We start from the raw sequence: 576,716 nt of genomic DNA on the forward strand, positions 1-576,716 counted from the left end.
ATTAATAAGAAATATTGTGAAGCTGCCCCTCGGGGGCCGAGGGACATCGGCTCTTTTCCTAAGTCCAGCCCTGTTTACAAGCTATACGTACATAGTTAAAATTTTCAAAATATAATAAATTTAAACTGTACATAAATACGTAGAATAGAACACTTTCTGTCTAAAGTTTTTTCACTTTACACATTTTCAAAGTAAACGTCAATATTCCCTGACAGGGTGAGATTCTAACGAGCTGTGAAAATTTATATACTTATCAATATTTGTGAAATATCTTTGATGTTCAGATAATTTAGTGTTATATAATTTTGTACTTATAAATGTACTTTTCTGAAAAACTTTTTGTGTCATAAGTGTACTGAAAATAATTAAGTATTTATATTAAATGATTGTTATGATTAATAGTCTTTCATTACTGGTGTTTCATTATTATGATACTGTATCCAAAAAAATATTAAACCAATCACCTTTATTATCACTCCTAAATATTAATTTTATTATCTTATTTCTTTAAATGCTGCATCTAACTGGTTGAGCTAATCCCTTAATCAATCAACCAATATTAAAAAATTCTTTTGTAATGCTAGCGTGGCATTCAAAACGACTCATCTGATAGTCATTGATTGTGATTAGTTTTAGATCTAAAGGTAGCAGTATCACAGGTAATACATATTTATATATTTTTAATTTATCTAGCCATTTAGACTTGCCATCACTCTAATTCAATCTAAACATTATAGCAAAGTGGTTTTCAACTTGAACTTTATAAGAACGGCCAATGTAGGGTACCGTACACGTTTGAGGTGGCGAATGCTAGCGCGACCCCAGCTCGCCCCACCCAGGCGGACGACTGCTCAACACGTGGTGGTTTTTTTAGTCAGTAGGAGTCTGACATAACCCTCTGGCGCCCCCGCGCTGGAGCGTATCCATGAAGGATTTTCCCCACGTAAAAAAAAGGTACCGTACACGCGGCAATGTAATTGTCTTAGCGTCTTAATAATAATAGTAAAATCCCACAAACGAATCATCATAATAGCAATAGCAATGTGTTTTTAAGATCCGGTGACACAAAACTTAACCAACCTAAGGATAATATAAGAATCTTTGCGGGCTTGGTGTGACATTGGCATACAAATAGTAATTGTGTCCGATAAGTTAAGGTCAAGCATTTGGCTCTTTCCTTAATAACATAAATAATGTTTTTGAATGTTAGCTATGAATATCAAATAAAAAAATAATCAATGGAACTAGATGCAAGTTCTGTCGTTGTTTTAATGCACGAAGACAGTTTTCCAATTAAAAAATCTAATTTAATAAATTATATGGAAAATAAAATATAAACAGCCCAAACAAACAGAAAGACAGACAAACAGACAACATTTTTAAAATCGTTTGATTCTGTTCTAGCATCAGGTACATAATTATAAGCACTTGAAAAAAAAAAACAGTTATTATGAAATCAAAGTTATAGATTACGAATATTTGTTAATTGCAGTAAAAGCACGTTTTTCCACCTATAAAAATTATATGATATCAGTTTTAATAAGAATATGGTTTCTCAGTTTTATTTGTATTATTTGTAATTTTAGCATTATCAAAACTATTGCTGTTAGTAAAAGAAAATATTTAATTACTGATAGAAAAGAAACGTACCTGCCGTATCTGGAGTCGAAGTTATCATTTGGAAACTGTTATTTAAAAAAATATCAACTAGTTTTAAATTAATTTTGTGAACACTTTCCTGAAGAAGCTTACGTCAGTGCCTTTTTTGGCACAAAACCAGTTCTTGTCGTCAAATTTTTTTTATTTTATGTCACTAGGTCGGCAAACAAGCGTACGGCTCACCTGATGGTAAGCGATTACCGTGGAGCTTACCTGCAACACCAGAAGCATCGCAAGCGCGTTGCCGACCCAATCCCCAATCCCCCCAGGAGCTCTGGTCACCTTACTCACCAACAGGATCACAATACTTCTTGAAAACAGTATTATTTAGCTGTGATCTTCTGTAAGGTCGAGGTATACTACCCCAGTCGGGCTGCTCCATATTTTGAGCAGGAAATTCCTGCTGTGCCCTACCTCAGTTAAAAATCTTAACTTATTGAAACTGGTGTTGGCCCAGAACATCTATTACCTCAATGGATGAGAAAATACTAACCATGCTAACAAGGAATTAATAACAACGTATTTATTTTATAAGGGAGGTGATGAATGGAGTTTCGCGACAAAATTTAACTCCTCGATTCACGTCAGCAAAAGTTAAAGAATATGTTTCATTTAATTAAGCTGTGTACTAAGGAGATGGAATTCAAGTAAAATCCACTTTGCCAAGCTGCAATGAAGTCCATTATGAACTGCACATTTGGTTTAGGGGCAAAAACGTTGACAAAACAACGAATTGAAACGTGTCTCTCACAGCTTTTAATCCGTTAGAATATAAGTATAGGTGATAAGATTACAAAAGGTGAAAATATTTATGACTGATTGACGATTGATGATTATGAAGACGTCACTTTTGAGCTAATCAAGAATTTATTTGCGAGCTATTTAGCCTTCCCTGTTTTACCGATTGAAATTTAATATATCGAACGATACAAAAATTGAAGATTTTTCTAACAATTTCTTTATGACGAGAGCAAGGATCGTCGAGAAACCATTTAGCCCATCTTATTTTAGGGTAGAAAAACGAGAAATACATTACAGGAGTTAGGCTGAGTAATTCAAAAACCGGAAACAAAGAAAAAGATAATATCGAAGTGATCAAAGTATTGCTTGCTGCGCAGTGCACATTAACCTTCGCAGTCGGATTTGAGACTACATCGTCTACAGTAAACTTTCTTCGCTATGAACTGGAGAAAAATAGAACTGCTCAAGAGCAAGTTATTAAAGAGTTTGATGCATACTTTGCGAAATGTAATGGTGAGATTGAATATGAATGTGTGAATGATATGCCGTAGGTATACTGAGCCATGTATAGAAGAAGCTCTTCGCCTTCATGCGGTGTTCGTTGTTTCGAAAAGAAGAAAAAAGTCAAGCCGTACACTTTTATGCCGTTTGAAGAAAGCCCAAGATTTTGTATCGGTAAATATTACCTGTTTTTTAACCGACTTCCAAAAAAGGAGGAGGTTCTCAATTCGACTGTATTTTTTTTTATGTCTGTTACCTCAGAACTTTTGACTGGGTGGAGCGATTTCCACAAATTTTCTTTTAATCGAAAGGTGGTGTGTCATTTGGTCCCATTTAAATTTATTTGAGATCTAACAACTACTTTTCGAGTTATATCTAATAATGCGTTTTTACTTGACGCTTTTTTCGTCGACCTACGTTGTATTATACCGCATAACTTTTTACTGGGTGTACCGATTTTGATGATTTGTAATTTAATCAAAAGCTGGTGTTTATCGTGTGGTCATATTTTTATCGAGATCTGATAACTACTTTTTGAAAGATCTTTGATAATGCGTAGTTACTTGACTATTTTTTCGTCGATCTACGTTGTATTACTCGTCGATGTAATTGAAGTCGGTTTTTTTTCGTTTGCGAGCAAATAATTATAATTTATCTAAGCCAATAGGCTATTTGATATTTTGTAAATAGTAAAAAATTGCTATTATTAGTATTCTGATACGTTTTCTAATCAATATCTATAACGTTACAACAACCATATTAAATAGTAAGCGTTATAAATATTCATAATTTGAAATATCCGTCTCCCAAATATTCGATATCCATAACAACAATGCAGTGTTTGTGTGTACCCGTCATGACACGCGCATGAAATACAAAATTTCACCGCTAAAATAAAAAATACACAAACCGGGCACCCGTTTGATATACATATAATATGAAAAAAACAAGAAAATCTTTCATAACATTTTATCACACACATCAATATGGTCAAAACATAAGTAACAGCTAAGTAAATAAATTTTGTGATGTGTAAAACATATTTTATATATAAATTTAAAAATGTGCAAGTAGAAAATATCAATGTGTCGTTATATGGATTTCGACTGAATTATTTATCACGTAAGTATTGCGAGCTTCATACATATCGCGAAAAGGGATTCGTTTAATTATTACAATAGCTACTAATACTCATCTTAAAAGAAAGAGGCATGTCTGAAAAACACCCCTTTTTAACATATAATAAACGTTTTTATAAAATATTACAATATTGAAACAATAAAATATGAGTCAGTTATTCAACATAGATATATAATTTTTTATAGAGTAAGTTTGAAAAATAAAAAACTTAAAATATCCCTTTTTTAAAATAACATAAGTAATGTTCATTAAAATTCATACAAGATACGGTTATACACCCCAATCATTCCTTCGACAAACGCCAACACAGTTGCGGCGGGGTTTAATAAATTTGTGATGAATGCCTTGGCGTCACCGCTCTCTTTGGTGTCGAGAAGTATTTTATACACGAAAGTTCCGTTGTAGGTTCTACTATACACTGTAGCATCATATGATGAACCGCACAGTTTATTCAAACTATTAAGTTCTTTTAAGCAACGTTCGAATTCTACCAGTGGATGAGCGATCTTAGGATCAAATATATAATGCAATTCTCTGAAGCTTACTTCAAAATATTTTCTCGTTAAAGCGGCTGCTACTTTACAATCCTCAATCAACACCGAATCTTTATCAGTAGTGAAGTCTAGTGAAGGTTTCTGTGTAATTTCTGGTACGTTACTGATTAATTCTATATTTACTTTATTAGCCACAACATTAAGCATCACATACGATAGTATTATGCTGTATATCTCCGCTTGAAAATTTCCGACCTTTTTGCGAGTAAAAAATACCAAAGCAATCAAAAGCATCCTCGAGTCGGCTGGAGCTCTTTCCAAGGCCTCAAAGTGAAAAGATTGAAGAGTTTCGACCAAAAAATGCTCAAATAATAATAAAACTTTTACGTTGTTCCAACCATTTTCAAAAACGCAAAAATCGGCTACATACTCGGGTTTTTTAATTGACAACTCGTACTGGAGTGAATTATCGTCCCAAAAAGTAATTACATCACCCTTGAAATTTGTTAGTAAGTCGTAAGCATATTTTATAACATCTACACAAATAAGACACGAGGAGTCAGCTTCAAAATCTTCAATTAAATGTGAACCTTTACCAATCTTGTAGTAATAAAGATCTATGTAATCAATATCGATAAAGCGAAGATACACGCCTTTTTCAAACCACAGTGGATCCTTATCCTTAATTTGAAACTCATTTTCATTTATAAAATTCACGACTGAGTTACTCTTAGGCTCTATGTTGTTTGACAGCGTTATCTGTAGGATTTCTCTTTCTTTTAAAAACTTCGATCTATCGTCGTCAGAAATATGCTTAAGAATCGCTTGCAACGCTTGATCCTCGGTGTTTAAATGTAACCATTTCAACAAACTTAAATATTTTCTTTGAAAGGTTTCTGTTATTTTTATGGCGCCAAAAAAATTATTAAAAGTATTTTCATCAAATATACAAGTATCCAATAACAACATGAACAAAATCATCTTTTCGATGGTAATTTTATAATGTTTTAAAAATGTGTCACGTGTAAATATTTGCAACTCGAAGTTTCCATTTTTGTCAGATATAAAATTACGTGTTGGGTTATACGATATGTATGTATCTGCAAGAAAGCAATATTTTATGTTATAGCTAATCACTGGGCAGGAGAACTCGCGTGCAAGAGCAGAGCATTCTTCAACAATGTCATTCCTGCAGCAAACAATACACTTAAAATTCATTTCGCTTAAAGTTTGTAAAAGAATATCTTTCGCTAAGATAGGATTGATTGTGTTCCCATAATCGCCACCCAGTATAAAACCGTTTGCACGTGCTAGTTTTCTTTTTACACCACCTCTATAAAGCATTTCCTCATTTTCGTGGCCACCCTTAAACACTATCAGACACTTGACATTGGCTTTTTTAAAAACTTCAAAATATTTTTTTATGTATTTTGCGAAACGATCACTCTCTGGTCCTAAAACGTATTGTAATCCTGATGACCGGTACATGGTGTAAAATAAAAAATGACCATCGATAACGACTGTAGTATTATTCAACGTATAGCTTTTGAGATGTTCGCTCATAATATCCAAAAAACCTTTGATCCTCATCTTGCACCTGTAAAGAAAATAAAAAATGATATAAAGCATTAAGCCGAAAAATAAATAGATCACACTACACTATAGATCTTTGTAATTTTATTCAATAATTTATCTCACAAATTTTTAGTAAATTCACTATGGGGGTATTAGTATTATTAACGTATTAAGTATTACGTAACGCAAATTTTGAAGATTTTTGACCCCCCCCCCTCCCTCCATGTAACTCGCCGTAACTGTACCCCCCCCCCCATAAACGTTACGTAACACCCAACTGACCATTTTTAACCAAATGTCACAACTTTTTTGAACAAACTACCGGAAAGTCGCTAAATTACTTTTGTTATTGTTGTAATCGATTTTGCGGTAGTAATTAATGAATAAAACATTAGATTTCTAATTCGCAATAGATGCGTATTTTATTTATTCATATATTTATTTAATAAATAATCTCACATAATTTAATAAACATTTACTTAAGTTTCAAATATATTAAATTGGCTCAAAGTCCTAATAAACTTTTTTCTTAAGATTCGTGAAATCTAACATTTAATCACGCCGTTTTTCTGACTTTGCCCTGTAATTTTTTGGTTTCATCCACAAAAGTACTTCTCATGCATTTTTCTATTTTAGCTTTTTTTTAACTTATAATCTCTTTCAATAAAATATCATGTTTAATTTTAACTTTGGCAATGCAATTAGAAACAGAAACTTAACTGAAATTTAATAGTATTCTTAACAAAAACAAAAAAAAATCGTCTATATTATTTTAATAAGCAGGTACTTTATGTAAAAAAAAAAACTAATCAATTGGAATTATTGCTCCTCTGTCCACGGATTTGCCAGCCACTCAGACTCTTTCATTACTGGTATCCGGAGAGAAGACAAAGAGGGTTTGGGAATTATTAAGCCACTTGCATCAACTTCGTCTTCGTTGAGCCAATCGGCATCCTCAGACGATGTTTCACAGCAGGGCACAATGCAGAGAAACTCATTTGCCCATCTGGCAGCAAGTCGCTGTTGCCGTATTCTACTTTCACGACGGTCTTGGGCAATCTTGCCATGCACGTAACGACTGTGTAGTTGCACACTCTTGTGGGATGTGAAATAGATCCCACAGGTTGCACATATTCTGTTCTTGAGTTCGGATTGTATTGATGGGCAATAGAAATTATATGGCATCTGCTGAAACCCTTCTAGAGGAGGCGACAGATCAACGGACAACCTCACAAGAAGTGGTGAAAACTTGCATGATCCTTTGTCCAGCTGAGTGGGTACCACGAGCTTGCTTGGAGTTTGAAGGATTGGACAGGATGGTGGCAGGAAATCGAGAAAAATAGATTTCAATGCACTCCTCGAGCGGGAACAGCAGGATTTATCTGTGCATTTAATCAGTTGCAAGAAATATTGCGATTCACGGACGTGAGCGCTATACCACGCCAGATTAGTTTCGGCTGGATCCTGCAAGCTATCTTCGGGCTTTTTATATTCAAAATAACATTTTAGCAGTGAACTAACCTGTGTAAAATAACTAAGCATTGTTGCTTTCTTCTTCGTGGCCTTCACCTTGAACTCTTGTATAACATTATTTATATGTTCTATAAACTTTTCCTTATTTTTCTGTTTTTCTTTAGCCGTTTTCCAAATTTCGTTAGCATTTTTTGACAAAGTTGCGCTGACAAGTCAGCATGAGAGCCTTTATAGGCCAAAAATAGCTGATGATACAAATCTCCTTCTTTCGAGGACATTACCGTATAATAAACTCACTTTAACAACTCGGTCACTGCCTAGAGCAATGTGCTTCTGCGTAAACCCTAACGGATACTGACATCAAAAACAAAATAAAAATGACGTAACAATTCAGTGGGGGATTCCCCGTGAGTTGCCAACTTGGGAGGGCAAAATAAAAATGTCTTACAATACAATCGGGGGATTCCCCGTAAACCATAAACAAAAAGGATTGCCAACTTGGGAGATTTTAATACCCTAGTTTTTTTTTTTTTAATAAAATACGTGTTACGTAACGCGTTGTTCAAATCCCCCCTCCCGCCCCTGTAACGCATCGTAACGTTTTACAAGACCCCCTCCCCCCAAATTGCGTTACGTAATACTTGAACACCCCCTATGCAATGTTGTAACTAGAAATGCACCGAATGTAGGTTTAACCGAATACGAATGTTCATTCGGTTCAATTTTGCGCGGTAAACAGGTTTGTACGGCGCTCTGCAAGAGCCGGGCGGCGTTTGCCACCCTCCCCTCCCTGCCTTTTGCGCTAGCACGGCTCGCTCAGTCGATACATATCTATTATAGTTCGCGTCATGTAAAAAGAACGCTGGCCTTGAAGCTGCGCAGAAACGATTTATCGGTCTATTTGGTGGTATGGGGTAGCGGGCGGGCGTGTTTATCACGTGTAGCATGCTTACCGATGTGCTATTGGTTGGACAGTTCGACGTCGACTCAAAATACTATCACGCACAAAAGTTTTAAATTACGAACTAGTTTTACATAGAGAAATTAGAAAATTTATTTATAATAAATAATGCGCGTGATGTAAAAAGAACGCTGGCTGTCAAAATGCGCTAAAGCTATTTACAGTGTTGCCAACTCTTGAAAAAACATTTTCGTGCTGTCCATTTTTTGGAACAGTCCTATTTGATAAACAAACCACTGTCAATCGTAATTCACGTTTTTTCCGCATTTATCACTCACCTTCATAGCACATTAGCATACGGACACTTGTAAAACTCCATTTACTATTTATTTCACTAAAAAACAAATATCAATTTATCATTTTAAACACATAAAAACTATTAAGATACGATAATCGAGAGTGCAGATAATTAATATTTTTGAATACGACATTTCAATAACTAAAAAATTTGTTATTGCTTTTGTTTAAAAGAAATTGTAATTTTGTAAAGTGATAATTATTATACTTATTTAGTCCGAATTATTCGCAATGGTATTTCTAGTATTTTTTAATGTACCTACCAATAACCATTATACGGAGCCGCGAGTCAAAGCGTAATTAAAAAATAAAACAGTAGTACTTTTGGGCACGAGTATACCCATGCGCAAACGCACCCCCTCCAGTTTCTTTCAGCGTTCTTTTTACATGACGCGAACTATATCTCATCATAAGCATAACTCTTTCGGTTACATATAAGGTTGCCAACTTTTTTTGACAAAAAAAAAACGTATAAAATTGTTTGGATAAGCATAAATAAAGTATTTGGAAGAATAATTGTGTTTGCAGGCAAACGAAAAAAAAAACCGACTTCTATTACATCGACAAGTAACACAACGTAGATCGACGAAAAAATAGTCAAGTAACTACGCGTTATCAAAGATTAATCAAAAAGTAGTTATCAGATCTCGATAAAACTTTACAAACAAAACATCAGCTTTTTTAAAAAAAAATTTTAATTAAATTAATAATTATCAAAATCGGTACACCCAGTAAAAAGTTATGCGGATTTTCGAGAGTTCCCCTCGATTTCTCTGGGATCCCATCAACAAATCCCGGTTTCCTTATCATATAAGGATATCTCCTTTCCAACAAAAAAAGAATTATCAAAATCGGTTCATCCAGTAAAAAGTTATGTGGTATAATACAACCGTAGGTCGACAAAAAAAGCGTCAAGTAAAAACGCATTATTAGATATAACTCGAAAAGTAGTTGTTAGATGTCAAATAAATTTAAATGGGACCAATTGACATACACCAACCTTTCGATTTAAAAAAAAATTGTCGAAATCGGTCCGCACGATCGAAAGTTCTGATGTAATATACATTTTAAAAAAATACAGTCGAATTGAGAACCTCCTCCTTTTTTGGAAGTCGGTTAAAAATAAAGTATTTTTCAAATTTTATGTTTTTATTGCTTTAAAAACGTATTTTTGTGAGCTTTTAGCACATGCTTCCAATTTTTTGTTATGTTTAAATGATTCAAAGCTCTTTTGACAATCAATATTTTTTATATAAATAAACAATTCGTTTCTAATTAAATTTATTAAACGTTCTATTTCTATCTTCTCGCCACATTAGATTAATTACTGAAAACACTCTTTCAGTGAAAGCTGAAGTGGCGGGAACAGAAAGTAAATAAGAAATATATTTTTATATATTTAGCTATCAGATACATTTTTAAAATATATTGCCTTTTTTAACTGTACAGTCTTTATCAACTGAAAATTCTTTATCATCATTAGTGAATTTTCTTAGGATCTCTTAAGTCTTATAGATTCGGATATATACCTATCGTCCATCTTAATCTTTAATCTGTCTTGTAATTTAGTTTTTGTAATTATCATTTCAAAATGTTCAAATTTAACCTAATTTTTTTAAGGACACATAAGGAAATAATGAAAGCCAGTTATCTTCGCTAAAATCAAACCATTTTTCCAATCATTGATTCTCTAACTACATATAAACAAAGCCAACGGTTTTGTACAATACAATACAGTCGATAGTGAGTAGTGACATCTGTGACAAATGTCAGAATGTCACCTGTCCTGTCACATTCACAACATCGCATCTGACATCTAACATTTTTTTCAGTAATTTCAAATCCTTTCCATCATCCGTTTTAACTTATGTGTACCGTTAAATAGTTAAGTGCCCATAATGAGTATTTTGTTTCACGCATCACAGTAAAGGTTAAAAATAAAGTATTTTCATATACTTTATTTGCAAGCAAAAGTATAAAGTATATTTACCAAAAATAAAGTAGGATACGTTATTATAAAGTATGGTTGACAACCCTAGTCGCACCACATTTGAAGCGCCTGACTGTTACAGCTCGCTGTATTCTAACCATGGAGCATAGAGAAAATCCTCCATGATTCTAACTTTAAATGGAAATGAGACTTTCCTACGCCTATAAAGCGTTTTCGAACCATATATGGTCACGCGCTCGCGAGCCTCGCGCTGACGTAATATTTAAGCCAGTATAGTCTCGTATAAACATGTTTAAACATGAACCTAACGTGGCATTAGTACAATAATAAAGTAGAAGCAACTAGTAGAAACCGGTTTTTGATATCGATGTCTCTAGCGCCAACATATACATGTACAACGTAGGTCGACGAAAAAAATTAAGTATATACGCATTACTACATATAACTCTAAAAGTACTTGTCAGATCTCGGTTAAATTTAAATGGGACCAAATGACACGCAACACCTTTCAATTAAAATATAATTCATCGAAATCAGTTCGCCCAGTCAAAAGTTCTGATGGAACATACATATGCATAAAAAAAATTAAAAAAAATACAATCGAATTGAGAACCTCCTCCTTTTTGGAAGTCGGTTAAAAAGTGATATTTAAAATTTTATAAAGATATTTTATTTAGACTATATTATATAGCTATTGACAAAGCAAGTCTTTCGTATACTATACATAGTTATAACAAAGGTTGTATTAATTGTATTTATATACTTAGTAAAGTTAAATTAAGGAATATTTTTTTTTACTTCTTTACGACCACCGCGTGACACACCACTTGGTTTCACCTCAGTGATTTCCGATCCCGTGGAATGTCGGAATAAAAAGCTTATATGCTTTTCTAAATCTTGTTATCTATGAACCTAGTTTTATTAAAATCGACCTAATAGTTTTTGCGTGAAAAAGTAACAAACATGCATACATATACAAACATACGCCCATGCTCACAAACTTTCGCAACTATAATGTTAGTAGGATTTTAATTTACTCAAAAAAGTGTAATTATAAATCGCTTCAGCCTGTTATATCCTACTGCTCGGCATAGGCCTCTTTCCCCATGTACGAGAAGGATTAGAGCTTAATCCACAACGCTGATCCACTGGCGGATATATTCCCTGCTATGAGTAACGATCGCTATCGGGCGTGCTCTCTGAGGCACGGTGGGAAGACCCACAAAGAATGCTCAAACACCCAGACCACGACAAACATCTGTATGGCCAATACAAATGTTTGTCATGTGCGGGGTTCGGTCGCGCCAGCGCAACAGCCACAAACCAGTGCTGTGACCGCTGATTAGTATAAACTAATAGTAGACATTGAAAAATATATCTACTTACTCAGAAAACATAACAGATTTACAACTAAAAAAATTATCACTTTAGTATACCTAACTATTAAAGAATAATTTAGAAAAAGTATTCATACGTAACAGGGCAAGACACATGAGTTCACGCTATTTTTGTTGTAAACTTGTGGAGGCCTATTTCCAGCAGTGGACTGGACTGTTTAGGCAGTAATGATAATGATGATGGTGATCATTATTTATGCGTAAAATGAAAAATATTTTTAGTCTATAAAATGTTTATGCAAACTTACCAGTAGCTCAGTAGTAATTCCTCTTGTAAAATTAATACTTTTTAATGGAACAATACGAAAACAGTGAAGAGTCGTCATACAGTGTACTCGTCGTTATATACGTTTGGATTAGCGATAGGACAGTCAACTTTGAAACCTTAGTCAAAAATCGATCTTTTCATGAAAAAAATCGACTTTTTAGAATCGATTTAAGCCTGCCCCGAACTTCCGACTTTCGGGCCGATTAAAATCGATTCTCACTCGATAATGATATGGATGGTAGTGTAGTTTGTACCAGGGCTTGGAAAACTGTTAAAAGTTCGGTAACGTTAACTTGTCTCGGCAGAATAACGTTGTTTATGGAGTAGTGATACGTTGAATACCTAACGTTATATTTTGGAGCCATTTTACCGTTGTATTTTTTACCGGTACCTATTGCAAACCAATTATGGAGCTGTTTATCGCCTAAGCACTTGAATCACACTGTATTTCCATGGTCAGTAAGTGAAGATATGTGGGGTTTTTAAACGAGTCATTTTTTATATTTTTATGCTTCGTACTACTTACTTTATTCAACTTCTTAAGAGGAAAGGGTACCTAAGAGACTTTTGGAAAATAGGTATTTGAATAAAATGTTTCTGTCTCGCTGCATCCCGCTACCGCACCCCGCGCCGTCTCTACTGTGTTTTGTCAATGTCTGGCTGTCGTGGTGTTAGTGTGCGTGCGCTAGCTAATCAGATATTTAATAATAATAGTTGACGATATTTTTTAGTATTCGCATCTTTCGTTTGTGATTGTCTAGATATAGCGCATAGTGCTCTGCCGTACCTGCTATCTAAAGCAACGATTTAAATTTCTAAGTGATTCCCATGAACGCAGTCTTCGTTCTGAGGATAGCTTACTTCTTGATTTACTTCTTGATTTCCCTCCTACTCCTCTCACTATTCTATTTTTAACCGACTTCCAAAAAAGGGCCATTTTTCTCAATTCGACTGTTTTTTTTTTTATGTGTGTTACTTCAGAACTTTTGAATGGGTGGACCGATTTCGACCAATTTTTTTTAATCGAAAGATGGTGGGTGTCATTTGGTTCCATTTAAATTTATTTCAGATCTAACGAATACTTTTCGAGTTATATCTAATAATGCGTTTTACTTGACTATTTTTTCGTCGACCTACGTTGTATTATACTGCATAACTTTTTGCTGGGTTTATCGATTTTGATAATTCTTACTTTAATGGATAGCTAATGATTGTCGTGTAGTCTCATTTAAATTTGACCTAGATCTGATGACTCCTTTTTAAGTAATCTTGTTAGCACGTATTTACTTGACTTTTTTTTGTCTACTAACGTTGTATTACTTGGCAATGTAATTGAAGTCGGTTTTTTTTTTTCGTTTGCCAGCAAACACAATTATTCATGTTTGACCACGCATGACTTTTTAAAGAGTATTCCGAATTTGATTAAAAAATATATTGGAAAGAGTAAGCCCCGAAGTTGATTTTCACCTAGGAGGCGAGGAAGAAACGCGGCTCGCAGCTTTCTTGGCATATGCATGGGAAAGAGCAGAGTTCTAATGTTTCAACCTTTTTCATTGTATTTCTTTATTAGTATTACGGTAATAATGATCATGATATACTTTTTTGGAATCCTTGTATTGAGCCCTTTAATTTGATACTAAAAACAAACAATATAATTATTTATCATAATTATCATTTTTATTTGTTAGCTAAACCCTTCGTTAGCCCAGGTTTGCACAGTGTTACAATGAAAACCGCATCCAAATACCGTTTTATTGTAGTTATGATAATTGTGTTTGCAGGCAAACGTAGAAAAACCGACTTCAATTTCAAAAGGAAATGTGATTCTAGAAGAAGAAGAAGAAGGAGAAGAAATATACTTTATTGTGCATATTACATAACATACATCTTTAAAAATAAAATTAGCAAAACTTTATATATATAGTATATATTATAAACATATAAAGAATTAAATACACAAATAAATACGTAGCCATTACATTATATATATAATATATAAATAAATAATATATATATTAAAAATTTGATTCTACTGAATATTGGAACTAATTCTTTTCAAACGAAGTGTAATATAATGTAAATTCCTTAAACATTATTTTAAGTTCGTCCCTATTAAAAATATACTACCTATCAGATGTTTAATATAAACCGTACGTAGTACGTACGTACTAACTAGAACCATAACATGATAAAGTTTATAATTTTATGAAATCGATTTTAACTAATCGTAATCGCTTATGCTCGCTTACGTTCTTGGTTATCTGTAGTCGTTGTTATTGTGCAATCGGGAAAGACCCGTTAAAATAAAAAAATCAAAACAACAATACAATTCCTCGATGAATACTTATTATTTTTAACCGTCAAAAAATTATGTTTGAATTTCAATTCATCTTTTTATGTTATTATTACTTTTAATTTTTTTTTGCTCATGTTTAAAATTTTGAATTATATATGTTCACAGTTGGTCCTCTGAGAATATTTAACATGTATTATTTGATAAAAGATATACTGTTATAGTACATAGGATTTTTAACGATTTCTAATTTAAGGAAATACGGTGGCCTACACGCATTTCAATTTCTTTAGGGACGTATCTAAGTACGTTACGATCGGTATACGAGCAATTCTTGTATATAATAATTATATAGGTACCTATAATCTGAATCTCGGAAACGGCTCGAACGATTTTCATTAAATTAAGTATGTAGAGGGTTTCGGGGGCGATAAATCGATCTAGCTAGGATTCATTTTCAGCAAATGTCGTTTTATCCGTGTTTTGGAGCAATGAAGGCTTGCTACAATATAATAATACTTAATAATAATAATGATTTATTTTCCATCACAGAATCCACATATCATTAAAATACGAAGGTCGCCATTATATTAAAGGTTGTAATAGCTCAAAATCAGGTGATCCCGAAACTTGTAGACCGCGGTTCTAGTCCAGATCTAGCACGATTATTTTTAATAGCTTTTTTTTTAAGTTCCGTGATTTTTTATTTAAATTTTATTTAAAATTTATTGAAGAACGTCATTCATATTTCATCGTTATGTAATTTGTATTTAAATATAATTTCGAAATATATATTCATATAGCTAAGATTATATTGTATACTCCGTTCAGACAAAACTTTCTTGTACATATTATGTGTGTATCGGAGCGCAATTCTACTCTACTACATTTAAATATTCCACAATCGATTAAATGTTTTTTTTTTTTTATTTAAAAATTTTGATCTACGGGCTCAAAATGCCAATGCCTTTTGTTAATCATGCATGCATTATAATAATACCACAGGCGATTTTTCTTTATTACTACGTGATTACTACAGATCAACAGTCCTGTGACTGCCTAGTAAAACTAGGACGTTGTCCAACCCTGAAGGTTTTTTTTCCTAACTAAATACTGTTTATGGAGAAGTATACACATAATTCCTTTCTAATTTCTGAACATTATTATTTTTCTTATCTATGTCTATATTTACACTTATTTGCTAGTTAACATATATGTACCTACACTTATTTCCTAGTTACCATATATTGATATATGTACACTTGTGTTCTACTTACAATGTACACTTAACTTTTTTCTTATATATTTTTTTATATATAGTTATTATTTATATTTATCTGTTTATAATTTGTCTATTTCTATTATTTACTTAAATTTGCACTACATAATTATTTATTTATCTATTTATTTATTTTATTTTATTTGTACACCCACAGAATACATATAAAACATTATATATGATTCACTTTTACATTATTATCTAATATGTATCCCATTACAGGGTACACAACATTCCACAATATATTAATGTCATGACGCAAGTATAATTAAAATTACCTCACATAAAATTAAAAGTAAAGATCCTACTTGTTAACAATAAAATTGATTTAAAAAGATCATTAATCAAATTTATATAAAAAAGTAAAGTCAAGATAATATTAATAATCAACCATAGCTAGCATTCAATAATAATAAATTAAATAATAAGATTTTCAATAATAAATAGTTAACTAAAATTTAAATAATTATATCAACATGCAAAAATACATTAATTGCTATTTGTAATTATTTAATAAATCAAAAGGAAATTATATATCTATATCTACCTCCAGGGCCTGATTAACCCTTAGGCTAATTAGGCTGCAGCCTAGGGCGCGAGGAAAAAAAAATTATAGTAGAATTAAACACATTGCAAAAGAAAGCGAATACAACGAAAATGAAAGGAAAAATAAATTACGCGCGATCTGAGGTCAGGAAGTGGTAGGGAGGGTTTAAGGGTAAGAAACGATTTATCTTGATTTCCGGCTAAACTACAAGTCCTATGGAAAAAAGTTCAATGACAAAGTTGTAAGTAGTAAAAAGATCTACAACTTTTGTATTTACACTTTTTTAACCGACTTCAAAAAAGGAGGAGGTTACTAAATTCGACCGTATGTAGGTATATATATTTATATATTTATTAATATATGTTCGGGGATAACTTCGTCGTTTATGAACCGATTTTGATAATTATTTTTTGTTGGAAAGGAGATATCCTAAGTGTGGTACCATGAAAAGCAAATCAAGATGTGATGATGGGATCCCAGAGAAATCGAGGGAAACCCTCAAATATCCTTAATAGCTTTTTACTGGGTGTGCCGATTTTGATGATTTTTAATTTAATCGAAAGCCGATGTTTATCATGTGGTCACATTTAAATTTCAACAACTTTTGGAGTAATTTTTGATAATGCGTATTTACTTGACTATTTTTTCGTTTCATCATCATCATATCAGCTCACGGACGCCCACTGCTGAGCATAATGCCGAGCCTCCCCTAATATTTTCCACGACTATCGGTCCTGCGCAGCACGCATCCAGCGGCTTCGCGTGACTCTGACCAGATCGTCGGTCCACCTCATACGCGGTCGCCACTCACGAACCTTTCCGCCCGGCCTTTCTTTCCTGCCGATGGCTATCGGTTCTTCGAGCTATGTGCCTTGCCACTTCAGCTGTGTTTTTCAGTTTGTGTTTTTTCGTCTACCTACGTTGTATTACTTGTCAATGTAATGTAAGTCGTTTTTTTTTCGTTTGCCAGCAAACACAGTTGTTTCACATAATCTCAAAATTCATGTGAAAATTTAAAAAAACCCCAAATTTTTGGTTTTTTTTATCTTTTTACAAAATTGTTTTTTTTTTTGTTTTTTTTTCAATTTCCGTGAAAACTTACCTTTTTATGTTTCAAGCATACTGTAATTTTTTGATTTAAAATATTTATTTTTTCACCTTATTTTGATCTCAATATCGAAAAATCACCCTCATTTTAAATCGAAATTTCTCACTTCAAAATATCAACGTTTTTAAAAAAGTCGGTGGATTTTTTGTTAGTTGACATCTCTATTTTTATGGTGTTAAAAAAAATTACATTTCTATGGTAATTGTTTTCAAATAATTGTGTTTGCTCGCAAACGAAAAAAAAAACCGACTTCAATTACATCGACGAGTAGTACAACGTAGATCGACGAAAAAATAGTCAAGTAACTGCGCGTCATCAAAGATTACTCAAAAAGTAGTTATCAGATCTCAATAAAATTTATATGTGACCACATGACAAACATCAGCTTTCGATTAAATTAAAAATTATTAAAATTGGTACACCCAGTAAAAAGTTATTGCGGATTTTCAAGAAGTTCCCTCGATTTCTCTGGGACCTCATCATCAGATCCTGGTTTTCTTATCATGGTACCAAACTAGGGTTATCCCCTTTCCAACAAAAAAAGAATTATCAAAATCGGTACATCCAGTAGAAAGTTATGTGGTATAATACAACGTAGGTCGACGAAAAAAGCGTCAAGGAAAAACGCATTATTAATTATAGCTCGAAAAGTAGTTGTTAGATCTCAAATAAATTTAAATGGGACCAATTGGCACACACCACCTTTCGATTAAAACAAAATTTGTCGAAATTGCTCCACCCAGTCAAAAGTTCTGATGTAACATACATAAAAAAAAAAAAAAAAAAAATACAGTCGAATTGAGAACCTCCTCCTTTTTTGGAAGTCGGTTAAAAATGCGGTTAATTTGTGCGGTTTAACTTCATTTTGAAGGTATGGGAAATTCGGTATTAACATAACAACCTAGTTTTCGCATTTCCCGCTAGATTACTCTGTATCGATTGTATCGAATTTCTTTATGGTCTTGGGGGGGCACTGTTTAAATTCTCATACAAAATAATCTTCACGTGTACGCGCGTTTCTGTGAACAAAACTCGCACTAGGCACTAAGCGGCCAGCGCAGCTTGCCTCGTGCAATGAAACACATCAACCATGTGCGGGGACTCCCCGTGTAGTTAATAGTTGTATACTTTGCTGTGCTTCATTCATTTGTCTTATCTCATTCAAAATCGTTGTTCGTCCGTCATATCACGCGCTCGCGTATATTCTGATTTAGAAGAAACCTTTGCAGAAGAATGCGTCCATTTTCCAGTTTTAAAATCTGACACTGAGGCCGAGCATTCCATTTCTGCCAGAACCCCAAAGGGTTTTTTGCAATTAATAAAAAGTTTTAATATGTCATGCATGTTCCCGAATGTGGAGATATCAATAACAGAAGTGTAAATATTTAAAAAAATACTCAAGTCGAAGCAACTTCACACTAGATGACCACGCTCATAGTCAATAGCAATGGCAACTAAGTTGTTTATAGAAATTAAGCTAATACAAGTTATGCGGCCAAACACGACATGGATTTGGTTTTCTACTTGGTAGCCTGCAGTCACTTGTCATAATTTTGGTCTTATCATTAAGTATTATTCGTAAGGTACTTTGCTTTTATGTACGTTCAACTTAAAGAATGGTTTGCCACCCTAAGGTTGAATGTCATGCAGATTAAAGGACAACGTTAGTTACACTTGCAGATCGATCTAAAAAGTTTTATAGGTACATATATGCACCATGTTAAAGTTTTCACACTACTACTCTACTCACTTACTACTTTACACCTGGTGGGGGCGCGTCCTTATAATTAGCCTAGGGCGGTTGATCAGTCGCTGTCTACTTCCTTATTTGTATATTATAAGCCACGCCTGCCCCCAGCATCTTGAACAGAGCCCTTGCCAGCGACATATCACGCTTGTAGATCGTTCTTTTTAGATTGTGCTCCAAGATGGTCTTCGTCAAGGCACCCAACGCTCGGCTAACGAACCTACCGATTGCGTCATCACCGTCGTCACTGTAGTAGACACAGGTGTTAGTGTGTCTTGTACTACTACGCTACTACTACCTACCTACTTATGGTTTCGGAGCGTTTTGAAAACCATTTATAGTAATTTACTATTAACTAACTTTTAACTGAATTTAAATTAAAAATAAAATGAAAGACATGTAACCGATTTGGAGGCTTTAATGTCTCTGACTTAACTCTTACAGTCTCGGCCCAGCGGATGTCAGGGGGGGGGGGGGGACCAGACGCTGAGTTTGCGTCTCTTGTTTATTCTAAGAATCTTATTCTATGTATCGTAATCTATGGCAGATGGACGAGTCGAAATGATAACTACCTACTACCGCATGAGGCACACTATCGTGGATTAAATGGTTGGATCTTAATACACTAATAAGTATATTATTTTATGTCATCTTTTGCTTGTCCTTATTATTATTATTATTTTTAACGTGGGGAAAATCCATCATGGATACCCTCCGGCGCGGGGGCGCCAGAGGGTTTGTCAGACTCCTACTGACTAAAAAAAACCACCACGTGTGAGCAGTCGTCCGCTTGAGTGAGTCGAGATGGGGTCGTGCTAGCATTCGCCACCTCGCTCCGGCGGAAGGCCCGGATAAAGACTCCGGGCCCCGGCACAATGGTGGAATGGCCTCGCTCACAACAAAGCCACCTCTCAGACGTGTGGGGTCGTGTCATTGGGCCGGCCGACAGTCGGGGGACTTCGGCGACCCCACTATTACGAGGGGGGGAGGAGGTGGGCAAAACGTCTCCTCCTTTCCCCCGTACGCCTGCGCCGGGGTGGGTCAGCGGAGACGTAATTCTCCCTGGCCCGATCCACGGCCTTCTTCTGCATCATTACCTCTTCGCAGAAGGCGACCGCCGCCTGCCATGATCTCTCACTGTCGAGCACAGCTTTTACGACGCTCGGCAGTGAGAGATCCCGTCCGAGGACCACCGAAAGCGCGCGCCGCTGCGACTCCCACGCGGCGCACACCTCCAACGTGTGGAACGCCGTATCCTCTGGTGTCCCACACTCGTGGCAGGGTGGAGTCGTCTCCCGTCTCGCGATTTGGTGCAGGTACTTACCGAAGCACCCGTGTCCGGAAAATACCTGCACCAAACGGAAGTTCAGCGGCCCGAACCGCCGCCTTACCCACTTCCGAAGGACCAGCCTGATCGCGTCCACCATCAGCTGCCCGGGGACCGGCGCATGCGTGCGACCTCCTCCAATGTTGGGGGCTCCCCCCGGGATCTCCTCGCCGCCATGAAGTTCGACGAGGATCTCCGCCTGCAATTCCCAGGGGGGATCGCCGGCCAGCACGCACGCCGCCGTTCAGAACACCGTCCGGTAACTGCGGATCGCCCTCGTCGCGATGACCCATTGCAGACGTCGCAGCAGGGTCTTGTTCGCGCGACCGAGGGCGTCCGCCCAGACAGGTGCCCCGTACATGGCCATACTCCGGATGACCCCGGAGTACAGCCGACGGCAATGGTGGCGGAGTGCCTCCTGTATTGTCGCGTGCAGGAGGTTGTTAGCCCTTATTATGTCCCAGCCTTTACCAGAGTTTGTTAGAACCAAGTTTCCTCCCTTTGCATATTTTGTATTTGATTTCTGTTTTGTTTCTACCCTTTTTACCGTTTTGGGTTTTTGTGCGTTTTATTTAAGTACAAAAGTTTGAATTTGAAAAATTAAAAAGGCTAATAGCTTTAATCCATTCGCTTTAAAAAAATTGGTGATTTATCCTTTTCCTACCTACCTTACCTAGCTTAGTCATACATCTAGACCAATTAAATCTTAGGTAGTAAATTAGAGCACCTTTTTTTTTGCTATCGCAGGGGAACCCATTTATGGGTGATATCCAGGACGCCCGGGTAGGGCAGTCCTAGACCGTATGTCGGCTTCAACACTTGAGGGTGCACTACCGACCAAACCCCTGCGGGAGCCTTCAGCCGCTTTAATTGGAGGGTCCCGGATCTGCAGGCAACAGGATCCTTCCAGCGACCGGCTGGCCTCGGCGAAAAGGCCAGACTTCTCCTCCATATAAATTAGAGCACCTGGCTCAATTCAAGTAAACACTATCAAAATTTGTTTGTACTTCTGTATTGTGTGTTTCCGGACCCCCGACACAGAAGCAAATTCTAGTGAGGGCAGTTGAGTGTGAGGCATTTATTTATTTATTTAGCCCTAAAAGACTACAGACCATTTTGACTTTCGGCAATAATAGAGGTAGAAAATAAAGTAAAACAAACATGTCAACATTAACACTGTATTTCAATTCATATAAAGCCCTAACTTGTCACCTCGAAATAAAACCTTTTAATATTGTAAGCATTAACTAACAGAATTCTTGATTGATTGAATAAATATAATAATTTTTTTTGGTATTTTTATGATTATTAAAAAAATTGAGAAACATTTCATATATTTACTGCTCAATAAAATTACAAAAGCTGGCATTATTGCTTGTATTATTTCGAAACAAAATAAAAAAGAGCTAAAAACTTTGTAGTCGGTATAATATAATGTTAGTGTAATCTTTTTTTTTTTTTTTTAATTGGACATCTTTAACACAATGCTTTTATCTATGTGTATTATTATATTTATTGTAATAAGAACATGTAATTACAAAAACCAAGTACATACATGCAATACATTAAACATTCTAAATTATAAAAAGGAACAACATTTCATATTCATAAAGTATCCTTAAAAGTTGTTAGTCTGCAACCTTTTATAAATGTTCTAGAAATCTATCTTATCCTGTAAATCTATAAACAGACCAGTCAGGGCGTTAAATAGTAAAACGACAACATGTATTACTGTGGAATTGCAAAGTTAAACAATTTTGTATCATTCTTGATTAATAAGAATGTAAGTAGTTCAGTAACTCTACACGCTGAATTCGATGCGGTATAAAGTAATAGTCCATACAAATATCAGTTGCGGTAGGCGCACCGCAAAGCGACCCCCGCACCGCATTCAATGTGCGATTCCGTTTAAAGGCAAACACTTACCTGTATCATCAGAATTATTTCAAACTAAGTACTTGTATTAATAGCTTGAACTTTATTTGGTAACAAGATAATACAACACATTTAAAAATCAAACACATTTAAAAATGATTTATTATAATAATGAATTACTATAACATTTAACTTTATTATTATATTTGCTTCACATGACTCGACTTTAAAACGAGTTGTATATTGTCTATTTTAAAATACTAATACATGTTGCCGCAAAATACACACAAATATGGGCTGATATCTATATATAAACACTCATTATTGTCACACAGAGCTACTTTTACATTTATGATATTCTTAATAGGCTTAAATATTATCATCCACAGAAACGCAGCGCAGTATCGCTGCGTATGGTACAATTATTTCACAGTACAGTTACACATGAGTCCATGTTATCGTGATGATACCTGATATTACCGCGATTGAGCCATAAATAGAAATATTTGTAGTAGATACTTTTTACTTGCTCACACTTGAGGTAAATGCATAGTGCAAAAGCGAGATGCATAGATTATCCAAGGTGGGACTATATTTTAATTTCGATACTAATTCGAATTGTTTTTCACCGAAATTATTTTAATTGCATCATAGAAATTACGTCATCGTTCAGTCTAACGTACTTATACTTCAAGTACTTAAAGACGGTTAACATGCTTTTAAACGAAATGTTAACGATTATTTTCTATGACTTTTCTATGGCGATTGTAAATTGAAATTCTAATTTTAGGAATTAGGATTAGTTAAAAACGAACTTTTAATTGACTATTACTTGTCATATCAAGTATACCCTTTTCAATAGGGTTGCACTTTCCGACATATGGTGAGCATCGGATGCGTTTTGAATTTTATGTCCAAAAATTTTATACATAAGATTTTGCGTAGATTTTAAGTTGCATTATAATTTAAAAAAAATATATAGATGCAATCAACCAAAACATAATAAATTAAGTACTACACATTATTATTAATTACATCAGGATACATTTAAAAAGTGAGATAAAGGTATACATTTTTCTGCCTGAACTAGTCTATTTCCACATTTCGCTAACTGTTCATAATGTTACGTAAAAGGTAAAAAATAAATAAAATAAAACTAAGTTTGTTTTTATTGAAATGTCTATTTGTAAAAATAACTAAATTAGATAAAGCACTTAAAAATTAAATTAAAACAAAATAAATATATTTAAAAAAACACATAATAATAATCGTAAATAATAATGTATTATTTAATGCTTCTAATATATAATCCTCGAAGCACAGTATGAGGTAAATTAATTAATTAAAAAGCATACAGTACATTGCCATTTTATGTATGTAGGAACTAATCGAAATTTACAACAATCGAGGAAAAACTCGTATAAATACTGAGCAAATGTCGAAAATCAACAATTCGGACGACGCTGAGACAACAAAACGGCGATAAATGAAGAAATTTAATTCCGACGTCTGTTTGTATTACGTAATTCGATGGATTTTATTGATAATAAATCATACAACACTTAGTACCTTCGAAATTAATAAATCGAGGTCGCTCGCTGGCAATTAATTACAATAAGCATTATTCATATCAAACTTAACGTCTGTCACGGTTTTATTTTATGTAAATGCATTAAACTATTAATACATAATTCATTGTTCATACCACTTTAAACCATCTGTTATCAAGACTGTTACAAAACGTTATTATTCGTGCTTCTATAAAACATAAGCTAAAGCGTGATTTCTTAATTTAAATTCACGTTACTACGATTTCATTGTCATATATGATTGTCTATATGTTTTATTGGACACAAATATAGTAGTAATATATCTTTGAAACAGAACAACATAATGTAAATGCCAGTACAATGACATCATTACTTATTATCGCTTCATATTTTACCACTTTTTGTGAACAATCAACTTTAAATTTCAATTTTTTTTAATGTTTTTAATTATTTTTGAATAATAAAGCGCTTCTTAAAGATCGCTAAATTAGCTATCGATACGATTAGTGCTTTTGAAATTGATATTTCTTTGATAGGAATACAAATCGTTCGAGTAAAAAATATTATTGTCATTCATAATTAATGTTTATAAACGCTATGAAATGTGATAGTATTTAAAAATATTGGTATGGAACGCAACAATTATAATTTTATATTTGTATTGAAAAAAAATCATTAGGGGTATAGGTATCGGCACGGATATTGAGCGCTCTGCGACAGCAGGGATCGCTATGTGCGGGTTCCCGAACATTTTAGTTTACGATTCGTGTACGAAGAACAACACGATATATTTTATATCTAAAGTTTAAGAGATTATATCTTTAAGTTAAAAGATATTGAAAAAATAGTAAAATGAGAAAAAATAGTTTCATTTAGTATAAACACAGAAATAAATAGAATTTAGATAAGTATTTACTTCTCATTATAATCTATATTTACATCCATAAAATTACGAATGTTATTAGAATTGATTGTAACACTTTGGTCATAAGTGATGTCGTAAAGTCAATGAAATAATACATTTTAATCTGGGCACTAATAATTACCAAAGGTTTAGTGCCCCTGGAGAAAGGGAAAATAAACGAATCACGATATTCACACGAGTGACAGTTTTGGTGAAAAGTGCGATTCAATGTACGACAATATGATTACCTCGCCCCTGTGTCTCACTTCATACCATCAAAAATAACCAAAATTAATTTTGGTGCAGGTTGAAGGTTAGTGCTTTACAGTGCCGATATCTATACGATTCTCAAAATTTCAATTTCAATGTTCATTGCACTTCAACAAAATTATTGCACGTTTTGTTGTACATGCAACAGACAACAGCAATTGTAATTTTTTTAAAGTTAAAGTTCCATTTAACTCTTGAACTTTTACTTCATTTTAACATAACATTTACGAAATTCTTTAAATGAGATTGACATATCACATTTGGTCTTGATTTGAAATCAAAAGAAATTTTCAATTGATATAAAATACTTTTATTTTTATTTTTCGATAAGAATTATCTTGAAAATACCTGCAATAATAAGATATTTCAATAGAATCAATACAACAATATAAAATAAAACTTGATGTCAATTCATGAAGGTTCGAACTTAACTTGAAATAAAAAAAAAAAAACAAAACATAATTTGAAACTGTTTATTAATATTTGAATATCAATTCTATTGAAAATGTAGACAAGATCTGGTGGTATTATTTTACTTCTTACAGATTTTTTTATTATTATAATAATTTGAAAAGTAAAAGCAATTTACCATACAGCCTTGTCGTCCGTCATTTTAGACAACGAGTTTAATGAGTAGGTACCTAATTATATTTAGGCATTTTTACGTAAACTCAAACAACTAAGCCAATGAAATTATTTAAAATGTATAATGTTAAAATATATATAAAAAAGTTTTTTTTTTCTTTAACGAAAAAACACGAAAACATCAATATCATAGCACGATTACTTTCAAAACGACTAGCTTGTAAAAATATGATCCTATAAAGCCGTTGTCTATGGTTAATACTATACATAACAATACTGTATATACGCCAATAAAAACAAATATTACACACAAGAAAAGTACAGTAAGGATTGCAATTTCGAACATAAGCAAACATTTATAAATTAATTTGAAAAAAAAATCAACTTCACAATGCGTATCATTTTATTCCCGACTCAAGCCTGTTTGTGAAATTCTAGCGAAAATGTCAAAAAAAATTTGACATAATTCGATCATGTGTACATACATTATCCACTTAGCGGATCCAGACAAAGTAATTATGCGATTTTCGAATCATCGAATAAAATTTACGAAAACGGCAAAAAATTGTGAAGTCACGCAACTTGTTTAAACTGGCATTAATGAGGTGTATCTTAGACGGTATCGCAAACAATGTGAAACAATTTCATCCTTTGAGGGGAAAAGTGGCAGAGGAAGCTTGAAGGCAATTATATTTAAAAAAAAATTAAAAAAAATTTGAAACTTCGCCAACCGAATTCGTAAAACGCTAAATCATTCCATCTAAGATTCGAGTCATTAGACAATTAACACCTATTCAGTTACTATAAGTTAGCTAAATATAAAATAACATATTCGACCACGTTCTCAAGTCGCCGCTAGATGGCGGGGCGACGTGAACATTTGAACCGCGACGGTTCAAAACTGACTCTAAAACTACGAAACGATGTTTACTTTTATACGGGCGTGTAGTTACCGACCGGCTTGTAGAATATTTGACCGGTGAAAATGCGCCGAGCGATTTCCTTCAGTAGGAGGCCTTTTTCCTTCTTGATCTTGGCGAGGAAGCCGCGATTTTCGTTTGCGCGTCGCGATAAGTACGGGAGGACTTCGACAACGGGACCGTACGGGACGTATTTGTACGCCGAGTAGCCTGCTTGACCTGAAAATATTCAAAATCAAAATCAAAAATTACTTTATTCAAATAGGCCTGTAAGGCACTCTTGAATTGTCATTTTACACATTAAAATTATATTTGTCTTTATTAATTAATTTCAGTTAAAACGGAATCCACCACCACAGAAATGTAAATTCTGCAGAGAGGAATCGAAAAGAAATTCCGCAGCTACTCTTTTTTTAAAAACGGCGTTTTAGCATAAAATCAGTAATTTATTGTATGAAATACAGCGTCGCTAAATCCACACAACTTTATCATTAATATAAACATTACTGCACAGTACAGTTACTGTCTGAAAACGTCGTACCTACAACTGGTCACAGGGCTCAGGTCTCACCCTTAAGGGGAAACTTACATTTTCCGAGTAATTAAAGTGTGTGTTAAATTTTAATAAATAGATCGAAATTTTAAATAATGATTAAAACAATGTTTCGAAATCGAGTTTTTTCGTTATTTTTACACGCGTGGGAGAGAGATGAAATTTCTGATTGGTTAAAATACAAATTTTTCGATTGGTTAATTTGGTTTTCGACTGTAAATATTTTTGTATGCATCTTGTGTCTAAATAACAAAACAGTTCTTTTCGGAACTGCTTCTTGTTTCATGGTAAAGGTAACTTGGTTTGTGGTAAAGGTAACAGTAAAGTTAAGTGGTAAGACGGTAATGGTTTCTGGTCACATCACAATGCACGAAAATAATACAAGTGTTTTTTTGGTTATAGGGGGTAGTCTAAAACCTCACCATATATCACCAAGCGAGGGTAGGGGGTTAAAAAGTCACTAAAAACATCACGTGATTAATTAACGACCCTTAACAGTAGGTAAATAATGCGGTCACGTAGAAAACTATAATGTTAAATTAGGCAATCATGACAAAGGCACACAAATAAAAAAAAAACAATTTTGTACGATTCACAAAAATAATTTATCCCACCGTCACCTAACCATGATGGCGCATACAAAGATGCTGAAATAACGGAAATTTCAAAATAAAAATCGCGGTAAATCCCATAGAGTAAAGAGAATTTACGTCAAATGTCAATCAGCCGATTTAAAAAAAAAAAGAGGCGGCCACACTCACCGAGAGGGAAGGTGATGTGGTCGCACATGCCGAGCAGCTGTCCGAAGCAGACGACCTTGTCCCCGGGCTTGATGTCGTGCTCCTTCATCAGTTGGATGGCGTAGCGGACGGTGTCTTCGTTGTGGGACGCCACCATTATACCCAAGCGATCCTTCTGCTCGTTCTGAGAATTTTTGTATATGAGCTAACCAACTCAATTACATATTTGATTATTTCTATAGTTTAAAATTATTTACAATAGCATTCAAAAACATGATTTTAAATTATAGGTATGCAGACAGTGTTTAAAAAAGTTATTAGCTTAATTTATAAAATAAAAATATAATTCAATATTTTTTTTTAATTTTTTTTTTTTTTTTTAGATACAATGACAATTAACAGGTTATAAGATAGGTACTAAAAATAGCAATTGACACAAAAAGTATACACATATAAATCTGTTTTCCTCTTACAACTGCAAACAAAACTAAAATCCCTAGAATCACTGAGAACATAAAATGTTTCGGGCACTTCACGTCTCAAAATGATATATTAAACAACTTTAACAAAAATTAATTGAGAATTAAAATTGTTTTAAAACCCTTAACAGTTTCCTTAATCGTTTTACTCCAGAGATACATCGCATTATACATGAAGGAAATACCTGCACTATTTGATTACATACACTTTTAGACGTTTCACTTCAGAGCGAGAGATAAAAGAGGAAGTTACATCTTTATTAAGAGATGACTGCTCTGGTGTAATGGTGCGTGTGCCATATCGGCGGCGCATAAACACCGACGGTCGCGGGTTTGATTCCCGCTCGGAGTGGATATTTGCGTTTATTCAAATATTTATATCCGATCTGGTTGTTAGTCCTTGTCACCTCAACTGTGCCTCCGAGAACGCGTTAAGCCGTCGGTCCCGGTTGTTATCATGAACACTGATAGCGATCGTTACTCATAGTAGGAAATATATCCGCCAACCCAACTCCATTAGAGCAGCATGGTGGATTAGGCTCTGATCTTCCTCCTACACGGGGAAAGAGGCCTATACCCAGCAGCGGGATATTACAAGCTGAAGCATTACACCACAACTTCACGAATTATCGCCTAGTTGAAGCACTTTGTATATAGATTAAATGACATAATGTCTTCATAGCATGCCGTTGTCGTCATAATGTTTTGTCGTCGCACATGTAAAAAATTATCATATCCCAAACAGATAGTTGTGAACGGACAAGGAACTAGAGTTGCATTATATCAAGATCTAATCGATTACAGTTTACCTTGACTCTGCTGAGGATTTCCTTTAAGCACTTGTGGAAAGACGCCGTAGTAGCATCGACGTTTTCACAAGTTGGGTCTTCGTAGCCCATCGCTGCGGCTCGCGCTCGTTCCTATGAAAATACATCAGACGTAACGTCTAATATATAATAAACGTATAACGTATAATATATAACTAGTCAAAGTCCTAAAAATAGTCCATGAAACTACAAATTAAAAAAATTCCATTCTTTATATTTCTTTCCTAAATTACAAATTTTGTAAAAGCTCTTCAGACAGAACTAAAGAAATGTCACAAAATACAAAACTATTACCTATAATTTTGTTTCTACCTTCACTAACAATTGAACGATAACATAACCAAAAAATTGTACTATAGGTATAGGATAAATCTCGCAAACGATCTACCTGTTCTATATAAGCTCCACGGACCAACTTCGCTCCCCAGTAGAAGTTCTGTCGTTGCGCTTGCTCAAGGTCCGTCACGATTTCGTTGTAAGTATTCTTCAGGTATGTTTGATACGTATTAAAAACTAGGAACTTGTTCTGAAATATAGAAATGATAAATTTTAAGTACACATGTATTAAATTAGTAAATCTTACATTTAATATTAATTACAAAAGCATTTATATTGTATAACTGTCAGAAACAATATAGATTCGATATTTAAAGATTAAGAAGCATCTAGTATTAAATTTGAACTGCAATAAAATTAAAATATAAGTACTTAAAAGTTCGTTTCGATATTAGAAACAAAAATATATAAAACAACTAGCTGACCCCGCAAACGTTTTTTTGCCATATATATTATTAACCCTCTTAACCCCCCTCCCCCTATTACCCCCTTTATAACTTAGGGGTATGAAAAATAGATGTCGGCCTATTCTCAGACCTACCAGATATGCCCACTAAATTTCATAATAATCGGCCAGCCGTTTCGGAGAAGTTTTACTAAAAAGAATCAATACAAATAAAAACAAATGCTTTGTGTTTTTAAGAATATGAATAATTGAAATATATTTTATAGTATCTCAACGACAAACACAAAATAAAAAAGTAAATTTACATAAAAACAGACGAGCGATCTCATCCAGGCAACCAACCGCCTTGGCGAAGGACAATTTATACATCTGTTAGTAATAATAAAATAACCGTTTTTGCATATGGATTTTTACACGGTACATATACCAAAATAACATTTTTTACAATTTTTGTCTGTCTGTATGTTTCTTTCTGCTAATCTCTGAAACGGCTGGACACTACTTTAATTTTAGTAACTTAGGCTACTTTTATTTTAGAAATTTATTTATTTTATAACTGTGCGACCTGAAAAATTACTTTTATATTAAATTCCACGCGGACGAAGAAGCGGGCAAGGTATTATAGTATACAAATAAGAATATTGATAATATTTAAAACAAAACATTTGTACGTCAGAAAAAAAGTTAACTAACTTTGTTATATCTCCTCATCATTTCCAAACAGATCCTCGATATAGCTGGTTGGAAGTAAGTCTGTTCGGCGTCGATCATTATCCTAACGTCCGACTCATTCGCCACTTTGATGATATTGTTCAGTCTTCTCAACATATTCCTGAACATTTCTTCCTCCTTCGGCGATATCTGCGAGATGAGCCGCCTCATCTGACCGGTCTTCGGGTCCGGGACTCTGAACGAGTCCGAAAGACCCATGTCCTTGTCCAAAATGTTTGACCATGGAAACAAGTGGACAATACTGTGGATATGAGAAATTTACACTTTACCAATAATAACCTAATCAATTCAATTCGATATTTATTTGACGGATGCGTAACGGGATCAATGAAATCTTAAGACAAAAGATTGCCGAAGCCCCAAAGGTGCTTGTTTTCGTGAGTACTATTTCGGTATTCTAGTAAAGAGTGTTTAGTTCCGTAAGGACCCTCTTACTGAATGTAAAGCGGCGAATATTTTAGAGTCAACTACGAGATTCTTTGCATAATTTTAGAAAAATGGTGGAATATATTCTTATTTTTACAAATATACTAATCATGTGTTTGTTATTTGAGTGCATTAATATTGTAATTAACAAGTTCAATCAAAAAAAAATTTAACCTCTCCCAAATAATGATAAAGGCTATAAAAAATACGCTATCATAGACTAAATTATATTGATCGTCTTATAACACCATTTCTAATTGTAAAATAATTCCTATAATTTTTAAAATCGATTCCAATTATCATTGCTAGCAATTTAGTAAACAATAGCATCAAAATAGACGATCACAACAAGTAAGATGAAACTCCTGACAAAAACAACAAAATAAGCAGTAAAACAACAATTTTGTCGAAAAAAGCTCGAGTTATGAAAACCCGTTGAATAATTTAGCATCAGCAATAAGCGAAGCGTTTTTCTTATATATAAAAACAAGAAGAACAAAGACTTCTCTAGCATTTTATAGGCACGGAAAGAATTTGTGAGTGTGAAAAGCCTAGCATTTAATCTATACATGGGCTTCTTACAATATTTTGTAACTGTAACTATAAGATTATTAGTTGAGCTAGGTTCGAAAAACGATTAACTTTTCACTCGTTTTTTTTCATTTTATTATTACATTCGTACCACAGTGGAAGATCAGTGATTGATATGATAATTTATTATACTTTGTATAACTGTCACTGTCTCACTGTCATTAATAATTTATATGCAAAAATTTCATAGTTATAATATTATTATGAGTACAAAAATATGCATTCCAAGTTTAAATTGATCTTAACAAAGCCCATGTTTAGACTGTAGCAAATTCACGACAGTTAGCGACTTTACGAGTCAACCCTTACGATTACAAGATGTCGCCACTGACCGGTCCCATGGGAATAGATGCAGCACGCTGAAATATATTTTTAACTTATATGTGTGCCATTTCATACAAAAGTATAGGGCACGAGCTATATTTTATCTTTTAAACAAAGATCTATTTGATATCTAAAGAACTAGGCCAAATATATTTAAAGCAAACTAGGTGCGTAAATAATTTATTAAATTTGTACACCCTAGTGTACTAGGGTGTACAAATTTAATAAATTATTTAAAATTTAATTGCAAAAAAAATTAAAACAACTCACTACTGTAGAATTGAAAATTACTGTAGGTAAAAAAAAAAAATATTTCAATGTAATTGTAAAAAAAAGTACATACAATTATTACTAAAAATAGACCAAAATAGTTTAAGTCAAAATAACTGACGTTAAAAGCTTATACGTACATACAGTGTCTCATATCAATATAGCAAACTAACTATAAGGAATTTCATCTTACAATTCCTAAACATATTTGACAAAGTAAAAATATCAATAAGTAAATAAATAATAATCATAAAATTTAATGCAAAATAACTAAGGTACACTACTGTAACACCTGTAGATGTTCTATTACTGGGCAAATCTATCTCATCCCATAAAATGGTTACTTACATACATATGATAAATGAAAGAGCAGGAAGCCTACGCTTTCTTAGCCCCATTTCATAATTAATGTCTAGCAAATACTTTAAGGCATATTTGTCCTAAAATGTTGTCAGTTGACGCCAACCATGGACCACGTTACATCAGGCACCTAGATAGATAGCTGATAAAATTATGAAGGTACCATTAGGTTAGGTCGTAATATACCAGACTCACCCCTCTTTGTCGGAAGTGATTTTCTTCATGAACTCCTGTACTTCCGGTTTGCTGCTAAGGTCGCCGAGGTACCTCTGGAGGTCCTCGATAGTTTTGTGATGTGTCAAAACGTTGCCAGTGCCGCCGGCGATTTGGTGCATGTAACTACGAGCACGCATGATCACTTCGGATAGTTGGAGCTGAAAAAATAAAATATAGCCTGTAAGCATGGATGACATAAAAGTAAGTGTCTAATGCCAAATTTTCTAAAAATTATACCCTATGCTTTATACAACACGTTTCACTAAAATATAGTTAAAAAAGTTGTCGAAAATTGAAAAAATTCGTTCAGTAGGTTAGTAAATGAAGTCAAGTCGAACAAAGTTTCCCATTGTTTCAGGCGAACAAAACAGCAAAGCGAAGTTTTGAACTATAACACACCTCATTGCTTTCTGGGTCGACAGTTAAACAAAACGAAATGTTTTATGGCCGATCTCACCCTCTCTAGTAGCACGACACAACTAACACAATTCGCATAGGTTTACATTTAGATCCTCGGTAGATCTACATCTGGAAATCTATCGCTAGAAAGTCAAATTTTGTTATTCAAGTTCAGTAGCTGCCTCAACAAATACACTCACTTCTGTACTGTACTCTACTGATGTATGCTCGAGGACAATAGAATATTTTTGCCTAAGTTGATTTCCTACTGCAGTAAACTCGACAAGGCGAACAAGGTATTCGTGTTCCGGAATCTAGGGAGAAGAGCTGTACGTATGAAGTCAAAATCAAGCTGTTCCATGTCACAAAATTGTGTAAGGCCTTTTTTTTACCGTTTCTAACATTTACAGAACAAATTACACACCATCAAAATTACAAGTAATTTAATGATTTAGCAATGAAAGATTTTTTTAAAATAATTATTCAGAACAGTATGATCAATTTCGTTGTTAATGTTTTTGTAATTTTATAAAAGTATATAGGGATTAAAAGTAATGTGTCACAAAGAAATCCAAGAAAACTACACATTTTAATATTGAAAACTGTATTCAATTATTTTAATTTATACTAACCAGTAACTGAGGTCTCCCAAGAGCAGTCAATTTGATAGCCATCAAGCCTGTACTTTTAGTTATTCCTGAAAATAATAATACGATTACAAAATAAGCGCGTATCGAATCTAGCACACCAGGGACCTAAAAAACACTGGTCCCGTATCGAATCGTGACGAATTGTAACGAAAATATTTTAGAATAGAGTCATTAATTTCTTATGAATGTTTTCCATTATTGATGAAAATGAAAAATGTAATTATCGAAACATATGTATAAGTTTGATAATGCGTTTATTATCTTTACGCAAAAATATTAAAAGATGCAATGAGTGCCGACTGAATTAAAATCTTATATAGATAGACTTAAAAACAACTCTTATTTTATCTTCCTCCGTTCCTGGCAAAAAAGTTTCGTCAGCACTGCTAGACATAGGCCTACCTAATTTCGCACCAAACATCTAGGTTTTCCGCAATCCTCGTTCAGCCTCCAACGGCAATCTTACGTAAATCGTCGGACCGGCGGGCCGGAGAACGTCCCACTCTGCGTTTACCAAGACGCGGTCTTCACTTCAGAACACTTCTGCTCCAGCGGTTATCAGTCTTAAGCGGTTATCAACTGAGGTAGGGCACAGCTGGAATTTCCTGCTCAAAATATGGAGCAGCCCGACTGGGGTAGTACCTCGACCTTACAGAAGACCACAGCAAAATAATACTGTTTTCAAGCAGTATTGTGTTCCTGTTGGTAAGGTGACCAGAGCTCCTGGGGGGATTGGGGATTGGGTCGGCAACGCGCTTGCGATGCTTTTGGTGTTGCAGGTGTCTATAAGCTACGGTAATCGCTTACCATCAGGTGAGCCGTACGCTTGTTTGCCGACCTAGTGACATAAAAAAAAAAGTCTTGCGACATAGGTAACCAGTTCACTGCCACTTTAACTTGCTAATTCTGTGGGCTATGTCAGTTACTTTCGTTCCTTTGCGGATAGTTTTATTTCTGATCCTATCTTTGAAAGAGACCTCAAGTGTAGCCCGTTCAATTGCACGTCGAGCGGCTTGAAACTTGTGGAATAGTCCTTTCCGTCCTTTCGTCAGTATCCACGTCTCGGTACCGTATGTTAAAACAGGCAGGACGTATTTCTCGGAGACTTTTATCTTTAGGCATTGCGAAACTGAAGGTTCAAAGTGAAGACTCGAAAAATAAGTATAACGTATTAAAATTAATATTTATTTCACGTTTTTTGAAGTAAAGCTTCTTTACGCACGCTTGACGAGATCGTTATGAAATGTGTGATCGGGCCAGGCGAACGGAAGTCAAGAAAGGGATATAAGATAGTGAAGATATAAAGAGAGAGAGAGTTACGTTTTGTATATTACTGTAGGAACTGTTAAAGAAATTTTACTTCAGTCGTGTGGTCTAAAGCACACTAGTCTTTTTTTTAAATTGGATGTAAATGGGTTAATAGTTATTTATTATATGATATAATATTAATTAAACAACACGAAAAGATCAGGTGATTCGTGTATAAGTTGAAAAGCTGAGGCGAGCTCAGGCCCCCCTGCCTTCCGGGGGGAATCGTGGTAGTGTGTGAAATCGATCCCATTGCATCCCCACTAAGGTGCCGGCGGAAAAAAGATGTGGGTTTTAGTGGATAGTCTGGCATTGCACCTAACGCTGAGAGTTGCACACTCCCGCCACCCTCGAGTGGCGGGGTTAGTGCGTAAATGCATTTCCTCATCTATAAAAAAGGCCCACCTTACCCCACATTCTGACCAGTATACATTTGAAAACGATTCCTCCCCTTTGCACTTTTGAACTGGTTATTGTACCAATAACCAAACATACAGAATATTTCACGTGGTAGTGTGGTTTGACGATGAAGCTTCAGGTCAAAGATATTTATTGTCATAAGAATTAACAATTTACTTATATGAGAAAAACATTAGAAAGAATACATTTTTAAATAGCTATAAGTTTACTACAATAATTCAAGCCGAGCGTGTCGGTAATATACAATAGTTCATTATACGATATCGTCACAAAAAGCAAAAAAGTGGGTAGAAACGCATTACATCGATGGTAAGACCGGTCACTATGCAGGAAAAAAAAGTAACAAAAACGACAAGCGACACAAATAAATATATAGATCTTCAAATGTTTAACTAGAGGCGGCCAGGCGAAATATATATTATATTTATATATGTAATTTTAAAATAATTTAATTAAGGTTTTTATTTATTAATTACTTTTTTTTATTGAGATTTTGTAACCTTTTTCCTAGTTATTTTAAAGTTATTACTTTGATTTATTATTTTAAGTGAGGATCTTTTAAATATATGTATATAAATAATATTAATTTGACGCGTTTTTTATATCTATTTTTTTCAGAGTAAATGTGTTGTTCTTTTTTTTTATTGTTTTGTAACCTATTTCCTAATTATTATTTTTCTTTCGCGTTATTACTTCTACTTAATATTTTAGATAAGGATTTTTGTTTGTAGTTGTGATAATTCTTTTTATTATATTTTGAGATTTTGTAAATATTTTTTTAGTTCTTTTTTTAAACTTCATGATGCTTTTAGCTTCTTTAATAACTGTGGGCATTTTATTATACATTTGTACTTTCATATGTAACGTTTTTTTCCCCGTAATTTGTTTTGGGTGGGCGTAGAACTGGGTCATTAGAACTTCTCAACATTTTTGTTTGTATATTTTTCTTTTAGGCTTCTGCCACAAAACCCCGTAATCAACCAAGTCGAATGCCTTAGCTTTAGTCTAAAAATAATAATACCTGTAATAGACATACATACCAGCGACGGCGTCAATGCTCCTCATAAAAGCTTCCATGTTCTTCTCGCAGGCGGCCTCATTCAGGTAGAAGTAAGTCCTTGCGCTGGTAACCTTGTATCGACGATCAGCGAAACGCTGCTCCACATGGTATTGCTTGAGTTGCCCCTCTTCCTGTGCATCACCACACGCCGAGATCGACGCGCTGGAAATAGTAAGACAAGTTATAATTTATTATTGATACTAACGGTCTCTCCAACGGACCGATTCACGAAAATTCTATTTGCTACCGCCGGGCCGGTCAAACAATAATCTTAAGTTTTCGTTTGAAATTAACGAGTTTTATTATCTACTTATATCTAATATAGGACAGCATTTGTGTATGATACAATTAATACTTATATCGGGATCTTTTTCTGAGATCACTGTTTAAATGAATAAATGAAAACAGATGAAAAATTACTCAAAAAATCAAAATCAAAAATAAATTTTTTCAAATTGGCATCAAAAGCATTTTCGAATCGTCATTTCATAAATTAAAATTTTAAAAGTGATTATTATTTTATAACCGACTTCAAAAAAGGAGGAGGTTACTCAATTCGACCGTATATATATATATATATATATATATATACGGTCCGTATATATATACCGTATATATATATATATATATATATATATATATATATATATATATACGGTCGAATTGAGTAACCTCCTCCTTTTTTGAAGTCGGTTATAAAATAATAATCACTTTTAAAATTTATTCATTAATGTATGTTCTGGGATAACTTCGTCGTTTATGAACCGATTTTGATAATTCTTTTTTTGTTGGAAAGAAGATACCCCAGGCGAAGTACCATGATAAGAAAACTAGGATCTGATGATGGGATCCTAGAGAAATCGAGGGAAAGAGGAAACCCTTGAAAATCCACATTACTTTTTATTGGGTGTACCGATTTTGATGATTTTTTATTTAATCGAAAGCTGATGTTTATCGTGTGGTCACATTCAAATTACATCGAGATCTGATTAAAACTTTTAGAGTAATACAATACATTGTTACAATACATTTTCACAAATAAATTTATTATTATTATTACTTGTCGATGTAATTAAAGTGTTATTTTTTTTTCGTTTGCCAGCAAACACAATTATTAAAACTAAATCTACCACCGATTTGGAATGTAGACTCTACAAAGAAGAATCGCAAAGAAACTTTACAGCTACTCTTTTAAAAATAAAATATAAAATGTGTTTTAGTACATAATTAGTAATATCTTGTATGAAATATAGCGTCTTTATCATCTATGGAATCCTGCACCGTATAATACGCTTGATTTATTCATTTGTTTTTTTAAAAACACTTTAAATTTATATTGAAACGATTGCAAAATTGCTGTGGGACTTTATTACACATGCGAATACCGTAACCCGAAAAGAGACGTTTGCTTTTCGCATTTGGAAACTTGGGTTTACAATTTTGCTATTCCTTTTTAACCGACTTCAAAAAGAAGGAGGTTACTCAATTCGACCGTTTATGAACCGATTTAGATAATTCAAAAAATCAATCAATCAATTTTGATAATTAAGATATATTACTTGTCTATGTAATTGAAGTCGGTTTTTTTTCGTTTGCAAACACAATTATCGTGTTTACACTGCGATTATTACTATTATATCAAAACAATCGATATTCTTGTGAATGTACATAACATTGTTATAAATATATTGTGACGCAATTGTTAATGTCTACCACATGAAAAACATTCCTTAGGGAGACTCGAGCTCCAAGGTCGTAAATGCTGCGAATTTTTGAAAAATATATACAGTCTCAATATCTGTAAAATTACCTCACAGTAACAGACCCTAAGAAAAATAAACTAAATAAGTACATTGATTACCTATCTCTTTCTAATTCTATGTAACTCTACACTATAACATACATGTACCACCACTACAATCATTTTTAATTGTATTTATTTAAACACATTTAAGGTACCTGCGAGTAATAAGAGCCGGCGTATTGCAAGAGCCACTACTCCAAAAATACACTTCCAAAGTATTTATAAGATAGCCCTTGCGCACACATATAAAGAACCAATAGGAAAGCTTAATTTCATTGCCACGTGATAGCATGATCCGCCATCTTGTCAGTAGCCAAGAAATTGTCCGAACAGTTGGTGGACGTCACCCGTTAGTAAAAATCTCTCCATAAACATTATAAATTGTGTGTAAAATAGTCTGCTGTTTGTATTTTTTTTCTGTTTTATAGTAAAAAGTAATCATAAGAGTTGACTAATCAAGGTAAGTTTAATCGCTTTATTGACAATTAACAATTTTACAAAGAAAAGCCTAAAAATCACTTTCATGGTCTAATAAGGGCCACTTAGGTGGTCGGTAAATAGAGCCCCTGCCCGGACCTTATTAAACTAGTGGAATAATATTTTTTTAGACATTTGCATAACCTTTTTCTACATTTCCCATAGTATATTTTTTAAGCGTTGCTCATTACTTCATTACTTACAATGCCTATATAATGTCATAATTAAAAACTTAAGTGAAACATTTAAATACTTAAACCAATAAATAATCGTAAGTTTTATTTACTTCATCTGTATTTGCTTTGCTTGAGCTTATTATTTATTTCCTTTTTAGAATCACAAAATCTTGCTGATGATCGTCCACATTCTGGGAAGACAGTTTTTGATCAAAATAGTAATATGCCTTTGGAAAATTCGCCAACTCCTGGTCCTAGTGGTATAAATTACCGGCATGTAGTGAAAAGTCCCGATGTTAGTAGTTTAGATTCTGACATGACCTTTTTTGACGATCATTACCCATATTCACCATCTTTGTTACATCAGAATGACTTTTCACCCGCTTTATCTACGATAGCGGTAAAAAAACGTTTAGTTGATTATAGCTCATCTGATTCTGATCTTGCAAATTCAAACTCACTAACAGGACTAAGCCAGTATGCTGCATCGATAAGAAGACTAATAATTGATAGCTCTGAATCTGATACTTTTATTGCAGAATCACTTGTTCCGCCACAAAATTTTACGCCTCAAAATATCCGTGATATATACAGTTCCTTTGTTGATGAAAATGTAGATCCAATATCAAGGCAAGAACAAACTCCCAAGAAGAATACAGCATATACTGACTTCTACAGTATAAGACAAGTACGCGATGGCTCTACAACAGCAAGTGATTCTGAAGACAACTTGCCGCTATCGATAATAAAAGCCAAAAAAGTCATAAAGTCTCCATTTCAGGAGCTGATACCGACGCCGAATTTAGCTGTGGTGAAACAAAATAAGCCAAGACGTAAGGCCATCAATTATAAAGCACGGATTGTAACCAAGTATTTGTTTGCTGAAAAAGTTGATGAAAAACACCAACGTGAGAAAGAAACAAATAATGAACTGCCACAGCAGGCAAAGGTAAGGACGAAAGGATGTCCAAAAACATTTCGTCCTATTAGAAGAAATAAAGAAAAGAAACAATTTAAAAGACAGGAATTAAGAAATAGAAAACAGAAACGGACACTAAATGACACTTTTGACAAATGGTACTGTCATGCTTGTAATACAGAGAGTTTTAAAGACATGCGACAGTGTCCAGTATGCCAAAAATGGTTCCATGAAGAATGCGTGGGCCTGACAAAAGATGATATTGATTTTCAATGCCCTATGTGCAATTAGCTGATCAAAGCTGTAAAATAAAGCTTAAAGATAAAACTGATTTCTACTGGATTTTATAATGATTGATCTCATTAGTGTAATAAGGGCCACATTTTTTATACAAAAAAAAAGTTTTAGTTTTATTTGTTTTTATTAAAGCTTTTGATATTATTACGCGCTAATTCTTCTTAAATATATTTAATATTTTTTTATTTTATTTTCGTAATGCTTTTTAATGCGAATTTTTGTTACTTTATTCTAATAAGGGCCATCGATATATTTTTGATTAGTTAGAATTCATCTAGAGCGTGATCCGTAAAGAAAGTGATAAATGATAATTAGTGGAAACAAGAAAATTTAATAATAGTGCTGATATAAGTGAAAAAAATTATTTAAATTTGGCCCTTTTTAAACCACCAGGGTTTATTAAGGACCACACAGAGGGTTTTTAAAAAACTGATTTATAGACGAAAATTATAATAGTAATCCAAAACATTGTACTTGGTTTGATTAATAATAAAAAAAAATATTTCTCTGATGTCTTGTTTTTTGTTCTCAACGTTTAAATATTTAAAATATTAAGTGTTGAATTAAGGTGGCTCTTATTTGCCGCAGGGACCTTATTGTATGAATTTTCTAGACCGCTTCATAATTTTCAAACATTCTATCATAACGCTCTTTGCCTCTAAAGAATTATAGACCATTTAGCCAAAACACAATTAAAATCAAAACTACAAACGTGTTTCATTTAGGTTTAATAATAAAATTGATGAACACACGCCCTCAAGATTTTGTAAGGTTAAACTTACTTTATGTTACTTTAACTTAAAAAAAATTACAATTCTGGCTAACTAATCGAATTAAACTATTTTTTTAATACAAAGATCTAAATAATTAAATAAAACGAATATACGAGTTCTATAACATAAAATAAAAACTAAATAATAACTAAAAAAAGAAAAAAAACTACAAGAAGGAAAAAACTGAAATAAAAAAAAAAACTAAAAAAAAATAACGCAAATCAAAACCCAGCTATGATAAGATCTTGCAAATTCCTCGGTCCGGTTTTTATTAGTTCTTTTAAACGTGAACTTGTTACACAGCCTCTGAAATTATTTAAAATGTTAATCATTATTTAAAGACAAAAGAAAATGAAAACAATATATCACGAAGTGGAAAAGTGGTAAGGATGTTGTTAGTGTTATGTAAAGATCAATTCTATAAAATGGTAAAAAAAATAACTAACATACATTAATTTATAAGTTAAACTAAAATGAATTAAATTATTATTATTATATAGTTACAATATTAATTTAGTTGTGTAATTATTACACTAAAAACAATGATCTTGAGTTGTGTGAAAGAAAAAGCTAAATAGACATTTTACTTACTACACAAATTTTGTAACCTATATATCCTTAAGCTTTGTTTACAATCTGTTTGTGGTGTAAGTACATTAAATTATAAATAAATAATCTAAAGAAACGCGCATTCGTCTGCGAGCTAGTATCTAAAAATATTATTCTTTTAAAACGCTATTGTTGCAAAATCTTTAACAATGTATCAATAATAATTACTCACATGACCGCCAGAGTTGTGCGATTAAGTATTATGCAATTGTCAGTGAATATGTTGTCTGAAGGCTGTTTTTACTATTAGAATTTTCGAGATATTAAAAATAAACAGTTTTGAAAATGGAATAATATTAACAAATGTTAACAGCCCCAAAAAGAACAATTAAATATAATCTCCGTATGTAAATGATGACGATTGAATACAATGAACAGAATAGTGAAGCGTTAATCCGGCAATAAAAATCATTTTTATCTTGGTTTTGAAGTTAGTGTTATAAGTATGTTTTTAGATATAGATTTTCCGTCAAAATATATAAATTTTCACTCAAATCAAATTCATGATCAATTCATGAGGACTGAACTTTTGAAATTCGAATAAGTGTGTGTGAAATTCGGCAAAATTTTAAAAATCGAAACCTAAAAGGGGTGGGGGACCTATTCCCTAAAGTTGAAGTTGTGTTAATTATCTATGGTTAATGAGAAAGTCGAAGGCAAAATTTTTCCTTATCTTTTTACCTTCTTTAACTCCATTATTTCACTTTTGCCAGCAAAAAATTTATAACCCTTTTAGTGCAATTTTAATAAGATAATCATTTAACATCAAAAGATCCTCCTGTTTTCTTTTATTTCTATTTCAGTTGAGTTAATTAATTAAACTATTGTAATGTAACAACGAACCTAGGTTTAAAGTATTAGAAACACATAAGTACCTTCAAACTCGAGTTAAAAATTATCTAACAAAAATCTCAGATAAAATGTATGTAACAAAAATCTGCGCGTATTTCAAATCGTTCGTCTAGACATGCTTACATTAGGATGCTATCGGTAGCGCGTACTCGATGAAAAAAGTGCTAGGCCCCGGCTATTTTTACTAATTACATCATACCTAAACGTATACTATTATGAGCTAGTATAAAAATCCAAAGCAAATGCTTTGGATTTACATACTTCAGATCCTTATATAAAAGCTTTCGAATCTAATGTAATGGTGAGCTAAAAATAAGTCGATATTTAATTTTATAGATATTTTTAACACACTGAACTTTTTGACAGACAGAAAAGGAAGAGGTTCTCAAGTTGACATTATTTTTTGATTGAAGCTCTCTACAAATTATAATACGATATATCGCGTAAAAGTCTCAGCGCTTTTGGATGAAAATGATAAAATTTAAATGTAACTAAAGTCAAGCTTATATCTTAATTTTACTTTATTCTGTTTTGCCATTAACGTAGACTCAACCCACTGGACTTACTCTAAGATGTAATCAATCAATGTAATTATAATGTTAATATGTCTATAATTAGATATTGTGAGACACGATCAGACTTTTGATAGGATTGTAAACCATATAGCATTGTAATACGGGTCATTACCCACTCATCGTTGTCGTCACGGCGAAGAAAAACAATGAGAAAATTGAAAATGAGGCCATATAGTTCCTTCCTTTTCTATCTCATTGTGAATAGTATACCTATAGAGTTCTAACGATGTACAATATCACGATCTTCAAAAATAATTAACAATATTTAGAACAATTACGGAATTTATTATAGAAAAATGTATATACTTGGAAGGTTAACTCTACGAATATTTTGCTATCAACGAATATAAACAGCATTTTAATAAGATACAGGCAGGATGTATACAGTAAATTTGTAAATCGATTTCGATATGTCTGAATATATAGGTAAAGAATATTTTTATTATCATCAATGCTATCATGATGATGATGGTAGCGTCTGATTTGTTACGAATTAATTCCTGCATTGTCCAGGCTTGCACTTTAAATTTGAATTTTTATTGAAAAAATTTTTAAATGACCCATGTAGGTCTCCGTACGTTGCCTCAGAAAACACGTAAAAGCCGGTTGTGGTACGTTCCGGTTGTTATCATAAGCACACGGTGGCGATTGTTACGATAGGTAAATAAATAATCCGCCATACGTCAGGTGAATTAGGCTTTAAACCTTTTCTTTTAAGGTAAAGAGGTTTCTGCTAAATATCTGGATGTTTACAGGCCGACTCTGTTACAAAGGAACACAAAGCCGCAGTTATCCGCAGCCGAATTTTCATTACTTTATTATGTGCAATCTTTCATGTTAGACCAATGCAAAGCATTTGAAAATGGTCCAAAGTTAAAAAAAATAGAACAGGATGAAACCCATTACAAAAGTAAGAAAATATAACAAAAATAAATGAAAAATCATTGTTGATTCATTGTCCATTTGTTGATAAGTTGGGGAGATTTTAATGCCGAAAGAGTTTTTCGCATAAATTAATTGAGTGGTGAGGAAAAAATTTACTAAAAATTACGAAAATGTATGTGCTCATCGATACACATAAGGGCATTCCGCTTCTATTTACTCGTTAATTTGTGGAGTCACAGGAACCATATCAGTAATATATACTTCGGGTACTACCTAGTTCGACTATAGCCTAAATGACCCAAAAATGCAATTATACGCTACATGTCTATATACATATTATGCGACCGTCCTTTAATCACGCGAGGTTCGAAAGGGGGGAGGGTGTTGGCAAATATCACGTGAATTTATTTTTTCGTCAAACGCGCGATTTCTAAAGCGAAAAGCGGCGGTGTAGTTATGACCTTGACTCGCCGTTGCCAGGCAACGAACGAAGTCCTCGCGTGCCGTGCGCCGAGGCTTCCGCACGGCTCGGGTCGTAATTTTTATCATGGTTAAGGCGCTACCCTGACCAAATAACCTTGAGCATTCGTTCCCTCTTTGCCGCACCCCACCTCTACAATACTTCGTAAAACACTACTAGCGCCATTTGGTAAACAACTTACGAATATGCGTAAAAAATATAGATCTTGGAATCCGTAGACATGGCATTCATTAAAAATTTTTTTTTAATATATAATATATATATAATATATTTTTAAATTTTTTAAATAAATAATAAAAGATATTATATATATATATATATATATATATATATATATATTTAATTTAATATTAGTATAATATATTTGCTGTGTACAATAAAAAGTAAATTAAATTTATTTTTTTGGTGCGTAAATAATTTTGGTAATGAATTCAGTCACTACACTTACGTTCATAATGAATACTTTCAACTTTTATTCTAATACTAGCGACTCGTCCCGGCGTCGCACGGGTGCAATGCTGATACTAAATATAAAATATATATAGATGAAAAGATACTAATATATAAAAAACTAGCTGACCCGGCAAACGTTGTCTTGCCGCTAAACGCTATTTTAAAATAGGGGTTGGTGGTAGAAGGGTGAAAATTTAGGGTTGTATGTATTTTTTAATGTTGTATCATAAAAAAATAGAAATTAAAAATTTTGTCTAAAAAATAAAAAATAGATTTAGGGGTGGACTACCCCTAACATTTAGGGGGATGAAAAATAGATGTTGGCCGATTCTCATAGATACCGCATAAGCACAAAAAATTTCATCAAAATCGGTCAAGCCGTTTCGGAGGAGTATGGCAACGAAAACTGTGACACGAGAATTTTATATATTAGATACCTATATTGTATTACATTATTATGTATATATTATATAATAGTACATTATTATATTACCGTTGCGTAGGTTTAAAGATCTTAGCATACAGACTGCGGAAAGCGACTTTGTTTTATACTATGTAGTGAAGTATAAGTATTCATGATACTCGTTTGGTGTTGACTTTTTGGATTGAAGGCGAGTTATCAATAATAATAATAATAATATACTTTATTGCGCATGTAAATAAAGAACAAAATTTACATAACAAGCAATTATAGTAACAAATTGTTCAACCAGGCGATCTTATTGCTAATAATTGTATTTGCTCGTAAACGAAAATTCAATTACATCAACAAGTAATACAACGTAGATCGACGAAAAAACAGTCAAGTAACTACGCGTTATCAAAGATTACTCAAAAAGTAGTTATAAGATCTCGATAAAATTTAAATGTGATGATATCAAATGTCATAATAAACATCAGCTTTCGATTAAATAAAAAATTATCAAAATCGGTACACCCAGTAAAAAGTTATGCGGATTTTCGAGAGTTCCCCTTAATTTATCTGGGATCCCATCATCAAACCCTGGTTTCCTTATCATGGTACAAAACTAGGGATATCTCCTTTCCAAAAAAAAGAATTATCAAAATCGGTACATCCAGTAAAAAGTTATGTGGTATAATACAACGTAGGTAGACAAAAAAAGCGTCAAGTAAAAACGCATTATTAGATATAACTCGAAAAGTAATTGTTAGATCTCAAATAAATTTATATGGGACCAAATGACACACACCACTTTTCGATTAAAATTTTTTTGTCGAAATCGGTCCACCCAGTTAAAAGTTCTGATATCCACATACATAAAAAATACAGTCGAATTGAGAACCTCCTCCTTTTTTGGAAGTCGGTTAAAACAAAATACAGTCGAATTGAGAACCTCCTCCTTTTTTAGAAGTCGGTTAAAAAGCAATCTATCTTTATTATTCAGACAGTGTAAGTAGAGAAATAAAATAAAAACAAAGTAAATTTTATTATCATAGATAATCATCAAGATATCATAGATAAAAACTAATTAAAATAAACTTCAACAATAAATGCTAACAAGATGCTAATAAATTTATTATTGTTAATTGATATTGTGAATTGAGCGTGCGCTACCCGACACGGTGACAAACAACACAAGCTTCTCCCTCCAAACCTTGCGGCAGACTGAATTCCGATACCCTGTGCTTGAGTTACAGTAGTGAATACGCCCAGATTTTAGAAAAAAATCTATAGAAATTCAAATTTGGGTCTTTTGAAAAAAAAAATTCTTACGTATTGTTCAGTATTCAATTGTCGATCAATTGGTGTCGGTTGCAAAATAAAATAATGTTTACTTTACGAGGAGATGCATATTATCAATCACTATTTCTCATTTTTGTGGTATCGTTGTAAGGAGATTATTTAACATCTATTCCTTAAAAAAAAAAAACTAAATCTACCATTGTATAGTCAAAATTATGCAGAATTTAACTGTGTTTTTGTTAGTTTGATTCTTTTTTCCATTAACAAGTAGATAGCTCCAAAAAAGTGCACAAAAAACGGCTAGCGCGGCGTTTTGGTCAGGGAAGCGCCTTAAGGACCATTTCAGAATAAAATTAAAGTATACTGTATACCTGTATTTAAAGATAATATTCTAAAAAATTTAAGATTCTTTGTGGGTTCTAAAAAATACACGTGATTTTGGGTGAGGTTTGTCTTAAACCTCGCCTCACGTATCACCAGGGGAGAGGGGGATTAAAAAAACACCACATGATTAATGGACGGCCCCTATGGACGTTTATTTATCATTACGCGTGATGTTAAGAAATATAGTCAATATTTGATCTGGTTATATGCGATGCTATAACAGAGTCGCATAATATGAGTAGGAATTAGTAAAGTACTTACGTTACACGTTTGGCCTACTACAAAAAATTAATAGATAGATCTTATTTAAAAATATAGCAAATATATGTATATCCAAACATAAAAAACTCACAATCACAATTTGCCACTACCACGGTCTTATATACAGGTCACTCTAACTAAGCCCAATTTCAATGGTGAGAGATTAGTACGATAATGTCATAACTTTTCGTTCTTCTCAACGTCGCTGTACGTCTCTACTAACGCTGTGTGCGGTGACGTGGGGCGGTGGTGACGCTTTTTTATAATTGGTTATATTGAGTGACGTTTTATTGTAATTGGTTATATTTTAAGACATAAATGCGTGACGTATGTTAGAAAAAGAGACATAATGCTATTCTGTCTTCGTTGCACAGCACGACAAGCGATCGTCATGCCTCTGGCGGCTGTAAACTATTAAGCCGACATACTCCCACCACTGTAGTTGCCCGACCTGAGTATAAGATCGTGACCACTACGAGATTTAGAGGTGACATTTGACAGTGTATTGCCAGCTTATATTTGAAAGGCAATGCAATGTTTTTAATTACCTACAAATAGTTATTTCATAGTATTTACGTTTGTCTGATTTGAATTTTAAAAATCTTCCTCATTCTCCTATCTAATAATAAAAACATTTTAAGGCCATTTCTTTTTATTTAATTTAAAAAAGCGTTATAAAGATTATTAAAGAATTGGATGAATGCGCATTATTTAACGAAGATCAACAAAATTAACTTAAGACTGAATCAAATATAAATGACGGAACTCTAGATAACCATTAATATTTGTTTCATTAGTTACTTATTGAATTAGCGTTTAAAGCATCCATTTTATTTTTAACTACCTGCCCGGAAAGACTTCGTTCTATCAAAAAATTTAATTGTAAAAATTTATTTTTTTGTAAATTATTTGTTTAGTATCAAAACCTTCCGGAAATATACAAAAAAATTAGCCGTAGCGTCGAGCCATTCTCGAGTTATGCGACTCAACATTCATTTTTGTTTATATTAGATTGTCCATTATTTGTTATTTTATTGTGTATTTAAACGTGTGACGGATGTGGGGTAATTTACTAAGGAATTAATGGGCGTCGATATTGTCGATGGTCGAACCTCCGATATACCTCATTGCACCACGTCAAGTATTTTCCGTGTTTAAGATTATTTTTAACCGACTTCCAAAAAAGGAAGAGGTTCTCAATTCGACTGTATTTTTTTAAAATAATTATTTAGATATAATAATTATTAATTACCTGACTTCACGCTTCTCAGCTTCCTCTTGAGAAAGATCTTCCTCTACGGAGTAATCGAGGATAGACTTCACTCCGAAAGACCGCAGCCTATGACATAAATAAAAACATAAATACATAAAAGACACAAATCACGTATTAATTACCTTACAATCACGTATTCGAAACTTTACAGGTATCAGCCATGTATCGGCATGGATCTTGAGCGCTCGACGAAAGAGTAGTAATCGCTTAGTGCATCGTACAAGATCGCAAGCAGAAAATATGTTTGCTAAGTACAAAAATAAAAATAAATAAAATGTAAAAGTATTTACTACTCCTTAAATATCTCTATCCATAAAATTTTGAAAGAAAAGTTGACAATCAGGGCTCAAAATCCGTGCCGATCACTAATAACAATAATAAAAAAGAAAAAAACTATATATAATGACCACGTTGTACTCTGTTGACCAATTTAGAAGCTTCCTTAGAGCTTTGAGCATAAATGCGGTCATTTTGTTTGTTAAAATATTGCTGAATTGTAAAAAAAATCTCATCCGTAAAAATTTTTTGTGATCTCCTTTTGCGTACCGCTTAAGTAGTTGTTTTGATTTTACCACCCTATTTTTTTTTTAAATTATCAGTTAAGAAATAAGTAATCTCTCTATATCATCTATTTCAGCGTCTTTTATAGGCTGCAAGTAATAAGTCATCTATTAAAATACGCGACATGGTTTTTAGGTTCTATCTTCATCTCCCGAGATAAAATCTTTTGCTTTCGGACAGGATTTCTTCGAATTCTTTCCCTTACGGCTTTCATCGTCTTTTTCGTACGGACACTACGTGGACGGCCAGATCTTTTTCCGTCACAAACAGAGGAGGCTTCATTGTACCTATCAATAGCCCGGTACACAAACATTAATTTAACTAATACCAAGCGTATGGAGAGTTTTAAAAATTGTATTTGGCTCCATACTTTGTGTAATGCAATCACAGCGATTCGGTTCTCTTTATCACCCCATTCTATTTTAATATCTCAAAATATTTTACAATGTATTATCGCGAAAATGAGAAAACATAACGAACAATTAAATAAAAATGACAGATTCGAAATTCAAATGTAGTATTTTTTTTTTAATTGTCAGTATTTATATATGCATTGATTACGAAAGAATTTCGTATACGCCTAGCTGAAATATAAAAGAACATTTAGTCCACCATTTATTCAAAAATTCATATGAGCAAAATATGATTTTTACATTAAATTTAATATTTCCATGTTTTTAGTAGGCAATTTTAAGTCCCTGAGATTTCAGCACTATTGCAAGATAATCAATTATATTAAATCTGTTTTAGATACAAATAATTATATAATTTGAAATAAGTGACCGTTGCCATCGATATATAATTTTAAAAATTTATATCACGACGGCAACTAGTAGTTACCTAATTTTTATAATTAGTATTTTTCCATACTTACATAACAATAATGTGAGTTTGTTTTAGTTTTTTATAGTCAACATCAATCACATCTATATCTTACCACTTCGAGATATGGAAAAAATAAGATATAACAAAAAATATCATTTTTAAAAGGCACTAGGTGTTGATGTGTACTAAACTTTTTGTTAGCTTATAATTAAAAAGAACTGGTATTTTATATCGATGAAGCAAATAAGGCTTATAGTACGAAAACACACACAAGTTACTTGATTTAAAATATAACTATATAATTATGTACAATTGTACAGTTTATCCGTAATCTATTTAAACATATCTACAGCGCATTATTTTAAGCTGATTATGACAGATGCAGCTTGGTTAATGTTTCAAACATAAAAAGATAATCTAATAAATATCACGGCTATAACCTCTGTCTATACTTATAACTATTTAATTAATTTAAAATAGGATTTAATACGAATATTAAAGACGCGTTTAACGTTAGAACGAAAAATGAAAGTAATTCAAAACTTCAACTAAAATTATTTTTTCAACTTTTTTGACTAGAACTTGAGAATTCTAGAATTCTTTATATCACATTAAATCTGAAACACTTTTTGCAGAAATTCCTACCGGCCTTGACTGTCGAGGTCAAAACGTAGGACACCGTTTTTGTAGTAACAAAATTACCTCTCAAGAGTAGGCCGAATTTTATTTTGGTCTTCACCGGCTACGAACTGCCCGTAGAAGGTAGCCTTCATAATAGCTTCGAACAGTCGCTGGCCCACCATCTGCCGCAGACTCTTCATCAGCTGTGGGCAACCATAAATCATATTAAATAATTTAAAGTTACTACAAAATAGGACTCAGATGGTCCAGCGGCCAGAACACCAAGCCGTTTCCCAAAAGAGTGTGCTAATTGCAGTTAAGGGTAGTTCTGTTGTGTTTTTAAATTTAATTTTTAGAACCTACCAATTTTGTTCAGAAAAGTAATATCCAACTAATATCAGTAATTCTGGGAGGCGCCCATCACGTGCCAAATTCGTATTAAGTCATTAGCGTTGAAAGCACTACTACTGGCAGATACTGTTTTTGTAAAATTAAAGTCATACAAAGTCTTTTGGACAAAGAACTAATTAATATGAGGAAATAAAGTTAATTAAATTTATTAAGATCATACATACAATTAAGGTACAGTAAAGGCATGGCATTGAATGCAAGAAAATATGCAGCCTTTGTACATTTCCGTGGTAGTGAAAGATTTTGAAATAGAACAGAAAAATAAAACGTTCAAAAGAATCCTGTATAAAAGGCGTTGTGGGTGCTTGTGACTGAATTCATTTGCTTCAAAGAAACCGCAATTTAGGTTAATAAGCAGAGCGCTTTTTTAATTTTTATTGAGACTTTTCTTAAATACGTCGATTTTACTTGATAATCAGTTTCAAGTTTTAATAATTTTTCGATACGTACACGTTCCTAGTGTTGAATAGACATTAAAATCGTTGCTATCGTTTATACATATCGAAACCTATTCTCAATTATTTTTAATTTATTTATAGATATATATTTAGCGTTTTCTTATATATTTTTTTTCGATAATTTTTAAGGCTGATCAAAAAGTAATGACTCCAAAAACGTATATGTATAAATATTATAAGTTCTAAATTTATAGAAGGTTTGGGAAGTAAATTACAGTTGGCTAAAATAAAACAATGGACATGTCATTCTAAGACTACGTGATGAGATTGTATAACAACTATTATCGATTAAAGTCTGGTAATAATTTGTCAGGACATCCTAAATTTTTATCAAGAATTAAATTTCGGATTTTATTACGAATCTTGTAACTATTTTATATAGTAGGTAAGTGTGTTTAAATTGTAGGTATGTGTGTAGGTATTGTGGTAAGGCAAAGCATATATATTTTACTCGAAATTTCGTTGCAGCATGACAGAAAAGTACCCCAACATTGCAAAAGATCACAGCCAAATAATATTGATCTCAAATAGTGTTGTATTCCTGTGGTAATCAAGGTAGAGGTCGGGGTACAGTCTGCTGGCATCTATAGGCTACGGTATTCGTATACTATCAGGTGATCGCTAGTTTGCCACCCTAGTTGCATTAAAGAGAGGTCAATGGGTGCTAATCAAGTATACTTATCAGTCAGTCAGTCAGTTCAGCCTATCGCAGTCCACTGCTGGACATAGGCCTAGGACAAGTTCGCGCCAAAAATGGCGCAACTCATTTGTTTTGCCCATAGTCAGCACGCTGCGCGCTGGGCAGGCGGGTTGGTGACCGCAGCTAGGCTTTGTCGCACCGAAGACGCTGCTGCCTGTCTTCGGCCTGTGTATTTCAAAGACAGCAGTTGAATGGTTATCCCGCCATCGGTCGGCTTTTTAAGTTTCAAGGTGGTCGTGGAACTGTGCTATCCCTTAATCGCCTCTTACGACACCTACGGGAAAAGAGAGGGCGGCTATATTCTTTAATAGCGTAAACACACAGTTTACTTATACTAACTATCAAACTTACATATTGACTTGCTGGATATAAAGAAAACGAATTTTAAGGACTATCCACACTATTTACTTATTGAAATATTTTGTTGGCTCTAAAAAGCTGTAAATTTTGCAGTAATAGAAAAATACTTTACCAATTCAAAAAGTACTGAAATAAAAAGCTAGTAAAACCACATGTGTTACTAAATCAAAATGTACAATCTCAATGTTATCTATATGATCAAAAACTAAAAGCGCGATTGAAAAAACCTACACATTTTATTTAGCCAACGGTATCATAAGTAGGGCTGCCGACTTTATTTTATTAAAAGAAATCTTCATCTACATACTTATTGTTACAAAGCTGGAAATTAATTAATTTGCGTGATCATTTGCAAAATTATTTCTGCTTCCTAATTAGTTATAATCCAAAGTCAAGTTTATAGTCTTTAATTTTATTTAATTATTAGTTGGCAATTTCAATATCAGGCGTAATGATAAAGTATTACACATATTTTAACTGAGGTAGGGCACAGCAGGAATTTCCTGCTCAAAATCTGGAGCAGCCCGACTGGGGTAGTACCTCGACCTTACAGAAGATCACAGCTAAATAATACTGTTTTCAAGCAGTATTGTGTTCCTGTTGATGAGTAAGGTGACCAGAGCTCTGAGCTCCTGGGGGGGATTAGGGATTGGGTCGGCAACGCGTTTGCGATGCTTCTGGTGTTGCAGGCGTCTATAAGCTACGGTAATCTCTTAGCATCAGGTGAGCCGTACGCTTGTTTGCCGACCTAGTAATATAAATATATATATATATATATATATATATATATATATATATATATAATATTAGTTTCACATTTTGGTTTAAAATTGACAACCCTGGTCTCGCAACGAAGCAGACAATGTGACATTGAAATGCGTCAAGGGCAACTAGATATCATTGTTTTAAGGTCACTAGTCAGATTTGTTTAAAGGTAAGGACAAGTTACTAGACAAAATCTATACATACAAAGCTACAATGTTCGTTGTAATGCCTATTCGTCGCATTTGTCTAAAGTTCTTCTAAAGTTTTTCAATTATTTTTTTTTTGCACTATAACTAAGACGATTAAATATTTTTGTGGACGATTAGCTGTCACTTATAAAATGATTCATTTAATTTGCTTACCTACTTCTTTCTTTACAATTTATCTTTTTTGTATTTGTAAAATAATTACTACATCTTATCCCATGTGTACCTTTAATTTTTAAGCTCTAAAAAGTATGCAGACATGAGATAAAGAGAAAAGTTGAACAAATTTATAGCTAAACACTATTTTATTTAGTCATTGTGCTTGGAAACAGAGGCAGAACTATTTGGCGTGTTTTGTGTGCTTTGAATTGTGTTGCACATAAAACAATTTTAAAAACTATAACATAATCTAAATTAAAAAACTCTTACATTAATTGATAATGTGTTCAAAAGTTCGATGGGTAACTAATAAGTTTTTTGCCAACTCTTCTGGTAGAATCTGCAAACCGTGATTGTTGGAAATTCAGCGCAGACGATCGCAAAAAATGTAATGTTTTCTATATTACAAAAATTGTAAACATGAAGATTCAATACCAATTAATTAACGTGAAAATGTACTACTTCCTGTCCCTATTTTCGGTATCATGCTAATTAAAAACACGTTCGAACTTCCTTTTAAAGATTAAAAAAAATCGAATTAAAGTAAATGATACCTATTCATTACGCAATATTTTGATTACATATTATCATGTATTTAAAATTTGAAGACTAGAATTGCTAATGCCTCAAAGTTAAAAAGTCTACAAATTATAACGAACTAGTTGAAAATAGAATTACCAACTTATATTGCTAGCACAAACTGTAAACATTTTTTTATTTTTATAAATGTACAACTTCGCTGTAAAAAAATGTAAAATGTTTTCTAGTAGTATTGTTGGAGTGTAAATTATTTTAAACTTAAAAAACGATTTAAGAGACCTCCATAAAATACGTCAAGACAAATTTTACTATTTTTATCCCCCTCCCCTCCCCTATTCTATGTAACATTTTCAGCGATCCCTCGACAGATTACAATTCAGACTCTGGATTTTTTTAATTTCGAAAATCTATATATATATATATATATATATATATATATATTTATGAATAGGCTTCTAGGTACATAGGACATTCTGTCGTCATGAAAAAGTTTTAAGTACTTTAAAAAAAACTTCATTTAAATAATCAGCAAGCAACAGCAACTAACATCAGTTAAAGGTCAGTCAATCAGTCAGTCAGTTCAGCTTATCCTAGTCTACTGCTGGACATAGGCCTCCCCAAGTTCGCGCCAGAATCCCGGTTTTCCGCAATCCTCATCCAGCCTACACCGGCAATCTTACGTAGATCGTCGGTCCAACGGGCCGGAGGACATCCCACACTGCGTTTGCCAAGATGCGGTCTCCAATCCAGGCCCCGTTTGCTTCAACGGCCATCGGTCCTACAACACCAGTGGCGTGCATAAAGTTTTTAGACAGGGTAGGCAGTCAAAAAAAATATGAACAGCCACACTGCTTCCTCGCAATTTTTTTCCAATTTATTTCAATTTTTTTGAGAATAGAGGCTTTTAGATAATTTCAAGAACAGACAAGTAAATTATTGGACACGTAAAGTGCATTTATACTTATAATAATGCAAGCATACAAATACACGTACAGCAACCAACTGATACTTATCAAACAAATCAGTTACTGGATAGAATGTGACCTCATAAAGGCTTTCGTTTGTGTCAAACATAGGAAATCATTGATAACACTATTAATTAGTTACGAAATTGTATGCTTAATGAAAGTACTTACTTGTTTATTTGTTAATATATGAAAAATTATAACGTCATTGTTATTTATATGTTAAATCGATATTTCTGAAGAATTTATAATTTATCCGTATAATCAAACGTGTTGAATTTGGAAGCACTATTTACTTTCATCAAACACACATCTCTGTTACATATTTCACAAGTAAACTTATTCATCACTAATATATTACTATTTTGACTAATAACGAAAAAGCACATACGAAAAATTCAAAGTGAATTGCGTGAATTGTCATTTGTATATATATCATAATATTACTCTGTCGAATGATTCGGCGGATGCAATTATACGACCGTGTCATTTTCTTAACCACGATATCTCTGTAACTACGGGGTTTACACGAAAATAGTTGTCCGGTGAGGTCGTAGGAACAGTTTACAGTGACCCCGCTTTCTGCTCCATAAGCTGTAGGTTCGATTTCTGCACCGAGTTTGTGTGTAACAATATATTTTTATTATTTATTTATTTACTAATTACTATTGAAAACCTACCGTGTGTGTATGTTAAAAATATTAATTCATTTATTTTTTCCAATACAATATTAATATGTGGCAGCCATATTCCGAGATGTTCCACCTTACGTGACTCGTAACATCTCTATTTTTAGTTCACTTTCGCCTCACAAATTGAGTCGCGGAGCCAATATTACTAAACGTGAATCGCTGTTATTTCTGACTGAGGGCAATAAACTTCATAAAGTTTATTACCGTAAACACTACAGTCAAAACTACAGATTACTGCAGTGATAACTGACAGTAACTGTCAGCTAAGAGTAGACAGTTTTGTGATCACGAGATTGTTTCCCACAAATAGCAATTATTTTATTAACCGACTTCCAAAAAAAGGAGGAGGTTCTCAATTTGATGTATTTTTTATGTATGTAACCTCAGAACTTTTGACTGGGTAGGCCGATTTCGATGTTTATTTATTTAAATTAAATCAGACCTGACAAGCACTTTTCGAGTTCTATTTAATAATGCGTATTTACTTGACTATTTTTTCATCGACCTACGTTGTATTTATTATACCGCATAACTTTTCACTGGGTTTACCGATTTTGATAATTTTTACTTTAATTAAAAGTTACTCCTTGTTCATATATACCTATATGTATTACCCGACTAGTGCGGGTACTACGAAATATGTTAGTACTAAATCCCATCCTCGTCGCCACTGATAAAAATTTAAGTATTTAATAATATCAAAATATAGGAACCAAAGAAAAGACTTGTTGCTAGTTAACATTTAATGCGGTACTGATTTACCGTCATTAAACATAATAATTTAATACAAACATATTTCGTAGTACCCGCATTAGTCGGTACTTACATACATATCACTTGTCATGTGGTCTCATTTGAATTTAATCGAGATCTAATCAGTATTTTTTTGAGTAATCTTTGACATCGCGTATTTGCTAGACTATTTTTTCGTGGCCCTACGTTGAATGAAAACTATTTGAAAACTACTTGTCGATGTAATTGAAGTCGTTTTTTTTTAGTTTGCGAGCAAACACAATTACAATTTTTTGGGTATTTTTTTTAATTTTAACAATAATTAGATTTTCTGACACTAACGTCTATTTTGATGTAATTATATCTTATATTACAGTATAGTACCTAATATAAAACAGTTCCTGTAAGTTGCAACGTAATTTTTATAGCCTATTTACATCATCGATCATTTTGATTCGATTGTACATCAAAGCAGTTTGATAATAATTAAATTAATGATTGATAATAAGATATTTCTTCTATAAAAGTCTTGTATAATATTTCATCTTTTAGATAAAAGATGATAAATATCACAGAACACTAATAGTTTTAGATGTTTCTAATGTGATGTCATAAATAAACACATTTTTTGCGCTTACATTACAAACGCTGGCTGAATGATGAGATAGATCAAAATAATGTACTACAGTAAAAGGTCTACAATAGTTTGTGTATTTAATTTTTTATCTTGAATATCATGTTTACCGAGGCAGACTATAGGCTATTTTTTTCCTAAAATTAACGCATGTAAAACAGCGGGGCTCAGCTAGTAACTCATAAACGATGGAAAAATGTATGTGAACCAGCCAACAATTCATGTACGAGTATACAGCTTCAAATAACTGAACTGAAGGAATTATAGAGAGATAGATGGATAGATAGATAGATGGATAGATAGATAGATGGATAGATAGATAGATTGGTTTAATGGGGATAAGGAATTATAAATATTATGGAACTAACTGACCTGACAGACGTTGTCCTGTCGTGCGAACAGTGAAACGCGTACAGTTGAAATAATCGTTACATTATGGGATTTTTTTTTTATTAATTTTTTATTTCATAAGAACCTTCTACAGAATGAACAATTTAAAAAAAAAACAGCTAGAAATGATCAAGCTATTCTCGAAATTTGCGCTTAGCGACACAATTAGCGATTCGTTTTTATACGAGTATAATATATAGAAGATGGACATATTATACACTTCATTTACATTGTCTCTATCTAGAAGAATATATTTTGCATTTATACAATACATCCTTTAGGCTTGTGCACTAATCTTTGTGGGTATTGGGGCGTAGGGTTTGGTGGATGGTTAGCAGCAACTGGTAAAAATCGTCACTACGGTTATGAAAAATATCCCCACTTATTAATAAATATCCAATCAACTTCTTTGTTAAAAAAGCAACGGATAAAACAAAATTCATTCTTCTTAACTAAAATTATATACATATTCAATATTCATTGCACAAAAATCATAGAATGAACTATTAAAAAAAATTACATCGTCGTTTGGTTCACACGACTAAATAAAATAAAATAATAATTAAAAAAAAAACAAAAAACCCGCCTGCGTGAAGAACAACTAATAGAAAATCAACTGAAAAAGATGGAACAAGATAAAAATTCAATATGCACACAAAGTCAGCGAAATAAATAGAAACAATATCAAACATTTTGTGCTGTACATTTAAAATATATTAATACGGTATTCCTTCGAAACTTTATGCAACGTCGTACATAACATGCAGTCGGAGACATGCACAAAGAGAGAATGATTTGACTTATCCTTCAATTTCATGCCTCCGACTGCATATTATCTACGACGTTGCATAAAGTTTCGAAGGACTACCGTATTATAATATATTTTAAATGTACAGCACAAAATGTTTGATATTGTTTCTATTTATTTCGCTGACTTTGTGTGCATATTGAATTTTTATCTTGTTCCAGCTTTTTCAGTTGATTTTCTATTAGTTGTTCTTCACGCAGGCGGGTTTTTTGTTTTTTTTTTAATTATTATTTTATTTATGTCTTTTTAGTCAGACAAATTACGTAATCGGTTCAATTCATTAAAACAGTTTACATCATGTGGTTGATTAAGTATTTTTTTAGGATCAAGAGAACTGATAGCAAGCCCGGAGAAAGATCTCACTCTGCTCAAAGCAACGTAAGCCTGACCTTTAGCAAATAGGTGACTGCTTAAGTCAACAACTATTAGTTTTAATATAATTAAATTATTATTATAATTATTTGTTTGTATTTGATATTATGTATTTGTTATTGATTTTATTAATGTAATTGTAAATTGGTGTGACATTTATTAATTTGTATTTGTAATTTTAATTGTATGTTTTTTTTTAACCATTGTATTTTATTAGAAAGGCTACACCCCGAAGTTGATCGTCGCGTAGGAGGCGAGTTAGGCATGGCATAGACGTGGGAAAGAGCAAAGTCCACATTTTTTAAACTTTAATATTGTATTTCTTTATTAGTATTACGGTAATAATAATCATGATATACCTTTTTAAAATCCTTGTATTGTGCCCTTCAATTTGATACCCATATTGTAGTATTCGAGAAAAAAATTTTTTTTTCATTAAGTACAATGGCTTCGCGCAGCCGCCATGTTTGATTTTTTTTAATGTCACCTATCTAAGAACACTTAGCCAGCTAAGACGAACCTAACCATACCTCAATTATGTAAATCCGTTCAGTGGTTCTGGAAATATGAGGTAGTAAAGAATATTACATACATACAAGATACGCGCGAAAAACATAACCCTTCCTTGCCAGTCGGGTAAAAAAAAAAACGTAGCCGCAAAACGTCTAGATGTTCACAACTACAAAATCTCGTATGATCATTTCCCTTCATCTATAATATACCTTTGTACCTACACTTAGAGACAAAAATGCTCTGCCGTAAACTCACATTCCCCCCGTGTAGATTATTTGTCAGTCGGTTTTAAGCTTTATATTTATGTGATACAGGTTACTTATCTCGGAGCTGTAACTTTGCAAACCGGTTCATCATCAAGGCTAAGTTCATTGACGGGGAACGTTTGAACTTGTTTAAGTAGCTCTACAGACTACACGTGGTGCAGTGCGTTTTGATACAGACAAGGATCGTGAAAGCGAATCTTCTTTAACTGTTGTTCACAAATTCACAATAGTAGATTAAAGAGCGATCAATAACTTTATAATATAATTTTATAAAAGTTTTTGTACTAATTCATTCGCGCTATCTTTGCATCACAATAGTGGTCGTATAGTTCTTAACTACTAGTCTACACATGATATTAAAATTTATAACCAATCAAAATTAAACAATTTTATTCAAATAGCCTTCAAAAGTACCTTCAAATCGTCATCTTAAAAATTCTAATTTTAGTTATTGTTAAAAGTGACGCTAACACCGATTCGGAATGCATATAGATTCTGCAGGGAAGAATCGGCAAAAAACTCTGCTGTTATTCTTTAAAAAAAATAAACTGCGTTTTTATTAAAAAAAAATCATCATTACAGCCTATACAGTCCACTGCTGGACATAGGCCTCCACAAGTTCACGCCAAAAACAACGTGACCTCATGTGTTTTGCCCATAGTCACCACGCTGGGCAGGCGGGTTGGTGACCGCAGGGCTGGCTTTGTCACACCGAAGACGCTGCTGCCCATCTTCGGCCTGTGTATTTCAAAGCCAGCAGTCGGATGGTTATGCCGCCACCGGTCGGCTTTTTAAGTTCCAAGGTGGCAGCGGAACTGTGTTATCCCTTAGTGGCCTCTTACGACACCCACGGGAAGAGAGGGGGTGGCTATATTCTTTAGTACCGTAGCCACACAGTACAAAAATACTTAGGGTGTGATCTACAATCGATACCGTAGCCAAAAAAAAAAATGTTAATGTAAAATTATATCTTGCATGAAATACAGAGTCACTAAATCCACACATCTTTATCAATTATGTAATCCTGCACCGAATAAGCTTTAGCTATTCATTTCTTTTTAATACAAACTTTAATTTTATTCTCAAACAATTGCAAAATCGTTTGTGGGATTTCAATAATACACCCGAATAGTTTAACCCAGAAAAGAACAAGTTAACTTTGCCCAGTCGGAAACTTGCATGGAGTTACAATTTTGTTATTCCTTCTCGTGCTTATACTGCGACTACTATTTATGTCAAAACAATCTACATTCTTGTGAATGTACATGACATTGTTATAAATATATTGTGACGCAATTGTTAATGTCTACCATATGAAAATCATTCCCTGGGTCTCCCTAATCGTAATGGAGATCGTAAATGCTGCGGATTTTTAAAAAATAAATACAGTCTCAATATCCCACTGTAAAGGACCGTACGACTAATACTCTGGATATCTCGCAAAAGTAATTCAAGTCCTGGTAAAAAATATTCCATATAATATTTTAAAAGGATCCAAATGTAACATTTTTTTTTACAAATAGGACATGACACGTCCATTTCTCATACTCCAATTAGCTTTTATATAATTTCAAATACATCAATTTTTAAAAATAAAGGCAAAAAAATAAAAATATATATCTATTTAAAAAAAACACGTATAATAAAATTGTAGCAATGTCGTTTTTATATAAAATATGTAAAATAAAATTACAAAATAAGGCTTTTTCATAATAGAATAATTACAATACAGTACAATACTTAGTCGCATTATATAATATTAAATATATGTACTGTAATTACATTTTAAATTTATTCTTTTAAAAATATATAATACCTAAGTACTACGATTGTTCAAGCAATAGTTTTCTTATTTACCAGTTATGTAAGAAAAGAATTAAAATGCATTTCTCATTTCCTTTCTTCTACTGAAAACAGTGCGTCTCTGTGTGTTAATATCTACATATTTTGTCAACATTCGAGAAACTCTTTTTTTACGTTGGCATTTGTCCATCTTTTTTTTAAACAATTGTTTTGTATCTGCTAACTACAACTGTAGTTCGAAAATGAAATATTTTATTACGATTTTTACATAGAAACAACAAACGAAAATAAAGTTGACAAAAAATAACGCTATATATCTTTTCTATACATATAATAAAATGTTAGGAAAGTCAAAACTGTACATTGAATATTTTTTTAAAAGAATACTTAGGGTGTGATCTACAATCGATACCGTAGCCAAAAATATAGTTTTTAGAATTTTTGTCTGTTTGTCTGTATGTATGTCCGGGATAAACTCAAAAAGTACTGCATGGATTTACTTCAAATTTGGCACGAATATTATTAAGAAGTCGGGTCAGCATATAGGCTACAATTATGACACTATCACCTACGGGGAACGAGCAGTGAACCTTTGTTTCTTCAACGCATTCTGTAAAAATCGGGTAGTCCACCCCATTTTATTTTGTAAAATTTTTAGATAAATTTTTTATTTTTTATTTTATTATGAATTGGCGTTGCAAAATACATACAACAGTAAATTTTCACCCTTCTACCACCAACCTCTATTTTTAAATAGCTTTTAGCGGCAAGACAACGTTTGCCGAGTCAGCCAGTATTATTATGAAGTTATAATGAACCGAAGTTTGTATATGAGATAGATAATTAGTATGAACTAATTCTTTCTTATTAAAAATAATAAAATTCATCTTTATAATATTAGTATAAAAGTACATAATATGTCAGTTTTTTCACTGCTATAAGTTAGTTGGGAAATAATATAGTTAGATAGGAAAGTAAACGAGTAGAATCAATTTAAAATACTGGAATAATTCGCACGACGATCAATGTGGATATGGATATATTAACGGGAAGCAAGCTTCGAGCTATTTTAAACATCGAGACCTAGACGCTAATATATGTAAGAACTAAAAAAAAGTATGCACTCTCAAGCAGGAATAACCGTCATCGATAAAAACACGCGTTATTTTATTTTTCAACCTACACTAGAGTTGAAAAATACGTAAAAAGTTGTTTTGTAAAATCAATGTCGCTGCAAAACCAGTTTACCTTGGTTTATAAAAAAGCTATTTACAAATTACTAGGAACGATCTTTACGCAGAATCTATTAAATCTAGAATCGATGTTGACGAAAAATACAACAACTAATCATTAACATAAGTTCCAGATGCCATGGTCACAGGAAATATAGGGGATTTCAAAATTCCAATGCGTGATGTCAATTGTTTTTTGTTCCATAATAAGTTATAAATAAAAGTATGGATAGGTTTCGTAAAAATTTAAAAACTTATAACTAAGATTAACATTTAACCTGTCTTTCCAAAGACAGGCCCAATTTGCCCAGAAAATATTCCATCTATCAGTATCTATATAAGTAATCAATAGTGATATGATATTAAAAAATGTTTAGAATGCCTAATGTGTGGGTAACACAAAAATAAAATCGTACAAAATAAGTAATCATTATAAAAATAACGCAACATTTTTTATCTCCAATACTTATACAAAAGTAACAACTAGTAGTACATCAAGAAATTTATAAAATATTTTTTACAAACTACATAATTATATATTGATACAAAAAATTTAAAACATAACATCTGCATCATTATATAAATTATAGGAATCTATGTAATAAAGTAATTAAAATGAAAGAAAGAAATATTATGAAACACAATTTACTTAATTTTCAGGTAATAATAAAATGACATGGAAGCCCATCAAAAAGGTTAGGAATCTTACTGAGCAACCAAAATTGCCGAGCTCACTTCTAAATCTCAAAGAAAACTACAATGAATCTCTTGATGACGTTAACACATATTTTGCTTGTATTGGTATAAATCTGGCCGGTAACATTTTAGAAAAACTAAAAACTACAGACATACTAATGGCTGCTAAAGTGAAATCTCACAGTAACCAACCTAATTCTTATTCTCTTATGCTTCGAACTGATCCCTTGGAAATCCGTGACATAATAAGTGGTCTTGAAGACAAAAGTTTTCGAGCAATGCGTCCTGCCTGTGTTAACATACGGAGCCGAGACGTGGACACTGACCAAGGGACTGGTCCACAAGTTTAAAGTCGCTCAACGTGCAATGGAACGGGCTATGCTTGGGGTCTCTCTCAAAGACAGGATTAGAAATGAGACTATCCGCGAGAGAACGAAGGTAACCGACATAGCCCACAGAATTAGCAAGTTGAAGTGGCAGTGGGCTGGTCATCTGTGTCGCAGGACCGATGGCCGTTGGATTAGACGGGTCCTAGAGTGGAGACCGCGTCTTGGCAAACGCAGTGTGGGACGTCCTCCGGCCCGTTGGACCGACGATCTACGTAAGATTGCCGGTGTAGGCTGGATGAGGATTGCGGAAGACCGGGATGTGTGGCGCGAACTTGGGGAGGCCTATGTCCAGCAGTGGACTGCGATAGGCTGAAGTGAGTGAGTGAGTGAGTGAATAAGTGGTCTTAACAGGGACAGTGCTCCCGGATGGGATGGTATTTCTACTAGAATATTAAATGTATGTAAAGATGTCCTAGCGGGATGGCCTATCCTAGCTATGACGTACCGCAAGGTAGCACGTTGGGACCAACATTATTTATATTGTATTTTAATGATCTATGCAATTTACTATGTCATACTGTTATGTTTGCAGATGACAGATACAGTTTTTCGTTAGGAAATGATTGGGAGACAGTATTCGAAAATGCTGAGAGAGGTCTAAAGAAAATTTCTGCTTAGCTAGAAGACAATCTCTTGCGTTTAAATATTAACAAAACTCATTACTTTACATTTTGTAAAACTGATGCTACAAAACCTAGTAATAATCTTATGCTGAAAATACATACCTACCCATGCAATAGAGATTTACTAAGCCCTTAGTTATGTAACTGTCCACACCTGTTAAAAGTTGATAAAATCAAATACCTTGGAATAGTATTAGATTATAAGTTAACTTGGGAACTGCAAATATCTAATATTTCAAATAGAATAAGGAAATTACTCAAAATAAAAAAAAAAAAAATAAAAAAACCTATTTTCATATTATTATATATATTATTGTTTTGAGCAGTTTAGCCACAGCAATGTTATTTTTTCTACTATTACTTTTAGTACATTAGTGCTTATACAAAAAAAATGTTTTCTGTTAAAATTATTAACGATGATTTAATTATCACGTTTTTTGATTAGCATATCACGACACTACATTTTTTTTTTACTACATACATATTTGATGGCATGCATATTTCGTTAGGACATTCGAAACTAGTGGAAATTTTAGCACATAAAAAAATATACCGGTCTTAAGTAGACTAATGTAAAATGTAAATATAATAATGTCAAAAATCTAAATTTTTTGCTGCCTATGCATACTTAAAAACATTTTATACATTTATATTATAATCTAATACTAAGATTATATCCATAATAATGTGAGTAAAGTAATGAATTTGTTTGAACGTGCTTAATTTGTAATTGTATAAATGATTTTAAAAAAATTCATATTCTTAAAAAAAACTAATTTACATTGCAATAAAAACACTAACAAAGTTAGCATCTATCATGTTCTCAAAGAATAAATAAAAAAAAAAAAAAACGTACAAACAGTTTCAATTAATTTCTCTGGTCAATAAGAATGTAATGTGTGAGCGTCGAATAAAAAAACAAACATTTGAAATCTGCTAACATAACAAACATGAAATAGGCGAGTTTCAGCTTGTATAACATTCCTGACGTTATGCTTACAACGACGCTGCGCCGGTTTAATGCAGTACTAGGCAGACGTAGCTCATTACGGCAAACAAATTATCACATTGTAAATACGAACCATAAGCAAATTTTGTCTGAAACGTGTTTATCATTTTAAGCCAATATCTATACAAATATTAGATATAAAGCGGAAAAGATTTTTTTTGTTTGTGTCAAACCTTTACTTTTCTACTGGTTCGAATTTAAAAATTCTTTTTGTGTTGGTCCATTTACAGAGTAAGACTATAGACCCATTATGCTTCGACCTATGGGAGTTGAACCTTAATAGTAAATGTTACTAAAACGGAAAAAAAAATATTATTTTTAACCGACTTCCAAAAAAGGAGGAGGTTCTCAATTAGATTGTATTTTTTTAATGTATGTTACTTCAGAACTTTTGACTGGATGGACGATTTCGATAAAAAAAATTAATCGGTAGGTGGTGCGTGCCATTTGGTCCCATTTAAATTTATTTGAGATCTAACAACCGCTTTTCGAGTTATATTAGATATAATGCATTTATACTTGACTATTTTTTCGTCGACCTACGTTGTTTTATACCACATAACTTTTTATGGGGTGTACAAATTTTAATAATTCTTAATTTAATCGAAAGCTAATGTTTATCATGTGGTCACATTTAAATTTCATAGAGATCGTTAGGTCGTGCTATGGTTCGCTACTTTAATCGAGTAAAATAAAAGTTCATGAATTTAAGTGAATGAATAAAGCATTAAATAAATTATTACTGTGTGGTTACGGCAGTAAAGAATTTATCCACCCACTCTCTTCCCGTGGGTATCGTCAGAGGCGACTAAGGGATACACAGTTCCACTACTGCCTTGGAACTTAAAAAGCCGACCGATGGCGGGATAACCATTCAGCTGCTGGCTTTAAAATACACGCGCCGAAGATGAGAAACGGCGTCTTCGGTGCGACAAAGCCAGCCCTGCAGTCACCAACCCGCCTGCCCAGCGTGGTGACTACGGGCAACACACATGAGTTCACGCCAATTTAGGCGCGACCTTGTGGCGGCCTATGTCCAGCAGTAGACTGCGATAGGCTGAAGTGATGAAATAAATTATTATTTAATTAATCAATAAATCTTGAAAATCTTTCAGAGAATTAGCCCGTAATTACGGAGTGTGTTGATGTCGGCGGTCTTTCACACTCTTTACTATGGAATGTTCAAGCGTCGAGTGGAGAGCCTGTAGCAGATCCGTATCCCGTGTTTATTGAAACTAATAGGAAGAAAAAAACACATGGTAAAGATTATAGACGTCAAAGTCTACATATAAAGACGATTGTAAAACCAGAAGCATCGCAAGCGCATTGCCGAATCTACCCCCAATCCCCTCTAGGAGCACTGGTCAACTCACACACCACAGGAACACAACACTGCTTTAAAACAGTATTATTTAGCTGTGATCTTCCGTAAGGTAGAGGTACTTTCACAGCCGGTCTGGTCCAGATTTCGAGCAGGATATTTCCTGGTGTGCCCTACCTCAGTTAAACTGAAGAAAGAACTGATGACAATAAGAGAAATAAATGAGCTAACTTGGTCACTACTTTATTATTAACTGACTAGACCGTTGGCGCAGTTTTTAGTGGCTCTGCTTTCTGCTCCGGGGGTTGTAGGTTCGATTCCCGCATGTGTCTGGGTGCAATATTTGTATTTAATTAATAATCAAACTAAAAAAAAAGATCATATAATTTTAATATTTGCCCTTATAACATTTCTAAACAGCGTAAAATAAATATAATATATCTGGCCTGATAATACAGAAATACAAATTGTCTGTAGTGAGCATGAAATTGCCTTTTTCTGAATGAAAATACTACATTGTAAATATTTGATTGAGATATGAACGATAAACCCTTATCTCTTATTTACGTTTGCCGTGATCTAAAGCATTAAACTTTATCTGCGATATTATTGTATTTAATTGTGTTAGCTGACCGACAGACGTTCTCTTGCCTTGCGTTACGTTTTTTATTTTTAAATATTCTAATTTTCTGCGCAAATTTCTCAACTTTTCATTCCGTAATAACTTTCAGAAAAATATTAGGGTACTTTAAAAACATTAGTCGAGTGGGTCAAGTTGTACTGATTCCTTTTTATTTATGTATAAATTAAAACATTCGCTTTATCAATATTTAGTATTAACACAAATCGCCAAGTGCATAGATCATTGCACTTCGGGTACATATTTTAGTACGTCAGGATAATTAGCTTTGCCTCATAGTTGGCGAAGCGATGCGAATCGAGGCGTTGCGATGCGAATCGATGCGTTGCGATGCAACGCACATCTGGGATAATGCAAATGACACTTCAAAAATATTATAAATATTTGATATTTTTTAATTTCTTTTAATGCTATAATATAGCAGGCTTTATCACTTAATGACAGAGAGATTTAGACTTAAATGATAAATAGACGCACGCAGAAATTTATAAAATACTAGTGATCGCCCAGTGATCGAAATTCGACCATAATTTAACCGCAGACCTTAACAATAAACAAAGGAGTATGCGTGTGTCGGTGTGTGTGCCAAATACATGGTAGTGTGTGTAATGTTTTTTTATTGATTGAATGTTTTTTATTGATTAAATGTATTTTTATACATAATTAAAAAAAATATAAATAAACTATAAGTGTGCAAAATTTCATACTCTTCTGTGAGCGCAATTTAAGTAAAAAGGGTTTCAAATTTTTTACTTAACGTATTAATATATAGATAGATATACATAAAATTATAAATATATCTACGTTAAATATGTCTACGTTAGAAAATCTTATTTCAGAAAACTGCAAAAGGTAATTATTTTACAACAGGAATGAAATAAAATTCAATTTCAATTTAATATTTGTTACGCTGGCTCCTCATACTCCGGACCTTTATAACCACGCATAAACACATATGCAAACAAACATTTACAATGATATAGACAAATACCAATCAACTTAATTTAGTTTTACCTTTGCGTGAAAAGATGAACCAGAAACGTAAGAAGAGGAATTATTATGTACATGGCTAGGTAATGTATAACAATTTGATGGAGTGTAGGTACACACTTTAGTAAGTCATTATTAACTATAATACTATATAACAAGCATTTGTAATATGTTTAGTTTAGTACGAAATTAATCATAGCCAGAAGAGTTTTGTACTACAATCTTTATAATTTAACTAGTTGCAGCAGTACCACAATATTCAACATATGACCACGAATTAGCTCTCTTAGAGCAATATCCTATACCTAAGATGTGACGAATTTACAGAAAGACAATATTTTTGAAAATTCATCTATACAAATAAATAAAATTGGAGTGTCTGTTTGTAATATTAAAATAACCGCTTTTTACTAAATGCAGATGGATACATAACACTATCCAGATGGATGTCACAGTACAAGGTACATAAAATTATTATTTTTTTAATTTTTGTCTGTCTATCTGTCTATTTGTTCCGGCTCATCTCTGAAACGGATGGGCCAATTTTGACGGGATTTTCACTCGCTGATAGCTGATGTAATAAGGAGTAACTTGGGCTACCTGCTACTTATTTTAGAAGTTTATTTATTTTATAACTCAGCGAACAGAAAAACTTTTTTGTTAAATTCCACGCGGACAATCGCGGGCACAGCTAGTTGATTCATAATTTCATACATTGACGTAGGTCTTAGGTACTTATCGTTTTTGATCGAATAATATTATATTTTACGTAAAATAAATTCATAAACATTTGTCTAGAACTATATTAGCTTATAAATGAAATACTCATATATATAATTCATATACACTAATTGACATTTTCAAAAATACATGCGTTTATTTATTTCTCATCAAAAGTACAAAAAACGGTTTACGCTTCTAGAAACGTAATAAGCTCCGATACAAAGTTCCATTCCCTATTTCACCACCTTTAGCGTGCAACTGATTGCGTTTTACTATATTTTATATATTTAAAAACGCTGTATAGTCACAACAACGTTATAGTATAAAATCGGATAGAACTTAACATAATTGTTTATTTTTAAGAGTGAACCATATACACGTGTATTTAATTTACCGAAATTTATAATAATAATTTATTATAAATTTACAATTACATTGACATTATTTCAAACTCGCAAATACAAGGAAACATTAAGACTAATTTGCAATGTCCTGTATAGATATGAATTCAAAAATTGTGCCGTATAATATGCAAATAAATTCCTAACAACGTGTAAATAACTTCGTTACTTCAGGACAAAACTAAACTTCGCACGGGTAATGCTGATACTAAGTACTATCCACAACAAAAGATACGTTAAAAACCTCTAAAATTATCAGTGTTTCTCTACCATAGTATGCACGTATTATACATATAAATCTTCCTCTTGAACCGCTCTATTTATTTAAAAAAACCGCATCAAAATCATTGCGTAGTTTTAAAGATCTAAGCACACATAGGTACAGACAGCAGCAAGCGACTTTGTTTTATACTATGCAGTGATTATTAGGTAATGTTACTGATCGTTGTTGTCGCAGTCTGTTTTAGAGCATTTTTCTTTTGTCTAGACGTGAATTTTGTCTTGATTATCGCAAATATACTTGCATAATTTTTTTGACAATGCAGCGTCATTTCTAGACCAAGGGTAAGGAGTCATTAGTCAAGAGCGCAGATGTCATCAAGTGCATAACCATAAAATTAACCGTTAAAACTAATGAAAAATATCAGTAAGCCGGTAACATGTGATGAAACATCATTTAATTATTTACTTATACTTTGTGATATATATTTATCGCCAGACAAGGAAAGTACGTCAATCTTATAGTAAATCACATTCGCAGATAAAAAAGTGTGTGTGTGCAATTCACACACGGTATAAGTGAAACTTCGGAAAGGTCATAAGGATGGCTGTTGCGATTTGTTCTCAGAAAGCACGTTAACCTGTCGGTTGCGGTTACTATCATTTACACTTGATAGCGATCGTTACTCGTAGCATATATCCACCAACCCGCAGTGGAGCAAAGTGATGGATTAAGCTCTGATCCTTCTCCTTCATGAGGAGAGGCCTATGACCAGCAGTGAGATATTACAGGCTCAATCGAATAATTCTCACAAATAGTGTTTCTGTGGTGAGTAAGATAATCATAGCTGCGAGGGATGATTGGATAGGATGATGGGGATGTACCGATTTTGATGATTCTTATTTTAATCGAAAACTGATGCTTATCGTGTGGTTTAATTTAAATTTGATCGACACCAGATGACAACTTTTTGAGTAATCTTTGATAACGTGTATTTATTTGACTATTTTTTCGTCTGCTTACGTTGTATTACTTGTCGATGTCATTGAAGTCGGGTTTTTTTTTCGTTTGCGAGCAAATACAATTTTTTGGAAGTCGGTTAAAAACCTTATAATAGAAATAGAGTTTCCAATTTTAATCTTTAAACCGTAATGCTGTAGTTAGGGGGAAACGCAATGATGCGAAATTGCCACTAATTATCATTGTCCAAGCTGAATAATATCAAGTGTTTTAAGATAAAGAAAACAGTAATCCTTTAGGATGCTTTGCTATACAAATTTTAAAAAGCGTGTCTCTGAATGTATTCGTAGTGACCCTTCCTATTTTTGGATCTTCTTTAAGCATCAACGCAAAAATAGCAATAATTTTATTCCAAATGAAATGTTTCTCAAAGATTTCGTAGCCATAGGAGGTAAAAGTATATGCAATGCCTTCGCTAAATATTTTGAATCGATCTATATTTGCCCTAGTAATTGTCAATTGGAAGATTATCCCACCCCTCCCCCTGTGCACAATATTTCTAATATGCCATTAAGTGCTTGTCGGTTGTCAGAGGGAGAAGTTTTTGAGCATCTTTGTAATTTGGATCCATGCAAAGGAGCCGGGCCAGATCTCCTTGCTCCATTATTTCTTAAAAAATGCGCTCGTCAATTAGCTAGGCCACTTACCCTTATATATAATCATTCGCTGAACTCAGGTATTTTCCCTGCCAGGTGAAAAGCTGCTTATGTAACACCGGTCTACAAATCAGGGGACTCTAAGGATATTACAAATTACCGTCCAATATCCATTTTGTCAGTTAGTGGTAAGGTTTTGGAAAGTATAGTTCAAAAGCGAATTTACTCTCACATTGCTCCATTCTTAGACAACAACCAACACGGTTTTCGCCCTCGCAAATCTACGACTTCTAACTTAGTTAGCTATATTTCCGATATAGCAGAAATAGTGGATTCAGCTGGTGAGGTACATGCAATCTATACTGATTTCCGCAAAGCGTTTGACTTGGTCAACCATAGACTTCTCATGTTGAAAATTGAGTACATGGGAATTCACGGTTCTTTACTTCGTTGGTTCGAGTCCTATTTAGAGAATCGGTCACAGCTCGTTGCTGTAAATGGCTTTAAGTCTTACGAAATACAGGTAGCATCTGGTGTCCCACAGGGTTCCCATCTTGGTCCCACTCTCTTTTTAATTTTTATTAACGACTTAACACATTGTTTACATTCTAAAATGAAACTGTTTGCTGACGATTTAAAGATTTACAGAGCGATTGACTGCCAGCATGATATACGTGTACTACAGAGTGACATAGATGCCGTTAATTCCTGGTGCATCAGAAATGGCATGTCCCTAAACATTGATAAATGTTACCATATAAAATTCACAAGGAAGAGAAACCGGTTTAACTGCGTGTACAAAATAAATAATATAGACCTGACTGAGGTTGACTGTATCAGGGATCTTGGCGTTGTTATAGATTCAACTTTAAGTTTTCGCAAACACATTGAGAACGTAACGACCAAAGCTTCTAAGTTGTCGGGGATAGTTTACAGACAGATGAAAATGTTCAATAACTCCACTTTATCGATACTAGTTTTTAACTGTATTGTCCGTAGCCTTCTTGAATATTGTAGTGTTGTGTGGAGCCCGAGTTATCAAGTTCATTCCGATAGAATCGAAAGAATCCAAAAGCGATTCCTTTTCCATCTAGCTTACGGAGATTTCAAGTATAAAGAATTGCTCACATATGAAGCTCGTCTTTCTTACTATAAAATGGTAACGCTAAAGGACCGTAGGCGGATCGCGGATATCGTTTTCCTGTCTAAACTTCTGAAGGGGTTAATTGATGCACCTGAATTGATTGAACGCCTTAATTTGCTTGTTCCTCGTAAGGGTTGCCGCTTACATAACCGTAAGATATTTAGTTTGCCCAGAGTACAAAGTAATCTTGGTAGACATAGTCCATTGCACAGAATGCAGTTTTTCGCAAATGGAAAGAGAGACGTAATAGATATCTTCTGTGATAGTATAGCTACAGTTAAAAATAAGCTGTATAATGAGCTACGTGTTTAAATTGTATATTGCTGTACAGTATTTTAGGTTTCTGTTGTAATTAATTTTCCCTTTTTTATATTGAAATGTTTAATTTGTTTTTCTTTTATTATTTGAACTGCATGTGTTTAGTATTTTATATTCCTAACTTTTGATTTTGCACTATTGTTAAGTTACCTGTTTTGATTTTAGTTTTGTTTTTTTTTTTGTGAAATGCATGCTATGTCCACATCTAGGAGACTCAATTGTACATACCTACTTTACACTTTGTCCTTCACTTTATATGTCTATATTAAACGATTGTAGTCAGTTTTGTGGGCTAATAAAAAAAAAAAAAAAAAAAAATTACTAGAAACTAAATTTTTCGGACCTGTTCCTGTTAAAGCTATCTGGCGTATAATGGTATCAAATAAGTAACCGTTTATTATTGAATTTAACCATCGAATTTCAAATAATTTATGAAATATTTGTTTTAGAAAATGTTAACCCAAAAATTGTAGTTTATAAGTTGAGTTGGATAAGTCTTTTTTTACTTCACTTTCTTTACATCAAATCCCCCATAAAATCTACATAAAATCTCAAAGAAAGGATTACATAGAAATGAGACTATCCGCGAGAAATCGAAAGTAAACGACATAGCCCACAGAATTAGCAACTTAAAGTGGCAGTGTGCTGGTCACCTGTGTCGCAGGACCGAAGGCCGTTGAAGCAGACGTGTCCTGGAATAGAGACCGCGCCTTGGCAAACGCAGTGTGGGACAGCCTCTGGCCCGCTGGACCGATGATCTACGTAAGATTGCCGGTGTAGGCTTGCGAAATGAGGATTGCGAAAAACCGGGATATCTGGCGCGAACTCGGGCAGGCTTATGTCCAGCAGTGGACTGCGATAGGCTGAAGTGATAATGTTTAATAAACAGTTACAAATAATCCGATCTTACTCCACTAAAGTTAACTTGAAACTTTTTATGACTCCTCAACCTTTGGGAATCGGAATAATGTATCAACAATTTTCGAAGTAAAGAATAAGTACTTGTACCTTTATAACACATCATTATCATCATTATCATGAATGATGATGAAATGAAATATAAAAATTTCCCGAGGGAACTAAAGTTCAAAATATATATTTAATCGTAAGTATTCTCTGCTAACTACACATCAGATAATTTTATATTGTACTTTTGAAAAAACTTTGAATGTAAATATTTAGACAAGGAGCTTCGAAATTTTTCTTCCGGATCTCCGCCTATACTAAGCTAAAGTAAATTTTAGTAATCTAACTTTAGACAAAATTATTATATAATAATTTTGTCTAAAGTTTGATAAATAACTTAAAAACCAAAAACATATCAAATAATTGTAGAATAATATCCAAAGGCAAGTTCGGATTTATGCGAGTATATGCAATTGACTTGTTTCATTTAACTGCATGCAATGCAGCAGACGCGTTATCAGTCAAAGCGTCAAACGCAAATCGAAGAGGGGCGTCGCGTCGTGAAACAGTATATGAGTAGTAAGATCTTATCCCCTGTCCGATCTTAGCCGAACGCTTCTTAATAAAATAAGGAAGAAAATATAAACTAATCGAATGTAAAAAAGAATTTTTTTTAAACTATAGAGGTAAAACAACAAGTTCGATCAGAACTCGGCTAGAACGAGTCCGACTTGCACTTGGCCGTTTTGCGCGAATTATTTTTAGTTACCTTACGTTTTTGCTTGGTGTTGTAGTTTTTTTCTTCTTCTTTCATTATAATGATTATATGGAGTTTAAAAAATACCTTACATTTTACAAATTAGTCCTAATATTCACCTCGCAATAAAACAAGAAACTGACATAGTTGTATAACTTTTATTCAACAGACATTATTTAAATACACTTGTAAAACTAGGTACCTATCTACTTTTTTCGAAGCAACGAGTATGAAAAATATGTATGTATTCAACCTTGTTGAATAGCTAATTACTTGCCGATATTTCGTTTCTTGGTTTCCTTTCTGTGACTCATAACGTATGTTAGGATTAGTACAGTTTACCATCAGTTATAGAATTTTTTGATTTTGATAATACCTACTTCTCGAAAATATTTAGTAAAACACAACCATTCCTGAATAATAATCTACAAATATGCCTTAATGTTTACCACTACCTATTCAATTTCGTCCAGTTTTTAGGATGTACGCCTATTAGGTAATTCCTCGCAATTTTTAATTTCAAGTTGGGTCTAGCCAGCGGATCCGACGCATGCGTACCATCGACCGAATGAAAATCCATTATTTCATTCATAGAATATTTCTATTATAAAAAAAGGTAATTCATTTGGTTTCGGGCGTAGAATGAAACCATTCGTTTTATCGTCAGTAAGGATTATATCGTCCAAACAATTGCAAAGAACCTCATCCTAAAACGCATTAACTCTGATGTACTTGTGACGTAACGGATATTAGCGAACTTGCGACTTTTTTGATACATAACCAATTTTTACGTATATCAAACTTGGGTTACATAAAACGAGTTATCGAACGGGTGGCCGTGTCGGGCGGGACACGAGCAAGAAGGCTAACGTTCCTGAATTCCGAGTCTCTAGAAGTCTAGACGCTCGCCGGGGCCGAATTAAATTCAAGGACTTACATATCGTTTAAATTTAGTAATTTCCGCACGTTGGCGAACAAAAGCCGGTACCGGCGAACCACGTTACATAACTATCAGCTGAGTATCGATTCACTCACCATGTCGTTGTTCTCGACTATCCAGTTGATCGAGCATATTTGATAGACGAGATACGCCCGGACTAGTTCGCTAGTTTTCTTGCTTTTGAATGCGTCTTTCGGACTGTTGAAGGACAGGTCGAGTTCGTCGCGGGAGGGTGGCGGTGTGGACAGCACTCGCACGCCTCGGGGCGCGTTTACAGCCAGCCGACGTAGTAGAGCCATCGTTTAAACTCCGCGCACTATTCACTCTATACACACACGTCAACCCGCCGCCGCTGACAACTGACAACTGTTTGACAATGAACACTGACGTACGGCGCTCAATACCGCGACTGAGACTGTGCGCACGCAATCGTTCCAATTATAAATCCCACGGAGGTGTGTCTCCGGTGCACGGCGCTATTGGTCAGATTTTTGCCGGCCAGCACGCGTCGTCGGTTTTCTATACAAACGTCACTGGGCACACCGTATTATGGAATCGATCTCCAGCGCAGTTATAGTATTATTTCTTCAATAATAATACATTGCTGGTTTTATTTCAAAAAAAAGTTATTCCGCGTTGATGTTCAATAGTTACGGAGCAATGAAAAGATTTGCAACCTATCAATAGTGATTATCTCCGGTATTATGTAATCGTAAAATACCATTAATCAGGTGTATAAATATGATATCAGATCTTTGACTTTCAGATCAGATGTTGATTAAATTTATAGGTATAGGTCAAGGAAACAAATTTTAGTACGTTGAACGCCATGGGGGTCATCAGTTAGGCCTCACTTATTTAGTCTATGGGGCCAGCTTAAAAGCGCTTATTTACAACATTTTATTAAAGATAAATGTTTATTGAACTACCATACCCATTTTTAAAGAACTTACTTAATTTTATTTACACTATCTGACATATTTTCTGTCATATTTTTTAGGTTGCTCGCTGTCATATGGTGTCCCCAGGGCACCAATGGATTAGTTGTTTGTAGACTACAATGGTGTCCCCCATAGCCCAAAGAGAAAAGCTAAAAAATCAAGGCGGCGGTTAACGTGTAAAGAAATAAAATCATGTTTTTTTTTGTTTTGGTCACGAGCAGTGAAAAGTTACAAAGTACCTAACCGCAAACAGACTAAATCGTGAAGACAGTTATTTAACATATTATATTAATCGTATAAAAAGCTAGCACAGCATCACTTGAGGTTTCTCAAGTCTATTTTCGTTTCCACACGTAAATTAAAAACAAAATAATTTAAAACGACGTTATTACCAACAACTTTCTAAGAAATGGACTGGTGCGCAACTGCTTAGGTTAGCGTGCCCCTCTTAAACTTATTCTTCGTCTGCCAGATCCATGTGAGTATCAAACTCAAAGCTTTCTATGCCAGTCTTTCATTGTATCATCTAACAATAAGATGATTTATAAGTAACGTTTTCTTATCAGTTTGCGTCAGAGATTACTTTGCATTCTTAGAAACCTGCAAATAATGAACCTAGGCGGTAATTAGAGAATAAATCAATGATTTTTATTATTACACGAGTTTTACCCACGTGAATTGTTAACATATACCTATGTGTCCTGTAAACAAAGCAATGCATTTATCATCATTCATCAGATTTTTTTTAATAACTTTATTTAGGGACCTCTATACGTATGTACATGGTAGTCCTATACTAAACTTATCTAAATAAACTAACAATTTTAACATTTTTAAATAAACTTATCATCAGCTTAAGGAATTTAGTTATTTCAATTCACTTTTTACCTGAATCGTTTATAAATTGTTTAACAATATATTACAAATATTTAAAAAATAGATTGTTATTTTGTACCATCAAACGCATAAAATTTCTCACAAAATTATTTATCGCAGAAACCTAATATATATACTTAGTTTAAAAAAACCTTCAATGCAATTTTTTTTCAATAAACTCGTTTCTACAATAGTTGAAAGTATCCTACCCTAAATAAAACTGTACATAAAGCTGTCTCACCCCTGTTTTAGTTCCTATTCACTATTTTTACAGGTAAAAAAAGAATTAATAATATTTTTTGTTATAGTATGCACAGTTCAAGCTACTTTGTGTGAATATCAAAAATAAGTTGACATCGTTTTTCTAAAATATTTCCTTGTTACATATGTCGCATTGATTAACAGTAATAATTGAATAATAGATTTTGGCTGCTACATAATTAACGTCCAGACGTCCCGTTTTGAACGGGACTGTCCCGTTTATTGATCGTATATCCTGGTGTTCCCAAAGATAACACCAGGACGCATAATGTCCCTTTTTTGAAGTGGCGCGAAAATTTGTCCGCCGGACCGCACATATTAGTGAGGTAGGGCAAAGTAGGAAATATGTTACGTAAAGTCCGACTGCAAGTCCGATTGGGGAACTAGGTACCTAAATAACACTGCTCTCAAGTAATGTTGTGTCCCTGTACTTAGTAAGGTATTGGGTCAAATCAAAGAGGTCAATTGGGTATTTGGGCTGGCAACAAATGTTTATAAGCTTTTTAATTTGTTATCATTATCCCTGCTAAATAAAAATCAATGAAAGTGTAAGTGTAGTAAAATTATGTTTTTTTTATTTTATTTCACTGTTTTTTATGGACGTACCTGAATCATCAGTATAGCACAAAATAAAAATCAATGAAAGTGTAAATAGTAAAATTATGTTTTTATTTTATTTTTATTTCACTGTTTTTTTATGGACGTACATGAATTATCAGTTAAGCAAAAATAAAAATCAATGAAAGTGTAAGTGTAGTAAAATTATGTTTTTTTTTTTTATTTCACTGTTTTTTATGGATGTACATGAATTATCAGTATAGATGGCTATGCTTGCAGTGCATATGTTTTATATGTGCAGCATGTGTAATTTAACAAACCTACAAATAAAATAATCCGATGTCTCGTTTTGAGCCAAAAAAAATTGTCACGTTATACATAATGTATTTAAACGATACGTCAGTGTACCGAGATACATTACGTGGAACACTGGCTAAGACATAAGAAAATGTTAAATATTATTTTTTTTACTTAAAACAAAACTGCTTTTTCCGGCACATGTTATGGTTACGAGCTCATCTGATAAGCGTATCAACGAAATCAGAACAGGAATTCCGAAGTATTAGATACACGATGGTTTAGGCGCCTAAACACCTGCGGTTTACGGGTTCGATTAACGCTCGAAACGGATATTTTTATCTGTACAAATATCTGTTTCCGGTTTGGATGTCTGTCCTGGTGGGTCTCCCCACCGTGCCGCAGAGAGTACTGAGATATATCTGAATACAAGTCTCTTATCAAATTTGGTTAAATCTATCTCGTTCCTCGTCACAGGTGGGTTATCTGCTATGCCAACCGCAGGCTCCTGAGGCTCCTTTTTGAACAAGGATTTCATCAGAAAAGCTGCTCCGACTTAACGATGCTAATTAGCATCTGCCTCCTCCGATTTCTGTGCTTCAGTCCGTTGCGATTTTGTACTACCACTTTGACGTTGTCTTCCAAAACAACGTTTTATAGAATCTCTTGTAATGGCAAGTATGTATTTACATACTTATCTTCTATATTTACATATTTATCTTTATGCATGGTATCGCCAAAGTGTCATGTCGAAGAGTTCTGACTCCAACATCGTTGCTACCAAAAATTTTGTGAACACAAAGTTGACAAATACTTGGGAAAGCCTTTATTTATTTTTATTTTATTTATTTATTACTTCTTGCATACATATAATCAAACACTTTTACGTAGTAAAAAAAAGAAGAAGAAAAAACAACAGAACAGAAATAAAATTAAACAAAAAGTAGTTACAATGACAGCATGCAAAGGCGGTCTTATTGCTTTAAGCAATCTCTTTCAGACAACCCCAGGTAAAAGGAGATTATTAGTAACAAGCCTTCCTATCACCTTCATAAAAGTAGGAACAAGTAAACGGAGTTTAGAATTATTTGAAGTGGAGCTAAGTGTACTATTTCACATGCCTTAGCTCCATATCGAGCACATTGAGGTAATGGACCAGCTGAAAAATGCGTCCAGTGTACGAAGCCAGGTGTATGGTTGGTTGGCAGCCCCTCGTTTCCCGGTAATTCCTAATATCATTTGCTCCAAGGTTGGCTCCACTGTTGCCCGTAACAAAAGGCTGAAATGTTTTATCTCTGGTCTGTGTTAAATACAAAGCCAGCAATTCGATGGTTATCCTACCGTCCATCGCCTTCTTATTACATACATACACACACGATCGCCTTTGCCTAAGGTAACCAATATAAAGCTTTTGTTATAGGTAACAGCTGATATAACCTTTTTTTCCTAGCCTATACCCAACTATAAGATACACTACAGTTTTTACAATACAGTTTTTTTTTTCATTATTACCTGATATCATATTTTACCTGATAAAATATATTTGTGCCATAAATCTGCAGCAAAAACTTATGAGATCGTGACATATGCGTAGATAAATAATCTGGGGTTGAATTCAACTCCGCGGTAGACAAGTCGTTAATTGCGATCTTTGAAGCATATCATTATTAAAGTCTATTATAATTCATTCTTACTAACTGTTTTCATATAAATCTTGAAAGTCACAAGGTTTTTCACCTTGAATAGCAAATGCACTGACATAAAAACGTACAGAAAATCTTTCATAAAACCGTAAAATAACCTGTACATCTTTGTTTGAAGACTATTTATTTGGGCGAATATAGTTGTTATTGCATTAAAATAAAGATGATTATTACATATACAAATAAATTCAATATACGTTTTCTACTTTACGTGCGGCAATGTCGAACATAAAATTCAAATGCTCGCTACCAAGATGGTTAGGTATACCTACCTATATTACATAGATATTTGTGACGTCTTGAAGGACTACCTGCATGAGCATAAAGACCGACTTTTACATTTGTTTGCATATTGTCAATAGAGATTACTGTCTTTTGTATTTACTGTCGTGAAAAAATACTATACCTATATTATATAATGGCTGGCGTGACAACAGTTACAATGTTTGTAAATTATACTTTTAACTAGTAATACCCATTATTTAATACTAGCTTTTGATCGCGACATTATCCGCTTGGAATAGTTTACTGTGGGCTAACTAGGGTAGCTCTAAAAAAAATTAAAACCCGATTTTGAAACATTCTTCATAGGTATTCCGCTCCTATTGGACTTAGCGTGATGATATATAGCCTCGTTAATGGGCTATCTAACACTGAAAGATTTTTTTCAAATCGTCCCAGTAGTTCCTGAGATTAGCGCGTTCAAACAAACTCTTCAGCTATATTAGTGTAGATTAGCAATAAAGTGGTAAAAAATAAATAATTGTGTAGTATTATTATTAAAATTTGTTAAGAAAATAAAAAATTAATTATTTTGAATAATTACGACCAAAAATATAAAGTAATTAAGTAAAATTTTTATTATCTTTTCGTATTAACTTTGTAGAATACGTTTTAAATAATAAACTAAAACTTGAGGAAATATAAAACGATATTTCAAAGTTAAAAGAGGAAACTAATTCATTGCACTTTATTTTGTTCATACTTATTATAATAAAACAGATATACAATTAATTATATGCTCATTTACTTTACGTCCTATACCATACTGTAATATCATAAAAAATAATAAAATTGACTCTTTAAAATGGTTAATCCCTTATTAGGTATGCATTAATAAACGAATTTGCAGGGAGGAGGTATATGAAAAATATTCTTTTGAAATAATGTTATCGATCTGAAAAGTACTAGGTTACTGGCGCGAAGCCAATTGCGGTTTTTCTTACATAACTACTTTTACATAACATTCCTGAACGTAATATGTTCGAAAAAAAGCAAACGCCTGCAGAAAACACATTAAAAATACAACCGTTTTAGTTCTCCCTTAGATATTATATACATATCTACACATTATTATAGTACGTTGTCTCCATACATAAATTTTGTTTTGTCTTGTTTTTTCGGAATTTTTGGTCCTAAATCCAATTAACTTTAGCATGAATATAAATGCATCACTTTTATCATAAAAAAAAAGTTTCTAAAAGATAATTTCAAGTAGTTCAAGATTATTCAAGGTATAATTTTTTTTTTCTAACACTCACTGTACCTATCTCTTACACGTTCCATCAGTGTTATTCATAGCGTAATATCCCAGAAAATGAAACAAAAGGCTTCATTATAATTTACCTCGATTTAAATGAGTAGTGTAGATATATTTGGAAGGAAACCTTTTTTTTAAATGTTTTGCTCTATTATAATTTTAATGGGTTACATCTTAACGAAGGTCACATTCATATATTGCTTTGAATTTATGAATTATAACTTATGTCTTACCTTGTAGATAAATACCTATATATTAGCACATTTTACATAATGGGTAATATAGATACAGTGCAATAATGGGTTATTAGTACCTAAATATTCATATTAATAAGTTTCATATATGATATAGTGATATTTGGTATCTAATATTTTTAGCTAACTGTAGATGTGACTTTATTCGTGATTGCCACTTGCCATTTTATTCAAGTAGTTATGCATATACCGCTCTGGTGTAGTGATGCGTGTGCGGTGTAGGCGCCTAAACACTGGCAGTAGCGCGTTCGATTTCGACTCGAGATGGATATTAGTATTTGTCGTCACTCAGAGAGCTCATTAAGCTGTCGGGCCTGTTATCATAGACACGTGGTAACGATCATTACCCATAATAGGGAATAGCCGAATAGGTATATCCAACATCCACCGTCTCGCAGTGGAGCAGTGTGGTGCTGGTGGATTAAACTTCGACGTCGTGACCCTTAGCCTTCGTGGAGAAAGAGAGCTATGCGCTGCTGTGGGATTTTACTCCCCTGTATTTTCTAAACAAAGAAGATGCAAGCAATCCAACATACTAACAATTTGGCTTCGCAAATTTGACCATTATTTCCGAATTACGTTTAATCGCTCAAGTGCCTTCCTAAGTTTCAGAATTATAAATATTACATTGTTTTATGCTTAACTTAGCAGTAGGTGTATAAAACCAAAGTTTTTGACCGAATTCGCTTTTCAGGCTATCATTATAATAACTCGTTCGTAATTTTGTTTGCCTGTAGCCGTATAACAGCTGCTACATCACTATCGACTTTTAAAATCAGTATTCAGGATCACTTAGCTTGAAATAGTAAATTTTACATCGTATAAATCTCCCAAAAAGGATGAAAATAGGATGACGCAGCCAGTTAATAACCAAAACTTTTAAAATCTCTTATGTATGGCGAAAAGTTGAAGCTTAATATATAAGATACACTGTGATTGGGGATTTGTGAGTAATTTCTCTAATGTTCAAAATGTACCTATATCTATGTATGTATGACCTTACAGAAGATCATAGCTAAATAATACTGCTTCTTCTTTCAAGCAGTGTTGTGTTCCTGTGGTAAGTGAACAGAGCTCCTGGGTGGGGGATTGGGTGTAAGGTAGGCTCAATATGTTTCTGGTATTGCAGGCGTCTATAAGCTACGGTAATCGCTTACCATCAGTAGAACCGTACGCTTGTTTGCCGACCCAGTTTTATAAAAATTTTTTTTTTTTTTTTTATTACGATATGGGCTTACTCTTGACCTCAGTCTAGCCCTAGAGCACAGACGAGGTCGAAGATGGAGCGAGTTCGCCCAGAAGAAGCCTGTTCACTCGCGCTTTAAATATGTTCGGGTTATATGAACTCGGAAATACAGACGCCGGCAGGGAATTCCATTCCTTGGCTGTGCGCATTAAAAAAGATGATTCGAAGCGCTTTGTACGTATGAAAGGTATATCAATCAGGTAGGAATGAAAGCCTGCGGTACGTCTGAAAGTCCGATGGAAGAAAGGAGATGGGGGTATGAGCTCGTGCAGCTCCAGGGCACACTCTCCAAAGTACAACCTGTAAAAGACCGTTAGACTGGCAACCTTTCTTCGGTGAGCCAGAGTGTGAAGAGATTTCACCAAACTGGCATTACCGATAAGCCGCTTGGCTCTGCGTTCCACTGAGTCCAGTGTGGCGAGTTGATATTTGGCTGAGCCATCCCACAAGTGACTACAATATTCCATGCACGATCGGATTTGAGCTTTGTATAGTTCAAATGTTCAAATCAAGCATGACCGAGGTACGGAAAGGAGATCTACAGAGACAAACGCCATCGTTACTAAAGGAGCTCTATAAACTATAAAGGAATAAAAATATTTAAAAAAGAAAACACATTTTTATCGGTGAATAGCATCTTTTCTTATTCTAATATCATATTTAAAATAATAATATAGTTGACTATAATAAACCGACCACTATAATAAGGCACCATGTAGTTAATTAACTCCAAAATGACGGGCCATATTAAAGTGGTCGCCGCTATGTATGGTAAATCAAACACATCTAAATATCTTACAAATACATATAGTATTCATATAATAATTCCTATTATAAACTTATCTATATTTACAACAAAAAGAACATATATTTATGATATTGTGATTTTTATGTCCGTTTTCACTACATCTCACATCTATGCCCATCCAACAAACGTTACTTTATAAATTTTTTACTTCACAAATTGCAACACAATCGTTAAAAAAATAAGTCGTTAAAGCAGCCGTTTCTATTTATTAATTCGAACAGAAATAATTATATTTTATTGTGCGCCTGCACTACAATATACACAATATAAATATTTGAAATTTACTTTCAAAACTACAAATACAATATTTTCTTGATATTAACTCTTTAATATTCATCTTTCAATGGTATGTCTAATACAACAAAAACTAGTCATATTACAATATAATCGTTTTCAAAAAGAAAATTTAGTATTTTTTTAAAATAATTCCAAAAAATAAATACACAATAGATTACCATTGAGATTCTAGAGAATAAGCGACATGTTTGAAATAAAAAAATTTAACGATCGATCAAGTCAAACTTATGAAAAAAAAAATCGATACAATTTTCTTCAATATATCCATTCACTCGTAAAGAGCTCGTATTTACAAAGCCGAAACGAATTCCACCGTTCCTGTACAAAAATAAAGGACACGCACGTTACTTAGTGAGTTAATTTCTTTTAATATTATCATATTTACAATAATCTAGTCGTTACAATCGCTAACATTAACGTCTTGGTGTTACTTTTATTCACTAATATACTTTTAAATCTACAGTATAAAATTTTTATTTCACCCAAAATACAACACATTATTCCGCTATCAAATCAATGGAAAGGAAATTTTATAATCACACACTTACGTTATTGTATTAGGCACAAATGAATGTTTGTGAAGAATAGACCGAAACCGAGTACCCGTATTTACTTTACACTGTTTTGTCTACAATTGGAAACATATTTACTTTATTTTTTTAAAATAAAAATGCGTACAGGTTTTTGTCGATATTTTGAACTCACATGGTCCAAAATACAGAAAAGGTCGTCAAAAAACTAGATGGGTCATTCATATATCATTCGTTTTTATCTTTAAAAATAAAGTACGTATGAGAAAACATCCGTGTCTAAACATAAAAAGATTGGAAACACATATATTATATTTGATTAAAAGAATTATTCTAACCAAGTGTCAAAAGACACGTTTTAAAACTTTAAGCGTATATTGTTTTCTAAGTTAATAAAATATTACAATGTATAATTATTTGGTTAATTCGTAATTAAATTTTGACTAATGAGTTCCACGCTTATTTGCATTCTAATGCAAGGTTGGGGATCAGAAGCGATGTTAGATATAGTGTTAATTACAAAATGTTACTTTTAAAGTTCTACTTCAACTGTAAAGTTAATAAAACTAGGTTATTAAGTTAATAACTTGTTTACTATACGATTACCCAGTTTCGTTCGCGAGCTCCACTATTGTGCCTTCAAAGCGATCACTACATCTACATATAAAATGAGCGAGGGGTTTTGTCCTACAGTTCATCCACTCTTTATCGCTACTTTGACAATCGCTGACCGTCCACACGTTTTGCGTTTCACTCTTATAACGTTACCTTATCGCTGCCTCATTCACTCTTTACTTTTATACTTAAGTATTTGCAATTTAAATTTGTGTGAAAGTTCTGGATTCTGTAGGTATAAATATATTTATTGATGTTACTAAGCCTGTCGACTTTTACTATGAAAGATAATTTTTTTCTATATATATTCTGTATAAACTGGTATCGACAACTTTACTCACTTTCCGCGCCTCTCACTTTCGACTTGAGCAGAATTTCTTATAATTCAATCAATTCAATACTTGTAATTTGCTAAGAGCAAAAAGTAGATTTTGAGAGATTATTATGCATAACATGTCAAAAGCAGTGAACGGTCAGTACAAGGGATCAAATATATGATCCCCTTTACTTCCTTACATACTCGTACACTAATACCATCTATTTCAACATTAGATATAAAATCAAACGATTGAATTAAATTGTTACAAACTGGTACATGGAACATGATTTGGACATTATTATCTTTAAAATATAGTTAAAGTATTGTGTTATTAAAGTAAAAGTTTATGGCTCTGTGGCTCCCAAAGTACGCTTTAAATTATTTAAGTGTTACGATTTCTTATTCGTTATCAATACCAAAAAAAAGTTTCTCGGATTTTAGACCACTAGCAAAACGTGAAAATTTAGTGTTAAAATAATAATTGTTTTAAAAGAAATATTTACAAATGACAATCGTACCTATAGTTTTTAGCACCTTTTAGGGGGCGATACGAAACACTTTGGGAGCTTGTATCAGACTAATAAAAAAGAGGTCTAATTAATTTATAAACGTTGATTAAATAAAATATGCTTTACAATAAAATATAATTAGGTCAAAGAAGCTGCCGATATTCTGATCACACAAACAATACTAATTCTACTCCTTTTAATAATAAAAAAAAAATGATTTGTAATCAGTCTAAATGCCTACATATTTAAATATATGTGCAGTTTTAATAATATAAGTTATATATTTCTCGTGTAAAATGCCACCAAATAAACATTTATGATTTAATCAATCACAAATTGTACATAATTAAATTTTAATTTTCGTACAGATTATAAATATTTTTAGTTTCTAAATAAAAAATCTACATTTAAAATAGTTACTTTATGACGAGAAAAATATAGTTTCTTCGGACATTTTTAATATTTTTTATACTCATTAACATTAAGCTGATAAAAATTATGTACAATTTATAATGAAATCATAATGTACGCTGTTGTGTCGTAGAACTAGCCTACTCAATAAATACAAAACTATACTTTTGTATCGACACGAAATTGATACAAAATATCTAAAAAAATGTCTATATCTGGCCTTTATAGCTTACAATTCTTTAATACATTCCTTTAGGACTAATTCTGAAACACTCCTCAATTTTCACTACAAGGGATAAGACTTTATTCTTTACTTTCTGTATTTTTATTTTTCTGCATATTTAGCAAGTGCGAATTCTTCAACCATGACTTTTTATGACTTTACGTTTTTAAAAACACATGTTTAACATCTGTTTAATATCTAAACATTTCAAAATTTTATTATGAAAGCTTATTCACTATGTCAATACTTTCTCAAGATGCTCTGAAATTGAGAGGCGTTTGAGAATTGAGACATTTTTCTCTTTTAATTAATTTTGACGAAGACCTAAAATTAGTAGGAATCGAAGCGGCGACCGCTTGCTAAACTATCAAAGTCCCGCGAAACCTCCGTCGAAGCACTTTCTAGAGGTTCCGTACACCTGCCGGGAACAAGTATCGGAAATTATTGTCCGTTTGATACTCTTACCAAGCAGCGACATGCGAAATATCTGTAAAGAAAATAATAATAATAACTTTGATATTCTCATAAAGACACACACAATAAACAGTTTTACTACATTCGTTTATGTAGATAAATAGAAATACAACTGTTATATGCTCTCCTTATAATTATCACTAAATGCTTCATTTTTAATTTAGAAAGCCATTAACTTAATAAAAATAAATTCAGCGTTCGCTCATTCTCAGTCCAGCATCGGTTAGTGCATTTTCAGTCTAGCACAATAACCAATTCATGTTCCCTCACTAGTAATACATGATAAACCTCATAAGAAGGATCACTCAGCGAGCGATGGAGAGAGCTATGCTTGGAGTCTCTCTGCGCGATGAAATGAAAAATGAGGAGCTATGTAGAAAGACTACAGCAACCGAGATAGCCCACCGGATCGCAGAGTTAGCGGCTACGGACGGAACATATTGTTCGAACGACCGATGGACGTTGGGGTCGCAAGATGTTCGAATGGCGGCCTCGAACCCGTAAGCGCAACGGCGACAGCGTCCTCCACTAGTTAGACGGATAGCATCAAACAGGTCACTGGCAGCCGCTAGATACACGCGACGCAAGATCGCGAAACGCATGCAACGAAATCGCGCACTGGGCGTCCAACGGATGATGACGACTAGCCGTGCAACACTTCAGTTAATCAGCGTTCACCTTTTATCATTCCAGTACCACAAACAGTCTTTGCCTGGCCGTCTCCAGTAAGCAACGCAGTCAGTTAAAGTCCACTCGCTTTCATTCGACACCCAGTCGGCCAACGCTCGAAGCTCCCATTGTGTAGGCAGTACGCCGCTCACCTAGTCGGAGTCGGAGTCGTCGTTGACGCTGGAGCGCAGCTTGGAGAGCGTGCGGCGCGCGGCGGGCGTGCCGTCCTCCTCGTCGGACGAGATGACGATGCGCTGGCGCGGCTTCACGCCCGTCGTCACTCACCTAGTCGGAGTCGGAGTCGTCGTTGACGCTGGAGCGCAGCTTGGAGAGCGTGCGGCGCGCGGCGGGCGTGCCGTCCTCCTCGTCGGACGAGATGACGATGCGCTGGCGCGGCTTCACGCCCGTCGCGCACTCACCTAGTCGGAGTCGGAGTCGTCGTTGACGCTGGAGCGCAGCTTGGAGAGCGTGCGGCGCGCGGCGGGCGTGCCGTCCTCCTCGTCGGACGAGATGACGATGCGCTGGCGCGGCTTCACGCCCGTCGTCACTCACCTAGTCGGAGTCGGAGTCGTCGTTGACGCTGGAGCGCAGCTTGGAGAGCGTGCGGCGCGCGGCGGGCGTGCCGTCCTCCTCGTCGGACGAGATGACGATGCGCTGGCGCGGCTTCACGCCCGTCGTCACTCACCTAGTCGGAGTCGGAGTCGTCGTTGACGCTGGAGCGCAGCTTGGAGAGCGTGCGGCGCGCGGCGGGCGTGCCGTCCTCCTCGTCGGACGAGATGACGATGCGCTGGCGCGGCTTCACGCCCGTCGCGCACTCACCTAGTCGGAGTCGGAGTCGTCGTTGACGCTGGAGCGCAGCTTGGAGAGCGTGCGGCGCGCGGCGGGCGTGCCGTCCTCCTCGTCGGACGAGATGACGATGCGCTGGCGCGGCTTCACGCCCGTCGTCACTCACCTAGTCGGAGTCGGAGTCGTCGTTGACGCTGGAGCGCAGCTTGGAGAGCGTGCGGCGCGCGGCGGGCGTGCCGTCCTCCTCGTCGGACGAGATGACGATGCGCTGGCGCGGCTTCACGCCCGTCGCGCACTCACCTAGTCGGAGTCGGAGTCGTCGTTGACGCTGGAGCGCAGCTTGGAGAGCGTGCGGCGCGCGGCGGGCGTGCCGTCCTCCTCGTCGGACGAGATGACGATGCGCTGGCGCGGCTTCACGCCCGTCGTCACTCACCTAGTCGGAGTCGGAGTCGTCGTTGACGCTGGAGCGCAGCTTGGAGAGCGTGCGGCGCGCGGCGGGCGTGCCGTCCTCCTCGTCGGACGAGATGACGATGCGCTGGCGCGGCTTCACGCCCGTCGTCACTCACCTAGTCGGAGTCGGAGTCGTCGTTGACGCTGGAGCGCAGCTTGGAGAGCGTGCGGCGCGCGGCGGGCGTGCCGTCCTCCTCGTCGGACGAGATGACGATGCGCTGGCGCGGCTTCACGCCCGTCGCGCACTCACCTAGTCGGAGTCGGAGTCGTCGTTGACGCTGGAGCGCAGCTTGGAGAGCGTGCGGCGCGCGGCGGGCGTGCCGTCCTCCTCGTCGGACGAGATGACGATGCGCTGGCGCGGCTTCACGCCCGTCGCGCACTCACCTAGTCGGAGTCGGAGTCGTCGTTGACGCTGGAGCGCAGCTTGGAGAGCGTGCGGCGCGCGGCGGGCGTGCCGTCCTCCTCGTCGGACGAGATGACGATGCGCTGGCGCGGCTTCACGCCCGTCGTCACTCACCTAGTCGGAGTCGGAGTCGTCGTTGACGCTGGAGCGCAGCTTGGAGAGCGTGCGGCGCGCGGCGGGCGTGCCGTCCTCCTCGTCGGACGAGATGACGATGCGCTGGCGCGGCTTCACGCCCGTCGCGCACTCACCTAGTCGGAGTCGGAGTCGTCGTTGACGCTGGAGCGCAGCTTGGAGAGCGTGCGGCGCGCGGCGGGCGTGCCGTCCTCCTCGTCGGACGAGATGACGATGCGCTGGCGCGGCTTCACGCCCGTCGCGCACTCACCTAGTCGGAGTCGGAGTCGTCGTTGACGCTGGAGCGCAGCTTGGAGAGCGTGCGGCGCGCGGCGGGCGTGCCGTCCTCCTCGTCGGACGAGATGACGATGCGCTGGCGCGGCTTCACGCCCGTCGCGCACTCACCTAGTCGGAGTCGGAGTCGTCGTTGACGCTGGAGCGCAGCTTGGAGAGCGTGCGGCGCGCGGCGGGCGTGCCGTCCTCCTCGTCGGACGAGATGACGATGCGCTGGCGCGGCTTCACGCCCGTCGCGCACTCACCTAGTCGGAGTCGGAGTCGTCGTTGACGCTGGAGCGCAGCTTGGAGAGCGTGCGGCGCGCGGCGGGCGTGCCGTCCTCCTCGTCGGACGAGATGACGATGCGCTGGCGCGGCTTCACGCCCGTCGCGCACTCACCTAGTCGGAGTCGGAGTCGTCGTTGACGCTGGAGCGCAGCTTGGAGAGCGTGCGGCGCGCGGCGGGCGTGCCGTCCTCCTCGTCGGACGAGATGACGATGCGCTGGCGCGGCTTCACGCCCGTCGCGCACTCACCTAGTCGGAGTCGGAGTCGTCGTTGACGCTGGAGCGCAGCTTGGAGAGCGTGCGGCGCGCGGCGGGCGTGCCGTCCTCCTCGTCGGACGAGATGACGATGCGCTGGCGCGGCTTCACGCCCGTCGCGCACTCACCTAGTCGGAGTCGGAGTCGTCGTTGACGCTGGAGCGCAGCTTGGAGAGCGTGCGGCGCGCGGCGGGCGTGCCGTCCTCCTCGTCGGACGAGATGACGATGCGCTGGCGCGGCTTCACGCCCGTCGCGCACTCACCTAGTCGGAGTCGGAGTCGTCGTTGACGCTGGAGCGCAGCTTGGAGAGCGTGCGGCGCGCGGCGGGCGTGCCGTCCTCCTCGTCGGACGAGATGACGATGCGCTGGCGCGGCTTCACGCCCGTCGCGCACTCACCTAGTCGGAGTCGGAGTCGTCGTTGACGCTGGAGCGCAGCTTGGAGAGCGTGCGGCGCGCGGCGGGCGTGCCGTCCTCCTCGTCGGACGAGATGACGATGCGCTGGCGCGGCTTCACGCCCGTCGTCACTCACCTAGTCGGAGTCGGAGTCGTCGTTGACGCTGGAGCGCAGCTTGGAGAGCGTGCGGCGCGCGGCGGGCGTGCCGTCCTCCTCGTCGGACGAGATGACGATGCGCTGGCGCGGCTTCACGCCCGTCGCGCACTCACCTAGTCGGAGTCGGAGTCGTCGTTGACGCTGGAGCGCAGCTTGGAGAGCGTGCGGCGCGCGGCGGGCGTGCCGTCCTCCTCGTCGGACGAGATGACGATGCGCTGGCGCGGCTTCACGCCCGTGGCGCCGCGCGTCATGCGCCGCGCCACCGCGCCCGCGCCCGCGCCGCCCGAGCCCGAGCCCGACCCGTCTGCGGCGTAACGTAATGCTCGTTCAATAATTATAATCATCATTATTATTATTATTAATTCAGATTTACATCCATTCAATTGTTAGTAACATTTGAAAAATTAGAAATTAATGTTAGTACGACAACTGTTAAAAAATTTGGTTTTCTGTGCAACTGCACCCACCGATACATCAGTGGCGAGTCCCACTGGTCAACAAACACACACAGGCACCGTTTTCTCATAAAGGTATAAAGTCATATATATAAGTAAAAGTGATCTTTTCAATTTTCAGAGTATTATCCTTAAATAAAGATGCAATCTGATAAAGTTTTGGAAAATTAAGCATTGTGATATATATTTTGTGGTGTCAAGGTTGTGTGGTATTTATTTATTTTTTTAAAAAAATAAATACACATGCTATCTCATTGTAGCCCCACCCCATTGTGATATTTCGCGATGTTTATGTGGAACCCCTCCTTTGAGAGCTTCACGTGACTAATCGACGACCCCAAAGTAAAAAAGCCGAATATTTTACATACCGTCATCATCTTTGTGCTTGGCTTTAGCCTCCTTTTTCGCCAATTTCTCCTGCTCCTTCTTGTCCATTTTAGCTTGTTTTATCGCTTTACACTTCTCGAGCGTCGGTTTTCCTTCTAAACCGGCGTTCACTAGTAACTCTAACATTTTCGCTACACGCTCTTTATTTTTTGTGCAACCTGAAAACATAGTTTGAATTTTTAATGTCGATATCAATTAAATATAAATTATAACAACTATAAGATTAAAATTGTTTTATATTTTCAATAAAACCGTTTTGCAGAATCATTTTTATACTTAACTAGCTGACCCGGCGAACTTCGTATCGCCTAACAGTGCCTTTTAAGTATTATCACAAATCTAGTATAGAAAAGTGTTGTTTTTAGACTTTTTCAGGAAATTTAAATTTTTTTTTTTAATTTTTCTCCGTAAGAACCATCCTCGTACTTCAAGGAATATTTAAAAAAAAGAATTTGCGAAATCGGTCCAACCGTTCTCAAGTTTTGCGCTTAGCAACAAATTCAGCGACTCATTTTTATATTATAGAAGATACGTTTACAAGCACTAAGCAATCTCTTTTAAAAAGTAACATTTATTGAGGTAGGGCATAGCATAAAATATCCAGGTCATAATCCGGAGCAACCTGACTGGATGTGTACCTCACCCTTACAGCTATGATCAAAGTTAAATAATGCTGCTCTCAAGCAGTGTAGTGTTCCTGAGGTGAGTAAGGTGACCAAACCTTCTGGGGAGGGTCAGGGGTAGGATCGGCAACGGCTTTGCGGTGCTTCTCTGTTGCAGGCATCTATAAGCTACGGTAATCGCTAACCATCAGCTGAGACGTACGCTTGTTTGTCGAGCTAGTTGTATAAAAAATACCCTACAAGATCAACGTATCGGCTGAGTCCAGGTCACTCACCCTCGACGAGCTTCTTGTAGTCGAAGCGTATACCAGCCGCTTTACAAAACTTGCGCATGTCGGTGATGCCCGGTTGGCGCAGCTCGGGCGGCACGGGCGGGCGACCGCGCCGGCCCGGAGTGCTCGGAGTGCCCGGCGTACCGGACGCTCGAGACGTATTGTTCTTTGAGCCCTTGGGCCGGCCCGGCCTGCGTTTCAGAGGCATGTCCTGTGGGAAATACGAAGACGAAATTTTAATAATATCGAGAGCATGCAAAACCGTAAATAAACTTATTCAAATAGGCTTCGATCGTCAGTTTAGAAATGAAAATTTTAATTATCGTTAAAATCGAAGCTACCACGGATTCGGAATTTAGATTCTGCAGATAAGAATCGTAAAGAAACTCCGCAGTTACAAACAAAAAATTAACTTGTGCTTGTTTAGGCTGCTTATAAATGGATGCGCAAGATGAGCGAGGATTTTCTGTATATTGTTTTGTAATTATTATTATTTTTTTTTCGTTTCTGGTGGTCCTTTAAATAAATAACAAGATTTATATATATATATATATATATATATATATATATATATATATATATATATATATATATATTATAACAAGACTAGTTATTGTTCAATTCGCAGACTTATAAAATAAGTGATTTTCTAAAATAAAAGTAGCCTAAGTCGCTCCTTATTATCAGCTATCTGCCAGTGAAAGTCTCATTAGAATCGGTCCAGCCGTTTCAGTGATTAGCCAAAAACAGAACAACAAACAGACAGACTAACAGACAGACAAAAATTGCAAAAAATGTTATTTTGGTATATGTATCATGTATAACATCCATATGCATTTAGTGAAAAGTGGTTGTTTTAATATCACAAACAGACACTCCAATTTTATTTATTTTTATAGATATGTTGCTGATTCTTTGAACAAATAAATAAACAGATGATGGGCCTCTTAAGTTTAACGATCAACTTCGACCATGAAAATTCCCGAACAGTTCAGTAAAGTGACAGATGATCAGTTCAGTTTAAGAGAGGATGGGTAAAAATACGGAAGGCTTTCATTTCTTTCAGCTGAAAATACACTTGGCGAAAACAATCTTGTGTTTAGTGTTCTGACAGTAATTGTCACCTAGCGTATAGACAATGATAAGATTTTGGGATCTATGTAAACGTAAAAATAGGTTTTCATCAAAATCAATCAGTTAGGAGATCAGTGTCCTTTACAATTGCAGGAGAATTATGTAGATGTACAGCCAATAGATGAGAACACTTACATCGTCGCTTTCTTCCGATCCACTTCCTTCAGAGCCTGATGAGTCGTCTGATGATGAGTCTACCGTCGTTACCTGCAAATTGAAGACTGTTAAAATTTGATCCATCTATAATAACGGATGATATAAGAAAATCTTTTCTACGAGATACAGATTTTAATTTTAGATTTTCAAACTAATAAAAGTTTATAAAATCACATATTTCGATGTTTATAGTAAGCATTATTGAAGTGAAACTTCTTTAGGCGCATTAGGGTGTTGTGTGGCTACGGCAGTAAAAAGAATATAGCCACCTCCTCTCTTCTCGTGAGTGTCGTAAGAGGCGACTAAGGGATAACACAGTTCCACTACCACCATAGAACTTAAAAGCCGACTGATGGCGGGATAACCATCCAACGGCTGGTTTGGAAATATACAGGCCGAAGATGGGCAGCTGCGTCTTCGGTGCGACAAAGCCAGCTCTGCGGTCAACCGGCCTGCTCAGCGTGGTGACTTTGGGCAAAACACATGAATTCACGCCATTTTTGGCGTGAACTTGTGAAGGAAGGCCTTTGTCCAGCAGTAGACTGTGACAGGCTGAAATGATTAGGGTAAATTTTTTAGGAATGAAACGGTAACGTTTTTGTCGAGGGCGCTGGAGCTGAAACCTAAAGCTTTAGATTTGTATAAATATAAACGAGACTTAAAAATCAGTTTGCCAAAGAAGTTTCACTTCTGAAATGTGTACTTTGTACGCAAGCACTTTTTATATTTTTTATTTATAGTATTAAGTGAGCTCATTAAGCAATGCTCGCCGGTCCTATGGCCCACCTCGCCGGCGAGCGCGGCGCGCGGCGGCTGGCGCGCGGCCAGCAGCTTGGCGGCCGCCGCCTTCTGCGCCGCCAGCTGCGCCGCCTGCACCGCCAGCCGCTCGCGCTCCGCGTTGGCGTCGTAGTAGTTGTACAGCACCGACAGCGGCACCGGCACGTCGCCGAAGTACACCTCGTTCGGGATGTGCGACGAGTCCAGGCAGTCGTCGCTCCACCGCCTGCCGAGCGTGACGTTAAAGCGAGTTGTTCTAACTCGATACAAAATAATAATGACTGATGATGTGTTAAATTTGGTATAAAAAATGTTTCGGTTGTCTTGTTTTTAAATATAATATATATATATATATATATATATATATATATATATATATATATCTTTAATTCATTTAATACATATCAGGTATCTTTTTTTTAATAAGGATCACAAAAATGCCCTTGCAAAAGTATCATTACAAATTTTTTTTAAAAAGTTACTAGGCGTGGCTTCTATAAGCTACGATAATCGCTTACCGTCGGGTGAGCCGGACGCTTGTTTGCCGACCCAAAGAAAAAAATAGCCTCCCACCTCCGGAACTGTATCCCCGAGAAGTCCTTCCGGAAGGGGCGGATCGCGTACTGGTAGCCGGGCGCGCGCGGGCGGCCGACGGGCGCGGCGCGCGGCGGGGGCGCGGCGCCGCGGGGCGCGGGCGGCGCGGGCGCGCGCGGCGGCGTGCCCGGCGGCTTCGGCTTGTTGGTCGAGCCCTTGGGCCGGCCGCGCTTCTTCGGCTGGGGGACCAATTAGCTGGTTACTAAATTATCACATATTCCTATTATGCGGCGCTCAGGGGGACTACACGACTACGCAAGAATTTTATAGGTGTTGCATTTTGAGTATTTTGATACTATCTTTGAAACTTAGTGTTTTTTATTGAAGTAGGGCTCAGCAAAAAACATCCAACCAAAAATCTGAAGCAGTCTGACTGGAAAAGTACCTCAACCTAAAACATGATTAAAGCCAAATAACCATTATCTTAAGTAGTGTTGTGTTTCTTTAGTAATGTTATGGGGTTAGTAACGCGCTTGCAATAGTTCTAAAGGCTATGTTGTATTATAGAATTTAGAAGATGGTTTAGATCAGAACTGTCCAAACGAAAAAAAACAAGGGTCGCATGCGGCAAGCGGCTTGTTTTCATGCGGTCCGCGATGCATTTTTTAAAGTGTAAATCAATCAGAAAATGGTTTTAGACATAAATAGTTTGGATAATATAATTCTTTGTCAAAACGTATATTTAGTATTTGGTATAATTTATTTATTTATTTTACAGGAAAAGTTACAGCTAAATAACATGGATTTAAATATACAAATAGGTACATAAAGGCCAATTAAAAGTTAAATATAGGACAAACACGTTCACTAATGCGCTAACAAAAGACTAGAGGACTAGAATTAAAAAAAAAAGAAAAATAAAAATTTGTTTCCCTAAACCAACAGCCTACCTATGGTTAAAAAACTGATCGGCCATAAGACGTTTTAGACGGTGACTTGTAGTGTTAAATAGGTCTACATGTAATTTATCTGTAGTCTCATTGAAAAACCTGCTCGCTCTCAACAAGTAACGATTCTGGCTATAATTAGTTCTGGTACTGGGTATAAAGATTGAACTGAAGAAGAGCTATCTCTTCCAGACAACCTTTGGGCTAGGTTCTAGGTTATTAGTTTCAAAATGTATTGATTATAAACAAATCTCTATAGTTAGTAGCGTAAGTATTGTTGTACCTACCTCTAGACCAGGTGTTATTTTACCAGGTGTCATGCCTGGCTTAGCACTCTCCGGACTGCTAAATGGTTTTCTTTCATCTTCACTGTAACAAAAATAGATTAATAGGCATATTCTTTCATATTAATTTAGTACATATTTTTTTAGTGCATTTTCTTTCAATTTGGACTAAGGAACGTACCCCATACCACGTGATCCGTTCAGGGGGCGGAGGTGGTCTTTAAAAATACCACACTTGATCAAGGGATGGTCTCAGGTTTTCGTCACGTAGTCAACAATCTCTATAAAAATCTCACGCTTTTACAAGCTATATTAGTGTTAATAAAGACAAACTTCTAAAAAACATATATTTTTACTATTTGTCATTGCGTCCATTCGTTATTTATATTATTGGAGTTATCAGGGAAGTGGACATACAGTTTTTTCATATGTGAACAAATAATTTTAGATGCCTAAGGAATCTGCCTGTCTAATATAAGATTGAAACTGCCTGTCTAATATAAGATTGAAACGTCGTCGCAAATTCTACGTGTGGTCACCAAGGGAGGAGGGGGTTAAGAAATTGTTAAAACGGGTCACGTAGTATGGGTACGTTCCCTTAATTACTTTTAAATTGGCGTAAGGCCGTTACCTAGCAGTGCGATATTAACATAAAAAAATAGTTTGCTTAAGACCGCATGGAAGAAGTAAAAAATTTCATTGATAGTATAAATTGATTGCGATTGTATATATATATATATTAGTGATGTTCCGGATATCCGTATCCGTGGATATGCGCGGGAAAAATGAGATCCGTATCTGTATTTAATTATTTATTAATTTTTAATGGAAACAAACAGTATATAATTTTTATAAAAAAAGCACACATTTGGAAAATCATCACCAGAACAGTTTCCAATGACTAATGAAAATTAATTAGTTATAATTTTTTCCTACAAGTCATATAATTACTTGCATTTACATTCGTTGTTTCCGAAATTCAGGTTATTAACCATTCGAAAATAGTTAATTCTTATTTCTGACCTTACTTTAATTTTTTTAATTAGTATGTAAAATTTGCAAAATTACAAACCTTTTGTCTGATGGTGTGACTGAAGGGAGAGTTTCATTAGGACGCACTTCCTTATTAACTTCTGATAGACTGTCAGGCTTCCCAGGTTCTACAAAAGAAATATTATTTATTATCACTCATTTCTATACAAGTAATCTTCAGTTACAAGAATGTTGATGCAAAGGTACATACATAGCCCATTCCATAATCTTCAGCTTTAATATCTGAAGCATTCGAAATACTATTCACATTAATGTTGTTATGAATTTATAATATTTAGATATTTTATTAAATTATAAACATATTTTTCTAAATACCCTCTTCTCATTTTTTTAAACTATTCTTTAAAACCATATTTTGATTCTAATTTTGAATAGGTCTGTATCTTAGTATTGCTGTTCAATACACACATTTATCATTATTTTCTTCATTTTTCATGCCTGTTTTTTTTTTTTTTTTTTTTTTATTGAATTACTTGTGTCTGGAGCAAAGCTCTGTAAACTTGTATGTATGAAAAAAATAAATAAAATTAAATAAACCCTACTCTACCATCTATCTTCCATCAATCTACTACTAAACCCTTGCTCTCAATATCTCCAAGTATATAGTATTAACAAATCATCCAAACCCGCGGATTAATGTGTGCAGAGGTACAGATTCTAATAAGAAGATCAATGACATTCCTGCTTTTATCACTATAAATACATAATACTACTACTAGCCCGTTGGCGCAGTTTGTAGTGACCCTGCTTTCTGCTCCGAGGGTTGTGGGTTCGATTCCCACCCCGAGTCTGGGTGTAATATAAATATTTATTTATATATTTATATATGTATTATTTATAAGTATGTTTATCGAAAAAAAAAAAAATATGTAGCTATATACCAGTCGGCTGTTACCTATAACACAAGCATTAAGTTGCTTACTTTAGGAACAGACGACCGTGTGTGTATTGTGTAGATATTTATTTATTTATTATTTATTTATAATATGAGGGTCATTTGAAAAGTTCTTAGCCTAACATACTTAATAAAACCACACGATTTTGAGTTTATTTTTATTTTTCAACATACTCTTCTCCGAGCTCAAAACACTTTTTCCATCGACCCGGTAAGGCTTCGATACCCGTTTTAAAAAAATCTTCGTCTAACTCCTCAAAATAAGCGTCCACGGCGGCTATGACCTCTTCATTTGTAAAAAAATGTTTACCACCTAAAACTTTTTTTAGCTTTGGGAACAGATAAAAGTCGGACGGTGCTAAATTCGATGAATATGGGGGATGAGGTAACAATTCGAAGCCACATCGATGGATTTCTGCCATGGATTGCACAGAGGTGTGAACGCGCGCATTGCCCTGATGAAACAAGACTTTTCTTCTCAATAAACGTACCTGGACGTTTTTCTTTGATTTCTTCTCTCAAACGACGCAACAGGTTGCAATAGTAATCGGAGTATAGTTTCACCCTTTTTTAAATAATCCACGAGAATTATATCCATTTTTTGCATCCCAAAAAACGGATGCCATGACTTTGCCCGCCGATAAAACCACCTTTGCCTTCTTTGGGGTGCGCGATCCTGCTCTTTTCCATTGTTTCGACTGTTCTTTTGTTTCGGGTGTATTGTGGTGAACCCAGGTTTCATCCATGGTTACAAATCTTTCAACAAATTCTATTGGGTCGGCTTCATATAACTCTAAACAGTCGCGAGAAGTTGTGAGTCGGTTGCGTTTTTGTTCCACTGAAAGCAGTCGCGATACCCACCGCGCAGACACCTTAAAGAATCCAAGTTCAGTAGTAATTATACGATGTCTTCGCTCAGATGAGATGCCTACAGTCTTAGCTATGTCCTCGACAGTCAAACTTCGATCAGATAAAATTAAATCACAGATTTTTTCTTTGTTTTGATCAGTGGAAGCAGTCGAAGGCCGCCCACTACGGGGCTCATCTTGAATGGTCTCACGACCACGTTTAAACTGTGCCACCCAGTTTTTAACAATCGCATACAAAGGAGCGGACTCACCCAATGCAGCAGACATGTCTTCATGTATAGCTTTTGGAGTTAAACCTTTCAAATTCAGGTATTTTATCACTGCACGATGTTCAATTTTATCCATTTTCAAAAATAGCTCTGACTTGACTTACGGTATCACGTGTAAACGAACAATGAGTTACTGTGAATAAACTAAACAGTGCATACTTGTTGCTAAATAATGTAACTACAAAATGAGGGCAGTTATAAAAAAAAACCAATGACTTTAACCATGTTAGGCTAAGAACTTTTCAAATGACCATTGTAGTATTAAAAAAATATACGTAAGAAACGTAATTAAAAATACCTGTGGGTTTCTCCACGTCTAACCTCCCCGTTGGTAAATCTACTGAAACAAGACATTATTTTTAATTAATATTCCATGACAACTAATCTCGTGTAGGGGTCTCATCATTCATCATTACAGCCTATACAGTCCACTGCTGGACATAGGCCTCCACAAGCTTACGCCAAAAATAACGTGAACTCATGTGTTTTGCCCATAGTCACCACGCTGGGCAGGCGGGTTGGTGACCGCAGTACTGGCTTTGTCGCACCGAAGACGCTGCTGCCCGTCTTCGGCCTGTGCATTTCAAAGCCAGCAGTTGGATGGTTATCCCGCCATCGGTCGGCTTCTTAAGTTCCAAGGTGGTTGTGGAACCTTGTTATCCCTTAGTCGCCTCTTACGACACCCACGGGAAGAGAGGGGGTGGCTAAATTCTTTAGTGCCGTAGCCACACAGCACAACAGGGGTCTACAACTTGGTAAACAAGTACCCTTGTCTTGTTTGTCTCACCGGATGGTGAGCAATTAGCGTAGCTTATAGACGCCTGCAAAACCAGAAGCATCGCAAGCGCGGTGCCGATCCTATCTCCAATCCCCTCCGAGGAGCTCTGGTCATCTCACTCACCAATAGGAACTCAACACTGCTTGAAAACAGTATTATTTAGCTACAGCTAAATAATACTGTTCTAATCTTCTTAAGTTCGAGGTACTACCCTAGTCTAGTTTGTTTTGTGCGATGTGCTAATCAATGTGACGTTCGTTAGTATGTTAGAAGTCCGTTTTATCTGTAATTGTGGCCAGAAATATATATAATTATTTAATTCATAAACGTTGTAAATAATGAATGCGGTTTAATAATTATAATAATAAGAATTCTTTATTTGTCAGAATATGGTAAAGAAGGAGTCAAATTCACAGTTCAACCAACATATTATATTGGTTTATTCAGTGTGCAGAAATTAATTCTACAACTTCCATAAATTTAAATTTAAACTATGTCAAAGATGCAAAAAACACCAAATAATATGAATAATTTAATTATAAAAGCAGAAAAAAAAATGAATAATATAAATAATAACTCAATATTCTGTGAATATTTCAAGTGTCTACTGTTGCCGTTATCAATATCGAGCCAAAACAAGCAAAAAAACCGTTTGTGGTATGGAAGCCCCCTAAATATTTATTTTATTGTTTTTACTATTTGTTTTTATAGCGGCAACAGAAATACATCATCTGTGAAAATTTTAACTGTCTAATATTTTGGGTACGAAATAATAAATCTATATTTGACAATGACTCTTTTTTTTTATAATACAACAAGGTAGGCAAGTATGAAGAATCCAATCATTTGTCTGGTTTCTGGAAACAATACTACCTATAACATACATTTGTCATGAGCAAACGTTGTCAGCGATGCTAGCCCAATAGCCTTTTTTCACCACCATGTCAAACGTCTTCAGTTCTTGACATTTACTCTTACTTTATCACTCATATTTAACAGCAATATTTTGATTTACAGCCTTAAACCCTACGTAACCAACATTGTAACAAAAACTAGCTTATAAATTAGACTAGCAACTTCTAAATATCCTAATCCTACTGCATAAAGGAACAGTTGTAAATCAAGTTCTTCTAGTCTATATATATAAAAATGAATGTTTGTCTGTATGTCTTTTATAGAACCGTAAACTATGCATTTGATCATGTCATGATCTGTAGCAGTGTTGTGCAAGCCCACAAAGATTTCTGAGTTAGTACAACCAATAAATAAAAATAAAGAAAGCGAAGCAACGCGCGCAGTGTACAGCTAGTTCATTATATTATCATGTCATCTGTATCTTTTTTTAATTATTACTATTTTATTTTTAATCAATTATATACTTAAACCATACAGAGTTGGTCAATACATATTAATTCATTATTATGTATATAAATTATATATAATACATATTAATTTATTATTATGTATATAAATTATATATAATACATATTAATTAATTATTATTATTACATATCAATTAATTTATTTTGCATCGAGCATTTTTAATACTGTCACTAAATATCTCAAATGCTCTGGTTTATATCTGCCACAGGAACAAAAACATTTCATTAAATAAAATAAAAAATCAAATCGTACATCAAAAGAAAGAAAGTGTTTTTTTTTTATATTTATTTCATTACTAGCGACCCATCCCGGCTTCTCATGGTTGCAAGAACTATCCGTGTTCCTCTACTATATTATGCATGTATTATAAATATAATACTTCCTCTGGAATCACTCTATTTACTAAAGAAAACCGCATCAAAATCCGTTGCGTAGTTTTAAAGATCTATGCATACAGATAGCGGGAGGGGGATTTGTTTTATACTATGTAATGATTAGAACTTAAATCAGAAATCATTTAAAATTCTAATAATAAAATAAATACCGATTGAAAAAAAAATCTTTAATCATTTCAATTGGTTCAAGTGCTGTAAACAAATAATACATACCTGTTGATAATTCTGTAGGTTTGCCGATGTCCAGTGGTTTCACTGTTGCATCTGAAATATACATAAATAACAGAAAAAATATATTATTGTTTTTTTTTTTTAGTAACCTGGACCTGATTTAATAAAAATTAATACTAGGACACTAAAAGAAGTAATTTTAAAAACATCAATTTGAAGACTAGCATTTTTGGGTTCAGTCCTATGCCTGTGTCTACTATATAATTGATAGAATGTTTTGTTTTGGTTATCTTGTTAGGAAACCTACATTTCTTTATGTAAACGTTAATGGTAAGATTTACTTTTACTTACATAACATTGATGAAACAGATTTCAATAATTTATTATATTATAACCAAAAAAATGGACCACCATTATTATTATAATAGTGCTAGTTAGTGAATTTTTAAGTATTTGCTCACTTATAATTTATTAAAACTTTTATTATACCTCGTGGTTTATCAATGTCAGGCCGGTGTGCCAGGTCGTCTGGCTTGAATATGTCTGTTTTTATTTTTATTTTTGGCTGTTCTAAATCACTTGCCTGAAAATAAAGAAAAGTTAATCTTAACTTTTCATTACCTAATAAGAACACAATACTATCAATGGCAAATAATAATGTTCAAAAATACACCATTTTGTTAATTATCACTTTCGATTTCTTGAGAAATTGCTTTATTTTATATTTTATATGAAATACTGAAAATTATATTAATGTTTAGTCAAATTAGGTACTTCACATAAATGATAAGTTTCAACTTGAGATGCTCTAAAAAGTGTTTCCGATAATATTGTTTGTTTTTCATATACCAGATGAGACAAACATTGCCCTCTCTTGCAAACTTTTAAACATGTGAAGCTTTAATAGTTACGTGTTCTAAATTGTTTTTAATTTTAATAAAAACCTTCAAAAAAGTTTAAAAAACGTAAAAAAATAAAGCAAATGAAACCAGTACTCTTTCTCGAGTTATGACATGACTAAGGCTAATAAGGTTTTATTTTAATGTATATAGGTAGATATGTTTCTATTTATATTTTTAGGTATATATATTTATATATAGCTAGACAACTTCATTCAGTTTTTCTCAAGGTTTTATAATCTACTATTATAGTAAAATAAAATAAATTAATAAGTAGTAAACATTTACCATCATTTCAGCTTCTGGATGGGGTCTTTTTTGTGTATCTGATGGTTCCAATTTGATCTCAGGTTTCAAGTGTTTAATATCAAGGGGTTTTTGGGTGTCCAGTGGGGGGAGTAAGTGTGGTTGATGTGGCCAAGTTGGTTTGTGGACTCCAACATCCGCACCATAACTTTGCACTGAAATAATTTAGAAAAACTAAGATGCTATACCCTTCAAATTAGTTAATTTTTAATATTTCACTTAAATAGTAATTGTCAGTATTTTTATTTTATTTATATCACTAGTTCATTTAAGCTTCTTTCTTAAGATCTTAGGATCATTTTTTTTGTTCACAATACATTAAAACAAAAACAAGAAAAAAATTACATAAACAGTAGAATTTTTGTAACTTTTAATAAATGTTAATGTTTTTTTACTTAATTATAATATGGTGAGAATTGTTTTGTAACAAAGTTTTTTTTTTTAAATGTAAACAACAAAAAATTTTAGAATTTATTTTATCAAAACATACCCATATGCGATTGTGCCATATGTAATTGTGCCTGCGATGGTTGTTGTGGCGGGAAACTCTGATGATGCGCGTAATTTTGATGCGCAGGCGGCGCGTACGACAAGTTTTGTGGAGCGTAACCCCCTGGAGGTGGAGGCCCATAGGCCGCGAATGCCTCAGGCGGCGGATAATGCGTATTATACGCACCGGCATACGGCTGGTACGGGATTTGGTGACCATTATCTATATAAACATAAACCTATATGAGTACACAGCACTTAACGATTTTCCCGCGAAAAAAAAATCCATTACAGAAACATACCGATATAATTAAGCGGTAATCCATTTCCTTGGACAACGCCGTGTCCCGGTTCACCCTCCATCCGCAACCGCTTCTGATTCATTGCTCTTTCCGTATCATAGTTCATCTTGGTCACTAGAATAATAAAGTTCCTATAAATGCACCATTTGTTATTGCACTAATATACGTTTCGACGCCGCCGTAACAGCAAAATAAAGTCTAATAAACTGTTCGTGTTAACTATGACAGACGCCAACCGGACGCTAGCAATATACACAGGTTATATGCTCTGCAAAAGCAAACATAAGCGTACCTTTGTTGGACTCTGATTGTTATTGATTTTAGTTAATAGAATCACTCAAAGCTTTATTTGCAATGTATTGTTTCATAATAAAGTACAATATTGAATCAAAATAACTGTTGCATACAAAATATGCACTAAATTATCTGTTAAGTGACAGTAAAATTAGAAAAAAACACAAGTGAAGCGGAGTTCATATATTTTTTTCTTTTCAATCTTTTTTCATTGTGGTAATACTATAGTACATAGTATTTGTTAGGTACAGTATGTACGATGTATGAGGAATATAGTAGTGCATTCGTACGAAACATTATAAGATAACAGCCATAAAATTGAAATGAACACTTTATTGTTTGAGTTATTAAAAATAGATGTAAAAGTATTGTTTAAATTTTATTATGAAATAGTACTTGTTACTGTTAAATGTTTGCAATATCGAAACGTTGATACATTATCACAGCAGCCTTTCGCAGCCACTACTGGAAATAGGCCTCCACAAATGACGCCAAAAATGACGTGAACTCATGTGTTTTGCCCATAGTCACCACGCTGGGTAGGCGGGTAGCATACATATTATTAGAATTATTTGTAGGGTAAACTTTGATACTTAACTAGTGATAGTAAAACAGGCCCTAAGAAAGCGCTTTTGTAATCTGTGGCTTTGTGTCTAGTTAGACCTAGGATGAAGTATGCTCTACTTGATCTATGAGGTAGACACTGTCTAGCGCTTGTGATTTTGTTTTGGCGTTATATAGATGTGTTATATCTTATACTATTAAACGAGCAATTCTTTTATATATATATGTATATATATAATCTGAATCTCGGAAACGGCTCCAACGATTTTCATAAAATTTAGTATATAGGGGGTTTCGGGGGAGATAAATCTATCTAGCTAGGATTCATTTTCAGAAAATGTCGTTTTATCCCTGTTTTTAGGGATTGAAAAAATATCGTTAGAATACGAAGGTAAATTTCGCATTCGTCAATTTAGTTGCAATAGCTCGGTGGGAAATCGGCCAGTCGGGATCAACCGAGAAGATCATGGTTCAAATCCCCATGTCCCCATTTTTCCCCATTTTTTATTTAAATAGTTCTTATTTTTTATTATTATGTCGGTAAAATCGAAAAATATTATTCATATTTTATCATTAATATTTTTTAAATTATTTTTTATTTTTGATTTTTTATATTTATTTATATTTTTTATCGTTGTCGGTAAAAAAAAATATTATTCATATTTTATAAATAATGTAATTCATATTTAAATATGATTTTGTTTTGATTGTGTACAATAAAGAGTATTATTATTATTATTATTATACCTGATAGCGATCGTTACTTGCTTAGTAGGGAATATATCCGCCAACCCAACGCCACACTTCACTTTTCTTTCTCCATTGTCACATAGGAACAACTTAAATTATTCACCTTTAAACCCAAATAACGTCTCTGTTTGTATTAGTAATATAGAAATCAGTATAGATTCAATTAAGAAATTATTAAAGGCATTGGACTTAACCAAGGGTTCAGGACCAGACCAGATTGTACCCATCTTTGCCGTCAAATGCGCTGAATCAATTTCCGTGCCTTTATCTATTATATTCAAGCGCTCAATCTCGGAGGGACTCGTACCTCGTATTTGAAAATCCGCATTTATTTCCCCGATACATAAAAGTGGTAGTAAAAATGATGTCAAGAATTACAGACCTATATCTAAATTATGCCTCTTCGCTAAAGTGTTTGAACGCATAGTGTATTCTCAAGTTTATCAATCATTATCATCATTCTTTATTCCAGAACAGCATGGATTTTTAGCGATGCGTTCTACTTCGTCTAATCTTTTATCTTTTACAGATTTTGTTACAACTGGCATGGATTCTGGGGGTCAAGTTGACGCAATTTTTACGGATTTTAGCAAAGCTTTTGATTGCATTGATCATCAAATATTGCTACAAAAACTTCTCTTTGCTGGAATTCATGGTAATTTATACCGATGGTTTACCTCCTATATCGAAAAGAGATCGCAAGCAGTAGTAGTGAACGGATTCTCATCAAACTGGAATAATGTCCCTTCTGGAGTTCCCCAGGGATCATTGCTTGGGCCCTTGCTTTTTAATATTTTTATAAACGATGTAGCCTCCTGTTTCCAACACTCTAACTTCCTTCTGTACGCCGATGACATGAAAATATTTAAAAATATCGATTCACCAAGCGATTCTAAGCTATTACAGGAGGATTTGGAACGTTTCGAGCAATATTGCCTTCGTAATAACTTACAGCTAAACATTCAGAAATGCTAACTGTATGACTTTCACTCGTAAATTTAAATTCCTGAAAACTCTATATAAATTTACACATCAGGTGTTACACAGGGTAAATGAGATCCGTGATCTGGGTATTATGCATGATTCTAAATTAACATACGACAGGCATATAGACCTGATCTGTAAAAAGGCTAATAAAACTATGGGCTTTGTTTTTCGGTCAAGTTCCCAATTTAATAGTATAAAGGTAATTAAGGTCCTTTATTGTTCCTTGGTGCGTAGTATTCTCGAGTATTGTTCACAGGTTTGGAATCCACGATATAGTGTCTACATTGATAGGATTGAGTCCATACAGCGTAGATTTTTGAAATATCTACAGTACAGGCTGGAAATCAACGATTGCAATTATGAGGCAAGGTGCCGTAGACACCATTTACTACCCTTACGGGAACGGCGACAAATTGCCGACGTTGTCTTTCTAGCCAAAATTGCTCAAAACCGTGTAGATTCTCCACATTTACTCTCGAAGATTAATTTGAGGGTGCCTTATAAAACATCTAGGCAACCTATATGTTTGGACATTCCGCAGTCCGCATCAAATTATAGACAAAACTCTTTTTTTATTCGTGGCGCTAAAAGTTTAAATAATGTGGTGGAATCCACTCAGCTTGATCTCTTTACTTCTTCAACACTTCATTTCAAAACTACTTTGACGAACACTTGGTTTGACGGCTCTCGAACTGATCCGTAGGTGGCATTTATTATTTTAATACAACTGTATCGGGTGAACAAGCTTTTGTAATTTAATTGTGAAAACATGTAATTGGTGTATAGTTTTCATTTGGATATGTTTTTTTTTGTAATGAAACACTGTTTGTTTTCCGAATAAATAAAAATAAAATAAAAATAAAATAAAATAAAATAAAAACCCGCATTCCGCACCGTGGTGGATTAAGCTCTGATCCTTCGTTTGATCATTGCGTTTGTTACCGATATAAAATTGTCTGTCATTTTTTGCGGGGGGAAATCACACACATGCACACTTTATCTAATTCCCACACAAAAATAATCCTCTGTCACTGCGAAACTCACACATACTAAATTAAAATCACACTTACATTTTTCACACACACATAGATACATTCTGTGTCATTACAGTATAATGACACGCCGCAACTACACTTACAAGTTGCTTACAGCCGTGGTTGTAACAACTGTCGATATGCATTATCGATAAATTCAAGTACCCGGTTAGGGAAATAAGGTTTTTAAAGTGATACAAAGGTAAGACGTTATTATAAAAATAGACTTAATTTATTATATACTAAAAATCATCATTCATCATCATTATCTACAATAACTGTATTTGCACACGAACGAAAAAAAAAAACTGACTTCAGTTACATCGCCAAGTAATACAATATGCGTTATATTTACGCGTTATTAAAGCTTACTCAAAAAGTTGTTATCAGGTCTCGATGAAATTTGATCACGACCACATGATAAACATCAGCTTTCTATTAAATTAAAAATCATTAAAATCGGTCCACCCAGTCAAAAGTTCTGAAGTAACATACATAAAAAATACAATCGAATTGAGAACCTCCTCCCTTTTTGGAAGTCGGTTAAAAAGTGTCGCGACAGCATGTGTCTAACTATTATAATTATATCACAATACGTTTGGTGCAACGTTGTTGTGCCAAACAATGCCAGTCTACAATAAACGATTTAAAGTTAACATACATTTTGAGGAGTTGATGATGTACACGGTGATGTCAACGAATCGGGAATAGGGAGCGTAGCACTAATGGCATCATAAGATAATAGCTTGTCATCTGCTAGATTGAATGATTTGTTGATGACTCTGAAAGGATTGACATTGTTAATTTTCAAAGTTGATAAATCTAAGCTTCATTTTACTACTATGACTAAGGTGAACCATATCTTGATTACCTTGTACATGAGACAAAAAAAATCTTATGGAACAAAAACAGTGTGGCGTTAGTGTTGGTTTGGTGCCCTCGACTAATACTTCTATTGTTCGCCAAAATTTGAAAGTTAGTGGTATTGATATGATCTGAACAAATTACGCTATTTTTTGTAGGCATCCAAGTTAATCTGTTATTACAACTTTTTTTCCATGTATCCCTTAAATTTGGATTTTTAGAAGACCTGCCAAATTTTTATATAAAACATTACGGTCGAAGTTCACATTAAGTGATTCTAGTAAAATGTATCAATACTCATAGTACGTGTATTATATTTAATTTAATGCAATTTTATTATATAACTATGTTTATAAAAAAAAGCTAGCAATATAATATTTTAAATAAATCAAAATCTCAAAAATGTCTGTCTCCTCTTTTGCCTTTGCCGTTTTTATCGATAACCATCTACAAACAAACCGGTAACAACACTATCGCTCGGCGACAGTGACTTCTCGGAAATAGACTCCGATCAGTCGCTCGACCGATCCGCATATTGTATGAGGGCGAGCGGCCTGTGTTGGTAAACAAATCGAGTCAACACGACCGATAATATTTGTAATTTTTAAGTTTAAAAAGGGTTTAAAAGAAGTATACAAGTAATAATGTGATTAAAATGAAAGGTAACGCCATGTTATAGTAAATTTGACGTGGTAGATCTTTTTTTGCAGCAAAAAACAGAACAATTTGGCATTTTTTGAAGGACGTTGATTCAATCGCGCAACTAGATTTAGTCTAGTGATCAGTGCGGCTGCAACTAATTTTATTGTATGCATATGGCCATTTGGCCTTATACCTTGACAGAGGGGAACGCCTGTACATGGCTACTCCCCTCCGTGTTGCTCTTTGGATTGAAGCGATATATCGCGTACATGTATCGATATTTTTTGAAATATCAATTTATATCGCCACTACTACTCTTTATAATTTATATAGTGATACTCTGTGATACACTCTTTGAGTCTGTGCCATGGAGCATAGAGAACTATGCTCCATGGTCTGTACTTTGAGGTCTTTGACTTTCGTTTACGCTTAGTGCTCCCACACACATACAATTAAGTTGGCCGACTAACGAACAACTAAATTGCGTAGGTGTGCGTACGTTTACAATTTAGTTGATCAACTTTATTTTGTTGGTTGCTTAAGGGGCCTACTCAAAGCACTGCCTGCAGGGCCCTGCTTGCAGTGCCACTGCCGATCGTATTGTATGTATGCATGCAGGGCCGATATTTTAATTGTTCACCCTGTCGCAGGGCCGCAGTGTCGTTCTGCCAGCCCGACACACGATCTCCCCACTCCGTAAACTGCAATCAGGGACATGTGTAGCTCGGTCGGGCCGATTTAGACCACCATTTTGTTTACGTCGGTACATTGCGACGTTTGTCTACTCTATTTGACCTGGGGTTTGTCTTGTCAGTGGTTGTCATTTAGCAATTAATCAGTTAGTTGGTGGTTAGTTGGTTTGGTTTTATTATATTATTTGTTTGGCTCTGTTTTCTTCAAGAAAAATGAGCCAGCGAGAAAAAGACGTGTGGAGGGACGTAATCTAATTGTATAGGGATTTGCCATGTCTTTGGAAAACTAACCACGATCATTATCATAACAAAGATATGCGGTCGCAGGCTATGTGACTTTTACATGAAAAATATAAAACTTTTTTACACCAGTGCTTCCTTTTTTTCTTTTGAACGCTACAAGTACTCAATACAGTCAAACCCAATGCTATTTTTTGGTGTTTGAATAATGTAGGAGCCATTTATAAAAACTGACGAATTTAGGCAAGGACAAAGAGAATACAAGTGAACACGACAACGTATGCCGCGTAAATGATTTGCAGTGCTTTGTGGAGCAACATCCTCTGCGGCAGTAACTGCAAGCAGGCCCTGCAGGCAGTGCTTTGAGTAGGCCCCTTTAGTTGGAGAAATGGAGATAGTCAGCGAGCTTGTTTATGGTAACCGTGCTAATGAACAGTTGGGCAACTTTTCAATTGTACGTCGATCGGAAGTGAATTTCGATTCTGATACGATCGGTATCCAATTAATTAGTTGGACAACTTAGTCGGAGAAGATGTGTGGGCTTCCATATGTAATCTATGCATATGTCACTATATCTATTAGTATACTCATTACTCTGCGATTTAGTCGTAACTTGGTCGTAACGGCGTTCGGCCAACTTAATTGTATGTGTGAGGGACCACATAAAATACCTACTGCTTACGGTTTCGGTGCTCATTCTATTTTGTGTTTTAGTTCGGTTGTTTTAATATTTACATTAAATGTCGTTTTTATTCTATATAAGTTATAAAAGCTAATTAAGATTTCTCAGGAAGTTAGGTGAGTTATTTCGGTAAATATAGATTTGGATTTATTTAACACGTGCCTGGATAGGCAATAAACAAAATCGTCTCATGATGTCAGTTATTTTAAGTGAAAATTTGTTAAAGTAATGACTACAATATATTAGGATTATAAAGTGATATTTGAATTATTTAGAATTAAAGCAAACACCAATGAAAATCATAGAAAACAAAATACACAGTCATACTTTTACGTTATTCGTAATCAGATACAAACTATGAATATTATTTTTTAAGTTCATAGTTACTGGGTATTGTTTAAAAAACACGACTGTAATTTTACTTTTTTTCGCCAAAAATATAGATGATAATAATAATATATAAGCAAAAACTATGTACGAAAATTGGGCGAATGGAGGAGTATGAAATTTCGCACACAATTTATATTATTATTATTTAACCTTTATTGCTAATAGAGTTAACAACGTTTTACACAATTCATGTTGATCGACAATATCTCAAAGATACTTGCTAACATCTATCCGCATGCCTTTGGAACACAAAGGTCTCTTCACACTCCTTCGACTTCTCCCGGGACAATGCAGCCCTCTGCCATAAGGGGCCTGCAGCCCTTCTAATCTCGTCTGACCATCGCTTTCTTTGTCTTCCTCTCTTTCTTCTGGTATGAAATCTAGGGGTCCACAGGGACACATCCCTCGTGTATGTACAGAGTATATACGCAAATACTCTATATGTGTATACAGAATATTTGCGTATTGTGTGTATTAACATAAATAAATCAGTGTAAAAACAGCACTCATGGAGTAAAGCATTTTGCACCTTAACTCCTCCTATATTATTGTACGTGTACAAACAGTTCCGTACAATATTTTTTTGGTCCTTCGAAGTATCTCTGAGCATGTAGCCTACCCACCTTCACTTCAGGGTTTTTGTTTTTGAAATTCATCTTCCACTTTTGTTATTTTTCTTATATCCTCCACCCTTTTGCGATCTCCTTTCATACAGCCCATTATGCTTCGTTCCATAGCCCTCTGACAAGTAACGAGTTTTTGGCCTTGTTTTTGTGTTGTTAAACATGTCTGGTGTCCCATAAGTTAGTATTGGTAGTGTACAGGTGTTGTATATTTTTCTTTTTATATTTCTTTCATCCTCCTGCCATTCATTCATGCCTCCCGTTTTGTTGATTTGGTGTATCATACATTTGATTCTTCTGCATGACCTATCCTGTTTTGTATTGCGACTAATTTCTTTGCTGATATTTATTATATTTTACAGCACTGCTTTATCTTTCCTGTTCTTTAGTAGTTTCTTTCTCTCATTGATGAGTTCGAGTGTCTTTGATGTTAGTGTGTTTCTCTTTGATTTTGTCCTTATCTCTGGTCTATACATATCACTTATCGCTGAGTTATAGTTTTGCATCTCATTTGTTTGTTTGGCAGTCTCTTTTTTACATTTTTGTTATAACTCAGGATAAACTGAATGATGTTGCCATTGTTTTTCTTAAAGTTGAGGTTGTTTATTACATCAACATTTTAGAATGATCTAGGTCAGTTGCTCATAATATATATTATAAAGACAATCTCGTTGTGGTATCTTCCATCAGGGGACTTCCATGTCCATTTTCTGGATGATTTTTTCTTGAGGAGATTGTTCAATATGGTCACATTGTTTTAGCGGGCCATGTTTATGACTCTTACCATTCTCACCATTTAATTTCTCATTCCTGTGCCGTATTTTCACTACAGGACACGTCTGCTCTAACGGCCATTGGTCCAGCGACAGAAATTATAATTAATTTTATAATTATAATCAAACTTACACACTTATAAACAATAAAGTCTATAATTTAAATTCATTATGGTCAAATTAAGATCACTGGGCGACCACTAGTAATAATAATTCGTTGACTCGTTTCTACATCAATACATATGTTCTTTAGTATATATTCAATATAATTTTTTCAGATATTTAAATCCAAATCATGATGTATTCTGGTGAAGAGATTGCAATAAATTTGTAAGTTATTTTTTTGTTATATCATATGTACATATATGTATAAATTAAAAGATACTCTTAATTTTTTTAACATCTTAGTTCTCCCAACAGTTATATCTATAATATAAAAATGAGTCGCTGAATGTGTTGCTAAGCGCAAAACTCGAGAACGGTTGGACCGATTTCGCTAATTCTTTTTTTAAAATATTCCTTGAAGTACGAGGATGGTTCTTACGGAGAGAAAAATTCTAAAAAAAAAAATTTAAATTTCCTGAAAAAGTCTAAAAACAACACTTTTCTATACTCCCATACAAAAGATTTGTGATAATACTTAAAAGTCAATTTGAACTTTAATACCATACGATAAAGTTTGTGTTAGGCGATACGAAGTTCGCCGGGTCAGCTAGTATATAATATACATAAGCTATATTTTTTTCAGTGACCTTTTTGATGGGGATCTTCCAAAGGAATTAATACCTGTAAGTATATACTATTCCAGTTTAAAATAATAACTCATTAATATCTATTTACTTTGTGTTATATAATTAACTATAAACTATATGTGGTTAGGGTTTGTCCAAACAAACGACCAGCAAACATCTTAATGCCTATTTCAACATTTTTATCACGATGCTTGATTTTCTTAAATGTAATCGGTTTATACTGTTAATTCAAAGTATAGTAGTTTCATTTATTGCTTAAAGTGTGTCATCATTACAGCCTATACAGTCCACTGCTGGACATAGGCCTCCACAAGTTTACGTCAAAAATAACGTGAACTCACGTGTTTTGCCCATAGTCACCACGCTGGGCAGGCGGGTTGGTGACCGCAGTACTGGCTTTGTCGCACCAAAGACGCTGCTGCCCGTCTTCGGCCTGTGTATTTCAAAGCCAGCAGTTGGATGGTTATCCCGCCATCGGTCGGCTTCTTAAGTTCCAAGATGGTTGTGGAACCTTGTTATCCCTTAGTCGCCTCTTACGACACCCACGGGAAGAGAGGGGGTGGCTAAATTCTTTAGTGCCGTAGCCACACAGCACTTAAAGTGTGTATTTAAGTTTAATTTCAAGTTATTATTACCAAAAAAAACCTCTTGATTTATGGGTATTTACACTAAAATCTCATCACATATCACTAGATAGGGTTAAAAAGTTGCTAAAAAACAACATGTGGTTAATGGATGACCCTTTGCTGTGCATTACTCTATTATGAGAAGCAATAGACAGTTAATATAGTAATTAGTTATATATTGAAAAAGATGAGTGATAATTTTTAAAATATATAATTAATATACAGAGAAATACATATAATACATTATTAAAAGAATAGTTAAAAAAATAATGTTTACATTGAATTGTAAATTTTTGGATATATAATTATATTAAAATTAAATTTAACTTAATGATAAGAGTTAAGTAAAAATAAATTTGAATAAGTTTATATTTAAAAAAATATATATATTTCAGTTGACACCAACCGGACCACCCAGCAGAGTAGTTTTTCCCGGAATATATAATTTCGCTGTGGAAATTGATGGATCACATACACAAAAGAAAAAGTATTTGGTGAGTATAGTGAAAATTTTCCACATATCAGACACAGACACACACAGACTTATAGCATCAATAAACCTAACTAGGCGAGGACATAAGGTGGAAATTGACTTTGTAATGAGACTTGGAGTACCCCCTTAGAATGTTTTATCATTCACTTGACTTTGTTATTGCCAGCCTTATTGGTACATATTTATTTAACTCAGCTATTTTTCCTTGCTACTGTGTCACTTGTACATACTCTATCTACTCTATTGGCATGCCATGACATATAGCCCGCCTATGCAGGCTGCAACTGACTAGAAATTGTCCACATGCATTCAGAGCTTAATAACAGATATATCGCTGAGGGTGAAGGTATCACTGTCATTTTCTCCCTTACCATTTCATGCCAGTCTTAGAGTAGAACTGTTGAGCATATACACCTGATACTCTTATTAGCATCTCCTTTTGCGATATCACATTCTTGCAGAAGACCGTAACGATTGTCTACTTGACACTGAGAAATCCTAGCCTATTTTCTCCAAATACTATTCTATTAAATCTCAGTTGTTGATCTATAACGTGGACGCCATATGATTCTATCCGTACAATTCTGAATACAGACAGCAACAAGGTGAATTCTGTCTTTCATACCAAGACTTCCTAAGAAGCGGTGTTTAGAATCCTCGGAGAGAACTGAACGAACTTCAGTCTCAGTACTACCTCTCTAAGTCTTTTTTCGAGTCCCCGGGTTATAAGTTAGAGTATAGTAATTTTGGGGAGCTTATTATGTATGTGTTACAATTTTATTAAATGATATGTTTGCAATCTTTTCCTAAAACATAAGTATTGTTTTTTTAGTATTCCCATCAACTGAACAGGATATACGTGAACATGGACTGCGATTTCTCCGTGGGTTTTAAATGGGACAGGGTTTCAGAAGATGAATTTCTGTACGTCCGTGCTACGCCCGTTTTTTCTGAACTCTCTCAGGCACAGAAGAGAGTGGAGAGGTGTATACAGCATTCTCATGAATCATTCAATAGTTGTGAGTGTTTAAAAAATTTAATTTTTTTTAAAGGTTTTAAAGGAAAAATAACGTTTTATTAAGGACCTGTTTATTAAATTGAAATTGATCTTAAGTGGCACAGATGTGTACAATATAATTCTAATATTTTTGTACTAAACAAAATCTCCGTTTTAAATACCTTACTCAATAATAATTGTGTTTGCTGACAAACGAAAACAAAACCGACTTCTATTATGTACATCGGCAAGTAATACGTCGAAGAAGTCGAGAAAATAGTCAAATAAATACCCGTTATCAAAGATTACTCCAAAAGTTGTAATCAGATCTCGATGAAATTTAAATGTGACCACATGATAAACATCGGCTTTAGATTAAATTAAAAATCATCAAAATCGGTACACCCAGTAAAAAGTTATGCAGGTTTTCGAGGGTTTCCCTCAATTTCTTTGGGATCCCATCATCAGATCCTGGTTTCCTTATTATGGTACCACACCTAGGATATCTCTTTTCCAACGAAAAAAGAATTATGAAAATCGGTTCATAAGCGGCGAAGTTATCCCCGAACATATAATCTAATATATTAAATTCTCGTGTCGCGGTGTTTGTAGCTCAACTCCTCCGAAACGGCTTGACCGATTCTCATGAAATTTTGTGTGCATATCGGGTAGGTCTGAGAATCGAACAACATCTATTTTTCATTCCCCTAAATTATAAGGGGGGGGGGGGGGATTGAGGAGGTTAATAAAATATATGGTAAAACAACGTTTGCGGGGTCAGCTAGTATATATATAGGGTCGAATTGAGTAACCTCCCCCTTTTTTGAAGTCGGTTAAAAAAGAAATACAGTAACTTTAGATTTTATTTTATTGTGAACACAGTGATAGTTATATTCTTTGACTATCGGATTAGTTAAGGTACGCTTTGTGTGCACTAATATAAATGTTCGTATAGGCCAGGGATTTCCAGACTATATAAAGCAAGGGCACTTATTGCCGAAATGACTTCAGATCTCATAGTCAAAATACTATAAAAATCCATTTTTATTTTTTCTACTGGTACAAAATATTTATCAATTAAATAAAGTTTTTACATTTACATTGACAAATACGAGTATAGTATAAAAATTATTAGGGATAACTCGAAAACTACTCGTCAGATCTCGCTTAAATTAAAATAGAACTCTAGCATCAGCTTTTCAATAAAAAAGAAAAAAAAAACAGAATAATCAAAATCTGTATACCCAGTAAAAATGAGTTAAATAAGGATGCAGTCGAATTCAAAACGTCCTGCTTTTTTTGTCGTCGGTTAAAAGTGCAGTTTCCTTTATGTCGCTCAAAAAGTAGCCAAGGGGTCGAATTCCTCAAGTTAGGGAATCCCTGGCCAGTACAATTGTTTCCGGAGCAGCGCTGGACGCGCGCACGGAGCAGCACGTGATCAAGAACGTGCTGCGCTCGGCGCGCGCGGCCGGCGTGTTCTACTGCGGCTGCGCGGACGTGCCCGACTCGTGGCTGTCCGTGCTCGTGCGCCTCACCGCGCCGCAGACGCACGCCTTCCACTTCGTCTGCAAGAACAGCTGCTCCTCCGGCATCAACCGCCGCCCGATCGACATCATCTTCACTCTCGAGGACATGGCGTGAGTACACCCCATGCGCACACTTATGCCTATCGCAGCTTACATCAAACGTTGGAAGACGCTTTTCTATTGTAAAAAATTTATATCAATAATTGTTTTTGTTCTTGCCATAACCCTAAAAGTTAAAAAAAAAACACTCGTATCAAAATGTAAAAAGTAGTGCAGTATTCTAGACACAAAACATTATAAACTCCTTTAATCCTCAGAAGTTTTCTTCTAGTTACTGCTACACTCGCGTGCAACTGAATCGAGTCAAGCCGTAATCCCACCAAAAACATTTTCATGTAAAATGTTACCAAGACGAGATCATATGGCTCGCACTGTCAAAAAGTTATCAGATATCATGTAGAACCAAGCTTCTAACTCTACACGCCCTAACTTCACAAACTCTACACCTTAGTCAAAATATGTGGCTTGGCCGTTTCGTTACTACCGGCTGCCGATGTTGTAGATGACGACTTTCCTGTCTCATTTATATAAATATATTTTCTCTTTTTATTTTTATTTGTATTATATGTATATCAATTATTCTTCTTCTTTTTATTTTTTCTTTAATAGAACTATTGTATTACAGAAAAGTAAAAAACAGTGAAAAAATTTTCCACCTTACGCCCACGTGACGGTAGCGAAGTGCTTTTCGTTTTTTTTTTTGGTTCGTCTTGGCGGGGGCACTACCGTGCCCCTAGATATTGGTATTAAAGTTCGATTTTTAGGAAAATGGCTTATCCGATTTTCTTGTTTTTTTTTTGTTTGAAAGCCTAATCATTTCTCTTAAAAAATGCTATCCTAATGAGAAAAATCTGTTGAGTATTTAATATTTATTGATAAAATTTAATTTTACAGAAATGCATAAAAAATGAAGAAAAATGAAAACAACAACATAATGCATAAAAAAACATATTTTTGATAAAAGTAAAGAAAATTAAAATTTTCAATACTTTGTATTGCCTTCCCTAGCTTTTATAACGGCTTGCATGCGATTTTTCATTGATCAAAAAATTGATAAAATCTCGTAATCTAATATCGTATTCCATTTTTCCTCTAGCGCAGTTTTGAGCTCGACGATGCTTGATGGAGCCGTATCTTTAGCTCGCACCCTCCGTTTGAGCTCGTCCCATAAATGCTCAATGCAATTCAGATCAGGACTGAGGGCTGGCCACATCATCGTCTCAATTTGCACCTCTTGAAGAAACTGGCGAGTGACACTTGCTGTATGGCACCGAGCATTATCATGCATCAATAGAAAATCTTCTATGTACCCTGCATAAGGCACAACATGACCACCACACATGGCACGAAAACCAGCTCGGTCTTCCCTTCATATGATATTCTAGCCCACATCATGACTGAACCACCACCATATGATACTGTTTCAGCGAAACAGCATTGAGAGAACCGTTCCCCTGGACGCCTGTATACTCGGTCTCTTCTGTCGTTGCCATGGAGACACATTCTGCTCTCGTCAGTGGAAGGACGGAACAGGATGGAACTCCATTGCTCAATAGTCCAATTGAGGTGTTCACGAGCAAATTGAAGTCGGGCTTGACGGTGAGCTGCGGTCAGTTTCGGGCCTCTGGCTGGCCGTTTAGGAGTTAAATTGGCTTTTTTCAGGCGTCTTCTAATTGTCCACTGACTGACAGTCACTCCTCGAACCCTTCTGAGTTCCTGTTGCACATTAACGCCCGTGAAATGACGATTTCTCAACGAAGTGGAGACAATGAAGCGATCGTCCGTCTCAGATGTGCTCCGGTGTCTATTGGTTTGTGGTCTCCGAACGAAGCCACCAGTCTCTTGAAACCTTCTGTATACTCGTGAAACAGCTGATTGGCTCATGTTAAGTTCACAAGCGACTTGCCGTTGATTATGGCCCGCTTGTAACAAAGCTACAACTTAGGCCGCTGCTTCTGAGGTAATGTCCATTGGATCGCGATTTTAAATGCCGGGAGTTTAAGAGAGTCAACGTCTAACGAGTGACTGATAAGAAATATGGGTCACGTGAGCTTTATACATGATTTAGTCTCGCAACTTGTGGGTACCGCAACGAGTAATTTCTGTAACGCTCATGTTTGACCGTATTTATTTAAAAAGTTTTGTCATTGTTTATTTGAAAATTGCTAAATTTATCAAAAAAAAAATGTCTTTCGAATAAAAATTTTTTTACGAAAATTGGATAAGCCATTTTCCGAAAAATCAAACTCATATACCAATATACGGCTTGAGTCGATTCAGTTGTACGCGAGTATAGTTACTACTGATTGTCGAGCCCGATTTGGATTACATAATTATAAGAAGATACTATAAAGAAAACTAGAGTTATTTTTTAACTAACACACAGAAAGATCTAACTATAACACATAAAGCTCACTAGGGTCTTTTTTGTTTAAAATGTATTTAATAAATAAGTCAATAATATAATGTAGTCTAATATCGTTTCCAGCGGCAGAGTGCTCGGTCGCCAGAGCGTGGGCGCGCGCGTGTGCTCGTGCCCCAAGCGCGACCTGCTATCCGACGAGAAGAAGCCGTCCGCCGGTAAACGACCGCTGTCTCCTCCCGCGCCGGCCCCCGCAATCCCCCTGCCCCCCGCAACTCCCGCGGTCCCTGCGAACACTGGCCCTCCACCCACGAAGCGGCGCCTTCGTGACGTCACTGACGAGGACGTCGTTGTCAATCTACCAGCGGTAATAATCTTTATTTACTCTAAAGATTTTAAGTGACGAAGTGATGAGAGTGACAAGGTTGATATACTATTCTACCTATATCTTATAAACAGCTAAAAGCTCAGTAAAGCGAGACCGCTCAGTATTGTTTAACATGATTTTTTATATGGTTTCATAAGAAGTAAACTTCAAAAATTCGAAAGGAAACGTAAATCTCATATCTCTGTATGTAAGTATACTTTTGCTTTCATTATTTTGTCTATTAAAAATGTTTTGTTCTAGATGCAAGTGTACGGCTCAAGAACAGCGTTGACAGGGCTCACAGTTATGATAAATATGATGAAACAAACTAGAGATGCTAAAGTTAACCACACTGACCTCCGAAACTGTATAAACGAACTCGAAAACTTAGTGGAGAGAGAAGAATTTCAAATTGCGAATGTCCGAGACTAAACTACGTAAACACAAAACTTGCCACACTAAAAATATTTTTTATCTATATTTAAAACTATATGTTGCGATGTATTTTCACATTGTCAATTAGCGACAGGCCATATAAGTTTAGCTGACTGGTCTGTAAAATAATCGAATAATCGGCTGATTAGTTGGCTAAGGCAGTAGTGTTTTATTGCTCAAATCATAATCTTTGTTTCTGGTTGATATTAATGATTAAATGCTAAGTAGGGTCTGCTGCTAAGTTATATTTTAATTGATAATGAATACCATACACTAATAATGGTAGAAAAGATTTAAATTTTAATTTTTTTCTTTATTTTTACTGGACTTACTATATACCATATTTGTAACTCCCGATATTTCGGCGACCTTGCAGATGTCATGGTCGTCACCTGTGACCACGGGGTAAGCGTTAACTACAAATATGGCTTCAAGGTCAGCTTTGTCTAATAGTCGTAACATCTCTTTGTTGTCAATATTTTTATATCGCAACTAGGCCTATTATAGAAAGTGTTATACTGTATGAATGAATAGTATGTCATTAAGTAATAGTTAAGTTTACACTATTTTTAAGAACTTATTTTCAGGTACTGTAAATATGGAGTACCTTAAACTTAAAATGTTTACAAGCTTATTAGTATTATTTTGATCTTGAAAGTGAACTGAATATACAAATTAATAATTTCTTAAACATTTTTTATGACAATTTTACGTATAGTTTTAGATATCTTTTAGATAGGCTTAAAACGTTACAATAACTACACTAGTAAAACACATATTTTTATTATGATTACGATATGTACCATTTTTTAAAATTAGGATAATTATTATTAGTTACGTAATAAATGGTAGTCATATTGGCATTGCTTCAACATAATCCTGTGGTATAGACAAGTATATGGACGCCGAATATTAAGTATACGTCGACGTAAAAAAGTTGCTCATAGAACTCGTTGCTGAGAAGTATGATATAATTAGGACGTTGGGTGTTAGAACTTTGTAATACCACGGAATGAAATTTTAATCGTTCTTGCTTAACATGCTGGGTTATTATAAAATTAATAATGTTGCCAACTTTTTTTCCAAAAGTGTGGACATATCACAAAAAATCCCCAGAAAAATAATCAGAACAACTCCTTAGCTTTTGTTTGTTAGAGAATTTGTTTATTTATATCTTCATCTACTATTACACCACCACCACAGTTTTCAATAATATTAAGATTGAGAATTTATAACAAATCTGTGATCCTTAGCCTTTAACCTAACCAATAATTTTTTTTATTAAGTTTAGGTCGTGGTATTATTATTATTCTGGAAAATGTTAATCTTTGAACATAGGTAACATTTTTATATATATTATGCCACAAATATATGACACTAGACTTAAAAAGGCCAGTGAATTTCATAAATGGTAAAAATAGTATGTATAAATTTCCGCCTATTATATTTGTTCTAAGTCGATTACTTAAACTGATTAACTGTCAAATTTGCTATCAATATATACAAAATATATATTATATATTTTGTATATAATATATATACAAAATACATATAAAAATTTAGACATGAAAAAGCATTATTTTGAATGGTTATTCAAATACTATGAACCGCCTAGGCACATTACAGAAATACCTGAAATGAATCCATTTGATAAATTTTAGTATAGTATAAATTATACTTATATATAAACAGCATACGTTTGTAATTTTGGTATATAAATATGCGTACAGAAACCGTAAACTATAATAATGCTATATATTTTTGTATTTAAATTATGTAACCTACTGTGCTAGTTTCAATTCTGCTTACATAGATTACATAAGTTAGGTATTTAGGTAAATTGCCTATCATAATTTAATTGAAATTTAATTAATTTAAACGAATCTGCTAAAGTACAGGATAATTATTAAGAACCTATGAGATTATAGAATTACATATGGGGTTTATATAATATAGCCAAAACAATCCAAAGAAATATCTTTATGGTCTAATATTTGCCTACTTTTCTAATGTTAGATATTAATGTAAAGGGGATTTATAAAAAAAAAAAAAAAAACTAAATAGTATTGCTGTATCATCTACCACATGTTAATCTAGGGCATTATCGCGTTATTTCAACAAGATATACTGATAATATAGGTTCATACTAAGGTTCCCAGAACTGGTAGGTTTTTGACTGGAATTTCCTGGTTCTTTTTAGTTTTTATTATATAAAATAAAATTCATTCTTTAAAAGTGTACTACAATTAATCAACAACAGTATCGGTCGTTAAATTTTAAGAAAGTTAGCAAAAAATAACAATATTAAAATGAAACAATTTAATCGCCCAGTCTTCTCATTGACATTTTCTTATTTTTCTATTTTCGTGTTTAGCGGTAATAATTATACGAAGAAGAGATTTAAAAAAAAAAACGAAATTTTAAAGAGAAGTAATGCTACTTCTAAGTAAATTCTCGAAAGAACCCAAAGAACCTGGACTAAAATTTTTCGATTCTTTTTGACTGAAGAACCGACACCGCAAGAACCACGATTTCCCGGTTCCGAATACTAGTTTATATGAGATACTTATTTTTATTTAAGTTGTAATCAATTTTTTAATATAGTCTGTATATGAAACACTCGACTACATAACAAATAAGTGGTTATTTCAAGTAATAATATCAACTACTTTGATTTCTCTTCTGATTCCAGATGCATTGACATTAATTGTAACTATTGTTCACTATTGTAGTGTTCCTTCTACAACCATTTTCTTATGCTGAAACTGCCCTAGGTAAAGCAACTTTGTAATAGTGAAAGAAATAATAAAATTGTTTTGAAAGTGTAAAATTTTGAGTACAAAAAAGAAACCTAAAATTTATTTATTTGTTATGTTGTTATTGATATAAATTGACATTGAGTGAAAATTGTGCCTTAAAATAGCTTAGTATATCTATTAAAAACATTCCATATAATGTAAAATTTATCTTTAATATTTTTGAATGTATATTTTGGGCTTCCATACTTATTATTACTTTTGACAAAATTTAAAAAAAATAACTCCTTTGTACTTAATAATTAATTAAAATAAAGTTTTGAAAATGTTACATACAATAGAAAATATCTAATAGTTATTGATATAGATCTGACAATTTTAATTTTCAACAGCAATTTTAGTTGTTTGTACAGTCCTTGTGGGTCTCCCTACCGTGCCTCGGAGAGCATGTTTCGCCGTCGGTCCTGGTTGTTATCATGTACACCTGATAGCGATCGTTACTCGTAGTAGGGAATATATTCGCCAACTCGCCATTGGAGCAGCGTGGTGGATTAAGCTCTGATCCTTTTCCTTCATGGGTAAAGAGGCCTATGCCAAGTAGTGGGATATTACAGGCTGAAGCGAGCGATTTTAGTTGTTTCTATATTTAAAAACAGTTTTGTTGCCAAAAAGTTCGATTTAAAACAGAACATGGTCGAAATTGAATGGTTCATAAGAAAACAATTTATTTTTGAGTATAGGAACCCGACTTAGGGGAAATAAATCTTCCTTCCAGGAATGAGTGCATATGTAGCACACAAATGGCTATTTTTTTTACATTTTATTACGATTTATATCTGAATTAAAAAAGAAAAAAAAAAACAAAGATAGTATGTGGCCATTCGATAAACTTATTTGATGGATGTTTGTGTTACTTTATCCAATTATGCAGGAAGGTATATACCCTTTATTTACATAGTTAAATTATACAATAAAGTACATAAATACTGCTATACAATTTCCTTGAATAAGTTTTAAAATTGAAATGTTGTATTTGTTGTATAATTATTTCCTTTTTATAATTATAAAATGTGTTTCCGTAAACAAATTATGTAATGTATGTTAGAAATATTTTTTGGTACTGGCAGTTTTGTCATAAAATAAAATGATTCTTAAACATAATATTTCATAAAAAATGTGCCTTTGTATTATTAATATTTAAGAAGTTAATAAGAAAATAAAATCATATTCCTCAAAAATAACTTATTGTAATACCATTTCATTTTTTTTTCTCTGTAATAACTACATTTTTTTATATTCCTATGTTATTAAGTTTAGAATTTATAATAAATTACTAAAATACAACTGGCTTATTTATTTAAATGACTAAGCAACAAAGTAACACTCAACAAAAATTTAAAAAAAAATTGGCGTATTGTAAAATACCCATTATTATTTCAACATTAAAATATTTTTAACCGACTTCCAAAAAAGGAGGAGGTTCTCAATTCGACTGTATTTTTTTTTTATGTATGTTACATCAGAACTTTTGACCGGTTAGACCGATTTCGACAAATTTTGTTTTAATCGAAAGGTGGTGTGTGTCAATTGGTCCCATTTAAATTTATTTGAGATCTAACAACTACTTTTCGAGTTATATCTAATAATGCGTTTTTACTTGACGCTTTTTTCGTCGACCTACGTTGTATTAAACCGCATAACTTTCTACTGGATGTACCGATTTTGATAATTCTTTTTTTGTTGGAAAGGGGATATCCCTAGTTTAGTACCGTGATAAGGAAACCAGGATCTGATGATGGGATTCCAGAGAAATCGAGGGAAACTCTCGAAATCTGTAATAACTTTTTACTGGGTGTACCGATTTTGATAATTTTTAATTTAATCGAAAGCTGATGTTTATCATGTGGTCACATATAAATTTTATCGAGATCTGATAACTACTTTTTGAGTAATCTTTGATAACGCGTAGTTGCTTGACTATTTTTTCGTCGATCTGCGTTGTATTACTCGTCGATGTAATTGAAGTCAGTTTTTTTTTTCGTTTGCGAGCAAACACAATTATTTTAAACTTTGTTTTTAAATTTCTTTATCAACCACAATCATTCTTGTTAATTATGTACTAAAACAAATTATTTAAATCATAGAATATTGTATCTCTAAATGTAATAAAAAACAACATTTGTTAGAATAATATTTATTTACAACAATTTTAAGTGACCAGTTACTTTATCAATAACATCTTTGGGTGCAGGTCCCACACCAAGCACTGTAATTGAATTTGCTGCAATTTGAGTTCTTCCGGCATCCCTTATTAATGATGTCACCAGACCCATTTTTTTTGCATTATCAGCTATTTGTTTAATTTCATCTACTGAATCTGTCTTAAGTGCTATTTTGGCTTGGCCTGTCATTTTCCAAACTTTTAAACTGTCTGGGTCAAGTTTCAAAGCTTTCTCGTAAGCCCCAACTGCTGCATGACCACATTGTGCAGCTATTTTACCTTTACCCATACTTAAATCAGTTCTTACAACTAATACTAATTTATATTCCGAATTTGATGCAAACTGAAACAAAATTTAAGTATAAATAGTATTGAAAAATTGTTATTAAAAGCTACTGTTATAAGACTTTCAATATATGATTACAAGACATTATAATCAATTTATACATTGGCTAAGATCTAGATTAGGTAAAACCGAATTAGAAAAACCGAATTATGGGGTTTTTGGGTGTGGAGGGTGGAGGGTGTAGGGGAATCTATACAAGGTAATACTGTCACACCTCAAAACCCCATGGTTATGGAAATATCCATGGTTAAAGTTTTGAGTCTGTCCTACCCCTAGTGTTTTTTTTTGTGTCGCGGAGGCGCGGAGGGAGGGCAGCCCTCGCACGCAAGGGCAGAAGGGCTGCACTTCCCGCAGCGCCGGAGCCAAGCGTTCCTCTAACTTTCGAAATTCTTCTTCTAACCTCAAAACTTTAACCATGGATATCTCCATAACCATGGGGTTCCGAGGTGTGACAGTGGTACCAGGGGAAGCGTTCCCCACCCTCTCCCCCCCATGCCCCCACGGTCCTAAATTCGGTTTTACCTAATCTAAAGCTTTACCTATATATTTATAAGGCGCAATGAAAAAAAGTATCTCATCTTTATAAATTGTTATTGTTAAAATTGCATATTTCTTTAAGATAAGTTAGTTACGTATAAAACAGGTTATTTTATCTTATTAATATAATTTCACTAGTACCTTCTTCACAGCTTCTGCAGTTTCAGAAAATGCTTTAAAGTATTTTTTAAATGCAAACAGTGATATACCAATGCAGATACCGCATCCTAACCCGGTAACAAAACTTAAATTTAATTCCATTTTCTTCTGATTAGGAATGATTATTAGTATATTTAAATTACCGGGATGAAATATTACCGCGAGATTCAAGTACCTTTATTCAATGTCCTTTAAACATGAACGAAACACTTAAAAATTGTTTAACCTACAATACAAATACTTAACAAGTGACATATTGCAATTTGATTGATTTTTAGTTTGACACAACGAAGACTTGTCATTGCGAAAAACAATATTGTTGGCATAGATGAAGTAAAAAAAAGTAGATAATGCGCGGCCTTTGTTGTAACTGAAGCCACAAAACTCGGCTCCTTCAAGTAAACACACGCGCTCACGCACACATATGCATCAAACTACGCTCATTTTCGTTAGTATCTCACGGGGCCTCGTACAGTAACTTTGCCTATAAAATGCCGTTCTTTTGTAATTAAATGGTGCAAAAACAATACCGTACAATAAAGTGCGTCATCTATTTTTTTTACTTGATCTATGATTGTGGTAAAAATGAGAATTAACATAATTATTATTATTTTTTTAATTTAAATTTTAACATCCATAGGCTCTTGAGGGCCCATGCCTTTTTTATTTACATTTTAATTTTCAAGCGTTGAGGCGTATTATTTTCAACATTGCATGCTTCAAATTACGAACTAAGGCTTATTTTCTCTATTTCGATGGTGAGTCCAAAACTGACCGTGAGAGATATATATACCTATATATACATATATATTTATGTAGGTTAATAATTAGGATAATTATTTACGACTATGGTTTTTTTTTGCTTTTTTTATTTATTTTTCTACATGCTCCATTAATTTTATAACACACTACATGCTTTATACTTTACATTGTGTGACTCTACATTGTTAATTTACCGCATTGTCGACGGCCACTCTCATTTTCCTAAAACAGCGCCCGCTGCCAGTTTTGCGAGCACATCCTCAATAACATTCGCACCCCTATTATGGATCGCCATTTTGAGGCTGTGCTCGAGAATTTGCCTACGGTTAGCCTCCACCGCCCTTCTGACGAAGTGGCCAATTGCGTCGTTCTTGTCTTCGGTGTAATAGACACAGGTGTTAGTGTGTCTAGTCACCGCGACCACCGCATGCGAGACACTATCATGGATTCGGAGCCTCTCCGCCCTCGTCTGGATAACAATGACGTTTTCACTCGTCTAACATAATTATTTAAAAAAAGATCTTGAACATAATTATTTTAAGAGATCACGAGAACGATTGATATTTTTTACTGCAAATAATTACACAGTAGGTTTGATAAAACAACACGAACGAGGACCACAATTGCTTAAATTTAGGTAGTAATTTAACGTACGATGTTATACATTCTTTCATCAAGTAACTCAGCTATATATAAGTTATTAAGAAATTTAAATTACTTACATATAAGTGCAATACTTAATTGTCTTTGGCAATTAGAGTAAAATAGATTCCTTAACAACTGTGATAGCAACGGTTATTTATACGATATTTGATACAAAGATTAATTAAAATAATACTTATTTTTGTTTATTGAACTGACTAGTTCTTAAAAACTTATTGTTTGGGCTACGATTTGGTTTCAAAATGAAAAAATCGTTGAAAGATTTGGCTCCTATTGCCATTCCACACGGTGCGCCCGTAGAATCAACAGCAGAATATTTCAAGTCATTGATGGAAACATCTCGTATGGTGAAGTAAGAAAGTGACAATTAAAACAAATTAAGTTAGGAGTAGGACGTAGAATAACCTTTATCAGCGTCCTGGGAAGATCGTGGGTAGTGTTGATAAAGCGTTTGTGATTCGTCTGACGTTGCAGGCGTCTCTATGCTACGATAACCCTTTACCACTAAGTGGACCATAATCTTGTTTGTCACCTTTGTGATATATAAAAATAAATTCTCTTTTATTTATAGCAATAAACTTTTATTAAACTGTAATTAATCTTTTAAAATATTTATATAGGTATATACTACATATGTATTCATATGAAGCAAGTTAATACCTAATTATCGTACATTTTTCTATCAGGAAATATCCAGTATGGGACGTTGCGCGACCAACTCCCCAAGTATTGATGGAACAGGCGCGACGAGATCTCATGGAAGCGGACGAGAAACTAGCACTCAAACGTGACGAAGAGCAAGAAAATAGAATCGCAATGGATGTTAAATGGCAAGACTTACGCGAGAAAGAAATGCTCTTGAAAGATTCATTTATAAGTTTCAACAAGGTCGACCCTCAACATATTACTTCGTTCTTAAGAAAATAATAAATTTTAAGAAGTGTAGTATACTTGAACTCCGTTCCTATAATTGTGTTGCCAAATATTCTTTTGTCTCACATAAACCTTAAAGCAAGGTTTTAGAATAGGTAGATACAGGAAAGATGCCCTAAAATTAATACATAGCATACTCTCTTATATAGTATAGCACGGTAATGGAAGCTTTCAGTCATTATAGATACATACATAAACATTGAAATTTTAATAGTTATGAATCAGATATTAATGAACAAAACGAATTTAATATAAGTTACCAAAAACATTTTTCGTCCTTTAAAAAAACACGAATTTAAACGATCTTTTCGTAGCGATGTACTTAAAGCATATATTTTCGTAGCGATGTACATTAAAAAAAAATTGTAAGTTACGCGTCATTCTATTTTAGAAATTGTATGAACGATGTTCTTCAATCGAACATTAAATAATAGGGTAACTTTTTTTCTGCAGTTTATTAGAGAAAATCAAGAGAAACGCGATCGTGCGGAACGCAAGATGGCAGATGATAACGAAGCGCTGGAACGTAAAACCAGAGAGACGGAAGCGATAAGGCAACGTGTTGCAGAGATGGAGGAAGTAAAACAATTGATGGAAAAGCAAGTTAAAGATTATACAATTTATGAGGTAACATTATTTTTTATACGGTTAAGTCAGCAAACCGCACGCACGCACCGCAGCACCTGATGGTGTGTAATTTATCGTTAGCGTATATCGTAGCTATAGCTAGAGGAGGGTAAATGAAGACATATAGGGGTTAAAGTAGTAGTTATGTGTAAATTGAAATATTGCTGTAAATACTAAAGTGGCGATTGTAAATGATGATTAAAACAAATTGATACAGCCTGTTAAAGGTTGCCTTTTGTTGTTGTGGTTTGATTCCTATTTAAAATCGCAATAGATCGCTATTTAACGATGAGACCGATTGGTGTACATCGTTATTTTATTTTATAATTAATCTCTATGTTTTTTGTGTACCTACAATAAAGAATAAATAAATATTTTAGTTTGTAAATGGGTGCATGAAAATTATTAAAGAAATAATATAGAAAATGATACTTTTAATATAATTTATTCGTCCATGAATACGAAAAATAAGCCTTCAAAGCAGAAGATCATTGTTTTACTATTGCAAATCCCCAAACACCTCCTTGCCTTTTTACGATCGTGCTACACTCGTGTATACAAAATTTCATTTTTTGCAATATAAATTTAAAATTTAATATATTGAACATAACCATATTAATACCATGCTTTTAGTTCATTTAGAAATACTGTTTTAGGACTACTTGATGTCGGTAGTGCATAACTACCCCGAATTTAAGCAACCTTTGGATGTCCTCAACAGATACGAAGCTTTAGGTAAATATACCTCGTATACTCTACGATTCAGTCTGTAAAATCTCACTGTAGCCATACGCCTCTTCCTCCATACTTAGCGTTACTTTATCATCAGGCAAAAGCTCAAACAGCTGCAAAAAACTGGGCGTCCTCTCGAAGGTGAGACGGTACTACACTCCGGAACAGATTCTGAATTTATATCAAGCACAAGTTCGATCATGCATGGAGTACTGCTCTCATCTTTAGGTTGGCTCAGCCAAGTACCAGCTGGAGCTTCTTGAATCAATTGAGAGACGAGCCAGGAGGCTCATCGGTGATGATGCACTGGTCGCCACAAAGCTGCAAAGCTTGCATCATCGGCGTATGGTGGCCGGCCTGTCGGGGATACACTTCGAAGAGTGTGCGCAAGAACTCCATGACCTGATTCCCCCCTCCCCCTTCCATCGTCGTACAACCAGACGCTCTGCGTTACATCACCCTTATATAGTTGACATTCCTCCTATACGCATTAAGCGATTCGCTAGTACATTCTTGATCCGTACGGCCAAAGAATAGAACTCTCTACCAGCGTCTGTGTTTCTCGATAGCTATGACCTGGGGATCTTTAAGTCGCGAGCGAATAGGTTACTTCTAGGTAAGCGTGCTCCATCTTAGACTGCATTTTCACTTATTATCAGGTGAAATAGCGGTCAAACGCCAGCCTATCTATGAATAAAAAAAAGGGGAAGTGTCTGAGTTTAATCCAAAACACTGCACTACTGCGGGCTTGTGGACTGTTTTAGTTAAAAAACTTAACTTTTTACACTCGTCAATTAATTATTTTCAAGGATTTTGAAAATGAACATTCCTATTTTACAATTTGGTTTTCTAAGTAGATGTCTCTTGTGACTTTACCTGCATGGACGTGAGCTAACATCCATCTTCCTAACACAATTATGTTTACAATATTCCTATAGAGGATTTATAAGAAAATTTTTTTTAGCCGCAGCTAAAAGCACGCTAGCAGAACGTCAAGAGCGTGATCTTGAAATGCTGGAGTCCGCTCGTCAAGAAATCGCAGCTCTGACCGAAGAGAAGAAGCTCTCTATTATGGGACTTAACAATACTCTCGCTGATCTTAGGGTAGTGTGAATACGGAATAATTGAATATATTTTGGAATCTTAAAATTTGTAGCTTTTACCTTTCCTTTTTTTTGCCTTAGCCCTACGTATTCTAAACTAAATATATTTCTTATTACTATAAGCGGTATAATTCAGCCTGCCTGATGGTAAGCGGTTACCGATAGCCATGAGCGCCATGAAGTGCGATGCTAATCCCTGATATTTTGAAAGAGTTTTTGGTATTTTACTCACCACAGAAACACAACACTAGTTGAGAGCATTATGATTTGGCTGTTATTTTCTGTAAGGTTGAGAATATTTCCCGGGTCAGGCTGCTCTGCTGCGTTGCGGCATTTGTTATGTAAGTAGTGTCACATACTTGTATATACATTTAAAAGTAACATTAAATTTATTGTTTTTTCAGTGGCGTTATGACAAAGTTAGAAATCGCGTCATAAAATGGGAGCTAGCCCTAAATCGTCTAAAGGAAACAGCTGCCAAACGGCACGTGGAACTTTGCCATGTCCAGTCTGCAATTTGGAGTCTTTACGTGAAGATTTGCAAGCAGAAGGCCTTAGCGATAGACGTCAAGAGTGGGGACTTTGAACAACAGTTGGTTGTGATTATGCGGGCGTTGTTGGAATTGAAACGAATCTATAAGATTGCTCAACGACGTTCGAAGGAAAAGTTTGTCGCATTTATATAAATAGCTTTTAGGTCTATAACTAAATGAAACTTAGTAGGTTTTGGTTCAGTAGTTTTAGGTAAAAGAATTACAAATACATACCTCAAAATATCTAGAAAGTTTATTTTCTACACATTGAGTACCTACTCGTACTTCGTAATTTGGAACCACATGTTTTTTAATAAGTCGATCTCTATCAGCTTGTTGCTAAAATTTTCAACGTTCAAAAATATAATTAATATCATCAATTACTATGTATAATTACAAGATTTTTTTCTAAAAATATACCTAAAAGTTATAGATTTTATTTCTTTTTCAGAGACGCAGAATCAACACAGACATCATAGAATCAGCGATCAAAAGAAACAGCGATTGTTACTAAAATGTATTCTGAATTGTTTTATCTTTAAAATTAAATTATACCTATACCCATTCGTATTCGTTTTGTTTTGTAAACTACAGTATCTAATAATATTCTGCGAGAATTGCTCGTAGTCAGTTAATATTAATAATTTCATTTGCTAATACAAAAATCGACAGGAAATATTTTAATTAATATTATAAATAAGTATCTAGTAATTTGTTTAGAGGTGATTCTTAAAGTAACGTACCTAAGTAACTTATTAGTTTTAAGTTAAAATATCGTTAAATAAAATGCGTTCAAATCAAGACAGGATTTAGTGATTTTATTATACTTATTTTTTAATCAGTGGCTACTTTCATCGATTTTGTAGTTTTGTACAAATGCATTGAGAAAAAAAACGTCTGCCCAGCGTAGTGACTATGGGCAACACACATTCACGTTCACGCCATTTTTGGCGCGGACTTATGGAGACCTATGTCTAGCAGTGGACTGCGATAGGCTGCTGAAGAAGAAGTGAAGCATTCAGAAAAAAGGACAGTAAAATTATTAAATTAATTAAAAGGATATATATAATTATTTACAATGATTTATGAAAACTTGTTAACAATTTCTAGTTTCTAAACATTTTCAAACTGTCGCGGTAATTAGCGATCGGAACCGTTTACGAGTCGTTAGCAAAAGTTTAATTTCGTGTAATTAGTCCTTAAACAGCGAAGTTTCAACGAGAAAAGGTTGATAGTTGTTGTAGATTTAAAGTGGCATTTACACTATCTACATAGTAAATAGATCTATTTTTACATTAAAAAAAAAACATTTTTTGTTATTTTCGAACCGATTTGAATTATTGAATACTATTATACCTAAGTACTGGCTATATATATATATATATATATATATATATATATAGCCAGTAGCATATTATATCGTAATAAATACATTTCAAAGTAGGTATATTATATTATAATTTTGGTGTTCCTTGAAACTGCTTTCAGGAGCGGGTGCTCAGATTTGTTCACCATCCCTCTAGATACGGAGCTGTATTTGAGTCCCGTCAACAACAACTATTCTGAAGTTAAGATTATAACGTCTATCTTGTGCCATTAACAGAAAACAATTAATTTTATTATTATTGACCTCGAAAACTCTTTAGCTACATTAGAAACATATTACCTACATTAATATATTTATTTAATGTTTCTAATATATGTTACATTGAACAGTCTAAACGGTCTTTTATAATATATCCGATTTAATAAACTTGATAAGCAGTGAATATATAAAGGCCATAGCACGTATTGTTTGATCAAATTCTGGTAAAATTGGAAAGAGTAGATACAATAAAGTGGTATTTATTTTACTCCAACAAAACAAGTATATAGAAGAATCAAAATCATTCTTGAAACATGAAAAAATTCAATTCCAAATTTAAACAATCGAAAGGCATGATTAGCTCCAAAAAAGTTAAAAACTATACACATTTCTTGGAGACACCATTAAAAATTGTTGGATGTTGGGACTGGTATGAGAAACCGCATACAGAAAACCAGATTTTCTTTAATTATATCTATTTGGGCATCGTTTTGTTCGTTCTGATCAACGTATTGGCATCATTAATCGTCAACCTATACACTGAATGGAGTGACATAATGTCTAGTCTAGAACAAATGGCAGATGGTCTGCCTTTGATAGCCTCTGTGCTTATCGTGTCTTATTTTGCAACACATAAAGAATTGTTGTATGAGTTGGTCAAGTATATCAATGTTAATTTCAAATGGCGTTCCGCTAGAGGGTTGACAAATATGACTATGGTGAATAGTTACAAAACTGCGAAGAATTTTGCCTTTTTCTATACCGCTTGCACGATTTTTAGTGTTACCATGTATGTGATCATACCAGTCGCTGCCCATCGTGAGTAAATAAATTATACTTTGTCAGTATTTTCTCTCAAACTATAAAGAAAGTATTACTTCTTTGTAAGGGGTCATGGCAGCCTTATAATAGCTAATAGGAGCGCTAAGTGATATTTATTTACGGAATAACTTATTTTATTTGTTATTAAGCTAATTCCCTGTATAAATATTAGAGTCCTGAGTAATAAAAAGATAATAAAAGCAAAATATTGCCAGCACGCATTTTTTGTCAATCAAGTATGTAGGTATCTACTTAGGATTTGTGCAGCTTCCAACAAGCTAATTCGTTTCTCTCAAATTCTTGCTAGCAGTACTATATAGTACTGCAATTAGTACTGTACAGTTAGTATAGAGGTATTTATATAAATTATTGTATTCCTGCTTACAGTTTTAGCCTTTAACGACATAAATATAATAAGTAATCACGTAACGTACAAATTTCTTCTAGTGTGGACAAAACAGCCATTACAACCTTGGATATACGCGGACGTTTCCTACACACCATTCATAGTGGTGATATTCTTCCGCCAATGCTTGGCACAAGCGTTTGTGGCGCTCGCTTTAGGACAGTTCAGTGAGACTTGTTATTTTATTTTTGTTTTTACCCATACAAACATACAATGTTATTATATTATTTTCAATTTTTTTACGCATAACAAATATAATAAGACAGTTTTACTTCAATAAATTATTTTTTATTTCATAAAACGTCACGCACAAAACAAACTGAATGGATTTCGTAGAGATCAGTTACAACATAATTTTTTATTGTATTGAATAAAAATGTTATAGGTGTTTTCTTCGCTTGTAATTCCATCTTATTGTGCGGCCAGTTGGACTTGCTATGTTGCTGTCTACGCAACGTGCGTTACACCGCCCTTTTAAAAGCCGGCGTAAAGCACAGCGCTCTTTCGATACTATACAGTGATATTGCAGATGACGAAAAACATAACTACATATATAACACGGCAGAGATCATCGACTCCCAGTATCATTACGATGAGAAAGTGGTAAATAAAAGTTGTTGCCATAGTTCTAAGAAATTTGGCGATGTTCAAATACAAATTTCATAGTTAACGACTCTGTATTAATACTTTACGAAATGAATTAAATGTAATATTTTACTATTTGTTTTACACTTAGGTACAGAATATGAATTTTCTTGGAGTTAAAACAGAATTTGGTAAGAATAATTATTAAATTTAATAATAATTTTTAAGCTTTTTTATTAAAAGTTCAATAGAACTGTTGACCGCGTGAAGATTCATATGCCAGGAAGAGGTTTTCTAGTAGAAAAGATTGAACTACAATCTGTAAAGCTGACCGAACCGAACGGTAGCTTTTTATATTTTGGTTTTGCTGAATTTTGAAGTGTCTTGACTCTATTAAAGAATTATTCCGGACGATACATTTGCTATATTTGCGAAATTATAAAGGCAAAATAATGAATTTATTTTAATACAATTTACATACCTATTTGAGATGAAATTCACAGACATGTAGCTACATCCCTGAGGTCACAATGTATAAGTACATTAAAGCTCCTTAATATTTTTATTAGATGCCATTGTTCAACAGTAAAACATTGCAGACATATTTTAGTTCAGCACAGTCTATTATTCGTAATAAACTTCCTATTCCTAAAAATCTTAGATATATACAGTTCTGAGTATGATAACGCAACTAGCGATGCCCTGAGGGAGTGCGCACAAGTCTGTCAAGTGATCAACGTGTACAAGGATCGCTTCGAAAAGTTCGTATCGCCAGTACTTGTGCTACGGGTTGTACAAGTTACGATGTACTTGTGTTTACTATTGTACGCCGCTACTTTGGTGAGTTAGTTTAATAATATTTTTTCTTTTCCAGTCGTGTAATATTCCCTACACCTTAATTCTGAAACATTTTTATTTCAATTTTTTTTTTGTTTAAACAATCAATTGCGTGAATAATTACCTATAGTTTTTATACATTTCCCTATTCATTTTAATATCTTTTTTTGCTGTTGTTCGTGTGTGTATAGCAGAATTCATTTTGTGAAAACTGCGAGTATCTAAGTAAGTATTACTGTTTAAAAGATAAATTATTGTGATATAGCTGACTGACTGACTTACAATTAATAAGAGCAATAGCTATTTGTACGCTTTGGTAAATGCAAACCTAAATTGAATTTTAACATATTGTTAATTGTAAAACCTGAATCATTTCGAACAAAATGTATGTATTTTTATTTATCAAATTCAGAAATTCGACATGATCACCGTTGAATACTTGGGAGCTGTCGCCTTAGACATATACGTTTACTGTTATTTTGGCAATCAAATCATTTTACAGGTATGACAATCTTAATATCTAAATAGATAATCGTATTTAATTGTATAGAGTTTATATTATTTGAATCTAGCTTTAGAATTGATAATTCAACCGTGTCAATGAGGTGTTATAACCAGAATGACTCTTTTTTTAACTCTCCTAATAAACCTTACATAAACTAACACTCTTGTTAACTATGTCCAGGCTGATCGTGTTTCAACAGCAGCTTACCAAAGCGCGTGGCCCACGATGGGAGTAAAGCCACGTCGCCTCCTTATAAACGTATTGCTGGCCAATCTGAAACCAATGGTCGTACGAGCAGGGAGATTTTTGCCCATGAATCTACACACTTTTGTTATGGTTTGTATTTATAACGGTATATATGTGTTTGCTGCCAAACGAAAAAAAACGTAAGGTGGACGAAAAAATAGTCAAGTAAATACGTATTATCAAAGATTACTCCAAAATTTGTGATCAGATCTCGATGAAATTTAAATGTAACATAATAAACATCGGCTTTCGATTAAATTAAAAATCATCAAAATCGGTACACCCAGTAAAAAGTTATGTGGATTTTCTAGGGCTTCCCTCGATTTCTCTGGGACCCCATCATCAGATTCTGGTTTTCTTATCATGGTACCACACTTAAGATATCTCTTTTGCAACAAAAAAAGAATAATCAAAATCGGTTCATAAACGACGAAGTTGTCTCCGAAGTAGTTATATATACGGTCGAATTGAGTAACCTCCTCCTTTTTTGAAGTCGGTTAAAAAAGAAAAATAATAACAAACAAAGAAAGCCCAGAAAAACCAAACAGCCTTTAGGTATAAGACATGACATAGAAAATGCAATATTATGGTATATGTCGACGGAGGTAAGGTGTACCGTGTGGTTTCTACCATTGGGTGTACCTTGCTTTTTACAGATTTTACTGGGATGGTGTGCATTTGATTTGATTGCATTACGGCTAGTTTTTTTTTTGATATTATATCGCCGTGTCTAGATTGGCCATTTAAGGTTGGCAAACTCTTCAAACGCGTTCTTATTAAATTAAATTAAGGCATTCAAGGAGCGTTGTTAAGCTATAGACGAAATAAGCAAATAGATTATATTAAGTAAGAAAAGTGAAGATGATATTTTTTGTTACAGATAATGAAAACATCATTCTCCTACTACACATTACTCGTAAACGTCAATGAGAAATAGTAAAGTCAAAAAATTTCAAATCACGAATATTCTTCGCTTCACTCGTCGTCTAAATAGCTGCACTTAATAAATAATATCTACAGAAAATATGCCACAATTACGAAAAATTTCAACTTACCGTTTTTTTCCTTTATTAAAATGTTTATTTACTTATACCTACGTTTCTGAAATAAAGAGTTTCATTTGATAGCAAAAATAAAGTTTTGTTTTAAGTTGAGTGTTTCGAATAAGATACTTATAAAGTTTAAAATAGAAAGAATGCATGAAAATATCATTAATGCATATATAATTATTAGGTGACTCCGCAAACGTTGTTTTTTCATATACGTTTTTAACTCTCTTTATCCCCCCCCCCCTTTATAATTTAGGGATATGAAAAATAGATGTTGGCCGCTTCTCAGATCGATATCCATACAAAATTTTATAAAAATCGGTCCAGCCGTTTTGTGCAAGCCGTGTCATACTCCACTATTTTAACTAACATTGCGACACGAGAATTTTATATACAATGTACTTAATAAGTCTGCGATCACAATGCGATACAAGAATTACTGTAATAACTTTCTTTTTTTTTCAATATATTTACCTTATAGTATATTACATTTTTAAATATCTTTGTAAAAAATGAAAAAAAATATTTAAAAACACAAAAATAGCGCTCCTCCGGTGGCAGGTTATGCTAGGCTGCTGATTCCAGGCTGAGGAACCTTCTCACAATACGGCTCAATTCATTCAACAGTCAAGCGAGAGTTTCTTAAGATGCTGATCAAAACTTATCGTTAATAAAACATTGACCGACACAACAATAGAAACAATTATTGTCTTGTTTATCTCAACTATGTTGAGTTTTATTTATTTTTATTTTTGTCGTACCAACTCAGAAACCTTTGTAAGCTCATGCTCATGCACAACATTTTGCTGAAAATCATGACATTATCAAATGCATATTTTACGATTCTATAAATGACATACAGACAAACATTTATTTTTATACATATTATGCAAAATTGTAAAATTACAAGAGAATAGTAATTGGACATAACTTTTTTTCACCTAGTCTACCAGAAACCCTATTTCCTCTAAAGCAAATTTTTAGGTACTTACCGTGATGTATGTACATAGACTTAATGTGCAAGTCAATCACTTAACATTATCATCTGATGAATATATGATACAAGCTGTTGCCCGTAGATTTGCCCGCGGTAAAATTGATCATATTTATAAATTGATCCTACGATACTTAGGTAATAAAACTTTAATTTAGGACCTCTGACCACATTTATTTAGATACTGTTCGACTTTTGTGGGTTAGAATTATTAGACTGTTCACATAGTGGGCTGAAAACAGTCTTCCCTTAGCTCTACTACGACCACTTTAAGGCTATTTCAAATTCTTACACAATCCTTAATTAATTAGAAGGGGACAATATCAATGACGAGAAAAAAAATATCAAGTGTTGGTCGTCCCTCTAAAGACTTTGAAGACTTATCGGAGCGCAGCAAACGTCGCGACGTTTATTGTCCCTTGCAGCCAATCTCGATTCATTTTCAAAAATTTATCTTCTGTTCTTTTTGCAGCTATCCACCGTGACTTCATTTCAGACTTTAGCTTTGAAAATTTAATGATAAATTTTTTTCTTTCCTTGCTATTTAAACTGAATTTATTTATTATTATTTCTTGTACCTTGTCTATTTTTTCGCTAAAACTCTTCTCATTTATATTCTTAGTCATCATATATATGTTACGCTCAAAGATCGAAAACGCTCATTGAGCGGAAAAATAGCTCACAACGAGATGTGGTCACAGTAAAACATCCACATAGCAAAATTCGTGTTATGGCTCTAATGAAAACGCGCACGACGCGTTGTGGCAATCAAAGAAAGACCAAATAGCGAAATTCGTGTCGTGGCTTACATGCTATTCGATCTCAACGCGTTGTGGCAATGAAGAAAAGCCATGACGCGTATGGAATACTATTTGATTACAACGCACACTACTTTCCGATATAGATCCTACTAGGCCTAGGCTGGAAACGTTTTGGTAGATGTCCTTAAGAAATATTTTTCATTTTATAAAATCACGGCAGAACGTGTTTCTCATTATCAAATATATAAAGTATATAATTATATAAATTAAAATGAAACGATATTTATTATTTATTGAGATTACTTTATATTTAAAAAAATCAATGTATTAAGTAATAAATCACTGAACACACAATATTCATATCATTTGTAAATTACTCATAATTCACATAAAATGATAAGGGTTTTAATTTTTTCATGACAATTAAAATTCTTTCAAGAAATAAAAATATTTAACACAAATGTTTATTGATCACCAATAAACAACAACAATGTACCTATATTAGAAATAACTATAATTGTAAAAAATAAGTATTTGATTGCTATTTATTTTTACATGAACTATTACTGTGGCATTTTGAGTTGCATTTTATATTCCTGGAGCGACACTTGCACTTTTTATCAATACAGTATCTTTTGCAGTGGCACATTATAAACCCTTGCTTACTTCCAGACGATAACATAGATACCGAGCGAAGTGTTAACGATGAAGTTGAGGGCACGATGAGTTGATCACAAATGTTAATAAAGTTGGTTTCAGAAAGTGTAAATTCATTACGTTAATAAAGTCTATCGAGTGTACCTTCCTTGTTTCCTAACTGGTAGAGACCTGATGGATTAATGCTCATAACAACACACATAACATTCCTGGGTGCTGCACGTCCTCTATCAACTTCAGGAACTCTAACTAAAACGTTAGTACCAATTTCAACACAGGGAAATTTCAAATTAGACAAATAAACCATTTTGTTTGCCTGTTCCTGTAGACCTAATTTAGCACATTCTCTTTCAACGTTTATGCTATTCTTTCTGAAACAGAGCTTACAAGTTACATTTGCTCTCTACTTTTTCTGTAGTCATAATAAAACTGCGATCAGTGCTTGTTTCCACAAACTCACGTAATTTATCGTAAAACAATTCTTTTTTATTCGTCATAATTAGCGCTGACATTAAAATTCACTCTCATAAACAGAAAAGAAATGAATAAAACTGAGGTTTCAATGCGTCTTTGCACCCGAGCCGACACCGAAAAGTTACAACCTATCCGTCGTGATATGGTTAACACAATGAATGCTCAGAACGCGTCATGGCTTTTCTTCATTGCCACAACGCGTTGAGATCGAATAGCATGTAAGCCACGACACGAATTTCGCTATTTGATATTTCTTTGATTGCCACAACGCGTCGTGCGCGTTTTCATTAGAGCCATAACACGAATTTCGCTATGTGGATGTTTTACTGTGACCACATCGCGTTGTGAGCTATTTTTCCGCTCAATGAGCGTTTTCGATCTTTGAGCGTAACATATATACTGTGTCTTGATAAAACAGTTAACCCAGAAGAACCTACAACCATAAAATACGGTAAATAAATATCTGAACGCAAATAAAACTTTGCTTTGTAAAAGAGTCAATTTAATTAAAAAAATATCATTCCAAAAGTGGCACTTGGTGGCACCTAAATTTTATGTAATTCTCTTCACAACTCATTAGGTTAATAGTAGAAAAAAAATACAAGCTGGGACCATTCGGGAAACATATTTAAAAAACTTAAGTATTTAATCTTTGAATAAAATAAATAATATGTTGAAGGTAGTTAGAAAAAAACTTGTTTCTAAAGATACTAAGCAATATAATACCAAGTTACTAATAAACATTAATTACACATACCTGGTGCATAAAGGTCCATTGTATAAAAAAGTTCAGTTTCACTTAATCTTGTTTCAAATAAAATATAAATTTCAATTGTTTTTCGCAGCAAACCGTATAGAACAAAGACGATCTAAACGAGACGGTAAAATGACGATTGATTGATATGTTTAACGAAGCAAGAGTGAATGAAAGTTTACGCTATATCATTCATTATGTCCTTATCTATGACTATGTAGCAAAATTTTCTAATATTTATAAATTTTGAATTTTTGAATTTTGACCAGCTTTTTGGGTCAAATCACCCTCTGTGTGACGTAACGAGAAGAGTATCGCGTGCAAGCATGTTAGCTACTGTAGACATAGAGATAATACGAGAAAAGGGGTAGACAAAATTTTGTCGTCGCGCGCATGCTAGGCCTGCAGGTTGGTATCCTTTCCTCTTAAATTAGAAAGAAATTAAAAACATCAAGCTTTTCAGAAAGTATTTTATTTATGAAATTAATATACAATTCTCTTGTTCATACATCAATAAATCATTGATTTAAGTCGGCTCAGTCTGATTCATAGCGAAAATAAATAATGATTCAATTTAGCGCTACCCGCGCTCGAATGTATTTTAAGGTGCATTCGGACCATCACTGCTATTTTCATTCAGAAAAAAAAAAACTTTAAAATACACATTAACATTCATATATTGCTACTGGAATTAAAATTATTTTATTAAAACACAATTAAGATTTTTATTTATTAAACATCCATGCATTAAGTCCATTGCACAACACAATTGTCACAATAAAAAAGTTGCAGTCGATACTGGTCCGTGTAGGAGGGATTTCATTAAAATAAAATTGAATTAAAATAAAATAGCGCGGGATCGCGTAGACAAAGTACGCCCAAAGCACACTACATCATGATCTAACAAGCGTCCAAGCACTAGAGGACGATTGAACACTTGAAAATTTAGTCGTTTTTCAGACCTAGGCTGTTCACAATGTTACGCTTACTACTTAAGTATTTATAAATGTTTATTCCAATATTAAATATACTCAAAGTCATAAAATTTGTTCGGTTTCAATGTTACAAACGTATTTTATGGGATTTATCCGTTTCGTATCGGCAGTGAAACAGTCGCTGAATTTTTTTTTAATGTACCATTGAAATCGCACAACGCCTTATAGTTATAATGGATATTGAGTACGACACAAGCGTAAGAGCAGACATACGAACGAACATACAAGAGATACATACTAACATTCACACCTTACGCGCTCCTACTTGGACTCCCCTGAGCCATTGATATAATATTTTTCTTACATGCAACACTGGCTTATATTATATAGCTTAACGCTATTGAAGCTACGGACTTCGATATTTAAAGATGTACTTTTCACACACAAGGCCGCTTGCATGCATTTGACAGGCGGCTATTTTTTTCTCAATTTAGTAATTTTAGGCATAGATCTCGAAAGCCAAGCCCATATGTCTACACTGAACACAATTGTCCAGCAATTGTTGAAGCGAGCGACAATTAAAAAAAATTATTCGTAGTGAACTCATGTGATTTCATTTAATCTTAATTTAATTTAAAATAAATATGTGTTTGTTGTGGTAAAACCAACAGTACAAAGCGTGTTTAGTGGAAGAAATGTATTAATGTAGCTTGCTTGTTATTGCAACATTTGGAACGGGTGTCTTGAATGATAAAAGAGAAAACAATTAGCGTGGGAATCCATGCAAGTCGTCGACTTCGATGCGATGGCGGCCTGGGGTTTCAACTGCGGATGGACACACATATTAAAATTTCAAGATGGAACTCAAATACAAAAAGTTAAAAGTAGAGATTGTTTCACATCATTTAAAATCAAATATAAGATAACCAATTGAAATTGAAAGATTTTAAACTAACATGGTTATTTTTATTACTAAAATTATTAATAAGCGGGATATTTACCATGTATTTTGCGAGAGTCTGAGTCTCATGAACAGAGCATTCGTAGATAATGTCGAAATATCGAGCTCCGCAAAATGAAAATAAAAACATGGTAAATATCCCATTTTAAAAATAATTTTAGCATTTAAAAATGGTCATAAGTAAATAAAGTAGGATGTTTTTGATTCAACACACAATGTGATATTTTACCTGTATTACGTCAAAACAGATAGTTGTAAAAAAAATTCGTTGTCTGTAAAGTTGGTTTATAGACGATAGTTTAACGTGACAACGTCATAACAAAACATCTGCTCGGACGCATAGGCCATAATAAAAAAATTAAATAAAATAAAAATAGATGCGGCGCAAGCGTAAAATGAACGTAACAGGACAATAAGCGTAACGCAACAATGAGCGAAACGGGACAAGGAGTCATCCTTTTTCGTGCATGCAGCCGGCGTTAATCGATTTATTAGACGTTGTCACGTCAAAAAAACCTTGTAAATTAAGTGGGATATACATAATTACGATAAAAAAATTGAATAAAATGTGAGAAAATTAAGTTTTAATTTGTTTAAACGCCAGGTTTTTTTATCGTTAATTTGTAGCAATATTAGTAATTGTTATAGCACACCAAAGTGTTCTATACCTCAATTGGCTGGTCTCATATATCTCTGAATAAAAGAAAAATATTTATTAATAAAATGAAATATTTCTTAACTTTTTTGTAATGTAACTTATGGTTAATGTACATAATTTGAGATTATATAACATACATGTGTGCTAGGGTTAAAACAGTAAATAATCTTGTTCCTAAATTCGAAAAACGAGATCTTAACGATTTCCATTTATCATTTAAATTTAACGTGCAAAATATTATTGGAGAGCTACGAAAGGGAAACCCTAAACTTAATTAAATAATACCTGGACACCTAAAAGAAAATTATAATACAAAAACAGAACATTTTAAACAAGACTTACATAAGATATAAATTTTATACTATAAAGATCAGAAAGGACGAACTGAATATTTTATACATAAGGCTACAAGCCTACAACTATGTGAAACGCATGAGTACGTTTGTGCGTATGCGTGTACTCACTTCTTCTTGTTCTTGGGCTGCGCGCGCGGCGGCGTGTTGGGCCGGCCCATGTTGAGGCCGGAGTACAGCTTGCGCTTGTCGGCCGGCTTCAGTATTTGGAACGAGCACATCAGCGTCTCGTCCACGGACATCAACGCACCTGGAAATTAAGAAAAAATAAACATTAATATAATAAAAATATTATAAGTATATCTCATTATAATTAAATATTTCTATGGAAACATTCTAATAACTTGCTCTTTGAACTGAGGGCGTAAAAAATGTTATTTTGGTATATATATGCATTTAGTACTAAAAAGAAATTTAAGAAGATTAAAAAAAATTAAAATTTTTCACTATTAACTTTTGACAGAACGAAGTCTGTCCGAGCAGCTAGTAAAAAAAAATTATTTCTATGCTTGAAGTTCATTTTAGTTTAATATAGCTCGATTTATCACCAGTAATAAGCACTCAACTGCTATCAATTCAAGTATATCTATTGCGACATGTAGGTGATATTGTATTTTAATGTTACATAATTATTTTCGTATGTATATAATATACCAGACGACCTAGCGAACTTCGTACCGCCTTGTAATATTTACATATATCAAAATAAAATATAGCCTATCTTTCAAGTTGGATCAAACTGCTCACGGTGTGCAAATGTGATTAAAATCAGTTAGGTAGTTTTGGAGTCCATCGCGGTCAAACGCGACGCGTTATTTATATATATTAAGATTAACGTATAAAATATAATGTGCTTAATCGAATTTTGTCATAAATCACACATGTAAAAAAAAAAAACAATAAAAATTATACGTTTATTTACGTAAATTGGCAAAGCACAGACACGGTAAGTCGGAGAGTCAACGATCGATCCCCGCTGGAACGGTCGATTTTTGATATGATATTAAAAAATTGTTTAGGATTTCCTAATGTGTGGGTAACACAAAATAAATCGTACGAGTTAAAAATTATACGTATTTGTCTTGTATTCTATAATATAATAAAATAAAACCAAAAATTTGCTGTGTGGTTACGATAGTAAAAATATAGCCACCCCCCTCTCATCCCGTGGGTGTTGTAAGAAGCGACTAAGGGATAACACAGTTCCATTACCACCTTGGAACTTAAAATGCCAACCGATGGCGGGATAACCATCCAAAAGCTGGCTTTGAAATACATCGGCCGAAGACGCTGAGCAGCGTCTTCGGTGCGACAAAGCCAGCCCTGCGCTCACCAACCCGCCTGCCCAGCGTGGTGACTATGGGCAAAACACATGAGTTCACATCATTTTTGGAGTGAACTTGTGGAGACTTGTGTCCAACAGTGGACTGTATTAGGCTGAAATGATGATGACAACCAAAAAGATTTTATTGTAAGTTTTTACTAGAAAATACGAAGACTCTTTCCCCGACCTATTATAAAGAGGTAAATTTTACTTGTTATAATTATATAGTCTTATTTTTGTTTATTAAATCAGTATTTAAAAAAATGACATACGTATCAATTACAGTTTTTACTTTGTGGAATTAAAATATTCCTTTGGAATAATGGCTTATGGTACGTTGAATGGAGAAGGCACGAAGGGAAAAACAATCTTAAATCCATTAAAATTCTCGAACTACCAAACTGTCAAACATTCCGAAAATGCACATACGAGGAATCACAATCTAGACAATATTATCTCCAGCTTATGTTGTCTAAGGACAACCCAACAAACATTTTTGTCATATAATCAAACAATTATATGACTTTCAGTCTTATTAAAGTTATATTACAGTATTTTTTTTAACTCTACGTCATGTTATGGTGCATTATGTGTCCAAATAGACATATAGATTTTTTGTCGTATAACATTGTCGTATAGACGTTATTTCGACATTTCTTTACAATCGTCATATAATAGCGTCTATGAAGACATCTATAAAACTTGCATATACAACTTTTCGTCGTGTAAACGTTTTCGTAGTTTAAACGTCATAATACTATTAATTTTGTCATATAATTACCTTTTAAACATCTGCTAAACGAATAGTAATTGTTTACACGTAGTACTTGTAACCATTAGATATAAGTCGAATAAGTGTACTAGTGTAACTTGTATACATCCTAAAGTATTACAAAAATGATAATACAACCGTTATTTAATTAATACTCATATTAAAGGGTTATAATAACCTCGTAAACAACTTCCACCATTTTGAAATCAAAGGCATATTAAAATTTATTTACTTGTTTCGTACAAAAAATTGGAAAAGTATTAAAAGAAGTGGTGCATTCAAAAGAAAAGTTAAAAACATCTGTCATTCGCTTCAAGCACGTATTTTCATACAAAGTAATAGAACTCAAGCTCAAGCTGTGACTGAGGCAAATAAGAAGGGTTCCGTATCACAGGTAAATGCAAATTTAACCAAAATACTACGAGTATACCCCGCAGTTCATTTGCCGAAGTTCAGGACTATTGTTCATATTCTGAAGTTGAAGACAGTTATTCAGCGTCCGAAAATGAAGACAATGCTTATCCTTTTGAAAATAAATTAAGTTAAATAAAGAGAATGATCAGAAATGGAAATCGGCCACTTCAGAAAATTGCTAATAGATTAATAGAGAGATATAATAAGTATTGAAGTAGAAAACTTAAGAAACGATACTACGAAGGATAGTAATGAACTATCCTTCGATGAAAAGTTACAAATATGGAAATAAATTCAAGACAGTGATTCAACTTGAAACCTTTATCCTCTCAACTGATAATGGAAATAAGTGGTTTTTGGCTAACAACAACCACCTTGTTGAATTGCGTTCTGCTACCTGCAACGAGGGATGTATTCAAATAAATGGAAATCGAATTTTAAACTTAAGGAACGATGTTTATGAAACGCCTAGGAAATCTTCATATCTTAATATATTTATGATATATGAGGATGAAATTTCGAAAACTGAAGCCAAATATTATATTACTGATATAAAGTGTAAATTGGTTAGTGTTTCATACAACTCAAATATATATTGTGTTCCGCTTATTCATACATTTAAGAAATAGGTAATAAAAAAGGTAGTAAAAATTGTTTAATTTTTTATTTATCCTCAAGAACGTTATTAATATTTCAAGTTAGTCAAAATGTAACACTTATTTGAAATCAAAATTAAGCGAAGCTTTGAAATATTGCTAGATTTGGAAAAACTGAAATCGCCTTTTGATCCATAAATGTAAATTAACAAACTAATACCTCCATTTGGTTTGCCATATTGAAACATCTTATGTAGCTAATAATCTCACAATAGATTATACAAAATTACTATACAACAGGCAACTTATAAATATTTCTTGAAAACTAATAATAAGACTTTAGTAAAAGTTTTAATCACGTTTAAACCCGTTAATGTGCGTTAATTGTACAAACCTTCTTTTATATATATTTTTTATATTCTCTTTATTACTTTTCTTTTATATTATCTTAATTATCTAATAACATCATCAAAAATTACAAAAAATAAAATGTCACAAAAAGAACAGGTACAAAATCGCAACATAACAAATAATAAAATTCAAATTTGTAATCTTTTTGCTTGCTAAATAATTATATAATTTACAAGTGGAAGGTTTAGGTAGCACACCTACACACCTACCACATTATTGACTAATTACAATATTCGCATTCGTCTTCTGGAAAATAATTATAGATAGCAAAATACTTGCAGTCGGGGCACCAAAATAAACCATAACGTAATAAATTATTTACATTTTTGTCTGTTAAAACAAAATGTAACGGTCTATTTCCACGGGCTATATGGAAACCACATCCATAACAACGAGAACAAAATATAAAATGAGTTAATGACCACGGCCATTTCAAATGTGCGCATATCATTTCGATGAAGTCCATCTTCGATAAAAACTTATCAACATCCGCATAAATATGGATCATAATTGTGGGGTTTACCTAAAAAAAAAGTATTATTCAGACTTAACTAAGTTATATGTCTCGTAAATTCTACTGTTCTGAAAATATAAATTATTTGAAATAAGTTAGCTAGGCGTTTTATTATTTTATTTTTGATCCCTAAATCAACTGTCATGGCGTACACATTTACAATATGTACGCAGTATATACGTCGGGAAGTTATATAGTTGTCATATAACGCAGTAACTTAATAAATTATTAATAAAAATATACGAAAACATTAAAATTTTAAAAGCGCATGAAACATTTGTTACAAAGTTACCTCACATTAATCAGTAAATTTGATTGCACAATGGTTTGTAACTGATGAAATGGTTTTATCACCTCAACAAAGTAAAAAATACAATATTTTAACTCAGCTGTCAAAAAAACTGCCAAATTCAATTAGTGTGTATTATGTTTATAATCTGTTACAATTTTTCATTCGTTCAATATAAAAGTATCATCTTTAAATGACAATAATACAACGAATACGTTAGATAAACGTCATATTGTGTGCTATTACTCGACACGAAGTCGAATACACGCCGCGACAGCTATGTTTACATGACATGTAGTCAAATCGCCAACGTGTATATGACTCCTATGCGACTATATAGGTATTTATATGACTGTTACACGAAACTCTTAGCGCCTTAAGTTGAATAAAATGGGCCCTAATGCCGTCGAGTAAACGTTCTAATGTCGTTTATACGATTATACTAAATAACGTTAAGTTGTCACCAAAACGTCTACTCAACGTCGTAAATGTTTGTTGGGAACGCTTCACCTCACACCCACTACTAAAAACAATTGTAAAGTTAAAGTTAAAGCCACTCACCGGCGTTGTCAAACTCGCCGCAGTAGTTGGGCGCGGAGAACAGTGTGACGAGCTGCCGTTTCGCGAAGAACTCATAACCGTCCTCGACCACCTGGTGCGCGCGGCAGATCAGGTCGAACTCGTGTTTCGACAGGAACTTGCCCACCACCTAGTTAACACATAAAAAAGTTTGTAACACACGTTGAACATTTACAAACAGGTTTATTGAGTTAGGGCACATCAGGAAAAATCGTGGTCAGCATCTGTCCGACTGAAGAAGTACCTCAATTTTACAAAAGATCACAGGTAAACAATAGTGCTCTCAATCATTATTATGTTCCTGTAGTGAGTAGGTGGCCAGAGCTTCCAAAGAAGGTTGGGGCCCCTAACCCGATAAAAAAAAAACTTTCTTTTCCTGTTAAATCAAATAATTAATGGAAACTATATTGAACTATTGAACACATTGTATTTTTAGTAACGTTTTTATATTGTTTAATAAAAAAAAATAATATTAATTTGATCCTGTAAATATGCAACATATTTTTAAACTGTACCAATAACAACACTTGAACCTCGAATGAATTTTTTTTTATTCTTAATCTATTTATTATGGGTTAAGGAAAAATTTATTTTAAGATTTTCATATTACGTTAGATATAAACCTTAATTTAATCCCCAGGTAATATGCGTGGGTCTTCCTTGGCGGCTATATTGGTCGCCACTTGTACATTTTTATTTAGATAAAAAATTTAGATATAGCTAAACCATTTTGTTGGTTAAGAAAGTTGTGTTTTTTGTCTTTATATTGCTGCGGAAAGAAAAAAAAATGCACGTAGAGTACAGTAGTAGTTGATACCATGAACCCAGTTTTCGGACCGGATGTGGTTTGTATAGAGCGAGACAATCACGGGAAGCACTCACGTCACACACTTTTTGCGATCAGCTGTTCCCGAGATAGTGAACTTCTTTGTTTGGTAGAAGTTATTGGCATTTTTTTAACGTAATGTTTTATAACCTGTCCTACAACGGTTCGAATAAATATCGACTGCTGTAATCATTTCCTCTAAAACTAAGATTATATTTTATGTTTATCATCAACGCACTTAATAAAGCGAATAACATTGACCAAAGTATCACAATGCCTTGAACACGGTAAACAAGTATGAATACACTGATCTCTCGTATCTCATTTCTCCTATCACATTGAGATAAATTTCCGTACACGTCGCTCGGACGGAATGATATCATCAGATTGAGATGTTTATTTAAAGAAGTGATAAGCAGCCTACAAGAAAAGTACCAGAATAATAATAAAAGTATATTATTGCTCCGTAACTTATTAATTGTATATACAACTTTCTTATTTAACCATTATAATCTCAGTCGTATGTCTAGTATGAATAAAAAAGCTATAAAAGCACAATTGATAACACACATTTGTTTGTTACAATTTTAAACATGAATCAGGTTAGAAAATAAACCAGAGATGGACAATTATAAATATGTTTGCTCGCAAACGAAAAAAAACCCGTTTTCAATTACATCGACATGTAATACAACTTAGAAGCAAAAATAGTAAAGTAAATACGCGTTATCAACATTACTCAAAAAGAAATCATCAGATCTAGATTAAATTTAAATAGGACAAAAGACAAGCATCAAATTTCGAACAAAACAAGAATCATCAAAATCGGTACAACCACTATTAAAGTTATGAGACGACATAGGTCGATGAAAAAATAGTCAATTAAAAACGTATTATTAGATATAACTCGAAAAGTACTTGTCAGATCTCGATTAAATTTAAATGTGACCACATGACAGACCCACCATTCGATTAAAATAGGATAATTTTAATTTGACCATCACATAAAAAATTCTGAGGTAAGACACATCAAAAAAACACATTCCCGTGACTATTGTTGCTGTAAAGTATCCGAAATCCGAATAAAAGTCGAATTGAGAACCTCCTCATTTATTGAAGTCGGTTAAAAACAAGTCGCAAAGCGTTCAAAATTTGTTTATTCAAGTAATATAAAGTTACAGGGAAGCCATGCGACCGGATTTACCCCGGGTTTATCCTAACTCGGAGTTTTAACTCATTCATCATTTTGTGGCAAGGGAATTCCTTTTTATTGTATAATAAAAATAACCAAACTGTCGATGATCTATCGTTGCACGACATTTAAAAACGTTATTGTGAATGAACAATCTAATATCAAGTATAGACAGATTTCAATCGAACGAGATAAACATTATATTTCATACAATTATACTACCTAGGTACTACGAATAAAATTTTATGTATGGTAAAACCGGGAGAGATGCCGCAGTGGGATAGATGCCTCATGTTCTAAAAACTAACATCCCAAACTCACAAATAAAAATTAATCGCATAAATAGGAGTCGAAGTCACCCCGTACCTCAGATATCCACAGATATTCGTGTCGCAAGGACGCGTTTGGCTCGTGTGTGTAATTGTCTCCATGGCGAAATTTACAAACACGTCAAAGTTTTAAAGGTTAGTATTTAAGGTTTTATAATTTTATAAATAGTAATAAATTCCGTTATATTTTTTATCACGTCTATATACTGGGTCATTAAGTCTGCATATAGTTATAAATAGATGCTATTTTGTTTATAATTTATTTAAAAAAATACGTGGGCATCTATCCCAATCACAAAGGATAGTTACCCTGATTTTTTGAGGTTTATATCAATCTCAATCTTCATCTATCTCTTCATTCACCATATACATAGTAAGTTTATATGTTTAATTTTTTTTTGTGTCTGTTATATTTTTTATGTATTTACGTATATTTATGTTTGGATGTTTTACTGATCCTAGCAGAACTATGCCACGAAAATATAAAAACAAGGAAGGAATGCGAGCTCGAGTATGTTCTTGGACTATTGAAAACCTACAGTCAGCTTTCGATGAGAAAGTATGATTGTGCAATGTGCATGTTGACACTTGATTGAATATTTTAGACCAACAATTAAGATTTTATACTTTTGTTGAATAAATGCTTGTTAAATTTAATTAAATTTATATATATATATATATATATATATATATTATGTTGAAACTTAAGAATTTATATTTTAGTTAAACAAAAGCTTTAAAAATTTAATTAGGTATAGTAATCTGTGTGATATAAAAATTATATTCTAATTATAACAATTAAAAGATATAAAAAACACAAAATGTTTTTCATTACTATGGCCCATGTTTCTTTGAGACAATCGATGTTTTAGGAGTAGAACTACCTAACATTTGGTTTGGGTTTTTCTTTTACACGGTTTAAAGGGCATCTATCCTACTCACTATTTTCATGGTGGGGCAACTATCCATATAAGTAGGCATCTATCCTAAAAAAAGGGTTCACGAAAAGCTAATTTCTGCTTAATCTGCATTGGGTAGGTTAAAAAAAAATTGTAATAATTCAACATAAAGGATTGAGCTAGCTACATTAATAAAAATTATTCGTATAAAAATCATATTTTTAAAATTAGGTGGCTATTTCAAAAAGTGAGGCATCTATCCCGGTTTTCCCCTATATACTAGCTGTGCCCGCGACTTCGTCCACGTGGAATTTAAAAAAAATATTGTTCAATTTGCAGAGTTACAAAATAAATAAATTTCTAAAATGAATGTAGCCTAAGTTACTCCTTATTACATCAGCTATCTGCCAGTGAAAGTCCCGTTGAAATAGGTTCAGCCATTTTAGAGATTAGCATATAGACAGACAAAAATTGTAAAAAATGTTATTTTGGTATATGTACCGTGTATAACATCCATATGCATTTAGTAAAAGGCGGTTATTTTAATATTATAAACAGACTCCAATTTTATTTATTTGTATAGATTTTTTTTCAAACATATTGACAAAATTTCTTGCCTTAAGGAAAATATTAAATACAAACGGTATTCATTTACTCATCATGTTATTAAAACTTGAAATATCAGGAAAAGTATCAAGAGATCCTACTTTACAAGAGATCCTCTTTCGATACGTTAAATTGATTAACTGCCAAGCGCGTGATACGTTATCTACCAACAACAGTTCGAAGTAGTGTATTTCTTAACACACACTTGCTTAGATTTGTGTACATATGATGTTAAACAAAACACAAATGCACAATGATTTCTATGAATCATAACGGCAAAGTTATGTTTGTAACCGTGAGATATTTTTCATTAGTAAATATAATAACGTTGACTTCCGGATTATCTTGTACTGTTTTAATGCGAAAGGTATATTAATTTTAATGGGATGAATTTCGTTCTACTTATAATATACGAGTATCAACAGTTACAGTTCAGCCTATTGCAGTCCACTGCTGGACATAGGCCTCCCCAAGTTCGCGCCAGACATCCCGGTTTTCCGCAATCCTTATCCGGCCTACACCGGCAATCTTACGAAGATCGTGGGTCCAACGGGTCGAAGGACGTCCTACACTGCGTTTGCCAAGACGCGGTCTCCACTCCAGGACCCGTCTGCTCCAACGGCCATCGGTTCTGCGACACAGATGACCAGCCCACTGCCACTTCAACTTGCTAATTCTGTGGGCTATGTCGGTTATTTTCGTTCTCTCGCGGATATTCTCATTTCTAATCATATCTTTGAGAGAAACCCCAAGCATAGCCCGTTCCATTGCACGTTGAGCGACTTTAAACTTGTGGACCAGTCCCTTCGTCAGTGTCCACGTCTCGGCTCCGTATATAATATACGAGTATAAGGATAACTAAATCTCTTATTATATGGCTGACTTATATAAAATCCCAATAAGTATGTCAGAACCCATAATGGCTGTTAGATCCATATTCTCTTTGTTTCTAAGAAGTTTACGTACAATAATTGTGTGCACGTAAGAAAGCTGTACATAATACCTTGATTCATATACGATTTTTTTTTAATTGTAGGTTAATAATTGTGTTTGCTCGCAGATGACAAAAAACCGACTTCAATTAAATCAACAAGTAATACAAAGTAGGTCGATGTAAAAATAGTCAAGTAAATACACATTATCACTACGTAGTACAAAAAAGAGTCGCTTCCCGCTGTCTGTATGCTAGATCTTTAAAACTACAACTATTATTTTTTTTTTATATATAAATAAAATAAATGTTTATTTAATAAATGTTTTACACCTGAAAGCTGTTACGTGACGGCTCACATTTTTTTCCTTAAAACGTGACTCACCTGTGTTTATTTACATTATCTAATCTAGTGGAGCAAAATGGTATATACCAACTAGGTGACGTATTCTATCGAGTAAAATTCGTTACATACAATGTTATTTAAAGTACCTCCATAAGTAGATATTTGTTGTCCTTACGGAACTGTTACCGGGTCGGAGGAAGGAATACAAAGATTTAGAGGGTGAATTTTAAGACAAGCTTACGGCTCACCTGATGGCAAGTGATTACCGTAGCTTATAGACGCCTGCAACACTAAAGTCATCGCAAGCGCGTTGCCGACCCTATCCCCAAACCTCCCAGGAGCGCTGGTAGCTTTAATCAACACAGGAAAACAACACTGCTGTAAGGTCGAGGTTCTTACCCAGTCAAGCTGCTCTAGGTTTTTATTAGAGATATATTTCCTGCAGTACCCTAACCTGAGAACATAGTTATGTTTATACGTACCTCAGTACCGAATGTGAAGCTGACACCGCGGTCGTTCTCGCCCCAGCCAGCCGTGTCCTTGTCTGGGTCGGACCACAGGAGGTCGCAGAGCAGCCCCTGGTCAGGCACGTCCGTCGGTCGCATGATCCGCCGGATCTGTTCCATGGCCTGTAGATCGGGCGATAAGCCGCCGTGGCAACAGAAGATCTTTTCGTCAACTGCAATTATAAAACCGTACATACGATTAACTGAAGAAATTCACGAGGATAACGCAGAATATTTATTAGGATAGATGGATAGTTTGTTCCTTTTTATGGTATTAGCGTTTTTATTCAACTTTGTGTGCTGATGTGCTGATAGTTCAATATTTGTATTGTTTTATACGTTATGTCCATTTTGAAATTTCTTAAGGAGTAGAAACGTCGTTCTAGCTGCGAGGTTAATTTATTATGTTATAAACTAGCCAGTTTTCGAGGAAATTTTTCCATTAAATCGTGACAAGGTAAAAATAGACGCGAAAGAAATCTGCTCGACTTGTGACAGACATAAACTAACTTGAGAACTCAGTTTTAAATAAACAAACCATTAAACAAACAACAAGGCAAAAGGCGATATGAGTAACCCCAGACGTTAAAGCGTTTAAGTGACCGGCGCCAGGGAGTGATAACCTAATGCATAAGTTGTCTAATAATATTCCATGACGCCTAACGTCTAAACATTTACAAACTATTTATTGTACTAGCTAAGTAATCGGAACCTTTTGTCCTAGTCGACTTTATTCAGATAAACAAGTGTATTTACGGTAAAATTAATTTTGTACAGTATAATGGTGGAATTCGTATAGTTTACCTATATGAAAAATCCGTCCCTAGTAAATCGAAACCATATAAATCAAGGAACCGATCATTCGGAGACACATTTTGTAAACTATTACTTATACCATATGAACTTTGATAAACAAACTCAGTTTGTTTACTTCAATTCAGGATCTTCTGATATTGATAAATTTTACCAAACTAAAGCTAGTATTACATATCACACCATAAGTAAAAGAGGTGGGGTATTAACCAAGAACGAAAAAAAAATTTGATCTATCAAGCTTTAACGCAAGAGAAATCACGGGCAACGTCTTGCCATAAGATATACATAAATACATTGCTGTACAATATCCATTTCGTTTCAGTACCAGATACAATTTAACCTTCATGTTCGAATGTAAAACGAACGTAATAATGTAGCTCGATTTCATAAGTTTCCTCATAACGAAAAAATACTATGAAACTGAAACTAGCAGCTAGCAGCTAGCAGCCAAAATTAAATAACAATGGAACTAGAAGCCACGTTTTATATCTCTGTTTCTAAGCAACAGATTAAGTTGTAACTGTACACAAATTAGTAACGTTATATTATCTCGCTATGGAAAAGACCTAAAGGGTAAAATCTACCCCTTCTATTTTTTATTATTATTTAAAAACCCAAAAAAGGAGGTTAATACGATATAAAAGCTAAAAATCCTTGTCTCTAAGCATGAAATAAGGTTAAAAATTTAAATTAAAGGTCATTTATAATATTAAGAAAGATTAGTAAAAAACATAAAAATAAAATTAAACCACTTTGATTATTTTTTTAAAATTGGAATTTCCCTAAGGAGGCAATTATATTGTATTTGTTAAAGTAATCATATCTCTGCTAGTGGACACTACATTTTGTTGTAACTTCGCAGAAACCTTTCTTTTACTGTCTAGAAACGATGATAAAAATTTCAAAAGGGATACTCAATTCCTTCTATTTTTTTTTATTTTTTTTTTCTCTAAGACAATGCCTATGTACCATTTCTTCAAATGTCTATATCTCTGCTCGTGGACACTACATTTTATTGTAACTTCGCAGAAATCTTTCTATTACTATCTAGAAACGATAATAAAAATTTCAAAAGGGATACTCAATCCCTTCTACTTTTTTTATTTTTTTTTTTCTCTAAAACAATGCCTATGTACTACTTCTTCAAATGCCTATATCTCTGTTCGTGGACACTACATTTTGTTGTAACTTCGTAGAAACCTTTCTATTACTGTCTAGAAACGATGATAAAAATTTCAAAAGGGATACTCAACCCTTTCTAATTTTTTTTAATTTTTTTTTTCTCTAAGACAATGCCTATGTACTACTTCTTCAAATGTCTATATCTCAGCTCGTGGACACTACATTTTGTTGTAACTTCGCAGAAACCTTTCTTTTACTGTCTAGAAACGATGATAAAAATTTCAAAAAGGATACTCAATTCCTTCTATTTTTTTTTATTTTTTTTTTCTCTAAGACAATGCCTATGTACCATTTCTTCAAATGTCTATATCTCTGCTCGTGGACACTACATTTTGTTGTAACTTCGCAGAAACCTTTCTGTTACTGTCTAGAAACGATGATAAAAATTTCAAAAGGGATACTCAATCCCTTCTATTTTTTTTTTTTTTTTCTCTAAGACATTGCCTATATACTACTTCTTCAAATGTCTATATCTCTGCTCGTGGACACTACATTTTGTTGTAACTTCGTAGGAACCTTTCTATTACTGTCTAGAAACGATGATAAAAATTTCAAAAGGGATACTCAACCCTTTCTAATTTTTTTTAATTTTTTTTTCTCTAAGACAATGCCTATGTACCATTTCTTCAAATGTCTATATCTCTGCTCGTGGACACTACATTTTGTTGTAACTTCGCAGAAACCTTTATATTACTATCTAGAAACGATGATAAAAATTTTAAAAGGGATACTCAACCCCTTCTATTTTTTTTTAATTTTTTTTTCTCTAAGACAATGCCTATATACTACTTCTTCAAATGTCTATATCTCTGCTCGTGGACACTACATTTTGTTGTAACTTCGCAGAAACCTTTCTATTACTATCTAGAAACGATGATAAAAATTTCAAAAGGGATACTCAATCCCTTCTATTTTTTTTATTTTTTTTTTCTCTAAGACAATGCCTATGTACTACTTCTTCAAATGCCTATATCTCTGCTCGTGGACACTACATTTTGTTGTAACTTCGTAGAAACCTTTCTATTACTGTCTAGAAACGATGATAAAAATTTCAAAAGGGATACTCAACCCTTTCTAATTTTTTGAAATTTTTTTTTCTCTAAGACAATGCCTATGTACTACTTCTTCAAATATCTATATCTCTGCTCGTGGACACTACATTTTGTTGTAACTTCGTAGAAAAAATACTATGAAACTGAAACTAGCAGCTAGCAGCTAGCAGCCAAAATTAAATAACAATGGAACTAGAAGCCACGTTTTATATCTCTGTTTCTAAGCAACAGATTAAGTTGTAACTGTACACAAATTAGTAACGTTATATTATCTCGCTATGGAAAAGACCTAAAGGGTAAAATCTACCCCTTCTATTTTTTATTATTATTTAAAAACCCAAAAAAGGAGGTTAATACGATATAAAAGCTAAAAATCCTTGTCTCTAAGCATGAAATAAGGTTAAAAATTTAAATTAAAGGTCATTTATAATATTAAGAAAGATTAGTAAAAAACATAAAAATAAAATTAAACCACTTTGATTATTTTTTTAAAATTGGAATTTCCCTAAGGAGGCAATTATATTGTATTTGTTAAAGTAATCATATCTCTGCTAGTGGACACTACATTTTGTTGTAACTTCGCAGAAACCTTTCTTTTACTGTCTAGAAACGATGATAAAAATTTCAAAAGGGATACTCAATTCCTTCTATTTTTTTTTATTTTTTTTTTCTCTAAGACAATGCCTATGTACCATTTCTTCAAATGTCTATATCTCTGCTCGTGGACACTACATTTTATTGTAACTTCGCAGAAATCTTTCTATTACTATCTAGAAACGATAATAAAAATTTCAAAAGGGATACTCAATCCCTTCTACTTTTTTTATTTTTTTTTTTCTCTAAAACAATGCCTATGTACTACTTCTTCAAATGCCTATATCTCTGTTCGTGGACACTACATTTTGTTGTAACTTCGTAGAAACCTTTCTATTACTGTCTAGAAACGATGATAAAAATTTCAAAAGGGATACTCAACCCTTTCTAATTTTTTTTAATTTTTTTTTTCTCTAAGACAATGCCTATGTACTACTTCTTCAAATGTCTATATCTCAGCTCGTGGACACTACATTTTGTTGTAACTTCGCAGAAACCTTTCTTTTACTGTCTAGAAACGATGATAAAAATTTCAAAAAGGATACTCAATTCCTTCTATTTTTTTTTATTTTTTTTTTCTCTAAGACAATGCCTATGTACCATTTCTTCAAATGTCTATATCTCTGCTCGTGGACACTACATTTTGTTGTAACTTCGCAGAAACCTTTCTGTTACTGTCTAGAAACGATGATAAAAATTTCAAAAGGGATACTCAATCCCTTCTATTTTTTTTTTTTTTTTTCTCTAAGACATTGCCTATATACTACTTCTTCAAATGTCTATATCTCTGCTCGTGGACACTACATTTTGTTGTAACTTCGTAGGAACCTTTCTATTACTGTCTAGAAACGATGATAAAAATTTCAAAAGGGATACTCAACCCTTTCTAATTTTTTTTAATTTTTTTTTCTCTAAGACAATGCCTATGTACCATTTCTTCAAATGTCTATATCTCTGCTCGTGGACACTACATTTTGTTGTAACTTCGCAGAAACCTTTATATTACTATCTAGAAACGATGATAAAAATTTTAAAAGGGATACTCAACCCCTTCTATTTTTTTTTAATTTTTTTTTCTCTAAGACAATGCCTATATACTACTTCTTCAAATGTCTATATCTCTGCTCGTGGACACTACATTTTGTTGTAACTTCGCAGAAACCTTTCTATTACTATCTAGAAACGATGATAAAAATTTCAAAAGGGATACTCAATCCCTTCTATTTTTTTTATTTTTTTTTTCTCTAAGACAATGCCTATGTACTACTTCTTCAAATGCCTATATCTCTGCTCGTGGACACTACATTTTGTTGTAACTTCGTAGAAACCTTTCTATTACTGTCTAGAAACGATGATAAAAATTTCAAAAGGGATACTCAACCCTTTCTAATTTTTTGAAATTTTTTTTTCTCTAAGACAATGCCTATGTACTACTTCTTCAAATATCTATATCTCTGCTCGTGGACACTACATTTTGTTGTAACTTCGTAGAAACCTTTCTATTACTGTTTAGAAACGATGATAAAAATTTCAAAAGGGATACTCCACCCTTTCTAATTTTTTTTAAATTTTTTTTTCTCGAAGACAATGCCTATGTACTACTTCTTCAAATGCCTATATCTCTGCTCGTGGACACTACATTTTGTTGTAACTTCGCAGAAATCTTTCTTTTACTGTCTAGAAACGATGATAAAAATTTCAAAAGGGATACTCAATTCCTTCTATTTTTTTTTATTTTTTTTTCTCTAAGACAATGCCTATGTACCATTTCTTCAAATGTCTATATCTCTGCTCGTGGACACTACATTTGGTTGTAACTTCGCAGAAACCTTTCTGTTACTGTCTAGAAACGATGATAAAAATTTCAAAAGGGATACTCAATCCCTTCTATTTTTTTTATTTTTTTTTTCTCTAAGACAATGCCTATGTACTACTTCTTTAAATGTCTATATCTCTGCTCGTGGACACTACATTTTGTTGTAACTTCGCAGAAACCTTTCTGTTACTATCTAGAAACGATGATAAAATTTTCAAAAGGGATACTCAATCCCTTCTATTTTTTTTTTTTTTTCTCTAAGACATTGCCTATATACTACTTCTTCAAATGTCTATATCTCTGCTCGTGGACACTACATTTTGTTGTAACTTCGTAGGAACCTTTCTATTACTGTGTAGAAACGATGATAAAAATTTCAAAAGGGATACTCAACCCTTTCTAATTTTTTTAATTTTTTTTTTCTCTAAGACAATGCCTATGTACTACTTCTTCAAATGCCTATATCTCTGCTCGTAGACACTACATTTTGTTGTAACTTCGCAGAAATCTTTCTGTTACTGTCTAAAAACGATGATAAAAATTTCAATAAGGATACTCAATCCCTTCTATTTTTTTTATTTATTTTTTTTCTCTAAGACAATGCCTACGTACTACTTCTTCAAATGCCTATATCTCTGCTCGTGGACACTACATTTTGTTGTAACTTCGTAGGAACCTTTCTATTACTGTCTAGAAACGATGATAAAAATTTCAAAAGGGATACTCAACCCTTTCTAATTTTTTTTAATTTTTTTTTTCTCTAAGACAATGCCTATGTACTACTTCTTCAAATGTCTATATCTCTGCTCGTGGACACTACATTTTGTTGTAACTTCGTAGGAACCTTTCTATTACTGTCTAGAAACGATGATAAAAATTTCAAAAGGGATACTCAACCCTTTCTAATTTTTTTAATTTTTTTTTTCTCTAAGACAATGCCTATGTACTACTTCTTCAAATGCCTATATCTCTGCTCGTAGACACTACATTTTGTTGTAACTTCGCAGAAATCTTTCTGTTACTGTCTAAAAACGATGATAAAAATTTCAATAAGGATACTCAATCCCTTCTATTTTTTTTATTTATTTTTTTTCTCTAAGACAATGCCTACGTACTACTTCTTCAAATGCCTATATCTCTGCTCGTGGACACTACATTTTGTTGTAACTTCGTAGGAACCTTTCTATTACTGTCTAGAAACGATGATAAAAATTTCAAAAGGGATACTCAACCCTTTCTAATTTTTTTTAAATTTTTTTTTCTCTAAGACAATGCCTATGTACTACTTCTTCAAATGTCTATATCTCTGCTCGTGGACACTACATTTGGTTGTAACTTCGCAGAAACCTTTCTGTTACTGTCTAGAAACGATGATAAAAATTTCAAAAGGGATACTCAATCCCTTCTATTTTTTTTATTTTTTTTTTTCTCTAAGACAATGCCTATGTACTACTTCTTTAAATGTCTATATCTCTGCTCGTGGACACTACATTTTGTTGTAACTTCGCAGAAACCTTTCTGTTACTGTCTAGAAACGATGATAAAATTTTCAAAAGGGATACTCAATTCCTTCTATTTTTTTTTTATTTTTTTTTTTCTCTAAGACAATGCCTATGTACCATTTATTCAAATGTCTATATCTCTGCTCGTGGACACTACATTTTGTTGTAACTTCGCAGAAACCTTTCTATTACTATCTAGAAACGATGATAAAAATTTCAAAAGGGATACTCAACCCCTTCTATTTTTTTTTTAAATCTAATACAATGCCTATGTACTATTTTTTCAAATGTCCATATCTCTGCTCGTGGACACTACATTTTGTTGTAACTTCGTAGAAACCTTAATTTTGTAATTACCATGTTTTTTTTTATCATAATACTATTTAATTATAAAACAAACGCGTCTCGAAGCGTCAAAGCTTGACGAGAAAAAAAATTGCAAGTAGATTCATATATAAATACATGTATCATTTAAAATAATAATAAAAAAAAGTCATAGATACATTCAAAACAAAAACACCAATCGTCTTTCGCCGCAATCGACGCATCTTTCGTAGGTAAAAAGTAAATGCATGAACTATCGGCACGTGTTCGTAGGGTCAAGGTTACAATAACGACTCAAGTTTCAATAATAATATCACTGTCTAAACTAATGAAAGCGTGCGCTATTAAAAGTATGAATACGCTTTCTCTCGCAAATTCATTCATTATTATAATTCTAGTGAAATAAATTATGATAGTTTACTTATAGATATATAGGATTTCGTTAATTTTCGTCTGTTAATTGTAATTTATATCCTTTTTTTCCTTTTTTCAAGTTTATAATTTATTTTATTTACTCTCTAAATAAAATAAAATAAAACATTTTCGTTTTAAGTTTTCTTACTTAAACGATCTGAATTTTTAAACATATTTGTTAGAATAGTTTCTTTAGTTGTTATTGTTTTTGTTGTTTTTTGTTGTTATAAAGAGTAGGTTTTAATTAATTTTATTTGATTATTATTTATAATTCTAGTGAAATAAAATATGATAGTTGACTTATAGATATATAGGATTTCGTTAATTTTCGTTTGTTAATTGTAATTTATATCCTATTTTTCCTTTTTTCAAGTTTATAATTTATTTTATTTACTCTCTAAATAAAATAAAATAAAACATTTTCGTTTTAAGTTTTCTTACTTAAACGATCTGAATTTTTAAACATATTTGTTAGAATAGTTTCTTTAGTTGTTATTGTTTTTGTTGTTTTTTGTTGTTATAAAGAGGAGGTTTTAATTAATTTTATTTGATTATTATTTAAAGTGTATTATTTGCTATGTTAAACAATCGTTTAGATTCTAAGATTTAGTGTAAATTTGAATTTATTTTCATTTTTTTAACTTTAAATATTTATTGCATAGTTTATACTGGAAAATATTGCCTAACTTTTCTAGCTCTTTAAAACTGCAATAATAAAGCACATAAGCATAAAATTTGAAGTTTTAGATTATTTTTATTTTGAAATAATTACAAAAATATTTTGCTTTTTTTAATTAGATTACACGTCAAATATTGTTATTCATTTCAATTGTATATATATACCTTTATAATTATCTATTAAAGTTAATTGATTGGTTCTTGTTGTCTTCTAAAGCTAAATTAGCGATATAAAAATCTTTTTCGATTGTTACTTTAAATTTATAATTAACAATGTTTCCTAAAAATACTTTTACCAACGACATTTTTATAGAGGCAATCATTGCAGAAAATAACTTTAATAATGTCAATGATGTTAGTAGTATGTTAATGGAATTATTGAAAACGTCTTATAAAAGTAATGATGGTATTTGGGTAAAAATAGTAAAAAAAATGTTTCCTAAACTATGTGATGCGACGTCAATATCTAAAAGGAAAAGACAATGTTATTACCGACTACGGAAAAACTTTGAATTAATTAAAACTAGCATTTTTTCGCGAATTTCTTCGGGTCACAATGTCCCTCTGTTTGATGATCAAGAAACAAAGGATTTTAAAGAAATTACAGAAGTTCAAAAAAACCCCCTTATAACAGCTTTAACAGAAAGTCACGAGAAAGTTGCAATAGCTGACATTTCTTTGTTACTTCCTGAAAGTTTTTGGCGAAAAAATTGGTCTGGAAAAAAAACATTACTAAAAGGTTGGACTGATGATTTCAATGATGAATTTAATAAAGTTTACAAAAAATGTGTTTTAAGCATTAGATGGCATAAATGCAGTATAAAAGCATCGAAAAATAATAAACAATTTTTTCGAGCTGTCGGTTTTTGTAAACATTCGGCTTGTGTCAATAATTATACATTCATATCATATGAACCTATTCTACCATTTCGAGAAATAAGGATACAAGTTTTTCGTGATAAGCCAATTTATCACAAAAATGAAATACATCGTCGGTTTGTAACAGGTTCTCGACGGGAACTGATTAAAAAAGAATTAAAGACGTGTTGGCCTATAGAAAAAAAATTATCGATGTTAAATGAGGTCGAAGAAGACATGTTAAAATATGGTAACATGAATAACGCTTTATCATTAACGCTTCTTCACAAGATGTCATCTGAAGAACGTTGGAGCTGCAAGCTATCTAAAAACTGGACGGACGCTATTATTCAACTGGAAGAAAAATATGAGGAAATGTGGAACGGGCGATATTTTAATAATTTTATTCAGTGTGTATCATTAAAACCTTTTTATGTTATATTATTTACGGAACTACAATTAAAAGTACTTTTAGATGAAAAGAATTATACATTCTGTTATATTGATGCCACTGGATCTTTAATAAAGAAACCAGACAACAACTGTAAGTGCATTTATTATTATTCATTAATACTACGTGGTAGCGACAATAAAGAGTATAGCCCTTTTCCCGTAGCAGAATTCATAAGTGAAGCTCATTCTGTGCCTTACATCTCTTACTTTTTAAGTATAGTGTGTTTGGCATTAAAAAAAATGTCTACACGGATACCTCTGATAACAAAAATTGAAACAGATTTTAGTATGGCTATATTACAAGCTACATCACAAGCCATTAATAAAATGTCCTTGTTAAGGAACGTCTCACATTTTCATTGCGGTGCAACTCTATAACGATTCACATCGTGTGATCCATGCTTAATTATCGGTTATCGGTGTGAACTATCTATATAAACTGTGAGTGCAATAGACAATCAGTGATGTGACAGAACGTTGGGTATATAAGACAGTGATTTGACATGTAAACCCTCTTTCCCTTACTTCTTCTCGTCGTGCGAAGTGTTTGCGTAATCTTGTAATTTGCAATACAGAATAATTAACTTTTCATATCTTTCATTTTTCAACCATTTCAACGAACAATAAACTAGTAAATACAAGCAGCAAAGCAATGCAAGAAACATTTGGCGCCCGAACAAAAGACTTCAAAATCAACCCAGGATCACCGGAACACATGGCCGACATCTTGTGCCGAGCAGTGACGCGGTTCAAGCCTCACCTCGCAACCATGATAAGATAAGTGCCCTACATAACCATGATCCCCAATCCTAATCAATCCTAATCGATCCTAACCTTTTTCCAAATTATTTTTCCTTATTTTTAACAATCATGATTACCGATCCTAAATCCTAATCCATCCTAATCTCCTAAATTTATATTTCCTTTTTTCATATTTCCATTTATATTTCAAAATTAGCATTCTGCTATTGCAAATTTACAATTATTTTTGGTTTAATTTCTTAATTGCCGTACTACATTCAACAAACATGTGTTCTTATATTCAATTTTCTTGTTCGAATTTCTTCATTTAATACAAATTTACAATAATATTTTTCAACTTAACCTCTAAATTTCTTTCATCAATGCATTAAAATTAATATTTCACAATAACTTCTTATTCCAAATTTCTTTCATTAAGACATTAAATTTAATATTTTATAACAGTAGTTTTTAATTTACTTGCATATTATTTTCCAAATTTACTTTAAATTAAATTTAATGTTTTATATTACTAGTTTAACCGCTTCAGATTTTTATTTTTATTTCAAGGTGTGTCACACTTAATACAAATGTTTTCCATACATTATTACAAATGTTTATTCAATACTTCATTCAATTCAATTACATTTAACTTTTCTAAATTCCATTACTTAGTACAAATTAAACTTAATATTTTATTATATTAGATTTCGAGTCAACAGCATCAAATTTTTTATTTTTTTTTAATAACATTAACTTAACAACATAATTCAATTCATTTCAAAATTAATTCAATTCTAAAGGCAATATTGAGCCTCAATCCTATTTACTGTGCGATGCTTAGACGATTCGGCCGACTATTTCAGCGTTGCGGTACGTGAGGCGCACCACGTGGTTGGGGCTTCGGCCATCTTGTCTTGCCGCTCCGCGCCGGTCTTCTATGTGTCGTCGATTGAGGAGCTTCAGCTAAGACATTTGCATCATTTCATTTTATTTTCTTTCTTTTTGAGGTGTCTTGTAATTAATTAACTTAAATTCAATAGTAGTTTATATTATTCTAGTTCATAGTCATATTCATATTCAAACAACTTTAGTATTAATCCAGTTCATATTCAAACAATTTTAGTATTAATCCTGTTCATATTCAAACAATTTTAGTATTAATCCAGTTCGTATTCAAATAACTTTAGTATTATTCATATTCATATACAAATAATTTTAGTATTATTCTAGTTCATACAGTTTTCTATTTTCAATAATTACATATTTTCTAAAATATTTTCTATCTATATTTTTCACAATGTCCGAACCTTCAGTATCAACTATGAACAAAGAATCCGGGATAAAGGTTTTAATTGTAAAGCGCAGTTCCATAAAGGGACAAATTACTAAATTCAAAAACTATTTAGACAAGATTACAAGGCAATCTCAACTGACGGGTATCGAAGTCGCTGAGCTTTCACTGAAGCTCAGTCGCTTTGAGAATCTGTCCGCTAAATACGATGAGCTGCAAACTCAAATTGAACTGATAAATGCTGACAATTTAGACGAAGAGCTCGATGAGCGTGAACGCATTGAGCAGGATTTCATATTATGTACCGCGATGGCAAAAAATATCATTGAAGAACAAAATGAATTAAAGAATTTAGAACAGGATAAGAGACGCCGTGAGTCCTTATTCCAAGATGCTCAATGTGGTCGCGATCATAATAATGAAAATTGTATAACCTTGCCGCAAATACAAATTGCAAAGTTTGATGGTTCGTTCTTCCGTTGGTTAGAATTTCGAGATACTTTTAATAATTTAGTTCACAACAATAGTCGCATTTCATTGATTCAAAAATTTCATTATTTAATTTCTTATTTGGAAGGCGATGCAGCTCGGGTAATTTCAAACATTGAGGTTTCCGCAGCCAACTATAATAGCGCTTATCAATTACTTTATGAACGTTACAATAACAAAAGATTACTTGTAAATTATCATATTAAATCATTATTCAATATTGAAAAAATAAACCGCGAATCGGACACTTCATTACGCTCTTTAGTCGATCATGTTTCAAAAAATTTACGTGCTCTAGCTAACCTAGGTCAGCCTACTGATCACTGGGACACGTTAATTATATATTTGGTTTCATCTAAACTCGATACGCAAACACTTGTCAAATGGGAAGAGCTACGCAATAGTTTAGGTGAAATCCCTAGTTTATCCGAATTCAATAAGTTTTTGATTGATAGGGCTTATGTTCTTGAATGTACGCGTCACAATAGGAATGATCAAGGTTCTAGTTTTCATAATAACATTTCAACAAATAATAATAGTAAAATGCAACATTCAAGGCCTGTCAATTATCATTATAATCATCATATTAAGCGTGATCGACCAATTTCAAATTCATTTATTACTACTAATCAAAACGACAATAGCACTTTGTCTAAGTGTGTTGTCTGCAATCAAAATCATAGGATTTATGATTGCCAATTATTCAAATCAAAGTCCAGAAAGGACAAATTAAACGATGTTTCGAAGTACAAATTATGTATTAATTGTTTAAGGCAGGGTCACTCTTTAGTCGAATGTCGATTAGGGCCATGCAAAATGTGTAAGAAACGACACAATACTCTATTGCATCCAGTTGACGCACCAAAGGTCAACAGTGCCTCTGGCGAGGTCTCTGAAACTGTAGTAAACTTTTCAAACAAAAATTCAAATCAAGTTTTATTGTCTACTGCCCAAGTATACATTTTGAATCCAATCACTAAAGAGCCTCTTAAAGTACGGGCCTTGTTGGATTCAGGCAGTCAGTCGTCCTTCATTACAAAATCTCTTCAACAAAAACTTTCAATCAATTCAAATCCAATTTCTATTAACGTCATTGGTATCGGTCACTCAGATAACCAAATCAAAGAAAGCTGTGTGATCCAATTAAAATCCATTTACAATAATTATAAGACTAAATTAAATTGTCTTGTGCTTAGTAGGCTGACTGGGAATCTGCCTAAGGCACCTATAAACATACAACAATTAAACATACCATCGCATTTGCGTTTAGCTGACCCCGATTTCAATCAGCCAGCTCCTATTGATATTCTCATAGGAGCCGATCTCTTCTGGCGACTCATGAAAAACGACCGTATTTCTTTAGGTGCAAACAAGCCTATACTACAATATTCCAGTTTCGGTTGGTTGATTGGTGGTCCTATTTCTTATCAAGCTAAACAAGTAATGTGCAATCATTCAGTTATCAATGACAACCTCCCAAATGAAAGCAAGGTCGACAATTTACTAACAAAATTTTGGGAGCTAGAGGAGCTTCCCCAAAAAACAATTTTAAGTGAAGCAGAATTAGCCTGTGAGAACCATTTTCGGTCTCACACTTCACGGCTTCCTTCTGGCAGGTTTAGTGTCAGGCTTCCACTACGCGATTCACCTGATTGTCTAGGTGACACATATAATTTGGCAAAAAGGCGATTGTTTAATCTAGAAAAACGTTTTAGAAAAAATATTTCATTGAAAACTCAATACATACAATTCATGAAAGAATACCAAAGTTTAGGCCATCTGTCGGAAGCTACAGTTGCTTTACCAGATCCCTCTTATTTTTTATGCCATCATGCTGTCTTTAAAACATCCAGCGAATCTACTAAACTTAGGGTCGTATTTGATGGTTCCGCTTCTTCTTCTTCTGGTTTCTCAATTAATGATTTGCTAATGATTGGACCTAACATACAGGATTCTCTTTTCTCCATACTAATTCGAGCTAGAACATACAAATACCTGTTGACCGGAGATATCGAGAAGATGTATCGCCAAATAGAGGTCAATCCAGACGACAGAAATTTACAGCTGATTTTATGGAGAGAGGACGAGTCTTTACCAATCAAAACAATGCAGCTAAATACTGTCACTTACGGTACCGCAAGTGCCAGCTATTTAAGCACGCGATGTCTATGGCAGATAGGAGATGAATGCGACGATAGTCTTATTAAAAACATTATACAAAAGGATTTTTATGTCGATGACCTCATAACTGGTTCTAATGATATCGAAGAGCTAAATTATATTCAAAATTCAATTGCACAAGAATTAAATAAGGGTTGTTTTAAATTACGTAAATACAAAAGTAATCTGTGTTCTATTTTTGAGAATTGTAATCTAAATTTGCAAGAAAATTTTATGTTAAGTGAGGCTTCAAGTACTCTAGGCTTAGGTTGGAATCCAAATAATGACATGTTAAATTTTCCAATCAATATTCCTCCTTCAAGAAATACCATTACAAAGAGAAGCATCATGTCGGATGCATTTAAAATTTTTGACCCACTTGGTTTATTAAGCCCATACATCATGCAGCCAAAACTTATGTTACAAAAATTATGGAAGCTTAAATCCGATTGGGATCAACCAGTACCAATAGACATTGAAAACGCTTGGAGAGATTTTTCTAAAGATTTGCTATCAATTTCTAATTTTCAAATTCCTAGATTTGTTCTTATTGAGTCACCACAAATTATTGATATTCATTGTTTTAGTGATGCTTCATTGGTTGGCTATGGTGCTTGTGTCTATACTAGGGTTATGTCTTCAAATAATCGCATTGAAGTGAAGCTTCTGTGTTCAAAATCAAAGGTAGCCCCCTTAAAGCCTGTTTCAATTCCTCGATTGGAACTATGCGCCGCTTTACTTTCAAGTCGTTTAGGCAAGGCTGTTCTAAATTCTGTTAGATTCACTCCTAATTCTGTCACTTATTGGTCTGATTCTAGTGTTGTTCTGGGATGGCTCAGTAGTGACTCAACTAGGCTAAAAACCTTTGTGGCTAATAGAGTAGGGGAAATTCAGGAAAATACCAAATTATCTTCATGGCGCTATGTACCAACCGATCAGAATCCTGCTGATTTAATCTCACGAGCTACTACTTTGATTCAGTTGCAGAATTCAGATTTGTGGTGGCACGGACCAGCATTCTTGACAGAAGATCAGAATGAGTGGCCCGTATTAAAATCTTGTGACAACATCAATTTACCCGATGTAAAATTCACAGCCACAGTAGTGATCTCAGAGCCTATTATTGATTTTGAGCGGTTTTCTAACTTCAACAGATTACAAAGAACAATGGCATACGTCATTCGGTTTATAAACAATTTAAAAAATCGCAAGAATAGGCTCTCTGGTATATTAACTGTCGATGAACTAAATGAAGCTTTTAAATCATTATGTTTAATAGCTCAGCAACAAAGTTTTTCTGTAGAATACAAAATCTTACGTAATAATAAACAATTAAATTCTAAATCTAAAATTTTAAATTTATCACCTTATATTGACGAGGATAAGTTATTGCGAGTTGGCGGACGTCTAGATACTTCTAACTATTCCTATGATAAAATTCATCCAATACTTTTAGATTCATCACATCATTTGTGTAAATTATTATTTAGATATGAACACATTCGTAATATGCATGCCGGTCCTCAACTGCTGCTGGCTACAATTAGGCAAACAGTTTGGCCAATTAGGGGTAGATTATTAGCACGTTCTACCGTTCGTAATTGTGTGCGTTGTCGACGAGTGCAGGGTAATACATTGTTGCCAAAAATGGGGAAATTGCCTTCACAACGCATTACTCCTGACTTCCCTTTCAAGTCCGTTGGAACTGACATGGCCGGACCATTCTATATTGTAAATCGTAAAGGCCGCGGGGCCAGGTTGATGAAATGTTATCTTTGTTTATTTATTTGCCTTCGTTTTAAATGTTTACACTTAGAGGCCGTTAGTGACCTCTCTAAAGATGCCTTCATCATGACTTTGCATAGATTTGTTTCGCGCCGCGGTAAACCAGCTGAGATCTATTCTGATAACGGACGCAATTTTGTAGGAGCGGCAAGGGAGCTCAGTAAATTCACCGATACACAAAACATCGCGTTAACTGAATTTACAGCTCAGCAAAACATCAAATTTAACTTCACTCCATCTTACTCTCCTCACTTCGGCGGCATATGGGAGGCCGGTGTGAAATCGGCAAAGTATCATATCAAACGAGTCATGGGAAATTCACATTTAACTTTTGAAGAAATTCTAACTTTGTTTGCACAAGTGGAGGCTATTTTGAATAGTCGTCCCTTGTGCCCATTATCCACTTCCCCTGACGATTTCCTTTTCCTTTCCCCAGGGCACTTCTTGATCGGAAGACCACTAAATGCTCTGCCGGCTCGCGCCTTGGAGAATGAAAAGGAACCGCAATTGAAACGCTACGCACGACTCGAGCAAATCAGGCAACATTTCTGGCTGAGGTGGCAAAGGGAGTACATCTGCGAACTACAAATACGTACAAAATGGAAAACAAACAAGGCTAAACTAAAGGTTGGAGACTTGGTGCTCATAAGTGAAGATTCCCTGCCGCCGTTATGCTGGAGCACCGGACGAGTAACCAGGCTATATCCAGGGCCAGATGGGATTCCTCGTGTTGCTGATGTTCAGACCACGGTGGGTTGTTTTCGCCGTCCTCTGGTTCGCCTCTGCCCGTTACTCGACGATGAAGACACAGAGTTGAAGAATCTGGATTCTTCAACGGGGGGAGTATGTTAAGGAACGTCTCACATTTTCATTGCGGTGCAACTCTATAACGATTCACATCGTGTGATCCATGCTTAATTATCGGTTATCGGTGTGAACTATCTATATAAACTGTGAGTGCAATAGACAATCAGTGATGTGACAGAACGTTGGGTATATAAGACAGTGATTTGACATGTAAACCCTCTTTCCCTTACTTCTTCTCGTCGTGCGAAGTGTTTGCGTAATCTTGTAATTTGCAATACAGAATAATTAACTTTTCATATCTTTCATTTTTCAACCATTTCAACGAACAATAAACTAGTAAATACAAGCAGCAAAGCAATGCAAGAAACAGTCCTTAATAGAATACATCAATATTATTTATTATAATTACAATAGAATCAATAGTATGACCATCCTCCATATTTGTTCATCTCATATGATTAAAACATTTGCACGAAAAATACAGAAACTTGGAATATCAAGTAAATCAGAGGTATATGAAATGACCATGCGAATGGCTGCTAACTTAATTCACTGTCGGTCAGTAGGAGAAGCAGCAGAGTTGTTTAAAAATTGTATCGTTCTGTTTGCAACATTCCCTACTCAAGAAGAAATTAAGAAATGTCGCGAAAAACTAATGAATTATGAAATTGTTGATACATTTTTGAATAATATCAACAATAATGTGAAATTTAAATTTGACGATTTATTAATAAGTAACGAAAGTGATTATGAAAAAAGCAAAGACTTTGAAAGTAATTTTCAAAAAGATTCGCTATATTATAAATATTTTCACAACATTTACCATAGTGTCCTTGAAGTTAGTAGCATAAATAAAACACAAAACCTGTATTATTATCCTAAAATCATCGAATATTTAATAAATGTATGGTTTCCATTTTTCCCGCTATGGTCTGCAGTTTTAGTGCAGCAGTGCCAGATTCTTAGAGATAATAACGCTGCAATAGAAAACTGGCATAAGATAATGAAAACATATGTTTATGGCCGAGAACATAATATAGCTATTCAGCGATTTATTTACCGACAAGCAGAACTTCTTCCAGCAAAGATCCGCGACAGAAAATATTCTTTAAAAACGGAACGTCAAAAGAACAATGCAAATAAACAGATAGACGAAACAGCACAAGAAAAATGGCGACGTAACAAAATATGGAAGAAAGCTCGAAACCTACATTTTCATCAGCCTCGAAACCTTACTTTTGCTAAAGCAGCTAATTCTAACGTTATTGACAACAAGTCGTCAAATGAGGAAGATTACTATAGAGAAGTAAATACCACTAAAGTGTTTAATTACTTTTTTTCACCAGAAAATGAGTTCCCGAAAGGATTTCCCAATTTAAAAAATTGCGTAAATAGATATGTTATTGACACGGTAGATTTTCAGACATTAAATAAAGGAAGATGGTTAAGTGACAACATCATAAATAGTTTTTCTTCAATTTTTGCCAATAGAGCTATTACAGACGGCAAAAATATAATATTTATAGACACAATTTTAGCTTCTAGCATAATAAATAGACAAATAAGACGTAGCTTTAATAAGTGGCTCGTAGATCATGAATTTAATAAATATAATATATGGCTATTACCTTTAAACATAAAAAACGAACACTGGATTTTAATAATAGTAGATTTTGATAGACAGAATGTAGTTATAATAGATTCACTGCACCGCACACCATCTCGTGATAGATTAGACCCTATTCTCGATTGGTTTATGAGTACACGAAAAAGCGAGCATCTGTCTCGACAAAAATGGAAAATATATGCCCCTAAAGACATACCGCATCAAAATGATGGCAATAGTTGTGGAATTCATGTATGTTTATGGGTTTATATCATTTGTACGGGTTTACCTTTAAGTTTTAATTCGCTTGATGCCCAAAATGCTCGTGAGAGAATTGCAACGATTCTTGCGGAAGCCAATGAATTGGATCCAAAGATAAATCACGAAAAAATTACAGAAGAAATGTTGAAAAATCTCGTATACACAAATAATGAAAAAAAAAAGATATGACATAACGTACATAAAAGATCAGCCTCCTGAAGGATATGATAGCACTCTAGATTATTGCTGTAAATTAGGCAAAAAATTAAACAAACAATCATAAACCGCATGTTCACTCGAAGTTATGGAATAATACAATTTTTCAAACTCTATTATTCATATATAAAACAGGATGTTCACCATGTAAGCATACGTAACTTGTATTCAATCTTCAGCGTAATTCTCATTTGTTATCCCTGACAATATACTGAGGTCCGCAGCATTTGCGGTTAAAATAGTTCGTTAACTGCCTGACGTTGATACCTCTCGATTACTATATTTTAGTTATTTCCACAGTGTTTTACGGGTTGTTGTATGGGGTAATGTCACAGATATTCAGAGTGCATTTATCTTACAAAAAATTATTATTTGCCACTTTTGTGATCTTGGCGTAAAGTTTCATTTTAGGATGTTTTGAAATGAGATAGGTTTACTTTTTATTGGATCATCATCATCATCATCCCCTATCCCTTTTGAAATTATTCCAGCCTTTTGCAGTCCCACTACTGGACATAGGCCTCCACAAATTCACGCTAAAAATGCGTGAACTCATGTGTGTTGCCCATAGTCACCACGCTGGGCAGGCGGATTGGTGACCACAGGGCTGGCTTTGTCGCACCTAAGATGCTGTTGCCCGTCTTCGGCCTGTGTGTTTCAAAGCCAGCGGTTAGATCGTTATCCCACCATCGGTCGGCATCTTCAGTTCCAAGGTGGTAGTGGAACCTTGTTATCCCTTAGTCGCCTCTTAAGACACCCACGGGAAGAGAGGGGGTGGCTATATTCTTTGGTGCCGTAGCCACACAGCACTATTCATTTTCTATTGGATCATGGTATATTAGAATCTAGACGTTCATAGACGACGAAGTTACAACAAAATGTAGTGTCCACGAGCAGAGATATAGGCATTTGAAGAAGTAGTATATAGGCATTGTCTTAGAGAAAAAAAATTAAAAATTAAAATAGAAGGGATTGAGTATCCCTTTTGAAATTTTTATCATCGTTTCTAGACAGTAATAGAAAGGTTTCTACGTAGTTACAACAAAATGTAGTGTCCACGAGCAGAGATATAGACATTTGAAGAAATGGTACATAGGCATTGTCTTAGAGAAAAAAAAAAAATAAAAAAAATTAGAGAGGGTTGAGTATCCCTTTTGAAAATTTTATCATCGTTTCTAGACAGTAATAGAAAGGTTTATGCGAAGTTACAATAAAATGTAGTGTCCACGAGCAGAGATATAGGCATTTGAAGAAGTAGTACATAGGCATTGTCTTAGAGAAAAAAAATTTAAAAAAAATTAGAAAGGGTTGAGTATCCCTTTTGAAATTTTTATCATCGTTTCTAGACAGTAATAGAAAGGTTTCTACGAAGTTACAACAAAATGTAGTGTCCACGAGCAGAGATATAGACATTTGAAGAAGTAGTACATAGGCCTTGTCTTAGAGAAAAAAAAAATAAAAAAAAAAATAGAAGGAATTGAGTATCCCTTTTGAAAATTTTATCATCGTTTCTAGACAGTAACAGAAAGGTTTTTGCGAAGTTACAATAAAATGTAGTGTCCACGAGCAGAGATATAGACATTTGAAGAAGTAGTATATAGGCATTGTCTTAGAGAAAAAAAAAATTAAAAAAAATAGAAGGGGTTGAGTATCCCTTTTAAAATTTTTATCATCGTTTCTAGATAGTAATATAAAGGTTTCTACGAAGTTACAACAAAATGTAGTGTCCACGAGCAGAGATATAGACATTTGAAGAAGTAGTATATAGGCAATGTCTTAGAGAGAAAAAAAATAAAAAAAAAATAGAAGGAATTGAGTATCCCTTTTGAAAATTTTATCATCGTTTCTAGACAGTAATAGAAAGGTTTATGCGAAGTTACAATAAAATGTAGTGTCCACGAGCAGAGATATAGGCATTTGAAGAAGTAGTACATAAGCATTGTCTTAGAGAAAAAAAATTTAAAAAAAATTAGAAAGGGTTGAGTATCCCTTTTGAAATTTTTATCATCGTTTCTAGACAGTAATAGAAAGGTTTCTACGTAGTTACAACAAAATGTAGTGTCCACGAGCAGAGATATAGACATTTGAAGAAATGGTACATAGGCATTGTCTTAGAGAAAAAAAAAAAATAAAAAAAATTAGAGAGGGTTGAGTATCCCTTTTGAAATTTTTATCATCGTTTCTAGACAGTAATAGAAAGGTTTCTACGAAGTTACAACAATATGTAGTGTCCACGAGCAGAGATATAGACATTTGAAGAAGTAGTATATAGGCAATGTCTTAGAGAAAAAAAAAATAAAAAAAAATAGAAGAGATTGAGTATCCCTTTTGAAAATTTTATCATCGTTTCTAGACAGTAATAGAAAGGTTTCTACGAAGTTACAACAAAATGTAGTGTCCACGAGCAGAGATATAGACATTTGAAGAAGTAGTATATAGGCAATGTCTTAGAGAAAAAAAAAAATAAAAAAAAATAGAAGGGATTGAGTATCCCTTTTGAAAATTTTATCATCGTTTCTAGACAGTAATAGAAAGGTTTCTGCGAAGTTACAACAAAATGTAGTGTCCACGAGCAGAGATATAGACATTTGAAGAAGTAGTATATAGGCAATGTCTTAGAGAAAAAAAAAATAAAAAAAAATAGAAGGGATTGAGTATCCCTTTTGAAAATTTTATCATCGTTTCTAGACAGTAATAGAAAGGTTTCTGCGAAGTTACAACAAAATGTAGTGTCCACGAGCAGAGATATAGGCATTTGAAGAAGTAGTACATAGGCATTGTCTTAGAGAAAAAAAAAAAATTAGAAAGGGTTGAGTATCCCTTTTGAAATTTTTATCATCGTTTCTAGACAGTAATAGAAAGGTTTCTACGAAGTTACAACAAAATGTAGTGTCCACGAGCAGAGATATAGACATTTGAAGAAGTAGTATATAGGCAGTCTTAGAGAAAAAAAAAATAAAAAAAAAATAGAAGGGATTGAGTATCCCTTTTGAAAATTTTATCATCGTTTCTAGACAGTAACAGAAAGGTTCCTACGAAGTTACAACAAAATGTAGTGTCCACGAGCAGAGATATAGACATTTGAAGAAGTAGTATATAGGCAATGTCTTAGAGAAAAAAAAAAAAAAATAGAAGGGATTGAGTATCCCTTTTGAAAATTTTATCATCGTTTCTAGATAGTAACAGAAAGGTTTCTGCGAAGTTACAACAAAATGTAGTGTCCACGAGCAGAGACATAGACATTTAAAGAAGTAGTACATAGGCATTGTCTTAGAGAAAAAAAAAATAAAAAAAATAGAAGGGATTGAGTATCCCTTTTGAAATTTTTATCATCGTTTCTAGACAGTAACAGAAAGGTTTCTGCGAAGTTACAACCAAATGTAGTGTCCACGAGCAGAGATATAGACATTTGAAGAAATGGTACATAGGCATTGTCTTAGAGAAAAAAAAATAAAAAAAAATAGAAGGAATTGAGTATCCCTTTTGAAATTTTTATCATCGTTTCTAGACAGTAAAAGAAAGATTTCTGCGAAGTTACAACAAAATGTAGTGTCCACGAGCAGAGATATAGGCATTTGAAGAAGTAGTACGTAGGCATTGTCTTAGAGAAAAAAAATAAATAAAAAAAATAGAAGGGATTGAGTATCCTTATTGAAATTTTTATCATCGTTTTTAGACAGTAACAGAAAGATTTCTGCGAAGTTACAATAAAATGTAGTGTCCACGAGCAGAGATATAGGCATTTGAAGAAGTAGTACATAGGCATTGTCTTAGAGAAAAAAAAAATTTAAAAAAATTTAGAAAGGGTTGAGTATCCCTTTTGAAATTTTTATCATCGTTTCTAGACAGTAATAGAAAGGTTTCTACGAAGTTACAACAAAATGTAGTGTCCACGAGCAGAGATATAGACATTTGAAGAAGTAGTATATAGGCATTGTCTTAGAGAAAAAAAAATAAAAAAAAATAGAAGGGATTGAGTATCCTTTTTGAAATTTTTATCATCGTTTCTAGACAGTAACAGAAAGGTTTCTGCGAAGTTACAACAAAATGTAGTGTCCACGAGCAGAGAGATATAGACATTTGAAGAAGTAGTATATAGGCATTGACTTAGAGAAAAAAAAAAATAAAAAAAAAATAGAAGGGGTTGAGTATCCCTTTTAAAATTTTTATCATCGTTTCTAGATAGTAATATAAAGGTTTCTACGAAGTTACAACAAAATGTAGTGTCCACGAGCAGAGATATAGACATTTGAAAAAGTAGTATATAGGCATTGTCTTAGAGAGAAAAAAAAATAAAAAAAAAAATAGAAGGAATTGAGTATCCCTTTTGAAAATTTTATCATCGTTTCTAGACAGTAATAGAAAGGTTTATGCGAAGTTACAATAAAATGTAGTGTCCACGAGCAGAGATATAGGCATTTGAAGAAGTAGTACATAGGCATTGTCTTAGAGAAAAAAAAAAAAATTAGAAAGGGTTGAGTATCCCTTTTGAAATTTTTATCATCGTTTCTAGACAGTAATAGAAAGGTTTCTGCGAAGTTACAACAAAATGTAGTGTCCACGAGCAGAGATATAGACATTTGAATAAGTAGTATATAGGCATTGTCTTAGAGAAAAAAAAAAAATAAAAAAAAATAGAAGGGATTGAGTATCCCTTTTGAAAATTTTATCATCGTTTCTAGACAGTAATAGAAAGGTTTCTGCGAAGTTACAATAAAATGTAGTGTCCACGAGCAGAGATATAGGCATTTGAAGAAGTAGTACATAGGCATTGTCTTAGAGAAAAAAAATTTAAAAAAAATTAGAAAGGGTTGAGTATCCCTTTTGAAATTTTTATCATCGTTTCTAGACAGTAATAGAAAGGTTTCTACGTAGTTACAACAAAATGTAGTGTCCACGAGCAGAGATATAGACATTTGAAGAAGTAGTACATAGGCCTTGTCTTAGAGAAAAAAAAAATAAAAAAAAAATAGAAGGAATTGAGTATCCCTTTTGAAAATTTTATCATCGTTTCTAGACAGTAACAGAAAGGTTTCTGCGAAGTTACAACAAAATGTAGTGTCCACGAGCAGAGATATAGACATTTGAATAAGTAGTATATAGGCATTGTCTTAGAGAAAAAAAAAAAATAAAAAAAAATAGAAGGGATTGAGTATCCCTTTTGAAAATTTTATCATCGTTTCTAGACAGTAATAGAAAGGTTTCTGCGAAGTTACAATAAAATGTAGTGTCCACGAGCAGAGATATAGGCATTTGAAGAAGTAGTACATAGGCATTGTCTTAGAGAAAAAAAATTTAAAAAAAATTAGAAAGGGTTGAGTATCCCTTTTGAAATTTTTATCATCGTTTCTAGACAGTAATAGAAAGGTTTCTACGTAGTTACAACAAAATGTAGTGTCCACGAGCAGAGATATAGACATTTGAAGAAATGGTACATAGGCATTGTCTTAGAGAAAAAAAAAAAATAAAAAAAATTAGAGAGGGTTGAGTATCCCTTTTGAAAATTTTATCATCGTTTCTAGACAGTAATAGAAAGGTTTATGCGAAGTTACAATAAAATGTAGTGTCCACGAGCAGAGATATAGGCATTTGAAGAAGTAGTACATAGGCATTGTCTTAGAGAAAAAAAATTTAAAAAAAATTAGAAAGGGTTGAGTATCCCTTTTGAAATTTTTATCATCGTTTCTAGACAGTAATAGAAAGGTTTCTACGAAGTTACAACAAAATGTAGTGTCCACGAGCAGAGATATAGACATTTGAAGAAGTAGTACATAGGCCTTGTCTTAGAGAAAAAAAAAATAAAAAAAAAAATAGAAGGAATTGAGTATCCCTTTTGAAAATTTTATCATCGTTTCTAGACAGTAATAGAAAGGTTTCTGCGAAGTTACAATAAAATGTAGTGTCCACGAGCAGAGATATAGGCATTTGAAGAAGTAGTACATAGGCATTGTCTTAGAGAAAAAAAAATTTAAAAAAAATTAGAAAGGGTTGAGTATCCCTTTTGAAATTTTTATCATCGTTTCTAGACAGTAATAGAAAGGTTTATGCGAAGTTACAATAAAATGTAGTGTCCACGAGCAGAGATATAGGCATTTGAAGAAGTAGTACATAGGCATTGTCTTAGAGAAAAAAAAATTTAAAAAAAATTAGAAAGGGTTGAGTATCCCTTTTGAAAATTTTATCATCGTTTCTAGACAGTAATAGAAAGGTTTCTACGAAGTTACAACAAAATGTAGTGTCCACGAGCAGAGATATAGACATTTGAAGAAGTAGTATATAGGCATTGTCTTAGAGAAAAAAAAAATAAAAAAAATAGAAGGGATTGAGTATCCCTTTTGAAATTTTTATCATCGTTTCTACATAGTAACAGAAAGGTTTAACGAAGTTACAACAAAATGTAGTGTCCACGAGCAGAGATATAGACATTTAAAGAAGTAGTATATAGGCATTGTCTTAGAGAAAAAAAAATAAAAAAAAAATAGAAGGGATTGAGTATCCCTTTTGAAATTTTTATCATCGTTTCTAGATAGTAATATAAAGGTTTCTACGAAGTTACAACAAAATGTAGTGTCCACGAGCAGAGATATAGACATTTGAAGAAATGGTACATAGGCGTTGTCTTAGAGAAAAAAAAATAATAAAAAATAAATAGAAGGGGTTGAGTATCCGCTTTGAAAATTGTCTTATCTTTTCTTGATAGTAAAGAAAAGGTTTCTGCAAAGTTACAACAAAATGCAGTGTCTATGAGCCGAGATATGATAACTTTAATAAATTTTATTTAATCGTCTGCTTAGAAAAAATCCCAAATTAAAAAAAAATTAAAGTAATTTTTTTTTTTCTAATCTTTCTTGTTATTATCAATTACCTTTGTTTTCAAATTTTGACCCTATTTTATGCTTAGTAACATTAATTTTTTAGCTTTTATATCGAATTAACCTCCTTTTTTAGTTTTTAAATTTAAAAAAAAATAGAAGGGGTGGTATTTACCCTTTGGATTTTTTTCCATAGTTAGATGAACAAACGATACTAATTTGTGTAAAGTTACAAATCAATCTGTTGTTTAGAAGCAGAGATATAAAGAGTGGCTGCTAGTTTCAGCGTCATAAAATACTCCGTAATGGTTTTGGCTGAAAACTAAAAGCCATTGTGTGCGCCGTTACAATTGTAATAAAAAAGCGTAGCCTTTTACCGACAGACTTACTAAACGAAAATAAAGTTATGCAAAAGTTTAGTCAGCCTGATGTTTATAGGTTCAATTGAAAAAAATCGTAAAAGTTTATGACGTTTATTCTCATTATATTTATTTGATAATAATGTTATTAGATTGAATAATACTCTAGTCATATTCCTGAAAATTTTAATAATTTTTTAACTAAACCGAATCAATATAGACAATAAAACATCAGACTACAAGTCTTAAATGGCAGAGCAGCAAACGTGAAACCAGACAGGTGTCGTAATTGCGAAAACGCAACATCTAGTCTTAAATAACATACACTTTCGAATAAAAGAAAATATTAGGTACATGTAATTTAACTACAGTAGAGAATCCTAACTAACATCGTCAACTATTTATACCCGAGACTACTTGTCTAAGCATTTTTTTTAAATTAGATTCTCTAGATGTCTGTGTTGCGAACTTTGACCTTTAGTATTCATAGATATCAAATATAACAAAGAAGATAAATTAAAAATTTCAAATAAAAAATATAAAATCATCTCCAAATTTAACCTTCTATTTCGGAGCCAATAGATGCAGTTTCTAGTCATTCTTTTGATATTTATTTACTTTTACTATCTTTCATTTTAATATTTTACCTTTAAATATTTTCAACAGTAGTCTACGTATCTTTTATTTTATTAATAACCAGTGCTATAATATAGCCTACGTCAGTCAGTGATAACAGTAATAACGGTGAAAGAATTTTTAAGTAGTCCAGTTTATTCATAACAAAACAGAAATAAAACAAATAATCAAATCTTTCCTTTATAATATTAGTACAGATGCCCAGAATAAACCGATTTATTATCACTACTGAGGTCTTTGAAGTTCATTTTCAATTTCATCATTCTATACTAGATTTTCTGATAAAAAAAAGCAAACCAGAATTAACCTACCGAGGCCGCTCAGTATTAAGGGGATCGAGGGGACTTTATATAGAACTTGAACAAAAAATTGTTCGCCATTTTGTTATGCCATATCAAATTTAAGAGTTCTTAATGGATAAGTACGGCGTGATATTGGTCATGAACTAAGAATAGTTATAAGCCTGCGTGCAATATTTCAATGACTTGTAGAAAAATACTTATTGATATATTTATTACTAATGAAATTATAATAAGCTGAAGAAATACATTTTATTTATCATACCATAGAGCATTTTTCTTGTGACTATTAACAAATACTTGTATGTATTTGTTGTTGTGTTGTTTTGTACTAAGCATCTCGTACTTTTTTATATAACTAGGTCGGCAAACAAGCGTACGGCTCACCTGATGGTAAGCTATAACCGTAGCTTATAGACGCCTGCAACACCAGAAGCATCGCAAACGCATTGCCAACCCTATCACCAACCCCCCCAACAGTTCTGGTCACCTTAAGGCGCACAATACTGCTTTGAAAACAGTATTACTTAGCTGTGGTATTCTGTAAGGTCGAATACTAGCCCAGTTTACTGCAGTTCCCTACCTCAGTAAAAAGTATCTAAAATATTCTTAAAATCATCTTGTAATTATAGGATTAGAAACCTTGCACTATGTATGTACTAAAAAATTGACATTACGTAGATACATTTTTATCACATAATTAATAAAATAAACAGCACAAGGTTTATTGTCGACACGAGTCACTAATTACCAAAATATAAGTACTTAACCTAGAAATAAACATGTTTAAAAATTCTTTACTTTAAAATACTACGAATTACAAGACGCCATTACTGTATTAGACAAATTTTTAAAAATACAGCAGTTATTTTATTGCAGTCTTTTTGTTAAACAATGAAACGATATCATACCTCCACTTTTATAATCATAATATAGACATGTATTAGAATAATTGTTTGCTGGCAGACGAAAAAAAAACGACTTTAATTACGTCGACAAGTAATACAAGATAGGTAGACAAAAAATTAGTAAAGTAAATACTCATTATCAAAGATTAGAGTAAAGTTGTAATCGGCTTTCGATTAAATTAAAATTCATCAAAATCGGTACTGCCAGTAAAAAGTTATGCGGATTTTAGAGGGTTTCCTTCGATTTCCCTGAGATCTCATCATCAGATCCTGGTTTCCTTATCATGGCACCACACTTAGGATATCTCCTTTCCAGCAAAAAAAGAATTATCAAAATCGGTTCATAAACGACGAAGTTATCCCCGAACATACATTAAAATATATTTAAATATATACGGTCGAATTGAGTAACCTCCTTTTTTGAAGTCGGTTAAAAATCTTATTATACGTATAAATATTATCTACTATAATAGTTAATATTAAAACGTGAATCAACAGTTCATAATCCAGTTACCATTCTCTGAGATGTTGAGAAGTACGCTGAATTGTAATCGCTCAAGCTTAGCAAGTAATCGAATTTCACTCGACCTTCGATTTGATTTTAGACTCAATAGACCGATTGTTGATAAAGACGGTTGTTAGATTATGTGATTAGAAACTACTAAACCGTTTAAATAATTATTTTAAGAGTGAAAAGACACAACCACAAGTAAAACAAATGGACATCGCTATACATATTAAACGTGGTGCCTAGTAAAGAGTCATGACCATCACCAAGTGGTGATATATGATTTTTTTAAAATCTTTTAGTATAATAATCGCGTTTCTTCTCAAACGAACAAAAAGCCGTTTTAAATTCCATCGACAAGTATACAGCGTATGTAGACGAAAAAGTCATTAAATAGTCAATTAAATACGTGCTATCAAAGATTACTCAAAAAATACTCATCAGATCTCGATCAAATTTAAATGGACGCCCAATGGAATGCCCATATATGACAAGCACCACCTTTCGATGAATAAATAAAAAAAAAAAAAACTATCGAAATGTGTCTACCCAGTCAAGTGTTTTTTTTTTTTTTTTTTTTTTATGTCACTAGGTCAACAAACAAGCGTACGGCTCACCTGATGGTAAGCGATTACCGTAGCTTATAGACGCCTGCAACACCAGAAGCATCGCAAGCGCGTTGCCGACCCAATCCCCAATCCCCCCAGGAGCTCTGGTCACCTTACTCACCAACAGGAACACAATACTGCTTGAAAACAGTATTATTTTGCTGTGATCTTCTGTAAGGTCGAGGTACTACCCCAGTCGGGCTGCTCCATATTTTGAGCAGGAAATTCCTGCTGTGCCCTACCTCAGTTAAAGTTAGTTCTGAAGTAACATACATAAAGAAAAATCGAATTGAAAACCTCCTTCTTTTTTGGAATTCAGTTAAAATGATATTTAAGTCGATTACAAACTACAAGATTAAAGATAGCGCATTTAAAGAAATTTACTAAAATGTACTCCTTTTTTACAAGGATTACATTAAAATATTCTGACGTCAAAGTAAATTTGTGGTAAGAAAAATTATAGAATACTAGCTGACCTCGCAAACGTTGTTTTGCCATATATGTTATTAATCTCTTAATCCACCCCCCTTGTAGCTTAGGGATATGAAAAATAGATGTTGGCCGATTCTCAGACCTACCCGATATGCACACAAAATTTCATAAAAATTGGTCCAGCCGTTTCGGAGGAGTATTTTTACTAACATTGTGACACGAGAATTTTGTTATATATAAGATTAAGCTACAATTCTTTACTAGGGTAATGATAATACGCGGATTCACCGCACGAAACATTTATTTATCAGATCTTCTTGTAAAGTTCCTAATATAAATAACCTACATAACAGAGCTAAAGTTTTTGTACGTTTTGTCACATTGTAACCGCGGCGCAAATGGTAGGGTACTTCCAATTAAACGTGTGCGTGTTACTAATAACCGTGAAAGTTTAAAAAATTAATTTAAAATATATCGCGTTAAAATTAATATGTAATTTTTTTTTAAATATGACTTCAGAATGTAAATAAACACGATGATAGCGTAATATCCGTTCTGTTTGCGTCGAAGCAGGATGTCGTAGCAATAATAAAAAGGCGTTGATTGCTTAGATATGAGGAAATGATACGTTAGTAGTTTGTAGCGTAATAATTAAATTCGTTTTTATAACTTGCGATTTATCACATTTATGTAAACAAAGTATTGATATTCACGTATATAATAAAAATTTATTTTTTTTAGAGATTTTGAAAAATAGAAAATTAAATGTTATTGTTAATTTTATGACGTAAAGTAATTTTGTAAGTAATTTAAGCACGTGTAGATTTAATCGAATACACAAATTTTTATGAAATGTATTACAAACTTTTTCGTTTTCAAATTTTTTGATCCTTCGAACGGGAAATGTAAGTCCAAGTTACAATATTTAAAATCTTTTAAAGAAATGCTATTGATAAAACTGAGTCCATTATTAGGAAAATTAACTAAATAAATGACAGGTTGACTTGAAGATTTAAACCGCAAATACATAAAATTTCCTTGAAGGTTGACTTAACAGTGTAGAAAACCATACGCCCAACGGACAAGATAATTAAATAAATAAACGCTTCACACTCAACGGTCCCCAGTAGGATTTTCTCCTTTGTCGGAGGTCCGGAAACACATACAATACATGAGCATAAACGCCCAGACCACGAAAAACATCTTTTTGGCCAATACAAATATCTGTTGTGAGCAGGTATCGAACCCGCGACCGCCAGCACAACAGTCAGTACTGTGACCGCTGCGTCAACGCGTCGTCGAAGATAAAATTAGTCTAACTGATGTCCCTCTAGGCCTTTACTGCTTATTAGTTTATACCTATTCGAAGAAAAATACGGGATCAATAACTCAAATTAAAAATATATATTTATATTGAAGTTACTAATATATATATATATATATATATATATATATATATATATATATATATATATATATATATATATATATATATAATTATTTATTATTATACTAAAACAAAAACATTTGAAAAAAGAATATGACTTATTTTTCTCAAGTACCCTCCATATTATACTACCTGCTATCATGTTATCATATCACGTAGTTAAACTTTAATAAATGTTAACTAGTTAAATTAGGAAGTTAAATAGTAACGACGGCTTAAAACTATTTGCTACACGATTAGTTTAATCGAACCGTCTTATTTAAGACTCGTAATGAAATTGTTTACAAGCTGATGACAACAGATCTTTGTTTCCTATTAAAGAAATATAAAGTAATCAGTACCAATAATCTCAAAATAGGTCACTTCGTCTTCAATTATTCATAAATTTTATGATAAAATAAGCATTACTTACTCATTCGCTATCCAAGATTCAAAAGAATTAAGACTAATATATATTAATATAGACTAATATATATTATAGACGCCGCGTTGGCGCAACGGTCACAGCCATGGCTTGTACCTGTTGCGCTGGCGGTTGCGGGTTCGATCCCCGCACATGACCAACATTTGTATTGGCCATACAGGTGTTTGCCGTGGTCTGGGTGTTTGTGCATTTCTTGTGGGTCACCCCACCGTGCCTCGGAGAGCACGTTAAGCCGTCGGTCCCGGTTGTTATCATGTACACCTAATAGCGATCGTTACTCATAGTAGGGAGGGAATATATCCGCCAACCCACATTGGAGCAGCGTGGTGGATTAAGTTTTGATCCTTCTCCTCATGGGGAAAGAGGCCTATGTCCAGTAGTGGGATATTATAGGCTGAAGCGTAGACTAATATATATTATATGACTTTTTTAAGAAGTTGTATTAGATTTGTATAGTTCAGTTATCTTAAGATTGACTATGGGAAATTAATTAGTAGACCTATTCTTTTTGAGATTGAAGAAAATAACCTTCACATTTTCGTTTCTCCTAATTCTAATCTTGACGCACCCAAAAGTATAGTGGATTACAGTACTTATAGTAGATTTACAAGATTAGCCTGTAGGCTTCAATTAAGCTTTCAGAGTTACCCAAAGTGTTACTGTACGTATACATATATGTAAATTATGTAGCTAAATTAAAACTTAAGACTAATATTTTCTGTCGGTTATAGTTATATCAGACTGGAACACTGTTAGTGAGTCTATGGAATCAAGTCGTTTCAATCGCTTCCCTACAATCAAAACAATAGCATTTGTTTGAGCGAACAATTGATGGAAGAACTATCCGTAAAGAGAAATAACGCTATATTAAAAAAATGCAGACGGAATTATTAAAAAAAAAAAAAAATATTATAGACATTTTTATAATGTAAATGTCACAATGATTTTAGGCGTTAAAACCTCCTCGATTACTATAACCTTTTTTAGCGTTAGAATTTCTTTAAAAAAATTAAAAATTTTACAAGTTCGTATAAATGACTTCGGTAATTATTCCTTTTCAACAGAAAATATTTATCGATTTTATAGGAAGTAAATGTTAATATTTTTTAAGTTAAGTACGTGTTAGTGTCAAGGGTGCATTAAGATAAAGCATAAAAGAGTTATAGAATGAATACATATATCAATTTTCAAGGTACAGAAATGTTAACAATCGAGATACAAACAAGTTCTGTATCCCACAATCTCACGTCAAGGTTACAAACGACAAATATTAATTGTTTAAACATGGCGATAGAATTAAAACTAATCCTCGGCAAACGGAAGCAGTAAAGTGTAACATCGACGTGATGTCAAAAAACGAAAAAAAAAAATGTTGCAAGTATTATTAGAAACCTTAAAGAAGACTTTTCTTCATTGTTACTTATAAATTCAAAAAATATTATTATAGTTTATTAATCTTAAATGATACAGTATAAAATATCACGCTAATAATAATTAACATTGAAATAAAAGTCATAATTATCAAATGTTAAAGTTGAGACAGTTGTCTAGTTTTTATGAACTTGACAATACCAACAATTTCTCTTGACATTCTGAGGACTTTAACTGTGATATAATCGCGGAATGTCGTTTTATCAAGTTTCACCGTGAATGAATCGCGAATATAAATTAAGTGTAGCGGAGGCATGTGTTGGCTCTGTACTTCATTAGTATAATGAGCGCCAATATAAAAGATGAAAGTTTCTGTTTGATATTAAAAACGCTATTCACATAACAATCTGATATAAAAACGTTGTGTACACTTCAGCCTATCGCAGTCCACTGCTGGACATTGTGTTTCAGTCACCACGCTGGGCAGGCGGGTTGGTGGCCGCAAGGCTGGCTTTGTCGCACCGAAGACGCTGCTGCCCGACTTCCACCTGTGTATTTCATAGCCAGCAGTTTGGATTGATATCCCGACATCGGTCGTCTTTTTAAGTTCCAAGGTGGTAGTGGAACTGTGTTATCTATCTCTTAGTCGCCTAAAAATTTTGTAGTAAGCAAATATTTTGTAAACAACTTTAACGATAAAACACCACCTAAATAGTAAACAATCAAAACATTTATCACGCTAGATTTTTTGAATGGATTTAATGAAACGTTTCATTAATTTTTTTATTTGGCTTAATAGATTTCAATTGTTCCAAAATAGGGGATTATTTCGCCAAAGTCAAACAGTACACGTTTGATGTATAAGATAGTAGAAAATTCGCGTAATGACGGCTACTTTACACTAGAACTCAGACGAAAGTGTCTATTCACGAAAGCAAAATATAATTGTGCAAAATATAATAACATAATTGTGCGTTTTATAGTGAAGATGTCGTTTGATGATAACGACGCTATCAGAAGAGAAATGAAACAAAGTTTCCAATAGACGTCGACCTTTTTCTTTGAATTTATTATCCTTCAAAAACAACTTTAACAACACCGATTACACTGAATGTGCAAAGGAACCAACTATCTCACACAAAACCTACATAGCAAAGCATAATTCAATTAAAGTCGGACCCCTCCAACCCTTAGGTTATATTTTATCCAGCAACAGTTCAATACTTAGTAAATAATTATACGCAAACAACTCAGAAGGGATCGAGTAATATGACCCACTTTGATAAACGGGTATCGACGATACCTGCGCCGATATAACATAGTGATTGTAGGTACGACTTATTTAAACACACTGATGACAAAAATATAACGAAAAAAAAAAAAACAGTAAGATGTTTGAAGATAAGTAATTGTCTTTTTTGACGGAAAGTAATTTCATCGAGCCTAACTTTTTTGTGTTTAAAGTTAGTAATCACAATTTATTCGGCCTCCTTGGAATTATTGAAATCGTCAAGATACATCGTACGGTTTTTTTAGATATTTAGTTTAAATATTTAGAAGGTAATGATTTATATGCGAGCTTATTGTAATTGGCGTAAATTATATGAATGAAATGATTTTTTTTAATGTTATAATATTTAAATATTTTTGTAATTATCTTACTATTTGCAGAAATTAAGTAATATTAATACTTTTAAGTAGAAAGAAACACCCATAAAATATCGGTAGCAATATCCATCATACAGTATGGCAGTATGAGGTCTGAAATAACGAAATATTTCTAAGACCTAACTCTTTGTACCATAAATGCGGAACAGTAATAAAAGTATTTATCAGTCTTTTTGGGAGTTTTTTTTTTTCTAAAAAATATGATAATAAGTTACAAAATTTGGTGGAGTAAATATGAGTTCTGTCATGTAAATAAGATTACCGAGATAAACTTGGCTGTGATCCAAATATCGAGATCGAGAAGGCGCGGTGTGCTTTTCCATTTTAAAAGGTGTTTATTGAGCATCAATTTCGTATGTATTATTTGAAAATAAAAATACTGTAAGATTTGATTTCGTCGAAAACTACTCTAAACAAAGTCTAGAATTCAATTATACAAAGATGTATTGTTTATTGTCGTCGGGAGTTTTAATTAATTGAAAATTGTACTAAAAGTAAATTAATGAATGGAAATGTAAAATTTCATAATAAATTCATCTTGACATCGTTTCTGAAACATTTTGAGAAAACAAAATTAAGAATATTAGATTAAATAAAATCAAATTTCTACTCTGAATCAAGTTTGTTTTTGATAAGTTACGAGTACTTATGAAGCCCCGCTAAAACGTCTTTTGTATATTCAATTTAATCAAATTGTGCTCGAGGACATTTCTTTGAATAAAATATCTTTTATTTTTTTAACCTAGAAAGAGGTTTTATTCATACTAAAATTATAAAAAACCCATTAAATTATAAATTATTATCAGAACCATAGCGACTAGCGATTTCATCTATCACAATCATGTTTTAATGGCAAATCGTTGGTTTTGTTGTGTAGTTAAACTTAAAAAAATACAGTCATGTCACTGTTTAATTAGAGATAAGAACAGCACTACAAGTTGTCTATACTTATTTTAAACGAAAACGCAATTCTAGAATAGAACTGTGAACAACTATTATCAATAGCTACAATTACGAGTAGTAGTCATAAATATTACTTACAATAAGGAACTAGAATACAACTATTCACGATATCATTTGCACATCAAAACTGATTATACATATAAATACACCTATAAAACTTTGAAGGCAACGCTTATAGTATTTCTTACATACATACAACTATTTACTTTACTTGATGATACCGTGATGGCTTTATAAATATATTACAAAGCAACAGCTGTCTCAAATGAGGTCAATGTGTTTTGAGAATTAAAGCTACCACCGATTCGGAATGTAGATTCTGCAGAGAAGAATCGGCAAGAAACTCCGCAGTTACTCTTTTGAAAAATAATATATAAACTGTGTTTCAATACAAAATTAGTACCATGTTGCATAAAATACAGCGTCACTAAAGGCGGATTTATATTTGACTGACGTGTCGTGTCGTGTTCGTGTCGCATCAGAACAGAATCGGTATCATACATTTTATATGACAACGTTTACATTTATGTGTTGTGTCATGTCGGCGTGGCGATAAGCAGGTTGCAGGGGGTGCTGAAACGGCGCCGTCACGATACGTCAGATTAATGTGAACAGTGTTGTGTTATAATATAACGCATCAGCGTCTCTTGATTATTTACGTAAATTGTAAAATAATAGTTTATTTAGCTCTTAAAAATGGATGGCTTAGTTGAAATTGTACGACAATATAATGTAATTTGTAATATAAAACATAAACAATATAATTATATGATATTTGGATGAATCCAAAATCTCCTTCTGTTTCTTTCTTTTTTTAAGAGACTTGCGGAGCATTAAAAATTGAATTTCTTCTTCAAAATCTGAATCAGAAACCGATGACTCATAGAAAAACATTTTAAATGTTTGACCTGCGTTAGAGCTGCGGTTGTATTGATTCAAAATATCGTTCTGATGCGTCAGAACACGACATAATAGTGTCAACACTAGCCATCGCGTCATGACACGACACGACAGTCGAATATAAATCCACCATGAGTCCACAGATCTTTCTTCTTTAGAAATTAACGCTGAACTTGTATTATATATCTATAAACAATTCATTTCAATTCTAATATTCAACAATATTATCGTAGCCATTAACGCGGCGTTGATGGCTACGAAACAATGTGAATACAAATACGCCTTCGTCATGAACTTTCAGGCATTAAATACAAAATTTTAGTTTTAGACGACTAGTTTTAGAAGACTTCAGAATATTACATTCTGAAATTAACTATAAAAAATTATATTTCTTATCGCTCAAGGCATTACAATTTAAGTAAAATTTGCATACCTAATATGTGCATATACCAATAACAAGAGGAGGGCACAAACTAAGAGAGTAATTTTGGATGAGACTTCGAGTCTATGCATGATGTTTATGTTTGGCGAAATATAATCTTATAGTCAATCAATATGGAGAAACATGCTCAAAACATATAATCGTGTAATATAATTAAAAATATCATTAGAAGACTTTCATTGCAATTTAATCAAAGGCAGGTAACGCAAGTGCCTGCCGGAAATAGAACGGCAGTCGACATCAGCAAACCTTGAACCGTCCAGCATCCGCGGCATGCGACTAACGAGCACACGATCAAATTCTTTATAACCGTGATGTTAAAAACGTTTATCGTTTAAATTATAAGTACCAATATGTAGAAACGTGTTTATTGATTGTATATGTATAATTAGTTAGTTATAGCGACCCGCCCCAGCTTCGCATGGTTGCAAAAATTATAAACATATAAACCTTCTTCTAGAATAATTCTATTTACTTAAGAAAGTCGCATCAAAATCCATTGCATAGTTTTAAAGATCTAAGCATACGGACAGCGGTAAGCGACTTTGTTTTATACTATGTAATGATAATAGTATTACTGATTTTGCATATCTTATAACTTTAATTCTGCTCGTGGTTCGACGAATACATGAAAATGTATTCAAGCCATTTTTTTTAAATGAGACCAAGTTCAGGTGTTTTAATAAATCTATATCTACTACTTTTATTATACTTTTTTAATTATTTTATTTTCAGTAGTTGAAAGCCATCTAGTATTACGTAAATCAGATTTTGTCTAAAGATTATAATTAAAAATTTTGCTAATATTGCGACTGTTAAAATAATACATTACAAACTACTTAATGCTTCTCATTTTATCCCTTCCCATACTAATATTTGCTAAAACAACTCCACGTTTTACTAACTCAAAAATACTATCGGTTACTTCTGTAATATTATTGATCGAAAGTAAAACTACAAAACAATTAGGAACTAAGCGTCTTTTTAATTAAATATTGCAAGGTAATGCGGCAATCAGAGTAGATTCAATCCAATAGTAATCCGAGATTACGAGGAAACATCAATATATTTACGACTAATCGTAAAGCATTACGTCCTTGAACTGTCACGAACACGCCCTGTAATAAAACATGACGTTCGACCCAGAAACGTTCAACGTTAGTTAAACCTTGAAACTATTGAAATGTATATTTCTCATTGGGGAATATGATAAAAATATATAAAAATAAATAATTTAATTAATTCATTTACATTGAACAACAAAAAACATACCAATATCGTCGAAAAACTTTGCAATATACCTACAATGCAATGCCTATTGTACTACGTCTACTGAGGTATCACCATTGATATATAAAAAACCCTATAGATCAATGGGTATCACGTTTGATGGGAGATATTTAACTGAACTGTAATATAGCCTGCAAATTTTCGACTGCTGGGTAAAAAATGGTTAGAGCTTAATAGAATAAGCTGTTTCAGTGCGAGACAATAATTACAATTAGGAGATTACGTCGAGAAAGTGAGTATTAGAGAATTACGTGTTTTGAATACATGTCTTAGTTAAAGTGTCTTAAAGTACGATCACGGGCACAAGATAAATCTAACGTGTGTGAAATTTAAATACTGTTGAGAATAAGATATTAGGTCTCATTTACCCCTTAAGCTTGATTAAACTTCAAAAGCCCTTCTATGAACTTAGGCTGATTAAAGTTTAATAACAGAAAGTAATATAAATTTATCACCAACTAAAAAGGTTCAACTAAACGATCACTAACGAATACCATTATTGCATGTGGATGGATAAATTATTGTCACGAAATAAAGTTTATTAATCTAATCTATGTTCCGAATTATTAGTAGCTCATTAAACGACAGACTTCAAAATTGTTATAAAAAACATATTCAAATGTTCTATGTGCCTACAGCTCGGCATAGATCTTCTACCAACACCAGATGGCAACCGGTTTCCAATCCATTTGATTGCATTGCTTTTTACGAGCCACAATTCCAACTTGCAGCGCAACAGGCACCAAAAGATCTTAAACCATCATCATCATCATCATTCCTTTTTCTACTTCTCAACACGTTGAGCTATGTCGGTTTACCCGTTCTTCTACAGATCTTCTTCTAACTTCTGATTCGACCACGCAAATTCAGCTATGTATTAGTCACTGAGTAGATAAACTTTCTTATGATGATCCTTAGTAATTAACTATTTCGGAACTATATGGAATTTATAATATGTAATCTAATATATAAAATTCTCGTGTCGCGGTGTTTGTAGTTAAACTCCTCCGAAACGGTTTGACCGATTCTCATGAAATTTCGTGTGCATATCGGGTAGGCCTGAGAATCGAACTGTACTGTGTGGCTACGGTACTAAAGAATATAGCCACCCCCTATCTTCCCGTGGGTGTCGTAAGAGGCGACTAAGGGATAACACAGTTCCGCTACCACCTTGGAACTTAAAAAGCCGACCGGTGGATAACCATCCAACTGCTGGCTTTGAAATACACAGGCTGAAGACGGGCAGCAGCGTCTTTGGTGCGATAAAGCCAGCCCTGCGGTCACCAACCCGCCTGCCCAGCGTGGTGACTATGGGCAAAACACATGAGTTCACGTTATTTTTGGCGTAAACTTGTGGAGGTCTATGTCCAGCAGTGGACTGTATAGGCTGTAATGATGAGAATCGAACATCTATTTTTCATACCCCTAAGTTATAAGAGAGGGAGGGGGATTGAGAAGTTTAATAAAATATATGGCAAAACAACGTTTGCTGGGTCAGCAAGTAACTTCATAAAATAGTCTAACTTACAAATAAACACACTATTTGAATTTCAGGTTTCATAATGTTTTATAAGGAATATAAATAATATCGCACACATGAAATATGCGAAGAACAATAGATCCAGTTACTATTGTATTGCACAGACCTTCGCTTCTAATTAACAAGTCAGCCGGAGCGCTTTGACTAAAGGTAAAAGGTATATATTTATAGACTCGGTTTGTATACAGAATTTAATTAAACAATTCTAAATACTTAAAAGAATACACCCATTAAATTTTCTCAGTTTTTCTTTTTTTTTGTAATTTAATCATATATATTTTGAGATTTTGTAAATAATTTTTTAGTAATTTTTAAACGTCAACTTACTTTTACCTTCTTTAATGACTGGATATTGCACTTTATTATAAACAAAGAAAAAAAATCTCATCCTTCAAAGGTATAAATCGTTCTATCAATAAGTATGACTCTTCCGATTTATTAAAAAATACGATAATAATAATAATAGATACGATTACAATATTAAAGATCAACGACCGCCTGTAAAAAATACAGTTCCGAGAAGTTAAATGGCAGGAAGAAAAGATTAATTCTCACTCGTACAACCTTTTCCTCGTATTATCGAGATGAACTTCATTCTTATACTTATTGTCATGATAAATAATTAAAAAAATTATTATTATTATTATACCTTTTGCATATGGTTTTAAACGTTTTTAAAAAAATACACTTTTGTTTTTTATATATATTGATTAGTTATTTCGACTATTCAATAACATTTTAACCGATTTAAAAAAGGATGAGGTTCTCGATTCGACTGAATTTTTTTACGTGTTACTTTATAACTTTTTACTGGGTTGTTGTAACCGATTTCGATTCATGTGGTTCCGTTTAAATTTGATCGAGATCTGACTAGTAGTTTTTGAGTTATTCCGAATAATGCGTTTGTGTACGTACTTGAAGTCGGTTTTTTTTTTGTGTAAAAATGGGCTTTTTAAACATTTGTTAAATTAAATTTAAATTAAACCTAATTCCTTAGATCTGCTTACACTATAAAGTAATTAATATGTAGTAAAGACGTTGACGTAATGAAAATAAATCAATTAAGTAAGATTAGTATGTTGATATGATAAGAAATGTGTTCTTAATCAAGTCTTATCACAGTCAGTTGCTTTGTAATTTATATGAATGACTCCGCGCATTGCGCGAATATCATAAATACTGTTTCTAGTAAATATTCAATTCTAATACAAAATGTACTGATGGTTATATTCATATATTTTATTAACATATATTTTAGCTAAACTTATACAATTAAATGAATAACCATTTCTGCATAGTCTCGAGTGCAACAAATTTGATTTTTTTTGTTTTTTTTTTTCTCAGAAGCTTTGTTTAAAAAAAGTCATGTAATATAAAAAAAATTAGCTGTACTATGTTCGCAGAGTTAGCTCGTATATATAACAACCTTGTCGACTCATATTGGAGGACTGAGGCTTTACATAACAAAGCGAGTGAAAACGCAATATATGTCTAGCGTTATTACATCACTAAATGTTTCTTCAGCGTCTTACCCTGTTCAAGATAATTTAAAAGCAACAATTGATATAATTGTCAGTTTTATAATTAGTTAATTTTTATTTATTTATTTACATAAAATTAATCAGTACGGATTTACCACTTACACTAATTAACATTTCAAATAAGTCACATTAATTAACATTAAAAAAAATAAAAGCAAAATGACAAGTTACACTAATTGACCATAATAATAAGCATAAAAATAAACCAAAGAAAAAACAAAAAAAAATAATAATAATAATAATAAAATAAATAATAATAGTAGAATTAAGATTCAGTCAAAATTAGACAAAAATATAAACAAAACAAAAATAATAATTGTGTTTGCTCGCAAACGAAAAAAAAACCGACTTCAATTACATCGAAGAGTAATACAACGTAGATCGACGAAAAAATAGTAATACTTTGTTCGTATTCCATATAACGCGACATTATAAAATTGTAGAATTATATAATGTTCTACTGTTATTTCTAACATTTTGTTAGCGATTGTAGGCAGAAATTTCATAAAAGGCCCGTCGTCGATTCGCGCGAAGCGCTGACATCGCTTATTACGGCGGGTTTTTTAGTTGAAGCGGATTTATATTGAATTACGGTTTATGTCTTTTTTATTAAAAATATGTAATGTTCATGTTTTCACACAGCTCCGATGCACGACTGGAGTTTACCCCTTCAGATCAACTGTCTAAATAGGCACAAAAAGGCTTACTAGTCTAAGAAATATATTATTACTATATCAAATTGTAAATAAATGAATGCAATAACGCCATCTATCGGAACCTAATTGCGTTATTAGAAAACGTCTGAACGCCATCTCTAACAAGGTCATTCGTTGAGTAGATTTTACTGTTCAATTTTTTCATTCCGGGGCCTTAAATGAAAATCGATTCTTAAGGAGAAAACTCCAAAAACAGTCAAGTAAATACGCCATATCAGATATAGCTCAAAAATTTCGAGTCAAATCTCAATTATATTTAAATGGGACCACATGACAAGCACCACCTATCGATTAAAAAAAGAATCATCGATATCGGTCCACCCAGTAAAATTGTAATGAGGTTAATATAACGTTGGTCGACGTAAAATAGCCAAGTAAATACCCAGTATTAGCGATAACTCAAAAATTAAAAGCTCAAATATATTTATAACGAATAAACTGCTACTCTCTACTCTAGTGGAATATTGTAATTTGATCGATAGTGAACGAAGTAATTTCATAACATTTTGATAGATGGCGTTGTGGCAAAGTATTGAACATGACCACAGTCGTCTTAACATCGTCATGTAAATACGTGTCATCAAAGATTACTCAAAAATTGCTCATTATATCTCAATCATATTTAAAACGGACGACATGACAAGTATTAGCTTTTGATTTATACAAAAAAGATCAAAATCAGTGCACCCAGTAAAAAGATATAACGTATAATACAACGTAGGGTGACGAAAAAACCGTCAAGTAAATACGCAATATTAGATATAACTCACAAATTACGAATCAAATCTCAATTAAATTTGAATGGGACCACGTGACGAATAGTAGCTTTTAATTTATATAAGAAACGTCAAAATCGGTGCACCCAGTAAAAAGTTATGAGGTATAATACCTACAACGTAAGGTGACGAAAATAATGTCAAGTAAATACGCGTTATCAAAGATTAATCAAAAAGTAGTTATCAGATCTCGATAAAATTTATATGTGACCACATGATAAACATCAGCTTTCGATTAATGTAAAAATTATCAAAATCGATACACCCAGTAAAAAGTTATTGCGGATTTTCAAGAGTTTCTCTCGATTTCTCTGGGATCCCATCATCAGATCCTGGTTTCCTTATCATGGTACCAAACTAGGGATATCCCCTTTCTAACAAAAAAAGAATTATCAAAATCGGTACATCCAGTAGAAAGTTATGCGGTATAATACAACGTAGGTCGACGAAAAAAGCGTCAAGTAAAAACACATTATTAGATATAGCTCGAAAAGTAGTTGTTAGATCTCAAATAAATTTAAATGGGACCAATTGGCACACACCACCTTTCGATTAAAACAAAATTTGTCGAAATCGGTCCACACGGGCAAAAGTTCTGATGTAACATACATAAAAAAAAAAAAAAAAAAAAAAAAAAAAAAAAATACAGTCGAATTGAGAACCTCCTCCTTTTTTGGAAGTCGGTTAAAAAATGAAATAAAATTAAAATAATAAAAAGCAATAAAGCGATAAATTACATGTCAGTTTATAATAATAATATATTATATAATATGGTATAAATGATTTAAAAAAAAAATTGTTTTTGATTTAAATACAAATTCCTCATTTATCCTCTTTCTTATATCTTCATTAGTAATTATTATTTTGTGTTCATTTTTGCTAAGTACGCTAGTTTGTAATAATTGGCAACTGTTTAGGTAATGATTTAAATTTACTATGCACTGTTTATATGTAAAATATATTTTAATTTTAATACAGTATAAATGCCACATGTTTAATGAAAGTTTCACACTTAACCTACATATTAAATGAAGCGCATCAAGTATGTTTGTCCTTAAACTAATATATCCCTATCGGTATTAGGTTGAGCCAGTCACGTTTATATACATAATTGCATTTAAATATCCATATCCACGCGCACTATTGATATTATAACACGTAATATCATAGATTCAGGTGTCACTAGCGCGTAAATACGTGCTTTAAAGTATGAAAGAATATTGTTACAAATTAACAGTACATTTGCAATTTAATTTTATCGATTCCTCGCAATTCTGGTAACACACACTGTTGCTTAAGTATCGAAACGGTAGAATTTCGTCAAAGGATTTCACGTTGCGTCATCACTTTCACAATTATTACAAAACTCGATGCAGCCTAAAGCTTGGTTGGTTAAGTATTTTTAATAAAGATATTTGAAGAATAAAATATAGAATAAGAAGCCTTATCTGCGAGAGTTAATACTGATTTTAGCACTCACAGATAAGGCTTTTTGTTAAACTTTAATAATAACATACAACTTTTAGATTTACATGTTACGAGAAGAAAGAAATACCTAAGTAATCAGATGGAGTTTGATGATGAAAAAGAAAAATATATCATTAACTTTTATCAGGTGGATACCATCACGAATTCAGATATTTATATCAGCAAACGGAGGTAATATCTCACTCCGCCCGAATGGGGAAGTACCTCGACCATACAAATGACGGCAGCTAAATAATAGTACTTTCAAGCAGTATTGTGTTCCTGTCGTTAGTAAGGTAACCAGACTCCCAATAGGGATAAGGTCGGCAACGCGCTTGTGATGCTTCTGGTATTGTAGGCGTCTATAAGCTACCGTACTCACTTTTAACCAGATTAGCCGTACGTTTGTTTGCCGACCTACTTGCACTACAAAAAAAAATGTCAACCGACCAAAAAGGCACTAAGGAAGAACGCACGTAGTTTTTTTCCTACATTTCAGTTAAATTTAGTTTATATACATTAATTACAACCGTTCTTGTGTAATAATGCTAAAATCGTCAGTATCTACGTAACAACAAAAGCCCGTGAAGGAGTATTTGGAATAAAATCAGAAATCCGTTACAGAAGCTAGCGCGAATAACGAAGGTTTTTGAATTTCTCAAGACTCGTTTTTGAGTACTGGTTGCGTAACCAACGAAATGTTGCGTCTTCGACATCTAATTATAAATGATAAGATGAATATTTTATTATAAATCCTTTTTATTGTAAAATTTGTTATTGTTTTAGAAAGTTGAAGTAGACCTTTTTATGTTGTGCTTAACGTGCCTCAGTGGAAGCGTTGTATTTCGGGACGTGTCAGTTGTTTACGGTTATTGCTTAGCTTAAATGAGTTATAAGGTAACATTCCCTCCATAAACAGGTAATTTAGTACTAACGACTTTCATAAATCAGACCGGTATATATAAAATTTTAGCGTGTTAAATGAATTGTGTTAAGCACAGTTTTATTATAAAAATAAATAATATGAAAATAATTTGTTAGGATGAATGTATGGATGATGGCACTCTTGTGCTCTTAAATTGCTGATTTATACACAATAAATAGCGCTTTTAGATAGTTAGATCTTACTTAACTTTATAGTATTTTTTTATATTCCCTCAAAAGCACGTAAAGCTGAAGAATATTATTATTTATAATATTTATTATAAATCTATGAATACTCTTTAAACACTCCACTAATAAAAAATTTATAAAGTAGAGTCAGTATTATAGATAGCTTTTGAAGTCAAAAACGTAACGATATACTCGTATATACTTTAGTTGTCCTGTGTTGGAGAGAGTTAAAAGATTCCTTACGTGGGAGGGTTTATACGGAATTCCTTCACCTGTAAAAATATTACAAAAATACCTCGATTTTCTCAGACTGTTTCAAAAAGTTATACAAATTTAAATACGATATTGAATTCCCTTGAGACGGCACTGTTCGCGGTTTTCCTTATAACAAACTTCAACAGGGCTACCACTTGAAAGGTTTCTTTCAATTCATATAAAGTTCGATATAATTTTACCTTTAGTACACTGTTATTATATGGTTTATACCATAATTAGGTTTCCTTAATCGATGAGATTGATTTCAAAGGTACTACTTATTAGTTATGTTTTACATCATAATAAGGTTTCCTTAATACAATTTTTGATTTATACTTTGACTTTCCATAGTAATTATTCAACAAAAATTGTACGACCATTTTCAAATATTTTTTTATGAAGTGTCGGTAAACGAGGTGTGTTTCAAATATTAATTAAAAAGTTTTATTACTATTGGAACTAATTTAAAATATTAGTAAGCTCTAAATTAAAACATTAATAAGTAAATTCGGTCATTTTTATATTTCTTGTGATGAAACTCATACAAAAACAGAAAATTTACAAAATGTGTGAAGCTGAAAATTATAAGTGGTTTTGGCCTAATTGTATAAAATTATAAATTTCATTATTCCGATACTGTAATATTAGTTATCAAATATAACATGATATAACCACAAATTGCAACGCTAAGCTCACCACAAGTTCTTTGCAGTGTCTAGTCGGGTCGCCGACCTTTCTATTAAACAGTTTAACATGCTGCAGTTATGCCATATGCGGTGTTAGTACTATACCAGGTAATTAAAGAGGATCTACTGGCGGATTACCATTAGCAAGGAAAGCTTGTTAAGCTAAAGGTCATGTTAGTGCTTCGTTTGCATATAAATTGCGGATCCGAAAGATAACATCTTTCACCAATTTAGTCCAGTCATTACGTCGGAAAAATCGGGTTAGAAATGCAAATGAACCGAGAAAGCCAAATTTTGGATATTACGTGGGGGATGGCTAGAAAAGCTTAAGTTCAAATTGTCGACCAAAATAACCTTGTGGGTTTTCCGCCATCTTGAAAAAAGGGTTAAACTCAGGTTTTTTATCATAACTCGGTTCCCCGTTGAGATACGAAAATTTTTATAGAATACTTTTTTGTTGCTCTTTTTATGATCTACAATTAAGGTCCTATACATTTTTCACGTATCGATCATCGTTATCGAGATATCGTTAAAAAAGCCACAAATTTTGGGAGAAAAAATTGTTTTTCGCTATTTCCTTTTTTCTCGTGAAAAATATCGAAAAATGTTTGAAATAAAACTTGTAGAGCCTGTTCAGACCTACAAATGCGTTTTTTAATTTTTCGTTTTCGAGAAAAATTACGACCTCTAGCGCACCGCAAAGTGAGTAAGACTGTGCCCGGTGTCGATTTAGCCGCTCGCGCGGTTGTATCCACAACGTAAAAATGAATGAATTATTTGCTTAAGGGAATTATTTTTAAGAGAATTATTGGTTAAGGGAAGTATTGCTATACGAAATAAATGAATAAACCAGCCAAATTATAAATCAAAAACATGAAATTTTTAAAGATACTCAGGAATGGGGTTGGCGACAGACGAATTACGGGCTTGAGCCAATTTGCACCACAGCCGCACCCGCTCCACCTGAACTTTACCACCACCGGTACCGAGGAGGAACTTCAACACCAGCCAGGACCATCAAAACGGAGAAAAACGTGTGACAATAATGACTACGTGTAATTATTATTTTTTCTGCATAAAAATTTTTTGATTAATAAATTTCATGTTTTTGATTTATAATTTGGCTGGTTTATTCATTTATTTCGTATAGCAATAATTCCCTTAACCAATAATTCTCTTAAAAATAATTCCCTTAAGCAAATAATTCATTCATTTTTACGTTGTGGATACAACCGTGCGAACGGCTAAATCGACACCGGGCACAGTCTTACTCACTTTGCGGTGCGCTAGAGGTCGTAATTTTTCTCGAAAACGAAAAATTAAAAAACGAATTTGTAGGTCTGAACAGGCTCTACAAGTTTTATTTCAAACATTTTTCGATATTTTTCACGAGAAAAAAGGAAATAGCGAAAAACAATTTTTTCTCCCAAAATTTGTGGCTTTTTTAACGATATCTCGATAACGATGATCGATACGTGAAAAATGTATAGGACCTTAATTGTAGATCATAAAAAGAGCAACAAAAAAGTATTCTATAAAAATTTTCGTATCTCAACGGGGAACCGAGTTATGATAAAAAACCTGAGTTTAACCCTTTTTTCAAGATGGCGGAAAACCCACAAGGTTATTTTGGTCGACAATTTGAACTTAAGCTTTTCTAGCCATCCCCCACGTAATATCCAAAATTTGGCTTTCTCGGTTCATTTGCATTTCCAAATGTATATAATGACTGGACTAATTTGTAATGGGTGAATAGAATAAACATTGTAAAAAATGTTTCCCTGAAAACTTTAATGAATACACTAAATATTTGTATAGTTTTATGTATGTATGAGTCTGTGTAGGTCAATACACTATAGTATATCAATACACATTTTATATTTGAATTTTGTATTACAATCTATACAAATGATCAAATACAATGGAACAAGATTATTTATAATAAGCAAGTTTAAAGAAAAATGAATTTACACCTAATACCTGTATTTAAATTAATACACTATTAACTTAATACTGGCATACTAATGCATAATGATTTTGCGGACAGAAGTCAGTCGTTTTAAAAACTTATTTAATAGACGACATTGTATTAATTAGCAAGTATGATACGATACCATTATCTGATTTGAAAGTGATATAATATACTCATTTACTCAAACGTTGGTCCGTTACGGAACAATTTATATAACTATAAATATAAAATTCTCGTGTCGCGGTGTTTGTAGTTAAACTCCTCCGAAACGGCTTGGCCGATTCTCATGAAATTTTGTGTGCATATCGGGTAGGTTTGAGAATCAAACAACATCTATTTTTCATTCCCCTAAGTCATAGGGGGGGGGGGGTATTATTATTTTTTTTTATTTTACGACCTAATCAAAGAGCACTTTTTAAAAAACAGTCATTAAATTAAGCTGTATTACTAAATTTCTTGAAAAATTATTGATAAAATTCGGGTCAATATGACCCGGCGTCATCGTCCTCGTAATTATTTTCACGTCATTGGCGCCGGGTTAAAGTAAATAAAAATAAAAGATGATATTTTAAGCAGTACAACAAAAACAATAAATAGTTTTGTGTGCACTGTTACTAATAAACTAACACTTTGTAGAATCCCACTAAATAAGTTTTCAAAAAAATACTAGGATTGTAGAATACATATGAAACTACATTTTATGCCATAGATATACCAGAAACAGTACTCACCTATCGCGGCAACTGGTAAACAGTTGAAGCAGTCCGTGAAAGTTTTCCATAATTTAATGTTATACCTCCTTTTGCATTCGTCGTAGAATCTGTTGACAATGAATGGAGCTTTAGAGCTAGAACACTTTTGCAAGTAAAAATATACATTAGTTTTAAAAATACAAATATAGTATTCAAATACTTAAAAAAAAAAAATTGCGATTAAAAAATAACATTATTTCGCGTAAATAAACAAAAAACCTTTGTTAGTGGTCAAAAATTGAACTAAAATGCACAAAAATAGACCGGTATGGAAATGCTGTTGTCAGAATAATTAATTTTTATTTTAACATATTAACATGTTGAGATTATACTGATATTGCGACGTATGATGAAATAGCACGCAGATAAGCCGTATTACTCATCTTAAGTTATTTCCATTTTTTGACGAGACTATGTAACGATTAGTACATCTATGCAAACTTTATAAATCTAAAGAGTTTTATTGCTCAAACACGCTAATTTCGTGATGAGCAGATTAGATTCCATTTTGCGAATATTTTCTGCGTTGAAGTTTTATGGGTGCGAAACTATAAATAAAAAGTACAATCTACTGTATACAAAGAAACATAAAAAAGATAAGAGAAAGAATTTTAAAAAAATACAGAATGTTGTGTTATCGCTTAACCAAATAACCTAAAAACTTTATTTTGAATATTGAAAGTACCAAAAACAAAAAATTTAGGCGAATAAGGTTTGCGAAATATTATACACTAATTGTCAAGTGACTGTTGTAAAATTGTCAGTGAATGTAAAAAAAAAACATCTAATTTGCAGGAAAGCGGCGTGGGCGGTCTACTAGCTTTATACGAGTATAGCACAATAAAATGCCTAATCATAAACAAATACGGTTATGTCACCTCACTGTCATAACTCCATATGATGTATACGGACTACATTCGCACGTCGGTGTTTAGGCAATCAATTTCACTGTTTAGTTTTGCGAAGTCGTCACTCAAACTTAAATTACTTTACAAATTTGAAATATTTCATTGTAAAAATAGTAATTTAACATTGCCTGTATGAAATATTATTATTATAATTATTTTTTTCCAAAACGATGACATTTGTAGAAGAACAAAGGTCACCGACATAGTTCTAAAATCTGCAAGCTAAAGTGGCAATAGGCAGGCCATATTGTTAGAAGAACCGACAACCGATGAGAAAGAAAAGTTCTCGAATGGCGACCACGTTTCGGCAAAAGAAGCACAGGCCACCCTGGCCCTGGCAGGTGGACTGACGACCTGAAGAAAACAGCGAGAAGCCGCTGGATTCAGAGGGCAAAGAACCGAATGGATGGGCGAGCATTAGGGGAGGCCTACGTCCAGCAGTGGACTTATAAGGGCAGATGGATGGATTATTTTTTATTTTATTTTTGTACATACTCCAGTTTTCATTTCATTTCAAACTTCTTCTACACAGAGAAACAGGCCTATGCCCAGCAGAGGGATGTTACAGGCTGAATCGATCGACATACATACGAGTTTTACATAACATCTGTTAATAGTTAGTAAACTATACCGGTTTAGGTAACATATACCGAATTTGTGGACTGCCCTAGATGGTAAAGAAGGGGTCGCTCTTTTTCGTGATAAGCCTTTCCTGTTACAGTTTGTGCAACTGTATAAAGCTTTCCTTTTAATTTTGTAGTATTTCTATACTAGTATATAATAAGTAACATATAGGCGATGATGCGTAACAATACTAAAGACATGTTGGCGCAGTTATCACAGCATCCGTCTGCGCTAGAGGAAGAATCAATCAAAATTTTATTTTATTTATTTATTAATAAAAACTTTCATAGGCTTTAAAAGGACTTTTGAATCGATATTTCACAAACTATACCTAATTACATTAGTTGGAACAAATTAACTATAGAAAATATAAAGCCATCATCTATTCTATTGTAGATTTTACTGAGACGTATCGACAAATATCTCAGCAGTTATTGTTTAAAAAAAAGTGTTTGTAATTGTGTTATATATTTTCGACCCTAAAATATTTTCTTTCAACTAGTGGCCATTGGGTTTAGTGCGTGTAAAAACTATTCAGTATGATAGTCCCTTTCGGCAGGTTACAAATGTGAGCGACGCTCATATCGTGTGCTGCGAACCGATCAAACGTTGAAATTGTTGGCTGCACTCCAAATCCTATCAACGGCAATGCGTACTCTCGTTTCTTACGTTTTACTATCGATTGGACTGTACCATTCTTTAAAGAACAATGGCAATTTTTTACCTGAATATTTTAAAAGGCGTCTAAGATTAAGGCATAAACGAAACTTAATTATATTATTTGCCCATTTTTTTTTACGTTGTTAGTTTTACGTGGCAAGGCCACGAAAAAATGTTTATTTTAATAAGCTTTTAATTCGTTTTTTATGTACTTCCGGTTGAATACTTTTGTCTTTACAAAAGATGTTAAAACTATTTCCACAAAATAATGCAGTATTTATTAAAAATATATTTTCATAAAGTATTTAAAATGATAAATAGTAATACTAATAATTTTTTGTTACAATTAGAACATAATAAAATAACTAAATAATTGTGTTCGTCGTAAATATTAAGCTGTAAGATTAATCAAATACGCTAAAATACGGTAATTAAAATTATAGTAATGGCAGCACTGCAGATGACAATGGCATTGACTGACAACTGACTAATAAAGCTTCGCCTGATTTATTCTGTTGTACGCCATTGTACGCTCAACGCTGTTTGTTACACATCACATGATTACCCTAGTTTTTCTTAAGTTTTGATCTTTGCTTCACCCTCGGACTTCTTTCTGTGCCCCATACTACGACTTGTGCATTCTCACGAATGATCACTGGTTTATACGAATAACTACGACAAATACTTTTTTTTCTCTAACGGACTCCGATTGTGCCTTCGATTTGAATATTGTGCGCTTTTATCATGGATAGCAGGCGTACGCGCATATTGTGCGTGAATTGTAATATCTGCGTAAATACTCTTCGCCGATATCGGATTTTCGATCAAAACACGAGAGTGTGTACGGTGCTCTGCAACTGGATTTATCCACAAATCGTAAGTCCTAAAAAACCTTATTGCCCGTCTTTATCTAAAAAAAAAAAAGTTGAATTTATTAATCTAACTTGTTATGTATATGTTTGAACAAGGTTTGATTGTTATACATGGTAAGTTATAATATCATGAATCAACACTTAATATTACTTTCAGATTACTGATGACGATTATGTTTGTGAAGAATGTTGGGAACTTTCGATGGCTGCAGTAAACCAGAATCTTCAACAAAATACTGCTAATGAACCACAAGCTGGAACAAGTCAGCGCGGTCATACCAATGTTTGTATTTTATGTGGCTGTTCCCTGGTACGAAGACAAAGTGACAAAATATTAAAAGATAATCCCACTGAAATCCAACTGCAGATGATTGAAAAAATTAAACGCTATAAGGAACCACAGCAGGTGTGTGCATATTAGTTTTTTTTTTTGTTTAAAAATACACAAAAAGACATACTTAACACTTATACATAAGCATGCCACAAAAACTCACAAGAGCTTATCCGGACAAGCCACTGCATCGCATACCATAGCATCATTTAATATCTATACCGTACCATATTATAGCAATTAAATCAAAACTAAGTTTAAATCTTATATTATCCTATTAGTGTACAATATACAGGATACTTAAGGATCTTTTACTTTTCAAATATTTGTTTATTATTAGGAAATAATATAAATTATTCTTTGTACAATCAATATTAGTAAGACCGAGTCAGAGTCGATCAAATCATATCAATTTAACTGCATTATTTTCATAAATGTTACATCATTATTTGCTAAAATCATTAACATTTCTTATACTACTTCTAGGTAACAACTTCAGACAAAGTATGCCATGTCTGTTGGTTGCGAATCAAAAGAGAGGTCCTACGTATGAATCGTGTTGAAGAATTAAGAGTGGAAGGAGCCATACAACATGGAGACGATAATGCCTCACATAGTAACCTACCTAATGAGCCTACTGTTGCAGAGTATATCTCTATACCTGAAGCAGGTATATCTTTGGAAGACCACCAATCTCATGGAAATCCACATGACCAAGATATTGTCAGGGCATCAGGTACTCAGAATATAGAGTCTGGAACTATGGTATTACCAGATTACAGGAGAGCGGCCAATACTGGTAACCATTGCCTCTTTCCTGACTGCAATAATATTGGTACTTTGCACAGTGTTTCAGACAAATTAAGATCTGTAATATTAAGTAACCATAAATATTATGTTCCAAAACTAGCCCGAATCTGTAGCATTCATTTATTTAGAAATTCATGGGATAGTCTGTACGAATCAGAGAATAGCATTAACGTATTTAATGTTGAGCATGTTCAACACATATTTTCATTTGTAAATGCATTTAATCCTACACTAGACTTTGAAAATTTACAAGAAATGGATGACCAGATATTTGAATATTGGGTGGGGCTATCTAAAGAAAACTTTTATTTAATATTAGAGGAAGTACCAAGAATTTCAGAAATTAAAAGCGGGAGGCTAGGTCTTGTGACTTTGCTTCTAAAACTGAGAACAGGAGAGTCTGATGAAAGGATAGCCACTTTAGTGCAAAAGCCACGTCGTAGTTTAGAGGTATTAATGGACAAAGTTCAGGAAGTACTTGTGCATGATTATGTACCAAGACATCTAGGTATTAATCATATTTCTAGGGAACAATTACTAGGCCATAATCTGGTTATACCAAATGGCATATATGGCAATAGTAATAATGTCATAGTGATCTGTGATGGTACCTATATTTACACTAACAAGAGTAGTAATTACATGTTTCAAAAAGATAGTTACTCTCTTCATAAATACAGAAACTTATTAAAGATATTTTTAATTGTAACTTGTGATGGCTATATTGTTGACTGCTTTGGCCCATACAAAGCTACAACCTCAGACGCTGAAATTATGTCTTCATTATTTAGAAATGAGTCATCCGCCCTTAGGTTTTATTTCAGAGAAAATGATGTCTTTATTTTAGATAGAGGATTTAGAGACAGTATTGGTTTATTACAAGAATGTGGCTATCGAGCATATATGCCAGATTCTCTTTTGGAAGGTGAGCACCAATTAACCACAGCTCAAGCAAATCGGAGCCGCTGCGTTACCATGTGTCGATGGGTAGTAGAGGTGGTAAATGGTTATTTAAAACGAGACTTTAAAATACTCAGACAAGAATATTGTCATCGGTCTCTACCACATATGATGCAGAATGTTCAAATAGCAGCGGCTCTATTAAACAGCTTTGGTACTCGCTTAAAAAATAATGAGTATGCCAATGAAATATTAAATATAATAAATGAAAAAATGGGGTTAGAAAACAATCTAGCAAATATGGTAGAAGTAGAAAACATGAACCGAAGATCAGCCAACTTCCGGAGTCTCACAGCTGACCGAAACAATGTTATATTATTTCCCCGTCTTGAATATAGAGATCTCATATTATTCGCCATGGGAACCTACCAAATTCGTCAAGCTCGCTCCTATTATGAGGAGCACATACGTTTTCATGGCGGGTATAGAATTGAAGTCTGTAGCGAAAGAATTGATACCTCTGTATATAACTTAAGGGGAACTGGAGAAACGACTTTAATAAGAGGAAAAATAAAATCGCGACACGTTTCCAGGAAACAATATTATGTTTATATACTAATCGAAAACAATAATTGTAGCAGATCGAGTATAGTGGAATATTGTTGCAATTGTTTAGTTGGTCGGCGTACTGTAGGTTGTTGCGCACATGTAATGACAGTCGTGTGGTACCTAGGATGGGCCAGGCACGAAACAAACATAATATCTGCACCAGCAGACTTTCTCGACGAGATAGTCGTAAGAGACCTATATGATGAAGAATAAAATGTAATCTTAAAATGTTGTTTTATTTTTACTAATAAGTACCTATATATACATGATAACCATAATAATTATTTTAACCAGAGAAAAACTTCGATTAAAATAGTTCGTATTGTAAGTACTTAACTACCTATCTCTGACACACATTTTTACATATTCACAAAGAAGACTAATAAGACTATTAATTTGTAATGTAACCTATGTAAGTCTGCAATTGCTATGGGTACCTACTTGTTCTATTAGATGTGTATCTTTTGTTCAACCATGATAATGAAACTAAAAACGTTATTCATACAGTACCTATATCGTTTACTTTTTATTTTTCAATTTTTATAGTCAATCTACAATAATTAGTGACAGCTACTATTGACAGGTACCTAACCTCAAATTATAAAGTAAAAACGTTAATATCTTTTTTTTGTGGCTTTCTAAAAAAAAATATATTTCTGATTAAGCTTCTGCTATGTTATTCCTATCGCTTTAGCATTTTTTTATTTCAAGACGCCGCAAATGGATATCAGGTAAAACGTTGTATGGAAAGCTGCCATTGTTCTTTAAAACACTGATCTTACGCGTTATTGTTTTAATCGTAAGTATTATAGATTGATTTTGTAGTATTGTATTTTTTGAGTACACCAAATATAGTAATTTGCACATATGTATGTTGAGAGGGCACATATTGCTCGCAAAATAATTATCATAAAATTAGGCAAAGTATAGAACACGCAAATTGTATCCGGTAGTTGCGAATTCTAACCTGATAACTAAAATAACTCAACTAACTTTTTTTAATATGGGTACGGATTCTTTTTTGAGTATACGAATGGAGCTAACCAGCTAAAATTTGTCCATCGTCTAAAAGACATTTGAAAACTCATAAGTGAAGTTTTTTGCCTTAGTTTTGACGACCATTAAATTCAAGAGTCATCAACCTCGCCACCGTAAAAGACGCCTATTTAGTATAACCTGCTTGTCCTAATTAGTAGACTAGCGACCTAAGGAAACAACTAACAACTTCCTAGAAAATAATCAATTCGCAAAATCTTGAACTGCTAAAAATTCTGAAGTAGATTGATAAAGCTAATAACACTGATCGTCGCATCTCCATATTATAAGTACACACTGTACATATATGTATAATCTTTTTTAAAACGAGGGAATACTTGATTCATTCGTTCTTAATCATCATCATCAAAAAAATGGATAATTAGATAAATGTGTGTGTAGCATTTAATAAATTAATATTAAGAATTTCCAATGTCGATTAATTTTAATAAAATATTGTAACTTAAACAATGTTGCTAAAATGAAAAACAATGTTCAACATTATACCGATAAAAAAAAAAACATAAGAATACTTGAAAGAAGAATAGATAAGCATCATTGACTTTAAGTTACTAATTAAAAATAAAATCAAACAAAGCACAATACGATACTTTTATTATAAGTATTCTTTCGGAATTAATTCAAAATATTTTACAAGAAGGTCTGTTCAAGTGTCTGAAACACGAAAACATGTTTAGTATTTCTAAACGCCAAATCCAGCATTTAGTATTAAATACAGTTATATTAGTATATTAAATAAAGTTATATTAATATTAAATATACTTAGGATACAAAATAAATATTAAAAATCTAATATAGTCTTCTAAGCTTTACAATGTCGATCTTAGTGACGGGTGGAAGTAAATGTATAGTATTATACATAGTATTTATTACCAGCTAAAAAGATATAGAAGCGTTTTCTTTGTCGTCTCATACTTCAAATAGAGAACTTAAATTCGTTTCAATGACCTCTGTGGCACTATTTTCATGTTGCCATATGAAACTTACTTTGATATCTCATATTAAAGTTTAATGTTTAAAGCTGTAGTGAGATGTAAAAGTGACTTTCGCTCCCTTAAGGGATTACCCTAAAATTATATTAAAATAAACTAGCGAGCAGGGTTCGCCAAACCGATTCATAAAGGTAACCGTTTGAAACGGTTACCGTATGAATCGGATACCGATTGAAAAGGTTACCGTTTTATTTCGGTTCCAAAACCGTAATAAAACGGTTACCGATTAAACTGTAATACCGAAATATAACGTTATTTATTTCGGTTTTAAATGATTCGGAGAAGTAACAGAGGGTGACAAAATCTGTGAGCCATCGTTTAAAATGAAGAATCTGTAATGTTCCTTTGCTTTTATTGATAATGCTTGGTTTTTCATAAGACTGGCTTCTTTAACTATGAAAGTAATTAAGTTTTTTGTTTTGAATTATTCGTTATATGCAATATAAACATTAACGCGAAAAAGAGATGAAAACTTGCTCGCGCCACGCCCGGGGCCTGTCGTCTATCACAAATAAACAAGTTTTAAGGACGCTATCACATTTTTCTACAAATATCAGTGTTTTTCACGTACCATTTTAATTAATTAGGAGTCACCCTGAGAGGATATCTTGGTTTCAAATGAAAGATAATATATTCATCTCCGAGTGAGACCATAAAAATTCTATAGCCCCATACAAACTTTTCACACAAATACAGTTTAACCATCACAGAAATCGCAAAAAATTAAAAAAAGACGGGTCTGAATTGGAACCATTATAGCCTAAATACACTGCACTAAGAAAAATAAATACACTTAGAAATTGTTGCTTATTTAGTCCTCTATGCGTAGCGCTAGATATTTTATATAAAAATAAATAATATTTCCATTTATGAGAAAAATAAGAAACGCTCTCAAATTTCTTCATACATTTTTTACAAGTGAACCATCGTCGTTCGTCATTCCGCGCCGAAACGCGCTCATGGAAGCACGGCTGTATCGCTTCAGCGCAAGTAATAATTACGTAAAAAAATAAGTTTTTTGTGTGTACTGTGCTTGGACGAAATTGATACTTCACAATCGATTGTCTTTGCTATGCATCTGGTTTATATATAATAATCAATAATAATAAGTAATCTTTGCAATTTGTCTTCTTTTCAACCGAATTCAAAAAAAGGAGGAGGTTACTCAATTCGACCGTATTTTTTCGTTTATGAACCGATTTTGATAATTCTTTTTTTGTTGGAAAGGAGATATCCCTAGTTTGGTACTATGATAAGGAAACTAGGATCTGATGATGGGATCCCAGAGAAATCGAGGGAAACTTTCAAAAATCGTACAGGTGACTAGTAAATTTAATCATGTTTTCATTAAGTACTATAAAGCACTACTATTTAATAAAGGTCTGGAGTCGATCTGATTGATGATGGAGAAGAAAGATAGTCGAGGGAACTCTTCAACAATTTATAGCAATTACCTACTTTTTTATCTTAATTCGTTTCTATTGATGAGAACTTTGCACCTGATTTAGTTATAAGTGCCATTACAGTCTGATGATGGAGACAAAAGATAGTCGAGGGAACTCTTTAACGATTTATAGCAATTACCTGCTGTTTGAACTTAATTCGTTTCTATCGATGAGAACTTTGCACCTATATGAGTTACAAGTGCCATTACAGTCTGATGATGGAGACGAAAGATATTCGAGGAATTACCTGCTGTGTGGTCATCTGTGTCACAGGACCAGGTTTGATGATGGAGCCCATAAACACTCGAGGGAATTTCTCAACAATTTACAGCAGTTACCTTTTGCTGTTTGACGACCGCTTTGATATAATGGTGCATGTGCCGCGTCGGCGGCACCTAAACACTGACGGTCGCGGGTTCAATTCCCGCTTGGAGTGGATATTTATGTTTATATAAATATTTATTTTCAGTCTAGTTGTTAATCCTTGTGGTTTCTCCAACCTAGCCTCGGAGAACACGCTAGGCTGTCAGTCCCGGTTGTTATTACGTGCACCTGATAGCGAACTTTACTCATAGTATGTCGACGCGTTAGCGCAGCGGTCACAGCACTGGCTGTTGCGCTGGCGTTAGTGGGTTCAATCTCCGCGCATGACAGACATTTGTATTGGCCATACAAGATGTTTGTCATGATCTGGGTGTTTGTGCTTGTGTATTGTGTATGTTTCCGGACCCCCGACACAAGAGAAAAAGCATCCTTGTTAGGTCTACCCATCACTAAAAATTGTAAAATAAAATAATTTTTAACAAAAAAAAAACTGACTTCTAACAGGAAACTAAAAAGTGAAAAATAAACTTAGTACAAAGTAATTCGTATTTTGATTTAGTTAATCAGAAATGATTAAATAAATATTTTATAATATTGAAGAAGTTTCCTGTTTGAAGTCGGTTTTTTTTTGTTAAAAATTATTTTATTTTAAATTTACATTCATCATCATCATCATTGTTCCGTTTGCAGAGTTATAAAATAAATAAATTTCTAAAATAGAAGCAGCCTATGTTACTCCTTATTGCATAAGATATATCCCAGTGAAAGTACCGTCAAAATCGGTCCACCCGTTTCAGAGATTAGCCGGAACATACCGACAGACAGACAGACAAAAATTGGAAAAATGTTATTTTGGTATATGGACCGTGTATACATCCGTATGCATTTAGTAAAAAGCAGTATTTTAATATAACTAAAGGACACTCCAATTTTATTTATTTGTATAGATTGTTTACGTAAAATATGTTATGTTTATATTATTATAATGTTAAAACTATAATAATATAACTTAAAATTGTATGTGATTTTGAATTATAAAAATAAGCGTATTATTATCTATTATATTTTATTGTATAGTACGACGAACGAGTAGTAGATACCCTGACGCCTTAAGACATCGTCATAAACAGAGTAGGGGAGAGGTTCCGTGAATAGTAGGTACTTAGTAACAGTTACCAAGTTCGACTTTAAACTTACAACTAAATTTACTAATCAATACCAGTAAAATTAAAAATTAATACTTTCAAGTACCAAGATTAGTTACGTCGGTACAAAATCGAGCAGATAGCGGTATCAATGTGTGCGTACGCGTAATGTTATTGTGTTGCGATTTAAATACCTAAACTTGAGCGAGTGAAAAATGTGATAGCGTCCTTAAGTAAAATCACGCAACACACGGGAGCGAATGAGATAGAGATACGGTGTACGTTCGGACCGCAATCCGAGCTAGCGCAGCGCAGCTACAAGAACGGGAATTGCCCGCTTAAACTTACGACGCGAACGTTATGCCTACTACCGGTTTATTTCGATACTGTATTACCGATATGATTCGGTTACCGAATGATTCTCTTACCGTTATTTTGATTCGATAAGTACCGTTTTATAAAGGTAAATAACCCATACCGGAATATCCCTGCTAGCGAGTCTTGACTTTGGGTGGGCAGAATTAATGAAACCAACCTAGACGTCATATTTTTAAGGTTTTCTTTTAATTAGAATATAAAATTTTCTATGTCTTGACAATTACGAGAACAAATAATACTATACTGATTAAATGATTGTTAATAATAATCTTTCCAATAGGAATAAATGGATTTATATTATTAAAATTAGTGTGGAGGCCTATGTCCAGCAGTGGACTGTTTAGGCTGTAATGATGATGATGATATTATTAAAAAAAAAAAAAAAAAAATTTCAAACATCGTATTCAGCGTTAAAAGTATTTTTGAAAAAAGGCAAACAGTTATGATATTTCTTTTGTTTTTTATTTTAAGCAAAGCTAAGCGCTACATGCTTATGTACAGTAATACCCCGGACTTACGCGATAGGTGGGACTGAGCGCTATCCGCGTAAGTCGAATTCGCGTAAGTCGGGGTACAGTTTTGCGGAGTACTTTTCGTAATTGATCTGACTGTCGATTCCCAAAAAAACACAAAATCGTAACTTATGTACCTACGCGCCGATTCCGCACTACACGTCTGTGCCTGTTGTAAACTGAACGAATAATAATGCGGGTGGGGGGAGTCAAACAAAAAACGAATAGACGAGAAAATTAAATCGCGTAACTCCGAATTCGCGTAAGTCGAGGTAGCGTAAGTCGGGGTATTACTGTAATATATTTCATATACAACAAAGAAGACGATAAAGACTACGCTACAAAAAGAAATACTTATTGTTTTTTTTCCCATTTGAAGGATAGAGATAATAAAGAAAAGTTACGAGAAATCGAAGCCAGACTGAATGTTATTATAGAGCTTTGAGTTCGTAAAATTATAGGTTTTTATTTATATGTACGTTTGCTAGAATCTGTTCTAAATATTAACAGAAATTTGTAGAATAGTTTAGAAATTTGTAACAAGTTTTTTAGAGAGATCTTTGTCTGTCTCCTGAATTGAATCACAATTCAGGAGATTGATTTTGAAGTTAAATTAGTCTTGATTAAAAAATAATTAAATAGGTTCCAATCCTAATCAAAAGCTCCTATAAAAAAAAAATTAAACAAATTAATACGAAGATATATTATGTGCTTGCAAGGCATTATTTTATTTAAAAATACGCTTTTGAAAATTTCACTTATCGTGAGTCAATACCGACATGTGATAACGTAAAGATATCAATATATTAACTTGTCTCGGCGGATGTTATTGTCTTGTTTAACGTGCACAGTATTGTGATCATAGCTTATCTTGGGCCTTTTGTTCGTAATGTTTACTACTATTCATTCATTGTCGATGAAGTTCAATGACTAGAAAATCGAAATACGCCACTATTTTAGAGGATCAGAAATAAACATTGTCCGATAACATTTTATAAAATAAGATAAAGTAACAATCAATATAACGGTGTAATGACATAATTATTAAATTTAAATAATTGTGTTTGCTCGCAAACGAAAAAAAAACCGACTTCAATTACATCGACAAGTAATACAACGTAGATCGACGACAAAATAGTCAAGCAACTACGCGTTATCAAAGATTACTCAAAAGGTAGTTATCAAATCTCAATAAAATTTATATGTGACCACATGACGAACATCAGCTTTCGATTAAATTAAAAATTATTAAAATCGGTACACCCAGTAAAAAGTTATTACGGATTTTCGAGAGTTTCCCTCGATTCCTCTGGGATCCCATCATCAGATCCTGGTTTCCTTATCACGGTACCCAACTAGGGATATCCCCTTTCCAACAAAAAAAGAATTATCAAAATCGGTACATCCAGTAGAAAGTTATGCGGTATAATACAACGTAGGTCGACAAAAAAAGCGTCAAGTAAAAACGCATTATTAGATATAACTCGAAAAGTAGTTGTTAGATCTCAAATAAATTTAAATGGGACCAATTGGCACACACCACCTTTCGATTAAAACAAAATTTGTCGAAATCGGTCTACCCGGTCAAAAGTTCTGATGTAACATACATAAAAAAAAAAAAAAAAAAAAATACAGTCGAATTGAGAACCTCCTCCTTTTTTGGAAGTCGATTAAAAAGCATTGTAAATGAATTAAAACAAAAAAAGAGATTTATTTAAAAATAGTCTAATGCCAGGCTTATAACGTTATTAATCACCACTATATCACAACTTTAACTAGCCGTAAGGAGAGAAGTTTTACCATGTAGTCATGTGATAAAATTACTAAAACAATGATCTCGATATACATAATATCTATGTATGTTACATAAAACGAGTCACTATAGCACTAACCAATAATGCTGAAATATTGCGGGACTCAAGATGAAGAACAACACAACAAATATCCCGCTTTATATTGTAGTAGTTTGTATACAGTACAATTGAAAACTTAATACTTTGAAAACAGTTGAAATTTCAGAAGTTTTATGTAAATTAGAGGTATAACTATAGACTGTTTATACATTCTTGTGATTCATTTTCCAAATCGAACTACTTCGTATTCAGCACGTAATGTTATCTAATAAAATTATCCATTTATATACGTAAAAAGAAAACCTTGGAGATTTATTGTAATTCCAACTGTTATTTGTTTCAACAGTAGGATAATTTCCGTGTAAGTAACAGTGTAACTAACAGTAACGTGTAAGTAACAGTAGTATATATATGATTTATAAATCTAATATCTTATTCTCGTGTCACAATGTTAGTTAAAATATTCCTACGAAACGGCTGGACCGATTTTTATGAAATTTTGTGTGTATATCGGGGTACGTCTGAGAATCGGCCAACATCTATTTTTCATATTCCTAAGTTATGGGTGGGGAGGGGGGGTTGAGGGGTTACATAACTTGTATGGCAAAACAACGTTTTCGGGGTCAGCTAGTTAATGCTACACCTAAAGCTAGGTTTTATTTGCAATTACGCAATTGTAAATTTATTTATTTTCATAACATAACAGCAAGCAAATAAAAAAAAGGTTGTTTACGATTACGATTCGATGAACCTGCGTGGCGAAATATTTCGCGACAGTGATTATAAGATAAGAGGTAATAAACATGTAAGCAATGGTATGATTAAAGATTATGCGATAAACAAGCATGCACGAAAGATAGTCAATGTACGATATTAGCGTGACATTGCCCAAGTAGTTTTTAACATCATATTTTACTTAAGATTCAATCATTTCAATGCATTGGTGTTGATACTTTACGAACATACAAAATTGAGCTGTAATATGACGAATCTAATATGTGATTCAACTTTATGATACAATCAAAACACAAACAATATCTTGACCTAATAAGACACAACCTTAGTCATCAAAATCTACAAAATAAAAAAAAATAAATATTAATCAATATTTTTTAACATCTAGTATAGACTCAAATGAGGAAATTAAAAGTATCCGATACTTAAAGTAATACGCAGGGAAAAAAAAAACTCGAAACACGATCGGCCTTCGATATGAATCAGTGCAATGACTCATGCGCAATTTGTTGGCGAACGTAAAAGGGTTCACGCTAGGTGTAATTTTTGAGCCTTTTTTGTTTATTTTTTCTACATATACATGCCAATACATACTTAACTACTTACTATTTTTAAGCATTATATTAACACTACATCTGCTATTATTTGAGTATTGACAAAGTTGGTTTCAATTCTCAATCAACAGTTCGCTAGTGACTATTTTAACATCGTCGGAACTGCAAAATCGCATTTTTTTGTTTATTTCATAAAACGTTCCCAAATAAGTCTATCATCAGCTGAAGAGAATTTTTTTATTTTATGCATATATTATTCAGTTGTGGTACTTCTGACCAATCAGTACCTATTAGTCTTAACCCGTTAAAAATGTAACAAGTGACTTTTCTCATATTTACACATTAACTACCGGCTAGTATTACTTTTAAATTTCATGATCCTGTTTAAAATAAGTAAAAAGATACACGCAATTTACACTTTGAATCGCTCTCCTGTAAAGTTGCTGTTTTTCGCATCCGACGTTTTTAATAGTCATGGGCGAGTTACTATTCTAACCATGATCATCACTACTAAAACACTGCGGAATAAAAGTTTTTCTACATATTCATTTTGTCAAGATTATTTCAAATATTATAAACACTTAATAGCAGCTCTATTTTTTTATAAAGGTTTTATTTAAAACACTTTCTTAAATATACTGTGTCTAAAGTACTATGACGAACGAAATTTATAGTTTTATAAACGAAATAATGTTAAATGTAAGGTTAATAAAACCTAACTAAAGAACCTTAATTTAACGACTGCACAAACGAAAAAGAAAGAATTTGTATATTTAAGTTATAACGCTATGTAACCTTAGTCTGTTCAAATCAAGGCATCATAATGATTTAATAAAGAAGTTTTAAAACTTATACTGAATGATGATGAAGCTACAGAAAGAGAAGAAGGTGCAGAAAAGTGCAAAAAAAATGTTCAAAATTAAGTTTAAACATAATAATCAGTTTTAAAATATTCATTTAAATCCGTTTATCTGAAATCGTGATCGTTATCATATTTCGATAACATTTTGTAATGTAATTATATTTATGATAGTTGTAGATGTGGCAAATACATTTTTTGCCGATGCGGCGATGCGCGACCAATGACTTGTTCGTCTCCCATGACAATAATAACAGTATATTCTCCTCTATCAATTTCATTTCGTTTAAATTTCTTATTCATATAATCGTAAAGTATGCGAATATACGAACAATGCACTTGTGTCACGAATAATTAATATTTAACTACAGTGTAATGTTAACGTTTCGTTATTTCTATTATCGGTAGAGGAGGATTGGAAGATTTCTTAAGAGTTCGTTGCTTCATTTAAAGACAACAACATAAAGTTTTTCTTACATTAATACTTTTTGGAGTTAACTCCTTAACAATCGGATTTCATATAAGGTATGAAAAAAAAAAAAATATGAGGAGTTAAATCTACTGAAGGAATGACCTCGTTATGTTTCTCGTAACGCCAAAGATTCGTTTGTTTAACATTTGATATGGTATTAATCTTTTCCTTAGACCAGTAAGTATTTTTTGTATCTATTTAGACAGTCAAGCTGAAGGAGTCAAGTCGTGCGTCGGAGCTGACACACACACTTTTTTTTCAACTACTTGTTACACAGATAAAAAATATTGAAATTACAATCACATTAATGCACGCTATGATTTATATGGATATTAGTCAAAATCTTTGTCATGATAATTTGGAATGACATATTAACTGATATGAAGTGAATAATGTTATATTTAAGTTCTGATAATATTTTTTAAATAAATTAAACATTAATACACACTTTGACGGAAATGGAATTTAATAAAATACTATCTGTCTAATTTATAGAATCTGTAACTTTATGGACACCATTTTCCTTGATAAAATTTGTGTTATAATAAACAGTAGGAAGAGAAATATATTATATTTGATGAATGAAGATGATAATGCTATTTTAATAGTAGTATGTGAAAATATACAAACAAGCTCTGTTGTATGGGTTGCGTTATAGAAGATATTTAAATGTTTAACATGGTAAATTTCACTAGCTAGAATGTAAACTATGTTACTACATACAACCTATAAACAAAGCATTTTGATTTTAAAATCGAAACTATTAAACCTATTGCAGCAATTCTTTCATCAATAGAAAGCTACTTTATCGTGAAGGAATAGACTTACACAACTTGCTGAAAATCGTAGTAGTAAAACAATTGTCTTAAATATTTAGTTTAGTATAAAGCTAATATTTTGTAAGTTTGAAGGAGTTAATATCAAGTTGCGTTAGTCAGACTCTAAAAGTCTTTTAGATTAAATTGAATATTGAAGTAACGAATAATAAAATGGAACATGGGCAAATCCACAGGATATTATCATTTATACTTTTATTATGGAAACAAGACAAACTGCAATGTAACCCTAGACAAACAATTGAAATATACTCACCCATAAATCCTATTAATGCTAGCGCATTCATGGTTCCCTCTTAATAAGAAGAAGTTCTCTGGATATTTAATCTTGTAAGCCAGTAGCAGACATATCGTTTCTAGAGACTGTTTGCCGCGGTCCACGTAGTCGCCGAGGAACAAATAATTTGACTCTGGTGGGAAACCGCCATACTCAAACAGCCTTAACAAGTCATAGTACTGACCATGGATGTCACCTGTTGACAATGAGTAATGTATGTTCAATTACTTTGTAAAAAAATAAATATTTTTTATAGCAATAGATAGCAAAGGAATATTTTGCATAATGTTTTATCATCATACTCTACTTATACTTTATAGGTATAAATAATTGAAATATGTAAGACTATACAAAAACATCACACAAGATACATTCCATAAAGCGTGCCCACAACTTTGTTTGCTGAATGAAAATTTGCAGAATTTCACAAAAAAAGTTATTGCACACTTTACAGTTATAAAGTAAATAAATTTCTAAAATAAAAGTAGCCTAACTTAATCTTGACAAAAATCGTAAAAAAAATGTTTTGGTATATGTACCGCGTATGCATTTAGTAAAAAGCGGTCATTTAAATATTACAAACAGATACTCCAATCGTATTTATTTGTTGTGTGAATCTAAGAATTGTAGTTTCTAGATTGAGGTGAAACAGGTCCTAATGGCCCATTTAAAGTTTACTTGTAACTTTTGTTTAAAAACTATCCATAACGGACAAAAAAAAAAAAAAAAAAATTCTAGTTAAAGTCATAATAGACTAAACTGTGAATATTTTCACTGTTTAAAATATAATATATTTAGAACAATAAACATTTATACGATGCATGTCTACCTATGGTACTCTACCCCTACCCATAGGCAGTAAGCAACTAAGGTCTGTTTTTTTGGAATTGTCCTAATTGGTAAACAAATATGGCGTACTTATGACCACAGACAATTAGAGTATAGTGTAGCTTAGTGAAGTGACACAAAGAGCAAATGAATGAACAATATCAATAAGCCATAGACAAAGTAAAATTAATTTTACATCGAAATATTTAATGATACCATATTGCTGAAATTATTTCAAAAACTAATAATATATTAAATAATTTTGTTAATAATTAGTAAAGGTATAAAATTACGAAAAAAAAAATCGAACATCTTTATATAAACAAATTTATATTTCTTAAATATAAATAACCTGTTAGAAATTAGTTGCTCTTTGACTAGAATAGATAATTAAAAAAATACGTACTGATTTATTCATTACAATAGTAAAGTAAAATATTGAAATACAAAATAAAACGCCAATAAGAAATTTATTTACTTTATTTTCTAATAACTGTCCATACTTCCTAATGAATCGCAAGACTCTTCAGAGACGTGGATATTGAAACCTGGGAATTCTGATGCAGCATCCATGATTCCGTCAAGCTGCATCATTTTATCTTCTTCTTTTATGATATGTTCGACATTTTTTTTCCACGACACCGCACTTATTTGATTTAAGCCTTCTTTTAAAAGCTCCTTGACTTCTGCCATTTTGAAACTTTTATTATTTTTGCCTATATAACCTTTTACTTGTGCCCATATGACTTCTATCGGGTTTAACTCGCAATGGTAGGGCGGAAGACGTAAAACTATTATATTTTTGCGGGCTGCCATTTCGTCAATAACTTTTTTGTTATAATCATCTTTATTTATTTTTTTTAAAAGCTCAGCTTTTATTTCGTTTTCATCGTAATTAAAATCATTTTCTAACAACCACGCTTGTATGTCTGCCTTCCGCCAACTCATGTTAGGCACTTTGACAGCTAGTCTCGAGTGGTACGGTGCGTTGTCTAAAATTATTACTGACCCAGGTTCCACTTTATTTAAAATATTAGCAAACCACTTCTCATAATTATGTGCATCCATTTCGCCGTGGTAATCCCCACTATGTTTTTTGGCCTCAAAAATCCACTCTGCGTCTTTTAAAAATCTTTCTGCACTACCGATGTGTGCAATAATTAATCTTTTGCCTTTTTGTGGATTTTTAAGGCCAGTCGATAAACCATTTAAAAACGCCTGGCGGCTACTCGTTATACTTAGATCATTCCACACATAATTTGAAGTGTGCCCTTCATTTATCCACGTCTCGTCGGTATAATAAATTTTTCGGTTTTGCCTCCTAAAGCTTTTTATTTTTAATAAATAGTTTTTACGCCATATCATCAAATCCGGTCGATCCAATAGTATACTCTTTCGCGAGCGTTTCATATATTTAAAATTTAGTTTTTTCATTATTTGATATGTTGTCGACCGAGAAATTATTGTTAAGAATTATTTGTTAAAATCGATTAAAAGTATTGTTAAATCGAATTAATAAGAAAAAAGTCTAAAAAAAGTCTATAAAAGTGTATTTAGTAAAAAAACATTTAACTTTGGTGAAAAATAAACTATTTTAGAAACATTGTTATTGACTAAATAAAAAGCAAGCAATTAATTATATTAAATTCGATTATCGATTTAATCGATTTATTTGTTTATTGAAAATATTATTTATTATGGCAACCCTAAACAACAGACTTTTGCTTCATACATTCATTTGACTTCGATGTTGCTTTCATGGTGATATAGCAACCTACTGTAAGGTTTTCCGTCAACCGAGAATTCATCACTACTGCGACGTAAAATACACAGTAGGCATATTCATAAGTAGGAAAATATATTTTGTATTTATTTTATATGTAAACAATAAAGGTCAGGCAGAGAAGCCATAAAAAAATATTATTGCAACTGCATGGTTGGTCGACGGACAGTAGGTTGTTGTGCCCATGTCATGAAATTATTTGGTTTTTGGGCTGAAAAAGGTTTCAAGATTTTATAAATCTACCTGCCTAGTTTTTAGATAACATTCTGTTAACGTACGAATCCGATTAGTAAAACAAAAATAACAAAACAATGATTTTTTATTTCAGAAACCTTCTTGTAATTATCCACAAAAAAACAAAAAATGAAACACCTGGATACAAAACTATATTATTTTTCTAATTCATACTTGTTAGTACTACTAACTTAATATATAATTATTATTCTCAGTGACTGTCCACTCGGGGCCGAAACCCCCATACAAAGTGGACAGTCCCCTATATATTGCGTTTACGTGATATGGTCGGTAAAAAAAAAGCCAAAAATAAAATTTACAACAAAATAAAGGGGCCGCCTGTGTTTAAAAAAAGTCGACCCTATTAATATTATTGTCACATTATTTGTAATTTACTATGAATAAAAAACCTTGCGCCGGCGGCACACTCTCTCTAACATCTAAAAAAAGGACTAATAACATTGTACTCCACGAAGCTTTCATTGGGTAATCTTAAGTCTCATCCTAAAGTCTCAAAATTTTTTCCTGTGAACTACAGTAAACGTTTATGCCGTTGCTATGTGGTATACTTTAATATTATATGGGATAGCATTAAAAATGTTCAGGATGAAATTGATATTCAGAAATATTCATAATATAAAATAAAACCTTTACAATGAACACTTTACCATAAATGATTGACATTTGCAATATTTTGTAAGCATTTTTTTTTGTGCGCTCAACATAAAAAAAAGAAGAAAAAAAAAAACAATTAATAACAAAATACAAATAAATAACAAATCGCTTTACTGTAATATTATTTAACAAGTTATAATTCGTGAAATTTTAAAATATAGTTAAAGAACATGGCCTATTTTATCGCTCATGCTGTTCATTCACTTATACTCATTCACTTCTAAAAATATTATGACCACATCCCTATTTGCCTTATAAAAAAAGATATTGAAATGTCATATTCGAAAATATTAGTTATCTGTACTCTCGGAATTCGTATTTTGTAGTTTTTATGTGTTTAAAATGATAAATTGATATTTGTTTTTAGTGAAATAAATAGTAAATGGAGTTTTACAAATGTCCGTAAGCTAATATGTTGTGAAAGTGAGTGATAAATGCGGAAAAAACGTGAATTACGATTGACAGCGGTTTGTTTACCAATTAGGACTCTTCCAAAAAAACAAGATATATATACAAATATATAGGTTTCAATTGAAATATCATTAAATAATTGTTTTCTTGCAAACAAAAAAAAAAACTAACTTAAATTACATTGACAAGTAATTAAGGAACAACATAGGAAGATGGAAAATTTAATTAATTGTCAAGTAAATACACTTTATTGTAGATAACTCAAAAAGTGCTTGTCAGATCTCAATCAAATTTAAATGGGACCATATGACAAGTAGCTGCTTTCGATTAAGAAAATCGGTGCACTCAGTAAAAAGTTATGGAGGTATAATGTGGGTCTATGAACAGTAGCCAAAGCATAGAATACAATAACTAACTAAGCAAATAAGCATTATTAGAGATAACTCAAGAAGTATATCATTTCAATAAATTAATAATAAATTCTTTTATTTTAGCCAAATATTTACAAATTTCTTCAGCATACAGATATCAGAAACATGTGCATTACCGTTAACATATATTTATACATCAGATATAGGCAATAAGCTTACAATACATTTATTACATTGGCATTTATTATGGGAACATAACAATAGTCAATGACAGACAAACTATAGAACAACTCGTCATTGTAAACAATTTTTATAAATTGCAGGTAATTGTGAATACATGGTCACAAGGTCTGCTTTTCCTACTTTCCTAATTTATCTTTTAATTGCTTATTTTAACTATCCAATAATATATCTGTACACTGTATAGGAAAGTCCTATATCTTAGGCAGGTACTTGTCAGATCTCAATTAAATTTTTATGGTACTGCATGACAAGCACCGCTTTTCGATAAAAAAAAAAAAGAATCACTGAAAACCGTCCACCTTGTGAAAAGTTATGACATACATTAAAAAAAAATAGTTAAATGATAACCTCCTCCTTTTTTAGAAGTTGTTTATAAACACCCAAATATAAACAATCATTGTTATTACATTAGCCCAACAAATGTTGCAACAAAATTTTACATAAACATGTTTTAAATTATTAATCTTGATCTTACAGTTTTTAAATAACATGACAGCAGAGACAGAGAGCAATGATCTTGTGAACTAAATAATAACATTACAAACTTTAGAGGACTTTTATAACTGTATACAAAACTGGAACAATGAATATATTGTTTTTATGAACAAATAAATTTAAAACTCATTCTACAATTATTTTACATAATTGAAATAGTAGTAATATAAAATACTGATGATGCAATTTGTCTTAAAGTGGTGTTATTATAATTTATTGTACACCACATACGAACCATTTAATACAACATTGTAAAGTAAAAAGCATAATGTACAATGAGGCAGCCTTATCACTCTGTAGCAATTTCTTCTAGGCAAAAGTATGTATGTGTGTATGAGAGAATATATGTAAGTATTATTATTTTTTAAGCAATTTCTGATACACCAATAAGTAAAAAATGAGTACCTGAATGTATACTACAGGTTTTAAATCGATATAAACAAGTGTCAATGAAATGTATTTATGCAAGGAGCTTCTGAACAACTGCAGCAAATTAACCATAATATATAGGATAATTCTTTTTTGTGTTCATTGTGGTGAGAACAGTTTATATAATAAAAAAAAATGTCTTCACATAAAAGGTAAGACTGAAATTCGCCGGATTCACCAGACTAGTAGTATAAAGGTAAAATTTTCTTCTAACTTGAAAGCTTAAGAGTATATGTAAAAGGTAGTGTGAAAAGTACCCGAACTTAATGCACCAACTAAATTATTAATTAATTACCGTTATTTCATAATACAAAATGTAGGACAGAATTTATTTTGTATTATTTCATTTAATCATTTAGTTTGTTTCCGCTGTTTATAATTATTATTATGAACAATTGTTAATGAATAAATAAAACGGTTTAAATAATTTGAACTACTTTACATATTTTTTAAACAAGTATTTAAAGTGTAAAATATTACATTACAATGAGAAAATAATCATTTATAAAAATAGTTTCAAATAAAATCAGTAGACATTAAATATCAACATTTTTTATATTATTTGTGGGTATTTAAAAAAAAAACTCGTTTTCACTTAGATCAGAAAGAAGAATACCAAGCACAGAGTAGAAAAAAGAATTTGAAAGTTAAAATAACTTAGAAAGTTAGAAAGCGTATATCTAAAATGTTTTTTTTTTTTGTAAATAAATACAAGACAACTTACCACAAATTTTTAATGGTGCTTCTAACTCAAGTAATATGGGTTGTGACAGAAATATTTCTCTTGATTTCAAGCATAGCCCTTTAATCTCAATTTCCGTTAACTGTACATTCATGCCAGGCTTCTCGCCTCGCACTGAAAACAACCAAATATAAACATTTCACAATCACTTATTTGCCATTATTCACTCACTTAATTTTTTACCACAAAATAAGAAATAGCTCGAACAAGAATCACTAAAAACGACCCACGAACACTTTATTGTTATACTTTACAATATTAGCTTTTACCTTTTAATAATTTTTTTATTACGTTATCGATGTTTAACTCGTCTGTATCTCTGTCTGCCATCGGATATAATGTTTGTGCACGAAATATGACTAAATAGATTAAGAAATAGAAAAAGGATTGTTAAGATTTTTGCCGATTGTGAAAGGTACAACCTATTTCAGTCCTCGGCTTAAATGAAATTCAATGGCGGAGAGTTCGAGACATCACTCACACAAGTATCACGAAACACATCATCAGTGTTCCCAACGTTAAAATTTTGTTGGCGATTATAGACAATATTTACATAATATTATGGTTTCAGAATTCAAAAAATACATTTAAGAATATAAAATCATATTTATTTTATTCCTAATAGTTATGAGAAATATAACATTAAGAATAAGAATTTTTACTTTACCCTTTCGGACCTGTTGGTATGTATACGTCCCATACTTCAGATGACCGTTGGGACATAGAATCCCATGGATATGTAACTGAGGACTGAGGCTCCTTTACTTTATAAATGGGACTTTACATCCCATATCGTGAATAGATCTTCACTTAGATCTTTACTTTCACTTTCTTTAGTTTTTGTCTGGCAACATTATTTTTTAGTCTGCGGTAATTTATAAAGGTCACGGAAAAGACGTTACACTTTTGATGAAAGATTTAAGTGGTTTCAACGCTGTTTTCAGGTAAGTTTTTATCTATTACGTTCTGTAAACCAACTTATTTATGTTAACGATATTTTCTTTGCGAAACATTGGGATTTTGATAAATAATTGTGGTTTTGGGACACTGGATCCCATCAGTCTTTTTTAAACTTACTTAACCTTAGATTGAAGATTTCTTTGCATCATACTGATTTACAATTTCTATGCAATTTTGCTTTTTATTGCTTTTACGTTACTACTTGATACTGCTTTTCGCTGCTTCTGCATAATTGTTTACTTGTTTCAGAATGTCATCAAAACGCAAAATTTAAAAAAAATCGCCGAGAGACGATGAAATTAGTAAATTCCTGGATGATAATGATGACGATGAGACCTCTTTCGATGAGTCTGTTGGTAGTGATGACTTATGTGTTCCACCATAAGACTCACATGATATCACTTTCACATGTATTGATAGTTATGCTTTGTTTGAACTACAAGACCCACTAATGCAAGAAGACGCTACCCATCCAAACCGATAATAGGAAACGTTGCATTTCATGCACAAAAAACAAAAAAGATAGGCGCACTTACACCAAATGTAGTGCGTGTAATAGTTTTTTTTATGTAAAAACTGTTTTATATCTTTTCACCTTTCTTGATGCCCATTTCTTCTCTCAGTATTTAGCTCTCTGGTCCCGTTTTTTTTTTTAATTTATATAATTTTTTATTGGCTTAAAATACTAAGCTGACATTTTTTTTAAAATTACATTCAAAAAAATAGTCAAAATAACATTGTTTTATTTATAAAATTCAATTTATAATATTTTCAAAAAAATGTATGGAACCTATTCAAATACAATAGGTTTCAAGATTGATGGGACATATTGTCCTATGGTTAAAAGTCTAGATTTCAGCCATTCGAAACAGTCAAGATAGTTTTTATAGTAATCTTATTTCAATATAAGTATTTTACAACGTTGGCAACAAGCTTGGCAAAAAAAAGAGTATGACGCGGTGGCATCGGGAACTAAAAATATATACATGTGGTAATACTAAGGTACTTGTCAATTGCTAGTACATGTCAACCATGGAGCATAGAGAAATATGCTCCATGATGTCAACAGTGCGCTCATGCCAATGATTAAAGAAAAATTTAGTCCCAAAACCGTTTTTATGACAGACGAACTACCGGAACTATCTTTAGAAATGCAGTCTTAAAATGGCGTCATGTCTTCAAGGCGGAATTTGATGACGTCAAAAAAACTGGCAACGAAAAATTGAAACAATGAAATTATCTCTGTACTCATTTTAAAATGTAAATTACTACATATTAGAATGAAACAGATATACTTTTCTTATTGTGGTTAATATTAACATCGTATAAGTATAGGAAAAGTTGTATATGCAATTAACTTCTTATCCACTTCATATTTTATCTATGGCTCATGCACGGTCTTCTACTCATTTCTTGTAACAGCTACAGTAGCTCGAAGTAAGTCGCCTTATTGGTTGCGCTTTTCTTTTCAATTTACTACCGCCAGAGACATGACGAAAGATGGGTGTGCTGTGCAACGAGGACAGAATAGCATTCTGTCTCTTTTTCTATCAGACGTAACGCAGTTATGTTTTAAAATATAACCAATTACAATGAAACGTCACTCAACCGGCGTGCACAGTGCGCACCGCTCTACGTGACCGCACCCATCGATAGCAGTGACGTACAGCGGCGTTGACGCGAACGAAAAGTTAATCTCTCACCATTGAAATTGGGCTCCGTTGCAAGACTTGTATATAAGACCGTGCGCTCGTGCAAATGTGAACTTATTTATTGAAATAAAAAATTAATTAAAAACTTAGTTAAAACGTGTTGTTAGAGTTTCCATTTAATTATGTATATTGTAATACATACATACCTCACACCTTATTTCACATAGGCAGAGACAACAGATTTTCACAATATTGAATAATGTACCTCTTATTCGATTTCGGCAATAAGGCTTTAATTAATAATAAATAACAAAAATTAATAATCTAAAGTAATTATTAGGTATTAAAACCGAATATCTAATGGTAAAAATTACAAGTATCAAACAGTGTCGAGACGTAGTATTTCGGGTTCCCAACGATAAGATATAGGCGACCTCATTTATTTAACACTCTTTTTTACCAAGCTGTAATTGGGCTTCCTGGGTAAAAAAAAAGGTTTTGACAAATATTTTATTCTTTCTTTGATCCTCTGTACGGATGACGTTTACTGAAACAAAGAAAAAAACAATAAAAAAAAACATTACAATTTAAAGTTAAAGTTTTTTTTTGTATAAATAAAACAAAACTTACGCTGGTATTGTTAAAGTATAAATGCCAAACTTAGTATTAACGTCTTCCAAACGAAATATACTTTGAACATATTCTTTATCAGCTGGAATTGCTGGTGTCTCAAATACCAAATTCATAATATAGTCTTCAACGCAACTAAAAATAGACAAATGCTACAAATAATATTTTTTTGAAAATAATGAATGCTTAATAAACTTTTAATAGGTATTTATTCTACTCTATGCATAACACGGCTGTTTCATATTTGTGCCTGCTGTTTAGTAGCTACATAAGGAAATTGAAAAGGAATGTATGGATGAAGATAATTAAGAGTAGAGTGCAATTACATGATGTAAAAGTAAGAAAATTATTTCATTATTAATTACACAAAAATTGTTGTTTTGAAAATTTTATGCACCAACAAAAAGTTAACATAATATGACAAATTAAAAGAAAAAACAATTAACGCTTCCTTATAAAACTATTTAGACTATAACGATCAATGGCTTTTGTTTATTTTAGAGTGACTAGAACTCTAGAGGAATATTGGTTATATACATATATAGTAATACGTTTTATTTTTGTGTTACCCACACATTGAGAAATTCTAAATTTTTTTTTTAATTTCATATCAAAATAATATAGGACTTACTATAGACGGTGGCACGGTCACTTAGACCGAGTATAAAATCATCATATCAAAAATTTCGATCTAGCGGTACATCGTTCCATAGCTTAATTGGCTAAAGCACCGACACCGTGTCGGAGATGCAGGTTCGATCCCCGCTAGAACGGTTAATTTTTGATATGATATTAAAAAAATGTTTAGATATCGTAATAATCAATAAGAACGTGACACGTCTTAAAAATGACTACGTATGTTTCATTTATTAGTGTGACTTCACATTTTAAGGGCTTGTTTCAGCAGTTGTGGATAACGCTATGTAACGGAAAACGATACAAATAGACTTTGAAATGTATAAATTTAAAAGTAATAGATTTATACTTTTAAATTTATACATCTTTTAACGAAATTGAATATGATATGTATAACTTACTAAGCACATGGTTGGTAGGGAACCAATTTTTCAATTCGGTTAGGACGGAGATTTTCTACGTAAGGGTCGGCAACAAGTTTAGTGGTTTCTTGAGCTGGACCTTTTCGAGTTTTGGGAGTAGGTGCTGGAGGCTTACAAAACATATTAGTTGTATTAAGAGGGTATCTTTATAGGGTACAATAACATTATCTACAAAAGTTCGTTTCGTTCGTTCGTTTTATTTAACAAAAAATAATACCAATATATTATATTTTATCTGAAACACAACTACATATTTCAACTGAAAAAAGTGTGTTTACTTATATACGCACGGAAGAAGTTTTAATTCATTGACTAGCTAACTTTAGGGTGTCGGTTTTTTTCGTGAGGATGTGCGCGCTCATCTTAAAAATTTACTGTCATAATTTTTCCCTAACACGCCAAAAGAAGTAATAGAGAACTTCAAAAAAGAATAAACACTTATGTGTTACTCAAAATCTAACGTGCGTCGTGTCAATAAAAAAGCTGAACGGTTGCGATTTTCACATATCTATAATATAAAAATGAGTCGCTGAATGTGTTGCTAAGCGCAAAACTCGAGAACGGTTGGACCGATTTCGCTAATTCTTTTTTTAAAATATTCCTTGAAGTACGAGGATGGTTCTTACAGAGAGAAAAATTCTAAAAAAAAAAAAATTTAAATTTCCTGAAAAAGTCTAAAAACAACACTTTTCTATACTCCCATACAAAAGATTTGTGATAACACTTAAAAGTCAATTTGAACTTTAATACCATACGATAAAGTTTGTGTTAGGCGATACGAAGTTCGCCGGGTCAGCTAGTTTTATATATAATTTTACCGTATTCGGGTTAGGTTATTCTTTTTCCTTTTTAAATTTAAGAGCCGGTTTCACCGGTTGTGGATAACGCTATGAACTGACGGATGACGATATCCAACAGATAAAAGTTTTTGATGTTTTATTATTTTTCACCATCGAATTCCACTAGATATTTCTATTCGCAATTTTTTTTATTAAAAATTTATAATTAAAAAATCTTTAGTTTTTTAATGCAGATGGAACAGGTTCTAATGGCCTATTCTACCTCCTGCTGTTAAAGTGTAGTGTAAGTAAACTTATTTGTAGGATAAACTTTATCCACTACTTTATGAAACAGGTCCTAAGTATTTTATGCTTCTATCTTCAAACTAAAAACTGCCGACTTCCAATGAAAGGATAAAGGAATAACTGAGGGATTAAAAGTTTCCTTTTAGTTAACCTCTACGTTTCTAGTTTATTACCTTCACAGCTCCGTATACAATTTCAACGAGACTCTTAACATCTGCCTCTAAAATCCTCAGAAATTTTCGCACGTTCCACTTTGTTACTTCCTTATGGTTACCCAATAGACCTAACAGCGGCGTAACGTCACATCTGGCCAATCTAATATAGATGATATCAGATTAAGGAATTTAAAAAAAAATTGGATAGATTTTACACATCATATTCTTAAGAATTATTTTAAAAATAATAATTTTTTTGTCTGATAATGTTATTTTAATTATGTAAGTTGTTTTAATTTCAATACGAATTAGCGCGTTTGATTCCTGGCATCAGTTTAGTGTTTCCCTAGTGGAAACTAAGTACTCGCTTTGGAACATTCCGTTTTCTTCACTTAAATGTAGCCTATTACATTCACAGTTATAACGTAGCAATCTCTCGGTTAAAGAATTTAATTAATACAAACGTTTAAAAATACGAAGTTAGAAATCTCTCATCTTTATAACGTTAACGACAAAAAATCCTTTTTAGAAAAAACTATTTTAAATGAGTATTTTATGCTGTGAGGTTTTACTTTCGGGTAGGTCACCTTACAAGATCATCTATGCCTTTTAACACTTTCAGAATGGTAGCATCAGCGTTATTACTGAGATCGTTAACGTTTTGGGTTTTTTGTATCTTCTTCTCGAGTTCCACATTCAGCTCCGCTAATTTTTTGTCTTGTATTTCTTCTCGAGCTTCGTTTATATCGCGTTGGTCAACTTCAAAGAAATAATAGATATTTGTTTAAAACTGTGCTACGTGCTTACATTTACTTTTATTTTTTTTAGACTTATTCTCTTATTGAGTTCGTTAACTGTTCAGTTTTGGCTATTGTATTTTGATTTTCAAAACACCTCTAATAAAATCTAAGGACCAATTGTAATTTATATACCTCAGTATAATTGTTCTACGACGCTGATTCATTGCGGTTATGCGGATATATTCCCTACTATGAGTAATGATCGCTATCAGGTGTATATGATAGCAATCGGTAACGATAGCTTAATCTGCTATCCGAGGTACGGTGGGGAGACCCACAAGGACAAACCGGAAAGAAATGTTTGTTCGAATATAAATATCCATCCCGAGCGGAAATCGAACCCGCAAATCGCCGGTGTTTAAGCGCGTACATGGTGCACGCACAACTATACCAGCGGTTGTTTTGCTAATTTTTGACTAATTGCTCATTGCCATGCGTTTAACAGTTCACGTTACATATTTGTGAAGAAACAAATGTAGTTTTATACCAACTACAATCCACAAGCATACGAAATTTCTGATCAAATATTTATTTTACAAATATTTAGAACCTATGATAAGTAATAAATGTCGTACTTATTTTCTGTCTTAAAATCTCAAGTTCTCTTCTTAGGATAATAGACTCTTGCAGGACTTCACAAAGTAGGACGAATATTGAGAAGTTCTGTATTTCAGTGGCTTTAAAATGATTAATGATAGTAGTTACTCTGTCCGAGCCAGCGTAATTCTAAAAGAGGCAGTAAGGTTTTAGTATTTTTTAACAAGTTATCAAAGTTACTCTGACCAAGTTGGCAGAGTTGATCATATGCACGTAGAAATTTTGTAAATGCTTAATTTTTTTTAACGCTCTTTCAAAATCATATCGTGCATGAAAAAGAAAACAATATCTTGTAACTAACTGACTGCAAGTAGTGTTGTATATTATATATTAAGCTTTGATTTTTAGATAAAAGGGAACACAGTTTTCAGCAGAGCGATATTTAGAGGGTTAACTAAAGACCACTTAAATATACTTATAGTTCTAAGTGATATGGTTCTGACTCAGAAATAATAATTAGCACATAAGTACGCATTAGGAATATAAGCACCACATTTTAAAAATCTTGTTTTTCAAGGTAATTCTTGCGTCCGTAATAAGTACTAGGAGAAATAAAATTGATTTCTGTTAGAAAACATGTTTTGTTCTAACGTTGAAACATTTTTCATCTATTTCGTTGATTATATTAATAGATGAAAATAATAATATATGTTCAAAGACAGGTATTATAATGTAAAATAAGACATATTTCTAAATAACAATACACATACAAATATCTCGTCCAACAAAGCGTCATGTTTCGCGATCTCTTGTTCACAACGTTGTATCTCTTCCTGCCGTTTTATCTCTTCCTTTTCGTCGGCTTCACAAATTCTTCTGGAACCTTTAACTCTGAGAAATTCTTCTAATTTTGCTAGATGATTTAACTCTCCTTCAAATGATTGCATTTCCTACAAAGTTTGTAGATACATATTTAAAATAAGAATAAGAAATATACTACACCGATAAGAAAGTACCACAAAGAAAGTACACTAATAAGAAAGTACCACACCGATATGTCTCGATTTAGTTGAAAGAGCCCTTTCCACTTTAAGGCCTCTAGCTTCCTGCAACATTCATCTCTATCGCCGAATGCATTTGCCGCTATTTCGAAGATATCCATCAGATATTCCTTGCCCTTCACTAACTTACCTATAGTGCGGTTCCACTGAATGTTAAAATCGTTTCTGTAACAATGATTTTCCGATCATTCGATATATTAATTCTACATCATAATAAGGATTACACCAAATTGAATTTTTCGATTTTGTTATTGATCTTGTTATTAAATAAAATAGATAAGCTAAAGCTTAGTAAAAACTTCTCAAAGAATTTTATATAGATAGAGGTACGCGCTTCAGCCTGTAATATCCCACTACTGGGCATAGGCCTCTTTTCCCATGTAGGAGAAGGATCAGAGCCTAATCCACCACGCTGCTCCAATACGGATGGATGGCGGATATGTTCCCTACTGTGAGTAACGATCGCTATCAGGTGTACATGATAACAACCGGGACCGACGGCTTAACGTGCTCTCCGAGGCACGGTGGGGAGACCCACAAGGACTACACAAACACCCAGACCACGGCTAACATCTGTATAGCCAATACAAATGTTTGTCAAGTGCGGGGATCGAACTCGCATCCGCCAGCGCAAAAGGTACAATCCATGACTGTGACCGTTGCGCCAACGCGGCGTCATCATCAGATATAGGTAACAAGTGCAAAATATGGCTATAATTTTTTTAAGGTGGTTACATAAAGAAAGAACTCTTTATAAAATGACTATTTTTATACTTGGTACACATCGCCCTAAAAAGCAAACATTACTTTGTGATGTCGAAAATGTACCGTTAGAATTTTATCATTAGAGTAATTAGGGGTAACCGTGCGCAGTGGGTAAGCGAGCGCACTGTGTATATCTCCGGAATGAGGTGCGCGGGAGGGGTGGTTTGTTTGAGTGAAAGAAAGACACCGTAGCGGCCAACTAATTGTGACATGACATTGCACCGCATGACGTTTTATTCACTTCTGATGCGTTTTTAACTAAATTTATTAGTTTCATTGGTAATTTTTGGCATTTTGGAAACTCGTGTTGCGTCTAAGTTTTGAATCCAGTAAAGGTAAGTCATATTTTGCTTGATAATAAGCATATTGTAGTAGATTTGTGAAAAATAATATTCAGGTTATGTTCGCTGCCTGAACCTGTATCAACATTTATTTGTATTATGACTTCCTGGGGAAAGTGTGCGCGGGTAAGTGTGCGCACGCGTACAGTTACCCGTGACTTCTTAAATTTTTAGATGGCATAATTCCTTATATGATTTACAGATAAAATTCTAATTACACCTCTTGAAGGTGCTTATGTATTTTGATTTCTTTATGTTACAGTGTTGATCATCATGCCGCGAACATATACTAGGAAAAAAACCTGAACTAGCACTAGTGACAGAACAACAACTTGCTAGGGCTAAACAACTTATTCGAAATGGAAAAAGTAAACGAGATGCTGCTACCGCCATAGGCATAAGTAAATCCTGCACAAGAGGCTTAAACTGGATGAACCCGCAAATTCAATGGATCATTTTATGCCAACATTCGATAATGAACAAGAGGAAGAGTTTGTCGTTCATTGTAAGAAAATGGATGAAATATTTTTTGGACTCACCATAATTGGTTTATGGAGATTGGTATATGATTATGCATCTGTGAATAATATCGATAACAGATTTGATCATTCTTCAAAAACAGCAGGGCGTGACTGGGTTGCATGTTTTTTAAAACGTCACGCTGAACTAGTCATCCGACAATCTGCAGTAACTAGTCTGTCTCGAGCTATGGGGGCTATATATTAATAAAGTTCAAGTTGACCGATTCTATAAACACTTAGAAGAATTGTATGAGAAATACAAATTTCAGCCGTCGCATATTCAATGTACATTAGACTGGTATGAGCACAGTGCCAAAGAAAACTCACAATAGTCTGCTGCATGAGAATTAATGGCCAATATATCCCACCATTATTATTATATTCTAAGATTCCACAATGCTTGAGGACAAAAGTTTTTGAGCAATGCGTCCTGCCTGTGTTAACATACGGAGCCGAGACGTGGACACTGACGAAGGGACTGGTCCACAAGTTTAAAGTCGCTCAAGTGCCATGGAACGGGCTATGCTTGGGGTCTCTCTCAAAGACAGGATTAGAAATGAGAACGAAACTAACCGAAAATGCAGTGTGGGACGTCCTCCGGCCCGTTGGACCGATGATCTACGTAAGATTGCCGGTGTAGGCTGGATGAAGATTGCGGAAGACCAGGATGTGTGGCGCGAACTTGGGGAGGCCTATGTCCAGCAGTGGACTGCGATAGGCTGAAGTGAAGATATCCTACCAGCATTTATTTACCCTCAGAAAAGACCCCGTGATGATTTAGCGGACGGAGGCTCATCACAAAGTATTTGCATGGTGTCTGACAGTTAACTTTGTGATTGAGATAAATATGATTGAGCTCGAAAAAATATACTAAGTTAAATTACCTTTGTGACTTAAAAGGAAGACTGAATTAATAATAGGTTCTTCCTGACAGTATTGTCCCCAAAATAATATTTTTGTAGTTGTTTGTGTTTTTACTGAAGAATGCGTTTACTTACCCCATACGCGTTCACTTACCCCATAATGATGCGTACAGTTACCCGCAATATGGGTCAAGTGAACGCATTCCGATTTTTTCTCTTTAATTGTTTGTTGCATAAAGATTTACTTTAAATTTGTTTAATTTTTAATTTCCATTTATAGACTAATAAATGCTCTTTTCAAGGATAAACTTTGTATTTCTTTAGCTTTAATATTTAAGACACAGTATCGTATGAAAGGCAAAAGTGCGCACAGTTGCCCCGAATGACTCTACATCTTTTGGTAATAATAAGATATCCTAGCTTCAAGATCATAAGTACCATTAATTGCTTTTTTGAAAGAGAAATACCCTTTCAATATCAGTAGCGTTACTCAGTGGTACCCTAAACTCGATGATGATAATTATGGTAATAATAAAAATAAATTAATTGATGTCGGTTAGATGACGACCTTTTATATCCGCAAATGTTGTGGGTCAAAGGAATGACGAATTCGAATTCCAATGAAGTTTTTAAATATAGTTATTTTTGCCCTTACGAAAATCGCCTACTTTAACCAAGGAGTTATACTCGTCACCAGTTGAAGTTTCAGCAAGGTATATTTTACTGTATTACTTGATTATGTAAGGGTGTAAGGAACCTCTCAACAAGAAGTCTGTCAATCTCCTCCCGAACTCTCTTGTTATCAGTATTAACGAGACAAAATCGTTTCGTTGCTAGGTCCAGACGATTCTCCATTCGGCGTAGGCGATTGCTAGCGTTTTCTATCATAGCCAATTCCTAGGTAATTACAAATTAATTTAACAGAGATAATGAAAAATTTAAAAAAAAAACACATCCTTAACTTTCACACACGGTCGTCTATTCTTAAGGTACCTACCTAACTTAATGCCTGTGTTTTAGGTAACAGTTGACTGCAGTTACATTTTTTTTTATAAAAATACAAACGCATATAGGTAAATAATACGCATATTACACAAATACTTGGGACAGAAATCGAATTCGCAACCCCCGGAGCAGAAATATGGAGCAAAAAGCAGGGCTAGTCTTGTAGTCTATAATAGTTTAAAAATAATATTTATAAAACATAGGTTTTTGAAGCAGTTTCTATGACAAAATATACAGGTGAATACTATTAAAAGTGTAATCTGTCCGAGATTAATATATCGTGTAAAATTTCTTTTTAAACTATTCCTGGTTTTTAATTGATGATCGTTTTTAAAAGCTTGAAAAAAGTCAAATTTTATTGGAAGAATATTTTGTGATACTCGATACATTCGTCAAAACCTCGACTTCCCTTAGGATTTTTAACCAAAAGAATGGTTACTCATTAAATTAATCACGTTACTAAAATTTATATGAATAAGCGTCAGGCCTTAATTGCAACCCAACTACAAACATGGGTTGTTAATATACAATTCATAAAAACTAAAATACAATGATATGATATAATTACGATAAATAGCTGATGCAATTATTTTTAGTTCAGGTACATTACAGATTTTTTTAACGTTTTAAATTTTGTAAGCTTTGCTAACATATTTCAAACTTTATTCTTCCATTAGTTAATTTAAAAAAAAAGTTATAAATAAGAATTTTAGAAATATATAAAAAAAACAATATATATTAATAAATATCTACGTCAGCCTCAGTGGGAACTTTCTTGAGTAACTCGACAAGCTGCTTCTGAGCTAAATAATTCAAACAGTCTAATTCAGTTTGTTGCGCCCTCTCGTCTCTTAGTTCGCTTTCCAAGTGCTCGTATTCGACGATAGATTTCCGAGTACCACTTTTGTTCAAGTTATCGCGAAGAGCGTGCTGTCCTTTCTTTGCTAACTGAATAAAGAAAAAAAAAAGCTTTAGGTTTCACATCTCTCTATGATATTTAGGCCATAAGTACTAAGTATTTATTTTTCTTTTGTGAGCTATGATTTTTATTTTATTTTATTTATTTGATGTAACTAGATCAGCAAACAAGCGTACGGCTACCGTAGTTTTAGACGTCTGAAACACCAGAAGCATCGCGAGTGCGTTGCCGACCCTATCCCCAGGAGCTCTGGTCACCTTACTCACCAATAGGAACACAATACTGCTTAAAAACAGTGTTCTTTAGCTGTGTTCTTCTGTAAGGTCGACGTACTACCTCAGTCAGGATACTCCATATTTTGAGCAGGAAATTTACTGTTGTGGCCTAGCTCAGTTAATTTTTTATGCTGGATGTGCGTTTATTTGAAAATAAGTAAATATATGAATAGGAATGCAACCAATTTAAATAAGCAGAGGTCAGATTCTATATTTAAGTGCATTATTTATATATTATACAATTTTCCTACCCAGTAAATAAAATGTATACCACATTAGAGAAAACGAAGGATAATTAAACGAACATTGATACAAAGCAGAGTTTCTTTTAGTTCAGCAGCTAGGATGGACAACTGCTTCTCTTGTGGCGCTAGTTGCGGCACACCGCCAGCTCGTTTCTCCACGCTACACATGGGTGCCAGTTTTTGGAACTAGGATTAATCATTAAATATAAAATAAATAACATTTTAATTTATTAAGTTAAATTTAAGAATACATTATTTGTGTTAGGATTTACGTAGTTAGTTATTAATTGTTGTATTTTGAATTAAACAATATCGTTTTTTAGTTTTCTTTCTTAAATAAAGGGATTTCCTTATGAGATTAGATGACATCGGTTGTGTTACCCCACATTTATGTTTTATAATGAACAGTATTATTAACACAAAAATATTTTTTCAAATCGGTTTAATACAATAGTAAGTTCAAAAATCAGAAGTTAAGAAGAATCAGTAATTTCAGAAAGCAAACAAAATCAACTGTATATACATTATAATTATTGATATTGGTATAAGAACTATAAGACAATTTACTTTACCGTTCTTTGCACATTGCTGAGCTCAGCTTCAGGGTCTACGGTTTTCTGTTCTACTTGAGTCGGCATTTTTATTATAAATATGTAAAATATTTATAAAACACAACAATCAGTTTAACAAAACACAAAAAATCTCTTGTTTATGACAGAAGATTTTACATATGTTTTCTTTCTTTATTTTCTTTCTATATGACACAGCATTATCACCTTCTTGAATTATAGTTGATGACAATCTAGTTACGAGTGTCGGTAAGCTGTATTTTTAACCGACTTCCAAAAAAGGAGGAGGTTCTCAATTCGACTTTTTTTTTTTTTAATGTATGTTACATCAGAACTTTTCACCGGGTAGACCGATTTCGACAAATTTTGTTTTAATCGAAAGGTGGTGTGTGCCAATTGGTCCCATTTAAATTTATTTGAGATCTAACAACTACTTTACTTCGAGTTATATCTAATAATGTGTTTTTACTTGACGCTTTTTTCTTCGACCTACGTTGTATGATACCGCATAACTTTCTACTGGATGTACCGATTTTGATAATTCTTTTTTTGTTGGAAAGGGGATATCCCTAGTTTGGTACCGTGAAACCAGGATCTGATGATGGGATCCCAAAGAAATCGAGGGAAACTCTCGAAAATCTGCAATAACTTTTTACTGGGTTTTGATAATTTTTAATTTAATCGAAAGCTGATGTTTATCATGTGGTCACATAAATTTTATCAAGATCTGACAACTACTTTTTGAGTTGTCTTTGATAACGCGTAGTTACTTGACTATTTTTTCGTCGATCTACGTTGTATTACTCGTCGATGAAATTGAAGTCGGTTTTTTTTCGTTTGTGAGCAAACACAATTATATTACTTCTATTGAGGTGAGAATTGATTTATTTTATCATTAATTACTTTCTATGTTGTTTTCTTCTTTAGATAACCATAGACAAAATTAAAATAAACATCATAGAATACATTGAATAACGTCAACTATAGTTGTAATTTTTATGTACTTGTTCTTTTATACCTATAATTATATCCAAAAATTGGCTTTGTATTACCAAGTATCAAAGTTTTCAAGTTTCTGTTTCTATTGTTGATATTTTTTTCATGGGAAAATGTTTATTTACTAAGAAAAAAAAAATGTATATTAGTAAACATATTTCGATATTAATTAAACTAATAATCCAATGTGAGAAATAATTTATACAGCTCCCAAATATCATATCAATTTAAAGGTTTAACTGAGTCTAACTGAGGTAGGGCACAGCAGGAATTTCCTGCTCAAAATATGGAGCAGCCCGACTGGGGTAGTACCTCGACCTTACAGAAGATCACAGCAAAATAATACTGTTTTCAAGCAGTCTTGTGTTCCTGTTGGTGAGTAAGGTGACCAGAGCTCCTGGGGGGATTGGGGATTGGGTCGGTAACGCGCATGCGATGCTTCTGCTTCTGGTGTTGCAGGCGTCTATAAGCTACGGTAATCGCTTACCATCAGGTGAGCCGTACGCTTGTTTGCCGACCTAGTGACATAAAAAAAAAAAGGTTTTTTTTTTAATAAAAGCAATAAATTTAAATTCTCATTTATTTTATTAATAATTTCACATAATTATTTGTAATGTAAATACAACTAGTCATTAGATCTAAAATTAAGTTACAATATTTAAGTACTTATGTGAGATGCCTATATTAGATGGATCATGTATGTTAGTACTTCAATGAAGGTTTTAAAATTTTCACTAATAAAAATGAAATGCTTAATTTTCCACAGTAGACTGTAAGAGATACGTTGTCGGTTACTAATACAAAAAAGACAATACAACTGGAATGTATAAAGATAATACGCAGTAAAAATTAAATTTGTGCTTAAAACATAATAAACATTACTTTTTAATTGATAAAAGTTATGTTACGGATAAACAAAAGTTCAGACCCTATCATGGGATTGTAGGGTAAAATTCGAATTAAAAATATAATAGATCAATATATTTACATTTCTTCAGTCTCAAAATAAAAATAATTTCTCACTTTAAAATGCATTATATTAACATGTTTAATTTTTTAAAGTAATGTGTTATAGTTTAATCTCATTTTGTCGCGCGGTTATATGTGTACGTTTGCGTGTAAATACATATTATATATTACAATACTTTGTCTTACATATTCTTATTGCTTTGTTGTATGGGTACATTTAATAAAACTTGAAATTTTAATACAGATGTTTTTTTTTAAATTTAGAAAAACTAGAAATTGACATATTAAACACGTATACACAAAAAAGCTTTTGACTGTATGTACCCCTTGACAAACTAATGATTTTTCATCATTCAAACTTGACGTACACATTACACCGCACGCTAAGCTTTATTAAAACATTAATTAAGTACAATGTTCTGTTTCTTAATACACGTGTATGAGTTAGATGTAACTCTTACAAATAAAAAGAACCTTTTAAATCATCTATGTGTATACAATCAAACAATCTTTTATAATCGCACACATACATTTTTGCGATCGCAAAAACAGAGCGATATATAGATTGTCTCATTACACACGCACAGATATGCGCGCACACATACACAAATCGGTATAAGAAACAAACAACGAAATATTTAAAATGCAATTTACAGTATATCAGTTCATAGTAGATTTTGTATGTGTGTCCTTGTGTGTATTTTGCAAGTAAGTTATAAGATGTACGTGTAAGAATGAGTAAGTTTCTTGCGTTTGGTCTGTGTGTGTTTCAATACATTTCTGTGGATTCATATATCTAGCGTTTACAAATATTTAGCACAGTGTCATATAAGAATACATTTTAAATTTTATAAATTCGCCACGGCATAATGCCATTCGTTACAAAAGTAATTATTATTAAATACTACTAATATACTGATATGTATTTGTAAATGACATAATATTGATATTTAAAAGTTGCAAGGATAAGCATTTAACAAGGCACATGTGTCTTCTGTAATGTAGAAAGAATTAAAATTATTTAAAATAATTTAAAGGCACTCATTAAGCCATTTTATTTTCGATTTTTAAGGTCTTTCCGTATATTTAGTATAGATATTATATTGATAAAAATTTTAAGCTTTTTTAAGGATTTGAATTTCTCAATCGAGAAATATAGTTTAAACAGTTTTAGTAATAAAAAATCCATTAAAGGCACTCGGAGAATAATTAAATACGTGTTGCAAAAATTTAATATATTATAATTATATTAATGATATTTTAATACTAAAATTGCAGCAGATCGTTACATTCTATATATTATTGTATATTAATTTATTGTTAATAATATGGCTATTAATTTTAATCCAGTGAACTATTACTATGTTCGCCTTTATTTTTAAGTGCACCAATAATTTCACTTCTAGTGATATATCTATATTAAAAAAGTGTTATTTACACAATCTTAAGCGATTTAAAGGTAGACTGGTTGTTCGTCGTAAATAAATACATTAAAAGTATTATTTAAGCATTGATGTTTTTTCTTGACCCAGTCTAGAAAAAAATAATAATTCTGTAATCTGACAATATTTATAACGCTTGTTCAATTAAATTATAGTCTGACACACGAAAGCTGAATCTTATTTAGTACTAGTTGCCCAGACTTTGTTCTGTCAAAAGTTTATAGTAAACATATTTTTTTTTAGTATTAAAACCTTCCGTGAGCCTTAAGGAACATAAAAAAAAAAAAATTAGCCGAATTGGTCGAGCCATTCTCGAATTATGCACTTAGCGACATTTCGTTTTTATTTATATATATTTGCTGACAACCAAATTGTGTACCAGAGGTCATTCAACTACAAATTATGAGTTGTAGTTTAGCAATCAATTAAAAACTTACGTATTTTACTTAAACAAAATTTTATATTTAGTTTTTTAATTGAATTAGGTCAGCGAAAAAGCGTACGGCTCCCCTAATGGTAAGTATATAGGTACTATAGCTTATAGACGCCTGAGACACCAGACGCTTTGCCAACCTCAAAAAATAATAACAAATTGTGCTAGTTTAGTCCAGAATAAAAGGAGATATTTTTATTCGCATGTTTTTACATTCAGCTTTTATGCACCAGACTATATAAGCACTAAAACAAGATATGTAGTTGTATTAAGTATATTGTCACATATGTTTTATCAATACGGACTAAAGATTCATTCTACTAATACAATAGTAAACGTATATAAATAGCAAAAAGCTAAGATTAATCTGTTCAATTATTTATACTATTTCATCTTGTTACAAATTGTTATTTCTCTTCTTATTAGTTCAAATTACAGTTTCATTGATAGCATTAAATCGGTTTTTAAATAATATTTTTCTTATCTTTCCGTATATATCATCTTGGCTTGTTACTTGATAATTATTTTCGTTAAAATACTATATTATTGACAAATATTATTATTAATGTAATTTTACTAATTGTTTCATTTTAACGTATATATTTTTATTCGAAGGCACTCATTATTGTATATGGTTGATGAATGTTACAAATGGGCGAATGGGGCGAAGTTACGATCTTAGGTTATATTCGTTTAGTGTGGTAATTTACATAATTCGTTTATCGAAGTATATTTCGAAATATAAAACTAGTTTTTGTGTACTCCTGGATTTCTCAGGTTTAACATCTGTTGTACCATATCCGCCCCTAAGTAATTACACAAAAAGGAATGACATATTTCTTAGATTTAAATGTATTTTTGTACGGAATGCCAAAAATCTAAGACGAATGCTTATCAGCAACTAGAGTGCGGTAATCTACGAATCTCATTACCTACATAAAACTCAGTAAAACATTAAAAATTACACGTACAGTTACTATAAACAATCTAATTAAGACACTAACTATCACTGCAAATGTGTAAACATCACACGGTTTTAAAAATAAAATTATACTATATCCTAAAAACGCGGCAACGTCTATTGCGTTTCGTAACATGATGGCGGCCGCGAGGATAACAGATGATAAATTATTTTTGTACAACGGTATAAAAACGGTCAACGCAGCTGGTACGATGTGAACGTCGTGATGTTTGATAATAAATAGATATAGAATGGTGGCGGTGTTTTTGTTTATGGCTTGAGAGAGTACCAAGAGTTGGGTACAGCAGATCACCGTTGAAAAAATCCGAGGATGCGAGAGGTCCGCGTGGGAGCGGGCGCGGGCTCGGGCCGCTTGCGGCGCTTCTCCTGCGACGTCAGCTTGTGCTTCATCTGCTCGTCGATGAGCTCCTGCATGTCCATCTGGAACCGGCGACGCGCATTTTATATTACTTATAATACAATTTTGACTGAATCGACTGCAGAACAATGGAAGAGATTAGTCTTAATTCCTCCCCAAAAATTTCAAATATCACATTTGAGGGCAATCTCAAATAGACATATTAAGCGAATCTCTTTTGATGAAGGAATGCATTTGAATGAATAGACTGACAACAGATATAATCCTATGACTCTTGTCGGCAAAAAATAATAGGTTTTTGTTACAATTTTTTTATGATAATCAAACTGGTAATTCGAATCGGTATGGTAATTACATTTTTATTAATCTTATTATAAATAACTAATATCAACCCAAATTTGCAACCACACAAGTTACAACAATATTTATAACATTAGTAGAGTATAAGATTTCATATTTTAATTCTTAATTTCGTACCTGCCACTGTTCCAGTTGCTGCCCAAGATCGATCTTCTGTCTTACAGCTTCATACAGTTGGCTGTTGGCCTGCATCAGTTCGACTCTGGTCTTAGCTAAGGCCACCTGAAAATAATTTAATGCAATTTAGTTTAAATGCACGACAAATAATGTTGAATTCTGCTCCATTTTCATTATTATTAAATTTTACCATAATTAGCCATAGGTTTATTTGTTGAAATTGTTACACCATGTGCGGCATTACCGTGTTCTATAAAGACATAGTTAGGTAGAAAAATATGTCTTGTACTAGGACATAACAAAAGATAATTTTATAAATAAACATAATATGGCCAGGAATACTTTTTGGGAATACAAATTCAGATCTACTAATTTATTAGCTAAAAAAACATGTTTTTAGCTACTTTAATAGTATTTGTGAATTGGGCTTAATTTGGAGTATTTTCACTCACTTCAACGGCTTTTTTCCTCTCAATAGCTTCATCCCTCTCTTGCCTGGCCTTTGTTACGGCTTCGTCGTTCTGTAAGCTGTTGTAGTTCGCGTCATTGAGGAGTTTGTCTCTTTCTTCAGCGGCCGCGCGTAGTTCTACCTCTGCTACTGATAACTGAAATCATAAATATAAAATATACAACTAATATTAGATAAGTGTCAATAGTTTCAGGAGGAAATTAAGAATTACGCTATTCCAGTATGAATTATGTAAGACATATATCATCAGCATTTTTTATACCACTAAGATGGCTCAGAAACGTATAGTTCATCATATGGTAATCGTTCATCGTAGGAAAAAGTCATAATAAGCGTGATGCTGATTCTACCCCTACTGTCAACACAGAGCATTCGCAGTAACTCTAGCTGCCTAACTCAAAACGAATACACAATAAAGCGGTATCATTTGGCTGTGATTTGTCTAAGGTAAATTTCCTTCTCCAGTCGAGCTTGTCAGATTTTGCAGAAAATATTTTCTACTGTGTCCTACCTCAAATAAGATTGATAATTTTATTAATTATAAGAGAATTTTATCTCTAAACTAAAAAGATAATCACATAAATACAAAACACAATTACAGAATTTAATTACGACACAAAACTTTTACTTTTTATTACCTTGTGTACGTGTATAAAAAATAATTATATAGTGCAGAAGTTGGTTTATTAAAATTGTTGAGTCGTAGAAATTATATGCGCTGAATATTTTGTAGATACAATTCTTTATTTGCACTAAATATTATGTTAATATATTTTTGTTATTTAGTTAAATGTCAATATATATCAGTTATCAAGTTTCAAGCATAAGTCACAGTTATACGATACGAAAAGAATAATTGTGCTGCAAAACGAAAAAGTAATACAACGTAGGTAGACGAGGAAATAGTCAAGTAAATACGCATAATCAAAGATTACTCTAAAAGTTGTAAACAGATCTCGATGAAATTTAAATTTGACCACATGATAAACATCGGCCTTCGATTAAATTAAAAATCATCAAAATCGGTACATCCAGTACAAAGTTATGAGGATTTTCGAGGGTTTCCCTCGATTTCTCTGGGATCCTATCATCAGATCCTGGTTTCCTTATAATGGTAGTACACTTAGGATATCTCCTATCCAACAAAAAAAGAATTATCAAAATCGGTTCATAAACGACGAAATTATCTCCGAACATACATTAAAAAAAATATATATCTATATATACAGTCGAATTGAGTAACCTCCTCCTCTTTTGAAGTGGGTTAAAAAACCAGAAACAATAGCCTTCCATTTTAAACGCTTACTTTTTTCACTAGGTGCAAATTGTGTCAAATGGAATAAAGAAATCTCATTGAAAATGAACCATTTAGAAGGTTAATTTTTAATTAATACAAACATTTATAAATTCATGCGGATAGATTTAAGCGGAATAATAAACTAAAAAGATTCTAAGTTACTTTGTGTACTTCCGTTCTGAATATTAATAGACTGAAAATGATCTAGGTTTCAATTACTCCTAGAAAAAAATCACTTAAATAAAAATTGTCATTTTGGGACTGAGATGTTACAGTATTCAAAATTGTGAAATCAGAAAATATCATATTCAAAATACAGTTTGTTTAAAAAATATACTTAACAGGACATCTTATTTCAGTCATCTATAGAAAAAATATAATTGGAGTATCTGTTTGTAATAATAAAATAAACGCTTTGTACTAAATTCATATGTATGTTGTATGTATGTATACACGGTAAATATACCAAAATAATATTTTTTCACAATTTTTATCTGTCTGTCTGTCTGTTTGTTCCGGCAAATCTCTAAAACGGCTGGACCGACATTGATGTGACTTTTACTGGCAGATACAACTGATGTAATAAGGAGTAACATAGGTTACTTATATTTCGATATTTTTTTATTTCATAACTCTGCGAACTGAACAATAACTATTTTGTTAAATTCAACGCGGACGAAGTCGCGGTAACTGCTAGTAACAACCATATCTAATAAATAATCTTTGCGCAACAGCAATTCTAGAAGATTTAAATCATACTAACCGGTCCGGTTAAAAAGTATAATAGAAAACCCGTTCTTTAAAGTACATTATAGGCCATAAAATGTCAAGCTAAGACTTATCAACCGATCTGACCAGCGCCAGAACTGGATATAAGTGAAACTACGGCATCTATAAATAGCATAAGCCAATATTAAGCTTTATAATGAAAAATAAAGACCACCTAAGTTATAATACAAATTAATCGCTAAAAAAATATATTTAAATTACAAATATGCTAAGCAAAATCGTAATAAAGTGTTGAGTATAGAGTAGGGTCCATTTTTTAATGGAGTATCAGTAAACTCTTTCCATTTAATGCAAAAATGGTCTGGTGGAACGACCACTCACAAATGCCAGTTTTGGCGGTTGGTATCGTCACGATTTTTTTTTAATTTGTATTCAAAGCTTTTACAATGTTAGTTATTATTACAAATAGTTGCTTATAGTCGCAACTACGATAGAAGCTGAAACTAACATAAATTTTATTAAGTTAGACAGATATATGCATTTACAATTTTTTTATTTCATTTTTTTAATTGTGTTATTATTCTTTTCTGATTGGACTAGTTACTGTCCCTGGTTTTGACATTAATATGTATTGTTCAGTTCATTGTACGAACAACGAACCGTTTTGAATTTACTTATATTTAGCTGTGCACTTATAGGTCTGTCTGTACGTTCCTGCAAGGATTTTATATTTGTTTATCTTTAGTGTAAGCTTGACTACGAGTTGGCTCATTTGTCATAGCTCCTAGATATTATTCTAGCGGTCGCAGGTTTTGTACATGCTCAAGAAAATGTTATATAATTTATATAAGTATTTGTGAAGGTTAGGGCATTTGTAAAAGTTTTGCATGTGTTCTTTGACATAGGATAATTTTTATACATCGTAAAATTCAGAAAAAGTCTCAGACGTATGACGTACTTTATTGGAACAGCTCCGTAAATTAAGTTTTAATCCTATTCTTACTTAGGAGTTAAACTTTTTTCCAGCAGTGGGACAGCGGAGTGGGGTTCGTTACGAATACCCAAGGTTAAAGTTCACGAAACAAATTTTAACGATGTCCTAAAATGTGTTCATATAATCATTGCACGTGACTAAAGCCGTATGAAAGCTAGTAATTAAGAAGGTAAAATCCTCATACAAAATGTTAAGGTCACATCTATTAGATATAGAACTATAATAAATTTTCCCACGCACTACTATAAGAATATGATCTGGGTTTTTGTTATGTTAGGTAATTAACATACAGATAAGGATAATCTTATTTAAGCTTTTTGTCAAGTGGGCGAACGTGTGGGATATGCCTATATAAGTCGAAGTATATATAGCTAACGATTTTTTTAGTTAATTTTTTGAGAGTTAACTGTTTATTTATATTACTATTATGGTAAGCATTAAATTATTACTAAGTAAAAATAATAAAATTACCCTATTATAAGTTTTGTTTGGTGTATCAAATGCGTATCACATATTGTTAGATACTGTTTATCTTATTTAGTCTTAATTGACAAGTTGATCATGCAATTATTTCAATAAAAACAGCTAAATATCATATAATTCAACACACATCAATATAAAATAAGAACAACAAAGATGTTTCCCATCAAATGATTTGTTATCGGCGTGATATAACAACGGTTGTAATTGTAACCGTTGCTCGTTACAAATCGGTACCGTATGCCATTGTTCACGGCAATTGCCACGGCTATTGGGATACCGTTAGCTGTGCGATTGATACAAATTGATTTTTTTAGCACAATCGATCGATGTGTCGTGTTAGTTCTGTATCACCTTTAAATTAATCAAAATGCTATATAAAATATGTAGCATTTTTGTTAATTATATTTTAATTAGAGCTACTCTGTTTTTCTACAAATTAGGTTAAAGACCAAAAATTATTTTAAGTTAAATTGGTACGTTTTGTTTGCTTGGTGATATTGGTAAGCGGGTTACACTGAAATTAATTAATTTAAAAATAAGCGTTATTAGTGTACAACAGTTCAGCAAATCAAGAATAACTCATGACCGCGTACAAGGATCGAATTGCAAGAATTACAATATAAATGGATTGATCTAAATTGTCTTAGCTCCGTTTACCTCAATCTGTTGTTACATAAACTAGGCATATATATAAATCTAGGCTTATAGTAATTTTATGAGTACTGTAACTTTAAACCAATTAAAATAATATAAGTCTAGTATTTGTGCTTCAAAGGAGCTGGTTGAAGCCTCGAATTTTTTTTTCGCATCTCACAATGAAAGGCACCCAGAATGAAGAAATCCTACGTAAGGAGATACCACTCACCACAAACACAAATACCTCGACAAATATCTGTATGGACTATAGCTAGTTGTTTGTGCAACAACTAGTCGTAATAACTACTACGGAATGTGGGAAATTTTTTATTTTTTCCGCTTCTCACATTTAAAATACCCTAAAAGGACGAAATTATATGCGACGCCGAAAAACACAGAAGAAATATAAAACAATTTACCTCGACAAACATCAAATGGACTGCTAGCTCATAAACAACTCAATATGACCATAACGCTAAACCATTGTCATATTATGAAACAGTATTGTAATCCAATGGAGTATAGATATCATTCGTATGTGTTTGACACACGCTACTCTGCGTCATGCGATAAATAATCCGGTAAGTAAAATCAGTCACGTGGGGGTGAAAGCACGCAGTTATATAAATTAGTTTAGACCAATTTTCACCAACCCGCATCACAGCCAACATACATAGATAATACAAAAGCAAGTGTGTATGACCCATATTAATATCATGAGAAATGTTTGGAATAATCAAACAATTCATGGTCTATGTGTGGTTGGGCGCGTGTCGCGACACATTTGACACAGGATTTCATACAGGGTCTTTGATTGTGAGGCATTAAGTTATTGGTTATGGCATAATTTACTTGCAGTGACCACTACCAATCGTATTATCACCAATATAAGAAGTTGATGTTTTATTTAATTACACGTATATCAATGGGGATAAACCCCTTTTACATATTACATGCATGAGATTTAAAGCCTTACAAATTGCAATGATGTTCGCATTTAACTTAAGCGCGTTGAAATTTGATTTCAGAACAGTAAAGAATTAGACGATCCACTAATGAGTTTGTTCCACTTCTATAATGAAGAATTTGAGCTTAACCGATCACACTGTACCGTTATCAGATGCAATCCGAAGTATGATAGGGAAAGTCATAAGAATAAACCTATCAGACACGAATATTATACAAAAACTTCTTTTGTGTAAGCATCGATAATAATAAAACATTGGCAACATTGCACTAAAACAGCCATAACGTCTCTATAGCTCATTGTTGTGCAATCCTTCTGATGTTATGCAATTACCGTGGCCTTTATCAGGAGCATCACAAACGCATTGCCAATTCTTTCCCCTACCTTCCCTAGGAGCACTGGATACCTTAATCATCTCAAGATATAACACAAACAGCTGTTTCAGATTTTGGCAAGACATTTCCTTCTGAGCCTATCTCAATGCTGCCGAGCTTAGGTAAAGGCTTGTAACGATCTTTTAGTGCTTTTGTAAAATTTTGAAGCCATTAAATTTCTGTTAAAAAAAATATTATAATACCACGTTATTAGTTCAAAGAAGTCAAAAATGGAACTATTTTTTTTTAATTTCTATTTTTATACTTTGCTGCCTTTAACCTGCAATTGTAGAAGTGAATATCTTACCTTAGATGATAGATCAGCTATTATTTCGTTCTTCTCATCGATCTGTCTCTCCCTCTCCAACGCACGTCTCGCGTGCGCCGCGATGGAGTCACGCACACGAGAGCCCTCGAGCGTCGCGTACGCAGCCACAGCGTCTGCGCACGCGGCGGCCAGCGCGCCGCGACGTAAGGTTTCTCCTTCGTCACCGTCCAACGATGACAGCGATAGATCAGAATGTAGACCTGCGATTGAATAAGTTATAATACAAAATATATTTTATTTATGTATACCCAAAAAAGACAGAAACATATAAATAGAAAAACAAAAACAAATAGGTACATAAAACGGTCTTATCGCCAAAAGAAAGATCTTTTCCTGACAATCTTTAACATGGAAAATAAGACGGCGGTAGGTTTTAGTATAGTCTCTTATGTGTCTAGTACGTGAATGGTTCCGTACCATTGTACAATAAAAATAAATATTTGTTTTTTTATTACTACTGAAGGCTTTCCTAGGTTAGGAATGTGTGTTAGGTATTAACATCAACCCCCAGACCACAGCATACTTCTAGATGATCTATACAAAGTTTTCTTACGATCGAATTCGGAACCAATAATGAAGCAGCTAGTAGCTGTAACTATTGCCCTAAATGACTCAACCCTCGTCAAATTACATTAATTGTGGCTAATGCTGGAACTAGGAATTTTGTATTAACCTTGGTTGGTTTCGTTTTCAGCTTCCATTTGGTCAAAATATGCCCGGTAGTCTTTTCACCTGTCAGTCTAATTGGTTTATATTTAGGTTGGTCCTACATTTGGTTATATTGGTTATTCCTACATCTCTTCGAGTTTCGAGATCGTTGTTTTTTTTAGCCTACGTCACGTCTACAGAACGTAACTATCTAATAGTATCAACACTACCTATAGAAGCAAAGTATGTGCCTTTCTTAAGAAGTGTTTGTCTACTAGTCTAAGTAATTTTTTATATATATATATATATATATAAATTTTTGTAAGTCGCCATTCCGTAGTAGTAAGTACAGTAAACATTTATAGTAGGTAAGCATTGTATGTTGTGTGTAGCAGAGATGATACAGAACATAGGACACACTAATCACCTCCGTTGAGTTTTTCAAGCATCAAATTACTATTTTCCGGGAGTTTCCTCGGAAATTACTCAACTTTACCGAAATGTTTAGGCTTTTCCGTCATCAGTCATTTTGATGATGTCAGTCCTTCTTTTAACAAATGGGGATTAACTTAGATAGACTTATGCGATTTCTATTTTTAGCAAGAAATTAAGTTTTTCGTTCGTTCGTTTTTTTTTTTTTGTTTAAGTTTTTCCTATTTTATGAATACAATTTTATAAATTATCAAAAAAAAAATCCAATCACTTTCATTTTACATTTAGGTTCACATTTTACTATATTTAAATAATCCCAACTCCTCAAATGCTTCAGAATTTAATATGCCTATTGTTTTACGTAAAGTTAGCAATTATATATAATAAAATAGTCTCTTCATTGTTTATAAAGTAGATTGATGGATAAAAATTTCAAATAGTTTCAGTTATTATTATAGATAATTAGAGTAAGATGAATTTTCCAAAAAAAGGGAGAACAGATGCGTACAATTTGCGACGAGGTTTAACTGATAGCTCAACTGTGCTCTGTCACTTCTTGTGATATATGAGATACCAAAATGACCTAAATGGTCCACCGCAGCGTCCTTGTATGTATTCCGTTACTGGAGGATGTGGCTTCTCAATATGAAATTCAATATCTAGTGAAAGAGACAATAATTGAAAGTGTGTGGCTTATAAAGCATGTAAATGAAAGTTTTTTTGATACATTTTGTCTTATCTGTGCTTTCTTTGTCATCATTGTGTTCAATAATATTTTTAACTGACTTCCAAAAAAGGAGGAGGTTCTCAATTCGACTGTATTTTTAATAAATAATTTCCACTATTGAAAGCCATTAACCCTAAAGAAGAAGAAGAATAATTAACATCATCTAAAATACTTGGCTACGTATGTAAATGATAAAATAAATTGAGATATCTCACATGAGGTATGATTTTGCGTCTCTTTTGAGAATAAGTAAAAATAAAAGTGTGTGAAGTTATATCTTTTTTCAAAGACATGATCAATTAAAAGTTGGAAACAGTCGGAAACTGGACACCGAATGTCCGGTCAACGGATATATCTGGTGTCTGACGTCTCATATAATTAAATTAAGGAGGTGTCTCAATAAAGGAGTTTTGAAAGAAATTGAATTTAAAAAAGTTTTCATTATAAAATCCTAAAAAATTCTACCAATATTTTAAATACGATATTCCATAAGGGTGGATTCATATTGTATTCCTAAATATGTATAAGTCTAACTCTTGCACACAAAACAACACAAAAAAAAATTTGGTGTTTTAACAGCTAAAGATTGAGATTAATACATAGAAGAATTGCAATGCACGGCTAGTGGTAACAGAAATATAGATAAAAATGTTTACTTCACTCGTGTCATCAAATATTTTCGAAACAAGTAATCATCATTCAGAGCAAATAATGCAATTCAAACGGACGCACTGACGTGCAAATGTACAATATTACGAAATGTTTCACAATGCACATTGCTATTGCCTTTGCTTTAGAAATAAGATTACTTTACATTGCTATTCTTCTATAGGGACTTTTTCGTCAATTTTAATTATGAAGTATGCTCGTTGCATGCTATGTTTATAAGTATAACACGTAAATTTAAGCGTGAATGCAGAAGAATCAAACAATTAAGCATCCATTAAGATATTCAAAAATGTGTACTCTTATTTCTCATATTTGTATGGATAGGAAACTTCTTTACCTATTATTATTATTAACAATTATATTTTATTTTTAACCGACTTCCAATAAAAAGGGAAGGTTCCCAATTCCACACTTTTTTTTATTTATGTATAGCGGACCGATTTTTATGATTTTTGCTTTAATCGAAAGGTGGTGCGTGGTATATGGCCCCATTTAAATTTAGTTCCGATCTAACGCGCATTTACTTTGACTATTTTTCGTCTACTTACGTTGTTACTTTTCTATGTTGTTTAAATCGCTTTATTTTTCGTTTGCGAGGAAACACAATTATTATTATTGATTGGTTTGGTTTTAATTTTATAAACAATTTATTATTTAAAGTGTATGTTTGTTAAGGAGGTTAAGGCGTTATTGCATTTTGCTACACCAAGTAGAATTGAAGCAGTAGGTAATCAAAAATATAGACTAATCTTGTCTCTAAAATTTAAATATAAAACGGAGCAATAGTTGTAAATAATTTTACTTTTAAAAGTAATGACATCACGCAATAAATGAATAAAATGGATTATACACAATTGCGTAAGACTGAAACGTCATTATGGTACTAGCTTGTCTCTAGTGACGAATTCTATTAAAAGAAATTAATTCACTTTTTGTATATTAATGTTTTTTTCTCACGCATGCACGCACAACAGCTATCTATATAAAATTATTCTAAACATTCATACGTCACTTTTTACTAGTTTTAACAAGTTTTACGAGTAAAATGATTGTAAAAAAGTTGATTACGTTAACGAGATGCGCGTTTATTATGAAATATATTATGTACACTTTTCGTATTGTTAAGATTATGTTTGAAACAAGAACCTACTTAAATATTTTACATGGAAACGTAAATAAATATATTAAAACGTTCTTGTTAGAGTCGAGAGAGCTCAATAATTGTTACATAAGAGTACATACATGTATCCAATTTGGTATATATACTAATATTATTCATTACAGCCTATACAGTCCACTGCTGGACATAGGCCTCCACAAGTTTACGCCAAAAATAACGTGAACTCATGTGTTTTGCCCATAGTCACCACGCTGGGCAAGCGGGTTGGTGACCGCAGTACTGGCTTTGTCGCACCGAAGACGCTGCTGCCCGTCTTCGGCCTGTGTATTTCAAAGCCAGCAGTTGGATGGTTATCCCGCCATCGGTCGGCTTCTTAAGTTCCAAGGTGGTTGTGGAACCTTGTTATCCCTTAGTCGCCTCTTACGACACCCACGGGAAGAGAGGGGGTGGCTAAATTCTTTAGTGCCGTAGCCACACAGCACTAATATTATATAGGGGAAAAACTTTACGTACTTTACGTTTATAATCTTCTCAAGTCATTAAAATTTTTTGTTAGAGGCTGTAAACCATCACAACATCACTCAGATTAACGAAAGATTACCCAGATATTATGAAACGTGTGAAACCGTAAATGAACTAGAGAATTAGATTATGTGACTATAACGCGTTCAAAGAATCCGTTTAATAATAATTGACCTGAAGCAGGCTTTTTATATCCCACAGATTAGAAAAGACTATTACTTCCATAAATAGGAAAAAATAGGATGACGGAGAATGCGATGGGAGCGCCACATTGGTCCAATGCAAGCTTGCGCATAATTACTATTATGAACTAGCTGACCCGGCGAACTTCGTATCGCCTAACACAAACTTTATCGTATGGTATTAAAGTTCAAATTGACTTTTAAGTATTATCACAAATCTTTTGTATGCGAGTATAGAAAAGTGTTGTTTTTAGACTTTTTCAGGAAATTTAATTTTTTTTTTTTTGAATTTTTCTCTCCGTAAGAACCATCCTCGTACTTCAAGGAATATTTTAAAAAAAGAATTAGCGAAATCGGTCCAACCGTTCTCGAGTTTTGCGCTTAGCAACACATTCAGCTACTCATTTTTATATTATAGATGTAACGATAATTGTCAGGTATTTATGCCAGAAACAATATATGTAATTATAGTAAAAATCATGATTGACATGCGTATGATATATTAATGTAGAAATAGCCCTCATTTTTGCATCAAGTGATTACGTCATATGATACTAGCATCGTGTACAAAAGATTCACGTTTTCTTGTTACACTCGTACATAGATTTTTTTTCTGTTATTTCAAATTCAGTCGCAGGCGAAATCGTGAGCAGCGTTCGTGATACGTCGTACCAGTCTCCGGTACAGTTATGAAGAAAACAGATCGATGTTTTGTGAAAAATTATGCTTTTCCACACGAAATATGCGACAAAATAAAACTGTAACAAGGTCGCATCTATCGATGTTATATTTCGACACGAATATTCGTACATTTTTCAGTTCTTTGGTACCTATATGTTATTAATTGCTAAAGCTTTAATCTTAATATTATGACGTATGATTCAGCCTATAACTTTTAGCTGCTGGGTATAGGCCTCTTTCTCTGTGTAGGAGAGGGCATTTTGACGTAGTTGCAAGTAAATTTGCATTATAGACAAAATTATCTGTCCCTCGTGAATTCAACCGTCTGTGAGAACCTCGAAATAAAAATTAGTCTATGTTTCATTTTAGATCTTCAGCTTTCTACGTAATACGTACCAAGTTCAAAAGTTTATGCGTGAAAGAGTAACAAACACTTCTCACAAATTTTCGAATCCATAATTTTACTAGGATTACTTATAATATTTTTAAATAGTGATAGCATTGTTGATCCTCATTTCGTACACATAAAATATATTTTGATTGTACAGGGTACCTATAAAGAATAAATTGTTTTAATATGTAAAAACAAATTAAATACATGTAGCTTTAAAATAAACAAACATAAATCACAAAATAATGTTTTTTTATTTACGACTGTAATGCTAATATTTGACTTATGAAATAATAAATAATGTACCTTATTCTTTGTGATACAAAGTTCATGTTTTAATACTGGGAATTTCATTTCTAATATTATACAAAGCCGCACGCGAGTACAGTTAACTAAAAAACTGTTCAAGGTATTTTTTATAGCATATATTTTATATAAAAAAAAGTTAGTCATTTATTGTTTTAAGATATATACAAATATTGACGCATTCATTCTCAAATGACAGATTAATTAATCCCTTAAGGTAAACGTGTGACGGATAAATTGTAATTACAAAATGTAATGTCAAAATAGAAACGGTAATATTTTAATTACTTCAAAACACGAAAAGAGAGTAAATGATTTATAAACAATTATCTGTAAATAAATTTAGTTTTAAGTTTTAAAGAAATTCCTAATACACAAACCTTATTACAGAAATATACACTGAAACCTAAAACATACAGCATTTAAACGGAAGTTGCAGTTGAAAGCCAGTAAATGAATATAATTTTTGTATTTAAGGTTTTTCTGAATACATCAAATAACTATGAGCAATGAATTGCTATTGTGTTTACTAGGAAGTCAGTTTTATCTGTTATTCGGTCAATAACACGATTTTTATTGTATTGTTAACGAGTAATTATTTTACATACCAAACGCTTAATGTATTGTTTCGTTTAAATTTACATTTGTATAGAAGTATATAATTATGTACTTTATTTTGCGAACGTCGCATTTTGGAATTTTTGAAAGATCTTAGGCAATAAAGATCCTATTCATTCATCATCATCATCATTTCAGCCTATTGCAGTCCATTGCTGGACATAGGCCTCCACAAGTTCGCGCCGAAAATTGCGTAAACTCATGTGTCACCACGCTGGGCAGGCGGGTTGGTGACCATCCTATAGTATTTTTAAAAAAATTCATCTAATAAAATGTTAAAAAAATCAGCTTGCATGAAGGACTTTAGCTAAACTCAAACCTAGACAGCATAACAACATACGAAAAATTATAATGCACAGGGGTGCTCTTACAATGACTTTCCTTTTTTTTATAAATTACAAAATTTATAATTAGTTAATTAACCAACCTCAAACTTAACAATTATTTTAAAAAATTTAAAACACCATTATTTTTATTTCATAAATATAGACTATACGAACGTCAATGTTGCATACTAAATATTTTCCCAGCGCTTTTCCCCATAACGATACAATGAGTAACACTAAGTCTATTGTGTGCTGTATGGGGAAGTATTTATTCAGCAAGTCGGTTACTGTAACGATTTTAATGACATTGGGGGCAATGTAACTTAGGTCATTGTCTACTTGAATTAAAGTACGTGTGTTCATTATATTTAGCACAGGCTTTTGAAATACTGTTTAATAATTATTACGGAACAGATTTTAAATATAATAAACGGAAGAGAATAGTAAAGAGTTTTGGAATAACTAATGTACTATTTTTATTGTTTAGATTTTATGAAAGTGTCATAAAAAATTGCACCCATGTGTAAACTAAAATTATAAAAATAGAAAGCTTTTTTGTTTGTTATCGGTAAACGATGATTTTAAATTATTTTTTACCTTCACATTGTAATGGTATTATCTAAAAGTGACTTAGGCTGTAAAACGTCATACTACGATTCATAGTATATACTTTAAAAATACGAAATAATATTAAATAAATGAATTAACTAAATAAAACGGGTTGATTTTAAGATTTTCATTACACGTGTTATTAAAGTGAAGTCCTTCTATTTAACTGCGATATTAGAATCGATATTATAACCTAAATATACTTGAAGCGTTACGGCACTTGCCCTAATTATAAAATAAAATTAATAAAGTTAATTATTAAATAATTATTATTTATAAAATTACCGTCGTGTGTACGTTATAGTCGTGTCAATGACCAGTAGTAGTTTTACAGTAAGTCGGTTATTTATATCCAATTTTCTAATATCTTCTCAACATTTTTTAATAAATTTTAAACATACGTAATATAATGAGCTGTACTTACAACTGTTTCATTTTTTTCACGTGTAATTTCGGCTATGGTATGCCTCCGTTTATCTCTATATATGATCCTAGACGAAAGGACACCAGTTTAATAAAACGTTGTATAACCTAGATTATAGTAAAGCTACAACCTAATTGGAAATGTAGATTTTTTCGACCAGAAATTGCAAGGACGTCAACAGTACCCCCTTTGAAAAATTGTCGATACATCATTAAAGTCAATAGCTCACATGGCGTTCCCTATTAATGTCCATATGTAATATTGTTAGAGTCCTTTATAGAGCCATAGTTTATCGGTTATAACGAAGAACAAATATTTTCTCTTTATAAATATACGAAGCAAATATGGTAAGCATTAACCTTGGTCTTATGTAGGAGTATATGTTTAGCGGTGGAAATTTACAAGTTGTTTCAGTATACTCGTACTAAAATATGTCAGTGTTAAGCGGTTTGACAGATTATAATTGCCTAAGAGCCCGCGAGGGCCAGACCTTCGTCATTTTATAAATGATCTACAATATCTCTCTAATATATAAAATTCTCGTGTCATGGTGTTAAACATTGAACTCCTCCGAAACGGCTCGACCGATTTTAGAAGGAAGGTAGGTCTGAGAATCGGCCAACATCTATTTTTCATACCCCTAAGTTATAAGGGGGTGGGGGAATTAAGCGGGTTAATAGCATATATGGCAAAGAAACGTTTGCAGCTAGTACTCGTATAATATGAAATATCAAGAAAATTAGTAGTCATTACATTCTTTTTAAACATGTTATTATAACGTAGATATATGATAGTTGAAGTGAAACAACGCGTGTTAATAATGTATAATTTATTACGCATCTGAAACTTTGTAACTGAATAAATAATGAAAACAATATTGATCAAACATTCCATCGTCTGAAACTAGTTCATTCTACGCGTAAGTACTAACAAGTATTGATTTGATCGCGTGACTACTTCGAATACGATTATTTAGTCCTTAAGACTATTAGAATAGAGAGAAATGTGGCTTAAACGAGTTTAGTCAGTTTTCATGTCAATAAAATTTAAATTATTAATGCAAAAGGAAATTATAAGTGTCTGTATGGAATGATAAAAATTAGATTCCGTTGCCAAGACAGCATAAAAAGTTCTATTAATGTTTGTTTAAAAAAGGGCAGTAAAGGGAAACTCAGGGATATACAAAACAACGCAGAAAATGAAAATCAGGATAAGTATCTTACTCAAACACGGGGGGTTCCTTCACAGTGCTATGTTTAATAATAGTTTAATCTTAAGATATAAACGCTGTAAAAATATTTTTTTATCCTTAGGTAGTATGGTACCACAAATTTTTACCTTTTTATGGTTTTAGAACGATAGTTAAAATGTGTTTTGTAAAGTGTCAAGTTATTATTGCGGTTGATTATTGCGATTCTTAATTTACAAAGCCCTAATGTTGATAGTCTTAGTACGTATGTCAACGGAGACGTTGACATATTTGAGTGCAACTTTTTTTTTTACCTGATGGTAAGCAATTACTGTAGCTTATAGACGTCTGCGACATCAGAGCTTTGCAAGCGCGTTGCCGACCCTATCCCTAATTTTCCCCAAGATCTCTGGTCACCTTACTCACCAACAGGAACACAACACTGCTAAACAACAAACAGTATTATTAAGATAAGTAAAGTCGAGGTACTACCCCAGTTGGGCTGCTCCATATTTTGAGCAGGAAATTTCCTGCTGTGTCCTGTGTGTAAATATTTACTAATCTGACAAAACTCGTAACCTTATATGGGTGAAACCGCACGCGTCTTAAATACTTGAAAAGAAAATGTCTATAAATAGCGACGCAATTTGATATCGCAATTAAATACGGTTTTATCTGATGTTCCGCTTCATTAGGAGATATTAATTACTTTCCGGTGTGAGACATAGGTACATTTATTTATCTAACATTGCAAAGATGTGCTCGCATCTTTCTTTTGCATGTACATTAGATACTTTCGAGGAGTAAATTTTATATTGGGATTTTTCAAGATATTTAAACGAAACTTATATACGCCAGCTAATATAAATACATTTTTAAGCTTTTATTAGATAATTTATGATATTTTTCTACCAAAGGTTATATAAAAAAAACGCGTCGTTTTAGCTAGCTAAAAACGGTGTCTTTTTTCGCTCTTCTGAAAAGTTTTTAATGTAGTCAAAATTAGTTGATACTTGGTGTTAGATCTTCAACGACAATGTACGAAGTAAACTTGTATTATGATGCATTCTTACCCGAGTCATCATCATGGCCAGTGTTAAGCTGCAAGGCCAACGATCTCAGCTGCTTGAAAACCTGTATTGCTTCACTCCTTAACCAGTTTTCGTCCTCCTCTGGTTCAGCCTCCATCTCTGCGTGTAAGGATCTGGCTGTGTCTGTGACATCAGTGGCATCCACTCCAACGCGCTCGGCGAGGGTATCGTGAGATCTTTGGAGGCGTTCTAACTCTTTGAGTGTATTTTGGTATAGATGTTCCTATGGATGAAAAGGTGAAGGTTAGTTTAAATAACGCATTGCACTGTAGGTATTATATATTTTCATATATGTGTTATAGTTAACTGGATCTTTAAAAAAAATTACCGTGAAAAGTTCAGAATTTTGGAAAATAGAAAAATAGGCCTTTATGAGTGTGTAGAAAGTATGTATATTTTGTATATGTGTATAAGTATGAATATTGTATTAATACTATAATATATATATATATATATATATATATATATATATATAATGTATAATATTGTAATATATAACTACGTTTAGTACTGTAAATTGATTTAATTATGCGTAATAAACTTGCGTTGTTGATTGCACACTATTGCCGACATATTTTTCATATATTACTTATATTAAAGGTTGCCTGGAAGAGATCCCTATAAGCGATAAGGCCGCCTTTGCATACATTACTTGTTTTTGTATGTAATCGTTCTAAAATGTATCTTTATTTTGTGTATGCAATAAAGTTTAATAAATAAATAAAAAATAAAGTACTCTTCGAAAAGCAAGTTTTTTTTTCTGTAATGTTAAAAATAATCAATTAGTACTTCTTCTGTTTATTTATGCAAAATATAAATAAAAATGAATTTATTTTCTTATTTCACTCAAACCACATCAGTGAGAACGTTGTTTAAATATCAACTGGGTCATCGCACCTTTCCTCGCAGTGATCAAATCGGTCCATAATTTAAGTAAACGTAGATTTGAATCAGTTGCTCGTTACGGACAATAAATCGCTGGATAACAGACGAAGAACAAAACTAAAAATACAAACTAGCACAGAACACAAAGCATACAAGTAAAGTTAAGTTTGGCGCAATAAATGTTTCATAATATTATATTTTATACTTGTGATAATCAATAAAATTTTGAGTTATTCTGCCTTAATATTTTATATTTTATAATAAATTCAAGCCATTATACTTTGATCCACATATGAAGATGATCTATGACTCGGATATTTTAAAGTAGTATAGTTTCGTTTCAGCGCTACAGTAAAATGTTAGTAAAATGTCGACAAAAGTAAAGTTTGTTTTTTAATAAAACTAAAAACAAAACCCTCAAGCCGAATCCTTAAACTGAAAATATGTTATATTTTATTATTTGCAGTTAGAAATTCAAAATCAGACTTAGTTTATAGACTACAATTGTTTTAATAATGAAAGCGAAAAGCACAAACAATTAAAACAATGATTCAACTAAAAACTTCCTACTTAATTTACTGTCTTTTCCGTTCTGTAATTCTATTGTATGTATATTATCCATAGTGACACTTTTTGTAATAATTAGTAAAGGATATTTAATGATATTTAATGAATAAATTAAAACTTCTAAGTTTCTTCAAAGACTAATTCTAATAAAATCATTCCCCGATATTTTGGGTTTCAGAGCGTAGATACTTTACAAATAATCATAACATTTATTTTGGGTATTTAAAATGTAAGCTTTAATATTTTTTTAACAACGTTTACCAAGCTTTTTAGTTGACATGTAGAAGATTGGGTTGTCTGGAAGAAATGGCTAATTAGCCACAAGTCCGCCCATTGTACTTCACTGTCTGTAACTATCTTTATGCTTTGTTTGTAATATATTTGTGGTGTACAATAAATATGGTAGAAAATAAATAAAAAATAAATAAGATTCAAATTAAAATAATTATACCTGTTCTTTTAATTGTCTCTCAAGCGCCGCAATTCTGTCATTCGCTTCCTCAAGTTGTTGCTGCAGACCTTCCTTATCACGGTGCGAAGTTGTCAGGCGCCTCTCAAGATCAGCTCTCTTGTCGCTCATCAAGGCCAACTCCGATTTAAGGGATTCAAGACTTTGAACATGGTCCTAGAAGTAAATGAGACGTATTTAACACATAACTAATGATTGTGTAGAACACTGTTATCAATATAAGTGATTATCTTTAAAATACTATGATTTAATATTTTCAAGTAGATTCTAAGGCGTTTAAAAACCTCATCAAAAATAGGATGATGATCTATAAATACATCCTTTTAGTATTTTCATTTACTGTAACTTAGATTTATTAATATATACATATAAAGATGAGTTCATATTTCTTTTAGTCATACCATACCTAGCACACATCCTCTTTCATCCATCTTTTTTAACGTTTATTAGAAACGTTGTAAAAGGTTCTTATGGAATGAAAAGCTAAGAAAATTGCGCTAATGCGTAGTTTGAAAATTTTTACGACTATTTCAACTTCTGTCTGGTGAGTTACCTACTTATATATCTATCAATTGTATATTTAATAGCTTGTTGTATGCATATAAATGTTATGAAATTATTATTGATTTTCAAATATTATATCTCTACTAATTTAATTTCTTGTTACCTGTAAACTAGTTTTTCTGATCGTGCACTGGTCCTTCAACGCTTCAAGTTGTGCCAGCAGCTGTGCCTCCGTCGCTGAAGACTCTTTTAACTGATTGGTGAGACGGGAGTTCTGTGCTGTTAGTTCCGCTATCAAACTAGCTTTTTCTTCATCTCGCTGTAACAATAATAACACTAGGTAAATTCTATCTATTCGATCTAAAAGGTGACGATAAGTGATTTCTGAAGACTGACGCTCTATAGCACAGGGGCATTATATTATTATATTATTCATATATTTTTTAACAAATAAAAATATAGTAAGAATTAAACTTAATATTGAGGTTAAGAGAAGTTCCTAGTCCAAAAAAGTCGGACAGGCAGATCTGTTTTTCTAGAACCTTTCTAAAATTACATTCATTTCTTATTGAAATCAACAACAATGACGTTAATTTTTGTTGTTATGATTGTCATCAGAATAGAGCAGAAGCGCGCAATAATTACGCTTCAGCCTGTAATATCCCACTACTGGGCATAGGCCTCCTTCCCCATGTAGGAGAAGGATCAGAGCTTAATCCACCACGCTGCTCCAATGCGGGGTGGCGGATATATTCCCTACTATGAGTAACGATCGCTATCAGGTGTACATGATAACAACCGGGACCGACGGCTTAACGTGCTCTCGGAGGCACGGTGGGGAGACCCACAAGGACTGCACAAACACCCAGACCACGGCAAACACCTGTATGGTCAATACAAATGTTTGTCATGTGCGGGGATCGAACCCGCAACCGCCAGCGCAACGAGTACAATCCATGGCTGTAACCGTTGCGCCAACGCGGCGTCTAGACGGCAATAATTAGACCTTCGTTTATTTGTTAAACCTGAAAGTTTCTCTACGGGTAAAAACGGTCCCCTAATATGTAGTTCGGATCACCATGAGTTACAGGCTACAGGTAACAAAGGGGTATAAAATTGCGTAACACACGATTAAATGAGATATTTATAAAAGAGAACGGCATTCATCCCCAATATACTCTGATCCTAATTTATGATACAATCTATAAAAAATCATTTATCAATACCGCAGCGATTTTGAAATAAAGTATAGTTGCTTCAGCAGACAAAAGTTGTTTTAATTAATTAATTTATAGAATAAATATTCATAGCAATATGTTTTGTGAATGACGATAGCAATTTAAAATGTGTTAATCGAATTGATGTTGCGAAAGAAGATTAGAATATACATTTATAAATGTTTCATTCTATGAATAGATTTTGCTGTTAATACAAATTTCAATGTTATAAAACAACTGTTTGAATATTTTCGTTTTCAATTAACGAAATAACATAGCGTGTTACATCATCTTCAATAAGTGATAAGTGATTTTGAAAGTTTTAAAAAATCTTAATTCGAATATTCTCAATAGAATATGACTGTTCATTGAATAATTTCATGTTTGTATACTATAAGTAACTTAACTATTAAATTAATGAAATTTTGTGTGAAATTCTTACTGAAACGGATTTGGAATTAGGTTGATAACCTTTATATTGATTTTCTTTTGTTTTATTGGACTTAATTTCTTTATGAACCGCTTTAGTGTGCTGGTTATTGTTCTGCAAAGTGTAATGGCGGTACTTTGTACAGTCTTTGTTATGTTTTTTAGTGTTTATCTATTATATAAATGTATTAAGGAGGAACTATGTTAAGCATTTAGTTTTTACTCGCATTTCTTAGGCTCAAATGTACACAATAAATTGTCGCTAAAGAACGGACTCAGTCATTTTAATTAAATTCGGACTAAGTTGTTCTAATTTAAATTAAAAGGTTTATTGTTTTCATTTCATTTTTTTAAAGACAAGACTTGACTAAATACTCAGTGTTCGGAACGAATGGCTAACGACAGTCGTCGGCGTGACGAATCCGAAATAAAACTGTCCGTAGCAGTGACGAAATTTATATTTTCAATGAATATCCGAAGGTCGTGGGTTATCGACAATTGAATTTTGAAATTCATACTTCATTTTAATCTGAATATTTTCATATATTTATATTCAATAGACGAATAATATTAAACTAAATGAGACCCACGATTGCAAGAATATTGATACCTGTAATATTTGGTGTCTTGGTGTTAAATATCGGCCATGATGTACGATATTTTTATTTGTAGCTATGCCAAAATAGAAGTAGTTGAATAGACACAAGTAGTGTATAAAACTGAACTTAAACTTCTGCCCCTGCCTACGTACATTGCAGTGACTGTAATCGTTACGACTTAATTAGTAGTGAAAAAAAAAAAAAACAAGTGACAATATAGGTACTGGGGTCTCTATGTTTTTTGTTCGGAACTTTTGAATTAACGTAACTAGGTGTAATTAAAGTATTTTAATGAATTAAAATGTATGCTCTATAGATGGTGAGGAGGTGTCCAAATAATGCACCGTAATATATATATATAAAAGAGAAAGGTCACTGACCCACTCTTCACGAGAACTCAAAAACTGCTGAATGGTCAGGATGGACAAAGATGAAATTTAGCAGGGAGGTAGATTATAATTAGTAGACGTCCGCTAAGAACGGATTTTGCGATATTCCACCTCTAAGGGGGTTTAATTGGGGTTGATAGTTTGTATGAAACATATACAGCAGGGTCGGTTTAAAGCAAAATAATCGCGTTGCAACTCTATGTGTTCAAGAAACATTTAAATTGATCACTTATAAGTAGTACAAAAAAAATATTTTATAGAATATCTAACCTTTACGTAACTAGGATAATTTATTACTAGGATATTTTATTTATCCCTGTCGTCACGGAGTATATTTACGTAGAACCATATTTAAAACTAAATTGCATGCAATATTTTAAACATATTTACACTACAATACTATATTATTACTACATTATTTCATACCACATTTATGACGAATTCAACGAACCATTTTGTTGAACGCGACGCGCGCTTCACGCGGACTTGGTCGCGGGCAACAGTTAGTGTATTATAAAACAAAGTTCCCAAAAGTGTATGTGATCGATTCCCTCAAACTCTACTGAACGGTTTACGGTTTCACCAGTGAAGAGAGGGCTTCAAGAGGAGGGTTTACGGAACGGCTAAGCCGATTTTGATGAGAGTTTCACTGGAACTCTGCCGGGAAAACTTTGTGACACACTTATTTCAACGCGGGCGAAGCCGCGGGCACAGCTAGTCTATATATATTTTTAGCTACCAGTATACTTTGAAGTGATTAGGAAACATTATTTTTTCTATATACTCGAGTCTCATCGTCGACCGTGGCAGCTTCCTTACCTTCCTGTTTAGCACAAAAACATGTAATTTGTGAGTGTTTCCGGTTAACGCTTGTCAAGCGATGGAGGCAATGGCAATTACTGGGATTAGCCAAGGAAATGTGTGGTTGAGTGACGGGAAGGAGACGAGGTGGTCACGGTATGGTAACATTAAAAGTATGATTTATGGACAAGATTTGAAGTCAGTTTTTTTTTATACATTGGATAAGGGTTTATCTCACCACAACTATTGATAATTCTAAACGATGTACTTAGGTATTGTGATGGGAATTGGAACGTTATTCTGGATTTTTAACTATAGCTGTAAAATCGTACAGTTGTTTCTTATTTATATAATATATATAGGTAGCAGAACTATTAAAGCGACACGCATTCTCCCTTACGATTGTGATAAAACGATTAATTCAGCCTGTAATTTCGTGCTGGCTGGCCGGCAAAGGCCTCTTAATCCATGTAGAAGTAGGGTTAGAGCTTTATTCACAACGCTGTTCCCCTGCAATTTGGTAGATATTTTCCCTATAACAAATTTTCTTATTGCGTAATATTCAAAGTAAAACACTATGTTATAAGCTAAAACAATAAAGTTGGGAAAAGTTTCAAACCAAGAAAAAGAAATGAAGAATGCGTCATGTTTTTTTCAACTTAATCAATTACGTTTTTACAAGGTTCAAATGACCATTGAACCATAGGAGGTTAGCGTATTTAGTTTTTACAAAAAAACAATAAGACATCGTGAAATAGCATTTAACGTGACTGTTTAAAACGTAACTATTAAAAAGTTTTTTTTTGAAATAATTTTTGAATATCTGACTGTAAAGAGACAAATGAGAAGGTTTGATCCCACCACAAATCCCGAAATCTCCAACCGAATGATTCGTGTATCGTAGCGGGAATTTGTACATTATTCCGAATGTGGACGTTATACCCCTTTTTTCGAACAATTACAATAATAAGGTTATGAACATATAAATAATAGTGTAGTCCCAGATTTTTATCTATTTACATACCAAGTACCGAAATATATTTTTATAGTACACCAAGGTTTAGGTGTTAGTTTGTTTACATGATAAAAGTATAAATCATAAATGTATACTTCCACTCTTACAAATATTCATATTCATAACATATACAAAATAATTGGATGAATACAAACGTTCTAACGGCCGCGGTTCCGATCTCTACTTATAACAAATATTTGTATAGGCTGTGCTACAAAGCCTTCGCTGGCTTTTTCTCGTGGTTTGTGTGTTTGTGTCTGCGTTGTGTTTCCTAGAACTCTAATAAGAAATTTAATCCTACTATAGCATGCGTTGTGTGAGTAAGTGTGTGTTTTTTAACCATTATTCCAACATCAGTATAAGCAGTTATCGAACTCACAACTTTATCATGACAAGATCGTCACACAAACACACGCCCAAAAAAATATTTCATAAAACAATTTTATTTTATGTTTACCGTAAATAGATTGTATATAAAACCTAATAAATAACCTAAAAATTAATTCATACAGGCGTGATCGACCTTGACAACGTTTTCAAGTATATTAGACATCTATAATTTTCATGGAAATCGTTATTTGTTGTGACGCTGACGTCAAGACCAACGTTCTATATTATGAAGATTACGTAATTGCCTCACCCTCGTCGATTAGTTTAAAGTTCAAATGTTAGAAATAAATTTCGTATCCCTTGTAACAGTTCGCTATGTAAAAACAAAAAGTCTCGATTTGCTATTCAAGTAATGTACGTAAGTAAGAAGTACGTAAACCTTACAGAAGATTACAGTAGTAGTCTTGTTTTTGTGGTAAGCCAGAGCTCCTGTGGTTTCGGGATGCTATTTAGCGAATGAAATACTGATAATATCTTTGTAATCTCAAGTAATTATTAACGAATAATAAAATCAAAAACGACGTTCGCGTAGCAAAATATATATTAGAATCAATAGATTGTAAAACATAAAGTATAAAGAAGAAATCTAAAACATAAATTCTTCAAATCAAAAAATATATTTATACTAGTTGTGTTTGCTCGCAAACGAAATAAAAAAAAATAACTGGAAAAGTAGGTACTTGTTAGCTATCAATTAGAATTAAATGAGACCACACGACACGCAAAACCTTTCGATTAAAAAAATCATCAAAATCGGTTCACCCAGGCAAAATTTATGAGGACATACATAAAAAAAAAACACTATCGAATTGAGAACCTCCTCCTTTTTTGGGAGTCGGTTAAAGAGTGTATAAACATAAAATGAGGTTTAATTATTATTCTGATATAAAAAGTTTGTATATGTGTGGATGTGGATACGCTACATACAAATTAATAATACGTATAATTATTACACCCAGACAAGAGCGGGCATCGGACGCACAACTCTTGGACTGCAATATGCGCTAATAGGCAAATCGAAATGTTTTAATTTTATAATTTAGTTAGAGAGTGTTTACAAAAACGTGTCTACTGAATACGATTAGTCGTAATCCGGCTTAATGTAAAGCGGCTTATAGCGGCGAATAACATCTTAGAGTAAGGTTTCGGGGGTTGAAGGCTTTGTAGCAACACAGGCCATGTGCCGGAATCTCACACGTGTTCCGTACATTTGCAATGTTTAACAATAAACATTACTTAATATAGAGCTAACGAAAAATATCTTTGAAAAAAAGTGTTTCAATTTTTTTAAAATAAACTTTATAAAAAATATTTTCGAAAAAATGGTGTTTCAATTTTTTTTTAATAAACGATGGAAAATATCTTCGCAAAAAGGTCTTTCAATTTTTTTTAAAATTAAACTATAAAAAATATATTCGAAAAATGGTGTTTCAATTATTTTTTCTTAATAAACGATGAAAAATATCTTGGAAAAAAGGTGTTTAAATTTTATTTTAAAACCTTTTTTTACTGTCCACTTTATAATTTTAAGTAAAGTGTTTAGATGAGACAAGTTACGAATGGAGAAGAATCTTTTAAAAATAAATATCATAAGCATTTTCTGCATTCAAATAAGCTTTAAAGGGACTTTTGAATCGTTCTTTTACTCAATACTCCGTAATATTATATAATTAATTATGCTCTTTGTGAAGCTATCACCTATTCGATAAGCTTTAATAGGAAAAAAAATATGGCCTGTTTCATAACAGCAAATAAACTACTACTTTTATATTCGAAGGTTGCAAATAAAAATATCTGATGGATGTGGAGTTTTTTTTAATTCTTTATTACAGCCATACAGCCTTAAAGACTAAGTCGGCTCATAAGTCTTAAATACTAGATCTGTTTACAATTATTTACATAGTATAGGTCATCTGAGTCTGATTGTCTGAGAAACAGAGTGAATTTAGTGATAGAACCCTCAGTTTCACTGAGGGTTCTATCACTAAAATTATTGTAAATTTAAATCTGAAAACGTTATGGAAAAAGAAAAAAAAAATTTCTGCCAAAATCAATTTCTGTTAAGAGTTCCTGTCTCAATGGTTCATTTCTGGTGCATTACATGAGTACATGGTAAAGATCCTCATGGGAGCCACGGACGGTGCAGTTAGGACTATTAGCTTTTCGCATAAGATAAAGAAAACAATTAAGTGGAATGTGGTAGGATCGAACTCTTAAAGCAAGTGAAAGGTCTCGTTCGATCGTGTAAAAAAATATACCATAAAATTTTATCTGTTGGATACCGTTGTATGTTAGATAACTTTATCAGCAACCTGTGAAACAAGACTTTTTTTTTTATGACAAATAGGCAGGCATTTGACCACAATCTCACCTGATGTTAAGTGACGATGCGGTCGAAGGTGGAGCATGCCTGCCTAATAGAATAATAGTTTTATGTTGAAACCCTAAAAACTTAGAAAAGTGTCAAATAAATGTGTTCGTGTAGGTCACGTATTGGATTAATTTTTAAGTTTTTGCAAGCTCAATAAAGGTTTTTGTCATCAAAATAATCCGGAATTAACACTTGAACTCACTATGAGCTATTGTGTCCTGTTAGAGTAAGACATTAAATGTAGCTAATGTGTTCTTCTGTATCTCCAGTTATTTACGTAACAAATTTCATTACAAATCGTTCAGTAGTTTTTGCATGAAAGAGAAATAAACATACATTCATCCATCCTGACCCAACTATCGCATTTATTTCGCACATAGGTTTAAAGTACGTATACGCATGCATATGTCTCTTTCTCCATGTAGGAGAACGGTTGGAGCATAATCCTCCACGCTGCTCCACTACAGGTAGGCGGACATGTTCCCTAATATAAGTAACGATCGCTATCAGATATTTATGAAAACAATCGGGACCGACGGCTTAACGTGCTCTCCGAGGCATGGTGGGGGAGCCCACAAGGACCAATCCAAACCAGAAACGAATATTTTTACAAATACAAATATCCATTCCGGATATTTATATTTATTATCCATCGGATTCGAGCCTGCAAACCATCCTTGTTTTAGGCGACTACTCGCTCCACTACAGCAGAACGGTGGTTAAAGTAAAATTATTAAAACTGAACATATAATATTATAATAATAACAATAATGTCCGTACAATTCTGAGTGACAATACCGAAATCACCTTGACTCAGTTTGCGAGCCAACGTCCAATGTTATAATGCCAAATAAACGACTTACTGTGCACAGTAAGGTCATAGTAAAGTGCTCTGTTAGCATTGCTTTTATTATTAAATTACTTGCTTCACATATTTCGTGATTTAATCAGTAATGTAAAATAAATAGAATTTATGAAAGGAATTTTGATGATGTTGCATTGGTTTTTATTATCATGTTTACAATTTTGCATTATATTTCGTTATCTGTGCCTACTGCCTCCTAGCAGTATTATTTTATGTTTTGATGTACTTCAAAAAATGAAAAAGGAAGACAATGACAGTGTAGGAAAAGACATTTAAATAACTTTTTAAGAAATAAAACATAGAATTCATTTAAATCGAATAATACTTAAGACATTTTTACAATAGAATACTGTATCGTATTTTTTTTAAATGTAAAACTTCTTTAAAACAAGTCAACAAAATTATAAACAAAGTGTATTAATCGCAATTATATAACAAGCATCGAATTTTGTAAATGTTTTACTTAAATCGTTTAAAATAATTGTATTTAATTGTAATGAAATCTGGTCTTGACCGGATTTATCCAGTAATATCCGCCTTTAATTGCGATCAATTAATAATATATGACGTTAAAATACGCATAAGCAATAATATACTGTAAATTTAAATAAAATAATACACTAGGTGTTATTAGGTTTACGAATACATTTTTTCAAGTTTAAATTATATTATAATCACACTACATTAAATTAATTTAAAAAATATACAACGATCGTTTTAAAATATCAATCATTTTAAACCAAATGAAAAAAAAATGTTTAATACGCTTGTACATTTTCTTGTATGTATGTCGTAAAATATGTATATATATGTATACATGCGTCACCAGACTTTATTTACTCTCTTTTTAAGAATACTGGTATTATCTTTCGGGGTTCAATATGAATTCAGATAATAATGTATGATAAAATTAACAATGTTTTATAGCTTACCTGTTTAACTGATGTATCCCTGGAGCCGATCTTGGCTGTGAGCTCTTTGATGTCGTTCTGCAGTTCCAGGAGTCTGGCTTCATATTCGCTCTGCTCCGTGTCCAAGCGTCGTCGAAGAAGGTGTTTCTCTTGCTCTAGCTCCTGGAGATAGAAGAAAATACGTACATGAATATCAACTAGAAATTCAGAAATATGCTAAATTGGGAAAGACATTTTTATATAAAAAACGAGTGAGCTTTAGACCACACGACTGAAGTAAAACTTCTTTAGCTCCAACCTCTCACTCAACATCCGTTCGCCTCGTCCAATAACACTTTTCGTAACGCCCTCATCACGCGTTCACCGGCTTACTCCCCAAGTCAAGCGTGTGTGAGTGAAGTTTATTATTCTAAAAAACAAATTTTCGCTATCAGTTTACAGGATATATTAGATTATCTTCAATCTACAATATACATTTTTATCTTAACATGTCCCACTACGGAACCTCTCGTCACGCGTTCACCAGGTTACTTCCCCAAGTTAAACGTGCGCAAAAATATTTTACTTCATAAACTCTTGTATTATTATTGAATATTTACCTTTTTAATGTAAATGTGACCCTAAGACTTTTTTGACTTGTGTATTAAACAATAATTCTTAATAACAAAACAAAAACAAACCTAAAATTAAAAATATATCAAAAAGAAAAACAATGCAATAAAAATATTCGACGGTAATACAATGCTGGAGACTCATCTACAAACCATTGTCTTATTATTGGTTTTTCATAACAACTGCGCAAATTTCACCCGACTGTGCAAACGGTGGATTGTTGATATATTGAAAAACAATCGGGTCGCGCATCAGTAAATATACTTAACGATGGAAATATACGCAAAGAATAATAGCCCTTAATTTTTTACAATTGAAGACATAATTCCATAGAACAACAATACATACGTCGCATACGAATAAATAGTGAAAGTAAATATATGAGAAAACGAAGTCGCAAAGGATTATAATACTCCAAATTAATTATTGATATCGAAATATTTTTAAACAGGAGAGAGTATTTTTTAAATTTGTATAACTTATTTAGTATTGGGTTTTAGGGAAAACAACGATAATAAAGGTAGAAATAATGCATTAAAAACTTTAATGGGTCAATGAATTAATTTTTATCTCTTGCTATTTTGTGCCTGAGTTTATATGCCTGCCTGGGTTTATATAATGATTCAAAGATTATAATATGTTTGTCACCTAAAAATGTATGTTGTGAATTGCAATAAACGACTAAATATAGAATATTAACTTGAAGTGTCACCATCACTACTATCCACAGAAATATATTTAATAAACGAGCTACTACAGTTATTTTAGTAGAAATATAAAGCGATAACGTAGAGCTAACTTATAGAAAGAAACATAAAATGTCAATTAGATAATGGCGACCTAATCAATTAGTATATTGGCGCAGTTGACAATGACCCCGCTTTTCGTTCCAGGGGTTCGATTCACGCCATGACGATGTGTATAAAATTTGTATATGCCCTACACATTTTAAAAAAAGTATAAATGGTTTACTATTCGTAATTATTTTTTTATTTACCTAGGAAGTTATACCTACATAATTGTGTAAAAGAACTGGAATTACTCAAATATTTTGTAGCACTTTTGATTTATAAAATAAGCAATGTTTGTATAACGTTTTATGTAGAAAACGGGCAGAGAATAAACCTTTAAATGTAACCTATATCGATACCAAACTAAGGTTACATCCGTTTTAAGAGGTAAAGAGGAAACAGTATAATTCTGCACATATACGTGCGCTGCATTGGCTACGTATGATACCTGTGTATCATTTAGTTTATTTGGCTTCACATTGAAAACCAACAATATTATTGTTATTGTAAAAAAAAATGATGCTAAAAATACAAAACATTCGATAATTGAGACAGGCGCGTATAAAAAAGTCGTTAGTTTTACTACATCAGCATATTCTTTTATCCAGATAAAAAGATAAAAATTCTCTCTATTCACGAAATCAATGTTAATTACGTTAGACATCGTAATAACAAAATTGCTTCGAACCGAAGAAGGCAAAAACGCTGACGATCTTCAACTTCAGTCTTGAGTAAAAAAATTAAATTTCCTGTCTGATAAATTGCGATCAACAATCTCATTGTTTCCACTCTTATCGTCGCGACACTCTGATAAAGAAAGTTTTCGACATGACATTAGAAATCACTGGTAACAGGGGCGGGATTGTTTGAATATTTGAACAGTATAGTCTTTATTCATACAGTCAGAAGAGCTGGAGTTAATGCCCTAGATGGTATCTCATGTAGACCATGGCATGTGAACGCTTGAACCATAAACTCATCATAGATAAGTGGGTCGTTTTCACAATTCTTCTAATTGAACAATAGCAATCTGTTTCCTGTTACAAGTCGTGATTCTTTTGTTTTAGATATTTTGTCACATGGTCCTCTTTTGCGGTTAATTTTTGAATTTCTGTAATCAGATCTCAGATAATTCTTTACGGTTAATTCAATTGTGAATTACTTTTGACGGTTCTTCTTATTTTAGATATTAGTTAACGGTCACAGCACTGGTTTGTAGCTGTGGCGCTAGCGGCCGCAGGTTATGTTCTTAGATGGTAATTTAAAAACTTTGTAATTTAATACTGATTGTATGATTATTGCTAATTTTTATTCGTAATAAGAGACTGTAATAGATGAAATAAAGTACCGACCAATGAAAAAGATCACTTCCTTAATGTTGGGTTCGAGGTCGATTAATTGCTATTGATTGTTTAATGATTATCGGAATCCATTATTATTCCATTACTCGTAATTAAAAAGTAGATACAGCAGCATAAAATAATATAAAGTAAATTAATTTTTGAACTGACATCAACATATATAATTTTTTTAGTAGCTCATTACTGCTAATATAAGTCGTATACTACATAATGAAAACGATATAGTATAAGTCAGCATACCTACTGTTTTCTAAAAAAGTCTTAAGATATTAAATTTTTTGTAAGTATTTTCCATAACTTTAATACCCGTACAGTATAATTAGAATGTTTCAGAATTTTGAACCGTAAAATTTTCATAGTTTATTTCTACTCTACTTCTGGAAATATTACTACTAAAAAGTGAAATGAGTGAAAATTAACAAAAACAAGTAAGATAATAGACAAGTAATTTTCGTTAAAACTGTGTCAGTCAGGTCATGCAGGGTTGTTATCCTACAGCGCTTCTCTTTTCTACAAAAACTGAACAATGCTTGATCTAAATTTGTATATTTTGTCTTCAATTACACTTGTTTTATACTAAATTATCGAAACGATCACAATTTTTTGCTTTTATAAACTTTATACTATCAAAAGCTAATATTACAATTTGTATATAACTAATATTTAGGAACATTTAAATTTTTAATAAAACTAATATAAAATAAATAAATAATTAATTACTTTTTGAGTATATCCTTAATACGTAATTATTTTAATATCTGTTTTTTAAATGCAATGAAAGGAAACTAAGGACGAAGGCACTTAATGGAACAATCGCTGTATGTCGTTTGTCGTACGTTCACTTTCCTGTCATAATGGCTTTTGAATTTTATGAGTATTTTATTGTGTAATCATATTAAAATAGTGTAAATTGCATGTGTAATATACTTAATATTACACATTGAGAAGTAATTATATTTTATAAATAAATTGTACTGTGTTGTAAGTGCACTTAATGCACTACTTGCTGTGTGGCTATGGCACTATAGAATATAGCCACCCCCTCTCTTTCCGTGGGTGTCGTAAGAAGCGACTAAGTTCATAGTTCCACTACCACATTGGAACTTAAAAAGCCGACCGATGGCGGGATAACCATCCAACTGCTGGCTTTGAAATACACAGACCGAGGATGGGCAGTAGTGTCTTCGGTGCGACAGTCAGCCCTGCGGTTACCAACCCGCCTGCCCAACGTGGTGACTATGGACAAAACACATGAGTTCACGCCATTTTTGGCGCGAACTTGTGGAGGCCTATGTCCACCAGTGGACTGCGATAGGCTGAAGTGAGGTGAGGTGAGGTGTTGTAAATACAGTAACCCCCTGGTAATGCTTTATACTTGGATAGAGATAGATTTTTTTTGTATACTGTTAAGGTTTACATAATACAACTTAAGTGCGGTATTATTTATGTATATATATATATATTTATACATATATCTGTGGTCTTTTATAAAGTTAAAGTACGATCTGTGCCAGATTTTTAGCAGTATATATATAGTTAAATCCTAAGAGAAGGGCATTTTTAGTTGCTGAAGCTATTTATTTCAATACAGGCAAAATGTGTCCACTGAGAAAGCTTGTTGAGTTAGCACGGAGGTTTAAGTTAAGAATTATCTTGGATGAAAGTTATCTGCTGGGCCCTATTTCAATAGAATAAATATAGCGGTGTAGTATATAATAGAAATATATTTTAGTCTATTAAAGTATAAATAATAATGTTTATGTGAGTCACAGAGCCTCATCACGAATCAAACGTCAATTAGAATGCACGGACGCATGGCGCGGCGTGCGCGTCTCCCGACCATTGCGTTGCCTAATACCGACACAGGGACGAACAGACTGCCACTAACGTATTTAAAATAACATTTGATATAATATTATCTTCTTAATACAAAAATAGAAATAATACTTTCTTTTTGAACTAAAACGAATTACGTCTTAAGCGGTTGAGATGAAGTAAATTTTTTTTTCCTAAAAGTTTACTTCTTCTTGAACAAAAAATATATAGAATATAGTTTTTTTGAATATCATATCAAAAATTGACCGCTCCAGCGGGATTCGAACCCGCGTCTCCGACTGACCGTGTCGGCGCTCTAGCCAATTAAGCTATGGAACGATGTACCCGCTAGAGCGAAATTTTTGATATGATGATTTTTATTTTCGGTTTAAGCGAACCGTGGCGCCGTCTATAGTGAGTTCTTTACAGAGACCCGTAACTATTCAAAGTTTCATATTACAATGAAAATCTTTGACAGGAGACGACACCATGCTATAAAGAATATAGTTATTAATAAATTCAAAGGTATAAATATGCATATAGCATCTTCATTGATTAGTTATTATAAGTGTATGTTATGTATGTTCGGGGATAACTTCGTCGTTTATAAACCGATTTTGATAATTCTTTTTTTTTTTGTTGGAAAGACCAGAATCTAATGATGAAATTCCAGAGAAATCGAGGGGAACCCTCGAAAGTCGTAGTGACGACTAGTGCGCTTATTAATTTCTTTCGTCTACTTACGTTTTATTACTTGTCGATGTAATTGAAGTCGGTTTTTTTTTTTCGTTTGCTAGCTAACACAATTTTTATTTTCTCTTATCTTCTTTTCTCATACGACATATGGTCACTTAAAATTTACTTTTTTTTTAAACAAAACGATTAAAAATAGGTTGATAAATGACGGTAGACGCCAAGATAAGCGTTAAGCGCACTAAAAAGTATCAATTTACGTGTTCTTAAAAAGTTTAAATGTTATTATAATAGTACAGTGAATTTAGTCCAGTCTGATCGTAACGCGTACTACATATTAATACACCGACTTATGAGGTATAACGCCCTGGGCCGCTTTCTCTGGCTTTAATATGCACTGACACATGTGCTAAACCTAATTATCATACACTTTAAATTGTTAATCAGTGGTCTTATGTACGTAATTGTACCTGCGCTATATGTAACGACCGAGACAGTATATAATAACACGGTAAACATATTTATAATTAACTCAAAATTGCTACCTCTTACCTACCTGGATTTCTTATTATCTACTTTTATAAATACGAATATCTATCTGTGTCTGTGTATATGCCGTGTGGTGTAGGCCGAGTAGAATAGCACCATCCCCTTTCTTACCGTGGGGGTCGTAAAAGGTGACCGAGGGATAAACCTGGCTCAAAATCATCAGAGTCCTGGAGAAGGAAAACTTCATTTGAAACCCGGAATGGGGTCACCGTCAAGCATTCGTAGCATAGCTCTAAAATGCGAAAGACTCCTGCAGCCGAACTGGCTCCACACGTATCGACTCGTAGTTCCTGTGGGTCTAGCCAGTGAGGTCGAAAGGGTGGCGCAGAGCTTAGGCAACTCTGCGTTTTCCTAAAGATTGTCCTATGCGACACAGTGTCTGTCTGACACTGTCTAAATCGTCTGCAATAGACGGGCTAAGGCCAATGATTATTGTGATGATGCTGTGTATATGAAAATCTTTCGTTATTTTTTTTTTCTTAAGTATTTGTAGCCCTTGTTTATGTTTTTTTTTTTTTAAAATATAATCTACATTCCGAATCGGTGGTAGGTTCAAGTGAAGCTACCATAAAACTACAATTTATTACTTAAAACTTATGTATTTAATTTTAATTTGAAAAATGACGATTCAAAAGTGCTTTTGAAGTATTGTATAATTATAACTTGAATATAGTAATTTGTGTGATTTTGATTATATCAATAAATATTGTTTCTATACTATAATTCGTAGCGTGATAATGATTCTCATAATACATTTCTAAGGACTACTCTATTTTATTATTTTAACGTGTTTTTATTTTATAGAGTATTCATGTTTTTATTTTTTATAGTATCATAAAAAGTCATCAAGTATCATATCAAGTCTTAGATAGTGGATTTACTATAAATATTATTAGTTTTGTTTGTTATTAAACTATCTTCTTTACCTACAAAAAATTATAATTACAAATAGGTTTTATTGATGTCTAAACAACAGATCAAGCAGTTCAATAGAAGTGACATTAGAGTAAGCAATGTTAGTGAACTACTTTTATTCTAAAGGTTCTTTGTTTATTAGTTAGTGCATCTATTTTTTTTTTTTAATATTTACAACACACACAGAATTGTGTAGGCATGTACGTATGGAATTGAAAATTTAAATATATTTGGATGTGTAAACCAATAATTTAAATTCTAAATTTGTATTTCTAAGATATATAAATATTTAACCAAAAAAAAGTATATAATTTTAATTAACACGAAAAAAAAAAAAGATTCTGAACACATTTTTTTTTATATTAACGTACAACGCAATTAACATTTATAATTTAATATTTAATAATTAATGTTTGATCGTATTGATAGTGTTATACTTATTAATCTATACATCTATACTCTATACAAATAAATGAAATTGGAGTGTCTGTTTGTAATATTAAAATAACCGCTTTTTACTAAATGCATATGGATATACACGGTACAAATACCAAAATAACATTTTTTTTTAAATTTCTGTCTGTCTGTTTGTTCCGGCTAATCTCTGAAACGAATGGACCGATTTTGACAGGACTTTCACTGACAGATAGCTGATGTAGTAGCTTAGGCTACTTTCATTTTAGAAATATTTTTTATTTATAACTCTGCGGACGGAACGATAACTTTTTTGGTAAATTCCACGCGGATTAAGTCGCGGGCACAGCTAGTATGTCATTAAGCCTATAAGTATTGTCTATTTGTTTGTTTTCTTTTTTAAACGTGGTGTGTGTATGTGTGAGTAAAATGTGTGATAAAATTAAAAAATATACATAAAAAACAAGCTATAAAAACAGTATACGCTAGGCTATGGCTAGGCTATACGCAAAAAAATGGAAAAATGTACAGACAAAAAAATGAAATTATTGTAACAGAAAAATACCGTCAGCGTCGGACCACGTCATACTAGTCTTCACTAGGAAATCAAAGGAATGTCGATCTGTTGTCTTAAGTAATACATCATCTGTAGGATAAGCATAATTATAATGCATTAATATGTATAATATAATAAAAAGCATGGGATTTTAGAGCCCATTGATGTTAAATTTGTTGTCATTAATACCACAACATTTTTTTTATGTAAAAAGATATATTTTTCTTTTTACATTAGGTAATGTCGACATCATCAAGATAAATTATGGGCTTTTTTGGCTCTAAGTTGTCATCTGATACCTACACAAAATCCTCGCCTTAATTTAACAAAGCCTAACACTAACAGAGTGATCATCGATAGATATTATATTATATTATAATATCATAATAATTGCTCATCAGCCTCAGCAAATAATTACGAATAGTTATTTTTTATTCTTTCGTCTGATGTCATTTCTATTTATCTCAGCTCTGATCTTTAGTAAAAATCGATGCTGCAAATTATTCAAACACGCCAATATAACCTTTTCAACTACATCCGTGATGCACGCATGACATCACCGGTGACTGGACACGAGGTTGTCATGTCATATTTTTATTAATTTAATGAATTTCAGGGTAAATTTGTGTGTTTAAAGGCACTTTGGTCGGTTACCTGACCTTTGGGAAATTATGAACTATGAATAATGTTTTAAGTCAACAGTTAGTTTTATATCTATGCTAATATTTAAGGGCTGAAAAGTTTGTTTGGTTACTTTTGGTTAGTTTGTTTGGATATTTATCAAGGAAAGCTTAAAGCTATTAAACGTCAAATTGCGACCAATATGAGCGAAGAATCAATGGAAATTATAAAAATGGGAAAAATTTATTATTTTTTATAGCATAACATTTGCAAGAACCAGTCTGGTATAGTGGTTTGAGTAATCGCGTAAAACACCGACTGTTTGCGAGTTCGATTCCCGCTCAGGAATGATATTTTGTATTTGTACATATATTTCTTCCTGTTTTGAATGTCTGTCCTTGTAGATCGATCATGCCTCGTAGAACATGTCAAGCTGTTGGTCCCGCTTCTTATCATAAACACCTGATAGCGATCGTTACTCATACTAGGGAATATATCCACCAACCCGCAATGGAGCAGCGTGGTGGATTAAGCTTCAATCATTCTCCTACACGAAGAAAGAGGCCTATGACCAGCAGTAGGATGTTACAGACTGAATGCGAACATTAGCAACATTGTAAAAAAATTTATGCGAAAGAGCAAAGGGCAGCCATGATTAAGATATATAATATGTAGAAGTGTTACTGTACAATAACGTGGTGTAGACGTCCCATCATACGACAAAAAACTGTTCTACCATGTATAGGAAGGCTATGTCTTTAAAAAAAAAGTCTCCTCATAATATTATCTATCTGCTACCCATTTAATTGGCTAATAGTATCCAAATTATCGACAGTGCCGCAAATTTTGCCGTGACGTCTAAAACATAAGCGAGCAAAGTCGCGTCACCAAGTATATTATGTTTTAGCATAATTATCTTATCTACTGGGTCATCGAATTAAAAAATATATATCTCTACGCTTTACGATGTATTGTATCAAAACGGATACTTTCATTGGATGGAGAATTCGCGTCCTATATTCTTAATAATAATCACAATTGTAAGTTGAATTAAGGTTAAATCCGATTACGATCTCTTAATGACGTTTTAAAGTATTCATTTATGTTACAAGCGATCACGTTTTGACGTTTAGGCTTTCACGTCACTGGGCGCGTTACAGCGTACCATTGCAATTAAATTGCACACATAAGCAGAAATTTGCCTCTTCAATAGTTACGCAGTGGTAAATTATTGACGGTTTAACACATGACGTTTATTTGCAAAATTTTTAAGTTTTCAGTTTCGAATGTACACAAATTTGATGCCGTTATTACTCCAACAACTTTCTACATTGAAAAAAAACCATATGCCAAGTAATAAATGCCCAGTAGTATGTCACAGTTAAATCGATTACACCAATAGGTATCATATACTGAGCTTGTTAAAAAGAAAATGAAGTTAGTGATCATTGTGACATCAATTCCTTGTGGGTCTCCCCACCGTGCCTCGGAGAGCACGTTAAGCCGTCGGTCCCCCGGGACCGACGGCTTAACGTGCTCTGTTATCATGTACACCTGATAGCGATCGTTACTAATAGTAGGGAATATATCCGCCAACCCGAATTGAAGCAGCGTGGTGGATTAAGCTCTGATCCTTCTCCTACATGGGGAAAGAGGCCAATGCCCACTAGTGGGATATTACAGGCTGAAGCGAGTTACATCAATTCGTGCTCAGTTAATCAAGTTTATTTATTTTATTATTATGTTAATTAAGGTGTTATGTTTCATACTCTATTTGGAAAATAGACCCTGCGAAATAAACGCTTCGCCTATGTTTTGAGCCACAGCTCAAAGGTCACACGAATACTTGAGCAATGGTTTCCGTAAAAACTGCCCATTGTTGTGTTTCGACACAGCACGGAGAGTGAACAGGGCTGGCGGTTTGAGTAATTAAAAACTAATTAATATAATTTAGAAGCAAGGTGAATTTTTAAGAAAGTGATTACAGATTACGTGTTCACATTTCACAAAGCTGAGCGAAAATAATGATAGATTTGTACTAGTTTAGAAAAAGTATATAAAGAGAGTTTAGATGTTGTTTGTAAAGACTATATTACAAATTATAGTCATACTAGCTGTGCCCGCGGCTTCGCCCGCGTTGAAATCAGTGTGTCACAAAGTTTTCCCGGCACACTTCCAGTTAAACTCTCATTATAATCGGCTTAGCCGTTCCGTAAACCTTCCTCTTGAACCGCATGAAAATCCGTTCAGTAGATTTTGAGGAAATCGATCACATACACTTTTGGGGACTTTGTTTTATAATACACTAACTGTTGCCCGCGACTACATCCGCGTGGTTATGAAGATATGCATTACTATTAAGATGTTTAACGCATTTTTTTTTATTTCAGTCACTTGAAATGCTTATCACACTGAGTAACTTTTTAAAAGGCACAATTTAGTATAATTTAATACTTGTTTTTATAAAACATTAGTAGATTACGATGTATTATTTGGACACCTCCTCACCATCTATAGAGCATATATTTTAAATTTCAAGTCTCTTACTTCAAAGACATAGAACTTTCATACAAATTTCCAACCCCCGTTTTATCCCCTTAGGGGTCGAGTTTCGTAAAATTTGTTCTTAGCGGATGTTTACGCTCTATAAGGAACCTACCTATCAAATGTCAAATTTGTAGCTGTTATAGTTTCGGCGATTTCGTGATGAATGAGTCAATGTACCATCCCCCGTTTTAACCCCGAAAGGGAGTTGATTTCTAAAGATACATTGTTTAGAGACCTCCTCACCATCTATGGAGCATACATTTTAAATTTCAAGTCTCTTACTTCAAAATCATAGGACGTTCATACAAACTTGCAACCCCCATTTCACCCCCTTAGTGGTCGAGTTTCGTAAAATTTGTTCTTAGCGGATGTTTAAGCCCTATAAGAAACCTACCTATCAAATGTCACATTTGTAGCTGTTATAGTTTCGGAGATTTCGTGATGAGTGAGTCAACCTACCATCCCCCGTTTCAACCCCAAAAGGGAGGTTATTTTTAAAGATACATTATTTGTACACTTTCTCATCATCTATAGAGCATACATTTTAAATTTCAAGTCTCTTACTTCAAAAACATAGGACTTTCATACAAACTTCCAACCCCCGTTTTACCCCTTTAAGGGTCGAGTTTCGTAAAATTAGTTCTTAGTAGATGTCTAAACCTTATAAGGAACCTACCTGTCAAATATCAAATTTGTAGCTCTTATAGTTTCGGAGATTTCGTGATGAATGAGTCAATCTACCATCCCCTGTTTTAACCCCAAAAGAGAATTTATTTCTAAAGATACATTATTTGGATACCTCTTCACCATCTATAGAGTATACATTTTAAATTTCAAGTAGCTTACTTCAAAAACATAGGACTTTCGTACAAACTTCCAACCCCCGTTTTATCCCCTTAGGGGTCGAGTTTCGTAAAATTTGTTCTTAGCGGATGTTTACGCTCTATAAGGAACCTACCTATCAAACGTCAAATTTGTAGCTGTTATAGTTTCAGAGATTTCGTGATGAATGAGTCAATGTACCATCCCCCGTTTTAACCCCGAAAGGGAGTCGATTTCTAAAGATACATTGTTTAGAGACCTCCTCACCATTTATGGAGCATACATTTTAAATTTCAAGTCGTTTACTTCAAAAACATAGGACTTTCATACAAACTTTCAACCCCCGTTTTACCCCTCTAGGGGTCGAGTTTCGTAAAACCCGTTCTTAGCGAATTTTTACGCCCTATAAGGAGCCTATCTGCCAAATTTCAAGTTTTTAGGTGTTATAGTTTCGGAGATTTCGTGGTGAGTGAGTAAACCTACCATCCCCCGTTTTAACCCCAAAAGGGAGTTGATTTCTACAGATAGATTATTTGGACTCTTTCTCATTATCTATAAGGCATACATTTTAAATTTCAAGTCTCTTACTTCAAAATCATGGGATTTTCATACAAACTTCCAACCCCCGTTTTATCCCCTTAGGGGTTGAATTTCGTAAAATCCGTTCTTAGCGGATGGTTACACTCTGTAAGGAGCCTTCCTGCCAAATTTCAAGTTTGTAGCTGTTATAGTTTCGGAGATTTCGTGATGAGTGAGTCAACCTACCATCCCCCGATTCAACCCCAAAAAAGAATTGATTTCTAAAGATATATTATTTGAACACCTTCTCATCATCTATAGAGCATACATTTTAAATTTCAAGTCTCTTACGTCAAAAACATGGGACTCTCATACAAACTTCCAACCCCCATTTTACCCCCTTAGGGGTTGAGTTTCGTAAAATCCGTTCTTAGCGGATGTCTACTTCCTATAAAGAGCCTACCTACCAAATTTCAAGTTTGTAGGTGTTATAGTTTCGGAGATTTCGTGATGAATGACCTTTCGCGTTTATATATATTATAGATATTATAGATTCACCATGAATCACATAATTAAAGACAATCCTAATTATTAGATTGTACCTGTACTCTATATATCATTTATATGTATATATATACGAGAGGCATTAAATTAAACTATTTATAATACATACCATTTAAATTATACATACAAAAAATGGTTACATGTAAGTAGTTTAAGTTCAGTGGTAAACTAATCTTGGCCCTAAGCTATCACGTCTATTTGACTAATTTTTATGAGTAAATGTAGTTTAAATTAAGGCGTACCGCCTGAATACTTTGCATACAATTGTATAATAGGATTATAAAAAGTATTTTTTGTTAAGATTAACTTAATTCTCACTAGACAACTTTTACATGATAGGCAACCCTAATTACTACCTAATGAATTGTAAGACACTGACACTGACAACTCATTAGATTCTCCGTTTTCTCTTTATTTCGTAACTAGATCGCTTACTCACGACGCAATATACTAAATATATAGTAAACTTTTGTTTTAGTACTTCTTTTCATAATCCGCCCTGTCCCCACCTTGTCATTTCCACAGAAATCATTTTACGCCAAATCGTCTTTTATTTACGAGTTATAAAGTTAAATTAAATGTCTAAAAATATTATTAAAATGTTATGTTTGTGACTTTGTGGATTAAGTATTATTAATGAAATGCACACTATTTAAAAATTTCCTAAAAAAAAATCTGAGATTAGTTTCTCAACCGCACCGAACAATCTTCACTGTGTCTCCTCAATCCCACATGACATTCTCAAAACAGCCTGCATCAAATTGAGATAAATTTATATAAGGCATACAACACAACACACACAACAGTACAACATAGAATTGAAGTTAATAAAATTCGTAGTACCATTTATAGAAAACAAATCTTAGCACACACATTGTGGCATTGATTCTTATTGTGATATTTCCCATTGCCTTGAGCATTACCACTTCTATAGAATGAAACGAGGTTCCCAAAGCCCTCTATCTCTATCATCCGTGGTTCTAATCTCGTTTTTACAATACGTTTCCGGTACCTACAAATTTCATACCTTTACTTTTCTCTCGCTTATTGACCAGTATTTTGAAATATCAACATTTCCGACGACAAAATACCGACCATCGATAAAATATTAAATAACAAGTAATTGTTGATGCAAACATCAACAAACTAATTGCATATTCCAAAGTTCGTAATAGAACATCGAAACATCATAAAAAAGTTATATAAAAAACCTATAAATCGTAATAACAATCGAATGGGAAATCAATCGAGAGGGAAAGTCACAGCCGGGTCACGTGTGAGAAACGAAAACAATAGACCAATGAAATCCCGCCAATGATCGATTTACATAATTTCCTATAATTTTTATCGAATATGTGAAATAAAGAAATGCATGGGAATGATGTTGACAGTACAAAAGTCGTAAGCTTACGTAAGGGAATTTTTATTGTTATTATTATGGTACATATTACTTTCTCGAGGTAAAGAAAATATAATAATTATATTTTATTTAATTATTAATAGGACTATAATTAATATTTTGTTATTTTTTCTTTTGAAATACAAAACAGCATAATTTTTTTTTGGTATTGTGAGAACATACATTCACATTTATACTAACTTATTTCGTTTTATTTTTCATAGTCACGTCGACGGTAAGTCCATAACTTTGTCGATAAACAGATTTTATTTAAACAAAGTAAGGTATACTTAGACGCATACTACTCCAAATTGTGAAATATTACGCTGCTAATTATATACTATACGTAATTTTTTTATTTATACACCATCTCTAAGAATAGTAAGTAAATCAACAATAAATAACCCGGATACGTCTAATTCGTCATATACAGGTACGCCTATGGTAGCCTGTACCTTTACTTAGTTATTTACAGCTTATTTCCACATACCGCGTAAGTTTTGAGTATTACTGTAGTTAGTAACATAGAGTGACGCATTCAATAAACAAAGTGACATTACAGCTTTCTTACATTAGTATAGATAAATGAAAGCCTTGATTGTCATTGACAAACGTAATTAATGATTATTTCGACCAATATCTTACGAAAATCTCGTTTGACTGTTGGATCAAGGGTTAGATACAAAAGCGTTGCTTGAAGCGGCTCACATTCTGAGGAAGTTTTTCTCTGCCTAGATACTGCCACCGAAGGAGTACCATTTTACTGTCTGTGTTTTTTTATAAATATTTTTAAAAATATATAAACTAGTATAATAAAAGAAATAAAAGAAGACGGAAACGAATACATCCAAAAGTTGCAGCGATTGGTCATTCGACAACCCTATCTTCATGTCGAAATGCAAATTATTGTATAATGCGATTACCACAAAATGCATATGTCTTGCGACACATATTTTTATGTCATTAGTAATTGTAAGTGAAATTTAAATTTGGAATATAATCCGTTTACTAAATATCGTTAACGTTTTCGTTTAATATTAAAATTAAAAAGAAATACTTTTAAAACGTTCAATACACAATAAAATGTAATTTTAGTGATTTCGACGCAGTACGTGTATTTTTAATTAATATTGGGACAAAATGATCCTTCCATGCGACAATTGTTTTTATTATAATTATTTTTAATTAAACAATATAAAAAAAAGAAATAAGCGGAAAATATATAAAATTAAAATTATACAGTAATTTCTCTTTCCCTTTAAATATTAATTTTAGCAAAATTTACCATCGACTTTGCCCATACCGCTTCTTTGCATATTTCGTCATTTATTCGAAATACAATAGAGAAATAAAATGCAAGAACGTCTGTCTGTTCTGCGACACAGGTGACTAGCCACTTCAGTATTCTAAATGTACTGGCTATGTCTTATAGTCTCATTTTCGATCTTATCTTTAAGAGATTCAAGCATAACCCGTTTACCCCAGTCTACTCCAGCGGTCATCAACTTAAATCTATACTAATATTATAAAGCTGAAGAGTTTGTTTGTTTGTTTATTTGAATGCGCTAATCTCAGGAACTACTGGTTCGATTTGAAAAATTCTTTCAGTGTTAGATAGCCCATTTATCGAGGAAGGCTATAGGCTATATATCATCAGGCTAAGACCTATAGAGCGGAGCAACAATGAAGAATGTTTCAAAATCGGGTTTTTTTCCTTTTGAGAGCTTTCCCAGTTAGCCCAAAGGAACTGTTCCACGCGGACGAAGTCGCGGACTTCGTTTAACGCGGACTTCGTTTTTTTTCGTTCGCGAATTTCGTTACGAAATAATGAAGTAAGTACCTACATAATGATAGTGATCACATCAAAAATTAATTTAATTACGTTAATTCTTTTGAATTTAATTATTTAAAAATGATATTTAATTTGATGTTACACAACTGTAATAAATATTTACCATAAGTCAAGTTTCTCTTTCCTCTCATTATACTCGTATATAACATAAAATTGCATATTATATCACTTTCCCCATGTAGGAGAAGAATCAGAGCTTAATCCACCACATTGCTCCAATGCGGGTTGGTTGGATATATTACCTACTATGAGTAACGATCGCTATCAGGACCTGGTCTACATGATAACAACCGGGACCAACGGCTTAACAGCGGTACCAAAACCAGTGCTGTGACTGTTATGCCAACGTTATATACTCGTAGTCGATAGAAATAATATTTTATATTTTGTGGATTTTGTACAAACTGCTTCTGTTATTTGACATTATTGTTATAACTGAAAGTTATTATAATTTTATTGCATTATTTTTATTAAGTCTTTTAGCGATAATTAAATTTAATATATCATATATTAATCACAATAATTCAAAACAACAATACAAAATAACAATATTTTATTCACAACAGAATATCTAATCACATCTGAACAAAATTTAGCATAGAGTTAGAGCAATCTGATTCAGAATGGTTGAATTAAAAACTGGGCAAGACGGCTCTGTGTCCCGGAAAAGTAACAGTTCCCGTGGGATATAAGATTTGATATAAGATTGGCAAATTTAAATGGGACCACACGACTTACTTTTTATGGAAAAGGTATATTGCTATCTTATTAAAAACACAGGCACACAAAAAAAAGGTTCTGAATGCGCTGAATCTGAATTTGAGGTCCGTTGGATTCGTGCACCCGATGATTAAACCCAAAAAACCGCCAAAATTGCTAAAAATCCCAAAAAAAAATTCATTTATGTATTTAAATATTATACTATATTTATGTATTTATTACAAAAACTCCAAATTCCAAAAAAAAAATGCAAAAAACACTTCTAATCACTAAAAAATTATGTCGAATGTCGATTCGATCAATCCCCCGGGATTAAAAAAGCTGCTTGATTGCAATCCCTATTCATGATACATTCCCATACGGAACAAGTCATTGTTACAACTGACGCAAGAAAATTGACAAGTTATGTCACGTGACCTGCTTTGTAGTACAGTTGGCTAATCCATGAATGAGTTTCTTTTAATGTGTAATATTACTTGATTTCATTAAAATTATTCCGGATTATGAGTAGGTAGGTAAGTTTAAATAATATCAACGAATAAAGCAGAAATTTTAAATAAAATGAACAGAAAAAAATAAAAAATTAATTCGCTGGTTCGATCAGGGTTTAATCTCACCAGGGGGGAGGGGGACAGAAAATTTAAAAAAACACCCCATGTAATTTATGGACGCCCCCTCACCAGACATTAATATTTTAAGTGTAAGAAAATGAAATAGTAAGCGAATGATTTAGGAATCCCGTTGTTCGTGAAATATTCTAAAAAATACGTACACATCATAAGCAGTAATGTTAACTAGCAGATTAAGTCCAGCCCTTCTTTCTTCCTTAAAAGAAGGCTTTGAGGCTTTCCCTTTTGTAAAAGATAGCTTCGCATAAATGATAGGATCTCAAGCAATCGTTGACTAATCGGCGTATTCATTATTTGAATGTGAAGTATCCTTGCATTGACCTTCTATCTACCGAGTGTCTAAGTGCGAGTCGGACTTGCGCACGAAGGGTTCCTTACCATTGACTTTTTTTTAGTATCGCAGGGGAACCCATTTACGGGTGATATCCAGGACGCCCGGGTAGGCAGTCCTAGACCGTATGTCGGCTTCAGCACTTGGGGGTGCCAAAAATACAACTGAGTATTTTATGAATATTTCAAGTGTCTACATGTTGCCTTTATTGATATCGAGCAAAAAAGAGCAAAAAAATCACGTTTGTTGTATGGGAGCCCCCCTTAAATGTTTTTTTTTTTTTTTTTTTAGTATTTGTTGTTATAGTGGAAACAGAAATACATAATTTGTGAAATTTCAACAGTCTAGCTATCGCAGTTCTTGAGATACAGCCTGGCGACAGACAGACAGACGGATGGACGGGCGGACAGACAGCGAAGTCTTAGTAATAGGGTCCCGTTTTTACCCTTGGGGTATGGAACCCTAAAGACCAAAATAACGAAATACACGCACATATATATAATAAAAATGACAAATCACATTGCGTAAATTTTATTACTTTTTTTTTATCTAAGTGCAATCAGGCTTTTCCTTTTTTAAATTACGATACTAAATATACTAACTTGTTTAAATTTAAATAGTCACACGGCCACGCGTATTACTTCACTCGTTTATTTAATTAGCTAATTAATTTAATTATTTCGTTAATGACATTTAATAGCATCAATTTTACGCGTGTAGATAATTACAAATACTATTACTAGAGGTCATTAGAAACATGTTAGTTTTTTCTCTAACTAACTAGCCCGTTGGCGCCTTTTGTAGTGACCTGCTTTTTGCTTCTGGTGTTGTGGGTTTAATTCCCGTCCCGGGTTTGTTTATATATAATATACATATATATCTAGCCATATTAATCGACTCTTACCAAAACACAGGCATTAAGTTACCTACATTAGAAACAGACGACCGTGTGCGTATGGCAACCATATTTACATGTTAGTATATAGGTATATAAGTATTTACTCGTAAATCTTATTGAATAATGTTAAGTAAGAGAAATATCTCCTATTAAGGTAACCGTGTCGCCGTGACTCACCGGAAACACGCTAACTCTGGATATGGCATTCCATGTCATTTCATCTCATAATGACACCGCTTACCTGTAAAGGAGAAATTAGTTGTTAGAAATTAGTTTGACCCAATTCTTATTTATTTATTTAATAATTTATTGCGTATGTTATAGAAATATTATAACATTTAAATAAATTTGCAATAACGGCCCATCAGTGCGATCAAAAGCGATTTCTTCTGGAAACCATGAATAGAGGAATTATTTTCGGTATCCTAGAATGTTACAATTTATTTCCATTTATTTTTAATACTTGAACATTAAAGATAAATTTTAAATAAATTGTAGATTTATCGATCACGTCATTTATTGACCTTTACTTTAACCATCAACTTTGATGATGTGGTGACATCTATCACGCGAAATACGAACGACTATGAAACTACGTAATTAGAGAAAAACTGACGTATGCTACATCGCGCTATCAGAGTTTTCAAAGTCATTAAGTATATATACAAGATCCCGACAACAACCGTCGGGGCGTTAGCCCGCCAGACACAACACCCGTCTGGTGGAGGATCCTCCCTTTTCCTCACGCTTCCAAACTGATGTGGCGACATCTATCACGCGAAATACGAACGACTACAAACTACGTAATTAGAGAAAACTGACGTATACTACATCGCGCTATCAGAGTTTTCAAAGTGATTAAGTATATATACAAGATCCCGACAACAAACGTCAGGGGCCAGTAGCCCGCCAGACGCAACACCCGTCTGGTCGGAGGATCCTCCCTTTTCTTCACGCTACAAATTGGTGACCCCAAAGCATGAACAGCAGCGCAACCTTCATCGTTATCATCACTTCCTCAAGCTTTCGAGCAGCAAGAAGCATCCAGCATCTACGGCTACTACGGGTATCCTGACCACCAGCATGCAGCGGACGCGCATTCCTGGTCATCACCCACAGCCTTCTCAGCGACTTTGGCACAGCACACTGCACTTCGGCCGGTCAGCAAGCAGAGACGCACTTCTCTCCTGGTCGACGCAGCAGCCAGCCACTACGCAGCACTGCACCACTCCGACTCACTGGAGCATATGCAGCATCACCGCAGACAGTTCCGACTCACCGTGAACTATGCGGCATCTGGTTCCGACTCACTGGAACACTCTACTGGCCCGGCAAGCATCACAAGATGAATGGACGACTTAACCTGCTATCGACCTCCGGTCTCGGAGGGGAGTGATGTGGTGACATCTATCACGCGAAATACGAACGACTATGAAACTACGTAATTAGAGAAAAACTGACGTATGCTACATCGCGCTATCAGAGTTTTCAAAGTCATTAAGTATATATACAAGATCCCGACAACAACCGTCGGGGCGTTAGCCCGCCAGACACAACACCCGTCTGGTGGAGGATCCTCCCTTTTCCTCACGCTTCCAAACTGATGTGGCGACATCTATCACGCGAAATACGAACGACTACAAACTACGTAATTAGAGAAAACTGACGTATACTACATCGCGCTATCAGAGTTTTCAAAGTGATTAAGTATATATATGTTGCAGTCAGAACTCTTAACCAGTCAAAAGTACTATTGACTAGCGAAATCAGTCAAAAGTACTTTTGACTGGACAAGTTGGTCAAAAGTGGTTTTGACTGAAAATTATTGGTTATTAGTACTTTTGACTGCAAATTCGCGGTTAAAAATACTTTTGACTGACGCTCTCCGTCAAAAGTATTTTTAACTGCAAAAAAGCGTCAGTCAAAAGCACTATTAACTCGTTACATGTGAAAAAATTTAGTCAAATAATCCATCAGGATTACCATAATAAATTTATGCCCACGATCTTCTTGCGACTGCATGTCAATCAGATCGACTTGGCAGCGGCAGTTCATTTCAGTGTGCAGGATCGGTTTCTAAACTTGACCCATCCTTTTCTTGCTTTTCTTCCTTTGGCATACTTCGCACATTGATAAATATATATTAATGATTTCTTTTGTAACATTAGCGTACTTTTTTGCCGTTTCATTCTTAAGTCTATCGCGACCACCATGCCCTATAGAAATATGACCAGCATCAATAATGTCGTAGATTTCCTCAGCCGGCAAAAATATTTGACAGGTTCTGTGTTTGTAACTAATTTTTTTATACCACATGCGTTGTAGTCTACTGTACTGTAATGGTGTTTCCTTTTCATTAAATTTCGCGTCTTCCACATCCATTGCAAACTTTTTAAATTTTTCTTTTGTCATTACATTGAAATGACTATCTTTCATATCTTCCGTCGCTAAAATTATTTGCAAAAAGCCTTCTTTCTTTTCGTAGTCACTCATTTTTGTTCTAATATCAGCACGTTCTCCACTAATAATGAGTATCTAATATAAAAGTTTATATGTGCGTTTGTCGTTATTTTTATCGACCACCTTAACTTTTTAATATATAACTTTATAATATTATTATTATTATAAGAGTTTTGACTGATACAACCAGTCAAAACCACTTTTGACAGAATCATTTAGTCAAAAGTACTTTTAACCAGCTCCATTGGGCAAAAGTACTTTTAACTGTTATTTTAGTCAAAAGTATTATTGACTAAAGCAAACGGTCAAAAGTACTTCTGACTGATTTTGCTAGTCAATAGTGCTTTTGACTGGTTAAGAGTTTTGACTGCAACATATACAAGATCCCGACAACAACCGTCAGGGGCGTTAGCCCGCCAGACACACCCGTCTGGTCGGAGGATCCTCCCTTTTCAGAAGAAACTACCTACCTACCAAAATAATTATTCTGTTTGACTCCAACATTGAATGCATGAGAACGAGCTTAGCTTTGAATTGAATCTTACATTAGCGATAACTCTTAAACAAGGACAAAGTAATTTAAAATTACAATATTACCTTATTTCTCAAATGCTGTTAAATGTATAACGTTCCACTTCTAGGCAAATACCTTTTCATTAAAGAACATGGGGTCGAAGATAATCTGCTAAGCTCCAGCAAGTGGATGCGTAGAAAAAGGTAAGAGAATGATCCATAGAACTATTCTATATCCGGTTGGCGAAATGGTTACCACTCCCTTTACATTATATCAGCTACAAAATCTTCCTTATAAGTATATCAATACCGATTAAAAATCAGTCAGATTCTTAGTTTAGTTCGATCAAATAAACAAACCGTCCTTAATAAGGAATTGGGACTCTTGCGAAACTCATAAATCTATTGCGTACCTTTAATGGATATCCTCCTTCATTAGCTAATTAATTTTTTTTTACGTACATGTACAGTGTATACCTATGTACAGTTTTAATTACAGAATACTTTATAAGTTTTTATACTTTCACGGCCACTATCATTCATTGGCCTTAGTCCGTCTATTGCAAACATGTTGTCAAACAGACACTGTGTCGGTTAAGACACTCTTCAGGAAAACGCAGAGCTGCCTAAACTCTGCGCCACCCTCTCGACCTCACTGGCGGAGACCCCATTCCGGGTTTCAAATGAAGTTTTCCTTCTCCAGGACCCTGATGATTTTGAGCCAGATTTATCCCTCAGTCACCTTTTACGACCCCAACGGGAATAAAGCTGGGGTTTCAGATGAAATTTTCTTTTTCCAGGACCCTGATGATTTTGAGCTAGATTTATCCCTCGGTTGCCTTTTACGACCCTAACGGGAAGAAAGGGGGTGGTGCTATTCTACTCGGCCGACACCACACGTCTATCTATCACTACCAACACTCTCACTAATACAGCGACTTACAGCGGTTGTCATTTTGAATACGAGACGAGACGTTGCAAACGCCATAGTCACGGCTGGGCGATTGACAAAAAGATAATTGCGGAAAATCCCTTTTAAGAAACTTTTATAGCACAGGTTATTTAAATATCTGTCAACGATTACATATTAAATTATTTTACCTAATAATAAGTACCAAAAACATACAAAAACACAAAATTAAGTCTTAGAAAGTTGAGTTAGTAAGTTAGACACGCTTAAAAGTCAAATCAAACCAATCAAACAATAACGAACGCCCTTGCCGATCAAAAGAACAACAAAGGAGCGATAAGAACAATGCCTTAACAATTAAAACGAGAATTTGAAATCTTAAACAATGGGGGCCTCAAGACAAGTTAACATTGTTTAACATGTTAACATGTTTGCATATATGAAACCCTAGGCTTTATGCTACAAACTATCTAGCTGATTTTGTATGCCTACTAGAGGGAGTTTTCAATTGGGAATTGTTTCAGTAATCTTTTTATTAATCCTCTAACGATTTAAATTAATTTATATTACCATTTTAACTAAAAATATTGATACTTTTTTCATATTGATTACTTTCTTGACAATTTTTATTTATAAATATATTTTAAGGCTCAGACGGTAATACGGTCAATTAGTATTATGTGGTATGTATGTAGTGGAAGAGATAAGGCAAGCTATATATATGTATGTATAAAAGTATCAAAAAAGTATCTAATATATGAGTCAATTCTAGTTACGTATTTCGAAATAAATATTTGTACTTTGATTAGAGCTACATTGCTACATTAAAGTATTAAAAAATGTATAACACTATCGTTTCATACCTCAATATTTCATGTGAGAGTCACGTGTCTATGATAACAAACCGTGCTAACATCAAAGGCATAGTTCACAAAAGTTACAATACAATGAAAAAATTAAGAACAAAGCATTTAGACGCTTGTGGATATCACATGTACGTACAAATTTCATTGACCCGCAATAATGAATTTATTCCGATGATTTGATGATTGAAGCAATTCCGACGGATTATCAACAATACGTTAAAAGATTTTAGCGATCGTCACGTTTTTCGACATGGTATGACGCTTGGAAGAAATGTATAAACCAACGTCTTATTCTCAACAGTCCCCAGCAAGTTTTACTTCTAAATAAAACGCCTTACTCAATTGTTCCAATAGAACTTACTCTTGTGTCTAAGAGTTTCCGGAGATCCGGAAATACACTCAGCAAAAAAGTACTAACGCCCAGACAACAAGAAACATGTATATGGTCTAAGCAAGTGACAGTCAAATCCAAGAACACCAGCGCATCAGCCAGAGCTGTGATTGCTGCGTTAATATGTCGTCCTTCCGTCCGTCGTTTTTTAATTAAAGTTGCTAAATTTATAACTTTAGTTCTTATATTTGTTTTTAAGGATTTCCGCAATTCTAAGTTCAGTGTGAAGATGGGCAAACTCAAAAATATTATAGAAATGCATTAAATAATATAGAATGCATCACAAAGGAAAACGTACTTTGATTTAATATCAGTTCACAAGACAAATATTTTCCCGAGAAACTCAGTCACGTTTCTGAGATAACCGGTGTGACCCTAGAAATATTTTAAGACGTGTCGACAATTCTCTTTTGTCACACTCACGACTCTCGAATCAATATAACCGTTCTCTATCGCTTTACATAATCGCGGATTTCGATTCGATTGGAAATTTGAATTTTATTGTTAGTGACCGCGTCGTTAAAAAATTAGTTATCAACGAATTAAATTTCACCGCACATGACAAACATTTGTATTGGCCATACAGGTGTTTGCCGTGGTCTGGGTGTTTGTGCAGTCCTTGTGGGTCTCCCCACCGTGCCTCGGAGAGCACGTTAAGCCGTTGGTCCCGGGTGTAATCATGTACACCTGATAGCGATCGTTACTCATAGTAGGGAATATATCCGCCAACCCGCATTGGAGCAGCGTCCTATATGGGGAAAGAGGCCTATGCCCAGTAGTATGTATATTACAGGCTGAAGCGAATTAAATTAACTTGATAACTGTTTTATAGTGCCGGGTATAGTCGCTTCTAAACGACGATCGAGGATTCGTTTCCCGCCTCAGAGCAGCGTTTTGTGTATTTCGTTACTCTAAAACTGTTCTATCAATTAAAAATAAGTGTGCTGATAGTTTTTTATATAGCTATCTCTACGGCACCCCTCAAATTGACGGATGAATAAAAATACGCACTTAATTTCTTTAAGTAATCTTTTAAGCAATTGAAATGTTCAAGATTAAATATTTGCAAATGGTCTTTTTTAGCTTTATACAGCTTCATTGTCAAGGAACGGGGGATGTTAACATAAATAGTAGTATGAATGATAGCACAGAAAACTTTAATGAGCGTGAAGCTTGCATCGTCTGATATATTTATAAAATGTATCATGAATAACAGTTGTGCGATGCTCAAAGAATTTAAATAAGAATAGTGTACGAATAATCATATACCATACATTGAATCGTTTTTATTTATATTTTGTGCTTGAAGAAAAATCATCACATATCGAGCGAGACTTATCGCTTTCGATCCACCGGAAAGCAATTAAGAGAAACTTCAGTCTAATAGAACCAGTATGAAAGCTTCATATTAAATATCTATACATCCAAAGTAAAGTTGAAGCTTAGCGCTCAAAATCGGTGCCTAAATCGATATACTGTTTTATTCGAAATACATGTAGTATTTAAATTTCTTATTTTTTTTTATATCACTAGGTCGGCAAACAAGCGTACGGCTCACCTGATGGTAAGCGATTACCGTAGCTTATAGACGCCTGCAACACCAGAAGCATCGCAAGCGTGTTGCCGACCCAATCCCCAATCCCCCGTAGGAGCTCTGGTCACCTTACTCACCAACAGGAACACAATACTGTTTGAAAACAGTATTATTTTGCTCTGATCTTCTGTAAGGTCGAGGTACTTCTCCAGTCGGGCTGCTCCATATTTTGAGCAGGGAATTCCTGCTGTGCCCTACCTCAGTTAAAATTATATCAATAAATTTTTAAACAACGTGGAAATAATATTATATCATTTAAAGTGTTACGTGTACATAAATAGTCAAAAAGAAAAGAAGTTGAAATATAAGTAATTGATATAGGTATGAACAAAATACCGCAACCTAACACGGTTCCGTAAGACAATATTGTTTAATCTATTTACGTAATATTTAAGACACCTTGACAGTTTCGCAGTTAATATATACGAATGAATCATTCTGAATCACTGTACTACATAGTTTATTATGACTTATAAACATAAAACTTTTGCCTACATTAATTATAGCCCACTATAAAATAAAATAATTTATAATTTTTTAATGGATATTAAATTAATCTTGAATATTATGAGTATATTTTGTCGATATTGTCAATACAGATAAATTAACAATGGTATAATAAATACTAATAATATCTATGTGAATTCAACATTAATCTCAACACGTACTGTATGTAGTACAGTTCCGACAGGACGACAGCTATTATGGTAAATTATCTTTTGACCGTAACTTTGTGCGCGTTGAAATCTATCTAAAAAATGCAATGTACATCATCATGTGACTGGAAAGCTACATCAAAAATGTATGTACTACTCAATTCAAAACTAAGTTACATATAAGTATTTACAATATAAATTTCAATTTACACACGAAATACTGTAAAAGGCTCAAGGTGCTCTTCAAAACATCACGGTTGAAAGCGTTGCTACAATGTCAGACTTGAAATATTTTGCTATCTCTTTATTGTTTTTTATCTATTAACTTTTCTTGATTTTTTTGTGGTTTAGCTCTCAATTGTAGAATTCTCAAGATGGGTTGGTCACGTGTCGTAGATGGTTTGTCAAATCGACGCATGACAATTCATGATACTTCAATGTATCATGTAATATTTTGGGTTGCTTCATTGTTATTTGTTAGTATAAGAAGTGTGACAAAAAAATATGTAAAAAAAGTTTTATTTTTTATTTTTTGCCTATATCGACTGCCAAATTCCATATATCGACACCCAGTAATCTTCGAATAATCGTCATCTAATAATCAACATCTTCTATTTATCGTCATCCAGTTATCGACTTATTCCTAACACCGTTTAGCCCTACATCCACAACTTCACCCGCGTGTTTTATATGATTTTTGCTGAACACTTTCCTATTAGAATACAACCTACTAGCTGGTACCCGCGACTTCGTCTGCGCAGTATTATTAAGTACTTCGAGTAGCTTATTATCTTCTCAATATCTATCTTTATACCAAAATTCATCAAAATTGGTTCTGCGACATAAAAATCAATTTGTTACTACCAAATGTGCATTAGAAATATCTTATCAATTTTTATTGTATTTATGGTTCACTATTTTGCAATAATGGCTTACTGATAATAATTGTGTTTGCTCGCAAACGAAAAAAAAACCGACTTCAATTACATCGACGAGTAATACAACGTAGATCGACGAAAAAATACTCAAGTAACTGCGCGTTATCAAAGATTACTCAAAAAGTAGTTATCAGATCTCAATGAAATTTATATGTGACCACATGACAAACATCAGCTTTCGATTAAATTACAAATTATTAAAATCGGTACACCCAGTAAAAAGTTATTGCGGATTTTCAAGAAGTTCCCTCGATTTCTCTGGGATCCCATTATCAGATCCTGGTTTCCTTATCATGGTACTAGAGATATTTTCTTTCCAACAAAAAAAGAATTATCAAAATCGGTACACCCAGTAAAAAGTTATTGCGGATTTTCAAGAATTTCCATCCATTTCTCTGGGATCCCATCATCAGATCCTGGTTTCCTTATCATGATACTAAACTAGGGATATCTCCTTTCCAACAAAAAAAGAATTATCTAAATCGGTACATCCAGTAGAAAGTTATCCGGTATAATAAAACGTAGGTCGACGAAAATAGCGTCAAGTAAAAACACATTATTAGATATAACTCGAAAAGTAGTTGTTAGATCTCAAATAAATTTAAATGGGACCAATTGGCACACACCACCTTTCGATTAAAAGAAAATTTGTCGAAATCGCTCCACCCAGTCAAAAGTTCTGATGTAACATACATAAAAAAAAATACAGTCGAATTGAGAACCTCCTCCTTTTTTGGAAGTCGGTTAAAAAATAGATATATGCTGTCGCGGACTTTTTTGTAGGACTAATTAAGATGATTGAAGAATGATGAAGATTTAAGATAAACATTTCTCTTATAGGTACATTATAGACGTGTAAACTCTAAAGTTTTTGCAGCGCACGCTATTATAACTAATAGCTCGCAGATGGCAGATTTTTTTCCGACTTACTTGACAATTATCGTTATATTTTGGACAATTCACACACTAATCTTTAAAAATTATAGCCTTTGTGTTATTCTAATGTATAAGCATATTATTGTAAACTTTCATTAAAATCTATTCGGTAGTTTTTGCTTGAAAGACGAACAAACATCCATACACCTATACATGAAAAGATAGATAGAATTATAGAAAATTAAAAATTCATCTAAACATGATACAAATGTATCATTTTGAAAAAAAAAGAACTTTATTTCAGATATGAAATCACTTTCGCTTGACCCCCTTTGTATTGTTTAGTCGAATATTCTCACGAACATTTAAATGTAAAGCCATTGCAAAATAAACTCTATTGAATAGGTCATAAGAATTAATAATTTACAAGATAATATAGTTCATATCGGCATTGCGTCAAATTGGCTTCTTTTATCAGACAAGGACAGGTGATTGTTAAATCGTTTATCTCTTTCCTTTATTAGTATTTAATAGAAATATTTCTCAATGTATTTTGCAAATCGCTAAACCATCAATAATTGTAATGTTTTTTTGCGCAAGATTATGATAAGTCAGCTTTAGTGCTAATGATCTTAAAACTTTATAATATTGTATGTTATAGGTGCCAAATAATTTTAATTTTAGTGTGGCGCTGTGTGTATCAAAGCTTGTATGGAGAGAGTAACTATGTGTTTGTGGAGGTACAATCAAAAGCGTATTTATATATTTAATTAAATGTTCACAGAACTATTTTTAACTACTATGTTAATTATGGAATTATCGCTAAAAGAAATCTTTTCCAATGGTTATGAAAAAGAGTGTCGTGCCAAATAGCGGAAAATACATAATAATAAGTACCTACTGCAAAGGTATAATACAAAATGGATACAACTAAAATGTGAGAAGCGCAACATTATATTACATTATACGTTGAATGGGTAAAATTTGTTTAAATAATTAACTACCGCTCCATTAAAATGAAAAGTTTCAACGTTTATTGATATTACAATTATTTGTAACGTTTATGAGTACACCATAATGCATTTTAAAAATAGTCATCGGATCTTGCATCATCCATTTATAAGATCGCTTTTAAAAAACTCACCGTGAACCAGACACGATGCCTTACAAGTACTAAGACACGTACAACGATCCGTTCGAAGAGTTAGTGTCTCTGTAATTGTTTTTTAATTACTTGAAATGTGTACCTGACGAATTAAATGAGAAAGAAATATAACACAGTTTCTTTGGTCTAGGAGTTGTGGTGTTTTTTTCAGATAGGTCTGGAAACAATGTAGCGTGATAAGCGTTTACTTATTGAGAGATTATTATTATTATTACTCGAATTTATAAAATTCTTTACAAATTTATACTAATACTAGCCGACCCGTGCCCACTTCGTTGGGCGTTAATTAATATTTTTGTGATGCAAATATATAGTAAAGTTTTCATCTCGCTCGCATTTCTCCGACTTGATTTACATATACTATTATTTATCACTGAATTTTTTTGTCCAATAACAATAAAATATTGTCTATATCACTCCTGAATAGTGTATCTTTCTGTTAGTGAAAGAATTTTCATAATGGAATCAGTATTTGCGAAGAGTACCCCCTACAAACAAACAAAGTTAAAAACTTTACCTCTTTATAATATTAGTATAAATAAGTAGTAAGTAGTTTTAAGAACGTGTTGAAAACGTAGAAAATATTTTTATGACGGCTTCATAAATCTCTTTTTCTCAGATATATTTAACGACTAATTATAATTAACCCTCTCAATTTCATATGTGCTCATATAAAGCGATTCGGTAGATATTTTTAGAGTTAGAAAGATTTAGATACAACAACAATTGTTTACAGAGGAATAGCCACTTCTATACGGTGTATCAAAATACAAAAACATATTACACTGTAAATTAAATCTCCATGGACCGACGTCTAAAAGAATGAAACCTTTATATCATTTTTTAAGTAAAACTTCTTTACGCAGCGCTTGATTTGGGGAGTAAGCTGGTGGATGCGTGACGAAAGCGTGACGAAAAGTGTGATTATTCGAGGCGAACGGAAGTTGAGAGGGAGATATATTGGAGTTAAAGAAATTTTATTTCAGTCGTGTAGTGTACAGCACTCTTTTTTTTGAAATTATACTTCTTATTTGGCGCGTTAGGGAAAAATTGTAAGAGTAAATTTTTACACTGCGCGCGCACACCTTCACAATAAAGACCGACACCCTGAAGTTAGTTAGTCAACGAAGAAGAAGTTAGCAACGTGAAGTTAGCTAGCCAATGAAGTATAACTTCTTACGTGCGGAGATAAGTACACACTCGTTTTTTTTATAGTTCTTATATTATAGACATCGGCTTGTTATTAAAGAGATTGGATCAGACTTACATCGACTAATTAATTCATCCTTAAACAAAAATTAAAGACATCACCATAAACCACATTATTATATAAAATTACAATCAATTACATAAAATATGCAGGTGGAGAATAAGTGAGATGCATTAAATTAAACCGTATATATTCAGTACATACTATTTTTAAGCTACATACATAAAATTAGTCAAATGTAAGTACATAGTTATTATTCTTTATTGTACATCACTAGGAAACATAGATTGAAGAAAGAAGTCTTCTTTCTTAAATCTATGCTAGAAAACAAACTAAAATACTACTAATTTTAACTATGTGGGTATAATATATTTATATTTATATAATACTATTTTGTGTGTCAGCTATATATTTTTTTTTCATATGTATTTTTTCTGTGTGTGGCTATGTTATGTGTGAGTATATGTTTGCGCGTGTGTATGTACGTATATGTGTGTGTGTGCGTATATGTGCATATATATTTCAATGACTTAATGTTTTCTTTTGTACGTCTACCTACTTTAAATTCTGTCTGTATCCGTTCCTTTCTGGGTGTGCTGGAAGACATCTGTTACAGGGATAAGCACACCTTTATACGTGAGTCTTCATGACAAACATTTTATGTATATAATTTTGTACGTATAAAAATTGTTAAATAAATAAAATAAAATAATTATATACCTATAGGGAAAGACGTACAAAGGCGCTTTCATTGCGATCTTTTCCAGACTATCTTTGGGTATAGGATAGGACACGGCATAGAAAAATACTACAACGTCTGTTTGACTGATTTTTTGTATATACATATCTTAGTAATGGCATCTAGTCTATGTGGTTTAATTTCGCTTGTATCCACTCTCTATATAGAGTAACAATTACTAAAGGAATTAATTAAAACCTGACTAATAATCACCGTACCGGTACTACACATACATACAAACCTATATCTATAAGTTGTCTACAAATGTCAGCCATTCACTTTAATATAATTTTATGGACATTCCATTATAACTGATATTTATAAAGGCGAGGGAAATTACTGCAATAAGTGTGATATGATAGTTATAAAATAAAATAAATGATATACCTATATGCTATTTCTCATACTCTCTTCGACTATTTGAATTTCATTATTATTTTTTTAAATAGGGAATTTATTAATTATAATATATGTCGTTTTCAGAATAAAAGAAAGAATAAGGTCATAGCATGATATTTAAAGCCTATCCTTAATATACATATATGAATAGATTTCAAAATAAGCGTGTTTAAGCAAATAGCCTCTATTTTTTTTAATTTTCGCCTCGTTTTGTATATAGCATACTAGCTTCTGCCAGCGACTTCGTCCACGTTGAACTTTTAAAGGGAAACAATTGCGTCATACATAATTATTGCGAAAATTTAACTGTTTACGCAGCGCACGCAATGGAAGTTCTCAAAAGAAAAAAAAAAACTCCCGATTTTCAAACACTCTTCATTGGTGCTGTGTGGTTACGGCACTAAAGAATTTAGCCACCCCATCTCTTCCCGTGGGTGTCGTAGGAGGCGACTAAGGGATAGCACAGTTCCACTACCACCTTGGAACTTAAAAGGCCGACCGATGGCGGGATAGCCATCCAACTGCTGGCTTTTTAAATGCACAGACCAAGGACGGGCAGCAGCGTCTTCGGTGCGACAAAGTCAGCCCTGCGGTCACCAACCCGCCTGCCCAGCGTGGTGACTATGGGCAAAAACCCCCATGAGTTCGAACTTGAAAATAAGGCCCTCAGTTCCCGGCAGCCCCACTATTCCCGGCTACGGCAGCGGCCGTGGTAACGGTGGGGTAGAGGGTGCCAAGAATCACCGGGGTACGGGAGGCTGCCATAGAAAAATATTCCTGGCTACGTATAATGGACGCACGCTACGGTTGGACCATCACCTCACCGAACTTGAGGTAGAACTTAGTCACATTAAGTGGAGCATACTGGGGTTGTCTGAAGTCCGAAGAGAGGGAGAGGACACGATGATCCTGGACTCCGGGCACTTGTTCTACTTCCGTGAAGGTGATGGGCTTTCCCAAGGTGGCGTCGGTTTTCTGGTTCACAAGACTCTCACTAACAACGTTGTGGAAGTCAGTAGTGTGTCGACCCGGGTAGCGTACCTTGTACTTAAGCTCCCCGACAGGTACTCCCTGAAAGTGATACAGGTATATGCGCCGACCTCGGCACACTCTGACGATGAAGTCGAAGCCTTGTATGAAGATATTACAAGGGCCATACATGGCACTACTTCGACCTTCTACAGCGTTGTTATGGGAGACTTCAACGCTAAAGTGGGAGTACAAGGCCGCGACGGATCGAGCATCGGACCACACGGATTGGGGCACAGGAATCACAGGGGCAGACGCTTGTCAACTTCCTCGAATCGGAGGGGCTCTTCTTGATGAACTCATTTTTTGAGAAGAAGCCCCAAAGGAGGTGGACATGGCAAAGCCCCGATACTGTGACGAGGAACGAGATAGATTTCATCATAGCGGATAAAAGGCATATATTCAGAGATGTCTCAGTGGTTAACAGGTTTAACACCGGCAGCGACCACCGGCTAGTACGGGGCACTCTGAATATATGTCTCCGAAAGGAGCGGACCCGCTTGATGAAATCTACTCTCCGACCTACGCTGCCCCAAATACTATGTGGCTCCGAGCAGTTCCAATTGGAACTCCAAAACCGATTCGATTCGCTGGAAACTACTAGCGACGTGGACGAGATAACCGACAACGTGGTGAAGACGGTGTGTACACTGGGTCGCAGGCATTTTCCACCAACAAAGCCAACGAAGCAGTCCAAACTTTCTCCTGAAGCCTTGGATCTGATGCGGCAGAGGCGCGAGTTGCCGGCTGCTTCGTCAGAACAGAGGGCTCTTTCCAAGAGGGTACGGAAAATTATTCGCCGAGACCTCCGCTGCTCAAATACGAGAGAGGTTGCTACTCTGATTGAGCAGAATAGGGGGTCCAAAGTTTTCCAAAGACCATTGGGGAGAAGCCTTCTTGCGAAGCTTAAAACAGCAGATGGCAGAACCGTCTGCTCTCGCCCTCAGGTCCGAGAAGAGGTTGAGAATTTTTATGGACAGCTGTACTCGTCGAGCGCACGCAAGCCTGCGACTTGGGACACCGAAGATCCACGGGCACCATTGTTGCGCCATTATTCGGAGTGTATCCCGGACTTCGAAGAGGATGAGATTGGTGCAGCACTCGGGCAGCTTAAAAACGGGAGGGCCCCGGGGGATGACGGAGTTACCACTGAACTCCTTAAAGCCGCAGGGCGACCTGTCCTGAAAGCCTTGGCAAGACTATTTAACGCCGTCATCCACCGAGGTACCACGCCGGAGGCGTGGTCCAGGAGTGTGGTGGTGCAGTTCTTTAAGAGAGGCGATAAGTCTCTGTTAAAGAATTACAGACCGATCTCACTTCTGAGCCACGTCTATAAGCTGTTTTCGAGAGTTGTTACGAATCGTCTCGCCAGAAGACTCGACGAATTCCAACCACCAGAGCAGGCTGGGTTTCGAAATGGCTACAGCACCGTGGACTACATCCATACTGTTCGGCAGATTATCCAAAAGACGGAAGAATATAATCAACCGCTGTGTATGGCATTTGTGGACTACGAGAAAGCCTTCGACTCCGTCGAGACCTGGGCTGTCCTGGACTCTCTGCAGAGATGTCATATCGACTGGCGATATATCGAGGTACTAAAATCTATGTACGACGCGGCGACGATGACCGTTCATGTCAACGACCAAAGAACAAGACCTATTTCCCTCCGGCGCGGGGTAAGACAGGGGGATGTAATATCACCGAAACTGTTTACCACTGCGCTAGAGGATGTTTTTAAGACCTTGGATTGGGGGGAACGGGGCATCAACGTCAACGGTGAATTCATCTCTCACCTTCGTTTCGCCGACGATATTGTCATCTTTGCGGAGACGCTGGATGAGTTAGGCCAAATGCTGGCCGGCCTAAACGAGTCCTCCCGACGTGTCGGTCTCTGTATGAACTTGGATAAGACGAAAGTTATGTTTAACAACCAAGTCATACCGATACCGGTATCGGTCGATGGTACCCTTCTCGAAGTTGTTCAGGATTATATTTACCTAGGCCATACTATCCAACTAGGCCGCAACAACTTCGAGAAGGAGGCCGAAAGGAGGATTCGGTTGGGCTGGGCGGCGTTTGGCAGACTCCGTCGAGTCTTCACTTCGAAGATTCCGCAATGCTTGAAGACAAAAGTTTTCGAGCAATGCGTCCTGCCTGTGTTAACATACGGAGCCGAGACGTGGACACTGACCAAGGGACTGGTCCACAAGTTTAAAGTCGCTCAACGTGCAATGGAACGGGCTATGCTTGGGGTCTCTCTCAAAGACAGGATTAGAAATGAGACTATCCGCGAGAGAACGAAGGTAACCGACATAGCCCACAGAATTAGCAAGTTGAAGTGGCAGTGGGCTGGACATCTGTGTCGCAGGACCGATGGCCGTTGGAGTAGACGGGTCCTAGAGTGGAGACCGCGTCTTGGCAAACGCAGTGTGGGACGTCCTCCGGCCCGTTGGACCGACGATCTACGTAAGAGTGCCGGTGTAGGCTGGATGAGGATTGCGGAAGACCGGGATGTGTGGCGCGAACTTGGGGAGGCCTATGTCCAGCAGTGGACTGCGATAGGCTGAAGTGATCATTGGTGCTCCACTCCTATAGGTCTTAGTGTGATGATGGTATATCCTGTAGCCCTTCTCAATAAATGGTCTACTGAACACTGAAAGAATTTGTCCACCAGTTTTATTTTAGATTAGCGCGTTCAAACAAACAAACAAACAAACTCTTCAGCTTAATAATATTATAGATTAAAAACAACCTAAAAAGTCACATCTTTTCGAAATAACTCCAAAATAAGTATGATGATGGTGTTTATAACTGTAAAACACGTATTTATAATTTAACACAAAGCCTTTTGGCACAATAAGTGACGTCATATAACTGTTTGAAAGCTATAACAGGTAACGATGACTCAAATCAAGTAGGTCAAAATGAAATTTTTGAAACGATCTTATATTACTGTGTTACATATATGTACATAATGAGCCAAATAAATATAAATATCATAGGTTGTGGATTATGTATACAAAGTCCTTTATATATAACTAGCTGTGCCCACGAGTTCGTCCGCGTGGAATTTAACAAAAAAGTTATTTTTCAGTTATAAAATAAATAAATTTCTAAAATAAGAGTAGCCTAAGTTACTCCTTATTATATACAAATCTGCCAGTGAATGTCCCGTCAAAATCGGTCCAGCCGTTTCAGAGATTAGCCGGAACAAACAGACAGATAGATAGACAGAAAAAAATTGTAAAAAACGTAATTCTGGTATACGAGTATGTGCCGTATATACATCCATATGCATTTAGTAAAAAGCGGTTATTTTAATATTACAAACAGACCAATTTTATTTATTTGCATAGATACACATAGACTAACAACGGAAGGTAGAATAGGCCATAAGGACCTGTTTCTCCTCAATTAATAAACCACAGCTTTTAAATTCATATTTGCGAACAGAAATTATACCTAAATATAGTGGAGTTAGATGGTAAAAAATGAACAATATGCCAAAAACACTGACATCAACATATCAAAAACACCAGCTGGAAATTATCATCCATCGAATAGCGTTATCTCTAACCAAATAAAATAATAAATAAGTTAATTTAATTATATTCTAATTTTTTTACATTTTTTTTATTCACGCAGTTTGGCGGGTTAAGAAATTGTAAAGTATTAATTTGGTCTAATAAAGAATTTGTTATTATTATTACAACCCTTAACCTGGTTAACTATAAGGCGTTATTTTAAGCGTTATGTCTACAGTTATTCGACTCATGTGAATTTTAACCGATGGTAGTGATTTAGAAAGGACTACTTAGAATTCATTTGTAGAAATCGTCATGCACTAGAGGCTATATCGTTGTTTTATTCCTGACACTAGATGTGCCCCGCCATTTCACCCACGTTAATTTAAGACAAGAGGTACTAAAATATTATATAGCCTTAACACTAAAAGAATTTTTCAAATTGGACCAGTAGTTTCAGAGATTAGCGCCTTCAAGCGAACAAACAGACAAACTCTCCAGCTTCATAATATTAGTATAATCGTAGATTATACATATTTCTCTATATGCCGTTTGTATAAAAAAAAAGAAACGTGAACAGCTTCATAGGTAACAATTCTGTTTTATAGCAGGAGAATATTTCATTTACGACACACATTTTCTTTCTCTTTTTCTCTCATAGGCAGTTACGTTTCGTATATCTAAAACACAGTGAAGGCCTGTTGTGCAGAAATTTTACTTCAGTCGTACGGTCTAAAGCATAATCATTTTTTTATGGAACTAACAACTGTATTGTAATACAGTAACTTAAATAATATCTTAATTTATTTTATTACACTACCTAGCATTATAACTATATTAGCACCAAGCTGATAAATAAGCCACTAAGAAACATAATTTATATACTTAACGTCTAAAGTAAATTATAATAATGTTGAGTATATAAATGATGTAGTAAACTTAACGAGTAAGGATTTAAATAAAGCAAAAACGTATTATAACGTAAATAAATATTAAACGTAAATAAATAAAATTGGAGTGTATGTTTGTAATAATAAAATAATCGCTTTTACTAAATGCATATGGATGTATACACGGCACATATACCAAAATAACATTTTTTACAATTTTTGTCTGTCTGTCTGTTTGTTCCGGCTAATCTCTGAAACAGCTGGACCAATTTTCACGGGACTTTCACTGGCAGATAGCTAATATATATATGTGTATTTTCGGGGATAACTTCGTCGTTTATGAACCGATTTTGATAATTCTTTTTTTTGTTGCAAAGGAGATATCCTAAGAGTGGTACCATGATAAGGAAACCAGGATCTGATGATGGAATCCTAGAGAAATCGAGAGAAACCCTCAAAAATCCGCAAAAATTTACTGGGTGTACCGATTTTGATGATTTTTAATTTAATCGAAAGCCGATGCTTACATGTGGTCACATTTAAATTTCATCGAGATCTGATTACAACTTTTGGAGTAATCTTTGATAATGCGTATTTACTTGACTATTTTTTCGTCTACCTAGTCGGACTGGAAAATACCTTTTTTGTTACATTCCACGCGGACAAAGTCGCGGGCATAGCTAGTAAGTTATATGTAATGCATATACAACGTAAGTAACCAATTAAGTATGTATTTATAAAGTAACAAGGTCGCTATTCTTGTTTTTTACTTAACTATGCAGCCAAAATAAGTAATGTATTTAACCATTTTATATAATTTATAACGTACATTTAAAGATGTAAATTCTTTCGACGTGTTAAATAAAATTACTACTTTAAAGAATTTCATTTTAAATTATAATTTAAAAACAAAGTTTAATGTCACAATTATCCTTGTACAGGTTATAATGAGCATTTATAATATAACTAGCTGTATACTGCGCGCGTTGCTACGCTTTTTATTTATTTATTGGTCGTACCAACTCAGAAACCTTTGTGAGCTTAATCACAACACTTTGCTTAAGATCATGACATGATCAAATGCATAGTTTACGATTCTATAAAAGACATACAGACAAACATTCATTTTTATTTATATATAGAAGAAGTCTTTATTCATATTTATTTATTTGAGACGCTAATTTGAAAGTCAATTTATTCGATTGAGAAATCTTTATGCGTTGTAAAGACTTTTTAGACATCTGAATACAAGCCATTAGAGCGGAGTAGTAACCTTAATGATTGATCAGACTGAATTCGCACTAACGTCTTAGAATGCAATTTTGTAGCAACGGTTTCACATTTGATTGTTAATAGCTTTATAATGGTTATTTTTAACACGCATATTGCATATCGGTACGGAAATGTCATCTTTACAATTTTTTGATGGTGGACTAAAATAATGTCAATTTGTTGCAAAGCGTTTCACATCCATAGAAGACTAGGTAGCCCATCGAACTCTGACAATGATGTATTTTTCTACATTTTTATATTTATACTTTGTCCTGGTAATAACGAACACAAAAAAAGAGAATTATGAAGTTGGATGCAATCGCCTACATACATTTCGGTAATCCATTTTTATTTATATCATCACTTCAGCCTAATACAGTCCACGGCTGGACATAGGCCTCCACAAGTTCGCGCCAAAAATGGAGTGAACTCATGCGTTTTCTGGGCAGACGGGTTGGTGAGACGGGTGTTTATTTATATAGCTAATAGCATATGGTAATAAAATGTATATTAGTTTATCTCGATTCAGAGAACACAATTGGATAAATAGACCAGGTTAATTAGACTTGCTTTCCATAACGTTAGAGAATGATATCAAACAATTTATTGTTAACGATTTCAACTAAAAATTCATTGAATTCTCAGTGAAACGCTTGATTAACTAGACTGATCGTTATTTATTTATGAACTTTTAAGTTTGTAACATTTTACTTAATTGAAAAGGAAACAATTTCTTTTTTCCTCTTAAATTTTGTTACTTTTTTATTAGTGTTATACAAATTGACTAAGCCGTTTTGTATGCAAAGACGGAAGCAATGCAATGATTGATTGAAATGTACAATTACGGAGTCATTTATTTAACTTATATTACGACGATTTTAATATTTAATTTAATTTATATCCACATACAAAGTAGAAACATCTTAATGTCACATAAAAACATTTAACTACATTATATACTTGAGGCCCACAAAATACTATAACTCAAATTCAGGAACTAAAAGACACGCCATTGGATTGATGAATGATGAGTGATTTGCAAATACAATAATTACTTCATATATCTAATATATAAAATTCTCGTGTCGCGGTGTTGGTAGTTAAACTCCTCCGAAACGGCTTGACGGATTCTCATGAAATTTTGTGTGGATATTGGGTAGGTCTGAGAATCGAACATCTATTTTTCATCCCCCTAAATGTTTAAGGGTAATCCATCCCTAATTTATTTTTTAATTTTTAGATAAATTATTTATTTTTTATTTTATTATGATTTGGCGTTGAAAAATACATACAACCCTAAACTTTCACCCTCCTACAACCAACCACTATTTTTAAAGCGTTTAGCGGCAAGACAACGTTTGCCGAGTCAGCTAGTATAATATACATAAACAAACAATCAATATAGCTATGTTCTATTCACTCGTCCATACAAAACCTACTACTTTTCCATAATTTTTAAATTCTTTTTAAAAGTATTAAAACATTTTCTACGGCATTGTCGACAGCCCTATATTTAGTTCGAAGGAAAATTTCGGTTTTTAATGCACTTAGGTATCTCACGATCCTCTCTAGATATTCCGGATAGATCTGATTCTAGATATTCTTTTAGTGATAGAAAGCTTGTTTATTGAGCATGATTTTAGACTATAAAGCAATTCGATGAGTCATAGGAGAGGACATTGACCTTTAATGTCAGTCAATTTGACGAGTATCAAAACTACTCAAGAGTGAAATCGCAATAGATTTGACATTTCGCGTCTAGTCTTGATGAACTTAAATTTAATTGTTTTTACCCGTGTAGGTAACTTATTGTGTATAGGTACGTGTGTATAGATATTTATATAGGTACATATTTAACTGCTGTGTTGTTACGACAGTAAAGAATATAGTCACCCTTTCTCTTCTCGTGGGTGTCGTAAGAGGCGACTAAGGGATAACACAATTCCACTTCCACCTTGGAACTTATAAAGCCTCCAACTGCTGACTTTGAAATACACAAGCCGAAGACGGGCAGCAGCGTCTTCGGTGCGACAAAGCCAGCCCTGCGGTCACCAACCCGCCTGCCCAGCGTGGTGACTATGGGCAACGCACATGAGTTCACGCCATTTTTGGCATGAATTTGTGGAGGCCTATGTCCAGCAGTGGACTGCGTTAGACTGAAGTGATAGGTAACTTATTAACCTTTAATGTATTAAAAACTTATCGTAGTAATAATTATGCTATGGACTTTAACAATTAATAAAATTTTGTATATGTTTTATTAACCGATTTAAAAAAAGGAAGAGGTTACCCAATTCGACCGTATATATATATATTTAATTTATGTGTGTTCGTGGATAACTTCGTCGTTTATGAACCGATTTTGATGTTTTTTTTTTTGGAAAGGAGATATATATTGGGTGGTACCATGATAAAGAAACCAGAATCTAATGATGGCATCCTAGAGAAATCGAGGGAAACATTTGAAAATTGTAGTGGTGACTAGTGCCTTTGTTAAATTTTTTGTCTACTTAAGTTATTACTTGTAGATGTAATTGAAGTCTGTCCTTTTTAGTTTGTTAGCAAACACAATTATTTTGTAATATACACCATAGACATACCTATATTACAAAGGACACGAATAACGAAAGGAAAATAATTATGGGGTCTTTATGGAAGCAAAAGAAGCCAAAACAAATTTTTTATTTTTATTTAACCCGTCCGCCAGAGTTAACATTGTCTGTGCCGCAAAATCTGTTTGCGTGAAATAAATACCTACTGATTAACAACATGTAATCCTGGAACTCGAGAATTACAATTGATAACTTGAAAATGTAAGTTGCATCTCGATGAACGGTTTCGAAGTGGAGTTATTTTTCTATAAATTATTGTAGAAAATCGTAACGGAGTTATTTTGAACATACACATAAGAAATGTACGAAAAATACATAGCTTCTAAATTATTACATACTTTCACCCTGCTGTTTCATCCGTGTAATTTTCGGATACGTATAAATTTAAGTTAAAGTAGACTTTGTTATTATAAATCTAAGTATCAAATTTCATTACAATCACTCCAGCAGTTTTAACATGAAACAGTGAACATCACCCCATCCTCACAAATTTACGCATTTATGACATTAGTATGATAGACTGACTGACTGACTTTCCGCAATTTATTTAGCATTCCATTTTCTTAATGCTGAGGTAGGGAATAAATACCTAATATTTTAACAACGTCATCCTTATGTCATTGCGAAACATTGTTGTATTACAAAAACAACGTAACATGTCGTTGCACTGACTTATGAATAACTGTGATGAAACTGATTATGGTTATCAGAATTGATGATAAAGCTACGTTTGTCATTATCGGTTGATTGGCTAGATAAACGTTTTATAATGAAATAGCTAGTTAATATTATTTGACTGTCTTTTTTTTGGTATCGCAGGGAACCCATTCACGGGTGATATCCAGAATGTCCGGGTAGGCATTCCTAGACCGCTTGTCGGCTTCAGCACTTGGGGGTGCAATATCAACCAAAACCCCTGCGGAGTTCAGCCGCTTTAATTGGAGGGTCCTGGATCTGCAGGCAACAAGATCCCTCCAGCGACAGGCTGGTCTCGGCGAAAAGGCCAGACTTCTTCTCCATGGGGACTGTCCGGCTCAACTCTGAACAATCCCGACCGCCCAAGCAGGACCGGGTTCCCATCCCGGCCCGACACGGACACAGGGGCGTTACTGGAGGCGCATTAAGTAGCGCCTTCTACGCACCACCGTTCGTCGCCTGCGGAGGGAGGCCTCGTCGGCGGCCTCCTCTCTCATTCGCTCGTCATTCTCCTTCTGGGACATTACTGTCTCGCAGAAGGAGACCATCGCCTTCCAGTACTGGTCGTCGCCGAGCATCGCGGTATGTTTTTACCATTCTTTATTTATATTATGAAGTCTGCGTGGAATTTAAAATATTGTTCAGTTCTCAGAGTTATAAAATAAATAAATTTCTAAAACACAAGTAGGCTAAGTTATTCCTTACTACATCAGCTATCCGTTAGTGAAAATGCCAACAAAATTGGTCCAGTCGTTTCAGAGATTGGCCGGAACAAACATACAAAAAGACAAACAAAAATTTTCAACATCAAATTCACGGAATTATTAGAATAACTTAAACATACTGTTGTTGCAATTGAATTAAATAAGGCCTCAGCTGGAGTTTCCGGCTTTAAATTAATTCTTTTTATCACTTCCGAACCAAATCTCCTTAAATTAAGTTTTGGTACGCGAGGGGACTTTTTGTAGGTTTTTTGCACATCACCACTATCCTCTTTATTTATTGAAAATATATTTTTAACATTCCTGACATCGCGTTCCATATGAAGACAAGTTGCTCCTTGCATAAATAAGTTGTCAATTTTATGTAAGTAAATTTTAAGTATAATATTATTTTAGGGAAATTATTCACTTTTTAATTTAGTAAATCAATTTGTAAGAATTTATATTATCAAACTACCGTAAAATAAATATTTTTTTTTAATTTAAATATTTTTGACGACAAAAATATTGTAAAAAACAAGTTCAATATTTAGAAAAGACATTTCTAGAAAAGAAAGTTCTAGAGGAATCGTTATCTCTATTTATTATTCAGTGGAGTTTTATTTACACAAGGATATCATAATCTATTAATAAGCGGAATAAAGAAATACGGAAAAAAACAGATTTAAAATAACAATTTATATTCAACAGCCTTGATAAAGAACAATCGTAAGAATATTTATTGTAAAACAAACTTCAGAACATTTATTTTATTTAGAGAGATATTCGTGTTTTTGTTTTTTAAATATTAATAGTCCTAATATATTTGAAAAGATTAAAATGTATGGAATAAATTTAGATAATTATTATTAATTTATAGATTTACTACTCATGCCTTTTTTGCCCAGAGAATCCGAATGTCAATTCAACGGTGATATGCTACACTTTCATTCTTAGTCCATTCCACGCGGTCAATACGAGTATGACACAACAATAATTAGTAAATTAATTAGGTTTTACATTGTTAATATGCATAAAGTAATACAAATATATGGATACATACGAGTATATATCTGTATTACTTTATATGTTGATAAAGACATATGATGTTGGAACCTTATGTAAATATATATATATACGCTATTTTTCATATAAGGACGTATATATATATTGAAAGAGACATTAACGTGTTTGTTGCCCGTATCAAGAAAGAAGGAGTTAATAGAAACTTAGAAAAGGGGACACAGTTTCGATATTTTTATATTGTGATAACAAAAACTATTCTAGAAGACATACGTGTATCAAGAGACCTAAATGTAGATTAAAGATATTATTAGATACTAGCTGTGCCCGCGACTTTATCCGCGTGGAATTTAACAAAAGTTATTTTTCAGTTCGCAGAGTTACAAAATAAACAATTTTTTAAAATAAAAGTAGCCTAAGTTATTCCTTATTATATCAGCTATCTGCCAGAGAGATCTATAGATCAGAGATTAACCGGAACAGACAGACAGACCGACCGATAGCCTCAAATTGTAATTTTTTTTATTTTGGTATAAGTACCGTGTATACATCCATATGCGTTTAGTAAAAAGCAGTTATTTTAATATTACAAACAAACACTCCAATTTTATTTATTTGTATTGATTTGTATTAAGTATGCGCAACGGTACTTACATAAAATCAATTTTCATAGAATTTATTCCAAACCGAAGACCATGAAGATACAAAGGTAAAAAATAAAATATTTATTATCCTTTTCACATTCGGACCAAGTCCGGTTGTGTAGGTGTTAACTGAGTCATGATGACATCATCTCGACTCACAAAGGCTTTCGAGGAGTGTCTAGTCATATGAAATATCCATAAACAGTAAGCTGTGTTTGAGATCACTGACACTAGGTCATGTTGTTTATATTGTTAAAATTTAAATTTGGAGGATACGCCTCAGAATTTGTCTTCAGACCAATATTAAAGCGTAAAATTTATACTGTTACTTTTTGGCTACGTACGTATGTATACCTGCTTTCTTTTGGTGGTTGTAGCTCCTGCGATTCCTACCCTGAGTATAGGTGTGATATATATATATATATATATATATATATATATATATATATATATATATATATATATATATATTTGTTTATATGTTTTATTTATATTTCTCGCAAAAAATGTACAAGACAAGCATTAAGTTGCTTATCTTAGCAAAATACAATCGTGTGTGTTTAAAAAAAGTTTGTGTGTGCAATTCACAAACGGCAGAAGTGAAACTTCTAAAAAAGTCGTAGGAAGGTAGGCTGTTGCGGTTTGTTCTATCGACGTCATCGTCGATGTGATGTGATCATTCACAGTCTCGTGTAAAAGATCGTAAGCGCCATGCAAAACGCATCGCTTACTCGTTTTGAGCAATAATGTATTATATATCTCATTCTCTCCTACACATTTGTGTTTATTTTTTATCATGACGTATTTTCGTTACACCGAGTTTCAAATCACAACCATTCTAAAGAAGTTTTACTTTAAAAAAAATCTATATAATTAAAAGACGATACAGAGCTAAAAATAATACGAGTAAGTAACAAACGCTTTACAAACAACGGTTCCTATTACACTTTGAACTCTGTGTCGGGGGGCGAAAATACACGATGTAATTATAAACGCCCAGACCATGACAATCATCTGTATGGACTATACAAACGTTTCTCATGTGCATCGACCCGTGACCTCTAGTGCACCAGGCAGTTGCTGCGACTACTGCACTAACGAGTCGTTAACTGTCAGGTGAAATTTTAATGCATAATGCACAAATTTATTTGCAGAAGTAAAAGGTATTTCACTTTTTGATTTAAATTCAGCAATGCCACGATCTTGACAGAATTTAGATGTTATTGACTAGAGATTATATATAGTTCGATCGAGATACAACATTAAAAAAAAAAAACATAATTCAAGCTATTAATTAAGTTTCGTAAGATAAGTGAAACTCAATATATTATCCCTGTATTTATCTCTTTTTCATCCCCTTATAGATTATTAGATATGTTAGAGCACTTAGTAATTTAGTATAGCCCGCTGTTAGTATTTGAGCGTTCACAAAATAAACAATTATTTATTAATGTATAAATCATGATTTACTATAAGACGCAAGAAATGGTCGTTGATTAAAAGTAAAATAAACTACAAACAAAATTATTTCGTTACCGTTCTGCACTTAACTCTGAATTCTATCCGAAATAAATAATAAAAAAGTTAATCAAAAATCGCTTACGACAAAATGAACAATTACTCTTCCGGCTGTCTCCTACGAATCCGGTAAAAGTTCGAAAACCCTCTGTAATCCGTTATAAAGATTTGTCATATCCTCAATCACAACAACAAAAAACCGACAATGAACCGAATTTTTTAAATGCAGGATATTTCAAAGCCGGAAGCTATTAAACACGTGCTAACAAGAGCATCTATTTTTACTCGAGACCTCTTCATGATTTTACAGTTAAGATAATGAGTTGCAAGCACATCCGATGTCTATTTAAGAGGATTTAATGGCGTACTTTTCACCCTGCCCTAAATTGAATAATAGGTGACATTTTCAAAGGTAGGTATTTATTTCAATTGTTAGAAGTGTTATAATGTAAGTGTTGTGTATGGCAGTACTATTTATACTTTTTTTTCAAGACTACTAATTTTATAAATCTGAAGATAAATTATTTGGTCACGATAACCCAAACATCTTTATTATTATATCATTTTTATGGACTAACCAAAAGAAATACGTCAATTGGTTAGTTTTTTACATTACTCCATGGTAATTTATTTGTTGCTATTTTTGTTTCGCCTCTAAAAACAATTACTGCAGTAGTTATTAATGTTATAACAGATGCCATTCATCTGTCAGCTGACACAAGGTGTGTTACTGACATTTTACTATCACATCTGCCATTTTTTAGGCGAATTAGAACTTGAATTGTTAAGCTAACTGCACTCGATAATAAAATTTTATAACGTTTACATGTGCGATTAACAGTATTTATTAAGTGCCTTTATCTTTCTTGGTAGTCAACAGTCAATTACTGACATAGTTTTGGCCCGTAACGTCTCATTTTTTTTGTGGCTTTTACAATTTTATTTTGACTTTTTTTAAATATACCTCTTGCATCAATGCATCAGGCATTACATAATTGATGTTTTTATAATACAAAATATCATGTGATTAAATCGGCATTTACTAATTGATCAAATACGAAATAGTTTATCCCTGTATATTATATTTATTTATTATATTTTTTGTCCAGGGTGGTTGACTATGGGCAAAACACCTGAGTTTACGTCATTTTTTGGCGCGAACTTGTGGAGGCCTATGTCCAACTGTGGACTGTGATAGACTGAAGTGATGATGATGATGATACTTAATATATGGATCGTTGGATCGATTCCTACCTTCGTCATAGAAGTCAGGCAGTAACCGTCAAGGGCTACTGTTCGTCTTTTGTGCCCGTTACATCTGGGGTACCACAGGGTTCGCACTTGGGTCCGTTGTTATTTAACTTATATATTAATGATATAATATGTAATATTAAGACATCTAATGTCCTTCTTTATGCGGATGACATGAAAATTTTTTCAATTATAAAATCCCAAAAGGACTGTTTACTCTTGCAACAAGATTTGGACAATATTTGTCTGTATTGTGACTCAAATAGTCTTAAATTAAATGTAAAGAAATGTCATGTTATTACCTTTACTAGGAAACGACAACCAATAATTTTTAAATATCAATTAAATAATGAATTTGTAGAAAGGGTTTCCGTTGTCAAGGATCTGGGTGTATACATTGATTCACGGCTATCTTTCGAGTTTCACATAGAGTATATAGTTAATAAGGCCTACCGAATGTTAGGTTTCATTCTGAGAGTATCTCGAGAATTCATGTTTGTCTCGACTTACATACTCTTGTATAGATCATTTGTGCTACCTATACTTGAATATGCTTCAGTGGTTTGGAATCCCCAATATAAAAAATACATTAATAAGATCGAAAAAATAAACAAAAAATTTTTGAAACATCTGGATCGCAGGAGTAAATTTCTTTTAAAAGCTGACTTGACTTCTCATCCTATTCAACCATTGTATGTTCGCCGATTAGAAAGGGATCAGTGCTTTTTATATAAAATTATTAATAATTATATTGATTCTCCCTTTTTATTACGTAGCATTGATATAAAATGTCCACGTATTAGTGCTCGATCAAAGGAATCGTACCATATACCTAAGACCAAAACCAAGTATGGTGGCAACACATTCATTCCACGTGCAACTTCATCATATAATAAACATTTTAAAACAATTGACCAGTTCTGGTGCTCACTTAATTTTTATAAGAGTAGGGTTAGAGAATTGACTTGCAACAAATCTTGGTGATGTCTGGCCTTTAATTATTAATTTTTAATTTTTTGATTTTTTAATTTTTGATTTTTTAATTTTTAATTCTTTGTATAGTTGTTTCGCAATGTTTCTTCCTTTGCCTGTAGTTGTAGCCTTAATTTAGTTTTTAAATGCTAATGTTGATTTTTAATTTATTTAACAAATGTATTCTTGCTTTTAGTTTTGGCGAAAGCTGATCGTGTTAAACTTATTTGTGGACACAGTTTTGGTTTATGTATTATGTTTGTAACTTTAATTGTATGTGTTTATTTTTGACTGTTTGTGTTCCTTAACAATAAAATAAAATAAAAAAATATTTCATATAAATGTATTATTGATCATAAGATGCAGTTTGACATTTTATATTACATTGGCTGATAAATACGTCATTATGATGTAGTAGATATTGTTTCTTCAAAGTGCCTTCAGTTATATAACTGTTTCGCTTCAGCAGTGCACAGAATATGTTTACTAGGAAATCGAATAAGACGCGAAGTTCTCTGAATATCACACATATAAGGTTTCATGACGTTTAACATTGACAAGCGAGACGAGCTCGCCTCTCACTTCAAAATATAAAGAAATATTACAATAAGTATATAATTTTAAAGTATTTGGTTCACTTTTATATATTTAAGAAATAACAGATAAAAGCAATCTCATAAGGAATGAATTTCATATAATCATAATAAGGAAACAATTTGACTCTTTTCCAGATATCTCTGTCTAAGAGATTAAACAATAAAGCATATATACACATCCACAAATATTTTTGAAAAAAAAATATCCAAAGATTTTCATCTACAAGAATCAATACCAAGAACCGACTGAAACCTTAAAATATATACGCGTTGCATGTGATATGTGATTTTTTTTTTTACATATATTTATCATAAAATAATCTATATCTATCATTAATTATCTAACATCTAAACAATTTAAAAAAAATAAACTTAACTAAACTTACAATCTTAAACTTAAAAATCCATGCCTTTTGCGAACTTGGCTAGTAATTCATTTTTTAATTTATTTTTTAGGGTCTACTTACTTATTTTTTATCACAATTTAATTTTGAAAGCCATTCTATGTTATTATATAATTTAGGTACCAAATATTGATTCGTTCTTTTGCCATAATAATTATTTACAGATATTTCAACGAATTTGCGTTCTTTTGGTATAATAACGGTTCCTTTGGTATTATAACGGTTGTTCATAAGTACTTTATGCTTGTCATTATTATAATGTTCTAGAACCAACAAATATGGACCTTAAAAGATTACTCCTAATAAAAATATGTTAACACAATCTACGTCATTAGCGTAAAGTGAAATGAGTTTACATTTGTGTAATTTTTACCTGACAGTCTCTTTTGTGACGTGTACAACATATACGACATATAAACAAACGTGTTTTTTTTTCTTAAAAATATTGGAATAAAGTACTCTTATCATTTCTTAGGTTTAGAAGATACATTTAAGTTTGTATATTGGAACATTCGTAGGTAAGATTTACAAATTCAAGAATATACGCTTATATCTAAGCAATTTTATGACGTATCTAATTATACAAATAGACTGATGTTAAATTACAAAAGTTGTAACATTTTCAGGTTTTCATATTTGTATAGACATTGACAACTTGAATAGACTTATACAATATCCCAAAGTATTGACGTTAAAATTAGTACCTGACATCAAATGGCTACTACCGCTCATGAATTCCACCGTTAGATAACTTAGAGGAATTTGAAACAGATTTCACACGCAACAAGAAATGTTTTGAATGTTTTCATAATATGAGTATAGACTTTGGATAGATCACGTATGATCACATACAACTTCGTCACACGAATATCACACAGAACTATCTGACGTCCTTCATTCTTAAGGACCACTTGAGATAGCATTGCAATTTTATCGTCCGACATATCGTTAAAATTGTGTCGTTTTTGATTAAGAATTTTTTAGCTTTGTTATTTTAAATACCTATGCGAATAAAAATTTCACACAGAAAACCGTAAGTTTTTCTGAAAATGTAAATAATAATTTAATATAAGAAAAGAAAAATAGAATATGTTTGATATGATAGACTTACATAGTTGATAGTTGCTCAGTTTATTGTTACAGTTCATCAAGGAGTCTTTATTGTACACTGTCCCTTCTGTTGCTATTTATTTATATTGCCACAATTTCGACATCACGATTGTATTTAATCAGTGTAATGTATTTTTTATTATTATTTTTTTTAATAATAGACATGCATTTTTTCATATCCAGAAGTTTTATAGCGGTCTACTTTTCATTTTTCTTTTCTTCCTATCTTTCTTTATTTTTAACCGACTTCCAAAAAAGGAGGAGGTTCTCAATTCGACTGTATTTTTTTTTATGTATGTTACATCAGAACTTTTGACCGGGTAGACCGATTTCGACAAATTTTGTTTTAATCGAAAGGTGGTGTGTGCCAATTGGTCCCATTTAAATTTATTTGAGATCTAACAACTACTTTTCGAGTTATATCTAATAATGCGTTTTTACTTGACGCTTTTTTCGTCGACCTACGTTGTATTATACCGCATAACTTTCTACTGTATGTACCGATTTTGATAATTCTTTTTTTGTTGGAAAGGGGATATCTCTAGTTTGGTACCGTGATAAGGAAACCAGGATCTGATGATAGGATCCTAGAGAAATCGAGGGAAACTCTCGAAAACCCGTAATAACTTTTTACTGGGTGTACCGATTTTAATAATTTTTAATTTAATCGAAAGCTGATGTTTATCATGTGGTCACATTTAAATTTTATCGAGATCTGATAACTACTTTTTGAGTAATCTTTGATAACGCGTAGTTGCTTGACTATTTTTTCCTCGATCTACGTTGTATTACTTGTCGATGTAATTGAAGTCGGTTTTTTTTTTCGTTTGCGAGCAAACACAATTATTTCTTCTTAGTTCTACATATAAAACTTCTTTATACTGGGATTATTACTTTAGTTATATAACAATTACATTAGCCTCTAAATAACCAGATGAAAACGGACCTTTCGTTTGAAGGAGAAGGGCAACAATCTCAATCGATCAGCAGCATACAGACTAAAAGATCAAAAATCACAGTAGGTGTTTACTTTTTCGTCACAAGCACGTACGTTGTCTCACAATACTGTCAGTCATGGTCATGTAGCGGAAGAATTGTACAATTCGATATCAAAGCTTTAATTTTTTTTGCTTTTTTTTTATTTGAGCTGTCCAGCTTATGACAATCAATCAATAAGTCCAATGCCATCTTTATTGGTTCACGTATTTTGAAATTAATTTTCACAGATATCAAAATTCTTGAAGGGTGAACAATCCTTATCGCTGTAATCACCGCTTTCGAAACTAAGTCCATATTTTTTTAAATGTTCATGCCGAAATAGGACTCTCTTGAACAGGCAACACTAATGACAATTATCATTTCAAAGTAAATCTTTACGAGTCTATCGTCAAATGTTACGACTTGTTAACGATAATAATTAATTAAACATTTTGTTTTACGATCCAGGAACGTCTTTCAACAAGGACGAACCCAATAATTGTATGTAAATATATACGTATGTATGTACTGGGAATACTAATTAAATTTGGTTATATGTAATGTCCGAATAGATCGATAACGTAGTCTATCATTAACCTTGGTTTGTCAGACTATATTAGATGCAGGTCTCGATTTTGATGTATTATTTTTGCGTTGATTTTGTTTGCGTTCATTTATAACTTTTATCAGATTTGTTTTGTTTACTTCGAAAGTTGATCTTTTAAAAGCGCTTGATTTTGAAAATGCTGCTAATAATGGTCCAGCCGTTTTAAATATTAATAAACGTATATGAGAAATTATTATACTTTTTCGAAAGATCATTTTTTTCTTCTTTCAAAAAAGTATAATAGTTTCTCATATAAGTTTATATTTTTATTTGATGTTACAAAAATACTGTTAAATTTTTATATTAATACTTAGGTTGTGATCTAAATCTATGGATTTACACATAACTTTCATCCCATGACTTTAATCAAACAGAACTCGTCCTTCTTACCAAAAAGTTTGCAAATATAACAGCTCAACAAATACTCAAATCCTTGAGATTTCTATCTTTCTCTTTGCAAAAGAATATATTACATTTGAAAAAGCAACGCGACACCCATCAACAAGGTACTGAAGACCGCAACTGCGTCCACTATAACGTTACCAGTAATCAGATACATTTCTCAAATGAATTTGGCATAACAATGTTATATTACAAATAAATAGATTTGTGTGTATGTTACCAAATAAACGTTTTTTTATATACATTTCCGTGATATTCAGAAGTAACATGTGGGATTGTTCAACTGTCATCAAAAATCACACTTATATGTGTGAACTCCGTTACAAAGATAAAATTACTTTTATTCTTGCCATGACAAATACAATAAAAAGTGTAGTAAATCCCTTTTTTTAACAATTGTTCTTTGTATTGTTATTCCTACGAACCTACAAGCCTTAACCGTCAGCTCATAGACCGCAGACCACCACTCTTCTATTTTAACTCTTAAGACATACTGTGAGCCTATTTACTTTTAAAATTTACTCTAGTAATAGATATATATATTGTGTTAAGTATATACATACTATATTTATTATTTTCGATATCGAAAACAGATATTAGGTATCGTAAAACACATTAAAAACGTATTTTCATTAAATAATTTTGCAACATTGAAAGTGTAATAACGAACAGTTAAATACGAGTACCAATATATTAGTTTTCGCCGTAACAGCGGATACGGTTAAATATAACAAATAAAAATATTCATGTTACATTTGAGTGTGATGTGAAGCACTTTCTAATTAACGCTAATAATATACGGGCGCTGTCAAAATAATGTTAATTTTTATGCAATAGTTACATATTTTTTAATAGTTTTATTTTGACGCTGCGACTTCAAGGCGATCAATTTCAAATGACGATTCTATACGTTTGACAATCGCTATCGCTTACGATCGTATATCATCATCATCATCATCATCATGAATTGAAATGAAATATTAGTACAAAGATTAGAGTTCTGAGACAAGTGCATATAAATAAATATATTTCTAACATATCCAATGCAATTTATTCCTAGGAAGTTCCATTGTCCTGAGCAAATATCTGGACATCGTACTTTGACTTAGTATATCCATTTAGAACTTAAATAAATCCAGTAACGTGTAGATGTGTATAGTGTATATATTAATCGTGTGAAAAAGTCATTAAAATTGCTTAAATGTCTGTTTCTTTCACGAGCATTGCACATATAATAAAATAAAATCGTAGAAACTCCTTTTTAGAAGTCAGATGTAAAATTGAAAATCAGGTTTTATTACGTTACCTCTAGTGTTTCCAACTAAGATATTTGTGTTAAAAAATCCTACAAAAAACGAAATTTCGTAAATAATCCGCCAAATATTCTTCTTTCGTAAACCGGAAATAGCAACTTTAGTTTTACACGTTATATTTTGTTTGTAAGCATACATATAACAAAAACACTTGTATTAGCAAATAAAGCAATAAAAACCTCGTAATTGTATGAGTACATCGTGCATAATTCTTTTGTGATTATTGCGAGTTACGAGGAAATTGTTATTTACTGACTTTGTAGGACACACTTTACTGATAAATTAAAAAAGTTATCAGAAGTATTAAAAATCATATATACATATATCTTTTAACGTAAGGCCTGAAAAAGATTAGTTTTTAGCGATAAAGCAGCCTATTATACGTATTTCTAATTGATGTTGTTCATATTTATTTTTCTTAGTCACAGTGTGTTTTTAGTATACAGTAGTCTTATATTATTATAAATGATAATAATTGTGTTTGCTCGCAAACGAAAAAAAACCGACTTCAATTACATCGACGAGTAGTACAACGTAGATCGACGAAAAAATAGTCAAGTAACTGCGCGTTATCAAAGATTACTCAAAAAGTAGTTATCAGAACTCAATAAAATTTATATGTGACCACATGACAAACATCAGCTTTCGATTAAATTAAAAATTATCAAAATCGGTACACCCAGTAAAAAGTTATTGCGGATTTTCAAGAAGTTCCCCCGATTTCTCTGGGATCCCATCATTAGATCCTGGTTTCCTTATCATGGTACTAAAGTAGGGATATCTTATCAAAATCGGTACATCTAGTAGAAAGTTATGTGGTATAATACAACGTAGGTCGACGAAAAAAGCGTCAAGTAAAAACGCATTTTTAGATATAGCTCGAAAAGTAGTTGTTAGATCTCAAATAAATTTAAATGGGACCAATTGGCACACACCACCTTTCGATTAAAAGAAAATTTGTCGAAATCGCTCCACCCAGTCAAAAGTTCTGATGTAACATGCATAAAAAAAAAAATACAATCGAATTGAGAACCTCCTCCTTTTTTGGAAGTCGGTTAAAAAATAACCTCTATCTTTTGTATATACCTAATGTTTTTTTCTGAAAAGTGAAAGATGTTACAACGTGCAGTCCAGTATTTTGTATTCGTATCACGGTATCACCGATGGTAACGTACTCAACGGATATTAGGTCGTTTCTAGTACGATCTAAACGCCACTCAAAGATATTACACATTACACATTTATCTAACAAAAAATTTCGTACAGAATTTATGTGATACCATTTCAATCGAAGACGTTTCTATCAGGTATCAGATATCACGTAAATGTGACGGAATCATGAAAACTACTAATATTTATTTTATTTATTTCCATAGATATTATACATAGTAACAAATTAATTATTATACCAAATTCGTGAAGTCAAAAGTGGAAAGGTATCCTTCGTTAATTTTGAAATTGAAATTTTCCTATTTACAGTACCAATGCCTTAGCTCCTAAGCCTTTGTACCTTTGCACAGGGAGACTTGTAGGGTATCACGATACACATCAGAGAACTCAAAATAAACCAACTTTTTATAACTGTAGCGCGTATACAGGTATTATAGCAGTATATTTATTAGTTTTATAATTTAAAAAAAAAAAAAAAAAACATTAGTTTTTATTATTTATTTCTTTAAAGTCAAATGAGGTTTTTAACTGAAAATTAACACGAAAAGAAATCTTATCGCTGTTATTTCTTCAATAGTTTTTCCACATCATGATGCCATAAAGCAGATTAGCCAATCACAGTATTGGCTCATTTACCTCATTGTAATACTAGCAATCAATCACATTGCGACACAACACATACAATTAACATCGATCTTTGTATCTATCATGATATAGTATATTTTTATAAGATTGTCAAAGATTGGTAATAAAGACTATTTTACAGTAATCTCTAGATAACTTAAGAATAGCTAATTGTAAGAGGTTTTCTCACGACCCCCTTGTTCTTAGTTAAACGCCAGTTAGGGTATTAAGCAAGCGATTTAATACTTTTGTACATAGATTAGAAATATCTCAATTAACTTTAATATACAATACAAATACAAGAATCTTTTCCAAAAACAAAACACTACAACTTAAAAATATGCAAAAAAAAGTACATAAGGCGCTCTTATCGCTGTAGAGCCTTCTATACCAGACGTCCTTTAGAAAAAGGACAAAAAAAAGAATGTAGCGTAATTTTCAAATATCCAAAGAATCAAAAAAAAAATGGTTTTAATTAATATTAGATAAATGCATAAAAGCTTTATTGTTGGTACGCTAATACACGCTAAACTTTGATTTTATCAGTCGATTTTTTTTTCAATGCATTTGACTACCCTAATATTTTGACTACATTTAACTGAACTAAAGAACATAAGTTGTTCTTTTTGGCTTAAATATAGTAAAGCAAAAAAAATTCTGCGTAAGGTTGTATATGTTTAATAAACTTCTATTAATATTCAATTGAAATGGAAACTGTACAAGCGTGAAACAGTAAACTGTAATCGTTAATCGTTTATGAAAACCTGGTATTAATATTATATTTCTAATTGCACATTTCCTTCCAAAACTAGTTTCAATTCATACTATGTACTAACACTAGAAGTTGATATTTAGTTTTTATTTTTTTTAATTGTTTGTATCGCCTTTTTAGTGGCTTTTTAGAAATCACGTCAGTATAGTTATTCCTTTGTCTTTGTAATTAAAAAAGAAAAAAAAAAAACTTTTTTAGGTCATTAGTTACAATGTTTAATTACGTCGTTAACGGAATATAATGCGTTTTGCGTTATTTAACTGTAACTACCTAGTTAGCGGAATTTAGAACATTTCCTCTAGAGGGATGTGTTACTATAAAAATCTTTATATAAAGTAATGATAATAATATTTTATATAATAAGTTTAACAGATTCTTACATTAAAAAAACGTGATTTGTGAAAGGGTTAATTTAAAATTGAAATCCCTTTAAATTGTTTTTGTGATGCTGTATGATAACGATATCATAATGGTGATGTCAAAAGTTTGAATCTGCAGAGATACTACTAACGAAAATAATTTGTTTTAAATCAGAAGAAATAAAATTCTTATACTTACTTAGAACAGTACTGTGTAGGTACGTTAAATTTATATATAAACATATTTTTTTAAATGAATAATTTAAATAAAATAATTTAAATTTATTTTGTTTTTTATAGTGTACGTACGTGTTTAAATGCTATTATTATTAATGTTTCGTAATGAGGTATTATATGTCTATGTCGATGTACAGCCATAACTTTTTTTAACAGAAAACTCATTGTATACAAAAAGAGATTAATATAACGGGACAGTTTTTTTTCTTGTTTTTACATTTCGGAACAACCTAGTGCACAGCTAATTTATTGATAACACTCAAAGTTAAATATTTCCCACGTTTAATAATTTAAGCGTTTTACATACCAACATTGTCTAGACAATGTGTGTGCTTATTGTACCGTGAATTCGTGTTTTATTGTTAACAATGAACGATCGCACATTGTGATGTGATTTACCGTTATATTAAACTATTAGAGGTACTTGTTCATATCAATGTTAGATTATATTTGCGATAAAAATGATGTTCGAGTTCTATTAAGTGACTGTGACGAACTTACACTCTATTTTTATAAATTTACATGCAAAATGATATGAACTACTAAGGCTTGTTTTATCAAAAAAATATTTTCGTAGTTATGTTTTTATCGTCACCATGTTACCTATATTAATACGCATTATGTTTAAACTCGCAGAAAAGGAAATAATTCGCAAATTTTCTAAAAATGTTTGTTTCTCAATTCTCAAATTGAGCCGACTTAGTCTCTAAGGCTGTATGGCTGTAATAAAGAATAAAAAAATAAAAAAAATCTCACATTTGCTGAATATTTTTCTTTCTTTATTTTAATGATATTTAACGTTTTACTTTGAAGTAAAACTATTGATTATTATAGATTTTAGCTATTATATTTTTACTGAATATTTTGTACATTGAAGACAAAGACAATCAAGATCACAGACAACCAAATCGCATTGAAAAATAGCTCCTTAAAAAATTAAAAGAATTCTCTACTTTTGTAATTTTAAATAAGAATTTTTAACAACTCATATCCACAAGCTATACCTATTTATGACTGTTTTTTTTCTTTCGCATAGTTAATCCGGTTTAGTATGGTAGTAACAGGGTCACTAGCTAAGTCACCTATAAATAATCTTAGAGATAATAAGTGGATAGTATTTTTAGTAAACCAACCATTAAATCCCGTTAGTTCAAGTGAGGTGTTTCTATATTAATTTTTTCGTAAACTTAAATAAGAAGTTGATTTAAGAACATTGTTATAGTACCTAGTATGTACTTTACATTAGTCATAGAAATAATATACAAATAAACTACGCATATAATAAAATGCTTGCAGCGAAAAAATGCCATTATTCCTAATTGCTGTCCTGCTACGAACTCAGTTTCTACCCACCGGTTGACATTCGGAAAGGAAGAAACTTCCCGAAGCTTCTGATCCAAATCCATAACTTTATAAAAAAAGTATTTTTTTCATTTGTGTTTCTTAAGCCGTAGCCTCAAACTTTAGTTAATTATTTTTAACTATATAATATATTAGCAAAAAATCTCAAAAAAGTATGCTTTTAGCAGTTTCCACGAATATTGACTTCTATGACTTCTATAAATCGAACAACTAATGCAATAACATTAGAAATAGTACTTTTTTATGATTCTAAATCATAAAAAAAATCTACAGGTAAATATATAATATAAATTTATGACGCATTGTCTTTAAATCCTTGAAATCATCGATTATCACCGGCACCGCTCACACCGCCTGCGATTAATTTAATACCAGTGCAAGGTTTAGTAATCGACTAGTTGCAACTGTGTTGCAATCTATTGCTCATTTTCGTTCACCCGTTATATTATTACTTGTAATAATGTATTTTGTATTCAATTTACTTTAAAATGTGCAGATTAAGCAAAAATAATGTACTTTATTAATATAGAAGATATATTTAATTTTTTATTTGTTTCTAATGGATGAACTCCGAACTGTTGAATTGATTTTAAAAATTCTGTCATCAATTGAATGCTAATGCGACTCTATAGTTACTAGTTTGCTGGGCGAAAATTGAGTAGACAAAATAGTGTACCTACTTGTAAAAAAGGCTAGTCGAATATAAAACGATGTAAAGTTCATTTAGTTTGATTTAAAGGAGAATGCCCACCGCAGTATGGACTTTAGTGTCGCTTTGAAAAATTTTGTGCCATGATGATATTTACAACATTTTGTAGGTTCCTTAGTGTACATTTAATTAAAAAAAACGCTGTTTCTCTAGCTCGACGGGTAAAATGAAAAAAAAAATGTTACAACAAAAGTGGTTTTCTACCCTTCTTCATTCATTTTGTATTTTTATTTACATTTGAAGTTTTAACTATCTGTAAATGTTTGAATATGATCTGAATGCAAGTAAGTTAATGCTTCAGTTTGCTTAAACTCTAGGTACGTCAGTAAAATGAATGAATTTAGAATTAATGGCAAAAAGAGTTTCAATCAGTAAAACGAAACAGTTTCACATTTGACATGCTCCATGCATTTGACTTATTTGACATCTTTCAAGTGAATGTCGCATTGTTGCCAGTTGTAGATCGATTAATCGATTATGATTGAAAAACACTAAAATAGGATACTTTTAGATAGATTAATCAAATAAACTCATATTATTATCAAATAAAAATTGATTTTCTTTATTATTTAACATGTTATTATGAACTGCCAATTCGATATTTTAATAATATAAATATACGTGTATCGATTATACTTTGGTGAGTCGATACGCTCGTATGAAAATGGCAATACTGAGGATTCAAATGTCAATAACAAAAAATACTTGGGAATTGCGAGTAAAACGGAAATGAATAAATTACTGCTTAATATGTGGATTCTTACCCGTCGAAGTTATGGCTAAGTATTTTACAATGGCTAGTCTAAATTAAAAACTTAGTTTTTAATATTAATTTGGTTTAGGCACAACGACGTGGAAGGAGGAAACCACGTATGGGCATTCCCCTTTATTTTAAAAAAGGTCGTATTGAATTTTTAAAACTGTTCATGTTCCAAATGAATCCACATAAACCTAACGATGCAATTAATATTTAATACTGTAATGTCAAATGTTGATTTTGTGCTTAAATAATTACTGCTGGCTAATTCTTTTTTTGTAGTAGATAGGTGTCTAAAATAAAACTTAAACAGTGTGAAGCTATAATGTTGATGATTCCATAATTTGCAATTACTGCAATATTTACGTAAAATCAATCTTCAACTTTTAAAAAACAAAATAGAGCAAATGTTAAAAAAGTGCTCAAGTATTTTAGTTAAGCAATTCTAAGCCACTTGGGTTTAGGAGAACATATGACGGAAGCAGATGTGAGCGTGACCGCGCAGCCGACCGTGTCGCATCTGTTGGTGCTTTATGCTATGCTACCCTGGTACTTCTCTAACAATTACGCTTTCATTTTTTATCTGGAACTTAATCGAGTTTGCTAGTTATAAAAGTATGTGCTTTCTACTGACACTGTCTGGTCTAGAACACCATTCATTTCTTTATATTTTTTAATACAGATATTTAAAAAAAATAATTAACTTACTTTCCTCTAAGGTAGTTGTAGTGTAGATAATTTTATATTTTTGACCTAGGTCAAACCATAACAGAGCATGAATCCATTACCTGTAAAAAAAAAAACAAACATTAAAAAATGATCTATGCCAAGTACTTTTTCGGTTGTCTCTAATAAAGCGTATTTACATGACTATTTTTCCGTCCACCTACGTTGTATTTTTTTATTTGTTTAAAAATTTTGATACACGGGTTCAAAATGCCCGTGCCTTTTGTTAATCATGCATGCATTATAATAATACCACAGGCGATTTTTCTTTATTACTACAGATCGACAGTCCTGTGAACTGCCTAGTAAAACTAGGACGTGGTCCGACGCTGAAGATTTTTTTTTTACACCTACCTACGGTGTATTATAACTCATAACTTTTTACTAGATCTACCGATTTTGATGATTGTTTTTTTTTTATCGATAGCTGGCGCTCGTAATGTCGATAAATTAAAATTGATTGAGATCTGTCGAGTACTTAGTGGTAAGTTATCAATAATAATGCGAAGAAATTTGCCAATTATTTCATATACCTACGTTATGTTACTGGTCGAAATAATTGAAGTTAGTTTTTTTCGTTTGCAACTAAACACAATTATTTTAAAAAACCGTTATACTTGAAACAACTGTTCTAATATAAAAAACTAAGTTAAAAACGGTGGATTTAGTCCAAATATCTTGAAACCATCGTATTTGATTCGTTCTGTCACTGCAACGGTGTCTCAATCCTAGATGCGATTCCATTTGATAGATCACAAAGGGTTTCATCACATCCTCGAATACATCCCTTTAATATATAAAAATAAGGTTTAAAATCGCTTGCTAATTGCACGTCCGCACCTGACGTCGAGAGAAACGAAGCGAATCGTAAATAGGTACAAAAAGTTAATAAAACTTAGATTATTTGATACGATTCTTATTAGAGTGTGATGTAACTAAATTAAAATATATATGCAACGAGATATAGTAATAATAAAAGATTGTTTTATTAATATTTTCAATGGGTGTTCGTGCCCAGACTGCAAACAATAATTTCCATCCAAATGAGACCGTTATATGGGAAGCAATTATTTATTTATTAATCTATATAAATAAAAATGAATAGCTAATTGTGTAACTGAGCAACTCAAAAAACGACTGGAACAATACCGCCTTTATTTAAATTTTCTAATACCTATGTATGTATAGAAAGTTCTTACTTAAAATTGTGGATAACATTAAAAAAAATCAACAGTAAAAACAAACCAAACAACAAACCATTTAATAACACTAGCAATAACATTAAATGCAACTGAAAGTGATTTTGATAGCGAAACTAAAGAAACAATGAAATTTTGTGCATTTTTAAAAGCCTCTTAAAACATATTTTTAAACTAATTAAACTTTGAGTACTAAGGTTATTTGATATTGAAATCTGTTTAATCATAATTTTTGTGTGGAATTTATTTAAAAAAAATCTAATTATAATTTTCACAATATTGCACAAATGACGGACTTCTCAAACCGAATCATATACTATTAGTCAAAATTTCTAAAGACATTAAGGATAAATTCAAGCAAGGAAGTTAGTAAAAACGTTACTAACATATTCGATTAAATAACGATTTGGAATTTCGAGTAATGAACTGTTTCTAAAATCTTAAGACACTATTAGCCTATAGTGGGAGATGAAAACAATTTTTAAAATCCTTCCAATACTTTGGATCTATAATTAAAAAAAAATGGCAACCCTAATCCTCGCACACGCGTGCAGACAACAAAAAGTTTCGTTAACGTTATTATATTCTGATTCTACACTTATACAAATAAATTCCGTTTCGCCTTGTTTGAAGGTAATTAACAATAGCTCGATACATAATAACCACTTCCTCAGAATATCAAATAAAAAAATTTAACTAACGTGTCTGTTTGTTATGAAGATATAATACTCTGTTATATTGTTTGTGTTAGAAAATTGCAACTGTTTTATGTATGTGAAATATTATTTCTGCTTTACACTCCTGAGTATAATTTTAGATATGAAAATTAATATTATATTTACTGTTAGATTACTATGCCGTGAGGCTACGGCATCAAAGAATATAGCCACCCCCTCTCTTCAACTGCTGGCTTTGAAATACACAGGCCGAAGACGGGCAGCAGCGTCTTAGGTGCGACAAAGCCAGCCTTGCGGATACCAACCCGCCTGCCCAGCGTGGTGACTATGGGCAACACACATGAGTTCGCACCATGTTTGGCGCGAACTTGTGGAGGGCTACGTCCAGCAGTGGACTGCAATAGGCTGAAATGATGATGATAATGAATGACTAATATTATAATACCTTTAGTCGTGAATATACACAATTATTTTAGCCTCCTTTTATATAAACCTTTTTCATACAATTATGACCAAAAACAAAAAAGAATTATCTAATTCTAGTCATCGGAAGTTATGCACTTACATATATTTCGATAATTCATTTTTATCTTAAGATTTACTGATATTTGTAGCGATAAAGTTAAGCTAGTACGCGCTCTAATAACGCCGCGCTAAAGTGTCGCGTTATATTTTACAGTATGGTACAACGCTGTTTAAAAAAGTTAGTAGGTATTATAAGAAAATCTTTACAGGACACTAAGAGTCCAGTTAACATACAATGCGCTATTTCGCTATAGCGGAGGATCAATGACTAATCTTGCTATTCGGAAAAAATATATACCTAACATTTTGTTAGCATAATATATAGGATAATTATGAAAATTTTAAGTTACAGCTAGAACATAAATGTTTAATTTAATGTTCAATAAATGTTACCATCGATAATGTGTTATTATCTTATCAAGGACGAAATATACACAGACACAGTATTGATTTTCGTGTCATTGGAGAAGGTCAATGTGAGTCATATACCACGAAAACATTAACTGTGCGGTCAATTTTAGATTACAAACACACTGTCAGTTTTATATATAACATTACTTAAAGACTTAACATCAATTAGTTACATCATATGGACATACTGATACATAATTTAATTTCTATACATTCGAGAAACCTAGGCAGTTGATTCTTGAGCTTTCCGTTCGTTTGTTCCGTTTTGTTGTAGTAGTGACAAAAAAAAAATTAACTCCGTTGATATCGAAATTCGTGGGTTCCACTCTCGCTTGGAACAAATATTTTTATTTATAAAACTCTATATCAGTCGGTCTCCCAACCATAACTCTAAAGTGAATAAGGCCTTGGGTTCCAGTGGTTGTCATGAAAGTTACAAAAAAAAAATATTGGCAAGGAAATTATCCTTTAATCCACATTGAAGCAGCATGACCGATTAAGCCTCAAAACCTTCTTTATTATGGAAGAAACTTTTGTCCAACAACAGAATATTGATAAGCTGTTTTAAATTCGTTTTCATATACTTTCTCAGAATTATCTAAGACGATAAGGTTGAATGCATAACGTGTTTATACTGTTTCACGGTGAGCGCTCATCGAGGGTCCGAATTTAAGCAAAAACGACGATCACTAAACCAATAGAATTATTTACGAAATAAGTAGATCGATGGACGGGAATCGTTTTTAATAATATTTTTTTTAAGAATACAAAATATAAATGTATTTCGACAAAGGACGTAGATGTGCTATAGGTATGAGTTTTTGTTTTATTGCTGTTTGTTTATAATGTATGTATCTTTGCCTTTGTTTATACTATCTGTAACTCTAATAATGAAGTCAATTTTATTCATAAATATTACATAATATATAAACATAACATATACATATAAAACCCTCGAACGGAAAGATGAGACAGTCAAAGCATTAAATTGTGACATTATCAAAAGCTTTCCTAGCTTTTCCATCCTTTTCTAGGCGATTAAGGCGTGAAACTAACAAAAAATTAATGAATTCAAAAGAGGATATCAAATTCATTTACGTTATTTATATTGACCAACATTAGGTTAAGCTGGTAATCTACTTTGGCCTAATGGCACAGCGTAAACAAGAGTTTGTAAGTTACCCAATACCTTATCAAATTATAGTACATATCGCACCTTTAATAAAACAAAGATGTAACTCAAAATTTGTGGATTTGGAGATTTTACAAGAAAACCCGTCTTCGTCGCGTAAAGAATAGGTAGACTTCGACTCCGGCGTTTTAACTATAAGATACAGAGAGATACGCGACTGTTGCTCTCTTTTCTATGAACTGGAACTGACAAATCAGTTCTTATAAAGTGGCGTGATTCAGAGATGCACCGGCAGTGAGCGGAGATTAAAGTGCTGCCGTTTTGAGTAACATCAAATAATTCGATATTAGATTAAAAGGGATTTAAAATAAAAAGATGATTTTTGTTATACTTCATTCTCTCAGAAAACGTATTTGATAATGATGTGTAACATTTGGATTTACTTCGGTTTTGTTTTAAAAATTGATAAATTTTACAAAGTTAACGCCTAACACTTCAGTTTTATATTGAAATATATGCCTTAGTTGTTGGAGTAATTGGTTAAGTATCACTTTATTGTAATAAATAAGGCTATTTATAAAAGTCTCTTTTGTTTACTTCTTTTTATTATTTAGAATGACGAAAGATAAGTAAAAACTTTCAACATTAATTCCCTTTTCGTGTAAAAGTTAAGAATAACTTGTAACTGTTGTGTTTATTTGTATAGGTTTTGAAAACGGAGTCGTCTTAGAGCTCACAATTTTTGTTAAGTTTCAGCGTATCGAGCGTAAAAGTTATAAGATAAACATAATAGTGTATCATTACAACCTATACAGTCCACTGCTGGACATAGGCCTCCATAAGCTTTCCCCAAAAATAGCGTGAACTTATGTGTTTTGCCCATAGTCACCACGCTGGGCAGGCGGGTTGGTGACCGCAGGGCTGGCTTTGTCGCTCCGAAGACGCTGCTGCCCGTCTTCGGCCTGTGTATTTCAAAGCCAGCAGTTGGATGGTTATCCCGCCACCGGTCGGCTTTTTAAGTAATATAATAATAGTGTAATAAGTTATAATTTTTTTTCATCTGATTACTGTAAAAAATGTGAAAGTTTATGAGGATGACGTATGGATGGATGATTGTTACTCTTTTATGGCAAAACGACTGAATAGATCATTGTCATTCAACAATCCCGCTACTTTGACGTTAAATCATTATGATTATTATTCACCCTTAAAATATACTACAGTATTATCAATTATTGTTATTTTAGACTAAAGAAGTTATGCAGGTTGAAGAGGAAAATCAACAAAATACATATATCTCCAGAGGCCAAAAATGTAACTGCAGAGCTGACCAAAATGATGACACCGACTCAATATTTTACTGTCACTTATGAGTTGACGAGAAAAATGACACCTAAATAATACTAGCCATTTACAGTCCTCTAGTTCGTCTTCAAGATCATCTTAATCTAGTTCCGATTCATCTAGCTCATCATCGTCAAGCTCTTCTAGCTCATCTTTATCCAGTTTTTCAAGCTCCAATAGTTCAATGCCTACCCAAAACCCTGCCCCACAAAACATTACAACGGATTGTGAAGAAAAGACGTCTTACACCAATTCACCACAAAATACTGAGCAAAATATGAGCAAATTCAGCTGAGAGAGCGACGAAATTACAATAGTGTGGCCAGTTACAATATTTCTCCAGTATAATACACAGATCTAAGTGACGTCGACCTGAGTGACGACGATGCACTGTATTAGTATAGATTTTAATACGTTGTTTAATAAGCCTGTCAACAGAAGAAATTTTATGTTTGAAAATCAAAGTTCTTCTGACTCTGACTGCAATCATAAACCAAATATTTGTCAGTCAGTTCAGCCTATTGCAATGCACTGCTGGACATAGGCCTCCCCAAGTTCGCGCTAGACATCCCGGTTTTCCGCAATCCTCATCCAGCTTACACCGGCAATCTTAGGTAGATCGTCGGTCCAACGGGCCAGAGGACGTCACACACTGTGTTTGCCAAGACGCGATCTCTTCTCCAGGACGCGTCTGCTCCAACAGCCACCGGTCCTGCGCCACAGATGACCAGCCCACTGCCACTTCAACTTGCTAATTCTGTGGGCTATATCGGTTACTTTCGTTCTCTCGCGGTAGTCTCGTTTCTAATCCTATCTTTGAGGGAAACCCCAAGCATGGCCAGTTCCATTGCACGTTGAGGGACTTTATATTTGTGGACCAGTCCCTTCGTCAGTGTCCATGTCTCGGCTCGGTAATGTTAACACAGGCAGGACGTATTGCTCGAAGATTTTTGTCTTCAAGCATTGAGGAATCTTCGAAGTGAAGACTCGACGAAGCCTGCCAAATGCCGCCCAGCCCCACTGAATTCTCCTATCGGCCTCCTTCTCAAAGTTGTTGCATCCTAGTTGGATAGTATGGCCTAAGTAAATATAATCCTGAACAACTTAGAGAAGGGTACCATCGACCGATACCTGTCTTGGTATGACTTGGTTGTTAGACATAACTTTCGTTTTGTCCAAGTTCATACAGAGAACGACACGTCGGGAGGACTCGTTTAGACCAGCTAGCATTTGGCCTAACTCATCTAACGTGTCCGCAAAGATGACGATATCGTCGGCGAAATGAAGGTGAGATGTATTCACCGTTGACATTGATGCCTTGTTCAAGGTCTTAAAGATATCCTCCAGCGCAGTGGTAAACAGTTTCGGTGATATTACATCTTACTGTCTTACCCCACGCCGCAGGGAAATAGGTCTTGTTCTCTGGTCCTGGACATGAACGGTCATCGTCGTTGCGTCGTACATACATCTCAGTACCACGATATATCGCCAGTCGATATGACATCTCTGCAGAGAGTCCAGGACAGCCCAGGTCTCGACACAGTTGAAGGCTTTCTCGCAGTCCACAAATTCCATACACAGCGGCTGATTATATGTCTCTGTCTTTTGAATAATCTGTCGAACAGTATGGATGTGGTCTACGGTGTTGTAGTCATTTCGAAACCCAACCTGCTCTGGTGGTTGGAATTCGTCGAGTCTTATGGCGAGACGATTCAAATGTGCAGAAAATATTGATTCCGACGGTATTTAACTTAGGGTTTCACCAACCAAAAAAAGGTCAGTGTGATATATGTGTATCATAATTATGATAATTCAAACAATGAGCAAAAACAAGATGATAGACAATATAAGAAAGAAGAGACTGCTGATTTTTATACTATTTACTAGCTGACCCCGCAAACGTTGTTTTGCCATATATGATAACTTAGGGGTATGAAAAATAGATGTTGTTCGATTCTCAGACCTACCCGATATGCACACAAAATTTCGTGTGAATCGGTCTAGCCGTTTCGGAGGAGTTTAACTACAAACACCGCGACACGAGAATTTTATATATTAGATTATTTGAGGTTAGTAATTATTTGTGATTTTAGGAGATATTTACTAGAGACTCATCATCATCATTACAGCCTATACAGTCCACTGCTGGACATAGGCCTCCACAAGTTTACGCCAAAAATAGCGTGAACTCATGTGTTTTGCCCATAGTCACCACGCTGGGCAGGCAGGTTGGTGACCGCAGTACTGGCTTTGTCGCACCGAAGACGCTGCTGCCCGTCTTCGGCCTGTGTATTTCAAAGCCAGCAGTTGGGTGGTTATCCCGCCACCGGTCGGCTTTTTAAGTTCCAAGGTGGTAGTGGAACTGTGTTATCCCTTAGTCGCCTCTTACGACACCCACGGGTAGAGAGGGGGTGGCTATATTCTTTGGTACCGTAGCCACACAGTACCCATAGCCACACAGTACTAGAGACTAATTGTACCTAATTCTTATAATAGTGTATAGTTTTTGTTTTGTTTAAAAAACAATATTTGTAGCCATAAAGAGATATATAAATATCGGATGATTAATAAAAATTTGTTTAATTTAAAAAAAAGGTGATAAATTTCAGTTTTCGTTTTATAAAAAAATGATGCATTAGTACATACAACATCATAACTACAATTAAATAATCATAAAACGAAACATTGTGATTTATTTTTAAAACTTTTTGTTATGTTTTAATACTAAAGAGAATTTTTTTGAAATACTACCTGAAATATTAAGTAATTTTTGGCATAAAGAGATTTAAGTCGGAACTTTTTTTTCATCTCCATTTTACAGCTATTATAGATTTTAACACAGTTGTTTTTCTATTATTCTATTAATCTCTGTACTTTAAACTACTGATATCAATAATAAAAGTCATTAAAAGCATTACAAATAATTGGTAATTTTTAATCAAACACAATGCGGAAAAAGTGCTAAACTTCAATCGCCAATTCCCACAAATTGCGATTTTTGAGTTACATCTTTGTTTTATTAAGGGTGCGACATTTACAATTCAACATCATCATAACTTAGGAACTGAATATTTACAGATAGTTTTGGTATAAATCATGTCCGCGTGGAATAATTTTGCCCAGAGAATCGGCACAGCGATTCCACGGGGAAATACTACCAGCATTCTTGGCACAATTCCACGCGTTATGTTCAATTTTTAATAAACTATTTTTATTAAAAAAAATAGTTTATCTATATGTAAATACCATGATGATGATGAAGATGACCAGAATATGACGGTAGTCCAGGAAAAGGAATTACGTTTAAGGACAAATAATCGTACATTGTTAAATGCCATAAAAGCTAAGTATAAGTATCTTGAAGAAATTGCTAATTAGCCCTAAGTCGGCCCATTGTACTTAACTGTCTGTAACTATCTTTATGCTTTGTTTGTAATATATTTGTGGTGTACAATAAAGTATAAAAAAAAAATAAAAAATAAATAAGTATACCAGTTAATTTTACATGTGAATTTAGAAGAAGGTTTGGTGAAGTTGTCACATAACTGGCTGTTGCGTCAGCGATCGCGGTATCTTCGGCGGTATCGCTTTTAGATTATGGTAAATGTTTTTGTTGTCTATTATACAGATACCCGTCATTGTTAGGGTTTAGTGTTTGTATTTATTTACATCGTGTGTTTTGCGGAATCCAGATTCTCGATTTTATCCTGCTAAAGATCATTGAATGCAAGATGTTTATTTTTTATTTTTATATTTACTGTAATTGAAAAACTATTGTTAAGACTATAAGTGCAATAAATCAACAACAACATTTATAGAGTGTATAATTAGTGTAATTAATTCCTATTAAAATGTATTCAAATTTGTTACAACACCGTTAGGTTTGCGTTATAGCGGAGGTATCTATAACGTATGAATATTTATATAAACATAAAAATAATTAACGTTCGTAAATACGGCTAATTTATTGCCAGTTATAATACATATACCACTGCTGGGCATAGTGCTCTTTCTCCAAGTAGTACTGCCGGTTGACGGATATATTCCCTATTGTGAGTAACGATCGCTATCAGGTATTTATGATAATAACCGGGACTGATAGCTTAACGCACTTTCCGAGGCACGGTTAGGAGACCCATAAGGACAGACATTCAAACCGAAAACAAATATTTGTATAAATACAAATATCCATCCCGAGCGAATCGAACCCGCAAACCGCCAGTGTTTAAGCGTGTACATAGAACACGCATCACTACTTAGAGCGGTTGTTGTGTTAAGTATTTTGAAATGTTTGTTATAATTATAATTGTAAAAGATCTTTACGCGTTATTTAATGTAACAGAAAACTTAATAAGACTCAAATAATCAACTAAATAATAATTTCGACAGTAATTGCCACATTTTAGGTGCGTAACTAGTGTATTATCTTTAACGTACGTTACGTTATAATTATGTATCATAAATAAACTTTCTAGGCTTTTTGACGCACACATATTTCAACAAATAGTTCCAATGAAACTCAGCATCAAGCTTGAGCCCTGTACTTTACCCATTGCCTTTTGACCTTGAAGTGTGACATTTACAGACTATTCTTACAGTCACATTATTAGATTAAAAAAATCAATATTTTTTGTTGCTTTCAATGTCTAAGTCACGAATACTTATAATTTTATTAAAATAGAACTTAAATGACTTAATATCGATTCTAATATAATAAAATAAAAAAAAATACTTTACGATTAATTTCATTAATATAATAGGAATATACAATTAAATTAAATTTGGTAATTACTGCCTTGTATATATTCTAGCTGACTCGGCAAACGTTGTCTAACGCTATTTAAAATAGGGGTTGGTGGTAGAAGGGTGAAAATTTAGGGTTGTATGTATTTTTCAACGCCAAATCATAATAAAATAAAAAATACATAGTTTATCTAAAAATTAAAGAAAAAAATTTAGGGATGGACTACCCTTAACATTTGGGGGGATGAAAAATAGATATTGTTCGATTCTCAAACCTACCCAATATGCACACAAAATTTCATGACAATCGGTCAAACCGTTTCGGAGGAGTTTAACTACAAACGCCGCGACACGAGAATTTTATATATTACTAGCTGACCTGGCGAACTTCGTATCACCTTATTTTTTTCTGAAATATAATAATAACATAATATATCAAAATAAAATATAGCCTATCTTTTAAGTTTGATCAAACTGCACACGGTGTGCAAATTTGGGGTGGACTACCCCTAACATTTAGGGGGATGAAAAATAGATGTTGACCGATTCTCATAGATACCGGATAAGCACAAAAAATTTCATCAAAATCGGTCAAGCCGTTTCGGAGGAGTATGGCAACGAAAACTGTGACACGAGAATTTTATATATTAGAAGATATAAAGCTGTTTGTGGCTCCTAGACAAACATGGTTATGTTTGATAATGACGTTTATTTCCGACTCCCTCACTCATCGTACAAAACTAAACTCAACTAAAAGTTTCTTCCATTGATCTATATTTTTATAGATCAATGGTTGCTTCGCATTATTTCTCTGTCCGCGTGGTTACTAGCCTGTCTAATTGAAGAGTTTACACTGTCTGATTGATATAAAAAAGCGCTGTACACCTAATAGTAAGAGGTTACCGTAGCATTATACGCATGTCTCCTGCATTACCGATAACTGACATGAACAGCTTGTCAAAACAACGAATCCTCAGAAGCTTTGTCTACCTTACTCGCCACACGGAAATAAAACACTACTCTTGAAAGTAATTATTTGAGGTAAGGGTAAAGTAGTTCCCCAGTAGGGCTGTTTCAAATTTTCAATTAATTTACTACTGAACACTTCAATTGTATATTAACATCTATAGGCTTTTCAAATATAAGTTCCTAACTCTGTTTTAAGTAATTACCTATTACTTACACAACCTAGTTTAAAACTATTAAAAGCATTAAATTCCTAGCTTAGACTAGTTCGAACATAAACTAAAATACATAATATTGTAGCTGTATTTACGTATACTGCAATTTATGAGCTAAGTCCGAAAGAGGCCGCCTCGAGGAAAGGTTACGGCGTTTGTCCTACTTGCTTAGGTGTTAGGACAAGCCTACCTATAATTATAATACTGTATTACTAATACTATTCAAATAAAAAATTACCTTAGCTTTTAATGGTTAAAGATGGTTGGTAATATTCTCCGATATTAATAATAATAATTTTATTTAATTAAGACTTTACAGTCCACTTGCTAGTAACATTAGTAACTTACAACTATGTTAGTATACTTAAATTAAAATTAAAATTAACAATTTACCAATTCACTTGCTTAACCTTTTTTACCTCACCACTACGCCAACAAAGTGCTGAAGCATAGGCTCAGCAAGCTTAGCATTGAACATTTTCAGAATTTTGTTAGACCTGAGCCGCATTCTGTTTAATAGAGAGGCGGTCCGTTTCCTCAAGATTGCGAAAAAGGAGTCAGTATTCGCTTCAGTGAACATTGCAGACGCACTACAGAAGCGTCTCAGTCCCAACAAAATCCTAAAACCATTGTTATATTGCACTCTAAGTGCGTCCAGCGATTTTTTACTGTACTTGGTCCACAGGGCAGACGTATAAAAAGTTTGACAATATGCCTTAAACAAGGTTATTTTAGCATCGTTGCTACAGCGAGCACACCTGTGGGCCAGCATATTACATCTAGCGGCAAGTGCCTTTCGTTCACGTTCTATGTCAGCATGATCCTTGAGATCCTCGGAAATGTAATGACCTAGATATTTAAAAAGTTTTACCCGTCTTAGTTGAACATCGTCTAGTTTTAACACTGACTCGTAGTCAATTACCCCCCCCCCCGCGGACCACGGAAACTATGTACTCACTTTTATTTACATTGTACGTTAGGCCATGTTTTACCGCGTATTCTTCACAAATTTTTAATAGCGTCCTAATAGAGCAAGCCGACGGAGCCAGCAGCACCATGTCATCTGCGTAACTAAGATTATTTAGGCAAATTCCATCTATCCAGCATCCAACTCCTCTCGAGATAACTATCCAACTGCTGGCTTTGAAATACACAGGCCGAAGGCGGGCAGCAGCGTCTTCGGTGCGACAAAGCCAGCCCTGCGGTCACCAACCCGCCTGCCCAGCGTGGTGACTATGGGCAAAACACATGAGTTCACGTTATTTTTGGCATAAACTTGTGGAGGCCTATGTCCAGCCGTGGACTGTATAGGCTGTAATGATGATGATGATGATGATGATGATGATGATGAAATATATTAAATACATATATAATATGAATCACCCTAAAATTATTTGCATCACAAAATATTCCAAACAAGTGAATCCTTGAATTGATAGATTTGTAAAGATAAAATATAAACGTAGGTACGTGACATTCCATCTGATACACAGATAAAGAACACAATGCATTATAAACTTTTTGTTCACGATGTTCGACCTTACGAATAAATTTAATGTTATTCATATTTTAACTGTAACGGCTTACAAGTTTGTCCAGCACTAAACTTTAACAGTTTCATGACATGCCATTATGACGTTGCTATATTGCCATAGTGATTTTTCGATGATACCTATCACAAACATCACTGATAGCAAATTTCCATTTTGTGAGTTTGTTTTCCTCACATCAAAAATAATAACAAAGTTCACGAGTAAAGCAAACTAAAAGTTTATCTTTGTATTTGACTGCTCTATGACGTCTTTTAAATTATAAAAAAACCTAAATTTCCACTGTTAATCACGATATTTCTAGCGACTAAAATCGAGCGAATAAATAATTTTACTGTAACAAAACAATTTGTCAATTGTCTTTGTAAATTGCACAGTAATTTTAGATTAGTGCCAACCAAAGAATTGCAAATCACTGCTTGGGTTGACCAAATTGTGTTTACAAATGTTATAAAGTAATCAACAATAACCGTATCTGGTGTTTAAATTTTTGATACCTGGCATAAATAAGTACTATTAAATTTTGTGACTTGTGTGTGATTTTTATTAACAAAAATAAGTAACTAAGACTACTTAGTAACATCTTTTTGCATTGCGTGCTTAGAAAGCGATTTCCTCTGTAGTTATATAGTTATATTCCAATGTATTGCAAAAAAAATGTTGTTTTTCGATTAAAACAATACATATGCAAAGATGTGCGTGGGAAAATTATGCGTAATCGAAATTTCGAAATAGTAGCGATTAAATCAAAATTTGTAAGTAATTTGATATTTGTGTAGTCTATTTTTGCAGTATCAATACATTATGTAGGCATACTCGTCTATTTGTGACTACTTATGTCTCTACATTCTATTATTTTTAAACATATTATTTTCATTTTTTAAATATATACCTTTACTCATCAAGTTATCATTCTTTTGAAATATAGGTACAATCTCAACAAACAACTATTTACTTAAAGCTCCTGAAGTCTAAACTAATTCATATTATTCAAATATGCAGTAGCTACATTTATATTAACTTTTGTATATAGAAAACATTTTTCTTACAAACTTCGTATTTAAATTTCTTACGCCTACGGGTATTTACTAGACTATTCTATATCCGCAACCGTGTGTACAAATCTGATTACTATAACTTCAATTGCACGAACAATAGTAATCACAAAGTACTTCAAGCGCAATTAAAGATTAATTTTGTTAATAATCCAGTTCAAAAGTATTCGGCAGTCCGGCGCAAGGCCGCTGTACGGATGGGACTGAGGAGTGTTAATTTAAAAAGACGTGTTCATAGCAAAACTGCATGTTTATTACTGACATTTAAATATAAGGATTATAAGGTATACAACATACCTATACTACATACTACTTAGAACGTATACAACACACTTATACGTATACTACTATACTACACGCCCAACCAAAAAAAGAAAAAAAAAATGCAATAATACAATAATTGTATTTTTTTTAGTTTTAAACATACAAAAGCTTTGATGAGAAACAAAAAAATTTAAGTAAAATTACATTAATATTTTTTTTAATAAAAAGCGTCGGTACATAGGTTAACTTATACCACTTATCTAAATAAGTACTAAGTAAAGGAAAGAAATATAATATATGCTTAATTATAATACAACTTAGTGTTGTTCTTATGTACAGTTTTCTCTGCACCTTTGTATAAAATTATTACATTAGGGTTAATTTCCTTAACAACTAAATATGGTCCGATATAAAGAGGATCAAACTTTTTTCTATTTTCATTTCTTATTAAAACAAAATCTCCTTTTTTGTATGAGATAGGATTAACATAACCATCATATCTTAATTTTCGCATATCCTTACATTTAGATAAATTTTCTCTCGCTTGCATTTGAGACTTTTGTAAGCGAAACTTAAGTTCGTGAGGATAACTTGAATAATTATATAATGGCTCTAAAGAGTTTACTAAGTTGCTAGGGATGTTACAAGGTTTTCCATAAACTAATTCATATGGAGTATATTTAGTTTCAGTATGTACTGTACTGTGTAGTGTTATAGGCAAAACACCAATATGGTAGCCATGTACTCCACTCGCGTGGTTCATTTTTAGTCTGAATTCTGAGAAATGATATTAAATGTTTGTGATTATTTTCTAAAGATCCTATTGTTTCATGGTGATAAGGGGTGGAAAACATAGGTTTGATATTTAAAATTTTACAAACCTCACGCATTGTTTGCGAAACGAACTCGGTGCCTCTGTCACTTAGAATTTCTCGAGGTATGCCATGCTGTAAAATAAATTTACTTACCAATGTTGATGCTACGGTGTTTGTTTCCTTGTTTTCGAGCGGATAAGCCTGTATAAATTTCGTCAAATTGCACTGAACAGTAAGTATATAAGTATAGTTATATAAATCTCTATCTAAAGGACCTACTAAATCTACAAGTATACGATCAAATGATGACCCACTGGTTTCGGTAATCACCATGGGTTCTTTAATGTACTTAAAATGCTTTTGCCGTTGGCATTGATCACATTTTCGTACAAACTCCGTCACATCCTTTTCTAATCCTGTCCAAAAATATTTCTGTCTAATATTATTAATCATACGTCGAATTCCAGCATGTCCACTTGTGGCCAACAAGTGATAGTCATTCAAGATAACGCGTTTGTCGTCATTTGATATTATTTTTCTTACACCTTGTATTACATGTAATCTTAGTCCGGACCATTCTTTACTTTCATTTATACATTTACTTAACTTCTTTATAATTTCTTTATTTTCATTTGTACGTACAATATATAAATTATTTATTTTTAATTTTTTACTAATTAAACACAGATCCCTCGCAAAGACACGTCGTGTACATTGTGATCGAGCCTCTGGTTTTACAAATAATATTTTTTCATTTGGTAAATACGCAAAATACTTGTTTTCTTCTGTCACGCCACTTTTACACTTCTGCCACTCTGTCTTACTACCAAACTTTAACTCCACATAATCCTTCGGTTTTTTGAGAACTTCTACCACTCTTGGTTGATCAGACCAATCGTAATTTGAAGCCTCATCATCCGATTGATTTTGCGTAGTTGCTTTATTTGCTCTATTACGCATTGCCCTAGTCATTACCATCATCCTAATGTTAGCGTGTAAATCTTTCAATTCGTCACTTGTCACTCTTATACGAGATAACGCGTCTGCAGCTACGTTATCACGCCCTCTTACATACTCTATTATAAAGTCATACTCTTCCAGCTGTAATCTAAACTTCATCAAACGACTAGATGGATTTGTCATACTAAAAAGCGATATTAAAGGTTTGTGGTCGGTTTCAATTATAAATTTTCTCCCGTATAGATATGGCCGAAAGTATTTAATAGACCATACAATAGATAACAACTCTTTTTCTACTGTCGGGTAACTACATTCAGCTTTATTAAGCGTGCGACTTGCAAAAGCCACCGGTCGGCGGTCTTGGTTACATAAAACGCATCCTATTGCATATCCAGAAGCGTCAGTCTGTAATATGAATATGTTGTCATTGTTTAGTATGGGATATTGCAACAAAGGTGGTGATATTAATAATTCTTTTATTTTAATAAAAGCTTCTTGGCAATTTGTGTCCCACGAGAAAATTACATTTTTGCGCGTAAGCTTATTTAAAGGTATACATAACTTAGCGAATTGTGGTATAAATTTTCTATAATAGTTAGCAAATGCTATGAATCGTTTTACTTCTTCTGCTGATTTTGGAATGGGATAATTTTCTATTATTTTTGACTTATTTGGGTCGGGTCGAATTCCGTCAGACGAAACTATATGTCCGAGATAAAGTAACTCTTTTTGTAGGAAAACACATTTCGCCGGATTTAATTTAAAATTTACTTTTCGGAGTCGTTCAAATATTGCGATTAAATTTTGATTATGTTGGTGTAAATTTCGTCCGAAACATACTAAATCATCCAAATAAATGAGACATTTTTCATAATTTAAACCAGACATCGCTACTGTCATAGCTCTAGAAAAGGCATTGGGACTTGTTTTTAACCCCATAGGCATACGTTTCATTTGGTATTGTCCCGTGTGGGTGGTGAATGCAGTATATTTTCGGCTTTCTGGATCTAACGTTAGTTGATAATATGATTGATATAAGTCAAGATGTGTAAAGTACATTGAACCAGACAAAGCGTCTAATATGTCAGATATATTGGGCAGTGGAAATTTGTCGTCTATTATGCGGTCGTTAAGTTTCCTAAAATCGATCACTAACCTCCATTTTTTCTCCTTACCATCATCTTTCTTAGGCACCAGTAACACTGGGCTCGACCATTCGCTAGCTGCGGGCTCAATTATATCGCTTTTAAGCATACTTTGTACTTGACACTCAATTTCTTCTCTCTGAGCATAAGGCAACCGATAAGGCTTGGTATATACCGGGTCATTATTTTTTAAATGTATAGAATGTGAGTAAATATTTGTGGCTGACAATTTATCGCCGTTCAATTGAAAAATATCCGAATATTTCGCACATATATTTTCTATACATTTTCTTTCTTCTAAATTTAACGAATCTAAGTTTAACTCTTCAAACATTCTTCGCACTCGATTCCCATCACTTTCATACTTTTCATAGTTACAAATTACGTATTCTGATAATTGTTCTACTTCCGGATTAAAGTAACTTAAACGTATGGTTTCATCTCTACAATTTAATATTTGTATTCTAAGTTTTTCATTTTTTGGCTTACTTATACTACCCGCTATAAAAACTCCATCGCATAACTGTTTCGGAAATACAACACAGTCGTCCTTGAAGTTAGTATTCACAAAATAAAATTTCTCGCAACGTGGCGGAATATCTATGTAAAATTTTTTTTCCTAAATAACCTGTATCCATGGGAATAGTTATTGTTTCTGAATTTAATTTTAAAGTTACGCTATTAGTTTCATAATTTACAATAGCATTATATTTTCGTAAAAAATCGCGGCCTAAAATACCATGTTCCGGGAAATTCATATTTTCAATAACATAAAAAGTGTGAATAAACCCTAAATTTTGCATGCAAACTTTCAAATTAATAAAACCTTTTGTTATAATTGTACCACCTATTCCTTTAATTTCTTGAACATCATTAATTATAGGTAGATGCCGCACCGCCTCATATTTCACGACTGATAAGGACGCTCCGGTGTCGACCATCCATTTGAAATGTAAACTGTTTACTATTGTATCTATACTATTGCTATTTGTAAATGCATTTATATATTTAGGATCGAAAAAACGGGTTTTCGGTAGTATTATTGTTATCAGTTACTTGACTTTGCTCTTGGTTATGTAAATAATGCACGTTGTGGCCTCTAGTCGAAGATCCACGTGATCGGTAGAATTGACCACCTCTGGGCCTTTGTCCAACAAAAAGTCTTTGTCTACGAGGATTGTCTGACCTTGAGTAATTTTGGAAATAATTAGAAGAATTTTGAGAGGTCCATCTCTGACCAAAAGGACTGCGCGTCGAGTAATTATTAAAATATGCACGGTTACCTCTCTGTGCTGCGCGACCTCGACCTCGCTGATTGTAAGATAAGTACCTTACCTGGTTTAAATTTCCTCGACCCACTCGACGAGCGTAAAACATGGACTCCCTCGGCTCACTGCGATTTGAAGACAGCTCTTCCTCTTTTGCAGCTTGAATAACGTCCTTGAGAAAGTCGTAGTTGCGTGCTGTCAAAATCAAACTCAAATTTTTGTTACGCAAACCGTTTGCGAAACGATGAACCGCTAGCTTTTCGTTTAGTGGCTTTAATATATTATATGCTGACGTATTACCATCCGCCTGCGATACAGTCAATTGCGTAAATAACTCCTCTAACGACTTACCGTACTCTTCAATAGATCGCGATCCTTGGTTACAAGTAAGTAACTGAGAGTGCAAGGCTGTACTAGATTTTGTTGTAAGAAGATGTTTTCTAATATCAGTAATTAAACTTGAACAACTTGTGTAAGTTTTTTCCAATCGCAACTTTGCACTTTCTGTTAAACGTGTTTTTAAAACAAAATTGATAAGAGAACTCTGTTCTGTCGGTTCAATCATAGTACTATACAAATCTATTGAATCTATCATTCGTTTTGTCATATCCTCAGAACCATCCATCACCGGAATTAAGCTCACGGCAGTTTTAAGGTCAAATTTCGCCATTATGCTGTCCTTATTGGTGCTTACGATAGGGGCGTAAGAATAAATTTTACGATACAACTTCTGTATACTTAAACATACATTTTCAATTAAATTCGCATATTATATTTTTAATATTCGTCATAATTATAATTGATCTACTAAATTATACTAACCAACTTGTCCTTAACGGTCCTAGTTTACATATAGCTTCTCTCAATATTTGTAATTCTGCATATATTTTTTTTTTAACCTATTAGCCATTACTTAACTAAAATATCCATTTTATTTATTCTATAAGTTCGAAACAATTTAACAAATTAAACTCCTTATTATAATATCTAAATTAAGAATCTAAAGAATTAAGGGTACAAAATATATTCTTCTAAAGTAATTAATAATAATATAAAGTATTAATAAAAATGTAGTGGTAGAAATATTACGATATACACACTGTAAACGCGGTACTATTAGCGTTAAATAATAATTAAAAAAAACACTTTAATGACCTTTCACTTCACTATTAGTTATTGATATATTAGTTACACACTCACGACTCGACGATCGACGATTAGACGTTCGGTCCAGCTCCAGACTCATATTGACGGGCTCCTCGTTCACGTGCTTCACGGAACCGACGGCTCACAGATTGGCGAATGATTTCATCTCGCAAAGTGCTGTTCATCCAGCTCTCGTGACATTTTTTGTAGAAACGATCAACAACACATTCATAGAGGATATGTGCGCCTTGATATGCTGTAAATGTCTCAACTTTTGAATGGCACATGATGACGGACTTGACGGATAGGTACACACACTAGCTTCTCATAAAAAAATTAATGAAATAACTGGATTTTATCATCACGCCACAACTTAAGTCTCACGTGTTTCTAGAATCATACTGTTCACCGTTCACATTTTATTATTTTGTAATAAAAGTTCGCCGCCACAATTCCATTGTTCTCGGTTATTTGATACACTTAGAGAAAACGCGCCGCGTCAACTTGCAGGGTCGCCATGTACGGATGGGACTGAGGAGTGTTAATTTAAAAAGACGTGTTCATAGCAAAACTGCATGTTTATTACTGACATTTAAATATAAGGATTATAAGGTATACAACATACCTATACTACATACTACTTAGAACGTATACAACACACTTATACGTATACTACTATACTACACCGCGTCCTCAATACAAAGCACTCTCACTTCGGCTTGAACACAACTGTGCTATCTCACATATTTAGATTTTTAATCACAATCATAGAACGAATGACAATACTGACGGATTTCTTTTTATTAATTATAATAATTATGGCATTTCTCTTATTATGTGTATTGAGAGTAACTTGATTGAGAGAGATTAATATAATTTAATTTAAAGACAAAAATTTATAATTTTCATACGTCAATACGAAACGCTTAATTTATAGGTATGGTATTAAAAATATACATTGGAATTTAGATACAGGTATTTTGACACAAAGAAACAGTTTGATAAGTCAAATTATGAAATCTTTCAACTACAATTAGAATTTTCGTTAATTAGTAACAAGTATAAAAAAAAAAAAAACTGTTAACAAAGAATTCGTTACATAAACACATGCATATACAGAAAATCTACAAACAATAATTCTAAACTCAATACGACATTTAACTCAATAATTAAATCAAAACAAAGTGAAAGTCTTGTAATACTTAAATGTAAAACAAAAAGATTCCTTCCCCTATACAAATATTCAAACGATATTAATAATCTAAACATATTACAGTTTAATGCTAATTTAAGACACAAAAACCTCAAAACGTTGGTTATGTAAGTGCGCCGCTCGTCCGCGCTGATTCATAGTTACTTTAAATTCATGTTATAATTCAACACTGCAATCGCAAGTGATTTCATACTAGAACCGCCTTGAGGATTTTCCCTGTTGATACGTTAAGAAAAACTCGAACTTATAAAAAACGTTATAGCTTATGAACAAAGGCAATCAATTTCAAGGTATAAAATACTGAAGTTTTAAATTTAAGTATAAAAAAATCGTTATATAAATAAATTAAACAATACGTGCTGCGAGTTTCCTTTGAAGTTTCATACGTTTAATAACAAAACAGATTTTGACTTCGTTACAGTTGTATAAAACAATTTGTGATATTCATATATCTAAGAAATTATTACAATCATTATTTCAATAAAACACATCAATTATATTACGTAATTGTTTGTAAAATTTATTTCTAATAATTGTGTTTGCTCGCAAACGAAAAAAAAAACCGACTTCAATTACATCGACGAGTAATACAACGTAGGTCGACGAAAAAAGTGTCAAGTAAAACGCAATATTAGATATAACTCGAAAAGTAGTTGTTAGATCTCAAATAAATTTAAATGGGACCCATTGACACACACCACCTTTCGATTAAAAAAAAATTGTCGAAATCAGTCTACCCAGTGAAAAGTTCTGATGTAATATACATAAAAAAAAATACAGTCGAATTAAGAACCTCCTCCTTTTTTGGAAGTCGGTTAAAAAGTTAACATATAACTGCAATACTCGTAACATAAAATCGTTTTAAGGTTACCCGCATATGCATCTAATTATATTATCTGCATTACATCATTGCATTAGTATGATTGTGTTCTTGAAAGATATTTTATATTATAAGTCTAAGCATCCCTGCTGTAAGCTATAGGTCCATTTTACTGACCAAGGGCCTGTTTCACTGCCTGTGGATAAAGCTAATCCTGTACATAAGTTATAAATATACTTTAACAGCAGGAAGCGAAGTAGGTCATTAAGATCTGTATCACCTCACCTCATAAACTACAAATTTTAGATTCACTATTACGAAAAGAAATATCCCACAAATAAATTGGAATTCGATGCCGAAAAATACTTCATAACCTATATCTGATGGATACCGTCATCGTCATAAGGCAAAAAAAATTGACGGCAACGGATGATATAAGACTTGGGAGTTTGAAGCTTGTGACGATCACTTATGACACAGACTACAAAGATTTATCCTAAGTTAGCTATTCAAATGTATCAGTAACCTCAACTGCGACTCAAAGAACTATTTAGTTTTCTGGCACAAGAATGGTGAGTCACACTACCTTTAAAATTAGCCTTGTATACAAAGAAGGCACTTATTGATCATTCGCTACGGTACAGTCAACTTTCTCAACAAGTTAATGTACTGTTTACTTTCATATATAAATGTGAATATAAAATATATATGTAATTATTATAATACAAGTTTCTGAGGAATTCGCTTTAATTATATTTAAAACTAGCTGTGCCCGCAACTTCGTTCACCTGAAATTTAACAAAAGTTTTTGTGCAGTTCTCAGAGTATAAAATAAATAAAGTTCTAAAATAAAAGTAGCCTAAGTTACTCCTTACTAGATCAGCTATCCGCCAGTGAAAGTATTGCTGAAATCGGTCTCGCCGTTTCAGAGATTAGCCGGAACAAAAGACACACAGAAAAAAATTGTAAAACATGCTATTTTGGTATATGTACCGTGTCGTGTATACATCAACATGATATAGCGAAAAGTGGTTATTTTAATATTACAAACAGACACTGCAATTTTATTTATTTGTATAGAGAATAGATAAAACATTTACGACTCGATTTAATTTTATCGTTATACAGTTTTGAGGTAGGTACGAGTACATCATGTCTTACTTTTGTAAAATTACGACGTGGAATTAAAATTGTTTACATTAAAAACCATTAAACATGCAGATAAGCCTAAGGAAAGCTGGAAATATAAAATAAAAACGCTCACACATATAGAACCAGACACTCACTTACGCACACAGATACATAACTAATCTACTAGTACACTCAATTTCTAACCTATCATTCAAAAATATTGAACCTCCCCAATGTCATACTTCAGAAAACTTGATCAACGACCTTTGCAATTACTCATAAACAAGAAACCTTGCCATAGAGAAGTGACCGAAATTGGTATCGAGGTCATGCCTTGGGGCATAAAAATCGAGATTTGTAGGGTATATCGATCGTTAATGACGTATACGTATTTTATATTTGCACTACTTATGTAGGAATCGATACGATTTTTTTTATTTCCAATACACAAAATAAAAACGGATAGATACAAATAAAAGAAATATTTTAAGTGACTATGGAAATAATCTTGAAATAATCGTATCCAATTATTTTGGCGTTATTCGAGGTGCATGTAAAAGATGGCGGCCTGAGGTACTTATATTTTATTATTACAATATTACCCTCATTGGGTCTATACATTCTTTGGCTGACACGGTATGAAATTTTATTCACGTATTATTTGATTTTTAAGTTGTAACGAGCTAAACATCCACATCTCCAGACCAAGTGTGTAACTTTTTAAAAAATAGACAAAATTGAACAACGTGTGGTGATCAAATATTTGTTTGAAAATGTATAAACACCGGAACAGATCCATGATTATATGACGGAAACATTACAGGAATCTTGTCTATCGTATACCACTGTAAAAAATGGCTACCAGAAATTAAACGTGGACGAGAGAGCAGTGAATATGAACCTCGCTCCGGCCGGCCTACTTACTACGTCTAAAACCAAAGAAAACATCCAGACATTGTCTTTCTGGAAACATTATCTAGGTATTTTCAATGTTTTTGGCGAAAAATAGTAAAGATCTTTTAAAAAAAGTTTTTGCTTCTTCTTCTTCTTCTTGTATACTGACTCCTGTGAGCATTTAAAAGATTTTTAATAGATATCAAATTTTAAATCTATGTAAATTCTTACTCCTGACATCTCTTTCTTTCTTTGGTTCTTCTATTGACATCGTTCTGGTGTAGTGGCGAGCGTGGTTCACTGCGTGTTGGCGGATATATGTATGAGTAGCGGTCTCTATCAGGTGTCTATGATAACAACCGGGATCGACTTCTGCACATGCTCTTCGAGGCACGGTGGGGAGAACCAAAATGACAGACAACCAGACCGGAAAGAAATATTTGTACAAATACAAATATCCATCCCAGGAAGGTTACATGGAGAAAAAAATATGGAAAATGAAATTCTTACTAACTTGTTCGAAATTTTTACTTTTGCATTAAATAATTCTTACCTTTATGAAACTAATATTTTTATTCTACAAGCTGACTAAAGGCACAAAATAATAGATAAAAAATTATAAATGCAACATGTAACACAACATAATATTGCGTAGATATTACTCTTATTGCTTATTCTTTGAAACCGGAACAGTACAAAGATGTCAATACCATCTTCCGGATGGTTAATATCTATTTACGACTAGCGTCCCGCCCCGGCTTCGCACGGGTGCAATGCTGATACTAAATATACTACAGAATTTCTTTATTTATAGTATGAAGCTAGCTTACAGCATGGTTATTAACATAATAACAACATTCAAATATGCGTCGTTAGATTAGACGTTGTTACAGAATGCGTTGAAGAAATAAAGGTTCACTGCTCGTTCCCCGTAGGTGAAAGCGTGATAATTTGTAGCCTATATGTTGACCGGACTTCTTAATAATATTCGTGCCAAATTTGAAGTAAATCCATGCATTACTTTTTGAGTTTATCCCAGACATACATACAGACAAACAGACAAACAAACAAAAATTCTAAAAACTATATTTTTGGCTTCGGCATCGATTGTAGATCACAGCCCAGGTATTCTTTTGAAAAAATATTCAATGTACAGTTTTGACTTTCCTACCATTTTATTATATGTATAGACTAGCGACCCGCCCCGGCTTCGCACGGGTGCAATGCTTATACTAAATACACTACAGAATGTCTTTATTTATAGTGTGAAGCTAGCTTACAGCATGGTTATTAAGATAATAACAACAACATTCAAATATGCGTCGTTAGATTACACGTTGTTACAGAGTGCATTGAAGAAATAAAGGTTCACTGCTCGTTCCCCGTAGGTGATAGCGTGATAATATGTAGCCTATATAAATTTGAAGTAAATCCATGCACCACTTTTTGAGTTTATCCCAGACATACATACAGACAAACAGACAAAAATTACAAAACACACCAAGTATTCTTTAAAAAAAATATTCAATGTAAAGTTTTGACTTTCCTACCATTTTTAACCGACTTCCAAAAAAGGAGGAGGTTCTCAATTCGACTGTATTTTTTTTTATGTATGTTACCTCAGAACTTTTGACCGAGTGGACCGATTTCGACATTTTTTTTTTAATCGAAAGGTGGTGTGTGTCAATTGGTCCCATTTAAATTTATTTGAGATCTAACAACTACTTTTCGAGTTATATCTAATAATGCGTTTTTACTTGACGCTTTTTTCGTCGACCTACGTTGTATTATACCGCATAACTTTCTACTAGATGTACCGATTTTAATAATTCTTTTTTTGTTGGAAAGGGGATATCCTTAGTTTGGTACCATGATAAGGAAACCAGGATCTGATGATGGTATCCCAGAGAAATCGAGGGAAACTCTCGAAAATCCGCAATAACTTTTTACTGGGTGTACCGATTTTGACTATTTTTTCGTCGATCTACGTTGTATTACTCGTCGATGAAATTGAAGTCAGTTTTTTTTGTTTGTGAGCAAACACAATTATTATATGTTATAGATTAGTCAGTCGCCATCTTCATTATCTGTTTTGCTATCCAATATCCTATAGTTATCCAATAAATACTGATATTATTCAAAGTTATGCTTCTAATAATTTTATAAGATTGTAATGTTTGTAATATTGTAAGATTGTAGTGTTCTTACTGTAATTATTATTTGTTGAAGTACCGGAATACCATAAGATGGCGACACCATCTTCCGAATAGTCTATACAAATTTTCTGATTGTTCGTTTGATTTAGTGATCTATTGGCGGTATTGTTGTCCTAAAAATTTGATAATTTGTAATTGAAGAGGCAGTTATTGTTTAATTATTGTACGGCTAACGTTGCTGTCATACGTGGTGTATAAGTGATTATTGTGATAACTTATTCGATGTAGTTAAAAGTGTGTATTTTGAATGAATAACTATAGATTTAAAGTGTAAAATAAGTCTCGAGTTGAGTGTTTTCAGTTGTGCTTTACACTCAATATGTATAGTGCAAAAATAGCCTATAATGAATTAGACCATGCGATTGTTTTTTAATAGAAATAAAAAATACAATGTTAAATATTAAACAAGTTAAACTATGTCGACACTAAGTAAATATTTCAAAACCCTTAACCCTCATTTCCTCTGTTTTAGCCCACGTTAATAATTTTCAGACACCGCAATACAAGCTCCGGTCAACGACACCGCACTGAACCGGTTAGCACACGAGACGAATCTTGAAACATGTTCAACTGTACTTGAATTTAAACCATGACTTTGATGATTTTTACTATAAAAAACAGACTTTAATTAAAACCACATTAAATTTGTACATCAATACCGTAATATTTTAAATAGGTACCAACAAATCCGGTCCAATCGCTCCGGTCCGGATTGGTGCGAGTCGGATTACGATAAAATGTGGAAAAGGTAGGTTTTTTTATAAGAACCTTACTGTTGTTTTCGTCAGTCACGTTATCGTCTGTACGTTGGCCTTTGTGTAATACGTGTTTCCGTGTACAGTATTTAATAATTTATTTATATAGTAAAATAATATTTTAGACCATAGTACTTGTGAGCAACACAAAGAGATTGAAGTACGTTAAATTCAATAACTTAAAGCCATAAAAGAAATAAAATTATAATAAATACAATATAATCAAAATAATCATATCTGCAAAGATATAACCTGACAAAAGTTGTATATTTAAATGTCCTTATCGGAAAATGTCTGTACGATTCAAGAAGTATAGAAAAACACGTTTATTGAGGAAAATGCACTAAAACAATTTTGATAAATATAACACTAACGTTGTATACGAAATGACTCAGTAAATACAAAATGAACGCACAAAAGACAACCGCAAGATTTGCTGACTACTGACAACGCCGGATTTTAAATACTAAAGTTGCCGAATTTAACGTTCTCTAAAATTAAACATCTTGAAGAAACATTTATAATTTTTATATGCCACTAGGTGGCAGGCGTACCGTCCATACAGGCCATGTGACTACCGTAACGTTGTCTACGTTACGGTAGTCACACTTGGATAATGCAGTGAGGCGGACGGTGGATGAGAATGGCGAGAAATAATAATTGTGTTTGCTCGCAAACGAAAAAAAAAACCGACTTCAATTACGTCGACGAGTAATACAACGTAGATCGACGAAAAAATAGTCAAGTAAATACGCGTTATCAAAGATTAGTCAAAAATTAGTTATCAGATCTCAATAAAATTTATATGTGACCACATGATAAACACCAGCTTTCGATTAAATTAAAATTTATCAAAATCGGTACACCCAGTAAAAAGTTATTGCAGATTTTCAAGAGTTTCCCTCGATATCTCTGGGATTCCATCATCAGATCCTGGTTTCCTTATCATAGTACCAAACTAGGGATATCTCCTTTCCAACAAAAAAAAAAAGAATTATCAAAATCGTTACATCCAGTAGTAAGTTATGCGGTATAATACAACGTAGTTCGACGAAAAAATAGTCTAGTAAAAATGCATTATTAGATATAACTCGAAAAGTTGTTGTTAGATCTCAAATAAATTTAAATAGGACCAAATGTCACACACCACCTTTCGATTAAAAGAAAATTTGTCGAAATCACTCCACCCAGTCAAAAGTTCTGAAGCAACATACATAAAAAAAATACAGTCGAATTGAGAACCTCCTCCTTTTTTGGAAGTCGGTTAAAAAGCAGATATTTGGCGCTAAATTTGGAATGTATAGCAGTTCACAAGCTAATATGTTAAATCGAAGTGGTAGACACTTGTAAGACCAAGCACATCACAAGCGCATTGCCAATCCTACCCTCGCTGTCAATACAACGCAACCTCAAGATATTATAATAAACACTTACATGGATATGTACATAAGTGTTTATAATGCCGGAATACTTCTGATTTAGAGCAAAATATTTCTTGCTTTGCCCTAAGTCTGTAATGGTTTGGAATACATTCTGTAATACCTATCGAAAAAACGCACTGCAGCCTTGTGGCGGATTAAACTACGAGTCAATCCCCTTCTCTGCAAAGAAGTAGAGGCCTTGACAAGCAGTGGGTCTTGTACAGGATGTAAGTCACGTTTACTTTCAAGGATTAAGTATTACTTTTATTTATAGGTTATTGGATTTTTTTACGTAAAAACAGAAGAGAGATAGAGGTCCAATATATTGGTCAAATTCTAGTTTCTGTGCATCGAAATATTTTAAAGCGTTAACAATTCCTCAGCGCGTATCCTTTTTTTTGTAATTTTATCATTAATAATAAAAAAAATAATAATAATATTCTTTATTGCACACCATTAAAAGATACAAACAAAAGTAGTACAATAAGAGGAAGATGTACAAAGGCGGTCTTATCGCTAATAGAGCGATTTCTTCCAGACAACCTTTGGGTATAGGACAGCGCATAGAAAAGCATTAATTTACAATATATAACGGTACCATTTTACAACAGTTGTGTTATATGTTCGATCACTTCATATCGTAGTACAATGAAATAAGGACTCTATAGTCATTTCAAAGATTAAGGTTTAAATAAGTCAAGTATTATACAAAAAATAAAGCATTGCTATAAATTTTGGTTTTGCATCTTCAACTATTTCAAGCAGCTTGCTTTAATTTATAATTAATTACCTGCCTTACTATTTACGTTTCGTCAACTTACGCGCAAAACCAGTTTCATTACTCAGATAAAATAAATAACTTAATATTTCATTATGAGTATTTCATTTATATAATTAATTTTACAATACCCTTATCTCTACTAATATTAGCTTATTACGTTTAAATGTAAGAATTAATTCATCCCAAAACTAATGGAATAAAAAAAAATTAAAATCTAATATTAATCATTGCAAACTTTAGTAGTAGTTTATGTTTACAATTTTTTATAAATTTTCTATGTACCTACGAGCATTTAGTATGCACTGTTTATTTCCCTAAATATAAATAAATATAACACGTAAAAAAACGAATAAAAAACAGTTGAACAGATTCGCCGCCATTTTTGATTTTACAAATGAATGTTGCTGTATTGTTTTGCACACATCCAAGATAATAGGCCTTTCGTGATAAACTGATAACGTTATAAAGCGTTATCAATGAAGTATGGGACAATTATGGGGTTATGTATAAAAATTATTTAAAAAAAACATAAAAACACGTTAATGGATATTTATAACTTCTTTTATCAACAAGGAAATTTAATAATAAGAAAAAAACCTCGGAAAGTATGAAGCAAGGCTATTCCAGTTTTTGTTTTATACTAATGTGCGTACATAACGTTATGAACTATTGTGATGTTGCAACCAACCTATTCGCGATTTATTTTTAATATACTAAAGTCGAAATAAAATAATGTTTATCCATTTTTAATAGATGTGAAGATCGTGCCCAGTTCGAATCTTATACTATCAAGGAATACAATCCATACATCAAGGAATTGTAAATATACATTTAACGGTTACAAGTTTTCGCATTTCTTTTTCTTTTTATCAAATAATTAATAATTGCAAACTAATATTTATACTCCATATAGTACGATTATTTTTACTGTTTATGTATAAAAATAAAATATAAATGTGAAATATGTGTTATTCTTATCAATTTTTGATGTTGTAATGCACATTGCGATACAGCATAGATAACGTTGTTTTAAAATTCATAAAGCTATACACTTTCAAATAGTTTACTTAATTTTATTAATATCAGTGACAGAGTTTCTTTGTTTGTTATTAGCGCCACTTTTGACATCTAAGTGAGTTGATTGTTCAAATTATTCTTTGTTAACAGACGTTTTAGGATAAATACTAGAAATACCTTTGTCAAAAGAAGTTAACAAAACACAGTATTTTTATTTCACTTTCCTTTCCGCTTATTGAATTATATTCTTAGAAAGTGTCTGGTTTAAGAAGTAAGTATAGTTACTAGTAATAACAAAAAGGTTATTCGACGTCACAGGAGACCGAAGAGCTAGCAGCTACTTCGGACAAAGAATTAGTCTAGCTATTCAAAGGGGGAACGCTGCCCGTATCTTCGGAACCTTGCCTAAAGAGACTCCTTTTAATAATGTTTTTTAGTTATATTATGTACCTATATATAACTATAATAATATTTTCTATGCCCAGAATTACCCATGTTACAGTTTGATTATAAGTACCTACCTATACAGTCATTATAACGTGAAATGTTCTACAATCGCAATCATTTTATCACACTACCGAGTAACGTAACCGACGTTAATGTCTTTAGTGATTTACTTAGAAAAGAAATAGGGAAGAATAGACGACGTGCGCGGTATTACTCGTTTTTAATTTGGACACTAAAAATATAATTATTTATTAACTTCCACAGCTCCATTTTTACGACTGATAGCGTGTTGTTTCACATTCCTATTAAAACGGATTTTGTGAGATTACAGTAAAAATGGAACGCTTAATACTGGCTCTGTCATCCGGTATAAACAAAAAGCGAAGAATACTCGGCTTCTTTATTAAATATCAAACATATGGGTAAAAAACCTTATAAAAATATATTTTTGAAGAAAAAACTTTCGCTATGTAAATGAACTAAATATTATTGTGATGTATTACTTAGTTTTGTTTTCTTTTATTGAAACATTAAAAACAATTCTATTTAATGATGATTATTTCTCATAAAGACTATAAATATTTAGAAAACAAAAAAAAAAAAAATACTAAAGAACAAGAAGGCGCAGAGAGTACAGATTTCAGTAGATAGATATAAATGGAAGTTTTACCGAAACATAAGCTTTGTTTACATTTTTACAAAAGGTTATACCATCTGAAGTATTTGAAACAAAAGGTCTTGACTACCTTTTATTTCATCATTTTAGTTTAGCCCGAGCCGAAATCAGCCCGGACAAACATCGCGACACGAGATTTATATATAAATGTGTATATATATATAGATATAATCGCTTCACTTTCAAAGGTTTCCATTATAACTAAAAACTTGAGCTGAGAGCCGATAGCACACAATATAATTGTGTTTGCTCGCAAACGAAAAACAACCGACTTCAATTACGTAGACAAGTTAATACAACATAAGTTGACGAAAAAAATTAACAAACGCACTAGTCATCACTAATATTTTCGAGGGTTTCCTTCGATTTCTCTGGGATTCCATAATCGGATCCTGTTTTCCTTATTCATGATAACCATATTTCCTTTCCAACAAAAAGAGAATCATCAAAATCGGTTCATAAACGACGAAGTTATCCCCGAACATACATTAAAAAATATATATTTACGGTCTAATTGAGTAACCCCTTCCTTTTTTGAAGTTGGTTAAAAACAGAAGCGCTCAGACAATGACAAAACATCTGTACCGACTATACAAACATTTGTCAATTGCAGGGATCGAATACGAGACCGCTAACGCGTCAGCTAATTGCAGTGACTACCGCACTAACTCGACGTATAGATTAATTTGGATATATTTTAAATGTATGTAAACTAAAGTTTTTAAAAATAACCTAATTTATTACAGGTAAGAATTTACACTTTACTAATTAATTAATTAAGTTATTGAGTTTCATGACGAAACCTCTCGTTAGAATATACTTTCCGAACTGCTATTATTTCGGGTTAATTAGAATAATTTTTGATTTAATTTTTGATTCGAGAATGTTAGCAAGAGCTTAAACTTGTGTTCCTAGTGCCTACTAAGCTGTGTGGCTACAGCAGTAAAAAATATAGCCACCCTCTCTCTTCCCGTGGGTATCATAAGAGGCGACTAAGGGATAACACAGTTCCACTACCACCTTGGAACTTAAAAAGCCGACCGATGGCGGGATAACCATCCAAATGCTGGCTTTGAAATACACATGCCGAAGATGGGCAGTAGCGTCTTCAGTGCGACAAAGCCAGCCCTGCGGTCACCAACCCGCCTGCCCAGCGTGGTGACTATGGGCAACACAGATGAGTTCACGCCATTTTTGGCGCGAACTTGTGGAGGCCTATGTCCAGCAGTGGACTACGATGGGCTGAAGTGAGTGAGTGAGCAACAGCCTGCTTGTATAAAGTATATTTTGATTTAAGTAACTTAAAACTAAATAAAAAAATAACAAAATAGTTTCATAAGTAGTAATATAGAGTAGCTAAAGTGTTACGTATTTTAGTATATTTTAAAATTAATAACTTTTACAACGTATGATATTTTCGAAACTGGCTTGCAATTAAATAAACTCGATCTAACGAGGTAACCGCACGCGATGAACCAGTAAATTAAGTCACTTTTTAAGTTTTACTTGAAAACGAAATCTACGGACAATAGTTTAAACGTAAAGCGAACGTTGAATAATACAATTATTCTATGATTTCTATGCATGTATTATGTATCAATGTTAAGAAAATAGTCAAAATATTACAAACACTTACCTCTAGCTTTTTGGAGTATTCTTCTGTGATGCGTTCCTGTTCTTTTTTCAACTCCTCGTTCTTCTCCAGCAGAGCCTTTCCTAATTCTGCTGCTAGCAGCAAGTCGGACTCCTTCTGTTGTAGTTGAGTCCACACATCCTGCTCTCCAGTAGCATCCATAGTCGAAGATGCGGCCATCTCTTTAACGTAATCTTCTAGATCTTCAATAAAATGCTCATCAGACAAGCTCAGGACAGTTGGCGTTATCCTTGTTCCGCTTCTACTTCTGCTTCTCCTGTTTCTATTATTTGAGGCTTTGATGCTACCTTTACCAACGAATTCTACTTGTTCAGTTATAAAATTAGGTGATTTGGGGTCGGGCGGTTCTGTTTCAGTGGAGTTTGAATCTGTTATTCTACTTCTACTTCTATTTGCACTAAATTCACCGGCCATTTAACCTATAAAGCTAAGTGAAACTAATTAACTTTGCACTATTTTAGTATAGTTATTCTTCTTGAAGAACTTCTCGAAAGCCTGCTGTATCTTAGCGGGTTTGGGTAACTTGATCTGTTTGAAAACATTCACTGGTACGTCGAAATCTTTTTTTAATGCCATTATAATAATTTTATGAGATCACAAGCGTAACATTTCCGTGTCACTGGCACTGCACTGAACACGAAACACGATATCGTTATGTCGAATCACTCGCGGACTAGCTAGAAGTTGCCTCGACGACGGCTCGGACACAACAAAGCGTTTAAAACCTCGAGAGGTGGAACGAGCCTGATACGTCATAGATTAAGTTATGATAAACAGGTACAGAAGGTAGATTATGATGATTTTAGCCATTTCTAAATAACTTATGATATAAACGTTTTGAAATTATTAACTAACGAACATCATTATTTGTTATTATTTTTTACTGTTTTAGAATCAATATTCAAATAGACACGTAGAAATTTTTCTCATAAAGAGATTTATCTAACTACTGTTACATAATCAATCAATACTTTAAATATAAGATAGTGTATTTAACGATGTCCCTTTGTTTGGTGGCACCTGTTTTATTATTTGATATGACTATTTGCATATTAAAAAACGTAGCAATTGTTTTCCTCCATGTTTATCTTAATAGTGGACTTTGATTATTCGCAAAATAAAAGGAAAAACTGTGTTTTCTTTTTTCATAATTTCTCTAAATGCCACTAAAAAATTACATTTGACAACATGAAGTTGTTGCTAAATAAAATCTTTATATTAACTCAAACTTTATATTATTTAAATTTCGAATGAAGCAAATTTTATATATAATATTTGTCCAAATAAATTTGTGAAATAATATAAGAACACAATTTTCAAAATTGGTTTTGATGTATCTGTATAAATTATAACACTAGGTATAAGAAAAAAAGATAATATTATATGAAAAGAGATATTGTATAAAAATAAAAACAAGTATGCTGAAGCCGCCTGTGACGCTGCGTATACTGGAATGTAAGGGAAAGCTCAGGTAGCCGGTGTCTATCTACAGCTAATTGGAGATAGTAGTCCCCTATCCGAATTATTGGGACAACTACAAAGGATAGATAGATAGTTATTAGCAGTCGATGATAACTACCTATATTTATCTTTAAATTGAATATTGGGTTCGGCCGTTAGACTACACGACTGAAGTAAAACTTCCACACAATTGGCCTGCACTTAGATATACGAAACGTAACTGACTATGAGAGAAAGAAAGAAAATGTGTGTTCACACCTCTATCTATTGCTCCGTTTGCCTCGCCCAATCACACTTTTGGTAACGCTCTCGTCATGCATTCACCAACTTACTGCCCACATTAAGCGTGCATAAAGAAGTTTTACTTCAAAAATTCACTCTCAAAGTGTCCAATTTAATACTAAGCATTTGTAGGTAAGTTACCATACACTTAAAAAATTACTATGAACAGTAAATCACCTGGTATATCTAGAAAAAAATCTTTTATCTTTGACCAGACTAACACGTGTGTAAAATGAAATAGCAATACCAGGTAAGCGCTACTCCTATATGATAGAAAGAAACAACAATAGTACCAAGGTAATAAAGAGAGTGGCCAGTCGTTCTAAAATGGTAAAACTTGCATTTTTATTTTTGTTTTATAGGAAGTGATCTCATGATCCTATAAAATGTACATTTAAATTTATCTATGGCAAAAAATTAACCTTGAATTTACTTGATATGGCAACCAATTACTGTTATTCGTTACCGATTTTGATTAATTTCATCGACTTTAATGTTTTCTGTGTAATTTGGGTAATTACCAAATTTTAAAATTTCTTAAAATATTTTACCGTCTATCTATATAATAATTGTGTTTTCTTGTATACGACAAAAAACCGACTTTCATCACTTCAGCCTATCGCAGTCCACAGCTGGACATAGGCCTCCACAAGTTCGCGCCAAAAATGGCGTGAACTCATGTGTATTGTGTGTTGCCCATAGGCACCACGCTGGACAGGCAGACCGCAGGGCTGGATTTGTCACACCGAATTGTCGTCTATTCTCCTAATGTTTTAGACGTTGAAAATGCAACTAAAGTTTAAGTAAAAAAAAAAACACCCGACATACCTATTCAAGATTTAGATTTTAGAGACGACATAAAAAGAATGTATCAAAACAGTGATCCGGGTTTTCTGTGTGTTCCGGGAGTTGGGACTTGGGACTAATATCACCAAATTCTTATGTAGTAAGAAGTTACTACGTTACTGTATTGATCTAACAATACAAAAGGTATTGAATCGAGTTTTTATAATACAAAGTTTACTTTCGTGTGCAGTGACTCCATTATTTTTGTTCTATTTAGCCTACAAGCACACGGCAAATACTTAATATTTAAGATTAAAAGAAAAGAATTGTTCAATTTGGTAAGTGTTTTTTTTTCTTTTTAAATTATTAAGATGTAGACAATCTACGACCAGGGTCTAAATAATTTGTTTCGAATAGGTAGTATAATAAAAAACGGAAACTTATATACCTACCTAATGCGATTAAAATAAAATAAACAACTTGTTTTTAATAATATTTGGTAAGTATTTTTTTCTGTCAGAGAATGCGACAACTTGTAATAGTGTATTTATACTTACAAAAAAAAGCAGTTGTAGTTGACGTGAAAATTTTTTCTTGACCTTTATGTGACAATCGATTCTAATTTTAGACAATACTATAATTGAGTCGGTAAGCTGTATCTCTGATAGGTGACAAAAAGTCTTGCTAATTGACAAACACCGAAAACAGAATAAACGATCCTATCAACGACTATTATAAATCTCGATGTACTTCAGATTGTTATATGTATAAAACTAGCTACGTTCTGTTGTTTCTCCTGCGTAAATTCCGACCCCGTGGGAATATCAGCAAAAAAGTAGTCAGTGTGATATTCTAAACTTCTGCTATCTACGTAACAGGTTTAACTATAATCAGTTCATTTCTTTTTGCGTAAAAGATCCATCGTCACAACTTTCGAATTTTAGGATTTTTAGTTTCATATTAGGTAGATACTTTCAATATAAAGCACATTAATTTAACATTCAAAAAGTCGGGTAAAAATTGAAATGGCTAAAAGGAAAATAAAAGTGAATAACTAACTGTTTCGTCTATTATTTTATGCCTACACATCTTAAGTCAGTAAGGCCTATCTGGTTCCTCTATTACAGCCAGTATTTATATAGCTACTTTTATAGATTTTTTTATATATTTAATATCTCTGTTTTTTTATCGAAATGAAAAGTCTTGAACATCGGCGCAAGGTTGCCTGTCTATCTGTATTTTACAGAATATATTATTTCGGAGAGTGTGCCCAAGAGCTGCACAATTTGGTTCCATCATCACCATTCTACCACCGAACCGCTAGGCATCGCTTGAGTGTGCACCGCTACGTGGTTGAAATCCCACGATCTCGCACTAAGCGTTTTGCTTCCTCTTTCTTAATACGCACCGCAAAAATCTGGAATGCCCTTCCGGCTTCCGTTTTTCCAAATATTTACAACTTGGGTATCTTCAAATCAAGAGTGAATAGGCATCTTCTAGGCAAGCGCGCACTATCTTAGGCTGCATCTTCACTTACCATCAGGTGAGATCGCGGTCAAGCGCTAGTCTATATATTTATAAAAAAAAAAAAAAATTGTAAAGTTTATATCAAATAAGTTTACCCTGTAATACAATACTCGTATAACCTTTTTAAAACTTGTTTACTGTTTATATTACTGGCTGGTTTCTTTATTGAGTCGATTTGGCACGATGAACTGGTTTTGTCAACAATTATTACTTAAATAGATGGTTTATTGAAACATCAGCAAGATTATTACTTTTTAAATTGTCCCTTTATAAATACATCCATTATATACTTCCCATATACCTTCATTATACATATAGCTACATCCCATGCGGTTTTACCAAATTTGACATTTGTCGCTATTTTTTGGTCAATTCGACATAATAGATCATAACTTGTCTAGAGTTTTACGCAAACAAACAAATTCCCTGGTTTTCTTAAAGTTATATAGATCAAATGATTTTACGAGGAGTTCAGCGTAATTCACAGTTTTAGTGGCTTTAGTGACCCTTGGAAGCTAATAGCAAAGAGACATTATAAATACTTATTTAGTAATTTTTATTACACATGATTTTAAAAAATATATTTAATTATAACTAAACAATCTCATCCGGTCGGTCCGGTCGGGCCTCCCGGTTGCTTCTAAAAAAAATTAACAAGTTAACGGTAAACCGCAATAAAATCCGAAAAAGTTGTTTCATTATAATGACTGAAATTCGCGTAAACATCAGAAAATAATATATATTTGCTTATACTGAGACGCCTTAGACGACCAACGTATTTTTACCCACATAATGTTAAAATTTTTAGCTCCGATTTCATAGATTTTAAATCTTTATATTATAAAGATGCTTACATTTTTTACATCAACAGAAGTTGACTCTGTCAAAAAGAGCCAAGGCATTGTAATCGAATCTTGATTAGTACATATTACACCGACGTCTCTACATTCGGCAGACTTCTTCTATGAAGAAGAAGATTTGAATTGTGTTGGCAGAACATTGTAAGAGAAAAACAATTTAAAAAAAAAAAACCAGAGAAACTTTAGATCACACAACTCAAGTAAAACTTCTTTAGCTCCATCTAACCTATATTTCCCTTTCAACTTCCGTTTGCCTCACCCGATCACACATTTCGTAACGCTCTTAAGTCAAGCGTGCGTAAATAAGTTTTACTTCAAAAAGAATTAAGTGAAAAAAATTACAAAAACTACTTTTTTAAACAAGTTTATACTTCACAGAATCAAAATGTCTTCACCCAATGATGACATGGAAATGGAAAAGATTGCGGAAGACGAATTGTCGAAGTTACAGCGGCAGGTCAATATTTACACTTATTAACACTTAGTCGCTACTTATTTAACGGTGACTACTTATTTATGTCATTACAGCGCCATTGAATCTATAAAACTGTCAGTTATCGACTTTTTTCTATACGATTAGGTCGGCAAACAAGCATAAGCCCGCTTGATAGTAAGCGGTTAAGAATAAAGACGCCTGCAATACCTAAGGTATTGAAAGCGCGTTGCCGACCCTACTCCCGACCCCCTCCAGGACCTCTGTCCACCTTACTCACCACAGGAACACAACACTACTTGAGGGAGTGCTATTTAGCTGTGACCTTCTGTAAGGTCGAGGTATTTCCCCTTTCGGGCTGGTCCAGATTTTCAGCTGGATATCTCCTGCTGTACGATAGGACCTACTATTTATTTTTATTTATTTATTTCATTTGGACAATTTTTGGTATACTGTCTCAACTCAGAACTCGGGGTTGGTGTTATCATCCTAAAAGCTACTTTTATTTATTTTTATTCGATCGCGGTGCTCGGATTTCCGCGCGTCGAGTTGAACATTTTTTGCACGGAGCGGAAATGTGTACCTAAGAGGTGTCGGTAAATACATCTTTATTTATTGACGTCAGAGGTGACTTTATTGGTACCGTTACCAAGCCCAGGTACGCATAATATGCAACGAATAGGTAGATGACCAATCGGTATCGCTGTCAGCGAATGACTAAAAATGCGGAACTAATTGATTACATTTTAATTTCAAAAATCAAACTGCAATAATAATTGATTATGATTTCATAATATGTGATAAAAGCAAAAAGTAATAAAAAAATAACTTTTAGTTCCGAGTAATGGAGATTGACAGGGCAAATGTGACGAGCAGCGTGCAGCCGACTCTACGCGTTCAAAGGAATATCATAAGTTCCCTCACCACGGAGTTAGATAACATTATGACGGAATTACGGGTTTGTTTAATTTAATATAAGTTTCGAATTTTACGGTGATTAACTGCGTGGTGGATTAAGCTCTGATCCTTCTTTTACATGGGGAAAGAGGCCAATGCCCAGTAGTGGGATATTACAGGCTGAAGCAGGAAGCAGGATATCAACTCGAAAATTAAAAAAAATACAATAATAATAATAATAATAACAAATAATCTTTATTTCAGGACTAGCCCATATAGTGTTAGTAACAATGTTTCTTATAATCTAGTGTTAGTATAATTAAAACCTTAAATAACTACATTTCAACAAAATTTAGAATAATAATTATTTTATATATTATGTATACAAAAAAAATATATATATATTATATCAATAAAGTAAGAACTTATACGGAACTTACATTGTCATTTTGAAACTCCAGAGTCCACATATATCAGGGATGATGTAACCTGAATATGGCGTCTGCAACGTCGCCGTAAGTCCAACTATAATTAAAAATGTTGTTCTATCGATTAAGTTATTTTATGCCGTATATTTTGCCTAATTCTGTTTGTACCATGCATTGCAATTTTTAAATGTCCTTAGCTTAAAAAAACCTGGTTGAGAAATGTATCTCTTGCCATCGTGGTGAAATCGTCGTCAAAATTATAATACTTAATTCTTTCGTTGAGTTAGTAGTCATTACATTCAATGTATTCGTACGTACACTAAGCAGGTAACATACGCTGTTCTTGCAATTGGCGAAAATATATGTTGTATAAACAGGGCAAAGATGCTGAATATGAGACACAATTTCTGAAAAATAATTATTGTAGTAGGCTTAAGAAAAACATCATTGAAATGTTAATGAAACTTCTACATATAGCTTCTACGTAATTTCACGTGATAAATAAAAACATTAAATTAAATTATAACGAACATTTAATAATAAAAACTAAGTTTCCTGCTTCTGTAAAATTCAGCATAATCTTTATACAAATAATTATTACATCCGCATTCGGGTGAGAATATGTATGTAAATAATAATTGTGTTTGCTCGCAAACGATAAAAAAACCGACTTCAATATTACATAGACATACAACGTAAGTTGACGAAAAAAATTACCAAACGAACTAGTCATCACTACGATTTTCGAGGGTTTTCCTCGATTTCTCAGATTTTTTAGGATTCCATCATCAGATCCTGGTTTCCTTATCACTCAATTCGACCGAATATATATATATATATATTTATTCGGTCGAATTGAGTAACCTCCTCCTTTTATGAAGTCGGTTAAAAAAATATCAACCATAAGTACTAAATTAGTATTTTACAACCTTTATCGCTAATCTACAGAAACTGAATTTTTATAAAATCGCAAAACTACTTATTAATGATCTAAAATCTATTTACGTCCTGTCGGAAATATATTCCCAGCTAGGTTTCTAGACTTATTGCTTCAGCCTGTAATATCCCACTGCTAGACATAGGCCTTTTTCCCCTTGTAGGAAGAGGTTTAGAGCTTAATCCACCACGCTGCTCCAATGCGGGTTGACGTAAGTTCTAGACTTATAATATATCTTAAATAATAAAAATTGTAAAATTATGTGGTGTCATGGGACACCAGGTAGGAACGAAGTTCCTTCGGATAGTATAAAAGCAACACAATTTAAAAAAATGTTGAATTTTATATATATTTTCTAGTTCTTGATTTTTTTTTAAATTTGTTGGTTTTTAATTAAGTACATAAAAGTATTTAGGAAATGTATTATTATAGAAAATAAAAAATACCGTAAAATAAAATAAATCAAACAAAATAATAATAATAATATTTTAGTTTTACAAACGTCATATTATATATATACAGTCGTGTGACTGATATTACGTCACTTCCGTTATATATATTTGTTACGGTTTTAGTATCACATTTTTTTCAATTCAGTCGCCCAGCCAAATGTCAAGCCTGCCGTAAGGAACTTCTTTCCAAAAGCGCAACATTTGTTTGTTCGTAAGACAAACTCAAAAAGTACTGAAACTATTTTAATAACTATTACCAAATAAATGAGGAATACATTCAGAAGTATATTTCCCTAGGAGGGAATTTTTATATAATCATATAGAAATTCCCATAGGATTAGTCATTAGTGCTATTAAAACCCTGCGTTACGGTTATAAAGTCTGACAGCGGTTTAAACGGGAGGAAATAGCATCGAAATATCCTCCCACATCGAATCGTCTGATTACCATTAGAAACCGGCGACCGACGATAATTTTATACGCTTTCGACCACCGAGCAATTTACGAGTACATACAAGAACCTACCGGACGCATTAATAACTAAGTATACTTACTAATATTAAAGTAATTCTCACGTCAATATGTTAACTTTTTACCCGACTTCAAAAAAGAAGGAGGTTACCCAATACATTTTGATTTTAAATAATTGTGTTTGCTCGCAAACGAAAAAAAAACCGACTCCAATTACATCGACGAATAATACAACGTAGATCGACGAAAAAATAGTCAAGTAACTACGCGTTATCAAAGATTACTCAAAAAAAAGTTATCAGATCTCGATAAAATTTATATGTGACCACATGATAACATCAGCTTTCGATTAAATTAAAAATTATCAAAATCGGTACACCCAGTAAAGGATTTTCGAGAGTTTCCCTCGAATTCTCTAGGATCCCATCATCAGATCCTGGTTTCCTTATCATGGTACCAAACTAGGGATATTACCTTTCCAACAAAAAAAGAATTATCGAAATCGGTACACCCAGTAAAAGTTATTACGGATTTTCGAGAGTTTCCCTCGATTTCTCTAGGATCCCATCATCAGATCCTGGTTTCCTTATCATGGCACCAAACTAGGGATATCCCCTTTCCAACAAAAAAAGAATTGTCAAAATCGGTACATCCAATAGATAGTTATGCGGTATAATACAACGTAGGTCGACGAAGAAAGCGTCAAGTAAAAACGCATCACTACATAGTATAAAACAAAGTCGCTTTCTCTGTCCCTGCATATGTATGTATGCTTAAATCTTTAAAACTACGCAATGGATTTTGATGCGGTTCTTTTTAATAGATAGATTGATTCAAGAGGAAGGTTTATATGTATAATAACATCCATTAAATAGTGGAGAAATACTGTTATTTTTGAGTTTTCTAATGTTATGTCGTAAATAATTATTATTTTTTTCGCTTAAATTGCAAACGCAGGCTGAACCCTACGAGATTTATCAAAATAATGTACTAAATATTGTACACATTGAAAAGGTCTACAGAAAACTCTGCGATGGTATATACCTATCTCTTATGGATATCCCACAATAACATTTTTTTGTCATTTACTTTTTACGACAAATAATGGCTAATTTTCGAAGCGATTTTAACCAATACAGCATTAATCCTTATCCAATTAAATACCTTAAATATATTTTTTATTTAATATAGATCTATATGGCCCTTTACAGGATATGATTTAAATGAATATTTTCGAAGATATTACAGATTTAAAAATCGCGGTACGTAGCGTTTGCGGCGGTTCCGGCCGGCTTTTACTCTAAGTTAACGCGTGCGGGCCACGGGCAGTAATGAATAAATCAAAACTACTGGATCGATTTTAATCATTTTTTCAGTGAATGACATAGGCTATAATTATATTTTATACCCGTGCGAAGCCGGAGCGGGTCGCTAGTTATTAGATATAACTCGAAAAGTAGTTGTTAGATCTCAAATAAATTTAAATGGGACCAATTGACACACACCACCTTTCGATTAAAAAAAAATGTCGAAATCGGTCCACCCGGTCAAAAGTTCTGAGGTAACATACATAACAGTCGAATTGAGAACCTCCTCCTTTTTTGGAAGTCGGTTAAAAAACTTGTTTTCAGCTAACAAAAAGTACGTCAAATGTCATGGAAAATGCCAAAACAAAGGAGAGGATAATAATTCTTCTAAAAGAATATGAGAAAAGCTCTGCAGAAGTAAAAGAGCACAGAAATATGATCACCGAACTGGATTTTCTCTTGAAACAAGTGCAGAAGGAGATTAAAGGCTTGAGATCAAAGGGTGTTGGGTTTGAGAAGGTAAATATGTGTTTATTTAGTATTTTTATTCTAAGCGTTTTGATAACATAACGTCAACACTTAGTTTTTTATTGTTTTGATATTGTAGCTTTTGTTTGAGAATTAGTTTTAGAATGGAATTCAATTCCAGAAACACAAGATTAACAGTACCACAAGAATTATTAATAATTTTACTTGAAGTCCTAAAAATAACAATCTTATTTTTATAGTCTGTAAACTAGTTAAGGTTCGTAAAGCGCTCTGAAAGTTATCAATCGATTATTTCTGGTAAATGTAAGGTAATAACTGTTTACAATATAATAGGTGAACGCTTAAATATCATAACAGCGCTCTTTTAATAACTCTTGTAATACAAGTAATTATGAATTCATAAAATTGTTTTAAGGATAACATAATAACATTGACAAACCAAACCATCACAAGCCAACTGGAGAACCGCCTGAACACGGCCATGAAGAAGTTCAATGCTGTGAACAGCGACAACTACTGCATGAGGCTCGAGATCGATCGCCTTCTGCGTGACCGGTGAGGACGACGAACTTCGATCGTGACCCTTGATGTTTGTAAACCGCTAAGCTAGCTGTGCTCTTTTTATATACACTTTGTAATATAAATCTATTTATATTTATATATACAAAGTAATTTTTTGACGCTACCGAGAACAGTAAAATTATATTTAAGAACTAGCTGACCCGGCGAACTTCGTATCGCCTAACAGTCGATTCTTTAATTTTATAAATTTTTTTTTTTTAGAATTTTTCTCTCCGTAAGAACCATCCTCGTACTTCAAGGAATATTTTAAAAAAAGAATTAGCGAAATCGGTCCAACCGTTCTCGAGTTTTGCGCTTAGCAACACATTCAGCGACTCATTTTTATACTATAGATTTTTATTGTTAAGTAGACGCTTACTAAGAATAATAGAAAATGGTGATAAAAATCTTTGTATATCTTGCCTAGACTTGAAATTTAGTATAAAATTTTTTAATAAAAATGATTTGACCTTTTCAGAGCTTATGGTAATTTCTTATTCAACTTTTATTTATTTATTTTTTCAAGGTACAATCAAAGAAAAAATCCTATTAGGTTCTCAATCTAATATATAAAATTCTCGTGTCGCGGTGTTTGTAGTTAAACTCCTCCGAAAGGGCTTGACCGATTCTCATGAAATTTTGAGTGCATATCGGGTAGGTCTGAGAATCGAACAACATCTATTTTTCACCCCACTAAATGTTAAGGGTAGTCCACCCCTAATTTTTTTTAATTTTTAGATATATTATTTATTTTTTATTTTATTATGATTTGGCGTTGAAAAATACATACAACCCAAAATTTTCAACCTTCTACCATGACTCCTATTTTTAAATAGCGTTTAGCGGCAAGACAACGCTTGCCGAGTCAGCTAGTAAATCTTATAAAATTTTATTCCTAAGTTTTTTATAACTTTAGACGTGTGTCTTAAATTAGTTTTGACGATTTTTAGTAATCGGTCCTAAGGTTGACGACTCAAAAAAAAAAACTGTTAGTCATCTACCTCAATGGCGTACTTACACATACATCTCTTACAGGGATAAGCATACCCATTATACGTAAGTCTCCATGACAAATATATTATATATATAATTTTGTACGTATAAAAATTGTTAAATAAATAAATAAATAAATACATCTATTGTTTGTTAAATTGTATAACTATTTTTTTTTTTTTTAATTAAATCATAATAACATATTCTCAGACAGTTCTTCAACGCGATGTGGAAGGGACAGATAAAAAGACTCATGGAAGGTAAGGCACAGATCCTCGAGCTGGTGGAACAGGCCATCACCACCTACCACCTGAGGGAGGAGTGGTGTGCCAAGCTGGATGCTTTGAAAGAAAAAGCTGCTATGGACTACAGGAAACATTGCTTGGTGAGTTGGTATGATCACGTTATGTTGGTATGTTATCACAATTTTTCCGCTAACATGAGTCGTTGTGCGATATTTTATGAGATATAGATAACGAAGCTTTCTAATGATAAAATAATCATGAAAATAGGTTAAATAATTACAGATTATGTATTTACATAGTTATAAATAAACAGAAAAATCTAGAGTGCAGAGGATTGGGTTTGCATAATTTGTGTACTGCTAAGAGTGACTTTACCCTCGTGGGACTTTAAATGATAACAAATTATAGATATTTCTTTCCATACCAAATAGGCCTTACACGTAGTATTCAATGTATTAATTACGTTGTTATTACGTAAGAAGATATATAAGAAATTTATTAGAACCGCTTCCAAAAGTCATAAAACTATTTTATAAAGGTCGCACTGTTTTCAAACAGTATTGTGTTCCTGTTGGTGAGTAAGGTGACCAGAGCTCCTGGGGGAATTGGGATTGAGTCGACAACGCGCTTGCGATGCTTCTGGTATTGCAGGCGTCTATAAACTACGGTGATCGCTTACCATCAGGTGAGCCGTACGCTTGTTTGCCGACCTAGTGACATAAAAAAAAAAAAAAAACTGAAAATGTAATAAGTTAATAGACTATATTTAAAAAAAAAAAAGATAAATTTACCATAGAAATATCTACATACACAGTAGAAATTAATTTATTTAAAAAATAAACTGGCATATACACACAAATGTACACAAAATTTTTAATTCTATTCCAGGAGGTGCGAGAACTCCAGCGTCAATTGGACCACAGTATGAAGCTTGAAGAGTTCCTCCGAACTAAGGGAACCGTCCGCCTCACAGCGGCCGACGTTAAAGCCGAAGCTAAGAAACTTGAGCAACAGGAACAAGAAATACGCGCCTACAACAATTACGTCAATATACTGGATGCTATTAAGGTGATATGGAATAGGCTGTAAACATCCCATTCCTTGGGAAAGGTCAATTCTGATATAGACATATATTATGGAGGGGTTGGGCATAATTTATCAATCACTCAATGAAGTGTTTCGATGTTTAAACTCTATCAAGACATATAGAGACATAGACAGAGACACAACACAACAAAACATATAGGGAGTTATAACGACGTCTTTTTGGGTGTAAATTCCCGATGATACCAAGGACCAAATAATCTCTACTTGGTGGTAATTACGAGGAGAAACACAAACTAAATAATATTTGAAATATTTAAGCTTTGAATTTTTAAAATATCTATTCGTACTTACATATGTGCTATAGTTATTTGCATACTTAATTTAAACTTTTAACCCGACTCTCTTAGCTCGCTTGGATCAGAAATTTTCTGTCCCATTTTATTACAAACAAACACAAAACAAATATTTCCTCTTCATAATATTATTACTGATGATATTACCGCATAATAAGAGAAATTTTGTATGTTATTTATAAGTTGCTGTTCAAAATAAATAGCGAAACGAATTTTATAAAACATTTTACGTGCATAAAAATTGAAAATTAAACTTTGAACCGGTAGAAAGTTAAAAATGAAGCAAGTATAACACCTAATTTACATAAAAAGAATCAATTAAATAAAGATGAAATCTCAAGCAAACTGTATATACCTACTACATTCGTATATAGATAATCACTATTATGTAAGCGTTCTATTTCCTTAACTATATGTGATGGTTTGAAAATTAAAATACCACACTATTTTAATTTGGGTCAACGAGTTCGAAGTAAAGTTACTTTATTATTCGAATTTAGGAGGGTATACTGATACATATGTATTTTTTTAAATATAGACTAGCGCTTGACTGCGATCTCACCTGATGGTAAGTGAAGATGCAGCCTAAGGTGGTGCGCGCTTGCCTAGCAGATGCCTATTCACTCTTAATTTAAAGATATTATTATACATATTCAAAAACTACTAAAATATTATAACACAAAAAATACCAACTCGAGCTTAACCTACCTCAACTTAACCCGAACGTTACACTTACATCGATTAGTAATATAAACAAACAGGAATGTATTTCAAATGCTCTTCGTTAACTGGTCCAAATTGTTAACCTGTCATTAACTCAGAGATGAATGACCTTAACCTCCTGGATTCCAGAAAAAAATGTTTTGCTTTTGGACTAAAAGTTACATATTTTTGTATATTAGGGATCTGTTTATGCCAGAAAAATACAAAAAAAAATTATTTCTATTAAAATATGGATTTTACTAATGTCATGTATATATTACACTGGTTCTCAGTTTGTAATATATACATGACATTTACGTCATATGTGTATTACATTGGAATTTTACTACTACAAATAAAAATGCATGAATTATGAAATAACATTTATTAGCAAAAATATTTAGTCATAATATAGCCTTTATTAGGGACTCTTAAACGTAACAATCAGTCTTTACGTGAAAATAGGTACTGTAAGTATACTTTACAAAACTAATCGAAATTTCAATAACAATGACCAAAGTGAACATCTTCAAAAAAAAAAAAAAAATTAACTACTTCTAATGAACTTCTACCATCTTCTAAAATAAATCAACTTTTTCTAAAATAAAATCAACTTCTTACTATCATTGGCATATTTTTTAAATCATTTTTGATGAAATTTCAGGTGGCAGTTTTTTTTTTTGGTGTGCTACATAAAAATAATTTGCATTTCGTGCAAAATGCCGTTGTAGTATTTGAACATTTTGGAAATCTGCATCTTTTTTGTTTGTCACTGTAATCAACTAGATGTTCAAATGATGAATTTTTTTCTATTAGACTGGTTCCAAGATCCAGTTTAAAATCGCGTAGCTGTGGTATTTTGTATTTGTTTGTTCCTTTTTTAGTTTCTTTTTGTTTGAACAAAAACCACGCGTTACATACTGCCAAATCCAACATGTGACTAATAAATCTTCATCATCATCATCATCATTACAGCCTATACAGTCCACTGCTGGACATAGGCCTCCACAAGTTTACGCCAAAAATAACGTGAACTCATGTGTTTTGCCCATAGTCACCACGCTGGGCAGGCGGGTTGGTGACCGCAGTACTGGCTTTGTCGCACCGAAGACGCTGCTGCCCGTCTTCGGCCTGTGTATTTCAAAGCCAGCAGTTGGATGGTTATCCGGCCATTGGTCGGCTTCGTAAGTTCCAAGGTGGTTGTGGAACCTTGTTATCCCTTAGTCGCCTCTTACGACACCCACGGGAAGAGAGGGGTGGCTAAATTCTTTAGTGCCGTAGCCACACAGCACACTAATAAATCTTACTGTCCATTTTTTGGTCCGTGATCTGGAGGAACATACAGACAGCATGCGATCAGTCATGTCCACTCCACCCATGTACTGATTGTATGACTTGACTATTTCTGGCCTGGATACAAATTCGTAGATTTTGAGTTAGAGATCCACTTCCTCACCTGAAGAGCTGGAAAATGAGGTACTTGATTCCTCGTCTTCTTCAGGTCTCGGTGTATACGCAGTGTCATCTTTTTCATCATTATCAGAGAGATCTGTGTCCGATTCTTTTAGTCGAGTTAAGATTTCATCTTCGCTTAAGGCTGTAAAAAGAACTCTCTGAGAACCAATGTAATAAATATATGACATAAACAATAAGCAATAGTTCGGACTGAAAACTCGTGTAGTACCAGTATGACATTAAAAAGTTTCTGGCCGTAAAACAGAAAGTTGATAACTATGTGAAGTAATAATACGTTTATTAGTTACGTAGGTACATTATCAATAAAAATCAAGCAAAGTTATTATGAAATATCAGGTGATTGAATTATAATTTTTAGATTTCTTACCACATGCACCTGACCGAAGAGACATCTTTATCGTGGCGCTCCAAAGAAAAACCCATTTGACGTATGTATCAAAGTCAAATCGGTGTTGCGTTTAGTGAAGCCAGTTAACAAAGCTTACCTAGCTACCGTAAAACGATTAGTTCTGCAAGCGATTCACAGATGACTCTAGGACGAATTTTTAATTCTTTACGTACTATAGGTATGACGCTAGCATCCAGGAGGTTAAATATAGTATTAGACTATCAGCTCTTTGTAGTTCTATGAACTAGCAACAGATATAATTAAGGAACAATTTTATTCATTATTTTTTTTAAATAACAACTATTTATAATAAAAATACACATACAGCTGAAAAACCAGTAAACTTTTCAGTAAGTTCGGCCATTTTTTCGATATTTGAAAAACTTCGATCGAATCAAATTAAAAAAAAAAAAAACTGGGAAATGTAACTTTAATTGAAGTCGCCTAAAATAAAAATGTACACTATATGTATTTATGTGCTCCTGTACAAATTTAAAAGCAAATTAACATAACCTGTACTATACATGCAGATTTATTTACTGTGATGTTTCTTTTAGTATCTTTACGCAAAATTTCGTCGAAAGTATTTAGGTAGCTAGGGAGTTTAACTTTTGCGTATTATAACTGTTAAAATCTTAATACACTACAAAAGAAAACACAATTAAGTTGTATTGGACATTAAACGAAACATATGCATACATAATTATGCACATAAACTAATAAACACATTACCCTCATTTGCATCGCAGTCGACTATAAACAGCGAAAAGAGTAAATTTGTTTAGGTATTTGTTGTACATTATTACCACATGTATAGATTTAAAACAGATCTGTTTTATTGTTTGAAATAAAACTTCTTTATGCCCTCTTGACTTAGGGAGTAAGCTGGTGAATGCGTGACGAGAGCGTTACGAAAAGAGTGATCAGGTGAGGCAAATGGAAGTTGAAAGGGAGATATAAGTTAGTGAAGATAGAAAGTTTTACTTCAGTCGTGGGTCTACAGCACACTCGTTTTTGAAAGCAAAACTTCTTTACGTATTCTTGACTTAGGGAGTAATTAAGCTGGTGAAAACGTGACGAGAGCGTTACGAAAAGTGTGATCAGACGAGGCTAGCGGAGCAAGAGAGAGGGGTGCGAGTACACATATTCTTTCTCTCTTTCTCTCGTAATCAGTTACGTTAAGTTTTACTTCGTTTTACTACTTCAGTCGTGTGGTCTAAGACACACGTTTTTTTTTATTACCTAACAAAAGTGCGTTTGAAGTCCGAACCGCATTTTGATAGCAAAGCAATATAGCGAAGGAATGTGACGAAAACTTATCATTATATGTATTATTCAGGAGTATGCAGGCGAAGATGATGTCGACAAACTGATACTAGAATTTAACCGTCGTGAGGAAGAAAACTACGCTCTGTTCAACTACATTAACGAAGTTAACACTGAGCTCAAACACCTGAGCGACAATGTGAAGATGCTCAAGGCTAATATCGGTAAAATATAAATATTTAATTTTCATTCCATTTTTAGTCTTTCGTGCCTGCAACGTGCCACTGAATTAATAAGATTGATACTTGATTGTCCATTATCCGGTATAAAACAAATATAGAGCCAAAAAGACTATTTTTGGAGCCTTGCATGACATAAAGACCCTTGCAAATTTTACAGGATATCTGCTAATCTTGGTCCTATTATTCGTTTCTTGATTTCTTAAACCGTTTAATTTTTGGGTTATATTGCTCTATTTTAAAATGTATAACCTATTTTAAATATTGAATAAATTCAAGTGTACCATTGCTTACATTTAGCCTGTCCTGTTTCACTTTGTCCAATTATTGCAAAAACAGAATTTGGCTTTGGAATAAGTCGAAAACACATTAAGCAAAACTATTTACAGATGAGGAACACGAAAAGCATCAAGCTAAGCTTTACCAGCAGCAAGATAGTATTGAGATGCTAAGAGCGGTTCTGGAGGAACGTCAAAAAGCGACTGAGAGCCTTCAGAACATTTACAATAAAACTCATCAAGTTTTATCTGGTTTGCTGCGGGAAGTACAAGTTCTAGCCATGTTAGTAATTTATATCTAAACTTTTATAACAATATTATAGTCCGCAGCGCCACAGGGCATATATATTCGCTTCAGCCTGTAATATCCCACTACTGGGCATAGGCCTCTTTCCGCATGTAGGAGAAGGATCAGAGCTTAATCCACTACGCTGCTCCAATGCGGGTTAGCGGATATATTCCCTAGTATGAGTAACGATTGCTATCAGATGTACATGATAACAACCGGGACCGACGGCTTAACGTGCTCTCCGAGGCACGATGGGGAGACCCACAAGGAATGCACAAACACCCAGACCACGGCAAACACCTGTATGGCCAATATAAATGTTTGTCATGTTCGGGGATCGAACCCGCAACCGCCGACGCAACGGGTATAATCCATGGCTGTAACCGTTGCGCCAACGCGGCAGGGTATATATATTAAGGGCATTAAAAACTTAGAAAATTGTCCCTTGACCCTTCCCCAAAGAACTCTAGCTACCTTACTCACCACATGAATGCAACACTAAAACTCAAGATCGAGGTATCCCCCCGGACGGACTGCTCTATATTTTGAGCAGGATTTTTGGAGGATTGCTGTGCCCTACCTCAGTAATACTAAGCTTGGTGTTGAATACTGTGTGGCTACGGTGATAAAGAATATAGCCACCCCCTCTTCCCGTGGGTGTCGTAAGAGGCGACTAAGGGATAGCACAGTTCCACTACTACCTCGGAACTTTAAAAGCCGACCGATAGCGGGATAACCATCCAACTGATGGATTTGAAATACACAGGCCGAAGACGGGCAGCAGCGTCTTCGGTGCGACAAAGCCAGTACTGCGGTCACCAACCCGCCTGCCCAGCGTGGTGACTATGGGCAAAACACATGAGTTCACGTTGTTTTTGGCGTAAACTAGTGGAGGCCTATGTCCAGCAGTGGACTGTATAGGCTGTAATGATGATGATGATGATGGTGTTGAGTTAATATTCACTTTAAATTACAATTCGTAGTGCTCATACATGTAATAATAATTGAACAGATTTCATTATATATGATTATTTCTTTAAAATTTTCAGGTCATCTGATTGTGATTCTCTACCTTTACTGAAGCTGTTGGGTAAATCTCTTGATATAAATACATCGAACGCGCGTCTGTACATCAAGAGCTTAGAAAAGAAGATCTTCGAAATGACAGAGTTGATAAAATATGATGAGGTAAAAAACTAACATATATTTTACGTTACATATCAGCAAATACATTGTGTTACAGAGCAATTGAACAAGAAAAAATATCATCAACTTTAACTGTTAAATATTAATATACGTCTGATTGCTTTAACAGCAACTGTGAAACCGCTCTTAAAACTTATTTTTCCAGATACAATTTATGACAACCGAAATGTGCAAACAAACCTGCCCTTAGGCTTTGTATTAATATGGATAAAACGAAACGAATTTTTTTTTTGTGCAGTATATGCAGTACGCAGAAAGCAAGGAGCGAACTCCGCCTGCTTCGCGCCGACGACGTCGCGCACCGCCCGCTTAACACGAACACATTCATCATTATCATCATCATTACAGCCTATACAGTCCACTGCTGGACATAGGCCTCCACAAGTTTACGCCAAAAATAACGTGAACTCATGTGTTTTGCCCATAGTCACCACGCTGGGCAGGCGGGTTGGTGACCGCAGTACTGGCTTTGTCGCACCGAAGACGCTGCTGCCCTTCTTCGGCCTGAACGAACACATTCCTACACTCAAATATCCTAAGCATACTCATTCATTCACAAACATTTGCTTTAAACTTACAGCACAAGAACATACTCATTAGGTACTCAAAATAACCTTTTTTTAGTCTACCACTATGGTAGCAAACAAGCGTACGGTTTGTTACCACAAATGGTAAACTGTAGTACTAACTGTTACTGTAGTTTAGTAGATATGTCAACAACAACTAGGAGCACCACAAGTGCGTTGTCGACTCTACCCTGTTGTCAACACAGCATATCTTCAGGAACTCTGATTAAGATATTTATTATTATTATCTATGCGTTAATTTTGTACGCATATATGAGTTAAGAAGTACAATAAACACACGTATAGTGTACTGTCGGTGTCTAAGAAATTTGTAAACGCACCAATAAAGTCTACGTTCTGCTGCTTTTTCATTTTCCTTCTTTACTCTTTCTACATCTCAACATTGTAAAAAAATTATCCGACACGTCACGAGAAATTCTCAGAAATGTACGTATATCTACTAGTCTCACTGCTCCAAATCTCTTTACCCTCTAGTTTTTTTTTTCTAGCCGTGATTTTATTAGTCGTTATCGTTTCTTTTTGCTGTAATCTTTGCATAAAGGTTTGTGAAGTGACCTCACAGTCGACTCAGATAGTCGTGACGTATAATAATTGTTTCCTGGTAAATTAAAAAAAAAAACAGACTTCAATTACATAGATAAGTAATACGACGTAAGTAGACGAAAAAATAGTCAAAGTATATGCGCGTTATCAAAGATTACTCACAAAGTTTTCATTAGATCTCGATCAAATTCAAACTGGACTGCAAGATAAATAAGCTTTCGTTTAAAACAAGAATCACCAAAATCGGTGTAGCCAGTAAAAAGTTATGCAGTATAATACGACGTAGATCAACAAAAGATAGTCAAGTAAATACGTATTATAAGATATAACTCGAAAAGTACTACACCACTTTTCGATTAAATAAACAATAATCAAAATCAGTTTACCCAGTCAAAAATTCTGAGGTAACATACATTAAAAAACATTCGAATTGAGAACCTCCTCCTTTTTTGGAAGTCGGTTAAAAAAGGTAGAACAGACTTTCTTTAGACACAATTTTATTTTTAATTTTTAACTAGGATCTTTACGATATATCGATGGCTGATGCCGTAGGTTTTTGAAGTAAAAAGGATTCGGTTTCTTTGGTTGGGGAATAATTAAAAAGTTAAGTTGAAATAATAATAAAAAAACATATTTGATAAATTTAGTTTTATTTACATTGGTTAATCATTATTTGTTACAGTAAAAATCTTATTATAAATATAATATACATTTGGTCACGGATGAAAAGTAATACCTGAAACAAATTTAAAAAATTAAACTTAGGTGTTTATATTCTTATATATTATTTTTAATACTGAAAATTTATTAGTTAAGAGACGGTTCTGTTCTGTATTGTGATGTGGGGAAAGTTTTACGTTTTTGTAGAGGTGTATCATATAAGTTATACCCTATACCCTTCTGTGTACACAAAATATTATATTATACCTATTCCTCTATGATCTTAACCGGCAACCCTCTGGCCACTAAGCTACTGGCAATCATCACAAAGCTGGTGGCGCCGCGAGCTCGACACATAGCTAAAAGAAAATCCCTTTCCGGCGGCACAGGGTCCTTTTGTTCTACATTGAAATCTGAAATCAAGTAATTCAAGTATAAACGTGACATTTTAAAACGACACACGTTTCTGTGGTAAGGCTCTTCTTATCCATTTAGCACTTTGGGAACAATTTGCAACACAATAATAATTAAAGATCATTATGGTGATAAGATTGTATTGTCTATTTAATCTATTATATAATTTTAAATTGCCCAGAGAACATAAGTTAAAGACAAATCTGGTGTAAAGCTTACCTAATACTCCTCGGCTCCAATTTGCTTTGCCCACTCTCCGCCAATGTAGTGGCGCATTGGATGGTATATAAAGCGCAAGTAGCGCGCTCACTGCTTTGTCGACTTCTAGGTCGGTTACCTCCCACAGCATGCCCATTACCATAGGACTGGAATATAAAAAATTAAATTATAGAACCCATCGTTTAACATATTTTGTAAAAAAAACAGTTACATTACAAGTTATTGTATATTTCAATTTTAAAACAGAACATTCTCACCACCATTCTCCCCTTTAACACGTGAATAAAAAATTATATTATTACTAGCTGACCCCACAAACGACGACGTTATTTACCCCCATTAATTCCCCCTCCCCTCTATAACTTTGGGGTATGAAAAATAGATGTTAACTGATTCTCAGACGTAGCCGATATGCACACAAAATTTCATAAAAATCGGTCCAGCCGTTTCGGAGGAGTATGGTAACTAAAAATGTGACACGTGAATTTTATATATAAGAATATAGATTAGTGGTCGCCCAGTAGCCAAAATATTAATTCCAAAATATTACGATCATAATTAATTTAAACTATAAGTTTGAACATTATTAAGGTTCTATTGTCAAAGACTATACTTCTATAATACTAATCAAGAGTATATATGTCTGTGTGTGTCAAATATGATAGTGTGTGAATATTTTTTTTATTGATTTAATGTATGTTTTATGCATAATTTTAAAAACAGCAAAATGTATTATTATTCTACATTCCTTCTCTATATAAGTGTGCGAAATTTCATACTCCTCCGTCTGCGCAATTTTCGTTAAAAGTGGTACAGTTTTTGCTTCACGTATTAATATAGAGATAGACGACGTAGACGACCACTCCGGTGTAATGGTGCGTGTGCCGCGTCAGCGGCGCCTAAACACCGACGGTTGCGGATTCGATTATCGTTCGGAGTAGATATTTGTGTTAAACAAATATTTATTTTGGAATTGCTCGTTAGTTTTTGTGGGTTTCCCCCACCGTGCCTCGGAGAGCACGTTAAGCCCCAATTGTTATGATGTACACCTGATAGCGATCTTTACTCATAGTAGGGAATATATTCGCCAACCCGCATTGGAGCAGCGTGGTGGGTTAAGCCCTGCTGTAACAGTGAGGAAGCCGCAGCCGGCCAGCAGGCTCACCGCGTGTGATATTACAGACTGCAGCGTATTAACATATAGACAGTGAGGGAGCCGCGCTCACCAGCCGGCGACGTGCAGGTGGTGGTGCGCGGCGGCGCGCGGGCCGCGGCCGGGCGGCTGCAGCAGGCGCACGGAGCCGCAGCCGGCCAGCAGGCTCACCGCGTGTGATATTACAGACTGCAGCGTATTAACATATAGACAGTGAGGGAGCCGCGCTCACCAGCCGGCGACGTGCAGGTGGTGGTGCGCGGCGGCGCGCGGGCCGCGGCCGGGCGGCTGCAGCAGGCGCACGGAGCCGCAGCCGGCCAGCAGGCTCACCGCGTGTGATATTACAGACTGCAGCGTATTAACATATAGACAGTGAGGGAGCCGCGCTCACCAGCCGGCGACGTGCAGGTGGTGGTGCGCGGCGGCGCGCGGGCCGCGGCCGGGCGGCTGCAGCAGGCGCACGGAGCCGCAGCCGGCCAGCAGGCTCACCGCGTGTGATATTACAGACTGCAGCGTATTAACATATAGACAGTGAGGGAGCCGCGCTCACCAGCCGGCGACGTGCAGGTGGTGGTGCGCGGCGGCGCGCGGGCCGCGGCCGGGCGGCTGCAGCAGGCGCACGGAGCCGCAGCCGGCCAGCAGGCTCACCGCGTGTGATATTACAGACTGCAGCGTATTAACATATAGACAGTGAGGGAGCCGCGCTCACCAGCCGGCGACGTGCAGGTGGTGGTGCGCGGCGGCGCGCGGGCCGCGGCCGGGCGGCTGCAGCAGGCGCACGGAGCCGCAGCCGGCCAGCAGGCTCACCGCGTGTGATATTACAGACTGCAGCGTATTAACATATAGACAGTGAGGGAGCCGCGCTCACCAGCCGGCGACGTGCAGGTGGTGGTGCGCGGCGGCGCGCGGGCCGCGGCCGGGCGGCTGCAGCAGGCGCACGGAGCCGCAGCCGGCCAGCAGGCTCACCGCGTGTGATATTACAGACTGCAGCGTATTAACATATAGACAGTGAGGGAGCCGCGCTCACCAGCCGGCGACGTGCAGGTGGTGGTGCGCGGCGGCGCGCGGGCCGCGGCCGGGCGGCTGCAGCAGGCGCACGGAGCCGCAGCCGGCCAGCAGGCTCACCGCGTGTGATATTACAGACTGCAGCGTATTAACATATAGACAGTGAGGGAGCCGCGCTCACCAGCCGGCGACGTGCAGGTGGTGGTGCGCGGCGGCGCGCGGGCCGCGGCCGGGCGGCTGCAGCAGGCGCACGGAGCCGCAGCCGGCCAGCAGGCTCACCGCGTGGGACGTCACGCCCTCCACGCCCGAGCCCGCGCCCCTAGCGAAGTGGCAGCCGTCGCCGTGGCCGCAGTATCTGGAACGGCGTTCATATTCTATTTAAATCACAGTTTAGAAACAATAAGCAGACAGAAATTCTTATTATCAATTAATAATATTTAAATCAGAACGTTTCATATCTAATAAATTTGTTAACATTAAAAATTTAACTACTTTTATAACTTTTTAGAGACCCCATATAAAATAAGACCCTTGTTAAAATGTTAAACCTATCTAAGTATATATAAGTGACCGAATACTCTGCTTTTACGTAATAAAAAGAATTAAGAATTTAGTTAGAAAAAGGTATATAAAAAAATACCCCTCCCCCTCAAATTACCAAACAAAGTTATAATAGATAGGTACTCACAGAAAAGCATCTGACTGTGTCAAATAAGTGAGGAACTCGTCCGGTGGTGGCGTTTCACCAATGCGGCCGGTCCAAGATGGACACCAGTACTTCACAAATGAACTCATACGAAGCTCCATCCTTTCTAGATTCTTCTCTGTAAATAGAAAATATTATAATCAGGTATTGAATTGCCGTTCTAACAGTTTAATTCCTGAGGTTGAAGAAATTTCTTGATTATAAAAGATATTTAGAAACATTTAGCTTTTAAATTTTAAATTCATAAATAGCCTTACATAAAATATATTATTTAAAGCAAAACTGTTTTGCTAGCTGTTTCTTTCTTCTTTCTTTTTTAAATTTTCATTTATGTATGTATTAATTTTATGTGAAAACTTTATTTATAAATATTTTCCTTATGTTTTTATTTTAATGAATGAGATATAGAATAAATATAAATAAAATTTACCTAAATGGTATTATGTATCTTTGTCAATCTGTATGCAAACTATTACTGTATAGGATTTAGTATTGTTTTATAGCAAATTTAAATAAAATAATTATGTAATCTTAAATCCATTCAGCTATTCCACCTCACAAACTTTCAGGCATTTAGACTATTAACAAGGACCTTAATTTTAATAAAAAAAAAAAAAAAATTAAATTACTATTTCTTACCAGGATTTATAAGATATCTGCCAACTTCTGCCTTAGCATTGAAATACCCATTGACAATGCGTTGTTCATGAATCTTGTACAGTGTATACAAAAAGTGTATGTTTTCTATACGCGAGACGGGATGCTGGTTTATTATTGGCAAGGTCTCCCACGGAAAAGTATCCAACATCTGAAATATTTTTAACCTGTGGTCACTTAATAAAATGAAACCTTTTAACAGTATTGAAACAGCTTGTAAAGGTCCCATAACTGGACAAAGGTCTATTTTCCTGTAGGAGAAGGCCTTAAGCTTAGCCTGTCTTTGGGTATACATATAGAACTGAGTGAGTAAATTAACAAAAAATATTTTTTTACTTTTCTTTTTAAATTTTATTGTTATCTACTTGAATTCAAGCATTTTGCTATAATCAGATTTTAAACAGACTTTTAAAAAAAGAAAATGTTCCATATTCAATTTTTGAAAAGTTGCAAACAAGTCCATAAACATAGAAATATTCAAAGAACTTTCGTTATCCACTATTTTCTTATTTAAAAATCGATTGAAATAGTAGTTACTTGAACAAATAGGATTCAAATGTAAGGTAAAATTTTCAATCAATTTAAAAAGAAACCAGCCGGTTTTCCCGCCTATCTGTCTGTGGATTTGCCTACTAGAGTTAGATTTTCGACACAATTTGTATAGAGCTAATGTCAAAATTCTATCTCTAGTAAGCAAACTCAGAGATATATAGAATATTGAAACTGGCCGTTAATATAGTTTAAAGCCGTTCTCCTTTCAAATATTTTTCTTCATTTTTTTTTTAATTAGTAGAGATTTTTCTTACCTCATCTACAATTAATATAACAGGATATCGTTTAGCCTTCCTTAAATCTTCCCATTCATCGCCATCCCGTATTTTAGCAGCAACTTGAGAAAATGCCTTTATCCCATCCACAAGTGTAAAATTATGAATCTTCTCAAAACACTTGGACAAACATTTCAAACACAATTCATTTAAAAATTGAAATTCACTATTACAATTATCACAATCGTTAGTATTTAAAACTTGTTTCACATCGCTAGTGTTGCCATATTCTGTTAAAATTCTTCTTAGACACGATTTAGTTTGATGTGACGACAACACTGGACTACTTTCGAGCAGATTATACAAAAGAATTCTTTGTTTTTTCGTCAGTTTGAAGAAACTGTGATAGAAAATGTTTTTATGACTGTCAACAATGTTCACAATACCATATTAAGTAGAAATGAGAAAATTATTAATTACATAATTAGAAATTAATTATAAGAAATCAATAAATATTTATTAAAGAAAATAATAAACTTTGTTCAGTTTTTAGTAACAAACAAAAACTAAGCTATTAAAACTAAGTTATTAAATGGCTATAAACTGTCACTCTAACACTAGTACTCGTAGAAGTGGAATCAAGAATAAAAACTAGAAACATCAAATATGAAACTGAAAAGTAATTCATTTATTTCTTTATAACAAACAAGATACAATACAATTTCAATTTCCTATTGTAAAAAAATTTAAATTTTTATCAACATTATTAAAATATTGCAAGTAATATTACTACTATTAACTAAACCGATACAGCGAAGTATTAAAAGACAAAAAATACAAACCCCCAGTCGTCAATCGCCGTGTCCACTAGTTTAACGACTCTGTCCCTGATAGCAGAATCTGTAAGTTTCCCCGTGAGCATGCTAGACCAGCCTCCCAACCATTCTTTATACATTACGTTGATTACACTCTAAAAATATATTATTTATCCTATTTTTAAACTGTATAGTAATTTTAAAGACAATAAGAAGAACAACACGAGTTCGGTCATATCAAAGGTGTCGCTGTCTTCAGTGAGACACCTGCGATAATTCTGCCGTGTTTTGGTATATTTGGTATATATGGCCGTAGCCATTTTAAACCGCATATTTGACATTTATGCTTTTGTAAAATTTACATTTCTTTTATGATTAAAATTGTAAAATATGTCACTAACGCCGAGTTGCACGAAACAAAATTAAAATTTAAGTAGAGATTAAACTAATTTAATCACAAGAATTTCATACAATTCTTACGATTAAATTAGTTTAATCACTACTTAAATTTTAATTTCTTTTCGTGCAACTCGGCGTAAGCCTACTTAAATAAGTTTAATCTAACTGAGGTAGGGCACAGCAGGACTATTCCTGCTCAAAATTTGAAGCAGCCCGACTGGAGTACACTGTTTTCAAGCAGTGTTGTGTTCCTGTTGATGAGTAAGATGACCAGAGCTCCTGGAGGGGCATGGGGATAGGGTCAGCAACGTGCTTGCGATGCTTCTGGTGTTGCAGACGTTTATAGTATATAGTAATCGCTTACCATCAGGTGAGCCGTACGCTTGTTTGCCGATCTAGTTATATGAAAAACTCATGTGTTTTGCCCATAGTCACCACGCTGGGCAGGCGAATTGGTGACCGCACGGCTAGCTTTGTCGCACTAAAGACGCTGCTGCCTGTCTTTGGCTTGTGTATTTCAAAGCCAGCTGTTGGATGGTTATCCCGCCATCAGTTGGCTTTTTAAGTTCCAAGGTGGTAGTGATACTGTGTTATCCCTTAGTCGCCTCTTACGACACCCACGGGTAGAGAGGGGGTGGCTATATTCTAAACTGCCATAGCCACACAGCTAAATTACCAAAAATCGAAATCAAAATAGCTTCATTCAAATAAGTTTCAAAAGCACCTTGGAATCGTCATCTTACGCACTACACTCTCACTATATCTCGTCACTCTGTTTATTGATGGAACATGCAATTCCCAGCCATTCAGTCATCATAAGGCCGGTTTCAATAATCTTTCTGTGGTTTTGCCTACTAGCGATAGATTTTTGACACAATTTGTATGTAGCTTAGATCAAAATTCAATCTCTAGTAAGCAAATTCAAAGATAAATAGAATATTGAAACTAACCGTTAGTTAATCGCGGACAGATAGATAGATGCGGCGGTGAAGTTAGAATAGCCAATATAATGTGGTGATCTATTTAGGTTGTATCTCAATTATCAAGTAGTATATTTATAATATTCTACCGACCTTCATCCTCAAGTCAATATCTTCACGTTTACTCCAATAGTTTTGCACCAATCGTTTACTGTTCAAAAACTGCGCATTATTTATCGTTTTATAGTTTTCGTCCAGTATTGAGAATAATTCTTTAAAAAGAGGTTTCTCTTCGCCTGTGACATAAGACTTTTAAAATTTTTTTGGTAATTTTGTTAGAGTCCACTCAGAAAAAAATTATATAATTTATAACAATTTTTATTTAAATTTGATACAATCAAATACAATAGTGTCGACCATTATAATCTAGTGGTCAAGACAAATATATTAACGCCGAAAAAATCAAATGCAATTCCTGCTCAGAATTGTTTTTTTTTTTTTTTGCACTATTTTATAGTCTGATTATTTGTTTCCAAAAGTTTCCTGGTAATTTTAATGTATCATTAACATATGATGATATAGTTACTGTTAGTAGTGAAATTACCCTCTGCTTGTATTGGATGTTACATAAGCAAGACATTAAAGCTCCTATCCTTCTCCTTTATAAGTGACAAAAATGTAAAAGAGGTTTGGGGTATATAGGAGTCTCCTATATACTACGATTCTTACAAAAGTAACGAAAAAATTGTCCAAAAGGAACAAAAACACATGTTTTAACTCCATTCAATATTATTTAATTAAAAAGTATTTGATCACAATTTATAATTAGAATAATATTTTGATAACACAGAGAACACACCACAGAGAACAGCTAGCCATACATACCTTTAGTCACATTAGCAGGTATGTCAACAGTTATAGGACCCATATCTGGATCCAAGTAGTCATTTGTGAGTAAACTAATAAAAATCGATTTCATCTCTGTTCTGTATTCCTCAAACGGTTTTAAATTCTCATTGGGATTGTACGGTGCAGTCAACTGTATTATTGTCCATTCTGGAATTTAAAATAAGATTAATTATTAATTCAATAGGTACAAATATCCTTTATTAACACCACTAGACATAAGAATAAAATATCAAAACAATAAAAAAAATGGTAACTATATTTCACTTGTTGTTCATATAAAGCAAATAAACTAATCAATGTAGATTCATCAGTCATCCACCAAAATGTATATTTGAATGAAATAATATTACTTTGAACCAAAATGGCAACAAAAAGGACAAACAGAATGGACCTAGAAAATGAGATCTAGAAAGTAATTGAGATATCAACAAAAATAGCAGAACAGTATTCAATAACTTAAGTCAATTTTTCCCATTATTAAAATTACATTTTAATGAAATATTAAGTAAAAACACACGAGAATAATTTTATTTACCTTTCGGCAGCTCATTCAAAATTTTAAGAAAGTTTTCTACATTGTTCTCGGGACCAAATATCATGTATTTTTTGTAAAGAGGCAAATTATCATCTCTTTCATATTTCTTTAGCATTTCTTTCACTTCCTCGGCATCGTCTGATAGAAAATCTAATAATTCTTCTTCCTCTTTTGATCTTAAAATATTTAAAAATAACAATAAAACTTCAAAAAACATTTATTAAGTTTAATTTACTAATAACATAATAATGTTAATTTAAAATAATTATTTTTATAAAAATTGAACAAAAAATCTATACATAATAATGAAAGTACTCACAAAGGATTAGCTTCTACAATTTCTTTTACAGGTTTTATGTATGATGTTATTTTGCTTAACTTGTCATCTATAAAAAAAAAGATATTATACTAAAAGACATCATAATACATAAAATTGAAAAACGCTCCAGTGGTTTATCCGCCACACAGCTTAGCTAGCACGCTTAGCGCCATAATATTTGGCACAAAGTTGGGGAGGCCTATGGCCAGCAGTGGACTGCGATAGGCTGAAGTGATGAGTGATGATTACATGACTGGAGGGGTGAGGAACAGGGTGTTAAGTTCCTTATCTCCCATTGAAAAGGAAGGATCCTCCGACGAGACAGATGTTGTGTCTGGTGGGCTAATGCCCTGACGGTGCTTGTTGGGTTCTTGTATATATACTCAATCGCTTTGATAACTTTGATATCGCGATGTAGGATATGTCCGTTTTTTCTAGTTTGTATGTCACGAGATAGATGTCGCCACACATTATCTTTTAATGGAAGTAATTTTAATTTTGAAACTTGTGTTATTCTGTTTAACATATTCTAATGTTACCTGTATGGTTTAAAAGTTCATGTCTATATACTGCCAGTGTTCTTAATGTTGACGAGGCAGACTCACTGAAATAAAATGCACACTCCTTTTCTTGTCCATCAGCCAAACATTCAACTCCCATTAGTTTCCGTCCACCTGTAAATTGAATATTTTATTATAGCTTCAATTATCTGATTTAATTCACATTATAGCACAATTATTGCTCATATATTTTGTCTTTATTTTACATATATGCAGTACATATATATACATAGCACATAAATATATATATATATACTAGCTGATCCCGCAAACATTGTTGCGATATATGTTATTAACCCCCTAAATCTCTCAATCCCCTTTATAACTTAGGGATATGAAAAATAGATGTTGACCAATTCTCAGACCTACCCGATATGCACACAAAATTTCATAAAAACAGGCCCAGCCGTTTCAGAGCAGTATTGTAACTAACATTGTGATATATGTATTTAGTTTATTGATATTTAGGAACAAATAAATCTTTTTTGATTAAAATATCAGTAAAACAAGCTAGTGTCATTTTGAATCAACGATTGATTTCAATAATAGGCTTGATCTCAACAAAAAACTATTTTGAATCAAGCATACCGCCTATGTAAAGCAAAAACAATTAGAAATTTATGTAAGATTCATATTAGGTACATTTAACGTATCACATATATCTTATTAATTTCTTTAAAAATAATTTATTGAATAAGTAGCATGTACTTACTTTCATAATTCGGCCCGCTTGGAGTGTTTGGTATATCTTTCACAAATTTATTAAGTAAATTTTTATAAACTGGCTTCGTAAATTCAATTTCGTTAGTAAAAACATCATAGTCCTCCATTTTGAACAGTTCTATTTACAGAGAGTACTATATTCCTTGGATAAGTGTAACCCGGCATCATCCATTCATCATATCCATATCCTACTGTGATATTCCACACATAAAAAAAAAATAGATCCTATAAGTCCTAAATTTTTTTTTGTTTACGTTATTGTTTTCGTTATTTCAAATTTTTGACATATTGGGTGCGTTCCACTAAAGGCCCGCAACGCTATCATCGATAACGACAACTGAAATTGCAGTTCCATTTCCTTTTAATATTTATCAACTGAAATTGCAGTTCCATTTCCTTTTAATATTTATTTTTTATTCTACTCTATGCGATCCACTATCACGAACGTAAAAACTCCACGGACATTGTAGATGAATTTGATAGATGGAACGCATATTTAAGCGCTGTTTGCTCGCAATATGGCGGCATAATAAAAACATGCAGCTTTGGGGGTTGTGAGTAAATATTTCTGATGGCTTGGAGTAAAACTGAATTCAACATGGATTCAAGTGAATTTATCGTTGCGTTTTTTACAAATCGAATGAGAGATAACCACGGTCTTATATACAGGTCAGGATATTAAGCCCAATTGCAATGGTGAGAGATTAGTTAGTATTAGTGTTAGGTTCGCGTTAACGTATAATACATATGTACCCGACATGCAAACAAAATTTCTAAAAAATCTATCCAGCCGTTTCAGAGGAGTATGTTAACTAACAATGTGACACGAGAATTTTATATATAAGATAGATATATATATATATATATATATATATATATATATATATATATATATATATGTCCGCGATAAAATACAAATAAATGTTTTGTTATGAGTGAAATTCGCGTAAACATTGAAAAACAATATATACACATCATAGATGAAGTAAAAAAAAGTAGATAATGCGCGGCCTTTGTTGTTACTGAAGCCACAAAACTCGGCTCCTTCAAGTAAACACACGCGCTCACGCACACATATGCATCAAACTACGCTCATTTTCGTTAGTATCTCACGGGGCCTCGTACAGTAACTTTGCCTTCAAAATGCCGTTCTTATGTAATTAAATGGTGCAAAAACAATACTAAAGTGAATAAAAAGTCTGAAGAAATATCGTTTCACACGTAAGTACATACAAAACTTTATATTTCTTGTTATTCCAAAATAATATTGAGGTTATTCTGAACTTATAATTTCGATGTCCCGAAATGACGTACCGTGGGAGTGTTACCAGTAATTTTTATTTCCATTAGCCCAAAACGCGGGTAAGTAAATTGTAGGTAATCATAGAAAAATAATTAAGTAGAAAGTGGACAACATTATTGTTTTTTTTTTTATCGTGTGATTTTTATGTTTTTCCTAAATTGAAGTCAAGTTAAATATGAATTTTTAACTCGTTTGTTTCTGTTTAAATTTGTGAATTAACTACTCATATTTTACTACTAAATATCATGGTTTTAGGTTTCCAACGAATATTTTAATAGGAGATGAATGGGTAGCTGCTTTACGACTGAGCCGAAATGAACTACAACGACAGCCATCCTCATCTAGTTGGTTTGTTCAAACCATTTTGATAAAGCTGACATGTACGGTACAAAACGTGGACTTCGCAAAGTACCATCAAGTACATACTGCTACTTACTACTACGTATTTTAATGTTATATTTTTTGTTCTAGGACCTACCGGATGAGTCTAAATCAGTCGGTAACCAAGATTCAATCTTTTATACACCTAGAAAACATAAACTAAGAGAAAAGTTAAAAAAACAGGAACTTAATTAAAAAAAAATGTGAAAATAAAATCAATTTATTACAGCAAAGAGTTAGACGTCTTTAAAACAGGAACTTGCCCCTCAGAGGAATCATGAATTACTTAAAAACGCAAGTTTTCATTGACACAGATTTATATAATTAAATAAATCAAAACACGGCTACAATAGATTTATGTAACAATTTGAATCGAAAAAAGGAGTAAATATATTTAAAACTATGAACAGGTTTTTATGTTCACCTACCCATTTTACCTATATTAAATTAATTGTTTAATAAAAATTTTAGGGACTTTTTTTAAAAAGTGTCAACACTTTACTCACTCACACATCTTTAAAAAAGTGGCTTCACTTTTCTGTTCTAGGTGCGTTATCTATTTTTTTACTTTATCTATGATACACATATATAAATGTGTGTTTACGGTGCTGTGTGGCTACGGCACTAAAGAATTTAGCCACCCCCTCTCTTCCCGTGGGTGTCGTAAGAGGCGACTAAGGGATAACAAGGTTCCACAACCACCTTGGAACTTAAGAAGCCGACCGATGGCGGGATAACCATCCAACTGCTGGCTTTGAAATACACAGGCCGAAGACAGGCAGCAGCGTCTTCGGTGCGACAAAGCCAGTACTGCGGTCACCAACCCGCGTGCCCAGCGTGGTGACTGTGGGCAAAACACATGAGTTCACGTTATTTTTGGCGTAAACTTGTGGAGGCCTATGTCCAGCAGTGGACTGTATAGGCTGTAATGATGATGACATATATAAATTATTAAAATATATTACTAAATAATTAAAATAAGCTTATACAAACACCATCTTACCGAATCATCATCATCATTATCATCATCATCTTGCAGCACTATATGAAAAAAAAAACAATTTATAGAAATAAAAAACGATGGTATATACGAGTATGTCATAACTTCCAGTTAGAGAAAATCGGATAAGCGGTCTGTCCTGGTGGCCGTGTAATCACAATTACCCGCAATATAAAAAAAAAAAGTTTACGATGACGATGCTATTACTCTTTGTTTACTGATTGTGATAAATTATTTATTGAGTTGTTGTATAGTTTTTTTTTTTTGTCCGGGTATTCACCGCCACGCAGCAAACACTTCTCAAATCTGGACCTCAAATTGGTAGAAATGCGCTGGCACGTTGCGTGTGGAATAGCGGTTGTTCTTTCCCAGATATTGTTCTTCAAATGTGCAATCATGGGTAGTATATTGCTGTTTACACGATTTTTTCTATAGCCCTATAGAAAAATGTTTAAATTAAATGTTTAATTTTAAATGTCTGATGGTGTGAGCTCTGGATTTCTGGATGGCCAACAATATCACCTCTGCGCGATATGAGTTGTACACATCTCGTTTACGGCTGCTAATGAGTAATTAGATGTATGGAATGGTTATAGGCTTCAAATTCCATGCGGAAAGAAATCTCGCAACATGGCTATGCATTCGTCAGAATTGACAGATACAGCTTGCTCGTATTAATTGTCATTATAATAGGGACCAATGTTTGCGTGTACAGAAATGGCCACCCAAACGGTTACCTTCAGCGAATGCAGAACTTCTGTTGTTTTGAATATTAATTTTCTACAGCCTAGAAATGGCTATTTTGTTTATTAACGTTACCATTTATATGGAAATGGATTCGACAGAAAATAAAAAGAATATTGTTAAAACCTTGAAAGTGCTCTAACATTGTTTCGCGTGAAGATCGTGACGTAAATCGTGATCATTTAGGTTAAGAGCTGCACTAGTTGAATTGTATATGAGTGCAAACTTAGACCTTTCGACTAAAAAGTTCTAAAAAACATTTTATATTTATATTTATATTTATATTTATATTTATATTTATATTTATATTTATATTTATATTTATAATCACCAGTTTTCAAATACAAAGAATCAACAAAATCAGTGCAGCCAGTAAAAAGTTATGAAGTAACGCAAAAAAACCGAGTAGTCGAATTAAAAACCTCCTTTTTAAGTCTTTTTTTAATTAGAACAGCAGCACTGCAGCAATGCAGCAACGCAGCACTGCAGCACAGTAGCACTGCAGCAATGCAGCAACGCATCACTGCAGCAGTTGATCTTGCAGTCGGGATCGTTTTAGCCTAGCTTGAATTTTCTCCGTAATTAAAAGTTTTTTAAATATCGCGATCCAAGCAAAGCCATTATCTCAACTATATGTCGTCTCAGGTTGCACCACTCGTGTACACCTGTATTTCTGACCAAAATACGACTTAAAGACTCCTCTGTTTGTGAATGTGGTTTAGACGAAGACACCCCAGAACATATATTTTTTTCTTGTCAGAAATTACGATTCTCTTTGTATGATGCACTTCCCCTTGAGATTCCACGTCCTACTGAACTAAAATCCTTATTAATGTGTGTTTTCTCCCCGTTTATTACTTCTTTACGCACTTTCATTGAAACTAACAATATAAAACTATAACAGGATGGAGATATCTAACAAAAGTTAACTATTCAAAGTATATTTTTTTCTATTCTATTTTTATATATCTTTGTGTGTTTTTTGTCTTAGGCAAGTTAACTTTTCTTTCAGGCAAACTTGTGCGGGAATTGGAACCGAACTTGTACTCCCACTATAACTTCAAATAAAGCAATGTTTAAATACTCTGATATTGGCAAATCCGCAAGGGAGCCATTTCAAGAATAGGAATAAGAATGATTAATCCAAAAATTGTAATCAGATCTCGATGAAATTTAAATGTGACCAAGATAAATGTCGGATTTCGATTAAGTTAAAAATCATCAAAATCGGTACACCCAGTAAAAAGTTATGCGGATTTTTGAAGGTTTCCCTCGGTTTCTCTGGGATCCCATCATCTCACCAGATCCTGGTTTCCTTATGATGGTACCACACTTAGTATATCTCTTTTCTGACAAAAAAAAAAACAATTATCAAAATCGGTTCATAAACGACGAAGATCCCCGAACATACATTTAGAAAAAAAGGTCGAATTGAGTAACCTCCTCCTTTTTTGAAGTCGGTTAAAATACAGTCAAATTGAGTACCAGCTCTTTTTTGAAGTCGGTTATCGGAAAAAATCGATTAATGACTTACAATTAACAAAAAATACCTAATTTTTTTTTTTTTACTCCAGCTCAACAAATATAAACAATCACCGTTCAGAGCTACAGGTACACTGTGTGAGGATTCGTCTGTGTTTAAATTCATACCCTTGATGAGTGCTTTAATTTTTTTTTTCTCATCTATGTACCCTTTAATAAGACCTTTAATTTATAAGTAAACCCCTTCACTGATAACTCCATAGCTACTCCTAAAACGTGTCACGTTTCTCTCACAGTCTAGCACTTTAGTTATTTATTAGTTAAGAGATTTATTTTAAAGTAGGTATGTATTATACATCATAATAAATAAATAAATAATAAATAGCTACGTATATACGCGTAAATACGCGTACCTACCACAGGGTTAAAATCGCTGCCAAATGTAATAATTTTTAATTATACACTTAATTAACTTTTATAAATTTTGTTTCGTTACACTTATTTCTGATGTCTATACTAATATTATAAAGAGGTAAAGTTTCTATCTATGTTTGTTTATAGGGGGTACTCTTTGCAAATACTGATCCGACCATGAAAATTCTTTCACTAACAGAAAGCTACACTTATCAGGAGTAGTTAGTAGGAGGGCTTTATTTGATTGTTATTGAAGAAAAAATTCAGTGAAAAGTAATAGTATATGTAAATCAAGTCGGAGAAATGTGAGCGAGATGAAAACTTTACTATATACTAGCGGCCCGCTCCGGCTTCGCACGGGTATAAAATAAATAGCCTATGTCATTCACTGAAAAAATGATTAAAATCGATCCAGTAGTTTTGATTTATTCATTACTGCCCGCGCATAAAATAAACGCGTCCGATCGCTGCTAAATTCAAAGTGCTACAGGGAGAACCGCGGAACCGCCGCAAATGTTACGTCACTTACGTCCCGCAATTTTTAAATCTGTAATATCTTCGAAAATTATCATTTAAATCATATGCTGTAAAGGGCCATATAGATCTATATTAAATTAAAAATGTATTTAAGGTATTTAATTAGATAAGAATTAATGCTGTATTGGTTAAAATCGCTTCGAAAATTAGCTATTATTTGTCGTAAAAAGTAAATGACAAAAAATGTTATTGTGGGATATCCATAAAAGATAGACATATACCATAGCAGAGTTTTCTGTAGACCTTTTCAATGTGTACAATACTTAGTACATTATTTTGATAAATCTCGTAGGGTTCAGCCTGCGTTTGCAATGTTAGCGGAAAATAGTAATTATTTACGACATCACATTAGAAACCTCAAAAATAACAGTATTTCTCCACTATTTGATGGATGTTATTATACATATAAACCTTCCTCTTCGATCACTCTATCTATTTAAAAAAACCGCATCAAAATCCGTTATATATTAAAAATTGTTTAATTAAAATTTTTAATTATTCAGTAATGAACAAAACCACGATAAAAACAAATTGCATAATTTCAATTGATGATTGATGGTTAACAAAGAGAGATATTAACATTGAAATTCCACCCGCATTATGCGAGTCGCATACTAATAAAAGTTGCTTCGTGAAATGTGTATTTACTTTCACATTCTCAGTCTTTTGATAGTATATACTACAGTCTTTTAAGCTACTGGGATAATTTAATTAATACAAATGATTTAAATTTCGACGGTATACTTTTTTAATTTAGGCTAGATACGCTAGATGGCGTTTATGTGATAGAAACTTTTTAACTTTGAACAGACTGGTCTCAATTAATTTACCCATTCAACTACATATATTTCTTATATTTATATTAATATAAAATTCACGCTATAATTTCAATTTTATTTAATTGATAACTTAAACATTATACAAAAAAAAAGTAATTAGTACTGTATAAAAAAAAATAATTAGCATATAATTATATGTACCCATAGTTCCGTGCAGATTTCATTTTTGTATATGAAAATAAAAAGTAAAGTAATGCAAATACACTTCTAATAGATTTATGATATATGTAGGTACTACTCTAGATTGAATTAAAAAAATGTGACCAAGGTATAAACTCATCAGCGGTTCATTCTATGCTAATAATTAATACTATAATTACAACATACGATAGAAAAATGAAGGGATATTTATTAGTTGTTCTTTTGCTTTACAAGTACTGACCCCTAATTACGATGACTTAGTGTGAAGCTGTAGATCCAAAACACGTAGGCTATATTTTATTCCGTAATTCTCAAGAGATGTTAGTTATGCAGAATTTTAATTAATAGCTGCTTTCACTATTGAAGCATAATAGCACAACGTATTTTCGCAATAGTGACAAATTTAGATTTGTTTGAATCAATTTTTTTTTGTTTTTGTTTAATTGCACCTCTGAAAAGGGCACCAAATTTAAAACAATCCGATTTTAACATTTCCTGTAATCAAGTACGTTTATAGACTAATCAGTTTAAGTTTACGGGTATTAAATGTAAGCCCTTATAATAATATAATCGGATTGAAGCCTGTCTGGGCTTTTCTATTAGAGAAAGCCGTACTGTTACGTAAAAACGATTCGGTGAAAAACCTTAGCCCCACACATACAATATTTCAATGTACAGAATTTTTTAATTTATATTGCTTTGATGGGGGTGAGATTTATCATTCTATAAGTTTGTATCAACTAGATCCTATTATACTCGATATTTCTAGAGATGTTATATTAATAAATTGTCAACACAAGCTAAGATGCCGTAATTAAAACAACAGCGTATTTTAAAACTTTTATTTATAATAAACATAAACAATGTGCAAATTAATAAACTGCTAATTTGCTACATTTTTAGTAAACGACAAACTTGGTTTTTACTTTTGAAAAGTACAACTTTTCAGCTTTAGTTAGTTAAATAATAACAGACGGTCAATCAGCTTACATTGACTAAAAATGCTTCTTACAAGTTTAAAATTATTAGTGGCACTGAAAAAAAAATTCTTTTGCAAAATACAAAAATATATGCAAAAACTTTCAAAATTGTGCTTTTTAAGGGCACAAAATATAATAAAAAATTACCAAAATGGACGCCATAAAACTTTTGATTATTATTTACGATTTATTAATATAAAAAGTGGTATTTTGTATTTACATACAAAATATTTGGAAATAAAATTTGGATATAGGCAATACTGACGAGTAATACATAAAAAGCTAATCATGATAATAAATATAGGCAACTAGAAAATCAAGCGTAATATAACGTATCACTTATGTTTTAACGTTTTTATTATGCATATAACACAGAAATAAACTATTCGAAGGAATACAACACGTTTAGTAATACCTACTGTTCAATGAAGCTTACATTGATTTCATATTAGTAGATATCACTTGATATTTAAATTTTTGTAAAAATTCGAAATAACTTCGATCTAACGAGAATTTTATAAATAAATTTCATCTAAAGTGAGTGTACATATTTTCCTAAATACGTATAAAAGCTACACGTCCATGTTATTAGTATATCATAAAGGCATCCGTTGGATATGACTCGAAGGCACAAAATTATTAAAAAAAAAACAATAGACCTTTCGCTATTGTACAAAATATTAAACAGTAGTTAATCGATTAACTCGTTATCCCTACAATAAGTTATTTTCCAAGCACCGCCTCATTATATTAAATCTCTTTCGACACTAACCCTATATAATAATGATTAAACACTAGAATAAATCTAAACAGTATTCAGTTAAATATTTGAACAATAAAACTTTTATTGTATAACTATTATTGCCATTTTTTGATATAGTTTTCGTAGCAAGAGCTACAATACAGAATGATAAATATTAAGATACAACTCGCACTATCTTTTTGAAACCTACTCGATCATTCCGTTCTGTAACAGATGACCGCATGCTAAACAATATTATCATACTTATCTTATTTACAATGCAAAACAGATCGAGAAAAAAATCAAGGCCATAAATCTATCACATATAAGTTCGGATTGCTTCGGCAATAGCCAAATAAATAAGTATAAAATAAGTGATTGAACAGCATATACTGACAATTCCATGTGAAGGAATTAAGTAGCCGTATATATTATGCGTAAAACCGTTGCATTTGTTCGAATGTACACGCGAGTCTTCGCTCAAATGAGCATACGGCGTAGGTGTTTAAGATACACTCGCTAATGCATGTCCTCACTACATAATTAATTCAATCTTGAACAAATACACCGCTATCGGACACACGGTAAACTAGGCCATGAACCCACTTCTAACATTCTATGTTTCTAAACACTTTTTAAAACTTAAAAACTAAGTAAAAAAAATAATTGATCACATACGGGAGTAGTTACGAAATTAAACTGTGGCACTCAGAAAAATGGAAGTATCATTTTCGTTGTCTGAGCGTCATCAAGACATATTATTGATACCTACCCTCTTGTTAGGCGGAGAAGCATCTAGAATCCTCTCATTTAGTTTGTCCTCCTCTCTGAAGTGAATCCTCGTGATCACAATGTCCCCCGTGCTCAATGTCTGCGATGCCACCTCAGTTCTCTTTGTTTCATTGAGATCATTGCATTTGACATCATCCCCAGAGTTGTGACATTTGCAGCAACAGTTCTTACTATCTGTGTCCCCGATATTTAAGATTTGGCTTAAGTTTGACCAATCTTTGTTTTTAAGTAGAGGCAATGTCTGCTCCATTGTTTGAGAAAATTTGTCCTCAAGCTCTCCACTCAATGGCGCCACAGCCGAGAGAATGGCTTCCAAACGATTAATTTTTTCAACTTTGTCCATATTAGTGTCCGATAAAATCTCATCCATCATTTGCATCGACTCTGTGAGGCTTGGTGGTTGTGTTGAATGTGGTGAAGATATGGAATCTGAAGGGTTCGACTCTAAGCTAGCCATCTCGTTTTCTTTTTCATCATCATCAGAGTCACTGTCCTTATCTTGTCCCATTGCTTCAAGTTTTTCTAATTTTTTTGAAATTTTATGACAGCCTTTAAGTTTTTCCTTCTCTTCTTCCGTAAGTTCTAAGTATCTGAGTAATCTTATTTCCCTATTGCTTAAGACAATGTTTTTAGTGGTCTCGGCTAACTTCTGTTTTAGTTCACCAACTTCTGTGTTTATTTTTCTCTGTCGTTTCCTTAATTTTACTTCCGTTGGTTGAATGTGCATGAAGACTTGTTCATTTGATAGTTCTTCAAAAAGCTGTTGATTTTCAGGTTTAATGCTAGTTGACATATATGTATAAATAGCTGGATTTACTAAAGACAGTACATCAGAAGCAGCATAAATGATCATATCTTTTGTTAGCGGCCTTCTGGCCCAGTAGCGTTGATCTCTTCGATAAACATTTTTTAACTGCTCCTTCATTGGATTCATGGGAGCATTATACAATTCACATAAAGCATTTAGACTTAAATTTTTCACTTTGTATACAGGAACACCTTGCTGTTGTAACTGTAATACGGCATGAGCTGCTTGTGTATCAAAAACATTCTTTAAAGTTATCTCAAACTGATTGTGTAAATTGACTGAGTCATTACGACAGTCATGAATAATTTTTACAACGGATTCACTCTCTAGAAGCTCTTTTATTTTGCCTTCAACTACCATTCCGGGACAAGCCATAATATCGAGAATGTAAACTTCTCCGTTCATTGTGGCAATCTGGCATAGAGTCAAGACACCCTTCAGACCTAAATTGATACCTTCACAATCAAAGGATACTATGCTTTTTGTGGTACGCTTAACATTCATAATGCTGTCAATCAATGTAGCACATTCCCTCACATTTGCTATGACTGTTGCACTTTGTAACACTTTTTGTCTCCAAGCTTCACCCATCATATTGTTCCTAATGTTCATAATACCATTTGTCTCTTCAGCTGCTCGTGCATTTAAATGATTGTTTACTCTGTCTCTAACCATATTTTCTGCTAAGTTTTTTATGACAATTGAATTTATTCTCTGCTTGAGTGTCTGATTTGCGATATTAGCTTGTGGACCACGGGGAGATTCAACGGGGCTGAGTATCCTATTTGCAGGGCTTTTTGTACCATCAGAGGGGGTAGGACTCTCTGATACTGGAGGAGCGGGGGAAACTGGCTTCTCTTCAACCACTTGCTTTGGTGGATCAGTCTTAACTTTAGATTTTGCATTTAGATACATTACAGGTATTTTTGGCTTGCTAATTAATGTGACGAGATTTGATTGTACATGAAAGCTATCTGAAAATATTTTCAAAAAAGCACTCAAGTCGGCCGGTGTTTTGAACATCTGATACCAGTACTCTTGTGGGAAGCGTGACACAATAAGATGAAACAGTTGGTCCACCATAACTGGGCCCTTGGCCTCAATACACTGTGCAACATAATCCAATAGCTGTTGAGCAGTGTCTGTGTTAATATTAGCCACTGGCAAATTGTGAAACTGCTCAGAGTTGCCATGTGCATTATCTCGCCTATGATTAATATCACTGACTAGAACCACGTTATCTTCGATAATCTGGAAGGTGTCCGGGTGCTTCATGAGGAACTCCTTGAACTCTTTGATGCGCTGCCCAGAGATGTGGCGCACCTGCGGGGAGGCTTGACTGCGGTGACCCAGGAGACTCTTTATCGGCACTTCCGTTCCCTCACCATACTGAATCATTTTACTGGCGAAGTATTCCTTCGCTTCCTCGATGTAATCGTTGTTGGATGACGCGCCAGCGCCGCTAGGATGCCTTTGAAACGTGTTAATATCAACATAGTCCCCGTCTATGTTGAACAACGCGGGATATTGAGCCAGGAACTTCTTCAGGCCCGACTGCGATCCGCCAGCGATCTGACGCATCTCCTTGGTGAAACCCTTGGCACCAAACTGACAGGAAAGATCGTGCAACGTTCTCGGCTCGCCTTTATCGAGCAGGCGCTCCACGAAAAACAACAGAGTGAGATTTCTAGCGAGCTCATATTCCATTGATTCCATTTCCCAACAGTTGGTGCCAATGTGGTGTCTTACACTAAAATTTTTCTACGTATATGTGTCACCCACAACACCATGAAATTCTTCAATTCAGAAGCAAGCAGAGATAACAGACGAAAGTGACGTGCTACTGTGTGTTGCAAGACCAAACTGATTGGTTTCCTTTTATTTAAAATATATCTTCAAAACAAAATTAACTTTTATTAATTGTACAAGTTACAAGATAACATACCAATTTGATATATTAATTTTGACTTGTCTTGTAGGAACGAAATAGTTGTCTGTTTACTCGTATAAATAAAACAATAAATTTGAAAATCTATTTTATAAATAGTTGCATCAATAATCCTATTTTTACAACAAAAAACATTTTGCGTTTCATTTAAAGGCTGAATTATTTATTTTGAAAACAATATTAAATATTGTTTATATGGACACAAAATAATTAGAATCGGAATTGTAAAACTCTATGTAGTTATGTACATAAGAAATCTGTCAGTGTTTAATTGTTTATGTCATTGTTAATGTTATTTGACAGTTATTTTACCATTGGTTTTACCAGTATATAAGTGTATAATCTATGATTGGTTTATTGTGGGAGTAAACCGATTACGATTTACGATTATTAATAAAAAAATAAATAAATTGGTACAAAGTTACCCCACTCACATTAATACGTACCTGGTGATATTATATTTACTTGGAAAAATATCAGTAGCAATAGATATAATGGTATAAATATATTGTAAACATTAATAATTAATGTAGTCTTTTTTTTTTAAGTAAAAAAAGTAAAAACCATTAGTGTTTCACACAAAGACTGACTATAATTATTAAATAGATACAATTTTTTCAAATTTCAGTTGGTCTTGGTACTTGGCGATCTTCACATTCCACACCGTTGTAGCAGCCTGCCCCCTAAATTCAAGAAGCTTCTACTTCCAGGACGGATCCAACACATACTTTGCACTGGTAATCTTTGTACCAAAGAGTCCTATGATTACCTGAAGACTTTGGCTAGTGACGTCCATGTTGTTAGAGGAGATTTCGATGAGGTGCGTTGTAAGTTTTGTGAGAGAATAGTTTCATTATATTGTAGACAATTTTAGGTTAATGGGTATTTTTCTTCCATCAAACGTGAATTTCTTGTGATTTATAACAGGAATGGAAAATGACTAAGTAAACATGTTCCATTTAACATATAAATCATAGTGTTTGTGACAAAAATGAAACATTACTTTAATGCTTGTATTTTCTATAATTTCAATGGTAAAAAACACCAATATTTTCCTTATCTTACATCTTTCGTTTGGAAAGAATCTTTCATTTTAAAGTGAGTTTGTTTTCTGTTTGTTTGTTACCCCACAACGGACCACCTCTGTGTCTAAATGCGGAAAATCGAGCCCACAACAATACAATACCCTTTATGGCTCTACAGCTTGACTAATTAAGGATAAGGCAGTCGATTACAATTGTTAAAAGAATCTGTCTGTATTGGCAATATTTTCCTTAATTTTTATCCGATTATTGCAAAGCCAAAAGGAGGGTTATAATTTTAGCTGTCTGTATATGTTTATATGTATATATGTATGTGTGGCATCCTTTTCAAGATATAAAGTCATGTACTAAATTTTTTATTAATTATAGTGATACCTTGTGGCAAAAGGGCATCAATCAGCACATTTCAAAACTATGTATATTGTTAGCAGTTGCTTATGGCTTCACTTGTAAAGAACCCGATAATTTGAAATAATTATGTCATCATCCATAACTGAAAACATGTTAAGCAACAATATTTAATTTAATTTATTTTTCCACCTTTACAGAACTCAACATATCCTGAACAAAAGGTGATAACTGTTGGTCAGTTTCGTATTGGTCTAATCCATGGTCACCAAGTTGTTCCGTGGGGTGATGAGGAGTCGCTAGCATTAGTGCAGAGACAACTTGATGTGGATATACTTATATCTGGTCACACTCATCGTTTTGAGGCCTATGAACATGAGAATAAGTTTTACATAAACCCAGGATCAGCAACTGGTGCTTACAGTCCATTGTTCAGGTATGTAAAAATTATAAAGAGATTTATTTTTATTTATTGTCTAATGTAAATTGAGTATTTTTAAATAAAAACAATATTTTAATATAATTGAAGAACATTGCCCAATTGCCTGAAATCTTATATATAAAATTCTCGTGTCACAACGCTAGTTACAATACTCCTGTGAAATGGCTGGACAGATTTTTAATAAATTTTGTGTGCATATCGAGTAGGTCTGAGAATCGGCCAACATCTATTTTTCATACCCTTAAGTTATAAGGGGGGAATTAAGGGGGTTAAAAGCATATATGGCAAAACAACATTTGCGGGGTCAGTTAATTTATATATAAATTTAAATATAATGTGAATGTTGTAATTATTTTTTGTTTGAAATAAACTGTTATGGATTCATTCTAAGTTTGCAATAAAAAAAGGAAATAACAGGCTAAACAATATATTTTTTATTTTTTTATCTTATAACTATGACACACGGTCGTCTATTCCTATGGTAAGCAACTTAATGCTTGTATTACAGGTAACGGTCGACTGTTATAACTTAATTTTTTTTTTTTGATTAATATACATAGAAATAATACATGTGTAAATATATAAATACACATATTACACCCAGACTCAGGCAGGAATCGAACCCGCAACCCGCGGAACAGAAAGCAGGGCTACAAACTGCGCCATTATATTATTTTTGTTTTTACATATATGATTGTTCTTAGAAAGTGTAATTTAATAAAAAACTTTACTATAGAGAAGACAAAAATTTGAGATGAGATAGAGAAGATAAAAATGACAAAATAAGAATATCTTTAGTCTTAAATTACGAATTTTACAGGAATGCAACACCATCATTCGTACTAATGGACATTCAGAGCTCAACAGTTGTCACGTATGTCTACAAATTGCTCGGAGATGAAGTAAAAGTAGAGAGAATTGAATACAAGAAGGCATAGTGAATAAAAATTTTATTTATGTATTCAACACCAAACTACTACTATACTTGATTTGAACCGTTTTTCTCTCATATTTTTATAACGACATCTTATGCGGTAATTTTCGCATTCGAATAGTGAAGTATTTAAAAAGAAATCTAATTTTTTAGAGGAAAATGGGTTATATAATTTCCTTTTAATTTAGTTTTTGTTTTAAGCTATAGTTTGTTTTTCATAAATAAAATGTATGTCTTATTATAGTACTGTTTTTTATTATTTATTTATGCATTATACATACTTTTTAACCGACTTCCAAAAAAGGAGGAGGTTCTCAATTCGACTGTATTTTTTTTTTTTTTTTTTTTTTTTTTTTTTTTTTTTTTTTTATGTATGTTACATCAGAACTTTTGCCCGTGTGGACCGATTTCGACAAATTTTGTTTTAATCGAAAGGTGGTGTGTGTCAATTGGTCCCATTTAAATTTATTTAAGATCTAACAACTACTTTTCGAGTTATATCTAATAATGTGTTTTTACTTGACGCTTTTTTCGTCGACCAACGTTGTATTATACCGCATAACTTTCTACTGGATATACCGATTTTGATAATTCTTTTCTTGTTGGAAAGGGGATATCCCTAGTTTGGTACCGTGATAAGGAAACTAGGATCTGATGATGGGATCCCAGAGGAATCGAGGGAAACTCTCGAAAATCCGTAATAACTTTTTACTGGGTGTACCGATTTTGATAATTTTTAATTTAATCGAAAGCTGATGTTTATCATGTGGTTACATATAAATTATATCGAGATCTGATAACTACTTTTTGAGTAATCTTTAATAACGCGTAGTTGCTTGACTATTTTTTCGTCCATCTACATTGTATTACTTGTCGATGTAATTGAAGTCGGTTTTTTTTTAGTTTGCGAGCAAACACAATTATTTAGTAAATAGTTTCATGTAAAATGAATGTATTTTCATGATTATTTGAATACAAAATGATAACAACCAAGTTACTTGTTTATTTGAAATTTTGAGATTCAATACTTTTTAACCGACTTCCAAAAAAGGAGGAGGTTCTCAATTCGACTGTATTTTTTTTTTTTTCATATATGTGACTTGTAAACTTTTGACTGGGTGGACCGATTTCGACAAAAAAAAATTTAATCGAAAGGGGTGTGTCATTTGGTTCCATTTAAATTTATTTGAGATCTAATAACTACTTTTCGAGTTATATCTAATAATGCGTTTTTACTTGACGCTTTTTTCGTCGACCTATGTTGTATTATACCACATAACTTTTTACTGGATGTACCGATTTTGATAATTCTTTTTTTATTGGCAAGGAGATATCCCTAGTTTGGTACCGTGATAAGGAAACCAGGATTTGATGATGAGATCCCAGAGAAATCGAGGGAAACTCTCGAAAATCCGCATAACTTTTTCCTGGGTGTACCGATTTTGATAATTTTTAATTTAATCGAAAGCTGATGTTTATCATGTGGTCACATTTAAATTTCATCGAAATCTGATTACAACTTTTGGAGTAATCTTTGCGTATTTACTTAACTAATTTTTCGTCTACCTACGTTTACTTGTCGATATAATTGAAGTCGGTTTTTATCGTTTGCCTGGTCACATTTAAATTTTATCGAGATCTGATAACTACTTTTTGATTAATCTTTGATAACGCGTAGTTACTTGACTATTTTTTTATCGATCTACGTTGTATTACTTGTCGATGTAATTGAAGTCGGTTTTTTTCGTTTGCGAGCAAATACAATTATTTCAATTTAAATATGTACGCAAAAAAAGTAGACCAATAATTAATGAATGCTCATATTTTATAAAAGGCTTTTTATTAGAATTGCTTGATTGATATTGTTACATATGCGTAATAACCTTATTAAAAAAATGTTAAACAAAATGAATTCTGATTTATTAATACATTTCAATATAAATGCATTTTGTCTATAACTTAAAACTATCGTGTATGTTGCTGTCTGTTTCTTCCGTCTAATCTCTGAAACGGCGGAGCCGATTTTGAGGAGTAACATAGACTACTTTCATTTTTAGAAATTTATTTATTTTATAACTGCGAACTGATCAATAACTTTTTTGTTACATTCCACGCGGAGGAAGTCGCGGGCACAGACATGATAAACTTGACGTTACGTGACCAAGACTGTGTAACTTCAACTCATTGCCCATCTATATATCTATATAATCTATATCTATCTATATCTATATCTATCTATAATATATATAAACGCGAAAGGTCACTCATCACGAAATCTCCGAAACTATAACACCTACAAACTTGAAATTAGGCACGTAGGCTCTTTATAGGACGTAGACATCCGCTAAGAACGGATTTTACGAAACTTGATCCCTAAGCGGGTAAAACGGGGAAGTTTGAATGAAAGTCCTGTGTTTTTGAAGTAAGAGACTTGAAATTTAAAATGTATGCTCTATAGATGGTGAGAAGGTGTCTAAATAATGTATCTTTAGAAATCAACTCCCTTTTAGGTTTAAAACGGGGGATGGTAGGTTGACTCGCTCATCACGAGAACTCAAAAACCGCTGGATGGTTCATCCATCCAGGATGAACAAAAATGAAATGTAGCAGGGAGGTAGATTATAGTTAGTAAACGTCCGCTAAGAACGGATTTTTTGATATTCCACTGCTAAGGGCGTTTGATTGGGGATGATAGTTTGTATGAAACATATACAGCAGCTATAAGTTCGCCTGCTAGGTTATTTATATTGTAGCCTGAAAATAAAACTAAAAATGTTGTGTATAGAGAGGTTTTATAAAAATAACTAATAAATTATACTAAATTGTGCCTTTTAAAAAATTACTTAGCGTGATAAGCATTTCAAGTGACTGAAATAAAAAAATAACTTGCTTAAACATCTTGATAGTAATGCATATCTTCATAACCACGCGAACGTAGTCGCGGGCAACAGTTAGTGTATTATAACAATAAGTCCCCAAAAGTGTATGTGATCGATTCCCTCAAAATTTACTGAACGGCTTTTCATGCGGTTTTACCAATGGAGAGAGGGTTTCAAGAGGAAGGTTTACGGAACGACTAAGCCGATTTTGATGAGATTTTGAGTTTCACTGGAAGTTTGCCGGGAAAACTTTGTGACTCACTGATTTAAACGCGGGCGAAGCCGCGGGCACAGCTAGTATTCTTATAAAATAAATAAGGAAAATCTACATGTAAATCGAATATTTAATCATTGAGACAATAATAAGATTTAAGTAGTTACTTTATCTAGATACAATATTGAATGATTTTAACCTAAATCACAATTACGATGAATACGCGTACGTGTAAGCGACAGCGTAGTCAAACATTCGCTCCCTTCCTAATATCGTACAGAAGCAAATTTAACTATCGAAAACCTCGAATTATTATCGCTTTTAAAATTACAAAAAAAATATTAACACGGAATATTTTTTTTATTACTACTTACGAATAAAGACTTAACGACTAAAATCGTATGCGATGCGTTCGTAAACAGAACGGTGCGCCGGTAAACAAAAACATAGAAACGTGTCGTAGCGTAAGTACGCATACAAACAACTCTTATAGCACCAACTCGCTAATTCGCTAATGCTATTCACCCGAAAAACTCCCTTACACCGCTAGTGTAAGGGCTATTATAGGGCACTATTTTTTAACTACAACGTTAATCACTTTCGTACTGGTTGGAAACAAGCTCGCCCCCACTCTTGAGCTTGGAGCGACGAATAAAACCGAACGCATTCGAATTTCAAACCAAACATAGTTGCGAGTGCGCTGCATGGATACCCTTAAATTGTGAACTTTATTAATTTTTAATAAAAATTAGTTATAAGTAAAAAAGCTGTATTAGTATATTATATGTAAGGGGTGATTGAAAGTGAATACAATGGCGTTGTCTCTGATGAGACTGGGTTTTCGTTCCGCTGTAATGAACTTGGAGAGATCAGCGGCTGTTCTCTCAAATGCAAGTGTTCAAAAACAAATTAAGGTAAGTTTAATTAAACCATATTAAAAAAATATATAAAAACAATATACCTTAAAAATTAGATAACATAATTCACATCAATCGATATACCTAATAATTAATAAGAATTAATCTAAAAGAAAGAAATAAAGCTACATATAAGTAAGATCTATGCAACGTGCTATAAAAAAAGAGTGCATTCTATAAAAAAGTTAAAACCCCGCATCCAATGCCACGCTCCCGTGCCTTTGAAAATAAAAGTAACAAATATATTTATAGTCTACCAACCTGATCTAGGATCAAGTATGCGCTGTTGTTTTATAGGCAGTAGAAACTTCACATACCAAGTTATAATGAATCTTTTTCGTAATAACATGCAGCTTATCTATACTAATATCAAAAGCAGAAAAGTTTGTTTGTTTGTTTGAATGCGCTAATCTCAGGAACTACTGGTCCGATTTGAAAAATTTATTATATTTATTGCGTTAGATAGCTCTTTTATCGAGAAAGGCTATAGGCTAAATATCATCACGCTAAGATCAATAGGAGCGAAGCATCAATGAATAATTTTTCAAAATCGGTTTTTTTTTCAAGTAACTATTCCACGCGGTCGAAATCGCGAGCAGAAGCTAGATTTTACTTTAGAACTATTTCAGTAGGACTATTTAAGTAAATATAGTTTAATAACATTATTGTAATCAGAATAATAATTTAACAATTTAAGTGTTATAAGATTGTATAGTTACACTAAAGTCAATAAATTTTAATTTGTTAAAAGTCATTAATAACATCGACATTATTACTTAGGTAATTAATTATTATCGATTTTTCTAAAAATGTGACCGATTTGAGTTTTTTATATTAATTATGTAAGCGGGTTTCTTATGTAGAGTAAGAGATATTTGTAAAACGGGATATTTATCTTTTTGGTCCTCCCGTGACGATGAACGCTGTAAAGTATCCGTAACGTCGGGCATCTAAAAAACTTAATGAACCAAGATAAAATCCGAAAAAGTTATTTCATTATAGCAAGCGCAATATTCACAATGAGCACTTATCTAAACTATCTTAGTTTTAAAATAATTAAATGACTGTGTCATTTTTTTATATATTTTTTGGTAAAAATAAGATCAATGCATTGTAAATATTATCAGGATGATTTTTTTCTTTGTCTGTTGCAGTTTGAACTCTGATAACCTCTTATCACATTCCCTTTTGATAAATAATTTGCAGCAACATTATATACCTTAATTTGATATAAATAAGAATGTAGGTATACCTTAAGTATATGCCCTCAATTTTGTGGTAAGTCCATTACAATGTTAAGGGGTGATCCAATACAAAATTATCTGTTAAAGGGACTGATAATTCATCACATCATCACATCAGCCTATTGCAGTCCTGGACATAGGCCTCCACAAGTTCGAGCCAAAAATGGCGTGAACTCATGTGTTTTGCCCATAGTCACCACGCTGGGCAGGCGGGCTGTTGACCGCAGGGCTGGCTTTGTCGCACCGAAGACGCTACTGCCCGTCTTCGGCCTGTGTATTTCAAAGCCAACAGTTGACTTTTTCAAGTTCCAAGGTGATGATAGTGGAACTGTGTTATCCCTTAGACGCCTCTTACGACACCCACGGGAAGAGAGGGGGTGGCTTTATTCTTTAATGCCGTAACCACACAGCAACTGTGTTTAACTTAGTTATATTTTTCATGTCTTATATTGTACTTGGACCTATATGTAACTTAAAAAAAACGCTTCACATTCAACGACTTGCAAGTATGACTAGAATTTCGTGTCAGGTTCGAAAACAACACCTCAGACCACGACAAACAAGTGTATGGTAAACATAAACATTTGCAATGTGCGAGAATCTAACTTGTGAACGCTAACGCATCAGTCACTACGCTAACGTAGCCAATTGGTAGTAATTGCCATTCAGTTGGAGAGCTGTGTCAATTGGAGTAGTCTGCGTACAATTCTTATGACAAAATTATATATAATACGTATTCCGACATATATTAAATACAAATAAAAGATAAACTACAAAGTAATTTTATATATTAATAATATTATTAATATACTAGCTATACCCGCGACTTCGTCCGCGTGGAATTTAAGAAAAAAATATTGTTCAGTTCGCAGAGCTACAAATAAATAAATTTCTAAAATAAAAGTAGCCTAAGTTACTCCTTATTACATCAGCTATCTGCCAGTAAAAGTCCCGTCAAAATCGGTCCAGCCGTTTCAGAGATAAGCCGGAACAAAAAGACAGACAGACAAAAATTGTAAAAATTGTTATTTTGGTATAAGTACCGTGTATACATCTATATGCATTTGGTAAAAAGTGGTTATTTTTAAAAAGCTGATGTTTATCATGTGGTCACATATAAATTTTATTGAGATCTGATAACTACTTTTTGAGTAATCTTTGATAACGCGTAGTTACTTGACTATTTTTTCGTCGATCTACGTTGTATTACTTGTCGATGTAATTGAAGTCGGTTTTTTTTCGTTTGCGAGCAAACACAATTATGATATTACAAACAGACACTCTAACTTTATTTATTTGTTTAGATAGCGTACGAAGTAGGGGTTCAATTAACTTTGACATAATTTTATTTTAAAGCTTGCTGTTACTTACGATTTTGATTAACTATTTAGTAGTAAAAATTGCTTATGTCATTTTTTTGATCCGTAAACTTTAATTATATTATATCCCTAGTGGTGTTCATATTAAAATCCATCGAAAAGAAAGTTTAATTTTATTGATTGTATGTTTATTGATTGTATCTATGGCGTCAGTGAGAACTTTTCATTGTTATCGTTAGTTAAAATAAAAAATGATAAATTAATAAATATTACTAAGACGATAATTTTGGCTGAAATTATTAGTAGTTGTACATGGAGAAGAAAATATAAAATGTCTTAAGGACATTGTATAAATCAAAATTTAGTGAAATAAAACGATGAAGAGCTTCTACACAAGTGTAAATTGCGTTTTTTTGTAATCGAATTGAAAAATTATTTTTGTGTTGGATACCCCATTTACCGAAGAACGCTATAGGCTATATAATATTTTAGTGAGTAGTAACTTTCTTCCTCAAATTAACGCGGGTAGAAACGCGGGACACAGAACAGATAGTTACTATTAAAAAAATTAATCTTCTATCAAAATTTAGCTGACGAAGTAACGAATGTTGCGTAACAATACGTTAGTAAACATTTATATCGGAAGCGATATAAACAAAAAATAACCTTGATTCGATCTAAACAATAACATGTACACAATATTGCTTTGGCCTACGTGTTCACGTAGTAGGGTTTTCTATGTACTATACATTAATAAAACGTGTAATAACAATAGAGGGCCAAGCAAAACAAACTACTTATAAAAAATGTGGTATACAAATGGTTCATCATTTAAGACCCTTACAAATCTAACTACCTTTTTAGCTAGCTTTCATCCTTTAAATTTACTCCATTCATCTTTCAATATTATAGCGTTCGGTGTAATACATAGTTTATGAAAATTTCAAATGCCTACAACTTTCAATGATATACGGCAATTTAACAAAGCCATAGAGGGATAGCGGAATCATGATTGCAGGGACACATTAACACTTTGTAGGTATGGAAAAATATAAGAAATATACAAATTATTCTATATAATAACTAGCTGACACCGCAAACGTTGTTTTGCCAAATATGTTATGGACCCTTAATCTCCCCCTCTCTCCGATATGTAAACAAAATTTGATAACAATCGGTCCAGCCGTTTCGGAGAGTTAGTTACACTAACATTGTGACACGAGAATTTTATATATAAGAAGATTAAGACTTTCGGGCCGGCAATAACAAACATGTAAATTAAAAAAATCTTTGTTTACTTTTTTCCCCATATTTTTTTTTGTGAAGAAGAAGGTGAAAGTTAATACAGTTATACTAGACCTTGACATTTCGATATGAAGTTCCTCGAAGAACATGTTGAACTGGCTTCGTTCACAATTAAAACTGGACATATGTATATGTATATGTATATGTATACAACTGCATATAGGTTCGTAGCTGGAATGAGTTATCATTTTACAGAAATCGATTAAATGTAATCCTTAATAAATTATAGTTTAAAAAAACTAAAAAACCACGCTTTTATAGCTAATTGAACTAAAAAGTAGAAAATAATTTTTAATTACAAAGTTTATAGGTATTACAGTAGTAGAGATCGAACAATCAATCATAATTAATTACTTCAAAATAAAATTATAATAAAATTTATTTTATTAGGAGAATAATTCAATCCAGAGTAAGAAACGTGAAGGTGTTGCCCCCCCTATACCCAAATATCACGTCTATTTTTTTTTAATGCAAAATAAATTAAAATCTGCAGAATTATTGTCTATAAATATACATATAATCTGATTCTGAAAAATTAACCACCGTGACACAAATTTTTAGACAAGCATCAAGATTACAAGATGTTTTGGTTTTTTTTTTTTGCTTAGAAATCGCGCGTACGATGAAAAATAAATACACGTGATAACTCAATATAGCTCACTGCGAGGTGAGCTACCACTGTAATATAGCTCTATCGTTAAATATCCTGTTTTAAATCATAACTGTCCAGTAGCCGAGTAGTATTGGGAGCTTTATCAAAGCAAATAGCACACAAAATAATGATTGTTAGAATTTTTGTCTGTTTGTCTCTACGTTTGTGCGTGGTAATTTCAGGAACAGCTTATCCGATTTAGATGTGATTTTCACTAATATATTGTGATAGGCTTCACACTTAACATTTAGTACATCACCCGCTTTTTTCAGTGATTAATAAAAGATTGAATTTTCGTGAATTGGTTCGGTTCGAACTGTAACTAATAGTAAATACTCTTATCCAGTTAAAAGTTAAACTGCCAGGTGCCTATCGTTACTTTAGACATAATTAAGTTTCTGAGTAGTAAATCGAACCTACGACCATTATCATAATTAATACTTTACTTTAACGGAGCTAGTCTACTTCGTTAAATAATGAGTTCTATGACCTTTATGCATTCGACGCATACGAACATCCGCATCTATTGCGCAAGCGCAAACAATGGATCATTTTTTAAAATCTTAATCTGTTAAGATATTATATTGATGTTGCAATAAAAGTAAAATATTGACTTTAATATGACTATTACTTTTACATTGTAGTTAAATTAATAGGCCATAATAAAATTTGAAATATAATTTATTTTTTTCGTAATTATGTATAACCATGCGTAGCCAAACAAAAAAAAAAACAAATGTTAATAACTGATTCAGCCTCACTGCATCTCACTGCTGGGCATAGGCCTCTTTCCCCATGTTGTAGAAGGATCAGAGCTTAATTCACCACACTGCACCAATGCGGGTTGGCGGATATATTGCTTACTTACTGTGAGAAACGATCGCTATCAGGTGTGCATGATAACAACCGCGACCGACAGCTTAACGTGCTCTCCGAAGCACGATGGAGAGACTCATAAAGACTAACAACCAGACCAGAAATAAATATTTGTATGAACATAAATTAATATCCACTCCAAGCGGGAATTGAATCGGTAAATAATAACTCCAAGCGGGAATCGAATCGGTTTTTTAGCCAGAGCGGTCGTTTACAACATAAAAATGTAAAAAGCTATGTAAAAGCGTTATTCCTGACCTTGCCAATGCTGTCTGCATTTGACATGGGATCTTTTATGTGTTCCTTGATCATAGGATCAATGACCTTTTATACAGCACACTGGCACACATGTACTACACCTGCATTGTTTTTTATTAAAAATATAAAATATTATACTTAATTATAGTATAGTTGTATTATACTTAATTATAGTTAGTAGTATAGTTGATATTTATAAAATACACAAATTTCGTGACATTAGAACACCGTATTCAAATAGTCAGTTGAAGCACATTTTATAAATTCCCTTCAGACACATAATTATTTGTGTTACAGATATAGGTAATTGTGTTTGCTTGCAAATGAAAAAAACCGACTTCAGTTACACCCAGCTTATGAGGTAACAAACACACACACACACACACACACCCACACACACACATCAGTCGAAATGAGGCTCTCCTCCTTTCACAGTCAGTTAAAAACTTGTTGAATTTAAAAATGTAAAAAATATAACCACAAGGTAATAAGGTTTTAACATGCTTAGTTACTGGCGCCACTGGTTATACTCGTAGTAGGAAATGGCTTAAGTCATTAAAGTATTTGTTATTGTATGATATCCGCAGCAGTTTACCTTTTTTATTAAGATCGTAAAATTAATATTTATACAAGACAACTACGTGGTTTCACTCGGGTCTAGCTTCAATCATGTGAGATTTGATAATATTTTTGGTTTGTTGCTTTGATCCTATGAATGATGAATGTTTTATTTAAATTACTAATACAGAAAAATACAGATAATAATGAACTAATTTCGTAGAATAGCACCTGGTTTTTATTTTTTCGGACACTTGTATAGAATATATTGAAATGTAAAATTTGCATTGCCCTTCAGATTCTTGTTTGGTCTTAAAGATTCTTATGTTATGTATACATTTTAACCTCGTACTAATTCGCAAATTGTCTGGTCTGAATCGAAGCGACACTTGTCATCAAGCTGTCACTTGTAATATAAACCACATAAATATCAACACCAGTTGATTCATGATTCGTATGTATGAATTTACAGTCATCGAAAAATTAGGGCATCTTATTTGAATACAATTTTTTTTTTTCTAAATAGGGTCATACTTGATAACAAACTTTCATGTCGATTTTTTTTATATAACTAGGTCGGCAAACAAGCGTACTACGCATTTGAAGGTAAGCAATTACCGTAGTTTATAGACGCCTGCAACACCAGAAGTATCACAAGCCTATTGCCGATCCTACCCCCTATCCCCCCAAGGAGATCTGGTCACTGGCAGTATTATTTACCTGTGATTGTCTAAAATTTAGGTACCTCTCCAGTCGGGCTGCTCCAGATTTTGAGCAGGATATTTTCTACTTTTTCCTACATCAGTTAATAGGTATTCAAATTATTGCATTGATGTTTTAATTTAATGGTAAATTTTTGTTTTAAATGTATCTAAAAACCGTCCGTGATTTCAATAGCACCAAGATGCCGTTATATTATATATTATATTAGCAGATCCAAGTACAGAATTTAAGTAGAGTACGTAGCTTGTGTAGCAAGAGTGGTTTGTTGCATAATATCACTATAGAAATACGAAGGTTTAGAAGCATATTATATCACATGTAGTTCTCATAACTTAACCCAAACTCGAAGTTGGTAAATATTTAAGTTGACATAGTTGCATTTGCTATGATAATAAGGTCGTTGACCGTCTTGTGTAAGCGCACGCGCAGGGCAGTGTACAGTTGACCACATGGTGATATTCAGTTGTTTTTATTTTGATTCGACAATAACGAAACACGAAGAAAACATCTAGAATATCTATTTGTTAAAAGAAATAAAATTATTATTTAAAAGTTAGTATAAATAAATAATAACTTTATTGTTTTTATTAGTATTTTTAATTTTACAAAATAACTAAGATAAAATTTTTAAATAAAAATTAAAAAATGTAATAAGAATAACCTACCAAATTAGTATGTATTGACCCTAAGCTGAACATAAATGATACCATTTTGATGCAGGCATTTTTGTGTGGATATTTATAACTCATCTATAACTAAAACACCTATAAAAGAACATGTTCCATTAACTTCTTAATCAACTTACTATACCGAAACATTTTCACGTTTAATCAAAAGTTATTATTATTTACATCATACACAGACACTAATTTTATCTACTTATATGTACTTAAATTAATTGCTAAAAGTATATATATATATATATTTGTATAACTATGTCGGCAAACAAGCGTATTGCTTACCTGATGGCAAGCGATTACCGTAGCTTATTGACGTCAGCAACACCAGAAGCATCGCAAGAGCGTTGCCTACCCCTAATTCCCCCAGAAGCTCTGGTCACCTTACTCACCAACAGGAACACAACACTGCTCGAAAGCAGTACTATTTAGCTGTGATCTTCTGTAAGGTCCTACCCCAGTCGGGCTGCTCCATTTTTGAGCAGGCAATTTCCTGCTATGCCCTATTTCAGTTAACAAACCTACCTCAGTTATATCAATGTATTATTTTCTTCAACATTGAAATAAGCGATTGAATAATATTGTCTCAAATTGAATCAATTGTAGCGAACGATGTTTGAACTTTGGTTCGGGTCAGACATAACTAGCCTCGTCACTCAGTTGCACTCGCAATTCTGTTTTCTTTTTTAACTTACAACTTCCTTAAACATTATTGCTTAATAGAAATGGTTAGTAATTATTACCAATAATATCTATCTATCATTAAAATACATTTTTAAGCACTAAGTCGCTTATTGTGGGTCATCAAAATGCTCGAAAGAAATTACGTTTTGTTCTTACGTAAGTATTGACCTAACTTTATTTGATTTACAGAAAAACCCATCACATACCATAGAGAAAGTCACTTTTTTAATTTATTGATGACCACTTAATAACTGAGTTGCGTAATGGAATATAAAATATAAGTAAGTATTTTACAATAGTGCAAATAACAAAAAGTATTTATGTTTCTAAAATACTTTTGAAGTTATGCTTCTTTTGGCGCGTTAGGAAAAACATGAGAGTAAATTTATACAATGCGCGCGCACACCGACACGAAAAAAATCGACGCCCTGAAGTTAGCTAGTCAACGAAGAAGAAGTTAACAACGTGAAGTTAGCTAGCCAATGAAGTATAACTTCTTACGTGCGTACATAAGTACACATTCTTTTTTTAAATTTATTTTTAGTTTACGTACGGTATGGCGTTACAGGCGTCCATAGGCTACGGTATTCGCCTAACATCAGATGTACCATACGCTTGTTTCCACCCTAGGTCTATGAAAGAAAATTAATTCAGTTAAATATTTTCTTTGCATGGTTATAACTGTTGCCCGTTCGACTTCGTTGATTACTTCGTTTTTATTTCAAACTCACCTTTTTATTTAAAAGAATAACTGCAGCGAAGCGTAGTAGTAGTAGTAGTAGTAGTAGTAATTACAATCTCTAATTTAATATTAAAACATATTTACACTTTTGAAGTTAAATTCTTTAGGCGCATTAGGGTAAAATTATTACGGATGAAATGGTAACGTTTTCGTCGATGGCACTGGAACGGAAATCTAAAGCTTTAGAATTGTATAAATGTAAACGAGACTTAAAAATTAGTTTGCCAAAGAAGTTTCACTTCTGAGTTCTGACATGTGTACTTTTTATGCACGCACTTTGTAATGTATATGATTTTTTTTTGTGGCAGTAGGGAATGTGCAATTTATATTTCCTAATTTTTATTTTTTTGTTATAAATCCCTAATTTCTCGTATACCTACCTACTTTCAATAGTATTTATGCGTAGTCATTAAGAAACATGTATGAGTCTTTTAATTGAAAACCTTAAATTATAACTGTAACCGTAGGTACAATAAACAACACGGGCGTGAGGCCATATGTTAAACTTACGGGAAAAATGAAATAAAAATGAATGAGAGGTTTTGTTTTAAAATTGTTAAGAGATATGTCTAACGTCTTTCGCTTATTGACTACGATAACATATATAACAAACAAGTGAACGTCTGTTGTTGCCTCTTCAAGGTAGGCCCTTAGATACAAGTTGCTGTATGCTACTTAATTTTAATCGTTAAAATGTTGTTATTGTCTGTATTATTATTTGTATAAGTGGAATACCAGAGAGTCGAAAGCATTTTATTTTTATTTGCATAATGTTCCTTCATTTAAAAGTAAAAAAAAAGTTATGCGGTATAATACAACGTAGGTCGACGAAAAAAGCGTCAAGTAAAAACGCATTATTAGATATAACTCGAAAAGTAGTTGTTAGATCTCAAATAAATTTAAATGGGACCAATTGGCACACACCACCTTTCGATTAAAACAAAATTTGTCGAAATCGGTCTACCCGGTCAAAAGTTCTGATGTAACATACATAAAATATATATATATATATATATATAGTCGAATTGAGAACCTCCTCCTTTTTTGGAAGTCGGTTAAAAAACTAAATAAGTACCAATAACAAAATATAACTACGATCTCTTATTTCATAGTAAGTTTTGTTTTACCTATATTAAAACGATCTGCTCTACTGCTACTCTGATTACTGCTCTGTTATTACTATCTGTTTACTGTTAAAATATTACAACACCATCGAACATGGTAATTGGACCTTATTTGGTGTTACCACCGCAATTAACGCGATATTTTTATATTAAGACTAGCCTACCCGTGCCCACTTCGTTGGGTGTTAATTATTATTATATTAACCAAATAACATACTTTAAAGATCAAAATTTTATAGCACTTAAATAAATAATATGTTGCTCCCGTGTATTTATTATTTTAAATTACAGAACCAAATAACATACTTTAAAAAACAAATTTTATAGCGCTTAAATAAATAATATGTTGCTCCAACGTCATCTATCAAAAATCGAGAAAACGTCGTCGATAGACTAAAATAAGACTAAATTAATAACGTTGAAAGACTAATAAATTGTTTTCTAATAGCGATAGATGGCGCTAGTTTATTTACCATTTTGATATTATATTTTAATCTTTTTCTTATTTACTGAATTTTTTGTTCAATTACAATAAAATATACCCCATGTCACTCCTGAATAATGTAGCTTTCTGTTAGTGAAAGAATTTTCATGATCGGATCAGTATTTGCGAAGATCACCCCCTACATACAAACAAAGTTATAAACTTTACCTCTTTATAATATTAGTATAGATGACGAACGATTCGCGATCGGAGTGTCTGTTTGTTATATTAAAATAACCGCTTTTACTAAATGTATATGGATGTATATACGGTAAATATACCAAAATAACATTTTTTTATAATTTTTGTCTGACTGTCTGTTTGTTTGTTCCGGCTAATCTCTGAAACGGGTGGACCGATTTTGATGGGACATTCACTAATAGACAGCTGATGTAATAAGGAGTAACGTTAAGCTACTTTTTTTAGAAATGCGAACTGAACAAATTTTTTTGTTAAATTCCACCCGGGTGAAGTCGCGAGCTAGTTATAAATAAAATTCAATATTTGTATATTTGCCCTCTATGCGTTCTAAAACTATTGATGAAATGTGATGAATTTTTGGCAGGTATTTCTGGGTAGTAAGGGCCTAGTCCAAAAATGTCGCTTAAAAAAATTATGTGTTCCAAAAGCGAAGCCAATGTGGGTCGCTAGTCAAGAATAAAATATAAAACAATAATGAAGGTTAATTAATTGTTACAGCTGATTCACACAAAAGTGATCTGCAATGGCAACGTGTGCTACATACAGACAATACAAGAGTCTCGAGATATCGAAGTAGCAGAGTACGCAGGAGCACTGAGACGGAACTACAGCAAGCAGCACGGCAGACCAGAGGAGAACCGGAGGAAAAAAGAGTCTGACAGCGAAAGTGACTCCGATTCTGACACGGAGTGCAAGGGTTACGACCGAGTGAGTATAACGTTTAAAAGATTAATTTATTGAATTTTTACACGAAGAATTAAGCAATTCTGCAGCGTTTAACAATAAACATTTGTTAAATTTTTTTTTTTTTCGTTAGTAACTTGTATCGTGTTCAAGGACGGAAATTTAGAATCTTATGCTTAATTTTAGTTTCCATTATATCTGATGCAATGGAACCTTTTAATGTGTAATAGTTCAGTGAGCGCCTTAGCTAAGTTTAGCGGCACTATCTGATACTGTGGGTCCAAGCTATTTCTAGATGTTTCAGTTGGGAAAAGAGCAAATTTATGTTATTTTTGTTGATATAACGTGTCATTAATTACTTTCGATTCATTTATTCAGTCTCTGCACATCACTAAGACATAAAGATCATTAACAAGTAACAAGAACACTAACAATAATACAGTATCAAATAATACAGTAAAACTGCGTACATTATTTTTTTTTCATCCTTTTGTTCTAGTCCGAGTTTTGGAGGCGAAAAATGCGCACAGTGCACAACATCCTCGACGTAGACAAGGATGGATTGATCTCATTCAATGACTTCCTGCTATTTTCCGAACGCTTTAAGTCCCTAGGAAATCTGGATGAGAAGCAAGCTAAAGAATTCAGTGATATTATTAAGGTCAGTATTAACACAAATTCGACGGGAAACGAAGTTTACATGTGGGCATTTTGACCGAGTAAATACGTTTATTTTGTGTTATAATACGTAGAAATTTTTTATTTCGGGTTTTACATTGTCACTTTAACTATTACATTTCTCAAATAATAATATAGTTTTAAAACAAAATTCTAGTGGTTTTTTTAAATTAGCCAGAAAAACAAATTTCGACAGGTCAGTCGGAGATGCAGGTTCGATCTCCGCTGGAACGGTCGATTTTTGATATGATATTAAAAAATGTTTATAATTGTACTCATCAAACATATATATATATATATATTATATATAGACCAGTGCTTTTGAAAATGGTAAAAAGTGAAAAAAATTATGGTAGGATGAAACCCATTGGAAAAGGAAGAGAATACAACGAAAATGAAAGGAAAAATAAAGTACGGGCGATCTGAGTACGGGAAGTGTTAGGGATGGGGGGTTTAAGGGTAACATTACGGTTTATCTAGATTTCCGGCTAAACTTTAAGTCATCAACATTTACCACAGTAATTAAATATTTTTTTCTACACCGTCAGAAAGTAGAGATTTCAACAAACAAAATGCCCATCGACTTTTTTTTAAAAAGCTAGCAAAGTTATGACTTATCATAACTTTGTGAGTTCCATAGCCCACTTCATTAGGTCCTTAATTGTTTAAATGTGTGAGTTTGATGTTATTGTTATACAGTTAACATGGGAAGAGCAATGGGGTGTGATAGACCCCTACAACTACGTGACCGTGGAGCAGTATCTAGAAGATATGAACCACATGCTTAATGATAAAAATTTAAAGAAAAGGGCCCACCAATGGCTGCCGTATTTATTTAAGGTATGTTTGTAAATTTAGTGAAATTCATTATCGTTTATTTTATCAAAGTTTTAGCTTCATCAGCTGCATATTTCTCACCATGATGAAATAACCTGACAAATAATATAACTTGGCCACTTTTAAAATTAGAAAGAATGTGTCTTCGCTTTACTTAAGCAAGGTTATATGCGTATGTCTTAATTATTATTTTTATTAATTCTATTTACCGAACATAAGATCAATTTAAAAAGAAGTTTGGTATTTAAAATGTTTAATTATAAGAGCAGTGTAAACGGGTTACTAAATAATTGTGTTTGCTCGCAAACGAAAAAAAACCGACTTCAATTACATCGACGAGTAATACAACGTAGATCGACGAAAAAATAGTCAAGTAACTACGCGTTATCAAAGATTACTCAAAAAGTAGTTATCAGATCTCGATAAAATTTATATGTGACCACATGACAAACATCAGCTTTCGATTAAATTAAAAATTATTAAAATCGGTACACCCAGTAAAAAGTTATGCGGATTTTCAAGAGTTTCCCTCGATTTCTCTGGGATCCCGTCATCAGATCCTGGTTTCCTTATCATGGTACTACACTAGGGATATCTCCTTTCCAAAAAAAAAAAGAATTATCAAAATCAGTACATCCAGTAGAAAGTTATGCGGTATAATACAATGTAGGTCGACGAAAAAAGCGTCAAGTAAAAACGCATTATTAGATATAACTCGAAAAGTAGTTGTTAGATCTCAAATAAATTTAAATGGGACCAATTGACACACACCACCTTTCGATTAAAAATTTTTGTCGAAATCGGTCCACACGGTCCAAATTTCTGATGTAACATACATAAAAAAAAATACAGTCGAATTGAGAACCTCCTCCTTTTTTGGAAGTCGGTTAACAATATCTGATAGTAAGTACCATTGTACTGTTATTCGCAGGCAGTTGATAAAGACAAGTCTGGATATATCTCCGTGGAGGAGTTCAAGCTGTTCTTCCAGTGCCTCGGACTCGACAACGAGCACGCGGCCGTTGCCTTTGCAGTTATCGACACTAATATGGTAAGATTAATTTGAATCTGTTTTGCGTTTATATATTAAAGTCATAATTATTATTATCTTGTAAAAAGTAAATTTTTGACATTTGTTTTTTTTGTATTTGGGTGCATTCATATAATATATATTTATTTTCATTAAGACAGAACCGTAAATAAACTAAACATTGTTAATTTATGTCAACTGGAATATATGAATGGTATTGTCATCAGTACTAGCTTACTTCTATAGAAATTCGGGCATTAAAAGAATTAAGCTACTTCGAAAGATTTTTAATAAATCATTTTACAGGACGGCAAGCTATCTCTCAAAGAGTTTGTGAAACTCGGAAAAGATTTCTTCTTTACGGAGGACGAAACGCGAGTCTCCAAGATGTTCTGGGGTCCGCTGATCAATGTCTAGTTCGATAGTATTGTAAATATTGTAATGTTACATCAAAGCAAAGATTGCGACACAACGGGACGTAATACTATATACATATACTAGCGACTCGCCCCGGCTTCGCACGGTTGCAAAAACTATCAGTGTTACTCTACAATCATTCTATGTACTAAAGAAAACCGCATCAAAATCCGTTGCGTAGTTTTAAAGATCTAAGCTTAAACAGACAGCGGGAAGCGACTTTGTTTTATACTATCTAACACTTCAGCCTGTAATATCCCACTACTGGGCATAGGCCTCTTTCCCCATGTAGGAGAAGGATCAGAGCTTAATCCACCACGCTGCTCCAATGCGGGTTGGCGGATACTATATACGATACTATACTATCTAATGATATAAAAATTTTATAAGCTATGGATCAGCCGGCGAGTAAAAATTATACTTATGACTGCAAAAACAAATATTTTTATTATAAGACACAAATTCTGAAAAAAAAAATTTGTAAAGTTACGTACAATTTTAAAAATTATTTAGACTTTTTTAAAATATAAATACAGGTAAAGGCAACTTAATAAAATTTTAGAGTTTAATTATTAACAGTTTATTTGTAAAGCGTGTACCATTTTGAATTTATTTTTACGACATCCTTATGAGCTGTGTTGAATCTTTATTATGATTTACAATTAAATTTTAAGTGTGCGAATGTACACTATAATAATTATAATACTTATCAATAAACAATTCTGTGGTGAAAAGATAAAGGACATAAGTCAAAAATTAAAAAAAAAAAAAATAGATTTTGTTGCATCTATTGGTCTAGAGTTGTCACTATATTGAATATTAAATAAATTACAATTTTCTAACTATATGAGTTTCTTTCTAATTAATTGCCAAAAGTTCAAATAAATCAAAAATCAAAAATCAAAATCAAAAACAGTTTTATAAAAAGGCCCCATGGCCATTTTCAATCGTCATTTTACAAATTAGAACTTTAAAAATACATTATTATTTTTGTAAAAGTTAAGCTACCACCGATTCGGAATGTAGATTCTGCAGAGAAGAATCGGCAAGAAACTCCGCAGTTACTCTTTTGAAAAATAATATATAAACTATTTCAATACAAAATTAGTATCATGTTGCATAAATATAAATATATGTGCTTATCTCCTTTATTTATATCACAGAATTAATACAGTTTTTAAGGTAAATAGGATTTATAAATTTAGCAGCGTATTTACTGACATGACTTAAAACTAGACTTATTTTATCTTATATATTAAGAAATACAGATTCAAAAAAAAAAAAAAAAATATAAATTTACATCTATAATTGAACGCAACTTTAAATCAATTTTTTAACTAGTATAACTGACACTATAACTAACTTTTTTACTACAAAAACTGATATGATTGAAACAACTTATTTTTTGAGTGATTTTTTATTGTATGTGTTTGGTCAGTTCTCGAATGCTGCTGTTGCTTGGATAGCAAAAAAGTATTATAAGTTTTACACATTTTTGTGATCACATTGATCAGATGTACGTAAAACACTGATTTCTGTATACAATTACAATTGTCTGTGTTCAACAATACTCATATATATGTGTGGGTAATTTTTAATAGTGTATTACGATTTTTAATATATGAAAAAAAAATACACATAGAATCTCAATAAAAGAGTTGTTAAATAAAAAGTATGTTTATTTCTACAATGTGTTACAACTACCTATGTTAATACCTTACATTATTAAAAAAAAAAACATTCTATTTAAGTTTGTCTTAAATAAGAAAAATTTCAAGGATTGTAATCATGGAAAGAAAAATTCCTCTTGATTTTACCCAATACTAAACTCAAAATTTTGTAACTGATTTTTTTACGAAAAAGTTCAAATATATAATAAAAATAAAAACAAACAGATAAAGACGCTTAAGAATAAAATATAAAAACAATGTACCAATATTTATCACGAAAATTACTTATTGAAAACCGACGCAATTACGAAAAAAAAAAAAAAAAAAAATTGCGATGTGAAAGTCGCCGGGACAGCCAGTAAGTTTCAGTTTCATCTTTTAATATTTATTTTTATTCTGTATCGGTATTTTTACATCTCTACTGTATCCGATTAAACTATTAGACCTTCTTTCATAATAGAAGATAAAAATTACTTTTATTTATCTTTAATTTTTAAAATAAAATATTGCTGTGTAACTAAAGAACTTACGTTTTTTATGTACCGCGTAATTTTATTTACTGCGAAGAAGCTGTCTTAAAAAGAAGATGTTATTTATGGTTTTATACTGTGCTCTAAAAACGCTTCGTCTTTAATATCGAATTGTTTAACGATAGACAATAATGTAGCCATGGCACCAATTACCTGCAAAATATAAGCAAATAAAATAACAACGATTACATTTTAACTGCCTGTTGCTATATTTTAAGGTGGCCGATTGAAGACTACGATTCTGTAGTTGAAAATTGAAATTTAGTTTGTTCTGTATTGTTGTCAAGATACTAACTTTTTGGGGCTCTCGGTGATTAAAAATTATTAGGGCTATGAAGACTTCAATTACGATATTCCTCTTACAGAAGAAGCTACTAAATCGAATAATTACAGTAGTTACCTATGGGTCATACCAGATATTCCTAACGAGTAGCTTTTTAAGAATTTTAGAACATTAGTCGGACTAGAAGATACATTAAAAATAACTAGAATTATAAATAACTAGAAAGAATTCTAAGCACACTGTTTGAAATACATTAGTGTTAGTATATTTAATTTACCGTAGCTGTAATGGGTCTCGTGAAATCGCAGATACCAAGCGGGGTGAACTTGGGTATTTGAAACAGGTAGAAATCGAACAGCACAGGTAGCTTCACACGGGACGACGTGCTCATAACTCTACATATCGTGTTCAAAATATCCTGAAACTAGAATTATTCGTTTTCATTTACGTTACTGCACTTCAAAAATTACATACGAAAACTTAAAATAACTACAAGTTTTTTTTAATATATTATTTGACACATACAATAATACGTATTATTATTGGGGTATTGTGTATACAGTTTGGCGCTAGCTATGTACTGTGAATGGCTGCTATCAATTGAGTTGAGTGCTTCTTTGTTGATTATTATGTCAGCAAGAGTGTATTTCTCTCTTTGGTATGATCCAGTCTAAATCACTCATACAAAAATGGTTTTTTACCTACATGCCATGTATTTTTGTTTGCTATTTATTTCTTAGCTAAGGTTTTAACGTCTCGTAACCGGTTGATGCGATTGCTGTCGTGAGAACAAGTCCCACACATAACAAATCTGTGACTCCTGTGACAAGCGATACAAGTCAAAAATCAAGTTTGAAAAATTCTTCTTGTGAACTAAGTGAGCTAAGTTCAATTGGAGTATCTTCTTTTCTAGAGTAAAATATTATCTTGAAATATAAAGGATAGTGTTAAGTACTTCCAGTAATTCATTACTGACAAAGGGGTATAACTTGACAAATATCTATTTTCACGAATTTTGTACAGACTTAAAATATTTCCACAGCTCTAGCAGACAAAAGAACGTGAATTAGACCAAAAAATTTGTTATGTATTTTCTGACCACGTTAAAATCACAAAAACGGTATAACTAAACTTAAATCACTTGTCACGGGAAGCACAAAAATATTTGTAGAAGCCATACAGAACTTTGTTTGTGTTTGTTTGTTTGTTGTTTCCGGACCTCCAACACGGGATTTACGTCATAATGGGGGTCATCATCATGTTAGAGGTGACGCTTTTTTAAACATTTTTAATTACCTTCGATTTTATTCGGTGGCATGGTTCGACGATCAGAAACACAAGTGCAACTTTGTACATAAACCATAAAGTGATGAGTATGAACTTCAGTAAAGCCAAAAATGTGAATTGGTCTGTTGAAAAATAATTAGTTATTACAAATGTATCAAAATTAGGTACTAAATTTTTATTTCCTTTTAGAATTTGCTTAGGACAGCATGTTGCTGTGCTGCAACGCGTTTAATTGAGGTGGCACTCTTTTGACAAGGCGTGGCGTTGCGTCATTTTGTGATTTAATGTTTCACTTGAATCTCGGAAGGGAATGTCTATTACTGTAACATTCATATGTAGGCATCTGCACAGTTTGAACGCGATACAAAAATTCAAAATTTATCGTCACTCAATAAATAATACCACAGCCATTACAGAATTTGGCGTAAGCCTAAGCTATAAGAGTAGCGGAATCATAATAATAACACAAGTGAATAATAAGAGTATAAATAACATAACAATATACGCAGTGTGGCTACGGCATTAAGAATATAGCCTCCTCATCTCTTCCCGTAGATGTCGTAAAAAGGCGACTAAGGGATAACACAGTTCTGCTACTACCTTGGAACTTAAAAAGCCGACCGATGGCGGGATAACCATCCAACTGTTGCCTTTGAAATACATAGGCCGAAGACGGACAGCAGCGTCTTCGGTGCGACAAAGCCAGCCCTGCGGTAACCAACCCGCCTGCCCAGCGTAGTGACTATGGGCAAAATACATGAGTTCACGAAATTTTTTGCATGAAGTTATGGAGGCCTATGTCCAGCAGTGGACTGCGATAGGCCGAAATGATGATGATGATGGTGATGAACAATACACGAGTATATAGCAGAATATAACTAAGAAAATAGCTACCTAAAAAGTTGTAGACATACGTAAAAAGGTAAACGTTGTCCATCATACCCATAACGTTTATTACATAAAGCAGCAGGAGCATAAGGCCTTCGTTTTTCGTCAACTCATTTATTAAGTGACATATAGACATGTATGAGTAAAAAAGTTTACGAGTGACAGCGTGTGGAGAAGACGCTGTGAATGTTTGAGGGGAATCTGGAAGGAAGTACGGTATATTAGATATTTCTCACATGATAGTGGCTATTATTTTAAGGTATATGAAAAATCCGAACTAGAAATAATAGTTTGTGACTGTAGAATCGCGTTTTATACACATTATTTATAAGTTAAGATAGCTGACATTTAGATAATATGCCCAACATAAATTTAATAGAATCTTGTTTTATGTACGAGCTTTGCGATTACATCAGTATTCCCTTTTTACATCCTTTCCTTCTACGTGATAACATTTATGTATCGAAAATAATAAAACACTATCTAATTGTAAATTATCTAGCTATCCGTCCTCAGCTTAGCTAAGTTTCTTGCATATTAACCAAAATTTTCTTTGAATATTTACTGTTAATTTTAGAACCATTTTTAATTGGTATAAGTTCAGAAACTAATAACTACCCAATATTACTAAATGAATATGATAATTATCTTTGTGCATGTTTTTGGGAACTGAATTAAAAAAAATACAAAAAATCAATATATATATAAGAATGCTATATATATTAAACAATAATGGAAAATTGTCAAATTTAGGTTTCTTAACGTAATAAAATTAATGAGAATTTAGCTCGCGTGGATTACAAGACTGGCTGTTTTCTCCCGTTAAAATATAGCCTATGTCACAGTAATTTCATAGCATTTGGCTTGTTAATTTTTTTTTTAAAATTGGTACAGTAGTTTTTGAGTCATCCATTTCAAAAAGATAAAACAAATCAAAATTCTCTTAATCAAACAGCATTGCAGTATACAAACTGATTGAATTTAGTTTCCCATTTAGAGCATTTATATGCGTCTTGAATAGTTCCAGCGTGTCATTCAACAGGCAGATAATGAAAAAAAATTGCATGTTTATTATAAGTTGCATTGCAGTTTTCATCTGTGCACAGATGGCGTATGCTATGTGCAGATCTGAAAAAAGTTGAAATGGTAATTTAGATTAAGACAGAAGTACATGAAAAATATTTTAATACAAATATTACACCCAGACTCAGGCGGTAATCGAACCCGCAACCCGCGGAGCAAAAAGCAGGGCACTACAAACTGCGAAAACGAACTCGCCTTTGATTGAGTTGATTGTACTTACAATTCCTTTGTGTATATAAAAACATCGCGACGTTTGCAGCAACGGTTATACACGATAAAATTGCATTCATTGTGAAATAGCTCAGCATCACAATTTTACTTTTCCGACTGTTAAAGCTTAAAATATTATTAGACAAACTTTTATTTACCTGAAAAAAAATATATAAAACTTATATGTGAACACAATAACAAACAAAATTTAGTCTATGGAGCCTTCACAATACACTCGCTGGATAAAAAATCTGCTTGCAGGCAAGTGAAATGAATTTAGAGCCGCCATCATATTTCATAATAACCAAAACTAAATTTCTAAGACAGAGTTATTGAGTTTTTATTCATTTATTTAATACTCATTACTAATCCCATTCGTTAAATGGTATAACTACGTTATTTTTATATGAAAATAATGACAAGCTATTTTTAAAATTCCACTTACAGATAGTGCAGGAATCCTGTAAAAACTGCGCTAACATACCGTTATACAATTAATTATCTAGAAATAAATTCAAAAAAGAACGGGATGCTGAACACTACTTACCTTTTCAATATCGGTTATATATTTTATAAATCTTTTTGTTCTGGTCGACAAGTGAAAGGCTGTTATCAACGCTAAAAGATTTGATAATAATATTTCAATGATAAAATATGAGAATGAGAAGCCAATTTTAATACGTATCATCAAATTTGGATCATCCTGATACCAGTCATGTACAAAACTTGCTACCGATACTAGTGCTGAAAAAATATTAAACCCTTTAAATAGTGTGTAATAAAATAGAAAACTCATTGTGTAATAACATAGAAAATCACATCAAGATTTTTTTTTCTTATTTCTTAAGTATTATTTATAAAAATAAAATATTTTTTATTTGTTAAGTTTTTTTGCTATCGTTAATTTAAACATTACTAACCAACCAACGTTTATACAATAACCAAGGTTTTCAACCGATTTCCAAAAAAGGAGGAGGTTCTCAATTCGACTGTATTTTTTTTTTTTTATGTATGTTACTTCAGAATTTTTGACTGGGTGGAGCGATTTCGACAAATTTTCTTTTAATCGAAAGGTGGTATGTGTCATTTGGTCCCATTTAAATTTATTTGAGATCTAACAACTACTTTTCGAGTTATGTTATATCTAATAATGCGTTTTTACTTGACGCTTTTTTCGTCTACCTACGTTGTATTATACCACATAACTTTCTACTGGATGTACCGATTTTGATAATTCTTTTTTTGTTGGAAAGGGGATATCCCTAGTTTGGTGAAAGGAAACCAGTATCTGCTGATGGGATCCTAGAGAAATTGAGAGAAACTCTCGGAAATTCGCAACAATTTTTTGCTGGGTCTACCGATTTTGATAATTTTTAATTTAATCGAAACCTGATGTTTATCATGTGGTCACATTTAAATTTCATCAAGATTTGGTTACAACTTTTGGAGTAATCTTTGATAATGCGTATTTACTTGACTAATTTTTCGTCTACCTACTTTGTATTACTTGTCGATATAATTGAAGTCTGTTTTTTTCGTTTGCCTGCAAACACAATTATCTTGTAAAATGTTACAATGTTAAATATCATATTTATTTATTGATTACACGGACACACCATCGACACAACATAAGATCATTGTGAGTATAAGAAATTACATAGCTATACATATGAATCAGTATGATTTCTCTTTACAGTCGTAAGCAACAGTTTTTGTGCACACAGAGTTAACGCGTTTATGGTATGAGATAAACAAAATAATAGTAAGGTTAAAGTTCTAAAACTTAGTACCAAATATCAAAATAATATATAGGGGAGGATACTGGCTTCTGCAACACGGACATACTTACTAGTGCGGGAGTCAGGGTTATCTACTTATTGTATGAATCCTGATTGTGTGATTATTATTATTATGGTTTATTATTATTAAGGTTATTATTATTATATTATATGAATAAAATACAATTAATTATATGAATTATAAATGCAACATTGTACGTCGCGTGCAGTTTGAAGAGTATTAAATTTCGATGATTTTTTTTCGAAGATTTTGAAGGCAAACAACCAATTTCTTACTAAAGACAGCGAAGCAAATATATGAGTATGTACGAAGCAAGCCGCTGTTCTGCAGCGACACTCGATATCCGTTGCCCAGTGTCGAGACGTTGAAGTCAGCTAATCCGGACACGTTCGAAATGCGCAATACAAACGCTAATGGACCGTCCACTTTACAACATGTTAATTCCGTGAAGTTTGCACCTAGAAAACGAAATGTAATCGACATCAAACGTTTTTTTTAATATAACTTTTTTAACCGACTTCAAGAAAGGAGGAGATTACTCAATTCGACCGTATATAGTTATATATACATACATATAATCACACCTCTTTCCCGTAGGGGTAGGCAGAGACCACTTCTTCCCACTTGCTACGATCCTTACATACTTCTTTCGCTTCGTCCACTTTCATTATTCTCTTAATACATGCTCTTCGGTATAGGGTACTCTTGACCTGGCTTTTTTTTAAAACGTCCCTTATTTGGTCTCGGAACGTCCGCCTAGGTCTTCCCTCCCTTCCATCCACACTCGCCTTATACACTTTTTTCGTCAATCGTTCTTTGCTCAATCTCTCGAAATGGCCAAACTATCTGAGCATACCTTTCTCGATTTTTTGTCACTACATCTTCTCTCAGACCACAAAATTCCTGTCGCTCAGTTTAACTCCTATCATACTTCTTAACGCTCTCATCTCAACTGCATTTATTCTACTTTCATGTTTCTTCTGCCATACCCAACTTTCACTTCCGTACATGAGTGTCGGAACGAACACCCTCTCATGCACAGCCAAACGAGCCTTGTTAGCCATCTATGCCTAGCCTTGTTATCATCTTGTCTAGCCATCTTCCGTCTGCTCATAAAGGAGTGCAAAGCTCCATTCACCCAATTTCCTTCATTCACTCTTCTTTCAATATCACTCTCACACTTTCCATCTCTTGTAAACTTTGAACCCAGATACACGAACTCATTCACCTGTTCAATTTGTTCATCTCCAATCACGATATTGCAGTCTGTCACTGCCTCATCTCTATCAAACACCATCACTTTCGTCTTCTTTACATTCATCTTCATTCCGTTTCTTACAAAAACTCCATTCATAGCAGTTATCATCTCCTGAAACTTCTCGGCCGAAGTTGCAAGTAATAGTAACTCATTCATTCTAAACCCACTTTCAGTCTCTTTTAAATCTGTCAAACAACTGTCCATGAACAGATTAAACAGCCACGGTGACGCTACACACCCTTGTCTAACACCTTTTTCGATATTAAACCATTCAGTGTATGCCCCGTTTATCCTCACACAAGCACCCTATAAAGAGATTGCAATGCTTGTATGAGGACACTACTCACACCATTTACGGACAAGCTGTCCACAATTCATTCCTCATCACTCTATCATAAACCTTTTCTAAATCCACGAACGCGCAACAGACTTTTGTTTTTAGCCAAACACTTTTCGGCTATGCACCGCAAAGAAAAGACCCGATCCGTACATCCCATTCCCTTTCTAAATCCCGCTTGTGCATCCCATACTTTTTCGTCTGTTTCATTCACAAACCTCTCAATCAACACTTTTGCATACAATTTACCGACGACGCTGAGGAGGCTTATACCGCGGTAATTTATGCAGTCCTGCCGTGACCCTTTTCCCTTGTACAATGGGACAATTACGGCTTTGCACCACTCTCAGTACTTGCCCATTTCGCCAGCACAAATTGAAAAGGCGGTACAGCTGGCTAGCCACTATGCCATGTCCAGCCTTCAGCATTTCGACGGTAATTCTGTCATACCCTGCAGCCTTACCTAATTTCATACTTTTCAACGCTTTCACTATTTCATTCATTCTTATCTCACTTTCATCAACATTTATACTTGCTTCCATGGAAGGTGCCGTATGTTGTACCTGCACTTTCTCTCTTTCGAACAAACTTTCAAAATACTCTTTCCATCTCTTTAGCACACATTCTTCTCCTTTTATAATGTTCCCATCTTGACTCCTAATTGTACTCAGTTCCGTGGTAGAAGTTTCTCCTCTGGCTGTTTTGATGGATTTCCAGAAAAACTTGATGTTTGACTGAAAATCTGCAGTGAGCCTTCTATCAAAATCATCCTTTCGTTCTTCTTTATAGACACAACTTCTTTCGCCACTAATTTCAATTTTTTAAACTTCGTTCTTGCTACCTTTATCTCGTCATCCGTTGCCTTTTGAACTTTTTGGTTAGCTTTTGTCGCTAACCAATCCAACCACGCTTTCTTCTTTTCTTGCACAGCCTTTTGTACATCTTTATCCATCCAAACATAGTTTTTTCTTTCTTTCCTTCTTTTACCTACCCCGCATACCTCAATAGCAACATTCACGACCCCTTTCTTAAATGTATTCCACAAATCTTCAATCGCACCTATCTCTTCTATGCCTTTAAAACTTTTTTTCAGTTTCTCGAGTATGTAACTCGTCTTTCTTTTCCTTTTCTTGTAGGTTTTCCACTTTCACTCTGTACAAAACACTCGTAGGCTCGGCCCTTCGGTGTCGCCACCGTTTAAAGAAGCCATGCATTCAGGCTACGACCAGGAAGTGGTCTGTGTCGAGGCCTACACCGCGGTATGCCCGAGTGTCTAGCACTTTCTTCCTCAGTCTTTCATCCACTATTACAAAATCTATCATACTTCTAGACTCACCCTCATCTCTTGTATGCAAATGGATCTTTTTATGGTCAAACATTGTGTTGGCCACGCAAAGATTCCATTCCAAGGATACTTCAAGCAGGCTTCTCCCATTGTCATTAATTCTCTCGTCCCCAAACGTACCCAGAACTCTTTCATACCTATCACGCTCCATTCCAACCCACCCATTAAAGTCCCCTAACATCACGATCCGTTCATTTTCTCCGCACTTATTCAAGACATCTCTCATGCTATTCCAAAATTCCCCTCTCTCTTGTTGGGCTTTTGATGACCAACCCCCGCACAGCTCTGTCGGTGCATAGACCCCAAGGATAAAAAAGCGAGTGAGTTCGACTTTTAGCCTGATCCAGAGGAGTATTGGGCTTACACATTCATGCTCTATCACACATTCAACCATTCGAGAGGAAAGAATCACACCAATTCCCTGACTCCCTGGTTTGGGGGACTCCCGACCAGTATGCCGCGTAGGGACCATGAACTGTGGTGTTACATCCCTTTCTCTTAGTTTCGTTTACGCAGAGAATATCTATACATCGTTCATTCATCATCTGACATACTTCATCTACCTTACCATCCATTCCTCCTCTTACATTTAACGTAGCGAAGTGGCTCTCCATGGGTTACTTTTCGCCCCCGCGAGAAACGGGACGTGTTGGGTGGCGTACCACATCGCCGCATCATAGATAAATATATATAAATAAATAAATAAATATATTTATGTATGTTCGGGGATAACTCCGTCCTTTATGAAGCGATTTTGATAATTCTTTTTTTGTTGGAAAGAAGATATCCCTTGTTTGGTATTATGATAATAAAAGCAGGATCTGATGATAGGATCCCAGAGAAATCGAAAGAAACTTTCGAAAATCCGCATAACTTTTTACTGGGTGTACCGATTTTAATGATTTTTAATTTAATCGAAAGCCAATGTTTATCATGTGGTAACATTTAAATTTCATCGAGATCTGATTACAACTTTTCGTCGATGTAATTGAAGTCGATTTTTTTCGTTTGCCTGCAAACACAATTATTAATAATGAATTAACGCAAAATAAAAGTCAAAACTGTACATTGAATATTTTTTTAAAAGAATACTTGTGGTGTGATCTACAATCGATACCGAAGCCAAAAATATGGTTTTTAGAATTTTTGTCTGTTTGTTTGTCTATTTGTCTGTATGTATGTCCGGGATAAACTTAAAAGTACTGCATGGATTTACTTCAAATTTGGCACGAATATTATTAAGAAGTCGGGTCAACATATAGGCTACATATTATCACGATATCACCTACGGGGAACGAGCAGTGAACCTTTATTTCTTCAACGCATTCTGTAACAACGCGTAATCTTACGACGCATATTTGAATGTTATTGTTATTATGTTAATAATAACCATGCTATAAGCTAGCTTCACACTATTAATAAAGTCATTCTGTAGTATATGTAGTATCAGCATTGCACCCGTGCAAAGTCGGGGCGGGTCGCTAGTAAAAAATATAAATAAATACATAAAATCTAAAATAAAAAATAATTAAAAAATAATAATGATAAAATATGAATAATATTTTTCGATTTTACCGAAATAATAATAAAAATAAGAACTGCCTGCAATTAGAAAAAAAAAAAAAATTGATCAGGGACATAGGGATTTGAACCACGATCTTCTCGGTTGATCCCGACCGGCCGATTTTCCACCGAGCTATTGCAACTAAATTGACGGACGCGAATTTTACCTTCGTATTCTAACGATATTTTTTCATTCCCTAAAAACAGGGATAAAACGACATTTTCTAAAAATGAATCCTAGCTAGATAGATTTATCTCCCCCGAAACCCCTTATATACTAAATTTTATGAAAATCGTTGGAGCCGTTTCTGAGATTCAGATTCTATATATATATATATATATATATATATATATATATATATATATATAGATATCGATAGATTAAGACACTTAATTTGGAAAAATTAAATACATACCTGTCGTATCCGCAATTTGATTTAAGTTTCGTTTAAATTTCAACATTTTATAATCAAATTTTTTATCGTTGGGGTTAATCATATATTAGTGAAAATTGTCATAACTGCGTTTTTTACTTGTTTTTACTCATTAATCGTAGTTATTTTAATAATTTCAATCAGCATTTTAGCAACCAGAGTTCTCTAGAAACTCGTAACACAAGAAGCAGTTTGTTATACAAAGCCTTTAACTAAATGGTTACGTCTTATTGGTTGTTGCTACGAGCGTGTTCGTTAGCTTTTCCTTTTTTTAAAATTAATATTGCTATGACGACATTATAACATACAACACAGAGTTCCTATCTAAATATAAAATCTGAAAATGATGTTTTAATGTCTGAATAAACATCATTATTACATTCACAGGCTAAAAACTAATGTTAAGTTAGAATGGACGGCTGAAATACGATTCAAGGTTTATATTATCGTAAATACCGTGTTATTTATCTAGTTAATGCTTATGTGAGCTTCTCAAATAATAACAAACAAAAGAGGAAATTTAAATCAGTGATATTGATATACATAAGTTACTTTGCCACACACACACACACACACACACACACACACACACACACACACACACACACATATATATATATATATATATATATATATTTATATTGATATATATATTGTAGTGTTGTACGGTAGATTTGACCTTTACATGTCATAAATATTGTTTTTTTATTTTCAATTTAGATGGATTCGATTTTTCATTAGAGAAAGAAATTAATTCGAATTTAAGTTCGGTTACTAATAAAATAATGAACGGAAATAAGTTATGCAGCATATGCTGGATCCCTTTTATCACAAAGGGATTCCATTTAAAAGTTGTTAAGCATATCCTAAACTGTCATAGCTATCCCTCATAAGCAACAAAAATGTTATTTAATTTTTTTTGGTATATTCTCGATTATTTTGATGTATATGATATCTAGGTTTTCAATCAACTCTGTATAATCTATATTATCATTTTTGTTTTTGGTTAAATAAGCTCTTTAGTATTTCGAAGGACAAAATCCAGACATAACGAAGATAAATAATAACGAAGCTTGGTCTATATAACCAAAATCTGATATGAGATTATGCAATATTATTTAACTAATAAATTCTATCGCATCTGGAATGTGACGTTATAATATATATTATGTAACACTTATTAACATTAAGTTATAACCATGGTGGTTAAGAGGAAAGAGTACCTGAGAGAGAGATTATTACTGGTGGCAGGCTCTGGCCGACGGCTCGCGACCCTGAACAAATTCCTACCGTCAAGTGGTTTCGTGTTTCGGTAAGATGATCGGTGTAGCCGACTGAGAAGTTGGGTCGAAAAAGTTGCTCCGCGCGAATTGACCAGTCTGGCTTGCACTGGTGCCACTGCGTTATGGTGATTGGTTCGGGAGGGTAGCGGTATCCGAGGCACGGTGCACCGCTGGCCGACCGCAGGTAGTTGGGGACCTAATTAATGTGCCAGGCACACACGAAAGGCTGCCCCGCCATCATTACATCATTACAGCCTATACAGTCCACTGCTGGACATAGGCCTCCACAAGTATACGTCAAAAATAACGTGAACTCATGTGTTTTGCCCATAGTCACCACGCTGGGCAGGCGGGTTGGTGACCGCAGTACTGGCTTTGTCGCACCGAAGACGCTGCTGCCCGTCTTCGGCCTGTGTATTTCAAAGCCAGCAGTTGGATGGTTATCCCGCCATCGGTCGGCTTCCTAAGTTCCAAAATGGTTGCGGAACCTTGTTATCCCTCAGTCGCCTCTTACGACACCCACGGGAAGAGAGGGGGTGGCTAAATTCTTTAGTGCCGTAGCCACACAGCACAGCTGCCCCGCCAACTGCTGAAAAATCCCAGGATGCGCCATCGTGCCGGTTGGCGACCGGATGAAAGGTCCCGGTGGACATCTCCGGGGGGGTTGCTCGAGCGTCCCCGCAGACTCCAGTCTAATCCCCTTTCCAGCGCAATGATTAGGTGAGAGTCTGGGGGTTAGTAGCGTGGAGCCTCGTTTCATTGCCTTCTTTTTGCCTTCCTGCACTCGCCAACATAATTACACGTTTAAGAGGAACAAAAACAAGGCAGCACAGCGGTTGCACTCCCTCTCACTTTCAGTGCACCTCTCCAGCATTCGAGGTTTGCACTCCAATCTCGTTGCAGTCCACCACCATCTTGAGACTGAAAAACCGGCCCTACTGTTCCTCTCGGAGACGCAGATCGGCAGCCCGTCTGACACAGCATACTTGTGTTACCCGGGATATCCCTTAAAGTATAATGTAAAACCACGCGCAGGTGTTTGCTTATATACCTGCGACGACATATGCTGCCGGCGTCTTCGTAATCTTGAAGACCCCAGCTTCTCCAACTTATGGGTTTTGGTGGACACAGGAGTGGAGAAAATTCTTTATGTCTGTGTTTACCGTTCACACAGCGGAGATCTGGAGACAACCAGGCTTATGCAACACCTTAGTGAGGCGACTGATGCGGCTCAGCACCGGTATCCTACTGCTCAAATGGTAATGCTGGGGGACTTTAACGCCCACCACCAAGAGTGGCTATTCTCATACCAGCACACTGAACACGCTGGTAGAGAGATTCGCAATCTCGCTTTAGCGCTCAATCTCACCCAGCTGGTCCGGGAAGCAACTAGGGTACCCGATGTTGACTCGCATACTGCTGACTGTTTAGACCTTTTAGTGATAACAGATCCTGACCGCTATTCGGTATCGGTCTCATCGCCTTTAGGCAGCTCCGACCACTGTCTGGTGAAGTCTGTATCCGTCCATTCACCGCCCTTTCCCTGGCCCAAAGGCACCCGGCGAATATGGCGATACAAGTCAGCAGACTGGCTTAATATAAGGCTACGAGACCGGTGGTCCGCCGCTAAAATAAGAAACAGGACAAAAGTGAGTGATATTAGCAAAACAATCCAAAAAACTGAAATGGAACTGGACCGGACATATTATGAGAACTAACAAGGCAAAATGGACCAAAAATATTATGGAGTGGTACCCTAGGAATGGAAAGAGGCAAAGAAGGCTTCCAATAAAAAGATAGGATGACGATCTACCAAAAGGATGGAGAAGATTAGCTCGTGAAAGAAGTGTGAGAGCAACTAAGGGAGACCTATGTCGAAGGACAATCTGACAAAAGAACCGGTTACTAAAATAGTAAAAAACTGTAATTGTTATTGTATTTACTTTATATCCGTTTTACTATTGTAATAATTATGTTTAAACAAAATGATCAGTGAATAAAGGCTTTATTTATTTATTTTTATTTATAGACTTCGGAGTGTGCGCAAGAACTCCATGACCTGGTCCCCCCCTTCCATCTTCATACAACCAGACGTTCTGCTTTACGCCACCCTTATATGGTTGACATTCCCCCTATACGCACTAAGCGATTCGCTAGTACATTGTTGATCCGTACGGCCAAAGAATGGAACTCTCTACCAGCGTATGTGTTTCCGGAAAACTAAAACCTGGGGATCTTTAAGTCGCGAGTGAACTGGTTTTTAGGTAAGCGTGCTCCATCTTAGACCGCATTTTCACTTATCATCAGGTAAAAATCTTACGCAGGCCTATCATTGTATAAAAAAAGAGACTTTTGAAAAATAGGTATTTGAATAAAATGTTTCTGTCTCGCTGTATGCCGCCGCCGCGCCCCGAGCCAAATAAGGGACAACTGCAGCTCAGACTGTTTTAGGTAGATAATTATTGACCAAAACGGCATTTCGTAGTCGACTATTTTCTCCCCAAAACATGCCATTTTTTTATGTAACTAGAAGAGACCTTCAGCTATGCTATGTTTGCTATGTTCTCGGTTTTTTGTAAATATGCGTATTTTTTTAATGAGTGTCTGAAATTCTATAAAAAAGGCAATATTTCTAATTTTTGAAGACTTCCTATAATAATAAGAATATAAAAAAAACCAAGACATTGGGTCATGGCAGTTAAAAGGTTTTATGTTACAAAATATTTGATCTACTGTCATTATCAAGGGAGGAAACAGTTGACTACGTTTTTATGGAGAAACATCTAACTTTTACATCAACTCGATTTAAGCAATTGTGAAAGATGTATGTCGTTTCAATCCCGAATACATCTCGATATTTTTTTTTACCTGCATTGAAATGAAAACTAAAGTAAATAAAAATATTAGCAACATCAGTAAAAAATATACTAAATAAAAACGGTTCGGTTGGTAGCCCTGAATACCAGTAAATCTTTAGTAGAATGGTGTATTTTTATTTTCTTTTTTATGTAATTAGCTTTAAGCTAAGTCTCTGTACACTGTCTGTTTTCCAAATAAATCAAAATAAAATAAAATAAAATGAAAATAAATAAGATTTATAGTAATTGACTAGCTGCTGCCCGCGACATCGTCTGCGTGAAAGCTATACAGCACCAAAAATACCTACGATTATTCCTTTTAAAATAATATTCTTTTACCCGTTTCTTCTTTATATTTCATATCTACAGAAAAATCTCATAGAGGCGCTGCTTTAAAATTGTCTTGCTTTACTTATATTCATTTAATTATGTTTACCGGCTTAGTTATTTATATTGCGTGATTTTTATAGTGTGAAGCTAGCTTATATAGCATGGTTATTGACATAATAACAACAACATCAAATATGCGTCGTTAGATTACACGTTGTTACAGAATGCGTTAAGGAAATAAAGGTTCACTGGTCGTTCCCGGTAGGTGATAGCATGATAATATGTAGCCTATATGTTGACCCGACTTCTTAATAATATTCGTGCCAAATTTGAAGTAAATCCATGCGGTACTTTTTGAGTTTATCTCGGACATACAGACAAAAATTCAAAAAACTATATTTTTGGTTTCGGTATCGATTGCAGATCACACCCCAAGTATTCTTTTAAAAAAATATTCAATGTACAGTTTTGACTTTCCTACCATTTTATTATATGTATAGATTACGCCTGGGCGTCTATTGCTAAGATAAAGCCTGCACCAATTTACAAGTTTATCTGTGTGATTGAAGGGAATCCCCTTTGTAGCGAGTTTCTTGAGTAATATGTCATAATAAATCAGTAAATTTAACTACACCCATGGTCGTTCCGAAGTTAGATATGATAGTGGGAATTGAATACAAAACTTTAAGGCGAAAAAAACCTGGGCCAAATGCCACTGCCAATTGCGCCTTCGATCCAGTCATAAACATGGGTCTAAGTTTTAATTTTATTTATTTATTTATTATTATCGTATATGTCAGACAACTGGTTGATTGATCATTCATAGTAACCAGCAGCTGCGCAAACGGTTGCCGGTTAGATCCCCGCTGATGACAAATGTTTGTATAGGTAATATAAATGTTTGTCGTGGCCTAGGATTTTTATTTGTGCTGTAATGCTGTTGAATAAGAAGTTTCTATTACTATACTACTATAAGATATAACGATTGAGTTGTAGATTTCGATATAACTCAAAATGGAAATGTAATAAAAAGAAAAACAACATTTGCTTGTTCTATCATTTATTATTTGTTTCAACATTTTAAAATCAATGATCATAATCATTTCTTAAAGTAAAACAAACAAACAAAAACTTACTTTATTTACTTAATGAGAAATCAATCTATGACATTTATTAAAAAAAAGGTACAAAATAATTAAGATAATTGGTATAAGGGAATCAAGGAAAACAATATTTAAATTGTACGCGACAATGCAGCGAATTAAAATTTTACTGATTATATTTTCATTACTCAATTCTGATTATATTTTAATTAGACATTCAGCCGATAGACTAATTTGAGCTAATAATAATGTTAGGCATCACTTACGTAACTTTTTTGGATTGTTGTTCGTACAAATATTAATATTAAATTAATATCATTGTAATTGTAACAAGACTTTTGGAATAATCATCTACATTATGTTCAGTTTAGGATACAATCATACTGAAAAAGTTTTTAGCTATGCTGGTTGCTCCAACATCGTTATAAAGTTAAGATCACAAAATTATCAATAAAAATATATATTTAAATTTACTTCGTTTTCTCCGGTAAGCAACCGGCTTTTTGTTAATTTAATATAAGTGCACATAGCTGTCAGCCGACAGCCGTACAGTTTACACAGTATGTAAGTTAAACTACACCGAGTTGATCCTTTAGCAGCTTCGTTTCTTCAATGATTTTTGATATCTGCATTGTTCTGTGGATCAAGAGTTGGGTAAATGTTAACATTTTAAACCGATTACAAAATTTCTTTTTTTTTTATGTTATTGAAATCTAACAAAGTAAGAAAAGTTATAACAATATACTTTTCATTTCATTACATTCATTTCCTTCATAACTTACTAGCTGACCCAGCCACGCGTTGCTGTGGCACAGTAATTATAATTTATTAAAATATATGTAAATTCTATATTCAAAGGCGCGATCTATAATACAGAAATTGATATACGGCGTCATCTACAGGATATCTTTTCAACTTAGATGCCAAACCGTCATCTTATAGAGAAATAGAAATACGGCGCCATCTACCGGATATCTGTGCACTAGATGCCCAACCGCCATCTATTAGAATTTTATACAACTAACCGATAAAAACACACTAAAGTCGTATAATTTATTTATCAGATAATGAAATACAGATGCTTACAAAATTTGATAAAATTGGTTCAGTAGTTTCAGATATATATAGATTGAATCAAAACGTAACAAATTTCAAAAATTAAGCTTACTGTTGCTGCAGTATCGAGGATATCGTGTCGCTATGAGACTTCCCGAGAACTGTATCCTTCTTCTTATACTCCTCTTGACATTTCTTTAACTGAAAATATGAACACTTTTTAATGGCATTTTTCTAATTTCCGCTGTTTGTTTCTACATACTAACTCATAGACACAAGCCTATACATAGTAAAATACAATGAACAGAATGTGAATCAAACCATTTTAAAGATATGAAAATTTTCCATCACGGTTCGCTTAAACCGAATATAAGAATCATCATATCAAAAATTTCGATCTAGCGGGTACATCGTTCCATAGCTTAATTGGCTAGAGCGCCGACACGGTCAGTCGGAGACGCAGGTTCGATCCCCGCTGATGCGGTCAATTTTTGATATGATATTCAAAAATGTTTTTAAAAGAAGTTTTTGTATCATCACAAAAACATCAAATCAAAAAAATCAAGTACGAGTTGCTTGAGCGTGGCGAGCCTGCCCGCTAGTTGTGCGGAGGAGCGCTGTAGTTACCTGTAGCTCCTTGTCTAGTGCGAGTTGCTTGAGCGTGGCGAGCCTGCCCGCTAGTTGTGCGGAGGAGCGCTGTAGTTACCTGTAGCTCCTTGTCTAGTGCGAGTTGCTTGAGCGTGGCGAGCCTGCCCGCTAGTTGTGCGGAGGAGCGCTGTAGTTACCTGTAGCTCCTTGTCTAGTGCGAGTTGCTTGAGCGTGGCGAGCCTGCCCGCTAGTTGTGCGGAGGAGCGCTGTAGTTACCTGTAGCTCCTTGTCTAGTGCGAGTTGCTTGAGCGTGGCGAGCCTGCCCGCTAGTTGTGCGGAGGAGCGCTGTAGTTACCTGTAGCTCCTTGTCTAGTGCGAGTTGCTTGAGCGTGGCGAGCCTGCCCGCTAGTTGTGCGGAGGAGCGCTGTAGTTACCTGTAGCTCCTTGTCTAGTGCGAGTTGCTTGAGCGTGGCGAGCCTGCCCGCTAGTTGTGCGGAGGAGCGCTGTAGTTACCTGTAGCTCCTTGTCTAGTGCGAGTTGCTTGAGCGTGGCGAGCCTGCCCGCTAGTTGTGCGGAGGAGCGCTGTAGTTACCTGTAGCTCCTTGTCTAGTGCGAGTTGCTTGAGCGTGGCGAGCCTGCCCGCTAGTTGTGCGGAGGAGCGCTGTAGTTACCTGTAGCTCCTTGTCTAGTGCGAGTTGCTTGAGCGTGGCGAGCCTGCCCGCTAGTTGTGCGGAGGAGCGCTGTAGTTACCTGTAGCTCCTTGTCTAGTGCGAGTTGCTTGAGCGTGGCGAGCCTGCCCGCTAGTTGTGCGGAGGAGCGCTGTAGTTACCTGTAGCTCCTTGTCTAGTGCGAGTTGCTTGAGCGTGGCGAGCCTGCCCGCTAGTTGTGCGGAGGAGCGCTGTAGTTACCTGTAGCTCCTTGTCTAGTGCGAGTTGCTTGAGCGTGGCGAGCCTGCCCGCTAGTTGTGCGGAGGAGCGCTGTAGTTACCTGTAGCTCCTTGTCTAGTGCGAGTTGCTTGAGCGTGGCGAGCCTGCCCGCTAGTTGTGCGGAGGAGCGCTGTAGTTACCTGTAGCTCCTTGTCTAGTGCGAGTTGCTTGAGCGTGGCGAGCCTGCCCGCTAGTTGTGCGGAGGAGCGCTGTAGTTACCTGTAGCTCCTTGTCTAGTGCGAGTTGCTTGAGCGTGGCGAGCCTGCCCGCTAGTTGTGCGGAGGAGCGCTGTAGTTACCTGTAGCTCCTTGTCTAGTGCGAGTTGCTTGAGCGTGGCGAGCCTGCCCGCTAGTTGTGCGGAGGAGCGCTGTAGTTACCTGTAGCTCCTTGTCTAGTGCGAGTTGCTTGAGCGTGGCGAGCCTGCCCGCTAGTTGTGCGGAGGAGCGCTGTAGTTACCTGTAGCTCCTTGTCTAGTGCGAGTTGCTTGAGCGTGGCGAGCCTGCCCGCTAGTTGTGCGGAGGAGCGCTGTAGTTACCTGTAGCTCCTTGTCTAGTGCGAGTTGCTTGAGCGTGGCGAGCCTGCCCGCTAGTTGTGCGGAGGAGCGCTGTAGTTACCTGTAGCTCCTTGTCTAGTGCGAGTTGCTTGAGCGTGGCGAGCCTGCCCGCTAGTTGTGCGGAGGAGCGCTGTAGTTACCTGTAGCTCCTTGTCTAGTGCGAGTTGCTTGAGCGTGGCGAGCCTGCCCGCTAGTTGTGCGGAGGAGCGCTGTAGTTACCTGTAGCTCCTTGTCTAGTGCGAGTTGCTTGAGCGTGGCGAGCCTGCCCGCTAGTTGTGCGGAGGAGCGCTGTAGTTACCTGTAGCTCCTTGTCTAGTGCGAGTTGCTTGAGCGTGGCGAGCCTGCCCGCTAGTTGTGCGGAGGAGCGCTGTAGTTACCTGTAGCTCCTTGTCTAGTGCGAGTTGCTTGAGCGTGGCGAGCCTGCCCGCTAGTTGTGCGGAGGAGCGCTGTAGTTACCTGTAGCTCCTTGTCTAGTGCGAGTTGCTTGAGCGTGGCGAGCCTGCCCGCTAGTTGTGCGGAGGAGCGCTGTAGTTACCTGTAGCTCCTTGTCTAGTGCGAGTTGCTTGAGCGTGGCGAGCCTGCCCGCTAGTTGTGCGGAGGAGCGCTGTAGTTACCTGTAGCTCCTTGTCTAGTGCGAGTTGCTTGAGCGTGGCGAGCCTGCCCGCTAGTTGTGCGGAGGAGCGCTGTAGTTACCTGTAGCTCCTTGTCTAGTGCGAGTTGCTTGAGCGTGGCGAGCCTGCCCGCTAGTTGTGCGGAGGAGCGCTGTAGTTACCTGTAGCTCCTTGTCTAGTGCGAGTTGCTTGAGCGTGGCGAGCCTGCCCGCTAGTTGTGCGGAGGAGCGCTGTAGTTACCTGTAGCTCCTTGTCTAGTGCGAGTTGCTTGAGCGTGGCGAGCCTGCCCGCTAGTTGTGCGGAGGAGCGCTGTAGTTACCTGTAGCTCCTTGTCTAGTGCGAGTTGCTTGAGCGTGGCGAGCCTGCCCGCTAGTTGTGCGGAGGAGCGCTGGTGCTGCAGTAACTCCAAGAGCGCTCTCCGCTCCTCTGTGCTGCTACCGCCCGTGCGGAGAGAGCGGACGACCGTTGAGCACCTGATGATATTAGGTTTCCTTATATTTACACTAATTATAAAATAAATAATGCTAATTCAATCGAATTTATGTTCTAATACCGAGAAGTAGAGAAGAGAAAAAAAAAAAATGAAAAATATACAATTGAAAGTTATTGAAATCGAGTTTGAACGACCTTGTGCTCCTCTTTTCCCTAAAATGATTTTGCACAGTAAAAACGATTAGTAGTCATTCAAAGTTCTAACACTTCTTTCTAATTAAAGAAACTTTAGTCCAACACGATTACATTCACAGATCTTTACAAAACAGTAGAATATTGGTTATAATTGAATTACCTGTATTTCATATCTTCCTGATACTTCTCAGCGAGGTATCGCTTCTCCTTCAACACGGCTGAGTTTAATTTTACGCTATCAACCTCTTTCTACAATAAAGCAAAAAATCTTTCTTAGTTCTTCAGTAGTAGTAAAGATTGATTCTCGCTCCTTCACTCAAGATACTAGTGTGTTTTGTTGTCTATTTCAACTTACGGTTCGGCCGCAGTATTTTATTTTATAAATATCTAAATTATTTTAATTTTACACAGAAATTTCTTGTGTATGTACCATTAAATTTCTCATAAGCTACTTTATACTTGTCCAATGAGAGATTAAAACGTTATATAATCCGTCACGCTGGAGTTTAGCATCGAGGTTGGCAGGGGAAGTGGAGTTTGGAGAGGATTTGGTTGTAGGGTGGTTTGTAGGAATTGTAGTGTGGTACGTTTAGAGTGGGTTGGGGCTATGTTATAGTGTATGGGGGGGGGGGGGGAGGTATGTAAGGTGCATGGAGGATATTGTAGAGTGAGTTGGGGGATATGAGGTGTTGGTTGGGGTAATTGTAGCGTATGTTATGGGATGTGTAGTTTGGGTTGGGGAATATGTAGGGAAGGTTGGGGTATTTGTAGGGTGTGTAGTGGGATGTGTAGGTTGGATTGGGGGATATGTAGGGAAGGTTGGGGTATTTGTAGGGTGTGTTGTGGGATGTGCAGGGTGGGTTGGGGGATATGTAGGGAAGGTTGGGGTATTTGTAGGGTGTGTTGTGGGATGTGTAGGGTGGGTTGGGGGATATGTAGGGAAGGTAGGGTTATTTGTAGGGTATGTTGTGCGATGTGTAGGGTCGGTTGGGACGGGTGTAGGTGGAGAAAGTTCTTAAGTACCAGCAAGTCGGCGAGCCAGGCGGCGTGCTGTGCGGCGAGCGCGCGCGCGGCGGCCAGCTTGCGGGCGATGACGTCAGCAGCCCGGCGTTGGCGCGCGATGTACTCGCCGCGGAGCTTCACCGTCGACTGCGTCAGCAGCTGCGGGCACGCGTTACTGAGGTCGGGCACAGCAGGATATCATCATTACAGCCTATACAGTCCACTGCTGGACATAGGCCTCCAAAAGTTGACGCCAAAAATAACGTGAACTCGTGTGTTTTGCCACGCTGGGCAGGCGGGTTGGTGACCGCAGGTGACAGCAGGATATATCCTCCTCGAAATCCGGAATAGCCCGTTTGGGGAATTACCCTGACCTTACAGAAAACCACAGCCAAATAACACTGTTCTCAAGTAGTGTTATTTAGCTGTGATGAGTAAGGTGACCAGAGCTTCTGAGGAGGATCGGGTGTAGGGGCGGCAAGGCGTTTCCGATGTTGCTGGTGTTGCAATACTATAGGGCCTATAGTAGTATAGGCTATGGTAGCCGCTTACCATCATGTATCCCGTACGCGTGTTTATCGACTTAAATGAATAAAAAGAAAAAAAAAAAATACATTCACTAAACACACGAAATTATCTGTTCATAAGATTAGCAAATTTATGGTTCTGCTATAAGTAACAGCTGACTAACATTGCTAGATATCAATTAATACATATATAAGTAACTATACACATTAAACCTAGATTGGGGGCGAGAATCGAACTCGCGAACCCCTGAAGCAGAATAGCAAAGTACAAGCACTAGAAGCTGCGCTAACAGAACATGTTCAGATCTCACCTCTAAACATTCCTTTGGGCTCGGATCTTTTTTATCTAACTTGAGTATCGGCTGAGAAACTTTTCTTTCAAGTACTTCTTGTATAATTGTTGTAAAGGATAATTTTTGACTCTGAAAACAAAAAATTATTTTTAAAATAAAAAGATATAATAAAACATTAAGTTTACAAAGGGAAACAAAAACAATCAATTATTGTATGATATCGGAGGGAAAGGCGAAGGTATACAGAGAAAAATCAAGGCGCAAAAAGTTGACTAAGCTCTGAAATAGCGATGTTTTTACTATTAATTGTAAATAATCCAGAAATATATTTGCTAAGTGAATTAAATCAAAAGTAATCAAGTCAAAGACGTTCAAACAAACAAGTGTGCTCTTTTTTATTTACATATTATTTGCATAATTATACGTGTTTACCTCTTTAAACAAGTTTTTCAAATCTTCTTGTTCTAGAGAGGGATTCTTTAACTGCATCGCTTTGAAAAAATGCTCTTCTAGATTATATGGCTCCAATGTTCTGAGAAATTTTAAATTTTTAATTACATATAACAATTATATATTTTTTAAATATCATATCAAAAATCGACCGTTCCAGCGGGGATCGAAATTGCATTTCTGCCTCACCGTGTCGGTGCTCTAGCCATTAAGCTGGAGCATGGAACGATGTACCCGTTAGGTCGAAATTTTTGATATGATGATTTTACGGTTCTAAGCGATCGTGGCGCCGTCTATAGTGAGTTCTTTTACAGAACCCGTAACTATTTAAAGTTCCACTGAAACGGATTGATATAATATGATATTAGAGAAATGAGATTTGATATGATATTAAAAATAAAAAAAATGTATTAATTAAAATATGTATTATTTTTAAGCTGTGTGGCTACGGCAGTAAAGAATATAGCCACCCCCTCTCTTCCTGTGGGTGTCGCAAGAGGCGACAGGGATAACACAGTACCACTACCACCTTGAAACTTATAAAGCCGACCGATGGCGGAATAACTATCCGACTGCTAGTTTTGAAATACACAGGCCGAAGACGGGCAGCAACGTCATCGGTGCGACAAAGCCAAACCTGCGGTCACCATCCCGCCTGCCCAGCGTGGTGACTATGGGCCACACACAAGAGTGCACGCCAATTTTGGCGCGAACTTGTGGAGGCATATGTCCAGCAGTGGACTGCGATAGGCTGATGAGGAGTGAGTGATGATTAAACAATGTTTAGAATTCCCTAATGTGTGGGTAACACAAAAATAAATAATATGGATTGTCAGTGTGTGTCAGTAACGGCGTCAGTGTCACCTGGTGAGCAGCTCTCCGTCGTGGCTCAGCAGCAGCAGCGAGTGCGGCGGCGCGGCGCTCACCGCGAGTACAGCAAGTGTTTCGTATGTCAGTGTCAGCGTCAGTGTCACCTGGTGAGCAGCTCTCCGTCGTGACTCAACAGAAGCAGCGAGTGCGGCGGCGCGGCGCTCACCGCGAGTACAGCACGTGTTTCGTATGTCAGTGTCAGCGTCAGTGTCACCTGGTGAGCAGCTCTCCGTCGTGGCTCAGCAGCAGCAGCGAGTGCGGCGGCGCGGCGCTCAGCGCGAGCACAGCACGTGTACCGTATGTCAGTGTCAGTAACGGCGTCAGTGTCACCTGGTGAGCAGCTCTCCGTCGTGGCTCAGCAGCAGCAGCGAGTGCGGCGGCGCGGCGCTCAGCGCGAGCGCGACGGGCGCGCGCGAGCACAGCACGTGTCTCGCGCAACTCGCCTTCGTGCAGATCGCTTGTAATATTGATTCCATCTCGCCTGCGATTCGTAAAAAAAAGAAATTAATCTAAGATTCGATCATAGTCTATTTCCCGAGGAAAGCTATATGTTATATAACAATGCGGGTAAAACCGAGTACAGTTATAAGGAATGTTAGTGCTAAATAAACCGTCCGATAAGCGCGTAAGCATGGTAATAATTTACAATGAAAGGACTCATTTTGCATATGTACTGGATCATTATTATAAAACAAATGGTGTTATATTTTTTAAACGGTATACTCGTAAATCAGTAAAATGCGTAGCGGTGAATGACAAATTGAAAATTTTACTTAGCAATGGCAATCCATTTTTTCTGTGTAGGTTTCAATAAATGTTTTAATACATACCTTCGTCAGCTTGGGCATACTCCTCAAGTCGATCAAGTACGGGCATAGCGACGCAGTGTAAGCCGCGTGCGTGCACGCACGCATACGTACTGCGACCCACCTGTACATATATAAAGTATTTTATGGACGAAATTTTTCATTTATTTGTAAAGTATTTCTTCTAACGTCTATCAGTTACACACAATTTTATTTTATTCCTGTTATTAGTACTTCCATGACCCCATCACCTGATTTTTCAAAAATAGTCGAGTAGAATCTTATTTTTATCTCGCAAAATTTTGTGACATAGATATCTGAAGATCTGGAATAAGTAACATAAAGCATAGCGGATCTCACTACAATCTTTGGGTTTGATAAAGATCTTTATCCACCCAACCCAGGGTGAGGTTCTGTCAGTACAAAATAGTTTTTTTTAAGTCATGAATGTATTGTACACTTAATACGACCCCATCACCTGATTTTTCAAAAATAGTCGAGTAGAATCTTATTTTTATCTCGCAAAATTTTGTGACATAGATATCTGCAGATCTGTAATAAGTAACATAAAGCATAGCGGATCACACTACAATCCTTGCGTTTGATAAACTACTATTATCTACCAAATCCAGGGTAAGGTTCTGTCAGTACAAAATAGTTTTTTTAGTCATGAATCTATTGTACACTTAATATTTTAAGATATAATAAAAAAATAATTATATTATAAATACCGGATATAAGTGCATAGGAAACATATATTGCACGGTATCTTCTGAGCCGAGAGTGACGTTTAGTTCCACAGATTCTACGACGTAGAGTGCATGGCTGTCTTCTTTATTATCTGATGTCTGGAATGAGAATTTTATTTTTATGTTTTCTGCACTGCTAAAGAAGGATTATTGCCTGTTTAGTTGCCTGTTAGTACTGTATTGGGTTTAAGAATTTTTAACAAATGTGAAATCATTGGATACACCGTTAAATAAAAAAATAGTATGAGTGCTGCAGGTATGTAGGTACATATGAAAGGTGAAATTTGTGTGTTAATAAAACGCTGAATATATATAATTTACAATTTGCTGTACAGTTTAATTACTATTTAATTTTATTACCGTAAAATTACTATTTAATTTTTATTTAATTCACTCAACCTTTGTGAATAAAAATACTTATATAAGTAACGAAAAATGGAAACTCGTTACGTAATGAAGAAAATTTAGAATACCAGGAGACATTGTTTTCTAGTTTTAAGCGTGCGAACAAGTGCAATAGGATACTAAACAAGTACTTACATTAGGTAGAAGTAAGCAATGATACAGTACGGCTGACGCGCTGGCTATCACCACGAGTGTAGGGGTGTCCATTCCCCCCAGTGCAGTTATTGCACAAGACTCAGAACCGTAGTTGTCATCCGCCGGGGGGTACATGGCTAGGGGGCCTTTCAACTTTGCTTGTAGTCTGAAATTATTTCGGCATTACTATTATTTATTATTTAACTAATACGAGAGATGACGAGATGGTTAGGTAAAAGTTTCATAAAAAGAAATCAACTAATAGTACATATTCCTATTTATTTTCCCAGAATATTTTGGTAATAACTGGAAGAAATCTCTTACAGGAATAAGCTCACCCATTATACTTGAGTCTCCATGACAAATATATTATATATATAATTTTGTACGTATAAAAATTATTAAATAAATAAATAAATATAAGCAATAATAAAAGCTTGAGCAGTTCTGTTTAGTTATTCACAAATAATTTATTTCATGTACATGAATTATATAAAGGAAAGATTTATTTGTGTAGTTGTACAAAGTAAATATAAGCTACTGAACCAATGTAAATGATTTTTACATGAAGAGACTCAGTTTACAGTATTACAAAGAATAGGTTATCCAAAAGACATCATCAGTAGTCATTAAAAGTATTTAAAAACTAAAGACCGTACACAAAACAAAATTTTATTTCGATGATATATATGTCAGCACTTGCGCTGCCGTAGGCAATTAGTAAGGAATTTATAAACAACAGATGCAGCACCTATCACGCCACCTAGCACATCGTTCGATAGTCACCTACCCTCACTCATTCTATTACTCGATTTGTTCTGACGTGTATAAAACGATCGGTGCAACTGTGTCTAAGGCAGTCTTGGCTCTGGCTTAGCACGGTACACTTGTTGTAACCTTTTAGTAGCCTATCCTAGACTCTTTTAATAATTACTTTGTGCAAACGAAATAATTGTTAGACATTATGTTACGATCTATAATTTGGCTAGGCGGGGCGGGCAACTCGAGCAGTGAAGGTGAGCGTTGATGTACATCTCAAAGGAGGCCTCTTTAAACTTACACCTAGGTTGCAAGTCCTAGGAACTGCTCTGAGTTTCTCTCTCTGCCACACAATGGACCCGGCACCCACACAGTAATACGGGTAATCCATCGAATGTTAAGAAGTTCACCTCCCCCCGTTAACTAATAACTATCTTGAGTTACCTTACATTGTAATTAACGAGTCTGACCTACTTACTTCCTACACATACATATTTGAGCTAACTAGTAGATTTATTTATTATGGTAAAAAAGAAAGTTTTTGTCAGTATTATTATTCAATACAATACTATTTTTTCTTTAATATAATTAAAAATATTGTATTGCGGACGCATATTTTTAGTAACGTTCACTTACAAGACTGGTATACGATTGTGTAGTTTAGTGTATAGTACACAGATGGCAGCACTTCATGAATGTTTAAAAACTCTCCCAGATATTAGCATTATAACCTCTTCGTAGTTCAATTTCTAGCGAATAGATGGCTGCGAAAAATGTAGGTATGATACCTACTTTTAAGTATTTATTACGTGCTCTATAGACACACAGCAAGTTATGAATTCTGAGTAAAATTATTTTTTTATATTATGATTTATGTATATTATGGACACGTATAGAATATTAGTCTTATGTTTATTTTTTTCTGTAATAATTTCTTTTACTAAATTTTATCGTTCACTCTGGTTTTCTTTCTTTATATCTTTATACAAGCTAGCGTGTGTTTATTTATGCCTTTCAAAGACATATACGTGGAAGAGTCAAGCTCCAGTCATTTGAAACATTTCAAATATCATAATAGGCTTTGCAAGTACCATATTTATACAGAAAATAAGCATGTACTAGCAATGACAGCTGAATTTTCTCTAATCTGTGAGGTGGTTAGAAGCCTAACTCCTTTTTTTTCTTAACATTTTCCTCTTATGGGAAGATGTGCTCGTGTACATCAGTAACACATTTGTCATGTGATGATATAAACATTCATTGGCGGTAGTGGTGACCACCAATAATGTAATGAAAAACCAAGTTTTTAAGATTTTTATCAAACTTTGTCTTACCCATTGTTATCAAGATCGCATTGCAACATGTACACATCTCCATTCCCGCTAAGTATGAGCAAGTGTTCGGCGTCGGGCGTCGGTGTAAAATCGACGGCCGTATCTCCTAAGCTGTCGAGCACCGTCTGACCCAACGATCCGGTTGGCTTCGGACCGATTGTGAAGATTTTCACAAGTTTCGGACCAGTCTTCAATGCGATGTTGTAGAGTCTGTAATATGGCATTATTTAATTTCGTATATGTAATGTTTCGTATATGTAAAAACGAAGACCCCATGAGAACCTGGTTCGAATTTCCTATTATAGTTGTATTTCACTATTAGAATTAGAAGGATAAAAATATATTGATATCTGTCGTCGTCTTCCATTTTCGTTGGAATCCTAACACCACGTTTACTTATTTTTTCATAGACACCATTATATTGATTGTTATTTTGTTCTTCACTATACAAATTATATTATTAGACGATATTTAATTCTGATTGGCTAAAATGAGGCGGTTTTTGTTTTTCGAGAGAATAGCTCGCGAATCGAAACTATTACTTAAGTACTTAGATTTTCAACGACCATATGTGCCGTTCTGTATCTTCATTATACAAATATAACATATTCTATAAAGTAAAATAAATATTATTGATCGGATCTCGATCATTTGTCACCTCATCGTGTTGTCCGAGATAAGAACGAGAAGATGCGAGAGGGATTTCGGATGCCAGTGCACTCTGAGGATGTCTCCTTGTGAGTACAAGAACCTCTCGTCTAGAGAGTAACTCCTGGAAAGAAAAGACAATACGTTTAATAAAATTTTGGGACTTTGTTACATGGTAAACGTCGTAAAATAGCTAGGTGTAGAGTTAAATCTATATCTTATATTTCGATATATAAAAATTTCGTGTCACGATTGTATGTAAGCGATAAACTTCGAAACTGCTGAACCAATTTTTATCAAATTTTGTAAGCACCTGTAAATTGGTCCAACTTAGGAGATAGGGTATTTTTTTACCCTCAATTGGACCCGTTAGGTGGAGCTGCTATCGGTATGTAAGCAATCGAATTCGGTAGCTGTTATCTAGACGGCTAACATCTGTCGGGTACGCTAGTAATTCTATATATTTCAAAATCAATTCGCCTTTATTAGCATACCTAATGTAGGTAACTATTAAGACCGTTTTCATTTTCTTTTCTTAATGTGATGAATAAAGAGTTAAGGGTCGTAAACATACGATTTCGAAAATTTATTTATACTGAGACGTTACAGATTGAAGGATCTATCTTAAAGTAAATAAAAATCGGCCAAGTTCAGATCGGTCGCAGATGGTTCTATAATGGCGTATATTTTAACAAAGATTTTTTTCTTAAATCTTATGTTAAGTCCTGTTCGACCTTCTGAGTACGGATCTCATTCAAAAGGTTACGTTTATAAGTTTGTAGCAAAATGAACACATATGAATATATGTTCTCAAACAGCAAGGCCAATTGAGTTTTAAATATTTTTCTGTGATGAAGATATTTTTATTAAAAGTTAAAGTTCCAACAGTTTCCGTTCAGCGTATAAATACAGAGTATATTATAATTATAAAGAAAATTCTTTCAACCCATCTCTGATAAGATGTCAGCATATTATAGAAAATATTTCTTATCTCGTATCGAATTACTAAAAAGAAAAATGTCACATTCTCAAATGATAAAAAGGCTTAGTTTATAACTGGTTAAGAAAAAAATATATTTGTGCGTACTATAAAAAAAAAAAAAAATTAAAACATATTTCGATAAAATTAAAAATAATAAAGACCTCACATAATTCGTCCAGTATCCGTAACCAGGTGGTCTTAACGCTCGCCATTATCGAAAAAAAACCGGGATTCATTCATTATGGGCGGTGATAAATACGCGGGAAGTAGCCGCGGTCTCGCCCTAAGGTCGCCGCGATAATGTGATTGCGGCTGCCATTTTGTTTTTACTTTTTTATGGCGCGGTTTAAGGTAATCGAGCGCTTTAGGACACGTGAGAATTCAATTTTCATGTGTTTAAATATATACATAGGTAATATATGATAAAATTAAGAATAAAATAATTAAATTAAAAAAAAAATTAAATGATTGGATAAGAATTTTTTTTTGTGTTACCTTTTTAGCTTACAAAAGTTAGAAGTACAATTATTGTTCGGAGTTAATAAATAGTATTTATGGTAAGTATAATTATTTTAATGAATATGTCGGTGCTTTGAGGACGTTGCATTTTTGAGTGAAAGAATCGAAAGAAAGAAAGAAGTGGGTTAGGTGCAAAGTGTTCACAAAATCGCTGTGTGGCTAAGGTGTAAGAATATAGCCACCCTTCTATTCCCGTGGGTGTCGTAAGAGGCGACTAAGGAATAACACAGTTCCACTACCAGGAACAACCTTGGAACTTAAAAAGCTGACCGATGGTGGGATAACCGTCCAACTTTGAAACACAGGCCGAAGACGGGCAGCAGCGTCTTCAGTGCGACAAAGCCAGCCCTGCGGTCACCAACCCACCTGCCTAGCGTGGTGACTATGAGCAAAACACATGAGTTCACGCCATTTTTGGCGTGAACTTGTGGACGTCTATGTCCAGCTGTGGACTGTGCTAGGCTGAAATGGCAGGTGCAAAGTGGGTGCAAATAACATATGTAAATGATTAAATACGAAACATTCTTATCTAAAGTGAACTATTACCGTTTTAACGGATTTTGATGCGGTTTTCTTTACTAAATAGAATGATTCCAGGGGAAGTTTTATAATTAATGTATAATATAGTAGAGGAACACTAATAGTTTTAGAGGTTTCTAATATGATGTCTTAAATAAACACATTTTTTTGTGCTAATATTATATAGATATTATATTTATTTTATATCGCAAAGCCGGGGTGGGTCACTAGTAAACAACAGAACAAAGATTGAAGTAATAAAAACCTGTAGTATTACTTACGCCGGTAATAGAGACAAGATATTTTGTATTTCATCATTACAGCCTATACAGTCCACTGCTGGACATAGGCCTCCACAAGTTTACGCCAAAAATAACGTGAACTCATGTGTTTTGCCCATAGTCACCACGCTGGGCAGGCGGGTTGGTGACCGCAGGGCTGGCTTTGTCGCACCGAAGATGCTGCTGCCCGTCTTCGGCCTGTGTATTTTAAAGCCAGCAGTTGGATGGTTATCCCGCCACCGGTCGGCCTTTTCAGTTCCAAGGTGGTAGCGGAACTGTGTTATCCCTTAGTCGCCTCTTACGACACCCACGGGAAGAGAGGGGGTGGCTATATTCTTTAGTACCGTAGCCACACAGTACATTTTGTATTTGTAGTATGAAAACAAATCACATAATGCAATTTATGACAGTTATAAAGTACCTACCTTAAGTTTTTAATGTTAATGAGTTATAAAAATAATAGTTGTTTGTCATGATTTTTTTAAAAGAGTAAAGTAGAGTATTGTACATTTTAGTTGTTTCTGTAATATTGAATAAAAACTAGTTTGATATCTTGTTTATTTTAAAAGTATTTTGTGTTACGGAGTATTTTGTGCGAAACATTTAAGAACTTTCAGATTGAATTTGACGGGAGTTAAAAATAAAATAAAGAGTTTAACAAAGACAATGCAATCAGTTACACCGCGGAGCGTATAAAGGACTGACGTCGAAGAAAAACCGTCGGCCCGTCTGAAAACGTAAATCACGACATTTTTGCATACCAAAGGGTAGGGTCACTACTCTTTACCGAAAAAATAGAATTACAAACGACCTCACATTAGAACAAACGCCGTACAAATAGGGGCCGGTGTCTCCGGAACAAAAACCGATGAAAACGCGGAAAGGTTCCGATCCGGTAAAAAATAAGAAGCAGACAAAGCCGGCCGGCGGGAGGCTAACCTCTATACGTGTCCAGTTTTTTTACGAGCCGGAGCCCTTTGTCCTTCCGGGGCTCTTTTTTTAAATAGATCAGAGAGGGTAAGTAAAGACCGTCGGACGTCCACCCTGAAATATTATTGTGGATTTTTCTGCTCTGCATTCATAAATATTTCGGCGGCGACCCATACAGCCCCCGCCCCCGCGGAATCGGAGGAGAATTTATAAATTTCGGTTAATAAAATATGATACGATAAAGCCGGTTTTTTACTCGGCCGCGCGGACCTATTATATTTTGTTTAATTTAAATATGAATAATTAAATTTAAAAAGGAAATCTCGGGGCTAATGAAATTTTTGTTTTCGAGATAATGAATTGAAAACACGTCCCGGCTGCGGTGTCGCGCCGCTGTTATTCTTTTCTCGCGCTCATTCGGATTCAGGCGATGTGTTTTATAAAAAAAGCCCCAAAAATATAATAATTATTTTAATGTATTAATTATGATGATGAATTCTATTTTTCCACGTTTATCAGAGCTCCTCTTGCGCTATCGCAGCCACACATTCTACGTTTGTTTTTCACACGGACTTGTACTAAATTAATCCAGAAATTTTCATTTAATTAATATCTTTATTCACTTTTTCGTTGATTAAAATAATTATTCTTTAATTATTTTTTCATTTATAAAAATATACACGAAAAAAAAACACCAACCCCAACTCGAAGGGAATTAATACCAAAACCAAAATATTGTTTCCATGTTTACACAAAGAGAAAAATAAGAGGAGAGTTTCTCTCATTCCAATTCGGCTCCAGATGTCTGTGTATTTATCAGGTGATTGCCAAACGCAAGAATAAAAAGAGCAAAACATGCCTGCGGTCCAGATATCGACGAAAAAATGTACGACGCCTTTAATCAACACGAACGGTCGGCGCCGCGATCAAACGAGTCCGGAATTAAAATTAAAAATAATATACAACCGAACCGTAAAATATTAAAACAAAAAAGCATCGATCCGGACCCACACGACCACAGGGGATTAAAATCGTAACGAACGCACAAAAATATTCAAATACAATACTAACAAATTGATACAAACACTCATTAGGCGCGGATCGCGGAAGGCGAGCCGCGCGGGGCGAGGGGCGCCGGCCGATCTCGAGCATTACAATCCACATCCAGCGTACAAATATTATCTAAAATTCCTTCTCATTTATAATCCTTTTGTGTCCTCAGTGCGGTGTCCTCCGTCAGCCCCCCGCCACCCTGGGGTGGTAGGGTGGGGTATTTTTATATTTTTAATCGCGTTGGGCATTATCCAAATGGACATTGGCGGTCGTACCGACTGCGGCTGCCGTCTAGATGATAAATTCTTCTTTCGTTCGACACCCGCGCCTGTTTTGTTTCGTCCCTTCATTCCTATCGGTATCGGAGTGAAAAAAACCCGTGCATCATTAATTATCGTCGATTTGTCTGCGGCTGACTGTAACGCTTTCTTCTTCTTTCCTGTTCTTCGACGATTAAAAAATGGTTGGTCGTGGATTTTTTACCGTTCGAGGCAAATTAAAATTGATTGTCGCGATCCGTGATCGTTTGAATCCTAAGTGCTTTATTGAATTCCGTGACGTTCAGCGTCTGCTCTTGATTGATGGGTGGATTCGGCAGACAAAGCCTCTATTTTTCTTTATTAAATAATAAAATGCCCTCATTGAGCCTCATTTAGATAACATTTGATGACGTTTAATCTACATCGACTGCTTTTGACTGTTAAATTATTTTCGAAAACATTTGATTCTAATTGTAACTTAAAGGACATATATTTTAGACTTTCTAAGATAGTTATTTCGGAATGTTGATAACTTTTTGACGAAATATCAAACATACCAGCTTACATAACAAACACCGATAATCCAATATTGAGCCAAATTATAAATAATGTCGTTCATATTATTATCTTTTACACATTTTGTTTCGTAATTTTATCAAGTCCTCTCAATTCAACCGCCATCGGCTTCATCTCATTCCGTTCGTATCAATTCGTATCCAATTAGCATTTTCATCTATAACTTACCGAGGGGGACAAAACAACGCCAATACATCCCCCATTAAGCATCCGAACAAGAAGAACAATATCTTCCGTAACATAAAATTCGAAAAAAGTTTAATGGAACCGAAATCCCACCGACCGATAAAACGTTAAAAATACCCCAATATTTTATATGATTCGGATCCGAATAGATCCTTTTGTCCGGGCTGCTTTGCATATAGAAAATTCATTTTGGGTTATGAAAAACGATGGAAAAAATGCAGTAGGTGGTGGGTTAAGAATTAATGGCGCGCAAGTTTTGCGTTGTGGAACCCGCAATTTATGTACGTTCACGTTTCGCGCTTGGCTCGCTCGAACTGCTACTTGCGTTCAGTTACGTGACCTGCTTATCGTTTTTTCTTGATACAACTTAAAATTTAAAGTCTATTAATTATAAAATTATTAAAGCTAGCTAAGTCGTTCGATTGAGTTTATTTTCACGTATTCGTGTGGAGTGTAAAGTGCGATTGGCATACGGGACAATTGTCGATATGCGCTCAGCGGGCAATCGCCTTGTATGCGACATGATGAGATTTGATACTTTTAACATAAATTAAATATTTTTCAATCATAGGAAAAGAAGACTGAGACTGATTCTTAGCATCATATGATTTTATTATTTAATAGTTCACTTTACACAATTTAGGCGTAATTAAATCATACTGTTTTGTTTACTTGAAGAACGAAAATTTATATGAATCTCGGAAACGGCTCCAACGATTTTAATGAAATTTAGTATGCAGAGGGTTTCAAGGGTGATAAATCGATCCAGTTAGGATTCATTTTTAGGAAATGTTGTTTTATTCGTGTTTTTAGGCAATGAAAAACTGCTACAATATCATACGAAGGTAAATTTCGCCACCATCTGTACCTTTTTTTAGCTCAGGTGGGAAATCAGACGGTACCAAAACCAGAAGACCCCGGTTCGAATCAAGATGTCTCTAGGCCGATTATTCTTTTTCCTTTAATTAAAGTTCCTTCTTTTGTGAGAAGAACTATAATTGGGAGCCCTTTATTAACGCACCTTTATCAATTCGTATGTCAGTATTTTTTTTGAAGTTTATATTTTTTATTATTATGTCGGTAAGATCGAAACATATTATTCATCATTATCAATATGTAATTCGTATTTAAGTATAATTATACACTTAAACTCGGTCATCTAGGTACTTATTATAAATCAGAGAAACAACTATTTGATCAAAACCAACGATGCAACGAATCTCCTTGTGCAATCAAGAATACCGATCTCTTTGCGATGTTTATAAATATTTCCCACCTATCAAGAGTAAACGAACACAGCGCGGTATCATTGTGGCGCTACAACGATCACCTCAGTCCGTTCGCCAGCGATTTTCCTGGTCTCTTTTTTTAAGCCTTTCCTTTTTCCCGCCAACCGCGTCCGCGGTCGAAACTGTTTAATGATTTGAAAACGTGTTCTATCAGCCTCTACGCGGAAACAACCGAAAAAAAGCCGACAACAAAGGGTACACAGTGCAAATATAGACTGAATGTTAGCGTTTTGCGCGCGGTTTACGCATCGTCCGCGTCATTTTAACTCTTAATACATTATAATAAGGCACGTAGAAGGTTTTGAGGAAGATGAGTAGAATTCTGCTGAAGTGTTAGCGCAGATCTCATCGGCAATTTATTATATTTTGTCCGTTCGGAATTTACGATTATTTGAACGGGACAATGGTCGGTCGGCGATTGGCCAGTTTTTTTTTCTAACGCCAATAAAAGCGGGATGATCTACAGTATGCAATCAAACGTTATGAATTGTGAAGTGGCGATAATATTTCGACATTGGGTTTTAATAAAAATGAAAAATTATACAGATATTTTATTTTAAGATAACGATGAAATGTTCAATATAAATCTCTTTATTGCGATGTTTTATATTGAAATACGAAAAAAGGATTTAAATTATCCCTTTACTGAATTTTTTTATTGGAACGGTTTATTTTTAATAATATAATTTAGAAAGACTGAAGTATGCATAAATAAGACTATCACAAATATTCTGAACATTTTAATTATTTTATAGGCTTGATAAGCTCAGACAATAAATTAGTATTACCTTGTAAAAATAGTTTTGTAACCTGAGTTCAGCTAAAACGCTTTATTCTACGTCCATTAAACAACCTACACTGAGTAGTTATTTGCTGTTATACTTAAAGTTATACTTATACTTAAATAAAAACCAATTATCATAAGTACGTTTCAACAAGAGGAATTTAAGAGATTGAGTGTTCATTCTGGTCATAAGTAATTGTAAGTCTGTTAAAATCTCAATTCTTTATTTTTAATAATGGTTCAATAAATAATAATAATAAAAAAAAAGTCCAAAAAATATATAAAGAAAAGTTAAGTGTAGACAACCCTTACCACTTAGGGTTATGAAAAATAGATGTTGGCCGATCCTCAGACCTACCCTATAGGCACACAAAATTTCATAAAAATTGTTCCACCCGTTTCGGAGGATTATTAACTAACATTGTGAAAAGAGAATTTTATATATAAGACTTGATTTATTAAAACAGAAACGTTAAAATATAAAGATAGGTTTAATCATTTTAACAAAGCACCGTTGTCAGTTACATAATCTGAACCAGTTATTGCTATAGCTTTGTCGCTTGCTAAGAACAGGATAAGATCTGCAACTTCTTGTGCTTCTGATACTCTACCCAGTGCAACAATTTCTGCCATACTCTCTATTGATATTGGGACACCAGCACTATCCAATATATCCGTTTTGACAGGTCCAGGGCTAACGGAATTTACTCTGACTCCCCGAGGTGCAAGCTCTGCTGCTACACAGCGTGTGAAATGATCTAATGCCGCTTTTGAGATAGAATATGCTAAAGCCGGTGCCGTTTTCATCGTCATCTTTCCAGCTACACTTGATATATTGATGATATTGCCTTTACTTTTTATCAAATAAGGAACAGCTAAATGAGTTATATGTACCACAGCTCTTAGATTTGTGTTCATGACAGAATCGTATACTGCCAGTACTTTATCACCAAGAATACCAGACATTTCAACTACTATTCCTGCGTTATTTACGAGAATATCGATTTTATTAAATTTATCTACAGTTTCTTTAATTATCTTTTCAGCATCTTGTTCTTTCGATACATCCGCTTTTACTACTAGTAGATCGTTTCCTGTTTTGGCACATTCTTCTTTAACCTTCTGTAGTTTATATTCATTTCTTCCGACGAGAACAACATTGGCGCCTTCCTTAGAAAACGATATGGCGGCCGCAGCTCCTATTCCAGAGCTAGCTCCGGTAACGATTACAACTTTCTTAACGAAACTCATGACAGCAGTAATAAAACTGGATTGAAAACAACTGTAGCCTCTATTTATTTTAGTAATTATCGCAATGTGATAACATTGGATTCATTATCACTGATAAGACAATAAAAGGAATGATTATTTATCTATTTACTGCAACAAATATACTTCCATTACAGGTTTATTGCTTAATGCGATAGTATATACTAAAATATTGTAACAAAAATAACCACTAACCATAACATATAATAAATAGAGCAAATATATATAGTGTCGTATCCCTCATTATATTGCAACCCTTGTTACACCCCGTGTTTACCCGTTGTTTGGTAATTTTTATACACAATAACAATTTCGATTGACAATTTAAATTTACGTATTTAGACATTTAGATACGGATTTAAATTATGATGAACATTATTTCATCAGTTCGAGGTGGTTCCAGTTTTTATCTAAAATATGTACACCAAAAATATTAGGATATCTAAAGTTATACGTTACTTCAGCCTATCGCAGTCCACAGTTGGACATAGGCCTCCAAAAGTTTGCGCCACGGGCACGCGGGTTGGTGACCGTAGAGCTGGCTTTGTCGCACCGAAAACGCTGGTGCCCGTCTTCGACCTGTGTATTTCAAAGCCAGCAGTTGGATTGGACCGCCATCGGTCGGCCCTTCAAGTTCCAGTAGTGCAACGGTATTGTACGTCCATAAATAATTTTAAAAATTTAATTAAAATGTACAAAGAATCAGAGTAACAATCAACGTAGATATCTGTTAAAAATAAACAAGAAATATTCGATATTGCGACTAATACGGCTATATACTCGTGTTAGTAGCACTTCGGCATATTACTCATGAACAATTTATTAGATCAAATTGTAAAGTGCGATCATAATTTAATTATATAACAGTTTAAACAGCCCTAATCAGTGATAAGTTTGTGTGTTACAATCTAATCTAGGCAGTAGAAGTCGGATAGCGCAATCTCAAATTGTATAGTACAAAGGTGTTTATTGAAATATTTATTGAAAATCAAGAATAGAATGTGTGTGCATGGTCTATGAATAATTGTTTTCAGGCAAACGAAAAAAACCGACTTCAATTACATCGACAAGTAATACAACGTAGATCGACGAAAAAAAAGTCAACTAACTAACTACGCGTTATCAAAGATTACTCAAAAAGTAGTTATCAGATCTCGATAAAATTTAAATGTGACCACATGATAAACACCAGCTTTCGATTAAATTAAAAATTATCAAAATCGGTACACCCAGTAAAAAGTTATGCGGATTTTCGAGAGTTTTCCTCAATTTCTCTGGGATCCCGTCATCAAATCCTAGTTTCCTTATCATGGTACCAAACTAGGAATATCATATTTTCAACAAAAAAAGAATTATCAAAATCGGTACATCCAGTAACAAGTTATGTGGTATAATACAACGTAGGTTGACGAAAAAAGCGTCAAGTAAAAACGCATTATTAGATATAACTCGAAAAGTAGTTGTTAGATCTCAAATAAATTTAAATGGGACCAATAGACACACACCACCTTTCGATTACCAATTTATTTTGTCGAAATCGGTCCACCCGGTCAAAAGTTCTGATGTCACACACATATAAAAAATACAGTCAATTTGAGAACCTCTTCTTTTTTTGAAAGTCGGTTAAAAATACCCAATAGCAACAAAATACGTTTCTTTTTAGCCGACTTTCAAAAACTTCCAAAAAAACGAGGAGGTTCTTAATTCGACAGTATTTTTTAATATTTTTTATATATGTCACCTCAGAACTTTTGATTGGGTGGGCCGATTTTGAAAGGTTTTTTGTGTGTGGTCACGTTTGAATTTAATTGCGATCTAACAAGTACTTATCGAGTTATATCTAATAATATGATATACTTGACTAGTTTTCTTCTAGTCAATCTTCGTTTTATTATACCTCATAAGTTTTTACTGGGTGTTGGTGGTCATAAGTTGGTACCTACTGCTATTTCGATAAATTTTTTTGGTCCTAAGATAGTAATAGTCAAGTAGTCTTATTTTAATTTAATTGAGACCTGACTAGTAAGTAATTTTTTAGTTATCTCTCTGATAATGCGTATTTACTCCACTATTTTTTTCGTCCACTTATGTTGTATTACCAGTTGATTCAAGATTATTTAACGTAGAAGAGGTTATGTTTCGGATACAAGAATCACTTCAGCCTGTTATATCCCACTACTGGGCATAGGCCTCTTTCCCTATGTAGGAGAAGGATCAGAGCTTAATCCACCACGCTGATCCAATGCGGGTTGGCAGATATATTCCCTACTATGAGTAACGCTCGCTATCAGTGTATATTAACAACCGGGACCGACGGCTTAACGTGCTCTCCGAGGCATGGTGAGGAGACCCACAAGGACTGCACAAACACCCAGACCACGGCAAACACCTGTTTTTATTTGATACTTTTGAAATACACTCGTTGACTATATTCTAAAATTGTTTTAATTTATGAACCCTTTTGCTGTTTCTTTGGTTTTGCTTTTTGTTTGTTAATCTGTTTTATTGATGTAACAATAGAACAAAGTTCTTTTATATTAGTTCTGTGTACTTGTATAAGTGACGAGTTCATCATAAACTTATTTTTTCGAATATTTAAACCTCTTGAAACTGTTAATAGTGAATAAGACGTTGAAGTACTTTTGTAAGAATAAATAAATGAATAAATAGCTAAACAACATTTTTTTTTGGAAAATTTATTGCCGTTATTAGTATTTACCATTACTTATTGTATTGTATGTTTATCCCTTTCTTGAACTTCACAAATATTGAAAAATTAGCTAAATCGTTCGAGCCAATTCCAAGTTTTAGCGAGACAAACGAACAGCAATAAATTGATATATATATATATATATATATATATATATATATATATATATATATATAGAGATTAAGATTAGCATATTTGTTATGTAATGATTGGTAGCAATCATGTTTTTTCATGTAGTTTTGTTTATTATAAACTCGGAAACGTCGCACACCTACAAAAACTTAATAAATCGCGATAAACCGTATCTGTGTATGTGTGTCTGTGTGTATCCGTTATCTACCGTACAACCGTCGCGATATGTACGAAACCCTAGAACTATGTGGAAACACATTAAAGAAAACGTTAATTTCAAACGAACCAATGATACACTGCCCACTAGTTTGTGTGATCCGGATAGGATGAATAGGCATTTTCTCAATGTACCGGGGGATAATTCCGTAGCAGACTCACTTTTAGACTATTTCAATAAAAACAAATTTGGTTCATCTACATTTAAATTTCAATTTGTGACCGTAAGAGATGTAACTCAAGCTATACGAGAACTAAGATCTAATGCAATTGGTATTGATGACATCTCGCTAGATATGTTGACTCTATCGTTCGATTATATATCGGGTACACTAGTAACACTTATAAACAAGAGTATATCGTCCTCCATCTTTCCGAGTATGTGGCGTGATGCTGTGGTGCGTCCTATACCAAAAATTTCTAGCCCTTTAGAGTTTAAAGATTTAAGGCCTATAAGTATCTTACCATGTACCTCTAAGATACTAGAAAAGGTTATCTGTAGACAATTAGTGGACTATCTAGAGCGTAACGACATATTGCCCAAACTGCAATCGGGATTCAGGAGGCACCACAGTACCGCTACGGCTCTTGTGAGTGTGCTAGATGATGTAATTCACGCCCAAGATGATGGAAAGGTAACCATAATGGTATTACTCGATTTTTCTCGCGCCTTTGATGCCATTAATATAGGCTTGCTTCTAGCAAAACTACGATTTTATGGACTGGAGGAGGCCGTTGTCTCATGGTTCGCAAGCTATTTACAAGATAGACATCAAATCGTAGAAATTAGAAATGAGAGGGAGAATGTGATTTGGTCGCAGCGCAGCCCCCTTGTTAGAGGAGTTCCTCAGGGATCTATACTTGGACCCATATTGTTCAGCATATATTCGGGAGACGTAATTAAATCTATACGAAACTGTAGGTATCACATATATGCTGACGATATACAAATCTACCTATCGTTCAAGCCACATGAGTTGGAAAAATCATTGGAATTAATTAACAGTGACCTAGAACGCATTTTTGACTGGTCGAAATCCAATGCGCTGGTTTTGAACCCAAATAAAACAAAATACATAGTCCTTGGCACCCGTCACCAAGTGCAGTTAGTGAAGAGCAAAGCCCCTTCTCTCGAAATAAACGGTAGCAGGATTGAGGGTGTATGTGAAGTACGGAACCTTGGACTATTGTTGGACGAGAATATGCGATTCGAATCGCACGTGTCTAATATAGTACGAACTTGTTTTTATAGGCTTAAAGTTTTATATCGCATCAGGGATTCTCTTGATGAAAAGTTGCGCATAGCACTATGTGAGACACTAGTACTCTCTAAGTTTAACTACATAGATGTCGTTATAGGGCCACGACTACTAGAGAGAACAAAAAAGTCCATACAAAGGGTTCAAAACGCCTGTGCACGCTACTGCTTCTACATACCGCGGCGAGATCATGTCACTTCTTACCTGAATCAGGCGTCCATTTTGAAAATGGAGAACCGTAGGCGATTACACTTAGCCACAATGTTATTTGGAGTCATTAAGCATGGCGTACCTACGTATCTGGTTGACAAACTTGAGTGGAGACGCAACGTTAACACCGCGCACTGCACAAGGTCATCTCAGTATGCCCTGAGCTTGCCCATGCACCGTACAGCCGCTTTTCGCGGTAGCTTTAAATATGCTGCAACTAAGTGTTGGAATAACTTGCCACCACCGCTACGTAATTTAACAACCAAATCAAGTTTTAAAAAAGTCTATAAAAGAATCTTACTTCTAGGGCAACAAAATATTTAAAATTATAGTCTGATCATGGCAAACGTGATAAATTATATATATTCATTATCAACTTAGTAGCATTCGTTGATTTGGTCACAAGTGCTCAGTACTATTGTGTGTCATCGTATTATATAATTGTATGTGTGTGTGTATGTGTTCATGTATATGTGTATTGTCATGTAGGTCATATTTTGTCTTTAATATGTCACATATTATAATTTATTGTTTTCCTTAGTGTATTTATTATATATTAGTATAATTATTAATAATTAATATTTGTTTAAATTTAATTTCGCATTATTATTATTTAATTATTCTTTTTACTATTGCCGCCAAAATGGGAAAACGAATGGTGGTCCTGAAAACCAGTATCAGGGCTTTTAGTCCTGAGAATAGCTGAGGTCCCACCTTTTTGTGAGACACACTGTTGCCGCGCTACTATCTTCTTTTATCCTCTATTTTTTATTTTATTCAATTTTTTTTTTGTTTTTTTTATTACTCATATAATGTATTAGACCTAAGACTCTGACTGTAATGCCTGCCTCTGATGTTATATGTATATGCATATATTGTGTATGTTAGGAGCAGTGTGTTTTGCAAATAAAGTTATTATTATTATTATTATTATTATTATTATTATAAAATCAGAAAAAGTTGCTTCATTGTAATGATTATAAACTGATAAGTATTAATTACATTATGATTACGATATCGCAGGCATGGTACGATGATAAAATTATCAAACCAAAATCGATGATAGCGGGGTCAAAATCCAAACTAGCAACGTTGAATTGGATAATTTAATGCAATGAAGTAAGCTATCGTTAATAAAACATATATAGTTTGACCATATATAGTTAGGCTTACTTTATTCCCTTATATTGGGGAAGTCGGCATCGGCTACTGTTAAGACAAATACAGCTATTGTGAAGAAGATATATATATTTATATATATAATCCACCTATTTACGAAAATCACAGAAAGATACTTCTTTACAGTATAGTTACGTTTTGCTGTGGTGAATAGTAAGTAGTAGAGGTTCGCGATCGGTAACGCGATTGCATGTGCATGGTATTGACAGGCGTTCATAGGCTACGGTAACCGCTGTTCATCAGGCGGATCGTACGCTTATGTCACCCTACTGGTAAATAAAAAAAGTGACGGATGCTGGATGATGACAGTGGATGTTTGAAGAAGTTTAAAGATCCGTATTAATATCAGGATGCGTTACATTTTATTGTTGTTTGGTTATATATTTTTTTTGGGTAATACATTTTTTGTTGGGTTGGATTTTGTTGGAAATGGATATCATGTATTATTATTTTATTACATATACAAATTTATAAGGAAATATGTTCAATTCAATTTTTTTTATTGCCCTTTGTATGTATTCTTTATGCGTGCTGAATTAATCCATCATTCATTCATTTTTTTTATAATATGTAGTAGGAGATACGTACTAGAGACGAACTTCACCGATCTACTTAATAGATGAAAATTTATTTATATTTATTTTAGTATAGTAGAAAAAAAATCGCAAAAGCGTTGACTAAAAGTTCCTGGCCGGGTATACCTATTTAATTCAAAATTAAAAAATATATTTTTATTTAATAATGCACCAACGAGGTAATAAGGAACTAATATTATAAAGAGGAAAGATTTTATTATTTGTTTGCATTGAACAGGCTCCGAAACTACTGAAGTGATTTGAAAAATTCTTTGGAAGCTACACTATTCACGGGTGATATAGTCTATATTACATTTTCAATAAAAATGGGGATTTTTTTTTAATTTTTGTTAAATACCCGTGCGAAACCCACAAGTAGCTTTCACTCACATTTTTAATAAATAAATCCCATATTATAGTAGATAGTAAAATAATTTTATCCACTAAGCAGATGGGTTAAGATATTATCTAGTTTGTATCTTAGACTATATAAGTTTTCGAGTTCGCTATTAGCTCTCAAATTCTAACGAAACTTAACAAACAAACAAGTTTCGATCCTTAAGAAAAAAATCTGAAACAGTTCCTTAAGTACCCTAATACCTATAAACAAATATGAAAATACGAAGCATGCATGCTTATAAATGATACCGCATTCATAGTTGCTGTATCATATCAGATAACAAGTTGTATATAAAATACAAAACCTAAAAGATTAAAAATTAAATTCACTCCATTACTGTCGCTGGAAGGATGAGTTTTTCAAACAAAGTTGTGATCGTTACTGGGGCCAGTTCCGGTATAGGAGCTGCAACGGCAATTGCATTTGTTAAGGAAGGTGCTAATGTTGTAATCGTCGGAAGAAATGTACAGAAGCTACAAAGGGTTAATGACGAATGTGTTAAAGTAGGAAAATTACCTCTAGTGATAAGAGCAGATGTATCTAACGATGAAGACTCGAAGAGGATTATTAATGAAACCATTGAAAAATATGGCCAAATAGATGTCCTCGTAAACAACGCAGGAATAATTGCATTTGATAGCATTTTAGACGACAACATCGTGTCGGTGTATGATTCCATCATGAAGACTAATATGCGAGCTGTAGTAAGCATGACTCACTTAGCTGCTCCACATTTAATTAAAACAAAGGGTAATATTGTTAATATATCAAGCGTAGCTGGGAAGATAACGATAAAAGATTATCAAATGGTGTGCTATAGTTCTTCGAAAGCAGCCTTGGATCATTTTACACGCCTTGTAGCAGCAGAGCTTGCTAAGTACGGTGTGAGAGTTAACGCAATAAGTCCCGGACCTGTCAAAACTGATATTGCAATTAACGCTGGTATCGATGTCTCCACGCTGTCGGATGAAGATGAAGCGCAAACAGTGGCTTTGGGAAGAATATCCGAACCGGAAGAAATTGCAGATCTGATATTGTTTGTAGCGAGCGACAAAGCTAAAGCAATAACTGGATCCGATTACGTGACTGATAATGGAGCTATGTTGGTGTAAATAAACGAAATAGACAAAGTGAATCGATAAAATCGTGTCAATTTGTTTTCTACTAATATATTTGTTTTCAATATATCGACAACATTGATAAACAGAGTTATATCATAGTAATTAAATGAAAGACAGCTTTCGAATTGTATTAATAATAATTTCGTGGTATATCAAGTAATTTTTATCAACTTCAAGTCGCTCTCTAATTACTCGGTTGGAGATGTGTATGTTTTTGTAAGTAACGTTAAACAGCATTATAATGTAAAAATAACATGGTAAAATATATGCACCTAAACATATATAATTATTTTATTTTTATTTAGGAAACAAACCCTGGCAACAATAATATGAGTAGATTAAAAAATATATATTTTAATAATTATTTATTTATTTATTTGTACAAAAATCCACAGCTACATTTTATGTTTCTTAAACCAATACAGAATATCCAAACAAAAGCCAATTTCGGATTTTCAATAATTTAAATTATACAGTTAAGGTAGGCAAAGTTGAGTTGAGGTAGTAAAACACAGTTACAATAAAAATGGGAAATATATAAAATGTAACATATCCATGGTCAATAATGTGTAGATGTGTATGTGTAATTTTGTGAGTCTGTATGCCTGTGTATTTGTATGTAAGTGGATATCAAATATTTTAACTAGAACATACAGATACAAAGTTTCCTTTTAAAATATTCATCACTTTAGTCTGATATAGTCCACTGCTGGACATAGTAGCTCATGTGTTTTGCCCATAGTCACCACGCTGGGCAGGCGGGTTGGTGACCGCAGGGCTGGCTTTGTCATTATATTATAAAATATTATTATATGTTATTTTTGTCTTACTCTATATTCAAATAATTAACAAAGAAATTAATAATTTTAAATATGATATTTTAAAAACATGTAACGTTTATTGACTAAAATTGTAATTCTATACACGACGAAAATTGCATACACGAGTAAAAAATATCACATACACATTTGTATAATATACTAAATAATAATAAGAACTAGCTTATGAAACTAAAATTGTGTGATAAATCACAATCCAATTATTTATTTTTATCACAAAAATCTATTGACTACTTACCATCATTTGCCTTCTTCGAGGTTGCGATAGCGTTGATACCGCACATAGTTAACAGTAATTTGTAAAAAAAAGCAATTAGATAAGACACTTGAGCCAAACACAAAAATTAAAACTGAGAACTTGTTTTTAAAGATAGTTAAGAATTGTTTTGTAAGAACATTTTAATTAATTATTATGGGTCCTTGATTTTCAATATATTCACTAATAATTTATTATAAAGAGTTGAAGTCAATCAGTATGGATGGTGTAGTTCGTGTTGGTAAACATTAAATTTAGTGTATAATTTGACTTTTATAATTATACTAAACTTATTTCATTTGTATTGTTCATATCGTATCATTTTGATAGAAGAGATGATTTCACAACAAAAATGACTTAATTATTATTCATATAATTTTAAAAAAAACAGGTCGCTTTCATCAATAAATGTGATATTTCATAGATGCAAATAAATATGATTTAAAATAAAGCCAGTGATACCAGAAAACGAAGTCAAATCGCGCGTATCAGAATAAAATATCTGCTTGCAAATTGACTTCAGCGGGGTCGACTTTACGACTTCTGTCGGAAACAACATATTTTTCCAGCCCCCAACGTGGATGTAAAAAAAATCGTGGAAACGTCTGTAAAGCAATTTAATGTTTACCCAAAAGCGTAGATCCATTTTGTTAGCCCTCAGTATTAGACATTGTGACATAAACATTTTAAAACCCTTTTCCTTGTAACTTCAATAGTCCAAAAAGAAGCCTAAGCTTATGTTAATTCTTTGACATAACCTTTAATTACGTAAGATAAAATGTATACAAAAGAAGTATTTAAGCTGCTGATAAAAGTTATACAACTATAAAAAAAGCCTTTTAAATATCATATCATTAAATAATATAACACAAACAAGAAAAATGTAATTTTCGTTTAAAAATATTTACGCTGATTGAGATGACGGCCATATCCAGTGTTAATATATCTATGTACAGTCCAATTAATAATTAATTGTATCCCGATGTGGGAAGCCCCAGTTTTTCTGTCTAAATCGACAATCCTGTAACGGTGATCAATATTGTATTCTACTTCGAGGGCTTTAGCTTTCGTTCGTACTGAATATATCACATGAGAAATAAAATATTGGGTACACAATAACTTTTAAAGATAAACTTTTTAGAGGCGAATTGTATCACTAATTACTAATTTTTGATAGAAGAACATTGTGTAGGAGTATTAAAAACTATGTCTAAAGATTCCATTTCAAAAATTAATAAGAAACCAATCTCATAAAAATAAGATACCTATTCTAAATAAAAATACCAGTAAATAGAACAAAAGGTATCGCGGAAGCTATTTTTTTCAGTTAATAAATGAAAAGCTAAATGTTAATTATCTAGACATCATTCTAAATAGAAATGAACAAAATTAGCAATCCCATAAAATCATTAGTTAATCCTTATACGTCAACTAGTTCGAAGCGAGCTACTAAATCTCGTTCGCGCGAAGTGAGAGCTTAAAACTAATACATTTGGGTGGGGGGTTGAATGGGGTTTCGTGGGGGGAGAGGTGGCGGTGTTAATTATTCACATTTTAATTTACGGAGCGGCCCCGGCTGGCCAGCGGAGCTCGGAAAAATGTCTTGCAAATCGACGGACACCTATGAAAGAAAGGTCGTAATTTGTTGCTTGTTTTTCTGAAATATTTTTCGCTGTGTAGAGTAGTGATAAAGTATGTAATATGGAAATTTTTATTTTAGTACATTACGTTTTAAGGATTTTAAATATGATTGTATTTTATGCATTGAGGCAACACTCAAAGTAACGTTGACGATACTTGGTTTTCACCTCGACAGTATAAAGTCTGATAATTCTGCAAATGTTTCAAGTCAAAATGAGTAGTTTATATATAAATTTAATACTTATTTTGTGGTCATTAAACGTAATAGTATTAAAAACTTGTAACACAATATAGGTTGTTAATTATTACCGATACTTCGATCCGATTCCATGGAGGTCTATCCGGGAGGGTCTCCGATTCCAGGGATTCTATGGTCGCAGCTTTAGGTACATACCTTCTTTCTTTTCTTACTCTTTTTCTAACTACCCTAGTAATTTATGGTAACATACAGTTACAGTGGCACCTTATTTTTATTACGACACAGTCCCAGTTAGCACAATTATACCACAGGATTGCACGTTTTCTACCTTAGACACTATATTACGATTGAATTTCTCGCTAAGTTGACGACTTGAGGTATTTTAAGGTCTATCCGGGATTTTTTCCTAGGTTTTATAATACATTTCGCAATCGCAAATGTCTGATGAGGGTCTTTTTAGATACCTTGTTCTGATACCAGGTGCACGGATATTTTACTTTGAGTTATGTAAGTATGTATCTCTTATTACATATCCGAGTAAATATTACACGATGTTAGATATATTTTTTTTGTTCTTCGCAGAGAAATAATGAAAGACAAAAACAATCTCTAGATTTCTTTTTACCATTTTTATCAACTGACTAGCTGTACACTGCGCGCGTTGCTACGTTTTGTTTTGGTCGTAACAACTTAGAAACCTTTGTGAGCTCATGCACAACACTTTGCTGAAGATCATGACATGATCAAATGCATAGTTTATGATTCTATAAAGGACATACAGACAAATATACAGAACATACAGATATGTAGTCCATTTTGTTTTCTTAACATCCTAATGAATCATTGAAAAAGAAATACCGATTATCTTCTAAACAATACCCTAGAAATATACAAAATAACCATTCGAATTGCAACCCCAAGTAGTCATACTGTTTTAATATTATCCAAAACGACATACAAAACGCAACTCTCTCCGTCCTGCTTACTTCGAACCGAAGATTGCGAGACAAAAAATGAGATACTTTCCGATTCCGATGAGACAAACGATCAGAATACGGACGCACGATTACCATCTAAATAATTCAAGCGCCTAACCCGTACTTCTATTTTTCTGCAGTAACATTTGGCACACACTGTTTAAAATGTAGTCTTTATGCCGTTATGAGAAAGCCGAGAATTTGAGCGTCGGATGATTTTCAGCTCACGCAGTAAGTTTGTAATGGCGTATAGAGTTTTTACAAGCTCTTACACGAAATGTCGATTCGAATCCGCCCCCTCCGAATGATGAGGTCGCAAAACAATGAATGATCGTAAAACGGGAATGACAAGATGGAGATAAGGGCTAATAACCCGTCGGTGTCAGTCATGGCATCAGGTCGGACGGGTGTGGCGTCTATCAGGATTTGCGATGCAGATGTGTTTGGTAATAGCTTATTTCTGTTTGATTCTTTTTGCGTGTAACCGTTCGTGTTGGGCATTTTTAAACGTTTATTTTTACTCGTTGATGAGTGCCATTCAGCCATCAGTTTGTTATCTGAATTTACAATAGATATAATATCTTCCTACTACTTACTATGTAATCTATTTTCTGAATTTGTTTACTAAATAAACGGCAAAATCAATTATTATTATTATTAATGCATTAGTTAAATAATGATAGCATATAAGAAATAAAGACAACGTAGATTTAATTTTGTATTAAGCACAGTAATATAATTGCATATAATCTTAAAACGATACGTAGATAAAGGTTTTGTATATGGGTCGAACTTTCTACATACAAGCAAGTCTGAAAATATCAATTACACAATAATGTAGAAAAAACATGTCTTCTAATAGAAAAAAAAACCAAAGTCCATAATGTACAAAGTATTTAAAAGTAGATGCTTGAAATAATAATACGCAATTTAATATAAGCAATACAGGAAATGATGAAAAATATACACAAATTTACTTTATAGAAATTATATTTATAGATAAAGTTCATGAATTTGTTAGGGGTCGGAACTAAATAATTCCAATCAATCGTCTGGGAGCCGAGGTGCAATCAACATCTTAATTTTCACCTTAATAGAACAGGGGGATCGATGAGGGCCAGGGGGTATTATGGGAACTTGTAACTGCTTTTTTTGTTTTTATTTCAATTCTGATACAAGCTTTTTACAAGTTGTCAGAAATGTATCGGCTATTTTGTTTATGTTAGTCTAAATGAATTATTATTTTGTGTTTTTCGTTATAATTATAATTAAGGGATCTTAAAAAACAATTTAAGAAAAATCGAATATAAAAGAATAGTAGGGGTAGGTTTTACTATTCAGTATTTAATTAATTTATTTAATTATATTGCACATTAAAAATAACACAAAAGAAAATAGCATATTAAAACTAAAAAAGTGCTGAGGCAATCTTACCACTAATAGTGATCTCTTACAGACAACACTATCAATAGCGATCGGTATTACTATTTCATTGAAACAAATTTAGTGTTAAGAAGCTTAACAACAGCAGACATCGATCAAACATATATGTAAATGTTTATATTAGGTGTACAAATTTCAAACCGAGTTAAAATTTTCCGTACATTTAGAGATCGAGTAAAAAGCACCAAAGTTATGTACGAGCGGGTTCGTTAAAGGGCCAGTAGAGGGTGAACCTTATCCAATATTTATTAACTTATTTCAAAGAAAATCGTATAATTAACACCATCGCATCCCCTCGCCACCACCCTTGGCTTTGAATCCATGTGATAGAATAACAACGTAGAAACGGTACGAGTCTTTGCGAGATAAAAATGTATTAAATAAAATAAAGTAAAAATACTTTTTTTTTTTAAATTTATATAATATACTTTATAGTAAAGTATCTTACTTTTTTATGGTATATATATATATATATATACAAAATAGTATATGCGATAGTATTATAGAACTATAATTAATATATATTAAAACGATTACGTTTAGTTAACCAGCCTATTTTAATTTTATTCTAATCTGTACCCAATTACTGTTAAACCCTATACTAATAATTCGTTGAACATTTAAAAAAAATGGAACTCTAAATTACACATATTTTGATTTTTTTAACTTTTATTTGATACTATAGTCAAAATTGTACTTCTTTTTAATATTGTATGCGTGTCTGTTTTTATCTTGACCGCGCATTACGCTCAAACTACTGAATGAATTTTTAACCGACTTCCAAAAAAGGAGGAGGTTCTCAATTCGACTGTAATGTTACATCAGAACTTTTGACCGGGTAGACCGATTTCGACAAATTTTGTTTTAATCGAAAGGTGGTGTGTGCCAATTGGTCCCATTTAAATTTATTTGAGATCTAACAACTACTTTTCGAGTTATATCTAATAATGCGTTTTTACTTGACGCTTTTTTCGTCGACCTATGTTGTATTATACCGCATAACTTTCTACTGGATATACCGATTTTGATAATTCTTTTTTTGTTGGAACGGGGATATCCCTAGTTTAGTACCATGATAAGGAAACCAGGATCTGATGATGGAATCCCAGATAAATCGAGGGAAACTCTCGAAAATCCGCAATAACTTTTTACTGGGTGTACCGATTTTGATAATTTTTAATTTAATCGAAAGCTGATGTTTATCATGTGGTCACATATAAATTTTATTGAGATCTGATAACTACTTTTTGAGTAATCTTTGATAACGCGTAGTTGCTTGACTATTGTTCATCGATCTACGTTGTATTACTTGTCGATGTAATTGAAGTCGGTTTTTTTTCGTTTGCGAGCAAACACAATTATTGTAGTTGCTTGACTATTGTTCATCGATCTACGTTGTATTACTTGTCGATGTAATTGAAGTCGGTTTTTTTTCGTTTGCGAGCAAACACAATTATTGTATTTGTATATGTATGATTTGTAGTTTTATATGCCTCTTTTACATATGTTATTTATGTATGTGTATTGCAAAGTGTTAGTTAACTGTGTCACAACATCAAAATTATACTATAAGCATTTTTTTTGTGTATAGGAATGTACTGATTGTTACTGTTTTTTTTTCTTTTTTTTTCTTAACGGTTATGGAGACCCATAATTCCAATTTGTTAACCTTAGGGAAACCCGTTACTGGTTATATTATTGGTTGTATGTTATAAGATAAAAATTGGATGTATAAGCTGGTGGTTTTTTAAATAAATTTCAATCAAATTTCGAGTTGAGTTTATAATGCGATCTAGGACAATCAATGCTTTTTATCTAGTAATTCAGTCAATATTCAAGTCAATAGTTTCTTTGAGAGAGGTAATAACAGTTCAAATGTGCGCGAAAGAATTCGCAGGTATGGTTAGTTTATCAAGACAATCACATAAGAAAAGAATCAATAACAATTATTGGCGATCCCTTTCTACAGAGTAAGCAAATTTATTGGACTGGTCTAAGCCTTCACCTATCGCATACGTCCAACACGTTTAAATCCTTCAGTGTTATACCTAAAACAACTAAAGAAAAAAGAAAATAAAAAAAGGTTTGTTATTGATACTTAGTCGCCTTTTTAAATACCATGAACTTTGAACAGCTTTGGTTAGTGTAAAATAATGAAGAATGAATTTTCATTCTATTATTAATTATATTCCTGGAAAAAGTAATCACATTTTGTACTTTTAATTATGTTTTTTTTTGCTTCGTTTAATTTAAATTTATTTGTTTTAATGTTGAATTTTATAAAAACGGCTAAAGAGAAAAGTGTGACTGTAAGAAAATTCGTTCGAAAAGTTTTTAATGATCAAGTTAAAATAACTTGAAATTAAAGTATGTAAAAATGGATTAAAATTATTATTGTAAAATTATTTTATCTGGAGATAGAATTATGACTGCTAATTTTGTCTTCTATACTAGAGCAGAAAAGCTGAAGAGCAGAAGAGCTAGAAAGAGCTGTCTAACAGCATCCATCATTTTTCGGTACCTATATTATTGGATTTTAGGCACAAACTTGAGGAGACCTGTGTCCAGCAGTGGACTGCGATAGTGTGAAGTGATATTATTTAAACGCTTTATTATTAAGCGCTTCACACTCAACGGCCAGTAGGACTATCAGTCCGGAAACACACACAATATATAAACACAAACTCCCAGACAACGGCAACGATCTGTATGGCCAATACAAATGTTTGCCATGTGCGGGGATCGAGCCCAAAACCGCCAGCGCAACAGTCACAAACCAGTGCTGTGATCATTGCGCCAACGCGTCGTCAAAATTATATATGATGGAGACCATTATAAATTATACAACGTTAACACAGTAACAATAAATGTATATTTATAATAATTAATAATGTAGCACTTACAACTAGTAAATATTAAGTTTTTATTGTTAGAATTTAGGTGTTACAGAAAAAAATAATTTTGATTTAATATTTACAAAAATGTTTAAAATAACAATAGAATTATTTACTTTTTTTTCGTATAATTAAATAATAATAATAAATACTCTTTATTGTACACTACAAAGAAATGTTACAAAAAGGGATACATACGAAGAAAGATGTACAAAGGCGGTCTTATCGCTAAGAGCGATTTCTTCCAGACAACCTTAGGGTATAGGACAGGGCATATAAAATAAGAACCGGTAGGGAAGTGTACAAATAGTTGATATAGAATTGGCATGGAGTTTACAAGCTATATGATATAAAAATAAGTAAATATACTACATATAATACATATATATACACATATAATACATATATATATATACACATAATTAATATATATAAATAATATATACCCTACTTACGTCGGAAAAACATTCAGTTATCTAAATAAATAATTAGGTTAAAGTTAGGATAGTACTTAATTGACACATACACCCGACTGTATGCAGAACAAATTCCTTTTCTTTAACTCTATTCACCTTTTTGTTTAAAAATACAACGAAGCGTCGTAGACACGGCCAGTAAATGAAATTTACTGTTATCAAAATACATCTATGTATATAAATTAATAGCTGTCACTTCTACATATCAAATCTTTGGCTCAATTAGTATTCACTGTATCTTCTTATATGATCCAAAGTTAATGAGAGCATGTGTCGACGCCGTATTTTTGAAGCTCAGGGCCTTTGAAATAACAGGGGGCATTACAAAAATATGTTAATAACACCTCCAAAGCGGCTACAGGACGATAATTGATTTTGTCTTGAGTATGTACCACATGTACTTCAGAACCTTGTATTAACTGCAATATCATATACAGGTGCATATTTAGTGAAATAATTGTTTGTTCGCAAATGAAAAGTAACCGACTTCAATTGTTATCGGACAAGGAATAAATACAACGGGTTAGGAAAGGTAGTTTTTTTTTTAAATTGACTTAGGAATATTTTTAAACTACGATGTTTGAATGGTCATGATTGGATCATTTCCGATGATTAGTATTTCGACGATAAGTTTCTTACTGTTCGTGTACTATTTTTATTTGTTTATTTGTTTATTTATAGAACACCAACAAAGTATACACCATATTTCAAGTTCATGATACAATGACAGTAAAATCTGAGTGAAACTTTAATTATAGGTGATAACTACATTAAATAAATAAAAATAATAAATATATTAACTACATTTCATAATTAATTGTTGATATTAAGGTGTAATAACAAAATAATATTTAAATAGCTTTTTCAAATAAAAATCTGTTCCACTTAGATAAATTGTAGAATGCGATAAAAAATAGAACTCTTGTTTTATAAAAAAAATGATGTAATAAGTTTACTATGCGTTACACATTACTACATGTGCATTCATAAAATGCTGTACATTTTAATAAATAGCATTTAGCTACGAAAATAAATTGTTGCTAAGTACATTTTGCTATTCCATCAGTTTTTTTTTTGGTTGGCATTGGGATTTGTTCTAGTACAAAATTAACCTTTTTTGATATTCAATTAAATGTCAACCATTAAATACGCATTATTTGAGATAACTCAAAAAGTAATCACATGACAAACACAAGTATTCGATTAAAAGAAGAACATCTAAATCGGTGCACGCAGTAAAAAACCAGGTAGCAAACATAAAAATACAATCAAACTGAGAACCTCCACCTTTTTTTGAAATCGGTTAAAAATAGATGCATATCCACCAATCTGTAGTAAAGTGACGTAACAGATTAAGCACTAAAAACTCACCATAATGAAAGGACATTCCTTTGTTCAGTAATGGGAGATGTAGTCTATTACAAGTTACAACGCCGTACGGTATGTACTTTATTTACAACTGTTTCTTTTGACTTTGAATAGATGTAATGTTTAGTAATTATGTTTTTTACGTTTTAGGTTTATTTTAAAATAATAATTTATTCGAATCAGCGTTATTACAAATATTTTGAATATTTAAAAAACGATATTACACAATCTTTTGGTATTCACAAAAGCGGATCCTTAGAGTATGTACCTCACCTACTGTGTGTATGTATTTCATTTAATTTTATAACGGAAGACACGCGAATCAATTACGGCAAATCGTTTTTACGGTCAGGATTAAGCTATTATTTTTATTTTTAAGAAAGCTTACACAACAAACTGTCATAAAATTTATTTTGTTGTAAATTTTCAAAAGAAATTATAAAACATTCTTAAATATTTGAGGCTTTCATATATCAAATCGTTTATACTAACATTGAATGATTCATTTTAACATAAAATTTTTAATAGAAATAGAGAATATTCTAACAAAACTAGAATTCGCATCATACATATTCATTGAGCGCTGCACTGTTTCCGAATTGAGAGTAGAATTAAACGGAATAATGAGGACTTCGATAAAATTGTTAGTGCTTTTGTGATATAGAATTTAAAGCTACGAAAATTCGAATTTGTTAGGTTACATTTATAAATATTTAAGTCTCGGAACTATTATTAGGATTTAATTATTGACACAAAACATTTAAAACATAATAAAAATTATCTTAATTTAACTTATGACGGTGGCATATCTGTATAGGTAGGTTATATATTTCATGACGTCGTTTAGTTAAATTTAAGGAACGATGAGTTATTTTTTTAAAAACATTGTAATTTTATGTTATAAAAATAACACCGTGAATTACTTGATCGGTGTTTTATGTTCTATCAGTAATACGAAACTACATCGTCAGTCGTTTATAATTTATGAGACTCCACGTCGGTCGGTTAATTAGGTCCCTTCATAATGTACAAACGGTTTCGGAATCCCTCACCAAACCAGTTATAAATATGTGCCGGCACACACAGATCTCGGCAATTTTCAGTTTTCGGCACTCCGGTTAATAATTCAGTAGTCAGGCGCCTCCATGAGCAAAAATGAAATCTCTAATGTGAATGGAACTTAGTGGTACCGGCTCTCGCCAGTGAAAATAATTAAAGCGTGCCATTAAAAATTCTCCCAGTGAGCTCTGGTCGGCCGGATATGTGATAATATTAATATGGTCCGGGCTTTCGTTTAGCGGAGGTTCCCAGCTTCTGGAATCTACTAATTACAATTGCCCGATGAGTACGTTGGTTGCATTAATGGCGCCATTATTTAATACAAGAAGAATATTCATATTTTATTTGAAAAGCATTTCTAATATAATATAATACCGTATAAGCAAATCAGTTTTTATTTTATTTCTTGTGTAGCGTAGAGGAATGAGAAAAATTATAATCAGGGTGTAGGTACTTATGAGATTTTAATAAAATTCTATCTTAAATTACTAGTGAAGCGCCGCCGTCCGAAAGCGTTGAATACAAAAGGTAATATGATTAGAAACGAATTACACACGGAGAGCGTGCCGCGATAAGTCCGGCTCGGCAGCTAACTAACCGCTGCCCCACGTCGGGCGCCACTCTGCCTTTGTTCACCCACTTTCTTTGTATTTTGTTTCATTTCATGCAAAATTTAATTTCGTTTTCAAGACTCGCGTGGAATGATATTACGCGCACCGGCCGCGACCGCCGCTTGTAATTTCACTGCTACTCCTCAAGTGTATGTGGACATCGGGGCCTTTTTCATCACATTCCCTTTCGGTGGGTGCGCGGGTGTTGTTTTTCGTTTACGGACGTTTGTTCGGAATTAAACCGCTGGATTGCGGGATCGTTAATTGCTCAACGAAACCACCTGTGAAATTTCATTGGTGAAGTTTTAATTTGAAACTTACATTATTTTATTCGCTGTTTATGCCGCAATTAAATGTACGGCCCTTCGTTGTTTGTACAAAAATGAAATTACAACTATTTTGTTGCAATAATCTATAGTAAAAATAGATTTTTATAAGAAATTTTATAAGTTTTATTATTGTTTAATTCTTTGGTTATTTTACGTCTAAAGTAAAACAGAAATTTCATTTTTATGATGAAGTAAGATCGTCATTTAAAAAAAAATATCGCAATTTCAATATACATAGTACATATTTATTTATTTACAGAACACCAACAAATTATACAACATATTTATTTATTACATATATAAATTTCAAATTATTTTAAAATTTTACGATAAGAGAGAAATGAAACCACTTTTTATAGTAATTCGACTAGTTAAGAGATTTGATTGTTACGTTACAATTTTATTTTCTAATTTTACTCAGAAAGGAGGAAAAGTAAGAGATACTTTCTGACAAAAAAAAATATACAACAGCTCACATAAACTAAACATAATATTATGCACAGAAGTTAATAAGCTAATTAATAATACTCATAATTGAATAGACACCGATTAAAACAAAAGAAACACCGGTGATAGAATTCACGAAATCAAGAACCGAAGATCCAATAAAAAGCCCCTTTATACAAGCGTCTCAAAGTCCCCACTTAAGCCTTATAAGAATCGGCTACCCCAATTTGCCATCGATACTGGTAATACAGTCCAGTAGCTCAAGGGATCTTCCCCAAGGTAAAGGGATAAAAGGGCGACTTTTTGTGTGATCTACTCATAAATCTCTAGGCCGCGGGGACGATGGGAAAACTTAAGAATCGTGGGAAAGTTTGATTTTCATGTGAACCTCTTATCCGTAGATAGTTTTGAAACAATTGTAATGACGTAAGAGATGAAAAAATTAAGTTTTTTACAGTTTTTCTCGGAATACAAATAAATTATTGTATTATATTTCACTTAGGGTCGGACATTTCGAAAATATTTACAGTATGAATTTCGATTTATGTACACCTTACTCAAAAAAAAAAAAAATATATTTTTGACGGAAGATCTCAATATTATAAATAATATATGAAGTTATTGTGATTTTTGATAAAGACAACTCATATAAACATCTTGTTAAATCGGTTAATTAAAAAATATATATATCTTATAAAACTTAGATTTACCTTTACACTTTTAATTCAAAATAAACCATTTAAATCGTATAACTCAATAGTTATACGTGGTAAAAATTTTAAATCATAAATCTTAATACAAATTAAACTTTTTTGAATATCATATCAAAAATTGACCGCTCCAGCGGGGTTCGAACCCGCGTCTCCGACTGACCGTGTCGGCGCTCTAGCCAATTAAGCTATGGAACGATGTACCCGCTAGAGCGAAATTCTTGATATGATGATTTTTATTTTCGGTTTAAGCGAACCGTGGCGCTGTCTATAGTGAGTTCTTTACAGAGACCCGTAACTATTCAAAGTTTCATATTGCAATGAAAATCTTTGACAGGAGACGACACCATGCTATAAATTGGCTAGAGCGCCGACACGGTCAGTCGGAGACGCGGGTTCGAACCCCGCTGGAGCGGTCAATTTTTGATATGATATTCAAAAATGTTTAGAATTCCTAATGTGTGGGTAACACAAAAATAAAATCGTACATATTACAAATTAAACAATTGAAATTTTCATTACTCACAACCTTAAACATCTCCAACTAAAATATAGTGATATCAAATTCGTGTCTAAGTGTATTACCACTGTAAACTCTATATTTTGATCATTAAGCCATAATCCCCATCTTACGGACAAACCGCCATGTTTACAACGTCCGATGTCCAGTAGTCAAACACCCTGAACAAACTTCGCTACAATGTTTACATATCGGCCACTTAATATTTGTTGTTGTGTCTATGAGATTAAGCCATCCCTTAAGTGGGGCCTGAGGTAGTTATTCTACACTAATAAGTTATAGGTGTGTAACGGTATGTTTTGGTTTTTTATTGCTTGCATATCAAGAAGTGATTTATCTCTGTATTTGAAAATAACCATTATATTGATATCATATGAAAAGAGGGAACTTCATTAAGTTTAAAGTGACATCATTTATAGTTCGTTAAAATAACTCTTATATTTCTTATACAACAGAAACCAAATTTAGGGGGAAAAATTTCGAATTGAATGTGACCTATGTTATCTTAGTAAGTTTACAAGTTATTTCCGGCAAATCCTTTGGTGTAACAATGGCGTTGCAATCACGTAATCCATCTGCGTTTAAGATGCGGAATCCACAAGTCAATTTGTCTTTATCCGTATGGGGTGATTTGAAAGGCGTCGGATCGCTTCCCGGGACGGATTAACCGGGAAATTGGTTAAATCAAAATCAAGCACCTATCAATTTCGATCTGGAGTTAAGTAGGACTGGCCCGACTAAGGTTTTCGGTGCTGAAATTTAATTAGAGAACTAGTTTTGTTTTACAAATGCATTTTTTTATTAGATTTAGTATCAAATTAAGATCAATTATGTTGTATTGGTAGTGATTTTCAATTGCTATTTTATATTCCCATACATATAATTTAATGTACATAAATAAACGCTTAACACTCAACAGCTCCCAGTAGGATTTCCTCCTGTGTTGGGGGTCCGGAAACACACACAATACACAAGCACAAACGCCGAGACCACAACAAACATCCATATGGCCAATACAATTGTATGTCGTGAGCGGGGATCGAACCCGCGACCGCCAGCGCAACAGTCAGTACTGTGTCGTCTATATCGTCTACGTCGTCGTCGTCGTCGTCGTATATTATTTATATACGCACATTTCTAATAACTCCATCAAATAGGATAAATTATTATTTTCTTGTGTTCGCTACTGTCAGGACTAGGAAAAATAAAAATAAAAATTAATATAGTTACAAATAGTTACAAAAATAAAAATATGATGGCGTGAAGTTTGCAGGATTGGCTAGTGTTTAACAAATAATGAAAATAAGAATACAATAAATTATAGTTTTTTAGCTATAATAAAAAAAAAAATAGATGTCAGCCCTATACGGCATTATATATATGTAATACGAGTACAAGTGTAGTAGTGTTTTTACATATTATTTTGTACATTTTACAAACAATGCAAACCAATTATAATATATATTCGATCCAATCGAAAACATTCTAAAACAGTTTTCAATTATGTAATTGAAGAGCAACTATTTAGTTAATCTTAATACAACTTGACAACCATACCAATGCCCTTTCAAAGTTTCTTACCACGTATTCAATTCCAATATATTCTAATAAGATTAGCGTTGTCACACGGGCGTTAGATAAAATAGTTTGTGGCCTATAATTGGGGTTCAGGTCGCATCGGTCCGGGCTACCCCAAAGTAAACACCGCTGAGATACCGAATGGATAAGGCTCGATTTCGTGTTCCGTTGGTTCGTTGTGTGGTCATCACTCGCATGACTAGGCAATATCGACTTGAAAGGTGACGTCAAGATAAGGAAAAGGAAAATGAACTTAAGAGTACAAGGCGTTAAGGTCTAGTTTTAGGTATTTATAGTAGCGGATAGTTTTCTCCGATCGGGTACCGTTTACAAATTGGATCGGTCGTGGGTAAATCAGGGTTAGCCGTAATTGAGTCTTACAGGATCATTCGGTTTACGATGTTGGTGGAGGCGGTCAAAGGATTACCGGAATCTATCTATTGATCTCGAACGAGTGTTTGTTTCGTCATGTTTGCTTCGATATGGCTTTTGGGTTTCACTAAAATGTTTGTCAGTTTATTTCTGGTCTATTTTTAGCGTTATTGTTAGCGTTTAGTTAGCTCACAAACTGTTGCGTCACTGTAACAGTCAAGCTTAATTAAAAGTAAATAAGGTGAAACTGTATAAATTTCGTGTTTTATTTATTATTTACAATTTTCTTATGTTTTCCGTTTTCAGTAAATCTATTCAGCGAGAACAAAAGCAACACCAGAAAAAATAAAAACAAAAGCCGATTCAGAAGAAAGAGTTAAAGAACAATAGACCAATATTGTAAACAAGACGAAAGCCTTTGGAAACAAGAGCCAACGAATACGAAACAAAGTTGGCTCGACACAAAGCGTGGGTTCTATTCCCGTGCGAAGCCCACGTGTTTGAATAGGATCGAATACTGTTTGGCGTCCGTCTACGACAATATGGCCGTTTAATTATTTGAGGGTCTGTATCGTCCAAGAAACGAATGTAATAAATTTCTGAGGTCAAATTTTAAAATCTGAAGCCGGAAAGAGGATGTCTTTAATTTTACGACAGCCAACTTTTTAGTAAAGAATGGGATATGAGATAGAAAACATTGGGAATTCTAAATGTTTGAATTTTGTACTTGAAACAGTTGATCACAAAGGTCACCAGATAAAATATAGTTTTCCAGCGCGAAATTCTCAAGGATTGTTATAAAATTTATTTCCCCGTTGATGGTGGAGAAAAACTCCTTGAGGAAACTATGCATATCTCGAGAGAAACTGAAACATGTTTCCGGTAATCCAGAACAGAACAGCACATTCCATAGCACAACGGATTAAGCTTTAATCCTCTAGTCGATTTTCTATAATCTGAATTATTCTTAATCTAGCAATATAACTTTTTTAGGCTACCATAGTTATTTAGTACCGTAGTATTTTATCCAAAACAAAATCACATAATTTGTAATAATGTTTATTTATATTATGTTTATTTATGTTATTGGGGTAAATGGAAAACAATGTGCACACAGTATTAAGAAGCGAGGTAGATTTGCTTTGTATCGGTCGACTGCAGCGCAAGACGATAAGGACTTATCAAAGTTACGGCGGCGACGGCACATTATACACGTTAGGGGCATAAATAAATGATACAGAAGATTTGGGGCTAATTAAGAGTTTACAAATGAAGAAGGAATTGTATACGACCAGACTTAATGTTTATCTGATTAACTCGGTTCAAAATGTTGTAAATTCAAAGTATGATTTTATCAAGTACCTACTTGCAACGGAAAGGAAATAGATTTTCATAGCGTTTTATGCAAACTTTTAGTTTTTTCACGGTTTTTGTTATTTTCTTCCAAATCAAAATCAGTCAAAATTCATATTTTATTCTTTTTAGTTACATATGTAAATTAAATTTTTAAATTTCATATCGCTTAATTTACTTTCCATACTTATATTGTTAAAAAGTATCGGGGATAGTTTTGAAAATTTTAAATCAAAATTGTTTAAAACATTCCCTTTTAGATAATACAAATGAACAGCAAATCTTTTAAAACCCATCCCCAGCTAAGCGATATGTCCATAAACTGCAATGTCAACTGAAGATTTCAAATCCTGCAGACGGCAACTTTAGGCGAAACATCTTAGCATAATTAGCGGCAAAGGGGTGCTTATTGCTAATATTAGTTGTAAGGATTATTTCTAACCGGCGAGGCGGTGTAGTGCGCCTTTTAATGGCTATTATCATAAGTCTATGTTTCGTTTTACATCGTGCGATATATTGTTAATCTCAGTCGAATCCGGCTCTACAAAGGAGAATGATACGATTCCATACATTCTTGGGCCAAAATGTAATGAAATGAAAATGGTATCAATTAATGCATTTAGGCTTATTGCTTCCTCGCTGAAAATTATCTATATTTTGGCTATCTGAGAGTGGAGTTATTAGACTTTTTGTAAAAGTGAGGTTATGTTACAATGTCTATAAAAAACGCGATCACTAAGTTCTTGTAGCATTAATATTTGTTATATTTAGTGAAGACTGTTTGAAAACTCACTACGAATATTGATATACACTTGAAACCATAAATAAATATCAGGAATGGACTCAGAATGCATCGGAAAACAGTAAACACGAAACGAGTGACGGACACAGTATTATTGTTAGTCAGCTTTCAAAGCTGTCATTAAAAATATGATTTATTTTAAATCGATATGAAATCGATAATCATTTTGGTTTATCAGATATTAATTGATATTGTCCATAGTAATGTAACTTTATTTAAATGCACTTTATTGTTTACAGCTTTAATTGTGCATCTAAATATCTTGAATTAATTAACTAGTGCAAATCTTTTTTTTTTTAATTCTGAAATCGATTATAGTTGAATCGATACCCAAATAATTTGATGAAAACTATCTTTCTCAATTTTCTCCGCTTCTAGATTCAGAATTGAGCTGATATTTTATATTTTAAAATAAAAAAATATGACCAATTTTTTAAACAATATCTCTACTCATTACATTTTGGCCCAAAAGTCCCATTCTCCTTTCAGTATATATTACTTTATTTTATTTTGCTCTAAAAAAAAGTATTATATCATCATCTGATTTTAGAGAAATATTTATTTTTGTGTATAGAAACTTAAGTGTCATTATAAAACTTATTCGATACTTGTCATAAATTTTTTTTTCGAATATCGTATCGGATCCTTGTACTGTAAAATAAGTTTAAATAAACGTTTTGATTTAACGTTTATAGCTTATATTAGTCGAACGGATCATATGCTAATTTCCTTTATCTAGATTATCTTGAGCTGTTGCTGTGAATATTATAACTAAAGATGATGACTCTTTAAAATTGTTATTGCAAATATGAACTAGTTTCGAAATATTGTTGAGCTGATGGTGAGTAATCTATACAAATAAATAAAATTGGAGTGTCTGTTTGTAATATTAAAATAACGGCTTTTTACTAAATGCATATGGATACACGGCACATATACCAAAATAATATTTTTTACAATTTTTGTCCGCCTGTTTGTTTCGGCTAATCTCTGAATCAGCTGGAGCGCGTTTGACGGGACATTTACTGGCAGATGATGTAGTTAGGAGTAACTTAAACTACTTTTATTTTAAAAATTTATTTATTTTATAACTGTGAACTGAACAATAACTTTTTTGTCAAATTCCACGCGGACGACGTCGCGGGCACAGCTAGTAATAAATATAATATAAGAATGTTTATGTGTATATTCGTATAAAAAATCGTAATGGAATGTTTAAGTGCTTTGCTCTATTTCGGAATATACCGAATAGATTTAAATATATATATTTTTGATAATGACAGTTTTTTGAGAAAGCTTTAAGCCATCACACAGTGGCTCATAAGGAGATCATAATACTTTAGTGACCTTAAATTTGAGTGAAACCGTGCGGTGATTGTGTGTATCAATCACCCCGGCAGAGGATTTTATTCTTTTGCCGGCCCATGAATATGAAGCGTCTATTAAATCATATTTTAAAAACATCGCTTAGAACTGTAATTGAATTTATTGAGTAATCTCAAGTAGACGTATACTAATCTATTGGTTAAACTCAATCCGAATGCACAAATCCAAAAACAACCCTCAGACGCCCTCGCCCGACTTGCGGATGCCGGCAAATCTTCGAATTAATTTTACTGCGAAAATATGCAAATATCCAGATATAACCGGCTAATAACATGTACAAAAGAGTGGTGACTTGAGCGCCCGTTTACTATAGATTATTTATTCGCGAAGACGCAAAATACTGGATTAAGTTTATTACCTAATGAAGAGGTTACTGGTGTAGAGTGACAAAATCTCTAATGCTTAATAACGCTTAGTGACGATATCTTTGTACTTATTTGTTTCTAGTCTGCGTGTGTCTTTGTGGATTTCTGTCTCGTTCGTCGCGTTTACGTGCACGTGAAGCGGTTTGTCCCACTTGTTATCATACACACATGATAATGATGGTCACTAGGATTTCGTAATTTGAGAATCTGAGTGAAATTTCATTACTAACATTTCATTGTCCATCCTTTTGCATGAAATACTAAAACAATCATCAACGTGATGGTAAATATCGCCATGATGTTTAAGAAACGTTGTTTAGCTCATCTATTAAAGATGTTTTGTTTTATAATCTTTGGCATAATCGTTACCTCGGGCTAATATTATAGCCGCTTCGAGGAGCTTAATAGGTTTCAAAATTTACCGTGATAGTAGAAAATACACGATGCTTACGTGCCAGCTTTCACGGGAACTTATCAGACGTTATTAGATTCCAGGTGTTTAGTTTAGGGAATGCTGTTAAACCAAACTTAAACAAGGCCCTTTGTTAGCAGAATGGACACGCATGTGTGCTCGATTAAAATTTTAATAATCACTTTAATTTTTTAAAGAAGAATTAAAGAGTTGAATATTCAAAAAAAAAAAAAAAAAAAAAACGTGTCTTCAAAATGACATCACAAGATGAAACAAGTGCACTTCTTATTTTTTACTTTTGTGAATACCTTCGACAACTGGGGCTGGCTCTAGTATTTTTATAGACGATGTTTGGAAGTTTTTAAATACTTACGTATAATACGAAAGTACTCAATAGTGAACATTGAAAGTATTGAAGTAACTACTTCAATGAACTATTAAGTAGTCTTCGATTTTAGTATCCTGCTTAATTCAACCAGTGCAGTCCCACATTCACATACAAAATTCTAAAAAATAGCTACAGTAAAAACGTTTCTTACGTAAAAGATAGGTACTTGAGTGTACAGAGAGTTCAAAGACAGCAACGGAAAAAAAGAAAGGTAGTCACTCTCTTGCCTAACGTACAAAACGAAATAACACTTACTTGCACAAAATAGTTTGACTGCCGGATTCGAAGAGTCCATCGCGGCCCCACCTCGAAGGCAGCTCAGCGACCGTCACACCTCTCGAGCCCCACACGCACAATCTGCTACCACACTCGCTGCTTATAATACGTTCGACGGAGAATGCCGGGGGCGAGAGTAAGTGGAGTTTCTGAAATAGACATTTTTCTGTTACTGTAATTAAGTGGCAGAATAATAACAATAAGCTTACGACATATTCTTCTAATATACTATAACTATGTAATTAAATAATCTATACAAATAAAAATGAATGTTTCTAAGCACATAACTCGAAAATGGCTCGACCAATTCGGCTAATTTATTTTTTGTATGTTCTTTAAAGTCCACGCAAGGTTACTATAAAATAAAAAAAAAAAAAAAATAAGTTCGGAAAACATTATTTAACATTATTAAACATTTATTTTACTATTTGCTGTGCCCGCGACTTCGTAGAGATTAGTCGGAACAAACAGACAGCCAGACAGACTGACAAAAATTGTAAAAAATCTCTAAAAAATTGTATAGATTAACTATTGACGGCACGAAGTCTGTCCGGGCAGCTAGTTAATAATAATATAGTTTACGGTTAGCTTGACCTCTCAATATGTTTGTACATATAAATCAGCAGTAGTATGCTTATAACAAACACATTATTTACAGATTCGTTTTTATACAGTGAGTAAAAGACACAACTAATTGTCGTCTCTGCTTGCTATTAGTGCATAAATGTGCACGGAAACCCGTTTAATTATAATTATGTGATTGAAATTGTACTAGTTTCTATATAATATACATGCGAGCAAACGAACTCTTTCGACAAATGCAAAGAAATCTTACGTGTACCTATATAATATAAATATAAAGCGGCGGAACATTTACTATACAACGACAGATCAAGTCAGCGTTACTAGCGAGCGTCTCGATCTCACCGATAGTCAACTATCTCGTCGGCGCCGTGGAAATATGATTATGAAAACTTTTTTAATCAATAAAACGAGTAAAAAGCTTGCTACGCTCGCTTCCTGACTTTTTTCCTCTTTTCGTCTTATTTCTCATTACAACGCCGCCTTGGTTCGTTTCCTCTGACGTCATACTTATAATCGTTTATCGTTTGATGGCGCCCGCGGTCCGCCGCATATTAGCGAGGAAATTGAAAAAGTTGTCTTGATCGCAGGCCGCGAAATCCCGACGATCCGATGATGTTAACTTCTTCTCGGTTGCATTAAGAAACTTCTTTTTTATTTTAATTTATTGAGCACTTCTTGGAACACGTAGGTAACGACATTACCATCACATTCAAAGTACTGATGTTACGTTAAGCTACGACTGCAATTCAAAATGTCTTTCTTAATTATACCCTACTTATAATATAGTATAAATAATATATATATATATATATATATATATATATATATATATATATATTTAAATATGATATAATTATATGTATATAATATAATCATTTAAATCAATTAATTACGAATTAATTCACCAAAAATGATATTGAAATTTTGATAGCGACTTGAATGTAAATACATTTACCTTCAAAATAAAAGGAATAGTATGAGAAAAAAAAGACAAATTTCAAAATCTTTTTCATTAAAGGAGACAGAAATAGTATAAATGATACATACGTACATAGAAACATTACCTTTTTATAAGAGAGCAGGTAGAATGTAAACAAAGGGAAGTGCATTAGCGAGTGATTATCGAAAAGAATCGAAGTTAACCCTTCCGTGTTCGCTTCGGTCGTTTGAACCCCGGCAGAGGTTTAGGAGGGTCGGTTTAAAATTAATTGCCATTTTAAATAATCTAGTTAAATATACTGTTGCTTTTTGAATAAAAAAGAAACTCAAGAGTTTTTCGTGTTTAGATTAGTATAGTTAGGGCTTAGACTCCATGTTAGCTTTTATTTGACTAGAAAGTGAGTTTTAATTTAAATATTGGCATTTGCTGCTCGACTTATTTACGGATTTAACTTTTAGTCACACATACCAAAGCACTTTAATTAAAATCTATTATTTGATAGTTTTCTTTTCTAATTATTCTATTGACGAATAAAAAGTGATTCTTTAACTCACTTTAACCTAATTGTATGAAGCATATTTTACTTGATTTGTCAAATTGGATTTGACAGATTATTGAGAGTTAAATAAAAATGTAAGAAAACAACACACATAAAAAATAAATTATAGGACAAAGAATTATTTATTAAACTAATATTAGTAAATATAACACCGTACAAGCCTTATCAAGACAGCCTCCGCCGTTATTATCATGTAAACATTGTTAACATAATTTCATATTGTTTCTCATTCAATTCAACAAGAACATATAAAAATATAACATATTGACAATGCAATATAATTCTAAATTTACTGGAAACATTATTATTTATCAAATTATCCACTACATTTTTATAAGTTTTTAACATATGACAGATTCATACAAAAACAATAATGCAATCAGACGGAACGATAAATGATATTATATATGCAAATATAACAAGTACAATAAAAATAAAAGGCCGGGGATTTCCAGGGTGGGTTATTAAAATTCGAGATGCACGTACATCGCTAAGCCTTCCACAATTAAACCAAGGTGGGTATATCTCGGTAGGGTGGCGGGCGCAGGGTTATTTTACCATATTTAATAAAATAATACAAAAATTAAAATATTCATCCCGCGTCAGACCGTGTATCGCGATCGGTGCCCCGGACAGATATTTTTTTTCTACGCCATTTTGTTTTACGTGACCGGAGATGTGTTACGCGAAGATTATAGCGTGTTTTTAATATAATTATTGCTTACGCGTATATTTCGCACGATCGGAATATTAATTTCAATTTATTTTAAATTAATCTAAATTTTTGTTTCATATTCACGCATGGCATTAAGCTATTAGCGAAAATATTTTTGATATACCGAATATTGATTATAAACATTGAGAACTTATAAACAAAAAAAATCTGTTAAAAATTTAGTTATAAAATTTGTTGCTTTGAAGTACTTCAACAATTGATTGTATAAGGTAACTAAGAATATAAAAATAATTTAAAGCTAAACACTACTCGATACTAGATGGCGCTAGTAGTAGCTATATAATTTCAAATTCATTTTAGTTCGAGAATGTTTAAAAACGTACTTATGTTTAATAATATGTATTTTGGAATATTTCCTGTTTCTAATATTCATAATATAATATATGTATAACGCTACATGGTTTACTTCTCATAACACATAATTACAGTGATAATAAAAGTGATACAATGTGTAATTTTATTAATATGAGAATATTTTTACAATACAATACAAGCATACGTGACTTTGGCCGAGTTGGCTTTGCAGCAGAACGTGTGACTAAATTTATAATTTTCAGAAATGTACCTATACTAACTAATTTTCAAAACTGTGACTGTCGAGTTAGTTGCTGTATTTTCTTAGAAAGATCTACACTTTGAAGCGATAGTCTTTTCTTAAAGTTAAAATTATTTCTTAATGAGCATTTAAATGTGGACAGCAATATTAGAACAAAGTATTTTTTTTCTGGTTGAAATTTTATATTTTGAATTAAATGTCATATTTTAAACACGTAATAGGTTAGCATACAAAAACAAAGAATAAAATCGTTACTAAGTTTCCGGATTCATAAAGTAAACGTGTCTTAATGATCCAAGGTTTACGACATACATATAATAATCTCTCAAACTATTTTGCAATCGCATGTAAGTAAATGTAAGACTTATGTTGAAAAATCTTAATTAAGTTAACAACCAAAGTAAGCTTTGTACTCTTAAGATTATATAAATGAGTGAGTTAAGAAACGCTGTTTAATGCATCACATTATATAGTATCTGGATATCTAATGATTTGATATTATCGGTTTATTTTCACAGTTTGACGAATTGTAGTAACAGTTGAGTCTTTAAAGCAGAATCGACATTTCTAATCGGTGGGAGCTTTTCACAATGACAATTAATACAAAACATAATCAAACACTGTTTAATTTAGTCACCGGTTTACAAGAATTAACAACATTTTCTAACTCTTTAATTTTCATTAGAGTCACGATTTCATACAAGACTTACGAGCTTCTTCTTATGACAGTTCGCTGAAAAGGTTTCAAGCAAAACAGTAGCTATTAATGTAACTTTTCTACTTAAAATATTTCACTAATTTAATAAAAAATGTATTAAACAAATCAGTTGATGTAGATTTGCCTATTTTTAATACATTATAACATCGTAACTCTTGATAGGGAATTGAAAACACAATAATTATGGACAAGTATTTTAAGATAGGTATTTATTTATTAAATAAAAACGAACATCGATCGATCAATTCAGCATGTAAGATCCCACTGCTGGGCATAGGCTTGTTTCTCTATGTAGGAGAAGGATTGGTGCTTAATCCACCATGCTGCTCCACTGTGGGTTGACGGATATATTTCCTTCTCTGAGTAACGATCGCTATCAGGTTTTTATAGTAACAACCGGGACCGACTGCTTAATATGCTCTCTGAGGCACGGTGGGAACACCCACAAGGACGGACAATCAGACCGGATATAAATATTTGTACAAATATCCATCCCGAGCCAAAATCGAACCCACATTCGCCGGTGTGTGAGCGCTCACAAATACACCAGAGCGATGCCTACAACGTAAACAAATCAAATGAATCAATTTCGCCCAGCCATAACTTAAACGCCAAGAACTTCTTTAATAGGAGGTTAGCTAAAGCAAAAACACCGTCATTTACCTCGAAAACGTTTCACAGCGTTCGCCCACCTGTCCGCGAACCTTAGATGACACAACGCGGATAGTTACGAACTCCTCACATAAATCACCTCGCCGAGAGCTAGGTACTCTCACTCCGGCCATTAGCATTTTTTATGCATAGAAATCGATCCACCGACCGTCTAATGCCTCCCACGATACATTAATATCTTACTTTTTATGACTCTTCTGTAACAATCCGTCTCGTTTTAGCGACGTAACCGACGATACGCGAACGAAAGAAAAACACTTTTATAACCTTACTTATAAGAATCATATTTGTATATATGGGTCAGATCAACTTTGTGTTCGGCGATGAAATTATGCGAGTTGCAGGAGTTGATAATAGGTGGCGCTGGCGATTTCCTTAACGCCTTCATTTTTCTTTCACGGGCACTTTGAGATTAAAAGTTTGGAAAATGAAATGAAAAGTTAGCGAGTCAGTTAGCGCTGCCGGTTCGGTCGTATCGGAGTTATTGGGGATAACTTATCTCGGTAGCACTTCGACTTGTGGAAAAATTTCGTGAATAATTTTTCATATTCTTGCAAAGATCTTAAGATTTTTCTTACATAGAAATAAAAATTATGGGTCGATCAGAAAATTTTCCATAGTTTATGGCTCTGAGTTTAACATTTATATATTAATTAACTTTAACCTCCCCTTTAATATTGGTAAAAATGAAACTTGCAACGGCAGTTGATAATAATTAAAATATGTAGTTCCATATCACGGTATTATCCTTATAATGAAAAGCGATATAAGTCAAGCTTGGCTAACTCGGCATGCTGCCAAGGCATTGCCATTGGCCATTTTATCGCTTAAATATTATCCGAGCTGCCTGTAAGATTCTGAATTAGCTTTAATTAATGATTGCATTTTATAAGAATTCTGGTTTGAGCTACCGTATATTTTTGATATTATAAAAATTTGACGATTTAGTAAGTATTTGTTACTGGAAATAATAAATTAACATTTCTATTAAATGTGATAAAGAGAAAACTTTTCTTTGTAATAATTAATAATTAACACACTTTTAAAACTACATTATAACTACGTAGTTCTAGATAATGTAGCATACTTAATCATCGATTATATTCCAACTTATTAAAATCTTTTTTCCTGGTTTTTGTTGGCTAGTTTACTGCAGTTATAAAAAAAAAATCCGATTTTTTCAACCAAATTATCTTGTATATCCAAAGAATGAATTCGAGCTAATGTTAATACGGAGATAAGCGGATACAAATAAGCCGTTATGCTTTCGACCGGTGCGAGTTGGCGTGGCGCCTGCTGTACACGATTTTACAATACTAACTTCGTATATAATTTCACGCTAATCGGTTTTGAGTTTGGAAAAGTACTTTCTTTGCATTTGAACGTAAAGATCGTAAGATATTATTTTAGCTGTCAGAGGATTTATTTCACCTTTTTTTTTAAATATCATTATAGGTGGCACCCAATCGTACGCTCTGGCGAGTTGATGTAAGCGGATACCGTAGCCTTTGAACGCTAGTAACATCGGGAGCATTGCAATCGCGTTGCCGATGCTTTCTCGGAGTTCCGGACATTACTCACTACAGGAATATAACACTATTTTAGAGTAGTGTTATTTAGATGTGACCTTTTGAGATCGAGGTACTTTTCCAGGCGGGCTACTCCAAATTTTCGGCCAATACTTTCAAATTATGTATTAAAATTACATTTGACTATGTCAATTTTTCGTACATAGAAGGACTTGTATTGTTGCTCGTCATGGTAGCTGAGACTTGTATGTGAGCAAATTGTCTTTTATTATATCCAATGATCCGCCTTATGGTAAGCGGTTACCATAGTCTATGGGCTTGTAACTTCAGGAGTAATGCAAACGCGTTATAGACCCCATCCCTAATATCAATATAGAGCCTCATTAGGTTTGCCTGTCTTGTTCTCCAAAGAAACACAATAAATACTTAAGGACAGTACCATTTGACTGTGACTTTTTGTACGGTTAAGGTTAAACATCTTTAAAACTTTTGTTTAAATAGCACGAGCTAAAGTTAATTTTTTAGTTATTTACATATTAAAAAAAATTGTTAGCCAAAAACATCGAGTTTTTAATTAATCCGCTAATCTTATTTTTATTTTGGTGATATAAATCGTTTTAAAAAGACATTAAACAGTTATAAAATCTCGAACGAAATTAAAAAGAACATTCGAGGTTGTTTCGGTAATGAATAAAAGACATCCTTGGACTTTATCGCCGCGGGTCTAATTTTCACTTACCGACCAGCGATGACGTCACGTATTTAATTACGCTTAACACCAATAGAGAATTAAAAACAGCCTTACGTAAAGGTACTAAATAAAACCCTAAGATGGATTGATAAGACCTTAAAATAATAAGGTCTATGTGACTCTTTTTCGTTTCTTTAAAAAATGGAGCAGACGAGATGTGGTGTCCAATTTAGGTCTGAATCTATTAGAAGTCGCCTTGTTTAATCAGATTTTGTCTGATCCGACATCCCTTTGTGTCAAAACTACACTAGAATTTGTTTTCAGTAGTACATAGTTAAGATCAGATTATAGAGTTATACATGTTGATAAGTTTGGTATAGGACTGTCATATGTCATGTAGAGATGCATAAAAATCCCTAAATAAAGATAAAAAACACAACACTTTTTGTATAGGATTTTTTAAATTTTATTCTTTAATATATTTTAATCTCTCTCTTTCTATTAGTCAGATTGGAAATAAGAATTATCATGGTTCTCTTAAGAATCGCAGAATTTGTTTAAATATTTGAAAATTCAATAAATTTTTCACGTATACACATTTTATATACATTTTAAGTATACACGCATGGAAAATCAACCAATTCAACTATTGTATTTATTGAAAAATAAATTAATGTTTTTCTCTAATTATTATAAATAATTGTGTTTGCTGGCAAACGAAAAAAAAAACCCGACTTCAATTACATCGACAAGTAATACAACGTAAGGTAGACGAAAAAATAGTCAAGTAAATATGCATTATCACAAAGCTTACTCCAATAGTCGTAATCAGATCTCGATCAAAATCGGTTCATAAACGATGAAGTTATCCCCGAACATACATATATATATATATATATTTATAGGGTCGAATTGAGTAACCTCCTCCTTTTTTAAAGGCGGGTAAAAATACGTGTAACGAATTGGTATTGTTAAAAAATATTTTGTATCTTTCATAAATATATATCTATCTAATAATAGATTCTTTCTCCAATTCGAGAATCAATTATGAATTAATTAATAAAAATTAAAAATATCGCAAATATTATTTACAATATGACAGACGTCTTAATTTGAGCTTTTTTCACAATTAACACATGTGACATGAACAATATTTTATATTAAAAAAGATTGTAAACAAGCAAGAAGAATAAAACTCATCAAGCCCCAGTAGCAAATTGTTGATAAAACCTTAGCAGAGATAATGTAAAGAGCAACATTGCCCTTTCCCCGGCGGCCACAAAGGAACGCCATCTAGCGATAAATTATCGGAATTATTGCATTAAAAATTCCATTTAGAAATTCAAAGCCAACCATTACAGGAGTCAGCTCTTTATAAAAAACGTCATAAGAGACTTTGACGCGTTATGAAGATGTGCTTTTATACAGAAGAAATTTTTAATATGGATTTGCTTTAGGAAAAGCATCATTTTCTAGGAAGTCTGGTTGATAATTACTTGAGTTAAAAGGGAAAATAAGGAGATTGCAAATAAAGAGACGAGACGCATTAGCGATGTTAATTTAGCTGACCATAATATATATGTTTACTTATATAAAATATAATTTATTTGTATATAAAAAGATTGTTTTTACATTGAATAATTTTTCTTCCTTACATTAAATAACATAATATTTCCATAAAATTAAATATCAATATACCAAACTCTGACAAATGAATGTAAATGAACAAACAGGCGAACTACATAAAAAACCCTTTTGATATCCATACATATCGAGCGGGTATTCAACGAAAATACGTATTAATAAATTAAACATTCTTGCAGCATTTATTACACGGGAGTTTCGCATTCGGTTCCGCTGGTCCGGGTCTAGACTTTGACGTCTTCGTTTATATGAAAATTAGCTTGAACGAGCTCAACTGAAATTGGGTGCACCTTCGGCGTTACGTTTTGTTCTACTTCATTAATCACTTGGTTGATTATATAATCTATACTAATATTATAAAGAGGTAAAGTTTCTTCTAATATTATAAAGAGGTAAAAATTCTTTCACTAACAGAAAGCTTCACTATTCAGGAGTAACATAGGCATATTTTATTGTAATGTAACAAAAAATTCAGAGAAAAATCTTATATATAAAATTCTCGTGTCACAATGTTAGTTACAATACTTCTCTAAAACGGCTCGACAGATTTTTATGAAATTTTGTGTGCATATCGGGTAGGTCTGAGAATCGGCCAACATCTATTTTTCATACAACTTAGTTATAAGGGGAGGGGGAGAATTAAGAAGGGTTATTACATATATATGCCGTGTGGTTACGGCATTAAAGAATATAGCCATCCCCTCTCTTCCCGTGGGTGTCGCAAGAGGCAACTAAGGGATAACACAGTTCCACTACTACCTTGGAACTTAAAAAGCCACCGATGGCGGGATAACCATCCAACTGCTGGCTTTGAAATACGCAGGCCGAAGACGGGCAGCAGCGTCTTCGGTGCGAAAGAGCCAGCCCTGCGGTCACAGACCCGCCTGCCCAGCGTGGTGATTATAGGCAAAACACATGAGTTCACGCCTTTTTTGGCATGAACTTGTGGAGGCCTATGTCCAGTAGTGAACTGCGAAAGGCTGATGTGAGGATGATGTGAATACATAAATGGTATAACAACGTTTATGGGGTATCTTCATATCATCCTATCAATGTTTTACTAGGTGTATATTAGTGACACTGTATGAAAATATACGGAACATTTTCGCCATTTATATAATTTATTTATTTATTCTATTATATATTTTACGATTCTATATTGTAAATCTTCTATAGTACAGAACTAAAAGTTAATATGCTCGTGCATATGTCTAGCGTTTGCTGACTTGCTCAGATAAATACCGCAGGATAATCGAGAAGTTCTTTTACATTTTAATTATTTCGTAGTGATAATGATAAATTTCGGTATCTAGGATTAATTGGCATTAGCTTATTAACTCTTCGAACTAGGTATCTATGCTTTCTTAGAGTCAAGATTTTCGCCATGAAAACTAATTTGTAATATAAGTCAGTCTCAACGAACAACTCATTGTGACAGCTCTGGGGATATATACCAGAAGTAGCAGTGATCATTTACATTAGGTAACCCAACTAGTGCTGTGTGGCTACGGCACTAAAGAATTTAGCCACCCCCTCTCATCCCGTGGGTGTCGTAAGAGGCGACTAAGGGATAACAAGGTTCCACAACCACCTTGGAACTTAAGAAGCCGACCGCTGGCGGGATAACCATCCAACTGCTGGCTTTGAAATACACAGGCCGAAGACGGGCAGCAGCGTCTTCGGTGCGACAAAGCCAGTACTGCGGTCACCAACCCGCCTGCCCAGCGTGGTGACTATGGGCAAAACACATGAGTTCACGTTATTTTTGGCGTAAGCTTGTGGAGGCCTATGTCCAGCAGTGGACTGTATAGGCTGTAATGATGAACCCAACTAATTATAGGCTATATTTAAGATATAAGTAATCAATAATCTAACTCAATTCTAAGTTGATAGTATAGCAGTACTATATTCATAGCATTAATGTCGTCCACATTATCCTGCATGACCTTACAAAATTCTTATAAGTATGAACACGGGAGTTATAAACTCATCGAAGTTTCCAAAGTCAATATACACACCCCCATAAAACACCTTAAAGATGCAAACAATTTAATTTACACCAAGACGGTAAGTTCGGAACACGCCCGATATTGTACATTCCGCCCCTCGTTAATACAAATTCACGGGCCATCACTTGCTTTATACACCTAAGGAAACAAATTAAAAAAAAAAGTATGTAGTCCCAGATCATATAATTCGAGGGGGTTCGGTATAAAAACTTTTTACAAGTTGACTTTTTATCCTTACATTTATTTACATCACTATCTGCTGCTGTTCAAGCAATAAAGGCGAGGTGAACCAGTTGTTAAGATACGTATGTTAAATCGATACATGTTTGCTAGGACAACTAATTTTTATGTGTTAAAGTAGCCCTGAAAATGCGTCACATTGTCACCGGTGAACAAAACTAACATAAGACTTATATGCTTTAAATGAATCTTAAAATACGTACATGATTAAACAGTTGTGACAGAGTGTTTAAGACTCGTTTTGCTTTTCATGGGTACAATTTAATTTATAAGAAAATTATTAAAATTTGGCCGCAAGTTTCTACCTCATAATAAGGTACAATAAGTATATTTACGAATCATTAACTACGGAACCCTGTATAAAGGAGACAGGACTAATAAACGGGAGGTTCGGTAATTCATCATTGTTTTTCACTAATAAAAACACGACAAAAACACATCTTCCCATTCCCCGGGCTCCTCGGAGGGGCGATGTTCATATACAAATTGTGTTATCGTCGGACTTTTGTTCAAGTTTTATAAAGATATTATGGATATTTTGAATTTTTCGACAATGTCTGGACAGTTGAATTACAATTTTTTATTATTTTTAGCTGCTGTATAAGTCAATGCTCATAAGTTCAAAATCAGACAAGTACTTAAATTTAAATTAGTTTTAGTAATAGTTTTTTTTACAAAGTAGTAAATGAAATTTTATGAGAAATATTTTAAAAATCGCAGAGGAAATTGAAATACATTTTTTACCAGAAATATTTTTATTATAGACTAGTTATACTCGCGACTTCATTCGAGATTTTTTAATATATACACACGGTCATCTGTTCCTACTGTTAGAAACTTAATGCTTGAGTTATAGGTAACAGCCGTCTGGTATAGCTACTCGTAATTATCCTTTTTATTAAGCTTATTTAGACGAGGTATGATCACCAAATTAAAATACACACTACAACCGAGGGAAGGCAAAGCAGGCAATTTCCAGCTCAAAATATGGAGCAGCTTGACTGGGGTAGTACGTCAACCTTACAGAAGTTTACAGCTAAATAATATGTGTTCAAGCAGTGTTGTGTTCCTGTTGGTCAGTAAGGTGACCAGAGCTCCTGGGGAGAGTTGGGGATAGGGTCAGCAAAACGCTTGCGATACTTCCGGTGTTACAGACGTCTATAAGCTACGGTAATCGCTGACCATCAGGTGAGCCCGTACGCTTGTTTTGCAGACCTAGTATATAACAAAAAAATATACGTTTAAAGGTTTCTATACAATTTGTGTATCATGTTATTACAAACTGGACGTTATGATGAATATAGTTTGTGATGTAATAAAATAAACACTGAAATATTTATATGATAATAAGAAAATAACGTATTAAATGAATTTTTAAGCATACCCGATAAATTTAAATCGATCTTAAATTGAGTGCTTCTATGTACAATCTATTTATATCTTAAGGAAAATACTCACACACACACAAAGTCACACTTTTTGTTTGTATTTTTAAAGTCACTTAACTTACAAGTCTTCCTTAATTTCGATCGAGAATATTTAAAATTTATATATCGTGGAGACGGAGCAGATAATGAAATTATTGCTAGGGAGGTGGGAGGCATCTTTTTTCGTCGGCTGTTTGTTTAATCGCTATTTATCGGAGATCGAGATACTTATATCAAAGGTACGACGGCATTTAATGGCCTTTATGTAAGATGACTTTATTAGATTGGTGAAGATAATATATGCCTTACATTTTCCATGGATTTAAAATTTCTATGTTTTCTTTGGGCTATTCCATTTACCTATAGTAAAGTTTCTCTTATTAGCGTTTTAAATATTTTTAAATTGCAGTTTTATACTCACCGTAGTCAAAATGATGATTGAAATTTCATATATAGTTATAGTAGTTTATTGTTTTTCAATTCGTGTTACGAATTTTTGTGCCATATATATAGATGGTTGACTATTAAGCTGAATAGCATACAAATAAAGTTTTAGGCTCATTGGTTCTTTTGTATTCACCGGAAGTAGAAAGCCGTTCTTACTAAAAGCTTTATCATTTTTTTTTTGTTTGAACTTAAATAATATTTTAAGACTGTTTGCAATGCTTTCAAATTAATAATTTTATTTTCTTAATAATTATACCTATTGCCAACTTATTATAGACACGAATCTTTAGTGCCGTTTTGCATTTCTTTTTAAATCTAGTTCTATAATCTTGTATTACTTTCTCGAAAGCAGATGCAATAAAAATTTGTGAAACAGCGATTGTTCTGAACAGTCTACCCCTTGATTCAAATCACGAAACAACGATGAGCCTTTATCTTGTATTGCTGTTTTTAATGAACATGATGACCAAACATTGTCCGACGGATCGGTCGTTATCCCTGTCCCTTAATATCCTGAAGGACCGCCATAAAATTCCACAGTCGATCGAGTGACAACGACGAATGAACATTTGCAACATTGGAAGATGAAATCGTTAAAATTATTATGGTTGTTGTTATACCACCTATGTAATCTATGTAAGTAAAAATGTAAGGTTATATTTAATTCTGTATAAATTCAATGTTCATAAATAACTTTCACGATTTCTAAATAAAATTCTAAAAACCAATAGCTTGTGAGTCACATATTCATAGCGATACATTTTAAAAGGTTCAAGTTAAATAAGGAAATTTAGTTTTGTTTATAGGTTGTGTGTAATACGGAAAACTGAAGAAATGTTAGAAAGTACGACGAACAAAAATTTGATCTCGTTAATTTTAAGGAAATCTGTTTTTGATCGGATCCATTGGGTGGCGTAAAAACTGGGAAATTAATAAAACATCCACTAAAGTGAAAACGGGCGGAAAAATAGAGCCGAGGGAGCGAAAAAAATGTCCACAAGGAACGTGCTCTTCATTAAGACGAAATGGAAACACCGGATGAATTGATCAATCAGAAATTTTATGGCCGAGAATCACTCAACGGAAAATAATTCGCCGCTCGTTTGGCTTGGCTCATCGCCGCCGTTTTAATTTCGTCCTCTTGGGGAGATCGAGTGTCATCCAATCTATCTGACGACTCGGAAAAAAAACGTCCTCCACCTCCCCTCTAGCGCCCGAACATCTTAAAGATAATGCCCGACACGGGACTAGAGCCATCTACATATTACAAAATAATTCTGGCACGTTTTATAAAGGTGAATTATAATGTGACTAGGTGTACCGAAATTGACAAAATTCGGTGTCAAACAACTCTAAATTTCGGCATCTAAACGGGCCGTCAAAATCGATGTTAACATGACTAATTATTCGGGCGGTTTGACGTATAATTACTGGGCGTAAGCACCCATCAGCCGCCTAATAATCTATTCCGTTTGCGATTGCTAATTAATCAAGATCAAACAGAAACAACAATCGTGTCTGAACTCATCATTGAGCTTCGTAGGGCCATCTTTTGTTTTCGCACCGAAAAATTAAGTAATACTTTTCTTTCATCGCATCGCTAATAATTTTCCATAATCCCGAAGAGAAAACTCCGAGGTGGCATTAAAAGTGGCTATCAAACTGGCAATTTAGAGGGAGTTCCGAATTTAAATCCGAAAGAAACTGCCTTCCGATTTGTAATTCAAACGTGCGAGAAAATGGCGCGATATCCGATTTGAATAAAGAATCGGGGACCAACCAACGGAATCGAGTTGCGGCGCTTACTTATATAATAGGAATAATAAATGCGACTTTCACTTAAGCCTTTTATTAAGGAATTAGGATGAATAAATTTTCAAAAGAGAAAACGTACAATGTTTTAAATTTCAGTCGAATATATGTAATACAAACAAAAGCTAACTCTCTTAAATTACGTATGCAAACGAAGCTATAAACATTGAATTCTCTTACCGTGTTACGAGCGAGATAATTATGAAGGCGTTCGCCCTTATCTTTAAAAAATATTATAGACTATTCAATCCGAGTCACCCCATGATCAAGCCTCGATACTGGCTCGAATGATCAGCCCCAAAGCCTTCATTAATGAAAACCATAAAGCCGGGGGCGAGTATCCGGCACGAAGGATCAAGTAAAAACGCGCGTAAAACGACCGACGCCTTATTACGCCCACGGGGGCAGGTGGAACGCTGAAAAATTGTAGTGCTAAAAGAATTAAGTTATTGCCTGAGGTGTAATTGGTTTATGGAAATTGAGATATTGATGAGGGATTTTAAAAATTTTGTTTAGCAACGGTGAATTTCGATGCGCACGGTATAGAATATTTAATGAAATTTTTAAGTGTGATTGTTTTAGCTGGTGACTTAGTGAAACCTTTACCTAAACAACACAAAAAATTACAAATACACAAAATAGAAAAGATTATAGGACAATACTATACTTTACAACACGTTTTTTTGCCATATTTGATATAATGACACATTTCTACTGATTTGACATTCTTCTAACTGCGTTTATATTATACTAATTTTACTGTTACTAGAAAAACATCATCATTATAGCTACAAGCAAAATCACGAAAAATGGGATGAAGGACTTCGAACTAATATACATAATATACACATACATAAAACCTAGTTCGAAAGTAACATTAAAAACAACAACATACAGTTCTATTATTGTTTTATTTTAGCAAAAGAAAAATTATCAATATCTATGTCAAACAAAACATAATGATCTAATTTAGTCTCAACAGTAAAAGCGAACAGAACAACATTATAACTAACCACAAGTTATAACAAGCCTTATATAATTCGTAACAAGTTTAAAATCAAAAATCATTCAAGCGTCACTCGATCATAAGATCAGTGAATGTAAAAGCATTAATTTTGCCTCTCCAGAGCAGAATCTCCGGCGAAGCGTGATGGGGCTAGTCAATTAGTCGTTAGGGCTTTGAAGTTGATAGTTGATGCTGATATGGGTGCTGTCAGACCAGATAGGATTTGCGGTATGTATGAACATACTGTTTTACATCTGGGTATTATTTTGTTGACATTATCTGCGGTTTTTCTAGTTGTTTCAGTGAAATGGCCCAATAAATTAGCTCATTAATAGACCTTTTTACAAACTATAGATTCGCTAATTTTGTTGCTGTTTAGATAAAATCATCAATCATAACTTATCATTAATTTAGATAAAAAAATCTTATGAATTTTGATAAAATTGATCTAAAGTGCTACTATATACAAAAATACTTTAACGTGTAAATTTATTAGTACTGTCATACTTTTAAATAGACAAACTTCTTTAACTTTATTTGTATGTGAAATAGCAGCAAGCTAAGTCTTTACTTTTGTTTTTTAAGTATAGTTCTCCAAAGTACAAGAACCATGTCAGTAAAAACGTTATTATTAAATCGATTTAGATAATTAAATGTATGATGAATTATTTTTTTCTAATAAGATATAGAAAAAAACTTTTAAAAATTTATAACTAAATTAATTAAATTTTACTGAAACTATTATACAATAAGACCAAAAAGTCCTCTATGAATCTATATAGAACGCTGAACAATAGCGCAGGTGAAGTATTTCGACCAACAAAAAAAAGTAACTTCATTCAAGTAGAACTCAGTAACTGGCCTGTCGTTCTACGATGCTCCCAATTTTCGGGCACTCGAAATTTTTTAACTACATCGTCAAAAATACTGTCCCCCCTTGTTGCACCTTAATGAGGTCCCCCCTGTCCCCCGATTTTATAACTGCCGATAACACGGCAACATTGAATAATTGTCGTAATTTAGAATGCTTGTTACGCAAAAACACGATACTGACTTTTATTACGTAACGCGATAGGCTGTATTGATATTAAGATAAGAGAAACAATGAATAAGTATTAGATTTGGGCCAGGCGATGACGTGCTTTAAGCTTTACGTGCTTTTGGAGTTATTTAATTTTCTTCGTTAAAATATTTGTCATTCGAATATATGTATAAATTTTAATACGAACTAACCTTATCACTATTTACTTTTACTTCACTTTTTCAAGACTAAATACTTGGACTTCTAAAATTTTGAATGAAGTGTGTTTTAATTGGGGAAACCTGACGGCTGTAGGCCAGTGGGGCGCCCCAAGTATCGCTGGGAGGACGAGGTACAAAGAGACCTGCGTGAGCTGGTGACAGCGGACTGGCGCGAGATAGCTCTGGACCGGGACCGCTGGAGACTTTTGGTGACGGAGGCCAAGATCTACTTCGGGTCGCTGAGCCAGAGGAGCAAGTAACTAAGTGTTTTAATTAGTATGTTCTATTAATATTATTATTGACCTTTATTACTAATTTTTAATAAAGTTTCATGTACATTATACAAATTTTTGAGTGTTATATAAAGCAGTACATAATAAGAAATGCTTAAAGGTTAAATATAACAATATAAATACGGATAGGAAAATAAAGAATGATTATATCTTACACGACAATAATAATAAACGTACTTAATAAGGCCACGTCTACACATCAAAATGAGACATATCTTGTTATTTTCTAATGGGAGAGCGTCACGTCTCGAATATAATACAAATTTTAATATTTGTAATCATTTTTATTCGACAAACATACACGATAATGGTCTTTATTTTCTTTAGTATAGAGACAAAATTAGTGTACACGTTTTTTAAATACAAAAATAAACTATGTTGATGGGATACTCTTTGCTACTAATAAGCCACTTGTATATTTTAATAATGTGAAATGTTTCTAGAGGTATCATTAAAATATCGGCAGGTGAAATAGGTTATTCGGTATAGAACGAGGTTGATGTTTTTCAGTTACTTTTTCATCACTTTTTAAATTGTTAAGTTAATAATTTTAAACTCGAGTGTATATTTTAAGACTTATGTTCTATTTTAAATTATTTCAGGCTATAACGAGCTGTTATTTTACGTTGGAGTTTATTGAAGTTTTTCTAAGCGACTACAGCAATATCGCAGATGATGTGTCTTTAGTAACTATGAACACAGAACTTATTGGTAAACTTAGACAATTATTAAATAATACAGTAAATAAGTAAAAAAAGTAACTATTGAGATACAATGTCGTTTTTTTAACAGAAGCTTTTTTCAGGCTCCGGTAATAGCTTTACATGAACTGTATGCATCGTTACGAAATGACGTTTCAATTTAGCTTGGAGTATATTTAGAATAACACAAATATTGATCTCTTTGGGGGAGTTCGTTTTGAATACTTAATACTTCTTTCTTCTCCAGGGTTTGTAGGTTCGATTCTTGCTAAGTCTGAGTGTAATGTATATATTATATTTCCTGTATCCTATGTATTATTTATACATATGTAACAATATTTATTTAAAAAAAAATGTAGCTATATCAGTCAGGCTTTTAAATTAAATACAAACAATAAGTCTTCCTTAAGACCAGACGATTGAGTGTGTATGTTAAAAAAAATCCCAAACACAAAACAAGTATATTTAATATGTAAAGTTATAAGCATTTATTTAATATAATTTAATTATTTTACATTAGAAAAAAAAAAGATAAAAAAGGGTTGCGATAAGTGTTACACCATAAAATACATACATTATTATGTATCTAGTTAAATTAAAAGTAAATTATTTAACTACTAGTTTACATAACTTGTGTAACTATAAAATTAAAGGGACAGTTTAAAGAAACTGCAAAGGTTTTGTTAACATTACAGTTATTGAAAACGTCTGAAAGCGGCATTTTAAGTATCCGTTTAAAAAGGATCTATTGACAAAAAATTCAATTCAAAGTGAAAAATGACTGTCGTTACAATATACTGACATGTATATTTGAACTAAACGCTCAATGATCTCGGAGCATTTTGCACGCCAAGGAATGGGAACCGAACTTTAGAAGAATGAAGAATTACCTATGAAAAAATTATTACGTTTTACGCGTCTTAATCTTTCAGTAGCGGATTCAAACAAATACGGCGTCAATTAATATAGCGTTAAAAGTAGACTGCGGAGAAATCCTTGAAATCCTGTTTTTTCATAAACATTTTTCAACTACAGCTAGTTATCAAATGTTTCAAAGCGTAATCTCATAAATAATAAAACCAGAAAATATAAAGCCTGTTGAAATAAAAAAAAAAATATATAATAATGATCGCCTCGCAGTTGGTGACGACCAAGAAAATGTTAATCTTTTCTTGGGGGTCGACAAAAAACACAACAAGTAGGTACAAACATTTTACATGAGCGAGAGTTGGTGCTGCGATCTCTAGCGAAACAGCCAGTTGCTATAACCACTGTGCAAAATAGTTTTCATTAAATATTAACAATTAACTCGATTGCGATCTATTACCATTAAGATTACGGTGTTTGCCCAAACTTGCGGGGTCTACCTTGAAATAATACCGTTGCAGACACGTTAGTAAAATAGCTCCGTATGTTTACTCTAAGATCATTTAGACTCAACAAAGTTTGAATTAAGCGTCACAAAATTAAATGAGGAGCATTGAGCGGTAGGGGAATGATTGCATATCTAAAATAAAATAATCATACTAAATAGTTTGTTTGTTAGTTTGAATATATTAATTCCGGTTTTTTTTTTCATTAGAAAGCCTGTTTACTAGCTTATTGGAAATATCCAAGATGACACTGTTGATACATCACGTAAAACAACAGTGTTTGCTTATGTAAATTCGCGCAGTATCACGATTTAACCGAGGTAGGGCACAACAGGAAATTGCCTGCTCATAATCTGGAGCAGTTCGACTGGGGTAGTACCTCGACCTTACAACAGATTACAGCTAAATAATACTGCTTTCACGTGGTGTTGTGTTCTTCTTGGTGAGTAAGATGACCAGAGCTCCTGAGGGTATTGGGGATAGGGTCGGCAACGCGCTTGTGAAGCTTCTGGTTTTGTAGGCGTCTATAAGCTACGGTAATCGCTTATCACCAGGTGAGCCATACTTCTTTGTCGACCAAGTTGCATAAAATAAAAAACATTTCATTATTAAATTGTTAAATTCATGTAAAAAAATTGAAAGCATTCAATTTTTGTTTAATAGATTTTTTCGACAAAAAATAACTGAGCCATGTTTATCAGCTAATTCGTACCGGAAAGCGGTGGCAAAATAATGTTTCCCTTTTATAGGATGTAAGAGAACCCCAGAATTTGAAAATGTTATATGTGGAATTATCGACAAAGGTAATCTGAAAGTAAAGTAATCTGTCGTGTAATGAAACGAAACAGAGCGATAGCGTGGAATGTCTATAAAAACCAAGAAATCTATCTGAAAACCTGCGTGAAACCACGCGGGTATCTAGTGATGGTGTATTTCTATTGCATTTAATTTATTTTTTATCACAAGAAGTGTCTGTCGCGACACGTAACGAAGTGAGAGGTTTGCGCGCCTCTCCTGTTTAGCCGCCATTTTGAAAACTAAAGGGTTCACGGTGCGGTTAAAGAATTTTCTATTTCACTTTTCTCTTGCCCACTTCACTGTTAGTGGATGCGAGCGTTTTATGTAAATACGTTAAGTTACTCGCTATATCATTTATGTATTACGTTTATTAGGATGTGTTGTTTATTGATGTACGAATGTGTGAGAGTTGTGCGTGTTAGGGTCCTTGACTTTTATATGTTGAATAGGTGATTTTCTAATCGATAGCAGATTTTATTTTAGAAATTTATTTATTTTATAATTCCACGCCGACGAAGTCGCGGGCACAGCTAGTCTTAAATAAAGCTATTGACGGTCCGTTCTCTTTGTTTTTTTTTCTTAATTGTAATTGAAGTGATTTAGCCATTGCTACGGTTGATACTTTTTGTAACATCCCACAGCTGGGCATAGGCCCCTATCTCCATGTAGGAGAAAAATCGGAACTTTATCCACCACGCTACTCCACTGCAGGTTGGCGGATATATTCCCTACAATGAGTAAGGATCGCTATTAGGTGTATATGATAACAACCGGGACCGACGACTTAACGTAGTCTCCGAGGCACAGTGAGGAGAACCACAAGGACATCGGAAAGAAATATTTGTATAAATGATATCCCTCCCGATAACAATATTCATCCCGAGCGGGAATCGAGCCCGCAAACCGTCGTTGTTTAGTCGCGTACATGGCACACGCACTACTACACCAGAGTGGTTGTTACTACTCTATATTAATACAGCATAGTAGTGCGTTACAAATCTTGCCTACCAAGAAAATGTTTCATACAAACTATTTTATCTAATATATAAAATTCTCGTGACGCGGTGTTTGTAGTTAAACTCCTCCGAAACGGCTTTTTTGTTGACTGATTCTCATAAAATTTTGTGTGCATATCGGGTAGGTCTGAGAATCGAACATCTATTTTTCATACCCCTAAGTTATATTATATAGGGGTTAAGAGGTTTAATAAAATATTATGAAATTTTGTGTGCATATCGGGTATGTCTGAGAGTCGGCCAACATCTTTCACATTGACACAAACCAAAAATAGAAGACCGGCACTTTTTTTACAATTTGTTCTAAATACTAACATAAAAACCGATAAAAATTACATTACGCGTTAAATTACGATGAAATAATTAAAATTTATTTTATAACGAGGGCGTTTAAAGAAATCTTAAGAGAAAAAAAAAACTATTTCATGGCGAGTTTTTTATACAGACCGCGTTAATATTTAATTCATTTTTATTTACTTCACTTACAAGCCTTTAACGAGTTTATGTAAGTGTTCGTTACATTTCAATGCAATGGTTTAATATCGTTGAATCAAAGAATTATATACCACTTGCTATGCTAAAAAAATTATGGTATATAAATAAATCAAAACATTTAGCGAAATAAAGTTAAAAATATTTAACTTTATATCGCTAAATGTTTTGATTTATTTATATACCATAAATTTTTTATAAATAATCTAATGGTGTAATTTTTAATGTATTTAATAAATGGAGAGCCGGTTTTTTTGTTCGGTTATACTGGGAAAACTACTTAACCGATCGGAATAATACCTATACCATAAGATGCAGTGTGTTTTGGAGAAGGTTTTAGTATATAATATGTTGGTGATTACTTATCGTGTAAAAAAATATGGACGGACCTCTTCGCTAGTAAATCTATATATTAATACGTGAAGCAAAAATTTTGTACCCCTTTTTACGATAATCACACGAACGGAGTAGTATGAAATTTCGTACACTTATAGTTTATATAGAGAAAGAGTGCAGATTGCTAGTATTTTTGTTTAATTATGCATAAAAAATACATTAAATCAATAAAAAAGAATTACACACACTACCATTTAGATGACATACACACGCATATATACCTACTCTTTTGTTTATTATAATAGTAGCAAAGTCTTTGACAACAGAACCTTAATAATGTTCAAACTTATGATTTAAATTAATTATGGTCGAATTTCGACCTCCGAGCGACCACTAGTATGAATAATTTTGGTATCATTTGACCCAACATTACAAGTTTTTTGATTTTTCTTTGTTTGGTGAATGTTTTATATTTAATATTTAAATTTATAATTTTATTTCGATGTGCTACGCTAACTAGTGTGGTGTCAAGTTTTTTTTTTTTTTTTAATAATAGATTAAACTCACTTTTGGTAAATATGTATGTACAAACACATATATTTATTTACTTGTATTTAACTGAAACATTTTTTGAATATCATATTAAAAATTGACCGCTCCAGCGGGGTTCGAACCCGCGTCTCCGACTAACCGTGTGACACGGTCCAGAAAGAATTCCTAATGTGTGGGTAACACAAAAATAAAATCGTAGATATTGTATTTAACTTGCACGTTTTATTGGTAATTAAGTAAGTACAAGTTTCTCGTAAGATATTATTTATTGTATATATGTGCAACTGTACACTTCCTAACCATTGTTATATAATATTATATCGTATCTTTTGTTTAATGATTTTTAGAAAATAACAACCTTTTCTGTCATGTTTTATTGAGATTACAAAAATCGAATAAGATTTTTAAAATGTGTGACGTGAAGAACTGACGGGAAGTAGAGCGGTGTTGTGTTGTACTTTTAGAGCACTGTGTTTGTGACGTATTTGAGCCGCGTGGAGGACTAATCTTAAACCCTACTTCTTCGTATGAGAAAGGTCTTTGACCCAGCAGTGGAACGTTTAGATGCTAATACGGAACGATACTGTATCAAAATTTCAGACACATACGATAATTTTTATGGTAAGTACATAAAACTTAATAACATCAATTGTTAAATAATTTTAAATCAAATCATATTCATGCTTCAGCCTGTAATATTCCACTGCTGGGCATAGGCCTCTTTTCCCATGTAGAAGAAGGATCAGAGCTTAATCTACCACGCTGCTCCAATTAAACCATATTATGCATATATATCAACAGAAAGACAGAAGGAACTTTCCAGAAATTTACAAACAAATTCTCAATTCAAACCTCATCATCGAGCATAAATTAATTCATTTATATGTATTCCGAATTTAATCAAAGCGATCCCGAGAAACTTATGACGTATATAGAAATAAGGAGAAAATTTATTTTCATTTTAAATAAATTACATTTATTTGTCGTTGTTAATATTCACGTTACGTTTATAGATTTTTAAATTGATATTAACATATTCATACGATCTGATATATAATATAATTGTTATATACATGTTTTAAATCAATTGTTTTAACCAAAACATATTATGTAGCATATTTTAATGATGTGACGAATGAGTAGGTGGCAAGAGACATTTAGTCTTTTTATCCAGGTAGTTTTTCTTATTCTTCCATTTTTAAAACAATATATAAAAATACCATTTATAATTCGTTACACACACATTTCGAAACAGATAACCTTTAACAATCATAATAATTGGTAATTACGAAACATATCAAAAACATCATCAAATTGAAACCGAATCGCGAACTCCGATCTGTGATCTTCGCCCTGGGATAAACGTAAGCCGCAATTGAAATGTTTATATATACAATAATACGCCCCGGGATCTATACCTCGTGTTTAATTTATTTTTCCGGGATACGTACCCTTGCAAGCCATAATGCCCGGCTTTTGTTACATCAATGAGACCTCATTTGCAAGTAAATATATTTAAAAAAAAATATCTTTAACATACAAATACAGTAGTCTGTTCTCAAGACAGGTAACTTAATGTCTGTGTTATAAGTTTGTATTATTTTAATACATATAAATAAATACATATATTATAAGTACCTACACTCGGAGCGAGGATTGATGCCACAATCCATTGAGCAAAAAGCGGCGTCACTGTAAACTGCACCAAAGGGATAGTAGTAGATAGTTGTAATAGTTTGTATATTTTGTGTGAGAATATGTTTTTGGTTCAGAGTTTCTATGACTCGTAGCGTGTTCAACAAAAAGTTTCATTATTACTTTCATACCGCTTTTATTGAGACGATTTACACATTACAATTATTTTTTATCATAGTTTTCCATTATATAAGTAAATGAAAACTATTACTCGCGTCACCTGCATCATTTCATCACATCTTAAGGTTCATTGAAAGCTATGCCATAGTCATGAGACAACTAAGTCATATAATTAAGACAACCGAAATTGTGTCATAGCTTCTAGCATCTGATAAATGTAACAAGAATAAATATTTAGCATCATACGTAATAAGATGAAAAGTAATAAACAAAAAGCATTTAATTAAAGATTTAGAATAAACCTCCAATTTGTTAACTTAGGTAACAAGTAATTTAACAACAATTTACGATACAATAAGATTTTACGATCATACCGAAATAATATCAGAGATCAAGTACTGCACGAAGGAACAGCTCGGTCGATCCATTCTGATATGTTTGGAAACACGTCATAACAAGTTCAACAACATTAACATAATATTCTATTTCTTAATAAATTCAAGAGTCACAAAGAAGATTATGATTGGTGGTGCTCGTACAATAGCTTCCCCTGACTGCGCCCGAGATGATTATCGATTGAGTTGCTCAGTTTACAAGTCGAGGAGGATGATAATACGATATTGGGATACAGGTACAATGGATTTATATAGAGATGTTTAGTCTTACAATTTTAATTGTAGTAAAAAAAAAAATTTTTTTTTTAAATGATTAAACCAAATGAAAAGTTCTATTTTATTATGTTGGTTTGGTTCATTAATTTTTTTTTTTCATTAAGGCTGATTTTATTATATTCTTCAGGTAAGGATAGTTTATGACCTTCTACATAAGATCAATTTATCAATATTGAATTATAAAACGAAAGAACAATTTTTCTCTCTCAATTAATTATCATTCATGTATGTACCTACCTACGGTATAAAATATTTTCTTATTATAATTATTTCTAATTACTCTAGTTTCATAATCTACACCTGATATATATATATGAATAAAGTGGAGGTAATATCAGCTCTATACCTGTCCGCCTCCCCCACCGCGTTTTTCGCGGGGTATTATCAATTATTAAACATCAGCATGGAAATAGCACCCCGGAGTCCGCGAGCATCCGCCCCCGTATATTGCGTACTTGTATTAAATATTCCTGGATTAGGTGATTTTTATAACGCCACGATACGTCTTAGAAGGTGCGTTATAGATTAAATATGGACATAAAATTGAGTACACATGTGTTTAGTATGTATAATTCTATAAAAATATGATCATATTATAGTACGCTTCGGAAATTTAACATGTAATTATGAAGACTATACTATACTGTAAGCACCTGCTGCAAGACATGAATTTTTTTCCTAAAGTGTCCCAGTTTCATTCAAAATTTAAAAGTTTTCTCATATATTTTATTTTATCTTTAAGCCCAAAATTAATTTTAATGACAAATCAACACTGGAAAAATCACGCCGATACTTATTAATTAGTTCTATCGATTGAATAATTCAGCGACAGACGCGTCACATTGTTTGTCCGCGATGGACTCACACTGGACACACTGGTCACACTTCACATTAATCCACTACTTAACCGATTTTAATCAAATTTGCACACAGTGTGTAATTTGATCCAACTTGAAAGATAGGCTATATTTTATTTTGATATATGTAATTATTATATTTAAGAAAAAAAGGCGATACGTACGTATGCCAAGTCACCTGTATATAAAAATTAAGATTAATTTATCAATATTTAGAAAGTATTAACTGCATTTATGGTACGTTTACGATTTATTATCGTATCGATATCATATCGTCGTCGTCACGTCGTTGTATAAATAAAATTTCGTGTATCGTGAAAGCGGCTTCGGCAGCCGTGAAATGGTTTTCGGTTTTGTGCAAGTTATTAGCGGGATTTGCATGTTTTTGATTTATTGTTTTTTCTCCGAGGGGGCTCCTTAAGACATGAGCCATATTTCCATTGGTGAATACTGTAACAACGGAACGTAATAAAACTTTATAGCTCTCGCGTTTATATGCAATGGTATTTAATATGGGTGAAATATTTGAGGACGCGTCGTCGATGATTATTTCACTCTGGTTACATTTGATAGCTAGCATAGTTAGTAAGGTTACAGGACAGAAGGCGGGGTGGGGTGTTGATGGTATGTGTTGTGTGTTGTGTATAAAAATAAAAAAATATTTTTTTTTGCCTTTTTGCCTAAATTAATACACATGTAAAGTACTTGTAAGCTTTTCCAGTACTAAAAATATCTTCGAATATAATTAAAAATTGTTAAATTCTAGCGCAATACCTTACAATAATTATTAAGACGTAGAATTTAGATTGAAGGCAGATTTCTAAGCAATTGTTCGGTCAGCCAGGATTGCAATCAAATGCATCTCGAGCGCTCCAACGTACTCTGTTCATTACTGGATTGAGTTACAAATATACCGCTATCTTCAAATAGCTTGCTTGTAAATTGACCTAGGTTTATTTATAAAATTTGCCTTTGTACATTCCTTTTTTTTGTTATTATTATTTTTATTTTTTCTTGCTTGTTTCTTATTTTTTATGTTACCTGTATTGTTTTTGTTGTACAATAAAGTATATTTGTATTGTATTGTAATTGTAAAATTTTAGGATTTTTATTATTAGTATAAACATAAAAAGTCGTTAATACAAACTTATAACTACAATATGCATGCAGATTCACCCAAAGTGTGAGCTATTAAATATGTAGATGTATTATTAGCAAACGATGTTATATTAGTTAATAATGAACTTATACATTTAAATATTGGAATTTTTAAAATTCGCGTATTATGAAAAACTAACAGAAAAAAAAAACAAAATTACATGTCTCTACATTTAGGTTCGTGTTTAACATTCTTGATGTTCCAAATAGAGATATTCTTAATTCTAATTTTATTTGTACAGAATGTTACCATAACTCGATTTCTCATTTTTTTATTTTTGAATTAATATTAACAAACAATATTGTAATAATATGCTATAAGTATAACAACAAATATATGTATATTTATCTAAAATTTAATCAAGTAAAAATTAAATTTATAAGTATAATAATACCAATACATTTGTTGCAATGACAACCCTATTTCTGACAAATCTCTTATTTATTTTAACATACAATTATATATAATAGGTGACAAAGCAATCAAAAACAAGAAAATGCTTCACTGCACTCTTAATTAGTTACACAAAGTGAATTTTCTTAATAAACACAGCATTCGATGATGAAAACGGCCAAAGGCTCTTAGAAAATTTAATGGCCACCCGGAACGTGGATCGGACAAATTTAATTATAGTATTCGGAAATGGGCTAGAAAATTGAATGTACGGAGGATATCGCGGCTGAATCGCGTAAAACCTAATTGATTTAGGGAAGAACGCAGTGATGTTTCTAAATGGTGGCGCATAATTTATTATTATTGCTCCTACAAAACGCACTTACAATTTATTCTTAAACAGAACTACATATTTATAGTTATTACATTTAAAACTTAAATTAAACACAACATATATATTTTGTAAAAATCGTTTACATATTGTGCTCGCAAAACTATAAGCAATTAAGTTCAATGCACATGAAAATTCATTCATAATGAAGGCAAATGAAACTATAGATTAAAATAATCATTCTAAACATAATTTGTAGAGCAACAAAATGACATAAGATAATCCAACAAGTTTCATATTACCCAAATAAATATATCACTACATATGGGAAACAACTGCAAAATACTAATTTCTCGTGTCCGATAAACAGAGCTTAGAAACATCTGTTGGGTGCAAATCAAATTAATCCATCTGGAAACAGATCGAAACGTCAGGTCGGACTTGTACTGAAAATAATTTGCACCGAAACTTGTCCAACTTAGTTTGAACTACATCGGCCCCGATGTAGTCCCCTGCGGTATCCTTTAGAACGAGATCACGTTAAATTGGCGTTAGACGGACGAAATAACTGCTATGATGGATCGGACGTCCAGTAGATGGGCTTTTGGCATCATCATCGCTCAATTCGACAATCGTTGTTCGACGCGGAGTGCCTTTGGATTGAGTCCATTATTCTTCACCTGTCAGGAAACAATATTGGGTGGCGCCCCGAAACCTTTTACGACACATGTCTTTGTTATTTATTGATAGACGCTGAATTTTATTCAGTGGTTTCGTGAAGAGAATTTGTTTAGTGAGTTGTATGCTTTTTTACTTTTTCGTTGTAATTTATTTCAAAAACATTAGGACTAAAATGTAGGTATTGTTTTAATATTTAACAAAAGGTACTCCAGGAATAATACAATATTTAATCCCACAAAACGATCAAGGCACACGTCTATAGCGATATTATCTACATTTAATTAACCGGTCAAACCCAACGTTCGGACCACAAAACATCAAAGGACATCTTAATACGCTCAGAGCGAAATCGTCTCTGACTAAACATTGGCGTTACCCGACCCTAACAATTTGTATATCGTCTTCCTAAGGTGAAATTTTCGCCGACGGGTGTCCAATAGTCTATTAAAACGGTAGTACCAATAAGACTACATCCTTTGTTTATAATAAACACTTTCCATTCGCCCCGTCTCTTTTCAGTCTATAGGTTAATATATATCGTTATCGCGGTCGCACGTTTGTTTTGTAGAAGCATTCTAGTGCATATCTAGGGTACAGCCATAGCAAGAACCCTCAGGAACGTTAACGACATACCCCGAGTTCGCCCGAGGCCGATTCAATTACTACTGTCGTATTATTTCGACGAAAATATGTATGTATTTGTGTACGTTTGTTGCGGTGTGAATTAAATTCTGTTTCAAGTTTATTGGTCACGGATGGCGATAAGTTTGGATAAGGGTTTCGGGGCGAGCTCGAATGGGTGAACTATGCTCTTTGTTGAACGTGACGGACGATGTTTGTTTATTATTCCCAATTACTTCCAACGTCTTTCTAATTAACACAAAACCATTCTCCCACACTATATTTAATAAGCTAAATGTAAGACAACTACATGACTAGGAAGATGTTCCGCTGAGAACAAACGTTTGGAATCAATGATGGACGAAACTTAAACAATAGTTTTGCCAATGTATCATAACATTAGAGCAAGTGCACTGTAGCGGTAGCTGATACCGGCATAATAGTCTTGATTAACCGTTTTACCCGCAGGATACAATTATAGGACCGATATTGCTCTTAACAACTCGATAAGGTGTTATCGGGAGACCTCAGAGCAATTTATGGGGAGTTAATAGTTACCCTTCAATGAACCCGACTTAATAGTCTTGATAAAACGGATTTTCATTAGGCGACATCGTTTTCAATATTTTAATGTCTGTGAAGCGTAATGCGACATTAAGCTCTCATAGATTCGGAGGACTCAACGTATGTGGTTTAAATGGGTCGTCCTTTATTTTACGTTAAAAACATTTCTTGGCAAAGCCGTATCACGTACATTAAATCATCGTTTAGACGAATTAAACGCTATAATAAAACTTTTCTCGATTTGTGATAATTAGATATTTAGTAACTTTTGTCGCATGTGCATAAAATAATTGGTACTTAGAAAACGCTAAGCTGTAACATTTGAGCCACTTAGAGTTCAGCATATAAGACAGTAAACAATAAAATAACTTGGAAATTCAAACAATATAATAAACAGATAAACATTAAAGAAACCCATTAGCGCCGAATATGAGGAACAAATGTGAAGATGAAGCCGCATTATCCAAAGTGCATACCTGCCAAACATTTAATCCATTCCATCCACTAGCGTAGCTCACATAAAACTTGGTATATATTAATTTTTCAGAGAGCTGTATGTAGCTCTTGAAACGTCGCCGCGGGCGAGCAGACAGTCGCGAGTGTACCAGACGCGCCCATCTACGTGTGGGGCTTGGAAATTGAAGATAACAACTACGATGCGCTAATTTTTTAAATAATTATCTATTTTTAATTAACTACAAAAAATAAGTTGTAAATGAATAAAAAAACATTAAATTGATTTTTGAATTATAATATTTGTATAGAGTTAGTCATACAAATGTTGATGATAATATGGACGTCGGTTTCTGTGACATGTTTCCGAACTTCTGACACACGATACACACGACATTGCAATCAATGGGTCGTTAAGTGTGAGGCGTTCATTGTGGTTCTAATTTCACTTATTATGAAAACTGTTTTAATGATTTGACAATTTAACTAAGTAGAATTTTAACGAGCTTGAAACAGACTTATTAAAATTAAGCGATACTGGGTAATTTTTTTTTATAAATACTAGAAACCAAGTGATCTTTTGTAGCTTGTAATTTTCCATGATATGATGATATTAGTAAGTGACAAAGAAATATCTTCGGTCGGTCAGGTAATAAACGAGTATAATAAGTCGCGTGATGATGAATATACTTTAAAAACTTATTTAATAATATTACACGTCTGTTTGTAATCATGAGTGTATTTTAGATTTTACAAAAAACTTGTTTTTTTTTTTTTTTTTTTTTACAAGAGAACGCTTTTTTCATGGCTCAGCAACTAGCAATGCAGACATGATATCGCGCCGAGTAAAATATGGAGTTCGCATGATATTTCAGATTATCAAACGGTAATATTTTTAATGATTCGTTGTATATTATACTCGTGACATTCTTATTACTCCAACATGCTATAGGGCTTAATTTGCGTTTAAATTAAAATGAACTCGAGGGTTTTATTGCAGTGATGAAATGTTTCTATTTTATTTCGAAGTTTTAAGTAACTTTTATATTGTATTTGGCATATTTTGATTAAAAACACTTCGAATTTCTATCAATTGAATTAATACAAAAATTTACCAGTTTTATATTGCGAGTTTGTTGAGCTACGTTAAGTATTAAATATATTAAAATAATCAGTTTTGCAAGTATTTTCTTATAACTATGACGACTATACTATAACTATATTCAGGAAACCGAGAACTGGCTGTGATTGCGCATTATGGTAAGTCTAAACATTTCCGACATTCAACGTCTGCAAATTGACATGATCCCTATAAATAAAATAAATAAATAAACGCTTCACACTCAACGGACCCCAGTAGGATTTTCTCCTGTGTCGGGGGTCCGGAAACACATACAATACACAAGCACAATACCCAGACCACGACAAAACGTCTATATGGCCGATACAAATGTCTGTCATGAGCGGGAATCGAACCCGCGACCGCCACCGCAACAGCCAGTGCTATGACCGCTGCGCCAAAGTGTCGTCAAATTTGTCCCATTTTTATATATAACTTATTTTTATTAATGTTATCGGGATTTGAATTATTGCAGGACGACTGAAAGTCAAAATCAGCTTTTAAACATATATTTTTATGTTATAGAAAAAAAATGAAATGTAAACTTAATGATAAGCCTCACGTATATTTTTCTAAGAAATTAACGATGAACATCATTTATAATATTTAAATATTTAATAAGCATAAAAGTCGTCATACGTCTAGATGACAAAGTATCAAATTTAATTTCAAAATTGATGATCAAGGCTTCTTTGAAAAATGTTTTATAAGAATTTAGCAAAATTATTTCAGTAGAAAAGAGTATTCTATATTATATTTTAGGCAAATTATTAAAATAAATTTTTAACATTAAATGTAGCCAAATTAGGGGAAAAGCGAGAACACATATTCTTATTACGAAAAGGGAACATAAAATATTGAATACCATTCGTATACCGTTCGTCTGTTTTCCTAAGGCCTAATTTGTTTAGAACCCCATTGTCTTGGCATCGTGGCTCGATCAATTATAAAGGTTTTCATATGCAAATACCATGGGAGCTATTTTAATTACGTATTTTGATTGCTTTATATATTGATTAGGTTCATTACGTATGGGGAGATGGTTGATTTAATATGCGGATTTGATTAAAGCATTGTTTGTGGGTACTTTCTAAATTGATGATTTTACTTTTGCAACTGTTATTAGACTGTTTATTTGTGCGAAGTATGTAATTTTTGTTGTTTTTTTCTAATGTTTCAGTATAACGGCCATTGTAAGAAACTATACAAAAAGATCATTATTGGCCAAACACATCCCACAATTTCGAAACTTATTACAAGTATCCACATGGTGTGTGATGACGAGATGAATTTTAAATATAAATGTTAGCACACCTTCAGTCTCGTCCCGACTTGAGGCCCTTCATCTGGTAAATATCAATGGAAAATGAATCGCAGAGGTTAAGAGCATTTCGACATCAAGTATTAGTCGGTCAAATCTATAGGTATAAGAAAAAACTCTGACCAATACTAATGTTCTTTACTTTTCAAATATCGGTAAGAAACAATCCAGAAATTCAATTTATACAAATGGATTCCAATAATCAAAGTCAACGATTAAGTTTTAAGCTGTATTATCAAAGACAAAGTTATTATACCAATATCCGATGAATGGGCGAAAATGGTTGGTTCAACCCTTCTGCCAAGTTGAGTGGAATCGCTGAATTTTTGATCTCGAGCAGGGTGTCGGGGTGGTGACATTATTAACACTTAATATTTAGTGTCGCGTGGGGCTCCGGTATGTTTACCTAACGATTTCCTTTAGCATTCAACATTGACGAGCATCAGAATACCCATTGACATGTAAACGTCGCCGTATATTCGGACAAAATACATTAATTTGATTGGTAAACAAGATATTTAGATAGGAATGGGTTATTTTTAATTTTTTAGGGCGTAGCGGCCAATCGCGTTAAAAGACGAAATCAGCTTAAAACTTACCGCTTTGAAATAAATGATTTGCAATAAAAAACTATATACATGAATAAGATTTGATTGATATAATGACAATAATAACTGTTTATGATAATGATGGTCATTTTGCAGTACGCGATACTTATATTAAAATGACCTATACACCGAAATAAGCACGCGAGGTATTAATACATACAAACATACATACAGGTACTCGTAACAAGAGCCGCTTAAAAATTTGGCAGTCGTCGACGTCTTCTATCTTTTAAATTCTGAACTAAATTCATATTAGCGAAGTCGAATCGTCTCCTTTGTCTCAAGACCAAATTAAGACTAAACTAAACACTGACCTTGTTTTAAACGATTCCGCATAAAGATTTACATACCTGAAAAAAAAGCAGTAGGTAATTAGAATAGTTATTAATAATTATAAAAAAAAAGTGTCTTGCGGAAATAGACCATAAATTATTATAAAATGCTATTAAGGTCCCAGATATCGGTTCCGTAATACTCTTAAAATAAAAGTAAACTCACACCAAATTTAATTACAAATTTTTATGTTTTCGTTACATTGTATTTATGGAAAATTATCACAGAACAAATGGAAAAAAAGAGTTAGCTGAACACATAACCCCCTTTTTGAAGTGCGTTAAGGTACCCCCTTGAACAGGAGCACATCTTTATAACATCAACCCTCGCATCGTAAGTGTCTAAACTCATAGTAATTAATATTTTAATTGGACATTTTGTGCGTTGTTACTCGGCTGATACCGCTCGATAAATTCCGCGGCTAATAATGTCACCCTCTCCATTCAAGTACCTGTTTGATGTTGCGGTTTATATTTTCATACGGAGAGTTCGAGAAATAAACTTTGAAAATTTATCTATGCTAATATCGTGAAATTTTTGAGTCTTATTGCTGAAATCAAACGACAAATATCAAAGAATCAGATTGTTTCTGCTTTAGGGAACTCGCATATCGGGGAATGTGTATATAAGATGGAAAAGCTAGTACATCAAAGATACATGCTGTATGGTCATCTCTAAAATCTAATATATAAAATTCTCGTGTCGCGTGTGTGTTAAACTCCTCCGAAACGGCTTGACTGATTCTTATGAAATTTTGTGCATATATTGGGTAGGTCTGACAATCGAACAACATCTATTTTTCATCCCCCCAAATGTTAAGAGTAGTCCACCCCTATTTTTTTAAATTTTTAGATAAATTATTTATTCTTTATTTTATTATGATTTGGCGTTGAAAAATACATACAACTCTAAATTTTCACCCTTCTACCACCAATCCCTATTTTTAAATAGCGTTTAGCGGCAAGACAACATTTGCCGAGTCAGCTAGTTTTTTTTTATAAAAACGAAAAAAATCATATTAATCATTAAATCTTATTTGATTATTATCGATGTTCAATAGTTTCAAGACAATATAGGTATTACTAGCGACCCGCCCCGGTTTCGCACGGGTGCAATGCTGAAACTAAATATATAATGAATATTTGCAATGTAGGCGCAAAAAAAATTGTTCATTTATGACATTTATATCCCGGACTTCGAAGAGGATGAGATTGGTGCAGCGCTCGGGCAGCTTAAAAACGGAACGGCCCCGGGGGATGACGGAGTTACCACTGAACTCCTTAAAGCCGCAGGGCGACCTGTCCTGAAAGCCTTGGCAAGACTATTTAACGCCGTCATCCACCGAGGTACCACGCCGGAGGCGTGGTCCAGGAGTGTGGTGGTGCTGTTCTTTAAGAGAGGCGATAAGTCTCTGTTAAAGAATTACAGACCGATCTCACTTCTGAGCCACGTCTATAAGCTGTTTTCGAGGGTTGTTACGAATCGTCTCGCCAGAAGACTCGACGAATTCCAACCACCAGAGCAGGCTGGGTTTCGAAATGGCTACAGCACCGTGGACCACATCCATACTGTTCGGCAGATTATCCAAAAGACGGAAGAATATAATCAACCGCTGTGTATGGCATTTGTGGACTACGAGAAAGCCTTCGACTCCGTCGAGACCTGGGCTGTCCTGGACTCTCTGCAGAGATGTCATATCGACTGGCGATATATCGAGGTACTAAAATCTATGTACGACGCGGCGACGATGACCGTTCATGTCAATGACCAAAGAACAAGACCTATTTCCCTCCGGCGCGGGGTAAGACAGGGGGATGTAATATCACCGAAACTGTTTACCACTGCGCTAGAGGATGTTTTTAAGACCTTGGATTGGGGGGAACGGGGCATCAACGTCAACGGTGAATTCATCTCTCACCTTCGTTTCGCCGACGATATTGTCATCTTTGCGGAGACGCTGGATGAGTTAGGCCAAATGCTGGCCGGCCTAAACGAGTCCTCCCGACGTGTCGGTCTCTGTATGAACTTGGATAAGACGAAAGTTATGTTTAACAACCAAGTCATACCGATACCGGTATCGGTCGATGGTACCCTTCTCGAAGTTGTTCAGGATTATATTTACCTAGGCCATACTATCCAACTAGGCCGCAACAACTTCGAGAAGGAGGCCGATAGGAGGATTCGGTTGGGCTGGGCGGCGTTTGGCAGACTCCGTCGAGTCTTCACTTCGAAGATTCCGCAATGCTTGAAGACAAAAGTTTTCGAGCAATGCGTCCTGCCTGTGTTAACATACGGAGCCGAGACGTGGACACTGACCAAGGGACTGGTCCACAAGTTTAAAGTCGCTCAACGTGCAATGGAACGGGCTATGCTTGGGGTCTCTCTCAAAGACAGGATTAGAAATGAGACTATCCGCGAGAGAACGAAAGTAACCGACAAAGCCCACAGAATTAGCAAGTTGAAGTGGCAGTGGGCTGGTCATCTGTGTCGCAGGACCGATGGCCGTTGGAGTAGACGGGTCCTAGAGTGGAGACCGCGTCTTGGCAAACGCAGTGTGGGACGTCCTCCGGCCCGTTGGACCGACGATCTACGTAAGATTGCCGGTGTAGGCTGGATGAGGATTGCGGAAGACCGGGATGTGTGGCGCGAACTTGGGGAGGCCTATGTCCAGCAGTGGACTGCGATAGGCTGAAGTGAGTGACATTTCATTAGAAACCTCTGAAACTATCAGTGTTTCTTTACTATATTATGCATGTATTTGACATATAAACCTTCCTTTGGAATCACTCTATTTACTAAAGAAAACCGCATGAGCAAATCCGTTGCCCAGTTTTAAAGATCTAAGCATACAGACAGCAGGAAGCGACTTTGTTTCATACTACTTAGTGATTAGCAAAATACTAAAATAACATATGATTTGAGGATATCAATAAATTAAAGTAAACTCGAAACAAAAACAAACCCTTCGGTAACTATAACTGAACAATTAAGAAATTTAAATTCAAGAGATGCCGGTAAATCTGGTAAACGGGTGATATCTACACGGCGTATACAAGCACTTGCCACAAGTAATGACAAAAACCATTAGTAGCGTAGCAGTAAATTACAATAACCAGTAAACAAATTAATAACAAACACGGTACCACAACTTCAACGATCTCTTTAAAGCTACATCGATCGTATCAAACAATTAAATAATTCACTCGAAAAACTTCAGGTGTGGTATCAAACGGGCGTTTCACAAAACGCCTTTGACGCACTCGAGTCTAATGAGGCACCCGAACAGCCGCAACACTTACCGACAGTTTACGATCGCGATCTACAGCAAATGCGCGTTAAAAATGTGGTGGGTGAGGATGGATCGGTATAGTATAATAATATGAGTATGTTTAATTACACGTGGAAATAAGTGTATTAAACTAAATATATAAATAAAGAAATCCCAAATCCCAACCAGTCGTTAGTACAACTACGTTTCAGTAACAGGATAGTTAAATGTATAAAAATCAACCAATATCATGATGAATGATGATCAAATGAACACACTACAACTGGTTTAGATGATAATGAAGCGTAACTCTCTTATTTCTAATGGTCGATCAGTAGAGCTCGTTATATTTATATGGGCTTTTACAACGGTAAATTATTAAAACGACGACTAAGATAAAATTACATTAGTCACACAGAAAAATATATCGAAAATATTACTTGTCCAGATAACAAGTAATTTAAATAACTTGATGTAAATAAATAAATTGATTTTAACTATTAAATTTTTCAACTAACGACAAGCTTTTTTATCATATAAATTATGTAATAACTTTTATAAGTAGAGAAATTTTAAAGTAAACATTTATTTTAAAAAAGTTTTTTACTTTAAATTTTTTATATGCATTCAATAACTAATTAATATTGACGATATGTGAAGCAAACGTATTAAAATTAAGTAAAATTACGACTATTAGAAATTTGTTAAAAAATATCATACTTATTAAATGTTTTTGTTTGTCTAAAAGCTGAACATTTTACTCTGTGACAACGTCGATCGGGCACAAGTCACTTTGTGCTTTGCTGAGAGCGAGCTGTAATTGGTATCTTTGATTGCATTTATGAGCTTTTCAAATAACGTTTTTAATTGCTTCGAAATAACAACGATTCATATACCTGTAGGTATATGCGATATTTTAAATTCAATGAAGTTAATTTGAAAATAACTGGGTCTAACAAAAGAACGTCAGACGGTGAAATGTGGGTTCTATAATTTTATTTAAGTAGTGTTGACCATATGTTGCCGCGTTGCTGAACCTGTTTCATAAAAAAAGATTTATAATTTACTTTAACTACGTAACCTGACCTAGTGAGATGGTTAGAGCTACAGTCAAGTTAAAAAAAGCTTTATGAATGTAGATTACATGTCAGTAGGACTATCAATGGGTCGTAATTCATAATAAAATAGTACGGCCATTATCGTATGTACGTTTGTATCGTTAAAGGTTTTCATCAACGAGTTCTTCAACCTAATCAAGGTCCGTGAAGGTCCCAAGACGGTACATAAATCAATAAATCATCACTTCTTAAACCAACTTAACACAAACTGGGATGATATACTGATGTCAAGCATAGAAAATTCATTTTCAAACATTATTAATAATTCAATGGAATTATTCATAATTGTGAATTAAAGAATTTATGCTAACTTAGAATGGATCCTAGAAGTTGCTCTAGAAAGTTTTTAAATACATGACATATTTCATTGGTGATTGTGACTATTTTTATTAATAAAAAATATAGAAAAAACGAAATACTGGTACATTTACTGGTGGGTTTCAAAAAACAATCGATATTTAATAGTTATGTCATTTAGTCTAACAATGCAATTTGACTAATACACATATATTAATAAATAAATGACATTTTGAAACAAATGAAATTCAATTCTAGACGACTGTATGTATTAAGATATTGTAATAAACTTCGACACGAGATACAAATGCAGGCCTACCGTCACTCTCAAGTCCAGACCACAAATTGTCCTTCAGAGGATTTATACTGGGTGTTTTCGTCTAAGAAACAACATTACCTTAACATATTAATGTGTGAAACAAGTCGAGGATGGAAGACAATATTGGGTGAAATTGTATTATTTTGTTTTGTTAGAAGATATTGTTATGGGCAAATAGAGACGCGACTTTTGACTCTGTCTATAGTTATATCGTACAAGATACACGAAACTAGTGAACGGGGATTAGTTGTGAACTTTAATTATTCATGTAACATAAGGCTATAGAAAAGTCACGTAGAGGTACCATAGCCGTTACGGAAATTTAGTATTGGATATAATGTTACGGGTTTTTACAGATCTCCTGAAGTTTCTCTTATGTCTTCGGATGAATGGTTGTGTTCAATGATTTTTCGCTTCAGCCTTTAATAACCCACTACTGGGCATAGGCCTCTTTCCCCATGAAGGAGAAGGATCACAGCTTAATCTGCCGCGCTGCTCCAAGGCGGATATATTCCCTACTACGAGTAACGATCGCTATCAGGTGTACATGATAACAACCGGGACCGACGGCTTAACGTGCTCTCCGAGGCACCGTGGGGACCCATAAGATCTTTACAAAACACACAAATCACGGCAAACACCTGTATGGCCAATACAAATGTTTGTCATGTGCGGGGATCGAACCCGCAACCGCCAGCGCAACAGGTATACAATCCATGGCTGTAACCGTGGCGCTAACGCGGAATGATTTTTAATACAATATTTTGCCACGTAAAATAAAAATTATCTAAAATATTTGTATTTCTGTCAATGTGTACTTCTTTTTTGTACTGTAGTAATTAGAATTAAAAAAAAACTTAACATTTTAAAATAAAAAAAGAGATTGTATATTTATGACTTAAGATATCAGTCGAAAACAGAGTATTAATTCATTCATTATTGAATTGAAAATAGACAATAAAACGTCTTCACACTAACAGTCGTAGCCGCTTCCGCGTGTCCGCGTCGATATTTATTTACACAATCACCCCTTCCCTAAACAGAGACAGTGTTGGTGTACATTAGTGGGCGGAGGGAGATTTTATTGCCCCCCACGCCTTAAAATATTGTCTGATTCATTAGAGGATATTTCACATTTAAGTTTCGTGTGTGCTCTTAGCTTCCTTAGAATATTTTAACCGGCGAACTCGGTAGCAAATTTCGGAGGTGATCATTCCGAAGCGACGGACGGGAGGGGGTACCGTTAACGACACTGTTGTTACAATTTTCTAAAAGGATACCGTTACGTTCGCGTAATAAGACGCTAAGATTCCCTTATACCCTTAATTATGGTGGGGGCGGAGGGGGTATAATGACACATGTATGTAAATATTCGTTGTAACGACTCGAGGTGGCGACGTGTGTATGCTTTAATGGGCGCTCGGTTGCTTTCTTTGATTAAAGAATTTTATTACTGGTTATAATTCACGATTAGACATTAAAGGGTTGGAAGCTGCGTCTCCAGATAAAGCGGCGGTGTAATGACGGGTGCGTGATTCAGAATCATAATTGTTATTACCGTCACTGGTTAAAAATTAATGACCATCAAATTGGCAAGTCTTCTGTCTTAGGAATCGTGGTGTTAGACGAAATCCTGTATTATCCTCGGTTGATAAGCAAAGGGAAGTAAATTGTATCGTTAATCGTATTTGTATTTTTTAATTATTATTTAATCAGTTACTTTTCAGATGAAATTAAAGACTAATGAACAATAACATAATCTCTGTAAATATCCTATTACCCGGGCAACGGCATCTTCTCCACATACTTAAAGCTTAATCAATCACGCTATTCTACAGCGATTTGACAGTTGATTTAAAAGTAACGGAACTTAATATCATATATATAAGAGCTATATTTAAAACCTCTATTAAAACAACGTTTTTCTGAACAATTTTTTAATATCATATCAAAAATCGACCGTTCGAGCGGGGATTATTATACCGACCGATAAAATCATCATATCAAAAATTTCGATCTAGCGAGTACATCGTTCCATAGCTTAATTGTCTAAAGCACCGACACGGTAAGTCGGAGATGCAGTTTCGATCCCAGTTTGTGGGTAACACAAAAATAAATCGTACGAACGTTTTTCTGATGAAAAAAAAAAAACGCTGCTAGGATAATATAGGAACTATTCTAACGGATTATTCGAGTCTAGTATTTTAAAAAGTACCCAATTATACAACGACTTAGACAATCGAAAAGCAGCGTGACTTGAAAGGAGTGTTAGTTTTACTAACACGATAAAAATCATCTGTTTTCCATCTCACCCCACAAACCTCTAATAATTGGTACTTTCATAATTGTGGGTGTAATAAACCTATATTACGCACCCCCCTATTCGAATCTTATAACCCGTCCGCGTTTTAAATTTTAATGAATATAGATATCTTTATCCGCATTCAACGAGTGTGGATAAGGGTGCGACTACATCATCAGGTGAAAGGATTCGGTTTTAAGCACCCGATAATACCTATTTTTACGCTACAAGTTTTTAGCTTAATTAGATTTTTTTAGGTTGATTTCTTTATCAAATACAAGTAGAGTGGTCAATTTCTAAATAATATTGTTTTTAAATTATGTTTTATACAGACAAAATATGTGGGCTTTGAGTTCAAATTTCATTTATGAAACAAATGAAAAATGATGTCTTTATTCTTAAAAGACGTCTAAATGGAATTATACGAAAAAAAAAAAAAATATTTTTCAAAATATCTATATAAATAAATAAATTTGGAGTGTCCGTTTGCAATATTAAAATAACAGCTTTTTATTAAGTGCATATGGACCATAATTATACCAAAATGACATTTTTTCCAATTTTTGTCTGTCTGTCTGTTTGTTCCGGCTAATCTCTGAAACGGTTGAACCGATTTTGACGGGAAATTCACTGGCAGATGGGCTGGCAGCTGATGTAGTAAGGAGTAACTTAGGAAACTTTTAGATATTTTTTTTATTTTGTACCTGCGAACGGAACCACAATGTTTTTTGTTAAATTCCACGCGAACGAAATCGCGGGCACAGCTAGTATATAATATAGCTATATTCAAAGTAAGACTAATATATAATATAACTAAAAGAAATAACTATTTTATTTTACGAACTGAACAGTGTAATCGTAGATTACGTTTCAGCCTATAATATCGCAATACTGGGCATAGGCCTCTTTCCCCATGTAGGAGAAGTATCAGAGCTTAATTCACCACGTTGCTCCAATGCGGGTTGGCGGATATATCCCTACTATGAGTAACGATGGCTATCAGGTGTAGATGATAACAACCGGGACCGACGGCTTAACGTGCTCTCCGAGGCACGGTGTGGAGACCCACAAGGACTGCACAAGCACCTAGACCACAGCAAACACCTGTATGGCCAATACAAATGTTTGTCATGTGCGGGATCGAACCCGCAACCGCCAGCGCAACAGGTACAATCCATGGCTGTAACCGTTGCGCCAACGCGGCGTCGTATATTATCGATTTGATATTAAAAATTCATGTAAAGCACGGACCTCACGATAATAGAAACCAAACAGTCAACATAAACGCGTATGAAAACGCGCGGATCGTCTAGATCATTTCTGAATGGGTGCTTAAAATATATATGGCGCTTAAATTATAAAGGTTCAAGATTTAATTCTGATTAAAACATTTACAGCGCGCTACTAAATTCGAAATGCACAGACACGCCACGCTCAAAACACATCGTTAATATCTCAATTACTTATAACGACTTTTTTATATTAATGTTTGTGGAGAAATATGATAGACCATTTACTTTAAATATTACTGATATTTGTTTTATATGTTTTCATAGAAGTGTTTTTAAAAACTACAGCGTAATAAATGTTTCTGCACATATTGTTCTGCAAATATGTTTAAATATAATTAAGATAAATATAAGATAAGTGTAATTAGCGTTGATGGTTTTATAACTAATCAGCTGATATCTACGACTTCATCGGCGTCGCTTATTATAGATGTATACGAGAGACTGCCATAATTTTACTACAATTGTTCATAGATTTATGACTAACCAATATATTAAGATGAAACTCACGCCAATTTAAAGTTAAACATTTGATCACAACTGTGAAAATCGCATATATTTACGGCAGAAACACAAAATTTATTCAATCTGTCAAGTACAGACATCCACCAATTCTTATATATCTTTATATAGTATGAAAATTAAAGATATGACTGACTATTTGTTTGGACGAACTTATTACAGATTATTATTAATTATGAAACTACAATCCAACAACCAAAAAATACTTCTATTATTAAAGAAAATATTTGGTTTCAGAAGTTACGCTAGTACAAAAAATAACACGAAAAAGCTATTAATTAACGATACGGAAAGAAAAAAACCTTCCACATTCATAATTAATTATATACGAGTAAATATTTTGAATATCGCTATAAAATTTATAGCACGTCACTAATTACCACCTATCGTCCACAGGGTCGCGCCTTTAAAAATATCAAACGGCGATATTAATTGACATAGTAATTTGCGGTCTAATGAAATTGCTCCGATATTGCGACGAGAGGTGTGCGATATCGTCTGACTTTTTAACGACCGTGGTTAAATCTGTTTGATTTTGACGCTGTATATTTCTTTAGTCGACACACTTTTTGTTCATGCCTCAGAACATAACTGTTCATAATTGACTACAGTTTGTATACGGCTAGGTTGGTGATGCTGGTGAGGTATCATATTCTCGCAAAAAAATCTGTGTAAATTGACTACTATAGCTAACTAGCTCTTCTAACTAACTCCTTTTCCTCTTATTCCTTTAGCCACATACATTTACTAATCCTTTTGTCCTGAAAGTATTCATAATCGACGATGATCACTTAATTTCCTATAAATTACCAGCTCGTTCACCAGGTTATTTTGACCGATTTCAAAAAAGAAGGTTTTAAATTCGACTGTATTTTTTTTTGTTGTATGTTACATGAGAACTTTTTACAGAATTGACCGATTTCGATGATTCTTTTTTGAACCGAAAGGTGCTTCGTCATATGGTCCTATTCAAATTTGATATATTTAATAATGGCATATTTACTTGACTATTTCTTCGTCTACCTACGTTGTATTATTTGTCCATGTCATTGAAATCGTTTTTTTTTTTTTTCTAAAATGTTGTAATATGAACACGTGTTGCAATGTGTGTAATGTTTAGTGGATCTATATAATAGACTCGATATAGGCTATATTTTATTGTTATTAAACAAAAAATCAGTGAAAAATAATAGTATATATATAAATCAAATCAGAGAAATGCGAGCGAAATGAAAACTTTACTATATATTTGCATCACAAAAATAATAACGCCACACGAAGTGGGCACGGGTCGGCTAGTACATTATAAAGGTGATTGTAAATTTCGATATACATACACAATAATTTATGCTTAGAATCCTTTGTCCTAAGTTGATACGTCATTATTTAATAATATTAATTTCATTGCGATTACGTAGCACAATGCTACGAAACGCTTACAATCGTTTTTCTGTAGATTACGATCCTACTATTTGAATAAAAAAATAGTTACTCATATCACAATTGTGTTTAAATTATTTAATCTAAATTTTTTGGAACTTAAACGAGTTCTAACAATCAATTTAAAAAAATAGCAGGCTATTTAATGTCCAATTTACGGCCTCCTTTAGCTCGTAATAAATTAAAACAAAAAGGTGTACTTTTTGGCTTAATAATACCATTTTTAATTCCACTGATATAATTCAGGAAAAAATAGTAATTCACATAACATATTTGTTTAAAACAAGCGTTCATAGCCACCATTAAGTTGATAGATCGTTACGATTCCCTCTAGACGTAATTTGGGCACATCATGATTAAGCGATAATAGATTAATATGCACTTTCAATTAATTGAAAAAATTGAACGTAATTTTTTCCTCGAAGTTTATTAAAACAACTTTTTACTATTATTAAAAATAATACTATTTATATATTGCGTCATAATACACGTATTTTATTACGTGATACCATGGTATCACTATTAGATTATGCAAAGTGTCCCCACCAAACACAAGGGAATATTCGTTTGCAATAGGGACAAAGTTTATGATTAGTGTAACTAGATGAGATGAGGTCAATATTTTTATAATTATTTTTAACCGATTATAATTACTGGTGATCGCCGATTATAATTAGTGGACGAAATGCGATCATAATTAATTTAAATTATAAGTTTGAACATTATTAAGGTTCTGTTGTCAAAGGCTATACTTCTATAATAATAAAAAAGATTATATATGCATGTATGTGTGTCAAATACACGGTAGTGTGTGTAATGTTTTTTTAAATTCTTAATTAATAAAATATATTAGTATTCTGCACTCTTTCATACATTTCATACTCCTCAATCTACGCAATTTTCGTAAAAAGGGGTACAGAGTTTTAGCTTCACGTATTATTATATAGATACAATGTCGATTGAATGTCGAGACGGCGATAGCATTATTTTGTTAAAACTGCATGTCAGATAGAAAAAGTTGAACAAAGTCATGATAATATATGATGAAATTTAAGAGACGAAAATTTTGATCGTTTTTTATATATACAATCTAAGGCTGCATTAACTTTCAAATTTGCCTACAGCAATAGAAGACTTCTAATCTAGAGCTGTAAATAATAAGGTTACTCATCATATATAGCGCTTAAATGTGAATTTCTCCAGATTAATGTGTTGTAAGAAAAAATATCTAAATTTCTCTTTATTTTTTTAGGGAATTGAGCGGATTACAATATTATAAATAATAGTAATAATCGTTCAACGTTGGCATGTAAAAAGTTGTTGTTTCCAGTAAAATGTTATTTTTTGATAGCCATGTTCAAACCCCTCGCCAGTGGTCACTAATCAAATATAATATATTTTGGTATACCTACTTATCTGTCGTCAGTACAGCCCCGAATATGCTCAAACTTTTTATAGTAATAATATTAACACATTATTTTCGTAGGTTAAAATTCCTACTAATATTATAAATGTGAATGTAAGTTAGTTTGTTACGCTTTCAGGCGAAAACTACTTAACCGATCATCATGAAACTTTGTACACATATTCTTGGAAGTACCTATTAGAAGTAACATAGGATATTTTTTATTAAAAAAAAAATCGATGCGAGCGAAGTCGCGGGTAAAAGCTAGTTATTCACAAAGCTAACGCTAATTTAGTAAAACGTAGTTTTCTATTAATAAAAAAAAAAAAATCAGTTCTTTCTTACTATTATTTAAATTTCATTGAGTTTGAAGGTTTAGACATATTCTAAATGTTTTATGTCGCATCGTGTATCTTTGAATAATTATTGTCTTTATTTTGAATAATATTTTGGAAAAACTAGTTTATACAACTGCGTTTAATGTAGATATTCTTACAGTCGTTTTGACTTACAGATCCTATTTTATCCATTGCAACAAATAAATTACATTAAAAATATAGAGAGCTTTTTTTCAGGTAAGTAGTTTTTAATAAGGTAATGGAAAGATATTATTAAACTTTGAGTACCGCAATCCATACGAAACGCGAATGAATGTTATTGGTGCATTAGTTGTAGGTGTTATGGTCACATCGTAGTCCCATATAGTGTTAACAAAATCAAATAAGCTTGTAGAGGTAACGATTGGTACTCCTATATAGTATTTAACAAAATCAAATAAGCTTGTAGAGGGTAACGATTCCTTATTACTTGTGATATTATTACTGAAAGCGGCCTTAACACTAATAGTTTATGTAATATCAAATATGCAATAAAGTGTTAAATAAATAAATGAAGAAAAGATTAAGCAATACCTAATCTACAGTTTAATACTTTTATTGTATTTTATAATTTTTATATAATCATGTCGAAAATCATAATTTAAATGACTTTACCACTCTACCATTTTGTTAACAATTAAGGTGACGGTGATTACCGTTCAACGAACTACATAAAATAGGACAATAAAATACATTGTCAAAATTCACAATCGAAAAGAAAAAAAAGAGTAATTAATTTAAAATCACAATGGAGAAACACTATCCAAGACGCACACGAGGATGAGGGTACAAACAAGGGGACAGTGGAGTCTATACAATCATTTATCTCGACGAGTTTAATAAAAGGCGGATTATTTATGGTGGCGTGGCGGACGGCGACGCTAATGTCGCATGATTTAATCCCATTACATTGGGAACGGTGCCAGGGATGGTATCGGTAGATGTTATGGATCCTGGGATACGTTTGGTTGGAGCGTCGACGGCAGCAATTTTATTACGATACTGACATATTAGGCTAATTGTTGCTGGATCTTAGATGATATGTTTGACGATTAAATATTACAATAATACATTAAAATGAAATACAACAAGAATGTGGTGCACTATAAGTAAGCTAATAGTATTCTAGAGGTGAGGTTATTATTATAGTTTAAGATACGAACTAGACGTGATCTTTATCTATCATTGCTTAACGGATAAAAATTAAATAATTATTATCTTCTTTATTATGTTAAAGACAAATAAAACTAGAGATATAAGAATAATTATATAACTATAATAATAATTCTACTTTATTACAAGCTAAATTCATATCTTCAATGATCTTAAGATAGGCATTAAAAGCGAAGGCCCCACAGCAATAAGAAACCGAACACAATTGAACTCGTGGAGACATTCCGCTAAAACCCCCATTATATTAGTAGATTAAAGGCTACTTTACTCGATATTCCGTAAAATATTGCCTCATAAATAGAGGGCAGCTGCGGAAACGTGATCAACTCCGGGCAGAGAGTGTAATCCCGTTAAAAATTGCCAAACAGAAAACAAACGTACAATAGACGGTTATACATCAAGTGGCTTAAAAAGAGAAAGGAAAAACGGCGATCGTGGGAAGACTGACCGCGAGGCGATGACGTCCGAAGACGAATTCGGGCGGTCCCGCGCGACAGATACGAATGGTATCGTATGGCTGTAATAGGAACTGGCGCGGTCACGTTAAATGACCGGCATCCGGACGTAGACAAAAGGGAATCCGCCGTAATAAAGCAGGATTGATGAAAAAGCGCTAAGCCACGCCGATATAGCGACGGTGAATGCGGCACGAGATCTCAGCGATATAGTTTAAGGTCGTTTAGCGATTAAATAAATTTAATATAGCATTGAAACTAAAATATGGCACACGTTAAATTTAAATTTAATGTTGGTACACATCGTAACTGTAAAGTCCTATTTATTTTGCATTTCATATTTTAGGGGCTAAACAGTGAGTAATTAAATTTTAACGATCTTTATATTTAAAAATCAATTAAAAGGCAACTAAATCTTACAAAAAAAAGAACTAGTAAAACCCAATAAGTTGTAATTTCCAAATATAAATCAGAAATTTAATATAAATTTTCCAAGAGACTTGGACCAATCACCAAGATGTCTTCCGAGCGGCTTTAATACAAAGCTATTGCTATTACTGAGATCGCAACGAGCTCGACCATCGAACGTCGGCTTTGCTGGACTCACTTTACCGGGATTTCGGATATGACGTAAAGCACTCGCTTAACCACCCTCCACCTCCCTCTGACCGAGTTTTTCTCCTATTTATTAGGTCTAAATACCGCCTGGATTCATCAGAGACGAAATTTATACATCTTATTAAACACTTTATTAGATTATTTTCAGCGTGATTACATTAATATCATAAATATCATTTTACTTAATTATACTTTCAGAATATAGCATATAACATAGCTTTATAAACTTTGAAATAATTTATAATTGCATTAAGGGATAAATAACACATATGAAGAGGTGTTTTTTTAGTCAGGTTGGTTTCATTACATTATTATTATATCATCCCATTATTATTATTATTAATACTTTATTGCACAATACATTATATGATTGTACAAAAGGCGGGCTTAATGCTAAAAGCATTCTCTACCAGCCAACCTTAGGACATACAAGAGCAGATAGTCTAATAACTAAAAATATATTTCTATGAGTAATTAGAAGTAGAAAATAAAAAGACTCAGTTTATTTTTGACAATAAATTTGTATTACTTATGTAATTTTTAAAAATGTAACGGGCTAACATACTTATTTAGGCTTTTTGGCTTATTAAGTTCTAATTTTGATGCTTTTGATTATTATCAAGCGACATGAATACTTTTTAAAAAAAATGTTCGGATTTAGTGGAATAAATTAGATATTACACTGTCCGAGTACTTCTTGATTTTGCCTTTATATTTCAACTTACATAACATATCCCTTACTCAAAGGAGGATAATTAAGGGAAAATTCCGACGAAATATTAGCATAAAATCCTAAGGCACACGTCGGTCATCCATAAATTACTCATTTATTAACAGCACAAAAACCCACCCGTACAATATTTACCGTTGAACCAAAAACGTTTCTTGTCGTTTCCTTTGTTGAATATGAAATAAAACATAACGCCCGGAGGGACACCTGCCAACCATAGGGTCATAGTAACATATATTAATAACACGTTAATTTATTAACAAGTACTGTTTATCCAGGGATTAACTGAGAATAGTTTTAGTTGAACAACAAAGGGCAGAAAGGGTTCAAAGCGAATTTCTTGCCGACATATTTACCTTAGGTGGAGGTGATAGTAATTTTACGCGAGAAAGGCCAGAGTTTTGCTTTTGAACAAACAATGTTCTCGATGAGGCACGGCGACGAAGTGACCCTCACATTAAATGTAAAGGTGCACACTATAATAAACTTTAACGACTGTTTAATAGAGATTAATTATGGATAAACGTTTTTACATGAACTATGGTCTCGTGACATTGGGCGTGTTGGATTTAACAAACTAATAATTTGCAAACATTATATTAATGTTAAATTATAGTTGTTTATTAAATAATGTGCTAAATTCTACATTAATAACTATGAATTTCTATTTTTAGAGGAAAGGGATAGGCAGAAATGATATATGTATTTAATATTACTAGTCGCCCAGTGGTCGAAATTCGACAATAACTAATTTAAATTATAAGTTTGAACATTAAACAAAATAGTATATATGCGTGTGTGTATCAAATACGTGGTAGTGTGTGTAATGTTCTTTTATAGATTTATTTTCTTTTTATGCATACTTAAAAAAATATATATTAGAATTCTGCACTCCTTCTCTATATAAACTATAAGTGTGCGAAATGTCATACTCCTCCGTCATCGCAATTTTCGTAAAAAGAGGTACAAAGTTTTTACTTCACGTATTAATATACCTACAGATTTGACAGGGGCCTATTATTGACAAAAAAAAATAAATTTGGGATATCTATACACGTTCTATAAATACCTATCCGATCTATAATCACTTAGATTTAGATTATCCATCCTCTCAATGTCAGGTATTTAGAACACATGTTTTTAACGAAAATATAAAGCCAAGCAATTTCAAATATAAAATTAGAAAATAGCCTTATAAAATAAGTCAAGTTACTTTCAAATATGGGAATACAATTCACGTATTAACAAACCTTGAAACTAAACAAACACACGCGCAAATGAAGAAAGCTAACAAGTAATATTAATTAACTATGCAAGGCACACACGTAAACGAGAAAGACGAATGTAAAATAAGCATCAAATTCACATTTCTATATGAAAGCACACGCCGGAGATCACACAAAAGACGGTCAGAAACCAAAGCCATGAATGATTAATGAACCACTGGCCACATCTATTGTTGAAGTATTAACAACTACCGACTGGACTTGGATCGTATCCTGGGCGGCGCAGTCGATGACAATATTATTACTGTTTTTAGTTCTGCGTCATTTGTTGACTTTTCAAGATATTGAAGGACACTATCACTTATGTCACGTAGTTCAGTCGATCGCACAAATAGAAATTTTGTTCTTGAAAATATCTAAATTAGTCAGAAATCATGAAAACATCTTAGTCTTGGAACAAAGTCGATACTCATTTAACATCGTAAGACAAAACACGTTAGACAAAAAATTTTGCGAGTATTGAACGTCAGCCATGGTTACATTGTAACAAATTCAACTTGTATAATTGTATACAAAGTAATGTTAAGTGAACGCTTTGTTGTAGCCACACTGGTAGGAGTGCAAAAAAATGATTGTTACGCCGCATCTAAAGGTACATCTCGTACGAATACGAAAATACTCGAATTCACAACACTTCAAGAGAAATCGAAATTACAAGTTAAGAAATTTTAAAAATGATAAAAAAATAATAATGTGTACTTCTTCTGGCATTTTTATATCGTATCTTTCTTAATAAGACACATTATAGTCCGGTAATGTCCTTTCGATAACATGTGGCTAAATGATTAAATCTCAGTCCTTCGACGTCTTAAAAATTTTAAATGGTAATTAAAACCTACATGGAATTAAAGGTACTTTACACAGCTCGTGCGTATCAAGGGAAAGTTTTATAAGAACATTCAAGGAACTCCCTTTTGCAATTCTAGCGCACGGCTTCGAAAATTTTCGACTTCCGTTGCAAAAAACAAAAAGAATCAGATTTCCGAGTGGGAGCCCTTCAGTTTCCTGTGAAGTGGCGTGATAATTATCCTTTAATGATTCGTTCGGTGCCTCCATCGGTGTGGCCCTGGTATTAATATTTCATCCATTGAATGTGCGTTTACATTAAGAGCAACCTATATTAATCGTTAGTTTTGGATAATTTTCATACTTTTGTTTTTTGAAAACAAACTATTCACGTGTCATTTTATACGTTCTTGTTATAATGTCTTAACTTATATGGTATTATTTTTGTTCTTTCTTATGAATAATAATAACTACTACTATAATTTTAATTATAACAGGAAATAATATGTTAGTTTCGATAAATCCCAATTTCGATATAAATATTTTTTATTTTATTTTAAACAACATTCAAGAAATCAAGCTGTCATTTTCTAATGATTTCTCCTCCAGCATCCCAAGTCTGTACACAGCAAACGGAAGTGCGCTTTCGAGTCGATTGTTTCACGAGATTTTAATAACGGTGCAACGCAAAGAACAAGTCGACAGCCCATTGTTGACTTCAAGATGCTATGGCGGTTTCACTCCGAATAATTCCAATTTGATTTTATCAAGATTCATAGCCACGGGGGACAGTAGCTGCAACTCGTCGTTATGAAAAATACACTAAGTCTTAATTGTAACTCATTAATATTCGTATCTTAGGTTTTTTTCAGAAGATAGTACCTACCTATTTGATAAAATAAAATGAAAAACACAAAACTTATACTTCTAATCATAACCGAATGTTTTTACATATTACGTGCGAGTAGTTAAGAGAGCTGGCGTAAGTTATCAAATTCCTAAACTATTAAAATTCCTGACATTGATGGGGTCCCTTAACCTCTAGGAACATTTAGTCCCTTTGTCCTCTAACCTGAATCTTGGTTTACTGCCAATAAATAACGTCATTACCTGTTCAAGGGACACCGTAAAGCATCTTGAGGAACAATAAACAAATGTGGGATGCTATTAAAGCAGTATAAAGTATACCACATATTAAGCTGTCATTATTATAAGGTTCTAGATTTTATGAATAAACTGTAGAGGCTTTACTGTCAAGTTTAAAATAAAACAGGAATCATACTTCAAATTTCTTAACATGAAATGTAATTAATATTGTAACATAAAGAATATTACATGAGATGATATGAATACGTATTCTTAAATTAGACTACGTACGATGTTCATGTAAAATATAATATTACAGTAATGATACAAAAAATATGTTTCCACGTTCACAGAACCGAAAGTGTAATACGTAAACTTTTCCTAGCTACATACATATATCGAAGCGAGGGAAAACAATGACGATATCTCCCAATGAAACATATTTTTTTCTTCACAGGCAGCGGGGGCAATTATCCACATCTCGGACACAACAGCGCAGACGTCCTCGACTCACAATGGCTACCACTCGAGGTCTTGCTGTAACGAATCCACTACTCCACTACCTACTATCAACCAGTCCCTTTCGCGAAACTGGAGCGAGATTGTTTGTGCGACACCCCTACCAGTTAATGATGTATGGGAGGGGGGGCGTTCATTAAATGTTGTTTGTCGACGCCCTTTTTTTAAATTTCAGCCTCTTTCTTGGAATATATTTTCTGTGAATGATGTTGATTAGTATACGAAGTACTACACCCCAAAGGGCATGTTGCTCAAGGTAAATCTAATTATGTACCGTCTTGCTTATCAGAAAAGTAACGTCTCAGATTTTTTCACGCTAATGACTTAAATTACTTTTATTCAATACCTGTGATGTTACATTCAAGACTTTTCCGTAACAAAAAGATACGAAACATAGACTCGAATGATTGAAGTTTATACAATTCTAAAATATTGTTTTTGCGGTTTTCGGAATAGGAATATAAGGGCGATAAATACGACAACACTACATGGCTCTTATAGCCTGTATCCTATACAATTCATCACTCTCAATTGTTCGCCCCGACCCGTGCCCTGATCATTATTTAAAATATAGATGAGTGTTTTCTTTTCGATAATCGAGACCGTGATTGAGGGTTGAACACAATAGAACCTTCTTTGAAAGCGTCGCCAGTAGCTTGGGGCCCGAAGGACCAGTCTCGCTTATTTGTATTAGTAAATTGAAGGTACACTGTCCACGCTATCGAGGTCTCCGCAGTATCGCTTGACGTTCCCTCTCCGGTTACATTTTTAAAAACAGTGGGCGGAATGGGGGATCAATTAAGCTGGTCTTTGTGAACATTCTATCGGCGCGCAATGAAAAGAGTTGTGATTTTCTTTGATATGCGGAGACGCGGTTTGCCGAGTGAGAAATCAAAGGGCGCCATCGTGATGCATGACGGGTTTTATTAAGATTTAATGCCGCCAACGACACTCGGAGGCGGGAAAAGAACGAGTCTCAAGTATTCGATGTACGTATTACATGACGCCATTTTGTTTTTGTATGTACAAGTGCAGACATTAAATTAGAGTGCTGAATTCTTAATGAGCTTAGCTAAATTGTTTCTTTTGAATTCATATTTTTATAGATATTAATAACCAATTATTCTATATATTTTATTGTCACTACAAGTTTACGAAAATTCGAGTAACTGATATATAAGAAAAGTATCGCATAAATATTTATCTATTATCGTAATTCAGAGAATGTAAAACGCCTTTCTCAATCACAGTACAGGTTTCATGAAAACGTTACAAGCACTATCTACGATCATCGGCTTAACATACTCAGTTAATGAACACCCGTGGGCTTACATATTCGCTAGCCGTACGGGCTATAGTGAGGGGGTAGGGAGGCGCCCATCCCATCTTAGCTTTAAGCTGGTTCACACTCGCCGTCTAGATTTATGGATCGAAATAAATTGCTTGAGAAAAATGTTGATGAAGATTATCGGGATAAGAAGGATTTTTGATAGGATGCGCTAATTTGACGTTTATGAACTTTAGTATCTGAAGTTTTTCCTCATGATAATATTACGTTTTGAAAATCTGTCTTTTTGTCAAAAAGTTATTATACAATTTTTTATTAGTTCAGATATATTATTAGTTTAGATTAGTTTTAGTAGATAGATAAACCAATAAATAAAAATTATATGTGTATTTCATTATATGTATGTTTGATAAAATCAAAGTAAAATACATAAATATTAGATAAACGATTATGTGAATAAATCTTCTTCTATACATCTTTTAACTGTGCCATTCAAAATTTTATGAATATTCTAAAAGTCTACGAGAAGAACTCGAAATGAAAAGACAGGCATGTTAAACAAAAAACATCTTTCATAATCTTGGCCGGAGTTTGAGATTAAGTAACGTGTATCTAAAGCCTTAAGGAAACCTGTTAAGTATCCACGCTTACTAAGTAATTTATCCATCTATCGGCGAATACCCTGGGCACCTACTAATAACTTATGACGTCAGCAATGTGTAGTTAATACGGGCAGTTCCTTGCAAGTTGAGGGTAATATATCGTCTCGGAGATAATTGTTTATCTTCGCGGACTATCATAGTAGCGATTATTATTTTATCATTTATTATATGCTTATAGTTCACTTTATATTTATATTAACATTTACAGTATTGATTTTTATTTATTTTTGTAGACGATACGTATGTTTGAAGGTTTTATTATAATAGACAAATTCAAAAGCGTCAATACAATTGAGTGTGGATGGATTTTAATTTTAAAACTTGCTTTTTACGTTTTCCCCCCTTCATACATTTTAAATCAACTTAAATAATGCTAACTAAAACACACTTTCCAAAATCCATCGAAACTATTAACGTATTTGATTAAATCACTAAAGTACACCTCACACCATACTATCGAGACATTATTAATTAAAATCCTCAAGGAAGCCCGCACCTGTCCCAAGGCGTAGCAATCGGGTTAGACAAAGAAAGGACCAATTCGCCTCGGGCTAGCAAATCCTTATGAGGGTACTCCTTAATCCGGCCACCGAGGACCATGTATCGATACAGAATACATATATTTGTATTAAGATCACGTCCAAAGATGTTTTCGAGTTGAAAATCAAATAAGCGATATTCTATGACGGTAGATGACAATGTGGAAGCAGTTGAATTATGGTTAATACACGAATACATATACAACAATTTTATTAAATTTATTTGATTTGAATGCTTAAATTCTTTTTAATCTGACGTTTGGAAATAGTAGAATAAGGCACGCAAAACATACTTAGTAATTTACCAGACTAAATTAACGCTGAAGCGATTTGTAGCAATCTATCTCTCTCCCCAAATGCCAAAACTAACTCACTCCTTCCATACTCACCAATTCGCAACGCCACAATAAATAAGCCTACAATCGGAACAAATGGACAACCGGCAAATTAAGCCCCACGGTACTGCGTTTCGATTCTCATACATCAGGCACATCGATCTAACACGTCTGAACAAAGGCCTTAGCGAAACGTTCACTAACACGCGATCGTCTTACTTCCTACCAAAAATTGGTTATCCAAATTTGAATTCACATACCTAATTCATTGGGTTTAGAATTGATTGTAATATTTGTCAAAGAATATAGTAGTCCGAAATTAACACCGTACTGCATTATTTTATAAACTGGATAAATTTTATCGCAATTAATAATCACATAGTATCAAAACATATTGTTAATCATTCTTGACAATCATAAGCGAAAAGAATTGTTACTTTCACTTGAAACCAAAGGCTCTATATATGCTAACTTCTATCATACCAGCGTTGAAGATCTTATGGTAATTAATTTGTATTTATAATATATTTTGCAAAGCTAAGTTACGATTCGGTGTACACAACGGTCTGCCTTAATGCGGCCCGACCGAAAACAAAACAATCCGATGCTCACCTCCTCGCGTCCGGTTCCGTACAGTAAATTTACATTCCCCACCATCTATCCCAGAAGTCCATCCGGGCTGGCAATAAAACGATCTTAAGGAACGGAGGAAAACGTCTTAGCGCTCTTTGTTAAGGGAGGGCGGCGATCACTCGTTTCCGCTTTAATGATGTTAAGAGTTTAGACGTTGGTATTATTTGAGGATTATTTGGGACTGATATAGGCGCTTACTTATGAAGTCTAAGTTAGCTGTTTTCGTTTATGGAAACTTAAATAATTTAATACTCATTATGAAAAATTTTATTCATAGCGCAGTTTTTAGAAAATACGCCAAGCGAAATATGTTAAGTAAATTAATAAAACATTTAAATTGCATTCTAAGCTATCTTTCATTTTATATAGACGAATTTAAAACATGATATATAAAGTATGAATACATTGCTATAAAAATTTTAATCACTTAACTGTTACAAAATAATTTTATGAGAATCGCACTAACCCTTAAAATTATACTAAAATCTCAGTTTAAGATACACGCCGAAGGGAACTCTTCGTCCGCATGTTTATAGGTTGATGCTATCTCGTAATTGTGACAATATTTGGTTTTGGTACTTAAGGAGCCAAGGTAAATTATTCAGGCGTGACGGTATGGTGTTTAGCAAAAATCGGCTCTCTGATGGAAGCAATTTGGGTTAAATAACACGGAGTTATTTAGAGATATAGTAGTATGTCTTTGAATGAAGAAACATCTTACCTTAAGTGATGTAATAAGATGTTAAAAAAAAGGATTAGCAAAACACGTTAGCGGTCGTGGGATACTATCATTAACAATTATATTTGCCTATGTTTTTTTATGTTTCCAGATCCCGAAAGAAGATTTCATCACACTGGAAGCCAATGTGTGTTATTTATGACTTGATCATACAATGTATTAAAGTTTATTGCTTGTCGATTCCTTCGCTATATTTTACTTGTGTTTTTATATGAATGATCTATATCGCGGCATTTTTTCAGTGTTAAATTAAAGAGTAATATTTATTACATAAGTATATTAATGTTCTTTTTCCTGATCAAAAACATTTCATTGTTATTTAAGACAGACGTGTGACAGCGAAGAAGACCCTTAATCGTAATAGTAAACGTTGAAAAGTTTGCCAGTCGTTACAAAGTGGTTGGTCGAGATTATATCGCAAGAGCAGTGTCATATATCGGTCTAGAATCACGTGAACGAGATACAGACAAGTGGACATGAAATTCGATGAGAATTTAGAGTGATAGGTACATTTTGTTATTACTCTAATATGGGATAATTTAGTAATTAGATATTTTACAACTTTTATTTGCAGGCTATCCTATATATTCCCATAAGTATCGGAAAAAGTAGAAGATTTACGGCATAACTCTTTTGGGTTCTGCATTATTTTTCGAAAGGTCTTTTCAACTTTATTCCCTTTTCTACTTAATGGCACAGCTGTATAAAATAAATAAAAAGGCATGCTTGATATAAATCGCATCCTAACTCAATTAGCAGTGCAAGAAAGGGCATTAAGATATATATTGATGTACCAAATAGGTTTCTGGTTCAGAATATTCTAAAGCTACATATATCTAACAATATTCTTATACATGTTTTAATTTTTGTGGTTGATTGTATTTTGTTGATAATATAGTGATTCGAAAAGTATGTTAAGCCGTTATTAGGGTTTTACGATTTACTTCAGAAACGATTGGGCAATTCCAGTCAAGCTCTATATCCCCGTTCGAGTACTGGTCACTATAAATCGCCCTATGAGAAGTAGTGATTTAATCGGTAACCTCAGAGTCCCTCAGGAAACCTATTAAATCGTATGGTCAGAGGGTAATTAATTCGGCGGTAACGTTCCAAGTGAGATTAATGGCGGGCGCAGAAATTGACCTCTTTCCAATGTCTATTGTAATGTGTTCATTGTTTTATTTTACGTAATTACGGTTAGATTAGTTTTCGGCTTATGTTATTAGTTTGTTTATTTGCAAAGATCGTTGCGTGAATCTAAAACATTTATGTAACTTTCAAGAATTTGCTTTAGATTTTCAGGAATAACAATGATATAGATGACTTTTGATTAAATTGTATGTGTCACAGTATTTTTAGACTACTTCAAAAAGAAGGATCGATTCGACTGTATGTTTTTTATGTGTACGTGTTGCCTCATAACTTTTGACTATGTGGACCGATATCGATGATTCTTTTTTTTTGTCGAATGGTGGTCCTTGGCATGTGTCCTAATTTAAAGTTATCGAGATCTGACGAGTAATTTTTGAATTATCTCTAATAATGCGTATTACTTGACTATTTTTTTAAACACCGGCGGTCGTAGGCTTCGATACCCACTGGAAGTAAATATACAATATCATATACATATATCAATTTCACTCTGAACATTTTTAACGCTATCCTATATAATGTAAAAGTATAGCACATAGCATTGCCATAAAAGTTTATTGTAGTTCACAGGAAAATTTTGTGGGACTTTAGTATGAGACTTAGGATTACCAAATGAGAGCTAAGTGAGCAACAGTGTTATCAATCCTTTTGTTTACATGTTATAGAGAGTGTGCCGCCGGCGCAAGGCTTTATATTTATAGTGAATACAATTAATGTGACAATAATACTAATAGGGTCGACTTTTTTTCTAGACATAGGTATTTTGTTGTAAATTTTATTTTTGACGTCTTTTTTACCGACCATTTTACATAAACGAAATATAAATTTGTTGCCTTTTATGCTCGATGCTCGATTAATATATTTTTTTCGTAATTCTGTACCTCTACTAATTCTTAGAAAAAATATTCAATATATTATTAGGTTTTGAAACAATATTATCAATATGTTAGCGTTAAATATTTGAAAATATAATTGGGTTTGCTCGCAAACGAAAAAAAAAAACCGACTTCAATTACATCGACGAGTAATTGAAGTCGGTTACATATACAATACAACGTGGATCGACGAAAAAATAGTCAAGTAACTACGCGTTATCAAAGATTGCTCAAAAAGTAGTTATCAGATCTCAATAAAATTTATATGTGACCACATGACAAACATCCAGCTTTCGATTAAATTAAAAATTATTAAAATCGGTACACCCAGTAAAAAGTTGTTGCGGATTTTCAAAAGTTTCCCTCGATTTCTCTGGGATCCCATCATCAGATCCTGGTTTCCTTATCATGGTACTAAACTAGGGATATTTCCTTTCCAACAAAAAAAGAATTATCAAAATCGGTACATCCAGTAGAAAGTTATGCGGTATAATACAACGTAGGTCGACGAAAAAAGCGTCAAGTAAAAACGCATTATTAGATATAACTCGAAAAGTAGTTGTTAGATCTCAAATATATTTAAATGGGACCAATTGACACACACCACCTTTCGATTAAAAAAATTTTTGTCGAAATCGGTCCACACGGTCAAAAGTTCTGATGTAACATACATAAAAAAAAGATACAGTCGAATTGAGAACCTCCTCCTTTTTTGGAAGTCGGTTAAAAATGATATTAACTCTCGTCTATGGGTTATTAATATTGTTCATTCATTTGCTCTTTATGTCACTTTACTATACTTACAATATTACTCTATTGTCTGTGGTTGGAAGTACGCCATATTTGTTTACTATTTAAGACTCTTCCAAAAAATAGAATATACATATATTTATTGGAACGAAGTTCTTTATGGCAAGCTTGTCATTTGGCTGGGCGAGGGAACTGAAAAAAATGTGATACTAAAACCGTAAGAAAAATATATAACGGAAGTGACGTAATATCAGTCACATACGACTGAATAATATAACTTTGAAAAACTAAAATATTACTAGTAAACTTTTTTTAAAATTATTTATGTAATTCTATACTGTTGACAAAAATAAATAAAGCCATATGTTTTTTTATTTCACTTAATAGTTTGAATTATTATTATTTTTTTTTTATGGTATTTGTTACTTTCTAAAATACTAAATTTCCTAAATACTTTTATGTACTTAATTAAAAACCAATCAACAAAATTAAAAAAAAAAAAGTCAAGAACTAGAAAATATATATAAAAATCAACATTTTTTTTCAAATTGTGTTGCTTTTATACTATCTGAAGGAACTTCATTCCTACCTGGTGTCCCATGACACCACATAATTTTTAAGATGCTGCTGATCCCGGTTGTCATTACAGTCATCTGCAAGCAATTGTTACACATAGTAGGAAATACACCCGCAAACCCGCATTGGAAGGGTGTGGTGTGTTAAGCTTTGACTAATATTTTAAATGGAGAAAGAAACTTATGCCCCGTAGTATCTTACTACAGGCTGAAGCAATTAATCAATCAATCAATAATTCAATCAAGTCTACTAAAATAATGTTAATATCTTATAAATATTTGTTTTATTTGAACATAATTAATTTAGTTCTAAAGCTCAGTCAGAGCACTATAAAATAAATAAATAAATCATTTATTTCTCTCACTACAAAATACACATCTAAAACAGAAAAATAAAACTAAATAAAAAAATACGAGTAGGCTTTAAAATCACTTGTGAATCATCATTTTTCAAAGTATATACTTTTTTTAATGTAATATTATCAAAGATTCAGAATGCAAATTCTCTTCTAAGAGTCGTTACCCACACAGTTCAATCATGTCCTGCATGAAATCCCTAAATTATAAAGAGATAAATTTATTTATTTATTTTATAGGCAATCTGACAGCGTTATGTTACAATAGTATGTTACAATATAATGTACATGTATGGCCAAAATAGGATCATCCTGATATTTAAAAAAAACGTTAAGTTAAACGTAAAGTTTATAACTTTGTTGTTTGTAGGAGGTAATCTTCGCAAATACTGATCCGATCATGAAAATTCTTTCACTAACAGAAAGCTACACTGTTCAGTAGTGATTTCGGCTAAATTTTATTGTTATTGAACAAAAAATTCAGGAAAAATAATAGTATATGTAAATCAAGTCAGAGAAATGCGAGCGAGATAACAACATTCTTATATTATATTTGCATCACAAAAATAATAATTAACACACAACAAAGTGGGCACAAGTCGGCTAGTATTGAATAATACGAGTTTGGTCATTCAAATTTATGAAAAAAAAAAAAAAAAACAATACAGTGCCAATTAAAATATTTATGATTATTTACCTATTGCTAAGTGAAATATATTTTATTACACTTTTACTATTCAAACATAATGTTAACCCAATACCTCAAAATATACAAACCATAAAATGCTTATTTAATAACTTGGAAAATTCAGCTTTAACAACAAGCAGCTCCAAATCTGCCAGTCTTCATGTTATATTAATGTACAATTACACTATTTAACTTTATTAACTTTTTATTTTTTTATTAACTTATTAAAAAAATTTATCTGAGATAAACATCTTAGCATTCCATGGATTCACCGTGCGAGTGCCGGGTCCATCGAGTTGTAGAGGAAAAACAAACAGTTACAAAAACTTCATTTGATAAGACATATGAAAAGTACAAAAAATTAATAAGAAAGGTGTTTTAATACAACATAATAAAAAAAAAACTTGTCAGAGATTCTACATGATCCACATAAGAAAAATGTATGTTACATTAAGAAAAGACTAGGACACAGAGAGGACACAGGAGACACAACAAACAAACAACACTCACACAAAAAACACAAAGTATTAATAGAGTTTTACTATATTTACTATTGGTAGCTTAAGTACTTTTATTTAGTTAGAGTAGTGAAGTATTGTACTTTTTATTTTGTAATAATTAATATGTGATGTATAAGGTAATAGAATCATCACACATTTTATTTTATACGAAGTAAAATGCAACGTTGGCTATTTTTCAAGTGCAGTACTGTAGTGCAGCTGTAAGACTTTTTGTTTTTCACTTATGTTTCAGACGTGAGTTTGACAGTTAAAATAACATAACCTCAAAGGGTAAACTAACAGTATTTGGTAAAAAGTATGCTAAAAATTATAAAATAATAGTGAGTCATTACCTGATATGGTGTTTCTTCATTGTGTTCCTCCAAACGTTTCAAGTTAATGCAAAAGAAACAGTTCTCTAACGAATTCCAAACATACAACACATCGTCTTGAAGTACAAACAAATTGCGCAATTTTTCACTATCATTTTCTTTCAAACTTTCTTTTAAGTCTTTAAAAATTTTATGACTTGCTAATTTAGTATCGTATAAACGGCTATCCATCGTAAAATCGGTTATTAACGGTTTGTTTTGATGTTTTTCAACCAATGTTTTCAACTGCCGTTTTGACGTTTATACTAGTTTGACATTCGAACTTAAGAAACCGCGCTCATTTACGTTTCGTTTTCACAAACCCGATATTATCTGCTTGCAAATAATAAGATCATAAAAAATATTTATATGTCAACATAACAATAAAAATATTGTTAATTTTTTACTTTAAGATGTACATGAAATAAATATTTTATATTGAGATACATATGGTACACACAGCAGTTTGCAATTTTATTTGGGTTTCATGGGTTCATGGATCGCAATGATTAACATTTAATGAGTGGTACCATGGTAAGGAAACCAGGATCTGATGATGATGATTCCAGAGAAATTTAGGGGAACCCTCGAAAAGCGTAGTAACGACTAGTGCGTTTGTTAGTTTTTTCGTCTACTTACATTGTATTACTTGTCGATGTAATTGAAGTCGGTTTTTTTCGTTTGCGAGCAAACGTAATTATTATTTATCTTTTTGATTAAAAATACTGTAATTTTAAAATAAATTGCCTGTACCGACTGTTTTTACCATTTTAATTTACTATTTTTTAATAGCATTTAGTTATTCAAAACAAGCATAATATACAACATATCTCTCGTGGAAATCCTTTTACCAATTTCAAATGTTTCCAGGTTCGCTGCAACAATATAATATAGATACTCTGTGCGCATCTATATCTGATATTCAACAAGCAATCGTGTAAGTAGGCTCGAATGAAAATATTATACGTACATAGGTGGAAACTCGCGCATATTTCACTCAGATTCCAAATGGTATCACGTAATTTCATCTCCCGGGCTTGCTTTCTTATAAATAAACCAAGATATAGGCAACGATAAATTTCGTTTGCTGAGATTTGTGAGCTTCGGTTGTATAATTTAAATTCCTTGTTTTAAAGATACGTTCGTCGTTTGATGATGAACAAGTTTGTATATTTTTTTTATAATTATAGAAGTTTATTGAAAATTTTAATAGAATAATAGAAAATGCTATTTCTTTTTCAAATCAACGAAATCATGTCGGGGATGCACTATTATACAAAAGTGTCTGTGTGATCTTTTCCAGTTCCACTTCTTCTCTCTTATCTGTTTTAGTTTCTTGAACAAATGATATATATTTATTTACACAGGCATTACAGCTAGTCAGCTTTTTCGAAATAAAAACATTTTTTTTTTGTTTTGGTCGGGTTCTTAACGTATATTAATTCAAAAATAATTTCCGAAAATTTCTATTAAAAAGTTCTAGCCATTTTTACCGACATGGCCAAGAAGTCGCGCGACCCGGGTATGACGTACATATTTATTTGTTTAAGTACGTGCTTTGAAAGGAGCCTTACATCATTGCTCCATTCAAATCATTGACAATTAACATGCCAACATGGATCACCACATCAGAGTGGTTTAGCCAAAAATATTGCTCAAATGGTGTTGTATTCCTGTGATTACTAAGGTAGTCAGAGCTTATGGGTAGGGTCAGTGGTAGGTTCAGCAACGCGCTTGCGATGCTTCCGATGTTGCAGGCGTCTATGGGTTACCATTTGGTGGGACTCATATTTGTTTACCACGCCTAGTATAAAACAGCGTCAGCGTCAGACAATATCCTTGGTTTTCTAGGCAGTATCAGGACTGCTAATCTGAAGTCTATAAAACATAAAACGTTTATAAAACTCCACGGGCGACAATGACCACATCGATGTTTATATCGAAAAAAAAAAAAAAAAAATGTATAAAACGTATTATCGTGACTAAAGCACCAGTCAGTATTTTAAGGGGATACGCACGATTGTTGTTGTATAGGCTGAGCATTAGTGAATCAATTTATAGGTAAAAAAAAACAGTTTACCATTGTACGTTCAATGTCAAATTTTAAACGCGTTTTTCTTGAAAAAGCCTTTTCAGGTAACCACGATATTTCAAAAACTAGTGAGTATAATTTCTTGGAATTCTGTATTTTTATTATTACCGTTTGAATAAATTAGAGGCGCTAGTTCGGATTTAAGCCGTTGAGGATGAGTCATTGATTGGCTTATTCTTTTTCTATATTTAGTTATAATAGGCTAGCTTTTAAGAATAAAGACGTATTACGACATTTATGGGTGATATCCAGGTAGGAATTATTACTACTTACCCTTGTGGCTCACAAGATTCTTTGATGTAATATAATAGTACAAAAAAAAAAAAACAGTTTTTACAAAGATTATTACAAAATAATTACTAGATGACCATAAGCCTTCGGACTGTAGTCCGACAGAATCGTGATTTTGTGGAGCAGCCTAGCGAGTGTTCGATGATTTTCCATGCTAGCAGTATGAAAATTAATAGACTAGAATAAATTAAATAAAGTTGATATTTTCACTGTTAAACAGATGAAATGAGGCTATTTACTACCTCCATGTTAATGCTTTTGTTTTCACTATATCTATATTTATTATATTCATCTATAGTTTGAAATAAATTGGTAAATGTACGAAGGTATAATTTTCAATCCAATATCCATTACCTACACAAAAAAACACAAGCAGCTAATGTCTAAACGTATAGATCTATAAACGAAATAAATATTGTTTGTTGGTATCATAAATAAGACTGGAGACAGTCGGAGGGACACGCGTCACCTTTTGATACATTTCCGCTGTCGTTATTAATGACAAGTCATCGGTGCCGTCCCGGCGGGCTGGCGGCTTGAGGGTTGCCAGCTTCGAAAATTACCCATTCCAAAAAATTTAAAAAGTATATATTTCTTCTATCCGTTTTATGTAATTCTGTAATAAATTGAAATCTTAATTTTTTTAAGAAATATTTTTCATATTTTAGTTGCTAAAAATAGCTCAATTTTTGGTTAAATACGTAATCATACTTGTCTAGTTTTCTAATGGTAAATAATAATAATAATAATAATACTCTTTATTGTACACCATTAAAAGAAACAACAAAGAAAAAAAACATAAAATGAAAGATGTACAAAGGCGGTCTTATCGCTGAAAGAGCGAAGAGGTAAATATATATAGTAAGGTAATTTATGATATTAGCGCGTTCAAAGAAACATGCAAAGCAAATAAACAAATTCTTTTGTTGTGCAATTGTTGTAGATACAATTGAAAATAGCCAACCCTTAACATATCCTACGTCGCGACCTGCCCAGCATAATAATAGATCGGGCCGGGGTGTTCCTCCCCGTAATATCATGTGAGAGACGCTCTGGTAAATTTATCAATAGCATTATATCGCGAAAACTGAGTACTCGCCTCGCCTTATATTTTATTCAGCGTACGATGTTTTGACATCTATCTCTAAGGTGGTGTGGAAGATTGTGTGCGGAGAAATCACTTAGACATCTGCAATCGATTCGATCAATAAAAATAAAATATAAGACGTTATTGGAATTTTATTTTCAAATTAATCCGATTAAAAACTTTTTTAAATTCCTAGTGCTAATGTCATTATAATTATTATTAACATATAATTTCATTCACTTAATACAATGATAAGATGCGATATTAGTCGCTTCCTAAAAACAACACCTTTATTATCGTAATGCAACGTGTTTGGTACGACGAAGCACACCATTTAGTTCTAATCTAAAACTCAAGATATTAACGTTTTCGATTCTACTTCGTTTTTGTTGCTCGCGTAAGACAATCGGTGCCTTACGGTTTAATCCATTTCCCAATGTATTTTCCAAACCGTCTCCTATATGTAGAATGAGGCTTATACCCAGCAGTGGGATGTTACAGGCTAAATGCAATGTATTTTTATCATTGTCTAAGTATATGTTCTTAGGAACAGTAGTGCTGTTTTGTAATTTGAATATATAAATTATTGTTTATTTACTTCATTATAACTGAGTTAACTGAGGAAGGCCAAATTACGTTTACTGCAGCCGATGGATCGAAAAAAAACCAAAATGACTTAAAAAATACTTTAATTAATTAAAATAAAATTACAATTAAGAGAGGTGAAACCTATTCGATGCGAGAATTAGGAATGACAAAATTTTGTATAAAAATTAATAATGAAATTAAATTTAAAATATGACGAAATCGCTGCGTCGGCGGCTCGTGGCTGGACGGACGTTGCGACATGGGCTGCATCGGTTTTCCGTTGTTTATTGAATATGGATATTAAATGCATGCTCGGCATTTTCATGGATGAGCTTAGGGTACTGTATGATAGATAGTACGGTTCCGTACTTAACACCTCCACCCGCAGAACAGCAACTATTTTGTCAGCTTCAGAGAAAATGTTGCTGGAAGTTCATCTCGTCTCTTGATGCCTTTATCCACATCTTCATATACTGGTGTCTTAGGCGTTTGCTGCTTCTCTTCATTTTCTGATTTTAAGGGCCAACATCTATATTTTCGGCTTACTAATACAACGATAACTACTGATACACATAAAATTAAGATATAAAATGGTATCGTTGTATGGTATAAAACAATTGATTGTGTCTTGTCAATCTGTATAGGGGTTTCTAGTAACAATTTATCTTGGATGCTGTGAAGATCATCTAGACTAATCATCTTGGAACCGGTATGGGTATAGGTAGTCGTTTGGTTAATTTGGTTGTATGGGATCCTTGATAGCTTCAGCGGCTGGCCTTTTATCTCATCATTTTCGTTGATAACGGTGAATTCTTTAGTTCGCAACAGGCAGTTCATGGGAATAGTGGCCAAATAGCTTCCTTGTAGTATATTGAATTCTTTTCTCTCACAGGCTAACTGTACTTTCTCCGGCTTAGGTAATGAAATAACATAGTGTTGATCATCCAGTTTATCTATTGCTACAGCAGACAACATAACCTTCGTGAAGTGGCAGGTTTCCTTAAGATTTTGGTTGGTAATAAGCTCTTGAATGCAGTCTGGTTCTGTACGAATTTGATGACTTATTTTTTGGTCACAGAGATATAATATCCTGCTATACTTCGGGCATTCAGCCTCTATGTACACGAATGCTTTTTCGTTTGTTGCTATATAAGGAAAGGGAGGAATAAGGGCTAGTTGTTTTTCATTTGGAACGATGGATAGTTTGTACAAGTTATACCTGTCTATGTATATTATAGGAAATTTGTAAACTATAACTATTGTTCTATCATGATAGTATGAACCTGGTTTGATTAAGTCATAATATTCCCGTAATTCTAAATCAGGAATTTGCTCCTTACTGTATATAGTTATTAACTTATCTAGCATCGTTTTTAATACTCCTATATCTATCATAGAATGATGAGTGCTGGAGGCACGAATAAAAGCCATTATATTTTCTAATCTAATTATTTCTAGCACTAAATCCTCTACATTATTACTTATAATTCCTAATAATTGGGCAAACTGAGCAGACTGGACTAAACTGTTGTCTCTACGAGTATTTACTTCTATAAGAAATTCTAATGTGTTATTAATTTTTTCTTGATTTATAGTTAACTGATCTAAAATACCTTTATGTTGTAACATCCATTCTTTACTAAGACTAATATGACTATTGAATTCGGAAATAATTTTATTCTGGTTGTTTTGCAACATTTGAATAGCCTCATTATACTTTTGAGCATCAAGATAGTCTAAATTACCAGTAACACTTTTTATTAATGATCCAAGACTATCTACAAGACCTCTTTTAACTCTAATGGGTTCTAAAGATTTAACTTGACTTAGTACCTTGTTTAGCTTGTCTGTAAGATAATTAATCTGGTACTCGTAAAGAATGTAAGTTTCATTGTTCAGTCTAGTCTTAAAAGTGTTAAGTTGTGTCTGTACAGAATTTATCTTATCTTCAATATCAGTCAATTTTACATACTGTATAAAGGAGTGGTAATGTGATATTAGTCTGGTCGGTCCTAATTTGTAGGGCAAAAGTCCAGGTCCATCGGCTAAGCTCTCAAGTCTTATGGTTTGAGGATGCGTCACGTGTATTGTCAGCAGTAGCAGAATCCTGCAACAATCGGTTATTTTTAGGGGCGCGTTTTAGACGTGACTTAGCTACGGGGCCTCGCTTTTTTGACGTGTATATATGAATTGGTAAATCAGCTAAGACTGTGTCTTGTGTGTAGCGAGGTGCAGTTTTCTGACGAGAAGCAAAGGGATTTTTAATAAAAACTTGTTGTCCTGGAACATATTCTACTTCTGGTTCGCGAGATTTATTTCTATTTTCAATTAAGGCTGTTCTATTGCTCAGTGAGGACTCATTAATTATGTCATAAACCTGTTTCATTAGTTGTTTATGATTCTGAGCGTATTGTTGCAAAAGATGTTCGGTAAAATCTATGTCAACGGGATCTCTAGGATCGAAATGTCCGTTCAATAAATCAAAAGGTCTACACTTTGTAAAACTGTGAATAGTACTGTTGTATGCTATAATAGCGTATGGCATTAATCTAACTACTGGTTCATCTTTGTGTTGTAACTTAAGAATTCTTATGTGTTCTAATAGGGTCGAATGAAATCGTTCAATGTTACCGTTATCATTAGGGCTATGAGGTAAAGTTTTATGATGGATTATCTTATGGAGACGAATAAACTCTGAAAAAAGCTGATTAGTAAATTCCGTACCGTTATCGGTTATTATAGTGAAAGGTATTCCGTGGTGAGTACTGAAAAGTAATAATGCTTGTAAGATGCTAACAGCGGTTCCATCTCGTAAATGATACGCTTGACCGTATTTAGTAAAGACATCAATGAAGGTGACATATTTTTCGTTTTGAACTGTAAAGAGGTCCATGTGGATAATTTCAAATGGCTTGGTAGCAGGGGGTACTATATTAAATTGAGGTTTAATGGGATTTCTGTCGTATTTACTTTGACCACAAATAGTACATTCATTAATGTATTTAGTGATCTGCTCTCTCATTTTCGGCCAATAATATTTCCTAGACAGAGCGAGGTAACATTCGTTAATACCACGGTGGTTCGTTTTACCGTTATGATAATTCTGAATGATGTCTTGTTGTTGAAGATAATCTTTAACATTTTCGAGCTCAGTTTTACTTAATACGAGGTTAAGAGAGGAGCTTTTAAACTTTTCTTGTAAAATTGGTATTATCGAATACATTTCTAAGGGAGGATCTATCAATATAGCTGTTTTAACTTTCGGGTTAACGTATTCATTAATAGAATTGATAACATCGTTTTCTAAACTAGATTTCGACAACTGAATAGCTATCCGCGTATGGTTTTCAAATGGCTTAGTTATAATCGGTCGTCGTTTTACATCACTAACTACAGTAAAGTAAATTTGTCTGTGAAACTTGTTAAGGGGAACGTCAGTGATCGGGACTTCTAATACAGGTTGTTCATTACTAGTGTGTACGGTGTCAGTTGAAGAGCTTCTATGTTGAGATGGGGGTGTTTCTGATGGGTTATTAATCATTGACTCAAGCTCTCTAATACTATCCATTACCGATTTAATTTCGTCAGTTTCACTGATGTGAATTTGAACACGAGATAGAGCGTCTGCGTTGGTATTAAATTTACCTTTCTTATATATGACCGTAAAGTCGTATTCGCTCAGTCGAAGTCGCCATCTTGTTAGTCGTGAGTTAGGTTCTTTTAGATTCATCATCCACTGTAATGGTCTGTGATCAGTAACTATTTTAAATGTTCGGCCAAATAAATAAGGTCTAAAGTATTTCGTTGCCCATACTATTGCTAATAATTCTTTCTCTATTGTACTATAGTTGAGTTCGCTATCATTTAATGTACGAGACGCGTAACAAACAGGCTTGTCAGAACCTATGGGTCCCTGAGATAATACAGCTCCGATGGCTACATTTGAAGCGTCTGTGGTGAGATTGAACTCTTTGTTAAAGTCTGGATACTGAAGGATGGGGTCGTTAATTAAAAGAGTCTTACACTTATTAAAAGCTTCTATAAATTCTTGACTGTGGACTACCTTACTACCTTTTTTTAAACATAACGTGAGGGGCTTAGTAATACGGGCAAAGTCAGGGATGAATTTTCTGTAATAACCAAGAAGACCTAAGAATTGTTTTATTTCCTTGGGTGTACTAGGTATAGGGTATTTTTCAATAGCTAAGATTTTGTCAGGATTAGGTTTAACACCTTCTCCGCTAATAATATGACCGAGATAGGCGGTCTCAAGTTTTAAAAACTCGGACTTGTCCATCTGTATTTTAAAGTTGGATTCTTTAAGACGTTGAAAAACTTTTTCTAGGTTTTCCATATGTTACTGAAGGGATGTACTGTAAACTATTATATCGTCCAAATAAACTAGACATATGTTATTTTGAAGACCTTTAAGGACATTGTCCATGACTCTTTGAAATGTAGATGGTGAATTTTTTAAACCCATTGGCATTCGAAGAAACTCGAAATGGCCATGTTCCACATTAAATGCGGTTTTAGAAATATCCTGAGGGTCCATTTCGACCTGATAGAATCCACTAGCAAGATCAAGGGTTGTAAAATATTGACACTTGCCTAACTTGTCAAGGACATCGCTAATATTCGGTATAGGATACTTGTCGTCTATTGTTTTTTCATTAAGTTTTCGAAAATCGACTACAAGACGCCATTTCTGTTTACCGGATGCATCTATTTTTTTAGGGACTACCCATATGGGTGAACTCCATGCAGAGTCTGATGGTCTAATTATACCTTGTTGTAACATTTTTGAGATTTGGTCTCTAACCTCTTGTCGGTGAATAAAAGGATATCGATAGCTTTTAGTATATACAGGAACTTCGTCCTTCGTTCGTATGCGATGTTTAATTTTGTTAGTAAAAGTTAATGGCTCCCCATCTATATAAAACACATCTGCATAACGAGCACAAAGTGTTAACAAGTTAGCCTTTTCTTCTTCATTAAGATGATCGGTACGTAATCGCGACAATACTTCATTTACTCGGTTTGATTTTCCTAATGGTTTGCAATTAAAATTGAATATCTCAGCGTAAGCGGGTTGATCTAATGAAAATATGATGTCGTTAGGTGAAGGATTTTCTATTTCTACAAATCCGCGACTACCGGTAACAGTTGTAAGACATTCGTGAATAATGCAATTACATAGAACTTGTTCGTTAATAAAAACTTCGCCATCCGGGGCGTTAATGGGTATTTTTACTAATTTTGAACTTCTACCGGGGATAATATCTTCGTATAAATTAACGTTACGGGAATTGTAAACCTTAATAAAGTTTGTTGCATTTCGTGTAATTAATTTGAAATCTTTTAAATCTATTTTAGCTTGCCACTCAGATAATAAATCTAACCCTATTAAACCATCGAAATAATCATGAAAACGATAAACGAATAACTTTATATTATTATCTTCATTGAATTCGTTAAAACAGGGCAGTGTTACGGAATAATCATTTCTACTAATACCATGTACGTTTGTAACTTCGAAGGGGTCATAATTTAAAGGATAATTAGGATAAAAATTTTGTACGGCCTCGGGGCTAATAAACGATTGGTTAGCACCTGTATCTATCAAGAACTTTAAAGGTGGCTGTGAGATTTCAATATAGGGCAACTGTCGTTGAGTCTGTAAATTAACGTCTATCCTTGCTCTTTTGATTTTTTGTCTACTTGAAAATCCTGAGGTTGGGATTCACCGCTAGGGCCTGGCTGAGATTCTAACTCATTTACTATTTCATTGTCATAACTATCGTTACAGTAAGTCGGGTTGGCAGCATAATCATAGGGGTTGAAGTAGTCATTCGGGTCTGTATAATAGTCATAGTCCGGATAGTCAGTATAGTATGAACAGTCGGGTGAATAAAATTCATTTAGATTGACCTCGCGTGTTTTAAAATAATTAGTTGGTGGTGGGTTCCCAGATTTACGCCAATCATGACCTGACATCATAGGCTTAGGAGTATAATGTTGAACTCCACTCATTGGTTTCGCATTAAAATTTTGTGGTGGATTTGATCGGGGTGGTAAGCGAAACACATTACTTTGGGGGTTGTAATTCGGTGGTGGTGCGCGAAACATTTGTTGGGTTCGACTAGGGAAACGATTTTGTTGACTATTGAACTTAAAAGCTTGGGGCTGTGCGATAGGAGAGTTAAATCTAAAACCTTGGGGTTCCGGCTGGTAATAACGCGGTCCTACTGGAACGGGCCAGTTAGGTACGGGTCGCATAGCGCTGGGCGTATTTAATACTATGTTATGTGACGTAGCTTTAGACGTATTCTGAGTATTATGCTTAGGAAGATCATTACGCTGCTGTAAATAAATTACATTTAGTTCTTCTTGAACGAATTCTAAAGCCTTTTCAATAGTTTCCGGGCGCATGCAACGGATACGTGAACCTAGGGGTTCTTTTAAACCTCGTACGAAGGCCTGCATTGTAACCTTTTTATAAAGTGTCCGCTTAGCTTCAATTGTCGTCTGTAAGCTCTCATGTAACGTTACGTATGTCATTATAGTGCTGAACAAGGTTTGACATTGATCATAAAATTCCTGAGGGGATTTATTACCCTGCGTAGCTAAAGAGAGGTCATTGTACAAAGCCGTTTCATCTCTTTGATCCGAAAAATTATTAATTAATGCTGATCTTATACCAGTCCAAGTGTCAGGGATGCCGTTGGAATTAATAGTTGACGCGGCGGACCCTGTTATTTTATTTAGTATACCGTTTAAGAGACATAAATTACTTAATTCACTACCTGGCTCGGCACTCGCATATTGCAAAACTATTTGATCACATATATTTATGAACCTAGTTAATATATTCGGGTTACCATCGAACTCTGGCACCAGGCGTAAGGCCTTAAAAATAACGTCGGGATCGTATGACATGTTTGAATTATATGAAATATTTAAATTAAAATCTAATTTACTGTCTATATTTCTATAACTATCTACTATATAACGGCGAGCCTGACGGGATGCAGGTTCCCGGGGACAAGGCTTTTCGTGATGAAAAATCTTGAGGATAAAATGATTTAGGATAGAAGGAAGCAACACGAGAAAGATTCAAGTGTACTTACATATGTTTCATCTCTGGCTCTTTTTCGTGAATCGATGCTTGGATTCTCCACTCAGCTTGGCAGCTCCGTAGATTCTGGATACTCGTAGCGTGACTTGACAGCCTCCCGGGCGACTCGCGAACGCGAATATCGATATGAGAAAATTCTAATGCTCGCGAACCGGCCCGCGAGTATCCTACCGACTGCGCCAATTACGTTTACTGCAGCCGATGGATCGAAAAAAAACCAAAATGACTTAAAAAATACTTTAATTAATTAAAATAAAATTACAATTAAGAGAGGTGAAACCTATTCGATGCGAGAATTAGGAATGACAAAATTTTGTATAAAAATTAATAATGAAATTAAATTTAAAATATGACGAAATCGCTGCGTCGGCGGCTCGTGGCTGGACGGACGTTGCGACATGGGCTGCATCGGTTTTCCGTTGTTTATTGAATATGGATATTAAATGCATGCTCGGCATTTTCATGGATGAGCTTAGGGTACTGTATGATAGATAGTACGGTTCCGTACTTAACAGCCACAGCAGGAAATTTCCAGCTCAAAATATGGAGCAGCCCGACTGGGATAGTACCTCGACCTTGCAGAAGATCACAGCTAAATAAGAGTGCTTTCAAGAAGTGTTGTCTTCCTGTTGATGAGTAAAATAACCAGAGCTTCTGGGGGAATTGGGGGTAGGGTCGGCAACGTGCTTGTGATGCTTCAGGTGTTGCAGACGTAGGTATAAAGGCTACGATAATCGCTTACTATCAAGTGGGCTGAATGCTTGTTTGCCGACCACGTTCTGATAAAAAAATAAATAAATAACTATTTACTTTGTACTTGTATTATATCTGATAATAAAGTACACAGTCTTTGAAATAATTTGTTGTCTATTTCCGCTTCTCTGAGACGTAGCGGGATAAAAAATGGTACTGAAATATTAAATTGATTAAATTTATCTACTTATAATGTTCTTGTGTATTCGTAATTTCTGATCCCCGCCCGCAAACGTCTTATTTAGGTTGCTAGGACGGACCTTGAAATGCTGCGGGGTGATGTACAGCCTTTTGCTTTTAGCTATTAATAAAACAGAGGAATTATAAGTCCAACTAAATATATCGTGTCAAATGTAACATAATACTAAAATAGATTATAAAATATTTTTCATGGAAATATTTGACAAATGTTTAAATTAACAAATTATAATAACTTAAAACTTTGGGTTATTTAAACGAAAAATAAAATGTTTTAATACTATACATTCATTGTAAATAATAAATTTGACTTGAATTAGTAAGTCAGTTTAAGAGTTTGATTTCGAAATTCACCGGTATCTGGGTTTTGATAAAATTTAGTCAAAATGAAAACTTCTTTGACATTATATTCATCAAATATATTGGCCAATACGAATATACCAGAAATACAATTAACTGAAAATAGAAGAGTCATAATAACTTATATTTTTATGAAGATACTTCATAATTTATTATGTGTCACACTTATAAAAAATATTTACACGAACAGCACACATACATGACACAACCATGTATAAGTGTGCGCTATACTTATAAGTATACAATTTACACAATATCGCTATACGTCAACATGTCAGAGTCCTCTAGAGGCATCTACCCCAATTACTGCTAGAATTGTTTCCAACGTATCCTATCTATTACTTTCCTCTGACTTGGGAATATGGGACGAGTGTAAAAAAATAGTTTTCGTTTCTAGAAGAGGGTCTGATTATGATGATTGATTTAGCAAATATTTATCAACACTGCGTGTAAACTATTAATATTGTTTTCTGTTACCTTAATAAGAGACACATCTCACGTTTCTTGGGCTTTTTTTTTGTTTGTAACAATTTGTTATGGTGCCCAATTTATCGAGATCGTGTCAGCTGAAATTCATTAATCAGCTTATAGATGAAAGAAAATTATTTGAACTCCAATGATTTTCATTTATTTTTGGACGTCTTTTCTAAATAGTTAAAAGCCTACAGATAATATGATCGTTTTTAGTTTTAATTCAATTCATTAACAGATTTTCAAAGCATTTGCTTTTAATTCTAATGTTTATGTATTTATGTGGTGTCTTCGAAATTCGTAAGAGCCTTTTAATCAGTATCTCCTATTTATAACCGACTTCCAAAAGACAAGGAGATTCTTAATTCGATTAATGTACTTTTTTTACAAAAATATATATAAATGGTTCACTCAGTACTATGACATGGTGGACCGATTTTAATCGAAAGGTGGTGCGAGTCATGTGGGCCAATATAAATTTAATTTAGATCTAACAAGTACTTTTTGAGTTATATCTAATAGTGCGTAAATACGCAGTCAAGTAAATAATTAACTATTTTTTCGTCGACCTATGTCGTATTATACCGCATAACTTTTCACTGGATATACCGATTTTGATGATTCTTGATTTAATTGAAAGCTGGTAATTGTCTTGTAGTCCCATTTAAATTTGATCGAGATATGATTACTACTTTTTGAGTAATCTTTGGTAAAGTGTATTTACTAGACTATTTTTTCGTCTAAATGTATTCGTCTAATGTAATACAACGTAAGTAGGAGATGTAATTGAAGTCGTTTTCTTTTCGTTTGCGTACACATGCAACTATAATTATAAGGATATTTCAAGAGATATATAAATTTTGTGAAAAAAATATGTTATCTATTTGTATTGTTAAGATAATTAATTATAAATCTTAAACCATTATAGATTTTGTTCTGTTTTGTATCGGTGAAAATTTTGTTTAAGAAAGTTACATAGTGTATTTTTATTTTATTAATAACAATGAGTCTTATTAAATCTACATATTTTTTACAACTGAAATAGGATACAAAACTAAAAATGCAGTTAATATAAATCTTAACCCGAATTTACCGTCGTTAACACAAAACAAAACCAATACAGCCCGCCTATAAATTCCCAAGAACGTCCGAAACACTTGAAGTGTGTCTTAACCGCAGTACCGTGTGGTACACACATATGTTAGCCAAGAAAGGGTTAAGCAAGTGCTACCTGGGGGTGGGGGTGGATTTACGCCCCTCATTTGTTTGCGATGACCCCCACTATCTCCTGAGCTGTGCCTTGGTATCACGGTACCATGACGTATTTAGACTCGGCTTACAATGCGTCCTTTCTAACTGTATTATTATTATTAATAAATGAATTGTAATTTTTTTATGTCTAAAAGCGCTAGTAATAGAATAAGTCTAGTTCGAGACATACTTCTTCTACAGGTTTTTGAGGAAGAGTATAAAATGTAACATTTTAAAAACACATTGATACAAAAAATATGAAACTTTGTTTTGTGAAATAGCTAAAAATTTATTCACCAAAAAATTTACATAACAATATTTGATCAGTGACACACCTAGCTAACGATACTTCCGTTCGTTTATTTTTGTATCGATAGAAATAAGTACTTATTATAAATTTATTTTTAACAAGTAATCAAAGACTTGAAGACATGTTTCCAATATGAAAATCCTTTAGGAAATCATTCAGAAAATTTACCAAATAACCTTATTGCTAGAACTAGCACTAGTGCACTCGTGTGTGTAGTAGCAACCTAATTGATTTTTTTTATTCGTAGTAGGGGAGCGAGGGGCTTGTTGTAACATTTTTCATGAAAACTAATATATCTTGAAATCTATTAATTATATTGCTACTAAATAAAGATGAATAGATGCTGTAACTCTTCCTCTACCCAATAAAGTAAAAATAATACCATAACTATTAGTCATTATTTTACAATCAATTATTTTCTAGAAGAAGTGCGGTGTTACAACTTACCTCGTGCTTGGGGTAAGTTGTAACATCTACCGGGGCAAGTAGTAACGACAAAAAAAAACGACACTAATACCTGTAATCATTTATTCTTTGTTTATTTTTAACAAAATTGACACCTTTTTAAAGTAGGTATTATGTAATTCTTGTCAAAAATCAACTCAAATAGACTTTTAAGTAATCAACGCCTAAAAATTAAATAACTAACTGTTTTATGTACTTAAGCACTACTTATAATCATCATTGCACTTTTATATCACAGTAAGTAATTAAATTATTTATATGTAAGGTATGCTTCGTAATTATCTCTTTTTAATATCTATCTAACAAAGTATTGTACTTATATAAGAATCAACATTTGGTAGATTTCATTATAATTAAATTCAGTCTTCATCTGAGCAACAATCAATACAAATAAAAGAAATAGTGTTTCCTGTAACACATCCTACATGTGCCCACATCTTACAAATGATACACTCTACCCAATCTTCTTTATTTGAATCTGTGTAAGCTTCACCACATACCAGACAGTATGTATCTATAAAGAGATACGTGACATAATCCGAAAGTCTGACTAGCTTTCCGAATACTGCATTTTTTTTCTAAAACTTTAGCTGCCGCTAACTCGTACACTTCTTGGCTTTGTGTTGCCCGCTCTGACTTTCTTTTATACACCCTCATTCTAGAAGAACATAACTTGGGGCATATTGTAACACGTTACATTAAGCCTGGAATTTTGTTACAACTAGTCCCGGGTTTTTGTTACACCTAACCCCATGGTATGATTTTTAACATTTATCAACATAACTATTTAAACAATTTAGCAACCTTAAAAACTGTTACACATTATCAAAGATAGATAAATTTGTATGTAAATAAGATATAGAAAGTCTGAAATTAGCCGATATTAACAATGCAAACCAAAATTTTACGACAGTACAATTTTATATTACCTGGCAAAAATGATGCGCGTGCACAATTTCGCTCATTGCGCCGGCTGGCGGGACACTGGCTATGGCAACACGATGCAGCGCAGTTTAGAGGTTAAATCGAGTCAAAGAAATGCGTTGATAAAGTTTAAGATCCTAGTGAAAAGAGCCTGTTACTACTTACCCTTGTTACAACAAGCCCCTCTCTCCCCTACACAAAAACACATGTAAATTATTATGTAACCATTGTTAACAAAGACGCGTTAAAGCAAAGCGTAGAGCTATAATAATATAAAACTCGCGATACGATGCAATATTAGTGTCGGTGCAACATTACCGGTGCACTTACCTCATCGCACC

General features: G+C 33.6%; 18 protein-coding genes and 2 long non-coding RNA genes across 24 annotated transcripts; 8 read left to right on the plus strand and 12 right to left on the minus strand.

Annotated features, from left to right (window-relative positions):
- Positions 1-26,818: 26,818 nt before the first annotated feature.
- On the minus strand, positions 26,819-76,000 carry LOC123663484 (proline dehydrogenase 1, mitochondrial). 2 transcript variants are annotated; one of them, XM_045598159.1, is made up of 11 exons: positions 75,685-76,000; positions 50,972-51,093; positions 48,863-48,949; positions 36,940-37,121; positions 34,154-34,218; positions 33,102-33,280; positions 30,897-31,176; positions 29,850-29,987; positions 29,444-29,554; positions 28,177-28,360; positions 26,819-27,081 (listed from the first exon to the last, which is right to left on the minus strand). In XM_045598159.1, the coding sequence occupies exons 1-11, from the start codon at positions 75,886-75,888 to the stop codon at positions 26,876-26,878; spliced, it is 1,758 nt and encodes a 585-aa protein (XP_045454115.1). In that variant the 5' UTR covers positions 75,889-76,000; the 3' UTR covers positions 26,819-26,875. The 2 variants fall into 2 exon arrangements, with proteins under 2 accessions (XP_045454115.1, XP_045454114.1); XM_045598158.1 differs by having other exon boundaries at positions 34,154-34,260.
- Positions 76,001-91,346: 15,346 nt separating this feature from the next.
- On the minus strand, positions 91,347-104,855 carry LOC123663700 (nucleolar protein dao-5-like). Its single transcript, XM_045598367.1, has 14 exons — positions 104,612-104,855; positions 104,307-104,532; positions 103,803-103,968; positions 103,105-103,198; positions 102,658-102,708; positions 100,187-100,228; positions 97,875-97,962; positions 96,806-96,887; positions 95,611-95,810; positions 95,047-95,263; positions 94,240-94,311; positions 92,974-93,181; positions 92,057-92,233; positions 91,347-91,537 (listed from the first exon to the last, which is right to left on the minus strand). The coding sequence occupies exons 1-14, from the start codon at positions 104,715-104,717 to the stop codon at positions 91,347-91,349; spliced, it is 1,920 nt and encodes a 639-aa protein (XP_045454323.1). The 5' UTR covers positions 104,718-104,855.
- A 6,420-nt stretch (positions 104,856-111,275) lies between these two features.
- LOC123663701 (cellular tumor antigen p53) lies at positions 111,276-120,761 on the plus strand. The gene is made up of 8 exons (XM_045598368.1): positions 111,276-111,476; positions 113,425-113,476; positions 113,895-113,934; positions 114,920-115,018; positions 115,850-116,033; positions 117,420-117,651; positions 120,089-120,329; positions 120,591-120,761. The coding sequence occupies exons 2-8, from the start codon at positions 113,442-113,444 to the stop codon at positions 120,759-120,761; spliced, it is 1,002 nt and encodes a 333-aa protein (XP_045454324.1). The 5' UTR covers positions 111,276-111,476; positions 113,425-113,441.
- Positions 120,762-125,698: 4,937 nt separating this feature from the next.
- On the minus strand, positions 125,699-127,060 carry LOC123663358 (peptidyl-tRNA hydrolase 2, mitochondrial-like). The gene is made up of 2 exons (XM_045598048.1): positions 126,766-127,060; positions 125,699-126,084 (listed from the first exon to the last, which is right to left on the minus strand). The coding sequence occupies exons 1-2, from the start codon at positions 126,883-126,885 to the stop codon at positions 125,719-125,721; spliced, it is 486 nt and encodes a 161-aa protein (XP_045454004.1). The 5' UTR covers positions 126,886-127,060; the 3' UTR covers positions 125,699-125,718.
- A 1,390-nt stretch (positions 127,061-128,450) lies between these two features.
- LOC123663337 (coiled-coil domain-containing protein 42 homolog) lies at positions 128,451-132,702 on the plus strand. 2 transcript variants are annotated; one of them, XM_045598026.1, is made up of 7 exons: positions 128,451-128,560; positions 128,895-129,096; positions 129,595-129,768; positions 130,425-130,503; positions 131,465-131,604; positions 132,008-132,270; positions 132,588-132,702. In XM_045598026.1, the coding sequence occupies exons 1-7, from the start codon at positions 128,451-128,453 to the stop codon at positions 132,613-132,615; spliced, it is 996 nt and encodes a 331-aa protein (XP_045453982.1). In that variant the 3' UTR covers positions 132,616-132,702. The 2 variants fall into 2 exon arrangements, 1 of the variants encoding a protein (XP_045453982.1); XR_006744637.1 differs by lacking the exons at positions 128,451-128,560; positions 128,895-129,096; positions 129,595-129,768; ... (1 more) ...; positions 131,465-131,604; positions 132,588-132,702 and adding an exon at positions 131,856-131,944 and having other exon boundaries at positions 132,008-132,096.
- Positions 132,703-134,074: 1,372 nt separating this feature from the next.
- On the plus strand, positions 134,075-138,255 carry LOC123663702 (putative odorant receptor 85e). The gene is made up of 8 exons (XM_045598369.1): positions 134,075-134,540; positions 134,991-135,116; positions 135,335-135,552; positions 135,692-135,725; positions 136,196-136,374; positions 136,784-136,873; positions 137,057-137,212; positions 138,003-138,255. The coding sequence occupies exons 1-8, from the start codon at positions 134,075-134,077 to the stop codon at positions 138,057-138,059; spliced, it is 1,326 nt and encodes a 441-aa protein (XP_045454325.1). The 3' UTR covers positions 138,060-138,255.
- Positions 138,256-140,523: 2,268 nt separating this feature from the next.
- On the minus strand, positions 140,524-140,674 carry LOC123663245. The gene is made up of 2 exons (XR_006744635.1): positions 140,615-140,674; positions 140,524-140,583 (listed from the first exon to the last, which is right to left on the minus strand). It is a non-coding gene; the product is annotated as an uncharacterized LOC123663245 (long non-coding RNA).
- A 1,593-nt stretch (positions 140,675-142,267) lies between these two features.
- Positions 142,268-228,050, minus strand: LOC123663321 (serine/threonine-protein phosphatase alpha-2 isoform). 3 transcript variants are annotated; one of them, XM_045598010.1, is made up of 8 exons: positions 227,531-227,743; positions 221,317-221,533; positions 204,165-204,253; positions 155,229-155,425; positions 149,600-149,747; positions 144,830-144,968; positions 144,376-144,400; positions 142,268-143,571 (listed from the first exon to the last, which is right to left on the minus strand). In XM_045598010.1, the coding sequence occupies exons 1-7, from the start codon at positions 227,640-227,642 to the stop codon at positions 144,391-144,393; spliced, it is 912 nt and encodes a 303-aa protein (XP_045453966.1). In that variant the 5' UTR covers positions 227,643-227,743; the 3' UTR covers positions 142,268-143,571; positions 144,376-144,390. The 3 variants fall into 3 exon arrangements, with proteins under 3 accessions (XP_045453966.1, XP_045453967.1, XP_045453968.1); XM_045598011.1 differs by lacking the exon at positions 144,376-144,400 and having other exon boundaries at positions 227,531-227,734; XM_045598012.1 differs by lacking the exons at positions 142,268-143,571; positions 144,376-144,400 and adding an exon at positions 227,818-228,050 and having other exon boundaries at positions 144,826-144,968; positions 227,531-227,662.
- LOC123663322 lies at positions 171,404-172,500 on the plus strand. The gene has a single exon (XM_045598013.1). The coding sequence runs from the start codon at positions 171,477-171,479 to the stop codon at positions 172,260-172,262; it is 786 nt and encodes a 261-aa protein (XP_045453969.1). The 5' UTR covers positions 171,404-171,476; the 3' UTR covers positions 172,263-172,500.
- A 2,426-nt stretch (positions 228,051-230,476) lies between the features above and the next one.
- LOC123663320 (outer dynein arm-docking complex subunit 1-like) lies at positions 230,477-241,058 on the minus strand. The gene is made up of 12 exons (XM_045598009.1): positions 240,993-241,058; positions 240,481-240,606; positions 239,735-239,929; positions 238,734-238,873; positions 235,477-235,651; positions 235,196-235,375; positions 234,464-234,614; positions 233,676-233,847; positions 233,107-233,248; positions 231,828-231,958; positions 230,791-230,925; positions 230,477-230,707 (listed from the first exon to the last, which is right to left on the minus strand). The coding sequence occupies exons 1-12, from the start codon at positions 241,056-241,058 to the stop codon at positions 230,671-230,673; spliced, it is 1,650 nt and encodes a 549-aa protein (XP_045453965.1). The 3' UTR covers positions 230,477-230,670.
- Positions 241,059-245,089: 4,031 nt separating this feature from the next.
- On the minus strand, positions 245,090-367,004 carry LOC123663386 (bicaudal D-related protein homolog). The gene is made up of 9 exons (XM_045598073.1): positions 366,279-367,004; positions 274,292-274,432; positions 265,447-265,602; positions 264,762-264,935; positions 262,841-263,081; positions 252,903-253,123; positions 247,099-247,251; positions 246,647-246,751; positions 245,090-246,231 (listed from the first exon to the last, which is right to left on the minus strand). The coding sequence occupies exons 1-9, from the start codon at positions 366,708-366,710 to the stop codon at positions 246,100-246,102; spliced, it is 1,755 nt and encodes a 584-aa protein (XP_045454029.1). The 5' UTR covers positions 366,711-367,004; the 3' UTR covers positions 245,090-246,099.
- A 4,584-nt stretch (positions 367,005-371,588) lies between these two features.
- LOC123663703 (coiled-coil domain-containing protein 63-like) lies at positions 371,589-385,982 on the plus strand. The gene is made up of 10 exons (XM_045598370.1): positions 371,589-371,669; positions 372,481-372,603; positions 376,462-376,656; positions 377,042-377,181; positions 378,391-378,565; positions 379,314-379,493; positions 383,731-383,881; positions 384,286-384,457; positions 385,513-385,651; positions 385,908-385,982. The coding sequence occupies exons 1-10, from the start codon at positions 371,598-371,600 to the stop codon at positions 385,980-385,982; spliced, it is 1,422 nt and encodes a 473-aa protein (XP_045454326.1). The 5' UTR covers positions 371,589-371,597.
- A 1,450-nt stretch (positions 385,983-387,432) lies between these two features.
- Positions 387,433-397,667, minus strand: LOC123663522. The gene is given in 14 exon segments (XM_045598200.1): positions 387,433-387,535; positions 387,727-387,872; positions 388,093-388,238; positions 390,432-390,605; positions 390,939-391,074; positions 391,596-391,764; positions 392,420-392,780; positions 393,181-393,350; positions 394,668-394,810; positions 395,400-395,570; positions 395,959-396,124; positions 396,274-396,344; positions 396,817-396,951; positions 397,550-397,667. Coding segments are annotated over 13 exon segments (2,106 nt in total). The 3' UTR covers positions 387,433-387,535.
- Positions 397,668-405,720: 8,053 nt separating this feature from the next.
- Positions 405,721-409,551, minus strand: LOC123663362 (egalitarian protein homolog). The gene has a single exon (XM_045598050.1). It carries the CDS (start codon positions 409,437-409,439, stop codon positions 406,872-406,874), a length of 2,568 nt encoding a protein of 855 aa, XP_045454006.1. The 5' UTR covers positions 409,440-409,551; the 3' UTR covers positions 405,721-406,871.
- A 472-nt stretch (positions 409,552-410,023) lies between these two features.
- Positions 410,024-412,681, plus strand: LOC123663775 (vacuolar protein sorting-associated protein 29). Its single transcript, XM_045598442.1, has 4 exons — positions 410,024-410,168; positions 410,300-410,491; positions 411,263-411,498; positions 412,325-412,681. Exons 1-4 carry the CDS (start codon positions 410,166-410,168, stop codon positions 412,440-412,442), a joined length of 549 nt encoding a protein of 182 aa, XP_045454398.1. The 5' UTR covers positions 410,024-410,165; the 3' UTR covers positions 412,443-412,681.
- A 3,662-nt stretch (positions 412,682-416,343) lies between these two features.
- LOC123663585 (sarcoplasmic calcium-binding protein) lies at positions 416,344-431,009 on the plus strand. Its single transcript, XM_045598255.1, has 6 exons — positions 416,344-416,445; positions 427,794-428,003; positions 428,479-428,640; positions 429,357-429,497; positions 430,426-430,545; positions 430,831-431,009. The coding sequence occupies exons 1-6, from the start codon at positions 416,344-416,346 to the stop codon at positions 430,939-430,941; spliced, it is 846 nt and encodes a 281-aa protein (XP_045454211.1). The 3' UTR covers positions 430,942-431,009.
- Positions 431,010-437,468: 6,459 nt separating this feature from the next.
- On the minus strand, positions 437,469-441,519 carry LOC123663567. Its single transcript, XR_006744681.1, has 3 exons — positions 441,288-441,519; positions 438,091-438,097; positions 437,469-437,479 (listed from the first exon to the last, which is right to left on the minus strand). It is a non-coding gene; the product is annotated as an uncharacterized LOC123663567 (long non-coding RNA).
- Positions 441,520-449,339: 7,820 nt separating this feature from the next.
- On the minus strand, positions 449,340-560,689 carry LOC123663704 (nucleoporin 88). Its single transcript, XM_045598371.1, has 30 exons — positions 560,430-560,689; positions 498,673-498,842; positions 461,553-461,666; positions 460,895-461,104; positions 458,802-458,967; positions 458,244-458,360; positions 457,537-457,636; positions 457,037-457,187; positions 456,701-456,757; positions 455,819-455,918; positions 455,405-455,515; positions 454,588-454,725; positions 453,725-453,813; positions 453,257-453,410; positions 453,099-453,167; positions 452,941-453,009; positions 452,783-452,851; positions 452,625-452,693; positions 452,467-452,535; positions 452,309-452,377; positions 452,151-452,219; positions 451,993-452,061; positions 451,835-451,903; positions 451,677-451,745; positions 451,519-451,587; positions 451,361-451,429; positions 451,203-451,271; positions 451,045-451,113; positions 450,372-450,460; positions 449,340-449,839 (listed from the first exon to the last, which is right to left on the minus strand). Exons 1-30 carry the CDS (start codon positions 560,637-560,639, stop codon positions 449,773-449,775), a joined length of 3,009 nt encoding a protein of 1,002 aa, XP_045454327.1. The 5' UTR covers positions 560,640-560,689; the 3' UTR covers positions 449,340-449,772.
- LOC123663538 (3-oxoacyl-[acyl-carrier-protein] reductase FabG-like) lies at positions 469,357-470,184 on the minus strand. Its single transcript, XM_045598215.1, has one exon. The coding sequence runs from the start codon at positions 470,170-470,172 to the stop codon at positions 469,417-469,419; it is 756 nt and encodes a 251-aa protein (XP_045454171.1). The 5' UTR covers positions 470,173-470,184; the 3' UTR covers positions 469,357-469,416.
- On the plus strand, positions 477,210-477,983 carry LOC123663539 (3-oxoacyl-[acyl-carrier-protein] reductase FabG-like). The gene has a single exon (XM_045598216.1). It carries the CDS (start codon positions 477,222-477,224, stop codon positions 477,981-477,983), a length of 762 nt encoding a protein of 253 aa, XP_045454172.1. The 5' UTR covers positions 477,210-477,221.
- Positions 560,690-576,716: the final 16,027 nt, after the last annotated feature.

Source organism: Melitaea cinxia, chromosome 20 (assembly GCF_905220565.1).
Source record: "Melitaea cinxia chromosome 20, ilMelCinx1.1, whole genome shotgun sequence".
Lineage (NCBI taxonomy): Eukaryota > Metazoa > Arthropoda > Insecta > Lepidoptera > Nymphalidae > Melitaea > Melitaea cinxia.

Excerpts from the sequence above, each read along its gene's own strand:
- LOC123663484 (XM_045598158.1), bottom strand. The coding sequence starts at position 75,888 with ATGGCTCTACTACGTCGGCTGGCTGTAAACGCGCCCCGAGGCGTGCGA. Across the intron at positions 29,555-29,849 it reads GTGGAGCTTATATAGAACAG|GAACGAGCGCGAGCCGCAGC; the intron begins GTAGATCGTTTG and ends GTATTTTCATAG. Across the intron at positions 27,082-28,176 it reads CCACATCACCTTCCCTCTCG|GTCAAGCAGGCTACTCGGCG; the intron begins GTGAGTGTGGCC and ends GAATATTTTCAG.
- LOC123663539 (XM_045598216.1), top strand. The coding sequence starts at position 477,222 with ATGAGTTTTTCAAACAAAGTTGTGATCGTTACTGGGGCCAGTTCCGGT.
- LOC123663320 (XM_045598009.1), bottom strand. The coding sequence starts at position 241,058 with ATGCCGACTCAAGTAGAACAGAAAACCGTAGACCCTGAAGCTGAGCTC. Across the intron at positions 235,376-235,476 it reads AACTAAATCGAGACATATCG|GAAATGCAATCATTTGAAGG; the intron begins GTGTGGTACTTT and ends CAAACTTTGTAG. Across the intron at positions 233,249-233,675 it reads GGCATAGATGATCTTGTAAG|ATTGGCCAGATGTGACGTTA; the intron begins GTGACCTACCCG and ends CATCTATATTAG.
- LOC123663386 (XM_045598073.1), bottom strand. The coding sequence starts at position 366,710 with ATGGCCGGTGAATTTAGTGCAAATAGAAGTAGAAGTAGAATAACAGAT. Across the intron at positions 265,603-274,291 it reads GGGATACATCAGTTAAACAG|CGAGATGAAGAAAAAGCTAG; the intron begins GTAAGCTATAAA and ends TTATTGTTACAG. Across the intron at positions 246,232-246,646 it reads AGCAACTGGAACAGTGGCAG|ATGGACATGCAGGAGCTCAT; the intron begins GTACGAAATTAA and ends CGCCGGTTCCAG.
- LOC123663538 (XM_045598215.1), bottom strand. The coding sequence starts at position 470,172 with ATGAGTTTCGTTAAGAAAGTTGTAATCGTTACCGGAGCTAGCTCTGGA.
- LOC123663322 (XM_045598013.1), top strand. The coding sequence starts at position 171,477 with ATGACTTTGCATAGATTTGTTTCGCGCCGCGGTAAACCAGCTGAGATC.
- LOC123663704 (XM_045598371.1), bottom strand. The coding sequence starts at position 560,639 with ATGGATAGCCGTTTATACGATACTAAATTAGCAAGTCATAAAATTTTT. Across the intron at positions 452,852-452,940 it reads CACTAGACAAGGAGCTACAG|CGCTCCTCCGCACAACTAGC; the intron begins GTAACTACAGCG and ends AGGTAACTACAG. Across the intron at positions 452,220-452,308 it reads CACTAGACAAGGAGCTACAG|CGCTCCTCCGCACAACTAGC; the intron begins GTAACTACAGCG and ends AGGTAACTACAG.
- LOC123663701 (XM_045598368.1), top strand. The coding sequence starts at position 113,442 with ATGATGTATTCTGGTGAAGAGATTGCAATAAATTT. Across the intron at positions 116,034-117,419 it reads TTCTCATGAATCATTCAATA|CAGCGCTGGACGCGCGCACG; the intron begins GTTGTGAGTGTT and ends TTGTTTCCGGAG. Across the intron at positions 117,652-120,088 it reads TTCACTCTCGAGGACATGGC|CGGCAGAGTGCTCGGTCGCC; the intron begins GTGAGTACACCC and ends TATCGTTTCCAG.
- LOC123663700 (XM_045598367.1), bottom strand. The coding sequence starts at position 104,717 with ATGAACTATGATACGGAAAGAGCAATGAATCAGAAGCGGTTGCGGATG. Across the intron at positions 96,888-97,874 it reads GTCACACCATCAGACAAAAG|TGAAGATGAAAGAAAACCAT; the intron begins GTTTGTAATTTT and ends TTTTTGTTACAG. Across the intron at positions 91,538-92,056 it reads CAAGCACAAAGATGATGACG|ACGGGTCGGGCTCGGGCTCG; the intron begins GTATGTAAAATA and ends GTTACGCCGCAG.
- LOC123663775 (XM_045598442.1), top strand. Across the intron at positions 410,492-411,262 it reads TTAGAGGAGATTTCGATGAG|AACTCAACATATCCTGAACA; the intron begins GTGCGTTGTAAG and ends CCACCTTTACAG. Across the intron at positions 411,499-412,324 it reads GCTTACAGTCCATTGTTCAG|GAATGCAACACCATCATTCG; the intron begins GTATGTAAAAAT and ends CGAATTTTACAG.
- LOC123663585 (XM_045598255.1), top strand. The coding sequence starts at position 416,344 with ATGGCGTTGTCTCTGATGAGACTGGGTTTTCGTTCCGCTGTAATGAAC. Across the intron at positions 416,446-427,793 it reads GTGTTCAAAAACAAATTAAG|CTGATTCACACAAAAGTGAT; the intron begins GTAAGTTTAATT and ends TAATTGTTACAG. Across the intron at positions 428,641-429,356 it reads AATTCAGTGATATTATTAAG|TTAACATGGGAAGAGCAATG; the intron begins GTCAGTATTAAC and ends ATTGTTATACAG.
- LOC123663703 (XM_045598370.1), top strand. The coding sequence starts at position 371,598 with ATGTCTTCACCCAATGATGACATGGAAATGGAAAAGATTGCGGAAGAC. Across the intron at positions 383,882-384,285 it reads GATGCTCAAGGCTAATATCG|ATGAGGAACACGAAAAGCAT; the intron begins GTAAAATATAAA and ends AACTATTTACAG. Across the intron at positions 385,652-385,907 it reads AGTTGATAAAATATGATGAG|TATATGCAGTACGCAGAAAG; the intron begins GTAAAAAACTAA and ends TTTTTTGTGCAG.
- LOC123663702 (XM_045598369.1), top strand. The coding sequence starts at position 134,075 with ATGATTAGCTCCAAAAAAGTTAAAAACTATACACATTTCTTGGAGACA. Across the intron at positions 135,117-135,334 it reads GCTCGCTTTAGGACAGTTCA|GTGTTTTCTTCGCTTGTAAT; the intron begins GTGAGACTTGTT and ends AAAATGTTATAG. Across the intron at positions 135,726-136,195 it reads TGGAGTTAAAACAGAATTTG|ATATATACAGTTCTGAGTAT; the intron begins GTAAGAATAATT and ends TAAAAATCTTAG.
- LOC123663362 (XM_045598050.1), bottom strand. The coding sequence starts at position 409,439 with ATGGAATCAATGGAATATGAGCTCGCTAGAAATCTCACTCTGTTGTTT.
- LOC123663358 (XM_045598048.1), bottom strand. The coding sequence starts at position 126,885 with ATGGAATTAAATTTAAGTTTTGTTACCGGGTTAGGATGCGGTATCTGC. Across the intron at positions 126,085-126,765 it reads CTGCAGAAGCTGTGAAGAAG|TTTGCATCAAATTCGGAATA; the intron begins GTACTAGTGAAA and ends ATTTTGTTTCAG.
- LOC123663337 (XM_045598026.1), top strand. The coding sequence starts at position 128,451 with ATGAAAAAATCGTTGAAAGATTTGGCTCCTATTGCCATTCCACACGGT. Across the intron at positions 129,097-129,594 it reads CATTTATAAGTTTCAACAAG|TTTATTAGAGAAAATCAAGA; the intron begins GTCGACCCTCAA and ends TTTTTTCTGCAG. Across the intron at positions 131,605-132,007 it reads ATACTCTCGCTGATCTTAGG|TGGCGTTATGACAAAGTTAG; the intron begins GTAGTGTGAATA and ends TTGTTTTTTCAG.
- LOC123663321 (XM_045598012.1), bottom strand. The coding sequence starts at position 227,878 with ATGGCAGACAGAGATACAGACGAGTTAAACATCGATAACGTAATAAAA. Across the intron at positions 227,663-227,817 it reads AATAAAAAAATTATTAAAAG|TGCGAGGCGAGAAGCCTGGC; the intron begins GTAAAAGCTAAT and ends GGTTGTTTTCAG. Across the intron at positions 204,254-221,316 it reads AGCATTAATAGGATTTATGG|ATTCTACGACGAATGCAAAA; the intron begins GTGAGTATATTT and ends CATTGTCAACAG.